The 576,716-nt window shown below is 41.6% G+C and overlaps 1 protein-coding gene across 1 annotated transcript; it reads left to right on the forward strand.

Annotated features, from left to right (window-relative positions):
* Positions 1–78,919: 78,919 nt before the first annotated feature.
* LOC119183486 (uncharacterized) lies at positions 78,920–81,631 on the forward strand. Its single transcript, XM_075883476.1, has one exon. The coding sequence runs from the start codon at positions 78,920–78,922 to the stop codon at positions 81,629–81,631; it is 2,712 nt and encodes a 903-aa protein (XP_075739591.1).
* The last annotated feature ends 495,085 nt before the right edge of the window (positions 81,632–576,716 follow it).

A 576,716-nucleotide genomic window follows, 5' to 3' on the forward strand; every position in this document is an offset into this window, starting at 1 on the left:
CTAGACACTCCGCAACTAGGAATTCTACAACTTCAAAATCCACAACTAGAAACTCCACAACTTGAAACTCCACAACTAGATACTCCACAACTACAAACTCCACAACTACAAACTCCACAACTTGAAACTCCGCAACTAGAAACTCCATAACTAGAAACTCCACTACCAGAAAACTCCGCAACTAGAAACTCTGCAACTAGAAACTCCGCAACTAAAAACTCCACAGCTAGAAACTTCACTACTTGAAACACCACAACTAGAAACTCTGCAAGTAGAAACTGCGCAACTAGAAACTCCACAGCTAGAAACTTCACTACTTGAAACTCCACAACTTGAAACACCACAACTAGATTCTCTAGAAACTCCACAACTAGAAACTCCACAACTTGAAACTCCGCAACTACAAATTGCACAACTAGAAACTCCACAACTTAAAACCCAACAAATAGATACTCCACAACTACGGACTCCACAACTAGAAACTCCAACACTAGAAACTCCACAACCAGAAACTCCGCAACTAAAAACTCCGCAAATAGAAACTCCACAGCTAAAAAATCCACAGCTAGAAATTCCACAACTAGCTACTCCACAACTAAAGACTCCGGAACTAGAAATTTCCGCAACTAGAAACTCCCAACTAGACTTTCCGCAACAAGAAACTCCGCAACTAGAAACTCCACAACTTGAGACTTCAAAACTACAAACTCCACAACTAGAAACTCCACAACTAGAAACTCCACAACTACAAACTCCACAACTAGAAACTCCACCACTAGAAACTCCGCAACTAGAAACTCCACAGCTAGAAAGCCCAAAACTAGAAACTCTGCAACTAGAAACTCCGCAACTAGAAACTCCAGAGCTAGAAACTCCACAACTACAAACTCCACAACTAGAGACTCCACAACTAGAAACTCAACAACTTTAGACTTCGCAACTAGAAACTCCAACACTAGAGACTCCACAGCTACGAACTCCGCAACTAGAAACTCCACAGCTAGAAACTCCATAACTACGAGTCCCACAACTACGAACCCCACAACTACAAACTCAACAACTGGAAATTCTACAACTAGGAACTCCACAACTAGAGACTCCACAACCAGAAACTCCACAGCTAGAAATTCCACAGCTTGAGACTTCATATGTAGAGACTCGGCAACTAGAAACACCACAACTAGAAACTCCACAACGAGAAACTCCACAACTAGAAACTTCACTCTTTGAAACACCACAACTAGATACTCCACAACTACGAATTCCACAACTAGAAACTCCACAGCTAGGAAGTCCGCAACTTGAAACTCTGCAACTAGAAACTCCACAACTAGAAACTGCACAGCTAGAAAATCCACCACTAAAAACTCCACAACTAGCTACTCCACAACTAAAGACTCCGGAACTAGAAAACTCCGCCACTAGAAACTCCACAACTTGAGACTTCGAAACTACAAACTCCACAACTAGAAACTCCACAACTAGAAACTGCACAACTAGAAACTCCACCACTAGAAACTCCGCAACAAGAAACTCCACAGCTAGAAAGTCCGCAACTAGAAACTCTGCAACTAGAAACTCCGCAACTAGAAACTCCACAGCTAGAAACTCCACAGCTAGAAAATCCACCACTAGAAACTCCACAACTAGCAACTCCCAACTAGACACTCCGCAACTAGGAATTCTACAACTTCAAAATCCACAACTAGAAACTCCACAACTTGAAACTCCACAACTAGATACTCCACAACTACAAACTCCACAACTACAAACTCCACAACTTGAAACTCCGCAACTAGAAACTCCATAACTAGAAACTCCACTACTAGAAAACTCCGCAACTAGAAACTCTGCAACTAGAAACTCCGCAACTAAAAACTCCACAGCTAGAAACTTCACTACTTGAAACACCACAACTAGAAACTCTGCAAGTAGAAACTGCGCAACTAGAAACTCCACAGCTAGAAACTTCACTACTTGAAACTCCACAACTTGAAACACCACAACTAGATTCTCTAGAAACTCCACAACTAGAAACTCCACAACTTGAAACTCCGCAACTACAAATTCCACAACTAGAAACTCCACAACTTAAAACCCAACAAATAGATACTCCACAACTACGGACTCCACAACTAGAAACTCCAACACTAGAAACTCCACAACCAGAAACTCCGCAACTAAAAACTCCGCAAATAGAAACTCCACAGCTAAAAAATCCACAGCTAGAAATTCCACAACTAGCTACTCCACAACTAAAGACTCCGGAACTAGAAATTTCCGCAACTAGAAACTCCCAACTAGACTTTCCGCAACAAGAAACTCCGCAACTAGAAACTCCACAACTTGAGACTTCAAAACTACAAACTCCACAACTAGAAACTCCACAACTAGAAACTCCACAACTACAAACTCCACAACTAGAAACTCCACCACTAGAAACTCCGCAACTAGAAACTCCACAGCTAGAAAGCCCACAACTAGAAACTCTGCAACTAGAAACTCCGCAACTAGAAACTCCAGAGCTAGAAACTCCACAACTACAAACTCCACAACTAGAGACTCCACAACTAGAAACTCAACAACTTTAGACTTCGCAACTAGAAACTCCACAACTAGAGACTCCACAGCTACGAACTCCGCAACTAGAAACTCCACAGCTAGAAACTCCACAGCTAGAAACTCCCCAACTACAAACTCCACAACTAGAGACTCCACAACTAGAAAGTCCGCAACTAGAAGCTCTGCAACTAGAAATTCCGCAACTAGAAACTCCACAGCTAGAAAATCCACCACTAGAAACTCCACAACTGGCAACTCCACAACTACAGACTCCGCATTAAGAAAACTCCGCAACTAGAAACTCCCAACTTGACACTCCGCAACTAGGAACTATACAACTTCAAAACCCACAACTAGAAACTCCACAACTTGAAACTCCACAACAAGATTCTCCACAACTACAAACTCCAAAACTACAAACTCCAAAACTTGAAACTCCGCAACTAGAAACTCCACAACTAGAAACTCCAAAACTAGAAACTCCACAACTAGAAACTCCACAGCTAGAAACTCCACATTTTGAAACACCACAACTAGATACTCCACAACTACAAATTCCATAAATAGAAACTCCACAACTTGAAACTCCACAAATAGATACTCCACAACTATGGACTCCACAACTAGAAACTCTAACACTAGAAACTCCACAACCAGAAACTCCGCAACTAAAAACTCCACAACTAGAAACTCCACAGCTAGAAAATCCACAGCTAGAAATTCCACAACTTGAAACTCCACAACTACAGACTCCGCAACTATAAACTCCACAACTAGACAATCCGCAACTAGGAACCCTACAACTTCAAAATCCACAACTAAAAACTTCACAACTTGAAACGCCACAACTAGATACTCCACAATTACAAACTCCACAACTAGAAACTCCACAACCTCAAACTCCGCAACTAGAAACTCCGCCACTACAATCTCCACAACTGGAAAACTCCGCAACTAGAAACTCCGCAACTAGAAACTCCAGAGCTAGAAACTCCACAACTACACACTCCACAACTAGAGACTCCACAACTAGTAACTCCACAACTACGAGTCCCACAACTACGAACCCCACAACTACAAACTCAACAACTGGAAATTTACAACTAGAAACTCAACAACTTTAGACTTCGCAACTAGAAACTCCACAACTAGAGACTCCACAACTAGGAACTCCACAACTAGAGACTCCACAACCAGAAACTCCACAGCTAGAAATTCCACAACTACAAACTCCACAACTAGAGACTCCACAACTAGAAAGTCCGCAACTAGAAACTCTGCAACTAGAACTTCCGCAACTAGAAACTCCACAGCTAGAAAATCCACCACTAGAAACTCCACAACTGGCAACTCCACAACTACAGACTCCGCATTAAGAAAACTCCGCAACTAGAAACTCCCAACTTGACACTCCGCAACTAGGAACTCTACAACTTCAAAACCCACAACTAGAAACTCCACAACTTGAAACTCCACAACAAGATACTCCACAACTACAAACTCCAAAACTACAAACTCCACAACTTGAAACTCCGCAACTAGAAACTCCACAACTAGAAACTCCAAAACTAGAAACTCCACAACTAGAAACTCCGCAACAAAAACTCCACAGCTAGAAAGTCCGCAACTAGAAACTCAGCAACTAGAAACTCTGCAACTAGAAACTCCACAGCTAAGAATCCACCACTAGAAACTCTACAACTAGCAACTCCACAACTAGAAGCTTCACAACTAGAAACTCCACAACTTGAAACTCCGCAACTACAAATTCCACAACTAGAAACTCCACAACTTGAAACCCAACAAATAGATACTCCACAACTACGGACTCCACAACTAGAAACTCCAACACTAGAAACTCCACAACCAGAAACTCCGCAACTAAAAACTCCGCAAATAGAAACTCCACAGCTAAAAATCCACAGCTAGAAATTCCACAACTAGAAACTCCACAACTACAGACTCCGCAACTAGAAAACTCCGCAACTCTAAACTCCACAACTAGACAATCCGCAACTACAATCTCCACAACTGGAAAACTCCGCAACTAGAAACTCTGCAACTAGAAACTCCGCAACTAGAAACTCCAGAGCTAGAAGCTCCGCAACTACCAACTCCACAACTCGAGACTCCATAACTAGAAACTCCACAACTACGAGTACCACAACTACGAACCCCACAACTACAAACTCAACAACTAGAAATTCCACAACTAGAAACTCAACAACTTTAGACTTCGCAACTAGAAACTCCACAACTAGAGACTCCACAACTACGAACTCCGCAACTAGAAACTCCACAGCTAGAAACTCCACAACTACAAACTCCACAACTAGAGACTTTACAACTAGAAAGTCCGCAACTAGAAACTCCGCCACTAGAAACTCCACAGCTAGAAAATCCACCACTAGAAACTCCACAACTAGCAACTCCACAACTATTAAACTCCGCCACTAGAAAATCTGCAACTAGAAACTCCGCAACTAGAAACTCCACAGCTAGAAAATCCACCACACGAATGTCCACAACTAGCAACTCCCAACTAGGCACTCCGAACTAGGAACTCTACAACTTCAAAATCCACAACTAGAAACTCCCCAACTTGAAACTCCACAACTAGATACTCCACAACTACAAACTCCACAACTACAAACTCCACAACTTGAAACTCCGCAACTAGAAACTCCATAACTAGAAACTCCACTACTAGAAAACTCCGCATTAAGAAACTCTGCAACTAGAAACTCCGCAACTAGAAACTCCACAGCTAGAAACTTCACTACTTGAAACACTACAACTAGATACTCCAAAACTACGAATTCGCAACAATAAACTCCAAAACTAGAAACTCCGCAACTAGAAACTCTACAACCAGAAACTCCGCAACTAGAAACTCCGCTACTAGAAATCCCACAACTAGAGACTCCACAACTAGAGACTTCACAACTAGAAACTCCGCAACTAGAAAATCCACAACTAGAAACTCAACAGCTAAAAACTCCACATTTTGAAACACCACAACTAGATACTCCACAACTACAAATTCCATAAATAGAAACTCCACAACTTGAAACTCCACAAATAGATACTCCACAACTATGGACTCCACAACTAGAAACTCTAACACTAGAAACTCAACAACCAGAAACTCCGCAACTAAAAACTCCACAACTAGAAACTCCACAGCTAGAAAATCCACAGCTAGAAATTCCACAACTAGAAACTCCACAACTACAGACTCCGCAACTTTAAACTCCGCAACTAGACAATCCGCAACTAGGAACTCAACAACTTTAGACTTCGCAACTTGAAACTCCACAACTAGAGACTCCACAACTACGAACTCCGCAACTAGAAACTCCACAGCTAGAAACTCCACAGCTAGAAACTCCACAACTACAAACTCCACAACTAGAGACTTTACAACTAGAAAGTCCGCAACTAGAAACTCCGCAACTAGAAACTCCACAGCTAGAAAATCCACCACTAGAAACTCCACAACTAGCAACTCCACAACTATTAAACTCCGCAACTAGAAAATCTGCAACTAGAAACTCCGCAACTAGAAACTCCACAGCTAGAAAATCCACCACACGAATGTCCACAACTAGCAACTCCCAACTAGGCACTCCGAACTAGGAACTCTACAACTTCAAAATCCACAACTAAAAACTTCGCAACTTGAAACTCCACAACTAGAAACTCCACAACCTCAAACTCCGCAACTAGAAACTCCGCCACTACAATCTCCACAACTGGAAAACTCCGCAACTAGAAATTCCAGAGCTAGAAACTCCACAACTACAAACTCCACAACTAGAGACTCCACAACTAGTAACTCCACAACTACGAGTCCCACAACTACGAACCCCACAACTACAAACTCAACAACTGGAAATTCTACAACTAGAAACTCGACAACTTTAGACTTCGCAACTAGAAACTCCACAACTAGAGACTCCACAACTAGGAACTCCACAACTAGAGACTCCACAACCAGAAACTCCACAGCTAGAAATTCCACAGCTTGAGACTTCGTATGTAGAGACTCGGCAACTAAAAACACAACAACTAGAAACTCCACAACGAGAAACTTCACAACTAGAAACTCCACAGCTAGAAACTCCACATTTTGAAACACCACAACTAGATACTCCACAACTACAAATTCCATAAATAGAAACTCCACAACTTGAAACTCCACAAATAGATACTCCACAACTATGGACTCCACAACTAGAAACTCTAACACTAGAAACTCCACAACCAGAAACTCCGCAACTAAAAACTCCACAACTAGAAACTCCACAGCTAGAAAATCCACAGCTAGAAATTCCACAACTTGAAACTCCACAACTACAGACTCCGCAACTATAAACTCCACAACTAGACAATCCGCAACTAGGAACCCTACAACTTCAAAATCCACAACTAAAAACTTCACAACTTGAAACGCCACAACTAGATACTCCACAATTACAAACTCCACAACTAGAAACTCCACAACCTCAAACTCCGCAACTAGAAACTCCGCCACTACAATCTCCACAACTGGAAAACTCCGCAACTAGAAACTCCGCAACTAGAAACTCCAGAGCTAGAAACTCCACAACTACACACTCCACAACTAGAGACTCCACAACTAGTAACTCCACAACTACGAGTCCCACAACTACGAACCCCACAACTACAAACTCAACAACTCGAAATTTACAACTAGAAACTCATCAACTTTAGACTTCGCAACTAGAAACTCCACAACTAGAGACTCCACAACTAGGAACTCCACAACTAGAGACTCCACAACCAGAAACTCCACAGCTAGAAATTCCACAACTACAAACTCCACAACTAGAGACTCCACAACTAGAAAGTCCGCAACTAGAAACTCTGCAACTAGAACTTCCGCAACTAGAAACTCCACAGCTAGAAAATCCACCACTAGAAACTCCACAACTGGCAACTCCACAACTACAGACTCCGCATTAAGAAAACTCCGCAACTAGAAACTCCCAACTTGACACTCCGCAACTAGGAACTCTACAACTTCAAAACCCACAACTAGAAACTCCACAACTTGAAATTCCACAACAAGATACTCCACAACTACAAACTCCAAAACTACAAACTCCACAACTTGAAACTCCGCAACAAGAAACTCCACAACTAGAAACTCCAAAACTAGAAACTCCACAACTAGAAACTCCGCAACAAAAACTCCACAGCTAGAAAGTCCGCAACTAGAAACTCAGCAACTAGAAACTCTGCAACTAGAAACTCCACAGCTAAGAATCCACCACTAGAAACTCTACAACTAGCAACTCCACAACTAGAAGCTTCACAACTAGAAACTCCACAACTTGAAACTCCGCAACTACAAATTCCACAACTAGAAACTCCACAACTTGAAACCCAACAAATAGATACTCCACAACTACGGACTCCACAACTAGAAACTCCAACACTAGAAACTCCACAACCAGAAACTCCGCAACTAAAAACTCCGCAAATAGAAACTCCACAGCTAAAAATCCACAGCTAGAAATTCCACAACTAGAAACTCCACAACTACAGACTCCGCAACTAGAAAACTCCGCAACTCTAAACTCCACAACTAGACAATCCGCAACTACAATCTCCACAACTGGAAAACTCCGCAACTAGAAACTCTGCAACTAGAAACTCCGCAACTAGAAACTCCAGAGCTAGAAGCTCCGCAACTACCAACTCCACAACTCGAGACTCCATAACTAGAAACTCCACAACTACGAGTACCACAACTACGAACTCCACAACTACAAACTCAACAACTAGAAATTCCACAACTAGAAACTCAACAACTTTAGACTTCGCAACTAGAAACTCCACAACTAGAGACTCCACAACTACGAACTCCGCAACTAGAAACTCCACAGCTAGAAACTCCACAACTACAAACTCCACAACTAGAGACTTTACAACTAGAAAGTCCGCAACTAGAAACTCCGCCACTAGAAACTCCACAGCTAGAAAATCCACCACTAGAAACTCCACAACTAGCAACTCCACAACTATTAAACTCCGCAACTAGAAAATCTGCAACTAGAAACTCCGCAACTAGAAACTCCACAGCTAGAAAATCCACCACACGAATGTCCACAACTAGCAACTCCCAACTAGGCACTCCGAACTAGGAACTCTACAACTTCAAAATCCACAACTAGAAACTCCCCAACTTGAAACTCCACAACTAGATACTCCACAACTACAAACTCCACAACTACAAACTCCACAACTTGAAACTCCGCAACTAGAAACTCCATAACTAGAAACTCCACTACTAGAAAACTCCGCATTAAGAAACTCTGCAACTAGAAACTCCGCAACTAGAAACTCCACAGCTAGAAACTTCACTACTTGAAACACTACAACTAGATACTCCAAAACTACGAATTCGCAACAATAAACTCCAAAACTAGAAACTCCGCAACTAGAAACTCTACAACCAGAAACTCCGCAACTAGAAACTCCGCTACTAGAAATCCCACAACTAGAGACTCCACAACTAGAGACTTCACAACTAGAAACTCCGCAACTAGAAAATCCACAACTAGAAACTCAACAGCTAAAAACTCCACATTTTGAAACACCACAACTAGATACTCCACAACTACAAATTCCATAAATAGAAACTCCACAACTTGAAACTCCACAAATAGATACTCCACAACTATGGACTCCACAACTAGAAACTCTAACACTAGAAACTCAACAACCAGAAACTCCGCAACTAAAAACTCCACAACTAGAAACTCCACAGCTAGAAAATCCACAGCTAGAAATTCCACAACTAGAAACTCCACAACTACAGACTCCGCAACTTTAAACTCCGCAACTAGACAATCCGCAACTAGGAACTCAACAACTTTAGACTTCGCAACTTGAAACTCCACAACTAGAGACTCCACAACTACGAACTCCGCAACTAGAAACTCCACAGCTAGAAACTCCACAGCTAGAAACTCCACAACTACAAACTCCACAACTAGAGACTTTACAACTAGAAAGTCCGCAACTAGAAACTCCGCAACTAGAAACTCCACAGCTAGAAAATCCACCACTAGAAACTCCACAACTAGCAACTCCACAACTATTAAACTCCGCAACTAGAAAATCTGCAACTAGAAACTCCGCAACTAGAAACTCCACAGCTAGAAAATCCACCACACGAATGTCCACAACTAGCAACTCCCAACTAGGCACTCCGAACTAGGAACTCTACAACTTCAAAATCCACAACTAAAAACTTCGCAACTTGAAACTCCACAACTAGAAACTCCACAACCTCAAACTCCGCAACTAGAAACTCCGCCACTACAATCTCCACAACTGGAAAACTCCGCAACTAGAAATTCCAGAGCTAGAAACTCCACAACTACAAACTCCACAACTAGAGACTCCACAACTAGTAACTCCACAACTACGAGTCCCACAACTACGAACCCCACAACTACAAACTCAACAACTGGAAATTCTACAACTAGAAACTCAACAACTTTAGACTTCGCAACTAGAAACTCCACAACTAGAGACTCCACAACTAGGAACTCCACAACTAGAGACTCCACAACCAGAAACTCCACAGCTAGAAATTCCACAGCTTGAGACTTCGTATGTAGAGACTCGGCAACTAAAAACACAACAACTAGAAACTCCACAACGAGAAACTTCACAACTAGAAACTCCACAGCTAGAAACTCCACATTTTGAAACACCACAACTAGATACTCCACAACTACAAATTCCATAAATAGAAACTCCACAACTTGAAACTCCACAAATAGATACTCCACAACTATGGACTCCACAACTAGAAACTCTAACACTAGAAACTCCACAACCAGAAACTCCGCAACTAAAAACTCCACAACTAGAAACTCCACAGCTAGAAAATCCACAGCTAGAAATTCCACAACTTGAAACTCCACAACTACAGACTCCGCAACTGTAAACTCCACAACTAGACAATCCGCAACTAGGAACCCTACAACTTCAAAATCCACAACTAAAAACTTCACAACTTGAAACGCCACAACTAGATACTCCACAATTACAAACTCCACAACTAGAAACTCCACAACCTCAAACTCCGCAACTAGAAACTCCGCCACTACAATCTCCACAACTGGAAAACTCCGCAACTAGAAACTCCGCAACTAGAAACTCCAGAGCTAGAAACTCCACAACTACACACTCCACAACTAGAGACTCCACAACTAGTAACTCCACAACTACGAGTCCCACAACTACGAACCCCACAACTACAAACTCAACAACTGGAAATTTACAACTAGAAACTCATCAACTTTAGACTTCGCAACTAGAAACTCCACAACTAGAGACTCCACAACTAGGAACTCCACAACTAGAGACTCCACAACCAGAAACTCCACAGCTAGAAATTCCACAACTACAAACTCCACAACTAGAGACTCCACAACTAGAAAGTCCGCAACTAGAAACTCTGCAACTAGAACTTCCGCAACTAGAAACTCCACAGCTAGAAAATCCACCACTAGAAACTCCACAACTGGCAACTCCACAACTACAGACTCCGCATTAAGAAAACTCCGCAACTTGAAACTCCCAACTTGACACTCCGCAACTAGGAACTCTACAACTTCAAAACCCACAACTAGAAACTCCACAACTTGAAACTCCACAACAAGATACTCCACAACCTACAAACTCCAAAACTACAAACTCCACAACTTGAAACTCCGCAACTAGAAACTCCACAACTAGAAACTCCAAAACTAGAAACTCCACAACTAGAAACTCCGCAACAAAAACTCCACAGCTAGAAAGTCCGCAACTAGAAACTCAGCAACTAGAAACTCTGCAACTAGAAACTCCACAGCTAAGAATCCACCACTAGAAACTCTACAACTAGCAACTCCACAACTAGAAGCTTCAACACTAGAAACTCCACAACTTGAAACTCCGCAACTACAAATTCCACAACTAGAAACTCCACAACTTGAAACCCAACAAATAGATACTCCACAACTACGGACTCCACAACTAGAAACTCCAACACTAGAAACTCCACAACCAGAAACTCCGCAACTAAAAACTCCGCAAATAGAAACTCCACAGCTAAAAATCCACAGCTAGAAATTCCACAACTAGAAACTCCACAACTACAGACTCCGCAACTAGAAAACTCCGCAACTCTAAACTCCACAACTAGACAATCCGCAACTACAATCTCCACAACTGGAAAACTCCGCAACTAGAAACTCTGCAACTAGAAACTCCGCAACTAGAAACTCCAGAGCTAGAAGCTCCGCAACTACCAACTCCACAACTTGAGACTCCATAACTAGAAACTCCACAACTACGAGTACCACAACTACGAACCCCACAACTACAAACTCAACAACTAGAAATTCCACAACTAGAAACTCAACAACTTTAGACTTCGCAACTAGAAACTCCACAACTAGAGACTCCACAACTACGAACTCCGCAACTAGAAACTCCACAGCTAGAAACTCCACAACTACAAACTCCACAACTAGAGACTTTACAACTAGAAAGTCCGCAACTAGAAACTCCGCAACTAGAAACTCCACAGCTAGAAAATCCACCACTAGAAACTCCACAACTAGCAACTCCACAACTATTAAACTCCGCAACTAGAAAATCTGCAACTAGAAACTCCGCAACTAGAAACTCCACAGCTAGAAAATCCACCACACGAATGTCCACAACTAGCAACTCCCAACAAGGCACTCCGAACTAGGAACTCTACAACTTCAAAATCCACAACTAGAAACTCCCCAACTTGAAACTCCACAACTAGATACTCCACAACTACAAACTCCACAACTACAAACTCCACAACTTGAAACTCCGCAACTAGAAACTCCATAACTAGAAACTCCACTACTAGAAAACTCCGCATTAAGAAACTCTGCAACTAGAAACTCCGCAACTAGAAACTCCACAGCTAGAAACTTCACTACTTGAAACACTACAACTAGTTACTCCAAAACTACGAATTCGCAACAATAAACTCCAAAACTAGAAACTCCGCAACTAGAAACTCTACAACCAGAAACTCCGCAACTAGAAACTCCGCTACTAGAAATCCCACAACTAGAGACTCCACAACTAGAGACTTCACAACTAGAAACTCCGCAACTAGAAAATCCACAACTAGAAACTCAACAGCTAAAAACTCCACATTTTGAAACACCACAACTAGATACTCCACAACTACAAATTCCATAAATAGAAACTCCACAACTTGAAACTCCACAAATAGATACTCCACAACTATGGACTCCACAACTAGAAACTCTAACACTAGAAACTCAACAACCAGAAACTCCGCAACTAAAAACTCCACAACTAGAAACTCCACAGCTAGAAAATCCACAGCTAGAAATTCCACAACTAGAAACTCCACAACTACAGACTCCGCAACTTTAAACTCCGCAACTAGACAATCCGCAACTAGGAACTCAACAACTTTAGACTTCGCAACTTGAAACTCCACAACTAGAGACTCCACAACTACGAACTCCGCAACTAGAAACTCCACAGCTAGAAACTCCACAGCTAGAAACTCCACAACTACAAACTCCACAACTAGAGACTTTACAACTAGAAAGTCCGCAACTAGAAACTCCGCAACTAGAAACTCCACAGCTAGAAAATCCACCACTAGAAACTCCACAACTAGCAACTCCACAACTATTAAACTCCGCAACTAGAAAATCTGCAACTAGAAACTCCGCAACTAGAAACTCCACAGCTAGAAAATCCACCACACGAATGTCCACAACTAGCAACTCCCAACTAGGCACTCCGAACTAGGAACTCTACAACTTCAAAATCCACAACTAAAAACTTCGCAACTTGAAACTCCACAACTAGATACTCCACAATTATAAACTCCACAACTAGAAACTCCACAACCTCAAACTCCGCAACTAGAAACTCCGCCACTACAATCTCCACAACTGGAAAACTCCGCAACTAGAAATTCCAGAGCTAGAAACTCCACAACTACAAACTCCACAACTAGAGACTCCACAACTAGTAACTCCACAACTACGAGTCCCACAACTACGAACCCCACAACTACAATCTCAACAACTGGAAATTCTACAACTAGAAACTCAACAACTTTAGACTTCGCAACTAGAAACTCCACAACTAGAGACTCCACAACTAGGAACTCCACAACTAGAGACTCCACAACCAGAAACTCCACAGCTAGAAATTCCACAGCTTGAGACTTCGTATGTAGAGACTCGGCAACTAAAAACACAACAACTAGAAACTCCACAACGAGAAACTTCACAACTAGAAACTCCACAGCTAGAAACTGCACATTTTGAAACACCACAACTAGATACTCCACAACTACAAATTCCATAAATAGAAACTCCACAACTTGAAACTCCACAAATAGATACTCCACAACTATGGACTCCACAACTAGAAACTCTAACACTAGAAACTCCACAACCAGAAACTCCGCAACTAAAAACTCCACAACTAGAAACTCCACAGCTAGAAAATCCACAGCTAGAAATTCCACAACTTGAAACTCCACAACTACAGACTCCGCAACTATAAACTCCACAACTAGACAATCCGCAACTAGGAACCCTACAACTTCAAAATCCACAACTAAAAACTTCACAACTTGAAACGCCACAACTAGATACTCCACAATTACAAACTCCACAACTAGAAACTCCACAACCTCAAACTCCGCAACTAGAAACTCCGCCACTACAATCTCCACAACTGGAAAACTCCGCAACTAGAAACTCCGCAACTAGAAACTCCAGAGCTAGAAACTCCACAACTACACACTCCACAACTAGAGACTCCACAACTAGTAACTCCACAACTACGAGTCCCACAACTACGAACCCCACAACTACAAACTCAACAACTCGAAATTTACAACTAGAAACTCATCAACTTTAGACTTCGCAACTAGAAACTCCACAACTAGAGACTCCACAACTAGGAACTCCACAACTAGAGACTCCACAACCAGAAACTCCACAGCTAGAAATTCCACAACTACAAACTCCACAACTAGAGACTCCACAACTAGAAAGTCCGCAACTAGAAACTCTGCAACTAGAACTTCCGCAACTAGAAACTCCACAGCTAGAAAATCCACCACTAGAAACTCCACAACTGGCAACTCCACAACTACAGACTCCGCATTAAGAAAACTCCGCAACTAGAAACTCCCAACTTGACACTCCGCAACTAGGAACTCTACAACTTCAAAACCCACAACTAGAAACTCCACAACTTGAAATTCCACAACAAGATACTCCACAACTACAAACTCCAAAACTACAAACTCCACAACTTGAAACTCCGCAACAAGAAACTCCACAACTAGAAACTCCAAAACTAGAAACTCCACAACTAGAAACTCCGCAACAAAAACTCCACAGCTAGAAAGTCCGCAACTAGAAACTCAGCAACTAGAAACTCTGCAACTAGAAACTCCACAGCTAAGAATCCACCACTAGAAACTCTACAACTAGCAACTCCACAACTAGAAGCTTCACAACTAGAAACTCCACAACTTGAAACTCCGCAACTACCAATTCCACAACTAGAAACTCCACAACTTGAAACCCAACAAATAGATACTCCACAACTACGGACTCCACAACTAGAAACTCCAACACTAGAAACTCCACAACCAGAAACTCCGCAACTAAAAACTCCGCAAATAGAAACTCCACAGCTAAAAATCCACAGCTAGAAATTCCACAACTAGAAACTCCACAACTACAGACTCCGCAACTAGAAAACTCCGCAACTCTAAACTCCACAACTAGACAATCCGCAACTACAATCTCCACAACTGGAAAACTCCGCAACTAGAAACTCTGCAACTAGAAACTCCGCAACTAGAAACTCCAGAGCTAGAAGCTCCGCAACTACCAACTCCACAACTCGAGACTCCATAACTAGAAACTCCACAACTACGAGTACCACAACTACGAACTCCACAACTACAAACTCAACAACTAGAAATTCCACAACTAGAAACTCAACAACTTTAGACTTCGCAACTAGAAACTCCACAACTAGAGACTCCACAACTACGAACTCCGCAACTAGAAACTCCACAGCTAGAAACACCACAACTACAAACTCCACAACTAGAGACTTTACAACTAGAAAGTCCGCAACTAGAAACTCCGCCACTAGAAACTCCACAGCTAGAAAATCCACCACTAGAAACTCCACAACTAGCAACTCCACAACTATTAAACTCCGCAACTAGAAAATCTGCAACTAGAAACTCCGCAACTAGAAACTCCACAGCTAGAAAATCCACCACACGAATGTCCACAACTAGCAACTCCCAACTAGGCACTCCGAACTAGGAACTCTACAACTTCAAAATCCACAACTAGAAACTCCCCAACTTGAAACTCCACAACTAGATACTCCACAACTACAAACTCCACAACTACAAACTCCACAACTTGAAACTCCGCAACTAGAAACTCCATAACTAGAAACTCCACTACTAGAAAACTCCGCATTAAGAAACTCTGCAACTAGAAACTCCGCAACTAGAAACTCCACAGCTAGAAACTTCACTACTTGAAACACTACAACTAGATACTCCAAAACTACGAATTCGCAACAATAAACTCCAAAACTAGAAACTCCGCAACTAGAAACTCTACAACCAGAAACTCCGCAACTAGAAACTCCGCTACTAGAAATCCCACAACTAGAGACTCCACAACTAGAGACTTCACAACTAGAAACTCCGCAACTAGAAAATCCACAACTAGAAACTCAACAGCTAAAAACTCCACATTTTGAAACACCACAACTAGATACTCCACAACTACAAATTCCATAAATAGAAACTCCACAACTTGAAACTCCACAAATAGATACTCCACAACTATGGACTCCACAACTAGAAACTCTAACACTAGAAACTCAACAACCAGAAACTCCGCAACTAAAAACTCCACAACTAGAAACTCCACAGCTAGAAAATCCACAGCTAGAAATTCCACAACTAGAAACTCCACAACTACAGACTCCGCAACTTTAAACTCCGCAACTAGACAATCCGCAACTAGGAACTCAACAACTTTAGACTTCGCAACTTGAAACTCCACAACTAGAGACTCCACAACTACGAACTCCGCAACTAGAAACTCCACAGCTAGAAACTCCACAGCTAGAAACTCCACAACTACAAACTCCACAACTAGAGACTTTACAACTAGAAAGTCCGCAACTAGAAACTCCGCAACTAGAAACTCCACAGCTAGAAAATCCACCACTAGAAACTCCACAACTAGCAACTCCACAACTATTAAACTCCGCAACTAGAAAATCTGCAACTAGAAACTCCGCAACTAGAAACTCCACAGCTAGAAAATCCACCACACGAATGTCCACAACTAGCAACTCCCAACTAGGCACTCCGAACTAGGAACTCTACAACTTCAAAATCCACAACTAAAAACTTCGCAACTTGAAACTCCACAACTAGAAACTCCACAACCTCAAACTCCGCAACTAGAAACTCCGCCACTACAATCTCCACAACTGGAAAACTCCGCAACTAGAAATTCCAGAGCTAGAAACTCCACAACTACAAACTCCACAACTAGAGACTCCACAACTAGTAACTCCACAACTACGAGTCCCACAACTACGAACCCCACAACTACAAACTCAACAACTGGAAATTCTACAACTAGAAACTCAACAACTTTAGACTTCGCAACTAGAAACTCCACAACTAGAGACTCCACAACTAGGAACTCCACAACTAGAGACTCCACAACCAGAAACTCCACAGCTAGAAATTCCACAGCTTGAGACTTCGTATGTAGAGACTCGGCAACTAAAAACACAACAACTAGAAACTCCACAACGAGAAACTTCACAACTAGAAACTCCACAGCTAGAAACTCCACATTTTGAAACACCACAACTAGATACTCCACAACTACAAATTCCATAAATAGAAACTCCACAACTTGAAACTCCACAAATAGATACTCCACAACTATGGACTCCACAACTAGAAACTCTAACACTAGAAACTCCACAACCAGAAACTCCGCAACTAAAAACTCCACAACTAGAAACTCCACAGCTAGAAAATCCACAGCTAGAAATTCCACAACTTGAAACTCCACAACTACAGACTCCGCAACTGTAAACTCCACAACTAGACAATCCGCAACTAGGAACCCTACAACTTCAAAATCCACAACTAAAAACTTCACAACTTGAAACGCCACAACTAGATACTCCACAATTACAAACTCCACAACTAGAAACTCCACAACCTCAAACTCCGCAACTAGAAACTCCGCCACTACAATCTCCACAACTGGAAAACTCCGCAACTAGAAACTCCGCAACTAGAAACTCCAGAGCTAGAAACTCCACAACTACACACTCCACAACTAGAGACTCCACAACTAGTAACTCCACAACTACGAGTCCCACAACTACGAACCCCACAACTACAAACTCAACAACTCGAAATTTACAACTAGAAACTCATCAACTTTAGACTTCGCAACTAGAAACTCCACAACTAGAGACTCCACAACTAGGAACTCCACAACTAGAGACTCCACAACCAGAAACTCCACAGCTAGAAATTCCACAACTACAAACTCCACAACTAGAGACTCCACAACTAGAAAGTCCGCAACTAGAAACTCTGCAACTAGAACTTCCGCAACTAGAAACTCCACAGCTAGAAAATCCACCACTAGAAACTCCACAACTGGCAACTCCACAACTACAGACTCCGCATTAAGAAAACTCCGCAACTTGAAACTCCCAACTTGACACTCCGCAACTAGGAACTCTACAACTTCAAAACCCACAACTAGAAACTCCACAACTTGAAACTCCACAACAAGATACTCCACAACTACAAACTCCAAAACTACAAACTCCACAACTTGAAACTCCGCAACTAGAAACTCCACAACTAGAAACTCCAAAACTAGAAACTCCACAACTAGAAACTCCGCAACAAAAACTCCACAGCTAGAAAGTCCGCAACTAGAAACTCAGCAACTAGAAACTCTGCAACTAGAAACTCCACAGCTAAGAATCCACCACTAGAAACTCTACAACTAGCAACTCCACAACTAGAAGCTTCAACACTAGAAACTCCACAACTTGAAACTCCGCAACTACAAATTCCACAACTAGAAACTCCACAACTTGAAACCCAACAAATAGATACTCCACAACTACGGACTCCACAACTAGAAACTCCAACACTAGAAACTCCACAACCAGAAACTCCGCAACTAAAAACTCCGCAAATAGAAACTCCACAGCTAAAAATCCACAGCTAGAAATTCCACAACTAGAAACTCCACAACTACAGACTCCGCAACTAGAAAACTCCGCAACTCTAAACTCCACAACTAGACAATCCGCAACTACAATCTCCACAACTGGAAAACTCCGCAACTAGAAACTCTGCAACTAGAAACTCCGCAACTAGAAACTCCAGAGCTAGAAGCTCCGCAACTACCAACTCCACAACTCGAGACTCCATAACTAGAAACTCCACAACTACGAGTACCACAACTACGAACCCCACAACTACAAACTCAACAACTAGAAATTCCACAACTAGAAACTCAACAACTTTAGACTTCGCAACTAGAAACTCCACAACTAGAGACTCCACAACTACGAACTCCGCAACTAGAAACTCCACAGCTAGAAACTCCACAACTACAAACTCCACAACTAGAGACTTTACAACTAGAAAGTCCGCAACTAGAAACTCCGCAACTAGAAACTCCACAGCTAGAAAATCCACCACTAGAAACTCCACAACTAGCAACTCCACAACTATTAAACTCCGCAACTAGAAAATCTGCAACTAGAAACTCCGCAACTAGAAACTCCACAGCTAGAAAATCCACCACACGAATGTCCACAACTAGCAACTCCCAACAAGGCACTCCGAACTAGGAACTCTACAACTTCAAAATCCACAACTAGAAACTCCCCAACTTGAAACTCCACAACTAGATACTCCACAACTACAAACTCCACAACTACAAACTCCACAACTTGAAACTCCGCAACTAGAAACTCCATAACTAGAAACTCCACTACTAGAAAACTCCGCATTAAGAAACTCTGCAACTAGAAACTCCGCAACTAGAAACTCCACAGCTAGAAACTTCACTACTTGAAACACTACAACTAGTTACTCCAAAACTACGAATTCGCAACAATAAACTCCAAAACTAGAAACTCCGCAACTAGAAACTCTACAACCAGAAACTCCGCAACTAGAAACTCCGCTACTAGAAATCCCACAACTAGAGACTCCACAACTAGAGACTTCACAACTAGAAACTCCGCAACTAGAAAATCCACAACTAGAAACTCAACAGCTAAAAACTCCACATTTTGAAACACCACAACTAGATACTCCACAACTACAAATTCCATAAATAGAAACTCCACAACTTGAAACTCCACAAATAGATACTCCACAACTATGGACTCCACAACTAGAAACTCTAACACTAGAAACTCAACAACCAGAAACTCCGCAACTAAAAACTCCACAACTAGAAACTCCACAGCTAGAAAATCCACAGCTAGAAATTCCACAACTAGAAACTCCACAACTACAGACTCCGCAACTTTAAACTCCGCAACTAGACAATCCGCAACTAGGAACTCAACAACTTTAGACTTCGCAACTTGAAACTCCACAACTAGAGACTCCACAACTACGAACTCCGCAACTAGAAACTCCACAGCTAGAAACTCCACAGCTAGAAACTCCACAACTACAAACTCCACAACTAGAGACTTTACAACTAGAAAGTCCGCAACTAGAAACTCCGCAACTAGAAACTCCACAGCTAGAAAATCCACCACTAGAAACTCCACAACTAGCAACTCCACAACTATTAAACTCCGCAACTAGAAAATCTGCAACTAGAAACTCCGCAACTAGAAACTCCACAGCTAGAAAATCCACCACACGAATGTCCACAACTAGCAACTCCCAACTAGGCACTCCGAACTAGGAACTCTACAACTTCAAAATCCACAACTAAAAACTTCGCAACTTGAAACTCCCCAACTAGATACTCCACAATTATAAACTCCACAACTAGAAACTCCACAACCTCAAACTCCGCAACTAGAAACTCCGCCACTACAATCTCCACAACTGGAAAACTCCGCAACTAGAAATTCCAGAGCTAGAAACTCCACAACTACAAACTCCACAACTAGAGACTCCACAACTAGTAACTCCACAACTACGAGTCCCACAACTACGAACCCCACAACTACAATCTCAACAACTGGAAATTCTACAACTAGAAACTCAACAACTTTAGACTTCGCAACTAGAAACTCCACAACTAGAGACTCCACAACTAGGAACTCCACAACTAGAGACTCCACAACCAGAAACTCCACAGCTAGAAATTCCACAGCTTGAGACTTCGTATGTAGAGACTCGGCAACTAAAAACACAACAACTAGAAACTCCACAACGAGAAACTTCACAACTAGAAACTCCACAGCTAGAAACTCCACATTTTGAAACACCACAACTAGATACTCCACAACTACAAATTCCATAAATAGAAACTCCACAACTTGAAACTCCACAAATAGATACTCCACAACTATGGACTCCACAACTAGAAACTCTAACACTAGAAACTCCACAACCAGAAACTCCGCAACTAAAAACTCCACAACTAGAAACTCCACAGCTAGAAAATCCACAGCTAGAAATTCCACAACTTGAAACTCCACAACTACAGACTCCGCAACTATAAACTCCACAACTAGACAATCCGCAACTAGGAACCCTACAACTTCAAAATCCACAACTAAAAACTTCACAACTTGAAACGCCACAACTAGATACTCCACAATTACAAACTCCACAACTAGAAACTCCACAACCTCAAACTCCGCAACTAGAAACTCCGCCACTACAATCTCCACAACTGGAAAACTCCGCAACTAGAAACTCCGCAACTAGAAACTCCAGAGCTAGAAACTCCACAACTACACACTCCACAACTAGAGACTCCACAACTAGTAACTCCACAACTACGAGTCCCACAACTACGAACCCCACAACTACAAACTCAACAACTCGAAATTTACAACTAGAAACTCATCAACTTTAGACTTCGCAACTAGAAACTCCACAACTAGAGACTCCACAACTAGGAACTCCACAACTAGAGACTCCACAACCAGAAACTCCACAGCTAGAAATTCCACAACTACAAACTCCACAACTAGAGACTCCACAACTAGAAAGTCCGCAACTAGAAACTCTGCAACTAGAACTTCCGCAACTAGAAACTCCACAGCTAGAAAATCCACCACTAGAAACTCCACAACTGGCAACTCCACAACTACAGACTCCGCATTAAGAAAACTCCGCAACTAGAAACTCCCAACTTGACACTCCGCAACTAGGAACTCTACAACTTCAAAACCCACAACTAGAAACTCCACAACTTGAAATTCCACAACAAGATACTCCACAACTACAAACTCCAAAACTACAAACTCCACAACTTGAAACTCCGCAACTAGAAACTCCACAACTAGAAACTCCAAAACTAGAAACTCCACAACTAGAAACTCCGCAACAAAAACTCCACAGCTAGAAAGTCCGCAACTAGAAACTCAGCAACTAGAAACTCTGCAACTAGAAACTCCACAGCTAAGAATCCACCACTAGAAACTCTACAACTAGCAACTCCACAACTAGAAGCTTCACAACTAGAAACTCCACAACTTGAAACTCCGCAACTACAAATTCCACAACTAGAAACTCCACAACTTGAAACCCAACAAATAGATACTCCACAACTACGGACTCCACAACTAGAAACTCCAACACTAGAAACTCCACAACCAGAAACTCCGCAACTAAAAACTCCGCAAATAGAAACTCCACAGCTAAAAATCCACAGCTAGAAATTCCACAACTAGAAACTCCACAACTACAGACTCCGCAACTAGAAAACTCCGCAACTCTAAACTCCACAACTAGACAATCCGCAACTACAATCTCCACAACTGGAAAACTCCGCAACTAGAAACTCCAGAGCTAGAAGCTCCGCAACTACCAACTCCACAACTCGAGACTCCATAACTAGAAACTCCACAACTACGAGTACCACAACTACGAACCCCACAACTACAAACTCAACAAATAGAAATTCCACAACTAGAAACTCAACAACTTTAGACTTCGCAACTAGAAACTCCACAACTAGAGACTCCACAACTACGAACTCCGCAACTAGAAACTCCACAGCTAGAAACTCCACAACTACAAACTCCACAACTAGAGACTTTACAACTAGAAAGTCCGCAACTAGAAACTCCGCCACTAGAAACTCCACAGCTAGAAAATCCACCACTAGAAACTCCACAACTAGCAACTCCACAACTATTAAACTCCGCAACTAGAAAATCTGCAACTAGAAACTCCGCAACTAGAAACTCCACAGCTAGAAAATCCACCACACGAATGTCCACAACTAGCAACTCCCAACTAGGCACTCCGAACTAGGAACTCTACAACTTCAAAATCCACAACTAGAAACTCCCCAACTTGAAACTCCACAACTAGATACTCCACAACTACAAACTCCACAACTACAAACTCCACAACTTGAAACTCCGCAACTAGAAACTCCATAACTAGAAACTCCACTACTAGAAAACTCCGCATTAAGAAACTCTGCAACTAGAAACTCCGCAACTAGAAACTCCACAGCTAGAAACTTCACTACTTGAAACACTACAACTAGATACTCCAAAACTACGAATTCGCAACAATAAACTCCAAAACTAGAAACTCCGCAACTAGAAACTCTACAACCAGAAACTCCGCAACTAGAAACTCCGCTACTAGAAATCCCACAACTAGAGACTCCACAACTAGAGACTTCACAACTAGAAACTCCGCAACTAGAAAATCCACAACTAGAAACTCAACAGCTAAAAACTCCACATTTTGAAACACCACAACTAGATACTCCACAACTACAAATTCCATAAATAGAAACTCCACAACTTGAAACTCCACAAATAGATACTCCACAACTATGGACTCCACAACTAGAAACTCTAACACTAGAAACTCAACAACCAGAAACTCCGCAACTAAAAACTCCACAACTAGAAACTCCACAGCTAGAAAATCCACAGCTAGAAATTCCACAACTAGAAACTCCACAACTACAGACTCCGCAACTTTAAACTCCGCAACTAGACAATCCGCAACTAGGAACTCAACAACTTTAGACTTCGCAACTTGAAACTCCACAACTAGAGACTCCACAACTACGAACTCCGCAACTAGAAACTCCACAGCTAGAAACTCCACAGCTAGAAACTCCACAACTACAAACTCCACAACTAGAGACTTTACAACTAGAAAGTCCGCAACTAGAAACTCCGCAACTAGAAACTCCACAGCTAGAAAATCCACCACTAGAAACTCCACAACTAGCAACTCCACAACTATTAAACTCCGCAACTAGAAAATCTGCAACTAGAAACTCCGCAACTAGAAACTCCACAGCTAGAAAATCCACCACACGAATGTCCACAACTAGCAACTCCCAACTAGGCACTCCGAACTAGGAACTCTACAACTTCAAAATCCACAACTAAAAACTTCGCAACTTGAAACTCCACAACTAGAAACTCCACAACCTCAAACTCCGCAACTAGAAACTCCGCCACTACAATCTCCACAACTGGAAAACTCCGCAACTAGAAATTCCAGAGCTAGAAACTCCACAACTACAAACTCCACAACTAGAGACTCCACAACTAGTAACTCCACAACTACGAGTCCCACAACTACGAACCCCACAACTACAAACTCAACAACTGGAAATTCTACAACTAGAAACTCAACAACTTTAGACTTCGCAACTAGAAACTCCACAACTAGAGACTCCACAACTAGGAACTCCACAACTAGAGACTCCACAACCAGAAACTCCACAGCTAGAAATTCCACAGCTTGAGACTTCGTATGTAGAGACTCGGCAACTAAAAACACAACAACTAGAAACTCCACAACGAGAAACTTCACAACTAGAAACTCCACAGCTAGAAACTCCACATTTTGAAACACCACAACTAGATACTCCACAACTACAAATTCCATAAATAGAAACTCCACAACTTGAAACTCCACAAATAGATACTCCACAACTATGGACTCCACAACTAGAAACTCTAACACTAGAAACTCCACAACCAGAAACTCCGCAACTAAAAACTCCACAACTAGAAACTCCACAGCTAGAAAATCCACAGCTAGAAATTCCACAACTTGAAACTCCACAACTACAGACTCCGCAACTGTAAACTCCACAACTAGACAATCCGCAACTAGGAACCCTACAACTTCAAAATCCACAACTAAAAACTTCACAACTTGAAACGCCACAACTAGATACTCCACAATTACAAACTCCACAACTAGAAACTCCACAACCTCAAACTCCGCAACTAGAAACTCCGCCACTACAATCTCCACAACTGGAAAACTCCGCAACTAGAAACTCCGCAACTAGAAACTCCAGAGCTAGAAACTCCACAACTACACACTCCACAACTAGAGACTCCACAACTAGTAACTCCACAACTACGAGTCCCACAACTACGAACCCCACAACTACAAACTCAACAACTCGAAATTTACAACTAGAAACTCATCAACTTTAGACTTCGCAACTAGAAACTCCACAACTAGAGACTCCACAACTAGGAACTCCACAACTAGAGACTCCACAACCAGAAACTCCACAGCTAGAAATTCCACAACTACAAACTCCACAACTAGAGACTCCACAACTAGAAAGTCCGCAACTAGAAACTCTGCAACTAGAACTTCCGCAACTAGAAACTCCACAGCTAGAAAATCCACCACTAGAAACTCCACAACTGGCAACTCCACAACTACAGACTCCGCATTAAGAAAACTCCGCAACTTGAAACTCCCAACTTGACACTCCGCAACTAGGAACTCTACAACTTCAAAACCCACAACTAGAAACTCCACAACTTGAAACTCCACAACAAGATACTCCACAACTACAAACTCCAAAACTACAAACTCCACAACTTGAAACTCCGCAACTAGAAACTCCACAACTAGAAACTCCAAAACTAGAAACTCCACAACTAGAAACTCCGCAACAAAAACTCCACAGCTAGAAAGTCCGCAACTAGAAACTCAGCAACTAGAAACTCTGCAACTAGAAACTCCACAGCTAAGAATCCACCACTAGAAACTCTACAACTAGCAACTCCACAACTAGAAGCTTCAACACTAGAAACTCCACAACTTGAAACTCCGCAACTACAAATTCCACAACTAGAAACTCCACAACTTGAAACCCAACAAATAGATACTCCACAACTACGGACTCCACAACTAGAAACTCCAACACTAGAAACTCCACAACCAGAAACTCCGCAACTAAAAACTCCGCAAATAGAAACTCCACAGCTAAAAATCCACAGCTAGAAATTCCACAACTAGAAACTCCACAACTACAGACTCCGCAACTAGAAAACTCCGCAACTCTAAACTCCACAACTAGACAATCCGCAACTACAATCTCCACAACTGGAAAACTCCGCAACTAGAAACTCTGCAACTAGAAACTCCGCAACTAGAAACTCCAGAGCTAGAAGCTCCGCAACTACCAACTCCACAACTCGAGACTCCATAACTAGAAACTCCACAACTACGAGTACCACAACTACGAACCCCACAACTACAAACTCAACAACTAGAAATTCCACAACTAGAAACTCAACAACTTTAGACTTCGCAACTAGAAACTCCACAACTAGAGACTCCACAACTACGAACTCCGCAACTAGAAACTCCACAGCTAGAAACTCCACAACTACAAACTCCACAACTAGAGACTTTACAACTAGAAAGTCCGCAACTAGAAACTCCGCAACTAGAAACTCCACAGCTAGAAAATCCACCACTAGAAACTCCACAACTAGCAACTCCACAACTATTAAACTCCGCAACTAGAAAATCTGCAACTAGAAACTCCGCAACTAGAAACTCCACAGCTAGAAAATCCACCACACGAATGTCCACAACTAGCAACTCCCAACTAGGCACTCCGAACTAGGAACTCTACAACTTCAAAATCCACAACTAGAAACTCCCCAACTTGAAACTCCACAACTAGATACTCCACAACTACAAACTCCACAACTACAAACTCCACAACTTGAAACTCCGCAACTAGAAACTCCATAACTAGAAACTCCACTACTAGAAAACTCCGCATTAAGAAACTCTGCAACTAGAAACTCCGCAACTAGAAACTCCACAGCTAGAAACTTCACTACTTGAAACACTACAACTAGATACTCCAAAACTACGAATTCGCAACAATAAACTCCAAAACTAGAAACTCCGCAACTAGAAACTCTACAACCAGAAACTCCGCAACTAGAAACTCCGCTACTAGAAATCCCACAACTAGAGACTCCACAACTAGAGACTTCACAACTAGAAACTCCGCAACTAGAAAATCCACAACTAGAAACTCAACAGCTAAAAACTCCACATTTTGAAACACCACAACTAGATACTCCACAACTACAAATTCCATAAATAGAAACTCCACAACTTGAAACTCCACAAATAGATACTCCACAACTATGGACTCCACAACTAGAAACTCTAACACTAGAAACTCAACAACCAGAAACTCCGCAACTAAAAACTCCACAACTAGAAACTCCACAGCTAGAAAATCCACAGCTAGAAATTCCACAACTAGAAACTCCACAACTACAGACTCCGCAACTTTAAACTCCGCAACTAGACAATCCGCAACTAGGAACTCAACAACTTTAGACTTCGCAACTTGAAACTCCACAACTAGAGACTCCACAACTACGAACTCCGCAACTAGAAACTCCACAGCTAGAAACTCCACAGCTAGAAACTCCACAACTACAAACTCCACAACTAGAGACTTTACAACTAAAAAGTCCGCAACTAGAAACTCCGCAACTAGAAACTCCACAGCTAGAAAATCCACCACTAGAAACTCCACAACTAGCAACTCCACAACTATTAAACTCCGCAACTAGAAAATCTGCAACTAGAAACTCCGCAACTAGAAACTCCACAGCTAGAAAATCCACCACACGAATGTCCACAACTAGCAACTCCCAACTAGGCACTCCGAACTAGGAACTCTACAACTTCAAAATCCACAACTAAAAACTTCGCAACTTGAAACTCCACAACTAGATACTCCACAATTATAAACTCCACAACTAGAAACTCCACAACCTCAAACTCCGCAACTAGAAACTCCGCCACTACAATCTCCACAACTGGAAAACTCCGCAACTAGAAACTCCGCAACTAGAAACTCCAGAGCTAGAAACTCCACAACTACACACTCCACAACTAGAGACTCCACAACTAGTAACTCCACAACTACGAGTCCCACAACTACGAACCCCACAACTACAAACTCAACAACTCGAAATTTACAACTAGAAACTCATCAACTTTAGACTTCGCAACTAGAAACTCCACAACTAGAGACTCCACAACTAGGAACTCCACAACTAGAGACTCCACAACCAGAAACTCCACAGCTAGAAATTCCACAACTACAAACTCCACAACTAGAGACTCCACAACTAGAAAGTCCGCAACTAGAAACTCTGCAACTAGAACTTCCGCAACTAGAAACTCCACAGCTAGAAAATCCACCACTAGAAACTCCACAACTGGCAACTCCACAACTACAGACTCCGCATTAAGAAAACTCCGCAACTAGAAACTCCCAACTTGACACTCCGCAACTAGGAACTCTACAACTTCAAAACCCACAACTAGAAACTCCACAACTTGAAATTCCACAACAAGATACTCCACAACTACAAACTCCAAAACTACAAACTCCACAACTTGAAACTCCGCAACTAGAAACTCCACAACTAGAAACTCCAAAACTAGAAACTCCACAACTAGAAACTCCGCAACAAAAACTCCACAGCTAGAAAGTCCGCAACTAGAAACTCAGCAACTAGAAACTCTGCAACTAGAAACTCCACAGCTAAGAATCCACCACTAGAAACTCTACAACTAGCAACTCCACAACTAGAAGCTTCACAACTAGAAACTCCACAACTTGAAACTCCGCAACTACAAATTCCACAACTAGAAACTCCACAACTTGAAACCCAACAAATAGATACTCCACAACTACGGACTCCACAACTAGAAACTCCAACACTAGAAACTCCACAACCAGAAACTCCGCAACTAAAAACTCCGCAAATAGAAACTCCACAGCTAAAAATCCACAGCTAGAAATTCCACAACTAGAAACTCCACAACTACAGACTCCGCAACTAGAAAACTCCGCAACTCTAAACTCCACAACTAGACAATCCGCAACTACAATCTCCACAACTGGAAAACTCCGCAACTAGAAACTCTGCAACTAGAAACTCCGCAACTAGAAACTCCAGAGCTAGAAGCTCCGCAACTACCAACTCCACAACTCGAGACTCCATAACTAGAAACTCCACAACTACGAGTACCACAACTACGAACCCCACAACTACAAACTCAACAACTAGAAATTCCACAACTAGAAACTCAACAACTTTAGACTTCGCAACTAGAAACTCCACAACTAGAGACTCCACAACTACGAACTCCGCAACTAGAAACTCCACAGCTAGAAACTCCACAACTACAAACTCCACAACTAGAGACTTTACAACTAGAAAGTCCGCAACTAGAAACTCCGCCACTAGAAACTCCACAGCTAGAAAATCCACCACTAGAAACTCCACAACTAGCAACTCCACAACTATTAAACTCCGCAACTAGAAAATCTGCAACTAGAAACTCCGCAACTAGAAACTCCACAGCTAGAAAATCCACCACACGAATGTCCACAACTAGCAACTCCCAACTAGGCACTCCGAACTAGGAACTCTACAACTTCAAAATCCACAACTAGAAACTCCCCAACTTGAAACTCCACAACTAGATACTCCACAACTACAAACTCCACAACTACAAACTCCACAACTTGAAACTCCGCAACTAGAAACTCCATAACTAGAAACTCCACTACTAGAAAACTCCGCATTAAGAAACTCTGCAACTAGAAACTCCGCAACTAGAAACTCCACAGCTAGAAACTTCACTACTTGAAACACTACAACTAGATACTCCAAAACTACGAATTCGCAACAATAAACTCCAAAACTAGAAACTCCGCAACTAGAAACTCTACAACCAGAAACTCCGCAACTAGAAACTCCGCTACTAGAAATCCCACAACTAGAGACTCCACAACTAGAGACTTCAAAACTAGAAACTCCGCAACTAGAAAATCCACAACTAGAAACTCAACAGCTAAAAACTCCACATTTTGAAACACCACAACTAGATACTCCACAACTACAAATTCCATAAATAGAAACTCCACAACTTGAAACTCCACAAATAGATACTCCACAACTATGGACTCCACAACTAGAAACTCTAACACTAGAAACTCAACAACCAGAAACTCCGCAACTAAAAACTCCACAACTAGAAACTCCACAGCTAGAAAATCCACAGCTAGAAATTCCACAACTAGAAACTCCACAACTACAGACTCCGCAACTTTAAACTCCGCAACTAGACAATCCGCAACTAGGAACTCAACAACTTTAGACTTCGCAACTTGAAACTCCACAACTAGAGACTCCACAACTACGAACTCCGCAACTAGAAACTCCACAGCTAGAAACTCCACAGCTAGAAACTCCACAACTACAAACTCCACAACTAGAGACTTTACAACTAGAAAGTCCGCAACTAGAAACTCCGCAACTAGAAACTCCACAGCTAGAAAATCCACCACTAGAAACTCCACAACTAGCAACTCCACAACTATTAAACTCCGCAACTAGAAAATCTGCAACTAGAAACTCCGCAACTAGAAACTCCACAGCTAGAAAATCCACCACACGAATGTCCACAACTAGCAACTCCCAACTAGGCACTCCGAACTAGGAACTCTACAACTTCAAAATCCACAACTAAAAACTTCGCAACTTGAAACTCCACAACTAGAAACTCCACAACCTCAAACTCCGCAACTAGAAACTCCGCCACTACAATCTCCACAACTGGAAAACTCCGCAACTAGAAATTCCAGAGCTAGAAACTCCACAACTACAAACTCCACAACTAGAGACTCCACAACTAGTAACTCCACAACTACGAGTCCCACAACTACGAACCCCACAACTACAAACTCAACAACTGGAAATTCTACAACTAGAAACTCAACAACTTTAGACTTCGCAACTAGAAACTCCACAACTAGAGACTCCACAACTAGGAACTCCACAACTAGAGACTCCACAACCAGAAACTCCACAGCTAGAAATTCCACAGCTTGAGACTTCGTATGTAGAGACTCGGCAACTAAAAACACAACAACTAGAAACTCCACAACGAGAAACTTCACAACTAGAAACTCCACAGCTAGAAACTCCACATTTTGAAACACCACAACTAGATACTCCACAACTACAAATTCCATAAATAGAAACTCCACAACTTGAAACTCCACAAATAGATACTCCACAACTATGGACTCCACAACTAGAAACTCTAACACTAGAAACTCCACAACCAGAAACTCCGCAACTAAAAACTCCACAACTAGAAACTCCACAGCTAGAAAATCCACAGCTAGAAATTCCACAACTTGAAACTCCACAACTACAGACTCCGCAACTGTAAACTCCACAACTAGACAATCCGCAACTAGGAACCCTACAACTTCAAAATCCACAACTAAAAACTTCACAACTTGAAACGCCACAACTAGATACTCCACAATTACAAACTCCACAACTAGAAACTCCACAACCTCAAACTCCGCAACTAGAAACTCCGCCACTACAATCTCCACAACTGGAAAACTCCGCAACTAGAAACTCCGCAACTAGAAACTCCAGAGCTAGAAACTCCACAACTACACACTCCACAACTAGAGACTCCACAACTAGTAACTCCACAACTACGAGTCCCACAACTACGAACCCCACAACTACAAACTCAACAACTCGAAATTTACAACTAGAAACTCATCAACTTTAGACTTCGCAACTAGAAACTCCACAACTAGAGACTCCACAACTAGGAACTCCACAACTAGAGACTCCACAACCAGAAACTCCACAGCTAGAAATTCCACAACTACAAACTCCACAACTAGAGACTCCACAACTAGAAAGTCCGCAACTAGAAACTCTGCAACTAGAACTTCCGCAACTAGAAACTCCACAGCTAGAAAATCCACCACTAGAAACTCCACAACTGGCAACTCCACAACTACAGACTCCGCATTAAGAAAACTCCGCAACTTGAAACTCCCAACTTGACACTCCGCAACTAGGAACTCTACAACTTCAAAACCCACAACTAGAAACTCCACAACTTGAAACTCCACAACAAGATACTCCACAACTACAAACTCCAAAACTACAAACTCCACAACTTGAAACTCCGCAACTAGAAACTCCACAACTAGAAACTCCAAAACTAGAAACTCCACAACTAGAAACTCCGCAACAAAAACTCCACAGCTAGAAAGTCCGCAACTAGAAACTCAGCAACTAGAAACTCTGCAACTAGAAACTCCACAGCTAAGAATCCACCACTAGAAACTCTACAACTAGCAACTCCACAACTAGAAGCTTCAACACTAGAAACTCCACAACTTGAAACTCCGCAACTACAAATTCCACAACTAGAAACTCCACAACTTGAAACCCAACAAATAGATACTCCACAACTACGGACTCCACAACTAGAAACTCCAACACTAGAAACTCCACAACCAGAAACTCCGCAACTAAAAACTCCGCAAATAGAAACTCCACAGCTAAAAATCCACAGCTAGAAATTCCACAACTAGAAACTCCACAACTACAGACTCCGCAACTAGAAAACTCCGCAACTCTAAACTCCACAACTAGACAATCCGCAACTACAATCTCCACAACTGGAAAACTCCGCAACTAGAAACTCTGCAACTAGAAACTCCGCAACTAGAAACTCCAGAGCTAGAAGCTCCGCAACTACCAACTCCACAACTCGAGACTCCATAACTAGAAACTCCACAACTACGAGTACCACAACTACGAACCCCACAACTACAAACTCAACAACTAGAAATTCCACAACTAGAAACTCAACAACTTTAGACTTCGCAACTAGAAACTCCACAACTAGAGACTCCACAACTACGAACTCCGCAACTAGAAACTCAACAGCTAGAAACTCCACAACTACAAACTCCACAACTAGAGACTTTACAACTAGAAAGTCCGCAACTAGAAACTCCGCAACTAGAAACTCCACAGCTAGAAAATCCACCACTAGAAACTCCACAACTAGCAACTCCACAACTATTAAACTCCGCAACTAGAAAATCTGCAACTAGAAACTCCGCAACTAGAAACTCCACAGCTAGAAAATCCACCACACGAATGTCCACAACTAGCAACTCCCAACTAGGCACTCCGAACTAGGAACTCTACAACTTCAACATCCACAACTAGAAACTCCCCAACTTGAAACTCCACAACTAGATACTCCACAACTACAAACTCCACAACTACAAACTCCACAACTTGAAACTCCGCAACTAGAAACTCCATAACTAGAAACTCCACTACTAGAAAACTCCGCATTAAGAAACTCTGCAACTAGAAACTCCGCAACTAGAAACTCCACAGCTAGAAACTTCACTACTTGAAACACTACAACTAGATACTCCAAAACTACGAATTCGCAACAATAAACTCCAAAACTAGAAACTCCGCAACTAGAAACTCTACAACCAGAAACTCCGCAACTAGAAACTCCGCTACTAGAAATCCCACAACTAGAGACTCCACAACTAGAGACTTCACAACTAGAAACTCCGCAACTAGAAAATCCACAACTAGAAACTCAACAGCTAAAAACTCCACATTTTGAAACACCACAACTAGATACTCCACAACTACAAATTCCATAAATAGAAACTCCACAACTTGAAACTCCACAAATAGATACTCCACAACTATGGACTCCACAACTAGAAACTCTAACACTAGAAACTCAACAACCAGAAACTCCGCAACTAAAAACTCCACAACTAGAAACTCCACAGCTAGAAAATCCACAGCTAGAAATTCCACAACTAGAAACTCCACAACTACAGACTCCGCAACTTTAAACTCCGCAACTAGACAATCCGCAACTAGGAACTCAACAACTTTAGACTTCGCAACTTGAAACTCCACAACTAGAGACTCCACAACTACGAACTCCGCAACTAGAAACTCCACAGCTAGAAACTCCACAGCTAGAAACTCCACAACTACAAACTCCACAACTAGAGACTTTACAACTAAAAAGTCCGCAACTAGAAACTCCGCAACTAGAAACTCCACAGCTAGAAAATCCACCACTAGAAACTCCACAACTAGCAACTCCACAACTATTAAACTCCGCAACTAGAAAATCTGCAACTAGAAACTCCGCAACTAGAAACTCCACAGCTAGAAAATCCACCACACGAATGTCCACAACTAGCAACTCCCAACTAGGCACTCCGAACTAGGAACTCTACAACTTCAAAATCCACAACTAAAAACTTCGCAACTTGAAACTCCACAACTAGATACTCCACAATTATAAACTCCACAACTAGAAACTCCACAACCTCAAACTCCGCAACTAGACACTCCGCCACTACAATCTCCACAACTGGAAAACTCCGCAACTAGAAATTCCAGAGCTAGAAACTCCACAACTACAAACTCCACAACTAGAGACTCCACAACTAGTAACTCCACAACTACGAGTCCCACAACTACGAACCCCACAACTACAAACTCAACAACTGGAAATTCTACAACTAGAAACTCAACAACTTTAGACTTCGCAACTAGAAACTCCACAACTAGAGACTCCACAACTAGGAACTCCACAACTAGAGACTCCACAACCAGAAACTCCACAGCTAGAAATTCCACAGCTTGAGACTTCGTATGTAGAGACTCGGCAACTAAAAACACAACAACTAGAAACTCCACAACGAGAAACTTCACAACTAGAAACTCCACAACTTGAAACACCACAACTAGATACTCCACAAAAACAAATTTCATAACTAGAAACTCCACAGCTAGAAAGTCCGCAACTAGGAACTCTGCAACTAGAAACTCCGCAACTAGAAACTCCACAGCTAGAAAATCCACCACTAGAAACTCCACAACTAGCAACTCCACAACTACAGATTCCGCAACTAGAAAACTCCGCAACTAGAAACTCCCAACCAGACACTCCGCAACTAGGAACTCTACAACTTCAAAATCCACAACTAGAAACTCCACAACTTGAAACTCCACAACTAATAAACTCCGCAACTAGAAAATCTGCAACTAGAAACTCCACAGTTAGATACTTCACTACTTGAAACACCACAACTAGATACTCCACAACTACAAATTCCGCAACTAGAAACTCCACAACTAGCCAAAACTAGAACCTCCACAACTAAAAACTCCGCAACTAGAAACTCCGCAACTAGAAACACCACAGCTAGAAAGTCCCCAACTAGAAATCCCACAACTAGAGACTCCACAACTAGAGACTTCACAACTAGAAACTCCGCAACTAGAAACTCCACAACTAGAAACTCCACAGCTAGAAACTCCACATTTTGAAACACCACAACTAGATACTCCACAACTACAAATTCCATAACTAGAAACTCCACAACTTGAAACTCCACAAATAGATACTCCACAACTATGGACTCCACAACTAGAAACTCTAACACTAGAAACTCCACAACCAGAAACTCCGCAACTAAAAACTCCGCAACTAGAAACTCCAGAGCTAGAAAATCCACAGCTAGAAATTCCACAACTAGAAACTCCACAACTACAGACTCCGCAACTATAAACTCCACAACTAGACAATCCGCAACTAGGAACTCTACAACTTCAAAATCCACAACTAAAAACTTCGCAACTTGAAACTCCACAACTAGATACTCCACAACTACAAACTCCACAACTAGAAACTCCAGAACTTGAAACTCCGCAACTAGAAACTCCGCCGCTACAATCTCCACAACTGGAAAAGTCCGCAACTAGAAACTCTGCAACTAGAAACTCCGCAACTAGAAACTCCAGAGCTAGAAACCACACAACTACAAACTCCACAACTAGAGACTCCTCAACTAGTAACTCCACAACTACGAGTCCCACAACTACGAACCCCACAACTACAAACTCAACAACTGGAAATTCTACAACTAGGAACTCCACAACTAGAGACTCCACAACCAGAAACTCCACAGCTAGAAATTCCACAGCTTGAGACTTCATATGTAGAGACTCGGCAGCTAGAAACACCACAACTAGAAACTCCACAACGAGAAACTCCACAACTAGAAACTTCACTCTTTGAAACACCACAACTATATACTCCACAACTACGAATTCCACAACTAGAAACTCCACAGCTAGGAAGTCCGCAACTTGAAACTCTGCAACTAGAAACTCCACAACTAGAAACTGCACAGCTAGAAAATCCACCACTAAAAACTCCACAACTAGCTACTCCACAACTAAAGACTCCGGAACTAGAAAACTCCGCAACTAGAAACTCCACAACTTGAGACTTCGAAACTACAAACTCCACAACTAGAAACTCCACAACTAGAAACTGCACAACTAGAAACTTCACCACTAGAAACTCCGCAACTAGAAACTCCACAGCTAGAAAGTCCGCAACTAGAAACTCTGCAACTAGAAACTCCGCAACTAGAAACTCCACAGCTAGAAAATCCACCACTAGAAACTCCACAACTTGCAACTCCCAACTAGACACTCCGCAACTAGGAACTCTACAACTTCAAAATCCACAACTAGAAACTCCACAACTTGAAACTCCACAACTAGATACTCCACAACTACAAACTCCACAACTACAAACTCCACAACTTGAAACTCCGCAACTAGAAACTCCATAACTAGAAACTCCACTACTAGAAAACTCCGCAACTAGAAACTCTGCAACTAGAAACTCCGCAACTAAAAACTCCACAACTTGAAACACCACAACTAGATTCTCTAGACACTCCACAACTAGAAACTCCACAACTTGAAACTCCGCAACTAGAAACTCTGCAACTAGAAACTCCGCAACTAGAAACTCCAGAGCTAGAAGCTCCGCAACTACCAACTCCACAACTCGAGACTCCATAACTAGAAACTCCACAACTACGAGTACCACAACTACGAACCCCACAACTACAAACTCAACAACTAGAAATTCCACAACTAGAAACTCAACAACTTTACACTTCGCAACTAGAAACTCCACAACTAGAGACTCCACAACTACGAACTCCGCAACTAGAAACTCCACAGCTAGAAACTCCACAACTACAAACTCCACAACTAGAGACTTTACAACTAGAAAGTCCGCAACTAGAAACTCCGCAACTAGAAACTCCACAGCTTGAAAATCTACCACTAGAAACTCCACAACTAGCAACTCCACAACTATTAAACTCCGCAACTAGAAAATCTGCAACTAGAAACTCCGCAACTAGAAACTCCACAGCTAGAAAATCCACCACACGAATGTCCACAACTAGCAACTCCCAACTAGGCACTCCGAACTAGGAACTCTACAACTTCAAAATCCACAACTAGAAACTCCCCAACTTGAAACTCCACAACTAGATACTCCACAACTACAAACTCCACAACTACAAACTCCACAACTTGAAACTCCGCAACTAGAAACTCCATAACTAGAAACTCCACTACTAGAAAACTCCGCATTAAGAAACTCTGCAACTAGAAACTCCGCAACTAGAAACTCCACAGCTAGAAACTTCACTACTTGAAACACTACAACTAGATACTCCAAAACTACGAATTCGCAACAATAAACTCCAAAACTAGAAACTCCGCAACTAGAAACTCTACAACCAGAAACTCCGCAACTAGAAACTCCGCTACTAGAAATCCCACAACTAGAGACTCCACAACTAGAGACTTCACAAATAGAAACTCCGCAACTAGAAAATCCACAACTAGAAACTCAACAGCTAAAAACTTCACATTTTGAAACACCACAACTAGATACTCCACAACTACAAATTCCATAAATAGAAACTCCACAACTTGAAACTCCACAAATATACTCCACAACTATGGACTCCACAACTAGAAACTCTAACACTAGAAACTCCACAACCAGAAACTCCGCAACTAAAAACTCCACAACTAGAAACTCCACAGCTAGAAAATCCACAGCTAGAAATTCCACAACTAGAAACTCCACAACTACAGACTCCGCAACTTTAAACTCCGCAACTAGACAATCCGCAACTAGGAACTCAACAACTTTAGACTTCGCAACTTGAAACTCCACAACTAGAGACTCCACAACTACGAACTCCGCAACTAGAAACTCCACAGCTAGAAACTCCACAGCTAGAAACTCCACAACTACAAACTCCACAACTAGAGACTTTACAACTAGAAAGTCCGCAACTAGAAACTCCGCAACTAGAAACTCCACAGCTAGAAAATCCACCACTAGAAACTCCACAACTAGCAACTCCACAACTATTAAACTCCGCAACTAGAAAATCTGCAACTAGAAACTCCGCAACTAGAAACTCCACAGCTAGAAAATCCACCACACGAATGTCCACAACTAGCAACTCCCAACTAGGCACTCCGAACTAGGAACTCTACAACTTCAAAATCCACAACTAAAAACTTCGCAACTTGAAACTCCACAACTAGATACTCCACAATTATAAACTCCACAACTAGAAACTCCACAACCTCAAACTCCGCAACTAGAAACTCCGCCACTACAATCTCCACAACTGGAAAACTCCGCAACTAGAAACTCTGCAACTAGAAACTCCGCAACTAGAAATTCCAGAGCTAGAAACTCCACAACTACAAACTCCACAACTAGAGACTCCACAACTAGTAACTCCACAACTACGAGTCCCACAACTACGAACCCCACAACTACAAACTCAACAACTGGAAATTCTACAACTAGAAACTCAACAACTTTAGACTTCGCAACTAGAAACTCCACAACTAGAGACTCCACAACTAGGAACTCCACAACTAGAGACTCCACAACCAGAAACTCCACAGCTAGAAATTCCACAGCTTGAGACTTCGTATGTAGAGACTCGGCAACTAAAAACACCACAACTAGAAACTCCACAACGAGAAACTTCACAACTAGAAACTCCACAACTTGAAACACCACAACTAGATACTCCACAAAAACAAATTTCATAACTAGAAACTCCACAGCTAGAAAGTCCGCAACTAGGAACTCTGCAACTAGAAACTCCGCAACTAGAAACTCCACAGCTAGAAAATCCACCACTAGAAACTCCACAACTAGCAACTCCACAACTACAGATTCCGCAACTAGAAAACTCCGCAACTAGAAACTCCCAACCAGACACTCCGCAACTAGGAACTCTACAACTTCAAAATCCACAACTAGAAACTCCACAACTTGAAACTCCACAACTAATAAACTCCGCAACTAGAAAATCTGTAACTAGAAACTCCACAGTTAGATACTTCACTACTTGAAACACCACAACTAGATACTCCACAACTACAAATTCCGCAACTAGAAACTCCACAGCTAGCCAAAACTAAAACCTCCACAACTAAAAACTCCGCAACTAGAAACTCCGCAAGTAGAAACACCACAGCTAGAAAGTCCCCAACTAGAAATCCCACAACTAGAGACTCCACAACTAGAGACTTCACAACTAGAAACTCCGCAACTAGAAACTCCACAACTAGAAACTCCACAGCTAGAAACTCCACATTTTGAAACACCACAACTAGATACTCCACAACTACAAATTCCATAACTAGAAACTCCACAACTTGAAACTCCACAAATAGATACTCCACAACTATGGACTCCACAGCTAGAAACTCTAACACTAGAAACTCCACAACCAGAAACTCCGCAACTAAAAACTCCGCAACTAGAAACTCCAGAGCTAGAAAATCCACAGCTAGAAATTCCACAACTAGAAACTCCACAACTACAGACTCCGCAACTATAAACTCCACAACTAGACAATCCGCAACTAGGAACTCTACAACTTCAAAATCCACAACTAAAAACTTCGCAACTTGAAACTCCACAACTAGATACTCCACAACTACAAACTCCACAACTAGAAACTCCACAACTTGAAACTCCGCAACTAGAAACTCCGCCGCTACAATCTCCACAACTGGAAAAGTCCGCAACTAGAAACTCTGCAACCAAAAACTCCGCAACTAGAAACTCCAGAGCTAGAAACCACACAACTACAAACTCCACAACTAGAGACTCCACAACTAGTAACTCCACAACTACGAGTCCCACAACTACGAACCCCACAACTACAAACTCAACAACTGGAAATTCTACAACTAGGAACTCCACAACTAGAGACTCCACAACCAGAAACTCCACAGCTAGAAATTCCACAGCTTGAGACTTCATATGTAGAGACTCGGCAGCTAGAAACACCACAACTAGAAACTTCACTCTTTGAAACACCACAACTATATACTCCACAACTACGAATTCCACAACTAGAAACTCCACAGCTAGGAAGTCCGCAACTTGAAACTCTGCAACTAGAAACTCCACAACTAGAAACTGCACAGCTAGAAAATCCACCACTAAAAACTCCACAACTAGCTACTCCACAACTAAAGACTCCGGAACTAGAAAACTCCGCAACTAGAAACTCCACAACTTGAGACTTCGAAACTACAAACTCCACAACTAGAAACTCCACAACTAGAAACTGCACAACTAGAAACTCCACCACTAGAAACTCCGCAACTAGAAACTCCACAGCTAGAAAGTCCGCAACTAGAAACTCTGCAACTAGAAACTCCGCAACTAGAAACTCCACAGCTAGAAAATCCACCACTAGAAACTCCACAACTTGCAACTCCCAACTAGACACTCCGCAACTAGGAACTCTACAACTTCAAAATCCACAACTAGAAACTCCACAACTTGAAACTCCACAACCAGATACTCCACAACTACAAACTCCACAACTACAAACTCCACAACTTGAAACTCCGCAACTAGAAACTCCATAACTAGAAACTCCACTACTAGAAAACTCCGCAACTAGAAACTCTGCAACTAGAAACTCCGCAACTAAAAACTCCACAGCTAGAAACTCCACAACTTGAAACACCACAACTAGATTCTCTAGACACTCCACAACTAGAAACTCCACAACTTGAAACTCCGCAACTACAAATTCCACAACTAGAAACTCCACAACTTAAAACCCAACAAATAGATACTCCACAACTACGGACTCTACAACTAGAAACTCCAACACTAGAAACTCCACAACCAGAAACTCCGCAACTAAAAACTCCGCAAATAGAAACTCCACAGCTAAAAAATCCACAGCTAGAAATTCCACAACTAGCTACTCCACAACTAAAGACTCCGGAACTAGAAATTTCCGCAACTAGAAACTCCCAACTAGACTTTCCGCAACAAGAAACTCCGCAACTAGAAACTCCACAACTTGAGACTTCAAAACTACAAACTCCACAACTAGAAACTCCACAACTACAAACTCCACAACTACAAACTCCACAACTAGAAACTCCACCACTAGAAACTCCGCAACTAGAAACTCCACAGCTAGAAAGCCCACAACTAGAAACTCTGCAACTAGAAACTCCGCAACTAGAAACTCCAGAGCTAGAAACTCCACAACTACAAACTCCACAACTAGAGACTCCACAACTAGAAACTCAACAACTTTAGACTTCGCAACTAGAAACTCCACAACTAGAGACTCCACAACTACGAACTTCGCAACTAGAAACTCCACAGCTAGAAACTGCACAGCTAGAAACTCCCCAACTACAAACTCCACAACTAGAGACTCCACAACTAGAAAGTCCGCAACTAGAAACTCCACAACTAGAAGCTTCTCTACTAGAAACTCCACAACTTGAAACACCACAACTAGATTCTCTAGAAACTCCACAACTAGAAACTCCACAACTTGAAACTCCGCAACTACAAATTCCACAACTAGAAACTCCACAACTTGAAACCCAACAAATAGATACTCCACAACTACGGACTCCACAACTAGAAACTCCAACACTAGAAACTCCACAACCAGAAACTCCGCAACTAAAAACTCCGCAAATAGAAACTCTACAGCTAAAAAATCCACAGCTAGAAATTCCACAACTATAAACTCCACAACTACAGACTCCGCAACTAGAAAACTCCGCAACTCTAAACTCCACAACTAGACAATCCGCAACTACAATCTCCACAACTGGAAAACTCCGCAACTAGAAACTCTGCAACTAGAAACTCCGCAACTAGAAACTCCAGAGCTAGAAGCTCCACAACTAGCAACTCCACAACTAAAGACTCCGCAATAAGAAAACTCCACAACTAGAAACTCCCAACTTGACACTCCGCAACTAGGAACTCTACAGCTTCAAAATCTACAACTAGAAACTCCACAACTAGATACTCCACAACTACAAACTCAACAACTACAAACTCCACAACTTGAAACTCCGCAACTAGAAACTCCATAACCAGAAACTCCACTACTAGAAAACACCGCAACTAGAAACTCTGCAACTAGAAACTCCGCAACTAGAAACTTCACAGCTAGAAACTTCACTACTTGAAACACCACAACTAGATACTTCAAAACTACGAATTCCACAACTAGAAACTCCGCAACTAGAAACTCCACAGCTAGAAACTCCACAGCTAGAAACTCCACAGCTAGAAACTCCACAACTAGAGACTCCACAACTAGAAACTCCACAACTACGAACTCCACAACTACGAACTCCACAACTACGAACCCCGTCTCTACAAACTCAACAACTAGAAACTTCACAACTAGAAACTCCACAGCTTTAGAATTCGCAACTAGAAACTCCACAACTAGAGACTCCACAACTAGGAACTCCACAACTAGAAACTCCGCAACTAGAAACTCCACAGCTAGAAAGTCCGCAACTAGAAACTCTGCAACTAGAAACTCCGCAACTAGAAACTCCACAGCTAGAAAATCCACCACTAGAAACTGCACAACTAGCAACTCCCAACTAGACACTCCGCAACTAGGAACTCTACAACTTCAAAATCCACAACTAGAAACTCCACAACTTGAAACTCCACAACTAGATACTCCACAGCTACAAACACCACAACTAGAAACTCCACTACTAGAAAACTCCACAACTAGAAACTCTGCAACTAGAAACTCCGCAACTAGAAACTCCACAGCTAGAAACTTCCCTACTTGAAACACTACAACTAGATACTCCAAAACTACGAATTCCACAACAATAAACTCCAACACTAGAAACTCCGCAACTAGAAACTCCACAACTAGAAGCTTCTCAACTAGAAACTCCACAACTTGAAACACCACAACTAGATTCTCTAGAAACTGCACAACTAGAAACTCCACAACTTGAAACTCCGCAACTACAAATTCCACAACTAGAAACTCCACAACTTGAAACCCAACCAATAGATACTCCACAACTACGGACTCCACAACTAGAAACTCCAACACTAGAAACTCCACAACCAGAAACTCCGCAACTAAAAACTCCGCAAATAGAAACTCCACAGCTAAAAAACCCACAGCTAGAAATTCCACAACTAGAAACTCCACAACTACAGACTCCGCAACTAGAAAACTCCGCAACTATAAACTCCACAACTAGACAATCCGCAACTACAACCTCCACAACTGGAAAACTCCGCAACTAGAAACTCTGCAACTAGAAACTCCGCAACTAGAAAATCCAGAGCTAGAAGCTCCACAACTACCAACTCCACAACTAGAGACTCCACAACTAGAAACTCCACAACTACGAGTACCACAACTACGAACCCCACAACTACAAACTCAACAACTAGAAATTCCACAACTAGAAACTCAACAACTTTAGACTTCGCAACTAGAAACTCCACAACTAGAGACTTCACAACTACGAACTCCGCAACTAGAAACTCTACAACTTCAAAATCCACAACTAGAAACTCCACAACTTGAAACTCCACAACTAGATACTCCACAACTACAAACTCAACAACTACAAACTCCACAACTTGAAACTCCGAAACTAGAAACTCCATAACCAGGAACTCCACTACTAGAAAACTCTGCAACTAGAAACTCTGCAACTAGAAACTCCGCAACTAGAAACTCCACAGCTAGAAACTTCACTACTTGAAACACCACAACTAGATACTTCAAAACTAGAAACTCCACAACTACGAACTCCACAACTACGAACCCCATCACTACAAACTCCAAACTAGAAACTTCACAACTAGAAACTCCACAACTTTAGACTTCGCAACTAGAAACTCCACAACTAGAGACTCCACAACTAGGAACTCCACAACTAGAGACTCCACAACTACAAACTCCACAACTACAAACTCCACAACTTGAAACTCCGCAACTAGAAACTCCATAACTAGAAACTCCACTACTAGAAAACCCTGCAACTAGAAACTCTGCAACTAGAAACTCCGCAACTAAAAACTCCACAGCTAGAAACTTCACTACTTGAAACACCACAACTAGAAACTCTGCAAGTAGAAACTGCGCAACTAGAAACTCCACGGCTAGAAACTTCACTACTTGAAACTCCACAACTTGAAACACCACAACTAGATTCTCTAGAAACTCCACAACTAGAAACTCCACAACTTGAAACTCCGCAACTACAAATTCCACAACTAGAAACTCCACAACTTAAAACCCAACAAATAGATACTCCACAACTACGGACTCCACAACTAGAAACTCCAACACTAGAAACTCCACAACCAGAAACTCCACAACTAAAAACTCCGCAAATAGAAACTCCACAGCTAAAAATTCCACAGCTAGAAATTCCACAACTAGCTACTCCACAACTAAAGGCTCCGGAACTAGAAAACTCCGCAACTAGAAACTCCCAACTAGACTTTCCGCAACAAGAAACTCCGCAACTAGAAACTCCACAACTTGAGACTTCAAAACTACAAACTCCACAACTAGAAACTCGACAACTAGGTACTCCACAACTAGAAACTCCACCACTAGAAACTCCGCAACTAGAAACTCCACAGCTAGAAAGTCCGCAACTAGAAACTCTGCAACTAGAAACTCCGCAACTAGAAACTCCAGAGCTAGAAACTCCACAACTACAAACTCCACAACTAGAGACTCCACAACTAGAAACCCCACAACTACGAGTACCACAACTACGAACCCCGCAACTACAAACTCAGCAACTAGAAATTCCACAACTAGAAACTCAACAACTTTAGACTTCGCAACTAGAAACTCCACAACTAGAGACTCCAAAACTACGAACTCCGCAACTAGAAACTCCACAGCTAGAAACTCCACAACTACAAACTCCACAACTGGAGACTCCACAACTAGAAAGTCCGCAACTAGAAACTCTGCAACTAGAAACTCGGCAACTAGAAACTCCACAGCTAGAAAATCCACCACTAGAAACTCCACAACTGGCAACTCCACAACTACAGACTCCGCATTAAGAAAACTCCGCAACGAGAAACTCCCAACTTGACACTCCGAAACTAGGAACTCTACAACTTCAAAATCCACAACTAGAAACTCCACTTGAAACTCCACAACTAGATACTCCACAACTACAAACTCCAAAACTACAAACTCCACAACTTGAAACTCCGCAACTAGAAACTCCACAACTAGAAACTCCAAAACTAGAAACTCCACAACTAGAAACTCCGCAACAAAAACTCCACAGCTAGAAAGTCCTCAACTAGAAACTCAGCAACTAGAAACTCTGCAACTAGAAACTCCACAGCTAGAAAATCCACCACTAGGAACTTTACAACTAGCAACTCCACAACTACAGACTCCGCAACTAGAAACCTCTGCAACTAGAAACTCCCGACTAGACGCTCTGCCACTAGAAACTCTACAACTTCAAAATCCACAACTAGAAACTCCACAACTTGAAACTCCACAAATAGATACTCCACAACTAGAAACTCCACAACTAAAAACTTCACAACTAGAAACTCCACAACTTGAAACTCCGCAACTAGAAACTCCATAACTAGACACTCCACTACTATAAAACTCCCAACTAGAAACTCCGCAACTATAAACTCCACAGCTAGAAACTCCACAACTTGAGACTTTGCAACTAGAAACTCGGCAACTAGAAACCGAACAACTAGAAACTCCACAACCAGAAACTCAGCAAGAAGAAGCTCCACAACTACCAACTCCACAACTAGAGACTCCACAACTAGAAACTCCACAACTACGAGTACCACAACTACGAACCCCACAACCACAAACTCAACAACTAGAAATTCCACAACTAGAAACTCAACAACTTTAGACTTCGCAACTAGAAACTCCACAACTAGAGACTCCACAACTACGAACTCCGCAACTAGAAACTCTACAACTTCAAAATCCACAACTAGAAACTCCACAACTTGAAACTCCACAACTAGATACTCCACAACTACAAACTCAACAACTACAAACTCCACAACTTGAAACTCCGCAACTAGAAACTCCATAACCAGAAACTCCACTACTAGAAAACTCCGCAACTAGAAACTCTGCAACTAGAAACTCCGCAACTAGAAACTCCACAGCTAGAAACTTCACTACTTGAAACACCACAACTAGATACTTCAAAACCAGAAACTCCACAACTACGAACTCCACAACTACGAACCCCATCACTACAAACTCCACAACTAGAAACTTCACAACTAGAAACTCCACAACACGAGACTCCACAACTAGGAACTCCACAATTAGAGACTCCGCAACCAGAAACTCCCCAACTAGAAACTCCACAACTTGAGACTTCGAAACTTCAAAATCCACAACTAGAAACTCCACAACTTGAAACTCCACAACTAGACACTCCACAACTACAAACTCCACAACTACAAACTCCACAACTTGAAACTCCGCAACTAGAAACTCCATAACTAGAAACTCCACTACTAGAAAACTCCGCAACTAGAAACTCTGCAACTAGAAACTCCGCAACTAAAAACTCCACAGCTAGAAACTTCACTACTTGAAACACCACAACTAGAAACTCTGCAAGTAGAAACTGCGCAACTAGAAACTCCACAGCTAGAAACTTCACTACTTGAAACTCCACAACTTGAAACACCACAACTAGATTCTCTAGAAACTCCACAACTAGAAACTCCACAACTTGAAACTCCGCAACTACAAATTCCACAACTAGAAACTCCACAACTTAAAACCCAACAAATAGATACTCCACAACTACGGACTCCACAACTAGAAACTCCAACACTAGAAACTCCACAACCAGAAACTCCACAACTAAAAACTCCGCAAATAGAAACTCCACAGCTAAAAAATCCACAGCTAGAAATTCCACAACTAGCTACTCCACAACTAAAGACTCCGGAACTAGAAAACTCCGCAACTAGAAACTCCCAACTAGACTTTCCGCAACAAGAAACTCCGCAACTAGAAACTCCACAACTTGAGACTTCAAAACTACAAACTCCACAACTAGAAACTCCACAACTAGAAACTCCACAACTAGAAACTCCACCACTAGAAACTCCGCAACTAGAAACTCCACAGCTAGAAAGTCCGCAACTAGAAACTCTGCAACTAGAAACTCCGCAACTAGAAACTCCAGAGCTAGAAACTCCACAACTACAAACTCCACAACTAGAGACTCCACAACTAGAAACTCCACAACTACGAGTACCACAACTACGAACCCCGCAACTACAAACTCAACAACTAGAAATTCCACAACTAGAAACTCAACAACTTTAGACTTCGCAACTAGAAACTCCACAACTAGAGACTCCACAACTACGAACTCCGCAACTAGAAACTCCACAGCTAGAAACTCCACAACTACAAACTCCACAACTAGAGACTCCACAACTAGAAAGTCCGCAACTAGAAACTCTGCAACTAGAAACTCGGCAACTAGAAACTCCACAGCTAGAAAATCCACCACTAGAAACTCCACAACTGGCAACTCCACAACTACAGACTCCGCATTAAGAAAACTCCGCAACTAGAAACTCCCAACTTGACACTCCGAAACTAGGAACTCTACAACTTCAAAATCCACAACTAGAAACTCCACTTGAAACTCCACAACTAGATACTCCACAACTACAAACTCCAAAACTACAAACTCCACAACTTGAAACTCCACAACTAGAAACTCCACAACTAGAAACTCCAACACTAGAAACTCCACAACCAGAAACTCCGCAACTAAAAACTCCGCAAATAGAAACTCCACAGCTAAAAAATCCACAGCTAGAAATTCCACAACTAGAAACTCCACAACTACAGACTCCGCAACTAGAAAACTCCGCAACTCTAAACTCCACAACTAGACAATCCGCAACTACAATCTCCACAACTGGAAAACTCCGCAACTAGAAACTCTGCAACTAGAAACTCCGCAACTAGAAACTCCAGAGCTAGAAGCTCCACAACTACCAACTCCACAATTCGAGACTCCACAACTAGAAACTCCACAACTACGAGTACCACAACTATGAACCCCACAACTACAAACTCAACAACTAGAAATTCCACAACTAGAAACTCAACAACTTTAGACTTCGCAACTAGAAACTCCACAACTAGAGACTCCACAACTACGAACTCCGCAACTAGAAACTCCACAGCTAGAAACTCCACAGCTAAAAACTCCACAACTACAAACTCCACAACTAGAGACTTTACAACGAGAAAGTCCACCACTAGAAACTCCGCAACTAGAAACTCCGCAACTAGAAACTCCACAGCTAGAAAATCCACCACTAGAAACTCCACAACTAGCAACTCCACAACTAAAGACTCCGCAATAAGAAAACTCCACAACTAGAAACTCCCAACTTGACACTCCGCAACTAGGAACTCTACAGCTTCAAAATCCACAACTAGAAACTCCACAACTAGATACTCCACAACTACAAACTCAACAACTACAAACTCCACAACTTTAAACTCCGCAACTAGAAACTCCATAACCAGAAACTCCACTACTAGAAAACACCGCAACTAGAAACTCTGCAACTAGAAACTCCGCAACTAGAAACTTCACAGCTAGAAACTTCACTACTTGAAACACCACAACTAGATACTTCAAAACTACGAATTCCACAACTAGAAACTCCGCAACTAGAAACTCCACAGCTAGAAACTCCACAGCTAGAAACTCCACAACTACGAACCCCGTCTCTACAAACTCCACAACTAGAAACTTCACAACTATAAACTCAACAACTTTAGACTTCGCAACTAGAAACTCCACAACTAGAGACTCCACAACTAGGAACTCCACAACCAGAAACTCTGCAACTAGAAACTCCACAGCTAGAAAGTCCGCAACTAGAAACTCTGCAACTAGAAACTCCGCAACTAGAAACTCCACAGCTAGAAAATCCACCACTAGAAACTCCACAACTAGCAACTCCCAACTAGACACTCCGCCACTAGGAACTCTACAACTTCAAAATCCACAACTAGAAACTCCACAACTTGAAACTCCACAACTAGATACTCCACAACTACAAACTCCACAACTAGAAACTCCACTACTAGAAAACTCCACAACTAGAAACTCTGCAACTAGAAACTCCGCAACTAGAAACTCCACAGCTAGAAACTTCCCTACTTGAAACACTACAACTAGATACTCCAAAACTACGAATTCCACAACAATAAACTCCAACACTAGAAACTCTGCAACTAGAAACTCCACAACTAGAAGCTTCTCAACTAGAAACTCCACAACTTGAAACACCACAACTAGATTCTCTAGAAACTCCACAACTAGAAACTCCACAACTTGAAACTCCGCAACTACAAATTCCACAACTAGAAACTCCACAACTTGAAACCCAACCAATAGATACTCCACAACTACGGACTCCACAACTAGAAACTCCAACACTAGAAACTCCACAACCAGAAACTCCGCAACTAAAAACTACGCAAATAGAAACTCCACAGCTAAAAAATCCACAGCTAGAAATTCCACAACTAGAAACTCCACAACTACAGACTCCGCAACTAGAAAACTCCGCAACTATAAACTCCACAACTAGACAATCTGCAACTACAACCTCCACAACTGGAAAACTCCGCAACTAGAAACTCTGCAACTAGAAACTCCGCAACTAGAAAATCCAGAGCTAGAAGCTCCACAACTACCAACTCCACAACTAGAGACTCCACAACTAGAAACTCCACAACTACGAGTACCACAACTACGAACCCCACAACTACAAACTCAACAACTAGAAATTCCACAACTAGAAACTCAACAACTTTAGACTTCGCAACTAGAAACTCCACAACTAGAGACTCCACAACTACGAACTCCGCAACTAGAAACTCTACAACTTCAAAATCCACAACTAGAAACTCCACAACTTGAAACTCCACAACTAGATACTCCACAACTACAAACTCAACAACTACAAACTCCACAACTTGAAACTCCGCAACTAGAAACTTCATAACCAGAAACTCCACTACTAGAAAACTCCGCAACTAGAAACTCTGCAACTAGAAACTCCGCAACTAGAAACTCCACAGCTAGAAACTTCACTACTTGAAACACCACAACTAGATACTTCAAAACTAGAAACTCCACAACTACGAACTCCACAACTACGAACCCCATCACTACAAACTCCAAAGTAGAAACTTCACAACTAGAAACTCCACAACTTTAGACTTCGCAACTAGAAACTCCACAACTAGAGACTCCACAACTAGGAACTCCACAACTAGAGACTCCACAACCAGAAACTCCCCAACTAGAAACTCCACAACTTGAGACTTCGAAACTTCCAAATCCACAACTAGAAACTCGACAACTTGAAACTCCACAACTAGATACAATTACAAACTCCACAACTACAAACTCCACAACTTGAAATTCCGCAACTAGAAACTCCATAACTAGAAACTCCACTACTAGAAAACCCTGCAACTAGAAACTCTGCAACTAGAAACTCCGCAACTAAAAACTCCACAGCTAGAAACTTCACTACTTGAAACACCACAACTAGAAACTCTGCAAGTAGAAACTGCGCAACTAGAACCTCCACAGCTAGAAACTTCACTAATTGAAACTCCACAACTTGAAACACCACAACTAGATTCTCTAGAAACTCCACAACTAGAAACTCCACAACTTGAAACTCCGCAACTACAAATTCCACAACTAGAAACTCCACAACTTAAAACCCAACAAATAGATACTCCACAACTACGGACTCCACAACTAGAAACTCCAACACTAGAAACTCCACAACCAGAAACTCCACAACTAAAAACTCCGCAAATAGAAACTCCACAGCTAAAAAATCCACAGCTAGAAATTCCACAACTAGCTACTCCACAACTAAAGGCTCCGGAACTAGAAAACTCCGCAACTAGAAACTCCCAACTAGACTTTCCGCAACAAGAAACTCCGCAACTAGAAACTCCACAACTTGAGACTTCAAAACTACAAACTCCACAACTAGAAACTCGACAACTAGAAACTCCACAACTAGAAACTCCACCACTAGAAACTCCGCAACTAGAAACTCCACAGCTTGAAAGTCCGCAACTAGAAACTCTGCAACTAGAAACTCCGCAACTAGAAACTCCAGAGCTAGAAACTCCACAACTACAAACTCCACAACTAGAGACTCCACAACTAGAAACTCCACAACTACGAGTACCACAACTACGAACCCCGCAACTACAAACTCAACAACTAGAAATTCCACAACTAGAAACTCAACAACTTTAGACTTCGCAACTAGAAACTCCACAACTAGAGACTCCACAACTACGAACTCCGCAACTAGAAACTCCACAGCTAGAAACTCCACAACTACAAACTCCACAACTAGAGACTCCACAACTAGAAAGTCCGCAACTAGAAACTCTGCAACTAGAACTCGGCAACTAGAAACTCCACAGCTAGAAAATCCACCACTAGAAACTCCACAACTGGCAACTCCACAACTACAGACTCCGCAATAAGAAAACTCCGCAACTAGAAACTCCCAACTTGACACTCCGAAACTAGGAACTCTACAACTTCAAAATCCACAACTAGAAACTCCACTTGAAACTCCACAACTAGATACTCCACAACTTGAAACTCCGCAACTAGAAACTCCACAACTAGAAACTCCAAAACTAGAAACTCCACAACTAGAAACTCCGCAACAAAAACTCCACAGCTAGAAAGTCCGCAACTAGAAACTCAGCAACTAGAAACTCTGCAACTAGAAACTCCACAGCTAGAAAATCCACCACTACAAACTTTACAACTAGCAACTCCACAACTACAGACTCCGCAACTAGAAAACTCTGCAACTAGAAACTCCCGACTAGACGCTCTGCAACTAGAAACTCTACAACTTCAAAATCCACAACTAGAAACTCCACAACTTAAAACTCCACAAATAGATACTCCACAACTAGAAACTCCACAACTAAAAACTTCACAACTAGAAACTCCACAACTTGAAACTCCACAACTAGAAACTCCATAACTAGACACTCCACTACTATAAAACTCCCAACTAGAAACTCCGTAACTACAAACTCCACAGCTAGAAACTCCACAACTTGAGACTTTGCAACTAGAAACTCGGCAACTAGAAACCGAACTAGAAACTCCACAACCAGAAACTCAGCAAGAAGAAGCTCCACAACTACCAACTCCACAACTAGAGACTCCACAACTAGAAACTCCACAACTACGAGTACCACAACTACGAACCCCACAACTACAAACTCAACAACTAGAAATTCCACAACTAGAAACTCAACAACTTTAGTCTTCGCAACTAGAAACTCCACAACTAGATACTCCACAACTACAAACTCAACAACTACAAACTCCACAACTTGAAACTCCTCAACTAGAAACTCCATAACCAGAAACTCCACTACTAGAAAACTCCGCAACTAGAAACTCTGCAACTAGAAACTCCGCTACTAGAAACTCCACAGCTAGAAACTTCACTACTTGAAACACCACAACTAGATACTTCAAAACAAGAAACTCCACAACTACGAACTCCACAACTACGAACCCCATCACTACAAACTCCACAACTAGAAACTTCACAACTAGAAACTCCACAACTAGAGACTCCACAACTAGGAACTCCACAACTAGAGACTCCACAACCAGAAACTCCCCAACTAGAAACTCCACAACTTGAGACTTCGAAACTTCAAAATCCACAACTAGAAACTCCACAACTTGAAACTCCACAACTATATACTCCACAACTACAAACTCCACAACTACAAACTCCACAACTTGAAACTCCGCAACTAGAAACTCCATAACTAGAAACTCCACTACTAGAAAACTCCGCAACTAGAAACTCTGCAACTAGAAACTCCGCAACTAAAAACTCCACAGCTAGAAACTTCACTACTTGAAACACCACAACTAGAAACTATGCAAGTAGAAACTGCGCAACTAGAAACTCCACAGCTAGAAACTTCACTACTTGAAACTCCACAACTTGAAACACCACAACTAGATTCTCTAGAAACTCCACAACTAGAAACTCCACAACTTGAAACTCCGCAACTACAAATTCCACAACTAGAAACTCCACAACCTAAAACCCAACAAATAGATACTCCACAACTACGGACTCCACAACTAGAAACTCCAACACTAGAAACTCCACAACCAGAAACTCCACAACTAAAAACTCCGCAAATAGAAACTCCACAGCTAAAAAATCCACAGCTAGAAATTCCACAACTAGCTACTCCACAACTAAAGACTCCGGAACTAGAAAACTCCGCAACTAGAAACTCCCAACTAGACTTTCCGCAACAAGAAACTCCGCAACTAGAAACTCCACAACTTGAGACTTCAAAACTACAAACTCCACAACTAGAAACTCCACAACTAGAAACTCCACAACTAGAGACTCCACAACTACGAACTCCGCAACTAGAAACTCCACAGCTAGAAACTCCACAACTACAAACTCCACAACTAGAGACTCCACAACTAGAAAGTCCGCAACTAGAAACTCTGCAACTAGAAACTCGGCAACTAGAAACTCCACAGCTAGAAAATCCACCACTAGAAACTCCACAACTGGCAACTCCACAACTACAGACTCCGCATTAAGAAAACTCCGCAACTAGAAACTCCCAACTTGACACTCCGAAACTAGGAACTCTGCAACTTCAAAATCCACAACTAGAAACTCCACTTGAAACTCCACAACTAGATACTCCACAACTACAAACTCCAAAACTACAAACTCCACAACTTGAAACTCCGCAACTAGAAACTCCACAACTTGAAACTCCAAAACTAGAAACTCCACGACTAGAAACTCCGCAACAAAACCTCCACAGCTAGAAAGTCCGCAACTAGAAACTCAGCAACTAGAAACTCTGCAACTAGAAACTCCACAGCTAGAAAATCCACCACTAGAAACTCTACAACTAGCAACTCCACAACTACAGATTCCGCAACTAGAAAACTCTGCAACTAGAAACTCCCGACTAGACACTCTGCAACTAGAAACTCTACAACTTCAAAATCCACAACTAGAAACTCCACAACTTGAAACTCCACAAATAGATACTCCACAACTAGAAACTCCACAACTAAAAACTTCACAACTAGAAACTCCACAACTTGAAACTCCGCAACTAGAAACTCCATAACTAGACACTCCACTACTATAAAACTCCGCAACTAGAAACTCCGCAACTATAAACTCCACAGCTAGAAACTCCACAACTTGAGACTTTGCAACTAGAAACTCGGCAACTAGAAACCGAACAACTAGAAACTCCACAACCAGAAACTCAGCAAGAAGAAGCTCTACAACTACCAACTCCACAACTAGAGACTCCACAACTAGAAACTCCACAACTACGAGTACCACAACTACGAACCCCACAACTACAAACTCAACAACTAGAAATTCCACAACTAGAAACTCAACAACTTTAGACTTCGCAACTAGAAACTCCACAACTAGAGACTCCACAACTACGAACTCCGCAACTAGAAACTCTACAACTTCAAAATCCACAACTAGAAACTCCACAACTTGAAACTCCACAACTAGATACTCCACAACTACAAACTCAACAACTACAAACTCCACAACTTGAAACTCCGCAACTAGAAACTCCATAACCAGAAACTCCACTACTAGAAAACTCCGCAACTAGAAACTCTGCAACTAGAAACTCCGCAACTAGAAACTCCACAGCTAGAAACTTCACTACTTGAAACACCACAACTAGATACTTCAAAACTAGAAACTCCACAACTACGAACTCCACAACTACGAACTCCACAACTACGAACCCCATCACTACAAACTCCACAACTAGAAACTTCACAACTAGAAACTCCACAACTAGAGACTCCACAACTAGGAACTCCACAACTAGAGACACCACAACCAGAAACTCCCCAACTAGAAACTCCACAACTTGAGACTTCGAAACTTCAAAATCCACAACTAGAAACTCCACAACTTGAAACTCCACAACTACATACTCCACAACTACAAACTCCACAACTACAAACTCCCAACTAGACTTTCCGCAACAAGAAACTCCGCAACTAATAACTCCACAACTTGAGACTTCAAAACTACAAACTCCACAACTAGAAACTCCACAACTAGAAACTCCGCAACTAGAAACTCCACCACTAGAAACTCCGCAACTAGAAACTCCACAGCTAGAAAGTCCGCAACTAGAAACTCTGCAACTAGAAACTCCGCAACTAGAAACTCCAGAGCTAGAAACTCCACAACTACAAACTCCACAACTAGAGACTCCACAACTAGAAACTCCACAACTACGAGTACCACAACTACGAACCCCGCAACTACAAACTCAACAACTAGAAATTCCACAACTAGAAACTCAACAACTTTAGACTTCGCAACTAGAAACTCCACAACTAGAGACTCCACAACTACGAACTCCGCAACTAGAAACTCCACAGCTAGAAACTCCACAACTACAAACTCCACAACTAGAGAATCCACAACTAGAAAGTCCGCGACTAGAAACTCTGCAACTAGAAACTCCGCAACTAGAAAATCCACCACTAGAAACTCCACAACTGGCAACTCCAAAACTACAGACTCCGCATTAGGAAAACTCCGCAACTAGAAACTCCCAACTTGGCACTCCGAAACTAGGAACTCTACAACTTCAAAATCCACAACTAGAACCTCCACAACTTGAAACTCCACAACTTGAAACACAACTAATAGATACTCCACAACTACAAATTCCACAACTAGAAACTCCACAACTAGAAACTCCGCAATTAGAAACTCCGTAACTAGAAACTCCATCACTAGAAACTCCACAACCAGAAACTCAGCAAGAAGAAACTCCGCAACTAGAAACTCCACAACTTGAAACTTCGCAACTAGAAACTCCACAACTAGAGACTCCACAACTAGAAACTCCACAGCTAGAAAATCCACCACTGGAAACTCCACAACTAGCAACTCCACAACTACAGACTCCGCAACTAGAAAACTCCACAACTAGAAACTCTCAACCAGACACACTGCAACTAGGAACACTACAACTTCAAAATCCACAACTAGAACTCCACAACTTGAAACTCCACAACTAGATACTCCACAACTAGAAACTCCATCACTAGAAACTCCACAACCAGAAACTCGGCAACAAGAAACTCCGCAACTAGAAACTCTACAACTTGCGACTTTACAACTAGAAAACTCCGCAACTAGAAACTCTGCAACCAGATACTCCGCAACTAGAAACTCCGCAGCTAGAAACCTTACTACTTGAAACACCACAACTAGATACTCCAAAACTACGAATTCCACAACAAGAAACTCCACAACTAGAAACTCCGCAACTAGAAACTCCATAACTAGAAACTCCACTACTAGAAACTCTGCAACTAGAAACTCCGCAACTAGAAATTCCGCAAATAGAAACTTCACTACTTGAAACACTACAACTAGATACTCCAAAACTACGAATTCCACAACTAGAAACTCCGCAACTAGAAACTCCGCCTCTAGAAACTCCCCAACTAGAAACTCCACAGCTAGAAACTCCGCAACTAGAAACTCTGCAACTAGAAACTCCGCAACTAGAAACTCCATAACTAGAAACTCCACTACTAGAAAACTCCGCAACTAGAAACTCTGCAACTAGAAACTCCGCAACTAAAAACTCCACAGCTAGAAACTTCACTTTTTGAAACACCACAACTAGAATCTCCGCAACTAGAAACTCCACAACTAGAAACTCCTCAACTAGAAACTCCACAACTTGAAACACCACAACTAGATTCTCTAGAAACTCCACAACTAGAAACTCCACAACTTTAAATTCCGCAACTACAAATTCCACAACTAGAAACTCCACAACTTGAAACCCAACAAATAGATACTCCACAACTACGAACTCCACAACTAGAAACTCCAACACTGGAAACTCCACAACCAGAAACTCCACAACCAAAACACTCCGCAAATAGACACTCCACAGCTAAAAAATCCACAGCTAGAAATTCCACAACTAGCTACTCCACAACTAAAGACTCCGGAACTAGAAAACTCCGCAACTAGAAACTCCCAACTAGACTTTCCGCAACAAGAAACTCCGCAACTAGAAACTCCACAACTTGAGACTTCGAAACTACAAACTCCACAACTAGAAACTCCACAACTAGAAACTCCACCACTAGAAACTCCGCAACTAGAAACTCCACAGCTAGAAAGTTCGCAACTAGAAACTCTGCAACTAGAAACTCCGCAACTAGAAACTCCAGAGCTAGAAACTCCACAACTACAAACTCCACAACTAGAGACTCCACAACTAGAAACTCCACAACTACGAGTACCACAACTACGAACCCCGCAACTACAAACTCAACAACTAGAAATTCCAAAACTAGAAACTCAACAACTTTAGACTTCGCAACTAGAAACTCCACAACTAGAGACTCCACAACTACGAACTCCGCAACTAGAAACTCCACAGCTAGAAACTCCACAGCTAGAAACTCCACAACTACAAACTCCACAACTAGAGACTCCACAACTAGAAAGTCCGCAACTAGAAACTCTGCAACTAGAAACTCCGCAACTAGAAACTCCACAGCTAGAAACTCCACCACTAGAAACTCCACAACTGGCAACTCCACAACTACAGACTCCGCAATAAGAAAACTCCGCAAGTAGAAACTCCCAACTTGACACTCCGCAACTAGGAACTCTACAACTTCAAAATCCACAACTAGAAACTCCACAACTTGAAACTCCACAACTAGATACTCCACAACTACAATCTCCACAACTACAAACTCCACAACTTGAAACTCCGCAACTAGAAACTCCACAACTAGAAACTCCAAAACTAGAAACTCCACAGCTAGAAAATCCACCACTAGAAACTCCACAACTAGCAACTCCACAACAACAGACTTCGCAATAAGAAAACTCCGCAACTAGAATTTCCACAACTAGACAATCCGCAACTAGGAACTCTACAACTTCAAAATCCACAACTAAAAACTTCACAACTTGAAACTCCACAACTAGATACTCCACAACTACAAACTCCACAACTAGAAACTCCACAACTTGAAACTCCGCAACTAGAAACTCCGCCACTACAATCTCCACAACTGGAAAACTCCGCAACTAGAAACTCTGCAACTAGAAACTCCGCAACTAGAAACTCCAGAGCTAGAAGCTCCACAACTACAAACTCCACAACATGAGACTCCACAACTAGAAACTCCACAACTACGAGTACCACAACTACGAACCCCACAACTACAAACTCAACAACTAGAAATTCCACAACTAGAAACTCAACAACTTTAGACTTCGCAACTAGAAACTCCACAGCAAGAGACCCCACAACTACGAACTCCGCAACTAGAAACTCCACAGCTAGATACTCCCCAGCTAGAAACTCCACAACTACAAACTCCACAACTAGAGACTCCACAACTAGAAAGTCCGCAACTAGAAACTCTGCAACTAGAAACTCCGCAACTAGAAACTCCACAGCTAGAAAATCCACCACTAGAAACTCCACTACTAGCAACTCCACAATAGACTCCGCAATAAGAAAACTCCGCAACTAGAAACTCCCAACTTGACACTCCGCAACTAGGAACTCTACAACTTCAAAATCCACAATTAGAAACTCCACAACTTGAAACTCCACAACTAGATACTCCACAACTACAAACTCAACAACTACAAACTCCACAACTTGAAACTCCGCAACTAGAAACTCCATAACCAGAAACTCCACTACTAGAAAACTCCGCAACTAGAAATCCCGCAACTATAAACTCCACAGCTAGAAACTCCACAACTTGAGACTTTGCAACTAGAAACTCGGCAACTAGAAACCGAACAACTAGATACTCCACAACTAGAAACTCCACAACTTGAAACACAACAGATAGATACTCCACAACTGCGAATTCCACAACTAGAAACTCCACTATTAGAAACTCCGCAACTAGAAACTCTGCATCTAGAAACTCTACAGCTAGAAACTCCACAACTTGAGACTTTACAACTAGAAACTCGGCAACTAGAAACCCAACAACTAGAAACTCCACAACTAGAACATCCACAACTTGAAACTCCACAACTTGAAACACAACTAATAGATACTCCACAACTACAAATTCCACAACTAGAAACTCCACAACTAGAAACTCCGCAATTAGAAACTCCGCAACTAGAAACTCCGTCACTAGAAACTCCACAACCAGAAACTCGGCAAGAAGAAACTCCGCAACTAGAAACTCCACAACTTGAAACTCCACAACTTGAAACACAACTAATAGATACTCCACAACTACAAATTCCACAACTAGAAACTCCACAACTAGAAACTCCGCAATTAGAAACTCCGCAACTAGAAACTCCGTCACTAGAAACTCCACAACCAGAAACTCGGCAAGAAGAAACTCCGCAACTAGAAACTCCACAACTTGAAACTTAGCAACTAGAAACTCCACAACTAGAAACTCCACAACTAGAGACTCCTCAACTAGAAACTCCACAGCTAGAAAATCCACCACTGGGAACTCCACAACCAGAAACTCCGCAACTGGAAACTCCGCAACTAGGAACTCCACAACTTGAGATTTTGCAACTAGAAACTCGGCAACTAGAAACTCAACCACTAGAAACTCCACAACTAGAAACTCCTCAACTAAAAACTCCACAACTTGAAACACCACAACTAGATACTCCACAACTACAAACTCCACAACTAGAAACTTCACAACTAGAAACTCCACAACTAGAAACTCCACAACTTGAAACTCCATAACTAGAAACTCCACTACTAGAAAACTCCACAACTAGAAACTCTGCAACTAGAAACTCCGCAACTAGAAACTCCACAGCTAGAAACTTCACTACTTGAAACACTACAACTAGATACTCCAAAACTACGAATTCCACAACTAGAAACTCCGCAACTAAAAACTCCGCAACTAGAAACTCCACAGCTAGAAATTCCACAACTTGAGATTTTGCTACTAGAAACTCGGCAACTAGAAACTCAACCACTAGAAACTCCACAACTAGAAACTTCTCAACTAAAAACTCCACAACTTGAAACACCACAACTAGATACTCCACAACTACAAACTCCACAACTAGAAACTCCACAACTAGAAACTCCAAAACTTGAAACTCCACTACTAGAAAACTCCACAACTAGAAACTCTGCAACTAGAAACTCCGCAACTAGAAACTCCACAGCTAGAAACTTCACTACTTGAAACACTACAACTAGATACTCCAAAACTACGAATTCCACAACAATTAACTCCAACACTAGAAACTCCGCAACTAGAAACTCCACAACTAGAAACTCCTCAACTAGAAACTCCTCATCTAGAAACTCCACAACTTGAAACCCTACAACTAGATTCTCTAGAAACTCTACAACTAGAAACTCCACAACTTGAAACTCCGCAACTACAAATTCCACAACTAGAAACTCCACAGCTAGAAAGTTCGCAACTAGAAACTCTGCAACTAGAAACTCCGCAACTAGAAACTCCAGAGCTAGAAACTCCACAACTACAAACTCCACAACTAGAGACTCCACAACTAGAAACTCCACAACTACGAGTACCACAACTACGAACCCCGCAACTTCAAACTCAACAACTAGAAATTCCACAACTAGAAACTCAACAACTTTAGACTTCGCAACTAGAAACTCCACAACTAGAGACTCCACAACTACGAACTCCGCAACTAGAAACTCCTCAGCTAGAAACTCGACAGCTAGAAACTCCACAACTACAAACTCCACAACTAGAGACTCCACAACTAGAAAGTCCGCAACTAGAAACTCTGCAACTAGAAACTCCGCAACTAGAAACTCCACAGCTAGAAACTCCACCACTAGAAACTCCACAACTGGCAACTCCACAACTACAGACTCCGCAATAAGAAAACTCCACAACTAGAAACTCCCAACTTGACACTCCGCAACTAGGAACTCTAAACTTCAAAATCCACAACTGGAAACTCCACAACTTGAAGCTCCACAACTAGATACTCCACAACTACAAACTCCACAACTAAAAACTTCACAACTAGAAACTCCACAACTTGAAACTCCGCAACTAGAAACTCCGCAACTATAAACTCCACAGCTAGAAACTCCACAACTTGAGACTTTGCAACTAGAAACTCGGCAACTAGAAACCGAACAACTAGATACTCCACAACTAGAAACTCCACAACTTGAAACACAACAGATAGATACTCCACAACTGCGAATTCCACAACTAGAAACTCCACTATTAGAAACTCCGCAACTAGAAACTCTGCATCTAGAAACTCTACAGCTAGAAACTCCACAACTTGAGACTTTACAACTAGAAACTCGGCAACTAGAAACCCAACAACTAGAAACTCCACAACTAGAACATCCACAACTTGAAACTCCACAACTTGAAACACAACTAATAGATACTCCACAACTACAAATTCCACAACTAGAAACTCCACAACTAGAAACTCCGCAATTAGAAACTCCGCAACTAGAAACTCCGTCACTAGAAACTCCACAACCAGAAACTCGGCAAGAAGAAACTCCGCAACTAGAAACTCCACAACTTGAAACTCCACAACTTGAAACACAACTAATAGATACTCCACAACTACAAATTCCACAACTAGAAACTCCACAACTAGAAACTCCGCAATTAGAAACTCCGCAACTAGAAACTCCGTCACTAGAAACTCCACAACCAGAAACTCGGCAAGAAGAAACTCCGCAACTAGAAACTCCACAACTTGAAACTTAGCAACTAGAAACTCCACAACTAGAAACTCCACAACTAGAGACTCCTCAACTAGAAACTCCACAGCTAGAAAATCCACCACTGGGAACTCCACAACCAGAAACTCCGCAACTGGAAACTCCGCAACTAGGAACTCCACAACTTGAGATTTTGCAACTAGAAACTCGGCAACTAGAAACTCAACCACTAGAAACTCCACAACTAGAAACTCCTCAACTAAAAACTCCACAACTTGAAACACCACAACTAGATACTCCACAACTACAAACTCCACAACTAGAAACTTCACAACTAGAAACTCCACAACTAGAAACTCCACAACTTGAAACTCCATAACTAGAAACTCCACTACTAGAAAACTCCACAACTAGAAACTCTGCAACTAGAAACTCCGCAACTAGAAACTCCACAGCTAGAAACTTCACTACTTGAAACACTACAACTAGATACTCCAAAACTACGAATTCCACAACTAGAAACTCCGCAACTAAAAACTCCGCAACTAGAAACTCCACAGCTAGAAATTCCACAACTTGAGATTTTGCTACTAGAAACTCGGCAACTAGAAACTCAACCACTAGAAACTCCACAACTAGAAACTTCTCAACTAAAAACTCCACAACTTGAAACACCACAACTAGATACTCCACAACTACAAACTCCACAACTAGAAACTCCACAACTAGAAACTCCAAAACTTGAAACTCCACTACTAGAAAACTCCACAACTAGAAACTCTGCAACTAGAAACTCCGCAACTAGAAACTCCACAGCTAGAAACTTCACTACTTGAAACACTACAACTAGATACTCCAAAACTACGAATTCCACAACAATTAACTCCAACACTAGAAACTCCGCAACTAGAAACTCCACAACTAGAAACTCCTCAACTAGAAACTCCTCATCTAGAAACTCCACAACTTGAAACCCTACAACTAGATTCTCTAGAAACTCTACAACTAGAAACTCCACAACTTGAAACTCCGCAACTACAAATTCCACAACTAGAAACTCCACAGCTAGAAAGTTCGCAACTAGAAACTCTGCAACTAGAAACTCCGCAACTAGAAACTCCAGAGCTAGAAACTCCACAACTACAAACTCCACAACTAGAGACTCCACAACTAGAAACTCCACAACTACGAGTACCACAACTACGAACCCCGCAACTTCAAACTCAACAACTAGAAATTCCACAACTAGAAACTCAACAACTTTAGACTTCGCAACTAGAAACTCCACAACTAGAGACTCCACAACTACGAACTCCGCAACTAGAAACTCCTCAGCTAGAAACTCGACAGCTAGAAACTCCACAACTACAAACTCCACAACTAGAGACTCCACAACTAGAAAGTCCGCAACTAGAAACTCTGCAACTAGAAACTCCGCAACTAGAAACTCCACAGCTAGAAACTCCACCACTAGAAACTCCACAACTGGCAACTCCACAACTACAGACTCCGCAATAAGAAAACTCCACAACTAGAAACTCCCAACTTGACACTCCGCAACTAGGAACTCTAAACTTCAAAATCCACAACTGGAAACTCCACAACTTGAAGCTCCACAACTAGATACTCCACAACTACAAACTCCACAACTAAAAACTTCACAACTAGAAACTCCACAACTTGAAACTCCGCAACTAGAAACTCCGCAACTATAAACTCCACAGCTAGAAACTCCACAACTTGAGACTTTGCAACTAGAAACTCGGCAACTAGAAACCGAACAACTAGAAACTCCACAACTAGAAACTCCACAACTTGAAACACAACAAATAGATACTCCACAACTACGAATTCCACAACTAAAAACTCCACAATTAGAAACTCCGCAACTAGAAACTCTGCACCTAGAAACTCTACAGCTAGAAGCTCCACAACTTGAGACTTTACAACTAGAAACTCGGCAACTAGAAACCCAACAACTAGAAACTCCACAACTAGAACCTCCACAACTTGAAACTCCACAACTTGAAACACAACTAATAGATACTCCACAACTACAAATTCCACAACTAGAAACTCCACAACTAGAAACTCCGCAATTAGATACTCCGCAACTAGAAACTCCATCACTAGAAACTCCACAACCAGAAACTCGGCAAGAAGAAACTCCGCAACTAGAAACTCCACAACTTGAAACTTCGCCACTAGAAACTCCACAACTAGAAACTCCACAACTAGAGACTCCACAACTAGAAACTCCACAGCTAGAAAATCCACCACTGGAAACTCCACAACTAGTAACTCCGCAACTACAAACTCCGCAACTAGAAAACTCCACAACTAGAAACTCTCAACCAGACACACTGCAACTAGGAACTCTACAACTTCAAAATCCACAACTAGAACTCCACAACTTGAAACTCCACAACCAGATACTCCAAAACTAGAAACTCCATCACTAGAAACTCCACAACCAGAAACTCGGCAACAAAAAACTCCTCAACTAGAAACTCTACAACTTGCGACTTTACAACTAGAAAACTCCGCAACTAGAAACTCTGCAACCAGAAACTCCGCAACTAGAAACTCCGCAGCTAGAAACCTTACTACTTGAAACACCACAACTAGATACTCCAAAACTACGAATTCCACAACGAGAAACTCCACAACTAGAAACTCCGCAAATAGAAACTCCGCAACTAAAAACTCCACAACTTGAAACACCACAACTAGATACTCTACAACTACAAACTCCACAACTAGAAACTTCACAACTAGAAACTCCACAACTAGAAACTCCACAACTTGAAACTCTACAGCTAGAAACTTCACTACATGAAACACTACAACTAGATACTCCAAAACTACGAATTCCACAGCTAGAAACTCCGCAACTAGAAACTCCGCCACTAGAAACTCCGCAACTAGAAACTCCACAGCTAGAAACTCCACAACTTGAGATTTTGCTACTAGAAACTCGGCAACTAGAAACTCAACCACTAGAAACTCCACAACTAGAAACTTCTCAACTAAAAACTCCACAACTTGAAACACCACAACTAGATACTCCACAACTACAAACTCCACAACTAGAAACTCCACAACTTGAAGCTCCACAACTTGAAACTCTATAACTAGAAACTCCACTACTAGAAAACTCCACAACTAGAAACTCTGCAACTAGAAACTCCACAACTAGAAGTTCCACAGCTAGAAACTTCACTACTTGAAACACTACAACTAGATACTCCAAAACTACGAATTCCACAACAATAAACTCCAACACTAGAAACTCCGCAACTAGAAACTTCACAACTAGAAGCTTCTCAACTAGAAACTCCACAACTTGAAACACCACAACTAGATTCTCTAGAAACTCCACAACTAGAAACTCCACAACTTGAAACTCCGCAACTGCAAATTCCACAACTAGAAACTCCACAACTTGAAACCCAACAAATAGATACTCCACAACTACGGACTCCACAACTAGAAACTCCAACACTAGAAACTCCACAACCAGAAACTCCGCAACTAAAAACTCCGCAAATAGAAACTCCACAGCTAAAAAATCCACAGCTAGAAATTCCACAACTAGAAACTCCACAACTACAGACTCCGCAACTAGAAAACTCCGCAACTTTAAACTCCACAACTAGACAATCCGCAACTACAATCTCCACAACTGGAAAACTCCGCAACTAGAAACTCTGCAACTAGAAACTCCGCAACTAGAAACTCCAGAGCTAGAAGCTCCACAACTACCAACTCCACAACTAGAGACTCAACAACTAGAAACTTCACAACTACGAGTACCACAACTACGAACCCCACAACTACAAACTCAACAACTAGAAATTCCACAACTAGAAACTCAACAACTTTAGACTTCGCAACTAGAAACTCCACAACTAGAGACTCCACAACTACGAACTCCACCACTAGAAACTCCACAGCTAGAAACTCCACAGCTAGAAACTCCACAACTACAAACTCCACAACTAGAGACTCCACAACTAGAAAGTCCGCAACTAGAAATTCTGCAACTAGAAACTCTGCAACTAGAAACTCCACAGCTAGAAAATCCACCACTAGAAACTCCACAACTGGCAACTCCGCAACTACAGACTCCGCAATAAGAAAACTCCGCAACTAGAAACTCCCAACTTGACACTACGCAACTAGGAACTCTAAACTTCAAAATCCACAACTAAAACTCCACAACTTGAAACTCCACAACCAGATACTCCACAACTAAAAACTCCATCACTAGAAACTCCAAAACCAGAAACGCGGCAACAAGAAACTCCTCAACTAGAAACTCTACAACTTGCGACTTTACAACTAGAAAACTCCGCAACTAGAAACTCTGCAACCAGAAATTCCGCAACTAGAAACTCCGCAGCTAGAAATCTTACTACTTGAAACACCACAACTAGATACTCCAAAACTACGAATTCCACAACAAGAAACTCCACAACAAGAAACTTCGCAACTAGAAACTCCGCAACTAGAAACTCCGCAACTAGGAACTCCACAACTTGAGATTTTGCAACTAGAAACTCGGCAACTAGAAACTCAACCACTAGAAACTTCACAATTAGAAACTCCACAACTAGAAACTCCACAACTTGAAACTCCACAGCTAGAAACTTCACTACTTGAAACACTACAACTAGATACTCCAAAACTACGAATTCCACAGCTAGAAACTCCGCAACTAGAAACTCCGCCACTAGAAACTCCGCAACTAGAAACTCCACAGCTAGAAACTCCACAACTTGAGATTTTGCTACTAGAAACTCGGCAACTAGAAACTCAACCACTAGAAACTCCACAACTAGAAACTTCTCTACTAAAAACTCCACAACTTGAAACACCGCAACTAGATACTCCACAACTACAAACTCCACAACTAGAAACTCCACAACTAGAAACTCCACAACTTGAAACTCCATAACTAGAAACTCCACTACTAGAAAACTCCACAACTAGAAACTCTGCAACTAGAAACTCCGCAACTAGAAACTCCACAGCTTGAAACTTCACTACTTGAAACACTACAACTAGATACTCCAAAACTACGAATTCCACAACAATAAACTCCAACACTAGAAACTCAGCAACTAGAAACTCCACAACTAGAAGCTTCTCAACTAGAAACTCCACAACTTGAAACACCACAACTAGATTCTCTAGAAACTCCACAACTAGAAACTCCACAACTTGAAACTCCGCAACTACAAATTCCACAACTAGAAACTCCAACCCTTGAAACCCAACAAATAGATACTCCACAACTACGGACTCCACAACTAGAAACTCCAACACTAGAAACTCCACAACCAGAAACTCCGCAACTAAAAACTCTTCAAATAGAAACTCCACAGCTAAAAAATCCACAGCTAGAAATTCCACAACTAGAAACTCCACAACTACAGACTCCGCAACTAGAAAACTCCGCAACTTTAAACTCCACAACTAGACAATCCGCAACTACAATCTCCACAACTGGAAAACTCCGCAACTAGAAACTCTGCAACTAGAAACTCCGCAACTAGAAACTCCAGAGCTAGAAGCTCCACAACTACCAACTCCACAACTAGAGACTCAACAACTAGAAACTTCACAACTAGAGACTCCACAACTAGGAACTCCACAACTAGAGACTCCACAACCAGAAACTCCGCAACTAGAAACTCCACAACTTGAGACTTCGAAACTACAAACTCCACAACTAGAAACTCCACAACTAGAAACTCCACAACTAGAAACTCCACCTCTAGAAACTCCGCAACTAGAAACTCCACAGCTAGAAAGTCCGCAACTAGAAACTCTGCAACTAGAAACTCCGCAACTACAAACTCCACAGCTAGAAAACCCACAACTAGAAACTCCACAACTAGCAACTCCCAACTAGGCACTCCGCAACTAGGAACTCTACAACTTCAGAATCCACAACTAGAAACTCCACAACTTGAAACTCCACAACTAGATACTCCACAACTACAAACTCCACAACTACAAACTCCACAACTTGAAACTCCGCAACTAGAAACTCCATAACTAGAAACTCCACTACTAGAAAACTCCGCAACTAGAAACTCTGCAACTAGAAACTCCGCAACTGAAAACTCCAAAGCTAGAAACTTTACTACTTGAAACACCACAACTAGAAACTCTGCAAGTAGAAACTGTGCAACTAGAATTTCCAGAGCTAGAAACTTCACTACTTGAAACACTACAACTAGATACTCCAAAACTACGAATTCCACAACAAACTCCAACATTAGAATCTCCGCAACTAGAAACTCCACATCTTGAAACACCACAACTAGATTCTCTAGAAACTCCACAACTTGAAACTCCGCAACTACAAATTCCACAACTAGAAACTCCACAACTTGCAACCCAACAAATAGATTCTCCACAACTACGGACTCCAAAACTAGAAACTCCAACACTAGAAACTCCACAACCAGAAACTCCGCAACTAAAAACTCCGCAAATAGAAACTCCACAGCTAAAAAATCCACAGCTAGAAATTCCACAACTAGCTACTCCACAACTAAAGACTCCAGAACTAGAAAACTCCGCTACTAGAAACTCCCAACTAGACTTTCCGCAACAAGAAACTCCGCAACTAGAAACTCCACAACTTGAGACTTCGAAACTACAAACTCCACAACTAGAAACTCCACAACTAGAAACTCCACCACTAGAAACTCCGCAACTAGAAACTCCATAGCTAGAAAGTTCGCAACTATAAACTCTGCAACTAGAAACTCCGCAACTAGAAACTCCAGAGCTAGAAACTCCACAACTACAAACTCCACAACTAGAAACTCCACAACTACGAGAACCACAACTACGAACCCCACAACTACAAACTCAACAACTAGAAATTCCATAACTAGAAACTCAACAACTTTAGATTTCGCAACTAGAAACTCCACAACTAGAGACTCCACAACTACGAACTCCGCAACTAGAAACTCCACAGCTAGAAACTCCACAGCTAGAAACTCCACAACTACAAAGTCCACAACTAGAGACTCCACAACTAGAAAGTCCGCAACTAGAAACTCTGCAACTAGAAACTCCGCAACTAGAAACTCCACAGCTAGAAACTCCACCACTAGAAACTCCACAACTGGCAACTCCACAACTACAGACTCCGCAATAAGAAAACTCCGCAACTAGAAACTCCCAACTTGACACTCCGCAACTAGCAACTCTACAACTTCAAGATCCACAACTAGAAACTCCACAACTTGAAACTCCACAACTAGATACTCCACAACTACAAACTCCACAACTACAAACTCCACAACTTGAAACTCCACAGCTAGAAACTCCACAGCTAGAAACTCCACAACTACAAACTTCACAACTAGAGACTCCACAACTAGAAAGTCCGCAACTAGAAACTCTGCAACTAGAAACTCCGCAACTAGAAACTCCACAGCTAGAAACTCCACCACTAGAAACTCCACAACTGGCAACTCCACAACTACAGACTCCGCAATAAGAAAACTCCACAACTAGAAACTCCCAACTTGACACTCCGCAACTAGGAACTCTAAACTTCAAAATCCACAACTAGAAACTCCACAACTTGAAGCTCCACAACTAGATCCTCCACAACTACAAACTCCACAACTAAAAACTTCACAACTAGAAACTCCACAACTTGAAACTCCACAACTTGAAACTCCGCAACTATAAACTCCACAGCTAGAAACTCCACAACTTGAGACTTTGCAACTAGAAACTCGGCAACTAGAAACCGAACAACTAGAAACTCCACAACTTGAAACACAACAAATGGATACTCCACAACAACGAATTCCACAACTAAAAACTCCACAATTAGAAACTCCGCAACTAGAAACTCTGCACCTAGAAACTCTACAGCTAGAAGCTCCACAACTTGAGACTTTACAACTAGAAACTCGGCAACTAGAAACCCAACAACTAGAAACTCCACAACTAGAACCTCCACAACTTGAAACTCCACAACTTGAAACACAACTAATAGAAACTCCACAACTACAAATTCCACAACTAGAAACTCCACAACTAGAAACTCTGCAATTGGATACTCCGCAACTAGAAACTCCATCACTAGAAACTCCACAACCAGAAACTCGGCAAGAAGAAACTCCGCAACTAGGAACTCCACAACTTGAAACTTCGCCACTAGAAACTCCACAACTAGAAACTCCACAACTAGAGACTCCACAACTAGAAACTCCACAGCTAGAAAATCCACCACTGGAAACTCCACAACTAGTAACTCCACAACTACAAACTCCGCAACTAGAAAACTCCACAACTAGAAACTCTCAACCAGACACACTGCAACTAGGAACTCTACAACTTCAAAATCCACAACTAGAACTCCACAACTTGAAACTCCACAACCAGATACTCCAAAACTAGAAACTCCATCACTAGAAACTCCACAACCAGAAACTCGGCAACAAAAAACTCCTCAACTAAAAACTCCACAACTTGAAACACCACAACTAGATACTCCACAACTACAAACTCCACAACTAGAAACTTCACAACTAGAAACTCCACAACTAGAAACTCCACAACTTGAAACTCCATAACTAGAAACTCCACTACTAGAAAACTCCACAACTAGAAACTCTGCAACTAGAAACTCCGCAACTAAAAACTCCACAGCTAGAAATTCCACAACTTGAGATTTTGCTACTAGAAACTCGGCAACTAGAAACTCAACCACTAGAAACTCCACAACTAGAAACTTCTCAACTAAAAACTCCACAACTTGAAACACCACAACTAGATACTCCACAACTACAAACTCCACAACTAGAAACTCCACAACTAGAAACTCCATAACTTGAAACTCCACTACTAGAAAACTCCACAACTAGAAACTCTGCAACTAGAAACTCCGCAACTAGAAACTCCACAGCTAGAAACTTCACTACTTGAAACACTACAACTAGATACTCCAAAACTACGAATTCCACAACAATTAACTCCAACACTAGAAACTCCGCAACTAGAAACTCCACAACTAGAAACTCCTCAACTAGAAACTCCACAACTTGAAACACTACAACTAGATTCTCTAGAAACTCTACAACTAGAAACTCCACAACTTGAAACTCCGCAACTAAAAATTCCACAACTAGAAACTCCACAACTTGAAACCCAACAAGTAGATACTCCACAACTACGGACTCCGCAACTAGAAACTCCAACACTAGAAACTCCACAACCAGAAACTCCGCAACTAAAAACTCCGCAAATAGATTCTCCACAGCTAAAAAATCCACAGCTAGAAATTCCACAACTAGAAACTCCACAACTACAGACTCCGCAACTTGAAAACTCCGCAACTATAAACTCCACAACTAGACAATCCGCAACTACAATCTCCACAACTGGAAAACTCCGCAACTAGAAACTCTGCAACTAGAAACTCCGCAAATAGAAACTCCAGAGCTAGAAGCTCCACAACTACCAACTCCACAACTAGAGACTCCACAACTAGAAACTCCACAACTACGAGTACCACAACTACGAACCCCACAACTACAAACTCAACAACTGGAAATTCCACAACTAGAAACTCAACAACTTTAGACTTCGCAACTAGAAACTCCATAACTAGAGACTCCACAACTACGAACTCCGCAACTAGAAACTCCACAGCTAGAAACTCCACAGCTAGAAACTCCACAACTACAAACTCCACAACTAGAGACTTTACAACTAGAAAGTCCGCAACTAGAAACTCCGCAACTAGAAACTCCGCAACTAGAAACTTTACAGCTAGAAAATCCACTACTAGAAACTCCACAACTAGCAATTCCACAACTACAGACTCCGCAATAAGAAAACTCCGCAACTACAATTTCCCAACTTGACACTTTGCAACTAGGAACTCCACAACTTGAAACTCCGCAACTAGAAACTCCATAACTAGAAACTCCACTACTAGAAAACTCCGCAACTAGAAACTCTGCAACTACAAACTCCGCAACTAGAAACTCCACAGCTAGAAACTTCACTACTTGAAACACCACAACTAGATACTTCAAAACTACGAATTCCACAACTAGAAGCTCCGCAACTAGAAACTCCACAGCTAGAAACTCCACAGCTAGAAACTCCACAGCTAGAAACTCCACAACTAGAGACTCCACAACTAGAAACTCCACAACTACGAACTCCACAACTACGAACTCCACAACTACGAACCCCATCACTACAAACTCCACAACTAGAAACTTCACAACTAGAAACTCCACAACTTTAGACTTCGCAACTACAAACTCCACAACTAGAGACTCCACAACTAGGAACTCCACAACTAGAGACTCCACAACCAGAAACTCCCCAACTAGAAACTCCACAACTTGAGACTTCGAAACTACAAACTCCACAACAAGAAACTCCACAACTAGAAACTCCACAACTAGAAACTCCACCACTAGAAACTCCGCAACTAGAAACTCCACAGCTAGAAAGTCCGCAACTAGAAACTCTGCAACTAGAAACTCCGCAACTAGAAACTCCACAGCTAGAAAATCCACCACTAGAAACTCCACAACTAGCAACTCCCAACTAGACACTCCGCAACTAGGAACTCTACAACTTCAAAATCCACAACTAGAAACTCCACAACTTGAAACTCCACAACTAGATACTCCACAACTACAAACTCCACAACTACAAACTCCACAACTTGAAACTCCGCAACTAGAAACTCCATAACTAGAAACTCCACTACTAGAAAACTCCGCAACTAGAAACTCTGCAACTAGAAACTCCGCAACTAAAAACTCCACAGCTAGAAACTTCACTACTTGAAACACCACAACTAGAAACTCTGCAAGTAGAAACTGCGCAACTAGAAACTCCACAGCTAGAAACTTCACTACTTGAACCACTACAACTAGATACTCCAAAACTACGAATTCCACAACAAACTCCAACACTAGAATCTCCGCAACTAGAAACTCCACAACTAGAAACTCCTCAACTAGAAACTCCACAACTTGAAACACCACAACTAGATTCTCTAGAAACTCCACAACTAGAAACTCCACAACTTGAAACTCCGCAACTACAAATTCCACAACTAGAAACTCCACAACTTGAAACCCAACAAACAGATACTCCACAACTACGGACTCCACAACTAGAAACTCCAACATTAGAAACTCCACAACCAGAAACTCCGCAACTAAAAACTTCGCAAATAGACACTCCACAGCTAAAAAATCCACAGCTAGAAATTCCACAACTAGCTACTCCACAACTAAAGACTCCGGAACTAGAAAACTCCGCAACTAGAAACTCCCAACTAGACTTTCCGCAACAAGAAACTCCGCAAATAGAAACTCCACAACTTGAGACTTCGAAACTCTAAACTCCAAAACTAGAAACTCCATAACTAGAAACTCCACAACTAGAAACTCCACCACTAGAAACTCCGCAACTAGAAACTCCACAGCTAGAAAGTTCGCAACTAGAAACTCTGCAACTAGAAACTCCGCAACTAGAAACTCCAGAGCTAGAAACTCCACAACTACAAACTCCACAACTAGAGACTCCACAACTAGAAACTCCACAACTACGAGTACCACAACTACGAACCCCGCAACTTCAAACTCAACAACTAGAAATTCCACAACTAGAAACTCAACAACTTTAGACTTCGCAACTAGAAACTCCACAACTAGAGACTCCACAACTACGAACTCCGCAACTAGAAACTCCTCAGCTAGAAACTCGACAGCTAGAAACTCCACAACTACAAACTCCACAACTAGAGACTCCACAACTAGAAAGTCCGCAACTAGAAACTCTGCAACTAGAAACTCCGCAACTAGAAACTCCACAGCTAGAAACTCCACCACTAGAAACTCCACAACTGGCAACTCCACAACTACAGACTCCGCAATAAGAAAACTCCACAACTAGAAACTCCCAACTTGACACTCCGCAACTAGGAACTCTAAACTTCAAAATCCACAACTAGAAACTCCACAACTTGAAGCTCCACAACTAGATACTCCACAACTACAAACTCCACAACTAAAAACTTCACAACTAGAAACTCCACAACTTGAAACTCCGCAACTAGAAACTCCGCAACTATAAACTCCACAGCTAGAAACTCCACAACTTGAGACTTTGCAACTAGAAACTCGGCAACTAGAAACCGAACAACTAGAAACTCCACAACTAGAAACTCCACAACTTGAAACACAACAAATAGATACTCCACAACTACGAATTCCACAACTAAAAACTCCACAATTAGAAACTCCGCAACTAGAAACTCTGCACCTAGAAACTCTACTGCTAGAAGCTCCACAACTTGAGACTTTACAACTAGAAACTCGGCAACTAGAAACCCAACAACTAGAAACTCCACAACTAGAACCTCCACAACTTGAAATTCCACAACTTGAAACACAACTAATAGATACTCCACAACTACAAATTCCACAACTAGAAACTCCACAACTAGAAACTCCGCAATTAGATACTCCGCAACTAGAAACTCCATCACTAGAAACTCCACAACCAGAAACTCGGCAAGAAGAAACTCCGCAACTAGAAACTCCACAACTTGAAACTTCGCCACTAGAAACTCCACAACTAGAAACTCCACAACTAGAGACTCCACAACTAGAAACTCCACAGCTAGAAAATCCACCACTGGAAACTCCACAACTAGTAACTCCGCAACTACAAACTCCGCAACTAGAAAACTCCACAACTAGAAACTCTCAACCAGACACACTGCAACTAGGAACTCTACAACTTCAAAATCCACAACTAGAACTCCACAACTTGAAACTCCACAACCAGATACTCCAAAACTAGAAACTCCATCACTAGAAACTCCACAACCAGAAACTCGGCAACAAAAAACTCCTCAACTAGAAACTCTACAACTTGCGACTTTACAACTAGAAAACTCCGCAACTAGAAACTCTGCAACCAGAAACTCCGCAACTAGAAACTCCGCAGCTAGAAACCTTACTACTTGAAACACCACAACTAGATACTCCAAAACTACGAATTCCACAACGAGAAACTCCACAACTAGAAACTCCGCAAATAGAAACTCCGCAACTAAAAACTCCACAACTTGAAACACCACAACTAGATACTCTACAACTACAAACTCCACAACTAGAAACTTCACAACTAGAAACTCCACAACTAGAAACTCCACAACTTGAAACTCTACAGCTAGAAACTTCACTACATGAAACACTACAACTAGATACTCCAAAACTACGAATTCCACAGCTAGAAACTCCGCAACTAGAAACTCCGCCACTAGAAACTCCGCAACTAGAAACTCCACAGCTAGAAACTCCACAACTTGAGATTTTGCTACTAGAAACTCGGCAACTAGAAACTCAACCACTAGAAACTCCACAACTAGAAACTTCTCAACTAAAAACTCCACAACTTGAAACACCACAACTAGATACTCCACAACTACAAACTCCACAACTAGAAACTCCACAACTTGAAGCTCCACAACTTGAAACTCTATAACTAGAAGCTCCACTACTAGAAAACTCCACAACTAGAAACTCTGCAACTAGAAACTCCGCAACTAGAAGTTCCACAGCTAGAAACTTCACTACTTGAAACACTACAACTAGATACTCCAAAACTACGAATTCCACAACAATAAACTCCAACACTAGAAACTCCGCAACTAGAAACTTCACAACTAGAAGCTTCTCAACTAGAAACTCCACAACTTGAAACACCACAACTAGATTCTCTAGAAACTCCACAACTAGAAACTCCACAACTTGAAACTCCGCAACTGCAAATTCCACAACTAGAAACTCCACAACTTGAAACCCAACAAATAGATAATCCACAACTACGGACTCCACAACTAGAAACTCCAACACTAGAAACTCCACAACCAGAAACTCCGCAACTAAAAACTCCGCAAATAGAAACTCCACAGCTAAAAAATCCACAGCTAGAAATTCCACAACTAGAAACTCCACAACTACAGACTCCGCAACTAGAAAACTCTGCAACTTTAAACTCCACAACTAGACAATCCGCAACTACAATCTCCACAACTGGAAAACTCCGCAACTAGAAACTCTGCAACTAGAAACTCCGCAACTAGAAACTCCAGAGCTAGAAGCTCCACAACTACCAACTCCACAACTAGAGACTCAACAACTAGAAACTTCACAACTACGAGTACCACAACTACGAACCCCACAACTACAAACTCAAATACTAGAAATTCCACAACTAGAAACTCAACAACTTTAGACTTCGCAACTAGAAACTCCACAACTAGAGACTCCACAACTACGAACTCCACCACTAGAAACTCCACAGCTAGAAACTCCACAGCTAGAAACTCCACAACTACAAACTCCACAACTAGAGACTCCACAACTAGAAAGTCCGCAACTAGAAATTCTGCAACTAGAAACTCCGCAACTAGAAACTCCACAGCTAGAAAATCCACCACTAGAAACTCCACAACTGGCAACTCCGCAACTACAGACTCCGCAATAAGAAAACTCCGCAACTAGAAACTCCCAACTTGACACTACGCAACTAGGAACTCTAAACTTCAAAATCCACAACTAAAACTCCACAACTTGAAACTCCACAACCAGATACTCCACAACTAAAAACTCCATCACTAGAAACTCCAAAACCAGAAACGCGGCAACAAGAAACTCCTCAACTAGAAACTCTACAACTTGCGAATTTACAACTAGAAAACTCCGCAACTAGAAACTCTGCAACCAGAAATTCTGCAACTAGAAACTCCGCAGCTAGAAATCTTACTACTTGAAACACCACAACTAGATACTCCAAAACTACGAATTCCACAACAAGAAACTCCACAACAAGAAACTTCGCAACTAGAAACTCCGCAACTAGAAACTCCGCAACTAGGAACTCCACAACTTGAGATTTTGCAACTAGAAACTCGGCAACTAGAAACTCAACCACTAGAAACTTCACAATTAGAAACTCCACAACTAGAAACTCCACAACTTGAAACTCCACAGCTAGAAACTTCACTACTTGAAACACTACAACTAGATACTCCAAAACTACGAATTCCACAGCTAGAAACTCCGCAACTAGAAACTCCGCCACTAGAAACTCCGCAACTAGAAACTCCACAGCTAGAAACTCCACAACTTGAGATTTTGCTACTAGAAACTCGGCAACTAGAAACTCAACCACTAGAAACTCCACAACTAGAAACTTCTCTACTAAAAACTCCACAACTTGAAACACCGCAACTAGATACTCCACAACTACAAACTCCACAACTAGAAACTCCACAACTAGAAACTCCACAACTTGAAACTCCATAACTAGAAACTCCACTACTAGAAAACTCCACAACTAGAAACTCTGCAACTAGAAACTCCGCAACTAGAAACTCCACAGCTTGAAACTTCACTACTTGAAACACTACAACTAGATACTCCAAAACTACGAATTCCACAACAATAAACTCCAACACTAGAAACTCAGCAACTAGAAACTCCACAACTAGAAGCTTCTCAACTAGAAACTCCACAACTTGAAACACCACAACTAGATTCTCTAGAAACTCCACAACTAGAAACTCCACAACTTGAAACTCCGCAACTACAAATTCCACAACTAGAAACTCCAACCCTTGAAACCCAACAAATAGATACTCCACAACTACGGACTCCACAACTAGAAACTCCAACACTAGAAACTCCACAACCAGAAACTCCGCAACTAAAAACTCCGCAAATAGAAACTCCACAGCTAAAAAATCCACAGCTAGAAATTCCACAACTAGAAACTCCACAACTACAGACTCCGCAACTAGAAAACTCCGCAACTTTAAACTCCACAACTAGACAATCCGCAACTACAATCTCCACAACTGGAAAACTCCGCAACTAGAAACTCTGCAACTAGAAACTCCGCAACTAGAAACTCCAGAGCTAGAAGCTCCACAACTACCAACTCCACAACTAGAGACTCAACAACTAGAAACTCCACAACTATATACTCCACAACTACAAACTCCACAACTACAAACTCCACAACTTGAAACTCCGCAACTAGAAACTCCATAACTAGAAACTCCACTACTAGAAAACTCCGCAACTAGAAACTCTGCAACTAGAAACTCCGCAACTAAAAACTCCACAGTGTAACGTTTGCAGTGCTCGCCCTCTTTCTACGTCGGGGCTTTCTGATAACATTGCCCGATTGCTGTTATCTTGCTGTTTTCTTTTCTTTCGTGCCAACCTGCGATTGGCTGCGTAGCGCTTAAAAACGCGCCGCAAGGTGAATAAACTGGGATTGTCTTCCTGGCACTGCTTGAGTCGTCTCTTTCCTGGGCCGGCTGTCGTCCAGCCGCCGAATACGTAACAGCTGGTGGCAGCGGTGGCGGCGGTATGGAGCGCACGTCGAAGGCGGCCTTGGCGTCCGGTTTGGTGAGAGCACGGCTTGCTTGACTTCATTGGGAGCATTAGCAGCATTTACTTGGTAGTCGAGGTTCTTTTGTATTTGTTGTTGACTTTGCTAAATAGTAGTACATATCAGGGTAGCACTTGTTAACTGCAGTCATGATCCTCACGTCGTTAACGAAACCCAACCTAGTGCTGCTAGCTGAAGAGCTCGGTATCCCTGTACAGAAGTCTATGCGGAAGCCTGCAATTATCGAAGCGATATCCAAATGCGGAGCAAACGACGACGAAGTCGAGGAGTGTTGGAGGGCAGTCTCGGAAAAGCTCAAAGAACGAGAAGTAGAACTGAAGTTAAAAGAGATGCAACTGCATAACCTTGAACGCAATGACAGTTTCGATATGCGAGGATACATGCAACCTTTCAAGGCTGGCAGTGACATCACTTTGTATCTCGTCAACTTTGAGAGGACGTGTACAAGAGCTGCACTTGCAAAAGAGACTTGGTCGCAACGCCTGTTGACATTACTTCCAAATGAGGCAGCCGATGTAATCGCGAGAATGCCAGATGAAGATGCTCATGATTACGAAAAAGTGAAACTTCATTTGAGGCGAAGGTACAGCTTGTCAACAGAAGCCTTGAGGATGAAGTTCCGTAACACGAGGCGTGGCCAAGGGGAGTCATTTTCAGAATTCGCCTACAAATCCATGAGCTTGTTAGAGGAATGGCTTAAGAGTGCCAACGCATACGAGGACAAGCAACGTCTGATTGAACTGTTTGCGCTCGAGCAGTTTTATGCGTCCATTCCGGACCAAATGCGGCTGTGGATTCAGGACAAGCCAAACGTAGAGACTTTGCAAACGGCAGCCAGCTTGGCGGACGAGTACCGTTCCCGTAGAATGGAAAGTTCGGAAGAACAAAGAAAGAAGCCGTCAGGAGCGTTCAAGAAATTTCAGAAAGGAACGAAAGAAACTAACCAAGGGAAACCAGGCGACAGTGTTCCAGCCCAAGGGCATGCAGCCAACGCGAGTGAACCGAAAAGTTCCAAGTTCGAAGAAAAACAACCGCTGGTCTGCTATAAATGCCAACAACCGGGTCACATCGCAGTCGGTTGCCGACAGCCAGCAGTTTCCGTCAATTTGCTAACCGAAGAGAGCGATTTACTCTTGCCCTACACATATGACATGAAGGTGAACGGCATCAGTTGCAACGTTCTGCGCGACACAGGAGCAACATTTGATATCGTCCACCCGTCATTTGTTAAGCCCGAGAACTTAACAGGTTCATGTGTATGGGTACGCCAGGCACTAGAGCCAGACATGAAGTGTTTGCCGGTAGCCAGAGTCGAAATGAAGGGCGCCTTCGGCACATTCGAAACTGATGCTGCGGTTTCCGATAAACTTCCTCAGAAAATTCCCTACATTTTTTCTAACCGATCAATGAGGGACTTCCAAAATGCAGGACTGGAACTTAATGCTAACCCTGTAATGGTCGTCACGAGGTCCCAAACAAGAGCTCAAGCTACCAGCGCTACCCGTAACACGGAAATTACAGACCAGAGTGAACCGACACAAGCTACTGCACCAAGCGAAACTGTTCCTGTCGACGCCAATTGTGTCGCGCCAGCCTTTGATAGCAGCACTCCCGTCGGTAATGCGCTCCCAGGTGAAGCGATAAACCCAGTCAGTGAAAATTTTCAGCTTCTAGCAAAGTTAGACAAAAGCGCTCTCAAAATGGAGCAGGCAAACGACGAGTCGCTGAAGACGTGCTGGGAAAAATCAAAACGGAAACAAAAAGGAGCCGTGTCGCTCATAGTCAAAGAAGGCATTTTGTACAGAATATTCAAAAACAAGAAAGGCAGAACCTTTGAACAGCTTATCGTTCCCAAAAAGTATCGAGTCGCACTTTTGGGTTTGGTTCACAGCGATAGCTGGGCTGGCCATTTAGGTATCAACAAGACCAAGAGCAGGTTATTGAACGACTACTACTGGCCGATGTGCTTCAAAGAATCGGAGAACTGGGTACGTTCCTGCAACGTTTGCCAAAGGACGGGGCGGCCAAACGAAAAACTCAAAGCACCTTTGGTCCAAGTGCCTTTGATTGGCGAACCCTTTCGCAGATTAGTTGTCGACATTGTAGGTCCATTACCAGTAACAGCGGCGGGCAACAAATACTTGCTAACACTCATTTGCCCTGCTACGAAGTTCCCGGAAGCAGTGGTATTACCCGAATTAAGCTCCACTGCAGTTGTAAACGCGCTACTCGGCGTCTTTGCAAGAATTGGATTTCCTAGTGAAATCCAATGCGACCAAGGTTCTGTGTTCACAAGCGCGCTCACCACGACGTTCTTGAAGAAATGCGGCATATCCGTTCACCACAGCTCAGTCTACCATCCGCAAAGTAATTCAGTCGAGAAACTTCACTCTGTAATGAAGCGCATTCTGCGTGCACTCTGTTTCGAGAAAGGCGCCGACTGGGACGAAGCTGTTCCCGCGATGCTCTTTGCTCTGCGCTCCGTCACTCACGAAGCGACTGGGTTCACGCCGGCGGAACTTGTTTACGGTCGAGCGCTTCGCTCCCCGCTAACGTTGTTGAAAGAAAAGTGGGAAGACAAGTTCGTAGACAAATCAGTTGTCGAGTACGTGCTGACCTTGTTGAAGCGCCTACGTGAATCGCAAGAACTGGCGCAGATAAACATGGCAGAAGCGCAGCAACGCTCAAAGGTGTACTACGACAGATCCGCACGCACACGAACCTTCAAGGAAGGCGATAAAGTGCTGATTCTGCGGTCGTCAAAGGCAAATAAACTGGAAGTAGCATGGGATGGGCCGGTCACGATTAAACAAAAGCTCTCCGACACCAATAGAAACTAGAAACTTCACTACTTGAAACACCACAACTAGAAACTCTGCAAGTAGAAACTGCGCAACTAGAAACTCCACAGCTAGAAACTTCACTACTTGAAACTCCACAACTTGACACACCACAACTAGATTCTCTAGAAACTCCACAACTAGAAACTCCACAACTTGAAACTCCGCAACTACAAATTCCACAACTAGAAACTCCACAACCTAAAACACAACAAATAGATACTCCACAACTAGAAACTGTGCAACTAGAAACTCCGCAACTAGAAACTCCACAGCTAGAAACTCCACAACTAGAGACTCCACAACTAGGAACTCCACAACTAGAGACACCACAACCAGAAACTCCCCAACTAGAAACTCCACAACTTGAGACTTCGAAACTTCAAAATCCACAACTAGAAACTCCACAACTTGAAACTCCACAACTACATACTCCACAACTACAAACTCCACAACTACAAACTCCCAACTAGACTTTCCGCAACAAGAAACTCCGCAACTAATAACTCCACAACTAAAAACTCCGCAAATAGAAACTCCACAGCTAAAAAATCCACAGCTAGAAATTCCACAACTAGCTACTCCACAACTAAAGACTCCGGAACTAGAAAACTCCGCAACTAGAAACTCCCAACTAGACTTTCCGCAACAAGAAACTCCGCAACTAGAAACTCCACAACTTGAGACTTCAAAACTACAAACTCCACAACTAGAAACTCCACAACTAGAAACTCCACAACTAGAGACTCCACAACTACGAACTCCGCAACTAGAAACTCCACAGCTAGAAACTCCACAACTACAAACTCCACAACTAGAGACTCCACAACTAGAAAGTCCGCAACTAGAAACTCTGCAACTAGAAACTCGGCAACTAGAAACTCCACAGCTAGAAAATCCACCACTAGAAACTCCACAACTGGCAACTCCACAACTACAGACTCCGCATTAAGAAAACTCCGCAACTAGAAACTCCCAACTTGACACTCCGAAGCTAGGAACTCTGCAACTTCAAAATCCACAACTAGAAACTCCACTTGAAACTCCACAACTAGATACTCCACAACTACAAACTCCAAAACTACAAACTCCACAACTTGAAACTCCGCAACTAGAAACTCCACAACTTGAAACTCCAAAACTAGAAACTCCACGACTAGAAACTCCGCAACAAAACCTCCACAGCTAGAAACTCCGCAACTAGAAACTCAGCAACTAGAAACTCTGCAACTAGAAACTCCACAGCTAGAAAATCCACCACTAGAAACTCTACAACTAGCAACTCCACAACTACAGATTCCGCAACTAGAAAACTCTGCAACTAGAAACTCCCGACTAGACACTCTGCAACTAGAAACTCTACAACTTCAAAATCCACAACTAGAAACTCCACAACTTGAAACTCCACAAATACATACTCCACAACTAGAAACTCCACAACTAAAAACTTCACAACTAGAAACTCCACAACTTGAAACTCCGCAACTAGAAACTCCATAACTAGACACTCCACTACTATAAAACTCCGCAACTAGAAACTCCGCAACTATAAACTCCACAGCTAGAAACTCCACAACTTGAGACTTTGCAACTAGAAACTCGGCAACTAGAAACCGAACAACTAGAAACTCCACAACCAGAAACTCAGCAAGAAGAAGCTCTACAACTACCAACTCCACAACTAGAGACTCCACAACTAGAAACTCCACAACTACGAGTACCACAACTACGAACCCCACAACTACAAACTCAACAACTAGAAATTCCACAACTAGAAACTCAACAACTTTAGACTTCGCAACTAGAAACTCCACAACTAGAGACTCCACAACTACGAACTCCGCAACTAGAAACTCTACAACTTCAAAATCCACAACTAGAAACTCCACAACTTGAAACTCCACAACTAGATACTCCACAACTACAAACTCAACAACTACAAACTCCACAACTTGAAACTCCGCAACTAGAAACTCCATAACCAGAAACTCCACTACTAGAAAACTCCGCAACTAGAAACTCTGCAACTAGAAACTCCGCAACTAGAAACTCCACAGCTAGAAACTTCACTACTTGAAACACCACAACTAGATACTTCAAAACTAGAAACTCCACAACTACGAACTCCACAACTACGAACTCCACAACTACGAACCCCATCACTACAAACTCCACAACTAGAAACTTCACAACTAGAAACTCCACAACTAGAGACTCCACAACTAGGAACTCCACAACTAGAGACACCACAACCAGAAACTCCCCAACTAGAAACTCCACAACTTGAGACTTCGAAACTTCAAAATCCACAACTAGAAACTCCACAACTTGAAACTCCACAACTACATACTCCACAACTACAAACTCCACAACTACAAACTCCCAACTAGACTTTCCGCAACAAGAAACTCCGCAACTAATAACTCCACAACTTGAGACTTAAAAACTACAAACTCCACAACTAGAAACTCCACAACTAGAAACTCCGCAACTAGAAACTCCACCACTAGAAACTCCGCAACTAGAAACTCCACAGCTAGAAAGTCCGCAACTAGAAACTCTGCAACTAGAAACTCCGCAACTAGAAACTCCAGAGCTAGAAACTCCACAACTACAAACTCCACAACTAGAGACTCCACAACTAGAAACTCCACAACTACGAGTACCACAACTACGAACCCCGCAACTACAAACTCAACAACTAGAAATTCCACAACTAGAAACTCAACAACTTTAGACTTCGCAACTAGAAACTCCACAACTAGAGACTCCACAACTACGAACTCCGCAACTAGAAACTCCACAGCTAGAAACTCCACAACTACAAACTCCACAACTAGAGAATCCACAACTAGAAAGTCCGCGACTAGAAACTCTGCAACTAGAAACTCCGCAACTAGAAAATCCACCACTAGAAACTCCACAACTGGCAACTCCAAAACTACAGACTCCGCATTAAGAAAACTCCGCAACTAGAAACTCCCAACTTGGCACTCCGAAACTAGGAACTCTACAACTTCAAAATCCACAACTAGAACCTCCACAACTTGAAACTCCACAACTTGAAACACAACTAATAGATACTCCACAACTACAAATTCCACAACTAGAAACTCCACAACTAGAAACTCCGCAATTAGAAACTCCGTAACTAGAAACTCCATCACTAGAAACTCCACAACCAGAAACTCAGCAAGAAGAAACTCCGCAACTAGAAACTCCACAACTTGAAACTTCGCAACTAGAAACTCCACAACTAGAGACTCCACAACTAGAAACTCCACAGCTAGAAAATCCACCACTGGAAACTCCACAACTAGCAACTCCACAACTACAGACTCCGCAACTAGAAAACTCCACAACTAGAAACTCTCAACCAGACACACTGCAACTAGGAACACTACAACTTCAAAATCCACAACTAGAACTCCACAACTTGAAACTCCACAACTAGATACTCCACAACTAGAAACTCCATCACTAGAAACTCCACAACCAGAAACTCGGCAACAAGAAACTCCGCAACTAGAAACTCTACAACTTGCGACTTTACAACTAGAAAACTCCGCAACTAGAAACTCTGCAACCAGATACTCCGCAACTAGAAACTCCGCAGCTAGAAACCTTACTACTTGAAACACCACAACTAGATACTCCAAAACTACGAATTCCACAACAAGAAACTCCACAACTAGAAACTCCGCAACTAGAAACTCCATAACTAGAAACTCCACTACTAGAAACTCTGCAACTAGAAACTCCGCAACTAGAAATTCCGCAAATAGAAACTTCACTACTTGAAACACTACAACTAGATACTCCAAAACTACGAATTCCACAACTAGAAACTCCGCAACTAGAAACTCCGCCTCTAGAAACTCCCCAACTAGAAACTCCACAGCTAGAAACTCCGCAACTAGAAACTCTGCAACTAGAAACTCCGCAACTAGAAACTCCATAACTAGAAACTCCACTACTAGAAAACTCCGCAACTAGAAACTCTGCAACTAGAAACTCCGCAACTAAAAACTCCACAGCTAGAAACTTCACTTTTTGAAACACCACAACTAGAATCTCCGCAACTAGAAACTCCACAACTAGAAACTCCTCAACTAGAAACTCCACAACTTGAAACACCACAACTAGATTCTCTAGAAACTCCACAACTAGAAACTCCACAACTTTAAATTCCGCAACTACAAATTCCACAACTAGAAACTCCACAACTTGAAACCCAACAAATAGATACTCCACAACTACGAACTCCACAACTAGAAACTCCAACACTGGAAACTCCACAACCAGAAACTCCACAACCAAAACACTCCGCAAATAGACACTCCACAGCTAAAAAATCCACAGCTAGAAATTCCACAACTAGCTACTCCACAACTAAAGACTCCGGAACTAGAAAACTCCGCAACTAGAAACTCCCAACTAGACTTTCCGCAACAAGAAACTCCGCAACTAGAAACTCCACAACTTGAGACTTCGAAACTACAAACTCCACAACTAGAAACTCCACAACTAGAAACTCCACCACTAGAAACTCCGCAACTAGAAACTCCACAGCTAGAAAGTTCGCAACTAGAAACTCTGCAACTAGAAACTCCGCAACTAGAAACTCCAGAGCTAGAAACTCCACAACTACAAACTCCACAACTAGAGACTCCACAACTAGAAACTCCACAACTACGAGTACCACAACTACGAACCCCGCAACTACAAACTCAACAACTAGAAATTCCAAAACTAGAAACTCAACAACTTTAGACTTCGCAACTAGAAACTCCACAACTAGAGACTCCACAACTACGAACTCCGCAACTAGAAACTCCACAGCTAGAAACTCCACAGCTAGAAACTCCACAACTACAAACTCCACAACTAGAGACTCCACAACTAGAAAGTCCGCAACTAGAAACTCTGCAACTAGAAACTCCGCAACTAGAAACTCCACAGCTAGAAACTCCACCACTAGAAACTCCACAACTGGCAACTCCACAACTACAGACTCCGCAATAAGAAAACTCCGCAAGTAGAAACTCCCAACTTGACACTCCGCAACTAGGAACTCTACAACTTCAAAATCCACAACTAGAAACTCCACAACTTGAAACTCCACAACTAGATACTCCACAACTACAATCTCCACAACTACAAACTCCACAACTTGAAACTCCGCAACTAGAAACTCCACAACTAGAAACTCCAAAACTAGAAACTCCACAGCTAGAAAATCCACCACTAGAAACTCCACAACTAGCAACTCCACAACAACAGACTTCGCAATAAGAAAACTCCGCAACTAGAATTTCCACAACTAGACAATCCGCAACTAGGAACTCTACAACTTCAAAATCCACAACTAAAAACTTCACAACTTGAAACTCCACAACTAGATACTCCACAACTACAAACTCCACAACTAGAAACTCCACAACTTGAAACTCCGCAACTAGAAACTCCGCCACTACAATCTCCACAACTGGAAAACTCCGCAACTAGAAACTCTGCAACTAGAAACTCCGCAACTAGAAACTCCAGAGCTAGAAGCTCCACAACTACAAACTCCACAACATGAGACTCCACAACTAGAAACTCCACAACTACGAGTACCACAACTACGAACCCCACAACTACAAACTCAACAACTAGAAATTCCACAACTAGAAACTCAACAACTTTAGACTTCGCAACTAGAAACTCCACAGCAAGAGACTCCACAACTACGAACTCCGCAACTAGAAACTCCACAGCTAGATACTCCCCAGCTAGAAACTCCACAACTACAAACTCCACAACTAGAGACTCCACAACTAGAAAGTCCGCAACTAGAAACTCTGCAACTAGAAACTCCGCAACTAGAAACTCCACAGCTAGAAAATCCACCACTAGAAACTCCACTACTAGCAACTCCACAATAGACTCCGCAATAAGAAAACTCCGCAACTAAAAACTCCCAACTTGACACTCCGCAACTAGGAACTCTACAACTTCAAAATCCACAATTAGAAACTCCACAACTTGAAACTCCACAACTAGATACTCCACAACTACAAACTCAACAACTACAAACTCCACAACTTGAAACTCCGCAACTAGAAACTCCATAACCAGAAACTCCACTACAAGAAAACTCCGCAACTAGAAACTCCGCAACTATAAACTCCACAGCTAGAAACTCCACAACTTGAGACTTTGCAACTAGAAACTCGGCAACTAGAAACCGAACAACAAGATACTCCACAACTAGAAACTCCACAACTTGAAACACAACAGATAGATACTCCACAACTGCGAATTCCACAACTAGAAACTCCACTATTAGAAACTCCGCAACTAGAAACTCTGCACCTAGAAACTCTACAGCTAGAAACTCCACAACTTGAGACTTTACAACTAGAAACTCGGCAACTAGAAACCCAACAACTAGAAACTCCACAACTAGAACATCCACAACTTGAAACTCCACAACTTGAAACACAACTAATAGATACTCCACAACTACAAATTCCACAACTAGAAACTCCACAACTAGAAACTCCGCAATTAGAAACTCCGCAACTAGAAACTCCGTCACTAGAAACTCCACAACCAGAAACTCGGCAAGAAGAAACTCCGCAACTAGAAACTCCACAACTTGAAACTTAGCAACTAGAAACTCCACAACTAGAAACTCCACAACTAGAGACTCCTCAACTAGAAACTCCACAGCTAGAAAATCCACCACTGGGAACTCCACAACTAGCCACTCCACAACCACAGACGCTGCAACTAGAAAACTCCACAACTAGAAAACTCCACAACTAAAAACTCTCAACCAGACACACTGCAACTAGGAACTCTAAACTTCAAAATCCACAACTAAAACTCCACAACTTGAAACTCCACAACTAGATACTCCACAACTAGAAACTCCATCACTAGAAACTCCACAACCAGAAACTCCGCAACTGGAAACTCCGCAACTAGGAACTCCACAACTTGAGATTTTGCAACTAGAAACTCGGCAACTAGAAACTCAACCAATAGAAACTCCACAACTAGAAACTCCTCAACTAAAAACTCCACAACTTGAAACACCACAACTAGATACTCCACAACTACAAACTCCACAACTAGAAACTTCACAACTAGAAACTCCACAACTAGAAACTCCACAACTTGAAACTCCATAACTAGAAACTCCACTACTAGAAAACTCCACAACTAGAAACTCTGCAACTAGAAACTCCGCAACTAGAAACTCCACAGCTAGAAACTTCACTACTTGAAACACTACAACTAGATACTCCAAAACTACGAATTCCACAACTAGAAACTCCGCAACTAAAAACTCCGCAACTAGAAACTCCACAGCTAGAAATTCCACAACTTGAGATTTTGCTACTAGAAACTCGGCAACTAGAAACTCAACCACTAGAAACTCCACAACTAGAAACTTCTCAACTAAAAACTCCACAACTTGAAACACCACAACTAGATACTCCACAACTACAAACTCCACAACTAGAAACTCCACAACTAGAAACTCCAAAACTTGAAACTCCACTACTAGAAAACTCCACAACTAGAAACTCTGCAACTAGAAACTCCGCAACTAGAAACTCCACAGCTAGAAACTTCACTACTTGAAACACTACCACTAGATACTCCAAAACTACGAATTCCACAACAATTACCTCCAACACTAGAAACTCCGCAACTAGAAACTCCACAACTAGAAACTCCTCAACTAGAAACTCCTCATCTAGAAACTCCACAACTTGAAACACTACAACTAGATTCTCTAGAAACTCTACAACTAGAAACTCCACAACTTGAAACTCCGCAACTACAAATTCCACAACTAGAAACTCCACAGCTAGAAAGTTCGCAACTAGAAACTCTGCAACTAGAAACTCCGCAACTAGAAACTCCAGAGCTAGAAACTCCACAACTACAAACTCCACAACTAGAGACTCCACAACTAGAAACTCCACAACTACGAGTACCACAACTACGAACCCCGCAACTTCAAACTCAACAACTAGAAATTCCACAACTAGAAACTCAACAACTTTAGACTTCGCAACTAGAAACTCCACAACTAGAGACTCCACAACTACGAACTCCGCAACTAGAAACTCCTCAGCTAGAAACTCGACAGCTAGAAACTCCACAACTACAAACTCCACAACTAGAGACTCCACAACTAGAAAGTCCGCAACTAGAAACTCTGCAACTAGAAACTCCGCAACTAGAAACTCCACAGCTAGAAACTCCACCACTAGAAACTCCACAACTGGCAACTCCACAACTACAGACTCCGCAATAAGAAAACTCCACAACTAGAAACTCCCAACTTGACACTCCGCAACTAGGAACTCTAAACTTCAAAATCCACAACTGGAAACTCCACAACTTGAAGCTCCACAACTAGATACTCCACAACTACAAACTCCACAACTAAAAACTTCACAACTAGAAACTCCACAACTTGAAACTCCGCAACTAGAAACTCCGCAACTATAAACTCCACAGCTAGAAACTCCACAACTTGAGACTTTGCAACTAGAAACTCGGCAACTAGAAACCGAACAACTAGAAACTCCACAACTAGAAACTCCACAACTTGAAACACAACAAATAGATACTCCACAACTACGAATTCCACAACTAAAAACTCCACAATTAGAAACTCCGCAACTAGAAACTCTGCACCTAGAAACTCTACAGCTAGAAGCTCCACAACTTGAGACTTTACAACTAGAAACTCGGCAACTAGAAACCCAACAACTAGAAACTCCACAACTAGAACCTCCACAACTTGAAACTCCACAACTTGAAACACAACTAATAGATACTCCACAACTACAAATTCCACAACTAGAAACTCCACAACTAGAAACTCCGCAATTAGATACTCCGCAACTAGAAACTCCATCACTAGAAACTCCACAACCAGAAACTCGGCAAGAAGAAACTCCGCAACTAGAAACTCCACAACTTGAAACTTCGCCACTAGAAACTCCACAACTAGAAACTCCACAACTAGAGACTCCACAACTAGAAACTCCACAGCTAGAAAATCCACCACTGGAAACTCCACAACTAGTAACTCCGCAACTACAAACTCCGCAACTAGAAAACTCCACAACTAGAAACTCTCAACCAGACACACTGCAACTAGGAACTCTACAACTTCAAAATCCACAACTAGAACTCCACAACTTGAAACTCCACAACCAGATACTCCAAAACTAGAAACTCCATCACTAGAAACTCCACAACCAGAAACTCGGCAACAAAAAACTCCTCAACTAGAAACTCTACAACTTGCGACTTTACAACTAGAAAACTCCGCAACTAGAAACTCTGCAACCAGAAACTCCGAAACTAGAAACTCCGCAGCTAGAAACCTTACTACTTGAAACACCACAACTAGATACTCCAAAACTACGAATTCCACAACGAGAAACTCCACAACTAGAAACTCCGCAAATAGAAACTCCGCAACTAAAAACTCCACAACTTGAAACACCACAACTAGATACTCTACAACTACAAACTCCACAACTAGAAACTTCACAACTAGAAACTCCACAACTAGAAACTCCACAACTTGAAACTCCACAGCTAGAAACTTCACTACTTGAAACACTACAACTAGATACTCCAAAACTACGAATTCCACAGCTAGAAACTCCGCAACTAGAAACTCCGCCACTAGAAACTCCGCAACTAGAAACTCCACAGCTAGAAACTCCACAACTTGAGATTTTGCTACTAGAAACTCGGCAACTAGAAACTCAACCACTAGAAATTCCACAACTAGAAACTTCTCTACTAAAAACTCCACAACTTGAAACACCGCAACTAGATACTCCACAACTACAAACTCCACAACTAGAAACTCCACAACTAGAAACTCCACAACTTGAAACTCCATAACTAGAAACTCCACTACTAGAAAACTCCACAACTAGAAACTCTGCAACTAGAAACTCCGCAACTAGAAACTCCACAGCTTGAAACTTCACTACTTGAAACACTACAACTAGATACTCCAAAACTACGAATTCCACAACAATAAACTCCAACACTAGAAACTCAGCAACTAGAAACTCCACAACTAGAAGCTTCTCAACCAGAAACTCCACAACTTGAAACACCACAACTAGATTCTCTAGAAACTCCACAACTAGAAACTCCACAACTTGAAACTCCGCAACTACAAATTCCACAACTAGAAACTCCAACCCTTGAAACCCAACAAATAGATATTCCACAACTACGGACTCCACAACTAGAAACTCCAACACTAGAAACTCCACAACCAGAAACTCCGCAACTAAAAACTCCGCAAATAGAAACTCCACAGCTAAAAAATCCACAGCTAGAAATTCCACAACTAGAAACTCCACAACTACAGACTCCGCAACTAGAAAACTCCGCAACTTTAAACTCCACAACTAGACAATCCGCAACTACAATCTCCACAACTGGAAAACTCCGCAACTAGAAACTCTGCAACTAGAAACTCCGCAACTAGAAACTCCAGAGCTAGAAGCTCCACAACTACCAACTCCACAACTAGAGACTCAACAACTAGAAACTTCACAACTAGAGACTCCACAACTAGGAACTCCACAACTAGAGACTCCACAACTAGAAACTCCGCAACTAGAAACTCCACAACTTGAGACTTCGAAACTACAAACTCCACAACTAGAAACTCCACAACTAGAAAATCCACAACTAGAAACTCCACCACTAGAAACTCCGCAACTAGAAACTCCACAGCTAGAAAGTCCGCAACTAGAAACTCTGCAACTAGAAACTCCGCAACTAGAAACTCCACAGCTAGAAAACCCACAACTAGAAACTCCACAACTAGCAACTCCCAACTAGGCACTCCGCAACTAGGAACTCTACAACTTCAGAATCCACAACTAGAAACTCCACAACTTGAAACTCCACAACTAGATACTCCACAACTACAAACTCCACAACTACAAACTCCACAACTTGAAACTCCGCAACTAGAAACTCCATAACTAGAAACTCCACTACTAGAAAACTCCGCAACTAGAAACTCTGCAACTAGAAACTCCGCAACTGAAAACTCCAAAGCTAGAAACTTTACTACTTGAAACACCACAACTAGAAACTCTGCAAGTAGAAACTGTGCAACTAGAATTTCCAGAGCTAGAAACTTCACTACTTGAAACACTACAACTAGATACTCCAAAACTACGAATTCCACAACAAACTCCAACACTAGAATCTCCGCAACTAGAAACTCCACATCTTGAAACACCACAACTAGATTCTCTAGAAACTCCACAACTTGAAACTCCGCAACTACAAATTCCACAACTAGAAACTCCACAACTTGCAACCCAACAAATAGATTCTCCACAACTACGGACTCCAAAACTAGAAACTCCAACACTAGAAACTCCACAACCAGAAACTCCGCAACTAAAAACTCCGCAAATAGAAACTCCACAGCTAAAAAATCCACAGCTAGAAATTCCACAACTAGCTACTCCACAACTAAAGACTCCAGAACTAGAAAACTCCGCTACTAGAAACTCCCAACTAGACTTTCCGCAACAAGAAACTCCGCAACTAGAAACTCCACAACTTGAGACTTCGAAACTACAAACTCCACAACTAGAAACTCCACAACTAGAAACTCCACAACTAGAAACTCCACCACTAGAAACTCCGCAACTAGAAACTCCACAGCTAGAAAGTTCGCAACTATAAACTCTGCAACTAGAAACTCCGCAACTAGAAACTCCAGAGCTAGAAACTCCACAACTACAAACTCCACAACTAGAAACTCCACAACTACGAGAACCACAACTACGAACCCCACAACTACAAACTCAACAACTAGAAATTCCACAACTAGAAACTCAACAACTTTAGATTTCGCAACTAGAAACTCCACAACTAGAGACTCCACAACTACGAACTCCGCAACTAGAAACTCCACAGCTAGAAACTCCACAGCTAGAAACTCCACAACTACAAAGTCCACAACTAGAGACTCCACAACTAGAAAGTCCGCAACTAGAAACTCTGCAACTAGAAACTCCGCAACTAGAAACTCCACAGCTAGAAACTCCACCACTAGAAACTCCACAACTGGCAACTCCACAACTACAGACTCCGCAATAAGAAAACTCCGCAACTAGAAACTCCCAACTTGACACTCCGCAACTAGCAACTCTACAACTTCAAGATCCACAACTAGAAACTCCACAACTTGAAACTCCACAACTAGATACTCCACAACTACAAACTCCACAACTACAAACTCCACAACTTGAAACTCCACAGCTAGAAACTCCACAGCTAGAAACTCCACAACTACAAACTTCACAACTAGAGACTCCACAACTAGAAAGTCCGCAACTAGAAACTCTGCAACTAGAAACTCCGCAACTAGAAACTCCACAGCTAGAAACTCCACCACTAGAAACTCCACAACTGGCAACTCCACAACTACAGACTCCGCAATAAGAAAACTCCACAACTAGAAACTCCCAACTTGACACTCCGCAACTAGGAACTCTAAACTTCAAAATCCACAACTAGAAACTCCACAACTTGAAGCTCCACAACTAGATCCTCCACAACTACAAACTCCACAACTAAAAACTTCACAACTAGAAACTCCACAACTTGAAACTCCGCAACTAGAAACTCCGCAACTATAAACTCCACAGCTAGAAACTCCACAACTTGAGACTTTGCAACTAGAAACTCGGCAACTAGAAACCGAACAACTAGAAACTCCACAACTTGAAACACAACAAATGGATACTCCACAACAACGAATTCCACAACTAAAAACTCCACAATTAGAAACTCCGCAACTAGAAACTCTGCACCTAGAAACTCTACAGCTAGAAGCTCCACAACTTGAGACTTTACAACTAGAAACTCGGCAACTAGAAACCCAACAACTAGAAACTCCACAACTAGAACCTCCACAACTTGAAACTCCACAACCCCAAACACAACTAATAGAAACTCCACAACTACAAATTCCACAACTAGAAACTCCACAACTAGAAACTCTGCAATTGGATACTCCGCAACTAGAAACTCCATCACTAGAAACTCCACAACCAGAAACTCGGCAAGAAGAAACTCCGCAACTAGAAACTCCACAACTTGAAACTTCGCCACTAGAAACTCCACAATTAGAAACTCCACAACTAGAGACTCCACAACTAGAAACTCCACAGCTAGAAAATCCACCACTGGAAACTCCACAACTAGTAACTCCACAACTACAAACTCCGCAACTAGAAAACTCTACAACTAGAAACTCTCAACCAGACACACTGCAACTAGGAACTCTACAACTTCAAAATCCACAACTAGAACTCCACAACTTGAAACTCCACAACCAGATACTCCAAAACTAGAAACTCCATCACTAGAAACTCCACAACCAGAAACTCGGCAACAAAAAACTCCTCAACTAAAAACTCCACAACTTGAAACACCACAACTAGATACTCCACAACTACAAACTCCACAACTAGAAACTTCACAACTAGAAACTCCACAACTAGAAACTCCACAACTTGAAACTCCATAACTAGAAACTCCACTACTAGAAAACTCCACAACTAGAAACTCTGCAACTAGAAACTCCGCAACTAAAAACTCCACAGCTAGAAATTCCACAACTTGAGATTTTGCTACTAGAAACTCGGCAACTAGAAACTCAACCACTAGAAACTCCACAACTAGAAACTTCTCAACTAAAAACTCCACAACTTGAAACACCACAACTAGATACTCCACAACTACAAACTCCACAACTAGAAACTCCACAACTAGAAACTCCATAACTTGAAACTCCACTACTAGAAAACTCCACAACTAGAAACTCTGCAACTAGAAACTCCGCAACTAGAAACTCCACAGCTAGAAACTTCACTACTTGAAATACTACAACTAGATACTCCAAAACTACGAATTCCACAACAATTAACTCCAACACTAGAAACTCCGCAACTAGAAACTCCACAACTAGAAACTCCTCAACTAGAAACTCCACAACTTGAAACACTACAACTAGATTCTCTAGAAACTCTACAACTAGAAACTCCACAACTTGAAACTCCGCAACTAAAAATTCCACAACTAGAAACTCCACAACTTGAAACCCAACAAGTAGATACTCCACAACTACGGACTCCGCAACTAGAAACTCCAACACTAGAAACTCCACAACCAGAAACTCCGCAACTAAAAACTCCGCAAATAGAATCTCCACAGCTAAAAAATCCACAGCTAGAAATTCCACAACTAGAAACTCCAGAACTACAGACTCCGCAACTTGAAAACTCCGCAACTATAAACTCCACAACTAGACAATCCGCAACTACAATCTCCACAACTGGAAAACTCCGCAACTAGAAACTCTGCAACTAGAAACTCCGCAAATAGAAACTCCAGAGCTAGAAGCTCCACAACTACCAACTCCACAACTAGAGACTCCACAACTAGAAACTCCACAACTACGAGTACCACAACTACGAACCCCACAACTACAAACTCAACAACTGGAAATTCCACAACTAGAAACTCAACAACTTTAGACTTCGCAACTAGAAACTCCACAACTAGAGACTCCACAACTACGAACTCCGCAACTAGAAACTCCACAGCTAGAAACTCCACAGCTAGAAACTCCACAACTACAAACTCCACAACTAGAGACTTTACAACTAGAAAGTCCGCAACTAGAAACTCCGCAACTACAAACTCCGCAACTAGAAACTCCACAGCTAGAAACTTCACTACTTGAAACACCACAACTAGATACTTCAAAACTACGAATTCCACAACTAGAAGCTCCGCAACTAGAAACTCCACAGCTAGAAACTCCACAGCTAGAAACTCCACAGCTAGAAACTCCACAACTAGAGACTCCACAACTAGAAACTCCACAACTACGAACTCCACAACTACGAACTCCACAACTACGAACCCCATCACTACAAACTCCACAACTAGAAACTTCACAACTAGAAACTCCACAACTTTAGACTTCGCAACTACAAACTCCACAACTAGAGACTCCACAACTAGGAACTCCACAACTAGAGACTCCACAACCAGAAACTCCCCAACTAGAAACTCCACAACTTGAGACTTCGAAACTACAAACTCCACAACTAGAAACTCCACAACTAGAAACTCCACAACTAGAAACTCCACCACTAGAAACTCCGCAACTAGAAACTCCACAGCTAGAAAGTCCGCAACTAGAAACTCTGCAACTAGAAACTCCGCAACTAGAAACTCCACAGCTAGAAAATCCACCACTAGAAACTCCACAACTAGCAACTCCCAACTAGACACTCCGCAACTAGGAACTCTACAACTTCAAAATCCACAACTAGAAACTCCACAACTTGAAACTCCACAACTAGATACTCCACAACTACAAACTCCACAACTACAAACTCCACAACTTGAAACTCCGCAACTAGAAACTCCATAACTAGAAACTCCACTACTAGAAAACTCCGCAACTAGAAACTCTGCAACTAGAAACTCCGCAACTAAAAACTCCACAGCTAGAAACTTCACTACTTGAAACACCACAACTAGAAACTCTGCAAGTAGAAACTGCGCAACTAGAAACTCCACAGCTAGAAACTTCACTACTTGAACCACTACAACTAGATACTCCAAAACTACGTATTCCACAACAAACTCCAACACTAGAATCTCCACAACTAGAAACTCCACAACTAGAAACTCCTCAACTAGAAACTCCACAACTTGAAACACCACAACTAGATTCTCTAGAAACTCCACAACTAGAAACTCCACAACTTGAAACTCCGCAACTACAAATTCCACAACTAGAAACTCCACAACTTGAAACCCAACAAACAGATACTCCACAACTACGGACTCCACAACTAGAAACTCCAACATTAGAAACTCCACAACCAGAAACTCCGCAACTAAAAACTTCGCAAATAGACACTCCACAGCTAAAAAATCCACAGCTAGAAATTCCACAACTAGCTACTCCACAACTAAAGAGTCCGGAACTAGAAAACTCCGCAACTAGAAACTCCCAACTAGACTTTCCGCAACAAGAAACTCCGCAAATAGAAACTCCACAACTTGAGACTTCGAAACTCTAAACTCCAAAACTAGAAACTCCATAACTAGAAACTCCACAACTAGAAACTCCACCACTAGAAACTCCGCAACTAGAAACTCCACAGCTAGAAAGTTCGCAACTAGAAACTCTGCAACTAGAAACTCCGCAACTAGAAACTCCAGAGCTAGAAACTCCACAACTACAAACTCCACAACTAGAGACTCCACAACTAGAAACTCCACAACTACGAGTACCACAACTACGAACCCCGCAACTTCAAACTCAACAACTAGAAATTCCACAACTAGAAACTCAACAACTTTAGACTTCGCAACTAGAAACTCCACAACTAGAGACTCCACAACTAAGAACTCCGCAACTAGAAACTCCTCAGCTAGAAACTCGACAGCTAGAAACTCCACAACTACAAACTCCACAACTAGAGACTCCACAACTAGAAAGTCCGCAACTAGAAACTCTGCAACTAGAAACTCCGCAACTAGAAACTCCACAGCTAGAAACTCCACCACTAGAAACTCCACAACTGGCAACTCCACAACTACAGACTCCGCAATAAGAAAACTCCACAACTAGAAACTCCCAACTTGACACTCCGCAACTAGGAACTCTAAACTTCAAAATCCACAACTAGAAACTCCACAACTTGAAGCTCCACAACTAGATACTCCACAACTACAAACTCCACAACTAAAAACTTCACAACTAGAAACTCCACAACTTGAAACTCCGCAACTAGAAACTCCGCAACTATAAACTCCACAGCTAGAAACTCCACAACTTGAGACTTTGCAACTAGAAACTCGGCAACTAGAAACCGAACAACTAGAAACTCCACAACTAGAAACTCCACAACTTGAAACACAACAAATAGATACTCCACAACTACGAATTCCACAACTAAAAACTCCACAATTAGAAACTCCGCAACTAGAAACTCTGCACCTAGAAACTCTACAGCTAGAAGCTCCACAACTTGAGACTTTACAACTAGAAACTCGGCAACTAGAAACCCAACAACTAGAAACTCCACAACTAGAACCTCCACAACTTGAAACTCCACAACTTGAAACACAACTAATAGATACTCCACAACTACAAATTCCACAACTAGAAACTCCACAACTAGAAACTCCGCAATTAGATACTCCGCAACTAGAAACTCCATCACTAGAAACTCCACAACCAGAAACTCGGCAAGAAGAAACTCCGCAACTAGAAACTCCACAACTTGAAACTTCGCCACTAGAAACTCCACAACTAGAAACTCCACAACTAGAGACCCCACAACTAGAAACTCCACAGCTAGAAAATCCACCACTGGAAACTCCACAACTAGTAACTCCGCAACTACAAACTCCGCAACTAGAAAACTCCACAACTAGAAACTCTCAACCAGACACACTGCAACTAGGAACTCTACAACTTCAAAATCCACAACTAGAACTCCACAACTTGAAACTCCACAACCAGATACTCCAAAACTAGAAACTCCATCACTAGAAACTCCACAACCAGAAACTCGGCAACAAAAAACTCCTCAACTAGAAACTCTACAACTTGTGACTTTACAACTAGAAAACTCCGCAACTAGAAACTCTGCAACCAGAAACTCCGCAACTAGAAACTCCGCAGCTAGAAACCTTACTACTTGAAACACCACAACTAGATACTCCAAAACTACGAATTCCACAACGAGAAACTCCACAACTAGAAACTCCGCAAATAGAAACTCCGCAACTAAAAACTCCACAACTTGAAACACCACAACTAGATACTCTACAACTACAAACTCCACAACTAGAAACTTCACAACTAGAAACTCCACAACTAGAAACTCCACAACTTGAAACTCTACAGCTAGAAACTTCACTACATGAAACACTACAACTAGATACTCCAAAACTACGAATTCCACAGCTAGAAACTCCGCAACTAGAAACTCCGCCACTAGAAACTCCGCAACTAGAAACTCCACAGCTAGAAACTCCACAACTTGAGATTTTGCTACTAGAAACTCGGCAACTAGAAACTCAACCACTAGAAACTCCACAACTAGAAACTTCTCAACTAAAAACTCCACAACTTGAAACACCACAACTAGATACTCCACAACTACAAACTCCACAACTAGAAACTCCACAACTTGAAGCTCCACAACTTGAAACTCTATAACTAGAAACTCCACTACTAGAAAACTCCACAACTAGAAACTCTGCAACTAGAAACTCCGCAACTAGAAGTTCCACAGCTAGAAACTTCACTACTTGAAACACTACAACTAGATACTCCAAAACTACGAATTCCACAACAATAAACTCCAACACTAGAAACTCCGCAACTAGAAACTTCACAACTAGAAGCTTCTCAACTAGAAACTCCACAACTTGAAACACCACAACTAGATTCTCTAGAAACTCCACAACTAGAAACTCCACAACTTGAAACTCCGCAACTGCAAATTCCACAACTAGAAACTCCACAACTTGAAACCCAACAAATAGATACTCCACAACTACGGACTCCACAACTAGAAACTCCAACACTAGAAACTCCACAACCAGAAACTCCGCAACTAAAAACTCCGCAAATAGAAACTCCACAGCTAAAAAATCCACAGCTAGAAATTCCACAACTAGCTACTCCACAACTAAAGACTCCAGAACTAGAAAACTCCGCTACTAGAAACTCCCAACTAGACTTTCCGCAACAAGAAACTCCGCAACTAGAAACTCCACAACTTGAGACTTCGAAACTACAAACTCCACAACTAGAAACTCCACAACTAGAAACTCCACAACTAGAAACTCCACCACTAGAAACTCCGCAACTAGAAACTCCACAGCTAGAAAGTTCGCAACTATAAACTCTGCAACTAGAAACTCCGCAACTAGAAACTCCAGAGCTAGAAACTCCACAACTACAAACTCCACAACTAGAAACTCCACAACTACGAGAACCACAACTACGAACCCCACAACTACAAACTCAACAACTAGAAATTCCACAACTAGAAACTCAACAACTTTAGATTTCACAACTAGAAACTCCACAACTAGAGACTCCACAACTACGAACTCCGCAACTAGAAACTCCACAGCTAGAAACTCCACAGCTAGAAACTCCACAACTACAAAGTCCACAACTAGAGACTCCACAACTAGAAAGTCCGCAACTAGAAACTCTGCAACTAGAAACTCCGCAACTAGAAACTCCACAGCTAGAAACTCCACCACTAGAAACTCCACGACTGGCAACTCCACAACTACAGACTCCGCAATAAGAAAACTCCGCAACTAGAAACTCCCAACTTGACACTCCGCAACTAGCAACTCTACAACTTCAAAATCCACAACTAGAAACTCCACAACTTGAAACTCCACAACTAGATACTCCACAACTACAAACTCCACAACTACAAACTCCACAACTTGAAACTCCACAGCTAGAAACTCCACAGCTAGAAACTCCACAACTACAAACTTCACAACTAGAGACTCCACAACTAGAAAGTCCGCAACTAGAAACTCTGCAACTAGAAACTCCGCAACTAGAAACTCCACAGCTAGAAACTCCACCACTAGAAACTCCACAACTGGCAACTCCACAACTACAGACTCCGCAATAAGAAAACTCCACAACTAGAAACTCCCAACTTGACACTCCGCAACTAGGAACTCTAAACTTCAAAATCCACAACTAGAAACTCCACAACTTGAAGCTCCACAACTAGATACTCCACAACTACAAACTCCACAACTAAAAACTTCACAACTAGAAACTCCACAACTTGAAACTCCGCAACTAGAAACTCCGCAACTATAAACTCCACAGCTAGAAACTCCACAACTTGAGACTTTGCAACTAGAAACTCGGCAACTAGAAACCGAACAACTAGAAACTCCACAACTAGAAACTCCACAACTTGAAACACAACAAATGGATACTCCACAACTACGAATTCCACAACTAAAAACTCCACAATTAGAAACTCCGCAACTAGAAACTCTGCACCTAGAAACTCTACAGCTAGAAGCTCCACAACTTGAGACTTTACAACTAGAAACTCGGCAACTAGAAACCCAACAACTAGAAACTCCACAACTAGAACCTCCACAACTTGAAACTCCACAACTTGAAACACAACTAATAGAAACTCCACAACTACAAATTCCACAACTAGAAACTCCACAACTAGAAACTCTGCAATTAGATACTCCGCAACTAGAAACTCCATCACTAGAAACTCCACAACCAGAAACTCGGCAAGAAGAAACTCCGCAACTAGAAACTCCACAACTTGAAACTTCGCCACTAGAAACTCCACAACTAGAAACTCCACAACTAGAGACTCCACAACTAGAAACTCCACAGCTAGAAAATCCACCACTGGAAACTCCACAACTAGTAACTGCACAACTACAAACTCCGCAACTAGAAAACTCCACAACTAGAAACTCCCAACTTGACACTACGCAACTAGGAACTCTAAACTTCAAAATCCACAACTAAAACTCCACAACTTGAAACTCCACAACCAGATACTCCACAACTAAAAACTCCATCACTAGAAACTCCACAACCAGAAACGCGGCAACAAGAAACTCCTCAACTAGAAACTCTACAACTTGCGACTTTACAACTAGAAAACTCCGCAACTAGAAACTCTGCAACCAGAAATTCCGCAACTAGAAACTCCGCAGCTAGAACCTCCACAACTTGAAACTCCACAACTTGAAACACAACTAATAGAAACTCCACAACTACAAATTCCACAACTAGAAACTCCACAACTAGAAACTCTGCAATTAGATACTCCGCAACTAGAAACTCCATCACTAGAAACTCCACAACCAGAAACTCGGCAAGAAGAAACTCCGCAACTAGAAACTCCACAACTTGAAACTTCGCCACTAGAAAGTCCGCAACTAGAAATTCTGCAACTAGAAACTCCGCAACTAGAAACTCCACAGCTAGAAAATCCACCACTAGAAACTCCACAACTGGCAACTCCGCAACTACAGACTCCGCAATAAGAAAACACCGCAACTAGAAACTCCCAACTTGACACTACGCAACTAGGAACTCTAAACTTCAAAATCCACAACTAAAACTCCACAACCAGATACTCCACAACTAAAAACTCCATCACTAGAAACTCCACAACCAGAAACGCGGCAACAAGAAACTCCTCAACTAGAAACTCTACAACTTGCGACTTTACAACTAGAAAACTCCGCAACTAGAAACTCTGCAACCAGAAATTCCGCAACTAGAAACTCCGCAGCTAGAAATCTTACTACTTGAAACACCACAACTAGATACTCCAAAACTACGAATTCCACAACAAGAAACTCCACAACAAGAAACTTCGCAACTAGAAACTCCGCAACTAGAAACTCCGCAACTAGGAACTCCACAACTTGAGATTTTGCAACTAGAAACTCGGCAACTAGAAACTCAACCACTAGAAACTTCACAATTAGAAACTCCACAACTAGAAACTCCACAACTTGAAACTCCACAGCTAGAAACTTCACTACTTGAAACACTACAACTAGATACTCCAAAACTACGAATTCCACAGCTAGAAACTCCGCAACTAGAAACTCCGCCACTAGAAACTCCGCAACTAGAAACTCCACAGCTAGAAACTCCACAACTTGAGATTTTGCTACTAGAAACTCGGCAACTAGAAACTCAACCACTAGAAACTCCACAACTAGAAACTTCTCTACTAAAAACTCCACAACTTGAAACACCGCAACTAGATACTCCACAACTACAAACTCCACAACTAGAAACTCCACAACTAGAAACTCCACAACTTGAAACTCCATAACTAGAAACTCCACTACTAGAAAACTCCACAACTAGAAACTCTGCAACTAGAAACTCCGCAACTAGAAACTCCACAGCTTGAAACTTCACTACTTGAAACACTACAACTAGATACTCCAAAACTACGAATTCCACAACAATAAACTCCAACACTAGAAACTCAGCAACTAGAAACTCCACAACTAGAAGCTTCTCAACTAGAAACTCCACAACTTGAAACACCACAACTAGATTCTCTAGAAACTCCACAACTAGAAACTCCACAACTTGAAACTCCGCAACTACAAATTCCACAACTAGAAACTCCAACCCTTGAAACCCAACAAATAGATACTCCACAACTACGGACTCCACAACTAGAAACTCCAACACTAGAAACTCCACAACCAGAAACTCCGCAACTAAAAACTCCGCAAATAGAAACTCCACAGCTAAAAAATCCACAGCTAGAAATTGCACAACTACAAACTCCACAACTACAGACTCCGCAACTAGAAAACTCCGCAACTTTAAACTCCACAACTAGACAATCCGCAACTACAATCTCCACAACTGGAAAACTCCGCAACTAGAAACTCTGCAACTAGAAACTCCGCAACTAGAAACTCCAGAGCTAGAAGCTCCACAACTACCAACTCCACAACTAGAGACTCAACAACTAGAAACTTCACAACTAGAGACTCAACAACTAGGAACTCCGCAACTAGAGACTCCACAACCAGAAACTCCGCAACTAGAAACTCCACAACTTGAGACTTCGAAACTACAAACTCCACAACTAGAAACTCCACAACTAGAAACTCCACAACTAGAAACTCCACCACTAGAAACTCCGCAACTAGAAACTCCACAGCTAGAAAGTCCGCAACTAGAAACTCTGCAACTAGAAACTCCGCAACTAGAAACTCCACAGCTAGAAAACCCACAACTAGAAACTCCACAACTAGCAACTCCCAACTAGACACTCCGCAACTAGGAACTCTACAACTTCAGAATCCACAACTAGAAACTCCACAACTTGAAACTCCACAACTAGATACTCCACAACTACAAACTCCACAACTACAAACTCCACAACTTGAAACTCCGCAACTAGAAACTCCATAACTAGAAACTCCACTACTAGAAAACTCCGCAACTAGAAACTCTGCAACTAGAAACTCCGCAACTGAAAACTCCAAAGCTAGAAACTTTACTACTTGAAACACCACAACTAGAAACTCTGCAAGTAGAAACTGTGCAACTAGAATTTCCAGAGCTAGAAACTTCACTACTTGAAACACTACAACTAGATACTCCAAAACTACGAATTCCACAACAAACTCCAACACTAGAATCTCCGCAACTAGATACTCCACATCTTGAAACACCACAACTAGATTCTCTAGAAACTCCACAACTTGAAACTCCGCAACTACAAATTCCACAACTAGAAACTCCACAACTTGCAACCCAACAAATAGATTCTCCACAACTACGGACTCCAAAACTAGAAACTCCAACACTAGAAACTCCACAACCAGAAACTCCGCAACTAAAAACTCCGCAAATAGAAACTCCACAGCTAAAAAATCCACAGCTAGAAATTCCACAACTAGCTACTCCACAACTAAAGACTCCAGAACTAGAAAACTCCGCTACTAGAAACTCCCAACTAGACTTTCCGCAACAAGAAACTCCGCAACTAGAAACTCCACAACTTGAGACTTCGAAACTACAAACTCCACAACTAGAAACTCCACAACTAGAAACTCCACAACTAGAAACTCCACCACTAGAAACTCCGCAACTAGAAACTCCACAGCTAGAAAGTTCGCAACTATAAACTCTGCAACTAGAAACTCCGCAACTAGAAACTCCAGAGCTAGAAACTCCACAACTACAAACTCCACAACTAGAAACTCCACAACTACGAGAACCACAACTACGAACCCCACAACTACAAACTCAACAACTAGAAATTCCACAACTAGAAACTCAACAACTTTAGATTTCGCAACTAGAAACTCCACAACTAGAGACTCCACAACTACGAACTCCGCAACTAGAAACTCCACAGCTAGAAACTCCACAGCTAGAAACTCCACAACTACAAAGTCCACAACTAGAGACTCCACAACTAGAAAGTCCGCAACTAGAAACTCTGCAACTAGAAACTCCGCAACTAGAAACTCCACCACTAGAAACTCCACAACTGGCAACTCCACAACTACAGACTCCGCAATAAGAAAACTCCGCAACTAGAAACTCCCAACTTGACACTCCGCAACTACCAACTCTATAACTTCAAGATCCACAACTAGAAACTCCACAACTTGAAACTCCACAACTAGATACTCCACAACTACAAACTCCACAACTACAAACTCCACAACTTGAAACTCCACAGCTAGAAACTCCACAGCTAGAAACTCCACAACTACAAACTTCACAACTAGAGACTCCACAACTAGAAAGTCCGCAACTAGAAACTCTGCAACTAGAAACTCCGCAACTAGAAACTCCACAGCTAGAAACTCCACCACTAGAAACTCCACAACTGGCAACTCCACAACTACAGACTCCGCAATAAGAAAACTCCACAACTAGAAACTCCCAACTTGACACTCCGCAACTAGGAACTCTAAACTTCAAAATCCACAACTAGAAACTCCACAACTTGAAGCTCCACAACTAGATCCTCCACAACTACAAACTCCACAACTATAAACTCCACAGCTAGAAACTCCACAACTTGAGACTTTGCAACTAGAAACTCGGCAACTAGAAACCGAACAACTAGAAACTCCACAACTTGAAACACAACAAATGGATACTCCACAACAACGAATTCCACAACTAAAAACTCCACAATTAGAAACTCCGCAACTAGAAACTCTGCACCTAGAAACTCTACAGCTAGAAGCTCCACAACTTGAGACTTTACAACTAGAAACTCGGCAACTAGAAACCCAACAACTAGAAACTCCACAACTAGAACCTCCACAACTTGAAACTCCACAACTTGAAACACAACTAATAGAAACTCCACAACTACAAATTCCACAACTAGAAAATCCACAACTAAAACTCCACAACCAGATACTCCACAACTAAAAACTCCATCACTAGAAACTCCACAACCAGAAACGCGGCAACAAGAAACTCCTCAACTAGAAACTCTACAACTTGCGACTTTACAACTAGAAAACTCCGCAACTAGAAACTCTGCAACCAGAAATTCCGCAACTAGAAACTCCGCAGCTAGAAATCTTACTACTTGAAACACCACAACTAGATACTCCAAAACTACGAATTCCACAACAAGAAACTCCACAACAAGAAACTTCGCAACTAGAAACTCCGCAACTAGAAACTCCGCAACTAGGAACTCCACAACTTGAGATTTTGCAACTAGAAACTCGGCAACTAGAAACTCAACCACTAGAAACTTCACAATTAGAAACTCCACAACTAGAAACTCCACAACTTGAAACTCCACAGCTAGAAACTTCACTACTTGAAACACTACAACTAGATACTCCAAAACTACGAATTCCACAGCTAGAAACTCCGCAACTAGAAACTCCGCCACTAGAAACTCCGCAACTAGAAACTCCACAGCTAGAAACTCCACAACTTGAGATTTTGCTACTAGAAACTCGGCAACTAGAAACTCAACCACTAGAAACTCCACAACTAGAAACTTCTCTACTAAAAACTCCACAACTTGAAACACCGCAACTAGATACTCCACAACTACAAACTCCACAACTAGAAACTCCACAACTAGAAACTCCACAACTTGAAACTCCATAACTAGAAACTCCACTACTAGAAAACTCCACAACTAGAAACTCTGCAACTAGAAACTCCGCAACTAGAAACTCCACAGCTTGAAACTTCACTACTTGAAACACTACAACTAGATACTCCAAAACTACGAATTCCACAACAATAAACTCCAACACTAGAAACTCAGCAACTAGAAACTCCACAACTAGAAGCTTCTCAACTAGAAACTCCACAACTTGAAACACCACAACTAGATTCTCTAAAAACTCCACAACTAGAAACTCCACAACTTGAAACTCCGCAACTACAAATTCCACAACTAGAAACTCCAACCCTTGAAACCCAACAAATAGATACTCCACAACTACGGACTCCACAACTAGAAACTCCAACACTAGAAACTCCACAACCAGAAACTCCGCAACTAAAAACTCCGCAAATAGAAACTCCACAGCTAAAAAATCCACAGCTAGAAATTGCACAACTAGAAACTCCACAACTACAGACTCCGCAACTAGAAAACTCCGCAACTTTAAACTCCACAACTAGACAATCCGCAACTACAATCTCCACAACTGGAAAACTCCGCAACTAGAAACTCTGCAACTAGAAACTCCGCAACTAGAAACTCCAGAGCTAGAAGCTCCACAACTACCAACTCCACAACTAGAGACTCAACAACTAGAAACTTCACAACTAGAGACTCAACAACTAGGAACTCCGCAACTAGAGACTCCACAACCAGAAACTCCGCAACTAGAAACTCCACAACTTGAGACTTCGAAACTACAAACTCCACAACTAGAAACTCCACAACTAGAAACTCCACAACTAGAAACTCCACCACTAGAAACTCCGCAACTAGAAACTCCACAGCTAGAAAGTCCGCAACTAGAAACTCTGCAACTAGAAACTCCGCAACTAGAAACTCCACAGCTAGAAAACCCACAACTAGAAACTCCACAACTAGCAACTCCCAACTAGACACTCCGCAACTAGGAACTCTACAACTTCAGAATCCACAACTAGAAACTCCACAACTTGAAACTCCACAACTAGATACTCCACAACTACAAACTCCACAACTACAAACTCCACAACTTGAAACTCCGCAACTAGAAACTCCATAACTAGAAACTCCACTACTAGAAAACTCCGCAACTAGAAACTCTGCAACTAGAAACTCCGCAACTGAAAACTCCAAAGCTAGAAACTTTACTACTTGAAACACCACAACTAGAAACTCTGCAAGTAGAAACTGTGCAACTAGAATTTCCAGAGCTAGAAACTTCACTACTTGAAACACTACAACTAGATACTCCAAAACTACGAATTCCACAACAAACTCCAACACTAGAATCTCCGCAACTAGAAACTCCACATCTTGAAACACCACAACTAGATTCTCTAGAAACTCCACAACTTGAAACTCCGCAACTACAAATTCCACAACTAGAAACTCCACAACTTGCAACCCAACAAATAGATTCTCCACAACTACGGACTCCAAAACTAGAAACTCCAACACTAGAAACTCTACAACCAGAAACTCCGCAACTAAAAACTCCGCAAATAGAAACTCCACAGCTAAAAAATCCACAGCTAGAAATTCCACAACTAGCTACTCCACAACTAAAGACTCCAGAACTAGAAAACTCCGCTACTAGAAACTCCCAACTAGACTTTCCGCAACAAGAAACTCCGCAACTAGAAACTCCACAACTTGAGACTTCGAAACTACAAACTCCACAACTAGAAACTCCACAACTAGAAACTCCACAACTAGAAACTCCACCACTAGAAACTCCGCAACTAGAAACTCCACAGCTAGAAAGTTCGCAACTATAAACTCTGCAACTAGAAACTCCGCAACTAGAAACTCCAGAGCTAGAAACTCCACAACTACAAACTCCACAACTAGAAACTCCACAACTACGAGAACCACAACTACGAACCCCACAACTACAAACTCAACAACTAGAAATTTCACAACTAGAAACTCAACAACTTTAGATTTCGCAACTAGAAACTCCACAACTAGAGACTCCACAACTACGAACTCCGCAACTAGAAACTCCACAGCTAGAAACTCCACAGCTAGAAACTCCACAACTACAAAGTCCACAACTAGAGACTCCACAACTAGAAAGTCCGCAACTAGAAACTCTGCAACTAGAAACTCCGCAACTAGAAACTCCACAGCTAGAAACTCCACCACTAGAAACTCCACAACTGGCAACTCCACAACTACAGACTCCGCAATAAGAAAACTCCGCAACTAGAAACTCCCAACTTGACACTCCGCAACTACCAACTCTACAACTTCAAGATCCACAACTAGAAACTCCACAACTTGAAACTCCACAACTAGATACTCCACAACTACAAACTCCACAACTACAAACTCCACAACTTGAAACTCCACAGCTAAAAACTCCACAGCTAGAAACTCCACAACTACAAACTTCACAACTAGAGACTCCACAACTAGAAAGTCCGCAACTAGAAACTCTGCAACTAGAAACTCCGCAACTAGAAACTCCACAGCTAGAAACTCCACCACTAGAAACTCCACAACTGGCAACTCCACAACTACAGACTCCGCAATAAGAAAACTCCACAACTAGAAACTCCCAACTTGACACTCCGCAACTAGGAACTCTAAACTTCAAAATCCACAACTAGAAACTCCACAACTTGAAGCTCCACAACTAGATCCTCCACAACTACAAACTCCACAACTATAAACTCCACAGCTAGAAACTCCACAACTTGAGACTTTGCAACTAGAAACTCGGCAACTAGAAACCGAACAACTAGAAACTCCACAACTTGAAACACAACAAATGGATACTCCACAACAACGAATTCCACAACTAAAAACTCCACAATTAGAAACTCCGCAACTAGAAACTCTGCACCTAGAAACTCTACAGCTAGAAGCTCCACAACTTGAGACTTTACAACTAGAAACTCGGCAACTAGAAACCCAACAACTAGAAACTCCACAACTAGAACCTCCACAACTTGAAACTCCACAACTTGAAACACAACTAATAGAAACTCCACAACTACAAATTCCACAACTAGAAACTCCACAACTAGAAACTCTGCAATTGGATACTCCGCAACTAGAAACTCCATCACTAGAAACTCCACAACCAGAAACTCGGCAAGAAGAAACTCCGCAACTAGAAACTCCACAACTTGAAACTTCGCCACTAGAAACTCCACAACTAGAAACTCCACAACTAGAGACTCCACAACTAGAAACTCCACAGCTAGAAAATCCACCACTGGAAACTCCACAACTAGTAACTCCACAACTACAAACTCCGCAACTAGAAAACTCCACAACTAGAAACTCTCAACCAGACACACTGCAACTAGGAACTCTACAACTTCAAAATCCACAACTAGAACTCCACAACTTGAAACTCCACAACCAGATACTCCAAAACTAGAAACTCCATCACTAGAAACTCCACAACCAGAAACTCGGCAACAAAAAACTCCTCAACTAAAAACTCCACAACTTGAAACACCACAACTAGATACTCCACAACTACAAACTCCACAACTAGAAACTTCACAACTAGAAACTCCACAACTAGAAACTCCACAACTTGAAACTCCATAACTAGAAACTCCACTACTAGAAAACTCCACAACTAGAAACTCTGCAACTAGAAACTCCGCAACTAAAAACTCCACAGCTAGAAATTCCACAACTTGAGATTTTGCTACTAGAAACTCGGCAACTAGAAACTCAACCACTAGAAACTCCACAACTAGAAACTTCTCAACTAAAAACTCCACAACTTGAAACACCACAACTAGATACTCCACAACTACAAACTCCACAACTAGAAACTCCACAACTAGAAACTCCATAACTTGAAACTCCACTACTAGAAAACTCCACAACTAGAAACTCTGCAACTAGAAACTCCGCAACTAGAAACTCCACAGCTAGAAACTTCACTACTTGAAACACTACAACTAGATACTCCAAAACTACGAATTCCACAACAATTAACTCCAACACTAGAAACTCCGCAACTAGAAACTCCACAACTAGAAACTCCTCAACTAGAAACTCCACAACTTGAAACACTACAACTAGATTCTCTAGAAACTCTACAACTAGAAACTCCACAACTTGAAACTCCGCAACTAAAAATTCCACAACTAGAAACTCCACAACTTGAAACCCAACAAATAGATACTCCACAACTACGGACTCCGCAACTAGAAACTCCAACACTAGAAACTCCACAACCAGAAACTCCGCAACTAAAAACTCCGCAAATAGAATCTCCACAGCTAAAAAATCCACAGCTAGAAATTCCACAACTAGAAACTCCACAACTACAGACTCCGCAACTTGAAAACTCCGCAACTATAAACTCCACAACTAGACAATCCGCAACTACAATCTCCACAACTGGAAAACTCCGCAACTAGAAACTCTGCAACTAGAAACTCCGCAAATAGAAACTCCAGAGCTAGAAGCTCCACAACTACCAACTCCACAACTAGAGACTCCACAACTAGAAACTCCACAACTACGAGTACCACAACTACGAACCCCACAACTACAAACTCAACAACTGGAAATTCCACAACTAGAAACTCAACAACTTTAGACTTCGCAACTAGAAACTCCACAACTAGAGACTCCACAACTACGAACTCCGCAACTAGAAACTCCACAGCTAGAAACTCCACAGCTAGAAACTCCACAACTACAAACTCCACAACTAGAGACTTTACAACTAGAAAGTCCGCAACTAGAAACTCCGCAACTAGAAACTCCGCAACTAGAAACTTTACAGCTAGAAAATCCACCACTAGAAACTCCACAACTAGCAATTCCACAACTACAGACTCCGCAATAAGAAAACTCCGCAACTACAATTTCCCAACTTGACACTTTGCAACTAGGAACTCCACAACTTGAAACTCCGCAACTAGAAACTCCATAACTAGAAACTCCACTACTAGAAAACTCCGCAACTAGAAACTCTGCAACTACAAACTCCGCAACTAGAAACTCCACAGCTAGAAACTTCACTACTTGAAACACCACAACTAGATACTTCAAAACTACGAATTCCACAACTAGAAGCTCCGCAACTAGAAACTCCACAGCTAGAAACTCCACAGCTAGAAACTCCACAGCTAGAAACTCCACAACTAGAGACTCCACAACTAGAAACTCCACAACTACGAACTCCACAACTACGAACTCCACAACTACGAACCCCATCACTACAAACTCCACAACTAGAAACTTCACAACTAGAAACTCCACAACTTTAGACTTCGCAACTACAAACTCCACAACTAGAGACTCCACAACTAGGAACTCCACAACTAGAGACTCCACAACCAGAAACTCCCCAACTAGAAACTCCACAACTTGAGACTTCGAAACTACAAACTCCACAACTAGAAACTCCACAACTAGAAACTCCACAACTAGAAACTCCACCACTAGAAACTCCGCAACTAGAAACTCCACAGCTAGAAAGTCCGCAACTAGAAACTCTGCAACTAGAAACTCCGCAACTAGAAACTCCACAGCTAGAAAATCCACCACTAGAAACTCCACAACTAGCAACTCCCAACTAGACACTCCGCAACTAGGAACTCTACAACTTCAAAATCCACAACTAGAAACTCCACAACTTGAAACTCCACAACTATATACTCCACAACTACAAACTCCACAACTACAAACTCCACAACTTGAAACTCCGCAACTAGAAACTCCATAACTAGAAACTCCACTACTAGAAAACTCCGCAACTAGAAACTCTGCAACTAGAAACTCCGCAACTAAAAACTCCACAGCTAGAAACTTCACTACTTGAAACACCACAACTAGAAACTCTGCAAGTAGAAACTGCGCAACTAGAAACTCCACAGCTAGAAACTTCACTACTTGAACCACTACAACTAGATACTCCAAAACTACGAATTCCACAACAAACTCCAACACTAGAATCTCCGCAACTAGAAACTCCACAACTAGAAACTCCTCAACTAGAAACTCCACAACTTGAAACACCACAACTAGATTCTCTAGAAACTCCACAACTAGAAACTCCACAACTTGAAACTCCGCAACTACAAATTCCACAACTAGAAACTCCACAACTTGAAACCCAACAAACAGATACTCCACAACTACGGACTCCACAACTAGAAACTCCAACATTAGAAACTCCACAACCAGAAACTCCGCAACTAAAAACTTCGCAAATAGACACTCCACAGCTAAAAAATCCACAGCTAGAAATTCCACAACTAGCTACTCCACAACTAAAGACTCCGGAACTAGAAAACTCCGCAACTAGAAACTCCCAACTAGACTTTCCGCAACAAGAAACTCCGCAAATAGAAACTCCACAACTTGAGACTTCGAAACTCTAAACTCCAAAACTAGAAACTCCATAACTAGAAACTCCACAACTAGAAACTCCACCACTAGAAACTCCGCAACTAGAAACTCCACAGCTAGAAAGTTCGCAACTAGAAACTCTGCAACTAGAAACTCCGCAACTAGAAACTCCAGAGCTAGAAACTCCAAAACTACAAACTCCACAACTAGAGACTCCACAACTAGAAACTCCACAACTACGAGTACCACAACTATGAACCCCGCAACTTCAAACTCAACAACTAGAAATTCCACAACTAGAAACTCAACAACTTTAGACTTCGCAACTAGAAACTCCACAACTAGAGACTCCACAACTACGAACTCCGCAACTAGAAACTCCACAGCTAGAAACTCCACAGCTAGAAACTCCACAACTACAAACTCCACAACTAGAGACTCCACAACTAGAAAGTCCGCAACTAGAATCTCTGCAACTAGAAACTCCGCAACTAGAAACTCCACAGCTAGAAACTCCACCACTAGAAACTCCACAACTGGCAACTCCACAACTACAGACTCCGCAATAAGAAAACTCCACAACTAGAAACTCCCAACTTGACACTCCGCAACTAGGAACTCTAAACTTCAAAATCCACAACTAGAAACTCCACAAATTGAAGCTCCAAAACTAGATACTCCACAACTACAAACTCCACAACTAAAAACTTCACAACTAGAAACTCCACAACTTGAAACTCCGCAACTAGAAACTCCGCAACTATAAACTCCACAGCTAGAAACTCTACAACTTGAGACTTTGCAACTAGAAACTCGGCAACTAGAAACCGAACAACTAGAAACTCCACAACTAGAAACTCCACAACTTGAAACACAACAAATAGATACTCCACAACTACGAATTCCACAACTAAAAACTCCACAATTAGAAACTCCGCAACTAGAAACTCTGCACCTAGAAACTCTACAGCTAGAAGCTCCACAACTTGAGACTTTACAACTAGAAACTCGGCAACTAGAAACCCAACAACTAGAAACTCCACAACTAGAACCTCCACAACTTGAAACTCCACAACTTGAAACACAACTAATAGATACTCCGCAACTAGAAACTCCATCACTAGAAACTCCACAACCAGAAACTCGGCAAGAAGAAACTCCGCAACTAGAAACTCCACAACTTGAAACTTCGCCACTAGAAACTCCACAACTAGAAACTCCACAACTAGAGACTCCACAACTAGAAACTCCACAGCTAGAAAATCCCCCACTGGAAACTCCACTACTAGTAACTCCACAACTACAAACTCCGCAACTAGAAAACTCCACAACTAGAAACTCTCAACCAGACACACTGCAACTAGGAACTCTACAACTTCAAAATCCACAACTAGAACTCCACAACTTGAAACTCCACAACCAGATACTCCAAAACTAGAAACTCCATCACTAGAAACTCCACAACCAGAAACTCGGCAACAAAAAACTCCTCAACTAGAAACTCTACAACTTGCGACTTTACAACTAGAAAACTCCGCAACTAGAAACTCTGCAACCAGAAACTCCGCAACTAAAAACTCCGCAGCTAGAAACCTTACTACTTGAAACACCACAACTAGATACTCCAAAACTACGAATTCCATAACGAGAAACTCCACAACTAGAAACTCCGCAACTAGAAACTCCGCAACTAAAAACTCCACAACTTGAAACACCACAACTAGATACTCTACAACTACAAACTCCACAACTAGAAACTTCACAACTAGAAACTCCACAACTAGAAACTCCACAACTTGAAACTCTACAGCTAGAAACTTCACTACATGAAACACTACAACTAGATACTCCAAAACTATGAATTCCACAGCTAGAAACTCCGCAACTAGAAACTCCGCTACTAGAAACTCCGCAACTAGAAACTCCACAGCTAGAAACTCCACAACTTGAGATTTCGCTACTAGAAACTCGGCAACTAGAAACTCAACCACTAGAAACTCCACAACTAGAAACTTCTCAACTAAAAACTCCACAACTTGAAACACCACAACTAGATACTCCACAACTACAAACTCCACAACTAGAAACTCCACAACTTGAAGCTCCACAACTTGAAACTCTATAACTAGAAACTCCACTACTAGAAAACTCCACAACTAGAAACTCTGCAACTAGAAACTTCGCAACTAGAAGTTCCACAGCTAGAAACTTCACTACTTGAAACACTACAACTAGATACTCCAAAACTGCGAATTCCACAACAATAAACTCCAACACTAGAAACTCCGCAACTAGAAACTTCACAACTAGAAGCTTCTCAACTAGAAACTCCACAACTTGAAACACCACAACTAGATTCTCTAGAAACTCCACAACTAGAAACTCCACAACTTGAATCTCCGCAACTACAAATTCCACAACTAGAAACTCCACTACTTGAAACCCAACAAATAGATACTCCACAACTACGGACTCCACAACTAGAAACTCCAACACTAGAAACTCCACAACCAGAAACTCCGCAACTAAAAACTCCGCAAATAGAAACTCCACAGCTAAAAAATCCACAGCTAGAAATTCCACAACTAGAAACTCCACAACTACAGACTCCGCAACTAGAAAACTCCGCAACTTTAAACTCCACAACTAGACAATCCGCAACTACAATCTCCACAACTGGAAAACTCCGCAACTAGAAACTCTGCAACTAGAAACTCCGCAACTAGAAACTCCAGAGCTAGAAGCTCCACAACTACCAACTCCACAACTAGAGACTCAACAACTAGAAACTTCACAACTACGAGTACCACAACTACGAACCCCACAACTACAAACTCAACAACTAGAAATTCCACAACTAGAAACTCAACAACTTTAGACTTCGCAACTAGAAACTCCACAACTAGAGACTCCACAACTACGAACTCCACCACTAGAAACTCCACAGCTAGAAACTCCACAGCTAGAAACTCCACAACTACAAACTCCACAACTAGAGACTCCACAACTAGAAAGTCCGCAACTAGAAATTCTGCAACTAGAAACTCCGCAACGAGAAACTCCACAGCTAGAAAATCCACCACTAGAAACTCCACAACTGGCAACTCCGCAACTACAGACTCCGCAATAAGAAAACTCCGCAACTAGAAACTCCCAACTTGACACTACGCAACTAGGAACTCTAAACTTCAAAATCCACAACTAAAACTCCACAACTTGAAACTCCACAACCAGATACTCCACAACTAGAAACTCCATCACTAGAAACTCCACAACCAGAAACGCGTCAACAAGAAACTCCTCAACTAGAAACTCTACAACTTGCGACTTTACAACTAGAAAACTCCGCAACTAGAAACTCTGCAACCAGAAATTCCGCAACTAGAAACTCAGCAGCTAGAAATCTTACTACTTTAAACACCACAACTAGATACTCCAAAACTACGAATTCCACAACAAGAAACTCCACAGCTAGAAACTCCACCACTAGAAACTCCACAACTGGCAACTCCACAACTACAGACTCCGCAATAAGAAAACTCCACAACTAGAAACTCCCAACTTGACACTCCGCAACTAGGAACTCTAAACTTCAAAATCCACAACTAGAAACTCCACAACTTGAAGCTCCAAAACTAGATACTCCACAACTACAAACTCCACAACTAAAAACTTCACAACTAGAAACTCCACAACTTGAAACTCCGCAACTAGAAACTCCGCAACTATAAACTCCACAGCTAGAAACTCTACAACTTGAGACTTTGCAACTAGAAACTCCGCAACTAGAAACCGAACAACTAGAAACTCCACAACTAGAAACTCCACAACTTGAAACACAACAAATAGATACTCCACAACTACGAATTCCACAACTAAAAACTCCACAATTAGAAACTCCGCAACTAGAAACTCTGCACCTAGAAACTCTACAGCTAGAAGCTCCACAACTTGAGACTTTACAACTAGAAACTCGGCAACTAGAAACCCAACAACTAGAAACTCCACAACTAGAACCTCCACAACTTGAAACTCCACAACTTGAAACACAACTAATAGATACTCCGCAACTAGAAACTCCATCACTAGAAACTCCACAACCAGAAACTCGGCAAGAAGAAACTCCGCAACTAGAAACTCCACAACTTGAAACTTCGCCACTAGAAACTCCACAACTAGAAACTCCACAACTAGAGACTCCACAACTAGAAACTCCACAGCTAGAAAATCCACCACTGGAAACTCCACTACTAGTAACTCCACAACTACAAACTCCGCAACTAGAAAACTCCACAACTAGAAACTCTCAACCAGACACACTGCAACTAGGAACTCTACAACTTCAAAATCCACAACTAGAACTCCACAACTTGAAACTCCACAACCAGATACTCCAAAACTAGAAACTCCATCACTAGAAACTCCACAACCAGAAACTCGGCAACAAAAAACTCCTCAACTAGAAACTCTACAACTTGCGACTTTACAACTAGAAAACTCCGCAACTAGAAACTCTGCAACCAGAAACTCCGCAACTAGAAACTCCGCAGCTAGAAACCTTACTACTTGAAACACCACAACTAGATACTCCAAAACTACGAATTCCATAACGAGAAACTCCACAACTAGAAACTCCGCAACTAGAAACTCCGCAACTAAAAACTCCACAACTTGAAACACCACAACTAGATACTCTACAACTACAAACTCCACAACTAGAAACTTCACAACTAGAAACTCCACAACTAGAAACTCCACAACTTGAAACTCTACAGCTAGAAACTTCACTACATGAAACACTACAACTAGATACTCCAAAACTATGAATTCCACAGCTAGAAACTCCGCAACTAGAAACTCCGCTACTAGAAACTCCGCAACTAGAAACTCCACAGCTAGAAACTCCACAACTTGAGATTTCGCTACTAGAAACTCGGCAACTAGAAACTCAACCACTAGAAACTCCACAACTAGAAACTTCTCAACTAAAACTCCACAACTTGAAACACCACAACTAGATACTCCACAACTACAAACTCCACAACTAGAAACTCCACAACTTGAAGCTCCACAACTTGAAACTCTATAACTACAAACTCCACTACTAGAAAACTCCACAACTAGAAACTCTGCAACTAGAAACTTCGCAACTAGAAGTTCCACAGCTAGAAACTTCACTACTTGAAACACTACAACTAGATACTCCAAAACTGCGAATTCCACAACAATAAACTCCAACACTAGAAACTCCGCAACTAGAAACTTCACAACTAGAAGCTTCTCAACTAGAAACTCCACAACTTGAAACACCACAACTAGATTCTCTAGAAACTCCACAACTAGAAACTCCACAACTTGAATCTCCGCAACTACAAATTCCACAACTAGAAACTCCACTACTTGAAACCCAACAAATAGATACTCCACAACTACGGACTCCACAACTAGAAACTCCAACACTAGAAACTCCACAACCAGAAACTCCGCAACTAAAAACTCCGCAAATAGAAACTCCACAGCTAAAAAATCCACAGCTAGAAATTCCACAACTAGAAACTCCACAACTACAGACTCCGCAACTAGAAAACTCCGCAACTTTAAACTCCACAACTAGACAATCCGCAACTACAATCTCCACAACTGGAAAACTCCGCAACTAGAAACTCTGCAACTAGAAACTCCGCAACTAGAAACTCCAGAGCTAGAAGCTCCACAACTACCAACTCCACAACTAGAGACTCAACAACTAGAAACTTCACAACTACGAGTACCACAACTACGAACCCCACAACTACAAACTCAACAACTAGAAATTCCACAACTAGAAACTCAACAACTTTAGACTTCGCAACTAGAAACTCCACAACTAGAGACTCCACAACTACGAACTCCACCACTAGAAACTCCACAGCTAGAAACTCCACAGCTAGAAACTCCACAACTACAAACTCCACAACTAGAGACTCCACAACTAGAAAGTCCGCAACTAGAAATTCTGCAACTAGAAACTCCGCAACGAGAAACTCCACAGCTAGAAAATCCACCACTAGAAACTCCACAACTGGCAACTCCGCAACTACAGACTCCGCAATAAGAAAAATCCGCAACTAGAAACTCCCAACTTGACACTACGCAACTAGGAACTCTAAACTTCAAAATCCACAACTAAAACTCCACAACTTGAAACTCCACAACCAGATACTCCACAACTAGAAACTCCATCACTAGAAACTCCACAACCAGAAACGCGTCAACAAGAAACTCCTCAACTAGAAACTCTACAACTTGCGACTTTACAACTAGAAAACTCCGCAACTAGAAACTCTGCAACCAGAAATTCCGCAACTAGAAACTCAGCAGCTAGAAATCTTACTACTTTAAACACCACAACTAGATACTCCAAAACTACGAATTCCACAACAAGAAACTCCACAACTAGAAACTTCGCAACTAGAAACTCCGCAACTAGAAACTCCGCAACTAGGAACTCCACAACTTGAGATTTTGCAACTAGAAACTCGGCAACTAGAAACTCAACCACTAGAAACTTCACAATTAGAAACTCCACAACTTGAAACTCCACAGCTAGAAACTTCACTACTTGAAACACTACAACTAGATACTCCAAAACTACGAATTCCACAGCTAGAAACTCCGCAACTAGAAACTCCGCCACTAGAAACTCCGCAACTAGAAACTCCACAGCTAGAAACTCCACAACTTGAGATTTTGCTACTAGAAACTCGGCAACTAGAAACTCAACCACTAGAAACTCCACAACTAGAAACTTCTCTACTAAAAACTCCACAACTTGAAACACCGCAACTAGATACTCCACAACTACAAACTCCACAACTAGAAACTCCACAACTAGAAACTCCACAACTTGAAACTCCATAACTAGAAACTCCACTACTAGAAAACTCCACAACTAGAAACTCTGCAACTAGAAACTCCGCAACTAGAAACTCCACAGCTTGAAACTTCACTACTTGAAACACTACAACTAGATACTCCAAAACTACGAATTCCACAACAATAAACTCCAACACTAGAAACTCAGCAACTAGAAACTCCACAACTAGATTCTCTAGAAACTCCACAACTAGAAACTCCACAACTTGAATCTCCGCAACTACAAATTCCACAACTAGAAACTCCACTACTTGAAACCCAACAAATAGATACTCCACAACTACGGACTCCACAACTAGAAACTCCAACACTAGAAACTCCACAACCAGAAACTCCGCAACTAAAAACTCCGCAAATAGAAACTCCACAGCTAAAAAATCCACAGCTAGAAATTCCACAACTAGAAACTCCACAACTACAGACTCCGCAACTAGAAAACTCCGCAACTTTAAACTCCACAACTAGACAATCCGCAACTACAATCTCCACAACTGGAAAACTCCGCAACTAGAAACTCTGCAACTAGAAACTCCGCAACTAGAAACTCCAGAGCTAGAAGCTCCACAACTACCAACTCCACAACTAGAGACTCAACAACTAGAAACTTCACAACTACGAGTACCACAACTACGAACCCCACAACTACAAACTCAACAACTAGAAATTCCACAACTAGAAACTCAACAACTTTAGACTTCGCAACTAGAAACTCCACAACTAGAGACTCCACAACTACGAACTCCGCAACTAGAAACTCCACAGCTAGAAACTCCACAGCTAGAAACTCCACAACTACAAACTCCACAACTAGAGACTCCACAACTAGAAAGTCCGCAACTAGAAACTCTGCAACTAGAAACTCCGCAACTAGAAACTCCACAGCTAGAAACTCCACCACTAGAAACTCCACAACTGGCAACTCCACAACTACAGACTCCGCAATAAGAAAACTCCACAACTAGAAACTCCCAACTTGACACTCCGCAACTAGGAACTCTAAACTTCAAAATCCACAACTAGAAACTCCACAACTTGAAGCTCCACAACTAGAGACTCCACAACTACAAACTCCACAACTAAAAACTTCACAACTAGAAACTCCACAACTTGAAACTCCGCAACTAGAAACTCCGCAACTATAAACTCCACAGCTAGAAACTCCACAACTTGAGACTTTGCAACTAGAAACTCGGCAACTAGAAACCGAACAACTAGAAACTCCACAACTAGAAACTCCACAACTTGAAACACAACAAATAGATACTCCACAACTACGAATTCCACAACTAAAAACTCCACAATTAGAAACTCCACAACTAGAAACTCTGCACCTAGAAACTCTACAGCTAGAAGCTCCACAACTTGAGACTTTACAACTAGAAACTCGGCAACTAGAAACCCAACAACTAGAAACTCCACAACTAGAACCTCCACAACTTGAAACTCCACAACTTGAAACACAACTAATAGATACTCCGCAACTAGAAACTCCATCACTAGAAACTCCACAACCAGAAACTCGGCAAGAAGAAACTCCGCAACTAGAAACTCCACAACTTGAAACTTCGCCACTAGAAACTCCACAACTAGAAACTCCACAACTAGAGACTCCACAACTAGAAACTCCACAGCTAGAAAATCCACCACTGGAAACTCCACTACTAGTAACTCCACAACTACAAACTCCGCAACTAGAAAACTCCACAACTAGAAACTCTCAACCAGACACACTGCAACTAGGAACTCTACAACTTCAAAATCCACAACTAGAACTCCACAACTTGAAACTCCACAACCAGATACTCCAAAACTAGAAACTCCATCACTAGAAACTCCACAACCAGAAACTCGGCAACAAAAAACTCCTCAACTAGAAACTCTACAACTTGCGACTTTACAACTAGAAAACTCCGCAACTAGAAACTCTGCAACCAGAAACTCCGCAACTAGAAACTCCGCAGCTAGAAACCTTACTACTTGAAACACCACAACTAGATACTCCAAAACTACGAATTCCATAACGAGAAACTCCACAACTAGAAACTCCGCAACTAGAAACTCCGCAACTAAAAACTCCACAACTTGAAACACCACAACTAGATACTCTACAACTACAAACTCCACAACTAGAAACTTCACAACTAGAAACTCCACAACTAGAAACTCCACAACTTGAAACTCTACAGCTAGAAACTTCACTACATGAAACACTACAACTAGATACTCCAAAACTATGAATTCCACAGCTAGAAACTCCGCAACTAGAAACTCCGCTACTAGAAACTCCGCAACTAGAAACTCCACAGCTAGAAACTCCACAACTTGAGATTTCGCTACTAGAAACTCGGCAACTAGAAACTCAACCACTAGAAACTCCACAACTAGAAACTTCTCAACTAAAAACTCCACAACTTGAAACACCACAACTAGATACTCCACAACTACAAACTCCACAACTAGAAACTCCACAACTTGAAGCTCCACAACTTGAAACTCTATAACTAGAAACTCCACTACTAGAAAACTCCACAACTAGAAACTCTGCAACTAGAAACTTCGCAACTAGAAGTTCCACAGCTAGAAACTTCACTACTTGAAACACTACAACTAGATACTCCAAAACTGCGAATTCCACAACAATAAACTCCAACACTAGAAACTCCGCAACTAGAAACTTCACAACTAGAAGCTTCTCAACTAGAAACTCCACAACTTGAAACACCACAACTAGATTCTCTAGAAACTCCACAACTAGAAACTCCACAACTTGAATCTCCGCAACTACAAATTCCACAACTAGAAACTCCACTACTTGAAACCCAACAAATAGATACTCCACAACTACGGACTCCACAACTAGAAACTCCAACACTAGAAACTCCACAACCAGAAACTCCGCAACTAAAAACTCCGCAAATAGAAACTCCACAGCTAAAAAATCCACAGCTAGAAATTCCACAACTAGAAACTCCACAACTACAGACTCCGCAACTAGAAAACTCCGCAACTTTAAACTCCACAACTAGACAATCCGCAACTACAATCTCCACAACTGGAAAACTCCGCAACTAGAAACTCTGCAACTAGAAACTCCGCAACTAGAAACTCCAGAGCTAGAAGCTCCACAACTACCAACTCCACAACTAGAGACTCAACAACTAGAAACTTCACAACTACGAGTACCACAACTACGAACCCCACAACTACAAACTCAACAACTAGAAATTCCACAACTAGAAACTCAACAACTTTAGACTTCGCAACTAGAAACTCCACAACTAGAGACTCCACAACTACGAACTCCACCACTAGAAACTCCACAGCTAGAAACTCCACAGCTAGAAACTCCACAACTACAAACTCCACAACTAGAGACTCCACAACTAGAAAGTCCGCAACTAGAAATTCTGCAACTAGAAACTCCGCAACGAGAAACTCCACAGCTAGAAAATCCACCACTAGAAACTCCACAACTGGCAACTCCGCAACTACAGACTCCGCAATAAGAAAACTCCGCAACTAGAAACTCCCAACTTGACACTACGCAACTAGGAACTCTAAACTTCAAAATCCACAACTAAAACTCCACAACTTGAAACTCCACAACCAGATACTCCACAACTAGAAACTCCATCACTAGAAACTCCACAACCAGAAACGCGTCAACAAGAAACTCCTCAACTAGAAACTCTACAACTTGCGACTTTACAACTAGAAAACTCCGCAACTAGAAACTCTGCAACCAGAAATTCCGCAACTAGAAACTCAGCAGCTAGAAATCTTACTACTTTAAACACCACAACTAGATACTCCAAAACTACGAATTCCACAACAAGAAACTCCACAGCTAGAAACTCCACCACTAGAAACTCCACAACTGGCAACTCCACAACTACAGACTCCGCAATAAGAAAACTCCACAACTAGAAACTCCCAACTTGACACTCCGCAACTAGGAACTCTAAACTTCAAAATCCACAACTAGAAACTCCACAACTTGAAGCTCCAAAACTAGATACTCCACAACTACAAACTCCACAACTAAAAACTTCACAACTAGAAACTCCACAACTTGAAACTCCGCAACTAGAAACTCCGCAACTATAAACTCCACAGCTAGAAACTCTACAACTTGAGACTTTGCAACTAGAAACTCGGCAACTAGAAACCGAACAACTAGAAACTCCACAACTAGAAACTCCACAACTTGAAACACAACAAATAGATACTCCACAACTACGAATTCCACAACTAAAAACTCCACAATTAGAAACTCCGCAACTAGAAACTCTGCACCTAGAAACTCTACAGCTAGAAGCTCCACAACTTGAGACTTTACAACTAGAAACTCGGCAACTAGAAACCCAACAACTAGAAACTCCACAACTAGAACCTCCACAACTTGAAACTCCACAACTTGAAACACAACTAATAGATACTCCGCAACTAGAAACTCCATCACTAGAAACTCCACAACCAGAAACTCGGCAAGAAGAAACTCCGCAACTAGAAACTCCACAACTTGAAACTTCGCCACTAGAAACTCCACAACTAGAAACTCCACAACTAGAGACTCCACAACTAGAAACTCCACAGCTAGAAAATCCACCACTGGAAACTCCACTACTAGTAACTCCACAACTACAAACTCCGCAACTAGAAAACTCCACAACTAGAAACTCTCAACCAGACACACTGCAACTAGGAACTCTACAACTTCAAAATCCACAACTAGAACTCCACAACTTGAAACTCCACAACCAGATACTCCAAAACAAGAAACTCCATCACTAGAAACTCCACAACCAGAAACTCGGCAACAAAAAACTCCTCAACTAGAAACTCTACAACTTGCGACTTTACAACTAGAAAACTCCGCAACTAGAAACTCTGCAACCAGAAACTCCGCAACTAGAAACTCCGCAGCTAGAAACCTTACTACTTGAAACACCACAACTAGATACTCCAAAACTACGAATTCCATAACGAGAAACTCCACAACTAGAAACTCCGCAACTAGAAACTCCGCAACTAAAAACTCCACAACTTGAAACACCACAACTAGATACTCTACAACTACAAACTTTACAACTAGAAACTTCACAACTAGAAACTCCACAACTAGAAACTCCACAACTTGAAACTCTACAGCTAGAAACTTCACTACATGAAACACTACAACTAGATACTCCAAAACTATGAATTCCACAGCTAGAAACTCCGCAACTAGAAACTCCGCCACTAGAAACTCCGCAACTAGAAACTCCACAGCTAGAAACTCCACAACTTGAGATTTTGCTACTAGAAACTCGGCAACTAGAAACTCAACCACTAGAAACTCCACAACTAGAAACTTCTCTACTAAAAACTCCACAACTTGAAACACCGCAACTAGATACTCCACAACTACAAACTCCACAACTAGAAACTCCACAACTAGAAACTCCACAACTTGAAACTCCATAACTAGAAACTCCACTACTAGAAAACTCCACAACTAGAAACTCTGCAACTAGAAACTCCGCAACTAGAAACTCCACAGCTTGAAACTTCACTACTTGAAACACTACAACTAGATACTCCAAAACTACGAATTCCACAACAATAAACTCCAACACTAGAAACTCAGCAACTAGAAACTCCACAACTAGAAGCTTCTCAACTAGAAACTCCACAACTTGAAACACCACAACTAGATTCTCTAGAAACTCCACAACTAGAAACTCCACAACTTGAAACTCCGCAACTACAAATTCCACAACTAGAAACTCCAACCCTTGAAACCCAACAAATAGATACTCCACAACTACGGACTCCACAACTAGAAACTCCAACACTAGAAACTCCACAACCAGAAACTCCGCAACTAAAAACTCCGCCAATAGAAACTCCACAGCTAAAAAATCCACAGCTAGAAATTCCACAACTAGAAACTCCACAACTACAGACTCCGCAACTAGAAAACTCCGCAACTTTAAACTCCACAACTAGACAATCCGCAACTACAATCTCCACAACTGGAAAACTCCGCAACTAGAAACTCTGCAACTAGAAACTCCGCAACTAGAAACTCCAGAGCTAGAAGCTCCACAACTACCAACTCCACAACTAGAGACTCAACAACTAGAAACTTCACAACTAGAGACTCCACAACTAGGAACTCCACAACTAGAGACTCCACAACCAGAAACTCCGCAACTAGAAACTCCACCACTAGAAACTCCGCAACTAGAAACTCCACAGCTAGAAAGTCCGCAACTAGAAACTCTGCAACTAGAAACTCCGCAACTAGAAACTCCACAGCTAGAAAACCCACAACTAGAAACTCCACAACTAGCAACTCCCAACTAGACACTCCGCAACTAGGAACTCTACAACTTCAGAATCCACAACTAGAAACTCCACAACTTGAAACTCCACAACTAGATACTCCACAACTACAAACTCCACAACTACAAACTCCACAACTTGAAACTCCGCAACTAGAAACTCCATAACTAGAAACTCCACTACTAGAAAACTCCGCAACTAGAAACTCTGCAACTAGAAACTCCGCAACTGAAAACTCCAAAGCTAGAAACTTTACTACTTGAAACACCACAACTAGAAACTCTGCAAGTAGAAACTGTGCAACTAGAATTTCCAGAGCTAGAAACTTCACTACTTGAAACACTACAACTAGATACTCCAAAACTACGAATTCCACAACAAACTCCAACACTAGAATCTCCGCAACTAGAAACTCCACAACTTGAAACACCACAACTAGATTCTCTAGAAACTCCACAACTTGAAACTCCACAACTTGAAACTCCGCAACTACAAATTCCACAACTAGAAACTCCACAACTTGCAACCCAACAAATAGATTCTCCACAACTACGGACTCCAAAACTAGAAACTCCAACACTAGAAACTCCACAACCAGAAACTCCGCTACTAAAAACTCCGCAAATAGAAACTCCACAGCTAAAAAATCCACAGCTAGAAATTCCACAACTAGCTACTCCACAACTAAAGACTCCAGAACTAGAAAACTCCGCTACTAGAAACTCCCAACTAGACTTTCCGCAACAAGAAACTCCGCAACTAGAAACTCCACAACTTGCGACTTCGAAACTACAAACTCCACAACTAGAAACTCCACAACTAGAAACTCCACAACTAGAAACTCCACCACTAGAAACTCCGCAACTAGAAACTCCACAGCTAGAAAGTTCGCAACTATAAACTCTGCAACTAGAAACTCCGCAACTAGAAACTCCAGAGCTAGAAACTCCACAACTACAAACTCCACAACTAGAAACTCCACAACTACGAGTACCACAACTACGAACCCCACAACTACAAACTCAACAACTAGAAATTCCACAACTAGAAACTCAACAACTTTAGATTTCGCAACTAGAAACTCCACAACTAGAGACTCCACAACTACGAACTCCGCAACTAGAAACTCCACAGCTAGAAACTCCACAGCTAGAAACTCCACAACTACAAACTCCACAACTAGAGACTCCACAACTAGAAAGTCCGCAACTAGAAACTCTGCAACTAGAAACTCCGCAACTAGAAACTCCACAGCTAGAAACTCCACCACTAGAAACTCCACAACTGGCAACTCCACAACTACAGACTCCGCAATAAGAAAACTCCGCAACTAGAAACTCCAAACTTGACACTCCGCAACTAGCAACTCTACAACTTCAAAATCCACAACTAGAAACTCCACAACTTGAAACTCCACAACTAGATACTCCACAACTACAAACTCCACAACTACAAACTCCACAACTTGAAACTCCGCTACTAGAAACTCCACAACACGAAACTCCAAAACTAGAAACTCCACAGCTAGAAAATCCACCACTAGAAACTCCACAACTAGCAACTCCACAACAACAGACTCCGCAATAAGAAAACTCCGCAACTAGAAACTCCACAACTAAATAATCCGCAACTAGGAACTCTACAACTTCAAAATCCACAACTAAAAACTTCACAACTTGATACTCCACATCTAGATACTCCACAACTACAAACTCCAAACTAGAAACTCCCCAACTTGAAACTCCGCAACTAGAAACTCCGCCACTAGAATCTCCACAACTGGAAAACTCCGCAACTAGAAACTCTGCAACTAGAAACTTCGCAACTAGAAACTCCAGAGCTAGAAGCTCCACAACTACAAACTCCACAACTAGAGACTCCACAACTAGAAACTCCACAACTACGAGTACCACAACTACGAACCCCACAACTACAAACTCAACAACTAGAAATTCCACAACTAGAAACTCAACAACTTTAGACTTCGCAACTAGAAACTCCACAGCTAGAGACTCCACAACTACGAACTCAGCAACTAGAAACTCCACAGCTAGAAACTCCACAGCTAGAAACTCCACAACTACAAACTCCACAACTAGAAAGTCCGCAACTAGAAACTCTGCAACTAGAATCTCCGCAACTAGAAACTCCACAGCTAGAAAATCCACCACTAGAAACTCCACAACTAGCAACTCCACAACAACAGACTCCGCAATAAGAAAGCTCCGCAACTAGAAACTCCCAACTTGACACTCCGCAACTAGGAACTCTACAACTTCAAAATCCACAACTAGAAACTCCACAACTTGAAACTCCACAACTAGATACTCCACAACTACAAACTCAACAACTACAAACTCCACAACTTGAAACTCCGCAACTAGAAACTCCATAACCAGAAACTCCACTACTAGAAAACTCCGCAACTAGAAACTCCGCAACTATAAACTCCACAGCTAGAAACTCCACAACTTGAGACTTTGCAACTAGAAACTCGGCAACTAGAAACCGAACAACTAGAAACTCCACAACTAGAAACTCCACAACTTGAAACACAACAGATAGATACTCCACAACTACGAATTCCACAACTAGAAACTCCACAATTAGAAACTCCGCAACTAGAAACTCTGCACCTAGAAACTCTACAGCAAGAAACTCCACAACTTGAGACTTTACAACTAGAAACTCGGCAACTAGAAACCCAACAACTAGAAACTCCACAACTAGAACCTCCGCAACTTGAAACTCCACAACTTGAAACACAACTAATAGATACTCCACAACTACAAATTCCACAACTAGAAACTCCACAACTAGAAACTCCGCAATTAGAAACTCCGCAACTAGAAACTCCATCACTAGAAACTCCACAACCAGAAACTTGGCAAGAAGAAACTCCGCAACTAGAAACTCCACAACTTGAAACTTCGCAACTAGAAACTCCACAACTAGAAACTCCACAACTAGAGACTCCACAACTAGAAACTCCACAGCTAAAAATTCCACCACTGGGAACTCCACAACTAGCAACTCCACAACCACAGACTCCGCAACTAGAAAACTCCACAACTAGAAAACTCCACAACTAGAAACTCTCAACCAGACACACTGCAACTAGGAACTCTACAACTTCAAAATCCACAACTAGAACTCCACAACTTGAAACTCCACAACTAGATACTCCACAACTAGAAACTCCATCACTAGAAACTCCACAACCAGAAACTCGGCAACAAGAAACTGCGCAACTAGAAACTCCACAACTTGCGCCTTTACAACTAGAAAACTCCGCAACCAGAAACTCCGCAACTAGAAACTCCGCAGCTAGAAACCTTACTACTTGAAACACCACAACTAGATACTCGAAAACTACGAATTCCACAACAGGAAACTCCACAACTAGAAACCCCGCAACTAGAAACTCCGCAACTAGGAACTCCACAACTTGAGATTTTGCAACTAGAAACTCGGCAACTAGAAACTCAACCACTAAAAACTCCACAACTTGAAACACCACAACTAGATACTCCACAACTACAAATTCCACAACTAGAAACTTCACAAATAGAAACTCCACAACTAGACACTCCACAACTTGAAACTCCATAACTAGAAACTCAACTACTAGAAAACTCCGCAACTAGAAACTTCACTACTTGAAACACCACAACTAGAAACTCTGCAAGTAGAAACTGCGCAACTAGAAACTCCACAGCTAGAAACTTCACTACTTGAAACAATACAACTAGATACTCCAAAACTACGAATTCCACAACAAACTCCAACACTAGAATCTCCGCAACTAAAAACTCCACAACTAGAAACTCCTCAACTAGAAACTCCACAACTTGAAACACCACAACTAGATTCTCTAGAAACTCCACAACTAGAAACTCCACAAGTTGAAACTCCGCAACTACAAATTCCACAACTAGAAACTCCACAACTTGAAACCCAACAAATAGATACTCCACAACTACGGACTCCACACCTAGAAATTCCAACACTAGAAACTCCACAACCAGAAACTCCGCAACTAAAAACTCCGCAAATAGAAACTCCACAGCTAAAAAATCCACACTTAGAAATTCCACAACTAGCCTTTCCACAACTAAGGACTCCGGAACTAGAAAACTCCGCAACTAGAAACTCCCAACTAGACTTTCCGCAACAAGAAACTCCGCAACTAGAAACTCCACAACTTGAGACTTCGAAACTACAAACTCCACAACTAGAAACTCCACAACTAGAAACTCCACAACTAGAAACTCCACCACTAGAAACTCCGCAACTAGAAACTCCACAGCTAGAAAGTTCGCAACTAGAAACTCTGCAACTAGAAACTCCGCAACTAGAAACTCCAGAGCTAGAAACTCCACAACTACAAACTCCACAACTAGAGACTCCACAACTAGAAACTCCACAACTACGAGTACCACAACTACGAACCCCGCTACTACAAACTCAACAACTAGAAATTCCACAACTAGAAACTCAACAACTTTAGACTTCGCAACTAGAAACTCCACAACTAGAGACTCCACAACTACGAACTCCGCAACTAGAAACTCCACAGCTAGAAACTCCATAGCTAGAAACTCCACAACTACAAACTCCACAACTAGAGACTCCACAACTAGAAAGTCCGCAACTAGAAACTCTGCAACTAGAAACTCCGCAACTAGAAACTCCACAGCTAGAAACTCCACCACTAGAAACTCCACAACTGGCAACTCCACAACTACAGACTCCGCAATAAGAAAACTCCGCAACTAGAAACTCCCAACTTGACACTCCGCAACTAGGAACTCTACAACTTCAAAATCCACAACTAGAAACTCCACAACTTGAAACTCCACAACTAGATACTCCACAACTACAAACTCCACAACTACAAACTCCACAACTTGAAACTCCGAAACTAGAAACTCCACCACTAGAAACTCCACAACTAGCACCTCCACAACAACAGACTCCGTAATAAGAAAACTCCGCAACTAGAAACTCCACAACTAGACAATCCGCAACTAGGAACTCTACAACTTCAAAATCCACAACTAAAAACTTCACAACTTGAAACTCCACAACTAGATACTCCACAACTACAAACTCCACAACTAGAAACTCCACAACTTGAAACTCCGCAACTACGAGTACCACAACTACGAACCTCACAACTACAAACTCAACAACTAGAAATTCCACAACTAGAAACTCCACAGCTAGATACTCCACAACTACGAACTCCGCAACTAGAAACTCCACAGCTAGAAACTCCACAGCTAGAAACTCCACAACTACAAACTCCACAACTAGAGACTCCACAACTAGAAAGTCCGCAACTAGAAACTCTGCAACTAGAAACTCCGCAACTAGAAAACTCCGAAACTAGAAACTCCGCAACTATAAACTCCACAGCTAGAAACTCCACAACTTGAGACTTAGCAACTAGAAACTCGGCAACTAGAAACCGAACAACTAGAAACTCCACAACTAGAAACTCCACAACTTGAAACACAACAGAAAGATACTCCACAACTACGAATTCCACAACTAGAAACTCCACAACTTGAAACACCACAACTAGATTCTCTAGAAACTCCACAACTAGAAACTCCACAACTTGAAACTCCGCAACTACAAATTCCACAACTAGAAACTCCAACCCTTGAAACCCAACAAATAGATACTCCACAACTACGGACTCCACAACTAGAAACTCCAACACTAGAAATTCCACAACCAGAAACTCCGCAACTAAAAACTCCGCCAATAGAAACTCCACAGCTAAAAAATCCACAGCTAGAAATTCCACAATTAGAAACTCCACAACTACAGACTCCGCAACTAGAAAACTCCGCAACTTTAAACTCCACAACTAGACAATCCGCAACTACAATCTCCACAACTGGAAAACTCCGCAACTAGAAACTCTGCAACTAGAAACTCCGCAACTAGAAACTCCAGAGCTAGAAGCTCCACAACTACCAACTCCACAACTAGAGACTCAACAACTAGAAACTTCACAACTAGAGACTCCACAACTAGGAACTCCACAACTAGAGACTCCACAACCAGAAACTCCGCAACTAGAAACTCCACCACTAGAAACTCCGCAACTAGAAACTCCACAGCTAGAAAGTCCGCAACTAGAAACTCTGCAACTAGAAACTCCGCAACTAGAAACTCCACAGCTAGAAAACCCACAACTAGAAACTCCACAACTAGCAACTCCCAACTAGACACTCCGCAACTAGGAACTCTACAACTTCAGAATCCACAACTAGAAACTCCACAACTTGAAACTCCACAACTAGATACTCCACAACTACAAACTCCACAACTACAAACTCCACAACTTGAAACTCCGCAACTAGAAACTCCATAACTAGAAACTCCACTACTAGAAAACTCCGCAACTAGAAACTCTGCAACTAGAAACTTCGCAACTGAAAACTCCAAAGCTAGAAACTTTACTACTTGAAACACCACAACTAGAAACTCTGCAAGTAGAAACTGTGCAACTAGAATTTCCAGAGCTAGAAACTTCACTACTTGAAACACTACAACTAGATACTCCAAAACTACGAATTCCACAACAAACTCCAACACTAGAATCTCCGCAACTAGAAACTCCACAACTTGAAACACCACAACTAGATTCTCTAGAAACTCCACAACTTGAAACTCCACAACTTGAAACTCCGCAACTACAAATTCCACAACTAGAAACTCCACAACTTGCAACCCAACAAATAGATTCTCCACAACTACGGACTCCAAAACTAGAAACTCCAACACTAGAAACTCCACAACCAGAAACTCCGCTACTAAAAACTCCGCAAATAGAAACTCCACAGCTAAAAAATCCACAGCTAGAAATTCCACAACTAGCTACTCCACAACTAAAGACTCCAGAACTAGAAAACTCCGCTACTAGAAACTCCCAACTAGACTTTCCGCAACAAGAAACTCCGCAACTAGAAACTCCACAACTTGCGACTTCGAAACTACAAACTCCACAACTAGAAACTCCACGACTAGAAACTCCACAACTAGAAACTCCACCACTAGAAACTCCGCAACTAGAAACTCGACAGCTAGAAAGTTCGCAACTATAAACTCTGCAACTAGAAACTCCGCAACTAGAAACTCCAGAGCTAGAAACTCCACAACTACAAACTCCACAACTAGAAACTCCACAACTACGAGTACCACAACTACGAACCCCACAACTACAAACTCAACAACTAGAAATTCCACAACTAGAAACTCAACAACTTTAGATTTCGCAACTAGAAACTCCACAACTAGAGACTCCACAACTACGAACTCCGCAACTAGAAACTCCACAGCTAGAAACTCCACAGCTAGAAACTCCACAACTACAAACTCCACAACTAGAGACTCCACAACTAGAAAGTCCGCAACTAGAAACTCTGCAACTAGAAACTCCGCAACTAGAAACTCCACAGCTAGAAACTCCACCACTAGAAACTCCACAACTGGCAACTCCACAACTACAGACTCCGCAATAAGAAAACTCCGCAACTAGAAACTCCCAACTTGACACTCCGCAACTAGCAACTCTACAACTTCAAAATCCACAACTAGAAACTCCACAACTTGAAACTCCAATACTAGATACTCCACAACTACAAACTCCACAACTACAAACTCCACAACTTGAAACTCCGCTACTAGAAACTCCACAACACGAAACTCCAAAACTAGAAACTCCACAGCTAGAAAATCCACCACTAGAAACTCCACAACTAGCAACTCCACAACAACAGACTCCGCAATAAGAAAACTCCGCAACTAGGAACTCTACAACTTCAAAATCCACAACTAAAAACTTCACAACTTGATACTCCACATCTAGATACTCCACAACTACAAACTCCAAACTAGAAACTCCACAACTTGAAACTCCGCAACTAGAAACTCCGCCACTAGAATCTCCACAACTGGAAAACTCCGCAACTAGAAACTCTGCAACTAGAAACTTCGCAACTAGAAACTCCAGAGCTAGAAGCTCCACAACTACAAACTCCACAACTAGAGACTCCACAACTAGAAACTCCACAACTACGAGTACCACAACTACGAACCCCACAACTACAAACTCAACAACTAGAAATTCCACAACTAGAAACTCAACAACTTTAGACTTCGCAACTAGAAACTCCACAGCTAGAGACTCCACAACTACGAACTCAGCAACTAGAAACTCCACAGCTAGAAACTCCACAGCTAGAAACTCCACAACTACAAACTCCACAACTAGAGACTCCACAACTAGAAAGTCCGCAACTAGAAACTCTGCAACTAGAATCTCCGCAACTAGAAACTCCACAGCTAGAAAATCCACCACTAGAAACTCCACAACTAGCAACTCCACAACAACAGACTCCGCAATAAGAAAACTCCGCAACTAGAAACTCCCAACTTGACACTCCGCAACTAGGAACTCTACAACTTCAAAATCCACAACTAGAAACTCCACAACTTGAAACTCCACAACTAGATACTCCACAACTACAAACTCAACAACGACAAACTCCACAACTTGAAACTCCGCAACTAGAAACTCCATAACCAGAAACTCCACTACTAGAAAACTCCGAAACTAGAAACTCCGCAACTATAAACTCCACAGCTAGAAACTCCACAACTTGAGACTTTGCAACTAGAAACTCGGCAACTAGAAACCGAACAACTAGAAACTCCACAACTAGAAACTCCACAACTTGAAACACAACAGAAAGATACTCCACAACTACGAATTCCACAACTAGAAACTCCACAATTAGAAACTCCGCAACTAGAAACTCTGCACCTAGAAACTCTACAGCTAGAAACTCCACAACTTGAGACTTTACAACTAGAAACTCAACAACTAGAAACCCAACAACTAGAAACTTGACAACTAGAGCCTCCACAACTTGAAACTCCACAACTTGAAACACAACTAATGGATACTCCACAACTACAAGTTCCACAACCAGAAACTCCACTACTAGAAAACTCCGCAACTAGAAACTCCGCAACTATAAACTCCACAGCTAGAAACTCCACAACTTGAGACTTTGCAACTAGAAACTCGGCAACTAGAAACCGAACAACTAGAAACTCCACAACTAGAAACTCCACAACTTGAAACACAACAGATAGATACTCCACAACTACGAATTCCACAACTAGAAACTCCACAATTAGAAACTCCGCAACTAGAAACTCTGCACCTAGAAACTCTACAGCAAGAAACTCCACAACTTGAGACTTTACAACTAGAAACTCGGCAACTAGAAACCCAACAACTAGAAACTCCACAACTAGAACCTCCACAACTTGAAACTCCACAACTTGAAACACAACTAATAGATACTCCACAACTACAAATTCCACAACTAGAAACTCCACAACTAGAAACTCCGCAATTAGAAACTCCGCAACTAGAAACTCCATCACTAGAAACTCCACAACCAGAAACTTGGCAAGAAGAAACTCCGCAACTAGAAACTCCACAACTTGAAACTTCGCAACTAGAAACTCCACAACTAGAAACTCCACAACTAGAGACTCCACAACTAGAAACTCCACAGCTAGAAATTCCACCACTGGGAACTCCACAACTAGCAACTCCACAACCACAGACTCCGCAACTAGAAAACTCCACAACTAGAAAACTCCACAACTAGAAACTCTCAACCAGACACACTGCAACTAGGAACTCTACAACTTCAAAATCCACAACTAGAACTCCACAACTTGAAACTCCACAACTAGATACTCCACAACTAGAAACTCCATCACTAGAAACTCCACAACCAGAAACTCGGCAACAAGAAACTGCGCAACTAGAAACTCCACAACTTGCGCCTTTACAACTAGAAAACTCCGCAACCAGAAACTCCGCAACTAGAAACTCCGCAGCTAGAAACCTTACTACTTGAAACACCACAACTAGATACTCGAAAACTACGAATTCCACAACAGGAAACTCCACAACTAGAAACCCCGCAACTAGAAACTCCGCAACTAGGAACTCCACAACTTGAGATTTTGCAACTAGAAACTCGGCAACTAGAAACTCAACCACTAAAAACTCCACAACTTGAAACACCACAACTAGATACTCCACAACTACAAATTCCACAACTAGAAACTTCACAAATAGAAACTCCACAACTAGACACTCCACAACTTGAAACTCCATAACTAGAAACTCAACTACTAGAAAACTCCGCAACTAGAAACTTCACTACTTGAAACACCACAACTAGAAACTCTGCAAGTAGAAACTGCGCAACTAGAAACTCCACAGCTAGAAACTTCACTACTTGAAACAATACAACTAGATACTCCAAAACTACGAATTCCACAACAAACTCCAACACTAGAATCTCCGCAACTAAAAACTCCACAACTAGAAACTCCTCAACTAGAAACTCCACAACTTGAAACACCACAACTAGATTCTCTAGAAACTCCACAACTAGAAACTCCACAAGTTGAAACTCCGCAACTACAAATTCCACAACTAGAAACTCCACAACTTGAAACCCAACAAATAGATACTCCACAACTACGGACTCCACACCTAGAAATTCCAACACTAGAAACTCCACAACCAGAAACTCCGCAACTAAAAACTCCGCAAATAGAAACTCCACAGCTAAAAAATCCACACTTAGAAATTCCACAACTAGCCTTTCCACAAATAAGGACTCCGGAACTAGAAAACTCCGCAACTAGAAACTCCCAACTAGACTTTCCGCAACAAGAAACTCCGCAACTAGAAACTCCACAACTTGAGACTTCGAAACTACAAACTCCACAACTAGAAACTCCACAACTAGAAACTCCACAACTAGAAACTCCACCACTAGAAACTCCGCAACTAGAAACTCCACAGCTAGAAAGTTCGCAACTAGAAACTCTGCAACTAGAAACTCCGCAACTAGAAACTCCAGAGCTAGAAACTCCACAACTACAAACTCCACAACTAGAGACTCCACAACTAGAAACTCCACAACTACGAGTACCACAACTACGAACCCCGCTACTACAAACTCAACAACTAGAAATTCCACAACTAGAAACTCAACAACTTTAGACTTCGCAACTAGAAACTCCACAACTAGAGACTCCACAACTACGAACTCCGCAACTAGAAACTCCACAGCTAGAAACTCCATAGCTAGAAACTCCACAACTACAAACTCCACAACTAGAGACTCCACAACTAGAAAGTCCGCAACTAGAAACTCTGCAACTAGAAACTCCGCAACTAGAAACTCCACAGCTAGAAACTCCACCACTAGAAACTCCACAACTGGCAACTCCACAACTACAGACTCCGCAATAAGAAAACTCCGCAACTAGAAACTCCCAACTTGACACTCCGCAACTAGGAACTCTACAACTTCAAAATCCACAACTAGAAACTCCACAACTTGAAACTCCACAACTAGATACTCCACAACTACAAACTCCACAACTACAAACTCCACAACTTGAAACTCCGAAACTAGAAACTCCACCACTAGAAACTCCACAACTAGCACCTCCACAACAACAGACTCCGTAATAAGAAAACTCCGCAACTAGAAACTCCACAACTAGACAATCCGCAACTAGGAACTCTACAACTTCAAAATCCACAACTAAAAACTTCACAACTTGAAACTCCACAACTAGATACTCCACAACTACAAACTCCACAACTAGAAACTCCACAACTTGAAACTCCGCAACTAGAAACTCCGCCACTACAATCTCCACAACTGGAAAACTCCGCAACTAGAAACTCTGCAACTACAAACTCCGCAACTAGAAACTCCAGAGCTAGAAGCTCCACAACTACAAACTCCACAACTAGAGACTCCACAACTAGAAACTCCACAACTACGAGTACCACAACTACGAACCTCACAACTACAAACTCAACAACTAGAAATTCCACAACTAGAAACTCCACAGCTAGATACTCCACAACTACGAACTCCGCAACTAGAAACTCCACAGCTAGAAACTCCACAGCTAGAAACTCCACAACTACAAACTCCACAACTAGAGACTCCACAACTAGAAAGTCCGCAACTAGAAACTCTGCAACTAGAAACTCCGCAACTAGAAACTCCACAGCTAGAAAATCCACCACTAGAAATTCCACAACTAGCAACTCCACAACAACAGACTCCGCAATAAGAAAACTCCGCAACTAAAAACTCCCAACTTGACACTCCGCAACTAGGAACTCTACAACTTCAAAATCCACAACTAGAAACTCCACAACTTGAAACTCCACAACTAGATACTCCACAACTACAAACTCAACAACTACAAACTCCACAACTTGAAACTCCGCAACTAGAAACTCCATAACCAGAAACTCCACTACTAGAAAACTCCGAAACTAGAAACTCCGCAACTATAAACTCCACAGCTAGAAACTCCACAACTTGAGACTTTGCAACTAGAAACTCGGCAACTAGAAACCGAACAACTAGAAACTCCACAACTAGAAACTCCACAACTTGAAACACAACAGAAAGATACTCCACAACTACGAATTCCACAACTAGAAACTCCACAACTTGAAACACCACAACTAGATTCTCTAGAAACTCCACAACTAGAAACTCCACAACTTGAAACTCCGCAACTACAAATTCCACAACTAGAAACTCCAACCCTTGAAACCCAACAAATAGATACTCCACAACTACGGACTCCACAACTAGAAACTCCAACACTAGAAATTCCACAACCAGAAACTCCGCAACTAAAAACTCCGCCAATAGAAACTCCACAGCTAAAAAATCCACAGCTAGAAATTCCACAACTAGAAACTCCACAACTACAGACTCCGCAACTAGAAAACTCCGCAACTTTAAACTCCACAACTAGACAATCCGCAACTACAATCTCCACAACTGGAAAACTCCGCAACTAGAAACTCTGCAACTAGAAACTCCGCAACTAGAAACTCCAGAGCTAGAAGCTCCACAACTACCAACTCCACAACTAGAGACTCAACAACTAGAAACTTCACAACTAGAGACTCCACAACTAGGAACTCCACAACTAGAGACTCCACAACCAGAAACTCCGCAACTAGAAACTCCACCACTAGAAACTCCGCAACTAGAAACTCCACAGCTAGAAAGTCCGCAACTAGAAACTCTGCAACTAGAAACTCCGCAACTAGAAACTCCACAGCTAGAAAACCCACAACTAGAAACTCCACAACTAGCAACTCCCAACTAGACACTCCGCAACTAGGAACTCTACAACTTCAGAATCCACAACTAGAAACTCCACAACTTGAAACTCCACAACTAGATACTCCACAACTACAAACTCCACAACTACAAACTCCACAACTTGAAACTCCGCAACTAGAAACTCCATAACTAGAAACTCCACTACTAGAAAACTCCGCAACTAGAAACTCTGCAACTAGAAACTTCGCAACTGAAAACTCCAAAGCTAGAAACTTTACTACTTGAAACACCACAACTAGAAACTCTGCAAGTAGAAACTGTGCAACTAGAATTTCCAGAGCTAGAAACTTCACTACTTGAAACACTACAACTAGATACTCCAAAACTACGAATTCCACAACAAACTCCAACACTAGAATCTCCGCAACTAGAAACTCCACAACTTGAAACACCACAACTAGATTCTCTAGAAACTCCACAACTTGAAACTCCACAACTTGAAACTCCGCAACTACAAATTCCACAACTAGAAACTCCACAACTTGCAACCCAACAAATAGATTCTCCACAACTACGGACTCCAAAACTAGAAACTCCAACACTAGAAACTCCACAACCAGAAACTCCGCTACTAAAAACTCCGCAAATAGAAACTCCACAGCTAAAAAATCCACAGCTAGAAATTCCACAACTAGCTACTCCACAACTAAAGACTCCAGAACTAGAAAACTCCGCTACTAGAAACTCCCAACTAGACTTTCCGCAACAAGAAACTCCGCAACTAGAAACTCCACAACTTGCGACTTCGAAACTACAAACTCCACAACTAGAAACTCCACGACTAGAAACTCCACAACTAGAAACTCCACCACTAGAAACTCCGCAACTAGAAACTCGACAGCTAGAAAGTTCGCAACTATAAACTCTGCAACTAGAAACTCCGCAACTAGAAACTCCAGAGCTAGAAACTCCACAACTACAAACTCCACAACTAGAAACTCCACAACTACGAGTACCACAACTACGAACCCCACAACTACAAACTCAACAACTAGAAATTCCACAACTAGAAACTCAACAACTTTAGATTTCGCAACTAGAAACTCCACAACTAGAGACTCCACAACTACGAACTCCGCAACTAGAAACTCCACAGCTAGAAACTCCACAGCTAGAAACTCCACAACTACAAACTCCACAACTAGAGACTCCACAACTAGAAAGTCCGCAACTAGAAACTCTGCAACTAGAAACTCCGCAACTAGAAACTCCACAGCTAGAAACTCCACCACTAGAAACTCCACAACTGGCAACTCCACAACTACAGACTCCGCAATAAGAAAACTCCGCAACTAGAAACTCCCAACTTGACACTCCGCAACTAGCAACTCTACAACTTCAAAATCCACAACTAGAAACTCCACAACTTGAAACTCCAATACTAGATACTCCACAACTACAAACTCCACAACTACAAACTCCACAACTTGAAACTCCGCTACTAGAAACTCCACAACACGAAACTCCAAAACTAGAAACTCCACAGCTAGAAAATCCACCACTAGAAACTCCACAACTAGCAACTCCACAACAACAGACTCCGCAATAAGAAAACTCCGCAACTAGGAACTCTACAACTTCAAAATCCACAACTAAAAACTTCACAACTTGATACTCCACATCTAGATACTCCACAACTACAAACTCCAAACTAGAAACTCCACAACTTGAAACTCCGCAACTAGAAACTCCGCCACTAGAATCTCCACAACTGGAAAACTCCGCAACTAGAAACTCTGCAACTAGAAACTTCGCAACTAGAAACTCCAGAGCTAGAAGCTCCACAACTACAAACTCCACAACTAGAGACTCCACAACTAGAAACTCCACAACTACGAGTACCACAACTACGAACCCCACAACTACAAACTCAACAACTAGAAATTCCACAACTAGAAACTCAACAACTTTAGACTTCGCAACTAGAAACTCCACAGCTAGAGACTCCACAACTACGAACTCAGCAACTAGAAACTCCACAGCTAGAAACTCCACAGCTAGAAACTCCACAACTACAAACTCCACAACTAGAGACTCCACAACTAGAAAGTCCGCAACTAGAAACTCTGCAACTAGAATCTCCGCAACTAGAAACTCCACAGCTAGAAAATCCACCACTAGAAACTCCACAACTAGCAACTCCACAACAACAGACTCCGCAATAAGAAAACTCCGCAACTAGAAACTCCCAACTTGACACTCCGCAACTAGGAACTCTACAACTTCAAAATCCACAACTAGAAACTCCACAACTTGAAACTCCTCAACTAGATACTCCACAACTACAAACTCAACAACGACAAACTCCACAACTTGAAACTCCGCAACTAGAAACTCCATAACCAGAAACTCCACTACTAGAAAACTCCGAAACTAGAAACTCCGCAACTATAAACTCCACAGCTAGAAACTCCACAACTTGAGACTTTGCAACTAGAAACTCGGCAACTAGAAACCGAACAACTAGAAACTCCACAACTAGAAACTCCACAACTTGAAACACAACAGAAAGATACTCCACAACTACGAATTCCACAACTAGAAACTCCACAATTAGAAACTCCGCAACTAGAAACTCTGCACCTAGAAACTCTACAGCTAGAAACTCCACAACTTGAGACTTTACAACTAGAAACTCAACAACTAGAAACCCAACAACTAGAAACTTGACAACTAGAGCCTCCACAACTTGAAACTCCACAACTTGAAACACAACTAATGGATACTCCACAACTACAAGTTCCACAACTAGAAACTCCACAACTAGAAATTCCGCAATTAGAAACTCCGCAACTAGAAACTCCATCACTAGAAACTCCACAACCAGAAACTCGGCAAGAAGAAACTCCGCAATTAGAAACTCCGCAACTAGAAACTCCATCACTAGAAACTCCACAACCAGAAACTCGGCAAGAAGAAACTCCGCAACTAGAAACTCCACAACTTGAAACTTCGCAACTAGAAACTCCACAACTAGAAACTCCACAACTAGAGACTCCACAACTAGAAACTCCACAGCTAGAAAATCCACCACTGGGAACTCCGCAACTAGCAACTCCACAACCACAGACTCCGCAACTAGAAAACTCCAAAACTAGAAAACTCCACAACTAGAAACTTTCAACCAGACACACTGCAACTAGGAACTCTACAACTTCAAAATTCACAACTAGAACTCCACAACTTGAAACTCCACAACTAGATACTCCACAACTAGAAACTCCATCACTAGAAACTCCACAACCAGAGACTCGGCAACAAGAAACTCCGCAACTAGAAACTCCACAACTTGCGACTTTACAACTAGAAAACTCCGCAACTAGAAACTCTGCAACCAGAAACTCCGCAACTAGAACTCCGCAGCTAGAAACCTCACTACTTGAAACACCACAACTACATACTCCAAAACTACGATTTCCACAACAGGAAACTCCACAACTAGAAACTCCGCAACTAGGAACTCCACAACTTGAGATTTTGCAACTAGAAACTCGGCAACTAGAAACTCAACCACTAGAAACTCCACAACTAGAAACTAGTCATCTAGAAACTCCACAACTTGAAACACCACAACTAGATACTCCACAACTACAAACTCCACAACTAGAAACTTCACAACTAGAAACTCCACAACTAGAAACTCCACAACTTGAAACTCCATAACTAGAAACTCCACTACTAGAAAACTCCACAACTAGAAACTCTGCAACTAGAAACTCCGCAACTAGAAACTCCACAGCTAGAAACTTCACTACTTGAAACACTACAACTAGATACTCCAAAACTACGAATTCCACAACTAGAAATTCCGCAACTAGAAACTCCGCAACTAGAAACTCCGCAACTAGAAACTCCACAGCTAGAAATTCCACAACTTGAGATTTTGCTACTCGAAACTCGGCAACTAGAAACTCAACTACTAGAAACTCCACAACTAGAAACTTCTCAACTAAAAACTCCACAACTTGAAACACCACAACTAGATACTCCACAACTAGAAACTCCACAACTAGAAAACTCCACAGCTAGAAACTCTGCAACTAGAAACTCCGCAACTAGAAACTCCACAGCTAGAAACTTCACTACTTGAAACACTACAACTAGATACTCCAAAACTACGAATTCCACAACAATAAACTCCAACACTAGAAACTCCGCAACTAGAAACTCCACAACTAGAAACTCCTCAACTAGAAACTCCACAACTTGAAACACTACAACTAGATTCTCTAGAAACTCCACAACTAGAAACTCCACAACTTGAAACTCTGCAACTACAAATTCCACAACTAGAAACTCCACAACTTGATACCCAACAAATAGATACTCCACAACTACGGACTCCACAACTTGAAACTCCAACACTAAAAACTCCACAACCAGAAACTCCGCAAATAGAAACTCCACAGCTAAAAAATCCACAGCTAGAAATTCCACAACTAGAAACTCCACAACCACAGACTCTGCAACTAAAAAACTCCGCAACTAAAACTCCACAACTAGACAATCCGCAACTAGGAACTCTACAACTTCAAAATTTACAACTAAAAACTTCACAACTTTAAACTCCACAACTAGATACTCCACAACTACAAACTCCACAACTAGAAACTCCACAACTTGAAACTCCGCAACTAGAAACTCCGCCACTACAATCTCCGCAACTGGAAAACTCCGCAACTAGAAACTCTGCAACTAGAAACTCCGCAACTAGAAACTCCAGAGCTAGAAGCTCCACAACTACAAACTCCACAACTAGAGACTCCACAACTAGAAACTCCACAACTACGAGTACCACAACTACGAACCCCACAACTACAAACTCAACAACTAGAAATTCCACAACTAGAAACTCAACAACTTTAGACTTCGCAACTAGAAACTCCACAGCTAGAGACTCCACAACTACGAACTCCGCAACTAGAAACTCCACAGCTAAAAACTCCACAGCTAGAAACTCCACAACTACAAACTCCACAACTAGAGACTCCACAACTAGAAAGTCCGCAACTAGAAACTCTGCAACTAGAATCTCCGCAACTAGAAACTCCACAGCTAGAAAATCCACCACTAGAAACTCCACAATTAGCAACTCCACAACAACAGACTCCGCAATAAGAAAACTCCGCAACTAGAAATTCCCAACTTGACACTCCGCAACTAGGAACTCTACAACTTCAAAATCCACAACTAGAAACTCCACAACTTGAAACTCCACAACTAGATACTCCACAACTACAAACTCAACAACTACAAACTCCACAACTTGAAACTCCGCAACTAGAATCTCCATAACCAGAAACTCCACTACTAGAAAACTCCGCAACTAGAAACTCCGCAACTATAAACTCCACAGCTAGAAACTCCACAACTTGAGGCTTTGCAACTAGAAACTCGGCAACTAAAAACCGAACAACTAGAAACTCCACAACTAGAAACTCCACAACTTGAAACACAACAGATAGATACTCCACAACTACGAATTCCACAACTAGAAACTCCACAATTAGAAACTCCGCAACTAGAAACTCTGCACCTAGAAACTCTACAGCTAGAAACTCCACAACTTGAGACTTTACAACTAGAAACTCGGCAACTAGAAACCCAACAACTAGAATCTCCACAACTAGAAGCTCCACAACTGGAAACTCCACAACTTGAAACACAACTAATAGATACTCCACAACTACAAATTCCACAACTAGAAACTCCACAACTAGAAACTCCGCAATTAGAAACTCCGCAACTAGAAACTCCATCACTAGAAACTCCACAACCAGAAACTCGGCAAGAAGAAACTCCGCAACTAGAAACTCCACAACTTGAAACTTCGCAACTAGAAACTGCACAACTAGAAACTCCACAACTTGAGACTCCACAACTAGAAACTCCACAGCTAGAAAATCCACCACTGGGAACTCCAAAACTAGCAACTCCACAACCACAGACTCCGCAACTATAAAACTCCACAACTAGAAAACTCCACAACTAGAAACTCTCAACCAGACACACTGCAACTAGGAACTCTACAACTTCAAAATCCACAACTAGAACTCCACAACTTGAAACTGCACAACTAGATACTCCACAACTAGAAACTCCATCTCTAGAAACTCCACAAGCAGAAACTCGGCAACAAGAAACTGCGCAACTAGAAACTCCACAACTTGCGACTTTACAACTAGAAAACTCCGCAACTAGAAACTCTGCAACCAGAAACTCCGCAACTAGAAACTCCGCAGCTAGAAACCTTACTACTTGAAACACCACAACTAGATACTCCAAAACTACGAATTCCAACACAGGAAACTCCACAACTAGAAACCCCGCAACTAGAAACTCCGCAACTAGGAACTCCACAACTTGAGATATTGCAACTAGAAACTCGGCAACTAGAAACTCAACCACTAAAAACTCCACAACTTGAAACACCACAACTAGATACTCCACAACTACAAATTCCACAACTAGAAACTTCACAACTAGAAACTCCACAACTAGACACTCCACAACTTGAAACTCAATAACTAGAAACTCAACTACTAGAAAACTCCGCAACTAGAAACTCTGCAACTAGAAACTCCGCAACTAAAAACTCCACAGCTAGAAACTTCACTACTTGAAACACCACAACTAGAAACTCTGCAAGTAGAAACTGCGCAACTAGAAACTCCACAGCTAGAAACTTCACTACTTGAAACACTACAACTAGATACTCCAAAACTACGAATTCCACAACAAACTCCAACACTAGAATCTCCGCAACTAAAAACTCCACAACTAGAAACTCCTCAACTAGAAACTCCACAACTTGAAACACCACAACTAGATTCTCTAGAAACTCCACAACTAGAAACTCCGCAACTACAAATTCCACAACTAGAAACTCCACACCTTGAAACCCAACAAATAGATACTCCACAACTACGGACTCCACAACTAGAAATTCCAACACTAGAAACTCCACAACCAGAAACTCCGCAACTAAAAACTCCGCAAATAGAAACTCCACAGCTAAAAAATCCACACTTAGAAATTCCACAACTATCCTTTCCACAACTAAGGACTCCGGAACTAGAAAACTCCGCAACTAGAAACTCCCAACTAGACTTTCCGCAACAAGAAACTCCGCAACTAGAAACTCCACAACTTGAGACTTCGAAACTACAAACTCCACAACTAGAAACTCCACAACTAGAAACTCCACAACTAGAAACTCCACCACTAGAAACTCCGCAACTAGAAACTCCACAGCTAGAAAGTTCGCAACTAGAAACTCTGCAACTACAAACTCCGCACCTAGAAACTCCAGAGCTAGAAACTCCACAACTAGAAACTCCTCAACTAGAAACTCCACAACTTGAAACACTACAACTAGATTCTCTAGAAACTCCACAACTTGAAACTCCGCAAACTCCACAACTAGAGACTCCACAACTAGAAACTCCACAACTACGAGTACCACAACTACGAACCCCGCTACTACAAACTCAACAACTAGAAATTCCACAACTAGAAACTCAACAACTTTAGACTTCGCAACTAGAAACTCCACAACTAGAGACTCCACAACTACGAACTCCGCATCTAGAAACTCCACAGCTAGAAACTCCACAGCTAGAAACTCCACAACTACAGACTCCACAACTAGAGACTCCACAACTAGAAAGTCCGCAACTCGAAACTCTGCAACTAGAAACTCCGCAACTAGAAACTCCACAGCTAGAAACTCCACCACTAGAAACTCCACAACTGGCAACTCCACAACTACAGACTCCGCAATAAGAAAACTCCGCAACTAGAAACTCCCAACTTGACACTCCGCAACTAGGAACTCTACAACTTCAAAATCCACAACTAGAAACTCCACAACTTGAAACTCCACAACTAGATACTCCACAACTACAAACTCCACAACTACAAACTCCACAACTTGAAACTCCGAAACTAGAAACTCCACCACTAGAAACTCCACAACTAGCAACTGCACAACAACAGACTCCGCAATAAGAAAACTCCGCAACTAGAAACTCCACAACTAGACAATCCGCAACTAGGAACTCTACAACTTCAAAATCCACAACTAAAAACTTCACAACTTGAAACTCCACAACTAGATACTCCACAGCTACAAACTCCACATCTAGAAACTCCACAACTTGAAACTCCGCAACTAGAAACTCCGCCACTACAATCTCCACAACTGGAAAACTCCGCAACTAGAAACTCTGCAGCTAGAAACTCCACAACTTGAGACTTTACAACTAGAAACTCAACAACTAGAAACCCAACAACTAGAAACTTGACAACTAGAGCCTCCACAACTTGAAACTCCACAACTTGAAACACAACTAATGGATACTCCACAACTACAAATTCCACAACTAGAAACTCCACAACTAGAAATTCCGCAATTAGAAACTCCGCAACTAGAAACTCCATCACTAGAAACTCCACAACCAGAAACTCGGCAAGAAGAAACTCCGCAATTAGAAACTCCGCAACTAGAAACTCCATCACTACAAACTCCACAACCAGAAACTCGGCAAGAAGAAACTCCGCAACTAGAAACTCCACAACTTGAAACTTCGCAACTAGAAACTCCACAACTAGAAACTCCACAAGTATGGACTCCACAACTAGAAACTCCACAGCTAGAAAATCCACCACTGGGAACTCCGCAACTAGCAACTCCACAACAACAGACTCCGCAACTAGAAAACTCCACAACTAGAAAACTCCACAACTAGAAACTTTCAACCAGACACACTGCAACTAGGAACTCTACAACTTCAAAATTCACAACTAGAACTCCACAACTTGAAACTCCACAACTAGATACTCCACAACTAGAAACTCCATCACTAGAAACTCCACAACCAGAGACTCGGCAACAAGAAACTCGGCAACTAGAAACTCCACAACTTGCGACTTTACAACTAGAAAACTCCGCAACTAGAAACTTTGCAACCAGAAACTCCGCAACTAGAACTCCGCAGCTAGAAACCTTACTACTTGAAACACCACAACTAGATACTCCAAAACTACGATTTCCACAACTACGAACCCCGCAACTACAAACTCAACAACTAGAAATTCCACAACTAGAAACTCAACAACTTTAGACTTCGCAACTAGAAACTCCACAACTAGAGACTCCACAACTACGAACTCCGCAACTAGAAACTCCACAGCTAGAAACTCCACAACTACAAACTCCACAACTAGAGACTCCACAACTAGAAAGTCCGCAACTAGAAACTCTGCAACTAGAAACTCGGCAACTAGAAACTCCACAGCTAGAAAATCCACCACTAGAAACTCCACAACTGGCAACTCCACAACTACAGACTCCGCAATAAGAAAACTCCGCAACTAGAAACTCCCAACTTGACACTCCGCAACTAGGAACTCTACAACTTCAAAATCCACAACTAGAAACTCCACAACTTGAAACTCCACAACTAGATACTCCACAACTACAAACTCAACAACTACAAACTCCACAACTTGAAACTCCGCAACTAGAATCTCCGTAACCAGAAACTACACTACTGGAAAACTCCGCAACTAGAAACTCCGCAACTATAAACTCCACAGCTAGAAACTCCACAATTAGAAACTCCGCAACTAGAAACTCTGCACCTAGAAACTCTACAGCTAGAAACTCCACAACTTGAGACTTTACAACTAGAAACTCGGCAACTAGAAACCCAACAACTAGAAACTCCACAACTAGAACCTCCACAACTTGAAACTCCACAACTTGAAACACAACTAATAGATACTCCACAACTACAAATTCCACAACTAGAAACTCCACAACTAAAAACTCCGCAAATAGAAACTCCGCAACTAGAAACTCCATCACTAGAAACTCCACAACCAGAAACTCGGCAAGAAGAAACTCCGCAACTAGAAACTCCACAACTTGAAACTTCGCAACTAGAAACTCCACAACTAGAAACTCCACAACTAGAGACTCCACAACTAGAAACTCCACAGCTAGAAAATCCACCACTGGGAACTCCACAACTAGCAACTCCACAACCACAGAATCCGCAACTAGAAAACTCCACAACTAGAAAACTCCACAACTAGAAACTCTCAACCAGACACACTGCAACTAGGAACTCTACAACTTCAAAATCCACAACTAGAACTCCACAACTTGAAACTCCACAACTAGATACTCCACAACTAGAAACTCCATCACTAGAAACTCCACAACCAGAAACTCGGCAACAAGAAACTGCGCAACTAGAAACTCCACAACTTGCGACTTTACAACTAGAAAACTCCGCAACTAGAAACTCTGCAACCAGAAACTCCGCAACTAGAAACTCCGCAGCTAGAAACCTTACTACTTGAAACACCACAACTAGATACTCCAAAACTACGAATTCCACAACAGGAAACTCCACAACTAGAAACCCCGCAACTAGAAACTCCGCAACTAGGAACTCCACAACTTGAGATATTGCAACTAAAAACTCGGCAACTAGAAACTCAACCACTAAAAACTCCACAACTTGAAACACCACAACTAGATACTCCACAACTACAAATTCCACAACTAGAAACTTCACAACTAGAAACTCCACAACTAGACACTCCACAACTTGAAACTCAATAACTAGAAACTCAACTACTAGAAAACTCCGCAACTAGAAACTCTGCAACTAGAAACTCCGCAACTAAAAACTCCACAGCTAGAAACTTCACTACTTGAAACACCACAACTAGAAACTCTGCAAGTAGAAACTGCGCAACTAGAAACTCCACAGCTAGAAACTTCACTACTTGAAACACTACAACTAGATACTCCAAAACTACGAATTCCACAACAAACTCCAACACTAGAATCTCCGCAACTAAAAACTCCACAACTAGAAAAACTCCTCAACTAGAAACTCCACAACTTGAAACACCACAACTAGATTCTCTAGAAACTCCACAACTAGAAACTCCACAAGTTGAAACTCCGCAACTACAAATTCCACAACTAGAAACTCCACAACTTGAAACCCAACAAATAGAAACTCCACAACTACGGACTCCACAACTAGAAATTCCAACACTAGAAACTCCACAACCAGAAACTCCGCAACTAAAAACTCCGCAAATAGAAACTCCACAGCTAAAAAATCCACACTTAGAAATTCCACAACTATCCTTTCCACAACTAAGGACTCCGGAACTAGAAAACTCCGCAACTAGAAACTCCCAACTAGACTTTCCGCAACAAGAAACTCCGCAACTAGAAACTCCACAACTTGAGACTTCGAAACTACAAACTCCACCACTAGAAACTCCACAACTAGAAACTCCACAACTAGAAACTCCACCACTAGAAACTCCGCAACTAGAAACTCCACAGCTAGAAAGTTCGCAACTAGAAACTCTGCAACTAGAAACTCCGCAACTAGAAACTCCAGAGCTAGAAACTCCACGCCTACAAACTCCACAACTAGAGACTCCACAACTAGAAACTCCACAACAACGAGTACCACAACTACGAACCCCGCTACTACAAACTCAACAACTAGAAATTCCACAACTAGAAACTCAACAACTTTAGACTTCGCAACTAGAAACTCCACAACTAGAGACTCCACAACTACGAACTCCGCAACTAGAAACTCCACAGCTAGAAACTCCACAGCTAGAAACTCCACAACTACAAACTCCACAACTAGAGACTCCACAACTAGAAAGTCCGCAACTAGAAACTCTGCAACTAGAAACTCCGCAACTAGAAACTCCACAGCTAGAAACTCCACCACTAGAAACTCCACAACTGGCAACTCCACAACTACAGACTCCGCAATAAGAAAACTCCGCAACTAGAAACTCCCAACTTGACACTCCGCAACTAGGAACTCTACAACTTCAAAATCCACAACTAGAAACTCCACAACTTGAAACTCCACAACTAGATACTCCACAACTACAAACTCCACAACTACAAACTCCACAACTTGAAACTCCGAAACTAGAAACTCCACCACTAGAAACTCCACAACTAGCAACTCCACAACAACAGACTCCGCAATAAGAAAACTCCGCAACTAGAAACTCCACAACTAGACAATCCGCAACTAGGAACTCTACAACTTCAAAATTCACAAATAAAAACTTCACATTTTGAAACTCCACAACTAGATACTCCACAACTACAAACTCCACAACTAGAAACTCCACAACTTGAAACTCCGCAACTAGAAACTCCGCCACTACAATCTCCACAACTGGAAAACTCCACAACTAGAAACTCTGCAACTACAAACTCCGCAACTAGAAACTCCAGAGCTAGAAGCTCCACAACTACAAACTCCACAACTAGAGACTCCACAACTAGAAACTCCACAACTACGAGTACCACAACTACGAACCCCACAACTACAAACTCAACAACTAGAAATTCCACAATTAGACACTCCACAACTTTAGATTTCGCAACTAGAAACTCCACAAGTAGAGACTCCACAGCTACGAACTCCGCAACTAGAAACTCCACAGCTAGAAACTCCACAGCTAGAAACTCCACAACTACAAACTCCACAACTAGAGACTCCACAACTAGAAAGTCCGCAACTAGAAACTCTGCAACTAGAAACTCCGCAACTAGAAACTCCACAGCTAGAAAATCCACCACTAGAAATTCCACAACTAGCAACTCCACAACAACATACTCCGCAATAAGAAAACTCCGCAACTAGAAACTCCCAACTTGACACTCCGCAACTAGGAACTCTACAACTTCAAAATCCACAACTAGAAACTCCACAACTTGAAACTCCACAACTAGATACTCCACAACTACAAACTCAACAACTACAAACTCCACAACTTGAAACTCCGCAACTAGAAACTCCATAACCAGAAACTCCACTACTAGAAAACTCCGAAACTAGAAACTCCGCAACTATAAACTCCACAGCTAGAAACTCCACAACTTGAGACTTTGCAACTAGAAACTCGGCAACTAGAAACCGAACAACTAGAAACTCCACAACTAGAAACTCCACAACTTGAAACACAACAGATAGATACTCCACAACTACGAATTCCAAAACTAGAAACTCCACAATTAGAAACTCCGCAACTAGAAACTCTGCACCTAGAAACTCTACAGCTAGAAACTCCACAACTTGAGACTTTACAACTAGAAACTCAACAACTAGAAACCCAACAACTAGAAACTTGACAACTAGAGCCTCCACAACTTGAAACTCCACAACTTGAAACACAACTAATGGATACTCCACAACTACAAATTCCACAACTAGAAACTCCACAACTAGAAATTCCGCAATTAGAAACTCCGCAACTAGAAACTCCATCACTAGAAACTCCACAACCAGAAACTCGGCAAGAAGAAACTCCGCAATTAGAAACTCCGCAACTAGAAACTCCATCACTAGAAACTCCACAACCATAAACTCGGCAAGAAGAAACTCCGCAACTAGAAACTCCACAACTTGAAACTTCGCAACTAGAAACTCCACAACTAGAAACTCCACAACTAGAGACTCCACAACTAGAAACTCCACAGCTAGAAAATCCACCACTGGGAACTCCGCAACTAGCAACTCCATAACCACAGACTCCGCAACTAGAAAACTCCACAACTAGAAAACTCTACAACTAGAAACTTTCAATCAGACACACTGCAACTAGGAACTCTACAACTTCAAAATTCACAACTAGAACTCCACAACTTGAAACTCCACAACTAGATACTCCACAACTAGAAACTCCATCACTAGAAACTCCACAACCAGAGACTCGGCAACAAGAAACTCCGCAACTAGAAACTCCACAACTTGCGACTTTACAACTAGAAAACTCCGCAACTAGAAACTCTGCAACCAGAAACTCCGCAACTAGAACTCCGCAGCTAGAAACCTTACTACTTGAAACACCACAACTAGATACTCCAAAACTACGATTTCCACAACTACGAACCCCGCAACTATAAACTCAACAACTAGAAATTCCACAACTAGAAACTCAACAACTTTAGACTTCGCAACTAGAAACTCCACAACTAGAGACTCCACAACTACGAACTCCGCAACTAGAAACTCCACAGCTAGAAACTCCACAACTACAAACTCCACAACTAGAGACTCCACAACTAGAAAGTCCGCAACTAGAAACTCTGCAACTAGAAACTCGGCAACTAGAAACTCCACAGCTAGAAAATCCACCACTAGAAACTCCACAACTGGCAACTCCACAACTACAGACTCCGCAATAAGAAAACTCCGCAACTAGAAACTCCCAACTTGACACTCCGAAACTAGGAACTCTACAACTTCAAAATCCACAACTAGAAACTCCACTTGAAACTCCACAACTAGATACTCCACAACTACAAACTCCAAAACTACAAACTCCACAACTTGAAACTCCGCAACTAGAAACTCCACAACTAGAAACTCCAAAACTAGAAACTCCACAACTAGAAACTCCGCAACAAAAACTCCACAGCTAGAAAGTCCGCAACTAGAAACTCAGCAACTAGAAACTCTGCAACTAGAAACTCCACAGCTAGAAAATCCACCACTAGAAACTTTACAACTAGCAACTCCACAACTACAGACTCCGCAACTAGAAAACTCTGCAACTAGAAACTCCCGACTAGACGCTCTGCAACTAGAAACTCTACAACTTCAAAATCCACAACTAGAAACTCCGCAACTTGAAACTCCACAAATAGATACTCCACAACTAGAAACTCCACAACTAAAAACTTCACAACTAGAAACTCCACAACTTGAAACTCCGCAACTAGAAACTCCATAACTAGACACTCCACTACTATAAAACTCGCAACTAGAAACTCCGCAACTACAAACTCCACAGCTAGAAACTCCACAACTTGAGATTTTGCAACTAGAAACTCGGCAACTAGAAACCGAACAACTAGAAACTCCACAACCAGAAACTCAGCAAGAAGAAGCTCCACAACTACCAACTCCACAACTAGAGACTCCACAACTAGAAACTCCACAACTACGAGTACCACAACTACGAACCCCACAACTACAAACTCAACAACTAGAAATTCCACAACTAGAAACTCAACAACTTTAGACTTCGCAACTAGAAACTCCACAACTAGAGACTCCACAACTACGAACTCCGCAACTAGAAACTCTACAACTTCAAAATCCACAACTAGAAACTCCACAACTTGAAACTCCACAACTAGATACTCCACAACTACAAACTCAACAACTACAAACTCCACAACTTGAAACTCCGCAACTAGAAACTCCATAACCAGAAACTCCACTACTAGAAAACTCCGCAACTAGAAACTCTGCAACTAGAAACTCCGCAACTAGAAACTCCACAGCTAGAAACTTCACTACTTGAAACACCACAACTAGATACTTCAAAACTAGAAACTCCACAACTACGAGCTCCACAACTACGAACCCCATCACTACAAACTCCACAACTAGAAACTTCACAACTAGAAACTCCACAACTAGAGACTCCACAACTAGGAACTCCACAACTAGAGACTCCACAACCAGAAACTCCCCAACTAGAAACTCCACAACTTGAGACTTCGAAACTTCAAAATCCACAACTAGAAACTCCACAACTTGAAACTCCACAACTATATACTCCACAACTACAAACTCCACAACTACAAACTCCACAACTTGAAACTCCGCAACTAGAAACTCCATAACTAGAAACTCCACTACTAGAAAACTCCGCAACTAGAAACTCTGCAACTAGAAACTCCGCAACTAAAAACTCCACAGCTAGAAACTTCACTACTTGAAACACCACAACTAGAAACTCTGCAAGTAGAAACTGCGCAACTAGAAACTCCACAGCTAGAAACTTCACTACTTGAACCACTACAACTAGATACTCCAAAACTACGAATTCCACAACAAACTCCAACATTAGAATCTCCGCAACTAGAAACTCCATAACTAGAAACTCCTCAACTAGAAACTCCACAACTTGAAACACCACAACTAGATTCTCTAGAAACTCCACAACTAGAAACTCCACAACTTGAAATTCCGCAACTACAAATTCCACAACTAGAAACTCCACAACTTGAAACCCAACAAATAGATACTCCACAACTACGAACTCCACAACTAGAAACTCCAACACTGGAAACTCCACAACCAGAAACTCCGCAACCAAAACACTCCGCAAATAGACACTCCACAGCTAAAAAATCCACAGCTAGAAATTCCACAACTAGCTACTCCACAACTAAAGACTCCGGAACTAGAAAACTCCGCAACTAGAAACTCCCAACTAGACTTTCCGCAACAAGAAACTCCGCAACTAGAAACTCCACAACTTGAGACTTCGAAACTACAAACTCCACAACTAGAAACTCCACAACTAGAAACTCCACCACTAGAAACTCCGCAACTAGAAACTCCACAGCTAGAAAGTTCGCAACTAGAAACTCTGCAACTAGAAACTCCGCAACTAGAAACTCCAGAGCTAGAAACTCCACAACTACAAACTCCACAACTAGAGACTCCACAACTAGAAACTCCACAACTACGAGTACCACAACTACGAACCCCGCAACTACAAACTCAACAACTAGAAATTCCACAACTAGAAACTCAACAACTTTAGACTTCGCAACTAGAAACTCCACAACTAGAGACTCCACAACTACGAACTCCGCAACTAGAAACTCCACAGCTAGAAACTCCACAGCTAGAAACTCCACAACTACAAACTCCACAACTAGAGACTCCACAACTAGAAAGTCCGCAACTAGAAACTCTGCAACTAGAAACTCCGCAACTAGAAACTCCACAGCTAGAAACTCCACCACTAGAAACTCCACAACTGGCAACTCCACAACTACAGACTCCGCAATAAGAAAACTCCGCAAGTAGAAACTCCCAACTTGACACTCCGCAACTAGGAACTCTACAAATTCAAAATCCACAACTAGAAACTCCACAACTTGAAACTCCACAACTAGATACTCCACAACTACAATCTCCACAACTACAAACTCCACAACTTGAAACTCCGCAACTAGAAACTCCACAACTAGAAACTCCAAAACTAGAAACTCCACAGCTAGAAAATCCACCACTAGAAACTCCACAACTAGCAACTCCACAACAACAGACTTCGCAATAAGAAAACTCCGCAACTAGAATTTCCACAACTAGACAATCCGCAACTAGGAACTCTACAACTTCAAAATCCACAACTAAAAACTTCACAACTTGAAACTCCACAACTAGATACTCCACAACTACAAACTCCACAACTAGAAACTCCACAACTTGAAACTCCGCAACTAGAAACTCCGCCACTACAATCTCCACAACTGGAAAACTCCGCAACTAGAAACTCTGCAACTAGAAACTCCGCAACTAGAAACTCCAGAGCTAGAAGCTCCACAACTACAAACTCCACAACATGAGACTCCACAACTAGAAACTCCACAACTACGAGTACCACAACTACGAACCCCACAACTACAAACTCAACAACTAGAAATTCCACAACTAGAAACTCAACAACTTTAGACTTCGCAACTAGAAACTCCACAGCAAGAGACTCCACAACTACGAACTCCGCAACTAGAAACTCCACAGCTAGATACTCCCCAGCTAGAAACTCCACAACTACAAACTCCACAACTAGAGACTCCACAACTAGAAAGTCCGCCACTAGAAACTCTGCAACTAGAAACTCCGCAACTAGAAACTCCACAGCTAGAAAATCCACCACTAGAAACTCCACAACTAGCAACTCCACAATAGACTCCGCAATAAGAAAACTCCGCAACTAGAAACTCCCAACTTGACACTCCGCAACTAGGATATCTACAACTTCAAAATCCACAACTAGAAACTCCACAACTTGAAACTCCACAACTAGATACTCCACAACTACAAACTCAACAACTACAAACTCCACAACTAGAAACTCCGCAATTATAAACTCCACAGCTAGAAACTCCACAACTTGAGACTTTGCAACTAGAAATTCGGCAACTAGAAACCGAACAACTAGATACTCCACAACTTGAAACACAACAGATAGATACTCCACAACTGCGAATTCCACAACTAGAAACTCCACAATTAGAAACTCCGCAACTAGAAACTCTGCACCTAGAAACTCTACAGCTAGAAACTCCACAACTTGAGACTTTACAACTAGAAACTCGGCAACTAGAAACCCAACAACTAGAAACTCCACAACTAGAACATCCACAACTTGAAACTCCACAACTTGAAACACAACTAATAGATACTCCACAACTACAAATTCCACAACTAGAAACTCCACAACTAGAAACTCCGCAATTAGAAACTCCGCAACTAGAAACTCCATCACTAGAAACTCCACAACCAGAAACTCGGCAAGAAGAAACTCCGCAACTAGAAACTCCACAACTTGAAACTTAGCAACTAGAAACTCCACAACTAGAAACTCCTCAACTAGAGACTCCTCAACTAGAAACTCCACAGCTAGAAAATCCACCACTGGGAACTCCACAACTAGCCACTCCACAACCACAGACGCTGCAACTAGAAAACTCCACAACTAGAAAACTCCACAACTAGAAACTCTCAACCAGACACACTGCAACTAGGAACTCTACAACTTCAAAATCCACAACTAGAACTCCACAACTTGAAACTCCACAACTAGATACTCCACAACTAGAAACTCCATCACTAGAAACTCCACAACCAGAAACTCGGCAACAAGAAACTCCGCAACTAGAAACTCCACAACTTGCGACTTTACAACTAGAAAACTCCGCAACTAGAAACTCTGCAACCAGAAACTCCGCAACTAGAAACTCCGCAACTAGGAACTCCACAACTTGAGATTTTGCAACTAGAAACTCGGCAACTAGAAACTCAACCACTAGAAACTCCACAACTAGAAACTCCTCAACTAAAAACTCCACAACTTGAAACACCACAACTAGATACTCCACAACTACAAACTCCACAACTAGAAACTTCACAACTAGAAACTCCACAACTAGAAACTCCACAACTTGAAACTCCATAACTAGAAACTCCACTACTAGAAAACTCCACAACTAGAAACTCTGCAACTAGAAACTCCGCAACTAGAAACTCCACAGCTAGAAACTTCACTACTTGAAACACTACAACTAGATACTCCAAAACTACGAATTCCACAACTAGAAACTCCGCAACTAGAAACTCCGCAACTAGAAACTCCACAGCTAGAAATTCCACAACTTGAGATTTTGCTACTAGAAACTCGGCAACTAGAAACTCAACCACTAGAAACTCCACAACTAGAAACTTCTCAACTAAACACTCCACAACTTGAAACACCACAACTAGATACTCCACAACTACAAACTCCACAACTAGAAACTCCACAACTAGAAACTCCATAACTTTACACTCCACTACTAGAAAACTCCACAACTAGAAACTCTGCAACTAGAAACTCCGCAACTAGAAACTCCACAGCTAGAAACTTCACTACTTGAAACACTACAACTAGATACTCCAAAACTACGAATTCCACAACAATAAACTCCAACACTAGAAACTCGCAACTAGAAACTCCACAACTAGAAACTCCTCAACTAGAAACTCCACAACTTGAAACACTACAACTAGATTCTCTAGAAACTCTACAACTAGAAACTCCACAACTTGAAACTCCGCAACTACAAATTCCACAACTAGAAACTCCACAACTTGAAACCCTACAAATAGATACTCCACAACTACGGACTCCGCAACTAGAAACTCCAACACTAGAAACTCCACAACCAGAAACTCCGCAACTAAAAACTCTGCAAATAGAATCTCCACAGCTAAAAAATCCACAGCTAGAAATTCCACAACTAGAAACTCCACAACTACAGACTCCGCAACTAGAAAACTCCGCAACTATAAACTCCACAACTAGACAATCCGCAACTACAATCTCCACAACTGGAAAACTCCGCAACTAGAAACTCTGCAACTAGAAACTCCGCAACTAGAAACTCCAGAGCTAGAAGCTCCACAACTACCAACTCCACAACTAGAGACTCCACAACTAGAAACTCCACAACTACGAGTACCACAACTACGAACCCCACAACTACAAACTCAACAACTGGAAATTCCACAACTAGAAACTCAACAACTTTAGACTTCGCAACTAGAAACTCCACAACTAGAGACTCCACAACTACGAACTCCGCAACTAGAAACTCCACAGCTAGAAACTCCACAGCTAGAAACTCCACAACTACAAACTCCACAACTAGAGACTTTACAACTAGAAAGTCCGCAACTAGAAACTCCGCAACTAGAAACTCTACAGCTAGAAAATCCACCACTAGAAACTCCACAACTAGCAACTCCACAACTACAGACTCCGCAATAGGAAAACTCCGCAACTAGAATTTCCCAACTTGACACTTTGCAACTAGGAACTCCACAACTTGAAACTCCGCAACTAGAAACTCCATAGCTAGAAACTCCACTACTAGAAAACTCCGCAACTAGAAACTCTGCAACTAGAAACTCCGCAACTAGAAACTCCACAGCTAGAAACTTCACTACTTGAAACACCACAACTAGATACTTCAAAACTACGAATTCCACAACTAGAAACTCCGCAACTAGAAACTCCACAGCTAGAAACTCCACAGCTAGAAACTCCACAACTAGAGACTCCACAACTAGAAACTCCACAACTACGAACTCCACAACTACGAACTCCACAACTACGAACCCCATCACTACAAACTCCACAACTAGAAACTTCACAACTAGAAACTCCACAACTTTAGACTTCGCAACTACAAACTCCACAACTAGAGACTCCACAACTAGGAACTCCACAACTAGAGACTCCACAACCAGAAACTCCCCAACTAGAAACTCCACAACTTGAGACTTCGAAACTACAAACTCCACAACTAGAAACTCCACAACTAGAAACTCCACAACTAGAAACTCCACCACTAGAAACTCCGCAACTAGAAACTCCACAGCTAGAAAGTCCGCAACTAGAAACTCTGCAACTAGAAACTCCGCAACTAGAAACTCCACAGCTAGAAAATCCACCACTAGAAACTCCACAACTAGCAACTCCCAACTAGACACTCCGCAACTAGGAACTCTACAACTTCATAATCCACAACTAGAAACTTCACAACTTGAAACTCCACAACTAGATACTCCACAACTACAAACTCCACAACTACAAACTCCACAACTTGAAACTCCGCAACTAGAAACTCCATAACTAGAAACTCCACTACTAGAAAACTCCGCAACTAGAAACTCTGCAACTAGAAACTCCGCAACTAAAAACTCCACAGCTAGAAACTTCACTACTTGAAACACCACAACTAGAAACTCTGCAAGTAGAAACTGTGCAACTAGAAACTCCACAGCTAGAAACTTCACTACTTGAACCACTACAACTAGATACTCCAAAACTACGAATTCCACAACAAACTCCAACACTAGAATCTCCGCAACTAGAAACTCCACAACTAGAAACTCCTCAACTAGAAACTCCACAACTTGAAACACCACAACTAGATTCTCTAGAAACTCCACAACTTGAAACTCCGCAACTACAAATTCCACAACTAGAAACTCCACAACTTGAAACCCAACAAATAGATACTCCACAACTACGGACTCCACAACTAGAAACTCCAACACTAGAAACTCCACAACCAGAAACTCCGCAACTAAAAACTTCGCAAATAGACACTCCACAGCTAAAAAATCCACAGCTAGAAATTCCACAACTAGCTACTCCACAACTAAAGACTCCGGAACTAGAAAACTCCGCAACTAGAAACTCCCAACTAGACTTTCCGCAACACGAAACTCCGCAAATAGAAACTCCACAACTTGAGACTTCGAAACTACAAACTCCACAACTAGAAACTCCACAACTAGAAACTCCACAACTAGAAACTCCATCACTAGAAACTCCGCAACTAGAAACTCCACAGCTAGAAAGTTCGCAACTAGAAACACTGCAACTAGAAACTCCGCAACTAGAAACTCCAGAGCTAGAAACTCCACAACTACAAACTCCACAACTAGAGACTCCACAACTAGAAACTCCAACTACGAGTACCACAACTACGAACCCCGCAACTTCAAACTCAACAACTAGAAATTCCACAACTAGAAACTCAACAACTTTAGACTTCGCAACTAGAAACTCCACAACTAGAGACTCCACAACTACGAACTCCGCAACTAGAAACTCCACAGCTAGAAACTCCACAGCTAGAAACTCCACAACTACAAACTCCACAACTAGAGACTCCACAACTAGAAAGTCCGCAATTAGAAACTCTGCAACTAGAAACTCCGCAACTAGAAACTCCACAGCTAGAAACTCCACCACTAGAAACTCCACAACTGGCAACTCCACAACTACAGACTCCGCAATAAGAAAACTCCACAACTAGAAACTCCCAACTTGACACACCGCAACTAGGAACTCTAAACTTCAAAATCCATAACTAGAAACTCCACAACTTGAAACTCCACAACTAGATACTCCACAACTACAAACTCCACAACTTGAAACTCCGCAACTAGAAACTCCACAACTAGAATCTCCAAAACTAGAAACTCCACAACTAGAAACTCCGCAACAAAACTCCACAGCGAGAAAGTCCGCAACTAGAAACTCAGCAACTAGAAACTCCGCAACTAGAAACTCCACAGCTAGAAAATCCACCACTAGAAACTCTACAACTAGCAACTCCACAACTACAGACTCCGCAACTAGAAAACTCTGCAACTAGAAACTCCCAACTAGACACTCTGCAACTAGAAACTCTACAACTTCAAAATCCACAACTAGAAACTCCACAACTTGAAACTCCACAACTAGATACTCCACAACTAGAAACTCCACAACTAAAAACTTCACAACTAGAAACTCCACAACTTGAAACTCCGCAACTAGAAACTCCGCAACTATAAACTCCACAGCTAGAAACTCCACAACTTGAGACTTTGCAACTAGAAACTCGGCAACTAGAAACCGAACAACTAGAAACTCCACAACTAGAAACTCCACAACTTGAAACACAACAAATAGATACTCCACAACTACGAATTCCACAACTAAAAACTCCACAATTAGAAACTCCGCAACTAGAAACTCTGCACCTAGAAACTCTACAGCTAGAAGCTCCACAACTTGAGACTTTACAACTAGAAACTCGGCAACTAGAAACCCAACAACTAGAAACTCCACAACTAGAACCTCCACAACTTGAAACTCCACAACTTGAAACACAACTAATAGATACTCCATAACTACAAATTCCACAACTAGAAACTCCACAACTAGAAACTCCGCAATTAGATACCCCGCAACTAGAAACTCCATCACTAGAAACTCCACAACCAGAAACTCGGCAAGAAGAAACTCCGCAACTAGAAACTCCACAACTTGAAACTTCGCCACTAGAAACTCCACAACTAGAAACTCCACAACTAGAGACTCCACAACTAGAAACTCCACAGCTAGAAAATCCACCACTGGAAACTGCACAACTAGTAACTCCACAACTACAAACTCCGCAACTAGAAAACTCCACAACTAGAAACTCTCAACCAGACACACTGCAACTAGGAACTCTACAACTTCAAAATCCACAACTAGAACTCCACAACTTGAAACTCCACAACCAGATACCCCAAAACTAGAAACTCCATCACTAGAAACTCCACAACCAGAAACTCGGCAACAAAAAACTCCTCAACTAGAAACTCTACAACTTGCGACTTTACAACTAGAAAACTCCGCAACTAGAAACTCTGCAACCAGAAACTCCGCAACTAGAAACTCCGCAGCTAGAAACCTTACTACTTGAAACACCACAACTAGATACTCCGAAACTACGAATTCCACAACGAGAAACTCCACAACTAGAAACTCCGCAACTATAAACTCCGCAACTAAAAACTCCACAACTTGAAACACCACAACTAGATACTCTACAACTACAAACTCCACAACTAGAAACTTCACAACTAGAAACTCCACAACTAGAAACTACACAACTTGAAACTCTACAGCTAGAAACTTCACTACATGAAACACTACAACTTGATACTCCAAAACTACGAATTCCACAGCTAGAAACTCCGCAACTAGAAACTCCGCCACTAGAAACTCCGCAACTAGAAACTCCACAGCTAGAAACTCCACAACTTGAGATTTTGCTACTAGAAACTCGGCAACTAGAAACTCAACCACTAGAAACTCCACAACTAGAAACTTCTCAACTAAAAACTCCACAACTTGAAACACCACAACTAGATACTCCACAACTACAAATTTCACAACTAGAAACTGCACAACTAGAAACTCAACCACTAGAAACTCCACAACTAGAAACTCCTCAATTAAAAACTCCACAACTTGAAACACCACAACTAGATACTCCACAACTACAAACTCCACAACTAGAAACTTCACAACTAGAAACTCCACAACTAGAAACTCCACAACTTGAAACTCCATAACTAGAAACTCCACTACTAGAAAACTCCACAACTAGAAACTCTGCAACTAGAAACTCCACAACTTGAAACTCCGCAACTAGGCGATTTTAACGCAAAACATCCCGAATGGGGATACCCGAAATCCAACCCCAAGGGTCGCCGATTATGGAGCATCATACACGACCTAGGTTTCAGTATCCTCAATGATCCGGAGCAATCGACGCGAATCGGGAACAGCGTATGTCGAGATACTACCCCAGACCTCTCCCTTTGCAAAAACACGGAGGGTGCCCGTTGGCAAAACACAGGTCACACCGTAGGAAGTGACCATTTCATTCTAGCGGTAACCATTGAGTTAACCACAAGCAATGTAAAAAAACGAGCCACAGCTCGCATTACAGACTGGGATAAATTCCGCCAACTGCGCAAAGAAACGGCACCCGATTCGGTATTGGACTTGAACGAATGGATACTTTCTTTGAGTCGAGATGTGGACGCTACAACATACCAAGCAGACGTAACTCCGGAACAGCCATCAACAGATTCACGCCTTCTACATATGTGGGAGGCGCATGAAAGCCTCATGCGTAGGTGGCGGCGCCAACGTCACAACACAAGGCTCCGCCGCCGCATCTCGAGGCTCGAACGTGAATTAGAAGCCCACACCGCTGTGCTAACACGCCAACAGTGGGGCCAACTTTGCGGCAGCCTCAATGGCCAGATGGGCTGCAAGAAAACGTGGCATCTTCTGCGACACCTGCTGGACCCTGGTAGCTCCAAGTCGGCCGCACGCAAACAGCTCGCGCGAATTGTCCATCAATACCCGGGCACCAACGAAGAGCTGCTGGAGGAGCTCATCACCCGCTACATCAACACATCTCAGAAACAGAACAGCACAGAGCAGTTGCCTGAATACACTGGAACAGCCAACGAACAGTTGGACGCCGACATTTCGGAAAGTGAGGTTTGCATAGCGCTACATAAACTGCGTACAACATCGGCACCCGGTCCTGACGGGGTGACAAATAAGACGCTGCGCAACCTCGATCCAAAGTCGGTAGGGGCCATTACTGAATATATGAATGAGTGCTGGAGGTCCGGCCATTTGCCATCAGAATGGAAACACGCAAGGGTCGCGTTTATACCGAAACCGGGCAAGAAACTCGACCTGGAGAATCTTCGTCCAATCTCGTTGACCTCCTGCCTGGGCAAACTAATGGAGCATGTTGTCCTCTGTCGCTTGCAAAATTTCGCGGAAGAGCACCGCCTACTTCCCCCCACAATGCTGGGCTTCAGGGCCCATCTATCCACTCAGGATGCGCTCATCCAGTTGCATCACGATCTCCTACGACCTGAGAGTGGCACTAGTACCAAGGCTTTGCTCGGTCTGGACCTTCACAAAGCATTTGACAACGTGAAGCATAGTGCCATTTTAGGCAGTCTGTCCGAACTACGATCCGGGGAACGCATATTTAACTACGTCCGTGCTTTCTTATCTAATCGAACGGTTGAACTCTCAGTGGGTGACCTTCGTTCTAAGCTCATCACACTCGGTGATCGCGGCACCCCGCAGGGAGCTGTTTTGTCCCCTTTCCTTTTCAACCTCGCTATGAGGTCACTACCTCCCAAACTTGACACGATACCCGGCCTGCGATACACCCTCTACGCAGATGACATCACGCTCTGGACGACGGTGGGATCCGATGGTCAAATCGAGGAGACTCTTCAAAGAGCAACCGACGTAGTCGTTCAGCACGTGTCAGAAGCGGGTTTGGAGTGTTCCCAGAGCAAATCGGAGCTACTATTACTGCGACCTCCAGATCGCCGCAAAATTAAGACTCCACTTCCTAGTATTAACGTGTATGTCAATGACACGCCAATTAAGCAGGTGGCCCACATGAGAGTACTCGGACTCATTGTGCAAACAAACCACCACAACAACATTACGCTAGACCGTCTCACCGTAACCGTGAACCAGACGGCCCATCTTATATCTCGAGTGAGCGCTCGCAATCGAGGCATGAAGGAGAAGGAACTGCTACAGATAATTCAAGCCTTCGTTTTGTCGCGCTTCACGTACGCCCTCCCTTATTTGCACCTCCTTCAATCTGAGCGAGCCCAACTAAATAGGCTCTTACGCAAAGCGTATAAGGTGGCATTGGGTCTCCCCCGAAACACATCGACAGAGCACCTCCTCAGTCTTGGGCTGCATAACACCTTAGAAGAACTTCTTGAAGCGCATCTTACGGCGCAAATTCACCGATTACAGGGAAGCAGGACGGGGCGTTGGATCCTTGCTAACATTGACCATGTGGTATCTCCTACGGGTAACGATCCGGCTGTCATCCCCCCCAACATCAGAAAGAAATTCCTCATAAAACCACTGCCAAAGAACATGTTGGCCAGCCATCACGACGGTAGAAGGAAAGCGAGGGCCAAATTCTTGCAAAAAACGTACGCGTCCAACCCAACCGTTGCGTACGTTGACGCCGCCCAATACCGAGAGTTTACTAAAGCATATGCAATAAGCGTAATCACTCTCCCCGGCAACAACGCCAATTCACCTCAAATTAAAGCGGCTGCTTCTGTCCGTGTGCTTAATACGACAGAAGCTGAGGAAGCGGTGATAGCGCTAGCAGCAGCATCCGGATTCACCACTATACTCAGTGACTCAAAGGCTGCTATATCCAACTTCGCACGTGGCATTGTGGCCCCCACAACTCTGCGTTTACTATTGCCCAGTCTCCTTACAGATGCTGAGGAAGACGCACTATCCTCCATTGCGCTGGTATGGGTGCCGGCTCACGCGGGGAACCCAGGGAACGAGGCGGCCCACCTATATGCTCGAGGATTCGTCAGCCGAGCGGTGGTACCCGCCTCTGATTTGGAAAACCCTGGTGAAGCCTTGACATCCTACCATGACATCACACAATATTACCGTCTTTCGAGGCAGACAAAACCACCCCCGCACCATAAGCTAACTAAGCGCCAGGAGGTTATCTGGCGCCGCTTGCAAACACATTCATTTCCGTGCCCATACATTTATGCACGTATATACCCCGACTCGATTGATCCGCATTGCTCGCATTGTGGCTCAATAGCCACACTTAATCACATTCTCTGGGCCTGCAGGGAAGATCCCCCCTCTCTCGATCTCCTAGCCGCTCCCTCGCCAGAGGGGTGGGAGGCAGTTCTGACCTCCACCAGCCTGGCCGTTCAGCTCCAGGCCGTACAAAGGGCAGAGGAGGTGGCCATCAGGTTCAGCCTGGCGGGTCACCTACCTCCTTAAGTCTGACGACAATAAAGTTGTGTTCTCTCTCTCTCAACTAAAAACTCCACAACTTGAAACACCACAACTAGATACTCCACAACTAGAAACTCCACAATTTGAAACTCCACAACTTGAAACTCTATAACTAGAAACTCCACTACTAGAAAACTCCACAACTAGAAACTCTGCAATAGAAACTCCGCAACTAGAAGTTCCACAGCTAGAAACTTCACTACTTGAAACACTACAACTAGATACTCCAAAACTACGAATTCCACAACAATAAACTCCAACACTAGAAACTCCGCAACTAGAAACTTCACAACTAGAAGCTTCTCAACTAGAAACTCCACAACTTGAAACACCACAACTAGATTCTCTAGAAACTCCACAACTAGAAACTCCACAACTTGAAACCCAACAAATAGATACTCCACAACTACGGACTCCACAACTAGAAACTCCAACACTAGAAACTCCACAACCAGAAACTCCGCAACTAAAAACTCCGCAAATAGAAACTCCACAGCTAAAAAATCCACAGCTAGCAATTCCACAACTAGAAACTCCACAACTACAGACTCCGCAACTAGAAAACTCCGCAACTTTAAACTCCACAACTAGACAATCCGCAACTACAATCTCCACAACAGGAAAACTCCGCAACTAGAAACTCTGCAACTAGAAACTCCGCCACTAGAAACTCCAGAGCTAGAAGCTCCACAACTACCAACTCCACAACTAGAGACTCAACAACTAGAAACTTCACAACTACGAGTACCACAACTACGAACCCCACAACTACAAACTCAACAACCAGAAATTCCACAACTAGAAACTCAACAACTTTAGACTTCGCAACTAGAAACTTCACAACTAGAGACTCCACAACTACGAACTCCACCACTAGAAACTCCACAGCTAGAAACTCCACAGCTAGAAACTCCACAACTACAAACTCCACAGCTAGAGACTCCACAACTAGAAAGTCCGCAACTAGAAATTCTGCAACTAGAAACTCCGCAACTAGAAACTCCACAGCTAGAAAATCCACCACTAGAAACTCCACAACTGGCAACTCCGCAACTACAGACTCCGCAATAAGAAAACTCCGCAACTAGAAACTCCCTACTTGACACTACGCAACTAGGAACTCTAAACTTCAAAATCCACAACTAAAACTCCACAACTTGAAACTCCACAACCAGATACTCCACAACTAGAAACTCCATCACTAGAAACTCCACAACCAGAAACGCGGCAACAAGAAACTCCTCAACTAGAAACTCTACAACTTGCGACTTTACAACTAGAAAACTCCGCAACTAGAAACTCTGCAACCAGAATTTCCGCAACTAGAAACTCCGCAGCTAGAAATCTTACTACATGAAACACCACAACTAGATACTCCAAAACTACGAATTCCACAACAAGAAACTCCACAACTAGAAACTTCGCAACTAGAAACTCCGCAACTAGAAACTCCGCAACTAGGAACTCCACAACTTGAGATTTTGCAACTAGAAACTCGGCAACTAGAAACTCAACCACTAGAAACTTCACAATTAGAAACTCCACAACTAGAAACTCCACAACTTGAAACTCCACAGCTAGAAACTTCACTACTTGAAACACTACAACTAGATACTCCAAAACTACAAATTCCACAGCTAGAAACTCCGCAACTAGAAACTCCGCCACTAGAAACACCGCAACTAGAAACTCCACAGCTAGAAACTCCACAACTTGAGATTTTGCTACTAGAAACTCGGCAACTAGAAACTCAACCACTAGAAACTCCACAACTAGAAACTTCTCTAATAAAAACTCCACAACTTGAAACACCGCAACTAGATACTCCACAACTACAAACTCCACAACAAGAAACTCCACAACTAGAAACTCCACAACTTGAAACTCCATAACTAGAAACTCCACTACTAGAAAACTCCACAACTAGAAACTCTGCAACTAGAAACTCCGCAACTAGAAACTCCACAGCTTGAAACTTCACTACTTGAAACACTACAACTAGATACTCCAAAACTACGAATTCCACAACAATAAACTCCAACACTAGAAACTCAGCAACTAGAAACTCCACAACTAGAAACTCCACAACTTGAAACTCCGCAACTAGAAATTCCACAACTAGAAACTCCAACCCTTGAAACCCAACAAATAGATACTCCACAACTACGGACTCCACAACTAGAAACTCCAACACTAGAAACTCCACAACCAGAAACTCCGCAAATAAAAACTCCGCAAATAGAAACTCCACAGCTAAAAAATCCACAGCTAGAAATTCCACAACTAGAAACTCCACAACTAGAAACTCCTCAACTAAAAACTCCACAACTTGAAACACCACAACTAGATACTCCACAACTACAAACTCCACAACTAGAAACTTCACAACTAGAAACTCCACAACTAGAAACTCCACAACTTGAAACTCCATAACTAGAAACTCCACTACTAGAAAACTCCACAACTAGAAACTCTGCAACTAGAAACTCCGCAACTAGAAACTCCACAGCTAGAAACTTCACTACTTGAAACACTACAACTAGATACTCCAAAACTACGAATTCCACAACTAGAAACTCCGCAACTAGAAACTCCGCAACTAGAAACTCCACAGCTAGAAATTCCACAACTTGAGATTTTGCTACTAGAAACTCGGCAACTAGAAACTCAACCACTAGAAACTCCACAACTAGAAACTTCTCAACTAAAAACTCCACAACTTGAAACACCACAACTAGATACTCCACAACTACAAACTCCACAACTAGAAACTCCACAACTAGAAACTCCATAACTTTAAACTCCACTACTAGAAAACTCCACAACTAGAAACTCTGCAACTAGAAACTCCGCAACTAGAAACTCCACAGCTAGAAACTTCACTACTTGAAACACTACAACTAGATACTCCAAAACTACGAATTCCACAACAATAAACTCCAACACTAGAAACTCGCAACTAGAAACTCCACAACTAGAAACTCCTCAACTAGAAACTCCACAACTTGAATCACTACAACTAGATTCTCTAGAAACTCTACAACTAGAAACTCCACAACTTGAAACTCCGCAACTACAAATTCCACAACTAGAAACTCCACAACTTGAAACCCAACAAATAGATACTCCACAACTACGGACTCCGCAACTAGAAACTCCAACACTAGAAACTCCACAACCAGAAACTCCGCAACTAAAAACTCCGCAAATAGAATCTCCACAGCTAAAAAATCCACAGCTAGAAATTCCACAACTAGAAACTCCACAACTACAGACTCCGCAACTAGAAAACTCCGCAACTATAAACTCCACAACTAGACAATCCGCAACTACAATCTCCACAACTGGAAAACTCCGCAACTAGAAACTCTGCAACTAGAAACTCCGCAACTAGAAACTCCAGAGCTAGAAGCTCCACAACTACCAACTCCACAACTAGAGACTCCACAACTAGAAACTCCACAACTACGAGTACCACAACTACGAACCCCACAACTACAAACTCAACAACTGGAAATTCCACAACTAGAAACTCAACAACTTTAGACTTCGCAACTAGAAACTCCACAACTAGAGACTCCACAACTACGAACTCCGCAACTAGAAACTCCACAGCTAGAAACTCCACAGCTAGAAACTCCACAACTACAAACTCCACAACTAGAGACTTTAAGACTAGAAAGTCCGCAACTAGAAATTCTGCAACTAGAAACTCCGCAACTAGAAACTCCACAGCTAGAAAATCCACCACTAGAAACTCCACAACTAGCAACTCCACAACTACAGACTCCGCAATAAGAAAACTCCGCAACTAGAATTTCCCAACTTGACACTTTGCAACTAGGAACTCCACAACTTGAAACTCCGCAACTAGAAACTCCATAGCTAGAAACTCCACTACTAGAAAACTCCGCAACTAGAAACTCTGCAACTAGAAACTCCGCAACTAGAAACTCCACAGCTAGAAACTTCACTACTTGAAACACCACAACTAGATACTTCAAAACTACGAATTCCACAACTAGAAACTCCGCAACTAGAAACTCCACAGCTAGAAACTCCACAGCTAGAAACTCCACAACTAGAGACTCCACAACTAGAAACTCCACAACTACGAACTCCACAACTACGAACTCCACAACTACGAACCCCATCACTACAAACTCCACAACTAGAAACTTCACAACTAGAAACTCCACAACTTTAGACTTCGCAACTACAAACTCCACAACTAGAGACTCCACAACTAGGAACTCCACAACTAGAGACTCCACAACCAGAAACTCCCCAACTAGAAACTCCACAACTTGAGACTTCGAAACTACAAACTCCACAACTAGAAACTCCACAACTAGAAACTCCACAACTAGAAACTCCACCACTAGAAACTCCGCAACTAGAAACTCCACAGCTAGAAAGTCCGCAACTAGAAACTCTGCAACTAGAAACTCCGCAACTAGAAACTCCACAGCTAGAAAATCCACCACTAGAAACTCCACAACTAGCAACTCCCAACTAGACACTCCGCAACTAGGAACTCTACAACTTCATAATCCACAACTAGAAACTTCACAACTTGAAACTCCACAACTAGATACTCCACAACTACAAACTCCACAACTACAAACTCCACAACTTGAAACTCCGCAACTAGAAACTCCATAACTAGAAACTCCACTACTAGAAAACTCCGCAACTAGAAACTCTGCAACTAGAAACTCCGCAACTAAAAACTCCACAGCTAGAAACTTCACTACTTGAAACACCACAACTAGAAACTCTGCAAGTAGAAACTGTGCAACTAGAAACTCCACAGCTAGAAACTTCACTACTTGAACCACTACAACTAGATACTCCAAAACTACGAATTCCACAACAAACTCCAACACTAGAATCTCCGCAACTAGAAACTCCACAACTAGAAACTCCTCAACTAGAAACTCCACAACTTGAAACACCACAACTAGATTCTCTAGAAACTCCACAACTAGAAACTCCACAACTTGAAACTCCGCAACTACAAATTCCACAAATAGAAACTCCACAACTTGAAACCCAACAAATAGATACTCCACAACTACGGACTCCACAACTAGAAACTCCAACACTAGAAACTCCACAACCAGAAACTCCGCAACTAAAAACTTCGCAAATAGACACTCCACAGCTAAAAAATCCACAGCTAGAAATTCCACAACTAGCTACTCCACAACTAAAGACTCCGGAACTAGAAAACTCCGCAACTAGAAACTCCCAACTAGACTTTCCGCAACACGAAACTCCGCAAATAGAAACTCCACAACTTGAGACTTCGAAACTACAAACTCCACGACTAGAAACTCCACAACTAGAAACTCCATCACTAGAAACTCCGCAACTAGAAACTCCACAGCTAGAAAGTTCGCAACTAGAAACACTGCAACTAGAAACTCCGCAACTAGAAACTCCAGAGCTAGAAACTCCACAACTACAAACTCCACAACTAGAGACTCCACAACTAGAAACTCCAACTACGAGTACCACAACTACGAACCCCGCAACTTCAAACTCAACAACTAGAAATTCCACAACTAGAAACTCAACAACTTTAGACTTCGCAACTAGAAACTCCACAACTAGAGACTCCACAACTACGAACTCCGCAACTAGAAACTCCACAGCTAGAAACTCCACAGCTAGAAACTCCACAACTACAAACTCCACAACTAGAGACTCCACAACTAGAAAGTCCGCAATTAGAAACTCTGCAACTAGAAACTCCGCAACTAGAAACTCCACAGCTAGAAACTCCACCACTAGAAACTCCACAACTGGCAACTCCACAACTACAGACTCCGAAATAAGAAAACTCCACAACTAGAAACTCCCAACTTGACACACCGCAACTAGGAACTCTAAACTTCAAAATCCACAACTAGAAACTCCACAACTTGAAACTCCACAACTAGATACTCCACAACTACAAACTCCACAACTTGAAACTCCGCAACTAGAAACTCCACAACTAGAATCTCCAAAACTAGAAACTCCACAACTAGAAACTCCGCAACAAAACTCCACAGCTAGAAAGTCCGCAACTAGAAACTCAGCAACTAGAAACTCCGCAACTAGAAACTCCACAGCTAGAAAATCCACCACTAGAAACTCTACAACTAGCAACTCCACAACTACAGACTCCGCAACTAGAAAACTCTGCAACTAGAAACTCCCAACTAGACACTCTGCAACTAGAAACTCTACAACTTCAAAATCCACAACTAGAAACTCCACAACTTGAAACTCCACAACTAGATACTCCACAACTAGAAACTCCACAACTAAAAACTTCACAACTAGAAACTCCACAACTTGAAACTCCGCAACTAGAAACTCCGCAACTATAAACTCCACAGCTAGAAACTCCACAACTTGAGACTTTGCAACTAGAAACTCGGCAACTAGAAACCGAACAACTAGAAACTCCACAACTAGAAACTCCACAACTTGAAACACAACAAATAGATACTCCACAACTACGAATTCCACAACTAAAAACTCCACAATTAGAAACTCCGCAACTAGAAACTCTGCACCTAGAAACTCTACAGCTAGAAGCTCCACAACTTGAGACTTTACAACTAGAAACTCGGCAACTAGAAACCCAACAACTAGAAACTCCACAACTAGAACCTCCACAACTTGAAACTCCACAACTTGAAACACAACTAATAGATACTCCATAACTACAAATTCCACAACTAGAAACTCCACAACTAGAAACTCCGCAATTAGATACCCCGCAACTAGAAACTCCATCACTAGAAACTCCACAACCAGAAACTCGGCAAGAAGAAACTCCGCAACTAGAAACTCCACAACTTGAAACTTCGCCACTAGAAACTCCACAACTAGAAACTCCACAACTAGAGACTCCACAACTAGAAACTCCACAGCTAGAAAATCCACCACTGGAAACTGCACAACTAGTAACTCCACAACTACAAACTCCGCAACTAGAAAACTCCACAACTAGAAACTCTCAACCAGACACACTGCAACTAGGAACTCTACAACTTCAAAATCCACAACTAGAACTCCACAACTTGAAACTCCACAACCAGATACTCCAAAACTAGAAACTCCATCACTAGAAACTCCACAACCAGAAACTCGGCAACAAAAAACTCCTCAACTAGAAACTCTACAACTTGCGACTTTACAACTAGAAAACTCCGCAACTAGAAACTCTGCAACCAGAAACTCCGCAACTAGAAACTCCGCAGCTAGAAACCTTACTACTTGAAACACCACAACTAGATACTCCGAAACTACGAATTCCACAACGAGAAACTCCACAACTAGAAACTCCGCAACTAGAAACTCCGCAACTAAAAACTCCACAACTTGAAACACCACAACTAGATACTCTACAACTACAAACTCCACAACTAGAAACTTCACAACTAGAAACTCCACAACTAGAAACTACACAACTTGAAACTCTACAGCTAGAAACTTCACTACATGAAACACTACAACTAGATACTCCAAAACTACGAATTCCACAGCTAGAAACTCCGCAACTAGAAACTCCGCCACTAGAAACTCCGCAACTAGAAACTCCACAGCTAGAAACTCCACAACTTGAGATTTTGCTACTAGAAACTCGGCAACTAGAAACTCAACCACTAGAAACTCCACAACTAGAAACTTCTCAACTAAAAACTCCACAACTTGAAACACCACAACTAGATACTCCACAACTAGAAACTCCACAATTTGAAACTCCACAACTTGAAACTCTATAACTAGAAACTCCACTACTAGAAAACTCCACAACTAGAAACTCTGCAATAGAAACTCCGCAACTAGAAGTTCCACAGCTAGAAACTTCACTACTTGAAACACTACAACTAGATACTCCAAAACTACGAATTCCACAACAATAAACTCCAACACTAGAAACTCCGCAACTAGAAACTTCACAACTAGAAGCTTCTCAACTAGAAACTCCACAACTTGAAACACCACAACTAGATTCTCTAGAAACTCCACAACTAGAAACTCCACAACTTGAAACCCAACAAATAGATACTCCACAACTACGGACTCCACAACTAGAAACTCCAACACTAGAAACTCCACAACCAGAAACTCCGCAACTAAAAACTCCGCAAATAGAAACTCCACAGCTAAAAAATCCACAGCTAGAAATTCCACAACTAGAAACTCCACAACTACAGACTCCGCAACTAGAAAACTCCGCAACTTTAAACTCCACAACTAGACAATCCGCAACTACAATCTCCACAACAGGAAAACTCCGCAACTAGAAACTCTGCAACTAGAAACTCCGCCACTAGAAACTCCAGAGCTAGAAGCTCCACAACTACCAACTCCACAACTAGAGACTCAACAACTAGAAACTTCACAACTACGAGTACCACAACTACGAACCCCACAACTACAAACTCAACAACCAGAAATTCCACAACTAGAAACTCAACAACTTTAGACTTCGCAACTAGAAACTTCACAACTAGAGACTCCACAACTACGAACTCCACCACTAGAAACTCCACAGCTAGAAACTCCACAGCTAGAAACTCCACAACTACAAACTCCACAGCTAGAGACTCCACAACTAGAAAGTCCGCAACTAGAAATTCTGCAACTAGAAACTCCGCAACTAGAAACTCCACAGCTAGAAAATCCACCACTAGAAACTCCACAACTGGCAACTCCGCAACTACAGACTCCGCAATAAGAAAACTCCGCAACTAGAAACTCCCAACTTGACACTACGCAACTAGGAACTCTAAACTTCAAAATCCACAACTAAAACTCCACAACTTGAAACTCCACAACCAGATACTCCACAACTAGAAACTCCATCACTAGAAACTCCACAACCAGAAACGCGGCAACAAGAAACTCCTCAACTAGAAACTCTACAACTTGCGACTTTACAACTAGAAAACTCCGCAACTAGAAACTCTGCAACCAGAATTTCCGCAACTAGAAACTCCGCAGCTAGAAATCTTACTACATGAAACACCACAACTAGATACTCCAAAACTACGAATTCCACAACAAGAAACTCCACAACTAGAAACTTCGCAACTAGAAACTCCGCAACTAGAAACTCCGCAACTAGGAACTCCACAACTTGAGATTTTGCAACTAGAAACTCGGCAACTAGAAACTCAACCACTAGAAACTTCACAATTAGAAACTCCACAACTAGAAACTCCACAACTTGAAACTCCACAGCTAGAAACTTCACTACTTGAAACACTACAACTAGATACTACAAAACTACAAATTCCACAGCTAGAAACTCCGCAACTAGAAACTCCGCCACTAGAAACACCGCAACTAGAAACTCCACAGCTAGAAACTCCACAACTTGAGATTTTGCTACTAGAAACTCGGCAACTAGAAACTCAACCACTAGAAACTCCACAACTAGAAACTTCTCTAATAAAAACTCCACAACTTGAAACACCGCAACTAGATACTCCACAACTACAAACTCCACAACAAGAAACTCCACAACTAGAAACTCCACAACTTGAAACTCCATAACTAGAAACTCCACTACTAGAAAACTCCACAACTAGAAACTCTGCAACTAGAAACTCCGCAACTAGAAACTCCACAGCTTGAAACTTCACTACTTGAAACACTACAACTAGATACTCCAAAACTACGAATTCCACAACAATAAACTCCAACACTAGAAACTCAGCAACTAGAAACTCCACAACTAGAAACTCCACAACTTGAAACTCCGCAACTACAAATTCCACAACTAGAAACTCCAACCCTTGAAACCCAACAAATAGATACTCCACAACTACGTACTCCACAACTAGAAACTCCAACACTAGAAACTCCACAACCAGAAACTCCGCAAATAAAAACTCCGCAAATAGAAACTCCACAGCTAAAAAATCCACAGCTAGAAATTCCACAACTAGAAACTCCACAACTACAGACTCCGCAACTAGAAAACTCCGCAACTTTAAACTCCACAACTAGACAATCCGCAACTACAATCTCCACAACTGGAAAACTCCGCAACTAGAAACTCTGCAACTAGAAACTCCGCAACTAGAAACTCCAGAGCTAGAAGCTCCACAACTACCAACTCCACAACTAGAGACTCCACAACTAGGAACTCCACAACTAGAGACTCCACAACCAGAAACTCCGCAACTAGAAACTCCACAACTTGAGACTTCGAAACTACAAACTCCACAACTAGAAACTCCACAACTAGAAACTCCACAACTAGAAACTCCACCACTAGAAACTCCGCAACTAGAAACTCCACAGCTAGAAAGTCCGCAACTAGAAACTCTGCAACTAGAAACTCCGCAACTAGAAACTCCACAGCTAGAAAACCCACAACTAGAAACTCCACAACTAGCAACTCCTAACTAGACACTCCGCAACTAGGAACTCTACAACTTCAGAATCCACAACTAGAAACTCCACAACTTGAAACTCCACAACTAGATACTCCACAACTACAAACTCCACAACTACAAACTCCACAACTTGAAACTCCGCAACTAGAAACTCCATAACTAGAAACTCCACTACTAGAAAACTCCGCAACTAGAAACTCTGCAACTAGAAACTCCGCAACTGAAAACTCCACAGCTAGAAACTTTACTACTTGAAACACCACAACTAGTAACTCTGCAAGTAGAAACTGTGCAACTAGAATTTCCAGAGCTAGAAACTTCACTACTTGAAACACTACAACTAGATACTCCAAAACTACGAATTCCACAACAAACTCCAACACTAGAATCTCCGCAACTAGAAACTCCACAACTAGAAACTCCTCAACCAGAAACTCCACAACTTGAAACACCACAACTAGATTCTCTAGAAACTCCACAACTTGAAACTCCACAACTTGAAACTCCGCAACTACAAATTCCACAACTAGAAACTCCACAACTTGAAACCCAACAAATAGATACTCCACAACTACGGACTCCACAACTAGAAACTCCAACACTAGAAACTCCACAACCAGAAACTCCGCAACTAAAAACTTCGCAAATAGACACTCCACAGCTAAAAAATCCACAGCTAGAAATTCCACAACTAGCTACTCCACAACTAAAGACTCCGGAACTAGAAAACTCCGCAACTAGAAACTCCCAACTAGACTTTCCGCAACACGAAACTCCGCAAATAGAAACTCCACAACTTGAGACTTCGAAACTACAAACTCCACAACTAGAAACTCCACAACTAGAAACTCCACAACTAGAAACTCCACCACTAGAAACTCCGCAACTAGAAACTCCACAGCTAGAAACTCTGCAACTAGAAACTCCGCCACTAGAAACTCCAGAGCTAGAAGCTCCACAACTACCAACTCCACAACTAGAGACTCAACAACTAGAAACTTCACAACTACGAGTACCACAACTACGAACCCCACAACTACAAACTCAACAACCAGAAATTCCACAACTAGAAACTCAACAACTTTAGACTTCGCAACTAGAAACTTCACAACTAGAGACTCCACAACTACGAACTCCACCACTAGAAACTCCACAGCTAGAAACTCCACAGCTAGAAACTCCACAACTACAAACTCCACAGCTAGAGACTCCACAACTAGAAAGTCCGCAACTAGAAATTCTGCAACTAGAAACTCCGCAACTAGAAACTCCACAGCTAGAAAATCCACCACTAGAAACTCCACAACTGGCAACTCCGCAACTACAGACTCCGCAATAAGAAAACTCCGCAACTAGAAACTCCCAACTTGACACTACGCAACTAGGAACTCTAAACTTCAAAATCCACAACTAAAACTCCACAACTTGAAACTCCACAACCAGATACTCCACAACTAGAAACTCCATCACTAGAAACTCCACAACCAGAAACGCGGCAACAAGAAACTCCTCAACTAGAAACTCTACAACTTGCGACTTTACAACTAGAAAACTCCGCAACTAGAAACTCTGCAACCAGAATTTCCGCAACTAGAAACTCCGCAGCTAGAAATCTTACTACATGAAACACCACAACTAGATACTCCAAAACTACGAATTCCACAACAAGAAACTCCACAACTAGAAACTTCGCAACTAGAAACTCCGCAACTAGAAACTCCGCAACTAGGAACTCCACAACTTGAGATTTTGCAACTAGAAACTCGGCAACTAGAAACTCAACCACTAGAAACTTCACAATTAGAAACTCCACAACTAGAAACTCCACAACTTGAAACTCCACAGCTAGAAACTTCACTACTTGAAACACTACAACTAGATACTCCAAAACTACAAATTCCACAGCTAGAAACTCCGCAACTAGAAACTCCGCCACTAGAAACACCGCAACTAGAAACTCCACAGCTAGAAACTCCACAACTTGAGATTTTGCTACTAGAAACTCGGCAACTAGAAACTCAACCACTAGAAACTCCACAACTAGAAACTTCTCTAATAAAAACTCCACAACTTGAAACACCGCAACTAGATACTCCACAACTACAAACTCCACAACAAGAAACTCCACAACTAGAAACTCCACAACTTGAAACTCCATAACTAGAAACTCCACTACTAGAAAACTCCACAACTAGAAACTCTGCAACTAGAAACTCCGCAACTAGAAACTCCACAGCTTGAAACTTCACTACTTGAAACACTACAACTAGATACTCCAAAACTACGAATTCCACAACAATAAACTCCAACACTAGAAACTCAGCAACTAGAAACTCCACAACTAGAAACTCCACAACTTGAAACTCCGCAACTACAAATTCCACAACTAGAAACTCCAACCCTTGAAACCCAACAAATAGATACTCCAGAACTACGGACTCCACAACTAGAAACTCCAACACTAGAAACTCCACAACCAGAAACTCCGCAAATAAAAACTCCGCAAATAGAAACTCCACAGCTAAAAAATCCACAGCTAGAAATTCCACAACTAGAAAATCCACAACTACAGACTCCGCAACTAGAAAACTCCGCAACTTTAAACTCCACAACTAGACAATCCGCAACTACAATCTCCACAACTGGAAAACTCCGCAACTAGAAACTCTGCAACTAGAAACTCCGCAACTAGAAACTCCAGAGCTAGAAGCTCCACAACTACCAACTCCACAACTAGAGACTCAACAACTAGAAACTTCACAACTAGAGACTCCACAACTAGGAACTCCACAACTAGAGACTCCACAACCAGAAACTCCGCAACTAGAAACTCCACAACTTGAGACTTCGAAACTACAAACTCCACAACTAGAAACTCCACAACTAGAAACTCCACAACTAGAAACTCCACCACTAGAAACTCCGCAACTAGAAACTCCACAGCTAGAAAGTCCGCAACTAGAAACTCTGCAACTAGAAACTCCGCAACTAGAAACTCCACAGCTAGAAAACCCACAACTAGAAACTCCACAACTAGCAACTCCTAACTAGACACTCCGCAACTAGGAACTCTACAACTTCAGAATCCACAACTAGAAACTCCACAACTTGAAACTCCACAACTAGATACTCCACAACTACAAACTCCACAACTACAAACTCCACAACTTGAAACTCCGCAACTAGAAACTCCATAACTAGAAACTCCACTACTAGAAAACTCCGCAACTAGAAACTCTGCAACTAGAAACTCCGCAACTGAAAACTCCACAGCTAGAAACTTTACTACTTGAAACACCACAACTAGTAACTCTGCAAGTAGAAACTGTGCAACTAGAATTTCCAGAGCTAGAAACTTCACTACTTGAAACACTACAACTAGATACTCCAAAACTACGAATTCCACAACAAACTCCAACACTAGAATCTCCGCAACTAGAAACTCCACAACTAGAAACTCCTCAACTAGAAACTCCACAACTTGAAACACCACAACTAGATTCTCTAGAAACTCCACAACTTGAAACTCCACAACTTGAAACTCCGCAACTACAAATTCCACAACTAGAAACTCCACAACTTGAAACCCAACAAATAGATACTCCACAACTACGGACTCCACAACTAGAAACTCCAACACTAGAAACTCCACAACCAGAAACTCCGCAACTAAAAACTTCGCAAATAGACACTCCACAGCTAAAAAATCCACAGCTAGAAATTCCACAACTAGCTACTCCACAACTAAAGACTCCGGAACTAGAAAACTCCGCAACTAGAAACTCCCAACTAGACTTTCCGCAACACGAAACTCCGCAAATAGAAACTCCACAACTTGAGACTTCGAAACTACAAACTCCACAACTAGAAACTCCACAACTAGAAACTCCACAACTAGAAACTCCACCACTAGAAACTCCGCAACTAGAAACTCCACAGCTAGAAAGTTCGCAACTAGAAACACTGCAACTAGAAACTCCGCAACTAGAAACTCCAGAGCTAGAAACTCCACAACTACAAACTCCACAACTAGAAACTCCACAACTACGAGTACCACAACTACGAACCCCACAACTACAAACTCAACAACTAGAAATTCCACAACTAGAAACTCAACAACTTTAGATTTCGCAACTAGAAACTCCACAACTAGAGACTCCACAACTACGAACTCCGCAACTAGAAACTCCACAGCTAGAAACTCCACAGCTAGAAACTCCACAACTACAAACTCCACAACTAGAGACTCCACAACTAGAAAGTCCGCAACTAGAAATTCTGCAACTAGAAACTCCGCAACTAGAAACTCCAAAGCTAGAAACTCCACCACTAGGAACTCCACAACTGGCAACTCCGCAACTACAGACTCCGCAATAAGAAAACTCCGCAACTAGAAACTCCCAACTTGACACTACGCAACTAGGAACTCTAAACTTCAAAATCCACAACTAAAACTCCACAACTTGAAACTCCACAACCAGATACTCCACAACTAGAAACTCCATCACTAGAAACTCCACAACCAGAAACGCGGCAACAAGAAACTCCTCAACTAGAAACTCTACAACTTGCGACTTTACAACTAGAAAACTCCGCAACTAGAAACTCTGCAACCAGAATTTCCGCAACTAGAAACTCCGCAGCTAGAAATCTTACTACATGAAACACCACAACTAGATACTCCAAAACTACGAATTCCACAACAAGAAACTCCACAACTAGAAACTTCGCAACTAGAAACTCCGCAACTAGAAACTCCGCAACTAGGAACTCCACAACTTGAGATTTTGCAACTAGAAACTCGGCAACTAGAAACTCAACCACTAGAAACTTCACAATTAGAAACTCCACAACTAGAAACTCCACAACTTGAAACTCCACAGCTAGAAACTTCACTACTTGAAACACTACAACTAGATACTCCAAAACTACAAATTCCACAGCTAGAAACTCCGCAACTAGAAACTCCGCCACTAGAAACACCGCAACTAGAAACTCCACAGCTAGAAACTCCACAACTTGAGATTTTGCTACTAGAAACTCGGCAACTAGAAACTCAACCACTAGAAACTCCACAACTAGAAACTTCTCTAATAAAAACTCCACAACTTGAAACACCGCAACTAGATACTCCACAACTACAAACTCCACAACAAGAAACTCCACAACTAGAAACTCCACAACTTGAAACTCCATAACTAGAAACTCCACTACTAGAAAACTCCACAACTAGAAACTCTGCAACTAGAAACTCCGCAACTAGAAACTCCACAGCTTGAAACTTCACTACTTGAAACACTACAACTAGATACTCCAAAACTACGAATTCCACAACAATAAACTCCAACACTAGAAACTCAGCAACTAGAAACTCCACAACTAGAAACTCCACAACTTGAAACTCCGCAACTACAAATTCCACAACTAGAAACTCCAACCCTTGAAACCCAACAAATAGATACTCCACAACTACGGACTCCACAACTAGAAACTCCAACACTAGAAACTCCACAACCAGAAACTCCGCAAATAAAAACTCCGCAAATAGAAACTCCACAGCTAAAAAATCCACAGCTAGAAATTCCACAACTAGAAACTCCACAACTACAGACTCCGCAACTAGAAAACTCCGCAACTTTAAACTCCACAACTAGACAATCCGCAACTACAATCTCCACAACTGGAAAACTCCGCAACTAGAAACTCTGCAACTAGAAACTCCGCAACTAGAAACTCCAGAGCTAGAAGCTCCACAACTACCAACTCCACAACTAGAGACTCAACAACTAGAAACTTCACAACTAGAGACTCCACAACTAGGAACTCCACAACTAGAGACTCCACAACCAGAAACTCCGCAACTAGAAACTCCACAACTTGAGACTTCGAAACTACAAACTCCACAACTAGAAACTCCACAACTAGAAACTCCACAACTAGAAACTCCACCACTAGAAACTCCGCAACTAGAAACTCCACAGCTAGAAAGTCCGCAACTAGAAACTCTGCAACTAGAAACTCCGCAACTAGAAACTCCACAGCTAGAAAACCCACAACTAGAAACTCCACAACTAGCAACTCCTAACTAGACACTCCGCAACTAGGAACTCTACAACTTCAGAATCCACAACTAGAAACTCCACAACTTGAAACTCCACAACTAGATACTCCACAACTACAAACTCCACAACTACAAACTCCACAACTTGAAACTCCGCAACTAGAAACTCCATAACTAGAAACTCCACTACTAGAAAACTCCGCAACTAGAAACTCTGCAACTAGAAACTCCGCAACTGAAAACTCCACAGCTAGAAACTTTACTACTTGAAACACCACAACTAGTAACTCTGCAAGTAGAAACTGTGCAACTAGAATTTCCAGAGCTAGAAACTTCACTACTTGAAACACTACAACTAGATACTCCAAAACTACGAATTCCACAACAAACTCCAACACTAGAATCTCCGCAACTAGAAACTCCACAACTAGAAACTCCTCAACTAGAAACTCCACAACTTGAAACACCACAACTAGATTCTCTAGAAACTCCACAACTTGAAACTCCACAACTTGAAACTCCGCAACTACAAATTCCACAACTAGAAACTCCACAACTTGAAACCCAACAAATAGATACTCCACAACTATGGACTCCACAACTAGAAACTCCAACACTAGAAACTCCACAACCAGAAACTCCGCAACTAAAAACTTCGCAAATAGACACTCCACAGCTAAAAAATCCACAGCTAGAAATTCCACAACTAGCTACTCCACAACTAAAGACTCCGGAACTAGAAAACTCCGCAACTAGAAACTCCCAACTAGACTTTCCGCAACACGAAACTCCGCAAATAGAAACTCCACAACTTGAGACTTCGAAACTACAAACTCCACAACTAGAAACTCCACAACTAGAAACTCCACAACTAGAAACTCCACCACTAGAAACTCCGCAACTAGAAACTCCACAGCTAGAAAGTTCGCAACTAGAAACACTGCAACTAGAAACTCCGCAACTAGAAACTCCAGAGCTAGAAACTCCACAACTACAAACTCCACAACTAGAAACTCCACAACTACGAGTACCACAACTACGAACCCCACAACTACAAACTCAACAACTAGAAATTCCACAACTAGAAACTCAACAACTTTAGATTTCGCAACTAGAAACTCCACAACTAGAGACTCCACAACTACGAACTCCGCAACTAGAAACTCCACAGCTAGAAACTCCACAGCTAGAAACTCCACAACTACAAACTCCACAACTAGAGACTCCACAACTAGAAAGTCCGCAACTAGAAATTCTGCAACTAGAAACTCCGCAACTAGAAACTCCAAAGCTAGAAACTCCACCACTAGGAACTCCACAACTGGCAACTCCACAACTACAGACTCCGGAATAAGAAAACTCCGCAACTAGAAACTCCCAACTTGACACTCCGCAACTAGCAACTCTACAACTTCAAAATCCACAACTAGAAACTCCACAACTTGAAACTCCACAACTAGATACTCCACAACTACAAACTCCACAACTACAAACTCCACAACTTGAAACTCCGCAACTAGAAACTCCACAACACGAAACTCCAAAACTAGAAACTCCACAGCTAGAAAATCCACCACTAGAAACTCCACAACTAGCAACTCCACAACAACAGACTCCGCAATAAGAAAACTCCGCAACTAGAAACTCCACAACTAGATAATCCGCAACTAGGAACTCTACAACTTCAAAATCCACAACTAAAAACTTCACAACTTGATACTCCACATCTAGATACTCCACAACTACAAACTCCAAACTAGAAACTCCTCAACTTGAAACTCCGCAACTAGAAACTCCGCCACTAGAATCTCCACAACTGGAAAACTCCGCAACTAGAAACTCTGCAACTAGAAACTCCGCAACTAGAAACTCCAGAGCTAGAAGCTCCACAACTACAAACTCCACAACTAGAGACTCCACAACTAGAAACTCCACAACTACGAGTACCACAACTACGAACCCCACAACTACAAACTCAACAACTAGAAATTCCACAACTAGAAACTCAACAACTTTAGACTTCGCAACTAGAAACTCCACAGCTAGAGACTCCACAACTACGAACTCAGCAACTAGAAACTCCACAGCTAGAAACTCCACAGCTAGAAACTCCACAACTACAAACTCCACAACTAGAGACTCCACAACTAGAAAGTCCGCAACTAGAAACTCTGCAACTAGAATCTCCGCAACTAGAAACTCCACAGCTAGAAAATCCACCACTAGAAACTCCACAACTAGCAACTCCACAACAACAGACTCCGCAATAAGAAAACTCCGCAACTAGAAACTCCCAACTTGACACTCCGCAACTAGGAACTCTACAACTTCAAAATCCACAACTAGAAACTCCACAACTTGAAACTCCACAACTAGATACTCCACAACTACAAACTCAACAACTACAAACTCCACAACTTGAAACTCCGCAACTAGAAACTCCATAACCAGAAACTCCACTACTAGAAAACTCCGAAACTAGAAACTCCGCAACTATAAACTCCACAGCTAGAAACTCCACAACTTGAGACTTTGCAACTAGAAACTCGGCAACTAGAAACCGAACAACTAGAAACTCCACAACTAGAAACTCCACAACTTGAAACACAACAGATAGATACTCCACAACTACGAATTTAACAACTAGAAACTCCACAATTATAAACTCCGCAACTAGAAACTCTGCACCTAGAAACTCTACAGCTAGAAACTCCACAACTTGAGACTTTACAACTAGAAACTCGGCAACTAGAAACCCAACAACTAGAAACTCCACAACTAGAACCTCCACAACTTGAAACTCCACAACTTGAAACACAACTAATAGATACTCCACAACTACAAATTCCACAACTAGAAACTCCACAACTAGAAACTCCACAATTAGAAACTCCGCAACTAGAAACTCCATCACTAGAAACTCCACAACCAGAAACTCGGCAAGAAGAAACTCCGCAACTAGAAACTCCACAACTTGAAACTTCGCAACTAGAAACTCCACAACTAGAAACTCCACAACTAGAGACTCCACAACTAGAAACTCCACAGCTAGAAAATCCACCACTGGAAACTGCACAACTAGTAACTCCACAACTACAAACTCCGCAACTAGAAAACTCCACAACTAGAAACTCTCAACCAGACACACTGCAACTAGGAACTCTACAACTTCAAAATCCACAACTAGAACTCCACAACTTGAAACTCCACAACCAGATACTCCAAAACTAGAAACTCCATCACTAGAAACTCCACAACCAGAAACTCGGCAACAAAAAACTCCTCAACTAGAAACTCTACAACTTGCGACTTTACAACTAGAAAACTCCGCAACTAGAAACTCTGCAACCAGAAACTCCGCAACTAGAAACTCCGCAGCTAGAAACCTTATTACTTGAAACACCACAACTAGATACTCCGAAACTACGAATTCCACAACGAGAAACTCCACAACTAGAAACTCCGCAACTAGAAACTCCGCAACTAAAAACTCCACAACTTGAAACACCACAACTAGATACTCTACAACTACAAACTCCACAACTAGAAACTTCACAACTAGAAACTCCACAACTTGAAACTACACAACTTGAAACTCTACAGCTAGAAACTTCACTACATGAAACACTACAACTAGATACTCCAAAACTACGAATTCCACAGCTAGAAACTCCGCAACTAGAAACTCCGCCACTAGAAACTCCGCAACTAGAAACTCCACAGCTAGAAACTCCACAACTTGAGATTTTGCTACTAGAAACTCGGCAACTAGAAACTCAACCACTAGAAACTCCACAACTAGAAACTTCTCAACTAAAAACTCCACAACTTGAAACACCACAACTAGATACTCCACAACTAGAAACTCCACAACTTGAAACTCCACAACTTGAAACTCTATAACTAGAAACTCCACTACTAGAAAACTCCACAACTAGAAACTCTGCAATAGAAACTCCGCAACTAGAAGTTCCACAGCTAGAAACTTCACTACTTGAAACACTACAACTAGATACTCCAAAACTACGAATTCCACAACAATAAACTCCAACACTAGAAACTCCGCAACTAGAAACTTCACAACTAGAAGCTTCTCAACTAGAAACTCCACAACTTGAAACACCACAACTAGATTCTCTAGAAACTCCACAACTAGAAACTCCACAACTTGAAACTCCGCAACTACAAATTCCACAACTAGAAACTCCACAACTTGAAACCCAACAAATAGATACTCCACAACTACGGACTCCACAACTAGAAACTCCAACACTAGAAACTCCACAACCAGAAACTCCGCAACTAAAAACTCCGCAAATAGAAACTCCACAGCTAAAAAATCCACAGCTAGAAATTCCACAACTAGAAACTCCACAACTACAGACTCCGCAACTAGAAAACTCCGCAACTTTAAACTCCACAACTAGACAATCCGCAACTACAATCTCCACAACTGGAAAACTCCGCAACTAGAAACTCTGCAACTAGAATCTCCGCCACTAGAAACTCCAGAGCTAGAAGCTCCACAACTACCAACTCCACAACTAGAGACTCAACAACTAGAAACTTCACAACTACGAGTACCACAACTACGAACCCCACAACTACAAACTCAACAACCAGAAATTCCACAACTAGAAACTCAACAACTTTAGACTTCGCAACTAGAAACTTCACAACTAGAGACTCCACAACTACGAACTCCACCACTAGAAACATCACAGCTAGAAACTCCACAGCTAGAAACTCCACAACTACAAACTCCACAGCTAGAGACTCCACAACTAGAAAGTCCGCAACTAGAAATTCTGCAACTAGAAACTCCGCAACTAGAAACTCCACAGCTAGAAAATCCACCACTAGAAACTCCACAACTGGCAACTCCGCAACTACAGACTCCGCAATAAGAAAACTCCGCAACTAGAAACTCCCAACTTGACACTACGCAACTAGGAACTCTAAACTTCAAAATCCACAACTAAAACTCCACAACTTGAAACTCCACAACCAGATACTCCACAACTAGAAACTCCATCACTAGAAACTCCACAACCAGAAACGCGGCAACAAGAAACTCCTCAACTAGAAACTCTACAACTTGCGACTTTACAACTAGAAAACTCCGCAACTAGAAACTCTGCAACCAGAATTTCCGCAACTAGAAACTCCGCCGCTAGAAATCTTACTACTTGAAACACCACAACTAGATACTCCAAAACTACGAATTCCACAACAAGAAACTCCACAACTAGAAACTTCGCAACTAGAAACTCCGCAACTAGAAACTCCGCAACTAGGAACTCCACAACTTGAGATTTTGCAACTAGAAACTCGGCAACTAGAAACTCAACCACTAGAAACTTCACAATTAGAAACTCCACAACTAGAAACTCCACAACTTGAAACTCCACAGCTAGAAACTTCACTACTTGAAACACTACAACTAGATACTCCAAAACTACGAATTCCACAGCTAGAAACTCCGCAACTAGAAACTCCGCCACTAGAAACACCGCAACTAGAAACTCCACAGCTAGAAACTCCACAACTTGAGGTTTTGCTACTAGAAACTCGGCAACTAGAAACTCAACCACTAGAAACTCCACAACTAGAAACTTCTCTACTAAAAACTCCACAACTTGAAACACCGCAACTAGATACTCCACAACTACAAACTCCACAACAAGAAACTCCACAACTAGAAACTCCACAACTTGAAACTCCATAACTAGAAACTCCACTACTAGAAAACTCCACAACTAGAAACTCTTCAACTAGAAACTCAGCAACTAGAAACTCCACAGCTTGAAACTTCACTACTTGAAACACTACAACTAGATACTCCAAAACTACGAATTCCACAACAATAAACTCCAACACTAGAAACTCAGCAACTAGAAACTCCACAACTAGAAACTCCACAACTTGAAACTCCGCAACTACAAATTCCACAACTAGAAACTCCAACGCTTGAAACCCAACAAATAGATACTCCACAACTACGGACTCCACAACTAGAAACTCCAACACTAGAAACTCCACAACCAGAAACTCCGCAAATAAAAACTCCGCAAATAGAAACTCCACAGCTAAAAAATCCACAGCTAGAAATTCCACAACTAGAAACTCCACAACTACAGACTCCGCAACTAGAAAACTCCGCAACTTTAAACTCCACAACTAGACAATCCGCAACTACAATCTCCACAACTGGAAAACTCCGCAACTAGAAACTCTGCAACTAGAAACTCCGCAACTAGAAACTCCAGAGCTAGAAGCTCCACAACTACCAACTCCACAACTAGAGACTCAACAACTAGAAACTTCACAACTAGAGACTCCACAACTAGGAACTCCACAACTAGGAACTCCACAACTAGAGACTCCACAACCAGAAACTCCGCAACTAGAAACTCCACAACTTGAGACTTCGAAACTACAAACTCCACAACTAGAAACTCCACAACTAGAAACTCCACAACTAGAAACTCCACCACTAGAAACTCCGCAACTAGAAACTCCACAGCTAGAAAGTCCGCAACTAGAAACTCTGCAACTAGAAACTCCGCAACTAGAAACTCCACAGCTAGAAAACCCACAACTAGAAACTCCACAACTAGCAACTCCCAACTAGACACTCCGCAACTGGGAACTCTACAACTTCAGAATCCACAACTAGAAACTCCACAACTTGAAACTCCACAACTAGATACTCCACAACTACAAACTCCACAACTACAAACTCCACAACTTGAAACTCCGCAACTAGAAACTCCATAACTAGAAACTCCACTACTAGAAAACTCCGCAACTAGAAACTCTGCAACTAGAAACTCCGCAACTGAAAACTCCACAGCTAGAAACTTTACTACTTGAAACACCACAACTAGTAACTCTGCAAGTAGAAACTGTGCAACTAGAATTTTCAGAGCTAGAAACTTCACTACTTGAAACACTACAACTAGATACTCCAAAACTACGAATTCCACAACAAACTCCAACACTAGAATCTCCGCAACTAGAAACTCCACAACTAGAAACTCCTCAACTAGAAACTCCACAACTTGAAACACCACAACTAGATTCTCTAGAAACTCCACAACTTGAAACTCCACAACTTGAAACTCCGCAACTACAAATTCCACAACTAGAAACTCCACAACTTGAAACCCAACAAATAGATACTCCACAACTACGGACTCCACAACTAGAAACTCCAACACTAGAAACTCCACAACCAGAAACTCCGCAACTAAAAACTTCGCAAATAGACACTCCACAGCTAAAAAATCCACAGCTAGAAATTCCACAACTAGCTACTCCACAACTAAAGACTCCGGAACTAGAAAACTCCGCAACTAGAAACTCCCAACTAGACTTTCCGCAACACGAAACTCCGCAAATAGAAACTCCACAACTTGAGACTTCGAAACTACAAACTCCACAACTAGAAACTCCACAACTAGAAACTCCACCACTAGAAACTCCGCAACTAGAAACTCCACAACTAGAAAGTTCGCAACTAGAAACACTGCAACTAGAAACTCCGCAACTAGAAACTCCAGAGCTAGAAACTCCACAACTATAAACTCCACAACTAGAAACTCCACAACTACGAGTACCACAACTACGAACCCCACAACTACAAACTCAACAACCTGAAATTCCACAACTAGAAACTCAACAACTTTAGATTTCGCAACTAGAAACTCCACAACTAGAGACTCCACAACTACGAACTCCGCAACTAAAAACTCCACAGCTAGAAACTCCACAGCTAGAAACTCCACAACTACAAACTCCACAACTAGAGACTCCACAACTAGAAAGTCCGCAACTAGAAATTCTGCAACTAGAAACTCCGCAACTAGAAACTCCACAGCTAGAAACTCCACCACTAGAAACTCCACAACTGGCAACTCCACAACTACAGACTCCGCAATAAGAAAACTCCGCAACTAGAAACTCCCAACTTGACACTCCGCAACTAGCAACTCTACAACTTCAAAATCCACAACTAGAAACTCCACAACTTGAAACTCCACAACTAGATACTCCACAACTACAAACTCCACAACTACAAACTCCACAACTTGAAACTCCGCAACTAGAAACTCCACAACACGAAACTCCAAAACTAGAAACTCCACAGCTAGAAAATCCACCACTAGAAACTCCACAACTAGCAACTCCACAACAACAGACTCCGCAATAAGAAAACTCCGCAACTAGAAACTCCACTACTAGATAATCCGCAACTAGGAACTCTTCAACTTCAAAATCCACAACTAAAAACTTCACAACTTGATACTCCACATCTAGATACTCCACAACTACAAACTCCAAACTAGAAACTCCACAACTTGAAACTCCACAACTAGAAACTCCGCCACTAGAATCTCCACAACTGGAAAACTCCGCAACTAGAAACTCTGCAACTAGAAACTCCGCAACTAGAAACTCCAGAGCTAGAAGCTCCACAACTACAAAATCCACAACTAGAGACTCCACAACTAGAAACTCCACAACTACGAGTACCACAACTACGAACCCCACAACTACAAACTCAACAACTAGAAATTCCACAACTAGAAACTCAACAACTTTAGACTTCGCAACTAGAAACTCCACAGCTAGAGACTCCACAACTACGAACTCAGCAACTAGAAACTCCACAGCTAGAAACTCCACAGCTAGAAACTCCACAACTACAAACTCCACAACTAGAGACTCCACAACTAGAAAGTCCGCAACTAGAAACTCTGCAACTAGAATCTCCGCAACTAGAAACTCCACAGCTAGAAAATCCACCACTAGAAACTCCACAACTAGCAACTCCACAACAACAGACTCCGCAATAAGAAAACTCCGCAACTAGAAACTCCCAACTTGACACTCCGCAACTAGGAACTCTACAACTTCAAAATCCACAACTAGAAACTCCACAACTTGAAACTCCACAACTAGATACTCCACAACTACAAACTCAACAACTACAAACTCCACAACTTGAAACTCCGCAACTAGAAACTCCATAACCAGAAACTCCACTACTAGAAAACTCCGAAACTAGAAACTTCGCAACTATAAACTCCACAGCTAGAAACTCCACAACTTGAGACTTTGCAACTAGAAACTCGGCAACTAGAAACCGAACAACTAGAAACTCCACAACTAGAAACTCCACAACTTGAAACACAACAGATAGATACTCCACAACTACGAATTTAACAACTAGAAACTCCACAATTAGAAACTCCGCAACTAGAAACTCTGCACCTAGAAACTCTACAGCTAGAAACTCCACAACTTGAGACTTTACAACTAGAAACTCGGCAACTAGAAACCCAACAACTAGAAACTCCACAACTAGAACCTCCACAACTTGAAACTCCACAACTTGAAACACAACTAATAGATACTCCACAACTACAAATTCCACAACTAGAAACTCCACAACTAGAAACTCCGCAATTAGAAACTCCGCAACTAGAAACTCCATCACTAGAAACTCCACAACCAGAAACTCGGCAAGAAGAAACTCCGCAACTAGAAACTCCACTACTTGAAACTTCGCAACTAGAAACTCCACAACTAGAAACTCCACAACTAGAGACTCCACAACTAGAAACTCCACAGCTAGAAAATCCACCACTGGGAACTCCACAACTAGCAAGTCCACAACAACAGACTCCGCAATAAGAAAACTCCGCAACTAGAAACTCCACAACTAGACAATCCGCAACTAGGAACTCTACAACTTCAAAATCCACAACTAAAAACTTCACAACTTGAAACTCCACAACTAGATACTCCACAACTACAAACTCCACAACTAGAAACTCCACAACTTGAAACTCCGCAACTAGAAACTCCGCCACTACAATCTCCACAACTGGAAAACTCCGCAACTAGAAACTCTGCAACTACAAACTCCGCAACTAGAAACTCCAGAGCTAGAAGCTCCACAACTACAAACTCCACAACTAGAGACTCCACAACTAGAAACTCCACAACTACGAGTACCACAACTACGAACCTCACAACTACAAACTCAACAACTAGAAATTCCACAACTAGAAACTCCACAGCTAGATACTCCACAACTACGAACTCCGCAACTAGAAACTCCACAGCTAGAAACTCCACAGCTAGAAACTCCACAACTACAAACTCCACAACTAGAGACTCCACAACTAGAAAGTCCGCAACTAGAAACTCTGCAACTAGAAACTCCACAACTAGAAACTCCACAGCTAGAAAATCCACCACTAGAAATTCCACAACTAGCAACTCCACAACAACAGACTCCGCAATAAGAAAACTCCGCAACTAGAAACTCCCAACTTGACACTCCGCCACTAGGAACTCTACAACTTCAAAATCCACAACTAGAAACTCCACAACTTGAAACTCCACAACTAGATACTCCACAACTACAAACTCAACAACTACAAACTCCACAACTTGAAACTCCGCAACTAGAAACTCCATAACCAGAAACTCCACTACTAGAAAACTCCGAAACTAGAAACTCCGCAACTATCAACTCCACAGCTAGAAACTCCACAACTTGAGACTTTGCAACTAGAAACTCGGCAACTAGAAACCGAACAACTAGAAACTCCACAACTAGAAACTCCACAACTTGAAACACAACAGATAGATACTCCACAACTACGACTTCCACAACTAGAAACTCCACAATTAGAAACTCCGCAACTAGAAACTCTGCACCTAGAAACTCTACAGCTAGAAACTCCACAACTTGAGACTTACAACTAGAAACTCAACAACTAGAAACCCAACAACTAGAAACTTGACAACTAGAGCCTCCACAACTTGAAACTCCACAACTTGAAACACAACTAATAGATACTCCACAACTACAAATTCCACAACTAGAAACTCCACAACTAGAAATTCCGCAATTAGAAACTCCGCAACTAGAAACTCCATCACTAGAAACTCCACAACCAGAAACTCGGCAAGAAGAAACTCCGCAATTAGAAACTCCGCAACTAGAAACTCCATCACTAGAAACTCCACAACCAGAAACTCGGCAAGAAGCTCCGCAACTAGGAACTCTACAACTTCAAAATCCACAACTAGAAACTCCACAACTTGAAACTCCACAACTAGATACTCCACAACTAAACTCCACAACTACAAACTCCACAACTTGAAACTCCGCAACTAGAAACTCCATAACTAGAAACTCCACTACTAGAAAACTCCGCAACTAGAAAATCTGCAACTAGAAACTCCGCAACTAAAAACTCCACAGCTAGAAACTTCACTACTTGAAACACCACAACTAGAAACTCTGCAAGTTGAAACTGCGCAACTAGAAACTCCACAGCTAGAAACTTCACTACTTGAACCACTACAACTAGATACTCCAAAACTACGAATTCCACAACAAACTCCAACACTAGAATCTCCGCAACTAGAAACTCCACAACTAGAAACTCCTCAACTAGAAACTCCACAACTAGAAACTCCGCAACAAAACTCCACAGCTAGAAAGTCCGCCACTAGAAACTCAGCAACTAGAAACTCCGCAACTAGAAACTCCACAGCTAGAAAATCCACCACTAGAAACTCTACAACTAGCAACTCCACAACCACAGACTCCGCAACTAGAAAACTCTGCAACTAGAAACTCCCAACTAGACACTCTGCAACTAGAAACTCTACAACTTCAAAATCCACAACTAGAAACTCCACAACTTGAAACTCCACAACTAGATACTCCACAACTAGAAACTCCACAACTAAAAACTTCACAACTAGAAACTCCACAACTTGAAACTCCGCAACTAGAAACTCCGCAACTATAAACTCCACAGCTAGAAACTCCACAACTTGAGACTTTGCAACTAGAAACTCGGCAACTAGAAACCGAACTAGAAACTCCACAACTAGAAACTCCACAACTTGAAACACAACAAATAGATACTCCACAACTACGAATTCCACAACTAAAAACTCCACAATTAGAAACTCCGCAACTAGAAACTCTGCACCTAGAAACTCTACAGCTAGAAGCTCCACAACTTGAGACTTTACAACTAGAAACTCGGCAACTAGAAACCCAACAACTAGAAAATCCACAACTAGAACCTCCACAACTTGAAACTCCACAACTAGAAACTCCGCAATTAGATACTCCGCAACTAGAAACTCCATCACTAGAAACTCCACAACCAGAAACTCGGCAAGAAGAAACTCCGCAACTAGAAACTCCACAACTTGAAACTTCGCCAATAGAAACTCCACAACTAGAAACTCCGCAACTAGAAAACTCCACAACTTGAAACTCTCAACCAGACACACTGCAACTAGGAACTCTACAACTTCAAAATCCACAACTAAAACTCCACAACTTGAAACTCCACAACCAGATACTCCAAAACTAGAAACTCCATCACTAGAAACTCCACAACCAGAAACTCGGCAACAAAAAACTCCTCAACTAGAAACTCTACAACTTGCGACTTTACAACTAGAAAACTCCACAACTAGAAACTCTGCAACCAGAAACTCCGCAACTAGAAACTCCGCAGCTAGAAACCTTACTACTTGAAACACCACAACTAGATACTCCGAAACTACGAATTCCACAACGAGAAACTCCACAACTAGAAACTCCGCAACTAGAAACTCCGCAACTAAAAACTCCACAACTTGAAACACCACAACTAGATACTCTACAACTACAAACTCCACAACTAGAAACTTCACAACTAGAAACTCCACAACTAGAAACTCCACAACTTGAAACTCTACAGCTAGAAACTTCACTACATGAAACACTACAACTAGATACTCCAAAACTACGAATTCCACAGCTAGAAACTCCGCAACTAGAAACTCCACAGCTAGAAACTCCACAACTTGAGATTTTGCTACTAGAAACTCGGCAACTAGAAACTCAACCACTAGAAACTCCACAACTAGAAACTTCTCTACTAAAAACTCCACAACTTGAAACACCGCAACTAGATACTCCACAACTACAAACTCCACAACTAGAAACTCCACAACTAGAAACTCCACAACTTGAAACTCCATAACTAGAAACTCCACTACTAGAAAACTCCACAACTAGAAACTCTGCAACTAGAAACTCTGCAACTAGAAACTCCACAGCTTGAAACTTCACTACTTGAAACACTACAACTAGATACTCCAAAACTACGAAATCCACAACAATAAACTCCAACACTAGAAACTCAGCAAATAGAAACTCCACAACTAGAAGCTTCTCAACTAGAAACTCCACAACTTGAAACACCACAACTAGATTCTCTAGAAACTCCACAACTAGAAACTCCACAACTTGAAACTCCGCAACTACAAATTCCACAACTAGAAACTCCAACCCTTGAAACCCAACAAATAGATACTCCACAACTACGGACTCCACAACTAGAAACTCCAACACTAGAAACTCCACAACCAGAAACTCCGCAACTAAAAACTCCGCAAATAGAAACTCCACAGCTAAAAAATCCACAGCTAGAAATTCCACAACTAGAAACTCCACAACTACAGACTCCGCAACTAGAAAACTCCGCAACTTTAAACTCTACAACTAGACAATCCGCAACTACAATCTCCACAACTGGAAAACTCCGCAACTAGAAACTCTGCAACTAGAAACTCCGCAACTAGAAACTCCAGAGCTAGAAGCTCCACAACTACCAACTCCACAACTAGAGACTCAACAACTAGAAACTTCACAACTAGAGACTCCACAACTAGGAACTCCACAACTAGAGACTCCACAACCAGAAACTCCGCAACTAGAAACTCCACAACTTGAGACTTCGAAACTACAAACTCCACAACTAGAAACTCCACAACTAGAAACTCCACAACTAGAAACTCCACCACTAGAAACTCCGCAACTAGAAACTCCACAGCTAGAAAGTCCGCAACTAGAAACTCTGCAACTAGAAACTCCGCAACTAGAAACTCCACAGCTAGAAAACCCACAACTAGAAACTCCACAACTAGCAACTCCCAACTAGACACTCCGCAACTAGGAACTCTACAACTTCAGAATCCACAACTAGAAACTCCACAACTTGAAACTCCACAACTACATACTCCACAACTACAAACTCCACAACTACAAACTCCACAACTTGAAACTCCGCAACTAGAAACTCCATAACTAGAAACTCCACTACTAGAAAACTCCGCAACTAGAAACTCTGCAACTAGAAACTCCGCAACTGAAAACTCCACAGCTAGAAACTTTACTACTTGAAACACCACAACTAGAAACTCTGCAAGTAGAAACTGTGCAACTAGAATTTCCAGAGCTAGAAACTTCACTACTTGAAACACTACAACTAGATACTCGAAAACTACGAATTCCACAACAAACTCCAACACTAGAATCTCCGAAACTAAAAACTCCACAACTAGAAACACCTCAACTAGAAACTCCACAACTTGAAACACCACAACTAGATTCTCTAGAAACTCCACAACTAGAAACTCCACAAGTTGAAACTCCGCAACTACAAATTCCACAACTAGAAACTCCACAACTTGAAACCCAACAAATAGATACTCCACAACTACGGACTCCACAACTAGAAATTCCAACACTAGAAACTCCACAACCAGAAACTCCGCAACTAAAAACTCCGCAAATAGAAACTCCACAGCTAAAAAATCCACACTTAGAAATTCCACAACTACCCTTTCCACAACTAAGGACTCCGGAACTAGAAAACTCCGCAACTAGAAACTCCCAACTAGACTTTCCGCAACAAGAAACTCCGCAACTAGAAACTCCACAACTTGAGACTTCGAAACTACAAACTCCACAACTAGAAACTCCACAACTAGAAACTCCACAACTAGAAACTCCACCACTAGAAACTCCGCAACTAGAAACTCCACAGCTAGAAAGTTCGCAACTAGAAACTCTGCAACTAGAAACTCCGCAACTAGAAACTCCAGAGCTCGAAACTCCACAACTACAAACTCCACAACTAGAGACTCCACAACTAGAAACTCCACAACTACGAGTACCACAACTACGAACCCCGCTACTACAAACTCAACAACTAGAAATTCCACAACTAGAAACTAAACAACTTTAGACTTCGCAACTAGAAACTCCACAACTAGAGACTCCACAACTACGAACTCCGCAACTAGAAACTCCACAGCTAGAAACTCCACAGCTAGAAACTCCACAACTACAAACTCCACATCTAGAGACTCCACAACTAGAAAATCCGCAACTAGAAACTCTGCAACTAGAAACTCCGCAACTAGAAACTCCACAGCTAGAAACTCCACCACTAGAAACTCAACAACTAGCAACTTCACAACTACAGACTCCGCAATAAGAAAACTCCGCAACTAGAAACTCCCAACTTGACACTCCGCAACTAGGAACTCTACAACTTCAAAATCCACAACTAGAAACTCCACAACTTGAAACTCCACAACTAGATACTCCACAACTACAAACTCCACAACTACAAACTCCACAACTTGAAACTCCGAAACTAGAAACTCCACCACTAGAAACTCCACAACTAGCAACTCCACAACAACAGACTCCGCAATAAGAAAACTCCGCAACTAGAAACTCCACAACTAGACAATCCGCAACTAGGAACTCTACAACTTCAAAATCCACAACTAAAAACTTCACAACTTGAAACTCCACAACTAGATACTCCACAACTACAAACTCCACAACTAGAAACTCCACAACTTGAAACTCCGCAACTAGAAACTCCGCCACTACAATCTCCACAACTGGAAAACTCCGCAACTAGAAACTCTGCAACTACAAACTCCGCAACTAGAAACTCCAGAGCTAGAAGCTCCACAACTACAAACTCCACAACTAGAGACTCCACAACTAAAACTCCACAACTACGAGTACCACAACTACGAACCTCACAACTACAAACTCAACAACTAGAAATTCCACAACTAGAAACTCCACAGCTAGATACTCCACAACTACGAACTCCGCAACTAGAAACTCCACAGCTAGAAACTCCACAGCTAGAAACTCCACAACTACAAACTCCACAACTAGAGACTCAACAACTAGAAAGTCCGCAACTAGAAACTCTGCAACTAGAAACTCCGCAACTAGAAACTCCAAAGCTAGAAAATCCACCACTAGAAATTCCACATCTAGCAACTCCACAACAACAGACTCCGCAATAAGAAAACTCCGCAACTAGAAACTCCCAACTTCACACTCCGCAACTAGGAACTCTACAACTTCAAAATCCACAACTAGAAACTCCACAACTTGAAACTCCACAACTAGATACTCCACAACTACAAACTCAACAACTACAAACTCCACAACTTGAAACTCCGCAACTAGAAACTCCATAACCAGAAACTCCACTACTAGAAAACTCCGAAACTAGAAACTCCGCAACTATAAACTCCACAGCTAGAAACTCCACAACTTGAGACTTTGCAACTAGAAACTCGGCAACTAGAAACCGAACAACTAGAAACTCCACAACTAGAAACTCCACAACTTGAAACACAACAGATAGATACTCCACAACTACGAATTCCACAACTAGAAACTCCACAATTAGAAACTCCGCAACAAGAAACTCTGCACCTAGAAACTCTACAGCTAGAAACTCCACAACTTGAGACTTACAACTAGAAACTCAACAACTAGAAAACCAACAACTAGAAACTTGACAACTAGAGCCTCCACAACTTGAAACTCCACAACTTGAAACACAACTAATAGATACTCCACAACTACGAACTCCGCAACTAGAAACTCCACAGCTAGAAACTCCACAGCTAGAAACTCCACAACTACAAACTCCACAACTAGAGACTCAACAACTAGAAAGTCCGCAACTAGAAACTCTGCAACTAGAAACTCCGCAACTAGAAACTCCAAAGCTAGAAAATCCACCACTAGAAATTCCACATCTAGCAACTCCACAACAACAGACTCCGCAATAAGAAAACTCCGCAACTAGAAACTCCCAACTTGACACTCCGCAACTAGGAACTCTACAACTTCAAAATCCACAACTAGAAACTCCACAACTTGAAACTCCACAACTAGATACTCCACAACTACAAACTCAACAACTACAAACTCCTCAACTTGAAACTCCGCAACTAGAAACTCCATAACCAGAAACTCCACTACTAGAAAACTCCGAAACTAGAAACTCCGCAACTATAAACTCCACAGCTAGAAACTCCACAACTTGAGACTTTGCAACTAGAAACTCGGCAACTAGAAACCGAACAACTAGAAACTCCACAACTAGAAACTCCACAACTTGAAACACAACAGATAGATACTCCAAAACTACGAATTCCACAACTAGAAACTCCACAATTAGAAACTCCGCAACTAGAAACTCTGCACCTAGAAACTCTACAGCTAGAAACTCCACAACCTGAGACTTACAACTAGAAACTCAACAACTAGAAAACCAACAACTAGAAACTTGACAACTAGAGCCTCCACAACTTGAAACTCCACAACTTGAAACACAACTAATAGATACTCCACAACTACAAATTCCACAACTAGAAACTCCACAACTAGAAATTCCGCAATTAGAAACTCCGCAACTAGAAACTCCATCACTAGAAACTCCACAACCAGAAACTCGGCAAGAAGAAACTCCGCAACTAGAAACTCGACAACCACAGACTCCACAGCTAGAAAATCCACCACTAGAAACTCCACAACTAGCAACTCCCAACTAGACACTCCGCAACTAGGAACTCTACAACTTCAAAATCCACAACTAGAAACTCCACAACTTGAAACTCCACAACTAGATACTCCACAACTACAAACTCCACAACTACAAACTCCACAACTTGAAACTCCGCAACTAGAAACTCCATAACTAGAAACTCCACTACTAGAAAACTCCGCAACTAGAAACTCTGCAACTAAAAACTCCGCAACTAAAAACTCCACAGCTAGAAACTTCACTACTTGAAACACCACAACTAGAAACTCTGCAAGTAGAAACTGCGCAACTAGAAACTCCACAGCTAGAAACTTCACTACTTGAACCACTACAACTAGATACTCCAAAACTACGAATTCCACAACAAACTCCAACACTAGAATCTCCGCAACTAGAAACTCCACAACTAGAAACTCCTCAACTAGAAACTCCACAGCTTGAAACACCACAACTAGATTCTCTAGAAACTCCACAACTAGAAACTCCACAACTTGAAACTCCGCAACTACAAATTCCACAACTAGAAACTCCACAACTTGAAACCCAACAAATAGATACTCCACAACTACGGACTCCACAACTAGAAACTCCAACACTAGAAACTCCACAACCAGAAACTCCGCAACTAAAAACTTCGCAAATAGACACTCCACAGCTAAAAAATCCACAGCTAGAAATTCCACAACTAGCTACTCCACAACTAAAGACTCCGGAACTAGAAAACTCCGCAACTAGAAACTCCCAACTAGACTTTCCGCAACAAGAAACTCCGCAAATAGAAACTCCACAACTTGAGACTTCGAAACTACAAACTCCACAACTAGAAACTCCACAACTAGAAACTCCACAACTAGAAACTCCACCACTAGAAACTCCGCAACTATAAACTCCACAGCTAGAAAGTTCGCAACTAGAAACTCTGCAACTAGAAACTCCGCAACTAGAAACTCCAGAGCTAGAAACTCCACAACTACAAACTCCACAACTAGAGACTCCACAATTAGAAACTCCACAACTACGAGTACCACAACTACGAACCCCGCAACTTCAAACTCAACAACTAGAAATTCCACAACTAGAAACTCAACAACTTTAGACTTCGCAACTAGAAACTCCACAACTAGAGACTCCACAACTACGAACTCCGCAACTAGAAACTCCACAGCTAGAAACTCCACAGCTAGAAACTCCACAACTACAAACTCCACAACTAGAGACTCCACAACTAGAAAGTCCGCAACTAGAAACTCTGCAACTAGAAACTCCGCAACTAGAAACTCCACAGCTAGAAACTCCACCACTAGAAACTCCACAACTGGCAACTCCACAACTACAGACTCCGCAATAAGAAAACTCCACAACTAGAAACTCCCAACTTGACACTCCGCAACTAGGAACTCTAAACTTCAAAATCCACAACTAGAAACTCCACAACATGAAACTCCACTACTAGATACTCCACAACTACAAACTCCAAAACTACAAACTCCACAACTTGAAACTCCGCAACTAGAAACTCCACAACTAGAATCTCCAAAACTAGAAACTCCACAACTAGAAACTCCGCAACAAAACTCCACAGCTAGAAAGTCCGCAACTAGAAACTCAGCAACTAGAAACTCCGCAACTAGAAACTCCACAGCTAGAAAATCCACCACTAGAAACTCTACAACTAGCAACTCCACAACTACAGACTCCGCAACTAGAAAACTCTGCAACTAGAAACTCCCAACTAGACACTCTGCAACTAGAAACTCTACAACTTCAAAATCCACAACTAGAAACTCCACAACTTGAAACTCCACAACTAGATACTCCACAACTAGAAACTCCACAACTAAAAACTTCACAACTAGAAACTCCACAACTTGAAACTCCGCAACTAGAAACTCCGCAACAATAAACTCCACAGCTAGAAACTCCACAACTTGAGACTTTGCAACTAGAAACTCGGCAACTAGAAACCGAACAACTAGAAACTCCACAACTAGAAACTCCACAACTTGAAACACAACAAATAGATACTCCACAACTACGAATTCCACAACTAAAAACTCCACAATTAGAAACTCCGCAACTAGAAACTCTGCACCTAGAAACTCTACAGCTAGAAGCTCCACAACTTGAGACTTTACAACTAGAAACTCGGCAACTAGAAACCCAACAACTAGAAACTCCACAACTAGAACCTCCACAACTTGAAACTCCACAACTTGAAACACAACTAATAGATACTCCACAACTACAAATTCCACAACTAGAAACTCCACAACTAGAAACTCCGCAATTAGATACTCCGCAACTAGAAACTCCATCACTAGAAACTCCAGAACCAGAAACTCGGCAAGAAGAAACTCCGCAACTAGAAACTCCACAACTTGAAACTTCGCCACTAGAAACTCCACAACTAGAAACTCCACAACTAGAGACTCCACAACTAGAAACTCCACAGCTAGAAAATCCACCACTGGAAACTCCACAACTAGTAACTCCACAACTACAAACTCCGCAACTAGAAAACTCCACAACTAGAAACTCTCAACCAGACACACTGCAACTAGGAACTCTACAACTTCAAAATCAACAACTAGAACTCCACAACTTGAAACTCCACAACCAGATACTCCAAAACTAGAAACTCCATCACTAGAAACTCCACAACCAGAAACTCGGCAACAAAAAACTCCTCAACTAGAAACTCTACAACTTGCGACTTTACAACTAGAAAACTCCGCAACTAGAAACTCTGCAACCAGAAACTCCGCAACTAGAAACTCCGCAGCTAGAAACCTTACTACTTGAAACACCACAACTAGATACTCCGAAACTACGAATTCCACAACGAGAAACTCCACAACTAGAAACTCCGCAACTAGAAACTCCGCAACTAAAAACTCCACAACTTGAAACACCACAACTAGATACTCTACAACTACAAACTCCACAACTAGAAACTTCACAACTAGAAACTCCACAACTAGAAACTCCACAACTTGAAACTCTACAGCTAGAAACTTCACTACATGAAACACTACAACTAGATACTCCAAAACTACGAATTCCACAGCTAGAAACTCCGCAACTAGAAACTCCGCCACTAGAAACTCCGCAACTAGAAACTCCACAGCTAGAAACTCCACAACTTGAGATTTTGCTACTAGAAACTCGGCAACTAGAAACTCAACCACTAGAAACTCCACAACTAGAAACTTCTCTACTAAAAACTCCACAACTTGAAACACCGCAACTAGATACTCCACAACTACAAACTCCACAACTAGAAACTCCACAACTAGAAACTCCACAACTTGAAACTCCATAACTAGAAACTCCACTACTAGAAAACTCCACAACTAGAAACTCTGCAACTAGAAACTACGCAACTAGAAACTCCACAGCTTGAAACTTCACTACTTCAAACACTACAACTAGATACTCCAAAACTACGAAATCCACAACAAGAAACTCCACAACTAGAAACTTCGCAACTAGAAACTCCGCAACTAGAAACTCCGCAACTAGGAACTCCACAACTTGAGATTTTGCAACTAGAAACTCGGCAACTAGAAACTCAACCACTAGAAACTTCACAATTAGAAACTCCACAACTAGAAACTCCACAACTTGAAACTCCACAGCTAGAAACTTCATTACTTGAAACACTACAACTAGATACTCCAAAACTATGAATTCCACAGCTAGAAACTCCGCAACTAGAAACTCCGCCGCTAGAAACTCCACAGCTAGAAACTCCACAACTTGAGATTTTGCTACTATAAACTCGGCAACTAGAAACTCAACCACTAGAAACTCCACAACTAGAAACTTCTCTACTAAAAACTCCACAACTTGAAACACCGCAACTAGATACTCCACAACTACAAACTCCACAACTAGAAACTCCACAACTAGAAACTCCACAACTTGAAACTCCATAACTAGAAACTCCATTACTAGAAAACTCCACAACTAGAAACTCTGCAACTAGAAACTCCGCAACTAGAAACTCCACAGCTTGAAACTTCACTACTTGAAACACTACAACTAGATACTCCGAAACTACGAATTCCACAACAATAAACTCCAACACTAGAAACTCAGCAACTAGAAACTCCACAACTAGAAACTCCACAACTTGAAACTCCGCAACTACAAATTCCACAACTAGAAACTCCAACCCTTGAAACCCAACAAATAGATACTCCACAACTACGGACTCCACAACTAGAAATTCCAACACTAGAAACTCCACAACCAGAAACTCCGCAACTAAAAACTCCGCAAATAGAAACTCCACAGCTAAAAAATCCACAGCTAGAAATTCCACAACTAGAAACTCCACAACTACAGACTCCGCAACTAGAAAACTCCGCAACTTTAAACTCTACAACTAGACAATCCGCAACTACAATCTCCACAACTGGAAAACTCCGCAACTAGAAACTCTGCAACTAGAAACTCCGCAACTAGAAACTCCAGAGCTAGAAGCTCCACAACTACCAACTCCACAACTAGAGACTCAACAACTAGAAACTTCACAACTAGAGACTCCACAACTAGGAACTCCACAACTAGAGACTCCACAACCAGAAACTCCGCAACTAGAAACTCCACAACTTGAGACTTCGAAACTACAAACTCCACAACTAGAAACTCCACAACTAGAAACTCCACAACTAGAAACTCCACCACTAGAAACTCCGCAACTAGAAACTCCACAGCTAGAAAGTCCGCAACTAGAAACTCTGCAACTAGAAACTCCGCAACTAGAAACTCCACAGCTAGAAAACCCACAACTAGAAACTCCACAACTAGCAACTCCCAACTAGACACTCCGCAACTAGGAACTCTACAACTTCAGAATCCACAACTAGAAACTCCACAACTTGAAACTCCACAACTACATACTCCACAACTACAAACTCCACAACTACAAACTCCACAACTTGAAACTCCGCAACTAGAAACTCCATAACTAGAAACTCCACTACTAGAAAACTCCGCAACTAGAAACTCTGCAACTAGAAACTCCGCAACTGAAAACTCCACAGCTAGAAACTTTACTACTTGAAACACCACAACTAGAAACTCTGCAAGTAGAAACTGTGCAACTAGAATTTCCAGAGCTAGAAACTTCACTACTTGAAACACTACAACTAGATACTCCAAAACTACGAATTCCACAACAAACTCCAACACTAGAATCTCCGCAACTAAAAACTCCACAACTAGAAACTCCTCAACTAGAAACTCCACAACTTGAAACACCACAACTACATTCTCTAGAAACTCCACAACTTGAAACTCCACAACTTGAAACTCCGCAACTACAAATTCCACAACTAGAAACTCCACAACTTGAAACCCAACAAATAGATACTCCACAACTACGGGCTCCACAACTAGAAACTCCAACACAAGAAACTCCACAACCAGAAACTCCGCAACTAAAAACTTCGCAAATAGACACTCCACAGCTAAAAAATCCACAGCTAGAAATTCCACAACTAGCTACTCCACAACTAAAGACTCCGGAACTAGAAAACTCCGCAACTAGAAACTCCCAACTAGACTTTCCGCAACACGAAACTCCGCAAATAGAAACTCCACAACTTGAGACTTCGAAACTACAAACTCCACATCTAGAAACTCCACAACTAGAAACTCCACAACTAGAAACTCCACCACTAGAAACTCCGCAACTAGAAACTCCACAGCTAGAAAGTTCGCAACTAGAAACACTGCAACTAGAAACTCCGCAACTAGAAACTCCAGAGCTAGAAACTCCACAACTACAAACTCCACAACTAGAAACTCCACAACTACGAGTACCACAACTACGAACCCCACAACTACAAACTCAACAACTAGAAATTCCACAACTAGAAACTCAACAACTTTAGGTTTCGCAACTAGAAACTCCACAACTAGAGACTCCACAACTACGAACTCCGCAACTAGAAACTCCACAGCTAGAAACTCCACAGCTAGAAACTCCACAACTACAAACTCCACAACTAGAGACTCCACAACTAGAAAGTCCGCAACTAGAAACTCTGCAACTAGAAACTCCGCAACTAGAAACTCCACAGCTAGAAACTCCACCACTAGAAACTCCACAACTGGCAACTCCACAACTACAGACTCCGCAATAAGAAAACTCCGAGCTAGAAACTCCCAACTTGACACTCCGCAACTAGCAACTCTACAACTTCAAAATCCACAACTAGAAACTCCACAACTTGAAACTCCACAACTAGATACTCCACAACTACAAACTCCACAACTACAAACTCCACAACTTGAAACTCCGCAACTAGAAACTCCACAACACGAAACTCCAAAACTAGAAACTCCACAGCTAGAAAATCCACCACTAGAAACTCCACAACTAGCAACTCCACAACAACAGACTCCGCAATAAGAAAACTCCGCAACTAGAAACTCCACAACTAGATAATCCGCAACTAGGAACTCTACAACTTCAAAATCCACAACTAAAAACTTCACAACTTGATACTCCACATCTAGATACTCCACAACTACAAACTCCAAACTAGAAACTCCACAACTTGAAACTCCGCAACTAGAAACTCCGCCACTAGAATCTCCACAACTGGAAAACTCCACAACTAGAAACTCTGCTACTAGAAACTCCGCAACTAGAAACTCCAGAGCTAGAAGCTCCACAACTACAAACTCCACAACTAGAGACTCCACAACTAGAAACTCCACAACTACGAGTACCACAACTACGAACCCCACAACTACAAACTCAACAACTAGAAATTCCACAACTAGAAACTCAACAACTTTAGACTTCGCAACTAGAAACTCCACAGCTAGAGACTCAACAACTACGAACTCAGCAACTAGAAACTCCACAGCTAGAAACTCCACAGCTAGAAACTCCACAACTACAAACTCCACAACTAGAGACTCCACAACTAGAAAGTCCGCAACTAGAAACTCTGCAACTAGAATCTCCGCAACTAGAAACTCCACAGCTAGAAAATCCACCACTAGAAACTCCACAACTAGCAACTCCACAACAACAGACTCCGCAATAAGAAAACTCCGCAACTAGAAACTCCCAACTTGACACTCCGCAACTAGGAACTCTACAACTTCAAAATCCACAACTAGAAACTCCACAACTTGAAACTCCACAACTAGATACTCCACAACTACAAACTCAACAACTACAAACTCAAAGACTACAAACTCCACAACTTGAAACTCCGCAACTAGAAACTCCATAACCAGAAACTCCACTACTAGAAAACTCCGCAACTAGAAACTCCGCAACTATAAACTCCACAGCTAGAAACTCCACAACTTGAGACTTTGCAACTAGAAACTCGGCAACTAGAAACCGAACAACTAGAAACTCCACAACTAGAAACTCCACAACTTGAAACACAACAGATAGATACTCCACAACTACGAATTTAACAACTAGAAACTCCACAATTTGAAACTCCACAACTAGAAACTCTGCACCTAGAAACTCGACAGCTAGAAACTCCACAACTTGAGACTTTACAACTAGAAACTCGGCAACTAGAAACCCAACAACTAGAAACTCCACAACTAGAACCTCCACAACTTGAAACTCCACAACTTGAAACACAACTAATAGATACTCCACAACTACAAATTCCACAACTAGAAACTCCACAACTAGAAGCTCCGCAATTAGAAACTCCGCAACTAGAAACTCCATCACTAGAAACTCCACAACCAGAAACTCGGCAAGAAGAAACTCCGCAACTAGAAACTCCACAACTTGAAACTTCGCAACTAGAAACTCCACAACTAGAAACTCCACAACTAGAGACTCCACAACTAGAAACTCCACAGCTAGAAAATCCACCACTGGGAACTCCACAACTAGCAACTCCACAACCACAGACTCCGCAACTAGAAAACTCCACAACTAGAAACTCTCAACCAGACACACTGCAACTAGGAACTCTACAACTTCAAAATCCACAACTAGAACTCCACAACTTGAAACTCCACAACTAGATACTCCACAACTAGAAACTCCATCACTAGAAACTCCACAACCAGAAACTCGGCAACAAGCAACTGCGCAACTAGAAACTCCACAACTTGCGACTTTACAACTAGAAAACTCCGCAACTAGAAACTCTGCAACCAGAAACTCCGCAACTAGAAACTCCGCAACTAGGAACTCCACAACTTGAGATTTTGCAACTAGAAACTCGGCAACTAGAAACTCAACCACTAAAAACTCCACAACTTGAAACACCACAACTAGATACTCCACAACTACAAATTCCACAACTAGAAACTTCACAACTAGAAACTCCACAACTAGACACTCCACAACTTGAAACTCCATAACTAGAAACTCAACTACTAGAAAACTCCGCAACTAGAAACTCTGCAACTAGAAACTCCGCAACTAAAAACTACACAGCTAGAAACTTCACTACTTGAAACACCACAACTAGAAACTCTGCAAGTAGAAACTGCGCAACTAGAAACTCCACAGCTAGAAACTTCACTACTTGAAACACTACAACTAGATACTCGAAAACTACGAATTCCACAACAAACTCCAACACTAGAATCTCCGAAACTAAAAACTCCACAACTAGAAACACCTCAACTAGAAACTCCACAACTTGAAACACCACAACTAGATTCTCTAGAAACTCCACAACTAGAAACTCCACAAGTTGAAACTCCGCAACTAAAAATTCCACAACTAGAAACTCCACAACTTGAAACCCAACAAATAGATACTCCACATCTACGGACTCCACAACTAGAAATTCCAACACTAGAAACTCCACAATCAGAAACTCCGCAACTAAAAACTCCGCAAATAGAAACTCCACAGCTAAAAAATCCACACTTAGAAATTCCACAACTACCCTTTCCACAACTAAGGACTCCGGAACTAGAAAACTCCGCAACTAGAAACTCCCAACTAGACTTTCCGCAACAAGAAACTCCGCAACTAGAAACTCCACAACTTGAGACTTCGAAACTACAAACTCCACAACTAGAAACTCCACAACTAGAAACTCCACAACTAGAAACTCCACCACTAGAAACTCCGCAACTAGAAACTCCACAGCTAGAAAGTTCGCAACTAGAAACTCTGCAACTAGAAACTCCGCAACTAGAAACTCCAGAGCTAGAAACTCCACAACTACAAACTCCACAACTAGAGACTCCACAACTAGAAACTCCACAACTACGAGTACCACAACTACGAACCCCGCTACTACAAACTCAACAACTAGAAATTCCACAACTAGAAACTAAACAACTTTAGACTTCGCAACTAGAAACTCCACAACTAGAGACTCCACAACTACAAACTCCGCAACTAGAAACTCCACAGCTAGAAACTCCACAGCTAGAAACTCCACAACTACAAACTCCACATCTAGAGACTCCACAACTAGAAAATCCGCAACTAGAAACTCTGCAACTAGAAACTCCGCAACTAGAAACTCCACAGCTAGAAACTCCACCACTAGAAACTCAACAACTAGCAACTTCACAACTACAGACTCCGCAATAAGAAAACTCCGCAACTAGAAACTCCCAACTTGACACTCCGCAACTAGGAACTCTACAACTTCAAAATCCACAACTAGAAACTCCACAACTTGAAACTCCACAACTAGATACTCCACAACTACAAACTCCACAACTACAAACTCCACAACTTGAAACTCCGAAACTAGAAACTCCACCACTAGAAACTCCACAACTAGCAACTCCACAACAACAGACTCCGCAATAAGAAAACTCCGCAACTAGAAAACTCCGAAACTAGAAACTCCGCAACTATAAACTCCACAGCTAGAAACTCCACAACTTGAGACTTTGCAACTAGAAACTCGGCAACTAGAAACCGAACAACTAGAAACTCCACAACTAGAAACTCCACAACTTGAAACACAACAGATAGATACTCCACAACTACGAATTCCACAACTAGAAACTCCACAATTAGAAACTCCGCAACAAGAAACTCTGCACCTAGAAACTCTACAGCTAGAAACTCCACAACTTGAGACTTACAACTAGAAACTCAACAACTAGAAAACCAACAACTAGAAACTTGACAACTAGAGCCTCCACAACTTGAAACTCCACAACTTGAAACACAACTAATAGATACTCCACAACTACGAACTCCGCAACTAGAAACTCCACAGCTAGAAACTCCACAGCTAGAAACTCCACAACTACAAACTCCACAACTAGAGACTCAACAACTAGAAAGTCCGCAACTAGAAACTCTGCAACTAGAAACTCCGCAACTAGAAACTCCAAAGCTAGAAAATCCACCACTAGAAATTCCACATCTAGCAACTCCACAACAACAGACTCCGCAATAAGAAAACTCCGCAACTAGAAACTCCCAACTTGACACTCCGCAACTAGGAACTCTACAACTTCAAAATCCACAACTAGAAACTCCACAACTTGAAACTCCACAACTAGATACTCCACAACTACAAACTCAACAACTACAAACTCCTCAACTTGAAACTCCGCAACTAGAAACTCCATAACCAGAAACTCCACTACTAGAAAACTCCGAAACTAGAAACTCCGCAACTATAAACTCCACAGCTAGAAACTCCACAACTTGAGACTTTGCAACTAGAAACTCGGCAACTAGAAACCGAACAACTAGAAACTCCACAACTAGAATCTCCACAACTTGAAATACAACAGATAGATACTCCAAAACTACGAATTCCACAACTAGAAACTCCACAATTAGAAACTCCGCAACTAGAAACTCTGCACCTAGAAACTCTACAGCTAGAAACTCCACAACTTGAGACTTACAACTAGAAACTCAACAACTAGAAAACCAACAACTAGAAACTTGACAACTAGAGCCTCCACAACTTGAAACTCCACAACTTGAAACACAACTAATAGATACTCCACAACTACAAATTCCACAACTAGAAACTCCACAACTAGAAATTCCGCAATTAGAAACTCCGCAACTAGAAACTCCATCACTAGAAACTCCACAACCAGAAACTCGGCAAGAAGAAACTCCGCAATTAGAAACTCCGCAACTAGAAACTCCATCACTAGAAACTCCACAACCAGAAACTCGGCAAGAAGAAACTCCGCAACTAGAAACTCCACAACCACAGACTCCACAGCTAGAAAATCCACCACTAGAAACTCCACAACTAGCAACTCCCAACTAGACACTCCGCAACTAGGAACTCTACAACTTCAAAATCCACAACTAGAAACTCCACAACTTGAAACTCCACAACTAGATACTCCACAACTACAAACTCCACAACTACAAACTCCACAACTTGAAACTCCGCAACTAGAAACTCCATAACTAGAAACTCCACTACTAGAAAACTCCGCAACTAGAAACTCTGCAACTAGAAACTCCGCAACTAAAAACTCCACAGCTAGAAACTTCACTACTTGAAACACCACAACTAGAAACTCTGCAAGTAGAAACTGCGCAACTAGAAACTCCACAGCTAGAAACTTCACTACTTGAACCACTACAACTAGATACTCCAAAACTACGAATTCCACAACAAACTCCAACACTAGAATCTCCGCAACTAGAAACTCCACAACTAGAAACTCCTCAACTAGAAACTCCACAACTTGAAACACCACAACTACATTCTCTAGAAACTCCACAACTAGAAACTCCACAACTTGAAACTCCGCAACTACAAATTCCACAACTAGAAACTCCACAACTTGAAACCCAACAAATAGATACTCCACAACTACGGGCTCCACAACTAGAAACTCCAACACAAGAAACTCCACAACCAGAAACTCCGCAACTAAAAACTTCGCAAATAGACACTCCACAGCTAAAAAATCCACAGCTAGAAATTCCACAACTAGCTACTCCACAACTAAAGACTCCGGAACTAGAAAACTCCGCAACTAGAAACTCCCAACTAGACTTTCCGCAACACGAAACTCCGCAAATAGAAACTCCACAACTTGAGACTTCGAAACTACAAACTCCACATCTAGAAACTCCACAACTAGAAACTCCACAACTAGAAACTCCACCACTAGAAACTCCGCAACTAGAAACTCCACAGCTAGAAAGTTCGCAACTAGAAACACTGCAACTAGAAACTCCGCAACTAGAAACTCCAGAGCTAGAAACTCCACAACTACAAACTCCACAACTAGAAACTCCACAACTACGAGTACCACAACTACGAACCCCACAACTACAAACTCAACAACTAGAAATTCCACAACTAGAAACTCAACAACTTTAGGTTTCGCAACTAGAAACTCCACAACTAGAGACTCCACAACTACGAACTCCGCAACTAGAAACTCCACAGCTAGAAACTCCACAGCTAGAAACTCCACAACTACAAACTCCACAACTAGAGACTCCACAACTAGAAAGTCCGCAACTAGAAACTCTGCAACTAGAAACTCCGCAACTAGAAACTCCACAGCTAGAAACTCCACCACTAGAAACTCCACAACTGGCAACTCCACAACTACAGACTCCGCAATAAGAAAACTCCGAGCTAGAAACTCCCAACTTGACACTCCGCAACTAGCAACTCTACAACTTCAAAATCCACAACTAGAAACTCCACAACTTGAAACTCCACAACTAGATACTCCACAACTACAAACTCCACAACTACAAACTCCACAACTTGAAACTCCGCAACTAGAAACTCCACAACACGAAACTCCAAAACTAGAAACTCCACAGCTAGAAAATCCACCACTAGAAACTCCACAACTAGCAACTCCACAACAACAGACTCCGCAATAAGAAAACTCCGCAACTAGAAACTCCACAACTAGATAATCCGCAACTAGGAACTCTACAACTTCAAAATCCACAACTAAAAACTTCACAACTTGATACTCCACATCTAGATACTCCACAACTACAAACTCCAAACTAGAAACTCCACAACTTGAAACTCCGCAACTAGAAACTCCGCCACTAGAATCTCCACAACTGGAAAACTCCACAACTAGAAACTCTGCTACTAGAAACTCCGCAACTAGAAACTCCAGAGCTAGAAGCTCCACAACTACAAACTCCACAACTAGAGACTCCACAACTAGAAACTCCACAACTACGAGTACCACAACTACGAACCCCACAACTACAAACTCAACAACTAGAAATTCCACAACTAGAAACTCAACAACTTTAGACTTCGCAACTAGAAACTCCACAGCTAGAGACTCAACAACTACGAACTCAGCAACTAGAAACTCCACAGCTAGAAACTCCACAGCTAGAAACTCCACAACTACAAACTCCACAACTAGAGACTCCACAACTAGAAAGTCCGCAACTAGAAACTCTGCAACTAGAATCTCCGCAACTAGAAACTCCACAGCTAGAAAATCCACCACTAGAAACTCCACAACTAGCAACTCCACAACAACAGACTCCGCAATAAGAAAACTCCGCAACTAGAAACTCCCAACTTGACACTCCGCAACTAGGAACTCTACAACTTCAAAATCCACAACTAGAAACTCCACAACTTGAAACTCCACAACTAGATACTCCACAACTACAAACTCAACAACTACAAACTCAAAGACTACAAACTCCACAACTTGAAACTCCGCAACTAGAAACTCCATAACCAGAAACTCCACTACTAGAAAACTCCGCAACTAGAAACTCCGCAACTATAAACTCCACAGCTAGAAACTCCACAACTTGAGACTTTGCAACTAGAAACTCGGCAACTAGAAACCGAACAACTAGAAACTCCACAACTAGAAACTCCACAACTTGAAACACAACAGATAGATACTCCACAACTACGAATTTAACAACTAGAAACTCCACAATTTGAAACTCCACAACTAGAAACTCTGCACCTAGAAACTCGACAGCTAGAAACTCCACAACTTGAGACTTTACAACTAGAAACTCGGCAACTAGAAACCCAACAACTAGAAACTCCACAACTAGAACCTCCACAACTTGAAACTCCACAACTTGAAACACAACTAATAGATACTCCACAACTACAAATTCCACAACTAGAAACTCCACAACTAGAAGCTCCGCAATTAGAAACTCCGCAACTAGAAACTCCATCACTAGAAACTCCACAACCAGAAACTCGGCAAGAAGAAACTCCGCAACTAGAAACTCCACAACTTGAAACTTCGCAACTAGAAACTCCACAACTAGAAACTCCACAACTAGAGACTCCACAACTAGAAACTCCACAGCTAGAAAATCCACCACTGGGAACTCCACAACTAGCAACTCCACAACCACAGACTCCGCAACTAGAAAACTCCACAACTAGAAACTCTCAACCAGACACACTGCAACTAGGAACTCTACAACTTCAAAATCCACAACTAGAACTCCACAACTTGAAACTCCACAACTAGATACTCCACAACTAGAAACTCCATCACTAGAAACTCCACAACCAGAAACTCGGCAACAAGCAACTGCGCAACTAGAAACTCCACAACTTGCGACTTTACAACTAGAAAACTCCGCAACTAGAAACTCTGCAACCAGAAACTCCGCAACTAGAAACTCCGCAACTAGGAACTCCACAACTTGAGATTTTGCAACTAGAAACTCGGCAACTAGAAACTCAACCACTAAAAACTCCACAACTTGAAACACCACAACTAGATACTCCACAACTACAAATTCCACAACTAGAAACTTCACAACTAGAAACTCCACAACTAGACACTCCACAACTTGAAACTCCATAACTAGAAACTCAACTACTAGAAAACTCCGCAACTAGAAACTCTGCAACTAGAAACTCCGCAACTAAAAACTACACAGCTAGAAACTTCACTACTTGAAACACCACAACTAGAAACTCTGCAAGTAGAAACTGCGCAACTAGAAACTCCACAGCTAGAAACTTCACTACTTGAAACACTACAACTAGATACTCGAAAACTACGAATTCCACAACAAACTCCAACACTAGAATCTCCGAAACTAAAAACTCCACAACTAGAAACACCTCAACTAGAAACTCCACAACTTGAAACACCACAACTAGATTCTCTAGAAACTCCACAACTAGAAACTCCACAAGTTGAAACTCCGCAACTAAAAATTCCACAACTAGAAACTCCACAACTTGAAACCCAACAAATAGATACTCCACATCTACGGACTCCACAACTAGAAATTCCAACACTAGAAACTCCACAATCAGAAACTCCGCAACTAAAAACTCCGCAAATAGAAACTCCACAGCTAAAAAATCCACACTTAGAAATTCCACAACTACCCTTTCCACAACTAAGGACTCCGGAACTAGAAAACTCCGCAACTAGAAACTCCCAACTAGACTTTCCGCAACAAGAAACTCCGCAACTAGAAACTCCACAACTTGAGACTTCGAAACTACAAACTCCACAACTAGAAACTCCACAACTAGAAACTCCACAACTAGAAACTCCACCACTAGAAACTCCGCAACTAGAAACTCCACAGCTAGAAAGTTCGCAACTAGAAACTCTGCAACTAGAAACTCCGCAACTAGAAACTCCAGAGCTAGAAACTCCACAACTACAAACTCCACAACTAGAGACTCCACAACTAGAAACTCCACAACTACGAGTACCACAACTACGAACCCCGCTACTACAAACTCAACAACTAGAAATTCCACAACTAGAAACTAAACAACTTTAGACTTCGCAACTAGAAACTCCACAACTAGAGACTCCACAACTACAAACTCCGCAACTAGAAACTCCACAGCTAGAAACTCCACAGCTAGAAACTCCACAACTACAAACTCCACATCTAGAGACTCCACAACTAGAAAATCCGCAACTAGAAACTCTGCAACTAGAAACTCCGCAACTAGAAACTCCACAGCTAGAAACTCCACCACTAGAAACTCAACAACTAGCAACTTCACAACTACAGACTCCGCAATAAGAAAACTCCGCAACTAGAAACTCCCAACTTGACACTCCGCAACTAGGAACTCTACAACTTCAAAATCCACAACTAGAAACTCCACAACTTGAAACTCCACAACTAGATACTCCACAACTACAAACTCCACAACTACAAACTCCACAACTTGAAACTCCGAAACTAGAAACTCCACCACTAGAAACTCCACAACTAGCAACTCCACAACAACAGACTCCGCAATAAGAAAACTCCGCAACTAGAAAACTCCGAAACTAGAAACTCCGCAACTATAAACTCCACAGCTAGAAACTCCACAACTTGAGACTTTGCAACTAGAAACTCGGCAACTAGAAACCGAACAACTAGAAACTCCACAACTAGAAACTCCACAACTTGAAACACAACAGATAGATACTCCACAACTACGAATTCCACAACTAGAAACTCCACAATTAGAAACTCCGCAACAAGAAACTCTGCACCTAGAAACTCTACAGCTAGAAACTCCACAACTTGAGACTTACAACTAGAAACTCAACAACTAGAAAACCAACAACTAGAAACTTGACAACTAGAGCCTCCACAACTTGAAACTCCACAACTTGAAACACAACTAATAGATACTCCACAACTACGAACTCCGCAACTAGAAACTCCACAGCTAGAAACTCCACAGCTAGAAACTCCACAACTACAAACTCCACAACTAGAGACTCCACAACTAGAAAGTCCGCAACTAGAAACTCTGCAACTAGAATCTCCGCAACTAGAAACTCCACAGCTAGAAAATCCACCACTAGAAACTCCACAACTAGCAACTCCACAACAACAGACTCCGCAATAAGAAAACTCCGCAACTAGAAACTCCCAACTTGACACTCCGCAACTAGGAACTCTACAACTTCAAAATCCACAACTAGAAACTCCACAACTTGAAACTCCACAACTAGATACTCCACAACTACAAACTCAACAACTACAAACTCAAAGACTACAAACTCCACAACTTGAAACTCCGCAACTAGAAACTCCATAACCAGAAACTCCACTACTAGAAAACTCCGCAACTAGAAACTCCGCAACTATAAACTCCACAGCTAGAAACTCCACAACTTGAGACTTTGCAACTAGAAACTCGGCAACTAGAAACCGAACAACTAGAAACTCCACAACTAGAAACTCCACAACTTGAAACACAACAGATAGATACTCCACAACTACGAATTTAACAACTAGAAACTCCACAATTTGAAACTCCACAACTAGAAACTCTGCACCTAGAAACTCGACAGCTAGAAACTCCACAACTTGAGACTTTACAACTAGAAACTCGGCAACTAGAAACCCAACAACTAGAAACTCCACAACTAGAACCTCCACAACTTGAAACTCCACAACTTGAAACACAACTAATAGATACTCCACAACTACAAATTCCACAACTAGAAACTCCACAACTAGAAGCTCCGCAATTAGAAACTCCGCAACTAGAAACTCCATCACTAGAAACTCCACAACCAGAAACTCGGCAAGAAGAAACTCCGCAACTAGAAACTCCACAACTTGAAACTTCGCAACTAGAAACTCCACAACTAGAAACTCCACAACTAGAGACTCCACAACTAGAAACTCCACAGCTAGAAAATCCACCACTGGGAACTCCACAACTAGCAACTCCACAACCACAGACTCCGCAACTAGAAAACTCCACAACTAGAAACTCTCAACCAGACACACTGCAACTAGGAACTCTACAACTTCAAAATCCACAACTAGAACTCCACAACTTGAAACTCCACAACTAGATACTCCACAACTAGAAACTCCATCACTAGAAACTCCACAACCAGAAACTCGGCAACAAGCAACTGCGCAACTAGAAACTCCACAACTTGCGACTTTACAACTAGAAAACTCCGCAACTAGAAACTCTGCAACCAGAAACTCCGCAACTAGAAACTCCGCAACTAGGAACTCCACAACTTGAGATTTTGCAACTAGAAACTCGGCAACTAGAAACTCAACCACTAAAAACTCCACAACTTGAAACACCACAACTAGATACTCCACAACTACAAATTCCACAACTAGAAACTTCACAACTAGAAACTCCACAACTAGACACTCCACAACTTGAAACTCCATAACTAGAAACTCAACTACTAGAAAACTCCGCAACTAGAAACTCTGCAACTAGAAACTCCGCAACTAAAAACTACACAGCTAGAAACTTCACTACTTGAAACACCACAACTAGAAACTCTGCAAGTAGAAACTGCGCAACTAGAAACTCCACAGCTAGAAACTTCACTACTTGAAACACTACAACTAGATACTCGAAAACTACGAATTCCACAACAAACTCCAACACTAGAATCTCCGAAACTAAAAACTCCACAACTAGAAACACCTCAACTAGAAACTCCACAACTTGAAACACCACAACTAGATTCTCTAGAAACTCCACAACTAGAAACTCCACAAGTTGAAACTCCGCAACTAAAAATTCCACAACTAGAAACTCCACAACTTGAAACCCAACAAATAGATACTCCACATCTACGGACTCCACAACTAGAAATTCCAACACTAGAAACTCCACAATCAGAAACTCCGCAACTAAAAACTCCGCAAATAGAAACTCCACAGCTAAAAAATCCACACTTAGAAATTCCACAACTACCCTTTCCACAACTAAGGACTCCGGAACTAGAAAACTCCGCAACTAGAAACTCCCAACTAGACTTTCCGCAACAAGAAACTCCGCAACTAGAAACTCCACAACTTGAGACTTCGAAACTACAAACTCCACAACTAGAAACTCCACAACTAGAAACTCCACAACTAGAAACTCCACCACTAGAAACTCCGCAACTAGAAACTCCACAGCTAGAAAGTTCGCAACTAGAAACTCTGCAACTAGAAACTCCGCAACTAGAAACTCCAGAGCTAGAAACTCCACAACTACAAACTCCACAACTAGAGACTCCACAACTAGAAACTCCACAACTACGAGTACCACAACTACGAACCCCGCTACTACAAACTCAACAACTAGAAATTCCACAACTAGAAACTAAACAACTTTAGACTTCGCAACTAGAAACTCCACAACTAGAGACTCCACAACTACAAACTCCGCAACTAGAAACTCCACAGCTAGAAACTCCACAGCTAGAAACTCCACAACTACAAACTCCACATCTAGAGACTCCACAACTAGAAAATCCGCAACTAGAAACTCTGCAACTAGAAACTCCGCAACTAGAAACTCCACAGCTAGAAACTCCACCACTAGAAACTCAACAACTAGCAACTTCACAACTACAGACTCCGCAATAAGAAAACTCCGCAACTAGAAACTCCCAACTTGACACTCCGCAACTAGGAACTCTACAACTTCAAAATCCACAACTAGAAACTCCACAACTTGAAACTCCACAACTAGATACTCCACAACTACAAACTCCACAACTACAAACTCCACAACTTGAAACTCCGAAACTAGAAACTCCACCACTAGAAACTCCACAACTAGCAACTCCACAACAACAGACTCCGCAATAAGAAAACTCCGCAACTAGAAAACTCCGAAACTAGAAACTCCGCAACTATAAACTCCACAGCTAGAAACTCCACAACTTGAGACTTTGCAACTAGAAACTCGGCAACTAGAAACCGAACAACTAGAAACTCCACAACTAGAAACTCCACAACTTGAAACACAACAGATAGATACTCCACAACTACGAATTCCACAACTAGAAACTCCACAATTAGAAACTCCGCAACAAGAAACTCTGCACCTAGAAACTCTACAGCTAGAAACTCCACAACTTGAGACTTACAACTAGAAACTCAACAACTAGAAAACCAACAACTAGAAACTTGACAACTAGAGCCTCCACAACTTGAAACTCCACAACTTGAAACACAACTAATAGATACTCCACAACTACGAACTCCGCAACTAGAAACTCCACAGCTAGAAACTCCACAGCTAGAAACTCCACAACTACAAACTCCACAACTAGAGACTCAACAACTAGAAAGTCCGCAACTAGAAACTCTGCAACTAGAAACTCCGCAACTAGAAACTCCAAAGCTAGAAAATCCACCACTAGAAATTCCACATCTAGCAACTCCACAACAACAGACTCCGCAATAAGAAAACTCCGCAACTAGAAACTCCCAACTTGACACTCCGCAACTAGGAACTCTACAACTTCAAAATCCACAACTAGAAACTCCACAACTTGAAACTCCACAACTAGATACTCCACAACTACAAACTCAACAACTACAAACTCCTCAACTTGAAACTCCGCAACTAGAAACTCCATAACCAGAAACTCCACTACTAGAAAACTCCGAAACTAGAAACTCCGCAACTATAAACTCCACAGCTAGAAACTCCACAACTTGAGACTTTGCAACTAGAAACTCGGCAACTAGAAACCGAACAACTAGAAACTCCACAACTAGAATCTCCACAACTTGAAATACAACAGATAGATACTCCAAAACTACGAATTCCACAACTAGAAACTCCACAATTAGAAACTCCGCAACTAGAAACTCTGCACCTAGAAACTCTACAGCTAGAAACTCCACAACTTGAGACTTACAACTAGAAACTCAACAACTAGAAAACCAACAACTAGAAACTTGACAACTAGAGCCTCCACAACTTGAAACTCCACAACTTGAAACACAACTAATAGATACTCCACAACTACAAATTCCACAACTAGAAACTCCACAACTAGAAATTCCGCAATTAGAAACTCCGCAACTAGAAACTCCATCACTAGAAACTCCACAACCAGAAACTCGGCAAGAAGAAACTCCGCAATTAGAAACTCCGCAACTAGAAACTCCATCACTAGAAACTCCACAACCAGAAACTCGGCAAGAAGAAACTCCGCAACTAGAAACTCCACAACCACAGACTCCACAGCTAGAAAATCCACCACTAGAAACTCCACAACTAGCAACTCCCAACTAGACACTCCGCAACTAGGAACTCTACAACTTCAAAATCCACAACTAGAAACTCCACAACTTGAAACTCCACAACTAGATACTCCACAACTACAAACTCCACAACTACAAACTCCACAACTTGAAACTCCGCAACTAGAAACTCCATAACTAGAAACTCCACTACTAGAAAACTCCGCAACTAGAAACTCTGCAACTAGAAACTCCGCAACTAAAAACTCCACAGCTAGAAACTTCACTACTTGAAACACCACAACTAGAAACTCTGCAAGTAGAAACTGCGCAACTAGAAACTCCACAGCTAGAAACTTCACTACTTGAACCACTACAACTAGATACTCCAAAACTACGAATTCCACAACAAACTCCAACACTAGAATCTCCGCAACTAGAAACTCCACAACTAGAAACTCCTCAACTAGAAACTCCACAGCTTGAAACACCACAACTAGATTCTCTAGAAACTCCACAACTAGAAACTCCACAACTTGAAACTCCGCAACTACAAATTCCACAACTAGAAACTCCACAACTTGAAACCCAACAAATAGATACTCCACAACTACGGACTCCACAACTAGAAACTCCAACACTAGAAACTCCACAACCAGAAACTCCGCAACTAAAAACTTCGCAAATAGACACTCCACAGCTAAAAAATCCACAGCTAGAAATTCCACAACTAGCTACTCCACAACTAAAGACTCCGGAACTAGAAAACTCCGCAACTAGAAACTCCCAACTAGACTTTCCGCAACAAGAAACTCCGCAAATAGAAACTCCACAACTTGAGACTTCGAAACTACAAACTCCACAACTAGAAACTCCACAACTAGAAACTCCACAACTAGAAACTCCACCACTAGAAACTCCGCAACTATAAACTCCACAGCTAGAAAGTTCGCAACTAGAAACTCTGCAACTAGAAACTCCGCAACTAGAAACTCCAGAGCTAGAAACTCCACAACTACAAACTCCACAACTAGAGACTCCACAACTAGAAACTCCACAACTACGAGTACCACAACTACGAACCCCGCAACTTCAAACTCAACAACTAGAAATTCCACAACTAGAAACTCAACAACTTTAGACTTCGCAACTAGAAACTCCACAACTAGAGACTCCACAACTACGAACTCCGCAACTAGAAACTCCACAGCTAGAAACTCCACAGCTAGAAACTCCACAACTACAAACTCCACAACTAGAGACTCCACAACTAGAAAGTCCGCAACTAGAAACTCTGCAACTAGAAACTCCGCAACTAGAAACTCCACAGCTAGAAACTCCACCACTAGAAACTCCACAACTGGCAACTCCACAACTACAGACTCCGCAATAAGAAAACTCCACAACTAGAAACTCCCAACTTGACACTCCGCAACTAGGAACTCTAAACTTCAAAATCCACAACTAGAAACTCCACAACATGAAACTCCACTACTAGATACTCCACAACTACAAACTCCAAAACTACAAACTCCACAACTTGAAACTCCGCAACTAGAAACTCCACAACTAGAATCTCCAAAACTAGAAACTCCACAACTAGAAACTCCGCAACAAAACTCCACAGCTAGAAAGTCCGCAACTAGAAACTCAGCAACTAGAAACTCCGCAACTAGAAACTCCACAGCTAGAAAATCCACCACTAGAAACTCTACAACTAGCAACTCCACAACTACAGACTCCGCAACTCGAAAACTCTGCAACTAGAAACTCCCAACTAGACACTCTGCAACTAGAAACTCTACAACTTCAAAATCCACAACTAGAAACTCCACAACTTGAAACTCCACAACTAGATACTCCACAACTAGAAACTCCACAACTAAAAACTTCACAACTAGAAACTCCACAACTTGAAACTCCGCAACTAGAAACTCCGCAACTATAAACTCCACAGCTAGAAACTCCACAACTTGAGACTTTGCAACTAGAAACTCGGCAACTAGAAACCGAACAACTAGAAACTCCACAACTAGAAACTCCACAACTTGAAACACAACAAATAGATACTCCACAACTACGAATTCCACAACTAAAAACTCCACAATTAGAAACTCCGCAACTAGAAACTCTGCACCTAGAAACTCTACAGCTAGAAGCTCCACAACTTGAGACTTTACAACTAGAAACTCGGCAACTAGAAACCCAACAACTAGAAACTCCACAACTAGAACCTCCACAACTTGAAACTCCACAACTTGAAACACAACTAATAGATACTCCACAACTACAAATTCCACAACTAGAAACTCCACAACTAGAAACTCCGCAATTAGATACTCCGCAACTAGAAACTCCATCACTAGAAACTCCAGAACCAGAAACTCGGCAAGAAGAAACTCCGCAACTAGAAACTCCACAACTTGAAACTTCGCCACTAGAAACTCCACAACTAGAAACTCCACAACTAGAGACTCCACAACTAGAAACTCCACAGCTAGAAAATCCACCACTGGAAACTCCACAACTAGTAACTCCACAACTACAAACTCCGCAACTAGAAAACTCCACAACTAGAAACTCTCAACCAGACACACTGCAACTAGGAACTCTACAACTTCAAAATCCACAACTAGAACTCCACAACTTGAAACTCCACAACCAGATACTCCAAAACTAGAAACTCCATCACTAGAAACTCCACAACCAGAAACTCGGCAACAAAAAACTCCTCAACTAGAAACTCTACAACTTGCGACTTTACAACTAGAAAACTCCGCAACTAGAAACTCTGCAACCAGAAACTCCGCAACTGGAAACTCCGCAGCTAGAAACCTTACTACTTGAAACACCACAACTAGATACTCCGAAACTACGAATTCCACAACGAGAAACTCCACAACTAGAAACTCCGCAACTAGAAACTCCGCAACTAAAAACTCCACAACTTGAAACACCACAACTAGATACTCTACAACTACAAACTCCACAACTAGAAACTTCACAACTAGAAACTCCACAACTAGAAACTCCACAACTTGAAACTCTACAGCTAGAAACTTCACTACATGAAACACTACAACTAGATACTCCAAAACTACGAATTCCACAGCTAGAAACTCCGCAACTAGAAACTCCGCCACTAGAAACTCCGCAACTAGAAACTCCACAACTAGAAACTCCACAACTTGAAACTCCGCAACTACAAATTCCACAACTAGAAACTCCAGCCCTTGAAACCCAACAAATAGATACTCCACAACTACGGACTCCACAACTAGAAATTCCAACACTAGAAACTCCACAACCAGAAACTCCGCAACTAAAAACTCCGCAAATAGAAACTCCACAGCTAAAAAATCCACAGCTAGAAATTCCACAACTAGAAACTCCACAACTACAGACTCCGCAACTAGAAAACTCCGCAACTTTAAACTCCACAACTAGACAATCCGCAACTACAATCTCCACAACTGGAAAACTCCGCAACTAGAAACTCTGCAACTAGAAACTCCGCAACTAGAAACTCCAGAGCTAGAAGCTCCACAACTACCAACTCCACAACTAGAGACTCAACAACTAGAAACTTCACAACTAGAGACTCCACAACTAGGAACTCCACAACTAGAGACTCCACAACCAGAAACTCCGCAACTAGAAACTCCACAACTTGAGACTTCGAAACTACAAACTCCACAACTAGAAATTCCACAACTAGAAACTCCACAACTAGAAACTCCACCACTAGAAACTCCGCAACTAGAAACTCCACAGCTAGAAAGTCCGCAACTAGAAACTCTGCAACTAGAAACTCCGCAACTAGAAACTCCACAGCTAGAAAACCCACAACTAGAAACTCCACAACTAGCAACTCCCAACTAGACACTCCGCAACTAGGAACTCTACAACTTCAGAATCCACAACTAGAAACTCCACAACTTGAAACTCCACAACTAGATACTCCACAACTACAAACTCCACAACTAGAAACTTCACAACTAGAAACTCCACAACTAGAAACTCCACAACTTGAAACTCTACAGCTAGAAACTTCACTACATGAAACACTACAACTAGATACTCCAAAACTACGAATTCCACAGCTAGAAACTCCGCAACTAGAAACTCCGCCACTAGAAACTCCGCAACTAGAAACTCCACAGCTAGAAACTCCACAACTTGAGATTTTGCTACTAGAAACTCGGCAACTAGAAACTCAACCACTAGAAACTCCACAACTAGAAACTTCTCTACTAAAAACTCCACAACTTGAAACACCGCAACTAGATACTCCACAAGTACAAACTCCACAACTAGAAACTCCACAACTAGAAACTCCACAACTTGAAACTCCATAACTAGAAACTCCACTACTAGAAAACTCCACAACTAGAAACTCTGCAACTAGAAACTACGCAACTAGAAACTCCACAGCTTGAAACTTCACTACTTCAAACACTACAACTAGATACTCCAAAACTACGAAATCCACAACAAGAAACTCCACAACTAGAAATTTCGCAACTAGAAACTCCGCAACTAGAAACTCCGCAACTAGGAACTCCACAACTTGAGATTTTGCAACTAGAAACTCGGCAACTAGAAACTCAACCACTAGAAACTTCACAATTAGAAACTGCACAACTAGAAACTCCACAACTTGAAACTCCACAGCTAGAAACTTCATTACTTGAAACACTACAACTAGATACTCCAAAACTATGAATTCCACAGCTAGAAACTCCGCAACTAGAAACTCCGCCGCTAGAAACTCCACAGCTTGAAACTCCACAACTTGAGATTTTGCTACTATAAACTCGGCAACTAGAAACTCAACCACTAGAAACTCCACAACTAGAAACTTCTCTACTAAAAACTCCACAACTTGAAACACCGCAACTAGATACTCCACAACTACAAACTCCACAACTAGAAACTCCACAACTAGAAACTCCACAACTTGAAACTCCATAACTAGAAACTCCACTACTAGAAAACTCCACAACTAGAAACTCTGCAACTAGAAACTCCGCAACTAGAAACTCCACAGCTTGAAACTTCACTACTTGAAACACTACAACTAGATACTCCGAAACTACGAATTCCACAACAATAAACTCCAACACTAGAAACTCAGCAACTAGAAACTCCACAACTAGAAACTCCACAACTTGAAACTCCGCAACTACAAATTCCACAACTAGAAACTCCAACCCTTGAAACCCAACAAATAGATACTCCACAACTACGGACTCCACAACTAGAAATTCCAACACTAGAAACTCCACAACCAGAAACTCCGCAACTAAAAACTCCGCAAATAGAAACTCCACAGCTAAAAAATCCACAGCTAGAAATTCCACAACTAGCAACTCCCAACTAGACACTCCGCAACTAGGAACTCTACAACTTCAGAATCCACAACTAGAAACTCCACAACTTGAAACTCCACAACTAGATACTCCACAACTACAAACTCCACAACTAGAAACTTCACAACTAGAAACTCCACAACTAGAAACTCCACAACTTGAAACTCTACAGCTAGAAACTTCACTACATGAAACACTACAACTAGATACTCCAAAACTACGAATTCCACAGCTAGAAACTCCGCAACTAGAAACTCCGCCACTAGAAACTCCGCAACTAGAAACTCCACAGCTAGAAACTCCACAACTTGAGATTTTGCTACTAGAAACTCGGCAACTAGAAACTCAACCACTAGAAACTCCACAACTAGAAACTTCTCTACTAAAAACTCCACAACTTGAAACACCGCAACTAGATACTCCACAACTACAAACTCCACAACTAGAAACTCCACAACTAGAAACTCCACAACTTGAAACTCCATAACTAGAAACTCCACTACTAGAAAACTCCACAACTAGAAACTCTGCAACTAGAAACTACGCAACTAGAAACTCCACAGCTTGAAACTTCACTACTTCAAACACTACAACTAGATACTCCAAAACTACGAAATCCACAACAAGAAACTCCATAACTAGAAACTTCGCAACTAGAAAGTCCGCAACTAGAAACTCTGCAACTAGAAACTCCGCAACTAGAAACTCCAAAGCTAGAAAATCCACCACTAGAAATTCCACATCTAGCAACTCCACAACAACAGACTCCGCAATAAGAAAACTCCGCAACTAAAAACTCCCAACTTGACACTCCGCAACTAGGAACTCTACAACTTCAAAATCCACAACTAGAAACTCCACAACTTGAAACTCCACAACTAGATACTCCACAACTACAAACTCAACAACTACAAACTCCACAACTTGAAACTCCGCAACTAGAAACTCCATAACCAGAAACTCCACTACTAGAAAACTCCGAAACTAGAAACTCCGCAACTATAAACTCCACAGCTAGAAACTCCACAACTTGAGACTTTGCAACTAGAAACTCGGCAACTAGAAACCGAACAACTAGAAACTCCACAACTAGAAACTCCACAACTTGAAACACAACAGATAGATACTCCACAACTACGAATTCCACAACTAGAAACTCCACAATTAGAAACTCCGCAACAAGAAACTCTGCACCTAGAAACTCTACAGCTAGAAACTCCACAACTTGAGACTTACAACTAGAAACTCAACAACTAGAAAACCAACAACTAGAAACTTGACAACTAGAGCCTCCACAACTTGAAACTCCACAACTTGAAACACAACTAATAGATACTCCACAACTACGAACTCCGCAACTAGAAACTCCACAGCTAGAAACTCCACAGCTAGAAACTCCACAACTACAAACTCCACAACTAGAGACTCAACAACTAGAAAGTCCGCAACTAGAAACTCTGCAACTAGAAACTCCGCAACTAGAAACTCCAAAGCTAGAAAATCCACCACTAGAAATTCCACATCTAGCAACTCCACAACAACAGACTCCGCAATAAGAAAACTCCGCAACTAGAAACTCCCAACTTGACACTCCGCAACTAGGAACTCTACAACTTCAAAATCCACAACTAGAAACTCCACAACTTGAAACTCCACAACTAGATACTCCACAACTACAAACTCAACAACTACAAACTCCTCAACTTGAAACTCCGCAACTAGAAACTCCATAACCAGAAACTCCACTACTAGAAAACTCCGAAACTAGAAACTCCGCAACTATAAACTCCACAGCTAGAAACTCCACAACTTGAGACTTTGCAACTAGAAACTCGGCAACTAGAAACCGAACAACTAGAAACTCCACAACTAGAAACTCCACAACTTGAAATACAACAGATAGATACTCCAAAACTACGAATTCCACAACTAGAAACTCCACAATTAGAAACTCCGCAACTAGAAACTCTGCACCTAGAAACTCTACAGCTAGAAACTCCACAACTTGAGACTTACAACTAGAAACTCAACAACTAGAAAACCAACAACTAGAAACTTGACAACTAGAGCCTCCACAACTTGAAACTCCACAACTTGAAACACAACTAATAGATACTCCACAACTACAAATTCCACAACTAGAAACTCCACAACTAGAAATTCCGCAATTAGAAACTCCGCAACTAGAAACTCCATCACTAGAAACTCCACAACCAGAAACTCGGCAAGAAGAAACTCCGCAATTAGAAACTCCGCAACTAGAAACTCCATCACTAGAAACTCCACAACCAGAAACTCGGCAAGAAGAAACTCCGCAACTAGAAACTCCACAACCACAGACTCCACAGCTAGAAAATCCACCACTAGAAACTCCACAACTAGCAACTCCCAACTAGACACTCCGCAACTAGGAACTCTACAACTTCAAAATCCACAACTAGAAACTCCACAACTTGAAACTCCACAACTAGATACTCCACAACTACAAACTCCACAACTACAAACTCCACAACTTGAAACTCCGCAACTAGAAACTCCATAACTAGAAACTCCACTACTAGAAAACTCCGCAACTAGAAACTCTGCAACTAGAAACTCCGCAACTAAAAACTCCACAGCTAGAAACTTCACTACTTGAAACACCACAACTAGAAACTCTGCAAGTAGAAACTGCGCAACTAGAAACTCCACAGCTAGAAACTTCACTACTTGAACCACTACAACTAGATACTCCAAAACTACGAATTCCACAACAAACTCCAACACTAGAATCTCCGCAACTAGAAACTCCACAACTAGAAACTCCTCAACTAGAAACTCCACAGCTTGAAACACCACAACTAGATTCTCTAGAAACTCCACAACTAGAAACTCCACAACTTGAAACTCCGCAACTACAAATTCCACAACTAGAAACTCCACAACTTGAAACCCAACAAATAGATACTCCACAACTACGGACTCCACAACTAGAAACTCCAACACTAGAAACTCCACAACCAGAAACTCCGCAACTAAAAACTTCGCAAATAGACACTCCACAGCTAAAAAATCCACAGCTAGAAATTCCACAACTAGCTACTCCACAACTAAAGACTCCGGAACTAGAAAACTCCGCAACTAGAAACTCCCAACTAGACTTTCCGCAACAAGAAACTCCGCAAATAGAAACTCCACAACTTGAGACTTCGAAACTACAAACTCCACAACTAGAAACTCCACAACTAGAAACTCCACAACTAGAAACTCCACCACTAGAAACTCCGCAACTATAAACTCCACAGCTAGAAAGTTCGCAACTAGAAACTCTGCAACTAGAAACTCCGCAACTAGAAACTCCAGAGCTAGAAACTCCACAACTACAAACTCCACAACTAGAGACTCCACAACTAGAAACTCCACAACTACGAGTACCACAACTACGAACCCCGCAACTTCAAACTCAACAACTAGAAATTCCACAACTAGAAACTCAACAACTTTAGACTTCGCAACTAGAAACTCCACAACTAGAGACTCCACAACTACGAACTCCGCAACTAGAAACTCCACAGCTAGAAACTCCACAGCTAGAAACTCCACAACTACAAACTCCACAACTAGAGACTCCACAACTAGAAAGTCCGCAACTAGAAACTCTGCAACTAGAAACTCCGCAACTAGAAACTCCACAGCTAGAAACTCCACCACTAGAAACTCCACAACTGGCAACTCCACAACTACAGACTCCGCAATAAGAAAACTCCACAACTAGAAACTCCCAACTTGACACTCCGCAACTAGGAACTCTAAACTTCAAAATCCACAACTAGAAACTCCACAACATGAAACTCCACTACTAGATACTCCACAACTACAAACTCCAAAACTACAAACTCCACAACTTGAAACTCCGCAACTAGAAACTCCACAACTAGAATCTCCAAAACTAGAAACTCCACAACTAGAAACTCCGCAACAAAACTCCACAGCTAGAAAGTCCGCAACTAGAAACTCAGCAACTAGAAACTCCGCAACTAGAAACTCCACAGCTAGAAAATCCACCACTAGAAACTCTACAACTAGCAACTCCACAACTACAGACTCCGCAACTCGAAAACTCTGCAACTAGAAACTCCCAACTAGACACTCTGCAACTAGAAACTCTACAACTTCAAAATCCACAACTAGAAACTCCACAACTTGAAACTCCACAACTAGATACTCCACAACTAGAAACTCCACAACTAAAAACTTCACAACTAGAAACTCCACAACTTGAAACTCCGCAACTAGAAACTCCGCAACTATAAACTCCACAGCTAGAAACTCCACAACTTGAGACTTTGCAACTAGAAACTCGGCAACTAGAAACCGAACAACTAGAAACTCCACAACTAGAAACTCCACAACTTGAAACACAACAAATAGATACTCCACAACTACGAATTCCACAACTAAAAACTCCACAATTAGAAACTCCGCAACTAGAAACTCTGCACCTAGAAACTCTACAGCTAGAAGCTCCACAACTTGAGACTTTACAACTAGAAACTCGGCAACTAGAAACCCAACAACTAGAAACTCCACAACTAGAACCTCCACAACTTGAAACTCCACAACTTGAAACACAACTAATAGATACTCCACAACTACAAATTCCACAACTAGAAACTCCACAACTAGAAACTCCGCAATTAGATACTCCGCAACTAGAAACTCCATCACTAGAAACTCCAGAACCAGAAACTCGGCAAGAAGAAACTCCGCAACTAGAAACTCCACAACTTGAAACTTCGCCACTAGAAACTCCACAACTAGAAACTCCACAACTAGAGACTCCACAACTAGAAACTCCACAGCTAGAAAATCCACCACTGGAAACTCCACAACTAGTAACTCCACAACTACAAACTCCGCAACTAGAAAACTCCACAACTAGAAACTCTCAACCAGACACACTGCAACTAGGAACTCTACAACTTCAAAATCCACAACTAGAACTCCACAACTTGAAACTCCACAACCAGATACTCCAAAACTAGAAACTCCATCACTAGAAACTCCACAACCAGAAACTCGGCAACAAAAAACTCCTCAACTAGAAACTCTACAACTTGCGACTTTACAACTAGAAAACTCCGCAACTAGAAACTCTGCAACCAGAAACTCCGCAACTGGAAACTCCGCAGCTAGAAACCTTACTACTTGAAACACCACAACTAGATACTCCGAAACTACGAATTCCACAACGAGAAACTCCACAACTAGAAACTCCGCAACTAGAAACTCCGCAACTAAAAACTCCACAACTTGAAACACCACAACTAGATACTCTACAACTACAAACTCCACAACTAGAAACTTCACAACTAGAAACTCCACAACTAGAAACTCCACAACTTGAAACTCTACAGCTAGAAACTTCACTACATGAAACACTACAACTAGATACTCCAAAACTACGAATTCCACAGCTAGAAACTCCGCAACTAGAAACTCCGCCACTAGAAACTCCGCAACTAGAAACTCCACAACTAGAAACTCCACAACTTGAAACTCCGCAACTACAAATTCCACAACTAGAAACTCCAGCCCTTGAAACCCAACAAATAGATACTCCACAACTACGGACTCCACAACTAGAAATTCCAACACTAGAAACTCCACAACCAGAAACTCCGCAACTAAAAACTCCGCAAATAGAAACTCCACAGCTGAAAAATCCACAGCTAGAAATTCCACAACTAGAAACTCCACAACTACAGACTCCGCAACTAGAAAACTCCGCAACTTTAAACTCCACAACTAGACAATCCGCAACTACAATCTCCACAACTGGAAAACTCCGCAACTAGAAACTCTGCAACTAGAAACTCCGCAACTAGAAACTCCAGAGCTAGAAGCTCCACAACTACCAACTCCACAACTAGAGACTCAACAACTAGAAACTTCACAACTAGAGACTCCACAACTAGGAACTCCACAACTAGAGACTCCACAACCAGAAACTCCGCAACTAGAAACTCCACAACTTGAGACTTCGAAACTACAAACTCCACAACTAGAAATTCCACAACTAGAAACTCCACAACTAGAAACTCCACCACTAGAAACTCCGCAACTAGAAACTCCACAGCTAGAAAGTCCGCAACTAGAAACTCTGCAACTAGAAACTCCGCAACTAGAAACTCCACAGCTAGAAAACCCACAACTAGAAACTCCACAACTAGCAACTCCCAACTAGACACTCCGCAACTAGGAACTCTACAACTTCAGAATCCACAACTAGAAACTCCACAACTTGAAACTCCACAACTAGATACTCCACAACTACAAACTCCACAACTAGAAACTTCACAACTAGAAACTCCACAACTAGAAACTCCACAACTTGAAACTCTACAGCTAGAAACTTCACTACATGAAACACTACAACTAGATACTCCAAAACTACGAATTCCACAGCTAGAAACTCCGCAACTAGAAACTCCGCCACTAGAAACTCCGCAACTAGAAACTCCACAGCTAGAAACTCCACAACTTGAGATTTTGCTACTAGAAACTCGGCAACTAGAAACTCAACCACTAGAAACTCCACAACTAGAAACTTCTCTACTAAAAACTCCACAACTTGAAACACCGCAACTAGATACTCCACAAGTACAAACTCCACAACTAGAAACTCCACAACTAGAAACTCCACAACTTGAAACTCCATAACTAGAAACTCCACTACTAGAAAACTCCACAACTAGAAACTCTGCAACTAGAAACTACGCAACTAGAAACTCCACAGCTTGAAACTTCACTACTTCAAACACTACAACTAGATACTCCAAAACTACGAAATCCACAACAAGAAACTCCACAACTAGAAATTTCGCAACTAGAAACTCCGCAACTAGAAACTCCGCAACTAGGAACTCCACAACTTGAGATTTTGCAACTAGAAACTCGGCAACTAGAAACTCAACCACTAGAAACTTCACAATTAGAAACTCCACAACTAGAAACTCCACAACTTGAAACTCCACAGCTAGAAACTTCATTACTTGAAACACTACAACTAGATACTCCAAAACTATGAATTCCACAGCTAGAAACTCCGCAACTAGAAACTCCGCCGCTAGAAACTCCACAGCTTGAAACTCCACAACTTGAGATTTTGCTACTATAAACTCGGCAACTAGAAACTCAACCACTAGAAACTCCACAACTAGAAACTTCTCTACTAAAAACTCCACAACTTGAAACACCGCAACTAGATACTCCACAACTACAAACTCCACAACTAGAAACTCCACAACTAGAAACTCCACAACTTGAAACTCCATAACTAGAAACTCCACTACTAGAAAACTCCACAACTAGAAACTCTGCAACTAGAAACTCCGCAACTAGAAACTCCACAGCTTGAAACTTCACTACTTGAAACACTACAACTAGATACTCCGAAACTACGAATTCCACAACAATAAACTCCAACACTAGAAACTCAGCAACTAGAAACTCCACAACTAGAAACTCCACAACTTGAAACTCCGCAACTACAAATTCCACAACTAGAAACTCCAACCCTTGAAACCCAACAAATAGATACTCCACAACTACGGACTCCACAACTAGAAATTCCAACACTAGAAACTCCACAACCAGAAACTCCGCAACTAAAAACTCCGCAAATAGAAACTCCACAGCTAAAAAATCCACAGCTAGAAATTCCACAACCAGCAACTCCCAACTAGACACTCCGCAACTAGGAACTCTACAACTTCAGAATCCACAACTAGAAACTCCACAACTTGAAACTCCACAACTAGATACTCCACAACTACAAACTCCACAACTAGAAACTTCACAACTAGAAACTCCACAACTAGAAACTCCACAACTTGAAACTCTACAGCTAGAAACTTCACTACATGAAACACTACAACTAGATACTCCAAAACTACGAATTCCACAGCTAGAAACTCCGCAACTAGAAACTCCGCCACTAGAAACTCCGCAACTAGAAACTCCACAGCTAGAAACTCCACAACTTGAGATTTTGCTACTAGAAACTCGGCAACTAGAAACTCAACCACTAGAAACTCCACAACTAGAAACTTCTCTACTAAAAACTCCACAACTTGAAACACCGCAACTAGATACTCCACAACTACAAACTCCACAACTAGAAACTCCACAACTAGAAACTCCACAACTTGAAACTCCATAACTAGAAACTCCACTACTAGAAAACTCCACAACTAGAAACTCTGCAACTAGAAACTACGCAACTAGAAACTCCACAGCTTGAAACTTCACTACTTCAAACACTACAACTAGATACTCCAAAACTACGAAATCCACAACAAGAAACTCCATAACTAGAAACTTCGCAACTAGAAACTCCGCAACTAGAAACTCCGCAACTAGGAACTCCACAACTTGAGATTTTGCAACTAGAAACTCGGCAACTAGAAACTCAACCACTAGAAACTTCACAATTAGAAACTCCACAACTAGAAACTCCACAACTTGAAACTCCACAGCTAGAAACTTCATTACTTGAAACACTACAACTAGATACTCCAAAACTATGAATTCCACAGCTAGAAACTCCGCAACTAGAAACTCCGCCGCTAGAAACTCCACAGCTAGAAACTCCACAACTTGAGATTTTGCTACTATAAACTCGGCAACTAGAAACTCAACCACTAGAAACTCCACAACTAGAAACTTCTCTACTAAAAACTCCACAACTTGAAACACCGCAACTAGATACTCCACAACTACAAACTCCACAACTAGAAACTCCACAACTAGAAACTCCACAACTTGAAACTCCATAACTAGAAACTCCACTACTAGAAAACTCCACAACTAGAAACTCTGCAACTAGAAACTCCGCAACTAGAAACTCCACAGCTTGAAACTTCACTACTTGAAACACTACAACTAGATACTCCGAAACTACGAATTCCACAACAATAAACTCCAACACTAGAAACTCAGCAACTAGAAACTCCACAACTAGAAACTCCACAACTTGAAACTCCGCAACTACAAATTCCACAACTAGAAACTCCAACCCTTGAAACCCAACAAATAGATACTCCACAACTACGGACTCCACAACTACAAATTCCAACACTAGAAACTCCACAACCAGAAACTCCGCAACTAAAAACTCCGCAAATAGAAACTCCACAGCTAAAAAATCCACAGCTAGAAATTCCACAACTAGAAACTCCACAACTACAGACTCCGCAACTAGAAAACTCCGCAACTTTAAACTCCACAACTAGACAATCCGCAACTACAATCTCCACAACTGGAAAACTCCGCAACTAGAAACTCTGCAACTAGAAACTCCGCAACTAGAAACTCCAGAGCTAGAAGCTCCACAACTACCAACTCCACAACTAGAGACTCAACAACTAGAAACTTCACAACTAGAGACTCCACAACTAGGAACTCCACAACTAGAGACTCCACAACCAGAAACTCCGCAACTAGAAACTCCACAACTTGAGACTTCGAAACTACAAACTCCACAACTAGAAACTCCACAACTAGAAACTCCACAACTAGAAACTCCACCACTAGAAACTCCGCAACTAGAAACTCCACAGCTAGAAAGTCCGCAACTAGAAACTCTGCAACTAGAAACTCCGCAACTAGAAACTCCACAGCTAGAAAACCCACAACTAGAAACTCCACAACTAGCAACTCCCAACTAGACACTCCGCAACTAGGAACTCTACAACTTCAGAATCCACAACTAGAAACTCCACAACTTGAAACTCCACAACTAGATACTCCACAACTACAAACTCCACAACTACAAACTCCACAACTTGAAACTCCGCAACTAGAAACTCCATAACTAGAAACTCCACTACTAGAAAACTCCGCAACTAGAAACTCTGCAACTAGAAACTCCGCAACTGAAAACTCCACAGCTAGAAACTTTACTACTTGAAACACCACAACTAGAAACTCTGCAAGTAGAAACTGTGCAACTAGAATTTCCAGAGCTAGAAACTTCACTACTTGAAACACTACAACTAGATACTCCAAAACTACGATTTCGACAACAAACTCCAACACTAGAATCTCCGCAACTAAAAACTCCACAACTAGAAACTCCTCAACTAGAAACTCCACAACTTGAAACACCACAACTAGATTCTCTAGAAACTCCACAACTGGAAACTCCACAACTTGAAACTCCGCAACTACAAATTCCACAACTAGAAACTCCACAACTTGAAACCCAACAAATAGATACTCCACAGCTACGGACTCCACAACTAGAAACTCCAACACTAGAAACTCCACAACCAGAAACTCCGCAACTAAAAACTTCGCAAATAGACACTCCACAGCTAAAAAATCCACAGCTAGAAATTCCACAACTAGCTACTCCACAACTAAAGACTCCGGAACTAGAAAACTCCGCAACTAGAAACTCCCAACTAGACTTTCCGCAACACGAAACTCCGCAAATAGAAACTCCACAACTTGAGACTTCGAAACTACAAACTCCACAACTAGAAACTCCACAACTAGAAACTCCACAACTAGAAACTCCACCACTAGAAACTCCGCAACTAGAAACTCCACAGCTAGAAAGTTCGCAACTAGAAACACTGCAACTAGAAACTCCGCAACTAGAAACTCCAGAGCTAGAAACTCCACAACTACAAACTCCACAACTAGAAACTCCACAACTACGAGTACCACAACTACGAACCCCACAACTACAAACTCAACAACTAGAAATTCCACAACTAGAAACTAACAACTTTAGATTTCGCAACTAGAAACTCAACAAATAGAGACTCCACAACTACGAACTCCGCAACTAGAAACTCCACAGCTAGAAACTCCACAGCTAGAAACTCCACAACTACAAACTCCACAACTAGAGACTCCACAACTAGAAAGTCCGCAACTAGAAACTCTGCAACTAGAAACTCCGCAACTAGAAACTCCACAGCTAGAAACTCCACCACTAGAAACTCCACAACTGGCAACTCCACAACTACAGACTCCGCAATAAGAAAACTCCGCAACTAGAAACTCCCAACTTGACACTCCGCAACTAGCAACTCTACAACTTCAAAATCCACAACTAGAAACTCCACAACTTGAAACTCCACAACTAGATACTCCACAACTACAAACTCCACAACTACAAACTCCACAACTTGAAACTCCGCAACTAGAAACTCCACAACACGAAACTCCAAAACTAGAAACTCCACAGCTAGAAAATCCACCACTAGAAACTCCACAACTAGCAACTCCACAACAACAGACTCCGCAATAAGAAAACTCCGCAACTAGAAACTCCACAACTAGATAATCCGCAACTAGGAACTCTACAACTTCAAAATCCACAACTAAAAACTTCACAACTTGATACTCCACATCTAGATACTCCACAACTACAAACTCCAAACTAGAAACTCCACAACTTGAAACTCCGCAACTAGAAACTCCGCAACTAAAAACTCCACAACTTGAAACACCACAACTAGATACTCTACAACTACAAACTCCACAACTAGAAACTTCACAACTAGAAACTCCACAACTAGAAACTCCACAACTTGAAACTCTACAGCTAGAAACTTCACTACATAAAACACTACAACTAGATACTCCAAAACTACGAATTCCACAGCTAGAAACTCCGCACCTAGAAACTCCGCCACTAGAAACTCCGCAACTAGAAACTCCACAGCTAGAAACTCCACAACTTGAGATTTTGCTACTAGAAACTCGGCAACTAGAAACTCAACCACTAGAAACTCCACAACTACAAACTTCTCTACTAAAAACTCCACAACTTGAAACACCGCAACTAGATACTCCACAACTACAAACTCCACAACTAGAAACTCCACAACTAGAAACTCCACAACTTGAAACTCCATAACTAGAAACTCCTCTACTAGAAAACTCCACAACTAGAAACTCTGCAACTAGAAACTACGCAACTAGAAACTCCACAGCTTGAAACTTCACTACTTCAAACACTACAACTAGATACTCCAAAACTACGAAATCCACAACAAGAAACTCCACAACTAGAAACTTCGCAACTAGAAACTCCGCAACTAGAAACTCCGCAACTAGGAACTCCACAACTTGAGATTTTGCAACTAGAAACTCGGCAACTAGAAACTCAACCACTAGAAACTTCACAATTAGAAACTCCACAACTAGAAACTCCACAACTTGAAACTCCACAGCTAGAAACTTCATTACTTGAAACACTACAACTAGATACTCCAAAACTATGAACTCCACAGCTAGAAACTCCGCAACTAGAAACTCCGCCACTAGAAACTCCACAGCTAGAAACTCCACAACTTGAGATTTTGCTACTATAAACTCGGCAACTAGAAACTCAACCACTAGAAACTCCACAACTAGAAACTTCTCTACTAAAAACTCCACAACTTGAAACACCGCAACTAGATACTCCACAACTACAAACTCCACAACTAGAAACTCCACAACTAGAAACTCCACAACTTGAAACTCCATAACTAGAAACTCCACTACTAGAAAACTCCACAACTAGAAACTCTGCAACTAGAAACTCCGCAACTAGAAACTCCACAGCTTGAAACTTCACTACTTGAAACACTACAACTAGATACTCCGAAACTACGAATTCCACAACAATAAACTCCAACACTAGAAACTCAGCAACTAGAAACTCCACAACTAGAAACTCCACAACTTGAAACTCCGCAACTACAAATTCCACAACTAGAAACTCCAACCCTTGAAACCCAACAAATAGATACTCCACAACTACGGACTCCACAACTAGAAACTCCAACACTAGAAACTCCACAACCAGAAACTCCGCAACTAAAAACTCCGCAAATAGAAACTCCACAGCTAAAAAATCCACATCTAGAAATTCCACAACTAGAAACTCCACAACTACAGACTCCGCAACTAGAAAACTCCGCAACTTTAAACTCCACAACTAGACAATCCGCAACTACAATCTCCACAACTGGAAAACTCCGCAACTAGAAACTCTGCAACTAGAAACTCCGCAACTAGAAACTCCAGAGCTAGAAGCTCCACAACTACCAACTCCACAACTAGAGACTCAACAACTAGAAACTTCACAACTAGAGACTCCACAACTAGGAACTCCACAACTAGAGACTCCACAACCAGAAACTCCGCAACTAGAAACTCCACAACTTGAGACTTCGAAACTACAAACTCCACAACTAGAAACTCCACAACTAGAAACTCCACAACTAGAAACTCCACAGCTAGAAAGTCCGCAACTAGAAACTCTGCAACTAGAAACTCCGCAACTAGAAACTCCACAGCTAGAAAACCCACAACTAGAAACTCCACAACTAGCAACTCCCAACTAGACACTCCGCAACTAGGAACTCTACAACTTCAGAATCCACAACTAGAAACTCCACAACTTGAAACTCCACAACTAGATACTCCACAACTACAAACTCCACAACTACAAACTCCACAACTTGAAACTCCGCAACTAGAAACTCCATAACTAGAAACTCCACTACTAGAAAACTCCGCAACTAGAAACTCTGCAACTAGAAACTCCGCAACTGAAAACTCCACAGCTAGAAACTTTACTACTTGAAACACCACAACTAGAAACTCTGCAAGTAGAAACTGTGCAACTAGAATTTCCAGAGCTAGAAACTTCACTACTTGAAACACTACAACTAGATACTCCAAAACTACGAATTCCACAACAAACTCCAACACTAGAATCTCCGCAACTAAAAACTCCACAACTAGAAACTCCTCAACTAGAAACTCCACAACTTGAAACACCACAACTAGATTCTCTAGAAACTCCACAACTTGAAACTCCACAACTTGAAACTCCGCAACTACAAATTCCACAACTAGAAACTCCACAACTTGAAACCCAACAAATAGATACTCCACAACTACGGACTCCACAACTAGAAACTCCAACACTAGAAACTCCACAACCAGAAACTCCGCAACTAAAAACTTCGCAAATAGACACTCCACAGCTAAAAAATCCACAGCTAGAAATTCCACAACTAGCTACTCCACAACTAAAGACTCCGGAACTAGAAAACTCCGCAACTAGAAACTCCCAACTAGACTTTCCGCAACACGAAACTCCGCAAATAGAAACTCCACAACTTGAGACTTCGAAACTACAAACTCCACAACTAGAAACTCCACAACTAGAAACTCCACAACTAGAAACTCCACCACTAGAAACTCCGCAACTAGAAACTCCACAGCTAGAAAGTTCGCAACTAGAAACACTGCAACTAGAAACTCCGCAACTAGAAACTCCAGAGCTAGAAACTCCACAACTACAAACTCCACAACTCGAAACTCCACAACTACGAGTACCACAACTACGAACCCCACAACTACAAACTCAACAACTAGAAATTCCACAACTAGAAACTCAACAACTTTAGATTTCGCAACTAGAAACTCCACAAATAGAGACTCCACAACTACGAACTCCGCAACTAGAAACTCCACAGCTAGAAACTCCACAGCTAGAAACTGCACAACTACAAACTCCACAACTAGAGACTCCACAACTAGAAAGTCCGCCACTAGAAACTCTGCAACTAGAAACTCCGCAACTAGAAACTCCACAGCTAGAAACTCCACCACTAGAAACTCCACAACTGGCAACTCCACAACTACAGACTCCGCAATAAGAAAACTCCGCAACTAGAAACTCCCAACTTGACACTCCGCAACTAGCAACTCTACAACTTCAAAATCCACAACTAGAACTTCCACAACTTGAAACTCCACAACTAGATACTCCACAACTACAAACTCCACAACTACAAACTCCACAACTTGAAACTCCGCAACTAGAAACTCCACAACATGAAACTCCAAAACTAGAAACTCCACAGCTAGAAAATCCACCACTAGAAACTCCACAACTAGCAACTCCACAACAACAGACTCCGCAATAAGAAAACTCCGCAACTAGAAACTCCACAACTAGATAATCCGCAACTAGGAACTCTACAACTTCAAAATCCACAACTAAAAACTTCACAACTTGATACTCCACATCTAGATACTCCACAACTCCAAACTCCAAACTAGAAACTCCACAACTTGAAACTCCGCAACTAGAAACTCCGCCACTAAAATCTCCACAACTGGAAAACTCCGCTACTAGAAACTCTGCAACTAGAAACTCCGCAACGAGAAACTCCAGAGCTAGAAGCTCCACAACTACAAACTCCACAACTAGAGACTCCACAACTAGAAACTCCACAACTACGAGTACCACAACTACGAACCCCACAACTACAAACTCAACAACTAGAAATTCCACAACTAGAAACTCAACAACTTTAGACTTCGCAACTAGAAACTCCACAGCTAGAGACTCCACAACTACGAACTCAGCAACTAGAAACTCCACAGCTAGAAACTCCACAGCTAGAAACTCCACAACTACAAACTCCACAACTAGAGACTCCACAACTAGAAAGTCCGCAACTAGAAACTCTGCAACTAGAATCTCCGCAACTAGAAACTCCACAGCTAGAAAATCCACCACTAGAAACTCCACAACTAGCAACTCTACAACAACAGACTCCGCAATAAGAAAACTCCGCAACTAGAAACTCCGCAACTATAAACTCCACAGCTAGAAACTCCACAACTTGAGACTTTGCAACTAGAAACTCGGCAACTAGAAACCGAACAACTAGAAACTCCACAACTAGAAACTCCACAACTTGAAACACAACAGATAGATACTCCACAACTACGAAGTTAACAACTAGAAACTCCACAATTAGAAACTCCGCAACTAGAAACTCTGCACCTAGAAACTCTACAGCTAGAAACTCCACAACTTGAGACTTTACAACTAGAAACTCGGCAACTAGAAACCCAACAACTAGAAACTCCACAACTAGAACCTCCACAACTTGAAACTCCACAACTTGAAACACAACTAATAGATACTCCACAACTACAAATTCCACAACTAGAAACTCCACAACTAGAAACTCCGCAATTAGAAACTCCGCAACTAGAAACTCCATCACTAGAAACTCCACAACCAGAAACTCGGCAAGAAGAAACTCCACAACTAGAAACTCCACAACTTGAAACTTCGCAACTAGAAACTCCACAACTAGAAACTCCACAACTAGAGACTCCACAACTAGAAACTCCACAGCTAGAAAATCCACCACTGGGAACTCCACAACTAGCAACTCCACAACCACAGACTCCGCAACTAGAAAACTCCACAACTAGAAACTCTCAACCAGACAAACTGCAACTAGGAACTCTACAACTTCAAAATTCACAACTAGAACTCCACAACTTGAAACTCCACAACTAGATACTCCACAACTAGAAACTCCATCACTAGAAACTCCACAACCAGAAACTCGGCAACAAGAAACTGCGCAACTAGAAACTCCACAACTTGCGACTTTACAACTAGAAAACTCCACAACTAGAAACTCTGCAACCAGAAACTCCGCAACTAGAAACTCCGCAACTAGGAACTCCACAACTTGAGATTTTGCAACTAGAAACTCGGCAACTAGAAACTCAACCACTAAAAACTCCACAACTTGAAACACCACAACTAGATACTCCACAACTACAAATTCCACAACTAGAAACTTCACAACTAGAAACTCCACAACTAGACACTCCACAACTTGAAACTCCATAACTAGAAACTCAACTACTAGAAAACTCCGCAACTAGAAACTCTGCAACTAGAAACTCCGCAACTAAAAACTCCACAGCTAGAAACTTCACTACTTCAAACACCACAACTAGAAACTCTGCAAGTAGAAACTGCGCAACTAGAAACTCCACAGCTAGAAACTTCACTACTTGAAACACTACAACTAGATACTCGAAAACTACGAATTCCACAACAAACTCCAACACTAGAATCTCCGAAACTAAAAACTCCACAACTAGAAACTCCTCAACTAGAAACTCCACAACTTGAAACACCACAACTAGATTCTCTAGAAACTCCACAACTAGAAACTCCACAAGTTGAAACTCCGCAACTATAAATTCCACAACTAGAAACTCCACAACTTGAAACCCAACAAATAGATACTCCACAACTACGGACTCCACAACTAGAAATTCCAACACTAGAAACTCCACAACCAGAAACTCCGCAACTAAAAACTCCGCAAATAGAAACTCCACAGCTAAAAAATCCACACTTAGAAATTCCACAACTAGCCTTTCCACAACTAAGGACTCCGGAACTAGAAAACTCCGCAACTAGAAACTCCCAACTAGACTTTCCGCAACAAGAAACTCCGCAACTAGAAACTCCACAACTTGAGACTTCGAAACTACAAACTCCACAACTAGAAACTCCACAACTAGAAACTCCACAACTAGAAACTCCACCACTAGAAACTCCGCAACTAGAAACTCCACAGCTAGAAAGTTCGCAACTAGAAACTCTGCAACTAGAAACTCCGCAACTAGAAACTCCAGAGCTAGAAACTCCACAACTACAAACTCCACAACTAGAGACTCCACAACTATAAACTCCACAACAACGAGTACCACAACTACGAACCCCGCTACTACAAACTCAACAACTAGAAATTCCACAACTAGAAACTCAACAACTTTAGACTTCGCAACTAGAAACTCCACAACTAGAGACTCCACAACTACGAACTCCGAAACTAGAAACTCCACAGCTAGAAACTCCACAGCTAGAAACTCCACAACTACAAACTCCACATCTAGAGACTCCACAACTAGAAAGTCCGCAACTAGAAACTCTGCAACTAGAAACTCCGCAACTAGAAACTCCACAGCTAGAAACTCCACCACTAGAAACTCCACAACTAGCAACTTCACAACTACAGACTCCGCAATAAGAAAACTCCGCAACTAGAAACTCCCAACTTGACACTCCGCAACTAGGAACTCTACAACTTCAAAATCCACAACTAGAAACTCCACAACTTGAAACTCCACAACTAGATACTCCACAACTACAAACTCCACAACTACAAACTCCACAACTTGAAACTCCGAAACTAGAAACTCCACCACTAGAAACTCCACAGCTAGCAACTCCACAACAACAGACTCCGCAATAAGAAAACTCCGCAACTAGAAACTCCACAACTAGACAATCCGCAACTAGGAACTCTGCAACTTCAAAATCCACAACTAAAAACTTCACAACTTGAAACTCCACAACTAGATACTCCACAACTACAAACTCCACAACTAGAAACTCCACAACTTGAAACTCCGCAACTAGAAACTCCGCCACTACAATCTCCACAACTGGAAAACTCCGCAACTAGAAACTCTGCAACTACAAACTCCGCAACTAGAAACTCCAGAGCTAGAAGCTCCACAACTACAAACTCCACAACTAGAGACTCCACAACTAGAAACTCCACAACTACGAGTACCACAACTACGAACCTCACAACTACAAACTCAACAACTAGAAACTCCACAACTACAAACTCCACAACTATAGACTCAACAACTAGAAAGTCCGCAACTAGAAACTCTGCAACTAGAAACTCCGCAACTAGAAACTCCACAGCTAGAAAATCCACCACTAGAAATTCCACATCTAGCAACTCCACAACAACAGACTCCGCAATAAGAAAACTCCGCAACTAGAAACTCCCAACTTGACACTCCGCAACTAGGAACTCTACAACTTCAAAATCCACAACTAGAAACTCCACAACTTGAAACTCCACAACTAGATACTCCACAACTACAAACTCAACAACTACAAACTCCACAACTTGAAACTCCGCAACTAGAAACTTCATAACCAGAAACTCCACTACTAGAAAACTCCGAAACTAGAAACTCCGCAACTATAAACTCCACAGCTAGAAACTCCACAACTTGAGAATTTGCAACTAGAAACTCGGCAACTAGAAACCGAACAACTAGAAACTCCACAACTAGAAACTCCACAACTTGAAACACAACAGATAGATACTCCACAACTACGAATTCCACAACTAGAAACTCCACAATTAGAAACTCCGCAACTAGAAACTCTGCACCTAGAAACTCTACAGCTAGAAACTCCACAACTTGAGACTTACAACTAGAAACTCAACAACTAGAAACCCAACAACTAGAAACTTGACAACTAGAGCCTCCACAACTTGAAACTCCACAACTTGAAACACAACTAATAGATACTCCACAACTACAAATTCCACAACTAGAAATTCCGCAATTAGAAACTCCGCAACTAGAAACTCCATCACTAGAAACTCCACAACCAGAAACTCGGCAAGAAGAAACTCCGCAATTAGAAACTCCGCAACTAGAAACTCCATCACAAGAAACTCCACAACCAGAAACTCGGCAAGAAGAAACTCCGCAACTAGAAACTCCACAACCACAGACTCCACAGCTAGAAAATCCACCACTAGAAACTCCACAACTAGCAACTCCCAACTAGACACTCCGCAACTAGGAACTCTACAACTTCAAAATCCACAACTAGAAACTCCACAACTTGAAACTCCACAACTAGATACTCCACAACTACAAACTCCACAACTACAAACTCCACAACTTGAAACTCCGCAACTAGAAACTCCATAACTTGAAACTCCACTACTAGAAAACTCCGCAACTAGAAACTCTGCAACTAGAAACTCCGCAACTAAAAACTCCACAGCTAGAAACTTCACTACTTGAAACACCACAACTAGAAACTCTGCAAGTAGAAACTGCGCAACTAGAAACTCCACAGCTAGAAACTTCACTACTTGAACCACTACAACTAGATACTCCAAAACTACGAATTCCACAACAAACTCCAACACTAGAATCTCCGCAACTAGAAACTCCACAACTAGAAACTCCTCAACTAGAAACTCCACAACTTGAAACACCACAACTAGATTCTCTAGAAACTCCACAACTAGAAACTCCACAACTTGAAACTCCGCAACTACAAATTCCACAACTAGAAACTCCACAACTTGAAACCCAACAAATAGATACTCCACAACTACGGACTCCACAACTAGAAACTCCAACACTAGAAACTCCACAACCAGAAACTCCGCAACTAAAACTTCGCAAATAGACACTCCACAGCTAAAAAATCCACAGCTAGAAATTCCACAACTAGCTACTCCACAACTAAAGACTCCGGAACTAGAAAACTCCGCAACTAGAAACTCCCAACTAGACTTTCCGCAACAAGAAACTCCGCAAATAGAAACTCCACAACTTGAGACTTCGAAACTACAAACTCCACAACTAGAAACTCCACAACTAGAAACTCCACAACTAGAAACTCCACCACTAGAAACTCCGCAACTAGAAACTCCACCGCTAGAAAGTTCGCAACTAGAAACTCTGCAACTAGAAACTCCGCAACTAGAAATTCCAGAGCTAGAAACTCCACAACTACAAACTCCACAACTAGAGACTCCACAACTAGAAACTCCACAACTACGAGTACCACAACTACGAACCCCGCAACTTCAAACTCAACAACTAGAAATTCCACAACTAGAAACTCAACAACTTTAGACTTCGCAACTAGAAACTCCACAACTAGAGACTCCACAACTACGAACTCCGCAACTAGAAACTCCACAGCTAGAAACTCCACAGCTAGAAACTCCACAACTACAAACTCCACAACTAGAGACTCCACAACTAGAAAGTCCGCAACTAGAAACTCTGCAACTAGAAACTCTGCAATTAGAAACTCCGCAACTAGAAACTCCACAGCTAGAAACTCCACCACTAGAAACTCCACAACTGGCAACTCCGCAACTAGAAACTCCACAGCTAGAAAATCCACCACTAGAAACTTTACAACTAGCAACTCCACAACTACAGACTCCGCAACTAGAAAACTCTGCAACTAGAAACTCCCAACTAGACACTCTGCAACTAGAAACTCTACAACTTCAAAATCCACAACTAGAAACTCCACAACTTGAAACTCCACAACTAGATACTGCACAACTAGAAACTCCACAACTAAAAACTTCACAACTAGAAACTCCACAACTTGAAACTCCGCAACTAGAAACTCCGCAACTATAAACTCCACAGCTAGAAACTCCACAACTTGAGACTTTGCAACTAGAAACTCGGCAACTAGAAACCGAACAACTAGAAACTCCACAACTAGAAACTCCACAACTTGAAACACAACTAATAGATACTCCACAACTACAAATTCCACAACTAGAAACTCCACAACTAGAAACTCCGCAATTAGATACTCCGCAACTAGAAACTCCATCACTAGAAACTCCAAAACCAGAAACCCGGCAAGAAGAAACTCCGCAACTAGAAACTCCACAACTTGAAACTTCGCCACTAGAAACTCCACAACTAGAAACTCCACAACTAGAGATTCCACAACTAGAAACTCCACAGCTAGAAAATCCACCACTGGAAACTCCACAACTAGTAACTCCACAACTACAAACTCCGCAACTAGAAAACTCCACAACTAGAAACTCTCAACCAGACACACTGCAACTAGGAACTCTACAACTTCAAAATCCACAACTAGAACTCCACAACTTGAAACTCCACAACCAGATACTCCAAAACTAGAAACTCCATCACTAGAAACTCCACAACCAGAAACTCGGCAACAAAAAACTCCTCAACTAGAAACTCTACAACTTGCGACTTTACAACTAGAAAACTCCGCAACTAGAAACTCTGCAACCAGAAACTCCGCAACTAGAAACTCCGCAGCTAGAAACCTTACTACTTGAAACACCACAACTAGATACTCCGAAACTACGAATTCCACAACGAGAAACTCCACAACTAGAAACTCCGCAACTAGAAACTCCGCAACTAAAAACTCCACAACTTGAAACACCACAACTAGATACTCTACAACTACAAACTCCACAACTAGAAACTTCACAACTAGAAACTCCACAACTAGAAACTCCACAACTTGAAACTCTACAGCTAGAAACTTCACTACATGAAACACTACAACTAGATACTCCAAAACTACGAATTCCACAGCTAGAAACTCCGCAACTAGAAACTCCGCCATTAGAAACTCCGCAACTAGAAACTCCACAGCTAGAAACTCCACAACTTGAGATTTTGCTACTAGAAACTCGGCAACTAGAAACTCAACCACTAGAAACTCCACAACTAGAAACTTCTCTACTAAAAACTCCACAACTTGAAACACCGCAACTAGATACTCCACAACTACAAACTCCACAACTAGAAACTCCACAACTAGAAACTCCACAACTTGAAACTCCATAACTAGAAACTCCACTACTAGAAAACTCCACAACTAGAAACTCTGCAACTAGAAACTACGCAACTAGAAACTCCACAGCTTGAAACTTCACTACTTCAAACACTACAACTAGATACTCCAAAACTACGAAATCCACAAGAATAAACTCCAACACTAGAAACTCAGCAACTAGAAACTCCACAACTAGAAGCTTCTCAACTAGAAACTCCACAACTTGAAACACCACAACTAGATTCTCTAGAAACTCCACAACTTGAAACTCCACAACTTGAAACTCCGCAACTACAAATTCCACAACTAGAAACTCCACAACTTGTAACCCAACAAATAGATTCTCCACAACTACGGACTCCACAACTAGAATCTCCAACACTAGAAACTCCACAACCAGAAACTCCGCAACTAAAAACTCCGCAAATAGAAACTCCACAGCTAAAAAATCCACAGCTAGAAATTCCACAACTAGCTACTCCACAACTAAAGACTCCAGAACTAGAAAACTCCGCTACTAGAAACTCCCAACTAGACTTTCCGCAACAAGAAACTCCGCAACTAGAAACTCCACAACTTGAGACTTCGAAACTACAAACTCCACAACTAGAAACTCCACAACTAGAAACTCCACAACTAGAAACTCCACCACTAGAAACTCCGCAACTAGAAACTCCACAGCTAGAAAGTTCGCAACTATAAACTCTGCAACTAGAAACTCCGCAACTAGAAACTCCAGAGCTAGAAACTCCACAACTACAAACTCCACAACTAGAAACTCCACAACTACGAGTACCACAACTACGAACCCCACAACTACAAACTCAACAACTAGAAATTCCACAACTAGAAACTCAACAACTTTAGATTTCGCAACTAGAAACTCCACAACTAGAGACTCCACAACTACGAACTCCGCAACTAGAAACTCCACAGCTAGAAACTCCACAGCTAGAAACTCCACAACTACAAACTCCACAACTAGAGACTCCACAACTAGAAAGTCCGCAACTAGAAACTCTGCAACTAGAAACTCCGCAACTAGAAACTCCACAGCTAGAAACTCCACCACTAGAAACTCCACAACTGGCAACTCCACAACTACAGACTCCGCAATAAGAAAACTCCGCCACTAGAAACTCCCAACTTGACACTCCGCAACTAGCAACTCTACAACTTCAAAATCCACAACTAGAAACTCCACAACTTGAAACTCCACAACTAGATACTCCACAACTACAAACTCCACAACTACAAACTCCACAACTTGAAACTCCGCAACTAGAAACTCCACAACACGAAACTCCAAAACTAGAAACTCCACAGCTAGAAAATCCACCACTAGAAACTCCACAACTAGCAACTCCACAACAACAGACTCCGCAATAAGAAAACTCCGCAACTAGAAACTCCACAACTAGATAATCCGCAACTAGGAACTCTACAACTTCAAAATCCACAACTAGAAACTCCACAACTTGAAACTCCACAACTAGATACTCCATAACCAGAAACTCCACTACTAGAAAACTCCGAAACTAGAAACTCCGCAACTATAAACTCCACAGCTAGAAACTCCACAACTTGAGACTTTCCAACTAGAAACTCGGCAACTAGAAACCGAACAACTAGAAACTCCACAACTAGAAACTCCACAACTTGAAACACAACAGATAGATACTCCACAACTACGAATTCCACAACTACAAACTCCACAATTTGAAACTCCGCAACTAGAAACTCTGCACCTAGAAACTCTACAGCTAGAAACTCCACAACTTGAGACTTTACAACTAGAAACTCAACAACTAGAAACCCAACAACTAGAAACTTGACAACTAGAGCCTCCACAACTTGAAACTCCACAACTTGAAACACAACTAATGGATACTCCACAATTACAAATTCCACAACTAGAAACTCCACAACTAGAAATTCCGCAATTAGAAACTCCGCAACTAGAAACTCCATCACTAGAAACTCCACAACCAGAAACTCGGCAAGAAGAAACTCCGCAATTAAAAACTCCGCAACTAGAAACTCCATCACTAGAAACTCCACAACCAGAAACTCGGCAAGAAGAAACTCCGCAACTAGAAACTCCACAACTTGAAACTTCGCAACTAGAGACTCCACAACTAGAAACTCCACAGCTAGAAAATCCACCACTGGGAACTCCGCAACTAGCAACTCCACAACCACAGACTCCGCAACTAGAAAACTCCACAACTAGAAAACTCCACAACTAGAAACTCTCAACCAGACACACTGCAACTAGGAACTCTACAACTTCAAAATCCACAACTAGAACTCCACAACTTGAAACTCCACAACTAGATACTCCACAACTAGAAACTCCATCACTAGAAACTCCACAACCAGAAACTCGGCAACAAGAAACTGCGCAACTAGAAACTCCACAACTTGCGACTTTACAACTAGAAAACTCCGCAACTAGAAACTCTGCAACCAGAAACTCCGCAACTAGAAACTCCGCAGCTAGAAACCTTACTACTTGAAACACCACAACTAGATACTCCAAAACTACGAATTCCACAACAGGAAACTCCACAACTAGAAACCCCGCAACTAGAAACTCCGCAACTAGGAACTCCAGAACTTGAGATATTGCAACTAGAAACTCGGCAACTAGAAACTCAACCACTAAAAACTCCACAACTTGAAACACCACAACTAGATACTCCACAACTACAAATTCCACAACTAGAAACTTCACAACTAGAAACTCCACAACTAGACACTCCACAACTTGAAACTCCACAACTAGAAACTCCACAACTCGAAACTCCATAACTGGAAACTCAACTACTAGAAAACTCCGCAACTAGAAACTCCGCAACTAAAAACTCCACAGCTAGAAATTTCACTACTTGAAACACCACAACTAGAAACTCTGCAAGTAGAAACTGCGCAACTAGAAACTCCACAGCTAGAAACTTCACTACTTGAAACACTACAACTAGATTCTCTAGAAACTCCACAACTAGAAACTCCACAACTAGAAACTCCACAACTTGAAACTCCGCAACTACAAATTCCACAACTAGAAACTCCACAACTTGAAACCCAACAAATAGATACTCCACAACTACGGACTCCACAACTAGAAACTCCAACACTAGAAACTCCACAACCAGAAACTCCACAACTAAAAACTCTGCAAATAGAAACTCCACAGCTAAAAAATCCACAGCTTGAAATTCCACAACTAGCCTTTCCACAACTAAAGACTCCGGAACTAGAAAACTCCGCAACTAGAAACTCCCAACTAGACTTTCCGCAACAAGAAACACCGCAACTAGAAACTCCACAACTAGAAACTCCACCACTAGAAACTTCGCAACTAGAAACTCCACAGCTAGAAAGTTTGCAACTAGAAACTCTGCAACTAGAAACTCCGCAACTAGAAACTCCAGAGCTAGAAACTCCACAACTACAAACTCCACAACTAGAGACTCCACAACTAGAAACTCCACAACTACGAGTACCACAACTACGAACCCCGCAACTACAAACTCAACAACTAGAAATTCCACAACTAGAAACTCAACAACTTTAGACTTCGCAACTAGAAACTCCACAACTAGAAACTCCACAACTACGAACTCCGCAACTAGAAACTCCACAGCTAGAAACTCCACAGCTAGAAACTCCACAACTACAAACTCCACAACTAGAGACTCCACAACTAGAAAGTCCGCAACTAGAATCTCTGCAACTGGAAACTCCGCAACTAGAAAATCCACAGCTAGAAACTCCACCACTAGAAACTCCAATACTGGCAACTCCACAATTACAGACTCCGCAATAAGAAAACTCCGCAACTAGAAACTCCCAACTTGACACTCCGCAACTAGGAACTCTACAACTTCAAAATCCACAACTAGAAACTCCACAACTTGAAACTCCACAACTAGATACTCCACAACTACAAACTCCACAACTACAAACTCCACAACTTGAAACTCCGAAACTAGAAACTCCACAACTAGAAACTCCAAAACTAGAAACTCCACAGCTAGAAAATCCACCACTAGAAACTCCACAACTAGCAACTCCACAACAACAGACTCCGCAATAAGAAAACTCCGCAACTAGAAACTCCACAACTAGACAATCCGCAACTAGGAACTCTACAACTTCAAAATCCACAACTAAAAACTTCACAACTTGAAACCCCACAACTAGATACTCCACAACTACAAACTCCACAACTAGAAACTCCACAACTTGAAACTCCGCAACTAGAAACTCCGCCACTACAATCTCCACAACTGGAAAACTCCGCAACTAGAAACTCTGCAACTAGAAACTCCGCAACTAGAAACTCCAGAGCTAGAAGCTCCACAACTACAAACTCCACAACTAGAGACTCCACAACTAGAAACTCCACCACTACGAGTACCACAACTACGAACCCCACAACTACAAACTCAACAACTAGAAATTCCACAAGTATAACTCCACAGCTAGAGACTCCACAACTACGAACTCCGCAACTAGAAACTCTCAACCAGACACACTGCAACTAGGAACTCTACAACTTCAAAATCCACAACTAGAACTCCACAACTTGAAACTCCACAACCTGATACTCCAAAACTAGAAACTCCATCACTAGAAACTCCACAACCAGAAACTCGGCAACAAAAAACTCCTCAACTAGAAACTCTACAACTTGCGACTTTACAACTAGAAAACTCCGCAACTAGAAACTCTGCAACCAGAAACTCTGCAACCAGAAACTCCGCAACTAGAAACTCCGCAGCTAGAAACCTTACTACTTGAAACACCACAACTAGATACTCCGAAACTACGAATTCCACAACGAGAAACTCCACAACTAGAAACTCCGCAACTAGAAACTCCGCAACTAAAAACTCCACAACTTGAAACACCACAACTAGATACTCTACAACTACAAACTCCACAACTAGAAACTTCACAACTAGAAACTCCACAACTAGAAACTCCACAACTTGAAACTCTACAGCTAGAAACTTCACTACATGAAACACTACAACTAGATACTCCAAAACTACGAATTCCACAGCTAGAAACTCCGCAACTAGAAACTCCGCCACTAGAAACTCCGCAACTAGAAACTCCACAGCTAGAAACTCCACAACTTGAGATTTTGCTACTAGAAACTCGGCAACTAGAAACTCAACCACTAGAAACTCCACAACTCGAAACTTCTCTACTAAAAACTCCACAACTTGAAACACCGCAACTAGATACTCCACAACTACAAACTCCACAACTAGAAACTCCACAACTAGAAACTCCACAACTTGAAACTCCATAACTAGAAACTCCACTACTAGAAAACTCCACAACTAGAAACTCTGCAACTAGAAACTACGCAACTAGAAACTCCACAGCTTGAAACTTCACTACTTCAAACACTACAACTAGATACTCCAAAACTACGAAATCCACAAGAATAAACTCCAACACTAGAAACTCAGCAACTAGAAACTCCACAACTAGAAGCTTCTCAACTAGAAACTCCACAACTTGAAACACCACAACTAGATTCTCTAGAAACTCCACAACTAGAAACTCCACAACTTGAAACTCCGCAACTACAAATTCCACAACTAGAAACTCCAACCCTTGAAACCCAACAAATAGATACTCCACAACTACGGACTCCACAACTAGAAACTCCAACACTAGAAACTCCACAACCAGAAACTCCGCAACTAAAAACTCCGCAAATAAAAACTCCACAGCTAAAAAATCCACAGCTAGAAATTCCACAACTGGAAACTCCACAACTACAGACTCCGCAACTAGAAAACTCCGCAACTTTAAACTCCACAACTAGACAATCCGCAACTACAATCTCCACAACTGGAAAACTCCGCAACTAGAAACTCTGCAACTAGAAACTCCGCAACTAGAAACTCCAGAGCTAGAAGCTCCACAACTACCAACTCCACAACTAGAGACTCAACAACTAGAAACTTCACAGCTAGAGACTCCACAACTAGGAACTCCACAACTAGAGACTCCACAACCAGAATCTCCGCAACTAGAAACTCCACAACTTGAGACTTCGAAACTACAAACTCCACAACTAGAAACTCCACAACTAGAAACTCCACAACTAGAAACTCCACCACTAGAAACTCCGCAACTAGAAACTCCACAGCTAGAAAGTCCGCAACTAGAAACTCTGCAACTAGAAACTCCGCAACTAGAAACTCCACAGCTAGAAAACCCACAACTGGAAACTCCACAACTAGCAACTCCCAACTAGACACTCCGCAACTAGGAACTCTACAACTTCAGAATCCACAACTAGAAACTCCACAACTTGAAACTCCACAACTAGATACTCCACAACTACAAACTCCACAACTACAAACTCCACAACTTGAAACTCCGCAACTAGAAACTCCATAACTAGAAACTCCACTACTAGAAAACTCCGCAACTAGAAACTCTGCAACTAGAAACTCCGCAACTGAAAACTCCACAGCTAGAAACTTTACTACTTGAAACACCACAACTAGAAACTCTGCAAGTAGAAACTGTGCAACTAGAATTTTCAGAGCTAGAAACTTCACTACTTGAAACACTACAACTAGATACTCCAAAACTACGAATTCCACAACAAACTCCAACACTAGAATCTCCGCAACTAGAAATTCCACAACTAGAAACTCCTCAACTAGAAACTCCACAACTTGAAACACCACAACTAGATTCTCTAGAAACTCCACAACTTGAAACTCCACAACTTGAAACTCCGCAACTACAAATTCCACAACTAGAAACTCCACAACTTGTAACCCAACAAATCGATTCTCCACAACTACGGACTCCACAACTAGAATCTCCAACACTAGAAACTCCACAACCAGAAACTCCGCAACTAAAAACTCCGCAAATAGAAACTCCACAGCTAAAAAATCCACAGCTAGAAATTCCACAACTAGCTACTCCACAACTAAAGACTCCAGAACTAGAAAACTCCGCTACTAGAAACTCCCAACTAGACTTTCCGCAACAAGAAACTCCGCAACTAGAAACTCCACAACTTGAGACTTCGAAACTACAAACTCCACAACTAGAAACTCCACAACTAGAAACTCCACAACTAGAAACTCCACCACTAGAAACTCCGCAACTAGAAACTCCACAGCTAGAAAGTTCGCAACTATAAACTCTGCAACTAGAAACTCCGCAACTAGAAACTCCAGAGCTAGAAACTCCACAACTACAAACTCCACAAGTAGAAACTCCACAACTACGAGTACAACTACGAACCCCACAACTACAAACTCAACAACTAGAAATTCCACAACTAGAAACTCAACAACTTTAGATTTCGCAACTAGAAACTCCACAACTAGAGACTCCACAACTACGAACTCCGCAACTAGAAACTCCACAGCTAGAAACTCCACAGCTAGAAACTCCACAACTACAAACTCCACAACTAGAGACTCCACAACTAGAAAGTCCGCAACTAGAAACTCTGCAACTAGAAACTCCGCAACTAGAAACTCCACAGCTAGAAACTCCACCACTAGAAACTCCACAACTGGCAACTCCACAACTACAGACTCCGCAATAAGAAAACTCCGCAACTAGAAACTCCCAACTTGACACTCCGCAACTAGCAACTCTACAACTTCAAAATCCACAACTAGAAACTCCACAACTTGAAACTCCACAACTAGATACTCCACAACTAAAAACTCCACAACTACAAACTCCACAACTTGAAACTCCGCAACTTGAAACTCCACAACACGAAACTCCAAAACTAGAAACTCCACAGCTAGAAAATCTACCACTAGAAACTCCACAACTAGCAACTCCACAACAACAGACTCCGCAATAAGAAAACTCCGCAACTAGAAACTCCACAACTAGATAATCCGCAACTAGGAACTCTACAACTTCAAAATCCACAACTAGAAACTCCACAACTTGAAACTCCACAACTAGATACTCCACAACTACAAACTCAACAACTACAAACTCCACAACTTGAAACTCCGCAACTAGAAACTCCATAACCAGAAACTCCACTACTAGAAAACTCCGAAACTAGAAACTCCGCAACTATAAACTCCACAGCTAGAAACTCCACAACTTGAGACTTTGCAACTAGAAACTCGGCAACTAGAAACCGAACAACTAGAAACTCCACAACTAGAAACTCCACAACTTGAAACACAACAGATAGATACTCCACAACTACGAATTCCACAACTAGAAACTCCACAATTAGAAACTCCGCAACTAGAAACTCTGCACCTAGAAACTCTACAGCTAGAAACTCCACAACTTGAGACTTTACAACTAGAAACTCAACAACTAGAAACCCAACTACTAGAAACTTGACAACTAGAGCCTCCACAACTTGAAACTCCACAACTTGAAACACAACTAATGGATACTCCACAACTACAAATTCCACAACTAGAAACTCCACAACTAGAAATTCCGCAATTAGAAACTCCGCAACTAGAAACTCCATCACTAGAAACTCCACAACCAGAAACTCGGCAAGAAGAAACTCCGCAATTAAAAACTCCGCAACTAGAAACTCCATCACTAGAAACTCCACAACCAGAAACTCGGCAAGAAGAAACTCCGCAACTAGAAACTCCACAACTTGAAACTTCGCAACTAGAGACTCCACAACTAGAAACTCCACAGCTTGAAAATCTACCACTGGGAACTCCGCAACTAGCAACTCCACAACCACAGACTCCGCAACTAGAAAACTCCACAACTAGAAAACTCCACAACTAGAAACTCTCAACCAGACACACTGCAACTAGGAACTCTACAACTTCAAAATCCACAACTAGAACTCCACAACTTGAAACTCCACAACTAGATACTCCACAACTAGAAACTCCATCACTAGAAACTCCACAACCAGAAACTCGGCAACAAGAAACTGCGCAACTAGAAACTCCACAACTTGCGACTTTACAACTAGAAAACTCCGCAACTAGAAACTCTGCAACCAGAAACTCCGCAACTAGAAACTCCGCAGCTAGAAACCTTACTACTTGAAACACCACAACTAGATACTCCAAAACTACGAATTCCACAACAGGAAACTCCACAACTAGAAACCCCGCAACTAGAAACTCCGCAACTAGGAACTCCAGAACTTGAGATATTGCAACTAGAAACTCGGCAACTAGAAACTCAACCACTAAAAACTCCACAACTTGAAACACCACAACTAGATACTCCACAACTACAAATTCCACAACTAGAAACTTCACAACTAGAAACTCCACAACTAGACACTCCACAACTTGAAACTCCACAACTAGAAACTCCACAACTCGAAACTCCATAACTGGAAACTCAACTACTAGAAAACTCCGCAACTAGAAACTCTGCAACTAGAAACTCTGCAACTAGAAACTCCGCAACTAAAAACTCCACAGCTAGAAATTTCACTACTTGAAACACCACAACTAGAAACTCTGCAAGTAGAAACTGCGCAACTAGAAACTCCACAGCTAGAAACTTCACTACTTGAAACACTACAACTAGATTCTCTAGAAACTCCACAACTAGAAACTCCACAACTTGAAACTCCGCAACTACAAATTCCACAACTAGAAACTCCACAACTTGAAACCCAACAAATAGATACTCCACAACTACGGACTCCACAACTAGAAACTCCAACACTAGAAACTCCACAACCAGAAACTCCGCAACTAAAAACTCTGCAAATAGAAACTCCACAGCTAAAAAATCCAAAGCTTGAAATTCCACAACTAGCCTTTCCACAACTAAAGACTCCGGAACTAGAAAACTCCGCAACTAGAAACTCCCAACTAGACTTTCCGCAACAAGAAACACCGCAACTAGAAACTCCACAACTTGAGACTTCGAAACTACAAACTCCACAACTAGAAACTCCACAACTAGAAACTCCACAACTAGAAACTCCACCACTAGAAACTTCGCAACTAGAAACTCCACAGCTAGAAAGTTTGCAACTAGAAACTCTGCAACTAGAAACTCCGCAACTAGAAACTCCAGAGCTAGAAACTCCACAACTACAAACTCCACAACTAGAGACTCCACAACTAGAAACTCCACAACTACGAGTACCACAACTACGAACCCCGCAACTACAAACTCAACAACTAGAAATTCCACAACTAGAAACTCAACAACTTTAGACTTCGCAACTAGAAACTCCACAACTAGAAACTCCACAACTACGAACTCCGCAACTAGAAACTCCACAGCTAGAAACTCCACAGCTAGAAACTCCACAACTACAAACTCCACAACTAGAGACTCCACAACTAGAAAGTCCACAACTAGAATCTCTGCAACTAGAAACTCCGCAACTAGAAAATCCACAGCTAGAAACTCCACCACTAGAAACTCCACAACTGGCAACTCCACAACTACAGACTCCGCAATAAGAAAACTCCGCAACTAGAAACTTCCAACTTGACACTCCGCAACTAGGAACTCTACAACTTCAAAATCCACAACTAGAAACTCCACAACTTGAAACTCCACAACTAGATACTCCACAACTACAAACTCCACAATAACAAACTCCACAACTTGAAACTCCGAAACTAGAAACTCCACAACTAGAAACTCCAAAACTAGAAACTCCACAGCTAGAAAATCCACCACTAGAAACTCCACAACTAGCAACTCCACAACAACAGACTCCGCAATAAGAAAACTCCGCAACTAGAAACTCCACAACTAGACAATCCGCAACTAGGAACTCTACAACTTCAAAATCCACAACTAAAAACTTCACAACTTGAAACTCCACAACTAGATACTCCACAACTACAAACTCCACAACTAGAAACTCCACAACTTGAAACTCCGCAACTAAAAACTCCGCCACTACAATCTCCACAACTGGAAAACTCCGCAACTAGAAACTCTGCAACTAGAAACTCCGCAACTAGAAACTCCAGAGCTAAAAGCTCCACAACTACAAACTCCACAACTAGAGACTCCACAACTAGAAACTCCACCACTACGAGTACCACAACTACGAACCCCACAACTACAAACTCAACAACTAGAAATTCCACAAGTATAACTCCACAGCTAGAGACTCCACAACTACGAACTCCGCAACTAGAAACTCCACAACTAGAAAGTCCGCAACTAGAAACTCTGCAACTAGAAACTCCGCAACTAGAAACTCCACAGCTAGAAAATCCACCACTAGAAAATCCACAACTAGCAACTCCACAACAACAGACTCCGCAATAAGAAAACTCCGCAACTAGAAACTCCCAACTTGACACTCCGGAACTAGAAACTATACAACTTCAAAATCCACAACTAGAAACTCCACAACTTGAAACTCCACAACTAGATACTCCACAACTACAAACTCAACAACTACAAACTCCACAACTTGAAACTCCGCAACAATAAAACTCCATAACCAGAAACTCCACTACTAGAAAACTCCGCAACTAGAAACTCCGCAACTAGAAACTCCACAGCTAGAAACTCCACAACTTGAGACTTTGCAACTAGAAACTCGGCAACTAGAAACCGAACAACTAGAAACTCCAGAACCAGAAACTCCACAACTTGAAACACAACAGATAGATACTCCACAACTATGAATTCCACAACTAGAAACTCCACAATTAGAAACTCCGCAACTAGAAACTCTGCACCTAGAAACTCTACAGCTAGAAACTCCACAACTTGAGACTTTACAACTAGAAACTCGACAACTAGAAACCCAACAACTAGAAACTCCACAACTTGAAACACAACTAATGGATACTCCACAACGACAAATTCCACAAGTAGAAACTCCACAACTAGAAACTCCGCAATCAGAAACTCCGCAACTAGAAACTCCATCACTAGAAACTCCACAACCAGAAACTCGGCAAGAAGAAACTCCGCAACTAGAAACTCCACAGCTAGAAACTTCACTACTTGAAACTCTACAACTAGTTACTCCAAAACTACGAATTCCACAACAATAAACTCCAACACTTGAAACTCCGCAACTACAAACTCCACAACTAGAAACTGCTCAACTAGAAACTCCACAACTTGAAACACTACAACTAGATTCTCTAGAAACTCCACAACTAGAAACTCCACAACTTGAAACTCCGCAACTACAAATTCCACAACTAGAAACTCCACAACTAGAAACTCCAACACTAGAAACTCCACAACCAGAAACTCCGCAACTAAAAACTCCGCAAATAGAAACTCCACAGCTAAAAAATCCACAGCTAGAAATTCCACAACTAGAAACTCCACAACTACAGACTCCGCAACTACAAAACTCCGCAACTAAAAACTCCACAACTAGACAATCCGCAACTAGGAACTCTACAACTTCAAAATCTACAACTAAAAACTTCACAACTTGAAACTCCACAACTAGATACTCCACAACTACAAACTCCACAACTAGAAAGTCCACAACTTGAAACTCCGCAACTAGAAACTCCGCCACTACAATCTCCACTACTGGAAAACTCCGCAACTAGAAACTCTGCAACTAGAAACTCCGCGACTAGAAACTCGAGAGCTAGAAGCTCCACAACTACGAGTACCTCAACTACGAACCCCACAACTACAAACTCAACAACTAGAAATTTCACAACTAGAAACTCAACAACTTTAGACTTCGCAACTAGAAACTCCACAGCTAGAGAGTCCACAACTACGAACTCCGCAACTAGAAACTCCACAGCTAGAAACTCCGCAGCTAGAAACTCCACAACTACAAACTCCACAACTAGAGACTCCACAACTAGAAAGTCCGCAACTAGAAACTCTGCAACTAGAAACTCCGCAACTAGAAACTCCAAAGCTAGAAAATCCACCACTAGAAACTCCACAACTAGCAACTCCACAACAACAGACTCCGCAATAAGAAAACTGCGCAACTAGAAACTCCCAACTTGACACTTCGCAACTAGGAATTCTACGACTTCAAAATCCACAACTAGAAACTCCACAACTTGAAACTCCACAACTATGTACTCCACAACTACAAACTCAACAACTACAAACTCCACAACTTGAAACTCCGCAACTAGAAACTCCATAACCAGAAACTCCACTACTAGAAAACTCTGCAACTAGAAACTCTGCAACTAGAAACTCCGCAACTAGAAACTCCACAGCTAGAAACTTCACTACTTGAAACACCACAACTAGATACTTCAAAACTACGAATTCCACAACTAGAAACTCCGCAACTAGGAAGTCCACAGTTAGAAACTCCACAGCTAGAAACTCCACAGCTAGAAACTCCACAACTAAAGACTCCACAACTAGAAACTCCACAACTACAAACTCCACAACTAGAAACTTCACAACTAGAAACTCCACAACTTTAGACTTCGCAACTAGAAACTCCACAACTAGAGACTGCACAACAGGAACTCCACAACTAGAGACTCCACAACCAGAAACTCCACAGCTAGAAACTCCACAACTTGAGACTTCGCATTTACAGACTCGGCAACTAGAAACTCCACAACTAGAAACTCCACAACTAGAAACTCCACAACTAGAAACTCCACAACTTGAAACACCACAACTAGATACTCCATAACTACAAATTTCACTACTAGAAACTCCACAACTAAAACTCCGCAACTAGAAACTCCGCAACTAGAAACTCCACAGCTAGAAAGTCCGCAACTAGATACACTGCAACTAGAAACTCCGCAACTAGACACCCAGCAGCTAGGAACTCTACAGCTTCAAAATCCACTACTAGAAACTCCCCAACTTGAAACTTCACAACAAGATACTCCACAACTACAAACTCCGCAACTAGAAACTCCGCAACTAGAAACTCCACAACTTGAAACTCCACAACTAATAAACTCCACAGCTAGAAAGTCCACAACTAGAAACTCTGCAACTAGAAACTCCACAACTAGAGACTGCACAACTAGGAACTCCACAACTAGAGACTCCACATCCAGAAACTCCACAGCTAGAAACTCCACAACTTGAGACTTCGCATTTAGAGACTCGGCAACTAGAAACTCTGCAACCAGAAACTCCGCAACTAGAAACTCCGCAGCAGAAACCTCACTACTTGAAACACCACAACTAGATACTCCAAAACTACGAATTCCACAACAGGAAACTCCACAACTAGAAACTCCGCAACTAGAAACTCCGCAACTAGGAACTCCACAACTTGAGATTTTGCAACTAGAAACTCGGCAACTAGAAACTCAACCACTAGAAACTCCACAACTAGAAACTCCTCAACTAAAAACTCCACAACTTGAAACACCACAACTAGATACTCCACAACTACAAACTCCACAACTAGAAACTTCACAACTAGAAACTCCACAACTAGAAACTCCACAACTTGAAACTCCATAACTAGAAACTCCACTACTAGAAAACTCCACAACTGGAAACTCTGCAACTAGAAACTCCGCAACTAGAAACTCCACAGCTAGAAACTTCACTACTTGAAACACTACAACTAGATACTCCAAAACTACGAATTCCACAACTAGAAACTCCGCAACTAGAAACTCCGCAACTAGAAACTCCACAGCTAGAAATTCCACAACTTGATATTTTGCTACTAGAAACTCGGCAACTAGAAACTCAACTACTAGAAACTCCACAACTAGAAACTTCTCAACTAAAAACTCCACAACTTGAAACACCACAACTAGATACTCCACAACTAGAAACTCCACAACTAGAAACTCCACAACTTGAAACTCCATAACTAGAAACTCCACTACTAGAAAACTCCACAACTAAAAACTCTGCAACTAGAAACTCCGCAACTAGAAACTCCACAGTTAGAAACTTCACTACTTGAAACACTACAACTAGATACTCCAAAACTACGAATTCCACAACAATAAACTCCAACACTAGAAACTCCGCAAATAGAAACTCCACAACTAGAAACTCCTCAACTAGAAACTCCACAACTTGAAACACTACAACTAGATTCTCTAGAAACTCCACAACTTGAAACTCCGCAACTACAAATTCCACAACTAGAAACTCCACAACTTGAAACCCAACAAATAGATACTCCACAACTACGGACTCCACAACTAGAAACTCCAACACTAGAAACTCCACAACCAGAAACTCCGCAACTAAAAACTCCGCAAATAGAAACTCCACAGCTAAAAAATCCACAGCTAGAAATTCCACACCTAGAAACTCCACAACTACAGACTCCGCAACTAAAAACTCCACAACTAGACAATCCGCAACTAGGAACTCTACAACTTCAAAATCCACAACTAAAAACTTCACAACTTGAAACTCCACAACTAGATACTCCACAACTACAAACTCCACAACTAGAAACTCCACAAATTGAAACTCCGCAACTAGAAACTCCGCCACTACAATCTCCACAACTGGAAAACTCCGCAACTAGAAACTCTGCAACTAGAAACTCCGCGACTAGAAACTCCAGAGCCAGAAGCTCCACAACTACAAACTCCACAACTAGAGACTCCACAACTAGAAACTCCACAACTACGAGTACCACAACTACGAACCCCACAACTACAAACTCAACAACTAGAAATTCCACAACTAGAAACTCAACAACTTTAGACTTCGCAACTAGAAACTCCACAGCTAGAGACTCCACAACTACGAACTCCTCAACTAGAAACTCCACAGCTAGAAACTCCACAGCTAGAAACTCCACAACTACAAACTCCACAACTAGAGACTCCACAACTAGAAAGTCCGCAACTAGAAACTCTGCAACTAAAAACTCCACAACTTGAAACACCACAACTAGATACTCCACAACTACAAACTCCACAACTAGAAACTTCACAACTAGAAACTCCACAACTAGAAACTCCACAACTTGAAACTCCATAACTAGAAACTCCACTACTAGAAAACTCCACAACTGGAAACTCTGCAACTAGAAACTCCGCAACTAGAAACTCCACAGCTAGAAACTTCACTACTTGAAACACTACAACTAGATACTCCAAAACTACGAATTCCACAACTAGAAACTCCGCAACTAGAAACTCCGCAACTAGAAACTCCACAGCTAGAAATTCCACAACTTGATATTTTGCTACTAGAAACTCGGCAACTAGAAACTCAACTACTAGAAACTCCACAACTAGAAACTTCTCAACTAAAAACTCCACAACTTGAAACACCACAACTAGATACTCCACAACTAGAAACTCCACTACTAGAAAACTCCACAACTAAAAACTCTGCAACTAGAAACTCCGCAACTAGAAACTCCACAGTTAGAAACTTCACTACTTGAAACACTACAACTAGATACTCCAAAACTACGAATTCCACAACAATAAACTCCAACACTAGAAACTCCGCAAATAGAAACTCCACAACTAGAAACTCCTCAACTAGAAACTCCACAACTTGAAACACTACAACTAGATTCTCTAGAAACTCCACAACTTGAAACTCCGCAACTACAAATTCCACAACTAGAAACTCCACAACTTGAAACCCAACAAATAGATACTCCACAACTACGGACTCCACAACTAGAAACTCCAACACTAGAAACTCCACAACCAGAAACTCCGCAACTAAAAACTCCGCAAATAGAAACTCCACAGCTAAAAAATCCACAGCTAGAAATTCCACACCTAGAAACTCCACAACTACAGACTCCGCAACTAAAAACTCCACAACTAGACAATCCGCAACTAGGAACTCTACAACTTCAAAATCCACAACTAAAAACTTCACAACTTGAAACTCCACAACTAGATACTCCACAACTACAAACTCCACAACTAGAAACTCCACAAATTGAAACTCCGCAACTAGAAACTCCGCCACTACAATCTCCACAACTGGAAAACTCCGCAACTAGAAACTCTGCAACTAGAAACTCCGCGACTAGAAACTCCAGAGCCAGAAGCTCAACAACTACAAACTCCACAACTAGAGACTCCACAACTAGAAACTCCACAACTACGAGTACCACAACTACGAACCCCACAACTACAAACTCAACAACTAGAAATTCCACAACTAGAAACTCAACAACTTTAGACTTCGCAACTAGAAACTCCACAGCTAGAGACTCCACAACTACGAACTCCTCAACTAGAAACTCCACAGCTAGAAACTCCACAGCTAGAAACTCCACAACTACAAACTCCACAACTAGAGACTCCACAACTAGAAAGTCCGCAACTAGAAACTCTGCAACTAAAAACTCCACAACTTGAAACACCACAACTAGATACTCCACAACTACAAACTCCACAACTAGAAACTTCACAACTAGAAACTCCACAACTAGAAACTCCACAACTTGAAACTCCATAACTAGAAACTCCACTACTAGAAAACTCCACAACTGGAAACTCTGCAACTAGAAACTCCGCAACTAGAAACTCCACAGCTAGAAACTTCACTACTTGAAACACTACAACTAGATACTCCAAAACTACGAATTCCACAACTAGAAACTCCGCAACTAGAAACTCCGCAACTAGAAACTCCACAGCTAGAAATTCCACAACTTGATATTTTGCTACTAGAAACTCGGCAACTAGAAACTCAACTACTAGAAACTCCACAACTAGAAACTTCTCAACTAAAAACTCCACAACTTGAAACACCACAACTAGATACTCCACAACTAGAAACTCCACAACTAGAAACTCCACAACTTGAAACTCCATAACTAGAAACTCCACTACTAGAAAACTCCACAACTAAAAACTCTGCAACTAGAAACTCCGCAACTAGAAACTCCACAGTTAGAAACTTCACTACTTGAAACACTACAACTAGATACTTCAAAACTACGAATTCCACAACAATAAACTCCAACACTAGAAACTCCGCAAATAGAAACTCCACAACTAGAAACTCCTCAACTAGAAACTCCACAACTTGAAACACTACAACTAGATTCTCTAGAAACTCCACAACTTGAAACTCCGCAACTACAAATTCCACAACTAGAAACTCCACAACTTGAAACCCAACAAATAGATACTCCACAACTACGGACTCCACAACTAGAAACTCCAACACTAGAAACTCCACAACCAGAAACTCCGCAACTAAAAACTCCGCAAATAGAAACTCCACAGCTAAAAAATCCACAGCTAGAAATTCCACACCTAGAAACTCCACAACTACAGACTCCGCAACTAAAAACTCCACAACTAGACAATCCGCAACTAGGAACTCTACAACTTCAAAATCCACAACTAAAAACTTCACAACTTGAAACTCCACAACTAGATACTCCACAACTACAAACTCCACAACTAGAAACTCCACAAATTGAAACTCCGCAACTAGAAACTCCGCCACTACAATCTCCACAACTGGAAAACTCCGCAACTAGAAACTCTGCAACTAGAAACTCCGCGACTAGAAACTCCAGAGCCAGAAGCTCCACAACTACAAACTCCACAACTAGAGACTCCACAACTAGAAACTCCACAACTACGAGTACCACAACTACGAACCCCACAACTACAAACTCAACAACTAGAAATTCCACAACTAGAAACTCAACAACTTTAGACTTCGCAACTAGAAACTCCACAGCTAGAGACTCCACAACTACGAACTCCTCAACTAGAAACTCCACAGCTAGAAACTCCACAGCTAGAAACTCCACAACTACAAACTCCACAACTAGAGACTCCACAACTAGAAAGTCCGCAACTAGAAACTCTGCAACTAGAAACTCCGCAACTAGAAACTCCAAAGCTAGGAAATCCACCACTAGAAACTCCACAACTAGCAACTCCACAACAACAGACTCCGCAATAAGAAAACTCCGCAACTAGAAACTCCCAACTTGACACTCCGCAACTGGGAACTCTACGACTTCAAAATCCACAACTAGAAGCTCCACAACTTGAAACTCCACAACTATATACTCCACAACTACAAACTCAACAACTACAAACTCCACAACTTGAAACTCCGCAACAAGAAACTTTATAACCAGAAACTCCACTACTAGAAAACTCTGCAACTAGAAACTCTGCAACTAGAAACTCCGCAACTAGAAACTCCACAGCTAGAAACTTCACTACTTGAAACACCACAACTAGAGACTCTACAACTAGAAACTCCACAACTACGAACTCCACAACTACGAACCCCACAACTACAAACTCCACAACTAGAAACTTCACAACTAGAAACTCCACAACTTTAGACTTCGCAACTAGAAACTCCACAACTAGAGACTGCACAACTAGGAACTCCACAACTAGAGACTCCACAACCAGAAACTCCACAGCTAGAAACTCCACAACTTGAGACTTCGCATTTAGAGACTCGGCAACTAGAAACTCAACAACTAGAAACTCCACAACTAGAAACTCCACAACTAGAAACTCCACAACTAGAAACTCCACAACTTGAAACACCACAACTAGATACTCCACAACTACAAATTTCACTACTAGAAACTCCACAACTAAAACTCCGCAACTTTAAACTCCGCAACTAGAAACTCCACAGCTAGAAAGTCCGCAACTAGATACACTGCAACTAGAAACTCCACAACTAGACACCCAGCAGCTAGGAACTCTACAGCTTCAAAATCCACTACTAGAAACTCCCCAACTTGAAACTTCACAACAAGATACTCCACAACTACAAACTCCGCAACTAGAAACTCCGCAACTAGAAACTCCACAACTTGAAACTCCACAACTAATAAACTCCACAGCTAGAAAGTCCACAACTAGAAACTCTGCAACTAGAAGAAACTCCACAACTAGAAACTGCACAGATAGAAAATCCACCACTAGAAACTCCACAACTAGCAACTCCACAACTACAGACTCCGCAACTAGAAAACTGCGCAACTAGAAACTCCTACTTAGACTTTCCGCAACAAGAAACTACGCAACTAGAAACTCCACAACTTGAGACTTCGCAACTAGAAACTCCACAACTAGAAACTCCGCAACAAAAACTCCACAGCTAGAAAGTACGCAACTAGAAACTGAGCAACTAGAAACTCCGCAAATAGAAACTCCACAGCTAGAAAATCCACCACTAGAAACTCTACAACTAGCAACTCCCCAACTACAGACTCCGCAACTAGAAAACTCTGCAACTAGAAACTCCCAACTAGACACTCTGCAACTAGAAACTCTACAACTTCAAAATCCACAACTAGAAACTCCAGAACTTGAAACTCCACAACTAGTTACTCCACAACTAGAAACTCCACAACTAAAAACTCCACAACTAGAAACTCCACAACTTGAAAGTCCGCAACTAGAAACTCCATAACTAGACACTCCACTACTATAAAACTCCGCAGCTAGACACTCCGCAACTAGAAACTCCGCAACTATAAACTCCACAGCTAGAAACTCCACAACTTGAGACTTTGCAACTAGAAACTCGGCAACTAGAAACCGAACAACTAGAAACTCCACAACTTGAAACACAACAAATAGATACTCCACAACTACGAATTCCACAACTAGAAACTCCACAATTAGAAACTCCGCAACTAGAAACTCCGCACCTAGAAACTCTACAGCTAGAAACTCCACAACTTGAGACTTTACAACTAGAAACTCGGCAACTAGAAACCCAACAACTAGAAACTCCACAACTAGCACCTCCACAACTTGAAACTCCACAACTTGAAACACAACTAATAGATACTCCACAACTACAAATTCCACAACTAGAAACTCCGCAATAACAAACTCCACAACTAGAAACTCCATCACTAGAAACTCCACAACCAGAAACTTGGCAAGAAGAAACTCCACAACTAGAAACTCCACAACTTGAAGCTTCGCAACTAGAAACTCCACAACTAGAAACTCCACAACTAGAGACTCCACAACTAGAAACTCCACAGCTAGAAAATCCACCACTGGAAACTCCACAACTAGCAACTCCACAACTACAGACTCCGCCACTAGAAAACTCCACAACTAGAAACACTTAACCAGACACACTGCAACTAGAAACTCTACAACTTCAAAATCCACAATAGAACTCCACAACTTGAAACTCCACAACCAGATACTCCACAACTAGAAACTCCATCACTAGAAACTCCACAACCAGAAACTCGGCAACAAGAAACTCCACAACTAGAAACTCCACAACTTGAGACTTTGCAACTAGAAAACTCCGCAACTAGAACTTCTGCAACCGAAAACTCCGCAACTAGAAACTCCACAGCTAGAAACCTTACTACTTTAAACACCACAACTAGATACTCCAAAATTACGAATTCCACAACAAGAAACTCCACAACTAGAAACTCCGCAACTAGAAACTCCGCAACTTGAGATTTTGCAACTAGAAACTCGGCAACTAGAAACTCAACCACTAGAAACTCCACAACTAGAAACTCCTCAACTAAAACTCCACAACTTGAAACACCACAACTAGATACTCCACAACTACAAACTCCACAACTAGAAACTTCACAACTAGAAAACTCCACAACTAGAAACTCTGCAACTAGAAACTCCGCGACTAGAAACTCCACAGCTAGAAACTTCACTACTTGAAACACTACAACTAGATACTCCAAAACTACGAATTCCACAATAATAAACTCCAACACTAAAAACTCCGCAACTAGAAACTCCACAAATTGAAACACCACAACTAGATTCTCTAGAAACTCCACAACTAGAAACTCCACAGCTAGAAAGTCCGCAACTAGATACACTGCAACTAGAAAATCCGCAACTAGACACTCAGCAAATGAAAACTCTACAACTTCAAAATCCACTACTAGAAACTCCCCAACTTGAAACTCCACAACTAGATACTCCACAACTACAAACACTGCAACTAGAAACTCCGCAACTAGAAACTCCACAACTAGAAACTCCACAACTTGAAACACCACAACTAGATACTCCACAACTACAAATTTCACTACTACAAACTCCACAACTAAAACTCCGCAACTATAAACTTCGCAACTAGAAACTCCACAGCTAGAGACTCCACAACTACGAACTCCGCAACTAGAAACTCCACAGCTAGAAACTCCACAACTACAAACTCCACAACTAGAGACTCCACAACTAGAAAGTCCGCAACTAGAAACTCTGCAACTAGAAACTCCGCAACTAGAAACTCCAAAGCTAGAAAATCCACCACTAGAAACTCCACAACTAGCAACTCCACAACAACAGACTCCGCAATAAGAAAACTCCGCAACTAGAAACTCCCAACTTGACACTCCGCAACTAGGAACTCTACGACTTCAAAATCCACAACTAGAAGCTCCACAACTTGAAACTCCACAACTATATACTCCACAACTACAAACTCAACAACTACAAACTCCACAACTTGAAACTCCGCAACTAGAAACTTTATAACCAGAAACTCCACTACTAGAAAACTCTGCAACTAGAAACTCTGCAACTAGAAACTCCGCAACTAGAAACTCCACAGCTAGAAACTTCACTACTTGAAACACCACAACTAGAGACTCCACAACTAGAAACTCCACAACTACGAACTCCACAACTACGAACTCCACAACTACGAACCCCACAACTACAAACTCCACAACTAGAAACTTCACAACTAGAAACTCCACAACTTTAGACTTCGCAACTAGAAACTCCACAACTAGAGACTGCACATCTAGGAACTCCACAACTAGAGACTCCACAACCAGAAACTCCACAGCTAGAAACTCCACAACTTGAGACTTCGCATTTAGAGACTCGGCAACTAGAAACTCAACAACTAGAAACTCCACAACTAGAAACTCCACAACTAGAAACTCCACAACTAGAAACTCCACAACTTGAAACACCACAACTAGATACTCCACAACTACAAATTTCACTACTAGAAACTCCACAACTAAAACTCCGCAACTTTAAACTCCGCAACTAGAAACTCCACAGCTAGAAAGTCCGCAACTAGATACACTGCAACTAGAAACTCCGCAACTAGACACCCAGCAGCTAGGAACTCTACAGCTTCAAAATCCACTACTAGAAACTCCCCAACTTGAAACTTCACAACAAGATACCCCACAACTACAAACTCCGCAACTAGAAACTCCGCAACTAGAAACTCCACAACTTGAAACTCCACAACTAATAAACTCCACAGCTAGAAAGTCCACAACTAGAAACTCTGCAACTAGAAGAAACTCCACAACTAGAAACTGCACAGATAGAAAATCCACCACTAGAAACTCCACAACTAGCAACTCCACAACTACAGACTCCGCAACTAGAAAACTGCGCAACTAGAAACTCCTACTTAGACTTTCCGCAACAAGAAACTACGCAACTAGAAATTCCACAACTTGAGACTTCGCAACTAGAAACTCCACAACTAGAAACTCCACAACTAGAAACTCCGCAACAAAAACTCCACAGCTAGAAAGTCCGCAACTAGAAACTGAGCAACTAGAAACTCCGCAAATAGAAACTCCACAGCTAGAAAATCCACCACTAGAAACTCTACAACTAGCAACTCCCCAACTACAGACTCCGCAACTAGAAAACTCTGCAACTAGAAACTCCCAACTAGACACTCTGCAACTAGAAACTCTACAACTTCAAAATCCACAACTAGAAACTCCAGAACTTGAAACTCCACAACTAGTTACTCCACAACTAGAAACTCCACAACTAAAAACTCCACAACTAGAAACTCCACAACTTGAAAGTCCGCAACTAGAAACTCCATAACTAGACACTCCACTACTATAAAACTCCACAACTAGAGACTCCACAACCAGAAACTCCACAGCTAGAAACTCCACAACTTGAGACTTCGCATTTAGAGACTCGGCAACTAGAAACTCAACAACTAGAAACTCCACAACTAGAAACTCCACAACTAGAAACTCCACAACTAGAAACTCCACAACTTGAAACACCACAACTAGATACTCCACAACTACAAATTTCACTACTAGAAACTCCACAACTAAAACTCCGCAACTTTAAACTCCACAACTAGAAACTCCACAGCTAGAAAGTCCGCAACTAGATACACTGCAACTAGAAACTCCACAACTAGACACCCAGCAGCTAGGAACTCTACAGCTTCAAAATTCACTACTAGAAACTCCCCAACTTGAAACTTCACAACAAGATACTCCACAACTACAAACTCCGCAACTAGAAACTCCGCAACTAGAAACTCCACAACTTGAAACTCCACAACTAATAAACTCCACAGCTAGAAAGTCCACAACTAGAAACTCTGCAACTAGAAAAAACTCCACAACTAGAAACTGCACAGATAGAAAATCCACCACTAGAAACTCCACAACTAGCAACTCCACAACTACAGACTCCGCAACTAGAAAACTGCGCAACTAGAAACTCCTACTTAGACTTTCCGCAACAAGAAACTACGCAACTAGAAACTCCACAACTTGAGACTTCGCAACTAGAAACTCCACAACTAGAAACTCCACAACTAGAAACTCCAAAACTAGAAACTCCACAACTAGAAACTCCGCAACAAAAACTCCACAGCTAGAAAGTCCGCAACTAGAAACTGAGCAACTAGAAACTCCGCAAATAGAAACTCCACAGCTAGAAAATCCACCACTAGAAACTCTACAACTAGCAACTCCCCAACTACAGACTCCGCAACTAGAAAACTCTGCAACTAGAAACTCCCAACTAGACACTCTGCAACTAGAAACTCTACAACTTCAAAATCCACAACTAGAAACTCCAGAACTTGAAACTCCACAACTAGTTACTCCACAACTAGAAACTCCACAACTAAAAACTCCACAACTAGAAACTCCACAACTTGAAAGTCCGCAACTAGAAACTCCATAACTAGACACTCCACTACTATAAAACTCCGCAACTAGACACTCCGCAACTAGAAACTCCGCAACTATAAACTCCACAGCTAGAAACTCCACAACTTGAGACTTTGCAACTAGAAACTCGGCAACTAGAAACCGAACAACTAGAAACTCCACAACTTGAAACACAACAAATAGATACTCCACAACTACGAATTCCACAACTAGAAACTCCACAATTAGAAACTCCGCAACTAGAAACTCCGCACCTAGAAACTCTACAGCTAGAAACTCCACAACTTGAGACTTTACAACTAAAAACTCGGCAGCTAGAAACCCAACAACTAGAAACTCCACAACTAGCACCTCCACAACTTGAAACTCCACAACTTGAAACACAACTAATAGATACTCCACAACTACAAATTCCACAACTAGAAACTCCGCAATAACAAACTCCACAACTAGAAACTCCATCACTAGAAACTCCACAACCAGAAACTTGGCAAGAAGAAACTCCACAACTAGAAACTCCACAACTTGAAACTTCGCAACTAGAAACTCCACAACTAGAAACTCCACAACTAGAGACTCCACAACTAGAAACTCCACAGCTAGAAAATCCAACACTGGAAACTCCACAACTAGCAACTCCACAACTACAGACTCCGCCACTAGAAAACTCCACAACTAGAAACACTTAACCAGACACACTGCAACTAGGAACTCTACAACTTCAAAATCCACAATAGAACTCCACAACTTGAAACTCCACAACCAGATACTCCACAACTAGAAACTCCATCACTAGAAACTCCACAACCAGAAACTCGGCAACAAGAAACTCCACAACTAGAAACTCCACAACTTGAGACTTTGCAACTAGAAAACTCCGCAACTAGAACTTCTGCAACCAGAAACTCCGCAACTAGAAACTCCACAGCTAGAAACCTTACTACTTGAAACACCACAACTAGATACTCCAAAATTACGAATTCCACAACAAGAAACTCCACAACTAGAAACTCCGCAACTAGAAACTCCGCAACTTGAGATTTTGCAACTAGAAACTCGGCAACTAGAAACTCAACCACTAGAAACTCCACAACTAGAAACTCCTCAACTAAAACTCCACAACTTGAAACACCACAACTAGATACTCCACAACTACAAACTCCACAACTAGAAACTTCACAACTACAAAACTCCACAACTAGAAACTCTGCAACTAGAAACTCCGCGACTAGAAACTCCACAGCTAGAAACTTCACTACTTGAAACACTACAACTAGATACTCCAAAACTACGAATTCCACAACAATAAACTCCAACACTAGAAACTCCGCAACTAGAAACTCCACAAATTGAAACACCACAACTAGATTCTCTAGAAACTCCACAACTAGAAACTCCACAGCTAGAAAGTCCGCAACTAGATACACTGCAACTAGAAACTCCGCAACTAGACACTCAGCAACTGAAAACTCTACAACTTCAAAATCCACTACTAGAAACTCCCCAACTTGAAACTCCACAACTAGATACTCCACAACTACAAACACTGCAACTAGAAACTCCGCAACTAGAAACTCCACAACTAGAAACTCCACAACATGAAACACCACAACTAGATACTCCACAACTACAAATTTCACTACTAGAAACTCCACAACTAAAACTCCGCAACTATAAACTCCGCAACTAGAAACTCCACAGCTAGAAAGTCCGCGACTAGATACACTGCAACTAGAAACTCCGCAACTAGACACCCAGCAGCTAGGAGCTCTACAGCTTCAAAATCCACTACTAGAAACTCCCCAAGTTGAAACTTCACAACAAGATACTCCACAACTACAAACTTCGCAACTAGAAACTCCGCAACTAGAAACTCCACAACTTGAAACTCCACAACTAATAAACTCCGCAACTAGAAAATCTGCAACTATAAACTCCGCAACTAGAAACTCCACAGCTAGAAACTTCACTACTTGAAACACCACAACTAGATACTCCACAACTACGAATTCCACAACTAGAAACTCCACAGCTAGAAAGTCCACAACTAGAAACTCTGCAACTAGAAACTCCACAACTAGAAACTGCACAGATAGAAAATCCACCACTAGAAACTCCACAACTAGCAACTCCACAACTACAGACTCCGGAACTAGAAAACTGCGCAACTAGAAACTCCTACTTAGACTTTCCGCAACAAGAAACTACGCAACTAGAAACTCCACAACTTGAGACTTCGCAACTAGAAACTCCACAACTAGAAACTCCACCACTAGAAACTCCACAACTAGAAACTCCGCAACAAAAACTCCACAGCTAGAAAGTCCGCAACTGGAAACTCAGCAACTAGAAACTCCGCAACTAGAAACTCCACAGCTAGAAACCTTGCTACTTGAAACACCACAACTAGATACTCCAAAACTACGAATTCCACAACAAGAAACTCCACAACTAGAAACTCCGCAACTAGAAACTCCGCAACTAGAAACTCTGCAACTAGGAACTCCACAACTTGAGATTTTGCAACTAGAAACTCGGCAACTAGAAACTCCACCACTAGAAACTCCACAACTAGAAACTCCGCAACAAAAACTCCACAGCTAGAAAGTCCGCAACTAGAAACTCAGCAACTAGAAACTCCGCAACTAGAAACTCCACAGCTAGAAACCTTACTACTCAAAACACCACAACTAGATACTCCACAACTACAAACTCCACAACTAGAAACCTAACAACTAGAAACTTCACAACTAGAAACTCCACAACTAGAAACTCCACAACTTAAAACTCCATAACTAGAAACTCCACTACTAGAAAACTCCACAACTAGAAACTCTGCAACTAGAAACTCCGCAACTAGAAACTCCACAGCTAGAAACTTCACTACTTGAAACACTACAACTAGATACTCCAAAACTACGAATTCCACAACTAGAAACTCCGCAACTAGAAACTCCGCAACTAGAAACTCCACAGCTAGAAATTCCACAACTTGATATTTTGCTACTAGAAACTCAAAACTAGAAACTCAACTACTAGAAACTCCACAACTAGAAACTTCTCAACTAAAAACTCCACAACTTGAAACACCACAACTAGATACTCCACAACTAGAAACTCCACAACTAGAAACTCCACAACTTGAAGCTCCATAACTAGAAACTCCACTACTAGAAAACTCCACAACTAAAAACTCTGCAACTAGAAACTCCGCAACTAGAAACTCCACAGTTAGAAACTTCACTACTTGAAACACTACAACTAGATACTCCAAAACTACGAATTCCACAACAATAAACTCCAACACTAGAAACTCCGCAACTAGAAACTCCACAACTAGAAACTCCTCAACTAGAAACTCCACAACTTGAAACACTACAACTAGATTCTCTAGAAACTCCACAACTTGAAACTCCGCAACTACAAATTCCACAACTAGAAACTCCACAACTTGAAACCCAACAAATAGATACTCCACAACTACGGACTCCACAACTAGAAACTCCAACACTAGAAACTCCACAACCAGAAACTCCGCAACTAAAAACTCCGCAAATAGAAACTCCACAGCTAAAAAATCCACAGCTAGAAATTCCACAACTAGAAACTCCACAACTACAGACTCCGCAACTAAAAACTCCACAACTAGACAATCCGCAACTAGGAACTCTACAACTTCAAAATCCACAACTACAAACTTCACAACTTGAAACTCCACAACTAGATACTCCACAACTACAAACTCCACAACTAGAAACTCCACAACTTGAAACTCCGCAACTAGAAACTCCGCCACTACAATCTCCACAACTGGAAAACTCCGCAACTAGAAACTCTGCAACTAGAAACTCCGCGACAAAAACTCCAGAGCCAGAAGCTCCACAACTACAAACTCCACAACTAGAGACTCCACAACTAGAAACTCCACAACTACGAGTACCACAACTACGAACACCACAACTACAAACTCAACAACTAGAAATTCCACAACTAGAAACTCAACAACTTTAGACTTCGCAACTAGAAACTCCACAGCTAGAGACTCCACAACTACGAACTCCGCAACTAGAAACTCCACAGCTAGAAACTCCACAGCTAGAAACTCCACAACTACAAACTCCACAACTAGAGACTCCACAACTAGAAAGTCCGCAACTAGAAACTCTGCAACTAGAAACTCCGCAACTAGAAACTCCAAAGCTAGAAAATCCACCACTAGAAACTCCACAACTAGCAACTCCACAACAACAGACTCCGCAATAAGAAAATTCCGCAACTAGAAACTCCCAACTTGACACTCCGCAACTAGGAACTCTACGACTTCAAAATCCACAACTAGAAGCTCCACAACTTGAAACTCCACAACTATATACTCCACAACTACAAACTCAACAACTACAAACTCCACAACTTGAAACTCCGCAACTAGAAACTTTATAACCAGAAACTCCACTACTAGAAAACTCTGCAACTAGAAACTCTGCAACTAGAAACTCCGCAACTAGAAACTCCACAGCTAGAAACTTCACTACTTGAAACACCACAATTAGAGACTCCACAACTAGAAACTCCACAACTACGAACTCCACAACTACGAACCCCACAACTACAAACTCCACAACTAGAAACTTCACGACTAGAAACTCCACAACTTTAGACTTCGCAACTAGAAACTCCACAACTAGAGACTGCACAACTAGGAACTCCACAACTAGAGACTCCACAACCAGAAACTCCACAGCTAGAAACTCCACAACTTGAGACTTCGCATTTAGAGACTCGGCAACTAGAAACTCAACAACTAGAAACTCCACAACTAGAAACTCCACAACTAGAAACTCCACAACTAGAAACTCCACAACTTGAAACACCACAACTAGATACTCCACAACTACAAATTTCACTACTAGAAACTCAACAACTAAAACTCCGCAACTTTAAACTCCGCAACTAGAAACTCCACAGCTAGAAAGTCCGCAACTAGATACACTGCAACTAGAAACTCCGCAACTAGACACCCAGCAGCTAGGAACTCTACAGCTTCAAAATCCACTACTAGAAACTCCCCAACTTGAAACTTCACAACAAGATACTCCACAACTACAAACTCCGCAACTAGAAACTCCACAACTTGAAACTCCACAACTAATGAACTCCACAGCTAGAAAGTCCACAACTAGAAACTCTGCAACTAGAAGAAACTCCACAACTAGAAACTGCACAGATAGAAAATCCACCACTAGAAACTCCACAACTAGCAACTCCACAACTACAGACTCCGCAACTAGAAAACTGCGCAACTAGAAACTCCTACTTAGACTTTCCGCAACAAGAAACTACGCAACTAGAAATTCCACAACTTGAGACTTCGCAACTAGAAACTCCACAACTAGAAACTCCACAACTAGAAACTCCAAAACTAGAAACTCCACAACTAGAAACTCCGCAACAAAAACTCCACGGCTAGAAAGTCCGCAACTAGAAACTGAGCAACTAGAAACTCCGCAAATAGAAACTCCACAGCTAGAAAATCCACCACTAGAAACTCTACAACTAGCAACTCCCCAACTACAGACTCCGCAACTAGAAAACTCTGCAACTAGAAACTCCCAACTAGACACTCTGCAACTAGAAACTCTACAACTTCAAAATCCACAACTAGAAACTCCAGAACTTGAAACTCCACAACTAGTTACTCCACAACTAGAAACTCCACAACTAAAAACTCCACAACTAGAAACTCCACAACTTGAAAGTCCGCAACTAGAAACTCCATAACTAGACACTCCACTACTCTAAAACTCTGCAACTAGACACTCCGCAACTAGAAACTCCGCAACTATAAACCCCACAGCTAGAAACTCCACAACTTGAGACTTTGCAACTAGAAACTCGGCAACTAGAAACCGAACAACTAGAAACTCCACAACTTGAAACACAACAAATAGGTACTCCACAACTACGAATTCCACAACTAGAAACTCCACAATTAGAAACTCCGCAACTAGAAACTCCGCACCTAGAAACTCTACAGCTAGAAACTCCACAACTTGAGACTTTACAACTAGAAACTCGGCAACTAGAAACCCAACAACTAGAAACTCCACAACTAGCACCTCCACAACTTGAAACTCCACAACTTGAAACACAACTAATAGATACTCCACAACTACAAATTCCACAACTAGAAACTCCGCAATAACAAACTCCACAACTAGAAACTCCATCACTAGAAACTCCACAACCAGAAACTTGGCAAGAAGAAACTCCACAACTAGAAACTCCACAACTTGAAACTTCGCAACTAGAAACTCCACAACTAGAAACTCCACAACTAGAGACTCCACAACTAGAAACTCCACAGCTAGAAAATCCACCACTGGAAACTCCACAACTAGCAACTCCACAACTACAGACTCCGCCACTAGAAAACTCCACAACAAGAAACACTTAACCAGACACACTGCAACTAGGAACTCTACAACTTCAAAATCCACAATAGAACTCCACAACTTGAAACTCTACAACGAGATACTCCACAACTAGAAACTCCATCACTAGAAACTCCACAACCAGAAACTCGGCAACAAGAAACTCCACAACTAGAAACTCCACAACTTGAGACTTTGCAACTAGAAAACTCCGCAACTAGAACTTCTGCAACCAGAAACTCCGCAACTAGAAACTCCACAGCTAGAAACCTTACTACTTGAAACACCACAACTAGATACTCCAAAATTACGAATTCCACAACAAGAAACTCCACAACTAGAAACTCCGCAACTAGAAACTCCGCAACTTGAGATTTTGCAACTAGAAACTCGGCAACTAGAAACTCAACCACTAGAAACTCCACAACTAGAAACTCCTCAACTAAAACTCCACAACTTGAAACACCACAACTAGATACTCCACAACTACAAACTCCACAACTAGAAACTTCACAACTAGAAAACTCCACAACTAGAAACTCTGCAACTAGAAACTCCGCGACTAGAAACTCCACAGCTAGAAACTTCACTACTTGAAACACTACAACTAGATACTCCAAAACTACGAATTCCACAACAATAAACTCCAACACTAGAAACTCCGCAACTAGAAACTCCACAAATTGAAACACCACAACTAGATTCTCTAGAAACTCCACAACTAGAAACTCCACAGCTAGAAAGTCCGCAACTAGATACACTGCAACTAGAAACTCCGCAACTAGACACTCAGCAACTGAAAACTCTACAACTTCAAAATTCACTACTAGAAACTCCCCAACTTGAAACTCCACAACTAGATACTCCACAACTACAAACACTGCAACTAGAAACTCCGCAACTAGAAACTCCACAACTAGAAACTCCACAACTTGAAACACCACAACTAGATACTCCACAACTACAAATTTCACTACTAGAAACTCCACAACTAAAACTCCGCAACTAAAAACTCCGCAACTAGAAACTCCACAGCTAGAAAGTCCGCGACTAGATACACTGCAACTAGAAACTCCGCAACTAGACACCCAGCAGCTAGGAACTCTACAGCTTCAAAATCCACTACTAGAAACTCCCCAAGTTGAAACTTCACAACAAGATACTCCACAACTACAAACTCCGCAACTAGAAACTCCGCAACTAGAAACTCCACAACTTGAAACTCCACAACTAATAAACTCCGCAACTAGAAAATCTGCAACTAGAAACTCCGCAACTAGAAACTCCACAGCTAGAAACTTCACTACTTGAAACACCACAACTAGATACTCCACAACTACGAATTCCACAACTAGAAACTCCACAGCTAGAAAGTCCACAACTAGAAACTCTGCAACTAGAAACTCCACAACTAGAAACTGCACAGATAGAAAATCCACCACTAGAAACTCCACAACTAGCAACTCCACAACTACAGACTCCGGAACTAGAAAACTGCGCAACTAGAAACTCCTACTTAGACTTTCCGCAACAAGAAACTACGCAACTAGAAACTCCACAACTTGAGACTTCGCAACTAGAAACTCCACAACTAGAAACTCCACAACTAGAAACTCCACCACTAGAAACTCCACAACTAGAAACTCCGCAACAAAAACTCCACAGCTAGAAAGTCCGCAACTAGAAACTCAGCAACTAGAAACTCCGCAACTAGAAACTCCACAGCTAGAAACCTTACTACTTGAAACACCACAACTAGATACTCCAAAACTACGAATTCCACAACAAGAAACTCCACAACTAGAAACTCCGCAACTAGAAACTCCGCAACTAGAAACTCTGCAACTAGGAACTCCACAACTTGAGATTTTGCAACTAGAAACTCGGCAACTAGAAACTCAACCACTAGAAACTCCACAACTAGAAACTCCTCAACTAAAACTCCACAACTTGAAACACTACAACTAGATACTCCACAACTACAAACTCCACAACTAGAAACTCCACAACTAGAAAACTCCACAACTAGAAACTGTGCAACTAGAAACTCCGCGACTAGAAACTCCACAGCTAGAAACTTCGCTACTTGAAACACTACAACTAGATACTCCAAAACTACGAATTCCACAACAATAAACTCCAACACTAGAAACTCCGCAACTAGAAACTCCACAACTTGAAACACCACAACTAGAAACTCCACAGCTAAAAAATCCACAGCTAGAAATTCCACAACTAGAAACTCCACAACTAAAGACTCCGCAACTAGAAAACTCCGCAACTATAAACTCCGCAACTAGACAATCCGCAACTAGGAACTCTACAACTACAAAATCCACAACTAAAAACTTCACAACTTTAAACTCCACAACTAGATACTCCACAACTACAAACTCCACAACTAGAAACTCCACAACTTGAAAACTGTGCAACTAGAAACTCTGCAACTAGAAACTCCGCAACAAGAAACTCCACAACAAGAAACTTCCCAACTAGAAAATCCACAACTAGAGACTCCACAACTAGGAACTCCACAACTAGAGACTCCACAACCAGAAACTCCACAGCTAGAAACTCCACAACTACAAACTCCACAACTAGAAACTCCACAACTAGAAACTCCACAACTTGAAACTCCATAACTAAAAACTCCACTACTAGAAAACTCCACAACTAGAAACTCTGCAACTAGAAACTCCGCAACTAGAAACTCCACAGCTAGAAACTTCACTACTTGAAACACTACAACTAGATACTCCACCACTACGGACTCCACAACTAGAAACTCCAACACTAGAAACTCCACAATCAGAAACTCCGCAACTAAAAACTCCGCAAATAGAATCTCCACAGCTAAAAAATCCACAGCTAGAAATTCCACAACTACAAACTCCACAACTTGAAACTCCGCAACTAGAAACTCCACAACTAGAAACTCCAAAACTAGAAACTCCACAGCTAGAAAATCCACCACTAGAAACTCCACAACTAGCAACTCCACAACAACAGACTTCGCAATAAGAAAACTCCGCAACTAGAAACTCCACAACTAGACAATCCGCAACTAGGAACTCTACAACTTCAAAATCCACAACTAAAAACTTCACAACTTGAAACTCCACAACTAGATTATCCACAACTACAAACTCCACAACTAGAAACTCAACAACTTGAAACTCCGCAACTAGAAACTCCGCCACTACAATCTTCACAACTGGAAAACTCCGCAACTAGAAACTCTGCAACTAGAAACTCCGCAACTAGAAACTCCAGAGCTAGAAGCTCCACAACTACAAACTCCACAACTAGAGACTCCACAACTAGAAACTCCACAACTACGAGTACCACAACTACGAACCCACAACTACAAACTCAACAACTAGAAATTCCACAACTAGAAACTCAACAACTTTAGACTTCGCAACTAGAAACTCCACAGCTAGAGACTCCACAACTACGAACTCCGCAACTAGAAACTCCACAGCTAGAAACTCCACAGCTAGAAACTCCACAACTACAAACTCTACAACTAGAGACTCCACAACTAGAAAGTCCGCAACTAGAAACTCTGCAACTAGAAAATCCGCAACTAGAAACTCCACAGCTAGAAAATCCACCACTAGAAACTCCACAACTAGCAACTCCACAACAGACTCCGCAATAAGAAAACTCCGCAACTAGAAACTCCCAACTTGACACTCCGCAACTAGGAACTCTACAACTTCAAAATCCACAACTAGAAACTCCACAACTTGAAACTCCACAACTAGATACTCCACAACTACAAACTCAACAACTACAAACTCCACAACTTGAAACTCCGCAACTAGAAACTCCATAACCAGAAACTCCACTACTAGAAAACTCCGCAACTAGAAACTCCGCAACTATACACTCCACAGCTAGAAACTCCACAACTTGAGACTTTGCAACTAGAAACTCGGCAACTAGAAACCGAACAACTAGATACTCCACAACTAGAAACTCCACAACTTGAAACACAACAGATAGATACTCCACAACTACAAATTCCACAACTAGAAACTCCACAATTAGAAACTCCGCAACTAGAAACTCTGCACCTAGAAACTCTACAGCTAGAAACTCCACAACTTGAGACTTTACAACTAGAAACTCGGCAACTAGAAACCCAACAACTAGAAACTCCACAACTAGAACCTCCACAACTTGAAACTCCACAACTTGAAACACAACTAATAGATACTCCACAACTACAAATTCCACAACTAGAAACTCCACAACTAGAAACTCCGCAATTAGAAACTCCGCAACTAGAAACTCCATCACTAGAAACTCCACAACCAGAAACTCGGCAAGAAGAAACTCCGCAACTAGAAACTCCACAACTTGAAACTTCGCAACTAGAAACTCCACAACTAAAAACTCCACAACTAGAGACTCCACAACTAGAAACTCCACAGCTAGAAAATCCACCACTGGGAACTCCACAACTAGCAACTCCACAACCACAGACTCCGCAACTAGAAAACTCCACAACTAGAAAACTCCACAACTAGAAACTCTCAACCAGACACACTGCAACTAGGAACTCTACAACTTCAAAATCCACAACTAGAACTCCACAACTTGAAACTCCACAACTAGATACTCCACAACTAGAAACTCCATCACTAGAAACTCCACAACCAGAAACTCGGCAAGAAGAAACTCCGCAACTAGAAACTCCACAACTTGAAACTTCGCAACTAGAAACTCCACAACTAGAAACTCCACAACTAGAGACTCCACAACTAGAAACTCCACAGCTAGAAAATCCACCACTGGGAACTCCACAACTAGCAACTCCACAACCACAGACTCCGCAACTAGAAAACTCCACAACTAGAAAACTCCACAACTAGAAACTCTCAACCAGACACACTGCAACTAGGAACTCTACAACTTCAAAATCCACAACTAGAACTCCACAACTTGAAACTCCACAACTAGATACTCCACAACTAGAAACTCCATCACTAGAAACTCCACAACCAGAAACTCTGCAACCAGAAACTCCGCAACTAGAAACTCCGCAGCTAGAAACCTTACTACTTGAAACACCACAACTAGATACTCCAAAACTACGAATTCCACAACAGGAAACTCCACAACTAGAAACTCCGCAACTAGAAACTCCGCAACTAGGAACTTCACAACTTGAGATTTTGCAACTAGAAACTCGGCAACTAGAAACTCAACCACTAGAAACTCCACAACTAGAAACTCCTCAATTAAAAACTCCACAACTTGAAACACCACAACTAGATACTCCACAACTACAAACTCCACAACTAGAAACTTCACAACTAGAAACTCCACAACTAGAAACTCCACACCTTGAAACTCCATATCTAGAAACTCCACTACTAGAAAACTCCACAACTAGAAACTCTGCAACTAGAAACTCCGCAACTAGAAACTCCACAGCTAGAAACTTCACTACTTGAAACACTACAACTAGATACTCCAAAACTACGAATTCCACAACTAGAAACTCCGCAACTAGAAACTCCGCAACTAGAAACTCCACAGCTAGAAATTCCACAACTTGAGATTTTGCTACTAGAAACTCGGCAACTAGAAACTCAACCACTAGAAACTCCACAACTAGAAACTTCTCAACTAAAAACTCCACAACTTGAAACACCACAACTAGATACTCCACAACTACAAACTCCACAACTAGAAACTCCACAACTAGAAACTCCACAACTTGAAACTCCATAACTAGAAACTTCACTACTAGAAAACTCCACAACTAGAAACTCTGCAACTAGAAACTCCGCAACTAGAAACTCCACAGCTAGAAACTTCACTACTTGAAACACTACAACTAGATACTCCAAAACTACGAATTCCACAACAATAAACTCCAACACTAGAAACACCGCAACTAGAAACTCCACAACTAGAAACTCCTCAACTAGAAACTCCACAACTTGAAACACTACAACTAGATTCTCTAGAAACTCCACAACTAGAAACTCCACAACTTGAAACTCCGCAACTACAAATTCCACAACTAGAAACTCCACAACTTGAAACCCAACAAATAGATACTCCACAACTACGGACTCCAAAACTAGAAACTCCAACACTAGAAACTCCACAACCAGAAACTCCGCAGCTAAAAACTCCGCAAATAGAAACTCCACAGCTAAAAAATCCACAGCTAGAAATTCCACAACTAGAAACTCCACAACTACAGACTCCGCAACTAAAAACTCCACAACTAGACAACCCGCAACTAGGAACTCTACAACTTCAAAATCCACAACTACAAACTTCACAACTTGAAACTCCACAACTAGATACTCCACAACTACAAACTCCACAACTAGAAACTCCACAACTTGAAACTCCGCAACTAGAAACTCCGCCACTACAATCTCCACAACTGGAAAACTCCGCAACTAGAAACTCTGCAACTAGAAACTCCGCGACTAGAAACTCCAGAGCCAGAAGCTCCACAACTACAAACTCCACAACTAGAGACTCCACAACTAGAAACTCCACAACTACGAGTACCACAACTACGAACCCCACAACTACAAACTCAACAACTAGAAATTCCACAACTAGAAACTCAACAACTTTAGACTTCGCAACTAGAAACTCCACAGCTAGAGACTCCACAACTACGAACTCCGCAGCTAGAAACTCCACAGCTAGAAACTCCACAGCTAGAAACTCCACAACTACAAACTCCACAACTAGAGACTCCACAACTAGAAAGTCCGCAACTAGAAACTCTGCAACTAGAAACTCCGCAACTAGAAACTCCAAAGCTAGAAAATCCACCACTAGAAACTCCACAACTAGCAACTCCACAACAACAGACTCCGCAATAAGAAAATTCCGCAACTAGAAACTCCCAACTTGACACTCCGCAACTAGGAACTCTACGACTTCAAAATCCACAACTAGAAGCTCCACAACTTGAAACTCCACAACTATATACTCCACAACTACAAACTCAACAACTACAAACTCCACAACTTGAAACTCCGCAACTAGAAACTTTATAACCAGAAACTCCACTACTAGAAAACTCTGCAACTAGAAACTCTGCAACTAGAAACTCCGCAACTAGAAACTCCACAGCTAGAAACTTCACTACTTGAAACACCACAATTAGAGACTCCACAACTAGAAACTCCACAACTACGAACTCCACAACTACGAACCCCACAACTACAAACTCCACAACTAGAAACTTCACGGCTAGAAACTCCACAACTTTAGACTTCGCAACTAGAAACTCCACAACTAGAGACTGCACAACTAGGAACTCCACAACTAGAGACTCCACAACCAAAAACTCCACAGCTAGAAACTCCACAACTTGAGACTTCGCATTTAGAGACTCGGCAACTAGAAACTCAACAACTAGAAACTCCACAACTAGAAACTCCACAACTAGAAACTCCACAACTAGAAACTCCACAACTTGAAACACCACAACTAGATACTCCACAACTACAAATTTCACTACTAGAAACTCCACAACTAAAACTCCGCAACTTTAAACTCCGCAACTAGAAACTCCACAGCTAGAAAGTCCGCAACTAGATACACTGCAACTAGAAACTCCGCAACTAGACACCCAGCAGCTAGGAACTCTACAGCTTCAAAATCCACTACTAGAAACTCCCCAACTTGAAACTTCACAACAAGATAGTCCACAACTACAAACTCCGCAACTAGAAACTCCACAACTTGAAACTCCACAACTAATGAACTCCACAGCTAGAAAGTCCACAACTAGAAACTCTGCAACTAGAAGAAACTCCACAACTAGAAACTGCACAGATAGAAAATCCACCACTAGAAACTCCACAACTAGCAACTCCACAACTACAGACTCCGCAACTAGAAAACTGCGCAACTAGAAACTCCTACTTAGACTTTCCGCAACAAGAAACTACGCAACTAGAAATTCCACAACTTGAGACTTCGCAACTAGAAACTCCACAACTAGAAACTTCACAACTAGAAACTCCAAAACTAGAAACTCCACAACTAGAAACTCCGCAACAAAAACTCCACAGCTAGAAAGTCCGCAACTAGAAACTGAGCAACTAGAAACTCCGCAAATAGAAACTCCACAGCTAGAAAATCCACCACTAGAAACTCTACAACTAGCAACTCCCCAACTACAGACTCCGCAACTAGAAAACTCTGCAACTAGAAACTCCCAACTAGACACTCTGCAACTAGAAACTCTACAACTTCAAAATCCACAACTAGAAACTCCAGAACTTGAAACTCCACAACTAGTTACTCCACAACTAGAAACTCCACAACTAAAAACTCCACAACTAGAAACTCCACAACTTGAAAGTCCGCAACTAGAAACTCCATAACTAGACACTCCACTACTATAAAACTCTGCAACTAGACACTCCGCAACTAGAAACTCCGCAACTATAAACTCCACAGCTAGAAACTCCACAACTTGAGACTTTGCAACTAGAAACTCGGCAACTAGAAACCGAACAACTAGAAACTCCACAACTTGAAACACAACAAATAGGTACTCCACAACTACGAATTCCACAACTAGAAACTCCACAATTAGAAACTCCGCAACTAGAAACTCCGCACCTAGAAACTCTACAGCTAGAAACTCCACAACTTGAGACTTTACAACTAGAAACTCGGCAACTAGAAACCCAACAACTAGAAACTCCACAACTAGCACCTCCACAACTTGAAACTCCACAACTTGAAACACAACTAATAGATACTCCACAACTACAAATTCCACAACTAGAAACTCCGCAATAACAAACTCCACAACTAGAAACTCCATCACTAGAAACTCCACAACCAGAAACTTGGCAAGAAGAAACTCCACAACTAGAAACTCCACAACTTGAAACTTCGCAACTAGAAACTCCACAACTAGAAACTCCACAACTAGAGACTCCACAACTAGAAACTCCACAGCTAGAAAATCCACCACTGGAAACTCCACAACTAGCAACTCCACAACTACAGACTCCGCCACTAGAAAACTCCACAACAAGAAACACTTAACCAGACACACTGCAACTAGGAACTCTACAACTTCAAAATCCACAATAGAACTCCACAACTTGAAACTCTACAACGAGATACTCCACAACTAGAAACTCCATCACTAGAAACTCCACAACCAGAAACTCGGCAACAAGAAACTCCACAACTAGAAACTCCACAACTTGAGACTTTGCAACTAGAAAACTCCGCAACTAGAACTTCTGCAACCAGAAACTCCGCAACTAGAAACTCCACAGCTAGAAACCTTACTACTTGAAACACCACAACTAGATACTCCAAAATTACGAATTCCACAACAAGAAACTCCACAACTAGAAACTCCGCAACTAGAAACTCCGCAACTTGAGATTTTGCAACTAGAAACTCGGCAACTAGAAACTCAACCACTAGAAACTCCACAACTAGAAACTCCTCAACTAAAACTCCACAACTTGAAACACCACAACTAGATACTCCACAACTACAAACTCCACAACTAGAAACTTCCCAACTAGAAAACTCCACAACTAGAAACTCTGCAACTAGAAACTCCGCGACTAGAAACTCCACAGCTAGAAACTTCACTACTTGAAACACTACAACTAGATACTCCAAAACTACGAATTCCACAACAATAAACTCCAACACTAGAAACTCCGCAACTAGAAACTCCACAAATTGAAACACCACAACTAGATTCTCTAGAAACTCCACAACTAGAAACTCCACAGCTAGAAAGTCCGCAACTAGATACACTGCAACTAGAAACTCCGCAACTAGACACTCAGCAACTGAAAACTCTACAACTTCAAAATTCACTACTAGAAACTCCCCAAATTGAAACTCCACAACTAGATACTCCACAACTACAAACACTGCAACTAGAAACTCCGCAACTAGAAACTCCACAACTAGAAACTCCACAACTTGAAACACCACAACTAGATACTCCACAACTACAAATTTCACTACTAGAAACTCCACAACTAAAACTCCACAACTAGAAACTCCGCAACTAGAAACTCCACAGCTAGAAAGTCCGCGACTAGATACACTGCAACTAGAAACTCCGCAACTAGACACCCAGCAGCTAGGAACTCTACAGCTTCAAAATCCACTACTAGAAACTCCCCAAGTTGAAACTTCACAACAAGATACTCCACAACTACAAACTCCGCAACTAGAAACTCCGCAACTAGAAACTCCACAACTAGAAACTCCACAACTTGAAACTCCACAACTAATAAACTCCGCAACTAGAAAATCTGCAACTAGAAACTCCGCAACTAGAAACTCCACAGCTAGAAACTTCACTACTTGAAACACCACAACTAGATACTCCACAACTACGAATTCCACAACTAGAAACTCCACAGCTAGAAAGTCCACAACTAGAAACTCTGCAACTAGAAACTCCACAACTAGAAACTGCACAGATAGAAAATCCACCACTAGAAACTCCACAACTAGCAACTCCACAACTACAGACTCCGGAACTAGAAAACTGCGCAACTAGAAACTCCTACTTAGACTTTCCGCAACAAGAAACTACGCAACTAGAAACTCCACAACTTGAGACTTCGCAACTAGAAACTCCACAACTAGAAACTCCACAACTAGAAACTCCACCACTAGAAACTCCACAACTAGAAACTCCTCAACTAAAACTCCACAACTTGAAACACCACAACTAGATACTCCACAACTACAAACTCCACAACTAGAAACTTCACAACTAGAAAACTCCACAACTAGAAACTCTGCAACTAGAAACTCCGCGACTAGAAACTCCACAGCTAGAAACTTCACTACTTGAAACACTACAACTAGATACTCCAAAACTACGAATTCCACAACAATAAACTCCAACACTAGAAACTCCGCAACTAGAAACTCCACAAATTGAAACACCACAACTAGATTCTCTAGAAACTCCACAACTAGAAACTCCACAGCTAGAAAGTCCGCAACTAGATACACTGCAACTAGAAACTCCGCAACTAGACACTCAGCAACTGAAAACTCTACAACTTCAAAATTCACTACTAGAAACTCCCCAACTTAAAACTCCACAACTAGATACTCCACAACTACAAACACTGCAACTAGAAACTCCGCAACTAGAAACTCCACAACTAGAAACTCCACAACTTGAAACACCACAACTAGATACTCCACAACTACAAATTTCACTACTAGAAACTCCACAACTAAAACTCCGCAACTAGAAACTCCGCAACTAGAAACTCCACAGCTAGAAAGTCCGCGACTAGATACACTGCAACTAGAAACTCCGCAACTAGACACCCAGCAGCTAGGAACTCTACAGCTTCAAAATCCACTACTAGAAACTCCCCAAGTTGAAACTTCACAACAAGATACTCCACAACTACAAACTCCGCAACTAGAAACTCCGCAACTAGAAACTCCACAACTTGAAACTCCACAACTAATAAACTCCGCAACTAGAAAATCTGCAACTAGAAACTCCGCAACTAGAAACTCCACAGCTAGAAACTTCACTACTTGAAACACCACAACTAGATACTCCACAACTACGAATTCCACAACTAGAAACTCCACAGCTAGAAAGTCCACAACTAGAAACTCTGCAACTAGAAACTCCACAACTAGAAACTGCACAGATAGAAAATCCACCACTAGAAACTCCACAACTAGCAACTCCACAACTACAGACTCCGGAACTAGAAAACTGCGCAACTAGAAACTCCTACTTAGACTTTCCGCAACAAGAAACTACGCAACTAGAAACTCCACAACTTGAGACTTCGCAACTAGAAACTCCACAACTAGAAACTCCACAACTAGAAACTCCACCACTAGAAACTCCACAACTAGAAACTCCGCAACAAAAACTCCACAGCTAGAAAGTCCGCAACTAGAAACTCAGCAACTAGAAACTCCGCAACTAGAAACTCCACAGCTAGAAACCTTACTACTTGAAACACCACAACTAGATACTCCAAAACTACGAATTCCACAACAAGAAACTCCACAACTAGAAACTCCGCAACTAGAAACTCCGCAACTAGAAACTCTGCAACTAGGAACTCCACAACTTGAGATTTTGCAACTAGAAACTCGGCAACTAGAAACTCAACCACTAGAAACTCCACAACTAGAAACTCCTCAACTAAAACTCCACAACTTGAAACACTACAACTAGATACTCCACAACTACAAACTCCACAACTAGAAACTCCACAACTAGAAAACTCCACAACTAGAAACTGTGCAACTAGAAACTCCGCGACTAGAAACTCCACAGCTAGAAACTTCACTACTTGAAACACTACAACTAGATACTCCAAAACTACGAATTCCACAACAATAAACTCCAACACTAGAAACTCCGCAACTAGAAACTCCACAACTTGAAACACCACAACTAGAAACTCCACAGCTAAAAAATCCACAGCTAGAAATTCCACAACATGAAACTCCACAACTAAAGACTCCGCAACTAGAAAACTCCGCAACTATAAACTCCGCAACTAGACAATCCGCAACTAGGAACTCTACAACTACAAAATCCACAACTAAAAACTTCACAACTTTAAACTCCACAACTAGATACTCCACAACTACAAACTCCACAACTAGAAACTCCACAACTTGAAAACTCTGCAACTAGAAACTCTGCAACTAGAAACTCCGCAACAAGAAACTCCACAACAAGAAACTTCCCAACTAGAAAATCCACAACTAGAGACTCCACAACTAGGAACTCCACAACTAGAGACTCCACAACCAGAAACTCCACAGCTAGAAACTCCACAACTACAAACTCCACAACTAGAAACTCCACAACTAGAAACTCCACAACTTGAAACTCCATAACTAGAAACTCCACTACTAGAAAACTCCACAACTAGAAACTCTGCAACTAGAAACTCCGCAACTAGAAACTCCACAGCTAGAAACTTCACTACTTGAAACACTACAACTAGATACTCCACCACTACGGACTCCACAACTAGAAACTCCAACACTAGAAACTCCACAATCAGAAACTCCGCAACTAAAAACTCCGCAAATAGAATCTCCACAGCTAAAAAATCCACAGCTAGAAATTCCACAACTACAAACTCCACAACTTGAAACTCCGCAACTAGAAACTCTGCAACTAGAAAATCCGCAACTAGAAACTCCACAGCTAGAAAATCCACCACTAGAAACTCCACAACAACAGACTCCGCAATAAGAAAACTCCGCAACTAGAAACTCCCAACTTGACACTCCGCAACTAGGAACTCTACAACTTCAAAATCCACAACTAGAAACTCCACAACTTGAAACTCCACAACTAGATACTCCACAACTACAAACTCAACAACTACAAACTCCACAACTTGAAACTCCGCAACTAGAAACTCCATAACCAGAAACTCCACTACTAGAAAACTCCGCAACTAGAAACTCCGCAACTATACACTCCACAGCTAGAAACTCCACAACTTGAGACTTTGCAACTAGAAACTCGGCAACTAGAAACCGAACAACTAGATACTCCACAACTAGAAACTCCACAACTTGAAACACAACAGATAGATACTCCACAACTACAAATTCCACAACTAGAAACTCCACAATTAGAAACTCCGCAACTAGAAACTCTGCACCTAGAAACTCTACAGCTAGAAACTCCACAACTTGAGACTTTACAACTAGAAACTCGGCAACTAGAAACCCAACAACTAGAAACTCCACAACTAGAACCTCCACAACTTGAAACTCCACAACTTGAAACACAACTAATAGATACTCCACAACTACAAATTCCACAACTAGAAACTCCACAACTAGAAACTCCGCAATTAGAAACTCCGCAACTAGAAACTCCATCACTAGAAACTCCACAACCAGAAACTCGGCAAGAAGAAACTCCGCAACTAGAAACTCCACAACTTGAAACTTCGCAACTAGAAACTCCACAACTAAAAACTCCACAACTAGAGACTCCACAACTAGAAACTCCACAGCTAGAAAATCCACCACTGGGAACTCCACAACTAGCAACTCCACAACCACAGACTCCGCAACTAGAAAACTCCACAACTAGAAAACTCCACAACTAGAAACTCTCACCCAGACACACTGCAACTAGGAACTCTACAACTTCAAAATCCACAACTAGAACTCCACAACTTGAAACTCCACAACTAGATACTCCACAACTAGAAACTCCATCACTAGAAACTCCACAACCAGAAACTCGGCAAGAAGAAACTCCGCAACTAGAAACTCCACAACTTGAAACTTCGCAACTAGAAACTCCACAACTAGAAACTCCACAACTAGAGACTCCACAACTAGAAACTCCACAGCTAGAAAATCCACCACTGGGAACTCCACAACTAGCAACTCCACAACCGCAGACTCCGCAACTAGAAAACTCCACAACTAGAAAACTCCACAACTAGAAACTCTCAACCAGACACACTGCAACTAGGAACTCTACAACTTCAAAATCCACAACAAGAACTCCACAACTTGAAACTCCACAACTAGATACTCCACAACTAGAAACTCCATCACTAGAAACTCCACAACCAGAAACTCTGCAACCAGAAACTCCGCAACTAGAAACTCCGCAGCTAGAAACCTTACTACTTGAAACACCACAACTAGATACTCCAAAACTACGAATTCCACAACAGGAAACTCCACAACTAGAAACTCCGCAACTAGAAACTCCGCAACTAGGAACTTCACAACTTGAGATTTTGCAACTAGAAACTCGGCAACTAGAAACTCAACCACTAGAAACTCCACAACTAGAAACTCCTCAATTAAAAACTCCACAACTTGAAACACCACAACTAGATACTCCACAACTACAAACTCCACAACTAGAAACTTCACAACTAGAAACTCCACAACTAGAAACTCCACAACTTGAAACTCCATAACTAGAAACTCCACTACTAGAAAACTCCACAACTAGAAACTCTGCAACTAGAAACTCCGCAACTAGAAACTCCACAGCTAGAAACTTCACTACTTGAAACACTACAACTAGATACTCCAAAACTACGAATTCCACAACTAGAAACTCCGCAACTAGAAACTCCGCAACTAGAAACTCCACAGCTAGAAATTCCACAACTTGAGATTTTGCTACTAGAAACTCGGCAACTAGAAACTCAACCACTAGAAACTCCACAACTAGAAACTTCTCAACTAAAAACTCCACAACTTGAAACACCACAACTAGATACTCCACAACTACAAACTCCACAACTAGAAACTCCACAACTAGAAACTCCACAACTTGAAACTCCATAACTAGAAACTCCACTACTAGAAAACTCCACAACTAGAAACTCTGCAACTAGAAACTCCGCAACTAGAAACTCCACAGCTAGAAACTTCACTACTTGAAACACTACAACTAGATACTCCAAAACTACGAATTCCACAACAATAAACTCCAACACTAGAAACACCGCAACTAGAAACTCCACAACTAGAAACTCCTCAACTAGAAACTCCACAACTTGAAACACTACAACTAGATTCTCTAGAAACTCCACAACTAGAAACTCCACAACTTGAAACTCCGCAACTACAAATTCCACAACTAGAAACTCCACAACTTGAAACCCAACAAATAGATACTCCACAACTACGGACTCCACAACTAGAAACTCCAACACTAGAAACTCCACAACCAGAAACTCCGCAACTAAAAACTCCGCAAATAGAATCTCCACAGCTAAAAAATCCACAGCTAGAAATTCCACAACTAGAAACTCCACAACTACAGACTCCGCAACTAGAAAACTCCGCAACATAAAACTCCACAACTAGACAATCCGCAACTAGGAACTCTACAACTTCAAAATCCACAACTAAAAACTTCACAACTTGAAACTCCACAACTAGATACTCCACAACTACAAACTTCACTACTAGAAACTCCACAACTTGAAACTCCGCAACTAGAAACTCCGCCACTACAATCTCCACAACTGGAAAACTCCGCAACTAGAAACTCTGCAACTAGAAACTCCACAACTAGAAACTCCAGAGCTAGAAGCTCCACAACTACAAACTCCACAACTAGAGACTCCACAACTAGAATCTCCACAACTACGAGTACCACAACTACGAACCCCACAACTACAAACTCAACAACTAGAAATTCCACAACTAGAAACTCAACAACTTTAGACTTCGCAACTAGAAACTCCACAGCTAGAGACTCCACAACTACGAACTCCGCAACTGGAAACTCCACAGCTAGAAACTCCACAGCTAGAAACTCCACAACTACAAACTCCACAACTAGAGACTCCACAACTAGAAAGTCCGCAACTAGAAACTCTGCAACTAGAAACTCCGCAACTAGAAACTCCACAGCTAGAAAATCCACCACATGAACTCCACAACTAGCAACTCCACAACAACAGACTCCGCAATAAGAAAACTCCGCAACTAGAAACTCCCAACTTGACACTCCGCAACTAGGAACTCTACAACTTCAAAATCCACAACTAGAAACTCCACAACTTGAAACTCCACAACTAGATACTCCACAACTACAAACTCAACAACTACAAACTCCACAACTTGAAACTCCGCAACTAGAAACTCCATAACCAGAAACTCCACTACTAGAAAACTCCGCAACTAGAAACTCTGCAACTAGAAACTCCGCAACTAGAAACTCCACAGCTAGAAACTTCACTACTTGAAACACCACAACTACAAACTCCACAACTAGAAACTTCACAACTAGAAACTCCACAACTTTAGACTTCGCATTTAGAGACTCGGCAACTAGAAACTCAACAACTAGAAACTCCACAACTAGAAACTCCACAACTAGAAACTCCACAACTAGAAACTTCACTACTTGAAACACCACAACTAGATACTCCACAACTACGAATTCCACAACTAGAAACTCCACAGGTAGGAAGTCCGCAACTAGAAACTCTGCAACTAGATACTCCACAACTAGAAACTGCACAGCTAGAAAATCCACCACTAAAAACTCCACAACTAGCTACTCCACAACTAAAGACTCCGGAACTAGAAAACTCCGCAACTAGAAACTCCCAACTAGACTTTCAGCAACAAGAAACTCCGCAACTAGAAACTCCACAACTTGAGACTTCGAAACCACAAACTCCACAACTAGAAACTCCACAACTAGAAACTGCACAACTAGAAACTCCACCACTAGAAACTCCGCAACTAGAAACTCCACAGCTAGAAAGTTCGACACTAGAAACTCTGCAACTAGAAACTCCGCAACTAGAAACTCCACAGCTAGAAAACTCCACAACTAGAAAACTCCACAACTAGAAACTCTCAACCAGACACACTGCAACTAGGAACTCTACAACTTCAAAATCCACAACTAGAACTCCACAACTTGAAACTCCACAACTAGATACTCCACAACTAGAAACTCCATCACTAGAAACTCCACAACCAGAAACTCTGCAACCAGAAACTCCGCAACTAGAAACTCCGCAGCTAGAAACCTTACTACTTGAAACACCACAACTAGATACTCCAAAACTACGAATTCCACAACAGGAAACTCCACAACTAGAAACTCCGCAACTAGAAACTCCGCAACTAGGAACTTCACAACTTGAGATTTTGCAACTAGAAACTCGGCAACTAGAAACTCAACCACTAGAAACTCCACAACTAGAAACTCCTCAATTAAAAACTCCACAACTTGAAACACCACAACTAGATACTCCACAACTACAAACTCCACAACTAGAAACTTCACAACTAGAAACTCCACAACTAGAAACTCCACAACTTGAAACTCCATAACTAGAAACTCCACTACTAGAAAACTCCACAACTAGAAACTCTGCAACTAGAAACTCCGCAACTAGAAACTCCACAGCTAGAAACTTCACTACTTGAAACACTACAACTAGATACTCCAAAACTACGAATTCCACAACTAGAAACTCCGCAACTAGAAACTCCGCAACTAGAAACTCCACAGCTAGAAATTCCACAACTTGAGATTTTGCTACTAGAAACTCGGCAACTAGAAACTCAACCACTAGAAACTCCACAACTAGAAACTTCTCAACTAAAAACTCCACAACTTGAAACACCACAACTAGATACTCCACAACTACAAACTCCACAACTAGAAACTCCACAACTAGAAACTCCACAACTTGAAACTCCATAACTAGAAACTCCACTACTAGAAAACTCCACAACTAGAAACTCTGCAACTAGAAACTCCGCAACTAGAAACTCCACAGCTAGAAACTTCACTACTTGAAACACTACAACTAGATACTCCAAAACTACGAATTCCACAACAATAAACTCCAACACTAGAAACACCGCAACTAGAAACTCCACAACTAGAAACTCCTCAACTAGAAACTCCACAACTTGAAACACTACAACTAGATTCTCTAGAAACTCCACAACTAGAAACTCCACAACTTGAAACTCCGCAACTACAAATTCCACAACTAGAAACTCCACAACTTGAAACCCAACAAATAGATACTCCACAACTACGGACTCCACAACTAGAAACTCCGACACTAGAAACTCCACAACCAGAAACTCCGCAACTAAAAACTCCGCAAATAGAATCTCCACAGCTAAAAAATCCACAGCTAGAAATTCCACAACTAGAAACTCCACAACTACAGACTCCGCAACTAGAAAACTCCGCAACTAAAAACTCCACAACTAGACAATCCGCAACTAGGAACTCTACAACTTCAAAATCCACAACTAAAAACTTCACAACTTGAAACTCCACAACTAGATACTCCACAACTACAAACTTCACTACTAGAAACTCCACAACTTGAAACTCCGCAACTAGAAACTCCGCCACTACAATCTCCACAACTGGAAAACTCCGCAACTAGAAACTCTGCAACTAGAAACTCCACAACTAGAAACTCCAGAGCTAGAAGCTCCACAACTACAAACTCCACAACTAGAGACTCCACAACTAGAAACTCCACAACTACGAGTACCACAACTACGAACCCCACAACTACAAACTCAACAACTAGAAATTCCACAACTAGAAACTCAACAACTTAAGACTTCGCAACTAAAAACTCCACAGCTAGAGACTCCACAACTACGAACTCCGCAACTAGAAACTCCACAGCTAGAAACTCCACAGCTAGAAACTCCACAACTACAAACTCCACAACTAGAGACTCCACAACTAGAAAGTCCGCAACTAGAAACTCTGCAACTAGAAACTCCGCAACTAGAAACTCCACAGCTAGAAAATCCACCACATGAACTCCACAACTAGCAACTCCACAACAACAGACTCCGCAATAAGAAAACTCCGCAACTAGAAACTCCCAACTTGACACTCCGCAACTAGGAACTCTACAACTTCAAAATCCACAACTAGAAACTCCACAACTTGAAACTCCACAACTAGATACTCCACAACTACAAACTCAACAACTACAAACTCCACAACTTGAAACTCCGCAACTAGAAACTCCATAACCAGAAACTCCACTACTAGAAAACTCCGCAACTAGAAACTCTGCAACTAGAAACTCCGCAACTAGAAACTCCACAGCTAGAAACTTCACTACTTGAAACACACAACTACAAACTCCACAACTAGAAACTTCACAACTAGAAACTCCACAACTTTAGACTTCGCATTTAGAGACTCGGCAACTAGAAACTCAACAACTAGAAACTCCACAACTAGAAACTCCACAACTAGAAACTTCACTACTTGAAACACCACAACTAGATACTCCACAACTACGAATTCCACAACTAGAAACTCCACAGGTAGGAAGTCCGCAACTAGAAACTCTGCAACTAGATACTCCACAACTAGAAACTGCACAGCTAGAAAATCCACCACTAAAAACTCCACAACTAGCTACTCCACAACTAAAGACTCCGGAACTAGAAAACTCCGCAACTAGAAACTCCACAACTTGAGACTTCGAAACCACAAACTCCACAACTAGCAACTCCACAACTAGAAACTGCACAACTAGAAACTCCACACCTAGAAACTCCGCAACTAGAAACTCCACAGCTAGAAAGTCCGACACTAGAAACTCTGCAACTAGAAACTCCGCAACTAGAAACTCACAGCTAGAAAACTCCACAACTAGAAAACTCCACAACTAGAAACTCTCAACCAGACACACTGCAACTAGGAACTCTACAACTTCAAAATCTACAACTAGAACTCCACAACTTGAAACTCCACAACTAGATACTCCACAACTAGAAACTCCATCACTAGAAACTCCACAACCAGAAACTCTGCAACCAGAAACTCCGCAACTAGAAACTCCGCAGCTAGAAACCTTACTACTTGAAACACCACAACTAGATACTCCAAAACTACGAATTCCACAACAGGAAACTCCACAACTAGAAACTCCGCAACTAGAAACTCCGCAACTAGGAACTTCACAACTTGAGATTTTGCAACTAGAAACTCGGCAACTAGAAACTCAACCACTAGAAACTCCACAACTAGAAACTCCTCAATTAAAAACTCCACAACTTGAAACACCACAACTAGATACTCCACAACTACAAACTCCACAACTAGAAACTTCACAACTAGAAACTCCACAACTAGAAACTCCACAACTTGAAACTCCATAACTAGAAACTCCACTACTAGAAAACTCCACAACTAGAAACTCTGCAACTAGAAACTCCGCAACTAGAAACTCCACAGCTAGAAACTTCACTACTTGAAACACTACAACTAGATACTCCAAAACTACGAATTCCACAACTAGAAACTCCGCAACTAGAAACTCCGCAACTAGAAACTCCACAGCTAGAAATTCCACAACTTGAGATTTTGCTACTAGAAACTCGGCAACCAGAAACTCAACCACTAGAAACTCCACAACTAGAAACTTCTCAACTAAAAACTCCACAACTTGAAACACCACAACTAGATACTCCACAACTACAAACTCCACAACTAGAAACTCCACAACTAGAAACTCCACAACTTGAAACTCCATAACTAGAAACTCCACTACTAGAAAACTCCACAACTAGAAACTCTGCAACTAGAAACTCCGCAACTAGAAACTCCACAGCTAGAAACTTCACTACTTGAAACACTACAACTAGATACTCCAAAACTACGAATTCCACAACAATAAACTCCAACACTAGAAACACCGCAACTAGAAACTCCACAACTAGAAACTCCTCAACTAGAAACTCCACAACTTGAAACACTACAACTAGATTCTCTAGAAACTCCACAACTAGAAACTCCACAACTTGAAACTCCGCAACTACAAATTCCACAACTAGAAACTCCACAACTTGAAACCCAACAAATAGATACTCCACAACTACGGACTCCACAACTAGAAACTCCAACACTAGAAACTCTACAACCAGAAACTCCGCAACTAAAAACTCCGCAAATAGAATCTCCACAGCTAAAAAATCCACAACTAGACAATCCGCAACTAGGAACTCTACAACTTCAAAATCCACAACTAAAAACTTCACAACTTGAAACTCCACAACTAGATACTCCACAACTACAAACTTCAATACTAGAAACTCCACAACTTGAAACTCCGCAACTAGAAACTCCGCCACTACAATCTCCACAACTGGAAAACTCCGCAACTAGAAACTCTGCAACTAGAAACTCCACAACTAGAAACTCCAGAGCTAGAAGCTCCACAACTACAAACTCCACAACTAGAGACTCCACAACTAGAAACTCCACAACTACGAGTACCACAACTACGAACCCCACAACTACAAACTCAACAACTAGAAATACCACAACTAGAAACTCAACAACTTTAGACTTCGCAACTAGAAACTCCACAGCTAGAGACTCCACAACTACGAACTCCGCAACTAGAAACTCCACAGCTAGAAACTCCACAGCTAGAAACTCCACAACTACAAACTCCACAACTAGAGACTCCACCACTAGAAAGTCCGCAACTAGAAACTCTGCAACTAGAAACTCCGCAACTAGAAACTCCACAGCTAGAAAATCCACCACATGAACTCCACAACTAGCAACTCCACAACAACAGACTCCGCAATAAGAAAACTCCGCAACTAGAAACTCCCAACTTGACACTCCGCAACTAGGAACTCTACAACTTCAAAATCCACAACTAGAAACTCCACAACTTGAAACTCCACAACTAGATACTCCACAACTACAAACTCAACAACTACAAACTCCACAACTTGAAACTCCGCAACTAGAAACTCCATAACCAGAAACTCCACTACTAGAAAACTCCGCAACTAGAAACTCTGCAACTAGAAACTCCGCAACTAGAAACTCCACAGCTAGAAACTTCACTACTTGAAACACCACAACTACAAACTCCACAACTAGAAACTTCACAACTAGAAACTCCACAACTTTAGACTTCGCATTTAGAGACTCGGCAACTAGAAACTCAACAACTAGAAACTCCACAACTAGAAACTCCACAACTAGAAACTCCACAACTAGAAACTTCACTACTTGAAACACCACAACTAGATACTCCACAACTACGAATTCCACAACTAGAAACTCCACAGGTAGGAAGTCCGCAACTAGAAACTCTGCAACTAGATACTCCACAACTAGAAACTGCCCAGCTAGAAAATCCACCACTAAAAACTCCACAACTACCTACTCCACAACTAAAGACTCCGGAACTAGAAAACTCCGCAACTAGAAACTCCCAACTAGACTTTCAGCAACAAGAAACTCCGCAACTAGAAACTCCACAACTTGAGACTTCGAAACCACAAACTCCACAACTAGAAACTCCACAACTAGAAACTGCACAACTAGAAACTCCACCACTAGAAACTCCGCAACTAGAAACTCCACAGCTAGAAAGTCCGACACTAGAAACTCTGCAACTAGAAACTCCGCAACTAGAAACTCCACAGCTAGAAAACTCCACAACTAGAAAACTCCACAACTAGAAACTCTCAACCAGACACACTGCAACTAGGAACTCTACAACTTCAAAATCCACAACTAGAACTCCACAACTTGAAACTCCACAACTAGATACTCCACAACTAGAAACTCCATCACTAGAAACTCCACAACCAGAAACTCTGCAACCAGAAACTCCGCAACTAGACACTCCGCAGCTAGAAACCTTACTACTTGAAACACCACAACTAGATACTCCAAAACTACGAATTCCACAACACGAAACTCCACAACTAGAAACTCCGCAACTAGAAACTCCGCAACTAGGAACTTCACAACTTGAGATTTTGCAACTAGAAACTCGGCAACTAGAAACTCAACCACTAGAAACTCCACAACTAGAAACTCCTCAATTAAAAACTCCACAACTTGAAACACCACAACTAGATACTCCACAACTACAAACTCCACAACTAGAAACTTCACAACTAGAAACTCCACAACTAGAAACTCCACAACTTGAAACTCCATAACTAGAAACTCCACTACTAGAAAACTCCACAACTAGAAACTCTGCAACTAGAAACTCCGCAACTAGAAACTCCACAGCTAGAAACTTCACTACTTGAAACACTACAACTAGATACTCCAAAACTACGAATTCCACAACTAGAAACTCCGCAACTAGAAACTCCGCAACTAGAAACTCCACAGCTAGAAATTCCACAACTTGAGATTTTGCTACTAGAAACTCGGCAACTAGAAACTCAACCACTAGAAACTCCACAACTAGAAACTTCTCAACTAAAAACTCCACAACTTGAAACACCACAACTAGATACTCCACAACTACAAACTCCACAACTAGAAACTCCACAACTAGAAACTCCACAACTTGAAACTCCATAACTAGAAACTCCACTACTAGAAAACTCCACAACTAGAAACTCTGCAACTAGAAACTCCGCAACTAGAAACTCCACAGCTAGAAACTTCACTACTTGAAACACTACAACTAGATACTCCAAAACTACGAATTCCACAACAATAAACTCCAACACTAGAAACACCGAAACTAGAAACTCCACAACTAGAAACTCCTCAACTAGAAACTCCACAACTTTAAACACTACAACTAGATTCTCTAGAAACTTCACAACTAGAAACTCCACAACTTGAAACTCCGCAACTACAAATTCCACAACTAGAAACTCCACAACTTGAAACCCAACAAATAGATACTCCACAACTACGGACTCCACAACTAGAAACTCCAACACTAGAAACTCCACAACCAGAAACTCCGCAACTAAAAACTCCGCAAATAGAATCTCCACAGCTAAAAAATCCACAGCTAGAAATTCCACAACTAGAAACTCCACAACTACAGACTCCGCAACTAGAAAACTCCGCAACTAAAAACTCCACAACTAGACAATCCGCAACTAGGAACTCTACAACTTCAAAATCCACAACTAAAAACTTCACAACTTGAAACTCCACAACTAGATACTCCACAACTACAAACTTCACTACTAGAAACTCCACAACTTGAAACTCCGCAACTAGAAACTCCGCCACTACAATCTCCACAACTGGAAAACTCCGCAACTAGAAACTCTGCAACTAGAAACTCCACAATTAGAAACTCCAGAGCTAGAAGCTCCACAACTACAAACTCCACAACTAGAGACTCCACAACTAGAAACTCCACAACTACGAGTACCACAACTACGAACCCCACAACTACAAACTCAACAACTAGAAATTCCACAACTAGAAACTCAACAACTTTAGACTTCGCAACTAGAAACTCCACAGCTAGAGACTCCACAACTACGAACTCCGCAACTAGAAACTCCACAGCTAGAAACTCCACAGCTAGAAACTCCACAACTACAAACTCCACAACTAGAGACTCCACAACTAGAAAGTCCGCAACTAGAAACTCTGCAACTAGAAACTCCGCAACTAGAAACTCCACAGCTAGAAAATCCACCACATGAACTCCACAACTAGCAACTCCACAACAACAGACTCCGCAATAAGAAAACTCCGCAACTAGAAACTCCCAACTTGACACTCCGCAACTAGGAACTCTACAACTTCAAAATCCACAACTAGAAACTCCACAACTTGAAACTCCACAACTAGATACTCCACAACTACAAACTCAACAACTACAAACTCCACAACTTGAAACTCCGCAACTAGAAACTCCATAACCAGAAACTCCACTACTAGAAAACTCCGCAACTAGAAACTCTGCAACTAGAAACTCCGCAACTAGAAACTCCACAGCTAAAAACTTCACTACTTGAAACACCACAACTACAAACTCCACAACTAGAAACTTCACAACTAGAAACTCCACAACTTTAGACTTCGCATTTAGAGACTCGGCAACTAGAAACTCAACAACTAGAAACTCCACAACTAGAAACTCCACAACTAGAAACTCCACAACTAGAAACTTCACTACTTGAAACACCACAACTAGATACTCCACAACTACGAATTCCACAACTAGAAACTCCACAGGTAGGAAGTCCGCAACTAGAAACTCTGCAACTAGATACTCCACAACTAGAAACTGCACAGCTAGAAAATCCACCACAAAAAACTCCACAACTAGCTACTCCACAACTAAAGACTCCGGAACTAGAAAACTCCGCAACTAGAAACTCCCAACTAGACTTTCAGCAACAAGAAACTCCGCAACTAGAAACTCCACAACTTGAGACTTCGAAACCACAAACTCCACAACTAGAAACTCCACAACTAGAAACTGCACAACTAGGAACTCCACCACTAGAAACTCCGCAACTAGAAACTCCACAGCTAGAAAGTTCGACACTAGAAACTCTGCAACTAGAAACTCCGCAACTAGAAACTCCACAGCTAGAAAACTCCACAACTAGAAAACTCCACAACTAGAAACTCTCAACCAGACACACTGCAACTAGGAACTCTACAACTTCAAAATCCACAACTAGAACTCCACAACTTGAAACTCCACAACTAGATACTCCACAACTAGAAACTCCATCACTAGAAACTCCACAACCAGAAACTCTGCAACCAGAAACTCCGCAACTAGAAACTCCGCAGCTAGAAACCTTACTACTTGAAACACCACAACTAGATACTCCAAAACTACGAATTCCACAACAGGAAACTCCACAACTAGAAACTCCGCAACTAGAAACTCCGCAACTAGGAACTTCACAACTTGAGATTTTGCAACTAGAAACTCGGCAACTAGAAACTCAACCACTAGAAACTCCACAACTAGAAACTCCTCAATTAAAAACTCCACAACTTGAAACACCACAACTAGATACTCCACAACTACAAACTCCACAACTAGAAACTTCACAACTAGAAACTCCACAACTAGAAACTCCACAACTTGAAACTCCATAACTAGAAACTCCACTACTAGAAAACTCCACAACTAGAAACTCTGCAACTAGAAACTCCGCAACTAGAAACTCCACAGCTAGAAACTTCACTACTTGAAACACTACAACTAGATACTCCAAAACTACGAATTCCACAACTAGAAACTCCGCAACTAGAAACTCCGCAACTAGAAACTCCACAGCTAGAAATTCCACAACTTGAGATTTTGCTACTAGAAACTCGGCAACTAGAAACTCAACCACTAGAAACTCCACAACTAGAAACTTCTCAACTAAAAACTCCACAACTTGAAACACCACAACTAGATACTCCACAACTACAAACTCCACAACTAGAAACTCCACAACTAGAAACTCCACAACTTGAAACTCCATAACTAGAAACTCCACTACTAGAAAACTCCAGAACTAGAAACTCTGCAACTAGAAACTCCACAGCTAGAAACTTCACTACTTGAAACACTACAACTAGATACTCCAAAACTACGAATTCCACAACAATAAACTCCAACACTAGAAACACCGCAACTAGAAACTCCACAACTAGAAACTCCTCAACTAGAAACTCCACAACTTGAAACACTACAACTAGATTCTCTAGAAACTCCACAACTAGAAACTCCACAACTTGAAACTCCGCAACTACAAATTCCACAACTAGAAACTCCACAACTTGAAACCCAACAAATAGATACTCCACAACTACGGACTCCACAACTAGAAACTCCAACACTAGAAACTCCACAACCAGAAACTCCGCAACTAAAAACTCCGCAAAGAGAATCTCCACAGCTAAAAAATCCACAGCTAGAAATTCCACAACTAGAAACTCCACAACTACAGACTCCGCAACTAGAAAACTCCGCAACTAAAAACTCCACAACTAGACAATCCGCAACTAGGAACTCTACAACTTCAAAATCCACAACTAAAAACTTCACAACTTGAAACTCCACAACTAGATACTCCACAACTACAAACTTCACTACTAGAAACTCCACAACTTGAAACTCCGCAACTAGAAACTCCGCCACTACAATCTCCACAACTGGAAAACTCCGCAACTAGAAACTCTGCAACTAGAAACTCCACAACTAGAAACTCCAGAGCTAGAAGCTCCACAACTACAAACTCCACAACTAGAGACTCCACAACTAGAAACTCCACAACTACGAGTACCACAACTACGAACCCCACAACTACAAACTCAACAACTAGAAATTCCACAACTAGAAACTCAACAACTTTAGACTTCGCAACTAAAAACTCCACAGCTAGAGACTCCACAACTACGAACTCCGCAACTAGAAACTCCACAGCTAGAAACTCCACAGCTAGAAACTCCACAACTACAAACTCCACAACTAGAGACTCCACAACTAGAAAGTCCGCAACTAGAAACTCTGCAACTAGAAACTCCGCAACTAGAAACTCCACAGCTAGAAAATCCACCACATGAACTCCACAACTAGCAACTCCACAACAACAGACTCCGCAATAAGAAAACTCCGCAACTAGAAACTCCCAACTTGACACTCCGCAACTAGGAACTCTACAACTTCAAAATCCACAACTAGAAACTCCACAACTTGAAACTCCACAACTAGATACTCCACAACTACAAACTCAACAACTACAAACTCCACAACTTGAAACTCCGCAACTAGAAACTCCAAAACCAGAAACTCCACTACTAGAAAACTCCGAAACTAGAAACTCTGCAACTAGAAACTCCGCAACTAGAAACTCCACAGCTAGAAACTTCACTACTTGAAACACACAACTACAAACTCCACAACTAGAAACTTCACAACTAGAAACTCCACAACTTTAGACTTCGCATTTAGAGACTCGGCAACTAGAAACTCAACAACTAGAAACTCCACAACTAGAAACTCCACAACTAGAAACTCCACAACTAGAAACTTCACTACTTGAAACACCACAACTAGATACTCCACAACTACGAATTCCACAACTAGAAACTCCACAGGTAGGAAGTTCGCAATTAGAAACTCTGCAACTAGATACTCCACAACTAGAAACTGCACAGCTAGAAAATCCACCACTAAAAACTCCACAACTAGCTACTCCACAACTAAAGACTCCGGAACTAGAAAACTCCGCAACTAGAAATTCCACAACTTGAGACTTCGAAACCACAAACTCCACAACTAGAAACTCCACAACTAGAAACTGCACAACTAGAAACTCCACCACTAGAAACTCCGCAACTAGAAACTCCACAGCTAGAAAGTCCGACACTAGAAACTCTGCAACTAGAAACTCCGCAACTAGAAACTCCACAGCTAGAAAACTCCACAACTAGAAAACTCCACAACTAGAAACTCTCAACCAGACACACTGCAACTAGGAACTCTACAACTTCAAAATCCACAACTAGAACTCCACAACTTGAAACTCCACAACTAGATACTCCACAACTAGAAACTCCATCACTAGAAACTCCACAACCAGAAACTCTGCAACCAGAAACTCCGCAACTAGAAACTCCGCAGCTAGAAACCTTACTACTTGAAACACCACAACTAGATACTCCAAAACTACGAATTCCACAACAGGAAACTCCACAACTAGAAACTCCGCAACTAGAAACTCCGCAACTAGGAACTTCACAACTTGAGATTTTGCAACTAGAAACTCGGCAACTAGAAACTCAACCACTAGAAACTCCACAACTAGAAACTCCTCAATTAAAAACTCCACAACTTGAAACACCACAACTAGATACTCCACAACTACAAACTCCACAACTAGAAACTTCACAACTAGAAACTCCACAACTAGAAACTCCACAACTTGAAACTCCATAACTAGAAACTCCACTACTAGAAAACTCCACAACTAGAAACTCTGCAACTAGAAACTCCGCAACTAGAAACTCCACAGCTAGAAACTTCACTACTTGAAACACTACAACTAGATACTCCAAAACTACGAATTCCACAACTAGAAACTCCGCAACTAGAAACTCCGCAACTAGAAACTCCACAGCTAGAAATTCCACAACTTGAGATTTTGCTACTAGAAACTCGGCAACCAGAAACTCAACCACTAGAAACTCCACAACTAGAAACTTCTCAACTAAAAACTCCACAACTTGAAACACCACAACTAGATACTCCACAACTACAAACTCCACAACTACAAACTCCACAACTAGAAACTCCACAACTTGAAACTCCATAACTAGAAACTCCACTACTAGAAAACTCCACAACTAGAAACTCTGCAACTAGAAACTCCGCAACTAGAAACTCCACAGCTAGAAACTTCACTACTTGAAACACTACAACTAGATACTCCAAAACTACGAATTCCACAACAATAAACTCCAACACTAGAAACACCGCAACTAGAAACTCCACAACTAGAAACTCCTCAACTAGAAACTCCACAACTTGAAACACTACAACTAGATTCTCTAGAAACTCCACAACTAGAAACTCCACAACTTGAAACTCCGCAACTACAAATTCCACAACTAGAAACTCCACAACTTGAAACCCAACAAATAGATACTCCACAACTACGGACTCCACAACTAGAAACTCCAACACTAGAAACTCCACAACCAGAAACTCCGCAACTAAAAACTCCGCAAATAGAATCTCCACAGCTAAAAAATCCACAACTAGACAATCCGCAACTAGAAACTCTACAACTTCTAAATCCACAACTAAAAACTTCACAACTTGAAACTCCACAACTAGATACTCCACAACTACAAACTTCAATACTAGAAACTCCACAACTTGAAACTCCGCAACTAGAAACTCCGCCACTACAATCTCCACAACTGGAAAACTCCGCAACTAGAAACTCTGCAACTAGAAACTCCACAACTAGAAACTCTAGAGCTAGAAGCTCCACAACTACAAACTCCACAACTAGAGACTCCACAACTAGAAACTCCACAACTACGAGTACCACAACTACGAACCCCACAACTACAAACTCAACAACTAGAAATTCCACAACTAGAAACTCAACAACTTTAGACTTCGCAACTAGAAACTCCACAGCTAGAGACTCCACAACTACGAAATCCGCAACTAGAAACTCCACAGCTAGAAACTCCACAGCTAGAAACTCCACAACTACAAACTCCACAACTAGAGACTCCACAACTAGAAAGTCCGCAACTAGAAACTCTGCAACTAGAAACTCCGCAACTAGAAACTCCACAGCTAGAAAATCCACCACATGAACTCCACAACTAGCAACTCCACAACAACAGACTCCGCAATAAGAAAACTCCGCAACTAGAAACTCCCAACTTGACACTCCGCAACTAGGAACTCTACAACTTCAAAATCCACAACTAGAAACTCCACAACTTGAAACTCCACAACTAGATACTCCACAACTACAAACTCAACAACTACAAACTCCACAACTTGAAACTCCGCAACTAGAAACTCCATAACCAGAAACTCCACTACTAGAAAACTCCGCAACTAGAAACTCTGCAACTAGAAACTCCGCAACTAGAAACTCCACAGCTAGAAACTTCACTACTTGAAACACACAACTACAAACTCCACAACTAGAAACTTCACAACTAGAAACTCCACAACTTTAGACTTCGCATTTAGAGACTCGGCAACTAGAAACTCAACAACTAGAAACTCCACAACTAGAAACTCCACAACTAGAAACTTCACTACTTGAAACACCACAACTAGATACTCCACAACTACGAATTCCACAACTAGAAACTCCACAGGTAGGAAGTCCGCAACTAGAAACTCTGCAACTAGATACTCCACAACTAGAAACTGCACAGCTAGAAAATCCACCACTAAAAACTCCACAACTAGCTACTCCACAACTAAAGACTCCGGAACTAGAAAACTCCGCAACTAGAAACTCCACAACTTGAGACTTCGAAACCACAAACTCCACAACTAGCAACTCCACAACTAGAAACTGCACAACTAGAAACTCCACACCTAGAAACTCCGCAACTAGAAACTCCACAGCTAGAAAGTCCGACACTAGAAACTCTGCAACTAGAAACTCCGCAACTAGAAACTCACAGCTAGAAAACTCCACAACTAGAAAACTCCACAACTAGAAACTCTCAACCAGACACACTGCAACTAGGAACTCTACAACTTCAAAATCTACAACTAGAACTCCACAACTTGAAACTCCACAACTAGATACTCCACAACTAGAAACTCCATCACTAGAAACTCCACAACCAGAAACTCTGCAACCAGAAACTCCGCAACTAGAAACTCCGCAGCTAGAAACCTTACTACTTGAAACACCACAACTAGATACTCCAAAACTACGAATTCCACAACAGGAAACTCCACAACTAGAAACTCCGCAACTAGAAACTCCGCAACTAGGAACTTCACAACTTGAGATTTTGCAACTAGAAACTCGGCAACTAGAAACTCAACCACTAGAAACTCCACAACTAGAAACTCCTCAATTAAAAACTCCACAACTTGAAACACCACAACTAGATACTCCACAACTACAAACTCCACAACTAGAAACTTCACAACTAGAAACTCCACAACTAGAAACTCCACAACTTGAAACTCCATAACTAGAAACTCCACTACTAGAAAACTCCACAACTAGAAACTCTGCAACTAGAAACTCCGCAACTAGAAACTCCACAGCTAGAAACTTCACTACTTGAAACACTACAACTAGATACTCCAAAACTACGAATTCCACAACTAGAAACTCCGCAACTAGAAACTCCGCAACTAGAAACTCCACAGCTAGAAATTCCACAACTTGAGATTTTGCTACTAGAAACTCGGCAACCAGAAACTCAACCACTAGAAACTCCACAACTAGAAACTTCTCAACTAAAAACTCCACAACTTGAAACACCACAACTAGATACTCCACAACTACAAACTCCACAACTAGAAACTCCACAACTAGAAACTCCACAACTTGAAACTCCATAACTAGAAACTCCACTACTAGAAAACTCCACAACTAGAAACTCTGCAACTAGAAACTCCGCAACTAGAAACTCCACAGCTAGAAACTTCACTACTTGAAACACTACAACTAGATACTCCAAAACTACGAATTCCACAACAATAAACTCCAACACTAGAAACACCGCAACTAGAAACTCCACAACTAGAAACTCCTCAACTAGAAACTCCACAACTTGAAACACTACAACTAGATTCTCTAGAAACTCCACAACTAGAAACTCCACAACTTGAAACTCCGCAACTACAAATTCCACAACTAGAAACTCCACAACTTGAAACCCAACAAATAGATACTCCACAACTACGGACTCCACAACTAGAAACTCCAACACTAGAAACTCTACAACCAGAAACTCCGCAACTAAAAACTCCGCAAATAGAATCTCCACAGCTAAAAAATCCACAACTAGACAATCCGCAACTAGGAACTCTACAACTTCAAAATCCACAACTAAAAACTTCACAACTTGAAACTCCACAACTAGATACTCCACAACTACAAACTTCAATACTAGAAACTCCACAACTTGAAACTCCGCAACTAGAAACTCCGCCACTACAATCTCCACAACTGGAAAACTCCGCAACTAGAAACTCTGCAACTAGAAACTCCACAACTAGAAACTCCAGAGCTAGAAGCTCCACAACTACAAACTCCACAACTAGAGACTCCACAACTAGAAACTCCACAACTACGAGTACCACAACTACGAACCCCACAACTACAAACTCAACAACTAGAAATACCACAACTAGAAACTCAACAACTTTAGACTTCGCAACTAGAAACTCCACAGCTAGAGACTCCACAACTACGAACTCCGCAACTAGAAACTCCACAGCTAGAAACTCCACAGCTAGAAACTCCACAACTACAAACTCCACAACTAGAGACTCCACCACTAGAAAGTCCGCAACTAGAAACTCTGCAACTAGAAACTCCGCAACTAGAAACTCCACAGCTAGAAAATCCACCACATGAACTCCACAACTAGCAACTCCACAACAACAGACTCCGCAATAAGAAAACTCCGCAACTAGAAACTCCCAACTTGACACTCCGCAACTAGGAACTCTACAACTTCAAAATCCACAACTAGAAACTCCACAACTTGAAACTCCACAACTAGATACTCCACAACTACAAACTCAACAACTACAAACTCCACAACTTGAAACTCCGCAACTAGAAACTCCATAACCAGAAACTCCACTACTAGAAAACTCCGCAACTAGAAACTCTGCAACTAGAAACTCCGCAACTAGAAACTCCACAGCTAGAAACTTCACTACTTGAAACACCACAACTACAAACTCCACAACTAGAAACTTCACAACTAGAAACTCCACAACTTTAGACTTCGCATTTAGAGACTCGGCAACTAGAAACTCAACAACTAGAAACTCCACAACTAGAAACTCCACAACTAGAAACTCCACAACTAGAAACTTCACTACTTGAAACACCACAACTAGATACTCCACAACTACGAATTCCACAACTAGAAACTCCACAGGTAGGAAGTCCGCAACTAGAAACTCTGCAACTAGATACTCCACAACTAGAAACTGCCCAGCTAGAAAATCCACCACTAAAAACTCCACAACTAGCTACTCCACAACTAAAGACTCCGGAACTAGAAAACTCCGCAACTAGAAACTCCCAACTAGACTTTCAGCAACAAGAAACTCCGCAACTAGAAACTCCACAACTTGAGACTTCGAAACCACAAACTCCACAACTAGAAACTCCACAACTAGAAACTGCACAACTAGAAACTCCACCACTAGAAACTCCGCAACTAGAAACTCCACAGCTAGAAAGTCCGACACTAGAAACTCTGCAACTAGAAACTCCGCAACTAGAAACTCCACAGCTAGAAAACTCCACAACTAGAAAACTCCACAACTAGAAACTCTCAACCAGACACACTGCAACTAGGAACTCTACAACTTCAAAATCCACAACTAGAACTCCACAACTTGAAACTCCACAACTAGATACTCCACAACTAGAAACTCCATCACTAGAAACTCCACAACCAGAAACTCTGCAACCAGAAACTCCGCAACTAGACACTCCGCAGCTAGAAACCTTACTACTTGAAACACCACAACTAGATACTCCAAAACTACGAATTCCACAACACGAAACTCCACAACTAGAAACTCCGCAACTAGAAACTCCGCAACTAGGAACTTCACAACTTGAGATTTTGCAACTAGAAACTCGGCAACTAGAAACTCAACCACTAGAAACTCCACAACTAGAAACTCCTCAATTAAAAACTCCACAACTTGAAACACCACAACTAGGTACTCCACAACTACAAACTCCACAACTAGAAACTTCACAACTAGAAACTCCACAACTAGAAACTCCACAACTTGAAACTCCATAACTAGAAACTCCACTACTAGAAAACTCCACAACTAGAAACTCTGCAACTAGAAACTCCGCAACTAGAAACTCCACAGCTAGAAACTTCACTACTTGAAACACTACAACTAGATACTCCAAAACTACGAATTCCACAACTAGAAACTCCGCAACTAGAAACTCCGCAACTAGAAACTCCACAGCTAGAAATTCCACAACTTGAGATTTTGCTACTAGAAACTCGGCAACTAGAAACTCAACCACTAGAAACTCCACAACTAGAAACTTCTCAACTAAAAACTCCACAACTTGAAACACCACAACTAGATACTCCACAACTACAAACTCCACAACTAGAAACTCCACAACTAGAAACTCCACAACTTGAAACTCCATAACTAGAAACTCCACTACTAGAAAACTCCACAACTAGAAACTCTGCAACTAGAAACTCCGCAACTAGAAACTCCACAGCTAGAAACTTCACTACTTGAAACACTACAACTAGATACTCCAAAACTACGAATTCCACAACAATAAACTCCAACACTAGAAACACCGAAACTAGAAACTCCACAACTAGAAACTCCTCAACTAGAAACTCCACAACTTTAAACACTACAACTAGATTCTCTAGAAACTTCACAACTAGAAACTCCACAACTTGAAACTCCGCAACTACAAATTCCACAACTAGAAACTCCACAACTTGAAACCCAACAAATAGATACTCCACAACTACGGACTCCACAACTAGAAACTCCAACACTAGAAACTCCACAACCAGAAACTCCGCAACTAAAAACTCCGCAAATAGAATCTCCACAGCTAAAAAATCCACAGCTAGAAATTCCACAACTAGAAACTCCACAACTACAGACTCCGCAACTAGAAAACTCCGCAACTAAAAACTCCACAACTAGACAATCCGCAACTAGGAACTCTACAACTTCAAAATCCACAACTAAAAACTTCACAACTTGAAACTCCACAACTAGATACTCCACAACTACAAACTTCACTACTAGAAACTCCACAACTTGAAACTCCGCAACTAGAAACTCCGCCACTACAATCTCCACAACTGGAAAACTCCGCAACTAGAAACTCTGCAACTAGAAACTCCACAATTAGAAACTCCAGAGCTAGAAGCTCCACAACTACAAACTCCACAACTAGAGACTCCACAACTAGAAACTCCACAACTACGAGTACCACAACTACGAACCCCACAACTACAAACTCAACAACTAGAAATTCCACAACTAGAAACTCAACAACTTTAGACTTCGCAACTAGAAACTCCACAGCTAGAGACTCCACAACTACGAACTCCGCAACTAGAAACTCCACAGCTAGAAACTCCACAGCTAGAAACTCCACAACTACAAACTCCACAACTAGAGACTCCACAACTAGAAAGTCCGCAACTAGAAACTCTGCAACTAGAAACTCCGCAACTAGAAACTCCACAGCTAGAAAATCCACCACATGAACTCCACAACTAGCAACTCCACAACAACAGACTCCGCAATAAGAAAACTCCGCAACTAGAAACTCCCAACTTGACACTCCGCAACTAGGAACTCTACAACTTCAAAATCCACAACTAGAAACTCCACAACTTGAAACTCCACAACTAGATACTCCACAACTACAAACTCAACAACTACAAACTCCACAACTTGAAACTCCGCAACTAGAAACTCCATAACCAGAAACTCCACTACTAGAAAACTCCGCAACTAGAAACTCTGCAACTAGAAACTCCGCAACTAGAAACTCCACAGCTAAAAACTTCACTACTTGAAACACCACAACTACAAACTCCACAACTAGAAACTTCACAACTAGAAACTCCACAACTTTAGACTTCGCATTTAGAGACTCGGCAACTAGAAACTCAACAACTAGAAACTCCACAACTAGAAACTCCACAACTAGAAACTCCACAACTAGAAACTTCACTACTTGAAACACCACAACTAGATACTCCACAACTACGAATTCCACAACTAGAAACTCCACAGGTAGGAAGTCCGCAACTAGAAACTCTGCAACTAGATACTCCACAACTAGAAACTGCACAGCTAGAAAATCCACCACAAAAAACTCCACAACTAGCTACTCCACAACTAAATACTCCGGAACTAGAAAACTCCGCAACTAGAAACTCCCAACTAGACTTTCAGCAACAAGAAACTCCGCAACTAGAAACTCCACAACTTGAGACTTCGAAACCACAAACTCCACAACTAGAAACTCCACAACTAGAAACTGCACAACTAGGAACTCCACCACTAGAAACTCCGCAACTAGAAACTCCACAGCTAGAAAGTTCGACACTAGAAACTCTGCAACTAGAAACTCCGCAACTAGAAACTCCACAGCTAGAAAACTCCACAACTAGAAAACTCCACAACTAGAAACTCTCAACCAGACACACTGCAACTAGGAACTCTACAACTTCAAAATCCACAACTAGAACTCCACAACTTGAAACTCCACAACTAGATACTCCACAACTAGAAACTCCATCACTAGAAACTCCACAACCAGAAACTCTGCAACCAGAAACTCCGCAACTAGAAACTCCGCAGCTAGAAACCTTACTACTTGAAACACCACAACTAGATACTCCAAAACTACGAATTCCACAACAGGAAACTCCACAACTAGAAACTCCGCAACTAGAAACTCCGCAACTAGGAACTTCACAACTTGAGATTTTGCAACTAGAAACTCGGCAACTAGAAACTCAACCACTAGAAACTCCACAACTAGAAACTCCTCAATTAAAAACTCCACAACTTGAAACACCACAACTAGATACTCCACAACTACAAACTCCACAACTAGAAACTTCACAACTAGAAACTCCACAACTAGAAACTCCACAACTTGAAACTCCATAACTAGAAACTCCACTACTAGAAAACTCCACAACTAGAAACTCTGCAACTAGAAACTCCGCAACTAGAAACTCCACAGCTAGAAACTTCACTACTTGAAACACTACAACTAGATACTCCAAAACTACGAATTCCACAACTAGAAACTCCGCAACTAGAAACTCCGCAACTAGAAACTCCACAGCTAGAAATTCCACAACTTGAGATTTTGCTACTAGAAACTCGGCAACTAGAAACTCAACCACTAGAAACTCCACAACTAGAAACTTCTCAACTAAAAACTCCACAACTTGAAACACCACAACTAGATACTCCACAACTACAAACTCCACAACTAGAAACTCCACAACTAGAAACTCCACAACTTGAAACTCCATAACTAGAAACTCCACTACTAGAAAACTCCAGAACTAGAAACTCTGCAACTAGAAACTCCACAGCTAGAAACTTCACTACTTGAAACACTACAACTAGATACTCCAAAACTACGAATTCCACAACAATAAACTCCAACACTAGAAACACCGCAACTAGAAACTCCACAACTAGAAACTCCTCAACTAGAAACTCCACAACTTGAAACACTACAACTAGATTCTCTAGAAACTCCACAACTAGAAACTCCACAACTTGAAACTCCGCAACTACAAATTCCACAACTAGAAACTCCACAACTTGAAACCCAACAAATAGATACTCCACAACTACGGACTCCACAACTAGAAACTCCAACACTAGAAACTCCACAACCAGAAACTCCGCAACTAAAAACTCCGCAAATAGAATCTCCACAGCTAAAAAATCCACAGCTAGAAATTCCACAACTAGAAACTCCACAACTACAGACTCCGCAACTAGAAAACTCCGCAACTAAAAACTCCACAACTAGACAATCCGCAACTAGGAACTCTACAACTTCAAAATCCACAACTAAAAACTTCACAACTTGAAACTCCACAACTAGATACTCCACAACTACAAACTTCACTACTAGAAACTCCACAACTTGAAACTCCGCAACTAGAAACTCCGCCACTACAATCTCCACAACTGGAAAACTCCGCAACTAGAAACTCTGCAACTAGAAACTCCACAACTAGAAACTCCAGAGCTAGAAGCTCCACAACTACAAACTCCACAACTAGAGACTCCACAACTAGAAACTCCACAACTACGAGTACCACAACTACGAACCCCACAACTACAAACTCAACAACTAGAAATTCCACAACTAGAAACTCAACAACTTTAGACTTCGCAACTAAAAACTCCACAGCTAGAGACTCCACAACTACGAACTCCGCAACTAGAAACTCCACAGCTAGAAACTCCACAGCTAGAAACTCCACAACTACAAACTCCACAACTAGAGACTCCACAACTAGAAAGTCCGCAACTAGAAACTCTGCAACTAGAAACTCCGCAACTAGAAACTCCACAGCTAGAAAATCCACCACATGAACTCCACAACTAGCAACTCCACAACAACAGACTCCGCAATAAGAAAACTCCGCAACTAGAAACTCCCAACTTGACACTCCGCAACTAGGAACTCTACAACTTCAAAATCCACAACTAGAAACTCCACAACTTGAAACTCCACAACTAGATACTCCACAACTACAAACTCAACAACTACAAACTCCACAACTTGAAACTCCGCAACTAGAAACTCCAAAACCAGAAACTCCACTACTAGAAAACTCCGAAACTAGAAACTCTGCAACTAGAAACTCCGCAACTAGAAACTCCACAGCTAGAAACTTCACTACTTGAAACACACAACTACAAACTCCACAACTAGAAACTTCACAACTAGAAACTCCACAACTTTAGACTTCGCATTTAGAGACTCGGCAACTAGAAACTCAACAACTAGAAACTCCACAACTAGAAACTCCACAACTAGAAACTCCACAACTAGAAACTTCACTACTTGAAACACCACAACTAGATACTCCACAACTACGAATTCCACAACTAGAAACTCCACAGGTAGGAAGTCCGCAATTAGAAACTCTGCAACTAGATACTCCACAACTAGAAACTGCACAGCTAGAAAATCCACCACTAAAAACTCCACAACTAGCTACTCCACAACTAAAGACTCCGGAACTAGAAAACTCCGCAACTAGAAACTCCACAACTTGAGACTTCGAAACCACAAACTCCACAACTAGAAACTCCACAACTAGAAACTGCACAACTAGAAACTCCACCACTAGAAACTCCGCAACTAGAAACTCCACAGCTAGAAAGTCCGACACTAGAAACTCTGCAACTAGAAACTCCGCAACTAGAAACTCCACAGCTAGAAAACTCCACAACTAGAAAACTCCACAACTAGAAACTCTCAACCAGACACACTGCAACTAGGAACTCTACAACTTCAAAATCCACAACTAGAACTCCACAACTTGAAACTCCACAACTAGATACTCCACAACTAGAAACTCCATCACTAGAAACTCCACAACCAGAAACTCTGCAACCAGAAACTCCGCAACTAGAAACTCCGCAGCTAGAAACCTTACTACTTGAAACACCACAACTAGATACTCCAAAACTACGAATTCCACAACAGGAAACTCCACAACTAGAAACTCCGCAACTAGAAACTCCGCAACTAGGAACTTCACAACTTGAGATTTTGCAACTAGAAACTCGGCAACTAGAAACTCAACCACTAGAAACTCCACAACTAGAAACTCCTCAATTAAAAACTCCACAACTTGAAACACCACAACTAGATACTCCACAACTACAAACTCCACAACTAGAAACTTCACAACTAGAAACTCCACAACTAGAAACTCCACAACTTGAAACTCCATAACTAGAAACTCCACTACTAGAAAACTCCACAACTAGAAACTCTGCAACTAGAAACTCCGCAACTAGAAACTCCACAGCTAGAAACTTCACTACTTGAAACACTACAACTAGATACTCCAAAACTACGAATTCCACAACTAGAAACTCCGCAACTAGAAACTCCGCAACTAGAAACTCCACAGCTAGAAATTCCACAACTTGAGATTTTGCTACTAGAAACTCGGCAACCAGAAACTCAACCACTAGAAACTCCACAACTAGAAACTTCTCAACTAAAAACTCCACAACTTGAAACACCACAACTAGATACTCCACAACTACAAACTCCACAACTACAAACTCCACAACTAGAAACTCCACAACTTGAAACTCCATAACTAGAAACTCCACTACTAGAAAACTCCACAACTAGAAACTCTGCAACTAGAAACTCCGCAACTAGAAACTCCACAGCTAGAAACTTCACTACTTGAAACACTACAACTAGATACTCCAAAACTACGAATTCCACAACAATAAACTCCAACACTAGAAACACCGCAACTAGAAACTCCACAACTAGAAACTCCTCAACTAGAAACTCCACAACTTGAAACACTACAACTAGATTCTCTAGAAACTCCACAACTAGAAACTCCACAACTTGAAACTCCGCAACTACAAATTCCACAACTAGAAACTCCACAACTTGAAACCCAACAAATAGATACTCCACAACTACGGACTCCACAACTAGAAACTCCAACACTAGAAACTCCACAACCAGAAACTCCGCAACTAAAAACTCCGCAAATAGAATCTCCACAGCTAAAAAATCCACAACTAGACAATCCGCAACTAGAAACTCTACAACTTCTAAATCCACAACTAAAAACTTCACAACTTGAAACTCCACAACTAGATACTCCACAACTACAAACTTCAATACTAGAAACTCCACAACTTGAAACTCCGCAACTAGAAACTCCGCCACTACAATCTCCACAACTGGAAAACTCCGCAACTAGAAACTCTGCAACTAGAAACTCCACAACTAGAAACTCTAGAGCTAGAAGCTCCACAACTACAAACTCCACAACTAGAGACTCCACAACTAGAAACTCCACAACTACGAGTACCACAACTACGAACCCCACAACTACAAACTCAACAACTAGAAATTCCACAACTAGAAACTCAACAACTTTAGACTTCGCAACTAGAAACTCCACAGCTAGAGACTCCACAACTACGAAATCCGCAACTAGAAACTCCACAGCTAGAAACTCCACAGCTAGAAACTCCACAACTACAAACTCCACAACTAGAGACTCCACAACTAGAAAGTCCGCAACTAGAAACTCTGCAACTAGAAACTCCGCAACTAGAAACTCCACAGCTAGAAAATCCACCACATGAACTCCACAACTAGCAACTCCACAACAACAGACTCCGCAATAAGAAAACTCCGCAACTAGAAACTCCCAACTTGACACTCCGCAACTAGGAACTCTACAACTTCAAAATCCACAACTAGAAACTCCACAACTTGAAACTCCACAACTAGATACTCCACAACTACAAACTCAACAACTACAAACTCCACAACTTGAAACTCCGCAACTAGAAACTCCATAACCAGAAACTCCACTACTAGAAAACTCCGCAACTAGAAACTCTGCAACTAGAAACTCCGCAACTAGAAACTCCACAGCTAGAAACTTCACTACTTGAAACACCACAACTACAAACTCCACAACTAGAAACTTCACAACTAGAAACTCCACAACTTTAGACTTCGCATTTAGAGACTCGGCAACTAGAAACTCAACAACTAGAAACTCCACAACTAGAAACTCCACAACTAGAAACTCCACAACTAGAAACTTCACTACTTGAAACACCACAACTAGATACTCCACAACTACGAATTCCACAACTAGAAACTCCACAGGTAGGAAGTCCGCAACTAGAAACTCTGCAACTAGATACTCCACAACTAGAAACTGCACAGCTAGAAAATCCACCACTAAAAACTCCACAACTAGCTACTCCACAACTAAAGACTCCGGAACTAGAAAACTCCGCAACTAGAAACTCCCAACTAGACTTTCAGCAACAAGAAACTCCGCAACTAGAAACTCCACAACTTGAGACTTCGAAACCAAAAACTCCACAACTAGAAACTCCACAACTAGAAACTGCACAACTAGAAACTCCACCACTAGAAACTCCGCAACTAGAAACTCCACAGCTAGAAAGTCCGACACTAGAAACTCTGCAACTAGAAACTCCGCAACTAGAAACTCCACAGCTAGAAAACTCCACAACTAGAAAACTCCACAACTAGAAACTCTCAACCAGACACACTGCAACTAGGAACTCTACAACTTCAAAATCCACAACTAGAACTCCACAACTTGAAACTCCACAACTAGATACTCCACAACTAGAAACTCCATCACTAGAAACTCCACAACCAGAAACTCTGCAACCAGAAACTCCGCAACTAGAAACTCCGCAGCTAGAAACCTTACTACTTGAAACACCACAACTAGATACTCCAAAACTACGAATTCCACAACAGGAAACTCCACAACTAGAAACTCCGCAACTAGAAACTCCGCAACTAGGAACTTCACAACTTGAGATTTTGCAACTAGAAACTCGGCAACTAGAAACTCAACCACTAGAAACTCCACAACTAGAAACTCCTCAATTAAAAACTCCACAACTTGAAACACCACAACTAGATACTCCACAACTACAAACTCCACAACTAGAAACTTCACAACTAGAAACTCCACAACTAGAAACTCCACAACTTGAAACTCCATAACTAGAAACTCCACTACTAGAAAACTCCACAACTAGAAACTCTGCAACTAGAAACTCCGCAACTAGAAACTCCACAGCTAGAAACTTCACTACTTGAAACACTACAACTAGATACTCCAAAACTACGAATTCCACAACTAGAAACTCCGCAACTAGAAACTCCGCAACTATAAACTCCACAGCTAGAAATTCCACAACTTGAGATTTTGCTACTAGAAACTCGGCAACTAGAAACTCAACCACTAGAAACTCCACAACTAGAAACTTCTCAACTAAAAACTCCACAACTTGAAACACCACAACTAGATACTCCACAACTACAAACTCCACAACTAGAAACTCCACAACTAGAAACTCCACAACTTGAAACTCCATAACTAGAAACTCCACTACTAGAAAACTCCACAACTAGAAACTCTGCAACTAGAAACTCCGCAACTAGAAACTCCACAGCTAGAAACTTCACTACTTAAAACACTACAACTAGATACTCCAAAACTACGAATTCCACAACAATAAACTCCAACACTAGAAACACCGCAACTAGAAACTCCACAACTAGAAACTCCTCAACTAGAAACTCCACAACTTTAAACACTACAACTAGATTTTCTAGAAACTCCACAACTTGAAACTCCGCAACTACAAATTCCACAACTAGAAACTCCACAACTTGAAACCCAACAAATAGATACTCCACAACTACGGACTCCACAACTAGAAACTCCAACACTAGAAACTCCACAACCAGAAACTCCGCAACTAAAAACTCCGCAAATAGAATCTCCACAGCTAAAAAATCCACAGCTAGAAATTCCACAACTAGAAACTCCACAACTACAGACTCCGCAACTAGAAAACTCCGCAACTAAAAACTCCACAACTAGACAATCCGCAACTAGGAACTCTACAACTTCAAAATCCACAACTAAAAACTTCACAACTTGAAACTCCACAACTAGATACTCCACAACTACAAACTTCACTACTAGAAACTCCACAACTTGAAACTCCGCAACTAGAAACTCCGCCACTACAATCTCCACAACTGGAAAACTCCGCAACTAGAAACTCTGCAACTAGAAACTCCACAACTAGAAACTCCAGAGCTAGAAGCTCCACAACTACAAACTCCACAACTAGAGACTCCACAACTAGAAACTCCACAACTACGAGTACCACAACTACGAACCCCACAACTACAAACTCAACAACTAAAAATTCCACAACTAGAAACTCAACAACTTTAGACTTCGCAACTAGAAACTCCACAGCTAGAGACTCCACAACTACGAACTCCTCAACTAGAAACTCCACAGCTAGAAACTCCACAGCTAGAAACTCCACAACTACAAACTCCACAACTAGAGACTCCACAACTAGAAAGTCCGCAACTAGAAACTCTGCAACTAGAAACTCCGCAACTAGAAACTCCACAGCTAGAAAATCCACCACATGAACTCCACAACTAGCAACTCCACAACAACAGACTCCGCAATAAGAAAACTCCGCAACTAGAAACTCCCAACTTGACACTCCGCAACTAGGAACTCTACAACTTCAAAATCCACAACTAGAAACTCCACAACTTGAAACTCCACAACTAGATACTCCACAACTACAAACTCAACAACTACAAACTCCACAACTTGAAACTCCGCAACTAGAAACTCCATAACCAGAAACTCCACTACTAGAAAACTCCGCAACTAGAAACTCTGCAACTAGAAACTCCGCAACTAGAAACTCCACAGCTAGAAACTTCACTACTTGAAACACCACAACTACAAACTCCACAACTAGAAACTTCACAACTAGAAACTCCACAACTTTAGACTTCGCATTTAGAGACTCGGCAACTAGAAACTCAACAACTAGAAACTCCACAACTAGAAACTCCACAACTAGAAACTCCACAACTAGAAACTTCACTACTTGAAACACCACAACTAGATACTCCACAACTACGAATTCCACAACTAGAAACTCCACAGGTAGGAAGTCCGCAACTAGAAACTCTGCAACTAGATACTCCACAACTAGAAACTGCACAGCTAGAAAATCCACCACTAAAAACTCCACAACTAGCTACTCCACAACTAAAGACTCCGGAACTAGAAAACTCCGCAACTAGAAACTCCACAACTTGAGACTTCGAAACCACAAACTCCACAACTAGAAACTCCACAACTAGAAACTGCACAACTAGAAACTCCACCACTAGAAACTCCGCAACTAGAAACTCCACAGCTAGAAAGTCCGACACTAGAAACTCTGCAACTAGAAACTCCGCAACTAGAAACTCCACAGCTAGAAAACTCCACAACTAGAAAACTCCACAACTAGAAACTCTCAACCAGACACACTGCAACTAGGAACTCTACAACTTCAAAATCCACAACTAGAACTCTACAACTTGAAACTCCACAACTAGATACTCCACAACTAGAAACTCCATCACTAGAAACTCCACAACCAGAAACTCTGCAACCAGAAACTCCGCAACTAGAAACTCCGCAGCTAGAAACCTTACTACTTGAAACACCACAACTAGATACTCCAAAACTACGAATTTCACAACAGGAAACTCCACAACTAGAAACTCCGCAACTAGAAACTCCGCAACTAGGAACTTCACAACTTGAGATTTTGCAACTAGAAACTCGGCAACTAGAAACTCAACCACTAGAAACTCCACAACTAGAAACTCCTCAATTAAAAACTCCACAACTTGAAACACCACAACTAGATACTCCACAACTACAAACTCCACAACTAGAAACTTCACAACTAGAAACTCCACAACTAGAAACTTCACAACTTGAAACTCCATAACTAGAAACTCCACTACTAGAAAACTCCACAACTAGAAACTCTGGAACTAGAAACTCCGCAACTAGAAACTCCACAGCTAGAAACTTCACTACTTGAAACACTACAACTAGATACTCCAAAACTACGAATTCCACAACTAGAAACTCCGCAACTAGAAACTCCACAACTAGAAACTCCACAGCTAGAAATTCCACAACTTGAGATTTTGCTACTAGAAACTCGGCAACTAGAAACTCAACCACTAGAAACTCCACAACTAGAAACTTCTCAACTAAAAACTCCACAACTTGAAACACCACAACTAGATACTCCACAACTACAAACTCCACAACTAGAAACTCCACAACTAGAAACTCCACAACTTGAAACTCCATAACTAGAAACTCCACTACTAGAAAACTCCACAACTAGAAACTCTGCAACTAGAAACTCCGCAACTAGAAACTCCACAGCTAGAAACTTCACTACTTGAAACACTACAACTAGATACTCCAAAACTACGAATTCCACAACAATAAACTCCAACACTAGAAACACCGCAACTAGAAACTCCACAACTAGAAACTCCTCAACTAGAAACTCCACAACTTTAAACACTACAACTAGATTCTCTAGAAACTCCACAACTAGAAACTCCACAACTTGAAACTCCGCAACTACAAATTCCACAACTAGAAACTCCACAACTTGAAACCCAACAAATAGATACTCCACAAGTACGGACTCCACAACTAGAAACTCCAACACTAGAAACTCCACAACCAGAAACTCCGCAACTAAAAACTCCGCAAATAGAATCTCCACAGCTAAAAAATCCACAGCTAGAAATTCCACAACTAGAAACTCCACAACTACAGACTCCGCAACTAGAAAACTCCGCAACTAAAAACTCCACAACTAGACAATCCGCAACTAGGAACTCTGCAACTTCAAAATCCACAACTAAAAACTTCACAACTTGAAACTCCACAACTAGATACTCCACAACTACAAACTTCACTACTAGAAACTCCACAACTTGAAACTCCGCCACTACAATCTCCACAACTGGAAAACTCCGCAACTAGAAACTCTGCAACTAGAAACTCCACAACTAGAAACTCCAGAGCTAGAAGCTCCACAACTACAAACTCCACAACTAGAGACTCCACAACTAGAAACTCCACAACTACGAGTACCACAACTACGAACCCCACAACTACAAACTCAACAACTAGAAATTCCACAACTAGAAACTCAACAACTTTAGACTTCGCAACTAGAAACTCCACAGCTAGAGACTCCACAACTACGAACTCCGCAACTAGAAACTCCACAGCTAGAAACTCCACAGCTAGAAACTCCACAACTACAAACTCCACAACTAGAGACTCCACAACTAGAAAGTCCGCAACTAGAAACTCTGGAACTAGAAACTCCGCAACTAGAAACTCCACAGCTAGAAAATGCACCACATGAACTCCACAACTAGCAACTCCACAACAACAGACTCCGCAATAAGAAAACTCCGCAACTAGAAACTCCCAACTTGACACTCCGCAACTAGGAACTCTACAACTTCAAAATCCACAACTAGAAACTCCACAACTTGAAACTCCACAACTAGATACTCCACAACTACAAACTCAACAACTACAAACTCCACAACTTGAAACTCCGCAACTAGAAACTCCATAACCAGAAACTCCACTACTAGAAAACTCCGCAACTAGAAACTCTGCAACTAGAAACTCCGCAACTAGAAACTCCACAGCTAGAAACTTCACAACTTTAGACTTCGCATTTAGAGACTCGGCAACTAGAAACTCAACAACTAGAAACTCCACAACTAGAAACTCCACAACTAGAAACTTCACTACTTGAAACACCACAACTAGATACTCCACAACTACGAATTCCACAACTAGAAACTCCACAGGTAGGAAGTCCACAACTAGAAACTCTGCAACTAGATACTCCACAACTAGAAACTGCACAGCTAGAAAATCCACCACTAAAAACTCCACAACTAGCTACTCCACAACTAAAGACTCCGGAACTAGAAAACTCCGCAACTAGAAACTCCCAACTAGACTTTCAGCAACAAGAAACTCCGCAACTAGAAACTCCACAACTTGAGACTTCGAAACCACAAACTCCACAACTAGAAACTCCACAACTAGAAACTGCACAACTAGAAACTCCACCACTAGAAACTCCGCAACTAGAAACTCCACAGCTAGAAAGTCCGACACTAGAAACTCTGCAACTTGAAACTCCGCAACTAGAAACTCCACAGCTAGAAAATCCACCACTAGAAACTCCACAACTAGCAACTCCCAACTAGACACTCCGCAACTAGGAACTCTACAACTTCAAAATCCACAACTAGAAACTCCACAACTTGAAACTCCACAACTAGATACTCCACAACTACAAACTCCACAACTACAAACTCCACAACTTGAAACTCCGCAACTAGAAACTCCGCAACTAGAAACTCCACAACTAGAAACTTCACTACTTGAAACACTACAACTAGATACTCCAAAACTACGAATTCCACAACAATAAACTCCAACACTAGAAACTCCGCAACTAGAAACTCCACAACTAGAAACTCCTCAACTAGAAACTCCAGAACTTGAAACACTACAACTAGATTCTCTAGAAACTCCACAACTAGAAACTCCACAACTTGAAACTCCGCAACTACAAATTCCACAACTAGAAACTCCACAACTTGAAACCCAACAAATTGATACTCCACAACTACGGACTCCACAACTAGAAACTCCAACACTAGAAACTCCACAACCAGAAACTCCACAACTAAAAACTCCGCAAATAGAAACTCCACAGCTAAAAAATCCACAGCTAGAAATTCCACTACTAGAAACTCCACAACTACAGACTCCGCAACTAGAAAACTCCGCAACTAAAAACTCCACAACTAGACAATCCGCAACTAGGAACTCTACAACTTCAAAAACCACAACTAAAAACTTCATAACTTGAAACTCCACAACTAGATACTCCACAACTACAAACTCCACAACTAGAAACTCCACAACTTGAAACTCCGCAACTAGAAACTCCGCCACTACAATCTCCACAACTGGGAAACTCCGCAACTAGAAACTCTGCATCTAGAAACTCCGCAACTAGAAACTCCAGAGCGAGAAGCTCCACAACTACAAACTCCACAACTAGAGACTCCACAACTAGAAACTCCACAACTACGAGTACCACAACTACGAACCCCACAACTACAAACTAAACAACTAGAAATTCCCCAAATAGAAACTCAACAACTTTAGACTTCGCAACTAGAAACTCAACAACTAGCAACTCCACAACTACAGACTCCGCAACTACAAAACTCTGCAACTAGAAACTCCCAACTAGACACTCTGCAACTAGAAACTCTACAACTTCAAAATCCACAACTAGAAACTCCACAACTTGAAACTCCACAACTAGATACTCCACAACTAGAAACTCCACAACTAAAAACTTCACAACTAGAAACTCCACAACTAGAAACTCGGCAACTAGAAACCGAACAACTAGAAACTCCACAACTAGAAACTCCACAACTTGAAACACAACAAATAGATACTCCACAACTAGGAATTCCACAACTAAAAACTCCATCATTAGAAACTCCGCAACTAGAAACTCTGCACCTAGAAACTCTACAGCTAGAAGCTCCACAACTTGAGACTTTACAACTAGAAACTCGGCAACTAGAAACCCAACAACTAGAAACTCCACAACTAGAACCTCCACAACTTGAAACTCCACAACTTGAAACACAACTAATAGATACTCCACAACTACAAATTCCACAACTAGAAACTCCACAACTAGAAACTCCACAATTAGAAACTCCGCAACTAGAAACTCCATCACTAGAAACTCGACAACCAGAAACTCGGCAAGAAGAAACTCCGCAACTAGAAACTCCACAACTAGAGACTCCACAACTAGAAACTCCACAGCTAGAAAATCCACCACTGGAAACTCCACAACTAGCAACTCCATAACTACAGACTCCGCAACTAGAAAACTCCACAACTAGAAACTCTCAACCAGACACACTGCAACTAGGAACTCTACAACTTCAAAATCCTCAACTAGAACTCCACAACTTGAAACTCCACAACCAGATACTCCACAACTAGAAACTCCATCACTAGAAACTCCACAACCAGAAACTCGGCAACAAGAAACTCCTCAACTAGAAACTCTACAACTTGCGACTTTACAACTAGAAAACTCCGCAACTAGAAACTCTGCAACCAGAAACTCCGCAACTAGAAACTCCGCCGCTAGAAACCTTACTACTTGAAACACCACAACTAGATACTCCAAAACTACGAATTCCACAACAAGAAACTCCACAACTAGAAACTCCGCAACTAGAAACTCCGCAACTAGAAACTCCGCAACTAGGAACTCCACAACTTGAGATTTTGCAACTAGAAACTCGGCAACTAGAAACTCAACCACTAGAAACTCCACAACTAGAAACTCCTCAAATAAAAACTCCACAACTTGAAACACCACAACTAGATACTCCACAACTACAAACTCTACAACTAGAAACTTCACAATTAGAAACTCCACAACTAGAAACTCTACAACTTGAAACTCCACAGCTAGAAACTTCACTACTTGAAACACTACAACTAGATACTCCAATACTACGAATTCCACAGCTAGAAACTCCGCAACTAGAAACTCCGCCACTAGAAACTCCGCAACTAGAAACTCCACAGCTAGAAACTCCACAACTTGAGATTTTGCTACTATAAACTCGGCAACTAGAAACTCAACCACTAGAAACTCCACAACTAGAAACTTCTCAACTAAAAACTCCTCAACTTGAAACACCACAACTAGATACTCCACAACTACAAACTCCACAACTAGAAACTCCACAACTAGAAACTCCACAACTTGAACCTCCATAACTAGAAACTCCACTACTAGAAAACTCCACAACTAGAAACTCTGCAACTAGAAACTCCGCAACTAGAAACTCCACAGCTAGAAACTTCACTACTTGAAACACTACAACTAGATACTCCAAAACTACGAATTCCACAACAAAGACTCCAACACTAGAAACTCCGCAACTAGAAACTCCACAACTAGAAGCTTCTCAACTAGAAACTCCACAACTTGAAACACCACAACTAGATTCTCTAGAAACTCCACAACTTGAAACTCCACAACTTGAAACTCCGCAACTACAAATTCCACAACTAGAAACTCCACAACTTGAAACCCAACAAATAGATACTCCACAACTACGGACTCCACAACTAGAAACTCCAACACTAGAAACTCCACAACCAGAAACTCCGCAACTAAAAACTCCGCAAATACAAACTCCAAGGCTAAAAAATCCACAGCTAGAAATTCCACAATTAGAAACTCCACAACTACAAACTCCGCAACTAGAAAACTCCGCAACTTTAAACTCCACAACTAGACAATCCGCAACTACAATCTCCACAACTGGAAAACTCCGCAACTAGAAACTCTGCAACTAGAAACTCCGAAACTAGAAACTCCAGAGCTAGAAGCTCCACAACTACCAACTCCACAACTAGAGACTCAACAACTAGAAACTTCACAACTACGAGTACCACAACTACGAACCCCACAACTAAAAACTCAAAAACTAGAAATTCCACAACTAGAAACTCAACAACTTTAGACTTCGCAACTAGAAACTCCACAACTAGAGACTGCACAACTACGAACTCCGCAACTAGAAACTCCACAGCTAGAAACTCCACAGCTAGAAACTCCACAACTACAAACTCCACAACTAGAGACTTTACAACTAGAAAGTCGGCAACTAGAAACTCCGCAACTAGAAACTCCACAGCTAGAAAATCTACCACTAGAAACTCCACAACTAGCAACTCCACAACTACAGACTCCGCAATAAGAAAACTCCGAAACTAGAAACTCCCAACTTGACACTCCGCAACTAGGAACTCTACAACTTCAAAATCCACAACTAGAAACTCCACAACTTGAAACTCCACAACTAGATACTCCACAACTACAAACTCAACAACTACAAACTCCACAACTTGAAACTCCGCAACTAGAAACTCCATAACCAGAAACTCCACTACTAGAAAACTTCGCAACTAGAAACTCTGCAACTAGAAACTCCGCAACAAGAAACTCCACAGCTAGAAACTTCACTACTTGAAACACCACAACTAGATACTTCAAAACTACGAATTCCACAACTAGAAACTCCGCAACTAGAAACTCCACGGCTAGAAACTCCACAGCTAGAAACTCCACAGCTAGAAACTCCACAACTAGAGACTCCACAACTAGAAACTCCACAACTACGAACTCCACAACTACGAACCCCATCACTACAAACTCCACAACTAGAAACTTCACAACTAGAAACTCCACAACTTTAGACTCCGCAACTAGAAACTCCACAACTAGAGACTCCACAACTAGGAACTCCACAACTAGAGACTCCACAACCAGAAACTCCACAACTAGAAACTCCACAACTTGAGACTTCGAAACTTCAAACTCCACAATGAGAAACTCCACAAATAGAAACTCCGCAACTAGAAACTCCAAAGCTAGAAAGTCCGCAACTAGAAACTCTGCAACTAGAAACTCCGCAACTAGAAACTCCACAGCTAGAAAATCCACCACTAGAAACTCCACAACTAGCAACTCCCAACTAGAAACTCCGCAACTAGGAACTCTACAACTTCAGAATCCACAACTAGAAACTCCACAACTTGAAACTCCACAACTAGATACTCCACAACTACAAACTCCACAACTTGAAACTCCGCCACTAGAAACTCCATAACTAGAAACTCCACTACTAGAAAACTCCGCAACTAGAAACTCTGCAACTAAAAACTCCGCAACTGAAAACTCCACAGCTAGAAACTTCACTACTTGAAACACCACAACTAGAAACTCTGCATGTAGAAACTGTGCAACTAGAAACTCCACAGCTAGAAACTTCACTACTTGAAACACTACAACTAGATACTCCAAAACTACGAATTCCACAACAAACTCCAACACTAGAATCTCCGCAACTAGAAACTCCTCAACTAGAAACTCCACAACTTGAAACACCACAACTAGATTCTCTAGAAACTCCAAAACCTAAACTCCACAACTTGAAACTCCGCAACTACAAATTCCACAACTAGAAACTCCACAACTTGAAACCCAACAAATAGATACTCCACAACTACGGACTCCACAACTAGAAACTCCAACACTAGAAACTCCACAACCAGAAACTCCGCAACTAAAAACTCCGCAAATAGAAACTCCACAGCTAAAAAATCCACAGCTAGAAATTCCACAACTAGCTACTCCACAACTAAAGACTCCGGAACTAGAAAACTCCGCAACTAGAAACTCCCAACTAGACTTTCCGCAACAAGAAACTCCGCAACTAGAAACTCCACAACTTGAGACTTCGAAACTACAAACTCCACAACTAGAAACTCCACAACTAGAAACTCCACCACTAGAAACTCCGCAGCTAGAAACTCCACAGCTAGAAAGTTCGCAACTAGAAACTCTGCAACTAGAAACTCCGCAACTAGAAACTCCAGAGCTAGAAACTCCACAACTACAAACTCCACAACTAGAGACTCCACAACTAGAAACTCCACAACTACGAGTACCACAACTACGAACCCCGCAACTACAAACTCAACAACTAGAAATTCCACAACTAGAAACTCAACAACTTTAGACTTCGCAACTAGAAACTCCACAACTAGAGGCTCCACAACTACGAACTCCGCAACTAGAAACTCCACAGCTAGAAACTCCACAGCTAGAAACTCCACAACTACAAACTCCACAACTAGAGACTCCACAACTAGAAAGTCCGCAACTAGAAACTCTGCAACTAGAAACTCCGCAACTAGAAACTCCACAGCTAGAAACTCCACCACTAGAAACTCCACAACTGGCAACTCCACAACTACAGACTCCGCAATAAGAAAACTCCGCAACTAGAAACTCCCAACTTGACACTCCGCAACTAGGAACTCTACAACTTCAAAATCCACAACTAGAAACTCCACAACTTGAAACTCCACAACTAGATACTCCACAACTACAAACTCCACAACTGCAAACTCCACAACTTGAAACTCCGCAACTAGAAACTCCACAACTAGAAACTCCAAAACTAGAAACTCCACAGCTAGAAAATCCACCACTAGAAACTCCACAACTAGCAACTCCACAACAACAGACTCCGCAATAAGTAAACTCCGCAACTAGAAACTCCACAACTAGATAATCCGCAACTAGGAACTCTACAACTTCAAAATCCTCAACTAAAAACTTCACAACTTGAAACTCCACAACTAGATACTCCACAACTACAAACTCCACAACTAGAAACTCCACAACTTGAAACTCCGCAACTAGAAACTCCGCCACTACAATCTCCACAACTGGAAAACTCCGCAACTAGAAACTCTGCAACTAGAAACTCCGCAACAAGAAACTCCAGAGCTAGAAGCTCCACAACTACAAACTCCACAACTAGAGACTCCACTACTAGAAACTCCACAACTACGAGTACCACAACTACGAACCCAACAACTACAAACTCAACAACTAGAAATTCCACAACTAGAAACTCCACAGCTAGAGACTCCACAACTACGAACTCCGCAACTAGAAACTCCACAGCTAGAAACTCCACAGCTAGAAACTCCACAACTACAAACACCACAACTAGATACTCCAAAACTACGAATTCCACAACAGGAAACTCCACAACTAGAAACACCGCAACTAGGAACTCCGCAACTAGGAACTCCACAACTTGAGATATTTCAACTAGAAACTCGGCAACTAGAAACTCAACCACTAGAAACTCCACAACTAGAAACTCCTCAACTAAAACTCCACAACTTCAAACACCACAACTAGATACTCCACAACTACAAACTCCACAACTAGAAACTTCACAACTAGAAACTCCACAACTAGAAACTCCACAACTTGAAACTCCATAACTAGAAACTCCACTACTAGAAAACTCCACAACTAGAAACTCTGCAACTAGAAACTCCGCAACTAGAAACTCCGCAGCTAGAAACTTCACTACTTGAAACACTACAACTAGATACTCCAAAACTACGAATTCCACAAGTAGAAATTCCGCAACTAGAAACTCCGCAACTAGAAACTCCGCAACTAGAAACTCCACAGCTAGAAATTCCACAACTTGAGATTTTGCTACTAGAAACTCGGCAACTAGAAACTCAACTAATAGAAACTCCACAACTAGAAACTTCTCAACTAAAAACTCCACAACTTGAAACACCACAACTAGATACTCCACAACTAGAAACTCCACAACTAGAAACTCCACAACTTGAAACTCTATAACTAGAAACTCCACTACTAGAAAACTCCGCAACTAGAAGCTCTGCAACTAGAAACTCCGCAACTAGAAACTCCACAGCTAGAAACTTCACTACTTGAAACACTACAACTAGATACTCCAAAACTACGAATTCCACAACAATAAACTCCAACACTAGAAACTCCGCAACTAGAAACTCCACAACTAGAAACTCCTCAACTAGAAACTCCACAACTTGAAACACTACAACTAGATTCTCTAGAAACTCCACAACTAGAAACTCCACAACTTGAAACTCCGCAACTACAAATTCCACAACTAGAAACTCCACAACTTGAAACCCAACAAATAGATACTCCACAACTACGGACTCCACAACTAGAAACTCCAACACTAGAAACTCCACAACCAGAAACTCCGCAACTAAAAACTCCGCAAATACAAACTCCAAGGCTAAAAAATCCACAGCTAGAAATTCCACAATTAGAAACTCCACAACTACAAACTCCGCAACTAGAAAACTCCGCAACTTTAAACTCCACAACTAGACAATCCGCAACTACAATCTCCACAACTGGAAAACTCCGCAACTAGAAACTCTGCAACTAGAAACTCCGAAACTAGAAACTCCAGAGCTAGAAGCTCCACAACTACCAACTCCACAACTAGAGACTCAACAACTAGAAACTTCACAACTACGAGTACCACAACTACGAACCCCACAACTAAAAACTCAAAAACTAGAAATTCCACAACTAGAAACTCAACAACTTTAGACTTCGCAACTAGAAACTCCACAACTAGAGACTGCACAACTACGAACTCCGCAACTAGAAACTCCACAGCTAGAAACTCCACAGCTAGAAACTCCACAACTACAAACTCCACAACTAGAGACTTTACAACTAGAAAGTCGGCAACTAGAAACTCCGCAACTAGAAACTCCACAGCTAGAAAATCTACCACTAGAAACTCCACAACTAGCAACTCCACAACTACAGACTCCGCAATAAGAAAACTCCGAAACTAGAAACTCCCAACTTGACACTCCGCAACTAGGAACTCTACAACTTCAAAATCCACAACTAGAAACTCCACAACTTGAAACTCCACCACTAGATACTCCACAACTACAAACTCAACAACTACAAACTCCACAACTTGAAACTCCGCAACTAGAAACTCCATAACCAGAAACTCCACTACTAGAAAACTTCGCAACTAGAAACTCTGCAACTAGAAACTCCGCAACAAGAAACTCCACAGCTAGAAACTTCACTACTTGAAACACCACAACTAGATACTTCAAAACTACGAATTCCACAACTAGAAACTCCGCAACTAGAAACTCCACGGCTAGAAACTCCACAGCTAGAAACTCCACAGCTAGAAACTCCACAACTAGAGACTCCACAACTAGAAACTCCACAACTACGAACTCCACAACTACGAACCCCATCACTACAAACTCCACAACTAGAAACTTCACAACTAGAAACTCCACAACTTTAGACTCCGCAACTAGAAACTCCACAACTAGAGACTCCACAACTAGGAACTCCACAACTAGAGACTCCACAACCAGAAACTCCACAACTAGAAACTCCACAACTTGAGACTTCGAAACTTCAAACTCCACAATGAGAAACTCCACAAATAGAAACTCCGCAACTAGAAACTCCAAAGCTAGAAAGTCCGCAACTAGAAACTCTGCAACTAGAAACTCCGCAACTAGAAACTCCACAGCTAGAAAATCCACCACTAGAAACTCCACAACTAGCAACTCCCAACTAGAAACTCCGCAACTAGGAACTCTACAACTTCAGAATCCACAACTAGAAACTCCACAACTTGAAACTCCACAACTAGATACTCCACAACTACAAACTCCACAACTTGAAACTCCGCCACTAGAAACTCCATAACTAGAAACTCCACTACTAGAAAACTCCGCAACTAGAAACTCTGCAACTAGAAACTCCGCAACTGAAAACTCCACAGCTAGAAACTTCACTACTTGAAACACCACAACTAGAAACTCTGCATGTAGAAACTGTGCAACTAGAAACTCCACAGCTAGAAACTTCACTACTTGAAACACTACAACTAGATACTCCAAAACTACGAATTCCACAACAAACTCCAACACTAGAATCTCCGCAACTAGAAACTCCTCAACTAGAAACTCCACAACTTGAAACACCACAACTAGATTCTCTAGAAACTCCAAAACCTAAACTCCACAACTTGAAACTCCGCAACTACAAATTCCACAACTAGAAACTCCACAACTTGAAACCCAACAAATAGATACTCCACAACTACGGACTCCACAACTAGAAACTCCAACACTAGAAACTCCACAACCAGAAACTCCGCAACTAAAAACTCCGCAAATAGAAACTCCACAGCTAAAAAATCCACAGCTAGAAATTCCACAACTAGCTACTCCACAACTAAAGACTCCGGAACTAGAAAACTCCGCAACTAGAAACTCCCAACTAGACTTTCCGCAACAAGAAACTCCGCAACTAGAAACTCCACAACTTGAGACTTCGAAACTAAAAACTCCACAACTAGAAACTCCACAACTAGAAACTCCACCACTAGAAACTCCGCAGCTAGAAACTCCACAGCTAGAAAGTTCGCAACTAGAAACTCTGCAACTAGAAACTCCGCAACTAGAAACTCCAGAGCTAGAAACTCCACAACTACAAACTCCACAACTAGAGACTCCACAACTAGAAACTCCACAACTACGAGTACCACAACTACGAACCCCGCAACTACAAACTCAACAACTAGAAATTCCACAACTAGAAACTCAACAACTTTAGACTTCGCAACTAGAAACTCCACAACTAGAGGCTCCACAACTACGAACTCCGCAACTAGAAACTCCACAGCTAGAAACTCCACAGCTAGAAACTCCACAACTACAAACTCCACAACTAGAGACTCCACAACTAGAAAGTCCGCAACTAGAAACTCTGCAACTAGAAACTCCGCAACTAGAAACTCCACAGCTAGAAACTCCACCACTAGAAACTCCACAACTGGCAACTCCACAACTACAGACTCCGCAATAAGAAAACTCCGCAACTAGAAACTCCCAACTTGACACTCCGCAACTAGGAACTCTACAACTTCAAAATCCACAACTAGAAACTCCACAACTTGAAACTCCACAACTAGATACTCCACAACTACAAACTCCACAACTGCAAACTCCACAACTTGAAACTCCGCAACTAGAAACTCCACAACTAGAAACTCCAAAACTAGAAACTCCACAGCTAGAAAATCCACCACTAGAAACTCCACAACTAGCAACTCCACAACAACAGACTCCGCAATAAGTAAACTCCGCAACTAGAAACTCCACAACTAGATAATCCGCAACTAGGAACTCTACAACTTCAAAATCCTCAACTAAAAACTTCACAACTTGAAACTCCACAACTAGATACTCCACAACTACAAACTCCACAACTAGAAACTCCACAACTTGAAACTCCGCAACTAGAAACTCCGCCACTACAATCTCCACAACTGGAAAACTCCGCAACTAGAAACTCTGCAACTAGAAACTCCGCAACAAGAAACTCCAGAGCTAGAAGCTCCACAACTACAAACTCCACAACTAGAGACTCCACTACTAGAAACTCCACAACTACGAGTATCACAACTACGAACCCAACAACTACAAACTCAACAACTAGAAATTCCACAACTAGAAACTCCACAGCTAGAGACTCCACAACTACGAACTCCGCAACTAGAAACTCCACAGCTAGAAACTCCACAGCTAGAAACTCCACAACTACAAACACCACAACTAGATACTCCAAAACTACGAATTCCACAACAGGAAACTCCACAACTAGAAACACCGCAACTAGGAACTCCGCAACTAGGAACTCCACAACTTGAGATATTTCAACTAGAAACTCGGCAACTAGAAACTCAACCACTAGAAACTCCACAACTAGAAACTCCTCAACTAAAACTCCACAACTTCAAACACCACAACTAGATACTCCACAACTACAAACTCCACAACTAGAAACTTCACAACTAGAAACTCCACAACTAGAAACTCCACAACTTGAAACTCCATAACTAGAAACTCCACTACTAGAAAACTCCACAACTAGAAACTCTGCAACTAGAAACTCCGCAACTAGAAACTCCGCAGCTAGAAACTTCACTACTTGAAACACTACAACTAGATACTCCAAAACTACGAATTCCACAAGTAGAAATTCCGCAACTAGAAACTCCGCAACTAGAAACTCCGCAACTAGAAACTCCACAGCTAGAAATTCCACAACTTGAGATTTTGCTACTAGAAACTCGGCAACTAGAAACTCAACTAATACAAAACTCCACAACTAGAAACTTCTCAACTAAAAACTCCACAACTTGAAACACCACAACTAGATACTCCACAACTAGAAACTCCACAACTAGAAACTCCACAACTTGAAACTCTATAACTAGAAACTCCACTACTAGAAAACTCCGCAACTAGAAGCTCTGCAACTAGAAACTCCGCAACTAGAAACTCCACAGCTAGAAACTTCACTACTTGAAACACTACAACTAGATACTCCAAAACTACGAATTCCACAACAATAAACTCCAACACTAGAAACTCCGCAACTAGAAACTCCACAACTAGAAACTCCTCAACTAGAAACTCCACAACTTGAAACACTACAACTAGATTCTCTAGAAACTCCACAACTAGAAACTCCACAACTTGAAACTCCGCAACTACAAATTCCACAACTAGAAACTCCACAACTTGAAACCCAACAAATAGATACTCCACAACTACGGACTCCACAACTAGAAACTCCAACACTAGAAACTCCACAACCAGAAACTCCGCAACTAAAAACTCCGCAAATAGAAACTCCACAGCTAAAAAATCCACAGCTAGAAATTCCACAACTAGAAACTCCACAACTACAGACTCCGCAACTAGAAAACTCCGCAACTAAAAACTCCACAACTAGACAATCCACAACTAGGAACTCTACAACTTCAAAATCCACAACTAAAAACTTCACAACTTGAAACTCCACAACTAGATACTCCGCCACTACAATCTCCACAACTGGAAAACTCCGCAACTAGAAACTCTGCAACTAGAAACTCCGCGACTAGAAACTCCAGAGCTAGAAGCTCCACAACTACAAACTCCACAACTAGAGACTCCACAACTAGAAACTCCACAACTACGAGTACCACAACTACGAACCCCACAACTACAAACTCAACAACTAGAGACTCCACAACTAGAAAGTCCGCAACTAGAAACTCTGCAACTAGAAACTCCGCAACTAGAAACTCCAAAGCTAGAAAATCCACCACTAGAAACTCCACAACTAGCAACTCCACAACAACAAACTCCGCAATAAGAAAACTCCGCAACTAGGAACTCTACGACTTCAAAATCCACAACTAGAAACTCCACAACTTGAAACTCCTCAACTAGAAACTCCACAACTTGAAACACTACAACTAGATTCTCTAGAAACTCCACAACTAGAAACTCCACAACTTGAAACTCCGCAACTACAAATTCCACAACTAGAAACTCTACAACTTGAAACCCAACAAATTCATACTCCACAACTACGGACTCCACAACTAGAAACTCCAACACTAGAAACTCCACAACCAGAAACTCCGCAACTAAAAACTCCGCAAATAGAAACTCCACAGCTAAAAAATCCACAGCTAGAAATTCCACAACTAGAAACTCCACAACTACAGACTCCGCAACTAGAAAACTCCGCAACTAAAAACTCCACAACTAGACAATCCGCAACTAGGAACTCTACAACTTCAAAATCCACAACTAAAAACTTCATAACTTGAAACTCCACAACTAGATACTTCACAACTACAAACTCCACAACTAGAAACTCCACAACTTGAAACTCCGCAACTAGAAACTCCGCCACTACAATCTCCACAACTGGAAAACTCCGCAACTAGAAACTCTGCAACTAGAAACTCCGCAACTAGAAACTCCAGAGCTAGAAGCTCCACAACTACAAACTCCACAACTAGAGACTCCACAACTAGAAACTCCACAACTACGAGTACCACAACTACGAACCCCACAACTACAAACTCAACAACTAGAAATTCCCCAAATAGAAACTCAACAACTTTAGACTTCGCAACTAGAAACTCTACAACTAGCAACTCCACAACTACAGACTCCGCAACTAGAAAACTCTGCAACTAGAAACTCCCAACTAGACACTCTGCAACTAGAAACTCTACAACTTCAAAATCCACAACTAGAAACTCCACAACTTGAAACTCCACAACTAGATACTCCACAACTAGAAACTCCACAACTAAAAACTTCACAACTAGAAACTCCACAACTTGAAACTCCGCAACTAGAAACTCCGCAACTATATACTCCACAGCTAGAAACTCCACAACTTGAGACTTTGCAACTAGAAACTCGGCAACTAGAAACCGAACAACTAGAAACTCCACAACTAGAAACTCCACAACTTGAAACACAGCAAATAGATACTCCACAACTACGAATTCCACAACTAAAAACTCCACCATTAGAAACTCCGCAACTAGAAACTCTGCACCTAGAAACTCTACAGCTAGAAGCTCCACAACTTGAGACTTTACAACTAGAAACTCGGCAACTAGAAACCCAACAACTAGAAACTCCACAACTAGAACCTCCACAACTTGAAACTCCACAACTTGAAACACAACTAATAGATACTCCACAACTACAAATTCCACAACTAGAAACTCCACAACTAGAAACTCCACAATTAGAAACTCCGCAACTAGAAACTCCATCACTAGAAACTCGACAACCAGAAACTCGGCAAGAAGAAACTCCGCAACTAGAAACTCCACAACTAGAGACTCCACAACTAGAAACTCCACAGCTAGAAAATCCACCACTGGAAACTCCACAACTAGCAACTCCATAACTACAGACTCCGCAACTAGAAAACTCCACAACTAGAAACTCTCAACCAGACACACTGCAACTAGAAACTCTACAACTTCAAAATCCTCAACTAGAACTCCACAACTTGAAACTCCACAACCAGGTACTCCACAACTAGAAACTCCATCACTAGAAACTCCACAACCAGAAACTCGGCAACAAGAAACTCCTCAACTAGAAACTCTACAACTTGCGACTTTACAACTAGAAAACTCCGCAACTAGAAACTCTGCAACCAGAAACTCCGCAACTAGAAACTCCGCCGCTAGAAACCTTACTACTTGAAACACCACAACTAGATACTCCAAAACTACGAATTCCACAACAAGAAACTCCACAACTAGAAACTCCGCAACTAGAAACTCCGCAACTAGAAACTCCGCAACTAGGAACTCCACAACTTGAGATTTTGCAACTAGAAACTCGGCAACTAGAAACTCAACCACTAGAAACTCCACAACTAGAAACTCCTCAAATAAAAACTCCACAACTTGAAACACCACAACTAGATACTCCACAACTACAAACTCCACAACTAGAAACTTCACAATTAGAAACTCCACAACTAGAAACTCTACAACTTGAAGCTCCACAGCTAGAAACTTCACTACTTGAAATACTACAACTAGATACTCCAAAACTACGAATTCCACAGCTAGAAACTCCGCAACTAGAAACTCCGCCACTAGAAACTCCGCAACTAGAAACTCCACAGCTAGAAACTCCACAACTTGAGATTTTGCTACTAGAAACTCGGCAACTAGAAACTCAACCACTAGAAACTCCACAACTAGAAACTTCTCAACTAAAAACTCCACAACTTGAAACACCACAACTAGATACTCCACAACTACAAACTCCACAACTAGAAACTCCACAACTAGAAACTCCACAACTTGAAACTTCATAACTAGAAACTCCACTACTAGAAAACTCCACAACTAAAAACTCTGCAACTAGAAACTCCGCAACTAGAAACTCCACAGCTAGAAACTTCACTACTTGAAACACTACAACTAGATACTCCAAAACTACGAATTCCACAACAAAGACTGCAACACTAGAAACTCCGCAACTAGAAACTCCACAACTAGAAGCTTCTCAACTAGAAACTCCACAACTTGAAACACCACAACTAGATTCTCTAGAAACTCCACAACTTGAAACTCCACAACTTGAAACTCCGCAACTACAAATTCCACAACTAGAAACTCCACAACTTGAAACCCAACAAATAGATACTCCACAACTACGGACTCCACAACTAGAAACTCCAACACTAGAAACTCCACAACCAGAAACTCCGCAACTAAAAACTCCGCAAATACAAATTCCAAGGCTAAAAAATCCACAGCTAGAAATTCCACAATTAGAAACTCCACAACTACAGACTCCGCAACTAGAAAACTCCGCAACTTTAAACTCCACAACTAGACAATCCGCAACTACAATCTCCACAACTGGAAAACTCCGCAACTAGAAACTCTGCAACTAGAAACTCCGCAACTAGAAACTCCAGAGCTAGAAGCTCCACAACTACCAACTCCACAACTAGAGACTCAACAACTAGAAACTTCACAACTACGAGTACCACAACTACGAACCCCACAACTAAAAACTCAACAACTAGAAATTCCACAACTAGAAACTCAACAACTTTAGACTTCGCAACTAGAAACTCCACAACTAGAGACTCCACAACTACGAACTCCGCAACTAGAAACTCCACAGCTAGAAACTCCAGAGCTAGAAGCTCCACAACTACAAACTCCACAACTAGAGACTCCACAACTAGAAACTCCACAACTACGAGTACCACAACTACGAACCCCACAACTATAAACTCAACAACTAGAGACTCCACAACTAGAAAGTCCGCAACTAGAAACTCTGCAACTAGAAACTCCGCAACTAGAAACTCCAAAGCTAAAAAATCCACCACTAGAAACTCCACAACTAGCAACTCCACAACAACAAACTCCGCAATAAGAAAACTCCGCAACTAGAAACTCCCAACTTGACACTCCGCAACTAGGAACTCTACGACTTCAAAATCCACAACTAGAAACTCCACAACTTGAAACTCCACAACTAGATACTCCACAACTACAAACTCAACAACTACAAACTCCACAACTTGAAACTCCGCAACTAGAAACTCCATAACCAGAAACTCCACTACTAGAAAACTCTGCAACTAGAAACTCTGCAACTAGAAACTCCGCAACTAGAAACTCCACAGCTAGAAACTTCACTACTTGAAACACCACAACTAGATACTTCAAAACTATGAATTCCACAACTACGAACCCCACAACTACAAACTCCACAACTAGAAACTTCACAACTAGAAATTCCACAACTAGAAACTCCACAACTTGAAACTCCATAACTAGAGACTCAACTACTAGAAAACTCCGCAACTAGAAACTCTGCAACTAGAAACTCCGCAACTAAAAACTCCACAGCTAGAAACTTCACTACTTGAAACACCACAACTAGAAACTCTGCAAGTAGAAACTGCGCAACTAGAAACTCCACAGCTAGAAACTTCACTACTTGAAACACTACAACTAGATACTCCAAAACTACGAATTCCACAACAAACTCCAACACTAGAATCTCCGCAACTTGAAACTCCGCAACTACAAATTCCACAACTAGAAACTCCACAACTTGAAACCCAACAAATAGATACTCCACAACTACGGACTCCACAACTAGAAACTCCAACACTAGAAACTCCACAACCAGAAACTCCGCAACTAAAACCTCCGCAAATAGAAACTCCACAGCTAAAAAATCCACAGCTAGAAATTCCACAACTAGCCTTTCCACAACTAAAGACTCCGGAACTAGAAAACTCCGCAACTAGAAACTCCCAACTAGACTTTCCGCTACAAGAAACTCCGCAACTAGAAACTCCACAACTTGAGACTTCGAAACTACATACTCCACAACTAGAAACTCCACAACTATAAACTCCACAACTAGAAACTCCACCACTAGAAACTCCGCAACTAGAAACTCCACAGCTAGAAAGTTCACAACTAGAAACTCTGCAACTAGAAACTCCAGAGCTAGAAACTCCACAACTACAAACTCCACAACTAGAGACTCCACAACTAGAAACTCCACAACTACGAGTACCACAACTACGAACCACGCAACTACAAACTCAACAACTAGAAATTCCACAACTAGAAACTCAACAACTTTAGACTTGCCAACTAAAAATTCCACAACTAGAGACTCCACAACTACGAACTCCGCAACTAGAAACTCCACAGCTAGAAACTCCACAGCTAGAAACTCCACAACTACAAACTCCACAACTAGAGACTCCACAACTAGAAAGTCCGCAACTAGAAACTCTGCAACTAGAAACTCCGCAACTAGAAACTCCACAGCTAGAAACTCCACCAATAGAAACTCCACAACTGGCAACTCCACAACTACAGACTCCGCAATAAGAAAACTCCGCAACTAGAAACTCCCAACTTGACACTCCGCAACTAGGAACTCTACAACTTCAAAATCCACAACTAGAAACTCCACAACTTGAAACTCCACAACTAGATACTCCACAACTACAAACTCCGCAACTACAAACTCCACAACTTCAAACTCCGCAACTAGAAACTCCACAACTAGAAACTCCTAAACTAGAAACTCCAAAGCTAGAAAATCCACCACTAGAAACTCCACAACTAGCAACTCCACAACAACAGACTCCGCAATAAGAAAACTCCACAAATAGAAACTCCACAACTAGACAATCCGCAACTAGGAACTCTACAACTTCAAAATCCACAACTAAAAACTTCACAACTTGAAACTCCACAACTAGATACTCCACAACTACAAACTCCACAACTAGAAACTCCACTACTTGAAACTCCGCAACTAGAAACTCCGCCACTACAATCTCCACAACTGGAAAACTCCGCAACTAGAAACTCTGCAACTGGAAACTCCGCAACTAGAAACTCCAGAGCTAGAAGCTCCACAACTACAAACTCCACAACTAGAGACTCCACAACTAGAAACTCCACAACTACGAGTACCACAACTACGAACCCCACAACTACAAACTCAACAACTAGAAATTCCACAACTAGAAACTCCACAGCTAGAGACTCCACAACTACGAACTCCGCAACTAGAAACTCCACAGCTAGAAACTCCCCAGCTAGAAACTCCACAACTACAAACTCCACAACTAGAGACTCCACAACTAGAAAGTCCGCAACTAGAAACTCTGCAACTAGAAACTCCACAAGTAGAAACTCCACAGCTAGAAAATCCACCACTAGAAACTCCACAACTAGCAACTCCACAACAACAGACTCCGCAATAAGAAAACTCCGCAACTAGAAACTCCAAACTTGACACTCCGCAACTAGGAACTCTACAACTTCAAAATCCACAACTAGAAACTCCACAACTTGAAACTCCACAACTAGATACTCCACAACTACAAACTCAACAACTACAAACTCCGTAACTTGAAACTCCGCAACTAGAAACTCCATAACCAGAAACTCCACTACTAGAAAACTCCCCAACTAGAAACTCCGCAACTATAAACTCCACAGCTAGAAACTCAACAACTTCAGACTTTGCAACTAGAAACTCGGCAACTAGAAACCGAACAACTAGAAACTCCACAACTAGAAAGTCCACAACTTGAAACAAAACAGATAGATACTCCACAACTACGAATTCCACAACTAGAAACTCCACAATTAGAAACTCCGCAACTAGAAACTCTGCACCTAGAAACTCTACAGCTAGAAACTCCACAACTTGAGACTTTACAACTAGAAACTCGATAACTAGAAACCCAACAACTAGAAACTCGACAACTAGAACCTCCACAACTTGAAACTCCACAACTTGAAACACAACTAATAGATACTCCACAACTACAAATTCCACAACTAGAAACTCCACAACTAGAAACTCCGCAATTAGAAACTCCGCAACTAGAAAATCCATCACTAGAAACTCCACAACCAGAAACTCGGCAAGAAGAAACTCCGCAACTAGAAACTCGACAACTTGAAACTTCGCAACTAGAAACTCCACAACTAGAAACTCCACAACTAGAGACTCCACAACTAGAAACTCCACAGCTAGAAAATCCACCTCTGGGAACTCCGCAACTAGCAACTCCACAACCACAGACTCCGCAACTAGAAAACTCCACAACTAGAAAACTCCACAACTAGAAACTCTCAACCAGACACACTGCAACTAGGAACTCTACAACTTCAAAATCCACAACTAGAACTCCACAACTTGAAACTCCACAACTAGATACTCCACAACTAGAAACTCCATCACTAGAAACTCCACAACCAGAAACTCGGCAACAAGAAACTCCGCAACTAGAAACTCCACAACTTGCGACTTTACAACTAGAAAACTCCGCAACTAGAAACTCTGCAACCAGAAACTCCGCAACTAGAAACTCCGCAGCTAGAAACCTTACTACTTGAAACACCAAAACTAGATACTCCAAAACTACGAATTCCACAACAGGAAACTCCACAACTAGAAACTCCGCAACTAGAAACTCCACAACTACAAACTCAACAACTACAAACTCCACAACTTGAAACTCCGCAACTAGAAACTCCATAACCAGAAACTCCACTACTAGAAAACTCCGCAACTAGAAACTCTGCAACTAGAAACTCCGCAACTAGAAACTCCACAGCTAGAAACTTCACTACTTGAAACACCACAACTACAAACTCCACAACTAGAAACTTCACAACTAGAAACTCCACAACTTTAGACTTCGCATTTAGAGACTCGGCAACTAGAAACTCAACAACTAGAAACTCCACAACTAGAAACTCCACAACTAGAAACTCCACAACTAGAAACTTCACTACTTGAAACACCACAACTAGATACTCCACAACTACGAATTCCACAACTAGAAACTCCACAGGTAGGAAGTCCGCAACTAGAAACTCTGCAACTAGATACTCCACAACTAGAAACTGCACAGCTAGAAAATCCACCACTAAAAACTCCACAACTAGCTACTCCACAACTAAAGACTCCGGAACTAGAAAACTCCGCAACTAGAAACTCCCAACTAGACTTTCAGCAACAAGAAACTCCGCAACTAGAAACTCCACAACTTGAGACTTCGAAACCACAAACTCCACAACTAGAAACTCCACAACTAGAAACTGCACAACTAGAAACTCCACCACTAGAAACTCCGCAACTAAAAACTCCACAACTAGACAATCCGCAACTAGGAACTCTACAACTTCAAAATCCACAACTAAAAACTTCATAACTTGAAACTCCACAACTAGATACTTCACAACTACAAACTCCACAACTAGAAACTCCACAACTTGAAACTCCGCAACTAGAAACTCCGCCACTACAATCTCCACAACTGGAAAACTCCGCAACTAGAAACTCTGCAACTAGAAACTCCGCAACTAGAAACTCCAGAGCTAGAAGCTCCACAACTACAAACTCCACAACTAGAGACTCCACAACTAGAAACTCCACAACTACGAGTACCACAACTACGAACCCCACAACTACAAACTCAACAACTAGAAATTCCCCAAATAGAAACTCAACAACTTTAGACTTCGCAACTAGAAACTCTACAACTAGCAACTCCACAACTACAGACTCCGCAACTAGAAAACTCTGCAACTAGAAACTCCCAACTAGACACTCTGCAACTAGAAACTCTACAACTTCAAAATCCACAACTAGAAACTCCACAACTTGAAACTCCACAACTAGATACTCCACAACTAGAAACTCCACAACTAAAAACTTCACAACTAGAAACTCCACAACTTGAAACTCCGCAACTAGAAACTCCGCAACTATATACTCCACAGCTAGAAACTCCACAACTTGAGACTTTTCAACTAGAAACTCGGCAACTAGAAACCGAACAACTAGAAACTCCACAACTAGAAACTCCACAACTTGAAACACAGCAAATAGATACTCCACAACTACGAATTCCACAACTAAAAACTCCACCATTAGAAACTCCGCAACTAGAAACTCTGCACCTAGAAACTCTACAGCTAGAAGCTCCACAACTTGAGACTTTACAACTAGAAACTCGGCAACTAGAAACCCAACAACTAGAAACTCCACAACTAGAACCTCCACAACTTGAAACTCCACAACTTGAAACACAACTAATAGATACTCCACAACTACAAATTCCACAACTAGAAACTCCACAACTAGAAACTCCACAATTAGAAACTCCGCAACTAGAAACTCCATCACTAGAAACTCGACAACCAGAAACTCGGCAAGAAGAAACTCCGCAACTAGAAACTCCACAACTAGAGACTCCACAACTAGAAACTCCACAGCTAGAAAATCCACCACTGGAAACTCCACAACTAGCAACTCCATAACTACAGACTCCGCAACTAGAAAACTCCACAACTAGAAACTCTCAACCAGACACACTGCAACTAGAAACTCTACAACTTCAAAATCCTCAACTAGAACTCCACAACTTGAAACTCCACAACCAGGTACTCCACAACTAGAAACTCCATCACTAGAAACTCCACAACCAGAAACTCGGCAACAAGAAACTCCTCAACTAGAAACTCTACAACTTGCGACTTTACAACTAGAAAACTCCGCAACTAGAAACTCTGCAACCAGAAACTCCGCAACTAGAAACTCCGCCGCTAGAAACCTTACTACTTGAAACACCACAACTAGATACTCCAAAACTACGAATTCCACAACAAGAAACTCCACAACTAGAAACTCCGCAACTAGAAACTCCGCAACTAGAAACTCCGCAACTAGGAACTCCACAACTTGAGATTTTGCAACTAGAAACTCGGCAACTAGAAACTCAACCACTAGAAACTCCACAACTAGAAACTCCTCAAATAAAAACTCCACAACTTGAAACACCACAACTAGATACTCCACAACTACAAACTCCACAACTAGAAACTTCACAATTAGAAACTCCACAACTAGAAACTCTACAACTTGAAGCTCCACAGCTAGAAACTTCACTACTTGAAATACTACAACTAGATACTCCAAAACTACGAATTCCACAGCTAGAAACTCCGCAACTAGAAACTCCGCCACTAGAAACTCCGCAACTAGAAACTCCACAGCTAGAAACTCCACAACTTGAGATTTTGCTACTAGAAACTCGGCAACTAGAAACTCAACCACTAGAAACTCCACAACTAGAAACTTCTCAACTAAAAACTCCACAACTTGAAACACCACAACTAGATACTCCACAACTACAAACTCCACAACTAGAAACTCCACAACTAGAAACTCCACAACTTGAAACTTCATAACTAGAAACTCCACTACTAGAAAACTCCACAACTAGAAACTCTGCAACTAGAAACTCCGCAACTAGAAACTCCACAGCTAGAAACTTCACTACTTGAAACACTACAACTAGATACTCCAAAACTACGAATTCCACAACAAAGACTGCAACACTAGAAACTCCGCAACTAGAAACTCCACAACTAGAAGCTTCTCAACTAGAAACTCCACAACTTGAAACACCACAACTAGATTCTCTAGAAACTCCACAACTTGAAACTCCACAACTTGAAACTCCGCAACTACAAATTCCACAACTAGAAACTCCACAACTTGAAACCCAACAAATAGATACTCCACAACTACGGACTCCACAACTAGAAACTCCAACACTAGAAACTCCACAACCAGAAACTCCGCAACTAAAAACTCCGCAAATACAAATTCCAAGGCTAAAAAATCCACAGCTAGAAATTCCACAATTAGAAACTCCACAACTACAGACTCCGCAACTAGAAAACTCCGCAACTTTAAACTCCACAACTAGACAATCCGCAACTACAATCTCCACAACTGGAAAACTCCGCAACTAGAAACTCTGCAACTAGAAACTCCGCAACTAGAAACTCCAGAGCTAGAAGCTCCACAACTACCAACTCCACAACTAGAGACTCAACAACTAGAAACTTCACAACTACGAGTACCACAACTACGAACCCCACAACTAAAAACTCAACAACTAGAAATTCCACAACTAGAAACTCAACAACTTTAGACTTCGCAACTAGAAACTCCACAACTAGAGACTCCACAACTACGAACTCCGCAACTAGAAACTCCACAGCTAGAAACTCCAGAGCTAGAAGCTCCACAACTACAAACTCCACAACTAGAGACTCCACAACTAGAAACTCCACAACTACGAGTACCACAACTACGAACCCCACAACTATAAACTCAACAACTAGAGACTCCACAACTAGAAAGTCCGCAACTAGAAACTCTGCAACTAGAAACTCCGCAACTAGAAACTCCAAAGCTAAAAAATCCACCACTAGAAACTCCACAACTAGCAACTCCACAACAACAAACTCCGCAATAAGAAAACTCCGCAACTAGAAACTCCCAACTTGACACTCCGCAACTAGGAACTCTACGACTTCAAAATCCACAACTAGAAACTCCACAACTTGAAACTCCACAACTAGATACTCCACAACTACAAACTCAACAACTACAAACTCCACAACTTGAAACTCCGCAACTAGAAACTCCATAACCAGAAACTCCACTACTAGAAAACTCTGCAACTAGAAACTCTGCAACTAGAAACTCCGCAACTAGAAACTCCACAGCTAGAAACTTCACTACTTGAAACACCACAACTAGATACTTCAAAACTATGAATTCCACAACTACGAACCCCACAACTACAAACTCCACAACTAGAAACTTCACAACTAGAAATTCCACAACTAGAAACTCCACAACTTGAAACTCCATAACTAGAGACTCAACTACTAGAAAACTCCGCAACTAGAAACTCTGCAACTAGAAACTCCGCAACTAAAAACTCCACAGCTAGAAACTTCACTACTTGAAACACCACAACTAGAAACTCTGCAAGTAGAAACTGCGCAACTAGAAACTCCACAGCTAGAAACTTCACTACTTGAAACACTACAACTAGATACTCCAAAACTACGAATTCCACAACAAACTCCAACACTAGAATCTCCGCAACTTGAAACTCCGCAACTACAAATTCCACAACTAGAAACTCCACAACTTGAAACCCAACAAATAGATACTCCACAACTACGGACTCCACAACTAGAAACTCCAACACTAGAAACTCCACAACCAGAAACTCCGCAACTAAAACCTCCGCAAATAGAAACTCCACAGCTAAAAAATCCACAGCTAGAAATTCCACAACTAGCCTTTCCACAACTAAAGACTCCGGAACTAGAAAACTCCGCAACTAGAAACTCCCAACTAGACTTTCCGCTACAAGAAACTCCGCAACTAGAAACTCCACAACTTGAGACTTCGAAACTACATACTCCACAACTAGAAACTCCACAACTATAAACTCCACAACTAGAAACTCCACCACTAGAAACTCCGCAACTAGAAACTCCACAGCTAGAAAGTTCACAACTAGAAACTCTGCAACTAGAAACTCCAGAGCTAGAAACTCCACAACTACAAACTCCACAACTAGAGACTCCACAACTAGAAACTCCACAACTACGAGTACCACAACTACGAACCACGCAACTACAAACTCAACAACTAGAAATTCCACAACTAGAAACTCAACAACTTTAGACTTGCCAACTAAAAATTCCACAACTAGAGACTCCACAACTACGAACTCCGCAACTAGAAACTCCACAGCTAGAAACTCCACAGCTAGAAACTCCACAACTACAAACTCCACAACTAGAGACTCCACAACTAGAAAGTCCGCAACTAGAAACTCTGCAACTAGAAACTCCGCAACTAGAAACTCCACAGCTAGAAACTCCACCAATAGAAACTCCACAACTGGCAACTCCACAACTACAGACTCCGCAATAAGAAAACTCCGCAACTAGAAACTCCCAACTTGACACTCCGCAACTAGGAACTCTACAACTTCAAAATCCACAACTAGAAACTCCACAACTTGAAACTCCACAACTAGATACTCCACAACTACAAACTCCGCAACTACAAACTCCACAACTTCAAACTCCGCAACTAGAAACTCCACAACTAGAAACTCCTAAACTAGAAACTCCAAAGCTAGAAAATCCACCACTAGAAACTCCACAACTAGCAACTCCACAACAACAGACTCCGCAATAAGAAAACTCCACAACTAGAAACTCCACAACTAGACAATCCGCAACTAGGAACTCTACAACTTCAAAATCCACAACTAAAAACTTCACAACTTGAAACTCCACAACTAGATACTCCACAACTACAAACTCCACAACTAGAAACTCCACTACTTGAAACTCCGCAACTAGAAACTCCGCCACTACAATCTCCACAACTGGAAAACTCCGCAACTAGAAACTCTGCAACTGGAAACTCCGCAACTAGAAACTCCAGAGCTAGAAGCTCCACAACTACAAACTCCACAACTAGAGACTCCACAACTAGAAACTCCACAACTACGAGTACCACAACTACGAACCCCACAACTACAAACTCAACAACTAGAAATTCCACAACTAGAAACTCCACAGCTAGAGACTCCACAACTACGAACTCCGCAACTAGAAACTCCACAGCTAGAAACTCCCCAGCTAGAAACTCCACAACTACAAACTCCACAACTAGAGACTCCACAACTAGAAAGTCCGCAACTAGAAACTCTGCAACTAGAAACTCCACAACTAGAAACTCCACAGCTAGAAAATCCACCACTAGAAACTCCACAACTAGCAACTCCACAACAACAGACTCCGCAATAAGAAAACTCCGCAACTAGAAACTCCAAACTTGACACTCCGCAACTAGGAACTCTACAACTTCAAAATCCACAACTAGAAACTCCACAACTTGAAACTCCACAACTAGATACTCCACAACTACAAACTCAACAACTACAAACTCCGTAACTTGAAACTCCGCAACTAGAAACTCCATAACCAGAAACTCCACTACTAGAAAACTCCCCAACTAGAAACTCCGCAACTATAAACTCCACAGCTAGAAACTCAACAACTTCAGACTTTGCAACTAGAAACTCGGCAACTAGAAACCGAACAACTAGAAACTCCACAACTAGAAAGTCCACAACTTGAAACAAAACAGATAGATACTCCACAACTACGAATTCCACAACTAGAAACTCCACAATTAGAAACTCCGCAACTAGAAACTCTGCACCTAGAAACTCTACAGCTAGAAACTCCACAACTTGAGACTTTACAACTAGAAACTCGATAACTAGAAACCCAACAACTAGAAACTCGACAACTAGAACCTCCACAACTTGAAACTCCACAACTTGAAACACAACTAATAGATACTCCACAACTACAAATTCCACAACTAGAAACTCCACAACTAGAAACTCCGCAATTAGAAACTCCGCAACTAGAAAATCCATCACTAGAAACTCCACAACCAGAAACTCGGCAAGAAGAAACTCCGCAACTAGAAACTCGACAACTTGAAACTTCGCAACTAGAAACTCCACAACTAGAAACTCCACAACTAGAGACTCCACAACTAGAAACTCCACAGCTAGAAAATCCACCTCTGGGAACTCCGCAACTAGCAACTCCACAACCACAGACTCCGCAACTAGAAAACTCCACAACTAGAAAACTCCACAACTAGAAACTCTCAACCAGACACACTGCAACTAGGAACTCTACAACTTCAAAATCCACAACTAGAACTCCACAACTTGAAACTCCACAACTAGATACTCCACAACTAGAAACTCCATCACTAGAAACTCCACAACCAGAAACTCGGCAACAAGAAACTCCGCAACTAGAAACTCCACAACTTGCGACTTTACAACTAGAAAACTCCGCAACTAGAAACTCTGCAACCAGAAACTCCGCAACTAGAAACTCCGCAGCTAGAAACCTTACTACTTGAAACACCAAAACTAGATACTCCAAAACTACGAATTCCACAACAGGAAACTCCACAACTAGAAACTCCGCAACTAGAAACTCCACAACTACAAACTCAACAACTACAAACTCCACAACTTGAAACTCCGCAACTAGAAACTCCATAACCAGAAACTCCACTACTAGAAAACTCCGCAACTAGAAACTCTGCAACTAGAAACTCCGCAACTAGAAACTCCACAGCTAGAAACTTCACTACTTGAAACACCACAACTACAAACTCCACAACTAGAAACTTCACAACTAGAAACTCCACAACTTTAGACTTCGCATTTAGAGACTCGGCAACTAGAAACTCAACAACTAGAAACTCCACAACTAGAAACTCCACAACTAGAAACTCCACAACTAGAAACTTCACTACTTGAAACACCACAACTAGATACTCCACAACTACGAATTCCACAACTAGAAACTCCACAGGTAGGAAGTCCGCAACTAGAAACTCTGCAACTAGATACTCCACAACTAGAAACTGCACAGCTAGAAAATCCACCACTAAAAACTCCACAACTAGCTACTCCACAACTAAAGACTCCGGAACTAGAAAACTCCGCAACTAGAAACTCCCAACTAGACTTTCAGCAACAAGAAACTCCGCAACTAGAAACTCCACAACTTGAGACTTCGAAACCACAAACTCCACAACTAGAAACTCCACAACTAGAAACTGCACAACTAGAAACTCCACCACTAGAAACTCCGCAACTAGAAACTCCACAGCTAGAAAGTCCGACACTAGAAACTCTGCAACTAGAAACTCCGCAACTAGAAACTCCACAGCTAGAAAATCCACCACTAGAAACTCCACAACTAGCAACTCCCAACTAGACACTCCGCAACTAGGAACTCTACAACTTCAAAATCCACAACTAGAAACTCCACAACTTGAAACTCCACAACTAGATACTCCACAACTACAAACTCCACAACTACAAACTCCACAACTTGAAACTCCGCAACTAGAAACTCCGCAACTAGAAACTCCACAACTAGAAACTTCACTACTTGAAACACTACAACTAGATACTCCAAAACTACGAATTCCACAACAATAAACTCCAACACTAGAAACTCCGCAACTAGAAACTCCACAACTAGAAACTCCTCAACTAGAAACTCCACAACTTGAAACACTACAACTAGATTCTCTAGAAACTCCACAACTAGAAACTCCACAACTTGAAACTCCGCAACTACAAATTCCACAACTAGAAACTCCACAACTTGAAACCCAACAAATTGATACTCCACAACTACGGACTCCACAACTAGAAACTCCAACACTAGAAACTCCACAACCAGAAACTCCACAACTAAAAACTCCGCAAATAGAAACTCCACAGCTAAAAAATCCACAGCTAGAAATTCCACAACTAGAAACTCCACAACTACAGACTCCGCAACTAGAAAACTCCGCAACTAAAAACTCCACAACTAGACAATCCGCAACTAGGAACTCTACAACTTCAAAATCCACAACTAAAAACTTCATAACTTGAAACTCCACAACTAGATACTCCACAACTACAAACTCCACAACTAGAAACTCCACAACTTGAAACTCCGCAACTAGAAACTCCGCCACTACAATCTCCACAACTGGAAAACTCCGCAACTAGAAACTCTGCATCTAGAAACTCCGCAACTAGAAACTCCAGAGCGAGAAGCTCCACAACTACAAACTCCACAACTAGAGACTCCACAACTAGAAACTCCACAACTACGAGTACCACAACTACGAACCCCACAACTACAAACTAAACAACTAGAAATTCCCCAAATAGAAACTCAACAACTTTAGACTTCGCAACTAGAAACTCTACAACTAGCAACTCCACAACTACAGACTCCGCAACTAGAAAACTCTGCAACTAGAAACTCCCAACTAGACACTCTGCAACTAGAAACTCTACAACTTCAAAATCCACAACTAGAAACTCCACAACTTGAAACTCCACAACTAGATACTCCACAACTAGAAACTCCACAACTAAAAACTTCACAACTAGAAACTCCACAACTTGAAACTCCGCAACTAGAAACTCCGCAACTATATACTCCACAGCTAGAAACTCCACAACTTGAGACTTTGCAACTAGAAACTCGGCAACTAGAAACCGAACAACTAGAAACTCCACAACTAGAAACTCCACAACTTGAAACACAACAAATAGATACTCCACAACTACGAATTCCACAACTAAAAACTCCACCATTAGAAACTCCGCAACTAGAAACTCTGCACCTAGAAACTCTACAGCTAGAAGCTCCACAACTTGAGACTTTACAACTAGAAACTCGGCAACTAGAAACCCAACAACTAGAAACTCCACAACTAGAACCTCCACAACTTGAAACTCCACAACTTGAAACACAACTAATAGATACTCCACAACTACAAATTCCACAACTAGAAACTCCACAACTAGAAACTCCACAATTAGAAACTCCGCAACTAGAAACTCCATCACTAGAAACTCGACAACCAGAAACTCGGCAAGAAGAAACTCCGCAACTAGAAACTCCACAACTAGAGACTCCACAACTAGAAACTCCACAGCTAGAAAATCCACCACTGGAAACTCCACAACTAGCAACTCCATAACTACAGACTCCGCAACTAGAAAACTCCACAACTAGAAACTCTCAACCAGACACACTGCAACTAGGAACTCTACAACTTCAAAATCCTCAACTAGAACTCCACAACTTGAAACTCCACAACCAGATACTCCACAACTAGAAACTCCATCACTAGAAACTCCACAACCAGAAACTCGGCAACAAGAAACTCCTCAACTAGAAACTCTACAACTTGCGACTTTACAACTAGAAAACTCCGCAACTAGAAACTCTGCAACCAGAAACTCCGCAACTAAAAACTCCGCCGCTAGAAACCTTACTACTTGAAACACCACAACTAGATACTCCAAAACTACGAATTCCACAACAAGAAACTCCACAACTAGAAACTCCGCAACTAGAAACTCCGCAACTAGGAACTCCACAACTTGAGATTTTGCAACTAGAAACTCGGCAACTAGAAACTCAACCACTAGAAACTCCACAACTAGAAACTCCTCAAATAAAAACTCCACAACTTGAAACACCACAACTAGATACTCCACAACTACAAACTCAACAACTAGAAACTTCACAATTAGAAACTCCACAACTAGAAACTCTACAACTTAAAACTCCACAGCTAGAAACTTCACTACTTGAAACACTACAACTAGATACTCCAAAACTACGAATTCCACAGCTAGAAACTCCGCAACTAGAAACTCCGCCACTAGAAACTCCGCAACTAGAAACTCCACAGCTAGAAACTCCACAACTTGAGATTTTGCTACTAGAAACTCGGCAACTAGAAACTCAACCACTAGAAACTCCACAACTAGAAACTTCTCAACTAAAAACTCCACAACTTGAAACACCACAACTAGATACTCCACAACTACAAACTCCACAACTAGAAACTCCACAACTAGAAACTCCACAACTTGAACCTCCATAACTAGAAACTCCACTACTAGAAAACTCCACAACTAGAAACTCTGCAACTAGAAACTCCGCAACTAGAAACTCCACAGCTAGAAACTTCACTACTTGAAACACTACAACTAGATACTCCAAAACTACGAATTCCACAACAAAGACTCCAACACTAGAAACTCCGCAACTAGAAACTCCACAACTAGAAGCTTCTCAACTAGAAACTCCACAACTTGAAACACCACAACTAGATTCTCTAGAAACTCCACAACTTGAAACTCCACAACTTGAAACTCCGCAACTACAAATTCCACAACTAGAAACTCCACAACTTGAAACCCAACAAATAGATACTCCACAACTACGGACTCCACAACTAGAAACTCCAACACTAGAAACTCCACAACCAGAAACTCCGCAACTAAAAACTCCGCAAATACAAACTCCAAGGCTAAAAAATCCACAGCTAGAAATTCCACAATTAGAAACTCCACAACTACAAACTCCGCAACTAGAAAACTCCGCAACTTTAAACTCCACAACTAGACAATCCGCAACTACAATCTCCACAACTGGAAAACTCCGCAACTAGAAACTCTGCAACTAGAAACTCCGAAACTAGAAACTCCAGAGCTAGAAGCTCCACAACTACCAACTCCACAACTAGAGACTCAACAACTAGAAACTTCACAACTACGAGTACCACAACTACGAACCCCACAACTAAAAACTCAACAACTAGAAATTCCACAACTAGAAACTCAACAACTTTAGACTTCGCAACTAGAAACTCCACAACTAGAGACTCCACAACTACGAACTCCGCAACTAGAAACTCCCCAGCTAGAAACTCCACAGCTAGAAACTCCACAACTACAAACTCCACAACTAGAGACTTTACAACTAGAAAGTCGGCAACTAGAAACTCCGCAACTAGAAACTCCACAGCTAGAAAATCTACCACTAGAAACTCCACAACTAGCAACTCCACAACTACAGACTCCGCAATAAGAAAACTCCGAAACTAGAAACTCCCAACTTGACACTCCGCAACTAGGAACTCTACAACTTCAAAATCCACAACTAGAAACTCCACAACTTGAAACTCCACAACTAGATACTCCACAACTACAAACTCAACAACTACAAACTCCACAACTTGAAACTCCGCAACTAGAAACTCCATAACCAGAAACTCCACTACTAGAAAACTTCGCAACTAGAAACTCTGCAACTAGAAACTCCGCAACAAGAAACTCCACAGCTAGAAACTTCACTACTTGAAACACCACAACTAGATACTTCAAAACTACGAATTCCACAACTAGAAACTCCGCAACTAGAAACTCCACAGCTAGAAACTCCACAGCTAGAAACTCCACAACTAGAGACTCCACAACTAGAAACTCCACAACTACGAACTCCACAACTACGAACCCCATCACTACAAACTCCACAACTAGAAACTTCACAACTAGAAACTCCACAACTTTAGACTCCGCAACTAGAAACTCCACAACTAGAGACTCCACAACTAGGAACTCCACAACTAGAGACTCCACAACCAGAAACTCCACAACTAGAAACTCCACAACTTGAGACTTCGAAACTTCAAACTCCATAATGAGAAACTCCACAAATAGAAACTCCGCAACTAGAAACTCCAAAGCTAGAAAGTCCGCAACTAGAAACTCTGCAACTAGAAACTCCGCAACTAGAAACTCCACAGCTAGAAAATCCACCACTAGAAACTCCACAACTAGCAACTCCCAACTAGAAACTCTGCGACTAGGAACTCTACAACTTCAGAATCCACAACTAGAAACTCCACAACTTGAAACTCCACAACTAGATACTCCACAACTACAAACTCCACAACTTGAAACTCCGCCACTAGAAACTCCATAACTAGAAACTCCACTACTAGAAAACTCCGCAACTAGAAACTCTGCAACTAGAAACTCCGCAACTGAAAACTCCACAGCTAGAAACTTCACTACTTGAAACACCACAACTAGAAACTCTGCATGTAGAAACTGTGCAACTAGAAACTCCACAGCTAGAAACTTCACTACTTGAAACACTACAACTAGATACTCCAAAACTACGAATTCCACAACAAACTCCAACACTAGAATCTCCGCAACTAGAAACTCCACAACTAGAAACTCCTCAACTAGAAACTCCACAACTTGAAACACCACAACTAGATTCTCTAGAAACTCCAAAACCTAAACTCCACAACTTGAAACTCCGCAACTACAAATTCCACAACTAGAAACTCCACAACTTGAAACCCAACAAATAGATACTCCACAACTACGGACTCCACAACTAGAAACTCCAACACTAGAAACTCCACAACCAGAAACTCCGCAACTAAAAACTCCGCAAATAGAAACTCCACAGCTAAAAAATCCACAGCTAGAAATTCCACAACTAGCTACTCCACAACTAAAGACTCCGGAACTAGAAAACTCCGCAACTAGAAACTCCCAACTAGACTTTCCGCAACAAGAAACTCCGCAACTAGAAACTCCACAACTTGAGACTTCGAAACTACAAACTCCACAACTAGAAACTCCACAACTAGAAACTCCACCACTAGAAACTCCGCAGCTAGAAACTCCACAGCTAGAAAGTTCGCAACTAGAAACTCTGCAACTAGAAACTCCGCAACTAGAAACTCCAGAGCTAGAAACTCCACAACTACAAACTCCACAACTAGAGACTCCACAACTAGAAACTCCACAACTACGAGTACCACAACTACGAACCCCGCAACTACAAACTCAACAACTAGAAATTCCACAACTAGAAACTCAACAACTTTAGACTTCGCAACTAGAAACTCCACAACTAGAGGCTCCACAACTACGAACTCCGCAACTAGAGACTCCACAACTAGAAAGTCCGCAACTAGAAACTCTGCAACTAGAAACTCCGCAACTAGAAACTCCACAGCTAGAAACTCCACCACTAGAAACTCCACAACTGGCAACTCCACAACTACAGACTCCGCAATAAGAAAACTCCGCAACTAGAAACTCCCAACTTGACACTCCGCAACTAGGAACTCTACAACTTCAAAATCCACAACTAGAAACTCCACAACTTGAAACTCCACAACTAGATACTCCACAACTACAAACTCCACAACTGCAAACTCCACAACTTGAAACTCCGCAACTAGAAACTCCACAACTAGAAACTCCAAAACTAGAAACTCCACAGCTAGAAAATCCACCACTAGAAACTCCACAACTAGCAACTCCACAACAACAGACTCCGCAATAAGTAAACTCCGCAAATAGAAACTCCACAACTAGATAATCCGCAACTAGGAACTCTACAACTTCAAAATCCTCAACTAAAAACTTCACAACTTGAAACTCCACAACTAGATACTCCACAACTACAAACTCCACAACTAGAAACTCCACAACTTGAAACTCCGCAACTAGAAACTCCGCCACTACAATCTCCACAACTGGAAAACTCCGCAACTAGAAACTCTGCAACTAGAAACTCCGCAACAAGAAACTCCAGAGCTAGAAGCTCCACAACTACAAACTCCACAACTAGAGACTCCACAACTAGAAACTCCACAACTACGAGTACCACAACTACGAACCCAACAACTACAAACTCAACAACTAGAAATTCCACAACTAGAAACTCCACAGCTAGAGACTCCACAACTACGAACTCCGCAACTAGAAACTCCACAGCTAGAAACTCCACAGCTAGAAACTCCACAACTACAAACACCACAACTAGATACTCCAAAACTACGAATTCCACAACAGGAAACTTCACAACTAGAAACTCCACAACTAGAAACTCCACAACTTGAAACTCCATAACTAGAAACTCCACTACTAGAAAACTCCACAACTAGAAACTCTGCAACTAGAAACTCCGCAACTAGAAACTCCGCAGCTAGAAACTTCACTACTTAAAACACTACAACTAGATACTCCAAAACTACGAATTCCACAAGTAGAAATTCCGCAACTAGAAACTCCGCAACTAGAAACTCCGCAACTAGAAACTCCACAGCTAGAAATTCCACAACTTGAGATTTTGCTACTAGAAACTCGGCAACTAGAAACTCAACTAATAGAAACTCCACAACTAGAAACTTCTCAACTAAAAACTCCACAACTTGAAACACCACAACTAGATACTCCACAACTAGAAACTCCACAACTAAAAACTCCACAACTTGAAACTCTATAACTAGAAACTCCACTACTAGAAAACTCCGCAACTAGAAGCTCTGCAACTAGAAACTCCGCAACTAGAAACTCCACAGCTAGAAACTTCACTACTTGAAACACTACAACTAGATACTCCAAAACTACAAATTCCACAACAATAAACTCCAACACTAGAAACTCCGCAACTAGAAACTCCACAACTAGAAACTCCTCAACTAGAAACTCCACAACTTGAAACACTACAACTAGATTCTCTAGAAACTCCACAACTAGAAACTCCACAACTTGAAACTCCGCAACTACAAATTCCACAACTAGAAACTCCACAACTTGAAACCCAACAAATAGATACTCCACAACTACGGACTCCACAACTAGAAACTCCAACACTAGAAACTCCACAACCAGAAACTCCGCAACTAAAAACTCCGCAAATAGAAACTCCACAGCTAAAAAATCCACAGCTAGAAATTCCACAACTAGAAACTCCACAACTACAGACTCCGCAACTAGAAAACTCCGCAACTAAAAACTCCACAACTAGACAATCCGCAACTAGGAACTCTACAACTTCAAAATCCACAACTAAAAACTTCACAACTTGAAACTCCACAACTAGATACTGCGCCACTACAATCTCCACAACTGGAAAACTCCGCAACTAGAAACTCTGCAACTAGAAACTCCGCGACTAGAAACTCCAGAGCTAGAAGCTCCACAACTACAAACTCCACAACTAGAGACTCCACAACTAGAAACTCCACAACTACGAGTACCACAACTACGAACCCCACAACTACAAACTCAACAACTAGAGACTCCACAACTAGAAAGTCCGCAACTAGAAACTCTGCAACTAGAAACTCCGCAACTAGAAACTCCAAAGCTAGAAAATCCACCACTAGAAACTCCACAACTAGCAACTCCACAACAACAAACTCCGCAATAAGAAAACTCCGCAACTAGGAACTCTACGACTTCAAAATCCACAACTTGAAACTCCTCAACTAGAAACTCCACAACTTGAAACACTACAACTAGATTCTCTAGAAACTCCACAACTAGAAACTCCACAACTTGAAACTCCGCAACTACAAATTCCACAACTAGAAACTCTACAACTTGAAACCCAACAAATTCATACTCCACAACTACGGACTCCACAACTAGAAACTCCAACACTAGAAACTCCACAACCAGAAACTCCGCAACTAAAAACTCCGCAAATAGAAACTCCACAGCTAAAAAATCCACAGCTAGAAATTCCACAACTAGAAACTCCACAACTACAGACTCCGCAACTAGAAAACTCCGCAACTAAAAACTCCACAACTAGACAATCCGCAACTAGGAACTCTACAACTTCAAAATCCACAACTAAAAACTTCATAACTTGAAACTCCACAACTAGATACTTCACAACTACAAACTCCACAACTAGAAACTCCACAACTTGAAACTCCGCAACTAGAAACTCCGCCACTACAATCTCCACAACTGGAAAACTCCGCAACTAGAAACTCTGCAACTAGAAACTCCGCAACTAGAAACTCCAGAGCTAGAAGCTCCACAACTACAAACTCCACAACTAGAGACTCCACAACTAGAAACTCCACAACTACGAGTACCACAACTACGAACCCCACAACTACAAACTCAACAACTAGAAATTCCCCAAATAGAAACTCAACAACTTTAGACTTCGCAACTAGAAACTCTACAACTAGCAACTCCACAACTACAGACTCCGCAACTAGAAAACTCTGCAACTAGAAACTCCCAACTAGACACTCTGCAACTAGAAACTCTACAACTTCAAAATCCACAACTAGAAACTCCACAACTTGAAACTCCACAACTAGATACTCCACAACTAGAAACTCCACAACTAAAAACTTCACAACTAGAAACTCCACAACTTGAAACTCCGCAACTAGAAACTCCGCAACTATATACTCCACAGCTAGAAACTCCACAACTTGAGACTTTGCAACTAGAAACTCGGCAACTAGAAACCGAACAACTAGAAACTCCACAACTAGAAACTCCACAACTTGAAACACAACAAATAGATACTCCACAACTACGAATTCCACAACTAAAAACTCCACCATTAGAAACTCCGCAACTAGAAACTCTGCACCTAGAAACTCTACAGCTAGAAGCTCCACAACTTGAGACTTTACAACTAGAAACTCGGCAACTAGAAACCCAACAACTAGAAACTCCACAACTAGAACCTCCACAACTTGAAACTCCACAACTTGAAACACAACTAATAGATACTCCACAACTACAAATTCCACAACTAAAAACTCCACAACTAGAAACTCCACAATTAGAAACTCCGCAACTAGAAACTCCATCACTAGAAACTCGACAACCAGAAACTCGGCAAGAAGAAACTCCGCAACTAGAAACTCCACAACTAGAGACTCCACAACTAGAAACTCCACAGCTAGAAAATCCACCACTGGAAACTCCACAACTAGCAACTCCATAACTACAGACTCCGCAACTAGAAAACTCCACAACTAGAAACTCTCAACCAGACACACTGCAACTAGGAACTCTACAACTTCAAAATCCTCAACTAGAACTCCACAACTTGAAACTCCACAACCAGGTACTCCACAACTAGAAACTCCATCACTAGAAACTCCACAACCAGAAACTCGGCAACAAGAAACTCCTCAACTAGAAACTCTACAACTTGCGACTTTACAACTAGAAAACTCCGCAACTAGAAACTCTGCAACCAGAAACTCCGCAACTAGAAACTCCGCCGCTAGAAACCTTACTACTTGAAACACCACAACTAGATACTCCAAAACTACGAATTCCACAACAAGAAACTCCACAACTAGAAACTCCGCAACTAGAAACTCCGCAACTAGAAACTCCGCAACTAGGAACTCCACAACTTGAGATTTTGCAACTAGAAACTCGGCAACTAGAAACTCAACCACTAGAAACTCCACAACTAGAAACTCCTCAAATAAAAACTCCACAACTTGAAACACCACAACTAGATACTCCACAACTACAAACTCCACAACTAGAAACTTCACAATTAGAAACTCCACAACTAGAAACTCTACAACTTGAAGCTCCACAGCTAGAAACTTCACTACTTGAAATACTACAACTAGATACTCCAAAACTACGAATTCCACAGCTAGAAACTCCGCAAATAGAAACTCCGCCACTAGAAACTCCGCAACTAGAAACTCCACAGCTAGAAACTCCACAACTTGAGATTTTGCTACTAGAAACTCGGCAACTAGAAACTCAACCACTAGAAACTCCACAACTAGAAACTTCTCAACTAAAAACTCCACAACTTGAAACACCACAACTAGATACTCCACAACTACAAACTCCACAACTAGAAACTCCACAACTAGAAACTCCACAACTTGAAACTTCATAACTAGAAACTCCACTACTAGAAAACTCCACAACTAGAAACTCTGCAACTAGAAACTCCGCAACTAGAAACTCCACAGCTAGAAACTTCACTACTTGAAACACTACAACTAGATACTCCAAAACTACGAATTCCACAACAAAGACTCCAACACTAGAAACTCCGCAACTAGAAACTCCACAACTAGAAGCTTCTCAACTAGAAACTCCACAACTTGAAACACCACAACTAGATTCTCTAGAAACTCCACAACTTGAAACTCCACAACTTGAAACTCCGCAACTACAAATTCCACAACTAGAAACTCCACAACTTGAAACCCAACAAATAGATACTCCACAACTACGGACTCCACAACTAGAAACTCCAACACTAGAAACTCCACAACCAGAAACTCCGCAACTAAAAACTCCGCAAATACAAATTCCAAGGCTAAAAAATCCACAGCTAGAAATTCCACAATTAGAAACTCCACAACTACAGACTCCGCAACTAGAAAACTCCGCAACTTTAAACTCCACAACTAGACAATCCGCAACTACAATCTCCACAACTGGAAAACTCCGCAACTAGAAACTCTGAAACTAGAAACTCCGCAACTAGAAACTCCAGAGCTAGAAGCTCCACAACTACCAACTCCACAACTAGAGACTCAACAACTAGAAACTTCACAACTACGAGTACCACAACTACGAACCCCACAACTACAAACTCAACAACTAGAAATTCCACAACTAGAAACTCAACAACTTTAGACTTCGCAACTAGAAACTCCACAACTAGAGACTCCACAACTACGAACTCCGCAACTAGAAACTCCACAGCTAGAAACTCCACAGCTAGAAACTCCACAACTACAAACTCCACAACTAGAGACTTTACAACTAGAAAGTCGGCAACTAGAAACTCCGCAACTAGAAACTCCACAGCTAGAAAATCTACCACTAGAAACTCCACAACTAGCAACTCCACAACTACAGACTCCGCAATAAGAAAACTCCGAAACTAGAAACTCCCAACTTGACACTCCACAACTAGGAACTCTACAACTTCAAAATCCACAACAAGAAACTCCACAACTTGAAACTCCACAACTAGATACTCCACAACTACAAACTCAACAACCACAAACTCCACAACTTGAAACTCCGCAACTAGAAACTCCATAACCAGAAACTCCACTACTAGAAAACTTCGCAACTAGAAACTCTGCAACTAGAAACTCCGCAACAAGAAACTCCACAGCTAGAAACTTCACTGCTTGAACCACCACAACTAGATACTTCAAAACTACGAATTCCACAACTAGAAACTCCGCAACTAGAAACTCCACAGCTAGAAACTCCACAGCTAGAAACTCCACAGCTAGAAACTCCACAACTAGAGACTCCACAACTAGAAACTCCACAACTACGAACTCCACTACTACGAACCCCATCACTACAAACTCCACAACTAGAAACTTCACAACTAGAAACTCCACAACTAGAGACTCCACAACTAGGAACTCCACAACTAGAGACTCCACAACCAGAAACTCCGCAACTAGAAACTCCACAACTTGAGACTTCGAAACTACAAACTCCACAATTAGAAACTCCACAAATAGAAACTCCGCAACTAGAAACTCCAAAGCTAGAAAGTCCGCAACTAGAAACTCTGCAACTAGAAACTCCGCAACTAGAAACTCCACAGCTAGAAAATCCACCACTAGAAACTCCACAACTAGCAACTCCCAACTAGAAACTCCGCAACTAGGAACTCTACAACTTCAGAATCCACAACTAGAAACTCCACAACTTGAAACTCCACAACTAGATACTCCACAACTACAAACTCCACAACTACAAACTCCACAACTTGAAACTCCGCCACTAGAAACTCCATAACTAGAAACTCCACTACTAGAAAACTCCGCAACTAGAAACTCTGCAACTAGAAACTCCGCAACTGAAAACTCCACAGCTAGAAACTTCACTACTTGAAACACCACAACTAGAAACTCTGCAAGTAGAAACTGTGCAACTAGAAACTCCACAGCTAGAAATTTCACTACTTGAAACACTACAACTAGATACTCCAAAACTACGAATTCCACAACAAACTCCAACACTAGAATCTCCGCAACTAGAAACTCCACAACTAGAAACTCCTCAACTAGAAACTCCACAACTTGAAACACCACAACTAGATTCTCTAGAAACTCCAAAACCTAAACTCCACAACTTGAAACTCCGCAACTACAAATTCCACAACTACAAACTCCACAACTTGAAACCTAACAAATAGATACTCCACAACTACGGACTCCACAACTAGAAACTCCAACACTAGAAACTCCACAACCAGAAACTCCGCAACTAAAAACTCCGCAAATAGAAACTCCACAGCTAAAAAATCCACAGCTAGAAATTCCACAACTAGCTACTCCACAACTACAGACTCCGCAATAAGAAAACTCCGAAACTAGAAACTCCCAACTTGACACTCCGCAACTAGGAACTCTACAACTTCAAAATCCACAACTAGAAACTCCACAACTTGAAACTCCACAACTAGATACTCCACAACTACAAACTCAACAACTACAAACTCCACAACTTGAAACTCCGCAACTAGAAACTCCATAACCAGAAACTCCACTACTAGAAAACTTCGCAACTAGAAACTCTGCAACTAGAAACTCCGCAACAAGAAACTCCACAGCTAGAAACTTCACTACTTGAAACACCACAACTAGATACTTCAAAACTACGAATTCCACAACTAGAAACTCCGCAACTAGAAACTCCCAACTAGACTTTCCGCAACAAGAAACTCCGCAACTAGAAACTCCACAACTTGAGACTTCGAAACTACAAACTCCACAACTAGAAACTCCGCAACTAGAAACTCTACAACTAGAAACTCCACCACTAGAAACTCCGCAGCTAGAAACTCCACAGCTAGAAAGTTCGCAACTAGAAACTCTGCAACTAGAAACTCCGCAACTAGAAACTCCAGAGCTAGAAACTCCACAACTACAAACTCCACAACTAGAGACTCCACAACTAGAAACTCCACAACTACGAGTACCACAACTACGAACCCCGCAACTACAAACTCAACAACTAGAAATTCCACAACTAGAAACTCAACAACTTTAGACTTCGCAACTAGAAACTCCACAACTAGAGGCTCCACAACTACGAACTCCGCAACTAGAAACTCCACAGCTAGAAACTCCACAACTACAAACTCCACAACTAGAGACTCCACAACTAGAAAGTCCGCAACTAGAAACTCTGCAACTAGAAACTCCGCAACTAGAAACTCCACAGCTAGAAACTCCACCACTAGAAACTCCACAACTGGCAACTCCACAACTACAGACTCCGCAATAAGAAAACTCCGCAACTAGAAACTCCCAACTTGACACTCCGCAACTAGGAACTCTACAACTTCAAAATCCACAACTAGAAACTCCACAACTTGAAACTCCACAACTAGATACTCCACAACTACAAACTCCACAACTGCAAACTCCACAACTTGAAACTCCGCAACTAGAAACTCCACAACTAGAAACTCCAAAACTAGAAACTCCACAGCTAGAAAATCCACCACTAGAAACTCCACAACTAGCAACTCCACAACAACAGACTCCGCAATAAGAAAACTCCGCAACTAGAAACTCCACAACTAGATAATCCGCAACTAGGAACTCTACAACTTCAAAATCCTCAACTAAAAACTTCACAACTTGAAACTTCACAACTAGATACTCCACAACTTGAAACTCCGCAACTAAAAACTCCGCCACTACAATCTCCACAACTGGAAAACTCCGCAACTAGAAACTCTGCAACTAGAAACTCTGCAACAAGAAACTCCAGAGCTAGAAGCTCCACAACTACAAACTCCACAACTAGAGACTCCACAACTAGAAACTCCACAACTACGAGTACCACAACTACGAACCCCACAACTACAAACTCAACAACTAGAAATTCCACAACTAGAAACTCCACAGCTAGAGACTCCACAACTACGAACTCCGCAACTAGAAACTCCACAGCTAGAAACTCCACAGCTAGAAACTCCACAACTACAAACACCACAACTAGATACTCCAAAACTACGAATTCTACAACAGGAAACTCCACAACTAGAAACACCGCAACTAGGAACTCCGCAACTAGGAACTCCACAACTTGAGATTTTGCAACTAGAAACTCGGCAACTAGAAACTCAACCACTAGAAACTCCACAACTAGAAACTCCTCAACTAAAACTCCACAACTTCAAACACCACAACTAGATACTCCACAACTACAAACTCCAAAACTAGAAACTTCACAACTAGAAACTCCACAACTAGAAACTCCACAACTTGAAACTCCATAACTAGAAACTCCACTACTAGAAAACTCCACAACTAGAAACTCTGCAACTAGAAACTCCGCAACTAGAAACTCCGCAGCTAGAAACTTCACTACTTGAAACACTACAACTAGATACTCCAAAACTACGAATTCCACAAGTAGAAATTCCGCAACTAGAAACTCCGCAACTAGAAACTCCGCCACTAGAAACTCCACAGCTAGAAATTCCACAACTTGAGATTTTGCTACTAGAAACTCGGCAACTAGAAACTCAACTAATAGAAACTCCACAACTAGAAACTTCTCAACTAAAAACTCCACAACTTGAAACACCACAACTAGATACTCCACAACTAGAAACTCCACAACTAGAAACTCCACAACTTGAAACTCTATAACTAGAAACTCCACTACTAGAAAACTCCGCAACTAGAAGCTCTGCAACTAGAAACTCCGCAACTAGAAACTCCACAGCTAGAAACTTCACTACTTGAAACACTACAACTAGATACTCCAAAACTACGAATTCCACAACAATAAACTCCAACACTAGAAACTCCGCAACTAGAAACTCCACAACTAGAAACTCCTCAACTAGAAACTCCACAACTTGAAACACTACAACTAGATTCTCTAGAAACTCCACAACTAGAAACTCCACAACTTGAAACTCCGCAACTACAAATTCCACAACTAGAAACTCCACAACTTGAAACCCAACAAATAGATACTCCACAACTACGGACTCCACAACTAGAAACTCCAACACTAGAAACTCCACAACCAGAAACTCCGCAACTAAAAACTCCGCAAGTAGAAACTCCACAGCTAAAAAATCCACAGCTAGAAATTCCACAACAAGAAACTCCACAACTACAGACTCCGCAACTAGAAAACTCCGCAACTAAAAATACCCCACAACTAGACAATCCGCAACTAGGAACTCTACAACTTCAAAATCCACAACTAAAAACTTCACAACTTGAAACTCCACAACTAGATACTCCGCCACTACAATCTCCACAACTGGAAAACTCCGCAACTAGAAACTCTGCAACTAGAAACTCCGCGACTAGAAACTCCAGAGCTAGAAGCTCCACAACTACAAACTCCACAACTAGAGACTCCACAACTAGAAACTCCACAACTACGAGTACCACAACTACGAACCCCACAACTACAAACTCAACAACTAGAGACTCCAAACTAGAAAGTCCGCAACTAGAAACTCTGCAACTAGAAACTCCGCAACTAGAAACTCCAAAGCTAAAAAATCCACCACTAGAAACTCCACAACTAGCAACTCCACAACAACAAACTCCGCAATAAGAAAACTCCGCAACTAGAAACTCCCAACTTGACACTCCGCAACTAGGAACTCTACGACTTCAAAATCCACAACTAGAAAGTCCACAACTTGAAACTCCACAACTAGATACTCCACAACTACAAACTCAACAACTACAAACTCCACAACTTGAAACTCCGCAACTAGAAACTCCATAACCAGAAACTCCACTACTAGAAAACTCTGCAACTAGAAACTCTGCAACTAGAAACTCCGCAACTAGAAACTCCACAGCTAGAAACTTCACTACTTGAAACACCACAACTAGATACTTCAAAACTATGAATTCCACAACTACGAACCCCACAACTACAAACTCCACAACTAGAAACTTCACAACTAGAAACTCCACAACTAGAAACTCCACAACTTGAAACTCCATAACTAGAGACTCAACTACTAGAAAACTCCGCAACTAGAAACTCTGCAACTAGAAACTCCGCAACTAAAAACTCCACAGCTAGAAACTTCACTACTTGAAACACCACAACTAGAAACTCTGCAAGTAGAAACTGCGCAACTAGAAACTCCACAGCTAGAAACTTCACTACTTGAAACACTACAACTAGATACTCCAAAACTACGAATTCCACAACAAACTCCAACACTAGAATCTCCGCAACTAGAAACTCCACAACTAGAAACTCCTCAACTAGAAACTCCACAACTTGAAACACCACAACTAGATTCTCTAGAAACTCCACAACTAGAAACTCCACAACTTGAAACTCCGCAACTACAAATTCCACAACTAGAAACTCCACAACTTGAAACCCAACAAATAGATACTCCACAACTACGGACTCCACAACTAGAAACTCCAACACTAGAAACTCCACAACCAGAAACTCCGCAACTAAAACCTCCGCAAATAGAAACTCCACAGCTAAAAAATCCACAGCTAGAAATTCCACAACTAGCCTTTCCACAACTAAAGACTCCGGAACTAGAAAACTCCGCAACTAGAAACTCCCAACTAGACTTTCCGCAACAAGAAACTCCGCAACTAGAAACTCCACAACTTGAGACTTCGAAACTACAAACTCCACAACTAGAAACTCCACAACTATAAACTCCACAACTAGAAACTCCACCACTAGAAACTCCGCAACTAGAAACTCCACAGCTAGAAAGTTCACAACTAGAAACTCTGCAACTAGAAACTCCGCAACTAGAAACTCCAGAGCTAGAAACTCCACAACTACAAACTCCACAACTAGAGACTCCACAACTAAAAACTCCACAACTACGAGTACCACAACTACGAACCCCGCAACTACAAACTCAACAACTAGAAATTCCACAACTAGAAACTCAACAACTTTAGACTTGCCAACTAAAAATTCCACAACTAGAGACTCCACAACTACGAACTCCGCAACTAGAAACTCCACAGCTAGAAACTCCACAGCTAGAAACTCCACAACTACAAACTCCACAACTAGAGACTCCACAACTAGAAAGTCCGCAACTAGAAACTCTGCAACTAGAAACTCCGCAACTAGAAACTCCACAGCTAGAAACTCCACCAATAGAAACTCCACAACTGGCAACTCCACAACTACAGACTCCGCAATAAGAAAACTCCGCAACTAAAAACTCCCAACTTGACACTCCGCAACTAGGAACTCTACAACTTCAAAATCCAAAACTAGAAACTCCACAACTTGAAACTCCACAACTAGATACTCCACAACTACAAACTCCGCAACTACAAACTCCACAACTTCAAACTCCGCAACTAGAAACTCCACAACTAGAAACTCCTAAACTAGAAACTCCAAAGCTAGAAAATCCACCACTAGAAACTCCACAACTAGCAACTCCACAACAACAGACTCCGCAATAAGAAAACTCCACAACTAGAAACTCCACAACTAGACAATCCGCAACTAGGAACTCTACAACTTCAAAATCCACAACTAAAAACTTCACAACTTGAAACTCCACAACTAGATACTCCACAACTACAAACTCCACAACTAGAAACTCCACTACTTGAAACTCCGCAACTAGAAACTCCGCCACTACAATCTCCACAACTGGAAAACTCCGCAACTAGAAACTCTGCAACTGGAAAATCCGCAACTAGAAACTCCAGAGCTAGAAGCTCCACAACTACAAACTCCACAACTAGAGACTCCACAACTAGAAACTCCACAACTACGAGTACCACAACTACGAACCCCACAACTACAAACTCAACAACTAGAAATTCCACAACTAGAAACTCCACAGCTAGAGACTCCACAACTACGAACTCCGCAACTAGAAACTCCACAGCTAGAAACTCCCCAGCTAGAAACTCCACAACTACAAACTCCACAACTAGAGACTCCACAACTAGAAAGTCCGCAACTAGAAACTCTGCAACTAGAAACTCCACAACTAGAAACTCCACAGCTAGAAAATCCACCACTAGAAACTCCACAACAAGCAACTCCACAACAACAGACTCCGCAATAAGAAAACTCCGCAACTAGAAACTCCCAACTTGACACTCCGCAACTAGGAACTCTACAACTTCAAAATCCACAACTAGAAACTCCACAACTTGAAACTCCACAACTAGATACTCCACAACTACAAACTCAACAACTACAAACTCCGTAACTTGAAACTCCGCAACTAGAAACTCCATAACCAGAAACTCCACTACTAGAAAACTCCCCAACTAGAAACTCCGCAACTATAAACTCCACAGCTAGAAACTCAACAACTTCAGACTTTGCAACTAGAAACTCGGCAACTAGAAACCGAACAACTAGAAACTCCACAACTAGAAAGTCCACAACTTGAAACAAAACAGATAGATACTCCACAACTACGAATTCCACAACTAGAAACTCCACAATTAGAAACTCCGCAACTAGAAACTCTGCACCTAGAAACTCTACAGCTAGAAACTCCACAACTTGAGACTTTACAACTAGAAACTCGATAACTAGAAACCCAACAACTAGAAACTCGACAACTAGAACCTCCACAACTTGAAACTCCACAACTTGAAACACAACTAATAGATACTCCACAACTACAAATTCCACAACTAGAAACTCCACAACTAGAAACTCCGCAATTAGAAACTCCGCAACTAGAAAATCCATCACTAGAAACTCCACAACCAGAAACTCGGCAAGAAGAAACTCCGCAACTAGAAACTCGACAACTTGAAACTTCGCAACTAGAAACTCCACAACTAGAAACTCCACAACTAGAGACTCCACAACTAGAAACTCCACAGCTAGAAAATCCACCTCTGGGAACTCCGCAACTAGCAACTCCACAACCACAGACTCCGCAACTAGAAAACTCCACAACTAGAAAACTCCACAACTAGAAACTCTCAACCAGACACACTGCAACTAGGAACTCTACAACTTCAAAATCCACAACTAGAACTCCACAACTTGAAACTCCACAACTAGATACTCCACAACTAGAAACTCCATCACTAGAAACTCCACAACCAGAAACTCGGCAACAAGAAACTCCGCAACTAGAAACTCCACAACTTGCGACTTTACAACTAGAAAACTCCGCAACTAGAAACTCTGCAACCAGAAACTCCACAACTAGAAACTCCGCAACTAGAAACTCCGCAACTAGGAACTCCACAACTTGATATTTTGCAACTAGAAACTCGGCAACTAGAAACTCAACCACTAGAAACTCCTCAACTAAAAACTCCACAACTTGAAACACCACAACTAGATACTCAACAACTACAAACTCCACAACTAGAAACTTCACAACTAGAAACTCCACAACTAGAAACTCCACAACTTGAAACTCCATAACTAGAAACTCCACTACTAGAAAACTCCACAACTAGAAACTGTGCAACTAGAAACTCCGCAACTAGAAACTCCACAGCTAGAAACTTCACTACTTGAAACAATGCAACTAGATACTCCAAAACTACGAATTCCACAACTAGAAATTCCGCAACTAGAAACTCCGCAACTAGAAACTCCGCAACTAGAAACTCCACAGCTAGAAATTCCACAACTTGAGATTTTGCTACTAGAAACTCGGCAACTAGAAACTCAACTACTAGAAACTCCACAACTAGAAACTTCTCAACTAAAAACTCCACAACTTGAAACACCACATACTAGATACTCCACAACTAGAAACTCCACAACTAGAAACTCCACAACTTGAAACTCCATAACTAGGAACTCCACTACTAGAAAACTCCACAACTAGAAACTCTGCAACTAGAAACTCCGCAACTAGAAACTCCACAGCTAGAAACTTCACTACTTGAAACACTACAACTAGATCCTCCAAAACTACGAATTCCCCAACAATAAACTCCAACACTAGAAACTCCGCAACTAGAAACTCCACAACTAGAAACTCCTCAACTATAAACTCCACAACTTGAAACACTACAACTAGATTCTCTAGAAACTCCACACCTAGAAACTCCACAACTTGAAACTCCGCAACTACAAATTCCACAACTAGAAACTCCACAACTTGAAACCCAACAAATAGATACTCCACAACTACGGACTCCACAACTAGAAACTCCAACACTAGAAACTCCACAACCAGAAACTCCGCAACTAAAAACTCCGCAAATAGAAACTCCACAGCTAAAAAATCCACAGCTAGAAATTCCACAACTAGAAACTCAACAACTACAGACTCCGCAACTAGAAAACTCCGCAACTAAAAACTCCACAACTAGACAGTCCGCAACTAGGAACTCTACAGCTTCAAAATCCACAACTAAAAACTTCACAACTTGAAACTCCACAACTAGATACTCCACAACTACAAACTCCACAAATAGAAACTCCACAACTTGAAACTCCGCAACTAGAAACTCCGCCACTACAATCTCCACAACTGGAAAACTCCGCAACTAGAAACACTGTAACTAGAAACTCTGCGACTAGAAACTCCAGAGCTAGAAGCTCCACAAGTACAAACTCCACAACTAGAAACTCCACAGATAGAAACTTCACTACTTGAAACACCACAACTAGATACTTCAAAACTACGAATTCCACAACTAGAAACTCCTCAACTAGAAAGTCCACAGCTAGAAACTCCACAGCTAGAAACTCCACAACTAGAGACTCCACAACTATAAACTCCACAACTACGAACTCCACAACTACGAACCCCACAACTACAAACTCCACAACTAGAAACTTCACAACTAGAAACTCCACAACTTTAGACTTCGCAACTAGAAACTCCACAACTAGAGACTGCACAACTAGGAACTCCACAACTAGAGACTCCACAACCAGAAACTCCACAGCTAGAAACTCCACAACTTGAGACTTCGCATTTAGAGACTCGGCAACTAGAAACTCAACAACTAGAAACTCCACAACTAGAAACTCCACAACTAGAAACTCCACAACTTGAAACACCACAACTAGATACTCCACAACTACAAATTTCACTACTAGAAACTCCACAACTAAAACTCCGCAACTATAAACTCCGCAACTAGAAACTCCACAGCAAGAAAGTCCGCAACTAGATACACTGCAACTAGAAACTCCGCAACTACACACCCAGCAGCAAGGAACTCTACAGCTTCAAAATCCACTACTAGAAACTCCCCAACTTGAAACTTCACAACAACATACTCCACAGCTAGAAAGTCCACAACTATAAACTCTGCAACTAGAAACTCCACAACTAGAAACTGCACAGATAGAAAATCCACCACTAGAAACTCCACAACTAGCAACTCCACAACTACAGACTCCGCAACTAGAAAACTGCGCAACTAGAAACTCCTACTTAGACTTTCCGCAACAAGAAACTACGCAACTAGAAACTCCAGAACTTGAGACTTCGCAACTAGAAACTCCACAACTAGAAACTCCACAACTAGAAACTCCAAAACTAGAAACTCCACAACTAGAAACTCCGCAACAAAAACTCCACAGCTAGAAAGTCCGCAACTAGAAACTCAGCTACTAGAAACTCCCCAACTACAGACTCCGCAACTAGAAAACTCTGCAACTATAAACTCCACAGCTAGAAACTCCACAACTTGAGACTTTGCAACTAGAAACTCGGCAACTAGAAACCGAACAACTAGAAACTCCACAACTAGAAACACAACAAATAGATACTCCACAACTACGAATTCCACAACTAGAAACTCCACAATTAGAAACTCCGCAACTAGAAACTCCGCACCTAGAAACTCTACAGCTAGAAACTCCACAACTTGAGACTTTACAACTAGAAACTCGGCAACTAGAAACCCAACAACTAGAAACTCCACAACTAGCACCTCCACAACTTGAAACTCCACAACTTGAAACACAACTAATACATACTCCACAACTACAAATTCCACAACTAGAAACTCCACAACTAGAAACTCCGCAATAACAAACTCCGCAACTAGAAACTCCATCACTAGAAACTCCACAACCCAAAACTCGGCAAGAAGAAACTCCACAACTAGAAACTCCACAACTTGAAACTTCGCAACTAGAAACTCCACAACTAGAAACTCCACAACTAGAGACTCCACAACTAGAAACTCCACAGCTAGAAAATCCACCACTGGAAACTCCACAACTAGCAACTCCACAACTACAGACTCCGCCACTAGAAAACTCCACAACTAGAAACACTTAACCAGACACACTGCAACTAGGAACTCTACAACTTCAAAATCCACAATAGAACTCCACAGCTTGAAACTCCACAACTAGATACTCCACAACTAGAAACTCCATTACTAGAAACTCCGCAACTAGAAACTCCGCAACTAGGAACTCCACAACTTGAGATTTTGCAACTAGAAACTCGGCAACTAGAAACTCAACCACTAGAAACTCCACAAAGGGGAAACTCCTCAACTAAAACTCCACAACTTGAAACACCACAACTAGATACTCCACAACTACAAACTCCACAACTAGAAACTCCACAACTAGAGAACTCCACAACTAGAAACTCTGCAACTAGAAACTCCGCGACTAGAAACTCCACAGCTAAAAACTTCACTACTTGAAACACTACAACTAGATACTCCAAAACTACGAATTCCACAACAATAAACTCCAAGACTAGAAACTCCGCAACTAGAAACTCCACAACTAGATTCTCTAGAAACTCCACAACTAGAAACTCCACAACTTGAAAATCTGCAACTACAAACTCCGCCACTACAATCTCCACAACTGGAAAACTCTGCAACTAGAAACTCCACAACTTGAGACTTCGCAACTAGAAACTCCACAACTAGAAACTCCACAACTAGAAACTCCACAACTAGAAACTCCACAACTAGAAACTCCGCAACAAAAACTCCACAGCTAGAAAGTCCGCAACTAGAAACTCAGCAACTAGAAGCTCCGCAACTAGAAACTCCACAGCTAGAAACCTTACTACTTGAAACACCACCACTAGATACTCCAAAACTACGAATTCCACAACAAGAAACTCCACAACTAGAAACTCCGCAACTAGAAACTCCACAACTACGAGTACCACAACTACGAACTCCACAACTACAAACTCAACAACTAGAAATTCCACAACTTTAGACTTCGCAACCAGAAACTCCACAGCTAGAGACTCCACAACTACGAACTCCGCAACTAGAAGCTCCACAGCTAGAAACTCCACAGCTAGAAACTCCACTACTACAAACTCCACAACTAGAGACTCCACAACTAGAAATTCCGCAACTAGAAACTCTGCAACTAGAAACTCCGCAACTAGAAACTCCAAAGCTAGAAAATCCACCACTAGAAACTCCACAACTAGCAACTCCACAACAACAGACTCCGCAGTAAGAAAACTCCGCAACTAGAAACTCCCAACTTGACACTCCGCAACTAGGAACTCTACGACTTCAAAATCCACAACTAGAAACTCCACAACTTGAAACTCCACAACTAGATACTCCACAACTACAAACTCAACAACTACAAACTCCACAACTTGAAACTCCACAACTAGAAACTCCATAACCAGAAACTCCACTACTAGAAAACTCTGCAACTAGAAACTCTGCAACTATAAAATCCGCAACTAGAAACTCCACTGATAGAAACTTCACTACTTGAAACACCACAACTAGATACTTCAAAACTACGAATTCCACAACTAGAAACTCCGCAACTAGAAAGTCCACAGCTAGAAACTCCACAACTTGAAACACCACAACTAGATACTCCACAACTACAAATTTCACTACTAGAAACTCCACAACTAAAACACCGCAACTATAAACTCCGCAACTAGAAACTCCACAGCTAGAAAGTCCGCAACTAGATACACTGCAACTAGAAACTCCGCAACTAGACACCCAGCAGCAAGGAACTCTACAGCTTCAAAATCCACTACTAGAAACTCCCCAACTTGAAACTTCACAACAAGATACTCCACAGCTAGAAAGTCCACAACTAGAAACTCTGCAACTAGAAACTCCACAACTAGCAACTCCACAACTACAGACTCCGCAACTAGAAAACTGCGCAACTAGAAACTCCTACTTAGACTTTCCGCAACAAGAAACTACGCAACTAGAAACTCCACAACTTGAGACTTCGCAACTAGAAACTCCACAACTAGAAACTCCACAACTAGAAACTCCAGAACTAGAAACTCCACAACTAGAAACTCCGCAACAAAAACTCCACAGCTAGATAGTCCGCAACTAGAAACCGAACAACTAGAAACTCCACAACTAGAAACACAACAAATAGATACTCCACAACTACGAATTCCACAACTAGAAACTCCACAATTAGAAACTCCGCAACTAGAAACTCCGCACCTAGAAACTCTACAGCTAGAAACTCCACAACTTGAGACTTTACAACTAGAAACTCGGCAACTAGAAACCCAACAACTAGAAACTCCACAACTAGCACCTCCACAACTTGAAACTCCACAACTTGAAACACAACTAATACATACTCCACAACTACAAATTTCACAACTAGAAACTCCACAACTAGAAACTCCGCAATAACAAACTCCGCAACTAGAAACTCCATCACTAGAAACTCCACAACCCGAAACTCGGCAAGAAGAAACTTCACAACTAGAAACTCCACAACTTGAAACTTCGCAACTAGAAACTCCACAACTAGAAACTCCACAACTAGAGACTCCACAACTAGAAACTCCACAGCTAGAAAATCCACCACTGGAAACTCCACAACTAGCAACTCCACAACTACAGACTCCGCCACTAGAAAACTCCACAACTAGAAACACTTAACCAGACACACTGCAACTAGGAACTCTACAACTTCAAAATCCACAATAGAACTCCACAGCTTGAAACTCCACAACTAGATACTCCACAACTAGAAACTCCATTACTAGAAACTCCACAACCAGAAACTCGGCAACAAGAAACTCCGCAACTAGAAACTCCACAACTTGAGACTTTGCAACTAGAAAACTCCGCAAGTAGAACTTCTGAAACCAGAACCTCCGCAACTAGAAACTCCACAGCTAGAAACCTTACTACTTGAAACACCACAACTAGATACTCCAAAACTACGAATTCCACAACAAGAAACTCCACAACTACAAACTCCGCAACTAGAAACTCCGCAACTAGAAACTCCGCAACTAGGAACTCCACAACTTGAGATTTTGCAACTAGAAACTCGGCAACTAGAAACTCAACCACTAGAAACTCCACAACTAGAAACTCCACAACTTGAAACACCACAACTAGATACTCCACAACTACAAATTTCACTACTAGAAGCTCCACAACTAAAACTCCGCAACTATAAACTCCGCAACTAGAATCTCCACAGCTAGAAAGTCCGCAACTAGATACACTGCAACTATAAACTCCGCGACTAGACACTCAGCAACTAAAACTCTACAACTTCAAAATCCACTACTAGAAACTCCCCAACTTGAAACTCCACAACTACAAACTCTGCAACTAGAAACTCCGCAACTAGAAACTCCACAACTAGAAACTCCACAACTTGAAACACCACTACTAGATACTCCACAACTACAAATTTCACTACTAGAAACTCTACAACTAAAACTCCGCAACTATAAACTCCGCAACTAGACACTCCACAGCTAGAAAGTCCGCAACAAGATACACTGCAACTAGAAACTCCGCAACTAGACACCCAGCAGCTAGGAACTCTACAGCTTCAAAATCCACTACTAGAAACTCCCCAACTTGAAACTTCACAACAAGATACTCCACAACTACAAATTCCGCAACTAGAAACTCCGCAACTAGAAACTCCACAACTTGAAACTCCACAACTAATAAACTCCGCAACTAGAAAATCTGCAACTAGAAACTCCGCCACTAGAAACTCCACAGCTAGAAACTTCACTACTTGAAACACCACGACTAGATACTCCACAACTACGAATTCCACAACTAGAAACTCCACAGCTAGAAAGTCCACAACTAGAAACTCTGCAACTAGAAACTCCACAACTAGAAACTGCACAGATAGAAAATCCACCACTAGAAACTCCACAACTAGCAACTCCACAACTACAGACTCCGCAACTAGAAAACTGCGCAGATAGAAACTCCTACTTAGACTTTCCGCAACAAGAAACTACGCAACAAGAAACTCCACAACTTCAGACTTCGCAACTAGAAACTCCACAACTAGAAACTCCCCAACTAGAAACTCCACAACTAGAAACTCCACAACAAGAAACTCCGCAACAAAAACTCCACAGCTAGAAAGTCCGCAACTAGAAACTCAGCAACTAGAAGCTCCGCAACTAGAAACTCCACAGCTAGAAACCTTACTACTTGAAACACCACCACTAGATACTCCAAAACTACGAATTCCACAACAAGAAACTCCACAACTAGAAACTCCGCAACTAGAAACTCCGCAACTAGGAACTCCACAACTTGAGATTTTGCAACTAGAAACTCAACCACTAGAAACTCCACAACTAGAAACTCCTCAACTAAAACTCCACACCTTGAAACACCACAACTAGATACTCCACAACTACAAACTCCAGAACTAGAAACTCCACAACTAGAAAACTCCACAACTAGAAACTCTGCAACTAGAAACTACGCGACTAGAAACTCCAGAGCTAGAAACTTCACTACTTGAAACACTACAACTAGATACTCCAAAACTACGAATTCCACAACAATAAACTCCAACACTAGAAACTCCGCAACTAGAAACTCAACAACTTGAAACACCACAACTAGATTGTCTAGAAACTCCACAACTTGAGACTTTGCAACTAGAAAACTCCGCAACTAGAACTTCTGCAACCAGAATCTCCGCAGCTAGAAACTCCACAGCTAGAAACCTTACTACTTGAAACACCACAACTAGATACTGCAAAACTACGAATTCCACAACAAGAAACTCCACAACTACAAACTCCGCAACTAGAAACTCCGCAACTAGAAACTCCGCAACTAGGAACTCCACAACTTGAGATTTTGCAACTAGAAACTCGGCAACTAGAAACTCAACCACTAGAAACTCCACAACTAGAAACTCCTCAACTAAAACTCCACAACTTGAAACACCACAACTAGATACTCCACAACTACAAACTCCACAACTAGAAACTCCACAACTAGAAAACTCCACAACTAGAAACTCTGCAACTAGAAACTCCGCGACTAGAAACTCCACAGCTAAAAACTTCACTACTTGAAACACTACAACTAGATACTCCAAAACTACGAATTCCACAACATTAAACTCCAACACTAGAAACTCCGCAACTAGAAACTCCACAACTAGATTCTCTAGAAACTCCACAACTAGAAACTCCACAACTTGAAACTCCGTGACTACAAATTCCACAACTAGAAACTCCACAACTTGAAACCCAACAAATAGATACTCCACAACTACGGACTTCACAACTAGAAACTCCAACACTGGAAACTCCACAACCAGAAACTCCGCTACTAAAAACTCCGCAACTAGAAACTCCACAGCTAAAAAATCCACAGCTAGAAATTCCACAACTAAAGACTCCGCAACTAGAAAACTCCGCAACTATAAACTCCGCAACTAGACAATCCGCAACTAGGAACTCTACAACTACAAAATCCACAACTAATAACTTCCCAACTTTAAACTCCACAACTATATACTCCACAACTACAAACTCCACAACTACAAACTCCACAACTTGAAAATCTGCAACTACAAACTCCGCCACTACAATCTCCACAACTGGAAAACTCTGCAACTAGAAACTCCACAACTTGAGACTTCGCAACTAGAAACTCCACAACTAGAAACTCCACAACTAGAAACTCCACAACTAGAAACTCCACAACTAGAAACTCCGCAACAAAAACTCCACAGCTAGAAAGTCCGCAACTAGAAACTCAGCAACTAGAAGCTCCGCAACTAGAAACTCCACAGCTAGAAACCTTACTACTTGAAACACCACCACTAGATACTCCAAAACTACGAATTCCACAACAAGAAACTCCACAACTAGAAACTCCGCAACTAGAAACTCCACAACTACGAGTACCACAACTACGAACTCCACAACTACAAACTCAACAACTAGAAATTCCACAACTTTAGACTTCGCAACCAGAAACTCCACAGCTAGAGACTCCACAACTACGAACTCCGCAACTAGAAGCTCCACAGCTAGAAACTCCACAGCTAGAAACTCCACTACTACAAACTCCACAACTAGAGACTCCACAACTAGAAATTCCGCAACTAGAAACTCTGCAACTAGAAACTCCGCAACTAGAAACTCCAAAGCTAGAAAATCCACCACTAGAAACTCCACAACTAGCAACTCCACAACAACAGACTCCGCAGTAAGAAAACTCCGCAACTAGAAACTCCCAACTTGACACTCCGCAACTAGGAACTCTACGACTTCAAAATCCACAACTAGAAACTCCACAACTTGAAACTCCACAACTAGATACTCCACAACTACAAACTCAACAACTACAAACTCCACAACTTGAAACTCCACAACTAGAAACTCCATAACCAGAAACTCCACTACTAGAAAACTCTGCAACTAGAAACTCTGCAACTATAAAATCCGCAACTAGAAACTCCACTGATAGAAACTTCACTACTTGAAACACCACAACTAGATACTTCAAAACTACGAATTCCACAACTAGAAACTCCGCAACTAGAAAGTCCACAGCTAGAAACTCCACAACTTGAAACACCACAACTAGATACTCCACAACTACAAATTTCACTACTAGAAACTCCACAACTAAAACACCGCAACTATAAACTCCGCAACTAGAAACTCCACAGCTAGAAAGTCCGCAACTAGATACACTGCAACTAGAAACTCCGCAACTAGACACCCAGCAGCAAGGAACTCTACAGCTTCAAAATCCACTACTAGAAACTCCCCAACTTGAAACTTCACAACAAGATACTCCACAGCTAGAAAGTCCACAACTAGAAACTCTGCAACTAGAAACTCCACAACTAGCAACTCCACAACTACAGACTCCGCAACTAGAAAACTGCGCAACTAGAAACTCCTACTTAGACTTTCCGCAACAAGAAACTACGCAACTAGAAACTCCACAACTTGAGACTTCGCAACTAGAAACTCCACAACTAGAAACTCCACAACTAGAAACTCCAGAACTAGAAACTCCACAACTAGAAACTCCGCAACAAAAACTCCACAGCTAGAAAGTCCGCAACTAGAAACTCAGCAACTAGAAACTCCCCAACTACAGACTCCGCAACTAGAAAACTCTGCAACTATAAACTCCACAGCTAGAAACTCCACAACTTGAGACTTTGCAACTAGAAACTCGGCAACTAGAAACCGAACAACTAGAAACTCCACAACTAGAAACACAACAAATAGATACTCCACAACTACGAATTCCACAACTAGAAACTCCACAATTAGAAACTCCGCAACTAGAAACTCCGCACCTAGAAACTCTACAGCTAGAAACTCCACAACTTGAGACTTTACAACTAGAAACTCGGCAACTAGAAACCCAACAACTAGAAACTCCACAACTAGCACCTCCACAACTTGAAACTCCACAACTTGAAACACAACTAATACATACTCCACAACTACAAATTTCACAACTAGAAACTCCACAACTAGAAACTCCGCAATAACAAACTCCGCAACTAGAAACTCCATCACTAGAAACTCCACAACCCGAAACTCGGCAAGAAGAAACTTCACAACTAGAAACTCCACAACTTGAAACTTCGCAACTAGAAACTCCACAACTAGAAACTCCACAACTAGAGACTCCACAACTAGAAACTCCACAGCTAGAAAATCCACCACTGGAAACTCCACAACTAGCAACTCCACAACTACAGACTCCGCCACTAGAAAACTCCACAACTAGAAACACTTAACCAGACACACTGCAACTAGGAACTCTACAACTTCAAAATCCACAATAGAACTCCACAGCTTGAAACTCCACAACTAGATACTCCACAACTAGAAACTCCATTACTAGAAACTCCACAACCAGAAACTCGGCAACAAGAAACTCCGCAACTAGAAACTCCACAACTTGAGACTTTGCAACTAGAAAACTCCGCAAGTAGAACTTCTGAAACCAGAACCTCCGCAACTAGAAACTCCACAGCTAGAAACCTTACTACTTGAAACACCACAACTAGATACTCCAAAACTACGAATTCCACAACAAGAAACTCCACAACTACAAACTCCGCAACTAGAAACTCCGCAACTAGAAACTCCGCAACTAGGAACTCCACAACTTGAGATTTTGCAACTAGAAACTCGGCAACTAGAAACTCAACCACTAGAAACTCCACAACTAGAAACTCCTCAACTAAAACTCCACAACTTGAAACACCACAACTAGATACTCCACAACTACAAACTCCACAACTAGAAACTCCACAACTAGAAAACTCCACAACTAGAAACTCTGCAACTAGAAACTCCGCGACTAGAAACTCCACAGCTAAAAACTTCACTACTTGAAACACTACAACTAGATACTCCAAAACTACGAATTCCACAACAATAAACTCCAACACTAGAAACTCCGCAACTAGAAACTCCACAACTTGAAACACCACAACTAGATTCTCTAGAAACTCCACAACTAGAAACTCCACAACTTGAAACTCCGTGACTACAAATTCCACAACTAGAAACTCCACAACTTGAAACCCAACAAATAGATACTCCACAACTACGGACTTCACAACTAGAAACTCCAACACTGGAAACTCCACAACCAGAAACACCGCAACTAAAAACTCCGCAACTAGAAACTCCACAGCTAAAAAATCCACAGCTAGAAATTCCACAACTAAAGACTCCGCAAATAGAAAACTCCGCAACTATAAACTCCGCAACTAGACAATCCGCAACTAGGAACTCTACAACTACAAAATCCACAACTAAAAACTTCCCAACTTTAAACTCCACAACTATATACTCCACAACTACAAACTCCGCAACTACAAACTCCACAACTAGATACTCCACAACTACAAACTCAACAACTACAAACTCCACAACTTGAAACTCCGCAACTAGAAACTCCATAACCAGAAACTCCACTACTAGAAAACTCTGCAACTAGAAACTCTGCAACTAGAAACTCCGCAACTAGAAACTCCACAGCTAGAAACTTCACTACTTGAAACACCACGACTAGATACTTCAAAACTACGAATTCCACAACTACGAACCCCACAACTACAAACTCCACAACTAGAAACTTCACAACTAGAAACTCGACAACTAGAAACTCCACAACTTGAAACCCCATAACTAGAAACTCAACTACTAGAAAACTCCGCAACTAGAAACTCTGCAACTAGAAACTCCGCAACAAGAAACTCCACAGCTAGAAACTCCACAACTACGAACTTCACAAATACGAACCCCACAACTACAAACTCCACAACTAGAAACTTCACAACTAGAAACTCCACAACATTAGACTTCGCAACTAGAAAATCCACAACTATAGACTCCACAACTAGGAACTCCACAACTAGAGACTCCACAACCAGAAACTCCACAGCTAGAAACTCCACAACTTGAGACTTCGCATTTAGAGACTCGGCAACTAGAAACTCAAAAACTAGAAACTCCACAACTAGAAACTCCACAACTTGAAACACGACAACTAGATACTCCACAACTACAAATTTCACTACTAGAAGCTCCACAACTAAAACTCCGCAACTATAAACTCCGCAACTAGAATCTCCACAGCTAGAAAGTCCGCAAGTAGATACACTGCAACTATAAACTCCGCAACTAGACACTCAGCAACTAAAAACTCTACAACTTCAAAATCCACTACTAGAAACTCCCCAACTTGAAACTCCACAACTACAAACACTGCAACTAGAAACTCCGCTACTAGAAACTCCACAACTAGAAACTCCACAACTTGAAACACCACGACTAGATACTCCACAACTACAAATTTCACTACTAGAAACTCCACAACTAAAACTCCGCAACTATAAACTCCGCAACTAGAAACTCCACAACTAGAAAGTCCGCAACAAGATACACTGCAACTAGAAACTCCGCAACTAGACACCCAGCAGCTAGGAACTCTACAGCTTCAAAATCCACTACTAGAAACTCCCCAACTTGAAACTTCACAACAAGATACTCCACAACTACAAATTCCGCAACTAGAAACTCCGCAACTAGAAACTCCACAACTTGAAACTCCACAACTAATAAACTCCGCAACTAGAAAATCTGCAACTAGAAACTCCGCCACTAGAAACTCCACAGCTAGAAACTTCCCTACTTGAAACACCACGACTAGATACTCCACAACTACGAATTCCACAACTAGAAACTCCACAGCTAGAAAGTCCACAACTAGAAACTCTGCAACTAGAAACTCCACAACTAGAAACTGCACAGATAGAAAATCCACCACTAGAAACTCCACAACTAGCAACTCCACAACTACAGACTCCGCAACTAGAAAACTGCGCAGATAGAAACTCCTACTTAGACTTTCCGCAACAAGAAACTACGCAACAAGAAACTCCACAACTTCAGACTTCGCAACTAGAAACTCCACAACTAGAAACTCCCCAACTACAAACTCCGCAACTAGAAACTCCACAACTAGAAACTCCGCAACAAAAACTCCACAGCTAGAAAGTCCGCAACTAGAAACTCAGCAACTAGAAGCTCCGCAACTAGAAACTCCACAGCTAGAAACCTTACTACTTGAAACACCACCACTAGATACTCCAAAACTACGAATTCCACAACAAGAAACTCCACAACTAGAAACTCCGCAACTAGAAACTCCGCAACTAGGAACTCCACAACTTGAGATTTTGCAACTAGAAACTCAACCACTAGAAACTCCACAACTAGAAACTCCTCAACTAAAACTCCACACCTTGAAACACCACAACTAGATACTCCACAACTACAAACTCCACAACTAGAAACTCCACAACTAGAAAACTCCACAACTAGAAACTCTGCAACTAGAAACTACGCGACTAGAAACTCCAGAGCTAGAAACTTCACTACTTGAAACACTACAACTAGATACTCCAAAACTACGAATTCCACAACAATAAACTCCAACACTAGAAACTCCGCAACTAGAAACTCCACAACTTGAAACACCACAACTAGATTGTCTAGAAACTCCACAACTTGAGACTTTGCAACTAGAAAACTCCGCAACTAGAACTTCTGCAACCAGAACCTCCGCAACTAGAAACTCCACAGCTAGAAACCTTACTACTTGAAACACCACAACTAGATACTCCAAAACTACGAATTCCACAACAAGAAACTCCACAACTACAAACTCCGCAACTAGAAACTCCGCAACTAGAAACTCCGCAACTAGGAACTCCACAACTTGAGATTTTGCAACTAGAAACTCGGCAACTAGAAACTCAATCACTAGAAACTCCACAACTAGAAACTCCTCAACTAAAACTCCACAACTTGAAACACCACAACTAGATACTCCACAACTACAAACTCCACAACTAGAAACTCCACAACTAGAAAACTCCACAACTAGAAACTCTGCAACTAGAAACTCCGCGACTAGAAACTCCACAGCTAAAAACTTCACTACTTGAAACACTACAACTAGATACTCCAAAACTACGAATTCCACAACAATAAACTCCAACACTAGAAACTCCGCAACTAGAAACTCCACAACTTGAAACACCACAACTAGATTCTCTAGTGTGATGGTTAACGGACGTTCGTCACTATGTTTGTTGATAGCGGACGAGAAAGCATTAACATGAACTTTTTATTTCATGGCATGGGTGGAATGGCTGACGACGCACGGATACGCTAGCGTGTGCAGCGCCGTTGAGTCGGACGTCGCGGCCAACCCAGCAGTCAGGGTCGCAACTCCGGAGGTCCCGGATCAGGCCACGGCTCACGAGGACCACACCCGGTAGGCCTCGTCCACGAACCTGCTCCCGGCCACTGCACCCAGGCAGGAGCCGTTCAGTAGGCCCCATCCTTGCACCTTGTACCGGCCGGCGGACTCGACCCCGAGCGAACACGCCGGAGCTCGACCTGGCCGACACGTACGGGTCCCACGTCCGGCTCAGGAACGCTCCCAGGAACTCGTCCTCTCGAGCGGCGCACTGCTTCGTCTGCCTTCGTGGCCTCCACCCTCGAGCTCTTTTTTCTGCACGTTCCTTCTTGGCCAGGGCACCGCCAGGTACCCTCGGGTGCGCACCTCGTGAGCTCGCGGCCCACTTCCGAGGCTGGTGCGTCGCTCGGTACGGCTCGGCACCACTCGGCGATCCTTTGATTCAGCCAGCAACTCCCCTGGCATCTGAATCCTCGACCACCCTGAACCTCGCCCGGCTCCATGGTCCTCCGTACACACGCCCGCGTCTCGCCCGGCAGAACATCTCGCTCGTCCCTTGCCGAAGTGCGACGCTCTGGTGACACTGGCGCTTGATGGCATGGGTGCGGCCACGGAGCAGTCAACCCGCATCGGAGACGCGATGCTCCATGCGGGGCAGGGCCAGCCCGTCCAGCGAAGAGCGTGCGCCGAGACGCGATGCTCGACGCAACCGTGACCATTAGCCAGGCCACGTTCATCGCTGTGTCGAACGGCTGACCGTGGAGACGCCTCGCCGAGATCCGCGATGCCCTCGGCAAGGAAGAGAACAGCAGGCCAGGCCGCGCCCCGAGATGCAGTACTCGTGCCGGCAATGCCGCCCCAGCTGGTGGTTGGACGGCAGCAGCGTGGACGGCCGCGTTCCCTGGCCGGAACCTGGATCACCTGCGTCCGACGCTTCGGCCCGCTGTCTCCCGTCTGCCGCTGCTTCGGCTCGTCCCCAGCCACAAAGCCCACTGCCACGTAATGGTCGCACGTGGCCCAATCGTGGCACGCCACCTCTACGGGCCATCACTGGTCATCAGCTGATTGGCGCACAGTTGCCTCGTAATCGCACGTGCCTTCTTCTCTTCTTCATTTCTTGTTGGCGCCTTCGTGCCACCTGCTCTCCGCTCGTCTTCAGTTCTGGTTTGATGCTCCTCGGCGTCTTTAAGTCCTTTCCTTACATCTAGAAACTCCACAACTAGAAACTCCACAACTTGAAACTCCGTGACTACAAATTCCACAACTAGAAACTCCACAACTTGAAACCCAACAAATAGATACTCCACAACTACGGACTTCACAACTAGAAACTCCAACACTGGAAACTCCACAACCAGAAACTCCGCAACTAAAAACTCCGCAACTAGAAACTCCACAGCTAAAAAATCCACAGCTAGAAATTCCACAACTAAAGACTCCGCAACTAGAAAACTCCGCAACTATAAACTCCGCAACTAGACAATCCGCAACTAGGAACTCTACAACTACAAAATCCACAACTAAAAACTTCCCAACTTTAAACTCCACAACTATATACTCCACAACTACAAACTCCACAACTACAAACTCCACAACTTGAAAATCTGCAACTACAAACTCCGCCCCTACAATCTCCACAACTGGAAAACTCTGCAACTAGAAACTCCACAACTTGAGACTTCGCAACTAGAAACTCCACAACTAGAAACTCCACAACTAGAAACTCCACAACTAGAAACTCCGCAACAAAAACTCCACAGCTAGAAAGTCCGCAACTAGAAACTCAGCAACTAGAAGCTCCGCAACTAGAAACTCCACAGCTAGAAACCTTACTACTTGAAACACCACCACTAGATACTCCAAAACTACGAATTCCACAACAAGGAACTCCACAACTAGAAACTCCGCAACTAGAAACTCCGCAACTAGGAACTCCACAACTTGAGATTTTGCAACTAGAAACTCAACCACTAGAAACTCCACAACTAGAAACTCCTCAACTAAAACTCCACACCTTGAAACACCACAACTAGATACTCCACAACTACAAACTCCACAACTAGAAACTCCACAACTAGAAAACTCCACAACTAGAAACTCTGCAACTAGAAACTCCGCGACTAGAAACTCCACAGCTAGAAACTTCACTACTTGAAACACTACAACTAGATACTCCAAAACTACGAATTCCACAACAATAAACTCCAACACTAGAAACTCCGCAACTAGAAACTCCACAACTTGAAACACCACAACTAGATTGTCTAGAAACTCCACAACTGGAAACTCCACAACTTGAAACCCAACAAATAGATACTCCACAACTACGGACTCCACAACTAGAAACTCCAACACTGGAAACTCCACAACCAGAAACTCCGCCACTAAAAACTCCGCAACTAGAAACTCCACAGCTAAAAAGTCCAAAGCTAGAAATTCCACAATTAGAAACTCCACAACTAAAGACTCCGCAACTAGAAAACTCCGCAACTATAAACTCCGCAACTAGACAATCCGCAACTAGGAACTCTACAACTACAAAATCCACAACTAAAAACTTCACAACTTTAAACTCCACAACTAGATACTCCACAACTACAAACTCCACAACTTGAAACTCCACAACTAGATACTCCACAACTACAAACTCAACAACCACAAACTCCACAACTTGAAACTCCGCAACTAGAAACTCCATAACCAGAAACTCCACTACTAGAAAACTCTGCAACTAGAAACTCTGCAACTAGAAACTCCGCAACTAGAAACTCCAAAGCTAGAAACTTCACTACTTGAAACACCACGACTATATACTTCAAAACTACGAATTCCACAACTACGAACCCCACAACTACAAACTCCACAACTAGAAACTTCACAACTAGAAACTCCACAACTAGAAACTCCACAACTTGAAACTCCATAACTAGAAACTCAACTACTACGAACTTCACAAATACGAACCCCACAACTACAAACTCCACAACTAGAAACTTCACAACTAGAAACTCCACAACATTAGACTTCGCAACTAGAAAATCCACAACTAGAGACTCCACAACTAGGAACTCCACAACTAGAGACTCCACAACCAGAAACTCCACAGCTAGAAACTCCACAACTTGAGACTTCGCATTTAGAGACTCGGCAACTAGAAACTCAAAAACTAGAAACTCCACAACTATAAACTCCACAACTTGAAACACCACAACTAGATACTCCACAACTACAAATTTCACTACTAGAAGCTCCACAACTAAAACTCCGCAACTTTAAACTCCGCAACTAGAATCTCCACAGCTAGAAAGTCCGCAACTAGATACACTGCAACTAGAAACTCCGCAACTAGACACTCAGCAACTAAAAACTCTACAACTTCAAAATCCACAACTAGAAACTCCCCAACTTGAGACTCCACAACTACAAACACTGCAACTAGAAACTCCGCAACTAGAAACTCCACAACTAGAAACTCCACAACTTGAAACACCACAACTAGATACTCCACAACTACAAACTCCACAACTAGAAACTCCACAACTTGAAACTCCGCAACTAGAAACTCCGCCACTACAATCTCCACAACTGGAAAACTCCGCAACTAGAAACTCTGTAACTAGAAACTCTGCGACTAGAAACTCCAGAGCTAGAAGCTCCACAACTACAAACTCCACAACTAGAAACTCCACAACTACGAGTACCACAACTACGAACTCCACAACTACAAACTCAACAACTAGAAATTCCACAACTTTAGACTTCGCAATTAGAAACTCCACAGCTAGAGACTCCACAACTACGAACTCCGCAACTAGAAGCTCCACAGCTAGAAACTCCACAGCTAGAAACTCCACTACTACAAACTCCACAACTAGAGACTCCACAACTAGAAAGTCCGCAACTAGAAACTCTGCAACTAGAAACTCCGCAACTAGAAACTCCAAAGCTAGAAAATCCACCACTAGAAACTCCACAACTAGCAACTCCACAACAACAGACTCCGCAGTAAGAAAACTCCGCAACTAGAAACTCCCAACTTGACACTCCGCAACTAGGAACTCTACGACTTCAAAATCCACAACTAGAAACTCCATAACTTGAAACTCCACAACTAGATACTCCACAACTACAAACTCAACAACTACAAACTCCACAACTTGAAACTCCACAACTAGAAACTCCATAACCAGAAACTCCACTACTAGAAAACTCTGCAACTAGAAACTCTGCAACTATAAAATCCGCAACTAGAAACTCCACAGATAGAAACTTCACTACTTGAAACACCACAACTAGATACTTCAAAACTACGAATTCCACAACTAGAAACTCCTCAACTAGAAAGTCCACAGCTAGAAACTCCACAGCTAGAAACTCCACAACTAGAGACTCCACAACTATAAACTCCACAACTACGAACTCCACAACTACGAACCCCACAACTACAAACTCCACAACTAGAAACTTCACAACTAGAAACTCCACAACTTTAGACTTCGCAACTAGAAACTCCACAACTAGAGACTGCACAACTAGGAACTCCACAACTAGAGACTCCACAACCAGAAACTCCACAGCTAGAAACTCCACAACTTGAGACTTCGCATTTAGAGACTCGGCAACTAGAAACTCAACAACTAGAAACTCCACAACTAGAAACTCCACAACTAGAAACTCCACAACTTGAAACACCACAACTAGATACTCCACAACTACAAATTTCACTACTAGAAACTCCACAACTAAAACTCCGCAACTATAAACTCCGCAACTAGAAACTCCACAGCTAGAAAGTCCGCAACTAGATACACTGCAACTAGAAACTCCGCAACTACACACCCAGCAGCAAGGAACTCTACAGCTTCACAATCCACTACTAGAAACTCCCCAACTTGAAACTTCACAACAAGATACTCCACAGCTAGAAAGTCCACAACTATAAACTCTGCAACTAGAAACTCCACAACTAGAAACTGCACAGATAGAAAATCCACCACTAGAAACTCCACAACTAGCAACTCCACAACTACAGACTCCGCAACTAGAAAACTGCGCAACTAGAAACTCCTACTTAGACTTTCCGCAACAAGAAACTACGCAACTAGAAACTCCAGAACTTGAGACTTCGCAACTAGAAACTCCACAACTAGAAACTCCACAACTAGAAACTCCAAAACTAGAAACTCCACAACTAGAAACTCCGCAACAAAAACTCCACAGCTAGAAAGTCCGCAACTAGAAACTCAGCTACTAGAAACTCCCCAACTACAGACTCCGCAACTAGAAAACTCTGCAACTATAAACTCCACAGCTAGAAACTCCACAACTTGAGACTTTGCAACTAGAAACTCGGCAACTAGAAACCGAACAACTAGAAACTCCACAACTAGAAACACAACAAATAGATACTCCACAACTACGAATTCCACAACTAGAAACTCCACAATTAGAAACTCCGCAACTAGAAACTCCGCACCTAGAAACTCTACAGCTAGAAACTCCACAACTTGAGACTTTACAACTAGAAACTCGGCAACTAGAAACCCAACAACTAGAAACTCCACAACTAGCACCTCCACAACTTGAAACTCCACAACTTGAAACACAACTAATACATACTCCACAACTACAAATTCCACAACTAGAAACTCCACAACTAGAAACTCCGCAATAACAAACTCCGCAACTAGAAACTCCATCACTAGAAACTCCACAACCCAAAACTCGGCAAGAAGAAACTCCACAACTAGAAACTCCACAACTTGAAACTTCGCAACTAGAAACTCCACAACTAGAAACTCCACAACTAGAGACTCCACAACTAGAAACTCCACAGCTAGAAAATCCACCACTGGAAACTCCACAACTAGCAACTCCACAACTACAGACTCCGCCACTAGAAAACTCCACAACTAGAAACACTTAACCAGACACACTGCAACTAGGAACTCTACAACTTCAAAATCCACAATAGAACTCCACAGCTTGAAACTCCACAACTAGATACTCCACAACTAGAAACTCCATTACTAGAAACTCCGCAACTAGAAACTCCGCAACTAGGAACTCCACAACTTGAAATTTTGCAACTAGAAACTCGGCAACTAGAAACTCAACCACTAGAAACTCCACAAAGGGGAAACTCCTCAAATAAAACTCCACAACTTGAAACACCACAACTAGATACTCCACAACTACAAACTCCACAACTAGAAACTCCACAACTAGAGAACTCCACAACTAGAAACTCTGCAACTAGAAACTCCGCGACTAGAAACTCCACAGCTAAAAACTTCACTACTTGAAACACTACAACTAGATACTCCAAAACTACGAATTCCACAACAATAAACTCCAACACTAGAAACTCCGCAACTAGAAACTCCACAACTTGAAACACCACAACTAGATTCTCTAGAAACTCCACAACTTGAAACCCAACAAATAGATACTCCACAACTACGGACTTCACAACTAGAAACTCCAACACTGGAAACTCCACAACCAGAAACTCCGAAACTAGAAACTCCACAGCTAAAAAATCCACAGCTAGAAATTCCACAACTAAAGACTCCGCAACTAGAAAACTCCGCAACTATAAACTCCGCAACTACAAACTCAACAACTACAAACTCCACAACTTGAAACTCCGCAACTAGAAACTCCATAACCAGAAACTCCACTACTACAAAACTCTGCAACTAGAAACTCTGCAACTAGAAACTCCGCTACTAGAAACTCCACAGCTAGAAACTTCACTACTTGAAACACCACGACTAGATACTTCAAAACTACGAATTCCACAACTACGAACCCCACAACTACAAACTCCACAACTAGAAACTTCACAACTAGAAACTCCACAACTGGAAACTCCACAACTTGAAACCCCATAACTAGAAACTCAACTACTAGAAAACTCCGCAACTAGAAACTCTGCAACTAGAAACTCCGCAACAAGAAGCTCCACAGCTAGAAACTCCACAACTACGAACTTCACAAATACGAACCCCACAACTACAATCTCCACAACTAGAAACTTCACAACTAGAAACTCCACAACATTAGACTTCGCAACTAGAAAATCCACAACTAGAGACTCCACAACTAGGAACTCCACAACTAGAGCCTCCACAACCAGAAACTCCACAGCTAGAAACTCCACAACTTGAGACTTCGCATTTAGAGACTCGGCAACTAGAAACTCAAAAACTAGAAACTCCACAACTAGAAACTCCACAACTTGAAACACCACAACTAGATACTCCACAACTACAAATTTCACTACTAGAAGCTCCACAACTAAAACTCCGCAACTCTAAACTCCGCAACTAGAATCTCCACAGCTAGAAAGTCCGCAACTAGATACACTGCAACTATAAACTCCGCAACTAGACACTCAGCAACTAAAACTCTACAACTTCAAAATCCACTACTAGAAACTCCCCAACTTGAAACTCCACAACTACAAACTCTGCAACTAGAAACTCCGCAACTAGAAACTCCACAACTAGAAACTCCACAACTTGAAACACCACTACTAGATACTCCACAACTACAAATTTCACTACTAGAAACTCCACAACTAAAACTCCGCAACTATAAACTCCGCAACTAGACACTCCACAGCTAGAAAGTCCGCAACAAGATACACTGCAACTAGAAACTCCGCAACTAGACACCCAGCAGCTAGGAATTCTACAGCTTCAAAATCCACTACTAGAAACTCCCCAACTTGAAACTTCACAACAAGATACTCCACAACTACAAATTCCGCAACTAGAAACTCCGCAACTAGAAACTCCACAACTTGAAACTCCACAACTAATAAACTCCGCAACTAGAAAATCTGCAACTAGAAACTCCGCCACTAGAAACTCCACAGCTAGAAACTTCACTACTTGAAACACCACGACTAGATACTCCACAACTACGAATTCCACAACTAGAAACTCCACAGCTAGAAAGTCCACAACTAGAAACTCTGCAACTAGAAACTCCACAACTAGAAACTGCACAGATAGAAAATCCACCACTAGAAACTCCACAACTAGCAACTCCACAACTACAGACTCCGCAACTAGAAAACTGCGCAGATAGAAACTCCTACTTAGACTTTCCGCAACAAGAAACTACGCAACAAGAAACTCCACAACTTCAGACTTCGCAACTAGAAACTCCACAACTAGAAACTCCCCAACTAGAAACTCCACAACTAGAAACTCCACAACTAGAAACTCCGCAACAAAAACTCCACAGCTAGAAAGTCCGCAACTAGAAACTCAGCAACTAGAAGCTCCGCAACTAGAAACTCCACAGCTAGAAACCTTACTACTTGAAACACCACCACTAGATACTCCAAAACTACGAATTCCACAACAAGAAACTCCACAACTAGAAACTCCGCAACTAGAAACTCCGCAACTAGGAACTCCACAACTTGAGATTTTGCAACTAGAAACTCAACCACTAGAAACTCCACAACTAGAAACTCCTCAACTAAAACTCCACACCTTGAAACACCACAACTAGATACTCCACAACTACAAACTCCACAACTAGAAACTCCACAACTAGAAAACTCCACAACTAGAAACTCTGCAACTAGAAACTACGCGACTAGAGACTCCAGAGCTAGAAACTTCACTACTTGAAACATTACAACTAGATACTCCAAAACTACGAATTCCACAACAATAAACTCCAACACTAGAAACTCCGCAACTAGAAACTCCACAACTTGAAACACCACAACTAGATTGTCTAGAAACTCCACAACTTGAGACTTTGCAACTAGAAAACTCCGCAACTAGAACTTCTGCAACCAGAATCTCCGCAACTAGAAACTCCACAGCTAGAAACCTTACTACTTGAAACACCACAACTAGATACTCCAAAACTACGAATTCCACAACAAGAAACTCCACAACTACAAACTCCGCAACTAGAAACTCCGCAACTAGAAACTCCGCAACTAGGAACTCCACAACTTGAGATTTTGCAACTAGAAACTCGGCAACTAGAAACTCAACCACTAGAAACTCCACAACTAGAAACTCCTCAACTAAAACTCCACAACTTGAAACACCACAACTAGATACTCCACAACTACAAACTCCACAACTAGAAACTCCACAACTAGAAAACTCCACAACTAGAAACTCTGCAACTAGAAACTCCGCGACTAGAAACTCCACAACTAAAAACTTCACTACTTGAAACACTACAACTAGATACTCCAAAACTACGAATTCCACAACATTAAACTCCAACACGAGAAACTCCGCAACTAGAAACTCCACAACTAGATTCTCTAGAAACTCCACAACTAGAAACTCCACAACTTGAAACTCCGTGACTACAAATTCCACAACTAGAAACTCCACAACTTGAAACCCAACAAATAGATACTCCACAACTACGGACTTCACAACTAGAAACTCCAACACTGGAAACTCCACAACCAGAAACTCCGCTACTAAAAACTCCGCAACTAGAAACTCCACAGCTAAAAAATCCACAGCTAGAAATTCCACAACTAAAGACTCCGCAACTAGAAAACTCCGCAACTATAAACTCCGCAACTAGACAATCCGCAACTAGGAACTCTACAACTACAAAATCCACAACTAATAACTTCCCAACTTTAAACTCCACAACTATATACTCCACAACTACAAACTCCACAACTACAAACTCCACAACTTGAAAATCTGCAACTACAAACTCCGCCACTACAATCTCCACAACTGGAAAACTCTGCAACTAGAAACTCCACAACTTGAGACTTCGCAACTAGAAACTCCACAACTAGAAACTCCACAACTAGAAACTCCACAACTAGAAACTCCGCAACAAAAACTCCACAGCTAGAAAGTCCCCAACTAGAAACTCAGCAACTAGAAGCTCCGCAACTAGAAACTCCACAGCTAGAAACCTTACTACTTGAAACACCACCACTAGATACTCCAAAAAAACGAATTCCACAACAAGAAACTCCACAACTAGAAACTCCGCAACTAGAAACTCCACAACTACGAGTACCACAACTACGAACTCCACAACTACAAACTCAACAACTAGAAATTCCACAACTTTAGACTTCGCAACTAGAAACTCCACAGCTAGAGACTCCACAACTACGAACTCCGCAACTAGAAGCTCCACAGCTAGAAACTCCACAGCTAGAAACTCCACTACTACAAACTCCACAACTAGAGACTCCACAACTAGAAATTCCGCAACTAGAAACTCTGCAACTAGAAACTCTGCAACTAGAAACTCCAAAGCTAGAAAATCCACCACTAGAAACTCCACAACTAGCAACTCCACAACAACAGACTCCGCAGTAAGAAAACTCCGCAACTAGAAACTCCCAACTTGACACTCCGCAACTAGGAACTCTACGACTTCAAAATCCACAACTAGAAACTCCACAACTTGAAACTCCACAACTAGATACTCCACAACTACAAACTCAACAACTACAAACTCCACAACTTGAAACTCCACAACTAGAAACTCCATAACCAGAAACTCCACTACTAGAAAACTCTGCAACTAGAAACTCTGCAACTATAAAATCCGCAACTAGAAACTCCACTGATAGAAACTTCACTACTTGAAACACCACAACTAGATACTTCAAAACTACGAATTCCACAACTAGAAACTCCGCAACTAGAAAGTCCACAGCTAGAAACTCCACAACTTGAAACACCACAACTAGATACTCCACAACTACAAATTTCACTACTAGAAACTCCACAACTAAAACACCGCAACTATAAACTCCGCAACTAGAAACTCCACAGCTAGAAAGTCCGCAACTAGATACACTGCAACTAGAAACTCCGCAACTAGACACCCAGCAGCAAGGAACTCTACAGCTTCAAAATCCACTACTAGAAACTCCCCAACTTGAAACTTCACAACAAGATACTCCACAGCTAGAAAGTCCACAACTAGAAACTCTGCAACTAGAAACTCCACAACTAGAAACTGCACAGATAGAAAATCCACCACTAGAAACTCCACAACTAGCAACTCCACAACTACAGACTCCGCAACTAGAAAACTGCGCAACTAGAAACTCCTACTTAGACTTTCCGCAACAAGAAACTACGCAACTAGAAACTCCACAACTTGAGACTTCGCAACTAGAAACTCCACAACTAGAAACTCCACAACTAGAAACTCCAAAACTAGAAACTCCACAACTAGAAACTCCGCAACAAAAACTCCACAGCTAGAAAGTCCGCAACTAGAAACTCAGCAACTAGAAACTCCCCAACTACATACTCCGCAACTAGAAAACTCTGCAACTATAAACTCCACAGCTAGAAACTCCACAACTTGAGACTTTGCAACTAGAAACTCGGCAACTAGAAACCGAACAACTAGAAACTCCACAACTAGAAACACAACAAATAGATACTCCACAACTACGAATTCCACAACTAGAAACTCCACGATTAGAAACTCCGCAACTAGAAACTCCGCACCTAGAAACTCTACAGCTAGAAACTCCACAACTTGAGACTTTACAACTAGAAACTCGGCAACTAGAAACCCAACAACTAGAAACTCCACAACTAGCACCTCCACAACTTGAAACTCCACAACTTGAAACACAACTAATACATACTCCACAACTACAAATTTCACAACTAGAAACTCCACAACTAGAAACTCCGCAATAACAAACTCCGCAACTAGAAACTCCATCACTAGAAACTCCACAACCCGAAACTCGGCAAGAAGAAACTTCACAACTAGAAACTCCACAACTTGAAACTTCGCAACTAGAAACTCCACAACTAGAAACTCCACAACTAGAGACTCCACAACTAGAAACTCCACAGCTAGAAAATCCACCACTGGAAACTCCACAACTAGCAACTCCACAACTACAGACTCCGCCACTAGAAAACTCCACAACTAGAAACACTTAACCAGACACACTGCAACTAGGAACTCTACAACTTCAAAATCCACAATAGAACTCCACAGCTTGAAACTCCACAACTAGATACTCCACAACTAGAAACTCCATTACTAGAAACTCCACAACCAGAAACTCGGCAACAAGAAACTCCGCAACTAGAAACTCCACAACTTGAGACTTTGCAACTAGAAAACTCCGCAAGTAGAACTTCTGAAACCAGAACCTCCGCAACTAGAAACTCCACAGCTAGAAACCTTACTACTTGAAACACCACAACTAGATACTCCAAAACTACGAATTCCACAACAAGAAACTCCACAACTACAAACTCCGCAACTAGAAACTCCGCAACTAGAAACTCCGCAACTAGGAACTCCACAACTTGAGATTTTGCAACTAGAAACTCGGCAACTAGAAACTCAACCACTAGAAACTCCACAACTAGAAACTCCTCAACTAAAACTCCACAACTTGAAACACCACAACTAGATACTCCACAACTACAAACTCCACAACTAGAAACTCCACAACTAGAAAACTCCACAACTAGAAACTCTGCAACTAGAAACTCCGCGACTAGAAACTCCACAGCTAAAAACTTCACTACTTGAAACACTACAACTAGATACTCCAAAACAACGAATTCCACAACAATAAACTCCAACACTAGAAACTCCGCAACTAGAAACTCCACAACTTGAAACACCACAACTAGATTCTCTAGAAACTCCACAACTAGAAACTCCACAACTTGAAACTCCGTGACTACAAATTCCACAACTAGAAACTCCACAACTTGAAACCCAACAAATAGATACTCCACAACTACGGACTTCACAACTAGAAACTCCAACACTGGAAACTCCACAACCAGAAACTCCGCAACTAAAAACTCCGCAACTAGAAACTCCACAGCTAAAAAATCCACAGCTAGAAATTCCACAACTAAAGACTCCGCAAATAGAAAACTCCGCAACTATAAACTCCGCAACTAGACAATCCGCAACTAGGAACTCTACAACTACAAAATCCACAACTAAAAACTTCCCAACTTTAAACTCCACAACTATATACTCCACAACTACAAACTCCGCAACTACAAACTCCACAACTAGATACTCCACAACTACAAACTCAACAACTACAAACTCCACAACTTGAAACTCCGCAACTAGAAACTCCATAACCAGAAACTCCACTACTAGAAAACTCTGCAACTAGAAACTCTGCAACTAGAAACTCCGCAACTAGAAACTCCACAGCTAGAAACTTCACTACTTGAAACACCACGACTAGATACTTCAAAACTACGAATTCCACAACTACGAACCCCACAACTACAAACTCCACAACTAGAAACTTCACAACTAGAAACTCGACAACTAGAAACTCCACAACTTGAAACCCCATAACTAGAAACTCAACTACTAGAAAACTCCGCAACTAGAAACTCTGCAACTAGAAACTCCGCAACAAGAAACTCCACAGCTAGAAACTCCACAACTACGAACTTCACAAATACGAACCCCACAACTACAAACTCCACAACTAGAAACTTCACAACTAGAAACTCCACAACATTAGACTTCGCAACTAGAAAATCCACAACTAGAGACTCCACAACTAGGAACTCCACAACTAGAGACTCCACAACCAGAAACTCCACAGCTAGAAAGTCCACAACTTGAGACTTCGCATTTAGAGACTCGGCAACTAGAAACTCAAAAACTAGAAACTCCACAACTAGAAACTCCACAACTTGAAACACGACAACTAGATACTCCACAACTACAAATTTCACTACTAGAAGCTCCACAACTAAAACTCCGCAACTATAAACTCCGCAACTAGAATCTCCACAGCTAGAAAGTCCGCAACTAGATACACTGCAACTATAAACTCCGCAACTAGACACTCAGCAACTAAAAACTCTACAACTTCAAAATCCACTACTAGAAACTCCCCAACTTGAAACTCCACAACTACAAACACTGCAACTAGAAACTCCGCTACTAGAAACTCCACAACTAGAAACTCCACAACTTGAAACACCACGACTAGATACTCCACAACTACAAATTTCACTACTAGAAACTCCACAACTAAAACTCCGCAACTATAAACTCCGCAACTAGAAACTCCACAACTAGAAAGTCCGCAACAAGATACACTGCAACTAGAAACTCCGCAACTAGACACCCAGCAGCTAGGAACTCTACAGCTTCAAAATCCACTACTAGAAACTCCCCAACTTGAAACTTCACAACAAGATACTCCACAACTACAAATTCCGCAACTAGAAACTCCGCAACTAGAAACTCCTCAACTTGAAACTCCACAACTAATAAACTCCGCAACTAGAAAATCTGCAACTAGAAACTCCGCCACTAGAAACTCCACAGCTAGAAACTTCCCTACTTGAAACACCACGACTAGATACTCCACAACTACGAATTCCACAACTAGAAACTCCACAGCTAGAAAGTCCACAACTAGAAACTCTGCAACTAGAAACTCCACAACTAGAAACTGCACAGATAGAAAATCCACCACTAGAAACTCCACAACTAGCAACTCCACAACTACAGACTCCGCAACTAGAAAACTGCGCAGATAGAAACTCCTACTTAGACTTTCCGCAACAAGAAACTACGCAACAAGAAACTCCACAACTTCAGACTTCGCAACTAGAAACTCCACAACTAGAAACTCCCCAACTAGAAACTCCGCAACTAGAAACTCCACAACTAGAAACTCCGCAACAAAAACTCCACAGCTAGAAAGTCCGCAACTAGAAACTCAGCAACTAGAAGCTCCGCAACTAGAAACTCCACAGCTAGAAACCTTACTACTTGAAACACCACCACTAGATACTCCAAAACTACGAATTCCACAACAAGAAACTCCACAACTAGAAACTCCGCAACTAGAAACTCCGCAACTAGGAACTCCACAACTTGAGATTTTGCAACTAGAAACTCAACCACTAGAAACTCCACAACTAGAAACTCCTCAACTAAAACTCCACACCTTGAAACACCAAAACTAGATACTCCACAACTACAAACTCTACAACTAGAAACTCCACAACTAGAAAACTCCACAACTAGAAACTCTGCAACTAGAAACTACGCAACTAGAAACTCCAGAGCTAGAAACTTCACTACTTGAAACACTACAACTACATACTCCAAAACTACGAATTCCACAACAATAAACTCCAACACTAGAAACTCCGCAACTAGAAACTCCACAACTTGAAACACCACAACTAGATTGTCTAGAAACTCCACAACTTGAGACTTTGCAACTAGAAAACTCCGCAACTAGAACTTCTGCAACCAGAACCTCCGCAACTAGAAACTCCACAGCTAGAAACCTTACTACTTGAAACACCACAACTAGATACTCCAAAACTACGAATTCCACAACAAGAAACTCCACAACTACAAACTCCGCAACTAGAAACTCCGCAACTAGAAACTCCGCAACTAGGAACTCCACAACTTGAGATTTTGCAACTAGAAACTCGGCAACTAGAAACTCAATCACTAGAAACTCCACAACTAGAAACTCCTCAACTAAAACTCCACAACTTGAAACACCACAACTAGATACTCCACAACTACAAACTCCACAACTAGAAACTCCACAACTAGAAAACTCCACAACTAGAAACTCTGCAACTAGAAACTCCGCGACTAGAAACTCCACAGCTAAAAACTTCACTACTTGAAACACTACAACTAGATACTCCAAAACTACGAATTCCACAACAATAAACTCCAACACTAGAAACTCCGCAACTAGAAACTCCACAACTTGAAACACCACAACTAGATTCTCTAGTGTGATGGTTAACGGACGTTCGTCACTATGTTTGTTGATAGCGGACGAGAAAGCATTAACATGAACTTTTTATTTCATGGCATGGGTGGAATGGCTGACGACGCACGGATACGCTACCGTGTGCAGCGCCGTTGAGTCGGACGTCGCGGCCAACCCAGCAGTCAGGGTCGCAACTCCGGAGGTCCCGGATCAGGCCACGGCTCACGAGGACCACACCCGGTAGGCCTCGTCCACGAACCTGCTCCCGGCCACTGCACCCAGGCAGGAGCCGTTCAGTAGGCCCCATCCTTGCACCTTGTACCGGCCGGCGGACTCGACCCCGAGCGAACACGCCGGAGCTCGACCTGGCCGACACGTACGGGTCCCACGTCCGGCTCAGGAACGCTCCCAGGAACTCGTCCTCTCGAGCGGCGCACTGCTTCGTCTGCCTTCGTGGCCTCCACCCTCGAGCTCTTTTTTCCGCACGTTCCTTCTTGGCCAGGGCACCGCCAGGTACCCTCGGGTGCGCACCTCGTGAGCTCGCGGCCCACTTCCGAGGCTGGTGCGTCGCTCGGTACGGCTCGGCACCACTCGGCGATCCTTTGATTCAGCCAGCAACTCCCCTGGCATCTGAATCCTCGACCACCCTGAACCTCGCCCGGCTCCATGGTCCTCCGTACACACGCCCGCGTCTCGCCCGGCAGAACATCTCGCTCGTCCCTTGCCGAAGTGCGACGCTCTGGTGACACTGGCGCTTGATGGCATGGGTGCGGCCACGGAGCAGTCAACCCGCATCGGAGACGCGATGCTCCATGCGGGGCAGGGCCAGCCCGTCCAGCGAAGAGCGTGCGCCGAGACGCGATGCTCGACGCAACCGTGACCATTAGCCAGGCCACGTTCATCGCTGTGTCGAACGGCTGACCGTGGAGACGCCTCGCCGAGATCCGCGATGCCCTCGGCAAGGAAGAGAACAGCAGGCCAGGCCGCGCCCCGAGATGCAGTACTCGTGCCGGCAATGCCGCCCCAGCTGGTGGTTGGACGGCAGCAGCGTGGACGGCCGCGTTCCCTGGCCGGAACCTGGATCACCTGCGTCCGACGCTTCGGCCCGCTGTCTCCCGTCTGCCGCTGCTTCGGCTCGTCCCCAGCCACAAAGCCCACTGCCACGTAATGGTCGCACGTGGCCCAATCGTGGCACGCCACCTCTACGGGCCATCACTGGTCATCAGCTGATTGGCGCACAGTTGCCTCGTAATCGCACGTGCCTTCTTCTCTTCTTCATTTCTTGTTGGCGCCTTCGTGCCACCTGCTCTCCGCTCGTCTTCAGTTCTGGTTTGATGCTCCTCGGCGTCTTTAAGTCCTTTCCTTACAATATCCCCCTGCTCAAGAAAGTTGTTTAGGGGGAAAACAACTTTTCTCACACAACAATGAACAGACGCCGCTCTTCGAGGAGGAGCCTTTCAGCCTCCATGCGAGCTATTTCACGCTCATGCTCTGCCTGTGCTGCTAGACGTGCCTCCTCTCGATCTTTCGCTATCTGGTTCCTCATTTCTTTTTTTCTCAGTGCTCACCCATGCCAGCAAAGCCTCTCCACTCAGCCCCATCTCCTTCCCTAGCTCAACTAGCTTTCTCTTGTCGTCCATTCTCGTCCGCCACACACAAACAACGTGAGGCTCTCAGAGGTAACGCGAGAGCTTAATCCTGGCAGGCTCGCCATTTATTGTAGTGGTTAAACGGACGTTCGTCACTATGTTTGTTGATAGCGGACGAGAAAGCATTAACATGAACTTTTTATTTCATGGCATGGGTGGAATGGCTGACGACGCACGGATACGCTACCGTGTGCAGCGCCGTTGAGTCGGACGTCGCGGCCAACCCAGCAGTCAGGGTCGCAACTCCGGAGGTCCCGGATCAGGCCACGGCTCACGAGGACCACACCCGGTAGGCCTCGTCCACGAACCTGCTCCCGGCCACTGCACCCAGGCAGGAGCCGTTCAGTAGGCCCCATCCTTGCACCTTGTACCGGCCGGCGGACTCGACCCCGAGCGAACACGCCGGAGCTCGACCTGGCCGACACGTACGGGTCCCACGTCCGGCTCAGGAACGCTCCCAGGAACTCGTCCTCTCGAGCGGCGCACTGCTTCGTCTGCCTTCGTGGCCTCCACCCTCGAGCTCTTTTTTCCGCACGTTCCTTCTTGGCCAGGGCACCGCCAGGTACCCTCGGGTGCGCACCTCGTGAGCTCGCGGCCCACTTCCGAGGCTGGTGCGTCGCTCGGTACGGCTCGGCACCACTCGGCGATCCTTTGATTCAGCCAGCAACTCCCCTGGCATCTGAATCCTCGACCACCCTGAACCTCGCCCGGCTCCATGGTCCTCCGTACACACGCCCGCGTCTCGCCCGGCAGAACATCTCGCTCGTCCCTTGCCGAAGTGCGACGCTCTGGTGACACTGGCGCTTGATGGCATGGGTGCGGCCACGGAGCAGTCAACCCGCATCGGAGACGCGATGCTCCATGCGGGGCAGGGCCAGCCCGTCCAGCGAAGAGCGTGCGCCGAGACGCGATGCTCGACGCAACCGTGACCATTAGCCAGGCCACGTTCATCGCTGTGTCGAACGGCTGACCGTGGAGACGCCTCGCCGAGATCCGCGATGCCCTCGGCAAGGAAGAGAACAGCAGGCCAGGCCGCGCCCCGAGATGCAGTACTCGTGCCGGCAATGCCGCCCCAGCTGGTGGTTGGACGGCAGCAGCGTGGACGGCCGCGTTCCCTGGCCGGAACCTGGATCACCTGCGTCCGACGCTTCGGCCCGCTGTCTCCCGTCTGCCGCTGCTTCGGCTCGTCCCCAGCCACAAAGCCCACTGCCACGTAATGGTCGCACGTGGCCCAATCGTGGCACGCCACCTCTACGGGCCATCACTGGTCATCAGCTGATTGGCGCACAGTTGCCTCGTAATCGCACGTGCCTTCTTCTCTTCTTCATTTCTTGTTGGCGCCTTCGTGCCACCTGCTCTCCGCTCGTCTTCAGTTCTGGTTTGATGCTCCTCGGCGTCTTTAAGTCCTTTCCTTACATCTAGAAACTCCACAACTAGAAACTCCACAACTTGAAACTCCGTGACTAAATATTCCACAACTAGAAACTCCACAACTTGAAACCCAACAAATAGATACTCCACAACTACGGACTTCACAACTAGAAACTCCAACACTGGAAACTCCACAACCAGAAACTCCGCAACTAAAAACTCCGCAACTAGAAACTCCACAGCTAAAAAATCCACAGCTAGAAATTCCACAACTAAAGACTCCGCAACTAGAAAACTCCGCAACTATAAACTCCGCAACTAGACAATCCGCAACCAGGAACTCTACAACTACAAAATCCACAACTAAAAACTTCCCAACTTTAAACTCCACAACTATATACTCCACAACTACAAACTCCACAACTACAAACTCCACAACTTGAAAATCTGCAACTACAAACTCCGCCACTACAATCTCCACAACTGGAAAACTCTGCAACTAGAAACTCCACAACTTGAGACTTCGCAACTAGAAACTCCACAACTAGAAACTCCACAACTAGAAACTCCACAACTAGAAACTCCACAACTAGAAACTCCGCAACAAAAACTCCACAGCTAGAAAATCCGCAACTACAAACTCAGCAACTAGAAGCTCCGCAACTAGAAACTCCACAGCTAGAAACCTTACTACTTGAAACACCACCACTAGATACTCCAAAACTACGAATTCCACAACAAGAAACTCCACAACTAGAAACTCCGCAACTAGAAACTCCACAACTACGAGTACCACAACTACGAACTCCACAACTACAAACTCAACAACTAGAAATTCCACAACTTTAGACTTCGATACTAGAAACTCCACAGCTAGAGACTCCACAACTACGAACTCCGCAACTAGAAGCTCCACAGCTAGAAACTCCACAGCTAGAAACTCCACTACTACAAACTCCACAACTAGAGACTCCACAACTAGAAAGTCCGCAACTAGAAACTCTGCAACTAGAAACTCCGCAACTAGAAACTCCAAAGCTAGAAAATCCACCACTAGAAACTCCACAACTAGCAACTCCACAACAACAGACTCCGCAGTAAGAAAACTCCGCAACTAGAAACTCCCAACTTGACAATCCGCAACTAGGAACTCTACGACTTCAAAATCCACAACTAGAAACTCCACAACTTGAAACTCCACAACTAGATACTCCACAACTACAAACTCAACAACTACAAACTCCACAACTTGAAACTCCACAACTAGAAACTCCATAACCAGAAACTCCACTACTAGAAAACTCTGCAACTAGAAACTCTGCAACTATAAAATCCGCAACTAGAAACTCCACAGATAGAAACTTCACTACTTGAAACACCACAACTAGATACTTCAAAACTACGAATTCCACAACTAGAAACTCCGCAACTAGAAAGTCCACAGCTAGAAACTCCACAGCTAGAAACTCCACAGCTAGAAACTCCACAACTAGAGACTCCACAACTATAAACTCCACAACTACGAACTCCACAACTACGAACCCCACAACTACAAACTCCACAACTAGAAACTTCACAACTAGAAACTCCACAACTTTAGACTTCGCAACTAGAAACTCCACAACTAGAGACTGCACAACTAGGAACTCCACAACTAGAGACTCCACAACCAGAAACTCCACAGCTAGAAACTCCACAACTTGAGACTTCGCATTTAAAGACTCGGCAACTAGAAACTCAACAACTAGAAACTCCACAACTAGAAACTCCACAACTAGAAACTCCACAACTAGAAACTCCACAACTTGAAACACCACAACTAGATACTCCACAACTACAAATTTCACTACTAGAAACTCCACAACTAAAACTCCGCAACTAGAAACTCCGCAACTAGAAACTCCACAGCTAGAAAGTCCGCAACTAGATACACTGCAACTAGAAACTCCGCAACTAGACACCCAGCAGCAAGGAACTCTACAGCTTCAAAATCCACTACTAGAAACTCCCCAACTTGAAACTTCACAACAAGATACTCCACAGCTAGAAAGTCCACAACTAGAAACTCTGCAACTAGAAACTCCACAACTAGAAACTGCACAGATAGAAAATCCACCACTAGAAACTCCACAACTAGCAACTCCACAACTACAGACTCCGCAACTAGAAAACTGCGCAACTAGAAACTCCTACTTAGACTTTCCGCAACAAGAAACTACGCAACTAGAAACTCCACAACTTGAGACTTCGCAACTAGAAACTCCACAACTAGAAACTCCACAACTAGAAACTCCAAAACTAGAAACTCCACAACTAGAAACTCCGCAACAAAAACTCCACAGCTAGAGACTCCACAACTAGAAACTCCACAGCTAGAAAATCCACCACTGGAAACTCCACAACTAGCAACTCCACAACTACAGACTCCGCCACTAGAAAACTCCACAACTAGAAACACTTAACCAGACACACTGCAACTAGGAACTCTACAACTTCAAAATCCACAATAGAACTCCACAGCTTGAAACTCCACAACTAGATACTCCACAACTAGAAACTCCATTACTAGAAACTCCACAACCAGAAACTCGGCAACAAGAAACTCCGCAACTACAAACTCCACAACTAGAAACTCCACAACTAGAAAACTCCACAACTAGAAACTCTGCAACTAGAAACTCCGCGACTAGAAACTCCACAGCTAAAAACTTCACTACTTGAAACACTACAACTAGATACTCCAAAACTACGAATTCCACAACAATAAACTCCAACGCTAGAAACTCCGCAACTAGAAACTCCACAACTTGAAACACCACAACTAGATTCTCTAGAAACTCCACAACTAGAAACTCCACAACTTGAAACTCCGTTACTACAAATTACACAACTAGAAACTCCACAACTTGAAACCCAACAAATAGATACTCCACAACTACGGACTTCACAACTAGAAACTCCAACACTGGAAACTCCACAACCAGAAACTCCGCAACTAAAAACTCCGCAACTAGAAACTCCACAGCTAAAAAATCCACAGCTAGAAATTCCACAACTAAAGACTCCGAAACTAGAAAACTCCGCAACTATAAACTCCGCAACTAGACAATCCGCAACTAGGAACTCTACAACTACAAAATCCACAACTAAAAACTTCCCAACTTTAAACTCCACAACTATATACTCCACAACTACAAACTCCACAACTACAAACTCCACAACTAGATACTCCACAACTACAAACACAACAACTACAAACTCCACAACTTGAAACTCCGCAACTAGAAACTCCATAACCAGAAACTCCACTACTAGAAAACTCTGCAACTAGAAACTCTGCAACTAGAAACTCCGCAACTAGAAACTCCACAGCTAGAAACTTCACTACTTGAAACACCACGACTAGATACTTCAAAACTACGAATTCCACAACTACGAACCCCACAACTACAAACTGCACAACTAGAAACTTCACAACTAGAAACTCCACAACTAGAAACTCCACAACTTGAAACTCCATAACTAGAAACTCAACTACTAGAAAACTCCGCAACTAGAAACTCTGCAACTAGAAACTCCGCAACAAGAAACTCCACAGCTAGAAACTCCACAACTACGAACTTCACAAATACGAACCCCACAACTACAAACTCCACAACTAGAAACTTCACAACTAGAAACTCCACAACATTAGACTTCGCAACTAGAAAATCCACAACTAGAGACTCCACAACTAGGAACTCCACAACTAGAGACTCCACAACCAGAAACTCCACAGCTAGAAACTCCACAACTTGAGACTTCGCATTTAGAGACTCGGCAACTAGAAACTCAAAAACTAGAAACTCCACAACTAGAAACTCCACAACTTGAAACACCACAACTAGATACTCCACAACTACAAATTTCACTACTAGAAGCTCCACAACTAAAACTCCGCAACTATAAACTCCGCAACTAGAATCTCCACAGCTAGAAAGTCCGCAACTAGATACACTGCAAATAGAAACTCCGCAACTAGACACTCAGCAACTAAAAACTCTACAACTTCAAAATCCACTACTAGAAACTCCCCAACTTGAAACTCCACAACTACAAACACTGCAACTAGAAACTCCGCAACTAGAAACTCCACAACTAGAAACTCCACAACTTGAAACACCGCAACTAGATACTCCACAACTACAAATTTCACTACTAGAAACTCCACAACTAAAACTCCGCAACTATAAACTGCGCAACTAGAAACTCCACAGCTAGAAAGTCCGCAACAAGATACACTGCAACTAGAAACTCCGCAACTAGACACCCAGCAGCTAGGAACTCTACAGCTTCAAAATCCACTACTAGAAACTCCCCAACTTGAAACTTCACAACAAGATACTCCACAGCTAGAAAGTCCACAACTAGAAACTCTGCAACTAGAAACTCCACAACTAGAAACTGCACAGATAGAAAATCCACCACTAGAAACTCCACAACTAGCAACTCCACAACTACAGACTCCGCAACTAGAAAACTGCGCAACTAGAAACTCCTACTTAGACTTTCCGCAACAAGAAACTACGCAACTAGAAACTCCACAACTTGAGACTTCGCAACTAGAAACTCCACAACTAGAAACTCCACAACTAGAAACTCCAAAACTAAAAACTCCACAACTAGAAACTCCGCAACAAAAACTCCACAGCTAGACAGTCCGCAACTAGAAACTCAGCAACTAGAAACTCCCCAACTACAGACTCCGCAACTAGAAAACTCTGCAACTATAAACTCCACAGCTAGAAACTCCACAACTTGAGACTTTGCAACTAGAAACTCGGCAACTAGAAACCGAACAACTAGAAACTCCACAACTAGAAACACAACAAATAGATACTCCACAACTACGAATTCCACAACTAGAAACTCCACAATTAGAAACTCCGCAACTAGAAACTCCGCACCTAGAAACTCTACAGCTAGAAACTCCACAACTTGAGACTTTACAACTAGAAACTCGGCAACTAGAAACCCAACAACTAGAAACTCCACAACTAGCACCTCCACAACTTGAAACTCCACAACTTGAAACACAACTAATACATACTCCACAACTACAAATTCCACAACTAGAAACTCCACAACTAGAAACTCCGCAACTAGAAACTCCCCAACTTGAAACTTCGCAACTAGAAACTCCACAACTAGAAACTCCAGAACTAGAGACTCCACAACTAGAAACTCCACAGCTAGAAAATCCACCACTGGAAACTCTACAACTAGCAACTCCACAACTACAGACTCCGCCACTAGAAAACTCCACAACTAGAAACACTTAACCAGACACACTGCAACTAGGAACTCTACAACTTCAAAATCCACAATAGAACTCCACAGCTTGAAACTCCACAACTAGATACTCCACAACTAGAAACTCCATTACTAGAAACTCCACAACCAGAAACTCGGCAACAAGAAACTCCGCAACTAGAAACTCCACAACTTGAGACTTTGCAACTAGAAAACTCCGCAACTAGAACTTCTGCAACCAGAACCTCCGCAACTAGAAACTCCACAGCTAGAAACCTTACTACTTGAAACACCACAACTAGATACTCCAAAACTACGAATTCCACAACAAGAAACTCCACAACTACAAACTCCGCAACTAGAAACTCCGCAACTAGAAACTCCGCAACTAGGAACTCCACAACTTGAGATTTTGCAACTAGAAACTCAGCAACTAGAAACTCAACCACTAGAAACTCCACAACTAGAAACTCCTCAACTAAAACTCCACAACTTGAAACACCACAACTAGATACTCCACAACTACAAACTCCACAACTAGAAACTCCACAACTAGAAAACTCCACAACTAGAAACTCTGCAACTAGAAACTCCGCGACTAGAAACTCCACAGCTAAAAACTTCACTACTTGAAACACTACAACTAGATACTCCAAAACTACGAATTCCACAACAATAAACTCCAACACTAGAAACTCCGCAACTATAAACTCCACAACTTGAAACACCACAACTAGATTCTCTAGAAACTCCACAACTAGAAACTCCACAACTTGAAACTCCGTGACTACAAATTCCACAACTAGGAACTCCACAACTTGAAACCCAACAAATAGATACTCCACAACTACGGACTTCACAACTAGAAACTCCAACACTGGAAACTCCACAACCAGAAACTCCGCAACTAAAATATCCGCAACTAGAAACTCCACAGCTAAAAAATCCACAGCTAGAAATTCCACAACTAAAGACTCCGCAACTAGAAAACTCCGCAACTATAAACTCCGCAACTAGACAATCCGCAACTAGGAACTCTACAACTACAAAATCCACAACTAAAAACTTCCCAACTTTAAACTCCACAACTATATACTCCACAACTACAAACTCCACAACTACAAACTCCACAACTAGATACTCCACAACTACAAACTCAACAACTACAAACTCCACAACTTGAAACTCCGCAACTAGAAACTCCATAACCAGAAACTCCACTACTAGAAAACTCTGCAACTAGAAACTCTGCAACTAGAAACTCCGCAACTAGAAACTCCACAGCTAGAAACTTCACTACTTGAAACACCACGACTAGATACTTCAAAACTACGAATTCCACAACTACGAACCCCACAACTACAAACTCCACAACTAGAAACTTCACAACTAGAAACTCCACAACTAGAAACTCCACAACTTGAAACTCCATAACTAGAAACTCAACTACTAGAAAACTCCGCAACTAGAAACTCTGCAACTAGAAACTCCGCAACAAGAAACTCCACAGCTAGAAACTCCACAACTACGAACTTCACAAATACGAACCCCACAACTACAAACTCCACAACTTGAAACTTCACAACTAGAAACTCCACAACATTAGACTTCGCAACTAGAAAATCCACAACTAGAGACTCCACAACTAGGAACTCCACAACTAGAGACTCCACAACCAGAAACTCCACAGCTAGAAACTCCACAACTTGAGACTTCGCATTTAGAGACTCGGCAACTAGAAACTCAAAAACTAGAAACTCCACAACTAGAAACTCCACAACTTGAAACACCACAACTAGATACTCCACAACTACAAATTTCACTACTAGAAACTCCACAACTAAAACTCCGCAACTATAAACTCCGCAACTAGAAACTCCACAGCTAGAAAGTCCGCAACAAGATACACTGCAACTAGAAACTCCGCAACTAGACACCCAGCAGCTAGGAACTCTACAGCTTCAAAATCCACTACTAGAAACTCCCCAACTTGAAACTTCACAACAAGATACTCCACAACTACAAATTCCGCAACTAGAAACTCCGCAACTAGAAACTCCACAACTTGAAACACCACAACTAGATACTCCACAACTACAAATTTCACTACTAGAAACTCCACAACTAAAACTCCGCAACTATAAACTGCGCAACTAGAAACTCCACAGCTAGAAAGTCCGCAACAAGATACACTGCAACTAGAAACTCCGCAACTAGACACCCAGTAGCTAGGAACTCTACAGCTTCAAAATCCACTACTAGAAACTCCCCAACTTGAAACTTCACAACAAGATACTCCACAGCTAGAAAGTCCACAACTAGAAACTCTGCAACTAGAAACTCCACAACTAGAAACTGCACAGATAGAAAATCCACCACTAGAAACTCCACAACTAGCAACTCCACAACTACAGACTCCGCAACTAGAAAACTGCGCAACTAGAAACTCCTACTTAGACTTTCCGCAACAAGAAACTACGCAACTAGAAACTCCACAACTTGAGACTTCGCAACTAGAAACTCCACAACTAGAAACTCCACAACTAGAAACTCCAAAACTAAAAACTCCACAACTAGAAACTCCGCAACAAAAACTCCACAGCTAGACAGTCCGCAACTAGAAACTCAGCAACTAGAAACTCCCCAACTACAGACTCCGCAACTAGAAAACTCTGCAACTATAAACTCCACAGCTAGAAACTCCACAACTTGAGACTTTGCAACTAGAAACTCGGCAACTAGAAACCGAACAACTAGAAACTCCACAACTAGAAACACAACAAATAGATACTCCACAACTACGAATTCCACAACTAGAAACTCCACAATTAGAAACTCCGCAACTAGAAACTCCGCACCTAGAAACTCTACAGCTAGAAACTCCACAACTTGAGACTTTACAACTAGAAACTCGGCAACTAGAAACCCAACAACTAGAAACTCCACAACTAGCACCTCCACAACTTGAAACTCCACAACTTGAAACACAACTAATACATACTCCACAACTACAAATTCCACAACTAGAAACTCCACAACTAGAAACTCCGCAACTAGAAACTCCCCAACTTGAAACTTCGCAACTAGAAACTCCACAACTAGAAACTCCAGAACTAGAGACTCCACAACTAGAAACTCCACAGCTAGAAAATCCACCACTGGAAACTCCACAACTAGCAACTCCACAACTACAGACTCCGCCACTAGAAAACTCCACAACTAGAAACACTTAACCAGACACACTGCAACTAGGAACTCTACAACTTCAAAATCCACAATAGAACTCCACAGCTTGAAACTCCACAACTAGATACTCCACAACTAGAAACTCCATTACTAGAAACTCCACAACCAGAAACTCGGCAACAAGAAACTCCGCAACTAGAAACTCCACAACTTGAGACTTTGCAACTAGAAAACTCCGCAACTAGAACTTCTGCAACCAGAACCTCCGCAACTAGAAACTCCACAGCTAGAAACCTTACTACTTGAAACACCACAACTAGATACTCCAAAACTACGAATTCCACAACAAGAAACTCCACAACTACAAACTCCGCAACTAGAAACTCCGCAACTAGAAACTCCGCAACTAGGAACTCCACAACTTGAGATTTTGCAACTAGAAACTCAGCAACTAGAAACTCAACCACTAGAAACTCCACAACTAGAAACTCCTCAACTAAAACTCCACAACTTGAAACACCACAACTAGATACTCCACAACTACAAACTCCACAACTAGAAACTCCACAACTAGAAAACTCCACAACTAGAAACTCTGCAACTAGAAACTCCGCGACTAGAAACTCCACAGCTAAAAACTTCACTACTTGAAACACTACAACTAGATACTCCAAAACTACGAATTCCACAACAATAAACTCCAACACTAGAAACTCCGCAACTATAAACTCCACAACTTGAAACACCACAACTAGATTCTCTAGAAACTCCACAACTAGAAACTCCACAACTTGAAACTCCGTGACTACAAATTCCACAACTAGGAACTCCACAACTTGAAACCCAACAAATAGATACTCCACAACTACGGACTTCACAACTAGAAACTCCAACACTGGAAACTCCACAACCAGAAACTCCGCAACTAAAATATCCGCAACTAGAAACTCCACAGCTAAAAAATCCACAGCTAGAAATTCCACAACTAAAGACTCCGCAACTAGAAAACTCCGCAACTATAAACTCCGCAACTAGACAATCCGCAACTAGGAACTCTACAACTACAAAATCCACAACTAAAAACTTCCCAACTTTAAACTCCACAACTATATACTCCACAACTACAAACTCCACAACTACAAACTCCACAACTTGAAAATCTGCAACTACAAACTCCGCCCCTACAATCTCCACAACTGGAAAACTCTGCAACTAGAAACTCCACAACTTGAGACTTCGCAACTAGAAACTCCACAACTAGAAACTCCACAACTAGAAACTCCACAACTAGAAACTCCACAACTAGAAACTCCGCAACAAAAACTCCACAGCTAGAAAGTCCGCAACTAGAAACTCAGCAACTAGAAGCTCCGCAACTAGAAACTCCACAGCTAGAAACCTTACTACTTGAAACACCACCACTAGACACTCCAAAACTACGAATTCCACAACAAGAAACTCCACAACTAGAAACTCCGCAACTAGAAACTCCGCAACTAGGAACTCCACAACTTGAGATTTTGCAACTAGAAACTCAACCACTAGAAACTCCACAACTAGAAACTCCTCAACTAAAACTCCACACCTTGAAACACCACAACTAGATACTCCACAACTACAAACTCCACAACTAGAAACTCCACAACTAGAAAACTCCACAACTAGAAACTCTGCAACTAGAAACTCCGCGACTAGAAACTCCACAGCTAGAAACTTCACTACTTGAAACACTACAACTAGATACTCCAAAACTACGAATTCCACAACAATAAACTCGAACACTAGAAACTCCGCAACTAGAAACTCCACAACTTGAAACACCACAACTAGATTGTCTAGAAACTCCACAACTGGAAACTCCACAACTTGAAACCCAACAAATAGATACTCCACAACTACGGACTCCACAACTAGAAACTCCAACACTGGAAACTCCACAACCAGAAACTCCGCCACTAAAAACTCCGCAACTAGAAACTCCACAGCTAAAAAGTCCAAAGCTAGAAATTCCACAATTAGAAACTCCACAACTAAAGACTCCGCAACTAGAAAACTCCGCAACTATAAACTCCGCAACTAGACAATCCGCAACTAGGAACTCTACAACTACAAAATCCACAACTAAAAACTTCACAACTTTAAACTCCACAACTAGATACTCCACAACTACAAACTCCACAACTTGAAACTCCACAACTAGATACTCCACAACTACAAACTCAACAACTACAAACTCCACAACTTGAAACTCCGCAACTAGAAACTCCATAACCAGAAACTCCACAACTACAGACTCCGCAACTAGAAAACTGCGCAGATAGAAACTCCTACTTAGACTTTCCGCAACAAGAAACTACGCAACAAGAAACTCCACAACTTGAGACTTCGCAACTAGAAACTCCACAACTAGAAACTCCCCAACTAGAAACTCCACAACTAGAAACTCCACAACTAGAAACTCCGCAACAAAAACTCCACAGCTAGAAAGTCCGCAACTAGAAACTCAGCAACTAGAAGCTCCGCAACTAGAAACTCCACAGCTAGAAACCTTACTACTTGAAACACCACCACTAGATACTCCAAAACTACGAATTCCACAACAAGAAACTCCACAATTAGAAACTCCGCAACTAGAAACTCCGCAACTAGGAACTCCACAACTTGAGATTTTGCAACTAGAAACTCAACCACTAAAAACTCCACAACTAGAAACTCCTCAACTAAAACTCCACACCTTGAAACACCACAACTAGATACTCCACAACTACAAACTCCACAACTAGAAACTCCACAACTAGAAAACTCCACAACTAGATACTCTGCAACTAGAAACTACGCGACTAGAAACTCCAGAGCTAGAAACTTCACTACTTGAAACACTACAACTAGATACTCCAAAACTACGAATTCCACAACAATAAACTCCAACACTAGAAACTCCGCAACTAGAAACTCCACAACTTGAAACACCACAACTAGATTGTCTAGAAACTCCACAACTTGAGACTTTGCAACTAGAAAACTCCGCAACTAGAACTTCTGCAACCAGAACCTCCGCAACTAGAAACTCCACAGCTAGAAACCTTACTACTTGAAACACCACAACTAGATACTCCAAAACTACGAATTCCACAACAAGAAACTCCACAACTACAAACTCCGCAACTAGAAACTCCGCAACTAGAAACTCCGCAACTAGGAACTCCACAACTTGAGATTTTGCAACTAGAAACTCGGCAACTAGAAACTCAACCACTAGAAACTCCACAACTAGAAACTCCTCAACTAAAACTCCACAACTTGAAACACCACAACTAGATACTCCACAACTAGAAACTCCACAACTAGAAAACTCCACAACTAGAAACTCTGCAACTAGAAACTCCGCGACTAGAAACTCCACAGCTAAAAACTTCACTACTTGAAACACTACAACTAGATACTCCAAAACTACGAATTCCACAACAATAAACTCCAACACTAGAAACTCCGCAACTAGAAACTCCACAACTTGAAACACCACAACTAGATTCTCTAGAAACTCCACAACTAGAAACTCCACAACTTGAAACTCTGTGACTACAAATTCCACAACTAGAAACTCCACAACTTGAAACCCAACAAATAGATACTCCAACACTACGGACTTCACAACTAGAAACTCCAACACTGGAAACTCCACAACCAGAAACTCCGCAACTAAAAACTCCGCAACTAGAAACTCCACAGCTAAAAAATCCACAACTTGAAACTCCACAACTAATAAACTCCGGAACTAGAAAATCTGCAACTAGAAACTCCGCAACTAGAAACTCCACAGTTAGAAACTTCACTACTTGAAACACCACAACTAGATACTCCACAACTACGAATTCCACAACTAGAAACTTCACAGCTAGAAAGTCCACAACTAGAAACTCTGCAACTAGAAACTCCACAACTAGAAACTGCACAGATAGAAAATCCACCACTAGAAACTCCACAACTAGCAACTCCACAGCTAGAAACTCCCCAGCTAGAAACTCCACAACTACAAACTCCACAACTAGAGACTCCACAACTAGAAACTCCACAACTACGAACTTCACAACTACGAACCCCACAACTACAAACTCCACAACTAGAAACTTCAAAACTAGAAACTCCACAACATTAGACTTCGCAACTAGAAAATCCACAACTAGAGACTCCACAACTAGGAACTCCACAACTAGAGACTCCACAACCAGAAACTCCACAGCTAGAAACTCCACAACTTGAGACTTCGCATTTAGAGACTCGGCAACTAGAAACTCAACAACTAGAAACTCCACAACTAGAAACTCCACAACTAAAAACTCCACAATTAGAAACTCCACAACTTGAAACACCACAACTAGATACTCCACAACTACAAATTTCACTACTAGAAGCTCCACAACTGAAACTCAGCAACTATAAACTCCGCAACTAGAAACTCCACAGCTAGAAAGTCCGCAACTAGATACACTGCAACTAGAAACTCCGCAACTAGACACTCAGCAACTGAAAACTCTACAACTTCAAAATCCACTACTAGAAACTCCCCAACTTGAAACTCCACAACTAGATACTCCACAACTACAAACACTGCAACTAGAAACTCCGCAACTAGAAACTCCACAACTAGAACCTCCACAACTTGAAACACCACAACTAGATACTCCACAACTACAAATTTCACTACTAGAAACTCCACAACTAAAACTCCGCTACTATAGACTCCGCAACTAGAAACTCCACAGCTAGAAAGTCCGCAACTAGATACACTGCAACTAGAAACTCCGCAACTAGACACCCAGCAGCTAGGAACTCTACAGCTTCAAAATCCACTACTAGAAACTCCCCAACTTGAAACTTCACAACAAGATACTCCACAACTACAAAATCCGCAACTAGAAACTCCGCAACTAGAAACCCCACAACTTGAAACTCCACAACTAATAAACTCCGCAACTAGAAAATCTGCAACTAGAAACTCCGCAACTAGAAACTCCACAGCTAGAAACTTCACTACTTGAAACACCACAACTAGATACTCCACAACTACGAATTTCACAACTAGAAACTCTACAGCTAGAAAGTCCACAACTAGAAACTCTGCAACTAGAAACTCCACAACTAGAAACTGCACAGATAGAAAATCCACCACTAGAAACTCCACAACTAGCAACTCCACAACTACAGACTCCGCAACTAGAAAACTGCGCAACTAGAAACTCCTACTTAGACTTTCCGCAACAAGAAACTACGCAACTAGAAACTCCACAACTTGAGACTTCGGAACTAGAAACTCCACAACTAGAAACTCCACAACTAGAAACTCCACAACTAGAAACTCCGCAACAAAAACTCCACAGCTAGAAAGTCCGCAACTAGAAACTCAGCAACTAGAAACTCTGCAACTAGAAACTCCACAGCTAGAAACCTTACTACTTGAAACACCACAACTAGATACTCCAAAACTACAAATTCCACAACAAGAAACTCCACAACTAGACACTCCGCAACTAGAAACTCCGCAACTAGGAACTCCACAACTTGAAATTTTGCAACTACAAACTCGGCAACTAGAAACTCAACCACTAGAAACTCCACAACTAGAAACTCCTCAACTGAAACTCCACAACTTGAAACTCCACAACTAGATACTCCACAACTACAAACTCCACAACTAGAAACTCCACAACTAGAAAACTCCACAACTAGAAACTCTGCAACTAGAAACTCCGCGACTAGAAACTCCACAGCTAGAAACTTCACTACTTGAAACACTACAACTAGATACTCCAAAACTACGAATTCCACAACAATAAACTCCAACACTAGAAACTCCGCAACTAGAAACTCCACAACCTGAAACACCACAACTGAATTGTCTAGAAACTCCACAACTTGAAACTCCGTGACTACAAATTCCACAACTGGAAACTCCACAACTTGAAACCCAACAAATAGATACTCCACAACTACGGACTCCACAACTAGAAACTCCAACACTGGAAACTCCACAACCAGAAACTCTGCCACTAAAAACTCCGCAACTAGAAACTCCACAGCTAAAAAATCCACAGCTAGAAATTCCACAACTAGAAACTCCACAACTAAAGACTCCGCAACTAAAAAACTCCGCAACTATAAACTCTGCAACTAGACAATCCGCAACTAGGAACTCTACAACTACAAAATCCACAACTAAAAACTTCACAACTTTAAACTCCACAACTAGATACTCCACAACTACAAACTCCGCAACTAGAAACTCCACAACTTGAAAATCCGCAAATACAATCTCCGCCACTAAATCTCCAAAACTGGAAAACTCTGCAACTAGAAACTCTGCAACTAGAAACTCCGCAGCAAGAAACTCCACAGCTAGAAACTCCACAGCTAGAAACTCCACAACTACAAACTCCACAACTAGAGACTCCACAACTAGAAACTCCACAACTACGAACTTCACAACTACGAACCCCACATCTACAAACTCCACAACTAGAAACTTCACAACTAGAAACTCCACAACATTAGACTTCGAAACAAGAAAATCCACAACTAGAGACTCCACAACTAGGAACTCCACAACTAGAGACTCCACAACCAGAAACTCCACAGCTAGAAACTCCACAACTTGAGACTTCGCATTTAGAGACTCGGCAACTAGAAACTCAACAACTAGAAACTCCACAACTAGAAACTCCACAACTAGAAACTCCACAACTAGAAACTCCACAACTTGAAACACCACAACTAGATACTCCACAACTACAAATTTCACTACTAGAAGCTCCACAACTGAAACTCCGCAACTATAAACTCCGCAACTAGAAACTTCACAGCTAGAAAGCCCGCAACTAGATACACTGCAACTAGATACTCCGCAACTAGACACTCAGCAACTGAAAACTCTACAACTTCAAAATCCACAACTAGAAACTCCCCAACTTGAAACACCACAACTAGATACTCCACAACTACAAACTCCGCAACTAGAAACTCCGCAACTAGAAACTCCACAACTTGAAACTCCACAACTAATAAACTCCGCAACTAGAAAATCTGCAACTAGAAACTCCGCAACTAGAAACTCCACAGCTAGAAACTTCACTACTTGAAACACCACAACTAGATACTCCACAACTACGAATTCCACAACTATAAACTCCACAGCTAGAAAGTCCACAACTAGAAACTCTGCAACTAGAAACTCCACAACTAGAAACTGCACAGATAGAAAATCCACCACTAGAAACTCCACAACTAGCAACTCCACAGCTAGAAACTCCCCAGCTAGAAACTCCACAACTACAAACTCCACAACTAGAGACTACACAACTAGAAACTCCACAACTACGAACTTCACAACTACGAACCCCACAACTACAAACTCCACAACTAGAAACTTCAAAACTAGAAACTCCACAACATTAGACTTCGCAACTAGAAAATCCACAACTAGAGACTCCACAACTAGGAACTCCACAACTAGAGACTCCACAACCAGAAACTCCACAGCTAGAAACTCCACAACTTGAGACTTCGCATTTAGAGACTCGGCAACTAGAAACTCAACAACTAGAAACTCCACAACTAGAAACTCCACAACTAGAAACTCCCCAATTAGAAACTCCACAACTTGAAACACCACAACTAGATACTCCACAACTACAAATTTCACTACTAGAAGCTCCACAACTGAAACTCAGCAACTATAAACTCCGCAACTAGAAACTCCACAGCTAGAAAGTCCGCAACTAGATACACTGCAACTAGAAACTCCGCAACTAGACACTCAGCAACTGAAAACTCTACAACTTCAAAATCCACTACTAGAAACTCCCCAACTTGAAACTCCACAACTAGATACTCCACAACTACAAATACTGCAACTAGAAACTCCGCAACTAGAAACTCCACAACTAGAAACTCCACAACTTGAAACACCACAACTAGATACTCCACAACTACAAATTTCACTACTAGAAACTCCACAACTAAAACACCGCTACTATAGACTCCGCAACTAGAAACTCCACAGCTAGAAAGTCCGCAACTAGATACACTGCAACTAGAAACTCCGCAACTAGACACCCAGCAGCTAGGAACTCTACAGCTTCAAAATCCACTACTAGAATTTCCCCAACTTGAAACTTCACAACAAGATACTCCACAACTACAAACTCCGCAACTAGAAACTCCGCAACTAGAAACTCCACAACTTGAAACTCCACAACTAATAAACTCCGCAAATAGAAAATCTGCAACTAGAAACTCCGCAACTAGAAACTCCACAGCTAGAAACTTCACTACTTGAAACACCACAACTAGATACTCCACAACTACGAATTCCACAACTAGAAACTCCACAGCTAGAAAGTCCACAACTAGAAACTCTGCAACTAGAAACTCCACAACTAGAAACTGCACAGATAGAAAATCCACAACTAGAAACTCCACAACTAGCAACTCCACAACTACAGACTCCGCAACTAGAAAACTGCGCAACTAGAAACTCCTACTTAGACTTTCCGCAACAAGAAACTACGCAACTAGAAACTCCACAACTTGAGACTTCGCAACTAGAAACTCCACAACTAGAAACTCCACAACTAGAAACTCCACAACTAGAAACTCCGCAACAAAAACTCCACAACTAGAAAGTCCGCAACTAGAAACTCAGCAACTAGAAACTCTGCAACTAGAAACTCCACAGCTAGAAACCTTACTACTTGAAACACCACAACTAGATACTCCAAAACTACGAATTCCACAACAAGAAACTCCACAACTAGACACTCCGCAACTAGAAACTCCGCAACTAGAAACTACACAACTAGGAACTCCACAACTTGAAATTTTGCAACTACAAACTCGGCAACTAGAAACTCAACCACTAGAAACTCCACAACTAGAAACTCCTCAACTGAAACTCCACAACTTGAAACTCCACAACTAGATACTCCACAACTACAAACTCCACAACTAGAAACTCCACAACTAGAAAACTCCACAACTAGAAACTCTGCAACTAGAAACTCCGCGACTAGAAACTCCACAGCTAGAAACTTCACTACTTGAAACACTACAACTAGATACTCCAAAACTACGAATTCCACAACAATAAACTCCAACACTAGAAACTCCGCAACTAGAAACTCCACAACTTGAAACACCACAACTAAATTGTCTAGAAACTCCACAACTAGAAACTCCACAACTTGAAACTCCGTGACTACAAATTCCACAACTGGAAACTCCACAACTTGAAACCCAACAAATAGATACTCCACAACTACGGACTCCACAACTAGAAACTCCAACACTGGAAACTCCACAACCAGAAACTCCGCCACTAAAAACTCCGCAACTAGAAACTCCACAGCTAAAAAATCCACAGCTAGAAATTCCACAACTAGAAACTCCACAACTAAAGACTCCGCAACTAGAAAACTCCGCAACTATAAACTCCGCAACTAGACAATCCGCAACTAGGAACTCTACAACTACAAAATCCACAACTAAAAACTTCACAACTTTAAACTCCACAACTAGATACTCCACAACTACAAACTCCGCAACTAGAAACCCCACAACTTGAAAATCCGCAACTACAAACTCCGCCACTAAAATCTCCACAACTGGAAAACTCTGCAACTAGAAACTCTGCATCTAGAAACTCCACAGCTAGAAACTCCACAGCTAGAAACTCCACAACTACAAACTCCACAACTAGAGACTCCACAACTAGAAACTCCACAACTACGAACTTCACAACTACGAACCCCACATCTACAAACTCCACAACTAGAAACTTCACAACTAGAAACTCCACAACATTAGACTTCGAAACAAGAAAATCCACAACTAGAGACTCCACAACTAGGAACTCCACAACTAGAGACTCCACAACCAGAAACTCCACAGCTAGAAACTCCACAACTTGAGACTTCGCATTTAGAGACTCGGCAACTAGAAACTCAACAACTAGAAACTCCACAACTAGAAACTCCACAACTAGAAACTCCACAACTAGAAACTCCGCAACTTGAAACACCACAACTAGATACTCCACAACTACAAATTTCACTACTAGAAGCTCCACAACTGAATCTCCGCAACTATAAACTCCGCAACTAGAAACTTCACAGCTAGAAAGTCCGCAACTAGATACACTGCAACTAGAAACTCCGCAACTAGACACTCAGCAACTGAAAACTCTACAACTTCAAAATCCACTACTAGAAACTCCCCAACTTGAAACTCCACAACTAGATACTCCACAACTACAAACACTGCAACTAGAAACTCCGCAACTAGAAACTCGACAACTAGAAACTCCCCAACTTGAAACACCACAACTAGATACTCCACAACTACAAACTCCGCAACTAGAAACTCCGCAACTAGAAACTCCACAACTTGAAACTCCACAACTAATAAACTCCGCAACTAGAAAATCTGCAACTAGAAACTCCGCAACTAGAAACTCCACAGCTAGAAACTTCACTACTTGAAACACCACAACTAGATACTCCACAACTACGAATTCCACAACTAGAAACTCCACAGCTAGAAAGTCCACAACTAGAAACTCTGCAACTAGAAACTCCACAACTAGAAACTGCACAGATAGAAAATCCACCACTAGAAACTCCACAACTAGCAACTCCACAGCTAGAAACTCCCCAGCTAGAAACTCCACAACTACAAACTCCACAACTAGAGACTCCACAACTAGAAACTCCACAACTACGAACTTCACAACTACGAGCCCCACAACTACACACTCCACAACTAGAAACTTCAAAACTAGAAACTCCACAACATTAGACTTCGCAACTAGAAAATCCACAACTAGAGACTCCACAACTACGAACTCCACAACTAGAGACTCCACAACCAGAAACTCCACAGCTAGAAACTCCACAACTTGAGACTTCGCGTTTAGAGACTCGGCAACTACAAACTCAACAACTAGAAACTCCACAACTAGAAACTCCACAACTAGAAACTCCACAATTAGAAACTCCACAACTTGAAACACCACAACTAGATACTCCACAACTACAAATTTCACTACTAGAAGCTCCACAACTGAAACTCAGCAACTATAAACTCCTCAACTAGAAACTCCACAGCTAGAAAGTCCGCAACTAGATACACTGCAACTAGAAACTCCGCAACTAGACACTCAGCAACTGAAAACTCTACAACTTCAAAATCCACTACTAGAAACTCCCCAACTTGAAACTCCACAACTAGATACTCCCCAACTACAAACACTGCAACTAGAAACTCCGCAACTAGAAACTCCACAACTAGAAACTCCACAACTTGAAACACCACAACTAGATACTCCACAACTACAAATTTCACTACTAGAAACTCCACAACTAAAACTCCGCTACTATAGACTCCGCAACTACAAACTCCACAGCTAGAAAGTCCGCAACTAGATACACTGCAACTAGAAACTCCGCAACTAGACACCCAGCAGCTAGGAACTCTACAGCTTAAAAATCCACTACTAGAAACTCCCCAACTTGAAACTTCACAACAAGATACTCCACAACTACAAACTCCGCAACTAGAAACTCCGCAACTAGAAACTCCACAACTTGAAACTCCACAACTAATAAACTCCGCAACTAGAAAATCTGCAACTAGAAACTCCACAACTAGAAACTCCACAGCTAGAAACTTCACTACTTGAAACACCACAACTAGATACTCCACAACTACGAATTCCAAAACTAGAAACTCCACAGCTAGAAAGTCCACAACTAGAAACTCTGCAACTAGAAACTCCACAACTAGAAACTGCACAGATAGAAAATCCACCATTAGAAACTTCACAACTAGCAACTCCACAACTACAGACTCCGCAACTAGAAAACTGCGCAACTAGAAACTCCTACTTAGACTTTCCACAACAAGAAACTACGCAGCTAGAAACTCCACAACTTGAGACTTCGCAACTAGAAACTCCACAACCAGAAACTCCACAACTAGAAACTCCACAACTAGAAACTCCACAACTAGAAACTCCGCAACAAAAACTCCACAGCTAGAAAGTCCGCAACTAGAAACTCAGCAACTAGAAACTCCGCAACTAGAAACTCCACAGCTAGAAAATCCACCACTAGAAACTCTACAACAAGCAACTCCCCAACTACAGACTCCGCAACTAGAAAACTCTGCAACTAGAAACTCCCAAGTAGACACTCTGCAACTAGGAACTCTACAACTTCAAAATCCACAATAGAACTCCACAACTTGAAACTCCACAACTAGATACTCCACAACTAGAAACTCCATCACTAGAAACTCCACAACCAGAAACTCGGCAACAAGAAACTCCGCAACTAGAAACTCCACAACTATAGACTTTGCAACTAGAAAACTCCGCAACTAGAAACTCTGCAACCAGAAACTCCGCAACTGGAAACTCCACAGTTAGAAACCTTACTACTTGAAACACCACAACTAGATACTCCAAAACTTCGAATTCCACAACAAGAAACTCCACAACTAGAAACTCCGCAACTAGAAACTCTGCAACTAGAAACTCCGCAACTAGGAACTCCACAACTTGAGATTTTGCAACTAGAAACTCGGCAACTAGAAACTCAACCACTAGAAACTCCACAACTAGAAACTCCTCAACTAAAACTCCACAACTTGAAACACCACAACTAGATACTCCACAACTAGAAACTCCACAACTAGAAACTCCACAGCTAGACACTCAGCAACTAAAAACTCTACAACTTCAAAATCCACTACTAGAAACTCCCCAACTTGAAACTCCACAACTAGATACTCCACAACTACAAACACTGCAACTAGAAACTCCGCAACAAGAAACTCCACAACTAGAAACTCCACAACTTGAAACTCAATAACTAGAAACTCCACTACTAGAAAACTCCACAACTAGAAACTTTGCAACTAGAAACTCCGCAACTAGAAACTCCGCAGCTAGAAACCTTACTACTTGAAACACCACAACTAGATACTCCAAAACTACGAATTCCACAACAAGAAACTCCACAACTAGAAACTCCGCAACTAGAAACTCCGCAACTAGGAACTCCGCAACTTGAGATTTTGCAACTAGAAACTCGGCAACTAGAAACTCAACCACTAGAAACTCCACAACTAGAAACTCCTCAACTAAAAACTCCACAACTTGAAACACCACAACTAGATACTCCACAACTACAAACTCCACAACTAGAAATTCCACAACTAGAAACTCCACAACTTGAAACCTCATAACTAGAAACTTCACTACTAGAAAACTCTACAACTAGAAACTCTGCAACTAGAAACTCCGCAACTAGAAACTCACACAGCTAGAAACTTCACTACTTGAAACACTACAACTAGATACTCCAAAACTACGAATTCCTCAACAATAAACTCCAACACTTGAAACTCCGCAACTAGAAACTCCGCAACTAGAAACTCCACAGCTAGAAACTCCACAACTTGAAACACCACAACTAGATTCTCTAGAAACTCCACAACTAGAAACTCCACAACTTGAAACTCCGCAACTACAAATTCCACAACTAGAAACTCCACAACTTGAAACCCAACAAATAGATACTCCACAACTACAGACTCCACAACTAGAAAGTCCAACACGAGAAACTCCACAACCAGAAACTCCGCAACTAAAAACTCCGCAAATAGAAACTCCACAGCTAAAAAATCCACAGCTAGAAATTCCACAACTAGAAACTCCACAACTACAGACTCCACAACTAGAAAACTCCACAACTAGAAACTCCACAACTTGAAACTCCGCAACTAGAAACTCCGCCACTACAATCTCCACAACTGGAAAACTCCGCAACTAGAAACTCTGCAACTAGAAACTCCGCAACTGGAAACTCCACAACTTGAAACTCCACAACTAGATACTCCACAACTACAAAATGAACAACTACATACTCCACAACTTGAAACTCCGCAACTAGAAACTCCATAACCAGAAACTCCACTACTAGAAAACTCCGCAACTAGAAACTCTGCAACTAGAAACTCCGCAACTAGAAACTCCACAGCTAGAAACTTCACTACTTGAAACACCACAACTAGATACTTCAAAACTACGAATTCCACAACTAGAAACTCCGCAACTAGAAACTCCACAGCTAGAAACTCCACAGCTAAAAACTCCACAGCTAAAAACTCCACAACCAGAGACTCTACAACTAGAAACTCCACAACTACGAACTCCACAACTACGAACCCCACAACTACAAACTCCACAACTAGAAACTTGACAACTAGAAACTCCACAACTTTAGACTTCGCAACTAGAAACTCCACAACTAAAGACTCCACAACTAGGAACTCCACAACTAGAGACTCCACAACCAGAAACTCCACAGCTAGAAACTCCACAACTTGAGACTTCGCATTTAGAGACTCGGCAACTAGAAACTCAACAACTAGAAACTCCACAACTAGAAACTCTACAACTAGAAACTCCACAACTAGAAACTCCACAACTTGAAACACCACAACTAGATACTCCACAACTACAAATTTTAATACTAGAAACTCCACAACTAAAACTCCGCAACAATAAACTCCGCAACTAGAATCTCCACAGCTAGAAAGTCCGCAACTAGATACACCGCAACTAGAAACTCCGCCACTAGACACCCATCAACTAGGAACTCTACAACTTCAAAATCCACTACTAGAAACTCCCCAACTTGAAACTTCACAACAAGATACTCCACAACTACAAACTCCGCAACTAGAAACTCCACAACTTGAAACTCCACAACTAATAAACTCCGCAACTAGAAAATCTGCAACTAGAAACTCCGCAACTAGAAACTCCACAGCTAGAAACTTCACTACTTGAAACACCACAACTAGATACTCCACAACTACGAATTCCACAACTAGAAACTCCACAGCTAGAAAGTCCACAACTAGAAACTCTGCAACTAGAAACTCCACAACTAGAAACTGCACAGATAGAAATTCCACCACTAGAAACTCCACAACAAAAACTCCACAGCTAGAAAGTCCGCAACTAGAAACTCAGCAACTAGAAACTCCGCAACTAGAAACTCCACAGCTATGAAATCCACCACTAGAAACTCTACAACAAGCAACTCCCCAACTACAGACTCCGCAACTAGAAAACTCTGCAACTAGAAACTCCCAAGTAGACACTCTGCAACTAGAAACTCTACAACTTCAAAATCCACAACTAGAAACTCCAGAACTTGAAACTCCACAACTAGATACTCCACAACTAGAAAGTCCACAACTAAAAACTCCACAACTAGAAACTCCACAACTTGAAAGTCCGCAACTAGAAACTCCATAACTAGACACTCCACTACTATAAAACTCCGCAACTAGACACTCCGCAACTAGAAACTCCGCAACTATGAACTCCAAAGCTAGAAACTCCACAACTTGAGACTTCGCAACTAGAAACTCGGCAACTAGAAACCGAACAACTAGAAACTCCACAACTAGAAACTCCAAAACTCGAAACACAACAAATAGATACTCCACAACTACGAATTCCACAACTAGAAACTCCACAATTAGAAACTCCGCAACTAGAAACTCTGCACCTAGAAACTCTACAGCTAGAAACTCCACAACTTGAGACTTTACAACTAGAAACTCGGCAACTAGAAACCCAACAACTAGAAACTCCACAACTTGAAACACAACTAATAGATACTCCACAACTACAAATTCCACAACTAGAAACTCCACAACTAGAAACTCCGCAATTACAAACTCCGCAACTAGAAACTCCATCACTAGAAACTCCACAACCAGAAACTCGGCAAGAAGAAACTCCACAACTAGAAACTCCACAACTCTAAACTTCGCAACTAGAAACTCCACAACTATAAACTCCACAACTAGAGACTCCACAACTAGAAACTCCACAGCTAGAAAATCCACCACTGGAAACTCCACAACTAGCAACTCCACAACTACAGACTCCGCCACTAGAAAACTCCGCAACTAGAAACTCTGCAACTAGAAACTCCGCAACTAGGAAATCCACAACTTGAGATTTTGCAACTAGAAACTCGGCAACTAGAAACTCAACCACTAGAAACTCCACAACTAGACACTCCGCAACTAGAAACTCCGCAACTAGAAACTACGCAACTAGGAACTCCACAACTTGAAATTTTGCAACTACAAACTCGGCAACTAGAAACTCAACCACTAGAAACTCCACAACTAGAAACTCCTCAACTGAAACTCCACAACTTGAAACTCCACAACTAGATACTCCACAACTACAAACTCCACAACTAGAAACTCCACAACTAGAAAACTCCACAACTAGAAACTCTGCAACTAGAAACTCCGCGACTAGAAACTCCACAGCTAGAAACTTCACTACTTGAAACACTACAACTAGATACTCCAAAACTACGAATTCCACAACAATAAACTCCAACACTAGAAACTCCGCAACTAGAAACTCCACAACTTGAAACACCACAACTAAATTGTCTAGAAACTCCACAACTAGAAACTCCACAACTTGAAACTCCGTGACTACAAATTCCACAACTGGAAACTCCACAACTTGAAACCCAACAAATAGATACTCCACAACTACGGACTCCACAACTAGAAACTCCGCCACTAAAAACTCCGCAACTAGAAACTCCACAGCTAAAAAATCCACAGCTAGAAATTCCACAACTAGAAACTCCACAACTAAAGACTCCGCAACTAGAAAACTCCGCAACTATAAACTCCGCAACTAGACAATCCGCAACTAGGAACTCTACAACTACAAAATCCACAACTAAAAACTTCACAACTTTAAACTCCACAACTAGATACTCCACAACTACAAACTCCGCAACTAGAAACTCCACAACTTGAAAATCCGCAACTACAAACTCCGCCACTAAAATCTCCACAACTGGAAAACTCTGCAACTAGAAACTCTGCAACTAGAAACTCCGCAACAAGAAACTCCACAGCTAGAAACTCCACAGCTAGAAACTCCACAACTACAAACTCCACAACTAGAGACTCCACAACTAGAAACTCCACAACTACGAACTTCACAACTACGAACCCCACATCTACAAACTCCACAACTAGAAACTTCACAACTAGAAACTCCACAACATTAGACTTCGAAACAAGAAAATCCACAACTAGAGACTCCACAACTAGGAACTCCACAACTAGAGACTCCACAACCAGAAACTCCACAGCTAGAAACTCCACAACTTGAGACTTCGCATTTAGAGACTCGGCAACTAGAAACTCAACAACTAGAAACTCCACAACTAGAAACTCCACAACTAGAAACTCCACAACTAGAAACTCCACAACTTGAAACACCACAACTAGATACTCCACAACTACAAATTTCACTACTAGAAGCTCCACAACTGAAACTCCGCAACTATAAACTCCGCAACTAGAAACTTCACAGCTAGAAAGTCCGCAACTAGATACACTGCAACTAGAAACTCCGCAACTAGACACTCAGCAACTGAAAACTCTACAACTTCAAAATCCACTACTAGAAACTCCCCAACTTGAAACTCCACAACTAGATACTCCACAACTACAAACACTGCAACTAGAAACTCCGCAACTAGAAACTCCACAACTAGAAACTCCCCAACTTGAAACACCACAACTAGATACTCCACAACTACAAACTACGCAACTAGAAACTCCGCAACTAGAAACTCCACAACTTGAAACTCCACAACTAATAAACTCCGCAACTAGAAAATCTGCAACTAGAAACTCCGCAACTAGAAACTCCACAGATAGAAACTTCACTACTTGAAACACCACAACTAGATACTCCACAACTACGAATTCCACAACTAGAAACTCCACAGCTAGAAAGTCCACAACTAGAAACTCTGCAACTAGAAACTCCACAACTAGAAACTGCACAGATAGAAAATCCACCACTAGAAACTCCACAACTAGCAACTCCACAGCTAGAAACTCCCCAGCTAGAAACTCCACAACTACAAACTCCACAACTAGAGACTCCACAACTAGAAACTCCACAACTACGAACTTCACAACTACGAACCCCACAACTACACACTCCACAACTAGAAACTTCAAAACTAGAAACTCCACAACATTAGACTTCGCAACTAGAAAATCCACAACTAGAGACTCCACAACTAGGAACTCCACAACTAGAGACTCCACAACCAGAAACTCCACAGCTAGAAACTCCACAACTTGAGACTTCGCATTTAGAGACTCGGCAACTAGAAACTCAACAACTAGAAACTCCACAACTAGAAACTCCACAACTAGAAACTCCACAATTAGAAACTCCACAACTTGAAACACCACAACTAGATACTCCACAACTACAAATTTCACTACTAGAAGCTCCACAACTGAAACTCAGCAACTATAAACTCCGCAACTAGAAACTCCACAGCTAGAAAGTCCGCAACTAGATACACTGCAACTAGAAACTCCGCAACTAGACACTCAGCAACTGAAAACTCTACAACTTCAAAATCCACTACTAGAAACTCCCCAACTTGAAACTCCACAACTAGATACTCCCCAACTACAAACACTGCAACTAGAAACTCCGCAACTAGAAACTCCACAACTAGAAACTCCACAACTTGAAACACCACAACTAGATACTCCACAACTACAAATTTCACTACTAGAAACTCCACAACTAAAACTCCGCTACTATAGACTCCGCAACTACAAACTCCACAGCTAGAAAGTCCGCAACTAGATACACTGCAACTAGAAACTCCGCAACTAGACACCCAGCAGCTAGGAACTCTACAGCTTCAAAATCCACTACTAGAAACTCCCCAACTTGAAACTTCACAACAAGATACTCCACAACTACAAACTCCGCAACTAGAAACTCCGCAACTAGAAACTCCACAACTTGAAACTCCACAACTAATAAACTCCGCAACTAGAAAATCTGCAACTAGAAACTCCGCAACTAGAAACTCCACAGCTAGAAACTTCACTACTTGAAACACCACAACTAGATACTCCACAACTACGAATTCCACAACTAGAAACTCCACAGCTAGAAAGTCCACAACTAGAAACTCTGCAACTAGAAACTCCACAACTAGAAACTGCACAGATAGAAAATCCACCACTAGAAACTCCACAACTAGCAACTCCACAACTACAGACTCCGCAACTAGAAAACTGCGCAACTAGAAACTCCTACTTAGACTTCCCGCAACAAGAAACTACGCAACTAGAAACTCCACAACTTGACACTTCGCAACTAGAAACTCCACAACTAGAAACTCCACAACTAGAAACTCCGCAACAAAAACTCCACAGCTAGAAAGTCCGCAACTAGAAACTCAGCAACTAGAAACTCCGCAACTAGAAACTCCACAGCTAGAAACCTTACTACTTGAAACACCAACACTAGATACTCCAAAACTACGAATTCCACAACAAGAAACTCCACAACTAGAAACTCCGCAACTAGAAACTCCGCAACTAGAAACTCCGCAACTAGGAACTCCACAACTTGAGATTTTGCAACTAGAAACTCGGCAACTAGAAACTGAAACACTAGAAACTCCACAACTAGAAACTCCTCAACTGAAACTCCACAACTTGAAACACCACAACTAGATACTCCACAACTACAAACTCCACAACTAGAAACTCCACAACTAGAAAACTCCACAACTAGAAACTCTGCAACTAGAAACTCCGCGACTAGAAACTTCACTACTTGAAACACTACAACTAGATACTCCAAAACTACGAATTCCACAACAATAAACTCCAGCACTAGAAACTCCGCAACTAGAAACTCCACAACTTGAAACACCACAACTAGATTGTCTAGAAACTCCACAACTAGAAACTCCACAACTTGAAACTCCGTGACTACAAATTCCACAACTGGAAACTCCACAACTTGAAACCCAACAAATAGATACTCCACAACTACGGACTCCACAACTAGAAACTCCAACACTGGAAACTCCACAACCAGAAACTCCGCCACTAAAAACTCCGCAACTAGAAACTCCACAGCTAAAAAATCCACAGCTAGAAATTCCACAACTAGAAACTCCACAACTAAAGACTCCGCAACTAGAAAACTCCGCAACTATAAACTCCGCAACTAGACAATCCGCAACTAGGAACTCTACAACTACAAAATCCACAACTAAAAACTTCACAACTTTAAACTCCACAACTAGATACTCCACAACTACAAACTCCGCAACTAGAAACTCCACAACTTGAAAATCCGCAACTACAAACTCCGCCACTAAAATCTCCACAACTGGAAAACTCTGCAACTAGAAACTCTGCAACTAGAAACTCCGCAACAACAAACTCCACAGCTAGAAACTCCACAGCTAGAAACTCCACAACTACAAACTCCACAACTAGAGACTCCACAACTAGAAACTCCACAACTACGAACTTCACAACTACGAACCCCACATCTACAAACTCCACAACTAGAAACTTCACAACTAGAAACTCCACAACATTATACTTCGAAACAAGAAAATCCACAACTAGAGACTCCACAACTAGGAACTCCACAACTAGAGACTCCACAACCAGAAACTCCACAGCTAGAAACTCCACAACTTGAGACTTCGCATTTAGAGACTCGGCAACTAGAAACTCAACAACTAGAAACTCCACAACTAGAAACTCCACAACTAGAAACTCCACAACTTGAAACACCACAACTAGATACTCCACAACTACAAATTTCACTACTAGAAGCTCCACAACTGAAACTCCGCAACTATAAACTCTGCAACTAGAAACTTCACAGCTAGAAAGTCCGCAACTAGATACACTGCAACTAGAAACTCCGCAACTAGACACTCAGCAACTGAAAACTCTACAACTTCAAAATCCACTACTAGAAACTCCCCAGCTTGAAACTCCACAACTAGATACTCCACAACTACAAACACTGCAACTAGAAACTCCGCAACTAGAAACTCCACAACTAGAAACTCCACAACTTGAAACACCACAACTAGATACTCCACAACTACAAATTTCACTACTAGAAACTCCACAACTAAAACTCCGCAACTATGAACTCCGCAACTAGAAACTCCACAGCTAGAAAGTCCGCAACTAGATACACTGCAACTAGAAACTCCGCAACTAGACACCCAGCAGCTAGGAACTCTACAGCTTAAAAATCCACTACTAGAAACTCCCCAACTTGAAGCTTCACAACAAGATACTCCACAACTACAAACTCCGCAACTAGAAACTCCGCAACTAGAAACTCCACAACTTGAAACTCCACAACTAATAAACTCCGCAACTAGAAAATCTGCAACTAGAAACTGCACAACTAGAAACTCCACAGCTAGAAACTTCACTACTTGAAACACCACAACTAGATACTCCACAACTACGAATTCCAAAACTAGAAACTCCACAGTTAGAAAGTCCACAACTAGAAACTCTGCAACTAGAAACTCCACAACTAGAAACTGCACAGATAGAAAATCCACCATTAGAAACTTCACAACTGGCAACTCCACAACTACAGACTCCGCAACTAGAAAACTGCGCAACTAGAAACTCCTACTTAGACTTTCCACAACAAGAAACTACGCAGCTAGAAACTCCACAACTTGAGACTTCGCAACTAGAAACTCCACAACCAGAAACTCCACAACTAGAAACTCCACAACTAGAAACTCCACAACTAGAAACTCCGCAACGAAAACTCCACAGCTAGAAAGTCCGCAACTAGAAACTCAGCAACTAGAAACTCCGCAACTAGAAACTCCACAGCTAGAAAATCCACCACTAGAAACTCTACAACAAGCAACTCCCCAACTACAGACTCCGCAACTAGAAAACTCTGCAACTAGAAACTCCCAAGTAGACACTCTGCAACTAGGAACTCTACAACTTCAAAATCCACAATAGAACTCCACAACTTGAAACTCCACAACTAGATACTCCACAACTAGAAACTCCATCACTAGAAACTCCACAACCAGAAACTCGGCAACAAGAAACTCCGCAACTAGAAACTCCACAACTATAGACTTTGCAACTAGAAAACTCCGCAACTAGAAACTCTGCAACCAGAAACTCCGCAACTGGAAACTCCACAGATAGAAACCTTACTACTTGAAACACCACAACTAGATACTCCAAAACTACGAATTCCACAACAAGAAACTCCACAACTAGAAACTCCGCAACTAGAAACTCTGCAACTAGAAACTCCGCAACTAGGAACTCCACAACTTGAGATTTTGCAACTAGAAACTCGGCAACTAGAAACTCAACCACTAGAAACTCCACAACTAGAAACTCCTCAACTAAAACTCCACAACTTGAAACACCACAACTAGATACTCCACAACTAGAAACTCCACAACTAGAAACTCCACAGCTAGAAAGTCCGCAACTAGATACACTGCAACTAGAAACTCCGCAACTAGACACTCAGCAACTAAAAACTCTACAACTTCAAAATCCACTACTAGAAACTCCCCAACTTGAAACTCCACAACTAGATACTCCACAACTACAAACACTGCAACTAGAAACTCCGCAACTAGAAACTCCACAACTAGAAACTCCACAACTTGAAACTCAATAACTAGAAACTCCACTACTAGAAAACTCTACAACTAGAAACTTTGCAACTAGAAACTCCGCAACTAGAAACTCCGCAGCTAGAAACCTTACTACTTGAAACACCACAACTAGATACTCCAAAACTACGAATTCCACAACAAGAAACTCCACAACTAGAAACTCCGCAACTAGAAACTCCGCAACTAGGAACTCCGCAACTTGAGATTTTGCAACTAGAAACTCGGCAACTAGAAACTCAACCACTAGAAACTCCACAACTAGAAACTCCTCAACTAAAAACTCCACAACTTGAAACACCACAACTAGATACTCCACAACTACAAACTCCACAACTAGAAATTCCACAACTAGAAACTCCACAACTTGAAACCTCATAACTAGAAACTTCACTACTAGAAAACTCTACAACTAGAAACTCTGCAACTAGAAACTCCGCAACTAAAAACTCACACAGCTAGAAACTTCACTACTTGAAACACTACAACTAGATACTCCAAAACTACGAATTCCACAACAATAAACTCCAACACTTGAAACTCCGCAACTAGAAACTCCGCAACTAGAAACTCCACAGCTAGAAACTCCACAACTTGAAACACCACAACTAGATTCTCTAGAAACTCCACAACTAGAAACTCCACAGCTTGAAACTCCGCAACTACAAATTCCACAACTAGAAACTCCACAACTTGAAACCCAACAAATAGATACTCCACAACTACAGACTCCACAACTAGAAAGTCCAACACGAGAAACTCCACAACCAGAAACTCCGCAACTAAAAACTCCGCAAATAGAAACTCCACAGCTAAAAAATCCACAGCTAGAAATTCCACAACTAGAAACTCCACAACTACAGACTCCACAACTAGAAAACTCCACAACTAGAAACTCCACAACTTGAAACTCCGCAACTAGAAACTCCGCCACTACAATCTCCACAACTGGAAAACTCCGCAACTAGAAACTCTGCAACTAGAAACTCCGCAACTGGAAACTCCACAACTTGAAACTCCACAACTAGATACTCCACAACTACAAACTGGACAACTACATACTCCACAACTTGAAACTCCGCAACTAGAAACTCCATAACCAGAAACTCCACTACTAGAAAACTCCGCAACTAGAAACTCTGCAACTAGAAACTCCGCAACTAGGAACTCCACAGCTAGAAACTTCACTACTTGAAACACCACAACTAGATACTTCAAAACTACGAATTCCACAACTAGAAACTCCGCAACTAGAAACTCCACAGCTAGAAACTCCACAGCTAAAAACTCCACAGCTAAAAACTCCACAACCAGAGACTCTACAACTAGAAACTCCACAACTACGAACTCCACAACTACGAACCCCACAACTACAAACTCCACAACTAGAAACTTGACAACTAGAAACTCCACAACTTTAGACTTCGCAACTAGAAACTCCACAACTAAAGACTCCACAACTAGGAACTCCACAACTAGAGACTCCACAACCAGAAACTCCACAGCTAGAAACTCCACAACTTGAGACTTCGCATTTAGAGACTCGGCAACTAGAAACTCAACAACTAGAAAATCCACAACTAGAAACTCCACAACTTGAAACTCCACAACTAGATACTCCACAACTACAAACTGAACAACTACATACTCCACAACTTGAAACTCCGCAACTAGAAACTCCATAACCAGAAACTCAGCTACTAGAAAACTCCGCAACTAGAAACTCTGCAACTAGAAACTCCGCAACTAGAAACTCCACAGCTAGAAACTTCACTACTTGAAACACCACAACTAGATACTTCAAAACTACGAATTCCACAACTAGAAACTCCGCAACTAGAAACTCCACAGCTAGAAACTCCACAGCTAAAAACTCCACAGCTAAAAACTCCACAACCAGAGACTCTACAACTAGAAACTCCACAACTACGAACTCCACAACTACGAACCCCACAACTACAAACTCCACAACTAGAAACTTGACAACTAGAAACTCCACAACTTTAGACTTCGCAACTAGAAACTCCACAACTAAAGACTCCACAACTAGAGACTTCACAACCAGAAACTCCACAGCTAGAAACTCCACAACTTGAGACTTCGCATTTAGAGACTCGGCAACTAGAAACTCAACAAATAGAAACTCCACAACTAGAAACTCTACAACTAGAAACTCCACAACTAGCAACTCCACAACTTGAAACACCACAACTAGATACTCCACAACTACAAATTTCAATACTAGAAACTCCACAACTAAAACTCCGCAACTATAAACTCCGCCACTAGAATCTCCACAGCTAGAAAGTCCGCAACTAGATACACCGCAACTAGAAACTCCGCCACTAGACACCCATCAACTAGGAACTCTACAACTTCAAAATCCACTACTAGAAACTCCCCAACTTGAAACTTCACAACAAGATACTCCACAACTACAAACTCCGCAACTAGAAACTCCGCAACTAGAAACTCCACAAATTGAAACTCCACAACTAATAAACTCCGCCACTAGAAAATCTGCAACTAGAAACTCCGCAACTAGAAACTCCACAGCTAGAAACTTCACTACTTGAAACACCACAACTAGATACTCCACAACTACGAATTCCACAACTAGAAACTCCACAGCTAGAAAGTCCACAACTAGAAACTCTGCAACTAGAAACTCCACAACTAGAAACTGCACAGATAGAAATTCCACCACTAGAAACTCCACAACTAGCAACTCCACAACTACAGACTCCGCAACTAGAAAACTGCGCAACTAGAAACTCCTACTTAGACTTTCCGCAACAAGAAACTACGCAACTTGAGACTTCGCAACTAGAAACTCCACAACCAGAAACTCCACAACTAGAAACTCCACAACTAGAAACTCCACAACTAGAAACTCCGCAACAAAAACTCCACAGCTAGAAAGTCCGCAACTAGAAACTCAGCAACTAGAAACTTCGCAACTAGAAACTCCACAGCTATAAAATCCACCACTAGAAACTCTACAACAAGCAACTCCCCAACTACAGACTCCGCAACTAGAAAACTCTGACTAGAAACTCCCAAGTAGACACTCTGCAACTAGAAACTCTACAACTTCAAAATCCACAACTAGAAACTCCAGAACTTGAAACTCCACAACTAGATACTCCACAACTAGAAAGTTCGCAACTAAAAACTCCACAACTAGAAACTCCACAACTTGAAAGTCCGCAACTAGAAACTCCATAACTAGACACTCCACTACTATAAAACTCCGCAACTAGACACTCCGCAACTAGAAACTCCGCAACTATGAACTCCACAGCTAGAAACTCCACAACTTGAGACTTCGCAACTAGAAACTCGGCAACTAGAAACCGAACAACTAGAAACTCCACAACTAGAAACTCCACAACTCGAAACACAACAAATAGATACTCCACAACTACGAATTCCACAACTAGAAACTCCACAATTAGAAACTCCGCAACTAGAAACTCTGCACCTAGAAACTCTACAGCTAGAAACTCCACAACTTGAGACTTTACAACTAGAAACTCGGAAACTAGAAACCCAACAACTAGAAACTCCACAACTTGAAACACAACTAATAGATACTCCACAACTACAAATTCCACAACTAGAAACTCCACAACTAGAAACTCCGCAATTACAAACTCCGCAACAAGAAACTCCATCACTAGAAACTCCACAACCAGAAACTCGGCAAGAAGAAACTCCACAACTAGAAACTCCACAGCTCTAAACTTCGCAACTAGAAACTCCACAACTATAAACTCCACAACTAGAGACTCCACAACTAGAAACTCCACAGCTAGAAAATCCACCACTGGAAACTCCACAACTAGCAACTCCACAACTACAGACTCCGCTACTAGAAAACTCCACAACTAGAAACACTTAACCAGACACACTGCAACTAGGAACTCTACAACTTCAAAATCCACAATAGAACTCCACAACTTGAAACTCCACAACTAGATACTCCACAACTAGAAACTCCATCACTAGAAACTCCACAACCAGAAACTCGGCAACAAGAAACTCCGCAACTAGAAACTCCACAACTTGAGACTTTGCAACTAGAAAACTCCGCAATTAGAAACTCTGCAACCAGAAACTCCGCAACTGGAAACTCCACAGCTAGAAACCTTACTACTTGAAACACCACAACTAGATACTCCAAAACTACGAATTCCACAACAAGAAACTCCACAACTAGAAACTCCGCAACTAGAAACTCTGCAACTTGAAACTCCGCAACTAGGAAATCCACAACTTGAGATTTTGCAACTAGAAACTCGGCAACTAGAAACTCAACCACTAGAAACTCCACAACTAGAAACTCCTCAACTAAAACTCCACAACTTGAAACACCACAACTAGATACTCCACAACTAGAAACTCCACAACTAGAAACTCCACAACCAGAAAACTCCACAACTAGAAACTCTGCAACTAGAAACTCCGCGACTAGAAACTCCACAGCTAGAAACTTCACTACTTGAAACACTACAACTAGATACTCCAAAACTACGACGTCCACAACAATAAAGTCCAACACTAGAAACTCCGCAACTAGAAACTCCACAACTTAAAACACCACAACTAGATTCTCTAGAAACTCCACAACTTGAAACTCCGTGACTACAAATTCCACAACTAGAAACTCCACAACTTGAAACCCAACAAATAGATACTCCACAACTACGGACTCCACAACTAGAAACTCCAACACTGGAAACTCCACAACCAGAAACTCCGCAACTAAAAACTCTGCAACTATAAACTTCACAGCTAAAAAATCCACAGCTAGAAATTCCACAACTAGAAACTCCACAACTAAAGACTCCGCAACTAGAAAACTCCGCAACTATAAACTCCGCAACTAGACAATCCGCAACTAGGAACTCTACAACTACAAAATCCACAACTAAAAACTTCACAACTTTAAACTCCACAACTAGATACTCCACAACTACAAACTCCACAACTAGAAACTCCACAACTTGAAAATCCGCAACTACAATCTCCGCCACTACAATCTCCACAACTGGAAAACTCTGCAACTAGAAACTCTGCAACTAGAAACTCCGCAACAAGAACATCCACAGATAAAAACTCCACAGCTAGAAACTCCACAACTACAAGCTCCACAACTAGAGAATCCACAAATAGAAACTCCACAACTACGAACTTCACAACTACGAACCCCACAACTACAAACTCCACAACTAGAAACTTCACAACTAGAAACTTCACAACATTAGACTTCGCAACTAGAAAATCCACAACTAGAGACTCCACAACTAGGAACTCCACAACTAGAGACTCCACAACCAGAAACTCCACAGCTAGAAACTCCACAACTTGAGACTTCGCATTTAGAGACTCGGCAACTAGAAACTCAACAACTAGAAACTCCACAACTAGAAACTCCACAACTAGAAACTCCGCAACTAGAAACTCCACAGCTAGAAACTTCACTACTTGAAACACCACAACTAGATACTTCAAAACTACGAATTCCACAACTAGAAACTCCGCAACTAGAAACTCCGCAACTAGAAACTCCACAGCTAGAAACTCCACAGCTTGAAACACCACAACTAGATTCTCCAGAAACTCCACAACTAGAAACTCCACAACTTGAAACTCCGCAACTACAAATTCCACAACTAGAAACTCCACAACTTGAAACCCAACAAATAGATACTCCACAACTACGGACTCCACAACTAGAAACTCCAACACTAGAAACTCCACAACCAGAAACTCCGCAACTAAAAACTCCGCAAATAGAAACTGCACAGCTATAAAATCCACAGCTAGAAATTCCACAACTAGAAACTCCACAACTACAGACTCCACAACTAGAAAACTCCACAACTAGAAACTCCACAACTTGAAACTCCGCAACTAGAAACTCCGCCACTACAATCTCCACAACTGGAAAACTCCGCAACTAGAAACTCTGCAACTAGAAACGCAGCAACTAGAAACTCCAGAGCTAGAAGCTCCACAACTACAAACTCCACAACTAGAGACTCCACAACTAGAAACTCCACAACTACGAGTACCACAACTACGAACCCCACAACTACAAACTCAACAACTAGAAATTCCACAACTAGAAACTCAACAACTTTAGACTTCGCAACTAGAAACTCCTCAACTAGAGACTCCACAACTACGAACTCCGCAACTAGAAACTCCACAGCTAGAAACTCCACAGCTAGAAACTCCACAACTACAAACTCCACAACTAGAGACTCCACAACTAGAAAGTCCGCAACTAGAAACTGTGCAACTAGAAACTCCGCAACTAGAAACTCCGCAACTAGAAAATCCACCACTAGAAACTTCACAACTAGCAACTCCACAACTACAGACTCCGCAATAAGAAAACTCCGCAGCTAGAAACTCCCAACTTGACACTCCGCAACTAGGAACTCTACAACTTCAAAATCCACAACTAGAAACTCCACAACTTGAAACTCCACAACTAGATACTCCACAACTACAAACTGAACAACTACATACTCCACAACTTGAAACTCCGCAACTAGAAACTCCATAACCAGAAACTCCACTACTAGAAAACTCCGCAACTAGAAACTCTGCAACTAGAAACTCCGCAACTAGAAACTCCACAGCTAGAAACTTCACTGCTTGAAACACCACAACTAGATACTTCAAAACTACGAATTCCACAACTAGAAACTCCGCAACTAGAAACTCCACAGCTAGAAACTCCACAGCTAGAAACTCCACAGCTAAAAACTCCACAACTAGAGACTCTACAACTAGAAACTCCACAACTACGAACTCCACAACTACGAACCCCACAACTACAAACTCCACAACTAGAAACTTGACAACTAGAAACTCCACAACTTTAGACTTCGCAACTAGAAACTCCACAACTAAAGACTCCAACTAGGAACTCCACAACTAGAGACTCCACAACCAGAAACTCCACAGCTAGAAACTCCACAACTTGAGACTTCGCATTTAGAGACTCGGCAACTAGAAACTCAACAACTAGAAACTCCACAACTAGAAACTCTACAACTAGAAACTCCACAACTAGAAACTCCACAACTTGAAACACCACAACTAGATACTCCACAACTACAAATTTCAATACTAGAAACTCCACAACTAAAACTCCGCAACTATAAACTCCGCAACTAGAATCTCCACAGCTAGAAAGTCCGCAACTAGATACACTGCCACTAGAAACTCCGCCACTAGACACCCATCAACTAGGAACTCTACAACTTCAAAATCCACTACTAGAAACTCCCCAACTTGAAACTCCACAACAAGATACTCCACAACTACAAACTCCGCAACTAGAAACTCCGCAACTAGAAACTCCACAACTTGAAACTCCACAACTAATAAACTCCGCAACTAGAAAATCTGCAACTAGAAACTCCGCAACTAGAAACTCCACAGCTAGAAACTTCACTACTTGAAACACCACAACTAGATACTCCAAAACTACGAATTCCACAACTAGAAACTCCACAACTAGAAACTCCGCAACTAAAAACTCCGCAACTAGAAACTCCACAACTAGAGACTCCATAACTCTAAACTTCACAACTAGAAACTCCACAGCTAGAAAGTCAACAACTAGAAACTCTGCAACTAGAAACTCCACAACTAGAAACTGCACAGATAGAAAATCCACCACTAGAAACTCCACAACTAGCAACTCCACAACTACAGACTCCGCAACTAGAAACTCCTACTTAGACTTTCCGCAAAAAAGAAACTACGCAACTAGAAATTCCACAACTTGAGACTTCGCAACTAGAAAGTCCACATTTAGAAACTCCACAACTAGAAACTCAGCAACTAGAAACTCCGACACTAGAAACTCCACAGCTAGAAAATCCACCACTAGAAACTCTACAACTAGCAACTGCCCAACTACAGACTCCGCAACTAGAAAACTCTGCAACTAGAAACTCCCAAGTAGATACTCTGCAACTAGAAACTCTACAACTTCAAAATCCACAACTAGAAACTCCAGAACTTGAAACTCCACAACTAGATACTCCACAACTAGAAACTCCACAACTATAAACTCCACAGCTAGAAACTCCACAACTTGAGACTTTGCAACTAGAAACTCGGCAACTAGAAACCGAACAACTAGAAACTCCACAACTAGAAACTCCACAACTTGAAACACAACAAATAGATACTCCACAACTACGAATTCCACAACTAGAAACTCCACAATTAGAAACTCCGCACCTAGAAACTCTACAGCTAGAAACTCCACAACTTGAGACTTTGCAACTAGAAACTCGGCAACTAGAAACCGAACAACTAGAAACTCCACAACTAGAAACTCCACAACTTGAGACACAACAAATAGATACTCCACAACTACGAATTCCACAACTAGAAACTCCACAATTAGAAACTCCGCACCTAGAAACTCTACAGCTAGAAACTCCACAACTTGAGACTTTACAACTAAAAGCTCGGCAACTAGAAACCAAACAACTAGAAACTCCACAACTAGAACCTCCACAACTTGAAACTCCACAACTTGAAACACAACTAATAGATACTCCACAACGACAAATTCCACAACTAGAAACTCCACAACTAGAAACTCCGCAATTACAAACTCCGCAACTAGAAACTCCATCACTAGAAACTCCACAACCAGAAACTCGGCAAGAAGAAACTCCACAACTAGAAACTCCACAACTTGAAACTTCGCAACTAAAAACTCCACAACTAGAAACTCCACAACTAGAGACTCCACAACTGGAAACTCCACAGCTAGAAAATCCACCACTGGAAACTCCACAACTAGCAACTCCACAACTACAGACTCCGCCACTAGAAAACACCGCAACTAGAAACACTTAACCAGACACTCTGCAACTAGGAACTCTACAACTTCAAAATCCACAATAGAACTCCACAACTTGAAACTCCACAACTAGATACTCCACAACTAGAAACTCCATAACTAGAAACTCCACAACTAGAAACTCCTCAACTAAAACTCCACAACTTGAAACACCACAACTAGATACTCCACAACTAGAAACTCCACAACTAGAAACTCCACAACTAGAAAACTCCACAACTAGAAACTCTGCAACTAGAAACTCCGCGACTAGAAACTCCACAGCTAGAAACTTCACTACTTGAAACACCACAACTAGATACTCCAAAACTACGAATTCCACAACTAGAAACTCCACAACTAGAAACTCCGCAACTAAAAACTCCGCAACTAGAAACTCCACAACTAGAGACTCCATAACTCTAAACTTCACAACTAGAAACTCCACAGCTAGAAAGTCAACAACTAGAAACTCTGCAACTAGAAACTCCACAACTAGAAACTGCACAGATAGAAAATCCACCACTAGAAACTCCACAACTAGCAACTCCACAACTACAGACTCCGCAACTAGAAAACTACGCAACTAGAAACTCCTACTTAGACTTTCCGCAAAAAAGAAACTACGCAACTAGAAATTCCACAACTTGAGACTTCGCAACTAGAAAGTCCACATTTAGAAACTCCACAACTAGAAACTCAGCAACTAGAAACTCCGACACTAGAAACTCCACAGCTAGAAAATCCACCACTAGAAACTCTACAACTAGCAACTGCCCAACTACAGACTCCGCAACTAGAAAACTCTGCAACTAGAAACTCCCAAGTAGATACTCTGCAACTAGAAACTCTACAACTTCAAAATCCACAACTAGAAACTCCAGAACTTGAAACTTCACAACTAGATACTCCACAACTAGAAACTCCACAACTATAAACTCCACAGCTAGAAACTCCACAACTTGAGACTTTGCAACTAGAAACTCGGCAACTAGAAACCGAACAACTAGAAACTCCACAACTAGAAACTCCACAACTTGAAACACAACAAATAGATACTCCACAACTACGAATTCCACAACTAGAAACTCCACAATTAGAAACTCCGCACCTAGAAACTCTACAGCTAGAAACTCCACAACTTGAGACTTTGCAACTAGAAACTCGGCAACTAGAAACCGAACAACTAGAAACTCCACAACTAGAAACTCCACAACTTGAGACACAACAAATAGATACTCCACAACTACGAATTCCACAACTAGAAACTCCACAATTAGAAACTCCGCACCTAGAAACTCTACAGCTAGAAACTCCACAACTTGAGACTTTACAACTAAAAGCTCGGCAACTAGAAACCAAACAACTAGAAACTCCACAACTAGAACCTCCACAACTTGAAACTCCACAACTTGAAACACAACTAATAGATACTCCACAACGACAAATTCCACAACTAGAAACTCCACAACTAGAAACTCCGCAATTACAAACTCCGCAACTAGAAACTCCATCACTAGAAACTCCACAACCAGAAACTCGGCAAGAAGAAACTCCACAACTAGAAACTCCACAACTTGAAACTTCGCAACTAAAAACTCCACAACTAGAAACTCCACAACTAGAGACTCCACAACTGGAAACTCCACAGCTAGAAAATCCACCACTGGAAACTCCACAACTAGCAACTCCACAACTACAGACTCCGCCACTAGAAAACACCGCAACTAGAAACACTTAACCAGACACTCTGCAACTAGGAACTCTACAACTTCAAAATCCACAATAGAACTCCACAACTTGAAACTCCACAACTAGATACTCCACAACTAGAAACTCCATAACTAGAAACTCCACAACTAGAAACTCCTCAACTAAAACTCCACAACTTGAAACACCACAACTAGATACTCCACAACTAGAAACTCCACAACTAGAAACTCCACAACTAGAAAACTCCACAACTAGAAACTCTGCAACTAGAAACTCCGCGACTAGAAACTCCACAGCTAGAAACTTCACTACTTGAAACACTACAACTAGATACTCCAAAACTACGACGTCCACAACAATAAAGTCCAACACTAGAAACTCCGCAACTAGAAACTCCACAACTTAAAACACCACAACTAGATTCTCTAGAAACTCCACAACTTGAAACTCCGTGACTACAAATTCCACAACTAGAAACTCCACAACTTGAAACCCAACAAATAGATACTCCACAACTACGGACTCCACAACTAGAAACTCCAACACTGGAAACTCCACAACCAGAAACTCCGCAACTAAAAACTCTGCAACTAGAAACTTCACAGCTAAAAATCCACAGCTAGAAATTCCACAACTAGAAACTCCACAACTAAAGACTCCGCAACTAGAAAACTCCGCAACTATAAACTCCGCAACTAGACAATCCGCAACTAGGAACTCTACAACTACAAAATCCACAACTAAAAACTTCACAACTTTAAACTCCACAACTAGATACTCCACAACTACAAACTCCACAACTAGAAACTCCACAACTTGAAAATCCGCAACTACAAACTCCGCCACTACAATCTCCACAACTGGAAAACTCTGCAACTAGAAACTCTGCAACTAGAAACTCCGCAACAAGAACATCCACAGATAAAAACTCCACAGCTAGAAACTCCACAACTACAAGCTCCACAACTAGAGAATCCACAAATAGAAACTCCACAACTACGAACTTCACAACTACGAACCCCACAACTACAAACTCCACAACTAGAAACTTCACAACTAGAAACTTCACAACATTAGACTTCGCAACTAGAAAATCCACAACTAGAGACTCCACAACTAGGAACTCCACAACTAGAGACTCCACAACCAGAAACTCCACAGCTAGAAACTCCACAACTTGAGACTTCGCATTTAGAGACTCGGCAACTAGAAACTCAACAACTAGAAACTCCACAACTAGAAACTCCACAACTAGAAACTCCACAACTAGAAACTCCACAACTTGAAACACCACAACTAGATACTCCACAACTACAAATTTCACTACTAGAAGCTCCACAACTAAAACTCCGCAACTATAAAATCCGCAACTAGAAACTCCACAACTAGAAACTCTGCAACTAGAAACTCCGCAACTAGAAACTCCACAGCTAGAAACTTCACTACTTGAAACACTACAACTAGATACTCCAAAACTACGAATTCCACAACAATAAACTCCAACACTAGAAACTCCGCAACTAGAAACTCCGCAACTAGAAACTCCACAGCTAGAAACTCCACAGCTTGAAACACCACAACTAGATTCTCTAGAAACTCCACAACTAGAAACTCCACAACTTGAAACTCCGCAACTACAAATTCCACAACTAGAGACTCCACAACTTGAAACCCAACAAATAGATACTCCACAACTACGGACTCCACAACTAGAAACTCCAACACTAGAAACTCCACAACCAGAAACTCCGCAACTAAAAACTCCGCAAATAGAAACTGCACAGCTATAAAATCCACAGCTAGAAATTCCACAACTAGAAACTCCACAACTACAGACTCCACAACTAGAAAACTCCACAACTAGAAACTCCACAACTTGAAACTCCGCAACTAGAAACTCCGCCACTACAATCTCCACAACTGGAAAACTCCGCAACTAGAAACTCTGCAACTAGAAACACAGCAACTAGAAACTCCAGAGCTAGAAGCTCCACAACTACAAACTCCACAACTAGAGACTCCACAACTAGAAACTCCACAACTACGAGTACCACAACTACGAACCCCACAACTACAAACTCAACAACTAGAAATTCCACAACTAGAAACTCAACAACTTTAGACTTCGCAACTAGAAACTCCTCAACTAGAGACTCCACAACTACGAACTCCGCAACTAGAAACTCCACAGCTAGAAACTCCACAGCTAGAAACTCCACAACTACAAACTCCACAACTAGAGACTCCACAACTAGAAAGTCCGCAACTAGAAACTGTGCAACTAGAAACTCCGCAACTAGAAACTCCGCAACTAGAAAATCCACCACTAGAAACTTCACAACTAGCAACTCCACAACTACAGACTCCGCAATAAGAAAACTCCGCAGCTAGAAACTCCCAACTTGACACTCCGCAACTAGGAACTCTACAACTTCAAAATCCACAACTAGAAACTCCACAACTTGAAACTCCACAACTAGATACTCCACAACTACAAACTGAACAACTACATACTCCACAACTTGAAACTCCGCAACTAGAAACTCCATAACCAGAAACTCCACTACTAGAAAACTCCGCAACTTGAAACTCTGCAACTAGAAACTCCGCAACTAGAAACTCCACAGCTAGAAACTTCACTGCTTGAAACACCACAACTAGATACTTCAAAACTACGAATTCCATAACTAGAAACTCCGCAACTAGAAACTCCACAGCTAGAAACTCCACAGCTAGAAACTCCACAGCTAAAAACTCCACAACTAGAGACTCTACAACTAGAAACTCCACAACTACGAACTCCACAACTACGAACCCCACAACTACAAACTCCACAACTAGAAACTTGACAACTAGAAACTCCACAACTTTAGACTTCGCAACTAGAAACTCCACAACTAAAGACTCCAACTAGGAACTCCACAACTAGAGACTCCACAACCAGAAACTCCACAGCTAGAAACTCCACAACTTGAGACTTCGCATTTAGAGACTCGGCAACTAGAAACTCAACAACTAGAAACTCCACAACTAGAAACTCTACAACTAGAAACTCCACAACTAGAAACTCCACAACTTGAAACACCACAACTAGATACTCCACAACTACAAATTTCAATACTAGAAACTCCACAACTAAAACTCCGCAACTATAAACTCCGCAACTAGAATCTCCACAGCTAGAAAGTCCGCAACTAGATACACTGCCACTAGAAACTCCGCCACTAGACACCCATCAACTAGGAACTCTACAACTTCAAAATCCACTACTAGAAACTCCCCAACTTGAAACTCCACAACAAGATACTCCACAACTACAAACTCCGCAACTAGAAACTCCGCAACTAGAAACTCCACAACTTGAAACTCCACAACTAATAAACTCCGCAACTAGAAAATCTGCAACTAGAAACTCCGCAACTAGAAACTCCACAGCTAGAAACTTCACTACTTGAAACACCACAACTAGATACTCCAAAACTACGAATTTCACAACTAGAAACTCCACAACTAGAAACTCCGCAACTAAAAACTCCGCAACTAGAAACTCCACAACTAGAGACTCCATAACTCTAAACTTCACAACTAGAAACTCCACATTTAGAAACTCCACAACTAGAAACTCAGCAACTAGAAACTCCGACACTAGAAACACCACAGCTAGAAAATCCACCACTAGAAACTCTACAACTAGCAACTGCCCAACTACAGACTCCGCAACTAGAAAACTCTGCAACTAGAAACTCCCAAGTAGACACTCTGCAACTAGAAACTCTACAACTTCAAAATCCACAACTAGAAACTCCAGAACTTGAAACTCCACAACTAGATACTCCACAACTAGAAACTCCACAACTATAAACTCCACAGCTAGAAACTCCACAACTTGAGACTTTGCAACTAGAAACTCGGCAACTAGAAACCGAACAACTAGAAACTCCACAACTTGAAACTCCACAACTTGAAACACAACAAATAGATACTCCACAACTACGAATTCCACAACTAGAAACTCCACAATTAGAAACTCCGCACCTAGAAACTCTACAGCTAGAAACTCCACAACTTGAGACTTTGCAACTAGAAACTCGGCAACTAGAAACCGAACAACTAGAAACTCCACAACTAGAAACTCCACAACTTGAGACACAACAAATAGATACTCCACAACTACGAATTCCACAACTAGAAACTCCACAATTAGAAACTCCGCACCTAGAAACTCTACAGCTAGAAACTCCACAACTTGAGACTTTACAACTAGAAGCTCGGCAACTAGAAACCAAACAACTAGAAACTCCACAACTAGAACCTCCACAACTTGAAACTCCACAACTTGAAACACAACTAATAGATACTCCACAACGACAAATTCCAGAACTAGAAACTCCACAACTAGAAACTCCGCAATTACAAACTCCGCAACTAGAAACTCCATCACTAGAAACTCCACAACCAGAAACTCGGCAAGAAGAAACTCCACAACTAGAAACTCCACAACTTGAAACTTCGCAACTAAAAACTCCACAACTAGAAACTCCACAACAGGAGACTCCACAACTAGAAACTCCACAGCTAGAAAATCCACCACTGGAAACTCCACAACTAGCAACTCCACAACTACAGACTCCGCCACTAGAAAACACCGCAACTAGAAACACTTAACCAGACACTCTGCAACTAGGAACTCTACAACTTCAAAATCCACAACAGAACTCCACAACTTGAAACTCCACAACTAGATACTCCACAACTAGAAACTCCATAACTAGAAACTCCACAACCAGAAACTCTGCAACTAGAAACTCTGCAACCAGAAACTCTGCAACTGGAAACTCCACAGCTAGAAACCTTACTACTTGAAACACCACAGCTAGATACTCCAAAACTACAAATTCCACAACAAGAAACTCCACAACTAGAAACTCCGCAACTAGAAACTCCGCAACTAGAAACTCCGCAACTAGGAACTCCACAACTTGAGATTTTGCAACTAGAAACTCGGCAACTAGAAACTCAACCACTAGAAACTCCACAACTAGAAACTCCTCAACTAAAACTCCACAACTTGAAACACCACAACTAGATACTCCACAACTACAAACTCCACAACTAGAAACTCCACAACTAAAAAACTCCACAACTAGAAACTCTGCAACTAGAAACTCCGCGACTAGAAACTCCACAGCTAGAAACTTCACTACTTGAAACACTACAACTAGATACTCCAAAACTACGAATTCCACAACAATATACTCCAACACTAGAAACTCCGCAACTAGAAACTCCACAACACAAAACACCACAACTAGATTCTCTAGAAACTCCACAACTAGAAACTCCACAACTTGAAACTCCATGACTACAAATTCCACAACTAGAAACTCCACAACTTGAAACCCAACAAATAGATACTCCACAACTACGGACTCCACAACTAGAAACTCCAACACTGGAAACTCCACAACCAGAAACTCCGCAACTAAAAACTCCGCAACTAGAAACTCCACAGCTAAAAAATCCACAGCTAGAAATTCCACAACTAGAAACTCCACAACTAAAGACTCCGCAACTAGAAAACTCCGCAACTATAAACTCCGCAACTAGACAATCCGCAACTAGGAACTCTACAACTACAAAATCCACAACTAAAAACTTCACAACTTTAAACTCCACAACTAGATACTCCACAACTACAAACTCCACAACTAGAAACTCCACAACTTGAAAATCCGCAACTACAAACTCCGCCACTACAATCTCCACAACTGGAAAACTCTGCAACTAGAAACTCTGCAACTAGAAACTCCGCAACAAGAAACTTCACAGCTAGAAACTCCATATCTAGAAACTCCACAACTACTCCACAACTAGAGACTCCACAACTAGAAACTCCACAACTACGAACTTCACAACTACGAACCCCACAACTACAAACTCCACAACTAGAAACTTCACAACTAGAAACTCCACAACATCAGACTTCGCAACTAGAAAATCCACAACTAGAGACTCCACAACTAGGAACTCTACAACTAGACTCCACAACCAGAAACTCCACAGCTAGAAACTCCACAACTTGAGACTTCGCATTTAGAGACTCGGCAACTAGAAACTCAACAACTAGAAACTCCACAACTAGAAACTCCACAACTAGAAACTCCACAACTAGAAACTCCACAACTTGAAACACCACAACTAGATACTCCACAACTACAAATTTCACTACTAGAAGCTCCACAACTAAAACTCCGCAACTATAAACTCCGCAACTAGAAACTCCACAGCTAGAAAGTCCGCAACTAGATACACTGCAACTAGAAACTCCGCAACTAGACACTCAGCAACTAAAAACTCTACAACTTCAAAATCCACTACTAGAAACTCCCCAACTTGGAACTCCACAACTAGATACTCCACAACTACAAACTCCGCAACTAGAAACTCCACAACTTGAAACTCCACAACTAATAAACTCCGCAACTAGAAAATCTGCAACTAGAAACTCCGCAACTAGAAACTCCACAGCTAGAAACTTCACTACTTGAAACACCACAACTAGATACTCCACAACTACGAATTCCACAACTAGAAACTCCACAGATAGAAAGTCCACAACTAGAAACTCTGCAACTAGAAACTCCACAACTAGAAACTGCACAGATAGAAAATCCACCACTAGAAACTCCACAACTAGCAACTCCACAACTACAGACTCCGCAACTAGAAAACTGCGCAACTAGAAACTCCTACTTAGACTTTCCGCAACAAGAAACTACGCAACTAGAAACTCCACAACTTGAGACTTCGCAACTAGAAACTCCACAACTAGAAACTCCACAACTAGAAACTCCACAACTAGAAACTGCAAAACTAGAAACTCTACAACTAGAAACTCCGCAACAAAAACTCCACAGCTAGAAAGTCCGCAACTAGAAACTCAGAAACAAGAAACTCCGCAACTAGAAACTCCACAGCTAGAAAATCCACCACTAGAAACTCTACAACTAGCAACTCCACAACTACAGACTCCGCAACTAGAAAACTCTGCAACTAGAAACTCCCAACTAGACACTCTGCAACTAGAAACTCTACAACTCCAAAATCCACAACTAGAAACTCCACAGCTTGAAACTCCACAACTAGATACTCCACAACTAGAAACTCCACAACTAAAAACTCCATCACTAGAAACTCCACAACCAGAAACTCGGCAAGAAGAAACTCCGCAACTAGAAACTCCACAACTTGAAACTTCGCAACTAGAAACTCCACAACTAAAAACTCCACAACTTGAGACTTTGCAACTAAAAACTCAGCAACTAGAAACTGAACAACTAGAAACTCCACAACTAGAAACTCCACAACTTGAAACACAACAAATAGATACTCCACAACTACGAATTCCACAACTAGAAACTCCACAATTAGAAACTCCGCAACTAGAAACTCCGCACCTAGAAACTCTACAGCTAGAAACCCCACAACTTGAGACTTTACAACTAGAAACTCGGCAACTAGAAACCCAACAACTAGAAACTCCACAACTAGAACCTCCACAACTTGAAATTCCACAACTAGAAACTCCATCACTAGAAACTCCACAACCAGAAACTCGGCAAGAAGAAACTCCGCAACTAGAAACTCCACAACTTGAAACTTCGCAACTAGAAACTCCACAACTAGAAACTCCACAACTAGAGACTCCACAACTAGAAACTCCACAGCTAGAAAATCCGCCACTGGAAACTCCACAACTAGCAACTCCACAACTACAGACTCCGCCACTAAAAAACTCCACAACTAGAAACACTTAACCAGACACACTGCAACTAGGAACTCTACAACTTCAAAATCCACAATAGAACTCCACAACTTGAAACTCCACAACTAGATACTCCACAACTAGAAACTCCATCACTAGAAACACCACAACCAGAAACTCGGCAACAAGAAACTCCGCAACTAGAAACTCCACAACTTGAGACTTTGCAACTAGAAAACTCCGCAACTAGAAACTCTGCAACCAGAAACTCCGCAACTACAAACTCCACAGCTAGAAACCTTACTACTTGAAACACCACAACTAGATACTCCAAAACTACGAATTCCACAACTTCGAAATCCACTACTAGAAACTCCCCAACTTGAAACTCCACAACTAGATACTCCACAACTACAAACACCGCTACTAGAAACTCCGCAACTAGAAACTCCACAACTTGAAACTCCACAACTAATAAACTCCCCAACTAGAAAATCTGCAACTAGAAACTCCGCAACTAGAAAATCCACAGCTAGAAACTTCGCTACTTGAAAAACCACAACTAGACACTCCAAATCTACGAATTCCACAACTAGAAACTCCATAGCTAGAGAATTCACATCTAGAAACTCTGCAACTAGAACCTCCACAACTAGAAACTGCACAGATAGAAAATCCACCACTAGAAACTCCACAACTAGCAACTCCACAACTACAGACTCTGCAACTAGAAAACTGCGCAACTAGAAACTCCCGACTAGACACTCCGCAACTAGAAACTCTACAACTTCAAAATCCACAACTAGAAACTCCACAACTTGAAACTCCAAAACTAGATACTGCACAACTAGAAACTCCACAACTAAAAACTCCACAACTAGAAACTCCACAACTTGAAACTCCGCAACTAGAAATTCCATAACTAGAAACTCCACTACTATAAAACTCCGCAACTAGAAACTCCGCAACTAGAAACTCCGCAACTATAAACTCCACAGCAAGAAACTCCACAACTTGAGACTTTGCAACTAGAAACTCGGCAACTAGAAACCGAACAACTAGAAACTCCACAACTTGAAACACAACAAATAGATACTCCACAACTACGAATTCCACAACTAGAAACTCCACAATTAGAAACTCCGCAACTAGAAACTCCGCAACTAGAAACTCTACAGCTAAAAACTCCACAACTTGAGACTTTGCAACTAGAAACTCGGCAACTAGAAACCCAACAACTAGAAACTTCACAACTAGAACCTCCACAACTTGAAACTCCACAACTCGAAACACAACTAATAGATACTCCACAACTACAAATTCCACAACTAGAAGCTCCACAACTAGAAACTCCGCAATTAGATACTCCGCAACTAGAAACTCCACAACCAGAAACTCGGCAAGAAGAAACTCCGCAACTAGAAACTCCACAACTTGAAACTTCGCAACTGGAAACTCCACAACTAGAAACTCCACAACTAGAGACTCCCGAACTTGAAACTCCACAACTAGATACTCCACAACTACAAACACTGCAGCTAGAAACTCCGCAACTAGAAACTCCACAACTAGAAACTTCACAACTTGAAACACCACAACTAGATACTCCACAACTACAAATTTCACTACTAGAAACTCCACAACTAAAACTCCGCAACTATAAACTCCGCAACTAGAAACTCCACAGCTAGAAAGTCCGCAACTAGCTACACTGCAACTAGAAACTCCGCAACTAGACACCCAGCAGCTAGGAACTCTACAGCTTCAAAATCCACTACTAGAAACTCCCCAACTTGAAACTTCACAACAAGATACTCCACAACTACAAACTCTGCAACTAGAAACTCCGCAACTAGAAACTCCACAACTTGAAACTCCACAACTAATAAACTCCGCAACTAGAAAATCTGCAACTAGAAACTCCGCCACTAGAAACTCCACAGCTAGAAACTTCACTACTTGAAACACCACAACCAGATACTCCACAACTACGAATTCCACAACTAGAAACTCCACAGCTAGGAAGTCCACAACTAGAAACTCTGCAACTAGAAACTCCACAACTAGAAACTGCACAGATAGAAAATCCACCACTAGAAACTCCACAACTAGCAACTCCACAACTACAGACTCCGCAACTAGAAAACTGTGCAACTAGAAACTCCTACTTAGACTTTCCGCAACAAGAAACTACGCAACTAGAAACTCCACAACTTGAGACTTCGCAACTAGAAACTCCACAGCTAGAAACTCCACAACTAGAAACTCCACAACTAGAAACTCCACAACTAGAAACTCCGCAACAAAAACTTCACAGCTAGAAAGTCCGCAACTAGAAACTCAGCAACTAGAAACTCCGCAACTAGAAACTCCACAGCTAGAAACCTTACTACTTGAAACACCACAACTAGATACTCCAAAACTACGAATTCCACAACAAGAAACTCCACAACTAGAAACTCCGCAACTAGAAATTCCGCAACTAGAAACTCCGCAACTAGGAACTCCACAACTTGAGATTTTGCAACTAGAAACTCGGCAACTAGAAACTCAACCACTAGAAACTCCACAACTAGTAACTCCTCAACTAAAAATCCACAACTTGAAACACCACAACTAGATACTCCACAACTACAAACTCCACAACTAGAAACTCCACAACTAGAAAACTCCACAACTAGAAACTCTGCAACTAGAAACTCCACAGCTAGAAACTTCACTACTTGAAACACTACAACTAGATACTCCAAAACTACGAATTCCACAACAATAAACTCCAACACTAGAAACTTCGCAACTAGAAACTCCACAACTTAAAACACCACAACTAGATTCTCTAGAAACTCCACAACTAGAAACTCCACAACTTGAAACTCCGTGACTACAAATTCCACAACTAGAAACTCCACAACTTGAAACCCAACAAATAGATACTCCACAACTACGGACTCCACAACTAGAAACTCCAACACTGGAAACTCCACAACCAGAAACTCCGCAACTAAAAACTCCGCAACTTGAAACTCCACAGCTAAAAAATCCACAGCTAGAAATTCCACAACTAGAAACTCCACAACTAAAGACTCCGCAACTAGAAAACTCCGCAACTATAAACTCCGCAACTAGACAATCCGCAACTAGGAACTCTACAACTACAAAATCCACAACTAAAAACTTCACAACTTTAAACTCCACAACTAGATACTCCACAACCATAAACTCCACAACTTGAAAATCCGCAACTACAAACTCCGCCACTACAATCTCCACAACTGGAAAACTCTGCAACTAGAAACTCTGCAACTAGAAACTCCGCAACAAGAAACTTCACAGCTAGAAACTCCACAGCTAGAAACTCCACAACTACTCCACAACTAGAGACTCCACAACTAGAAACTCCACAACTACGAACTTCACAACTACGAACCCCACAACTACAAACTCCACAACTAGAAACTTCACAACTAGAAACTCCACAACATTAGACTTCGCAACTAGAAAATCCACAACTAGAGACTCCACAACTAGGAACTCTACAACTAGACTCCACAACCAGAAACTCCACAGCTAGAAACTCCACAACTTAAGACTTCGCATTTAGAGACTCGGCAACTAGAAACTCAACAACTAGAAACTCCACAACTAGAAACTCCACAACTAGAAACTCCACAACTAGAAACTCCACAACTTGAAACACCACAACTAGATACTCCACAACTACAAATTTCACTACTAGAAGCTCCACAACTAAAACTCCGCAACTATAAACTCCGCAACTAGAAACTCCACAGCTAGAAAGTCCGCAACTAGATACACTGCAACTAGAAACTCCGCAACTAGACACTCAGCAACTAATAACTCTACAACTTCAAAATCCACTACTAGAAACTCCCCAACTTGGAACTCCACAACTAGATACTCCACAACTACAAACTCCGCAACTAGAAACTCCACAACTTGAAACTCCACAACTAATAAACTCCGCAACTAGAAAATCTGCAACTAGAAACTCCGCAACTAGAAACTCCACAGCTAGAAACTTCACTACTTGAAACACCACAACTAGATACTCCACAACTACGAATTCCACAACTAGAAACTCCACAGATAGAAAGTCCACAACTAGAAACTCTGCAACTAGAAACTCCACAACTAGAAACTGCACAGATAGAAAATCCACCACTAGAAACTCCACAACTAGCAACTCCACAACTACAGACTCCGCAACTAGAAAACTGCGCAACTAGAAACTCCTACTTAGACTTTCCGCAACAAGAAACTACGCAACTAGAAACTCCACAACTTGAGACTTCGCAACTAGAAACTCCACAACTAGAAACTCCACAACTAGAAACTCCACAACTAGAAACTGCAAAACTAGAAACTCCACAACTAGAAACTCCGCAACTAGAAACTCAGAAACAAGAAACTCCGCAACTAGAAACTCCACAGCTAGAAAATCCACCACTAGAAACTCTACAACTAGCAACTCCACAACTACAGACTCCGCAACTAGAAAACTCTGCAACTAGAAACTCCCAACTAGACACTCTGCAACTAGAAACTCTACAACTCCAAAATCCACAACTAGAAACTCCACAGCTTGAAACTCCACAACTAGATACTCCACAACTAGAAACTCCACAACTAAAAACTCCATCACTAGAAACTCCACAACCGGAAACTCGGCAAGAAGAAACTCCGCAACTAGAAACTCCACAACTTGAAACTTCGCAACTAGAAACTCCACAACTAAAAACTCCACAACTTGAGACTTTGCAACTAGAAACTCAGCAACTAGAAACTGAACAACTAGAAACTCCACAACTAGAAACTCCACAACTTGAAACACAACAAATAGATACTCCACAACTACGAATTCCACAACTAGAAACTCCACAATTAGAAACTCCGCAACTAGAAACTCCACAACTACAAACTCCACAACTAGAAACTCCACAACTTGAAAATCCGCAACTACAAACTCCGCCACTACAATATCCACAACTGGAAAACTCTGCAACTAGAAACTCTGCAACTAGAAACTCCGCAACAAGAAACTTGACAGCTAGAAACTCCACAGCTAGAAACTCCACAACTACTCCACAACTAGAGACTCCACAACTAGAAACTCCACAACTACGAACTTCACAACTACGAACCCCACAACTACAAACTCCACAACTAGAAACTTCACAACTAGAAACTCCACAACATTAGACTTCGCAACTAGAAAATCCACAACTAGAGACTCCACAACTAGGAACTCTACAACTAGACTCCACAACCAGAAACTCCACAGCTAGAAACTCCACAACTTGAGACTTCGCATTTAGAGACTCGGCAACTAGAAACTCAACAACTAGAAACTCCACAACTAGAAATTCCACAACTAGAAACTCCACAACTAGGAACTCCACAACTTGAAACACCACAACTAGATACTCCACAACTACAAATTTCACTACTAGAAGCTCCACAACTAAAACTCCGCAACTATAAACTCCGCAACTAGAAACTCCACAGCTAGAAAGTCCGCAACTAGATACACTGCAACTAGAAACTCCGCAACTAGACACTCAGCAACTAATAACTCTACAACTTCAAAATCCACTACTAGAAACTCCCCAACTTGGAACTCCACAACTAGATACTCCACAACTACAAACTCCGCAACTAGAAACTCCACAACTTGAAACTCCACAACTAATAAACTCCGCAACTAGAAAATCTGCAACTAGAAACTCCGCAACTAGAAACTCCACAGCTAGAAACTTCACTACTTGAAACACCACAACTAGATACTCCACAACTACGAATTCCACAACTAGAAACTCCACAGATAGAAAGTCCACAACTAGAAACTCTGCAACTAGAAACTCCACAACTAGAAACTGCACAGATAGAAAATCCACCACTAGAAACTCCACAACTAGCAACTCCACAACTACAGACTCCGCAACTAGAAAACTGCGCAACTAGAAACTCCTACTTAGACTTTCCGCAACAAGAAACTACGCAACTAGAAACTCCACAACTTGAGACTTCGCAACTAGAAACTCCACAACTAGAAACTCCACAACTAGAAACTCCACAACTAGAAACTGCAAAACTAGAAACTCCACAACTAGAAACTCCGCAACTAGAAACTCAGAAACAAGAAACTCCGCAACTAGAAACTCCACAGCTAGAAAATCCACCACTAGAAACTCTACAACTAGCAACTCCACAACTACAGACTCCGCAACTAGAAAACTCTGCAACTAGAAACTCCCAACTAGACACTCTGCAACTAGAAACTCTGCAACTCCAAAATCCACAACTAGAAACTCCACAGCTTGAAACTCCACAACTAGATACTCCACAACTAGAAACTCCACAACTAAAAACTCCATCACTAGAAACTCCACAACCGGAAACTCGGCAAGAAGAAACTCCGCAACTAGAAACTCCACAACTTGAAACTTCGCAACTAGAAACTCCACAACTAAAAACTCCACAACTTGAGACTTTGCAACTAGAAACTCAGCAACTAGAAACTGAACAACTAGAAACTCCACAACTAGAAACTCCACAACTTGAAACACAACAAATAGATACTCCACAACTACGAATTCCACAACTAGAAACTCCACAATTAGAAACTCCGCAACTAGAAACTCCACAACTACAAACTCCACAACTAGAAACTCCACAACTTGAAAATCCGCAACTACAAACTCCGCCACTACAATCTCCACAACTGGAAAACTCTGCAACTAGAAACTCTGCAACTAGAAACTCCGCAACAAGAAACTTGACAGCTAGAAACTCCACAGCTAGAAACTCCACAACTACTCCACAACTAGAGACTCCACAACTAGAAACTCCACAACTACGAACTTCACAACTACGAACCCCACAACTACAAACTCCACAACTAGAAACTTCACAACTAGAAACTCCACAACATTAGACTTCGCAACTAGAAAATCCACAACTAGAGAATCCACAACTAGGAACTCTACAACTAGACTCCACAACCAGAAACTCCACAGCTAGAAACTCCACAACTTGAGACTTCGCATTTAGAGACTCGGCAACTAGAAACTCAACAACTAGAAACTCCACAACTAGAAATTCCACAACTAGAAACTCCACAACTAGGAACTCCACAACTTGAAACACCACAACTAGATACTCCACAACTACAAATTTCACTACTAGAAGCTCCACAACTAAAACTCCGCAACTATAAACTCCGCAACTAGAAACTCCACAGCTAGAAAGTCCGCAACTAGATACACTGCAACTAGAAACTCCGCAACTAGACACTCAGCAACTAAAAACTCTACAACTTCAAAATCCACTACTAGAAACTCCCCAACTTGGAACTCCACAACTAGATACTCCACAACTACAAACTCCGCAACTAGAAACTCCACAACTTGAAACTCCACAACTAATAAACTCCGCAACTAGAAAATCTGCAACAAGAAACTCCGCAACTAGAAACTCCACAGCTAGAAACTTCACTACTTGAAACACCACAACTAGATACTCCACAGATAGAAAGTCCGCAACAAGAAACTCAGAAACAAGAAACTCCGCAACTAGAAACTCCACAGCTAGAAAATCCACCACTAGAAACTCTACAACTAGCAACTCCACAACTACAGACTCCGCAACTAGAAAACTCTGCAACTAGAAACTCCCAACTAGACACTCTGCAACTAGAAACTCTACAACTCCAAAATCCACAACTAGAAACTCCACAGCTTGAAACTCCACAACTAGATACTCCACAACTAGAAACTCCACAACTAAAAACTCCATCACTAGAAACTCCACAACCAGAAACTCGGCAAGAAGAAACTCCGCAACTAGAAACTCCACAACTTGAAACTTCGCAACTAGAAACTCCACAACTAAAAACTCCACAACTTGAGACTTTGCAACTAGAAACTCAGCAACTAGAAACTGAACAACTAGAAACTCCACAACTAGAAACTCCATAACTTGAAACACAACAAATAGATACTCCACAACTACGAATTCCACAACTAGAAACTCCACAATTAGAAACTCCGCAACTAGAAACTCCGCACCTAGAAACTCTACAGCTAGAAACCCCACAACTTGAGACTTTACAACTAGAAACTCGGCAACTAGAAACCCAACAACTAGAAACTCCACAACTAGAACCTCCACAACTTGAAATTCCACAACTAGAAACTCCATCACTAGAAACTCCACAACCAGAAACTCGGCAAGAAGAAACTCCGCAACTAGAAACTCCACAACTTGAAACTTCGCAACTAGAAACTCCACAACTAGAAACTCCACAACTAGAGACTCCACAACTAGAAACTCCACAGCTAGAAAATCCGCCACTGGAAACTCCACAACTAGCAACTCCACAACTACAGACTCCGCCACTAGAAAACTCCACAACTAGAAACACTTAACCAGACACACTGCAACTAGGAACTCTACAACTTCAAAATCCACAATAGAACTCCACAACTTGAAACTCCACAACTAGATACTCCACAACTAGAAACTCCATCACTAGAAACTCCACAACCAGAAACTCGGCAACAAGAAACTCCGCAACTTGAAACTCCACAACTTGAGACTTTGCAACTAGAAAACTCCGCAACTAGAAACTCTGCAACCAGAAACTCCGCAACTACAAACTCCACAGCTAGAAACCTTACTACTTGAAACACCACAACTAGATACTCCAAAACTACGAATTCCACAACTTCGAAATCCACTACTAGAAACTCCCCAACTTGAAACTCCACAACTAGATACTCCACAACTACAAACACCGCTACTAGAAACTCCGCAACTAGAAACTCCACAACTTGAAACTCCACAACTAATAAACTCCCCAACTAGAAAATCTGCAACTAGAAACTCCGCAATTAGAAAATCCACAGCTAGAAACTTCGCTACTTGAAAAACCACAACTAGACACTCCAAATCTACGAATTCCACAACTAGAAACTCCATAGCTAGAGAATTCACATCTAGAAACTCTGCAACTAGAACCTCCACAACTAGAAACTGCACAGATAGAAAATCCACCACTAGAAACTCCACAACTAGCAACTCCACAACTACAGACTCTGCAACTAGAAAACTGCGCAACTAGAAACTCCCGACTAGACACTCCGCAACTAGAAACTCTACAACTTCAAAATCCACAACTAGAAACTCCACAACTTGAAACTCCAAAACTAGATACTGCACAACTAGAAACTCCACAACTAAAAACTCCACAACTAGAAACTCCACAACTTGAAACTCCGCAACTAGAAATTCCATAACTAGAAACTCCACTACTATAAAACTCCGCAACTAGAAACTGCGCAACTAGAAACTCCGCAACTATAAACTCCACAGCAAGAAACTCCACAACTTGAGACTTTGCAACTAGAAACTCGGCAACTAGAAACCGAACAACTAGAAACTCCACAACTTGAAACACAACAAATAGATACTCCACAACTACGAATTCCACAACTAGAAACTCCACAATTAGAAACTCCGCAACTAGAAACTCCGCAACTAGAAACTCTACAGCTAAAAACTCCACAACTTGAGACTTTGCAACTAGAAACTCGGCAACTAGAAACCCAACAACTAGAAACTTCACAACTAGAACCTCCACAACTTGAAACTCCACAACTCGAAACACAACTAATAGATACTCCACAACTACAAATTCCACAACTAGAAACTCCACAACTAGAAACTCCGCAATTAGAAACTCCGCAACTAGAAACTCCACAACCAGAAACTCGGCAAGAAGAAACTCCGCAACTAGAAACTCCGCAACTGGAAACTCCACAACTAGAAACTCGGCAAGAAGAAACTCCGCAACTAGAGACTCCCCAACTTGAAACTCCACAACTAGATACTCCACAACTACAAACACTGCAACTAGAAACTCCGCAACTAGAAACTCCACAACTAGAAACTTCACAACTTGAAACACCACAACTAGATACTCCACAACTACAAATTTCACTACTAGAAACTCCACAACTAAAACTCCGCAACTAGAAACTCCGCAACTAGAAACTCCACAGCTAGAAAGTCCGCAACTAGCTACACTGCAACTAGAAACTCCGCAACTAGACACCCAGCAGCTAGGAACTCTACAGCTTCAAAATCCACTACTAGAAACTCCCCAACTTGAAACTTCACAACAAGATACTCTACAACTACAAACTCTGCAACTAGAAACTCCGCCACTAGAAACTCCACAACTTGAAACTCCACAACTAATAAACTCCGCAACTAGAAAATCTGCAACTAGAAACTCCGCCACTAGAAACTCCACAGCTAGAAACTTCACTACTTGAAACACAACAACCAGATACTCCACAACTACGAATTCCACAACTAGAAACTCCACAGCTAGGAAGTCCACAACTAGAAACTCTGCAACTAGAAACTCCACAACTAGAAACTGCACAGATAGAAAATCCACCACTAGAAACTCCACAACTAGCAACTCCACAACTACAGACTCCGCAACTAGAAAACTGCGCAACTAGAAACTCCTACTTAGACTTTCCGCAACAAGAAACTACGCAACTAGAAACTCCACAACTTGAGACTTCGCAACTAGAAACTCCACAACTAGAAACTCCACAACTAGAAACTCCACAACTAGAAACTCCGCAACAAAAACTCCACAGCTAGAAAGTCCGCAACTAGAAACTCAGCAACTAGAAACTCCGCAACTAGAAACTCCACAGCTAGAAACCTTACTACTTGAAACACCACAACTAGATACTCCAAAACTACGAATTCCACAACAAGAAACTCCACAACTAGAAACTCCGCAACTAGAAATTCCGCAACTAGAAACTCCGCAACTAGGAACTCCACAACTTGAGATTTTGCAACTAGAAACTCGGCAACTAGAAACTCAACCACTAGAAACTCCACAACTAGAAACTCCTCAACTAAAACTCCACAACTTGAAACACCACAACTAGATACTCCACAACTACAAACTCCACAACTAGAAACTCCACAACTAGAAAACTCCACAACTAGAAACTCTGCAACTAGAAACTCCGCGACTAGAAACTCCACAGCTAGAAACTTCACTACTTGAAACACTACAACTAGATACTCCAAAACTACGAATTCCACAACAATAAACTCCAACACTAGAAACTTCGCAACTAGAAACTCCACAACTTAAAACACCACAACTAGATTCTCTAGAAACTCCACAACTAGAAACTCCACAACTTGAAACCCAACAAATAGATACTCCACAACTACGGACTCCACAACTAGAAACTCCAACACTGGAAACTCCACAACCAGAAACTCCGCAACTAAAAACTCCGCAACTTGAAACTCCACAGCTAAAAAATCCACAGCTAGAAATTCCACAACTAGAAACTCCACAACTAAAGACTCCGCAACTAGAAAACTCCGCAACTATAAACTCCGCAACTAGACAATCCGCAACTAGGAACTCTACAACTACAAAATCCACAACTAAAAACTTCACAACTTTAAACTCCACAACTAGATACTCCGCAACTACAAACTCCGCCACTACAATCTCCACAACTGGAAAACTCTGCAACTAGAAACTCTGCAACTAGAAACTCCGCAACAAGAAACTTCACAGCTAGAAACTCCACAGCTAGAAACTCCACAACTACTCCACAACTAGAGACTCCACAACTAGAAACTCCACAACTACGAACTTCACAACTACGAACCCCACAACTACAAACTCCACAACTAGAAAGTTCACAACTAGAAACTCCACAACATTAGACTTCGCAACTAGAAAATCCACAACTAGAGACTCCACAACTAGGAACTCCACAACTAGACTCCACAACCAGAAACTCCACAGCTAGAAACTCCACAACTTGAGACTTCGCATTTAGAGACTCGGCAACTAGAAACTCAACAACTACAAACTCCACAACTAGAAACTCCACAACTAGAAACTCCACAGCTTGAAACACCACAACTAGATACTCCACAACTACAAATTTCACTACTAGAAGCTCCACAACTAAAACTCCGCAACTATAAACTCCGCAACTAGAAACTCCACAGCTAGAAAGTCCGCAACTAGATACACTGCAACTAGAAACTCCGCAACTAGACACTCAGCAACTAAAAACTCTACAACTTCAAAATCCACTACTAGAAACTCCCCAACTTGGAACTCCACAACTAGATACTCCACAACTACAAACTCCGCAACTAGAAACTCCACAACTTGAAACTCCACAACTAATAAACTCCGCAACTAGAAAATCTGCAACTAGAAACTCCGCAACTAGAAACTCCACAGCTAGAAACTTCACTACTTGAAACACCACAACTAGATACTCCACAACTACGAATTCCACAACTAGAAACTCCACAGATAGAAAGTCCGCAACTAGAAACTCAGAAACAAGAAACTCCGCAACTAGAAACTCCACAGCTAGAAAATCCACCACTAGAAACTCTACAACTAGCAACTCCACAACTACAGACTCCGCAACTAGAAAACTCTGCAACTAGAAACTCCCAACTAGACACTCTGCAACTAGAAACTCTACAACTCCAAAATCCACAACTAGAAACTCCACAGCTTGAAACTCCACAACTAGATACTCCACAACTAGAAACTCCACAACTAAAAACTCCATCACTAGAAACTCCACAACCAGAAACTCGGCAAGAAGAAACTCCGCAACTAGAAACTCCACAACTTGAAACTTCGCAACTAGAAACTCCACAACTAAAAACTCCACAACTTGAGACTTTGCAACTAGAAACTCAGCAACTAGAAACTGAACAACTAGAAACTCCACAACTAGAAACTCCACAACTTGAAACACAACAAATAGATACTCCACAACTACGAATTCCACAACTAGAAACTCCACAATTAGAAACTCCGCAACTAGAAACTCCGCACCTAGAAACTCTACAGCTAGAAACCCCACAACTTGAGACTTTACAACTAGAAACTCGGCAACTAGAAACCCAACAACTAGAAACTCCACAACTAGAACCTCCACAACTTGAAATTCCACAACTAGAAACTCCATCACTAGAAACTCCACAACCAGAAACTCGGCAAGAAGAAACTCCGCAACTAGAAACTCCACGACTTGAAACTTCGCAACTAGAAACTCCACAACTAGAAACTCCACAACTAGAGACTCCACAACTAGAAACTCCACAGCTAGAAAATCCGCCACTGGAAACTCCACAACTAGCAACTCCACAACTACAGACTCCGCCACTAGAAAACTCCACAACTAGAAACACTTAACCAGACACACTGCAACTAGGAACTCTACAACTTCAAAATCCACAATAGAACTCCACAACTTGAAACTCCACAACTAGATACTCCACAACTAGAAACTCCATCACTAGAAACTCCACAACCAGAAACTCGGCAACAAGAAACTCCGCAACTAGAAACTCTGACACCAGAAACTCCGCAACTACAAACTCCACAGCTAGAAACCTTACTACTTGAAACACCACAACTAGATACTCCAAAACTACGAATTCCACAACTTCGAAATCCACTACTAGAAACTCCCCAACTTGAAACTCCACAACTAGATACTCCGCAACTACAAACACCGCTACTAGAAACTCCGCAACTAGAAACTCCTCAACTTGAAACTCCACAACTAATAAACTCCCCAACTAGAAAATCTGCAACTAGAAACTCCGCAACTAGAAAATCCACAGCTAGAAACTTCGCTACTTGAAAAACCACAACTAGACACTCCAAATCTACGAATTCCACAACTAGAAACTCCATAGCTAGAGAATTCACATCTAGAAACTCTGCAACTAGAACCTCCACAACTAGAAACTGCACAGATAGAAAATCCACCACTAGAAACTCCACAACTAGCAACTCCACAACTACAGACTCTGCAACTAGAAAACTGCGCAACTAGAAACTCCCGACTAGACACTCCGCAACTAGAAACTCTACAACTTCAAAATCCACAACTAGAAACTCCACAACTTGAAACTCCAAAACTAGATACTGCACAACTAGAAACTCCACAACTAAAAACTCCACAACTAGAAACTCCACAACTTGAAACTCCGCAACTAGAAATTCCATAACTAGAAACTCCACTACTATAAAACTCCGCAACTAGAAACTCCGCAACTAGAAACTCCGCAACTATAAACTCCACAGCAAGAAACTCCACAACTTGAGACTTTGCAACTAGAAACTCGGCAACTAGAAACCGAACAACTAGAAACTCCACAACTTGAAACACAACAAATAGATACTCCACAACTACGAATTCCACAACTAGAAACTCCACAATTAGAAACTCCGCAACTAGAAACTCCGCAACTAGAAACTCTACAGCTAAAAACTCCACAACTTGAGACTTTGCAACTAGAAACTCGGCAACTAGAAACCCAACAACTAGAAACTTCACAACTAGAACCTCCACAACTTGAAACTCCACAACTCGAAACACAACTAATAGATACTCCACAACTACAAATTCCACAACTAGAAACTCCACAACTAGAAACTCCGCAATTAGAAACTCCGCAACTAGAAACTCCACAACCAGAAACTCGGCAAGAAGAAACTCCGCAACTAGAAACTCCACAACTTGAAACTTCGCAACTGGAAACTCCACAACTAGAAACTCCACAACTAGAGACTCCCCAACTTGAAACTCCACAACTAGACACTCCACAACTACAAACACTGCAACTAGAAACTCCGCAACTAGAAACTCCACAACTAGAAACTTCACAACTTGAAACACCACAACTAGATACTCCACAACTACAAATTTCACTACTAGAAACTCCACAACTAAAACTCCGCAACTATAAACTCCGCAACTAGAAACTCCACAGCTAGAAAGTCCGCAACTAGCTACACTGCAACTAGAAACTCCGCAACTAGACACCCAGCAGCTAGGAACTCTACAGCTTCAAAATCCACTACTAGAAACTCCCCAACTTGAAACTTCACAACAAGATACTCCACAACTACAAACTCTGCAACTAGAAACTCCGCAACTAGAAACTCCACAACTTGAAACTCCACAACTAATAAACTCCGCAACTAGAAAATCTGCAACTAGAAACTCCGCCACTAGAAACTCCACAGCTAGAAACTTCACTACTTGAAACACAACAACCAGATACTCCACAACTACGAATTCCACAACTAGAAACTCCACAGCTAGGAAGTCCACAACTAGAAACTCTGCAACTAGAAACTCCACAACTAGAAACTGCACAGATAGAAAATCCACCACTAGAAACTCCACAACTAGCAACTCCACAACTACAGACTCCGCAACTAGAAAACTGCGCAACTAGAAACTCCTACTTAGACTTTCCGCAACAAGAAACTACGCAACTAGAAACTCCACAACTTGAGACTTCGCAACTAGAACATTCACAACTAGAAACTCCACAACTAGAAACTCCACAACTAGAAACTCCACAACTAGAAACTCCGCAACCAAAACTCCACAGCTAGAAAGTCCGCAACTAGAAACTCAGCAACTAGAAACTCCGCAACTAGAAACTCCACAGCTAGAAACCTTACTACTTGAAACACCACAACCAGATACTCCAAAACTACGAATTCCACAACAAGAAACTCCACAACTAGAAACTCCGCAACTAGAAATTCCGCAACTAGAAACTCCGCAACTAGGAACTCCACAACTAGGAACTCCACAACTTGAGATTTTGCAACTAGAAACTCGGCAACTAGAAACTCAACCACTAGAAACTCCACAACTAGAAACTCCTCAACTAAAACTCCACAACTTGAAACACCACAACTAGATACTCCACAACTACAAACTCCACAACTAGAAACTCCACAACTAGAAAACTCCACAGCTAGAAACTTCACTACTTGAAACACTACAACTAGATACTCCAAAACTACGAATTCCACAACAATAAACTCCAACACTAGAAACTTCGCAACTAGAAACTCCACAACTTAAAACACCACAACTAGATTCTCTAGAAACTCCACAACTAGAAACTCCACAACTTGAAACTCCGTGACTACAAATTCTACAACTAGAAACTCCACAACTTGAAACCCAACAAATAGATACTCCACAACTACGGACTCCACAACTAGAAACTCCAACACTGGAAACTCCACAACCAGAAACTCCGCAACTAAAAACTCCGCAACTTGAAACTCCACAGCTAAAAAATCCACAGCTAGAAATTCCACAACTAGAAACTCCACAACTAAAGACTCCGCAACTAGAAAACTCCGCAACTATAAACTCCGCAACTAGACAATCCGCAACTAGGAACTCTACAAATACAAAATCCACAACTAAAAACTTCACAACTTTAAACTCCACAACTAGATACTCCACAACTACAAACTCCACAACTAGAAACTCCACAACTTGAAAATCCGCAACTACAAACTCCGCCACTACAATCTCCACAACTGGAAAACTCTGCAACTAGAAACTCTGCAACTAGAAACTCCGCAACAAGAAACTTCACAGCTAGAAACTCCACAGCTAGAAACTCCACAACTAGACTCCACAACCAGAAACTCCACAGCTAGAAACTCCACAACTTGAGACTTCGCATTTAGAGACTCGGCAACTAGAAACTCAACAACTACAAACTCCACAACTAGAAACTCCACAACTAGAAACTCCACAGCTTGAAACACCACAACTAGATACTCCACAACTACAAATTTCACTACTAGAAGCTCCACAACTAAAACTCCGCAACTATAAACTCCGCAACTAGAAACTCCACAGCTAGAAAGTCCGCAACTAGATACACTGCAACTAGAAACTCCGCAACTAGACACTCAGCAACTAAAAACTCTACAACTTCAAAATCCACTACTAGAAACTTCCAACTTGGAACTCCACAACTAGATACTCCACAACTACAAACACTGCAACTAGAAACTCCGCAACTAGAAACTCCACAACTAGAAACTCCACAACTTGAAACTCAATAACTAGAAACTCCACTACTAGAAAACTCCACAACTAGAAACTCCGCAACTAGAAACTCCGCAGCTAGAAACCTTACTACTTGAAACACCACAACTAGATACTCCAAAACTACGGATTCCACAACAAGAAACTCCACAACTAGAAACTCCGCAACTAGAAACTCCGCAATTAGAAACTCCGCAACTAGAAATTCCGCAACTAGGAACTCCACAACTTGAGATTTTGCAACTAGAAACTCGGCAACTAGAAACTCAACCACTAGAAACTCCACAACTACAAACTCCTCAACTAAAAACTCCACAACTTGAAACACCACAACTAGATACTCCACAACTACAAACTCCACAACTAGAAACTCCACAACTAGAAACTCCACAACTTGAAACTCCATAACTAGAAACTCCACTACTAGAAAACTCCACAACTAGAAACTCTGCAACTAGAAACTCTGCAACTAGAAACTCCACAGCTAGAAACTTCACTACTTGAAACACTACAACTAGATACTCCAAAACTACGAATTCCACAACAATAAACTCCAACACTCAAAACTCCGCAACTAGAAAATCCGCAACTAGAAACTCCACAGCTAGAAAATCCACAACTTGAAACACCACAGCTAGATTCTCTAGAAACTCCACAACTAGAAACTCCACAACTTGAAACTCTGCAACTACAAATTCCACAACTAGAAACTCCACAACTTGAAACCCAACAAATAGATACTCCACAACTAGAAACTCCAACACTAGAAACTCCACAACCAGAAACTCCGCAACTAAAAACTCCGCAATTAGAAACTCCACAGCTAAAAAATCCACAGCTAGAAATTCCACAACTAGAAACTCCACAACTACAGACTCCAGAACTAGAAAACTCCACAACTAGAAACTCCACAACTTGAAACTCCGCAACTAGAAACTACGCCACTACAATCTCCACAACTGGAAAACTCCGCAACTAGAAACTCTGCAACTAGAAACTCCGCAACTAGAAACTCCAGAGCTAGAAGCTCCACAACTACAAACTCCACAACTAGAAACTCAACAACTACGAGTACCACAACTACGAACCCCACAACTACAAACTCAACAACTAGAAATTCCACAACTAGAAACTCAACAACTTTAGACTTCGCAACTAGAAACTCCTCAACTAGAGACTCCACAACTACGAACTCCGCAACTAGAAACTCCACAGCTAGAAACTCCACAGCTAGAAACTCCACAACTACAAACTCCACAACTAGAGACTCCACAACTAGAAAGTCCGCAACTAGAAACTGTGCAAATAGAAACTCCGCAACTAGAAACTCCACAGCTAGAAAATCCACAACTAGAAACTCCACAACTAGCAACTCCACAACTACAGACTCCGCAACTAGAAAACTGCGCAACTAGAAACTCCTACTTAGACTTTCCGCAACAAGAAACTACGCAACTAGAAACTCCACAACTAGAAACTCCACAACTAGAAACTCCAAAACTAGAAACTCCACAACTAGAAACTCCGCAACAAAAACTCCACAGCTAGAAAGTCCGCAACTAGAAACTCAGAAACTAGAAACTCCGCAACTAGAAACTCCACAGCTAGAAAATCCACCACTAGAAACTCTACAACTAGCAACTCCCAACTAGAAACTCCGCAACTAGGAACTCTACAACTTCAGAATCCACAACTAGAAACTCCACAACTTGAAACTCCACAACTAAAAACTCCATCACTAGAAACTCCACAGCCAGAAACTCGGCAAGAAGAAACTCCGCAACTAGAAACTTCACAACTTGAAACTCCACAACTTGAGACTTTGCAACTAGAAACTCCACAACTTGAGACTTTGCAACTAGAAACTCGGCAACTAGAAACTGAACAACTAGAAACTCCACAACTAGAAACTCCACAACTTGAAACACAACAAATAGATACTCCACAACTACGAATTCCACAACTAGAAACTCCACAATTAGAAACTCCGCAACTAGAAACTCCGCACCTAGAAACTCTACAGCTAGAAACCCCACAACTTGAGACTTTACAACTAGACACTCGGCAACTAGAAACCCAACAACTAGAAACTCCACAACTAGAACCTCCACAACTTGAAATTCCACAACTAGAAACTCCATCACTAGAAACTCCACAACCAGAAACTCGGCAAGAAACTCCGCAACTAGAAACTCCACAACTTGAAACTTCGCAACTAGAAACTCCACAGCTAGAAAATCCGCCACTGGAAACTCCACAACTAGCAACTCCACAACTACAGACTCCGCCACTAGAAAACTCCACAACTAGAAACACTTAACCAGACACACTGCAACTAGGAACTCTACAACTTCAAAATCCACAATAGAACTCCACAACTTGAAACTCCACAACTAGATACTCCACAACTAGAAACTCCATCACTAGAAACTCCACAACCAGAAACTCGGCAAGAAACTCCGCAACTAGAAACTCCACAACTTGAGACTTTGCAACTAGAAAACTCCGCAACTAGAAACTCTGCAACCAGAAACTCCGCAACTACAAACTCCACAGCTAGAAACCTTACTACTTGAAACACCACAACTAGATACTCCAAAACTACGAATTCCACAACTTCGAAATCCACTACTAGAAACTCCCCAACTTGAAACTCCACAACTAGATACTCCACAACTACAAACACCGCTACTAGAAACTCCGCAACTAGAAACTGCACAACTTGAAACTCCACAACTAATAAACTCCCCAACTAGAAAATCTGCAACTAGAAACTCCGCAACTAGAAAATCCACAGCTAGAAACTTCGCTACTTGAAAAACCACAACTAGACACTCCAAATCTACGAATTCCACAACTAGAAACTCCATAGCTAGAGAATTCACATCTAGAAACTCTGCAACTAGAACCTCAACTAGAAACTGCACAGATAGAAAATCCACCACTAGAAACTCCACAACTAGCAACTCCACAACTACAGACTCTGCAACTAGAAAACTGCGCAACTAGAAACTCCCGACTAGACACTCCGCAACTAGAAACTCTACAACTTCAAAATCCACAACTAGAAACTCCACAACTTGAAACTCCAAAACTAGATACTGCACAACTAGAAACTCCACAACTAAAAACTCCACAACTAGAAACTCCACAACTTGAAACTCCGCAACTAGAAATTCCATAACTAGAAACTCCACTACTATAAAACTCCGCAACTAGAAACTCCGCAACTAGAAATTCCGCAACTATAAACTCCACAGCAAGAAACTCCACAACTTGAGACTTTGCAACTAGAAACTCGGCAACTAGAAACCGAACAACTAGAAACTCCACAACTTGAAACACAACAAATAGATACTCCACAACTACGAATTCCACAACTAGAAACTCCACAATTAGAAACTCCGCAACTAGAAACTCCGCAACTAGAAACTCTACAGCTAAAAACTCCACAACTTGAGACTTTGCAACTAGAAACTCGGCAACTAGAAACCCAACAACTAGAAACTTCACAACTAGAACCTCCACAACTTGAAACTCCACAACTCGAAACACAACTAATAGATACTCCACAACTACAAATTCCACAACTAGAAACTCCACAACTAGAAACTCCGCAATTAGAAACTCCGCAACTAGAAACTCCACAACCAGAAACTCGGCAAGAAGAAACTCCGCAACTAGAAACTCCACAACTTGAAACTTCGCAACTGGAAACTCCACAACTAGAAACTCCACAACTAGAGACTCCCCAACTTGAAACTCCACAACTAGATACTCCACAACTACAAACACTGCAACTAGAAACTCCGCAACTAGAAACTCCACAACTAGAAACTTCACAACTTGAAACACCACAACTAGATACTCCACAACTACAAATTTCACTACTAGAAACTCCACAACTAAAACTCCGCAACTATAAACTCCGCAACTAGAAACTCCACAGCTAGAAAGTCCGCAACTAGCTACACTGCAACTAGAAACTCCGCAACTAGACACCCAGCAGCTAGGAACTCTACAGCTTCAAAATCCACTACTAGAAACTCCCCAACTTGAAACTTCACAACAAGATACTCCACAACTACAAACTCTGCAACTAGAAACTCCGCAACTAGAAACTCCACAACTTGAAACTCCACAACTAATAAACTCCGCAACTAGAAAATCTGCAACTAGAAACTCCGCCACTAGAAACTCCACAGCTAGAAACTTCACTACTTGAAACACCACAACCAGATACTCCACAACTACGAATTCCACAACTAGAAACTCCACAGCTAGGAAGTCCACAACTAGAAACTCTGCAACTAGAAACTCCACAACTAGAAACTGCACAGATAGAAAATCCACCACTAGAAACTCCACAACTAGCAACTCCACAACTACAGACTCCGCAACTAGAAAACTGCGCAACTAGAAACTCCTACTTAGACTTTCCGCAACAAGAAACTACGCAACTAGAAACTCCACAACTTGAGACTTCGCAACTAGAAACTCCACAACTAGAAACTCCACAACTAGAAACTCCACAACTAGAAACTCCACAACTAGAAACTCCGCAACAAAAACTCCACAGCTAGAAAGTCCGCAACTAGAAACTCAGCAACTAGAAACTCCGCAACTTGAAACTCCACAGCTAGAAACCTTACTACTTGAAACACCACAACTAGATACTCCAAAACTACGAATTCCACAACAAGAAACTCCACAACTAGAAACTCCGCAACTAGAAATTCCGCAACTAGAAACTCCGCAACTAGGAACTCCACAACTTGAGATTTTGCAACTAGAAACTCGGCAACTAGAAACTCAACCACTAGAAACTCCACAACTAGAAACTCCTCAACTAAAACTCCACAACTTGAAACACCACAACTAGATACTCCACAACTACAAACTCCACAACTAGAAACTCCAAAACTAGAAACTCCACAACTAGAAACTCCGCAACAAAAACTCCACAGCTAGAAAGTCCGCAACTAGAAACTCAGAAACTAGAAACTCCGCAACTAGAAACTCCACAGCTAGAAAATCCACCACTAGAAACTCTACAACTAGCAACTCCCAACTAGAAACTCCGCAACTAGGAACTCTACAACTTCAGAATCCACAACTAGAAACTCCACAACTTGAAACTCCACAACTAAAAACTCCATCACTAGAAACTCCACAGCCAGAAACTCGGCAAGAAGAAACTCCGCAACTAGAAACTTCACAACTTGAAACTCCACAACTTGAGACTTTGCAACTAGAAACTCCACAACTTGAGACTTTGCAACTAGAAACTCGGCAACTAGAAACTGAACAACTAGAAACTCCACAACTAGAAACTCCACAACTTGAAACACAACAAATAGATACTCCACAACTACGAATTCCACAACTAGAAACTCCACAATTAGAAACTCCGCAACTAGAAACTCCGCACCTAGAAACTCTACAGCTAGAAACCCCACAACTTGAGACTTTACAACTAGACACTCGGCAACTAGAAACCCAACAACTAGAAACTCCACAACTAGAACCTCCACAACTTGAAATTCCACAACTAGAAACTCCATCACTAGAAACTCCACAACCAGAAACTCGGCAAGAAGAAACTCCGCAACTAGAAACTCCACAACTTGAAACTTCGCAACTAGAAACTCCACAACTAGAAACTCCACAACTAGAGACTCCACAACTAGAAACTCCAAAGCTAGAAAATCCGCCACTGGAAACTCCACAACTAGCAACTCCACAACTACAGACTCCGCCACTAGAAAACTCCACAACTAGAAACACTTAACCAGACACACTGCAACTAGGAACTCTACAACTTCAAAATCCACAATAGAACTCCACAACTTGAAACTCCACAACTAGATACTCCACAACTAGAAACTCCATCACTAGAAACTCCACAACCAGAAACTCGGCAAGAAACTCCGCAACTAGAAACTCCACAACTTGAGACTTTGCAACTAGAAAACTCCGCAACTAGAAACTCTGCAACCAGAAACTCCGCAACTACAAACTCCACAGCTAGAAACCTTACTACTTGAAACACCACAACTAGATACTCCAAAACTACGAATTCCACAACTTCGAAATCCACTACTAGAAACTCCCCAACTTGAAACTCCACAACTAGATACTCCACAACTACAAACACCGCTACTAGAAACTCCGCAACTAGAAACTCCACAACTTGAAACTCCACAACTAATAAACTCCCCAACTAGAAAATCTGCAACTAGAAACTCCGCAACTAGAAAATCCACAGCTAGAAACTTCGCTACTTGAAAAACCACAACTAGACACTCCAAATCTACGAATTCCACAACTAGAAACTCCATAGCTAGAAAATTCACATCTAGAAACTCTGCAACTAGAACCTCCACAACTAGAAACTGCACAGATAGAAAATCCACCACTAGAAACTCCACAACTAGCAACTCCACAACTACAGACTCTGCAACTAGAAAACTGCGCAACTAGAAACTCCCGACTAGACACTCCGCAACTAGAAACTCTACAACTTCAAAATCCACAACTAGAAACTCCACAACTTGAAACTCCAAAACTAGATACTGCACAACTAGAAACTCCACAACTAAAAACTCCACAACTAGAAACTCCACAACTTGAAACTCCGCAACTAGAAATTCCATAACTAGAAACTCCACTACTATAAAACTCCGCAACTAGAAACTCCGCCACTAGAAACTCCGCAACTATAAACTCCACAGCAAGAAACTCCACAACTTGAGACTTTGCAACTAGAAACTCGGCAACTAGAAACCGAACAACTAGAAACTCCACAACTTGAAACACAACAAATAGATACTCCACAACTACGAATTCCACAACTAGAAACTCCACAATTAGAAACTCCGCAACTAGAAACTCCGCAACTAGAAACTCTACAGCTAAAAACTCCACAACTTGAGACTTTGCAACTAGAAACTCGGCAACTAGAAACCCAACAACTAGAAACTTCACAACTAGAACCTCCACAACTTGAAACTCCACAACTCGAAACACAACTAATAGATACTCCACAACTACAAATTCCACAACTAGAAACTCCACAACTAGAAACTCCGCAATTAGAAACTCCGCAACTAGAAACTCCACAACCAGAAACTCGGCAAGAAGAAACTCCGCAACTAGAAACTCCACAACTTGAAACTTCGCAACTGGAAACTCCACAACTAGAAACTCCACAACTAGAGACTCCCCAACTTGAAACTCCACAACTAGATACTCCACAACTACAAACACTGCAACTAGAAACTCCGCAACTAGAAACTCCACAACTAGAAACTTCACAACTTGAAACACCACAACTAGATACTCCACAACTACAAATTTCACTACTAGAAACTCCACAACTAAAACTCCGCAACTATAAACTCCGCAACTAGAAACTCCACAGCTAGAAAGTCCGCAACTAGCTACACTGCAACTAGAAACTCCGCAACTAGACACCCAGCAGCTAGGAACTCTACAGCTTCAAAATCCACTACTAGAAACTCCCCAACTTGAAACTTCACAACAAGATACTCCACAACTACAAACTCTGCAACTAGAAACTCCGCAACTAGAAACTCCACAACTTGAAAACTCCACAACTAATAAACTCCGCAACTAGAAAATCTGCAACTAGAAACTCCGCCACTAGAAACTCCACAGCTAGAAACTTCACTACTTGAAACACCACAACCAGATACTCCACAACTACGAATTCCACAATTAGAAACTCCACAGCTAGGAAGTCCACAACTAGAAACTCTGCAACTAGAAACTCCACAACTAGAAACTGCACAGATAGAAAATGCACCACTAGAAACTCCACAACTAGCAACTCCACAACTACAGACTCCGCAACTAGAAAACTGCGCAACTAGAAACTCCTACTTAGACTTTCCGCAACAAGAAACTACGCAACTAGAAACTCCACAACTTGAGACTTCGCAACTAGAAACTCCACAACTAGAAACTCCACAACTAGAAACTCCACAACTAGAAACTCCACAACTAGAAACTCCGCAACAAAAACTCCACAGCTAGAAAGTCCGCAACTAGAAACTCAGCAACTAGAAACTCCGCAACTAGAAACTCCACAGCTAGAAACCTTACTACTTGAAACACCACAACTAGATACTCCAAAACTACGAATTCCACAACAAGAAACTCCACAACTAGAAAACTCCACAACTAGAAACTCTGCAACTAGAAACTCCGTGACTAGAAACTCCACAGCTAGAAACTTCACTACTTGAAACACTACAACTAGATACTCCAAAACTACGAATTCCACAACAATAAACTCCAACACTAGAAACTTCGCAACTAGAAACTCCACAACTTAAAACACCACAACTAGATTCTCTAGAAACTCCACAACTAGAAACTCCACAACTTGAAACTCCGTGACTACAAATTCCACAACTAGAAACTCCACAACTTGAAACCCAACAAATAGATACTCCACAACTACGGACTCCACAACTAGAAACTCCAACACTGGAAACTCCACAACCAGAAACTCCGCAACTAAAAACTCCGCAACTTGAAACTCCACAGCTAAAAAATCCACAGCTAGAAATTTCACAACTAGAAACTCCACAACTAAAGACTCCGCAACTAGAAAACTCCGCAACTATAAACTCCGCAACTAGACAATCCGCAACTAGGAACTCTACAACTACAAAATCCACAACTAAAAACTTCACAACTTTAAACTCCACAACTAGATACTCCACAACTACAAACTCCACAACTAGAAACTCCACAACTTGAAAATCCGCAACTACAAACTCCGCCACTACAATCTCCACAACTGGAAAACTCTGCAACTAGAAACTCTGCAACTAGAAACTCCGCAACAAGAAACTTCACAGCTAGAAACTCCACAGCTAGAAACTCCACAACTACTCCACAACTAGAGACTCCACAACTAGAAACTCCACAACTACGAACTTCACAACTACGAACCCCACAACTACAAACTCCACAACTAGAAAGTTCACAACTAGAAACTCCACAACATTAGACTTCGCAACTAGAAAATCCACAACTAGAGACTCCACAACTAGGAACTCCACAACTAGACTCCACAACCAGAAACTCCACAGCTAGAAACTCCACAACTTGAGACTTCGCATTTAGAGACTCGGCAACTAGAAACTCACCAACTACAAACTCCACAACTAGAAACTCCACAACTAGAAACTCCACAGCTTGAAACACCACAACTAGATACTCCACAACTACAAATTTCACTACTAGAAGCTCCACAACTAAAACTCCGCAACTAGAAACTCCGCAACTAGAAACTCCACAGCTAGAAAGTCCGCAACTAGATACACTGCAACTAGAAACTCCGCAACTAGACACTCAGCAACTAAAAACTCTACAACTTCAAAATCCACTACTAGAAACTTCCAACTTGGAACTCCACAACTAGATACTCCACAACTACAAACACTGCAACTAGAAACTCCGCAACTAGAAACTCCACAACTAGAAACTCCACAACTTGAAACTCAATAACTAGAAACTCCACTACTAGAAAACTCCACAACTAGAAACTCCGCAACTAGAAACTCCGCAGCTAGAAACCTTACTACTTGAAACACCACAACTAGATACTCCAAAACTACGAATTCCACAACAAGAAACTCCACAACTAGAAACTCCGCAACTAGAAACTCCGCAATTAGAAACTCCGCAACTAGAAATTCCGCAACTAGGAACTCCACAACTTGAGATTTTGCAACTAGAAACTCGGCAACTAGAAACTCAACCACTAGAAACTCCACAACTACAAACTCCTCAACTAAAAACTCCACAACTTGAAACACCACAACTAGATACTCCACAACTACAAACTCCACAACTAGAAACTCCACAACTAGAAACTCCACAACTTGAAACTCCATAACTAGAAACTCCACTACTAGAAAACTCCACAACTAGAAACTCTGCAACTAGAAACTCTGCAACTAGAAACTCCACAGCTAGAAACTTCACTACTTGAAACACCACAACTAGATACTTCAAAACTACGAATTCCACAACTAGAAACTCCGCAACTAGAAACTCCACAGCTAGAAACTCCACAGCTAGAAACTCCACAACTAGAGACTCTACAACTAGAAACTCCACAACTACGAACTCCACAACTGCGAACCTCACAACTTCAAATTCCACAACTAGAAACTTGACAACTAGAAACTCCACAACTTTAGACCTCGCAACTAGAAACTCCACAACTAAAGACTCCACAACTAGGAACTCCACAACTATAGACTCCACAACCAGTAACTCCACAGCTAGAAACTCCACAACTTGAGACTTCGCATTTAGAGACTCGGAAACTAGATACTCAACAACTAGAAACTCCACAACTAGAAACTCTACAACTAGAAACTCCACAACTAGAAACTCCACAACTTGAAACACCACAACTAGATACTCCACAACTACAAATTTCACTACTAGAAACTCCACAACTAAAACTCCGCAACTATAAACTCCGCAACTAGAATCTCCACAGCTAGAAAGTCCTCAACTAAATACACTGCAACTAGAAACTCCGCAACTAGACACCCATCAACTAGGAACTCTAAAAGTTCAAAATCCACTACTAGAAACTCCCCAACTTGAAACTCCACAACAAGATACTCCACAACTACAAACTCCGCAACTAGAAACTCCACAACTTGAAACTCCACAACTAATAAACTCCGCAACTAGAAAATCTGCAACTAGAAACTGCGCAACTAGAAACTCCACAGCTAGAAACTTCACTACTTGAAACACCACAACTAGATACTCCACAACTACGAATTCCACAACTAGAAACTCCACAGCTAGAAAGTCCACAACTAGAAACTCTGCAACTAGAAACTCCACAACTAGAAACTGCACAGATAGAAAATCCACCACTAGAAACTCCACAACTAGCAACTCCACAACTACAGACTCCGCAACTAGAAAACTGCGCAACTAGAAACTCCTACTTAGACTTTCCGCAACAAGAAACTACGCAACTAGAAACTCCACAACTAGAAACTCCACAACTAGGAACTCCAAAACTAGAAACTCCACAACTAGAAACTCCGCAACAAAAACTCCACAGCTAGAAAGTCCGCAACTAGAAACTCAGAAACTAGAAACTCCGCAACTAGAAACTCCACAGCTAGAAAATCCACCACTAGAAACTCTACAACTAGCAACTCCACAACTACAGACTCCGCAACTAGAAAACTCTGCAACTAGAAACTCCCAACTAGACACTCCACAACTAGAAACTCCACAACTAAAAACTCCATCACTAGAAACTCCACAGCCAGAAACTCGGCAAGAAGAAACTCCGCAACTAGAAACTTCACAACTTGAAACTCCACAACTTGAGACTTTGCAACTAGAAACTGAACAACTAGAAACTCCACAACTAGAAACTCCACAACTTGAAACACAACAAATAGATACTCCACAACTACGAATTCCACAACTAGAAACTCCACAATTAGAAACTCCGCAACTAGAAACTCCGCACCTAGAAACTCTACAGCTAGAAACTCCACAACTTGAGACTTTACAACTAGAAACTCGGCAACTAGAAACCCAACAACTAGAAACTCCACAACTAGAACCTCCACAACTTGAAATTCCACAACTAGAAACTCCATCACTAGAAACTCCACAAGCAGAAACTCGGCAAGAAGAAACTCCGCAACTAGAAACTCCACAACTTGAAACTTCGCAACTAGAAACTCCACAACTAGAAACTCCACAACTAGAGACTCCACAACTAGAAACTCCACAGCTAGAAAATCCGCCACTGGAAACTCCACAACTAGCAACTCCACAACTACAGACTCCGCCACTAGAAAACTCCACAACTAGAAACACTTAACCAGACACACTGCAACTAGGAACTCTACAACTTCAAAATCCACAATAGAACTCCACAACTTGAAACTCCACAACTAGATACTCCACAACTAGAAACTCCATCACTAGAAACTCCACAACCAGAAACTCGGCAACAAGAAACTCCGCAACTAGAAACTCCACAACTTGAGACTTTGCAACTAGAAAACTCCGCAACTAGAAACTCTGCAACCAGAAACTCCGCCACTACAAACTCCACAGCTAGAAACCTTACTACTTGAAACACCACAACTAGATACTCCAAAACTACGAATTCCACAACTTCGAAATCCACTACTAGAAACTCCCCAACTTGAAACTCTACAACTAGATACTCCACAACTACAAACACCGCTACTAGAAACTCCGCAACTAGAAACTCCACAACTTGAAACTCCACAACTAAAAAACTCCACATCTAGAAACTCTGCAACTAGAAACTCCACAACTAGAAACTGCACAGATAGAAAATCCACCACTAGAAACTCCACAACTAGCAACTCCACAACTACAGACTCTGCAACTAGAAAACTGCGCAACTAGAAACTCCCGACTAGACACTCCGCAACTAGAAACTCTACAACTTCAAAATCCACAACTAGAAACTCCACAACTTGAAACTCCAAAACTAGATACTCCACAACTAGAAACTCCACAACTAAAAACTCCACAACTAGAAACTCCACAACTTGAAACTCCGCAACTAGAAATTCCATAACTAGAAACTCCACTAGTATAAAACTCCGCAACTAGAAACTCCGCAACTAGAAACTCCGCAACTAGAAACTCCACAGCAAGAAACTCCACAACTTGAGACTTTGCAACTAGAAACTCGGCAACTAGAAACCAAACAACTAGAAACTCCACAACTTGAAACACAACAAATAGATACTCCACAACTACGAATTCCACGACTAGAAACTCCACAATTAGAAACTCCGCAACTAGAAACTCCGCAACTAGAAACTCTACAGCTAAAAACTCCACAACTTGAGACTTTGCAACTAGAAACTCGGCAACTAGAAACCCAACAACTAGAAACTTCACAACTAGAACCTCCACAACTTGAAACTCCACAACTCGAAACACAACTAATAGATACTCCACAACTACAAATTCCACAACTAGAAACTCCACAACTGGAAACTCCGCAATTAGAAACTCCGCAACTAGAAACTCCACAACCAGAAACTCGGCAAGAAGAAACTCCGCAACTAGAAACTCCACAACTTGAAACACCACAACTAGATACTCCACAACTACAAATTTCACTACTAGAAACTCCACAACTAAAACTCCGCAACTATAAACTCCGCAACTAGAAACTCCACAGCTAGAAAGTCCGCAACTAGATACACTGCAACTAGAAACTCTGCAACTAGACACTCAGCAGCTAGGAACTCTACAGCTTCAAAATCCACTACTAGAAACTCCCCAACTTGAAACTTCACAACAAGATACTCCACAACTACAAACTCTGCAACTAGAAACTCCGCAACTAGAAACTCTACAACTTGAAACTCCACAACTAGTAAACTCCGCAACTAGAAAATCTGCAACTAGAAACTCCGCAACTAGAAACTCCACAGCTAGAAACTTCACTACTTGAAACACCACAACTAGATACTCCACAACTACGAATTCCACAACTAGAAACTCCACAGCTAGAAAGTCCACAACTAGAAACTCTGCAACTAGAAACTCCACAACTAGAGACTCCACAACTACGAACTCCGCAACTAGAAACTTCACAGCTAGAAACTCCACAGCTAGAAACTCCACAACTACAAACTCCACAACTACAGACTCCACAACTAGAAAGTCCGCAACTAGAAACTGTGCAACTAGAAACTCCGCAACTAGAAACTCCACAGCTAGAAAATCCACAACTAGAAACTCCACAACTAGCAACTCCACAACTACAGACTCCGCATTAAGAAAACTCCGCAACTAGAAACTCCCAACTTGACACTCCGCAACTAGGAACTCTACAACTTCAAAATCCACAACTAGAAACTCCACAACTTGAAACTCCACAACTAGATACTCCACAACTACAAACTCAACAACTACATACTCCACAACTTGAAACTCCGCAACTAGAAACTCCATAACCAGAAACTCCACTACTAGAAAACTCCGCAACTAGAAACTCTCCAACAAGAAACTCCGCAACTAGAAACTCCACAGCTAGAAACTTCACTACTTGAAACACCACAACTAGATACTTCAAAACTACGAATTCCACAACTAGAAACTCCGCAACTAGAAACTCCACAGCTAGAAACTCCACAGCTAGAAACTCCACAACTAGAGACTCTACAACTAGAAACTCCACAACTACGAACTCCACAACTGCGAACCTCACAACTTCAAACTCCACAACTAGAAACTTGACAACTAGAAACTCCACAACTTTAGACTTCGCAACTAGAAACTCCACAACTAAAGACTCCACAACTAAGAACTCCACAACTATAGACTCCACAACCAGTAACTCCACAGCTAGAAACTCCACAACTTGAGACTTCGCATTTAGAGACTCGGCAACTAGATACTCAACAACTAGAAACTCCACAACTAGAAACTCTACAACTAGAAACTCCACAACTAGAAACTCCACAACTTGAAACACCACAACTAGATACTCCACAACTACAAATTTCACTACTAGAAACTCCACAACTAAAACTCCGCAACTATAAACTCCGCAACTAGAATCTCCACAGCTAGAAAGTCCTCAACTAAATACACTGCAACTAGAAACTCCGCAACTAGACACCCATCAACTAGGAACTCTAAAACTTCAAAATCCACTACTAGAAACTCCCCAACTTGAAACTCCACAACAAGATACTCCACAACTATAAACTCCGCAACTAGAAACTCCACAACTTGAAACTCCACAACTAATAAACTCCGCAACTAGAAAATCTGCAACTAGAAACTGCGCAACTAGAAACTCCACAGCTAGAAACTTCACTACTTGAAACACCACAACTAGATACTCCACAACTACGAATTCCACAACTAGAAACTCCACAGCTAGAAAGTCCACAACTAGAAACTCTGCAACTAGAAACTCCACAACTAGAAACTGCACAGATAGAAAATCCACCACTAGAAACTTCACAACTAGCAACTCCACAACTACAGACTCCGCAACTAGAAAACTGCGCAACTAGAAACTCCTACTTAGACTTTCCGCAACAAGAAACTACGCAACTAGAAACTCCACAACTAGAAACTCCACAACTAGAAACTCCAAAACTAGAAACTCCACAACTAGAAACTCCGCAACAAAAACTCCGCAACTAGAAAACTCTGCAACTAGAAACTCCCAACTAGACACTCCACAACTAGAAACTCCACAACTAAAAACTCCATCACTAGAAACTCTACAGCCAGAAACTCGGCAAGAAGAAACTCCGCAACTAGAAACTTCACAACTTGAAACTCCACAACTTGAGACTTTGCAACTAGAAACTCGGCAACTAGAAACTGAACAACTAGAAACTCCACAACTAGAAACTCCACAACTTGAAACACAACAAATAGATACTCCACAACTACGAATTCCACAACTAGAAACTCCACAATTAGAAACTCCGCAACTAGAAACTCCGCACCTAGAAACTCTACAGCTAGAAACTCCACAACTTGAGACTTTACAACCAGAAACTCGGCAACTAGAAACCCAACAACTAGAAACTCCACAACTAGAACCTCCACAACTTGAAATTCCACAACTAGAAACTCCATCACTAGAAACTCCACAAGCAGAAACTCGGCAAGAAGAAACTCCGCAACTAGAAACTCCACAACTTGAAACTTCGCAACTATAAACTCCACAGCAAGAAACTCCACAACTTGAGACTTTGCAACTAGAAACTCGGCAACTAGAAACCAAACAACTAGAAACTCCACAACTTGAAACACAACAAATAGATACTCCACAACTACGAATTCCACAACTAGAAACTCCACAATTAGAAACTCCGCAACTAGAAACTCCGCAACTAGAAACTCTACAGCTAAAAACTCCACAACTTGAGACTTTGCAACTAGAAACTCGGCAACTAGAAACCAAACAACTAGAAACTCCACAACTTGAAACACAACAAATAGATACTCCACAACTACGAATTCCACAACTAGAAACTCCACAATTAGAAACTCCGCAACTAGAAACTCCGCAACTAGAAACTCTACAGCTAAAAACTCCACAACTTGAGACTTTGCAACTAGAAACTCGGCAACTAGAAACCCAACAACTAGAAACTTCACAACTAGAACCTCCACAACTTGAAACTCCACAACTCGAAACACAACTAATAGATACTCCACAACTACAAATTCCACAACTAGAAACTCCACAACTAGAAACTCCGCAATTAGAAACTCCGCAACTAGAAACTCCACAACCAGAAACTCGGCAAGAAGAAACTCCGCAACTAGAAACTCCACAACTTGAAACACCACAACTAGATACTCCACAACTACAAATTTCACTACTAGAAACTCCACAACTAAAACTCCGCAACTATAAACTCCGCAACTAGAAACTCCACAGCTAGAAAGTCCGCAACTAGATACACTGCAACTAGAAACTCTGCAACTAGACACTCAGCAGCTAGGAACTCTACAGCTTCAAAATCCACTACTAGAAACTCCCCAACTTGAAACTTCACAACAAGATACTCCACAACTACAAACTCTGCAACTAGAAACTCCGCAACTAGAAACTCTACAACTTGAAACTCCACAACTAGTAAACTCCGCAACTAGAAAATCTGCAACTAGAAACTCCGCAACTAGAAACTCCACAGCTAGAAACTTCACTACTTGAAACACCACAACTAGATACTCCACAACTACGAATTCCACAACTAGAAACTCCACAGCTAGAAAGTCCACAACTAGAAACTCTGCAACTAGAAACTCCACAACTAGAGACTCCACAACTACGAACTCCGCAACTAGAAACTCCACAGCTAGAAACTCCACAGTTAGAAACTCCACAACTACAAACTCCACAACTACAGACTCCACAACTAGAAAGTCCGCAACTAGAAACTGTGCAACTAGAAACTCCGCAACTAGAAACTCCACAGCTAGAAAATCCACAACTAGAAACTCCACAACTAGCAACTCCACAACTACAGACTCCGCAATAAGAAAACTCCGCAACTAGAAACTCCCAACTTGACACTCCGCAACTAGGAACTCTACAACTTCAAAATCCACAACTAGAAACTCCACAACTTGAAACTCCACAACTAGATACTCCACAACTACAAACTCAACAACTACATACTCCACAACTTGAAACTCCGCAACTAGAAACTCCATAACCAGAAACTCCACTACTAGAAAACTCCGCAACTAGAAACTCTCCAACAAGAAACTCCGCAACTAGAAACTCCACAGCTAGAAACTTCACTACTTGAAACACCACAACTAGATACTTCAAAACTACGAATTCCACAACTAGAAACTCCGCAACTAGAAACTCCACAGCTAGAAACTCCACAGCTAGAAACTCCACAACTAGAGACTCTACAACTAGAAACTCCACAACTACGAACTCCACAACTGCGAACCTCACAACTTCAAACTCCACAACTAGAAACTTGACAACTAGAAACTCCACAACTTTAGACTTCGCAACTAGAAACTCCACAACTAAAGACTCCACAACTAGGAACTCCACAACTATAGACTCCACAACCAGTAACTCCACAGCTAGAAACTCCACAACTTAAGACTTCGCATTTAGAGACTCGGCAACTAGATACTCAACAACTAGAAACTCCACAACTAGAAACTCTACAACTAGAAACTCCACAACTAGAAACTCCACAACTTGAAACACCACAACTAGATACTCCACAACTACAAATTTCACTACTAGAAACTCCACAACTAAAACTCCGCAACTATAAACTCCGCAACTAGAATCTCCACAGCTAGAAAGTCCTCAACTAAATACACTGCAACTAGAAACTCCGCAACTAGACACCCATCAACTAGGAACTCTAAAAGTTCAAAATCCACTACTAGAAACTCCCCAACTTGAAACTCCACAACAAGATACTCCACAACTACAAACTCCGCAACTAGAAACTCCACAACTTGAAACTCCACAACTAATAAACTCCGCAACTAGAAAATCTGCAACTAGAAACTGCGCAACTAGAAACTCCACAGCTAGAAACTTCACTACTTGAAACACCACAACTAGATACTCCACAACTACGAATTCCACAACTAGAAACTCCACAGCTAGAAAGTCCACAACTAGAAACTCTGCAACTAGAAACTCCACAACTAGAAACTGCACAGATAGAAAATCCACCACTAGAAACTCCACAACTAGCAACTCCACAACTACAGACTCCGCAACTAGAAAACTGCGCAACTAGAAACTCCTACTTAGACTTTCCGCAACAAGAAACTACGCAACTAGAAACTCCACAACTAGAAACTCCACAACTAGAAACTCCAAAACTAGAAACTCCACAACTAGAAACTCCGCAACAAAAACTCCACAGCTAGAAAGTCCGCAACTAGAAACTCAGAAACTAGAAACTCCGCAACTAGAAACTCCACAGCTAGAAAATCCACCACTAGAAACTCTACAACTAGCAACTCCACAACTACAGACTCCGCAACTAGAAAACTTTGCAACTAGAAACTCCCAACTAGACACTCCACAACTAGAAACTCCACAACTAAAAACTCCATCACTAGAAACTCCACAGCCAGAAACTCGGCAAGAAGAAACTCCGCAACTAGAAACTTCACAACTTGAAACTCCACAACTTGAGACTTTGCAACTAGAAACTCGGCAACTAGAAACTGAACAACTAGAAACTCCACAACTAGAAACTCCACAACTTGAAACACAACAAATAGATACTCCACAACTACGAATTCCACAACTAGAAACTCCACAATTAGAAACTCCGCAACTAGAAACTCCGCACCTAGAAACTCTACAGCTAGAAACTCCACAACTTGAGACTTTACAACTAGAAACTCGGCAACTAGAAACCCAACAACTAGAAACTCCACAACTAGAAACTCCATCACTAGAAACTCCACAAGCAGAAACTCGGCAAGAAGAAACTCCGCAACTAGAAACTCCACAACTTGAAACTTCGCAACTAGAAACTCCACAACTAGAAACTCCACAACTAGAGACTCCACAACTAGAAACTCCACAGCTAGAAAATCCGCCACTGGAAACTCCACAACTAGCAACTCCACAACTACAGACTCCGCCACTAGAAAACTCCACAACTAGAAACACTTAACCAGACACACTGCAACTAGGAACTCTACAACTTCAAAATCCACAATAGAACTCCACAACTTGAAACTCCACAACTAGATACTCCACAACTAGAAACTCCATCACTAGAAACTCCACAACCAGAAACTCGGCAACAAGAAACTCCGCAACTAGAAACTCCACAACTTGAGACTTTGCAACTAGAAAACTCCGCAACTAGAAACTCTGCAACCAGAAACTCCGCCACTACAAACTCCACAACTAGAAACCTTACTACTTGAAACACCACAACTAGATACTCCAAAACTACGAATTCCACAACTTCCAAATCCACTACTAGAAACTCCCCAACTTGAAACTCTACAACCAGATACTCCACAACTACAAACACCGCTACTAGAAACTCCGCAACTAGAAACTCCACAACTTGAAACTCCACAACTAAAAAACTCCACATCTAGAAACTCTGCAACTAGAAACTCCACAACTAGAAACTGCACAGATAGAAAATCCACCACTAGAAACTCCACAACTAGCAACTCCACAACTACAGACTCTGCAACTAGAAAACTGCGCAACTAGAAACTACCGACTAGACACTCCGCAACTAGAAACTCTACAACTTCAAAATCCACAACTAGAAACTCCACAACTTGAAACTCCAAAACTAGATACTCCACAACTAGAAACTCCACAACTAAAAACTCCACAACTAGAAACTCCACAACTTGAAACTCCGCAACTAGAAATTCCATAACTAGAAACTCCACTAGTATAAAACTCCGCAACTAGAAACTCCGCAACTAGAAACTCCGCAACTATAAACTCCACAGCAAGAAACTCCACAACTTGAGACTTTGCAACTAGAAACTCGGCAACTAGAAACCAAACAACTAGAAACTCCACAACTTGAAACACAACAAATAGATACTCCACAACTACGAATTCCACAACTAGAAACTCCACAATTAGAAACTCCGCAACTAGAAACTCCGCAACTAGAAACTCTACAGCTAAAAACTCCACAACTTGAGACTTTGCAACTAGAAACTCGGCAACTAGAAACCAAACAACTAGAAACTCCACAACTTGAAACACAACAAATAGATACTCCACAACTACGAATTCCACAACTAGAAACTCCACAATTAGAAACTCCGCAACTAGAAACTCCGCAACTAGAAACTCTACAGCTAAAAACTCCACAACTTGAGACTTTGCAACTAGAAACTCGGCAACTAGAAACCCAACAACTAGAAACTTCACAACTAGAACCTCCACAACTTGAAACTCCACAACTCGAAACACAACTAATAGATACTCCACAACTACAAATTCCACAACTAGAAACTCCACAACTAGAAACTCCGCAATTAGAAACTCCGCAACTAGAAACTCCACAACCAGAAACTCGGCAAGAAGAAACTCCGCAACTAGAAACTCCACAACTTGAAACACCACAACTAGATACTCCACAACTACAAATTTCACTACTAGAAACTCCACAACTAAAACTCCGCAACTATAAACTCCGCAACTAGAAACTCCACAGCTAGAAAGTCCGCAACTAGATACACTGCAACTAGAAACTCTGCAACTAGACACTCAGCAGCTAGGAACTCTACAGCTTCAAAATCCACTACTAGAAACTCCCCAACTTGAAACTTCACAACAAGATACTCCACAACTACAAACTCTGCAACTAGAAACTCCGCAACTAGAAACTCTACAACTTGAAACTCCACAACTAGTAAACTCCGCAACTAGAAAATCTGCAACTAGAAACTCCGCAACTAGAAACTCCACAGCTAGAAACTTCACTACTTGAAACACCACAACTAGATACTCCACAACTACGAATTCCACAACTAGAAACTCCACAGCTAGAAAGTCCACAACTAGAAACTCTGCAACTAGAAACTCCACAACTAGAGACTCCACAACTACGAACTCCGCAACTAGAAACTCCACAGCTAGAAACTCCACAGCTAGAAACTCCACAACTACAAACTCCACAACTACAGACTCCACAACTAGAAAGTCCGCAACTAGAAACTGTGCAACTAGAAACTCCGCAACTAGAAACTCCACAGCTAGAAAATCCACAACTAGAAACTCCACAACTAGCAACTCCACAACTACAGACTCCGCAATAAGAAAACTCCGAGACTAGAAACTCCCAACTTGACACTCCGCAACTAGGAACTCTACAACTTCAAAATCCACAACTAGAAACTCCACAACTTGAAACTCCACAACTAGATACTCCACAACTACAAACTCAACAACTACATACTCCACAACTTGAAACTCCGCAACTAGAAACTCCATAACCAGAAACTCCACTACTAGAAAACTCCGCAACTAGAAACTCTCCAACAAGAAACTCCGCAACTAGAAACTCCACAGCTAGAAACTTCACTACTTGAAACACCAGAACTAGATACTTCAAAACTACGAATTCCACAACTAGAAACTCCGCAACTAGAAACTCCACAACTAGAAACTCCACAGCTAGAAACTCCACAACTAGAGACTCTACAACTAGAAACTCCACAACTACGAACTCCACAACTGCGAACCTCACAACTTCAAACTCCACAACTAGAAACTTGACAACTAGAAACTCCACAACTTTAGACTTCGCAACTAGAAACTCCACAACTAAAGACTCCACAACTAGGAACTCCACAACTATAGACTCCACAACCAGTAACTCCACAGCTAGAAACTCCACAACTTAAGACTTCGCATTTAGAGACTCGGCAACTAGATACTCAACAACTAGAAACTCCACAACTAGAAACTCTACAACTAGAAACTCCACAACTAGAAACTCCACAACTTGAAACACCACAACTAGATACTCCACAACTACAAATTTCACTACTAGAAACTCCACAACTAAAACTCCGCAACTATAAACTCTGCAACTAGAATCTCCACAGCTAGAAAGTCCTCAACTAAATACACTGCAACTAGAAACTCCGCAACTAGACACCCATCAACTAGGAACTCTAAAAGTTCAAAATCCACTACTAGAATCTCCCCAACTTGAAACTCCACAACAAGATACTCCACAACTACAAACTCCGCAACTAGAAACTCCACAACTTGAAACTCCACAACTAATAAACTCCGCAACTAGAAAATCTGCAACTAGAAACTGCGCAACTAGAAACTCCACAGCTAGAAACTTCACTACTTGAAACACCACAACTAGATACTCCACAACTACGAATTCCACAACTAGAAACTCCACAGCTAGAAAGTCCACAACTAGAAACTCTGCAACTAGAAACTCCACAACTAGAAACTGCACAGATAGAAAATCCACCACTAGAAACTCCACAACTAGCAACTCCACAACTACAGACTCCGCAACTAGAAAACTGCGCAACTAGAAACTCCTACTTAGACTTTCCGCAACAAGAAACTACGCAACTAGAAACTCCACAACTAGAAACTCCACAACTAGAAACTCCAAAACTAGAAACTCCACAACTAGAAACTCCGCAACAAAAACTCCACAGCTAGAAAGTCCGCAACTAGAAACTCAGAAACTAGAAACTCCGCAACTAGAAACTCCACAGCTAGAAAATCCACCACTAGAAACTCTACAACTAGCAACTCCACAACTACAGACTCCGCAACTAGAAAACTCTGCAACTAGAAACTCCCAACTAGACACTCCACAACTAGAAACTCCACAACTAAAAACTCCATCACTAGAAACTCCACAGCCAGAAACTCGGCAAGAAGAAACTCCGCAACTAGAAACTTCACAACTTGAAACTCCACAACTTGAGACTTTGCAACTAGAAACTCGGCAACTAGAAACTGAACAACTAGAAACTCCACAACTAGAAACTCCACAACTTGAAACACAACAAATAGATACTCCACAACTACGAATTCCACAACTAGAAACTCCACAATTAGAAACTCCGCAACTAGAAACTCCGCACCTAGAAACTCTACAGCTAGAAACTCCACAACTTGAGACTTTACAACTAGAAACTCGGCAACTAGAAACCCAACAACTAGAAACTCCACAACTAGAAACTCCATCACTAGAAACTCCACAAGCAGAAACTCGGCAAGAAGAAACTCCGCAACTAGAAACTCCACAACTTGAAACTTCGCAACTAGAAACTCCACAACTAGAAACTCCACAACTAGAGACTCCACAACTAGAAACTCCACAGCTAGAAAATCCGCCACTGGAAACTCCACAACTAGCAACTCCACAACTACAGACTCCGCCACTAGAAAACTCCACAACTAGAAACACTTAACCAGACACACTGCAACTAGGAACTCTACAACTTCAAAATCCACAATAGAACTCCACAACTTGAAACTCCACAACTAGATACTCCACAACTAGAAACTCCATCACTAGAAACTCCACAACCAGAAACTCGGCAACAAGAAACTCCGCAACTAGAAACTCCACAACTTGAGACTTTGCAACTAGAAAACTCCGCAACTAGAAACTCTGCAACCAGAAACTCCGCCACTACAAACTCCACAGCTAGAAACCTTACTACTTGAAACACCACAACTAGATACTCCAAAACTACGAATTCCACAACTTCGAAATCCACTACTAGAAACTCCCCAACTTGAAACTCTACAACTAGACACTCCACAACTACAAACACCGCTACTAGAAACTCCGCAACTAGAAACTCCACAACTTGAAACTCCACAACTAAAAAACTCCATATCTAGAAACTCTGCAACTAGAAACTCCACAAATAGAAACTGCACAGATAGAAAATCCACCACTAGAAACTCCACAACTAGCAACTCCACAACTACAGACTCTGCAACTAGAAAACTGCGCAACTAGAAACTCCCGACTAGACACTCCGCAACTAGAAACTCTACAACTTCAAAATCCACAACTAGAAACTCCACAACTTGAAACTCCAAAACTAGATACTCCACAACTAGAAACTCCACAACTAAAAACTCCACAACTAGAAACTCCACAACTTGAAACTCCGCAACTAGAAATTCCATAACTAGAAACTCCACTAGTATAAAACTCCGCAACTAGAAACTCCGCAACTAGAAACTCCGCAACTATAAACTCCACAGCAAGAAACTCCACAACTTGAGACTTTGCAACTAGAAACTCGGCAACTAGAAACCAAACAACTAGAAACTCCACAACTTGAAACACAACAAATAGATACTCCACAACTACGAATTCCACAACTAGAAACTCCACAATTAGAAACTCCGCAACTAGAAACTCCGCAACTAGAAACTCTACAGCTAAAAACTCCACAACTTGAGACTTTGCAACTAGAAACTCGGCAACTAGAAACCCAACAACTAGAAACTTCACAACTAGAACCTCCACAACTTGAAACTCCACAACTCGAAACACAACTAATAGATACTCCACAACTACAAATTCCACAACTAGAAACTCCACAACTAGAAACTCCGCAATTAGAAACTCCGCAACTAGAAACTCCACAACCAGAAACTCGGCAAGAAGAAACTCCGCAACTAGAAACTCCACAACTTGAAACACCACAACTAGATACTCCACAACTACAAATTTCACTACTAGAAACTCCACAACTAAAACTCCGCAACTATAAACTCCGCAACTAGAAACTCCACAGCTAGAAAGTCCGCAACTAGATACACTGCAACTAGAAACTCTGCAACTAGACACCCAGCAGCTAGGAACTCTACAGCTTCAAAATCCACTACTAGAAACTCCCCAACTTGAAACTTCACAACAAGATACTCCACAACTACAAACTCTGCAACTAGAAACTCCGCAACTAGAAACTCTACAACTTGAAACTCCACAACTAGTAAACTCCGCAACTAGAAAATCTGCAACTAGAAACTCCGCAACTAGAAACTCCACAGCTAGAAACTTCACTACTTGAAACACCACAACTAGATACTCCACAACTACGAATTCCACAACTAGAAACTCCACAGCTAGAAAGTCCACAACTAGAAACTCTGCAACTAGAAACTCCACAACTAGAAACTGCACAGATAGAAAATCCACCACTAGAAACTCCACAACTAGCAACTCCACAAATACAGACTCCGCAACTAGAAAACTGCGCAACTAGAAACTCCTACTTAGACTTTCCGCAACAAGAAACTACGCAACTAGAAACTCCACAACTAGAAACTCCACAACTTGAAACTCAATAACTAGAAACTCCACTACTAGAAAACTCCACAACTAGAAACTCCGCAACTAGAAACTCCGCAGCTAGAAACCTTACTACTTGAAACACCACAACTAGATACCCCAAAACTACGAATTCCACAACAAGAAACTCCACAACTAGAAACTCCGCAACTAGAAACTCCGCAATTAGAAACTCTGCAACTAGAAATTCCGCAACTAGGAACTCCACAACTTGAGATTTTGCAACTAGAAACTCGGCAACTTGAAACTCAACCACTAGAAACTCCACAACTACAAACTCCTCAACTAAAAACTCCACAACTTGAAACACCACAACTAGATACTCCACAACTACAAACTCCACAACTATGAGTACCACAACTACGAACCCCACAACTACAAACTCAACAACTAGAAATTCCACAACTAGAAACTCAACAACTTTAGACTTCGCAACTAGAAACTCCTCAACTAGAGACTCCACAACTACGAACTCCGCAACTAGAAACTCCACAGCTAGAAACTCCACAGCTAGAAACTCCACAACTACAAACTCCACAACTAGAGACTCCACAACTAGAAAGTCCGCAACTAGAAACTGTGCAACTAGAAACTCCGCAACTAGAAACTCCACAGCTAGAAAATCCACAACTAGAAACTCCACAACTAGCAACTCCACAACTACAGACTCCGCAATAAGAAAACTCCGCAACTAGAAACTCCCAACTTGACACTCCGCAACTAGGAACTCTACAACTTCAAAATCCACAACTAGAAACTCCACAACTTGAAACTCCACAACTAGATACTCCACAACTACAAACTCAACAACTACATACTCCACAACTTGAAACTCCGCAACTAGAAACTCCATAACCAGAAACTCCACTACTAGAAAACTCCGCAACTAGAAACTCTCCAACAAGAAACTCCGCAACTAGAAACTCCACAGCTAGAAACTCCACTACTTGAAACACCACAACTAGATACTTCAAAACTACGAATTCCACAACTAGAAACTCCGCAACTAGAAACTCCACAGCTAGAAACTCCACAGCTAGAAACTCCACAACTAGAGACTCTACAACTAGAAACTCCACAACTACGAACTCCACAACTGCGAACCTCACAACTTCAAACTCCACAACTAGAAACTTGACAACTAGAAACTCCACAACTTTAGACTTCGCAACTAGAAACTCCACAACTAAAGACTCCACAACTAGGAACTCCACAACTATAGACTCCACAACCAGTAACTCCACAGCTAGAAACTCCAAAACTTGAGACTTCGCATTTAGAGACTCGGCAACTAGATACTCAACAACTAGAAACTCCACAACTGGAAACTCTACAACTAGAAACTCCACAACTAGAAACTCCACAACTTGAAACACCACAACTAGATACTCCACAACTACAAATTTCACTACTAGAAACTCCACAACTAAAACTCCGCAACTATAAACTCCACAACTAGAATCTCCACAGCTAGAAAGTCCTCAACTAAATACACTGCAACTAGAAACTCCGCAACTAGACACCCATCAACTAGGAACTCTAAAACTTCAAAATCCACTACTAGAAACTCCCCAACTTGAAACTCCACAACAAGATACTCCACAACTACAAACTCCGCAACTAGAAACTCCACAACTTGAAACTCCACAACTAATAAACTCCGCAACTAGAAAATCTGCAACTAGAAACTGCGCAACTAGAAACTCCACAGCTAGAAACTTCACTACTTGAAACACCACAACTAGATACTGCACAACTACGAATTCCACAACTAGAAACTCCACAGCTAGAAAGTCCACAACTAGAAACTCTGCAACTAGAAACTCCACAACTAGAAACTGCACAGATAGAAAATCCACCACTAGAAACTTCACAACTAGCAACTCCACAACTACAGACTCCGCAACTAGAAAACTGCGCAACTAGAAACTCCTACTTAGACTTTCCGCAACAAGAAACTACGCAACTAGAAACTCCACAACTAGAAACTCCACAACTAGAAACTCCAAAACTAGAAACTCCACAACTAGAAACTCCGCAACAAAAACTCCACAGCTAGAAAGTCCGCAACTAGAAACTCAGAAACTAGAAACTCCGCAACTAGAAACTCCACAGCTAGAAAATCCACCACTAGAAACTCTACAACTATCAACTCCACAACTACAGACTCCGCAACTAGAAAACTCTGCAACTAGAAACTCCCAACTAGACACTCCACAACTAGAAACTCCACAACTAAAAACTCCATCACTAGAAACTCCACAGCCAGAAACTCGGCAAGAAGAAACTCCGCAACTAGAAACTTCACAACTTGAAACTCCACAACTTGAGACTTTGCAACTAGAAACTCGGCAACTAGAAACTGAACAACTAGAAACTCCACAACTAGAAACTCCACAACTTGAAACACAACAAATAGATACTCCACAACTACGAATTCCACAACTAGAAACTCCACAATTAGAAACTCCGCAACTAGAAACTCCGCACCTAGAAACTCTACAGCTAGAAACTCCACAACTTGAGACTTTACAACCAGAAACTCGGCAACTAGAAACCCAACAACTAGAAACTCCACAACTAGAACCTCCACAACTTGAAATTCCACAACTAGAAACTCCATCACTAGAAACTCCACAAGCAGAAACTCGGCAAGAAGAAACTCCGCAACTAGAAACTCCACAGCTTGAAACTTCGCAACTAGAAACTCCACAACTAGAAACTCCACAACTAGAGACTCCACGACTAGAAACTCCACAGCTAGAAAATCCGCCACTGGAAACTCCACAACTAGCAACTCCACAACTACAGACTCCGCCACTAGAAAACTCCACAACTAGAAACACTTAACCAGACACACTGCAACTAGGAACTCTACAACTTCAAAATCCACAATAGAACTCCACAACTTGAAACTCCACAACTAGATACTCCACAACTAGAAACTCCATCACTAGAAACTCCACAACCTAAAACTCGGCAACAAGAAACTCCGCAACTAGAAACTCCACAACTTGAGACTTTGCAACTAGAAAACTCCGCAACTAGAAACTCTGCAACCAGAAACTCCGCCACTACAAACTCCACAGCTAGAAACCTTACTACTTGAAACACCACAACTAGATACTCCAAAACTACGAATTCCACAACTTCGAAATCCACTACTAGAAACTCCCCAACTTGAAACTCCACAACTAGATACTCCACAACTACAAACACCGCTACTAGAAACTCCGCAACTAGAAACTCCACAACTTGAAACTCCACAACTAAAAAACTCCACATCTAGAAACTCTGCAACTAGAAACTCCACAACTAGAAACTGCACAGATAGAAAATCCACCACTAGAAACTCCACAACTAGCAACTCCACAACTACAGACTCTGCAACTAGAAAACTGCGCAACTAGAAACTCCCGACTAGACACTCCGCAACTAGAAACTCTACAACTTCAAAATCCACAACTAGAAACTCCACAACTTGAAACTCCAAAACTAGATACTCCACAACTAGAAACTCCACAACTAAAAACTCCACAACTAGAAACTCCACAACTTGAAACTCCGCAACTAGAAATTCCATAACTAGAAACTCCACTAGTATAAAACTCCGCAACTTGAAACTCCGCAACTAGAAACTCCGCAACTATAAACTCCACAGCAAGAAACTCCACAACTTGAGACTTTGCAACTAGAAACTCGGCAACTAGAAACCAAACAACTAGAAACTCCACAACTTGAAACACAACAAATAGATACTCCACAACTACGAATTCCACAACTAGAAACTCCACAATTAGAAACTCCGCAACTAGAAACTCCGCAACTAGAAACTCTACAGCTAAAAACTCCACAACTTGAGACTTTGCAACTAGAAACTCGGCAACTAGAAACCCAACAACTAGAAACTTCACAACTAGAACCTTCACAACTTGAAACTCCACAACTCGAAACACAACTAATAGATACTCCACAACTACAAATTCCACAACTAGAAACTCCACAACTAGAAACTCCGCAATTAGAAACTCCGCAACTAGAAACTCCACAACCAGAAACTCGGCAAGAAGAAACTCCGCAACTAGAAACTCCACAACTTGAAACTTCGCAACTGGAAACTCCACAACTAGAAACTCCACAACTAGAGACTCCCCAACTTGAAACTCCACAACTAGATACTCCACAACTACAAACACTGCAACTAGAAACTCCACAACTAGAAACTCCACAACTTGAAACACTTCAACTAGATACTCCACAACTACAAATTTCACTACTAGAAACTCCACAACTAAAACTCCGAAACTATAAACTCCGCAACTAGAAACTCCACAGCTAGAAAGTCCGCAACTAGATACACTGCAACTAGAAACTCTGCAACTAGACACCCAGCAGCTAGGAACTCTACAGCTTCAAAATCCACTACTAGAAACTCCCCAACTTGAAACTTCACAACAAGATACTCCACAACTACAAACTCTGCAACTAGAAACTCCGCAACTAGAAACTCCACAACTTGAAACTCCACAACTAGTAAACTCCGCAACTAGAAAATCTGCAACTAGAAACTCCGCAACTAGAAACTCCACAGCTAGAAACTTCACTACTTGAAACACCACAACTAGATACTCCACAACTACGAATTCCACTACTAGAAACTCCACAGCTAGAAAGTCCACAACTAGAAACTCTGCAACTAGAAACTCCACAACTAGAAACTGCACAGATAGAAAATCCACCAGTAGAAACTCCACAACTAGCAACTCCACAAATACAGACTCCGCAACTAGAAAACTGCGCAACTAGAAACTCCTACTTAGACTTTCCGCAACAAGAAACTACGCAACTAGAAACTCCACAACTTGAGACTTCGCAACTAGAAACTCCACAACTAGAAACTCCACAACTAGAAACTCCACAACTAGAAACTCCGCAACAAAAACTCCACAGCTAGAAACCTTACTACTTGAAACACCACAACTAGATACTCCAAAACTACGAATTCCACAAGAAACTCCACAACTAGAAACTCCGCAACTAGAAATTCCGCAACTAGAAACTCCGCAACTAGGAACTCCACAACTTGAGATTTTGCAACTAGAAACTCCACAACTAGAAACTTCACAACTAGAAACTCCACAACTAGAAACTCCGCAACAAAAACTCCACAGCTAGAAACCTTACTACTTGAAACACCACAACTAGATACTCCAAAACTACGAATTCCACAAGAAACTCCACAACTAGAAACTCCGCAACTAGAAATTCCGCAACTAGAAACTCCGCAACTAGGAACTCCACAACTTGAGATTTTGCAACTAGAAACTCGGCAACTAGAAACTCAACCAAAGAAACTCCACAACTAGAAACTCCTAACTAAAACTCCACAACTTGAAACACCACAACTAGATACTCCACAACTACAAACTCCACAACTAGAAACTCCACAACTAGAAAACTCCACAACTAGAAACTCTGCAACTAGAAACTCCGCGACTAGAAACTCCACAGCTAGAAACTTCACTACTTGAAACACTACAACTAGATACTCCAAAACTACGAATTCCACAACAATAAACTCCAGCACTAGAAACTCCGCAACTAGAAACTCCACAACTTGAAACACCGCAACTAGATTGTCTAGAAACTCCACAACTAGAAACTCCACAACTTGAAACTCCGTGACTACAAATTCCACAACTGGAAACTCCACAACTTGAAACCCAACAAATACATACTCCACAACTACGGACTCCACAACTAGAAACTCCAACACTGGAAACTCCACAACCAGAAACTCCGCAACTAAAAACTCCGCAACTAGAAACTCCACAGCTAAAAAATCCACAGCTAGAAATTCCACAACTAGAAACTCCACAACTAAAGACTCCGCAACTAGAAAACTCCGCAACTATAAACTCCGCAACTAGAAACTCCGCAACAAGAAACTCCACAGCTAGAAACTCCACAGCTAGAAACTCCACAACTTTAAACTCCACAACTAGATACTCCACAACTACAAACTCCACAACTAGAAACTCCACAACTTGAAAATCCGCAACTACAAACTCCGCCACTACAATCTCCACAACTGGAAAACTCTGCAACTAGAAACTCTGCAACTAGAAACTCCGCAACAAGAAACTCCACAGCTAGAAACTCCACAGCTAGAAACTCCACAACTCAAACTCCACAACTAGAGACTCCACAACTAGAAACTTCACAACTACGAACTTCACAACTACGAACCCCACAACTACAAACTCCACAACTAGAAACTTCACAACTAGAAACTCCACAACATTAGACTTCACAACTAGAAAATCCACAACTAGAGACTCCACAACTAGGAACTCCACAACTAGAGACTCCACAACCAGAAACTCCACAGCTAGAAACTCCACAACTTGAGACTTCGCATTTAGAGACTCGGCAACTAGAAACTCAACAACTAGAAACTCCACAACTAGAAACTCCACAACTAGAAACTCCACAGCTAGAAATTTCACAACTTGAGATTTTGCTACTAGAAACTCGGCAACTAGAAACTCAACCACTAGAAACTCCACAACTAGAAACTTCTCAACTAAAAACTCCACAACTTGAAACACCAAAACTAGACACTCCATCTACTACAAACTCCACAACTAGAAACTCCACAACTAGAAACTCCACAACTTGAAACTCCATAACTAGAAACTCCACTACTAGAAAACTCCACAACTAGAAACTCTGCTACTAGAAACTCCGCAACTAGAAACTCCACAGCTAGAAAATTCACTACTTGAAACACTACAACTAGATACTCCAAAACTACGAATTCCACAACAATAAACTCCAACACTAGAAACTCCGCAACTAGAAACTCCACAACTAGAAACTCCTCAACTAGAAACTCCACAACTTGAAACACTACAACTAGATTCTCTAGAAACTCCACAACTAGAAACTCCACAACTTGAAACTCCGCAACTACGAATTCCACAACTAGAAACTCCACAACTTGAAACCCAACAAATAGATACTCCACAACTACGGACTCCACAACTAGAAACTCCAACACTAGAAACTCCACAACCAGAAACTCCGCAACTAAAAACTCCGCAAATAGAATCTCCACAGCTAAAAAATCCACAGCTAGAAACTCCACAACTACAAACTCCACAACTTGAAACTCCGCAACTAGAAACTCCACAACTTGCGACTTTACAACTAAAAAACTCCGCAACTAGAAACTCTGCAACCAGAAACTCCGCAACTAGAAACTCCGCAGCTGGAAACCTTACTACTTGAAACACCACAACTAGATACTCCAAAACTACGAATTCCACAACAGGAAACTCCACAACTAGAAACTCTGCAACTAGAAACTCCGCAACTAGGAAGTCCACAACTTGAGATTTTGCAACTAGAAACTCAACCACTAGAAACTCCAGAACTAGAAACTTGTCAACTAAAAACTCCACAACTTGAAACACCACAACTAGATACTCCACAACTACAAACTCCACAACTAGAAACTTCACAACTAGAAACTCCACAACTAGAAACTCCACAACTTGAAACTCCATAACTAGAAACTCCACTACTAGAAAACTCTACAACTAGAAACTCTGCAACTAGAAACTCCGCAACTAGAAACTCCACAGCTAGAAACTTCACTACTTGAAACACTACAACTAGATACTCCAAAACTACGAATTCCACAACTAGAAACTCCGCAACTAGAAACTCCGCAACTAGAAACTCCACAGCTAGAAATTCCACAACTTGAGATTTTGCTACTAGGAACTCCACAACTAGATACTTCTCAAGTAAAAACACAACAACTAGATACTCCACAACTACAAACTCCACAACTACAAACTCCACAACTAGAAACTCCACAACTAGAAACTCCACAACTTGAAACTCCATAACTAGAAACTCCACTACTAGAAAACTCCACAACTAGAAACTCCACAACTTGAAACACTACTACTAGATTCTCTAGAAACTCCACAACTAAAAACTCCACAACTTGAAACTCCGCAACTACAAATTCCACAACTAGAAACTCCACAACTTGAAACCCAACAAATAGATACTCCACAACTACGGACTCCACAACTAGAAACTCCAACACTAGAAACTCCACAACCAGAAACTCCGCAACTAAAAACTCCGCAAATAGAATCTCCACACCTAAAAAATCCACAGCTAGAAATTCCACAACTAGAAACTCCACAACTACAGACTCCGCAACTAGAAAACTCCGCAACTAAAAACTCCACAACTAGACAATCCGCTACTAGGAACTCTACAACTTCAAAATCCACAACTAAAAACTTCACAACTTGAAACTCCACAACTAGATACTCCACAACTACAAACTCCACTACTAGAAACTCCAAAACTTGAAACTCCGCAACTAGAAACTCCGCCACTACAATCTCCACAACTGGAAAACTCCGCAACTAGAAATTCTGCAACTAGAAACTCCGCAACTAGAAACTCCAGAGCTAGAAGCTCCACAACTACAAACTCCACAACTAGAGACTCCACAACTAGAAACTCCACAACTACGAGTACCACAACTACGAACCCCACAACTACAAACTCAACAACTAGAAATTCCACAACTAGAAACTCAACAACTTTAGACTTCGCAACTAGAAACTCCACATCTAGAGACTCCACAACTACGAACTCCGCAACTAGAAACTCCACAGCTAGAAACTCCACAGCTAGAAACTCCACAACTACAAATTCCACAACTAGAGACTCCACAACTAGAAAGTCCGCAACTAGAAACTCTGCAACTAGAAACTCCGCCACTAGAAACTCCACAGCTAGAAAATCCACCACATGAACTCCACAACTAGCAACTCCACAACAACAGACTCCGCAATAAGAAAACTCCGCAACTAGAAACTCCCAACTTGACACTCCGCCACTAGGAACTCTACAACTTCAAAATCCACAACTAGAAACTCCACAACTTGAAACTCCACAACTAGATACTCCACAACTACAAACTCAACAACTACAAACTCCACAACTTGAAACTCCGCAACTAGAAACTCCATAACCAGAAACTCCACTACTAGAAAACTCCGCAACTAGAAACTCTGCAACTAGAAACTCCGCAACTAGAAACTCCACAGCTAGAAACTTCACTACTTGAAACACCACGACTAGATACTCCACAACTACGAATTCCACAACTAGAAACTCCACAGGTAGGAAGTCCGCAACTAGAAACTCTGCAACTAGAAACTCCACAACTAGAAACTGCACAGCTAGAAAATCCACCACTAAAAACTCCACAACTAGCTACTCCACAACTAAAGACTCCGGAACTAGAAAACTCCGCAACTAGAAACTCCAAACTAGACTTTCCGCAACAAGAAACTCCGCAACTAGAAACTCCACAACTTGAGACTTCGAAACTACAAACTCCACAACTAGAAACTCCACAACTAGAAACTGCACCACTAGAAACTCCCCCACTAGAAACTCCGCAACTAGAAACTCCACAGCTAGAAAGTCCGCAACTAGAAACTCTGCAACTAGAAACTCCGCAACTAGAAACTCCACAGCTAGAAAATCCACCACTAGACAATCCGCCACTAGGAACTCTACAACTTCAAAATCCACAACTAGAAACTCCACAACTTGAAACTCCACAACTAGATACTCCACAACTACAAACTCCACAACTACAAACTCCACAACTTGAAACTCCACAACTAGAAACTCCATAACTAGAAACTCCACTACTAGAAAACTCCGCAACTAGAAACTCTGCAACTAGAAACTCTGCAACTAAAAACTCCACAGCTAGAAACTTCACTACTTGAAACACCACAACTAGAAACTCTGCAAGTAGAAACTGCGCAACTAGAAACTCCACAGCTAGAAACTTCACTACTTGAAACTCCACAACTTGAAACACCACCACTAGATTCTCTAGAAACTCCACAACTTGAAACTCCGCAACTACAAATTCCACAACTAGAAACTCCACAACTTAAAACCCAACAAATAGATACTCCACAACTACGGACTCCACAACTAGAAACTCCAACACTAGAAACTCCACAACCAGAAACTCCGCAACTAAAAACTCCGCAAATAGAAACTCCACAGCTAAAAAATCCACAGCTAGAAACTCCAAAACTAGAAACTCCAACCCTAGAAACTCCGCAACAAAAACTCCACAGCTAGAAAGTCCGCAACTAGAAACTCAGCAACTAGAAACTCCGCAACTAGAAACTCCACAGCTAGAAAATCCACCACTAGAAACTCTACAACTATCAACTCCACAACTACAGACCCCGCAACTAGAAAACTCTGCAACTAGAAACTCCCAACTAGACACTCTGCAAATAGAAACTCTACAACTTCAAAATCCACAACTAGAAACTTCACAACTTGAAACTCCACAACTAGATACTCCACAACTAGAAACTCCACAACTAAAAACTTCACAACTAGAAACTCCACAACTTGAAACTCCGCAACTAGAAACTCCATAACTAGACACTCCACTACTATAAAACTCCGCAACTAGAAACTCCGCAACTATAAACTCCACAGCTTGAAACTCCACAACTTGAGACTTTGCAACTAGAAACTCGGCAACTAGAAACCGAACAACTAGGAACTCCACAACTTGAAACACAACAAATAGATACTCCACAACTACAAATTCCACAACTGAAAACTCCACAACAGGAAACTCCACAACTAGAAACTCTGCAACTAGAAACTCAACCACTAGAAACTCCACAACTAGAAACTCGTCAACTAAAAACTCCACAACTTGAAACACCACAACTAGATACTCCACAACTACAAACTCCACAACTAGAAACTTCACAACTAGAAACTCCACAACTTGAAACTCCATAACTAGAAACTCCACTACTAGAAAACTCTACAACTAGAAACTCTGCAACTAGAAACTCCGCAACTAGAAACTCCACAGCTAGAAACTTCACTACTTGAAACACTACAACTAGATACTCCAAAACTACGAATTCCACAACTAGAAACTCCGCAACTAAAACTCCGCAACTAGAAACTCCACAGCTAGAAATTCCACAACTTGAGATTTTGCTACTAGAAACTCCACAACTAGATACTTCTCAACTAAAAACACCACAACTAGATACTCCACAACTACAAACTCCACAACTACAAACTCCACAACTAGAAACTCCACAACTAGAAACTCCACAACTTGAAACTCCATAACTAGAAACTCCAATACTAGAAAACTCCACAACTAGAAACTCCACAACTTGAAACACTACAACTAGATTCTCTAGAAACTCCACAACTAGAAACTCCACAACTTGAAACTCCGCAACTACAAATTCCACAACTAGAAACTCCACAACTTGAAACCCAACAAATAGATACTCCACAACTACGGACTCCACAACTAGAAACTCCAACACTAGAAACTCCACAACCAGAAACTCCGCAACTAAAAACTCCGCAAATAGAATCTCCACACCTAAAAAATCCACAGCTAGAAATTCCACAACTAGAAACTCCACAATTACAGACTCCGCAACTAGAAAACTCCGCAACTAAAAACTCCACAACTAGAATTTCCGCAACTAGGAACTCTACAACTTCAAAATCCACAACTAAAAACTTCACAACTTGAAACTCCACAACTAGATACTCCACAACTACAAACTCCACTACTAGAAACTCCAAAACTTGAAACTCCGCAACTAGAAACTCCGCCACTACAATCTCCACAACTGGAAAACTCCGCAACTAGAAATTCTGCAACTAGAAACTCCGAAACTAGAAACTCCAGAGCTAGAAGCTCCACAACTACAAACTCCACAACTAGAGACTCCACAACTAGAAACTCCACAACTACGAGTACCACAACTACGAACCCCACAACTACAAACTCAACAACTAGAAATTCCACAACTAGAAACTCAACAACTTTAGACTTCGCAACTAGAAACTCCACATCTAGAGACTCCACAACTACGAACTCCGCAACTAGAAACTCCACAGCTAGAAACTCCACAGCTAGAAACTCCACAACTACAAATTCCACAACTAGAGACTCCACAACTAGAAAGTCGGCAACTAGAAACTCTGCAACTAGAAACTCCGCCACTAGAAACTCCACAGCTAGAAAATCCACCACATGAACTCCACAACTAGCAACTCCACAACAACAGACTCCGCAATAAGAAAACTCCGCAACTAGAAACTCCCAACTTGACACTCCGCCACTAGGAACTCTACAACTTCAAAATCCACAACTAGAAACTCCACAACTTGAAACTCCACAACTAGATACTCCACAACTACAAACTCAACAACTACAAACTCCACAACTTGAAACTCCGCAACTAGAAACTCCATAACCAGAAACTCCACTACTAGAAAACTCCGCAACTAGAAACTCTGCAACTAGAAACTCCGCAACTAGAAACTCCACAGCTAGAAACTTCACTACTTGAAACACCACAACTAGATACTCCACAACTACGAATTCCACAACTAGAAACTCCACAGGTAGGAAGTCCGCAACTAGAAACTCTGCAACTAGAAACTCCACAACTAGAAACTGCACAGCTAAAAAATCCACCACTAAGAACTCCACAACTAGCTACTCCACAACTAAAGACTCCGGAACTAGAAAACTCCGCTACTAGAAACTCCCAACTAGACTTTCCGCAACAAGAAACTCCGCAACTAGAAACTCCACAACTTGAGACTTCGAAACTACAAACTCCACAACTAGAAACTCCACAACTAGAAACTGCACAACTAGAAACTCCCCCACTAGAAACTCCGCAACTAGAAACTCCACAGCTAAAAAGTCCGCAACTAGAAACTCTGCAACTAGAAACTCCGCAACTAGAAACTCCACAGCTAGAAAATCCACCACTAGAAACTCCACAACTAGCAACTCCCAACTAGACAATCCGCCACTAGGAACTCTACAACTTCAAAATCCACAACTAGAAACTCCACAACTTGAAACTCCACAACTAGATACTCCACAACTACAAACTCCACAACTACAAACTCCACAACTTGAAACTCCACAACTAGAAACTCCATAACTAGAAACTCCACTACTAGAAAACTCCGCAACTAGAAACTCTGCAACTAGAAACTCTGCAACTAAAAACTCCACAGCTAGAAACTTCACTACTTGAAACACCACAACTAGAAACTCTGCAAGTAGAAACTGCGCAACTAGAAACTCCACAGCTAGAAACTTCACTACTTGAAACTCCACAACTTGAAACACCGCCACTAGATTCTCTAGAAACTCCACAACTTGAAACTCCGCAACTACAAATTCCACAACTAGAAACTCAAACACTAGAAACTCCACAACCAGAAATTCCGCAACAAAAAACTCCGCAAATAGAAACTCCACAGCTAAAAAATCCACAGCTAGAAACTCCAAAACTAGAAACTCAACAACTAGAAACTCCGCAACAAAAACTCCACAGCTAGAAAGTCCGCAACTAGAAACTCAGCAACTAGAAACTCCGCAACTAGAAACTCCACAGCTAGAAAATCCACCACTAGAAACTCTACAACTAGCAACTCCACAACTACAGACTCCGCAACTAGAAAACTCTGCAACTAGAAACTCCCAACTAGACACTCTGCAACTAGAAACTCTACAACTTCAAAATCCACAACTTGAAACTCCACAACTTGAAACTCCACAACTAGATACTCCACAACTAGAAACTCCACAACTAAAAACTTCACAACTAGAAACTCCACAACTTGAAACTCCGCAACTAGAAACTCCATAACTAGACACTCCACTACTATAAAACTCCGCAACTAGAAACTCCGCAACTATAAACTCCACAGCTAGAAACTCCACAACTTGAGACTTTGCAACTAGAAACTCGGCAACTAGAAACCGAACAACTAGAAACTCCACAACTTGAAACACAACAAATAGATACTCCACAACTACGAATTCCACAACTAAAAACTCCACAATTAGAAACTTCGCAACTAGAAACTCTGCACCTAGAAACTCTACAGCTAGAAACTCCACAACTTGAGACTTTACAACTAGAAACTCGGCAACTAGAAACCCAACAACTAGAAACTCCACAACTAGAACCTCCACAACTTGAAACTCCACAACTTGAAACACAACTAATAGATACTCCACAACTACAAATTCCACAACTAGAAACTCCACAACTAGAAACTCCGCAATTAGAAACTCCGCAACTAGAAACTCCATCACTAGAAACTCCACAACCAGAAACTCGGCAAGAAGAAACTCCGCAACTAGAAACTCCACAACTTCAAACTTCGCAACTAGAAACTCCACAACTAGAAACTCCACAACTAGAGACTCCACAACTAGAAACTCCACAGCTAGAAAATCCACCACTGGAAACTCCACAACTAGCAACTCCACAACTACAGACTCCGCAACTAGAAAACTCCACAACTAGAAACTCTCAACCAGACACACTGCAACAAGAAACACCGCAACTAGAAACTCCACAACTTGAGACTTCGAAACTACAAACTCCACAACTAGAAACTCCACAACTAGAAACTGCACAACTAGAAACTCCCCCACTAGAAACTCCGCAACTAGAAACTCCACAGCTAGAAAGTCCGCAACTAGAAACTCTGCAACTAGAAACTCCGCAACTAGAAACTCCACAGCTAGAAAATCCACCACTAGAAACTCCACAACTAGCAACTCCCAACTAGACACTCCGCCACTAGGAACTCTACAACTTCAAAATCTACAACTAGAAACTCCACAACTTGAAACTCCACAACTAGATACTCCACAACTACAAACTCCACAACTACAAACTCCACAACTTGAAACTCCACAACTAGAAACTCCATAACTAGAAACTCCACTACTAGAAAACTCCGCAACTAGAAACTCTGCAACTAGAAACTCTGCAACTAAAAACTCCACAGCTAGAAACTTCACTACTTGAAACACCACAACTAGAAACTCTGCAAGTAGAAACTGCGCAACTAGAAACTCCACAGCTAGAAACTTCACTACTTGAAACTCCACAACTTGAAACACCACCACTAGATTCTCTAGAAACTCCACAACTTGAAACTCCGCAACTACAAATTCCACAACTAGAAACTCCACAACTTAAAACCCAACAAATAGATACTCCACAACTACGGACTCCACAACTAGAAACTCCAACACTAGAAACTCCACAACCAGAAACTCCGCAACTAAAAACTCCGCAAATAGAAACTCCACAGCTAAAAAATCCACAGCTAGAAATTCCACAACTAGCTACTCCACTACTAAAGACTCCGGAACTATAAAACTCCGCAACTAGAAACTCCCAACTAGACTTTCCGCAACAAGAAACTCCGCAACTAGAAACTCCACAACTTGAGACTTCAAAACTGCAAACTCCACAACTAGAAACTCCACAACTACAAACTCAACAACTAGAAATTCCACAACTAGAAACTCAACAACTTTAGACTTCGCAACTAGAAACTCCACAACTAGAGACTCCACAACTACGAACTCCGCAACTAGAAACTCCACAGCTAGAAACTCCACAGCTAGAAACTCCACAACTACAAACTCCACAACTAGGGACTCCACAACAAGAAAGTCCGCAACTAGAAACTGTGCAACTAGAAACTCCGCAACTAGAAACTCCACAGCTAGAAAATCCACCACTAGAAACTCCACAACTGGCAACTCCACAACTACAGACTCCGCAATAAGAAAACTCCGCAACTAGAAACTCCCAACTTGACACTCCGAAACTAGGAACTCTACAACTTCAAAATCCACAACTAGAAACTCCACAACTTGAAACTCCACAACTAGATACTCCACAACTACAAACTCCAAAACTACAAACTCCACAACTTGAAACTCCGCAACTAGAAACTCCACAACTAGAAACTCCAAAACTAGAAACTCCACAACTAGAAACTCCGCAACAAAAACTCCACAGCTAGAAAGTCCGCAACTAGAAACTCAGCAACTAGAAACTCCGCAACTAGAAACTCCACAGCTAGAAAATCCACCACTAGAAACTCTACAACTAGCAACTCCACAACTACAGACTCCGCAACTAGAAAACTCTGCAACTAGAAACTCCCAACTAGACACTCTGCAACTAGAAACTCTACAACTTCAAAATCCACAACTAGAAACTCCACAACTTGAATCTCCACAACTAGATACTCCACAACTAGAAACTCCACAACTAAAAACTTCACAACTAGAAACTCCACAACTTGAAACTCCGCAACTAGAAACTCCATAACTAGACACTCCACTACTATAAAACTCCGCAACTAGAAACTCCGCAACTATAAACTCCACAGCTAGAAACTCCACAACTTGAGACTTTGCAACTAGAAACTCGGCAACTAGAAACCAAACAACTAGAAACTCCACAACTAGAAACTCCACAACTTGAAACACAACAGATAGATACTCCACAACTACGAATTCCACAACTAGAAACTCCACATTAGAAACTCCGCAACTAGAAACTGTGCACCTAGAAACTCTACAGCTAGAAACTCAACACCTTGAGACTTTACAACTAGAAACTCGGCACCTAGAAACCCAACAACTAGAAACTCCACAACTTGAACCTCCACAACTTGAAACTCCACAACTTGAAACACAACTAATAGATACTCTACAACTACAAATTCCACAACTAGAAACTCCACAACTAGAAACTCCGCAATTAGAAACTCCGCAACTAGAAACTCCATCACTAGAAACTCCACAACCAGAATCTCGGCAAGAAGAAACTCCGCAACTAGAAACTCCACAACTTGAAACTTCGCAACTAGAAACTCCACAACTAGAAACTCCACAACTAGAGACTCCACAACTAGAAACTCCACAGCTAGAAAATCCACCACTGGAAACTCCACAACTAGCAACTCCACAACTACAGACTCCGCAACTAGAAAACTCCACAACTAGAAACTCTCAACCAGACACACTGCAACAAGAAACACCGCAACTAGAAACTCCACAACTTGAGACTTCGAAACTACAAACTCCACAACTAGAAACTCCACAACTAGAAACTGCACAACTAGAAACTCCCCCACTAGAAACTCCGCAACTAGAAACTCCACAGCTAGAAAGTCCGCAACTAGAAACTCTGCAACTAGAAACTCCGCAACTAGAAACTCCACAGCTAGAAAATCCACCACTAGAAACTCCACAACTAGCAACTCCCAACTAGACACTCCGCCACTAGGAACTCTACAACTTCAAAATCTACAACTAGAAACTCCACAACTTGAAACTCCACAACTAGATACTCCACAACTACAAACTCCACAACTACAAACTCCACAACTTGAAACTCCACAACTAGAAACTCCATAACTAGAAACTCCACTACTAGAAAACTCCGCAACTAGAAACTCCACAACTAGAAACTCCACAACTAGAGACTCCACAACTAGAAACTCCACAGCTAGAAAATCCACCACTGGGAACTCCACAACTAGCAACTCCGCAACCACAGACTCCGCAACTAGAAAACTCCACAACTAAAAACTCCACAACTGGAAACTCTCAACCAAACACACTGCAACTAGGAACTCTACAACTTCAAAATCCACAACTAGAACTCCACTACTTGAAACTCCACAACTAGATACTCCACAACTAGAAACTCCATCACTAGAAACTCCACAACCAGAAACTCGGCAACAAGAAACTCCGCAACTAGAAACTCCACAACTTGCGACTTTACAACTAGAAAATTCCGCAACTAAAAACTCTGCAACCAGAAACTCCGCAACTAGAAACTCCGCAGCTAGAAACCTTACTACTTGAAACACCACAACTAGATACTCCAAAACTACGAATTCCACAACAGGAAACTCCACAACTAGAAACTCCGCAACTAGAAACTCCGCAACTAGGAACTCCACAACTTGAGATTTTGCAACTAGAAACTCGGCAACTAGAAACTCAACCACTAGAAACTCCACAACTAGAAACTCCTCAACTAAAAACTCCACAATTTGAAACACCACAACTAGATACTCCACAACTACAAACTCCACAACTAGAAACTTCACAACTAGAAACTCCACAACTAGAAACTCCACAACTTGAAACTCCATAACTAGAAACTCCACTACTAGAAAACTCCACAACTAGAAACTCTGCAACTAGAAACTCCGCAACTAGAAACTCCACAGCTAGAAACTTCACTACTTGAAACACTACAACTAGATACTCCAAAACTACGAATTCCACAACTAGAAACTCCGCAACTAAAAACTCCGCAACTAGAAACTCCGCAACTCGAAACTCCGCAACTAGAAACTCCACAGCTAGAAATTCCACAACTTGAGATTTTGCTACTAGAAACTCGGCAACTAGAAACTCAACCACCTAGAAACTCCACAACTAGAAACTTCTCAACTAAAAACTCCACAACTTGAAACACCGCAACTAGATACTCCACAACTACAAACTCCACAACTAGAAACTCCACAACTAGAAACTCCACAACTTGAAACTCCATAACTAGAAACTCCACTACTAGAAAACTCCTCAACTAGAAACTCTGCAACTAGAAACTCCGCAACTAGAAACTCAACAGCTAGAAATTTCACTACTTGAAACACTACAACTAGATACTCCAAAACTACGAATTCCACAACAATAAACTCCAACACTAGAAACTCCGTAACTAGAAACTCCACAACTAGAAACTTCTCAACTAGAAACTCCACAACTTGAAACACTACAACTAGATTCTCTAGAAACTCCACAACTAGAAACTCCACAACTTGAAACTCCGCAACTACAAATTCCCCAACTAGAAACTCCACATTTTGAAACCCAACAAATTGATACTCCACAACTACGGACTCCACAACTAGAAACTCCAACACTAGAAACTCCACAACCAGAAACTCCGCAACTAAAAACTCCGCAAATAGAAACTCCACAGCTAAAAATCCACAGCTTTAAATTCCACAACTAGAAACTCCCCAACTACAGACTCCGCAACTAGAAAACTCCGCAACTAAAAACTCCACAACTAGACAATCCGCAACTAGGAACTCTACAACTTCAAAATCCACAACTAAAAACTTCACAACTTGAAACTCCACAACTAGATACTCCACAACTACAAACTCCACAACTAGAAACTCCACAACTTGAAACTCCGCAACTAGAAACTCCACAACTTTAGACTTCGCAACTAGAAACTCCACAACTAGAAACTTCACTACTTGAAACTCCACAACTTGAAACACCACCACTAGATTCTCTAGAAACTCCACAACTTGAAACTCCGCAACTACAAATTCCACAACTAGAAACTCCAACACTAGAAACTCCACAACCAGAAACTCCGCAACTAAAAACTCCGCAAATAGAAACTCCACAGCTAAAAAATCCACAGCTAGAAATTCCACAACTAGCTACTCCACTACTAAAGACTGCGGAACTATAAAACTCCGCAACTAGAAACTCCCAACTAGACTTTCCGCAACAAGAAACTCCGCAACTAGAAACTCCACAACTTGAGACTTCAAAACTACAAACTCCACAACTAGAAACTCCACAACTAAAAACTCCACAACTAGAAACTCCACCACTAGAAACTCCGCAACTAGAAACTCCACAACTAGAAAGTCCGCAACTAGAAACTCTGCAACTAGAAACTCCGCAACTAGAAACTCCACAGCTAGAAAATCCACCACTAGAAACTCCACAACTAGCAACTCCACAACAACCGACTCCGCAATAAGAAAACTCCACAACTAGAAACTCCCAACTTAACACTCCGCAACTAGGAACTCTACAACTTCAAAATCCACAACTAGAAACTCCACAACTTGAAACTCCACAACTAGATACTCCACAACTACAAACTCAACAACTACAAAGTCCGCAACTTGAAACTCCGCAACTAGAAACTCCATAACCAGAAACTCCACTACTAGAAAACTCCGCAACTAGAAACTCTGCAACTAGAAACTCCGCAACTAGAAATTCCACAGCTAGAAACTTCACTACTTGAAACACCACAACTAGATACTTCAAAACTACGAATTCCAAAACTAGGAACTCCGCAACTAGAAACTCCACAGCTGGAAACTCCACAGCTAGAAACTCCACAACTAGAGACTCCACAACTAGAAACTCCACAACTACGAACTCCACAACTACGAACCCCACAACTACAAACTCCACAACTAGAAACTTCACAACTAGAAACTCCACAACTTTAGACTTCGCAACTAGAAACTCCACAACTAGAAACTTCACTACTTGAAACTCCACAACTTGAAACACCACCACTAGATTCTCTAGAAACTCCACAACTTGAAACTCCGCAACTACAAAGTCCACAACTAGAAACTCCACAACTAAAAACTCCGCAAATAGAAACTCCACAGCTAAAAAATCCACAGCTAGAAATTCCACAACTAGCTACTCCACTACTAAAGACTCCGGAACTATAAAACTCCGCAACTAGAAACTCCCAACTAGACTTTCCGCAACAAGAAACTCCGCAACTAGAAACTCCACAACTTGAGACTTCAAAACTACAAACTCCACAACTAGAAACTCCACAACTAGAAACTCCACAACTAGAAACTCCACCACTAGAAACTCCGCAACTAGAAACTCCACAGCTAGAAAGTCCGCAACTAGAAACTCTGCAACTAGAAACTCCGCAACTAGAAACTCCAGAGCTAGAAACTCCACAACTAGAGACTCCACAACTAGAAACTCCACAACTACGAGTACCACAACTACGGACCCCGCAACTACAAACTCAACAACTAGAAATTCCACAACTAGAAACTCAACAACTTTAGACTTCGCAACTAGAAACTCCACAACTAGAGACTCCACAACTACGAACTCCGCAACTAGAAACTCCACAGCTAGAAACTCCACAGCTTGAAACTCCACAACTACAAACTCCACAACTAGAGACTCCACAACAAGAAAGTCCGCAACTAGAAACTGTGCAACTAGAAACTCCGCAACTAGAAACTTCACAGCTAGAAAATCCACCACTAGAAACTCCACAACTGGCAACTCCACAACTACAGACTCCGCAATAAGAAAACTCCGCAACTAGAAACTCCCAACTTGACACTCCGAAACTAGGAACTCTACAACTTCAAAATCCACAACTGGAAACTCCACAACTTGAAAGTCCACAACTAGATACTCCACAACTACAAACTCCAAAACTACAAACTCCACAACTTGAAACTCCGCAACTAGAAACTCCACAACTAGAAACTCCAAAACTAGAAACTCCACAACTAGAAACTCCGCAACAAAAACTCCACAGCTAAAAAGTCCGCAACTAGAAACTCAGCAACTAGAAACTCCGCAACTAGAAACTCCACAGCTAGAAAATCCACCACTAGAAACTCTACAACTAGCAACTCCACAACTACAGACTCCGCAACTAGAAAACTCTGCAACTAGAAACTCCCAACTAGACACTCTGCAACTAGAAACTCTACCAATTCAAAATCCACAACTAGAAACTCCACAACTTGAAACTCCACAACTAGATACTCCACAACTAGAAACTCCACAACTAAAAACTTCACAACTGGAAACTCCACAACTTGAAACTCCGCAACTAGAAACTCCATAACTAGCCACTCCACTACTATAAAACTCCGCAACTAGAAACTCCGCAACTATAAACTCCACAGCTAGAAACTCCACAACTTCAGACTTTGCAACTAGAAACTCGGCAACTAGAAACCGAACAACTAGAAACTCCACAACTTGAAACACAACAAATAGATACTCCACAACTACGAATTCCACAACTAAAAACTCCACAATTAGAAACTCCGCAACTAGAAACTCTGCACCTAGAAACTCTACAGCTAGAAACTCCACAACTTGAGACTTTACAACTAGAAACTCGGCAACTAGAAACCCAACAACTAGAAACTCCACAACTAGAACCTCCACAACTTGAAACTCCACAACTTGAAACACAACTAATAGATACTCCACAACTACAAATTCCACAACTAGAAACTCCACAACTAGAAACTCCGCAATTAGAAACTCCGCAACTAGAAACTCCATCACTAGAAACTCCACAACCAGAAACTCGGCAAGAAGAAACTCCGCAACTAGAAACTCCACAACTTGAAACTTCGCAACTAGAAACTCCACAACTAGAAACTCCACAACTAGACACTCCACAACTAGAAACTCCACAGCTAGAAAATCCACCACTGGAAACTCCACAACTAGCAACTCCACAACTACAGACTCCGCAACTAGAAAACTCCACAACTAGAAACTCTCAACCAGACACACTGCAACTAGGAACTATACAACTTCAAAATCCACAACTAGAACTCCACAACTTGAAACTCCACAACTAGATACTCCACAACTAGAAACTCCATCACTAGAAACTCCACAACCAGAAACTCGGCAACAAGAAACTCCGCAACTAGAAACTCTACAACTTGCGACTTTACAACTAGAAAACTCCGCAACTAGAAACTCTGCAACCAGAAACTCCGCAACTAGAAACTCCGCAGCTAGAAACCTTACTACTTGAAACACCACAACTAGATACTCCAAAACTACGAATTCCACAACAAGAAACTCCACAACTAGAAACTCCGCCACTAGAAACTCCGCAACTAGAAACTCCGAAACTAGGAACTCCACAACTTGAGATTTTGCAACTGGAAACTCGGCAGCTAGAAACTCAACCACTAGAAACTCCACAACTAGAAACTCCTCAACTAAAAGCTCCACAACTTGAAACACCACAACTAGATACTCCACAACTACAAACTCCACAACTAGAAACTTCACAACTAGAAACTCCACAACTAGAAACTCCACAACTTGAAACTCCATAACTAGAAACTCCACTACTAGAAAACTCCACAACTAGAAACTCTGCAACTAGAAACTCCACAACTAGAAACTCCGCAGCTAGAAACTTCACTACTTGAAACACTACAACTAGATACTCCAAAACTACGAATTCCACAACTAGAAACTCCGCAACTAGAAACTCCGCCACTAGAAACTCCGCAACTAGAAACTCCACAGCTAGAAACTCCACAACTTGAGATTTTGCTACTAGAAACTCGGCAACTAGAAACTCAACCACTAGAAACTCCACAACTAGAAACTTCTCAACTAAAAACTCCACAACTTGAAACACCACAACTAGATACTCCACAACTACAAACTCCACAACTAGAAACTCCACAACTAGAAACTCCACAACTTGAAACTCCACAACTACAAACTCCACAACTAGAGACTCCACAACTAGAAAGTCTGCAACTAGAAACTCTGCAACTAGAAACTCCGCAACTAGAAACTCCACAGCTAGAAAATCCACCACTAGAAACTCCACAACTAGCAACTCCACAACAACAGACTCCGCAATAAGAAAACTCCGCAACTAGAAACTCCCAACTTGACACTCCACAACTAGAAACTCTGCAACTAGAAACTCCGCAACTAGAAATTCCACAGCTGGAAACTTCACTACTTGAAACACCACAACTAGATACTTCAAAACTACGAATTCCAAAACTAGGAACTCCGCAACTAGAAACTCCACAGCTGGAAACTCCACAGCTAGAAACTCCACAACTAGAGACTCCACAACTAGAAACTCCACAACTACGAACTCCACAACTACGAACCCCACAACTACAAACTCCACAACTAGAAACTTCACAACTAGAAACTCCACAACTTTAGACTTCGCAACTAGAAACTCCACAACTAGAAACTTCACTACTTGAAACTCCACAACTTGAAACACCACCACTAGATTCTCTAGAAACTCCACAACTTGAAACTCCGCAACTACAAATTCCACAACTAGAAACTCCACAACCTAAAACCCAACAAATAGATACTCCACAACTACGGACTCCACAACTAGAAACTCCAACACTAGAAACTCCACAACCAGAAACTCCGCAACTAAAAACTCCGCAAATAGAAACTCCACAGCTAAAAAATCCACAGCTAGAAATTCCACAACTAGCTACTCCACTACTAAAGACTCCGGAACTATAAAACTCCGCAACTAGAAACTCCCAACTAGACTTTCCGCAACAAGAAACTCCGCAACTAGAAACTCCACAACTTGAGACTTCAAAACTACAAACTCCACAACTAGAAACTCCACAACTAGAAACTCCACAACTAGAAACTCCACCACTAGAAACTGCGCAACTAGAAACTCCACAGCTAGAAAGTCCGCAACTAGAAACTCTGCAACTAGAAACTCCGCAACTAGAAACTCCAGAGCTAGAAACTCCACAACTAGAGACTCCACAACTAGAAACTCCACAACTACGAGTACCACAACTACGAACCCCGCAACTACAAACTCAACAACTAGAAATTCCACAACTAGAAACTCAACAACTTTAGACTTCGCAACTAGAAACTCCACAACTAGAGACTCCACAACTACGAACTCCGCAACTAGAAACTCCACAGCTAGAAACTCCACAGCTTGAAACTCCACAACTACAAACTCCACAACTAGAGACTCCACAACAAGAAAGTCCGCAACTAGAAACTGTGCAACTAGAAACTCCGCAACTAGAAACTCCACAGCTAGAAAATCCACCACTAGAAACTCCACAACTGGCAACTCCACAACTACAGACTCCGCAATAAGAAAACTCCGCAACTAGAAACTCCCAACTTGACACTCCGAAACTAGGAACTCTACAACTTCAAAATCCACAACTGGAAACTCCACAACTTGAAACTCCACAACTAGATACTCCACAACTACAAACTCCAAAACTACAAACTCCACAACTTGAAACTCCGCAACTAGAAACTCCACAACTAGAAACTCCAAAACTAGAAACTCCACAACTAGAAACTCCGCAACAAAAACTCCACAGCTAAAAAGTCCGCAACTAGAAACTCAGCAACTAGAAACTCCGCAACTAGAAACTCCACAGCTAGAAAATCCACCACTAGAAACTCTACAACTAGCAACTCCACAACTACAGACTCCGCAACTAGAAAACTCTGCAACTAGAAACTCCCAACTAGACACTCTGCAACTAGAAACTCTACAACTTCAAAATCCACAACTAGAAACTCCACAACTTGAAACTCCACAACTAGATACTCCACAACTAGAAACTCCACAACTAAAAACTTCACAACTGGAAACTCCACAACTTGAAACTCCGCAACTAGAAACTCCATAACTAGCCACTCCACTACTATAAAACTCCGCAACTAGAAACTCCGCAACTATAAACTCCACAGCTAGAAACTCCACAACTTCAGACTTTGCAACTAGAAACTCGGCAACTAGAAACCGAACAACTAGAAACTCCACAACTTGAAACACAACAAATAGATACTCCACAACTACGAATTCCACAACTAAAAACTCCACAATTAGAAACTCCGCAACTAGAAACTCTGCACCTAGAAACTCTACAGCTAGAAACTCCACAACTTGAGACTTTACAACTAGAAACTCGGCAACTAGAAACCCAACAACTAGAAACTCCACAACTAGAACCTCCACAACTTGAAACTCCACAACTTGAAACACAACTAATAGATACTCCACAACTACAAATTCCACAACTAGAAACTCCACAACTAGAAACTCCGCAATTAGAAACTCCGCAACTAGAAACTCCATCACTAGAAACTCCACAACTAGCAACTCCACAACTACAGACTCCGCAACTAGACAACTCCACAACTAGAAACTCTCAACCAGACACACTGCAACTAGGAACTATACAACTTCAAAATCCACAACTAGAACTCCACAACTTGAAACTCCACAACTAGATACTCCACAACTAGAAACTCCATCACTAGAAACTCCACAACCAGAAACTCGGCAACAAGAAACTCCGCAACTAGAAACTCTACAACTTGCGACTTTACAACTAGAAAACTCCGCAACTAGAAACTCTGCAACCAGAAACTCCGCAACTAGAAACTCCGCAGCTAGAAACCTTACTACTTGAAACACCACAACTAGATACTCCAAAACTACGAATTCCACAACAAGAAACTCCACAACTAGAAACTACGCCACTAGAAACTCCGCAACTAGAAACTCCGAAACTAGGAACTCCACAACTTGAGATTTTGCAACTGGAAACTCGGCAGCTAGAAACTCAACCACTAGAAACTCCACAACTAGAAACTCCTCAACTAAAAGCTCCACAACTTGAAACACCACAACTAGATACTCCACAACTACAAACTCCACAACTAGAAACTTCACAACTAGAAACTCCACAACTAGAAACTCCACAACTTGAAACTCCATAACTAGAGACTCCACAACTAGAAAGTCCGCAACTAGAAACTCTGCAACTAGAAACTCCGCAACTAGAAACTCCACAGCTAGAAAATCCACCACTAGAAACTCCACAATTAGCAACTCCACAACAACAGACTCCGCAATAAGAAAACTCCGCAACTAGAAACTCCCAACTTGACGCTCCGCAACTAAAAACTCTACAACTTCAAAATCCACAACTAGAAACTCCACAACTTGAAACTCCACAACTAGATACTCCACAACTACAAACTCAACAACTACAAACTCCACAACTTGAAAGTCCGCAACTAGAAACTCCGCAACTAGAAACTCCATAACTAGACACTCCACTACTATAAAACTCCGCAACCAGAAACTCCGCAACTATAAACTCCACAGCTAGAAACTCCACAACTTGAGACTTTGCAACTAGAAACTCGGAAACTAGAAACCGAACAACTAGAAACTCCACAACTTGAAACACAACAAATAGATACTCCACAACTACGAATTCCACAACTAAAAACTCCACAATTAGAAACTCCGCAACTAGAAACTCTGCACCTAGAAACTCTACAGCTAGAAACTCCACAACTTGAGACTTTACAACTAGAAACTCAGCAACTAGAAACCCGACAACTAGAAACTCCACAACTAGAACCTCCACAACTTGAAACTCCACAACTTGAAACACAACTAATAGATACTCCACAACTACAAATTCCACAACTAGAAACTCCACAACTAGAAACTCCGCAATTAGAAACTCCGCAACTAGAAACTCCATCACTAGAAACTCCACAACCAGAAACTCGGCAAGAAGAAACTCCGCAACTAGAAACTCCACAACTTGAAACTTCGCAACTAGAAACTCAACAACTAGAAACTCCACAACTAGAGACTCCACAACTAGAAACTCCACAGCTAGAAAACTCCAACTCTAGAAACTCTGCAACTAGAAACTCCGCAACTAGAAACTCCACAGCTAGAAACTTCACTACTTGAAACACTACAACTAGATACTCCAAAACTACGAATTCCACAACTAGAAACTCCGCAACTAGAAACTCCGCCACTAGAAACTCCGCAACTAGAAACTCCACAGCTAGAAACTCCACAACTTGAGATTTTGCTACTAGAAACTCGGCAACTAGAAACTCAACCACTAGAAACTCCACAACTAGAAACTTCTCAACTAAAAACTCCACAACTTGAAACACCACAACTAGATACTCCACAACTACAAACTCCACAACTAGAAACTCCACAACTAGAAACTCCACAACTTGAAACTCCACAACTACAAACTCCACAACTAGAGACTCCACAACTAGAAAGTCCGCAACTAGAAACTCTGCAACTAGAAACTCCGCAACTAGAAACTCCACAGCTAGAAAATCCACCACTAGAAACTCCACAACTAGCAACTCCACAACAACAGACTCCGCAATAAGAAAACTCCGCAACTAGAAACTCCCAACTTGACACTCTGCAACTAGAAACTCTACAACTTCAAAATCCACAACTAGAAACTCCACAACTTGAAACTCCACAACTAGATACTTCACAACTAGAAACTCCACAACTACAAACTCCACAACTTGAAAGTCCGCAACTAGAAACTCCGCAACTAGAAACTCCATAACTAGACACTCCACTACTATAAAACTCCGCAACTAGAAACTCCGCAACTATAAACTCCACAGCTAGAAACTCCACAACTTGAGACTTTGCAACTAGAAACTCGACAACTAGAAACCGAACAACTAGAAACTCCACAACTTGAAACACAACAAATAGATACTCCACAACTACGAATTCCACAACTAAAAACTCCACAATTAGAAACTCCGCAACTAGAAACTCTGCACCTAGAAACTCTACAGCTAGAAACTCCACAACTTGAGACTTTACAACTAGAAACTCGGCAACTAGAAACCCAACAACTAGAAACTCCACAACTAGAACCTCCACAACTTGAAACTCCACAACTTGAAACACAACTAATAGATACTCCACAACTACAAATTCCACAACTAGAAACTCCACAACTAGAAACTCCGCAATTAGAAACTCCGCAACTAGAAACTCCATCACTAGAAACTCCACAACCAGAAACTCGGCAAGAAGAAACTCCGCAACTAGAAACTCCACAACTTGAAACTTCGCAACTAGAAACTCAACAACTAGAAACTCCACAACTAGAGACTCCACAACTAGAAACTCCACAGCTAGAAAATCCACCACTGGAAACTCCACAACTAGCAACTCCACAACTACAGACTCCGCAACTAGAAAACTCCACAACTAGAAACTCTCAACCAGACACACTGCAACTAGGAACTATACAACTTCAAAATCCACAACTAGAACTCCACAACTTGAAACTCCACAACTAGATACTCCACAACTAGAAACTCCATCACTAGATACTCCACAACCAGGAACTCGGCAACAAGAAACTCCGCAACTGGAAACTCTACAACTTGCGACTTTACAACTAGAAAACTCCGCAACTAGAAACTCTGCAACCAGAAACTCCGCAACTAGAAACTCCGCAGCTAGAAACCTTACTACTTGAAACACCACAACTAGATACTCCAAAACTACGAATTCCACAACAAGAAACTCCACAACTAGAAACTCCGCCACTAGAAACTCCGCAACTAGAAACTCCGAAACTAGGAACTCCACAACTTGAGATTTTGCAACTAGAAACTCGGCAGCTAGAAACTCAACCACTAGAAACTCCACAACTGGAAACTCCTCAACTAAAAGCTCCACAACTTGAAACACCACAACTAGATACTCCACAACTACAAACTCCACAACTAGAAACTTCACAACTAGAAACTCCACAACTAGAAACTCCACAACTTGAAACTCCACAACTAGAAACTCCACTACTAGAAAACTCCACAACTAGAAACTCTGCAACTAGAAACTCCGCAACTAGAAACTCCACAGCTAGAAACTTCACTACTTGAAACACTGCAACTAGATACTCCAAAACTACGAATTCCACAACTAGAAACTCCGCAACTAGAAACTCCGCCACTAGAAACTCCGCAACTAGAAACTCCACAGCTAGAAACTCCACAACTTGAGATTTTGCTACTAGAAACTCGGCAACTAGAAACTCAACCACTAGAAACTCCACAACTAGAAACTTCTCAACTAAAAACTCCACAACTTGAAACACCACAACTAGATACTCCACAACTACAAACTCCACAACTAGAAACTCCACAACTAGAAACTCCACAACTTGAAACTCCACAACTACAAACTCCACAACTAGAGACTCCACAACTAGAAAGTCCGCAACTAGAAACTCTGCAACTAGAAACTCCGCAACTAGAAACTCCACAGCTAGAAAATCCACCACTAGAAACTCCACAACTAGCAACTCCACAACAACAGACTCCGCAATAAGAAAACTCCGCAACTAGAAACTCCCAACTTGACACTCCGCAACTAGAAACTCTGCAACTAGAAACTCCGCAACTAGAAATTCCACAGCTAGAAACTTCACTACTTGAAACACCACAACTAGATACTTCAAAACTACGAATTCCAAAACTAGGAACTCCGCAACTAGAAACTCCACAGCTGGAAACTCCACAGCTAGAAACTCCACAACTAGAGACTCCACAACTAGAAACTCCACAACTACGAACTCCACAACTACGAACCCCACAACTACAAACTCCACAACTAGAAACTTCACAACTAGAAACTCCACAACTTTAGACTTCGCAACTAGAAACTCCACAACTAGAAACTTCACTACTTGAAACTCCACAACTTGAAACACCACCACTAGATTCTCTAGAAACTCCACAACTTGAAACTCCGCAACTACAAATTCCACAACTAGAAACTCCACAACTTAAAACCCAACAAATAGATACTCCACAACTACGGACTCCACAACTAGAAACTCCAACACTAGAAACTCCACAACCAGAAACTCCGCAACTAAAAACTCCGCAAATAGAAACTCCACAGCTAAAAAATCCACAGCTAGAAATTCCACAACTAGCTACTCCACTACTAAAGACTCCGGAACTATAAAACTCCGCAACTAGAAACTCCCAACTAGACTTTCCGCAACAAGAAACTCCGCAACTAGAAACTCCACAACTTGAGACTTCAAAACTACAAACTCCACAACTAGAAACTCCACAACTAGAAACTCCACAACTAGAAACTCCACCACTAGAAACTCCGCAACTAGAAACTCCACAGCTAGAAAGTCCGCAACTAGAAACTCTGCAACTAGAAACTCCGCAACTAGAAACTCCAGAGCTAGAAACTCCACAACTAGAGACTCCACAACTAGAAACTCCACAACTACGAGTACCACAACTACGAACCCCGCAACTACAAACTCAACAACTAGAAATTCCACAACTAGAAACTCAACAACTTTAGACTTCGCAACTAGAAACTCCACAACTAGAGACTCCACAACTACGAACTCCGCAACTAGAAACTCCACAGCTAGAAACTCCACAGCTTGAAACTCCACAACTACAAACTCCACAACTAGAGACTCCACAACAAGAAAGTCCGCAACTAGAAACTGTGCAACTAGAAACTCCGCATCTAGAAACTCCACAGCTAGAAAATCCACCACTAGAAACTCCACAACTGGCAACTCCACAACTACAGACTCCGCAATAAGAAAACTCCGCAACTAGAAACTCCCAACTTGACACTCCGAAACTAGGAACTCTACAACTTCAAAATCCACAATTGGAAACTCCACAACTTGAAACTCCACAACTAGATACTCCACAACTACAAACTCCAAAACTACAAACTCTACAACTTGAAACTCCGCAACTAGAAACTCCACAACTAGAAACTCCAAAACTAGAAACTCCACAACTAGAAACTCCGCAACAAAAACTCCACAGCTAAAAAGTCCGCAACTAGAAACTCAGCAACTAGAAACTCCGCAACTAGAAACTCCACAGCTAGAAAATCCACCACTAGAAACTTTACAACTAGCAACTCCACAACCACAGACTCCGCAACTAGAAAACTCTGCAACTAGAAACTCCCAACTAGACACTCTGCAACTAGAAACTCTACAACTTCAAAATCCACAACTAGAAACTCCACAACTTGAAACTCCACAACTAGATACTCCACAACTAGAAACTCCACAACTAAAAACTTCACAACTGGAAACTCCACAACTTGAAACTCCGCAACTAGAAACTCCATAACTAGCCACTCCACTACTATAAAACTCCGCAACTAGAAACTCCGCAACTATAAACTCCACAGCTAGAAACTCCACAACTTCAGACTTTGCAACTAGAAACTCGGCAACTAGAAACCGAACAACTAGAAACTCCACAACTTGAAACACAACAAATAGATACTCCACAACTACGAATTCCACAACTAAAAACTCCACAATTAGAAACTCCGCAACTAGAAACTCTGCACCTAGAAACTCTACAGCTAGAAACTCCACAACTTGAGACTTTACAACTAGAAACTCGGCAACTAGAAACCCAACAACTAGTAACTCCACAACTAGAACCTCCACAACTTGAAACTCCACAACTTGAAACACAACTAATAGATACTCCACAACTACAAATTCCACAACTAGAAACTCCACAACTAGAAACTCCGCAATTAGAAACTCCGCAACTAGAAACTCCATCACTAGAAACTCCACAACTAGCAACTCCACAACTACAGACTCCGCAACTAGAAAACTCCAGAACTAGAAACTCTCAACCAGACACACTGCAACTAGGAACTATACAACTTCAAAATCCACAACTAGAACTCCACAACTTGAAACTCCACAACTAGATACTCCACAACTAGAAACTCCATCACTAGAAACTCCACAACCAGAAACTCGGCAACAAGAAACTCCGCAACTAGAAACTCTACAACTTGCGACTTTACAACTACAAAACTCCGCAACTAGAAACTCTGCAACCAGAAACTCCGCAACTAGAAACTCCGCAGCTAGAAACCTTACTACTTGAAACACCACAACTAGATACTCCAAAACTACGAATTCCACAACAAGAAACTCCACAACTAGAAACTACGCCACTAGAAACTCCGCAACTAGAAACTCCGAAACTAGGAACTCCACAACTTGAGATTTTGCAACTGGAAACTCGGCAGCTAGAAACTCAACCACTAGAAACTCCACAACTAGAAACTCCTCAACTAAAAGCTCCACAACTTGAAACACCACAACTAGATACTCCACAACTACAAACTCCACAACTAGAAACTTCACAACTAGAAACTCCACAACTAGAAACTCCACAACTTGAAACTCCATAACTAGAGACTCCACAACTAGAAAGTCCGCAACTAGAAACTCTGCAACTAGAAACTCCGCAACTAAAAACTCCACAGCAAGAAAATCCACCACTAGAAACTCCACAATTAGCAACTCCACAACAACAGACTCCGCAATAAGAAAACTCCGCAACTAGAAACTCCCAACTTGACACTCCGCAACTAAGAACTCTACAACTTCAAAATCCACAACTAGAAACTCCACAACTTGAAACTCCACAACTAGATACTCCACAACTACAAACTCAACAACTACAAACTCCACAACTTGAAAGTCCGCAACTAGAAACTCCGCAACTAGAAACTCCATAACTAGACACTCCACTACTATAAAACTCCGCAACCAGAAACTCCGCAACTATAAACTCCACAGCTAGAAACTCCACAACTTGAGACTTTGCAACTAGAAACTCGGAAACTAGAAACCGAACAACTAGAAACTCCACAACTTGAAACACAACAAATAGATACTCCACAACTACGAATTCCACAACTAAAAACTCCACAATTAGAAACTCCGCAACTAGAAACTCTGCACCTAGAAACTCTACAGCTAGAAACTCCACAACTTGAGACTTTACAACTAGAAACTCAGCAACTAGAAACCCAACAACTAGAAACTCCACAACTAGAACCTCCACAACTTGAAACTCCACAACTTGAAACACAACTAATAGATACTCCACAACTACAAATTCCACAACTAGAAACTCCACAACTAGAAACTCCGCAATTAGAAACTCCGCAACTAGAAACTCCATCACTAGAAACTCCACAACCAGAAACTCGGCAAGAAGAAACTCCGCAACTAGAAACTCCACAACTTGAAACTTCGCAACTAGAAACTCAACAACTAGAAACTCCACAACTAGAGACTCCACAACTAGAAACTCCACAGCTAGAAAACTCCAACTCTAGAAACTCTGCAACTAGAAACTCCGCAACTAGAAACTCCACAGCTAGAAACTTCACTACTTGAAACACTACAACTAGATACTCCAAAACTACGAATTCCACAACTAGAAACTCCGCAACTAGAAACTCCGCCACTAGAAACTCCGCAACTAGAAACTCCACAGCTAGAAACTCCACAACTTGAGATTTTGCTACTAGAAACTCGGCAACTAGAAACTCAACCACTAGAAACTCCACAACTAGAAACTTCTCAACTAAAAACTCCACAACTTGAAACACCACAACTAGATACTCCACAACTACAAACTCCACAACTAGAAACTCCACAACTAGAAACTCCACAACTTGAAACTCCACAACTACAAACTCCACAACTAGAGACTCCACAACTAGAAAGTCCGCAACTAGAAACTCTGCAACTAGAAACTCCGCAACTAGAAACTCCACAGCTAGAAAATCCACCACTAGAAACTCCACAACTAGCAACTCCACAACAACAGACTCCGCAATAAGAAAACTCCGCAACTAGAATCTCCCAACTTGACACTCTGCAACTAGAAACTCTACAACTTCAAAATCCACAACTAGAAACTCCACAACTTGAAACTCCACAACTAGATACTTCACAACTAGAAACTCCACAACTACAAACTCCACAACTTGAAAGTCCGCAACTAGAAACTCCGCAACTAGAAACTCCATAACTAGACACTCCACTACTATAAAACTCCGCAACTAGAAACTCCGCAACTATAAACTCCACAGCTAGAAACTCCACAACTTGAGACTTTGCAACTAGAATCTCGGCAACTAGAAACCGAACAACTAGAAACTCCACAACTTGAAACACAACAAATAGATACTCCACAACTACGAATTCCACAACTAAAAACTCCACAATTAGAAACTCCGCAACTAGAAACTCTGCACCTAGAAACTCTACAGCTAGAAACTCCACAACTTGAGACTTTACAACTAGAAACTCGGCAACTAGAAACCCAACAACTAGAAACTCCACAACTAGAACCTCCACAACTTGAAACTCCACAACTTGAAACACAACTAATAGATACTCCACAACTACAAATTCCACAACTAGAAACTCCACAACTAGAAACTCCGCAATTAGAAACTCCGCAACTAGAAACTCCATCACTAGAAACTCCACAACCAGAAACTCGGCAAGAAGAAATTCCACAACTAGAAACTCCACAACTTAAAACCCAACAAATAGATACTCCACAACTACGGACTCCACAACTAGAAACTCCAACACTAGAAACTCCACAACCAGAAACTCCGCAACTAAAAACTCCGCAAATAGAAACTCCACAGCTAAAAAATCCACAGCTAGAAATTCCACAACTAGCTACTCCACTACTAAAGACTCCGGAACTATAAAACTCCGCAACTAGAAACTCCCAACTAGACTTTCCGCAACAAGAAACTCCGCAACTAGAAACTCCACAACTTGAGACTTCAAAACTACAAACTCCACAGCTAGAAACTCCACAACTAGAAACTCCACAACTAGAAACTCCACCACTAGAAACTCCGCAACTAGAAACTCCACAGCTAGAAAGTCCGCAACTAGAAACTCTGCAACTAGAAACTCCGCAACTAGAAACTCCAGAGCTAGAAACTCCACAACTAGAGACTCCACAACTAGAAACTCCACAACTACGAGTACCACAACTACGAACCCCGCAACTACAAACTCAACAACTAGAAATTCCACAACTAGAAACTCAACAACTTTAGACTTCGCAACTAGAAACTCCACAACTAGAGACTCCACAACTACGAACTCCGCAACTAGAAACTCCACAGCTAGAAACTCCACAGCTTGAAACTCCACAACTACAAACTCCACAACTAGAGACTCCACAACAAGAAAGTCCGCAACTAGAAACTCCCAACTTGACACTCCGAAACTAGGAACTCTACAACTTCAAAATCCACAACTGGAAACTCCACAACTTGAAACTCCACAACTAGATACTCCACAACTACAAACTCCAAAACTACAAACTCTACAACTTGAAACTCCGCAACTAGAAAGTCCACAACTAGAAACTCCAAAACTAGAAACTCCACAACTAGAAACTCCGCAACAAAAACTCCACAGCTAAAAAGTCCGCAACTAGAAACTCAGCAACTAGAAACTCCGCAACTAGAAACTCCACAGCTAGAAAATCCACCACTAGAAACTTTACAACTAGCAACTCCACAACTACAGACTCCGCAACTAGAAAACTCTGCAACTAGAAACTCCCAACTAGACACTCTGCAACTAGAAACTCTACAACTTCAAAATCCACAACTAGAAACTCCACAACTTGAAACTCCACAACTAGATACTCCACAACTAGAAACTCCACAACTAAAAACTTCACAACTGGAAACTCCACAACTTGAAACTCCGCAACTAGAAACTCCATAACTAGCCACTCCACTACTATAAAACTCCGCAACTAGAAACTCCACAACTATAAACTCCACAGCTAGAAACTCCACAACTTCAGACTTTGCAACTAGAAACTCGGCAACTAGAAACCGAACAACTAGAAACTCCACAACTTGAAACACAACAAATAGATACTCCACAACTACGAATTCCACAACTAAAAACTCCACAATTAGAAACTCCGCAACTAGAAACTCTGCACCTAGAAACTCTACAGCTAGAAACTCCACAACTTGAGACTTTACAACTAGAAACTCGGCAACTAGAAACCCAACAACTAGTAACTCCACAACTAGAACCTCAACAACTTGAAACTCCACAACTTGAAACACAACTAATAGATACTCCACAACTACAAATTCCACAACTAGAAACTCCACAACTAGAAACTCCGCAATTAGAAACTCCGCAACTAGAAACTCCACAACTTGAAACTCCACAACTAGATACTCCACAACTAGAAACTCCATCACTAGAAACTCCACAACCAGAAACTCGGCAACAAGAAACTCCGCAACTAGAAACTCTACAACTTGCGACTTTACAACTAGAAAACTCCGCAACTAGAAACTCTGCAACCAGAAACTCCGCAACTAGAAACTCCGCAGCTAGAAACCTTACTACTTGAAACACCACAACTAGATACTCCAAAACTACGAATTCCACAACAAGAAACTCCACAACTAGAAACTACGCCACTAGAAACTCCGCAACTAGAAACTCCGAAACTAGGAACTCCACAACTTGAGATTTTGCAACTGGAAACTCGGCAGCTAGAAACTCAACCACTAGAAACTCCACAACTAGAAACTCCTCAACTAAAAGCTCCACAACTTGAAACACCACAACTAGATACTCCACAACTACAAACTCCACAACTAGAAACTTCACAACTAGAAACTCCACAACTAGAAACTCCACAACTTGAAACTCCATAACTAGAGACTCCACAACTAGAAAGTCCGCAACTAGAAACTCTGCAACTAGAAACTCCGCAACTAGAAACTCCACAGCTAGAAAATCCACCACTAGAAACTCCACAATTAGCAACTCCACAACAACAGACTCCGCAATAAGAAAACTCCGCAACTAGAAACTCCCAACTTGACACTCCGCAACTAAGAACTCTACAACTTCAAAATCCACAACTAGAAACTCCACAACTTGAAACTCCACAACTAGATACTCCACAACTACAAACTCAACAACTACAAACTCCACAACTTGAAAGTCCGCAACTAGAAACTCCGCAACTAGAAACTCCATAACTAGACACTCCACTACTATAAAACTCCGCAACCAGAAACTCCGCAACTATAAACTCCACAGCTAGAAACTCCACAACTTGAGACTTTGCAACTAGAAACTCGGAAACTAGAAACCGAACAACTAGAAACTCCACAACTTGAAACACAACAAATAGATACTCCACAACTACGAATTCCACAACTAAAAACTCCACAATTAGAAACTCCGCAACTAGAAACTCTGCACCTAGAAACTCTACAGCTAGAAACTCCACAACTTGAGACTTTACAACTAGAAACTCAGCAACTAGAAACCCAACAACTAGAAACTCCACAACTAGAACCTCCACAACTTGAAACTCCACAACTTGAAACACAACTAATAGATACTCCACAACTACAAATTCCACAACTAGAAACTCCACAACTAGAAACTCCGCAATTAGAAACTCCGCAACTAGAAACTCCATCACTAGAAACTCCACAACCAGAAACTCGGCAAGAAGAAACTCCGCAACTAGAAACTCCACAACTTGAAACTTCGCAACTAGAAACTCAACAACTAGAAACTCCACAACTAGAGACTCCACAACTAGAAACTCCACAGCTAGAAAACTCCAACTCTAGAAACTCTGCAACTAGAAACTCCACAACTAGAAACTCCACAGCTAGAAACTTCACTACTTGAAACACTACAACTAGATACTCCAAAACTACGAATTCCACAACTAGAAACTCCGCAACTAGAAACTCCGCCACTAGAAACTCCGCAACTAGAAACTCCACAGCTAGAAACTCCACAACTTGAGATTTTGCTACTAGAAACTCGGCAACTAGAAACTCAACCACTAGAAACTCCACAACTAGAAACTTCTCAACTAAAAACTCCACAACTTGAAACACCACAACTAGATACTCCACAACTACAAACTCCACAACTAGAAACTCCACAACTAGAAACTCCACAACTTGAAACTCCACAACTACAAACTCCACAACTAGAGACTCCACAACTAGAAAGTCCGCAACTAGAAACTCTGCAACTAGAAACTCCGCAACTAGAAACTCCACAGCTAGAAAATCCACCACTAGAAACTCCACAACTAGCAACTCCACAACAACAGACTCCGCAATAAGAAAACTCCGCAACTAGAAACTCCCAACTTGACACTCTGCAACTAGAAACTCTACAACTTCAAAATCCACAACTAGAAACTCCACAACTTGAAACTCCACAACTAGATACTTCACAACTAGAAACTCCACAACTACAAACTCCACAACTTGAAAGTCCGCAACTAGAAACTCCGCAACTAGAAACTCCATAACTAGACACTCCACTACTATAAAACTCCGCAACTAGAAACTCCGCAACTATAAACTCCACAGCTAGAAACTCCACAACTTGAGACTTTGCAACTAGAAACTCGGCAACTAGAAACCGAACAACTAGAAACTCCACAACTTGAAACACAACAAATAGATACTCCACAACTACGAATTCCACAACTAAAAACTCCACAATTAGAAACTCCGCAACTAGAAACTCTGCACCTAGAAACTCTACAGCTAGAAACTCCACAACTTGAGACTTTACAACTAGAAACTCGGCAACTAGAAACCCAACAACTAGAAACTCCACAACTAGAACCTCCACAACTTGAAACTCCACAACTTGAAACACAACTAATAGATACTCCACAACTACAAATTCCACAACTAGAAACTCCACAACTAGAAACTCCGCAATTAGAAACTCCGCAACTAGAAACTCCATCACTAGAAACTCCACAACCAGAAACTCGGCAAGAAGAAACTCCGCAACTAGAAACTCCACAACTTGAAACTTCGCAACTAGAAACTCAACAACTAGAAACTCCACAACTAGAGACTCCACAACTAGAAACTCCACAGCTAGAAAATCCACCACTGGAAACTCCACAACTAGCAACTCCACAACTACAGACTCCGCAACTAGAAAACTCCACAACTAGAAACTCTCAACCAGACACACTGCAACTAGGAACTATACAACTTCAAAATCCACAACTAGAACTCCACAACTTGAAACTCCACAACTAGATACTCCACAACTAGAAACTCCATCACTAGAAACTCCACAACCAGGAACTCGGCAACAAGAAACTCCGCAACTAGAAACTCTACAACTTGCGACTTTACAACTAGAAAACTCCGCAACTAGAAACTCTGCAACCAGAAACTCCGCAACTAGAAACTCCGCAGCTAGAAACCTTACTACTTGAAACACCACAACTAGATACTCCAAAACTACGAATTCCACAACAAGAAACTCCACAACTAGAAACTCCGCCACTAGAAACTCCGCAACTAGAAACTCCGAAACTAGGAACTCCACAACTTGAGATTTTGCAACTAGAAACTCGGCAGCTAGAAACTCAACCACTAGAAACTCCACAACTAGAAACTCCTCAACTAAAAGCTCCACAACTTGAAACACCACAACTAGATACTCCACAACTACAAACTCCACAACTAGAAACTTCACAACTAGAAACTCCACAACTAGAAACTCCACAACTTGAAACTCCATAACTAGAAACTCCACTACTAGAAAACTCCACAACTAGAAACTCTGCAACTAGAAACTCCGCAACTAGAAACTCCACAGCTAGAAACTTCACTACTTGAAACACTGCAACTAGATACTCCAAAACTACGAATTCTACAACTAGAAACTCCGCAACTAGAAACTCCGCCACTAGAAACTCCGCAACTAGAAACTCCACAGCTAGAAACTCCACAACTTGAGATTTTGCTACTAGAAACTCGGCAACTAGAAACTCAACCACTAGAAACTCCACAACTAGAAACTTCTCAACTAAAAACTCCACAACTTGAAACACCACAACTAGATACTCCACAACTACAAACTCCACAACTAGAAACTCCACAACTAGATACTCCACAACTACAAACTCCACAACTAGAAACTCCACAACTAGAAACTCCACAACTTGAAACTCCACAACTAGAAACTCTGCAACTAGAAACTCCGCAACTAGAAACTCCACAGCTAGAAACTCCACCACTAGAAACTCCACAACTAGCAACTCCACAACAACAGACTCCGCAATAAGAAAACTCCGCAACTAGAAACTCCCAACTTGACACTCCGCAACTAGGAACTCTACAACTTCAAAATCCACAACTAGAAACTCCACAACTTGAAACTCCACAACTAGATACTCCACAACTACAAACTCAACAACTACAAACTCCACAACTTGAAAGTCCGCAACTAGAAACTCCATAACCAGAAACTCCGCAACTAGAAAACTCCGCAACTAGAAATTCCGCAACTATAAACTCCACAGCTAGAAACTCCACAACTTCAGACTTTGCAACTAGAAACTCGGCAACTAGAAACCGAACAACTAGAAACTCCACAACTAGAAACTCCACAACTTGAAACACAACAGATAGATACTCCACAACTACGAATTCCACAACTAGAAACTCCACATTAGAAACTCCGCAACTAGAAACTGTGCACCTAGAAACTCTACAGCTAGAAACTCAACACCTTGAGACTTTACAACTAGAAACTCGGCAACTAGAAACCCAACAACTAGAAACTCCACAACTTGAACCTCCACAACTTGAAACTCCACAACTTGAAACACAACTAATAGATACTCTACAACTACAAATTCTACAACTAGAAACTCCACAACTAGAAACTCCGCAATTAGAAACTCCCCAACTAGAAACTCCATCACTAGAAACTCCACAACCAGAAACTCGGCAAGAAGAAACTCCGCAACTAGAAACTCCACAACTTGAAACTTCGCAACTAGAAACTCCACAACTAGAAACTCCACAACTAGAGACTCCACAACTAGAAACTCCACAGCTAGAAAATCCACCACTGGGAACTCCACAACTAGCAACTCCACAACCACAGACTCCGCAACTAGAAAACTCCACAACTAAAAACTCCACAACTAGAAACTCTCAACCAAACACACTGCAACTAGGAACTCTACAACTTCAAAATCCACAACTAGAACTCCACTACTTGAAACTCCATAACTAGATACTCCACAACTAGAAACTCCATCACTAGAAACTCCACAACCAGAAACTCGGCAACAAGAAACTCCGCAACTAGAAACTCCACAACTTGCGACTTTACAACCAGAAAACTCCGCAACTAGAAACTCTGCAACCAGAAACTCCGCAACTAGAAACTCCGCAGCTAGAAACCTTACTACTTGAAACACCACAACTAGATACTCCAAAACTACGAATTCCACAACAGGAAACTCCACAACTAGAAACTCCGCCACTAGGAACTCCACAACTTGAGATTTTGCAACTAGAAACTCGGCAACTAGAAACTCAACCACTAGAAACTCCACAACTAGAAACTCCTCAACTAAAAACTCCACAATTTGAAACACCACAACTAGATACTCCACAACTACAAACTCCACAACTAGAAACTTCACAACTAGAAACTCCACAACTAGAAACTCCACAACTTGAAACTCCATAACTAGAAACTCCACTACTAGAAAACTCCACAACTAGAAACTCTGCAACTAGAAACTCCGCAACTAGAAACTCCACAGCTAGAAACTTCACTACTTGAAACACTACAACTAGATACTCCAAAACTACGAATTCCACAACTAGAAACTCCGCAACTAGAAACTCCGCAACTAGAAACTCCGCAACTAGAAACTCCACAGCTAGAAATTCCACAACTTGAGATTTTGCTACTAGAAACTCGGCAACTAGAAACTCAACCACTAGAAACTCCACAACTAGAAACTTCTCAACTAAAAACTCCACAACTTGAAACACCGCAACTAGATACTCCACAACTACAAACTCCACAACTAGAAACTCCACAACTAGAAACTCCACAACTTGAAACTCCATAACTAGAAACTCCACTACTAGAAAACTCCTCAACTAGAAACTCTGCAACTAGAAACTCCGCAACTAGAAACTCAACAGCTAGAAACTTCACTACTTGAAACACTACAACTAGATACTCCAAAACTACGAATTCCACAACAATAAACTCCAACACTAGAAACTCCGTAACTAGAAACTCCACAACTAGAAACTTCTTAACTAGAAACTCCACAACTTGAAACACTACAACTAGATTCTCTAGAAACTCCACAACTAGAAACTCCACAACTTGAAACTCCGCAACTACAAATTCCCCAACTAGAAACTCCACAACTTGAAACCCAACAAATTGATACTCCACAACTACGGACTCCACAACTAGAAACTCCAACACTAGAAACTCCACAACCAGAAACTCCGCAACTAAAAACTCCGCAAATAGAAACTCCACAGCTAAAAATCCACAGCTTTAAATTCCACAACTAGAAACTCCCCAACTACAGACTCCGCAACTAGAAAACTCCGCAACTAAAAACTCCACAACTAGACAATCCGCAACTAGGAACTCTACAACTTCAAAATCCACAACTAAAAACTTCACAACTTGAAACTCCACAACTAGATACTCCACAACTACAAACTCCACAACTAGAAACTCCACAACTTGAAACTCCGCAACTAGAAACTCCACAACTTTAGACTTCGCAACTAGAAACTCCACAACTAGAAACCTCACTACTTGAAACTCCACAACTTGAAACACCACCACTAGATTCTCTAGAAACTCCACAACTTGAAGCTCCGCAACTACAAATTCCACAACTAGAAACTCCACAACTTAAAACCCAACAAATAGATACTCCACAACTACGGACTCCACAACTAGAAACTCCAACACTAGAAACTCCACAACCAGAAACTCCGCAACTAAAAACTCCGCAAATAGAAACTCCACAGCTAAAAAATCCACAGCTAGAAATTCCACAACTAGCTACTCCACTACTAAAGACTCCGGAACTATAAAACTCCGCAACTAGAAACTCCCAACTAGACTTTCCGCAACAAGAAACTCCGCAACTAGAAACTCCACAACTTGAGACTTCAAAACTACAAACTCCACAACTAGAAACTCCACCACTAGAAACTCCGCAACTAGAAACTCCGCAACTAGAAACTCCATAACTAGACACTCCACTACTATAAAACTCCGCAACTAGAAACTCCGCAACTATAAACTCCACAGCTAGAAACTCCACAACTTGAGACTTTGCAACTAGAAACTCGGCAACTAGAAACCGAACAACTAGAAACTCCACAACTTGAAACACAACAAATAGATACTCCACAACTACGAATTCCACAACTAAAAACTCCACAATTAGAAACTCCGCAACTAGAAACTCTGCACCTAGAAACTCTACAGCTAGAAACTCCACAACTTGAGACTTTACAACTAGAAACTCGGCAACTAGAAACCCAACAACTAGAAACTCCACAACTAGAACCTCCACAACTTGAAACTCCACAACTTGAAACACAACTAATAGATACTCCACAACTACAAATTCCACAACTAGAAACTCCACAACTAGAAACTCCGCAATTAGAAACTCCGAACTAGAAACTCCATCACTAGAAACTCCACAACCAGAAACTCGGCAAGAAGAAACTCCGCAACTAGAAACTCCACAACTTGAAACTTCGCAACTAGAAACTCAACAACTAGAAACTCCACAACTAGAGACTCCACAACTAGAAACTCCACAGCTAGAAAATCCACCACTGGAAACTCCACAACTAGCAACTCCACAACTACAGACTCCGCAACTAGAAAACTCCACAACTAGAAACTCTCAACCAGACACACTGCAACTAGGAACTATACAACTTCAAAATCCACAACTAGAACTCCACAACTTGAAACTCCACAACTAGATACTCCACAACTAGAAACTCCATCACTAGAAACTCCACAACCAGGAACTCGGCAACAAGAAACTCCGCAACTAGAAACTCTACAACTTGCGACTTTACAACTAGAAAACTCCGCAACTAGAAACTCTGCAACCAGAAACTCCGCAACTAGAAACTCCGCAGCTAGAAACCTTACTACTTGAAACACCACAACTAGATACTCCAAAACTACGAATTCCACAACAAGAAACTCCACAACTAGAAACTCCGCCACTAGAAACTCCGCAACTAGAAACTCCGAAACTAGGAACTCCACAACTTGAGATTTTGCAACTAGAAACTCGGCAGCTAGAAACTCAACCACTAGAAACTCCACAACTAGAAACTCCTCAACTAAAAGCTCCACAACTTGAAACACCACAACTAGATACTCCACAACTACAAACTCCACAACTAGAAACTTCACAACTAGAAACTCCACAACTAGAAACTCCACAACTTGAAACTCCATAACTAGAAACTCCACTACTAGAAAACTCCACAACTAGAAACTCTGCAACTAGAAACTCCGCAACTAGAAACTCCACAGCTAGAAACTTCACTACTTGAAACACTACAACTAGATACTCCAAAACTACGAATTCCACAACTAGAAACTCCGCAACTAGAAACTCCGCCACTAGAAACTCCGCAACTAGAAACTCCACAGCTAGAAACTCCACTACTAGAAAACTCCACAACTAGAAACTCTGCAACTAGAAACTCCGCAACTAGAAACTCCGCAGCTAGAAACCTTACTACTTGAAACACCACAACTAGATACTCCAAAACTACGAATTCCACAACAAGAAACTCCACAACTAGAAACTCCGCCACTAGAAACTCCGCAACTAGAAACTCCGAAACTAGGAACTCCACAACTTGAGATTTTGCAACTAGAAACTCGGCAACTAGAAACTCAACCACTAGAAACTCCACAACTAGAAACTTCTCAACTAAAAACTCCACAACTTGAAACACCACAACTAGATACTCCACAACTACAAACTCCACAACTAAAAACTCCACAACTAGATACTCCACAACTACAAACTCCACAACTAGAAACTCCACAACTAGAAACTCCACAACTTGAAACTCCACAACTAGAAACTCTGCAACTAGAAACTCCGCAACTAGAAACTCCACAGCTAGAAAATCCACCACTAGAAACTCCACAACTAGCAACTCCACAACAACAGACTCCGCAATAAGAAAACTCCGCAACTAGAAACTCCCAACTTGACACTCCGCAACTAGGAACTCTACAACTTCAAAATCCACAACTAGAAACTCCACAACTTGAAACTCCACAACTAGATACTCCACAACTACAAACTCAACAACTACAAACTCCACAACTTGAAAGTCCGCAACTAGAAACTCCATAACCAGAAACTCCGCAACTAGAAAACTCCGCAACTAGAAATTCCGCAACTATAAACTCCACAGCTAGAAACTCCACAACTTCAGACTTTGCAACTAGAAACTCGGCAACTAGAAACCGAACAACTAGAAACTCCACAACTAGAAACTCCACAACTTGAAACACAACAGATAGATACTCCACAACTACGAATTCCAACCCTAGAAACTCCACATTAGAAACTCCGCAACTAGAAACTGTGCACCTAGAAACTCTACAGCTAGAAACTCAACACCTTGAGACTTTACAACTAGAAACTCGGCAACTAGAAACCCAACAACTAGAAACTCCACAACTTGAACCTCCACAACTTGAAACTCCACAACTTGAAACACAACTAATAGATACTCTACAACTACAAATTCTACAACTAGAAACTCCACAACTAGAAACTCCGCAATTAGAAACTCCGCAACTAGAAACTCCATCACTAGAAACTCCACAACCAGAAACTCGGCAAGAAGAAACTCCGCAACTAGAAACTCCACAACTTGAAACTTCGCAACTAGAAACTCCACAACTAGAAACTCCACAACTAGAGACTCCACAACTAGAAACTCCACAGCTAGAAAATCCACCACTGGGAACTCCACAACTAGCAACTCCACAACCACAGACTCCGCAACTAGAAAACTCCACAACTAAAAACTCCACAACTAGAAACTCTCAACCAAACACACTGCAACTAGGAACTCTACAACTTCAAAATCCACAACTAGAACTCCACTACTTGAAACTCCATAACTAGATACTCCACAACTAGAAACACCATCACTAGAAACTCCACAACCAGAAACTCGGCAACAAGAAACTCCGCAACTAGAAACTCCACAACTTGCGACTTTACAACTAGAAAACTCCGCAACTAGAAACTCTGCAACCAGAAACTCCGCAACTAGAAACTCCGCAGCTAGAAACCTTACTACTTGAAACACCACAACTAGATACCCCAAAACTACGAATTCCACAACAGGAAACTCCACAACTAGAAACTCCGCCACTAGGAACTCCACAACTTGAGATTTTGCAACTAGAAACTCGGCAACTAGAAACTCAACCACTAGAAACTCCACAACTAGAAACTCCTCAACTAAAAACTCCACAATTTGAAACACCACAACTAGATACTCCACAACTACAAACTCCACAACTAGAAACTTCACAACTAGAAACTCCACAACTAGAAACTCCACAACTTGAAACTCCATAACTAGAAACTCCACTACTAGAAAACTCCACAACTAGAAACTCTGCAACTAGAAACTCCGCAACTAGAAACTCCACAGCTAGAAACTTCACTACTTGAAACACTACAACTAGATACTCCAAAACTACGAATTCCACAACTAGAAACTCCGCAACTAGAAACTCCGCAACTAGAAACTCCACAGCTAGAAATTCCACAACTTGAGATTTTGCTACTAGAAACTCGGCAACTAGAAACTCAACCACTAGAAACTCCACAACTAGAAACTTCTCAACTAAAAACTCCACAACTTGAAACACCGCAACTAGATACTCCACAACTACAAACTCCACAACTAGAAACTCCACAACTAGAAACTCCACAACTTGAAACTCCATAACTAGAAACTCCACTACTAGAAAACTCCTCAACTAGAAACTCTGCAACCAGAAACTCCGCAACTAAAAACTCCGCAAATAGAAACTCCACAGCTAAAAATCCACAGCTTTAAATTCCACAACTAGAAACTCCCCAACTACAGACTCCGCAACTAGAAAACTCCGCAACTAAAAACTCCACAACTAGACAATCCGCAACTAGGAACTCTACAACTTCAAAATCCACAACTAAAAACTTCACAACTTGAAACTCCACAACTAGATACTCCACAACTACAAACTCCACAACTAGAAACTCCACAACTTGAAACTCCGCAACTAGAAACTCCACAACTTTAGACTTCGCAACTAGAAACTCCACAACTAGAAACTTCACTACTTGAAACTCCACAACTTGAAACACCACCACTAGATTCTCTAGAAACTCCACAACTTGAAGCTCCGCAACTACAAATTCCACAACTAGAAACTCCACAACTTAAAACCCAACAAATAGATACTCCACAACTACGGACTCCACAACTAGAAACTCCAACACTAGAAACTCCACAACCAGAAACTCCGCAACTAAAAACTCCGCAAATAGAAACTCCACAGCTAAAAAATCCACAGCTAGAAATTCCACAACTAGCTACTCCACTACTAAAGACTCCGGAACTATAAAACTCCGCAACTAGAAACTCCCAACTAGACTTTCCGCAACAAGAAACTCCGCAACTAGAAACTCCACAACTTGAGACTTCAAAACTACAAACTCCACAACTAGAAACTCCACCACTAGAAACTCCGCAACTAGAAACTCCGCAACTAGAAACTCCATAACTAGACACTCCACTACTATAAAACTCCGCAACTAGAAACTCCGCAACTATAAACTCCACAGCTAGAAACTCCACAACTTGAGACTTTGCAACTAGAAACTCGGCAACTAGAAACCGAACAACTAGAAACTCCACAACTTGAAACACAACAAATAGATACTCCACAACTACGAATTCCACAACTAAAAACTCCACAATTAGAAACTCCGCAACTAGAAACTCTGCACCTAGAAACTCTACAGCTAGAAACTCCACAACTTGAGACTTTACAACTAGAAACTCGGCAACTAGAAACCCAACAACTAGAAACTCCACAACTAGAACCTCCACAACTTGAAACTCCACAACTTGAAACACAACTAATAGATACTCCACAACTACAAATTCCACAACTAGAAACTCCACAACTAGAAACTCCGCAATTAGAAACTCCGCAACTAGAAACTCCATCACTAGAAACTCCACAACCAGAAACTCGGCAAGAAGAAACTCCGCAACTAGAAACTCCACAACTTGAAACTTCGCAACTAGAAACTCAACAACTAGAAACTCCACAACTAGAGACTCCACAACTAGAAACTCCACAGCTAGAAAATCCACCACTGGAAACTCCACAACCAGCAACTCCACAACTACAGACTCCGCAACTAGAAAACTCCACAACTAGAAACTCTCAACCAGACACACTGCAACTAGGAACTATACAACTTCAAAATCCACAACTAGAACTCCACAACTTGAAACTCCACAACTAGATACTCCACAACTAGAAACTCCATCACTAGAAACTCCACAACCAGGAACTCGGCAACAAGAAACTCCGCAACTAGAAACTCTACAACTTGCGACTTTACAACTAGAAAACTCCGCAACTAGAAACTCTGCAACCAGAAACTCCGCAACTAGAAACTCCGCAGCTAGAAACCTTACTACTTGAAACACCACAACTAGATACTCCAAAACTACGAATTCCACAACAAGAAACTCCACAACTAGAAACTCCGCCACTAGAAACTCCGCAACTAGAAACTCCGAAACTAGGAACTCCACAACTTGAGATTTTGCAACTAGAAACTCGGCAGCTAGAAACTCAACCACTAGAAACTCCACAACTAGAAACTCCTCAACTAAAAGCTCCACAACTTGAAACACCACAACTAGATACTCCACAACTACAAACTCCACAACTAGAAACTTCACAACTAGAAACTCCACAACTAGAAACTCCACAACTTGAAACTCCATAACTAGAAACTCCACTACTAGAAAACTCCACAACTAGAAACTCTGCAACTAGAAACTCCGCAACTAGAAACTCCACAGCTAGAAACTTCACTACTTGAAACACTACAACTAGATACTCCAAAACTACGAATTCCACAACTAGAAACTCCGCAACTAGAAACTCCGCCACTAGAAACTCCGCAACTAGAAACTCCACAGCTAGAAACTCCACAACTTGAGATTTTGCTACTAGAAACTCGGCAACTAGAAACTCAACCACTAGAAACTCCACAACTAGAAACTTCTCAACTAAAAACTCCACAACTTGAAACACCACAACTAGATACTCCACAACTACAAACTCCACAACTAGAAACTCCACAACTAGATACTCCACAACTACAAACTCCACAACTAGAAACTCCACAACTAGAAACTCCACAACTTGAAACTCCACAACTAGAAACTCTGCAACTAGAAACTCCGCAACTAGAAACTCCACAGCTAGAAAATCCACCACTAGAAACTCCACAACTAGCAACTCCACAACAACAGACTCCGCAATAAGAAAACTCCGCAACTAGAAACTCCCAACTTGACACTCCGCAACTAGGAACTCTACAACTTCAAAATCCACAACTAGAAACTCCACAACTTGAAACTCCACAACTAGATACTCCACAACTACAAACTCAACAACTACAAACTCCACAACTTGAAAGTCCGCAACTAGAAACTCCATAACCAGAAACTCCGCAACTAGAAAACTCCGCAACTAGAAATTCCGCAACTATAAACTCCACAGCTAGAAACTCCACAACTTCAGACTTTGCAACTAGAAACTCGGCAACTAGAAACCGAACAACTAGAAACTCCACAACTAGAAACTCCACAACTTGAAACACAACAGATAGATACTCCACAACTACGAATTCCACAACTAGAAACTCCACATTAGAAACTCCGCAACTAGAAACTGTGCACCTAGAAACTCTACAGCTAGAAACTCAACACCTTGAGACTTTACAACTAGAAACTCGGCAGCTAGAAACCCAACAACTAGAAACTCCACAACTTGAACCTCCACAACTTGAAACTCCACAACTTGAAACACAACTAATACATACTCTACAACTACAAATTCTACAACTAGAAACTCCACAACTAGAAACTCCGCAATTAGAAACTCCGCAACTAGAAACTCCATCACTAGAAACTCCACAACCAGAAACTCGGCAAGAAGAAACTCCGCAACTAGAAACTCCACAACTTGAAACTTCGCAACTAGAAACTCCACAACTAGAAACTCCACAACTAGAGACTCCACAACTAGAAACTCCACAGCTAGAAAATCCACCACTGGGAACTCCACAACTAGCAACTCCACAACCACAGACTCCGCAACTAGAAAACTCCACAACTAAAAACTCCACAACTAGAAACTCTCAACCAAACACACTGCAACTAGGAACTCTACAACTTCAAAATCCACAACTAGAACTCCACTACTTGAAACTCCGCAACTAGAAACTCCACAACTTGCGACTTTACAACTAGAAAACTCCGCAACTAGAAACTCTGCAACCAGAAACTCCGCAACTAGAAACTCCGCAGCTAGAAACCTTACTACTTGAAACACCACAACTAGATACTCCAAAACTACGAATTCCACAACAGGAAACTCCACAACTAGAAACTCCGCCACTAGGAACTCCACAACTTGAGATTTTGCAACTAGAAACTCGGCAACTAGAAACTCAACCACTAGAAACTCCACAACTAGAAACTCCTCAACTAAAAACTCCACAATTTGAAACACCACAACTAGATACTCCACAACTACAAACTCCACAACTAGAAACTTCACAACTAGAAACTCCACAACTAGAAACTCCACAACTTGAAACTCCATAACTAGAAACTCCACTACTAGAAAACTCCACAACTAGAAACTCTGCAACTAGAAACTCCGCAACTAGAAACTCCACAGCTAGAAACTTCACTACTTGAAACACTACAACTAGATACTCCAAAACTACGAATTCCACAACTAGAAACTCCGCAACTAGAAACTCCGCAACTAGAAACTCCGCAACTAGAAACTCCACAGCTAGAAATTCCACAACTTGAGATTTTGCTACTAGAAACTCGGCAACTAGAAACTCAACCACTAGAAACTCCACAACTAGAAACTTCTCAACTAAAAACTCCACAACTTGAAACACCGCAACTAGATACTCCACAACTACAAACTCCACAACTAGAAACTCCACAACTAGAAACTCCACAACTTGAAACTCCATAACTAGAAACTCCACTACTAGAAAACTCCTCAACTAGAAACTCTGCAACTAGAAACTCCGCAACTAGAAACTCAACAGCTAGAAACTTCACTACTTGAAACACTACAACTAGATACTCCAAAACTACGAATTCCACAACAATAAACTCCCACACTAGAAACTCCGTAACTAGAAACTCCACAACTAGAAACTTCTCAACTAAAAACTCCACAACTTGAAACACTACAACTAGATTCTCTAGAAACTCCACAACTAGAAACTCCACAACTTGAAACTCCGCAACTACAAATTCCCCAACTAGAAACTCCACAACTTGAAACCCAACAAATTGATACTCCACAACTACGGACTCCACAACTAGAAACTCCAACACTAGAAACTCCACAACCAGAAACTCCGCAACTAAAACCTCCGCAAATAGAAACTCCACAGCTAAAAATCCACAGCTTTAAATTCCACAACTAGAAACTCCCCAACTACAGACTCCGCAACTAGAAAACTCCGCAACTAAAAACTCCACAACTAGACAATCCGCAACTAGGAACTCTACAACTTCAAAATCCACAACTAAAAACTTCACAACTTGAAACTCCACAACTAGATACTCCACAACTACAAACTCCACAACTAGAAACTCCACAACTTGAAACTCCGCAACTAGAAACTCCACAACTTTAGACTTCGCAACTAGAAACTCCACAACTAGAAACTTCACTACTTGAAACTCCACAACTTGAAACAGCACCACTAGATTCTCTAGAAACTCCACAACTTGAAGCTCCGCAACTACAAATTCCACAACTAGAAACTCCACAACTTAAAACCCAACAAATAGATACTCCACAACTACGGACTCCACAACTAGAAACTCCAACACTAGAAACTCCACAACCAGAAACTCCGCAACTAAAAACTCCGCAAATAGAAACTCCACAGCTAAAAAATCCACAGCTAGAAATTCCACAACTAGCTACTCCACTACTAAAGACTCCGGAACTATAAAACTCCGCAACTAGAAACTCCCAACTAGACTTTCCGCAACAAGAAACTCCGCAACTAGAAACTCCACAACTTGAGACTTCAAAACTACAAACTCCACAACTAGAAACTCCACAACTAAAAACTCCACAACTAGAAACTCCACCACTAGAAACTCCGCAACTAGAAACTCCACAGCTAGAAAGTCCGCAACTAGAAACTCTGCAACTAGAAACTCCGCAACTAGAAACTCCACAGCTAGAAAATCCACCACTAGAAACTCCACAACTAGCAACTCCACAACAACCGACTCCGCAATAAGAAAACTCCACAACTAGAAACTCCCAACTTGACACTCCGCAACTAGGAACCCTACAACTTCAAAATCCACAACTAGAAACTCCACAACTTGATACTCCACAACTAGATACTCCACAACTACAAACTCAACAACTACAAAGTCCGCAACTTGAAACTCCGCAACTAGAAACTCCATAACCAGAAACTCCACTACTAGAAAACTCCGCAACTAGAAACTCTGCAACTAGAAACTCCGCAACTAGAAATTCCACAGCTAGAAACTTCACTACTTGAAACACCACAACTAGATACTTCAAAACTAGGAACTCCGCAACTAGAAACTCCACAGCTGGAAACTCCACAGCTAGAAACTCCACAACTAGAGACTCCACAACTAGAAACTCCACAACTACGAACTCCACAACTACGAACCCCACAACTACAAACTCCACAACTAGAAACTTCACAACTAGAAACTCCACAACTTTAGACTTCGGAACTAGAAACTCCACAACTAGAAACTTCACTACTTGAAACTCCGCAACTTGAAACACCACCACTAGATTCTCTAGAAACTCCACAACTTGAAACTCCGCAACTACAAATTCCACAACTAGAAACTCCACAACTTAAAACCCAACAAATAGATACTCCACAACTACGGACTCCACAACTAGAAACTCCAACACTAGAAACTCCACAACCAGAAACTCCGCAACTAAAAACTCCGCAAATAGAAACTCCACAGCTAAAAAATCCACAGCTAGAAATTCCACAACTAGCTACTCCACTACTAAAGACTCCGGAACTATAAAACTCCGCAACTAGAAACTCCCAACTAGACTTTCCGCAACAAGAAACTCCGCAACTAGAAACTCCACAACTTGAGACTTCAAAACTACAAACTCCACAACTAGAAACTCCACAACTAGAAACTCCACAACTAGAAACTCCACCACTAGAAACTCCGCAACTAGAAACTCCACAGCTAGAAAGTCCGCAACTAGAAACTCTGCAACTAGAAACTCCGCAACTAGAAACTCCACAGCTAGAAAATCCACCACTAGAAACTCCACAACTAGCAACTCCACAACAACCGACTCCGCAATAAGAAAACTCCACAACTAGAAACTCCCAACTTGACACTCCGAAACTAGGAACCCTACAACTTCAAAATCCACAACTAGAAACTCCACAACTTGATACTCCACAACTAGATACTCCACAACTACAAACTCAACAACTACAAAGTCCGCAACTTGAAACTCCGCAACTAGAAACTCCATAACCAGAAACTCCACTACTAGAAAACTCCGCAACTAGAAACTCTGCAACTAGAAACTCCGCAACTAGAAATTCCACAGCTAGAAACTTCACTACTTGAAACACCACAACTAGATACTTCAAAACTAGGAACTCCGCAACTAGAAACTCCACAGCTGGAAACTCCACAGCTAGAAACTCCACAACTAGAGACTCCACAACTAGAAACTCCACAACTACGAACTCCACAACTACGAACCCCACAACTACAAACTCCACAACTAGAAACTTCACAACTAGAAACTCCACAACTTTAGACTTCGGAACTAGAAACTCCACAACTAGAAACTTCACTACTTGAAACTCCGCAACTTGAAACACCACCACTAGATTCTCTAGAAACTCCACAACTTGAAACTCCGCAACTACAAATTCCACAACTAGAAACTCCACAACTTAAAACCCAACAAATAGATACTCCACAACTACGGACTCCACAACTAGAAACTCCAACACTAGAAACTCCACAACCAGAAACTCCGCAACTAAAAACTCCGCAAATAGAAACTCCACAGCTAAAAAATCCACAGCTAGAAATTCCACAACTAGCTACTCCACTACTAAAGACTCCGGAACTATAAAACTCCGCAACTAGAAACTCCCAACTAGACTTTCCGCAACAAGAAACTCCGCAACTAGAAACTCCACAACTTGAGACTTCAAAACTACAAACTCCACAACTAGAAACTCCACAACTAGAAACTCCACAACTAGAAACTCCACCACTAGAAACTCCGCAACTAGAAACTCCACAGCTAGAAAGTCCGCAACTAGAAACTCTGCAACTAGAAACTCCGCAACTAGAAACTCCAGAGCTAGAAACTCCACAACTAGAGACTCCACAACTAGAAAATCCACAACTACGAGTACCACAACTACGAACCCCGCAACTACAAACTCAACAACTAGAAATTCCACAACTAGAAACTCAACAACTTTAGACTTCGCAACTAGAAACTCCACAACTAGAGACTCCACAACTACGAACTCCGCAACTAGAAACTCCACAGCTAGAAACTCCACATCTAGAAACTCCACAACTACAAACTCCACCACTAGAGACTCCACAACAAGAAAGTCCGCAACTAGAAACTGTGCAACTAGAAACTCCGCAACTAGAAACTCCACAGCTAGAAAATCCACCACTAGAAACTCCACAACTGGCAACTCCACAACTACAGACTCCGCAATAAGAAAACTCCGCAACTAGAAACTCCCAACTTGACACTCCGAAACTAGGAACTCTACAACTTCAAAATCCACAACTAGAAACTCCACAACTTGAAACTCCACAACTAGATACTCCACAACTACAAACTCCAAAACTACAAACTCCACAACTTGAAACTCCGCAACTAGAAACTCCACAACTAGAAACTCCAAAACTAGAAACTCCACAACTAGAAACTCCGCAACAAAAACTCCACAGCTAAAAAGTCCGCAACTAGAAACTCAGCAACTAGAAACTCCGCAACTAGAAACTCCACAGCTAGAAAATCCACCACTAGAAACTCTACAACTAGCAACTCCACAACTACAGACTCCGCAACTAGAAAACTCTGCAACTAGAAACTCCCAACTAGACACTCTGCAACTAGAAACTCTACAACTTCAAAATCCACAACTAGAAACTCCACAACTTGAAACTCCACAACTAGATACTCCACAACTAGAAACTCCACAACTAAAAACTTCACAACTAGAAACTCCACAACTTGAAACTCCGCAACTAGAAACTCCATAACTAGCCACTCCACTACTATAAAACTCCGCAACTAGAAACTCCGCAACTATAAACTCCACAGCTAGAAACTCCACAACTTCAGACTTTGCAACTAGAAACTCGGCAACAAGAAACCGAACAACTAGAAACTCCACAACTTGAAACACAACAAATAGATACTCCACAACTACGAATTCCACAACTAAAAACTCCACAATTAAAAACTCCGCAACTAGAAACTCTGCACCTAGAAACTCTACAGCTAGAAACTCCACAACTTGAGACTTTACAACTAGAAACTCGGCAACTAGAAACCCAACAACTAGAAACTCCACAACTAGAACCTCCACAACTTGAAACTCCACAACTTGAAACACAACTAATAGATACTCCACAACTACAAATTCCACAACTAGAAACTCCACAACTAGAAACTCCGCAATTAGAAACTCCGCAACTAGAAACTCCATCACTAGAAACTCCACAACCAGAAACTCCGCAACTAGAAACTCCATCACTAGAAACTCCACAACCAGAAACTCGGCAAGAAGAAACTCCGCAACTAGAAACTCCACAACTCGAAACTTCGCAACTAGAAACTCCACAACTAGAAACTCCACAACTAGAGTCTCCACAACTAGAAACTCCACAGCTAGAAAATCCACCACTGGAAACTCCACAACTAGCAACTCCACAACTACAGACTCCGCAACTAGAAAACTCCACAACTAGAAACTCTCAACCAGACACACTGCAACTAGGAACTATACAACTTCAAAATCCACAACTAGAACTCCACAACTTGAAACTCCACAACTAGATACTCCACAACTAGAAACTCCATCACTAGAAACTCCACAACCAGAAACTCGGCAACAAGAAACTCCGCAACTAGAAACTCTACAACTTGCGACTTTACAACTAGAAAACTCCGCAACTAGAAACTCTGCAACCAGAAACTCCGCAACTAGAAACTCCGCAGCTAGAAACCTTACTACTTGAAACACCACAACTAGATACTCCAAAACTACGAATTTCACAACAATAAACTCCAACACTAGAAACTCCGCCACTAGAAACTCCGCAACTAGAAACTCCGAAACTAGGAACTCCACAACTTGAGATTTTGCAACTAGAAACTCGGCAGCTAGAAACTCAACCACTAGAAACTCCACAACTAGAAACTCCTCAACTAAAAGCTCCACAACTTGAAACACCACAACTAGATACTCCACAACTACAAACTCCACAACTAGAAACTTCACAACTAGAAACTCCACAACTAGAAACTCCACATCTTGAAACTCCATAACTAGAAACTCCACTACTAGAAAACTCCACAACTAGAAACTCTGCAACTAGAAACTTTGCAACTAGAAACTCCACAGCTAGAAACTTCACTACTTGAAACACTACAACTAGATACTCCAAAACTACGAATTCCACAACTAGAAACTCCGCAACTAGAAACTCCGCCACTAGAAACTCCGCAACTAGAAACTCCACAGCTAGAAACTCCACAACTTGAGATTTTGCTACTAGAAACTCGGCAACTAGAAACTCAACCACTAGAAACTCCACAACTAGAAACTTCTCAACTAAAAACTCCACAACTTGAAACACCACAACTAGATACTCCACAACTACAAACTCCACAACTTGAAACTCCACAACTAGAAGCTCCACAACTTGAAACTCCACAACTACAAACTCCACAACTAGAGACTCCACAACTAGAAAGTCCGCAACTAGAAACTCTGCAACTAGAAACTCCGCAACTAGAAACTCCACAGCTAGAAAATCCACCACTAGAAACTCCACAACTAGCAACTCCACAACAACAGACTCCGCAATAAGAAAACTCCGCAACTAGAAACTCCCAACTTGACACTCCGCAACTAAGAACTCTACAACTTCAAAATCCACAACTAGAAACTCCACAACTTGAAACTCCACAACTAGATACTCCACAACTACAAACTCAACAACTACAAACTCCACAACTTGAAAGTCCGCGACTAGAAACTCCATAACCAGAAACTCCACTACTAGAAAACTCCGCAACTAGAAACTCCGCAACTATAAACTCCACAGCTAGAAACTCCACAACTTCAGACTTTGCAACTAGAAACTCGGCAACTAGAAACCGAACAACTAGAAACTCCACAACTAGAAACTCCACAACTTGAAACACAACAGATAGATACTCCACAACTACGAATTCCACAACTAGAAACTCCACATTAGAAACTCCGCAACTAGAAACTGTGCACCTAGAAACTCTACAGCTAGAAACTCAACACCTTGAGACTTTACAACTAGAAACTCGGCAACTAGAAACCCAACAACTAGAAACTCCACAACTTGAACCTCCACAACTTGAAACTCCACAACTTGAAACACAACTAATAGATACTCTACAACTACAAATTCCACAACTAGAAACTCCACAACTAGAAACTCCACAACCAGAAACTCGGCAAGAAGAAACTCCGCAACTAGAAACTCCACAACTTGAAACTTCGCAACTAGAAACTCCACAACTAGAAACTCCACAACTAGAGACTCCACAACTAGAAACTCCACAGCTAGAAAATCCACCACTGGGAACTCCACAACTAGCAACTCCACAACCACAGACTCCGCAACTAGAAAACTCCACAACTAAAAACTCCACAACTAGAAACTCTCTACCAAACACACTGCAACTAGGAACTCTACAACTTCAAAATCCACAACTAGAACTCCACTACTTGAAACTCCACAACTAGATACTCCACAACTAGAAACTCCATCACTAGAAACTCCACAACCAGAAACTCGGCAACAAGAAACTCCGCAACTATAAACTCCACAACTTGCGACTTTACAACTAGAAAACTCCGCAACTAGAAACTCTGCAACCAGAAACTCCGCAACTAGAAACTCTGCAGCTAGAAACCTTACTACTTGAAACACCACAACTAGATACTCCAAAACTACGAATTCCACAACAGGAAACTCCACAACTAGAAACTCCGCAACTAGGAACTCCACAACTTGAGATTTTGCAACTAGAAACTCGGCAACTAGAAACTCAACCACTAGAAACTCCACAACTAGAAACTCCTCAACTAAAAACTCCACAATTTGAAACACCACAACTGGATACTCCACAACTACAAACTCCACAACTAGAAACTTCACAACTAGAAACTCCACAACTAGAAACTCCACAACTTGAAACTCCATAACTAGAAACTCCACTACTAGAAAACTCCACAACTAGAAACTCTGCAACTAGAAACTCCGCAACTAGAAACTCCACAGCTAGAAACTTCACTACTTGAAACACTACAACTAGATACTCCAAAACTACGAATTCCACAACTAGAAACTACGCAACTAGAAACTCCGCAACTAGAAACTCCGCAACTAGAAACTCCACAGCTAGAAATTCCACAACTTGAGATTTTGCTACTAGAAACTCGGCAACTAGAAACTCAACCACTAGAAACTCCACAACTAGAAACTTCTCAACTAAAAACTCCACAACTTGAAACACCGCAACTAGATACTCCACAACTACAAACTCCACAACTAGAAACTCCACAACTAGAAACTCCACAACTTGAAACTCCATAGCTAGAAACTCCACTACTAGAAAACTCCTCAACTAGAAACTCTGCAACTAGAAACTCCGCAACTAGAAACTCAACAGCTAGAAACTTCACTACTTGAAACACTTCAACTAGATACTCCAAAACTACGAATTCCACAACAATAAACTCCAACACTAGATACTCTGTAACTAGAAACTCCACAACTAGAAACTTCTCAACTAGAAACTCCACAACTTGAAACACTACAACTAGATTCTCTAGAAACTCCACAACTAGAAACTCCACAACTTGAAACTCCGCAACTACAAATTCCCCAACTAGAAACTCCACAACTTGAAACCCAACAAATTGATACTCCACAACTACGGACTCCACAACTAGAAACTCCAACACTAGAAACTCCACAACCAGAAACTCCGCAAATAAAAACTCCGCAAATAGAAACTCCACAGCTAAAAATCCACAGCTTTAAATTCCACAACTAGAAACTCCCCAACTACAGACTCCGCAACTAGAAAACTCCGCAACTAAAAACTCCACAACTAGACAATCCGCAACTAGGAACTCTACAACTTCAAAATCCACAACTAAAAACTTCACAACTTGAAACTCCACAACTAGATACTCCACAACTACAAACTCCACAACTAGAAACTCCACAACTTGAAACTCCGCAACTAGAAACTCCGCCACTACAAACTCCACAACTAGAGACTCCACAACTAGAAACTCTACAACTACGAGTACCACAACTACGAACCCCACAACTACAAACTCAACAACTAGAAATTCCACAACTAGAAACTCAACAACTTTAGACTTCGCAACTAGAAACTCCACAGCTAGAGACTCCACAACTAAGAACTCCGCAACTAGAAATTCCACAACTAGAACCTCAACAACTTTAGACTTCGCAACTAGAAACTCCACAGCTAGAGACTCCACAACTACGAACTTCGCAACTAGAAACTCCACAGCTAGAAACTCCGCAATTAGAAACTCCGCAACTAGAAACTCCATCACTAGAAACTCCACAACCAGAAACTCGGCAAGAAGAAACTCCGCAACTAGAAACTCCACAACTTGAAACTTCGCAACTAGAAACTCCACAACTAGAAACTCCACAACTAGAGACTCCACAACTAGAAACTCCACAGCTAGAAAATCCACCACTGGGAACTTCACAACTAGCAACTCCACAACCACAGACTCCGCAACTAGAAAACTCCACAACTAAAAACTCCACAACCAGAAACTCTCAACCAAACACACTGCAACTAGGAACTCTACAACTTCAAAATCCACAACTAGAACTCCACTACTTGAAACTCCACAACTAGATACTCCACAACTAGAAACTCCATCACTAGAAACTCCACAACCAGAAACTCGGCAACAAGAAACTCCGCAACTATAAACTCCACAACTTGCGACTTTACAACTAGAAAACTCCGCAACTAGAAACTCTGCAACCAGAAACTCCGCAACTAGAAACTCCGCAGCTAGAAACCTTACTACTTGAAACACCACAACTAGATACTCCAAAACTATGAATTCCACAACAGGAAACTCCACAACTAGAAACTCCGCAACTAGGAACTCCACAACTTGAGATTTTGCAACTAGAAACTCGGCAACTAGAAACTCAACCACTAGAAACTCCACAACTAGAAACTCCTCAACTAAAAACTCCACAATTTGAAACACCACAACTAGATACTCCACAACTACAAACTCCACAACTAGAAACTTCACAACTAGAAACTCCACAACTAGAAACTCCACAACTTGAAACTCCATAACTAGAAACTCCACTACTAGAAAACTCCACAACTAGAAACTCTGCAACTAGAAACTCCGCAACTAGAAACTCCACAGCTAGAAACTTCACTACTTGAAACACTACAACTAGATACTCCAAAACTACGAATTCCACAACTAGAAACTCCGCAACTAGAAACTCCGCAACTAGAAACTCCGCAACTAGAAACTCCACAGCTAGAAATTCCACAACTTGAGATTTTGCTACTAGAAACTCGGCAACTATAAACTCAACCACTAGAAACTCCACAACTAGAAACTTCTCAACTAAAAACTCCACAACTTGAAACACCGCAACTAGATACTCCACAACTACAAACTCCACAACTAGAAACTCCCCAACTAGAAACTCCACAACTTGAAACTCCATAACTAGAAACTCCACTACTAGAAAACTCCTCAACTAGAAACTCTGCAACTAGAAACTCCGCAAATAGAAACTCAACAGCTAGAAACTTCACTACTTGAAACACTACAACTAGATACTCCAAAACTACGAATTCCACAACAATAAACTCCAACACTAGAAACTCCGTAACTAGAAACTCCACAACTAGAAACTTCTCAACTAGAAACTCCACAACTTGAAACACTACAACTAGATTCTCTAGAAACTCCACAACTAGAAACTCCACAACTTGAAACTCCGCAACTACAAATTCCCCAACTAGAAACTCCACAACTTGAAACCCAACAAATTGATACTCCACAACTACGGACTCCACAACTAGAAACTCCAACACTAGAAACTCCACAAACAGAAACTCCGCAACTAAAAACTCCGCAAATAGAAACTCCACAGCTAAAAATCCACAGCTTTAAATTCCACAACTAGAAACTCCCCAACTACAGACTCCGCAACTAGAAAACTCCGCAACTAAAAACTCCACAACTAGACAATCCGCAACTAGGAACTCTACAACTTCAAAATCCACAACTAAAAACTTCACAACTTGAAACTCCACAACTAGATACTCCACAACTACAAACTCCACAACTAGAAACTCCACAACTTGAAACTCCGCAACTAGAAACTCCGCCACTACAAACTCCACAACTAGAGACTCCACAACTAGAAACTCCACAACTACGAGTACCACAACTACGAACCCCACAACTACAAACTCAACAACTAGAAATTCCACAACTAGAAACTCAACAACTTTAGACTTCGCAACTAGAAACTCCACAGCTAGAGACTCCACAACTACGAACTCCGCAACTAGAAATTCCACAACTAGAAACTCAACAACTTTAGACTTCGCAACTAGAAACTCCACAGCTAGAGACTCCACAACTACGAACTCCGCAACTAGAAACTCCACAGCTAGAAACTCCGCAATTAGAAACTCCACAACCAGAAACTCGGCAAGAAGAAACTGCGCAACTAGAAACTCCACAACTAGAAACTCCACAACTAGAGACTCCACAACTAGAAACTCCACAACTAGAGACTCCACAACTAGAAACTCCACAGCTAGAAAATCCACCACTGGGAACTCCACAACTAGCAACTCCACAACCACAGACTCCGCAACTAGAAAACTCCACAACTAAAAACTCCACAACTAGAAACTCTCAACCAAACACACTGCAACTAGGAACTCTACAACTTCAAAATCCACAACTAGAACTCCACTACTTGAAACTCCACAACTAGATACTCCACAACTAGAAACTCCATCACTAGAAACTCCACAACCAGAAACTCGGCAACAAGAAACTCCGCAACTATAAACTCCACAACTTGCGACTTTACAACTAGAAAACTCCGCAACTAGAAACTCTGCAACCAGAAACTCCGCAACTAGAAACTCCGCAGCTAGAAACCTTACTACTTGAAACACCACAACTAGATACTCCAAAACTATGAATTCCACAACAGGAAACTCCACAACTAGAAACTCCGCAACTAGGAACTCCACAACTTGAGATTTTGCAACTAGAAACTCGGCAACTAGAAACTCAACCACTAGAAACTCCACAACTAGAAACTCCTCAACTAAAAACTCCACAATTTGAAACACCACAACTAGATACTCCACAACTACAAACTCCACAACTAGAAACTTCACAACTAGAAACTCCACAACTAGAAACTCCACAACTTGAAACTCCATAACTAGAAACTCCACTACTAGAAAACTCCACAACTAAAAACTCTGCAACTAGAAACTCCGCAACTAGAAACTCCACAGCTAGAAACTTCACTACTTGAAACACTACAACTAGATACTCCAAAACTACGAATTCCACAACTAGAAACTCCGCAACTAGAAACTCCGCAACTAGAAACTCCGCAACTAGAAACTCCACAGCTAGAAATTCCACAACTTGAGATTTTGCTACTAGAAACTCGGCAACTAGAAACTCAACCACTAGAAACTCCACAACTAGAAACTTCTCAACTAAAAACTCCACAACTTGAAACACCGCAACTAGATACTCCACAACTACAAACTCCACAACTAGAAACTCCACAACTAGAAACTCCACAACTTGAAACTCCATAACTAGAAACTCCACTACTAGAAAACTCCTCAACTAGAAACTCTGCAACTAGAAACTCCGCAAATAGAAACTCAACAGCTAGAAACTTCACTACTTGAACCACTACAACTAGATACTCCAAAACTACGAATTCCACAACAATAAACTCCAACACTAGAAACTCCGTAACTAGAAACTCCACAACTAGAAACTTCTCAACTAGAAACTCCACAACCTGAAACACTACAACTAGATTCTCTAGAATCTCCACAACTAGAAACTCCACAACTTGAAACTCCGCAACTACAAATTCCCCAACTAGAAACTCCACAACTTGAAACCCAACAAATTGATACTCCACAACTACGGACTCCACAACTAGAAACTCCAACACTAGAAACTCCACAACCAGAAACTCCGCAACTAAAAACTCCGCAAATAGAAACTCCACAGCTAAAAATCCACAGCTTTAAATTCCACAACTAGAAACTCCCCAACTACAGACTCCGCAACTAGAAAACTCCGCAACTAAAAACTCCACAACTAGACAATCCGCAACTAGGAACTCTACAACTTCAAAATCCACAACTAGAAAATCCACAACTTGAAACTCCACAACTAGATACTCCACAACTACAAACTCCAAAACTACAAACTCCACAACTTGAAACTCCGCAACTAGAAACTCCACAACTAGAAACTCCAAAACTAGAAACTCCACAACTAGAAACTCCGCAACAAAAACTCCACAGCTAAAAAGTCCGCAACTAGAAACTCAGCAACTAGAAACTCCGCAACTAGAAACTCCACAGCTAGAAAATCCACCACTAGAAACTCTACAACTAGCAACTCCACAACTACAGACTCCGCAACTAGAAAACTCTGCAACTAGAAACTCCCAACTAGACACTCTGCAACTAGAAACTCTACAACTTCAAAATCCACAACTAGAAACTCCACAACTTGAAACTCCACAACTAGATACTCCACAACTAGAAACTCCACAACTAAAAACTTCACAACTAGAAACTCCACAACTTGAAACTCCGCAACTAGAAACTCCATAACTAGACACTCCACTACTATAAAACTCCGCAACTAGAAACTCCGCAACTATAAACTCCACAGCTAGAAACTCCACAACTTCAGACTTTGCAACTAGAAACTCGGCAACTAGAAACCGAACAACTAGAAACTCCACAACTTGAAACACAACAAATAGATACTCCACAACTACGAATTCCACAACTAAAAACTCCACAATTAGAAACTCCGCAACTAGAAACTCTGCACCTAGAAACTCTACAGCTAGAAACTCCACAACTTGAGACTTTACAACTAGAAACTCGGCAACTAGAAACCCAACAACTAGAAACTCCACAACTAGAACCTCCACAACTTGAAACTCCACAACTTGAAACACAACTAATAGATACTCCACAACTACAAATTCCACAACTAGAAACTCCACAACTAGAAACTCCGCAATTAGAAACTCCGCAACTAGAAACTCCATCACTAGAAACTCCACAACCAGAAACTCGGCAAGAAGAAACTCCGCAACTAGAAACTCCACAACTTGAAACTTCGCAACTAGAAACTCCACAACTAGAAACTCCACAACTAGAGACTCCACAACTAGAAACTCCACAGCTAGAAAATCCACCACTGGAAACTCCACAACAAGCAACTCCAAAACTACAGACTCCGCAACTAGAAAACTCCACAACTAGAAACTCTCAACCAGACACACTGCAACTAGGAACTATACAACTTCAAAATCCACAACTAGAACTCCACAACTTGAAACTCCACAACTAGATACTCCACAACTAGAAACTCCATCACTAGAAACTCCACAACCAGAAACTCGGCAACAAGAAACTCCGCAACTAGAAACTCCACAACTTGCGACTTTACAACTAGAAAACTCCGCAACTAGAAACTCTGCAACCAGAAACTCCGCAACTAGAAACTCCGCAGCTAGAAACCTTACTACTTGAAACACCACAACTAGATACTCCAAAACTATGAATTCCACAACAGGAAACTCCACAACTAGAAACTCCGCAACTAGGAACTCCACAACTTGAGATTTTGCAACTAGAAACTCGGCAACTAGAAACTCAACCACTAGAAACTCCACAACTAGAAACTCCTCAACTAAAAACTCCACAATTTGAAACACCACAACTAGATACTCCACAACTACAAACTCCACAACTAGAAACTTCACAACTAGAAACTCCACAACTAGAAACTCCACAACTTGAAACTCCATAACTAGAAACTCCACTACTAGAAAACTCCACAACTAAAAACTCTGCAACTAGAAACTCCGCAACTAGAAACTCCACAGCTAGAAACTTCACTACTTGAAACACTACAACTAGATACTCCAAAACTACGAATTCCACAACTAGAAACTCCGCAACTAGAAACTCCGCAACTAGAAACTCCGCAACTAGAAACTCCACAGCTAGAAATTCCACAACTTGAGATTTTGCTACTAGAAACTCGGCAACTAGAAACTCAACCACTAGAAACTCCACAACTAGAAACTTCTCAACTAAAAACTCCACAACTTGAAACACCGCAACTAGATACTCCACAACTACAAACTCCACAACTAGAAACTCCACAACTAGAAACTCCACAACTTGAAACTCCATAACTAGAAACTCCACTACTAGAAAACTCCTCAACTAGAAACTCTGCAACTAGAAACTCCGCAAATAGAAACTCAACAGCTAGAAACTTCACTACTTGAACCACTACAACTAGATACTCCAAAACTACGAATTCCACAACAATAAACTCCAACACTAGAAACTCCGTAACTAGAAACTCCACAACTAGAAACTTCTCAACTAGAAACTCCACAACCTGAAACACTACAACTAGATTCTCTAGAAACTCCACAACTAGAAACTCCACAACTTGAAACTCCGCAACTACAAATTCCCCAACTAGAAACTCCACAACTTGAAACCCAACAAATTGATACTCCACAACTACGGACTCCACAACTAGAAACTCCAACACTAGAAACTCCACAACCAGAAACTCCGCAACTAAAAACTCCGCAAATAGAAACTCCACAGCTAAAAATCCACATCTTTAAATTCCACAACTAGAAACTCCCCAACTACAGACTCCGCAACTAGAAAACTCCGCAACTAAAAACTCCACAACTAGACAATCCGCAACTAGGAACTCTACAACTTCAAAATCCACAACTAGAAAATCCACAACTTGAAACTCCACAACTAGATACTCCACAACTACAAACTCCAAAACTACAAACTCCACAACTAGAAACTCCAAAACTAGAAACTCCACAACTAGAAACTCCGCAACAAAAACTCCACAGCTAAAAAGTCCGCAACTAGAAACTCAGCAACTAGAAACTCCGCAACTAGAAACTCCACAGCTAGAAAATCCACCACTAGAAACTCTACAACTAGCAACTCCACAACTACAGACTCCGCAACTAGAAAACTCTGCAACTAGAAACTCCCAACTAGACACTCTGCAACTAGAAACTCTACAACTTCAAAATCCACAACTAGAAACTCCACAACTTGAAACTCCACAACTAGATACTCCACAACTAGAAACTCCACAACTAAAAACTTCACAACTAGAAACTCCACAACTTGAAACTCCGCAACTAGAAACTCCATAACTAGACACTCCACTACTATAAAACTCCGCAACTAGAAACTCCGCAACTATAAACTCCACAGCTAGAAACTCCACAACTTCAGACTTTGCAACTAGAAACTCGGCAACTAGAAACCGAACAACTAGAAACTCCACAACTTGAAACACAACAAATAGATACTCCACAACTACGAATTCCACAACTAAAAACTCCACAATTAGAAACTCCGCAACTAGAAACTCTGCACCTAGAAACTCTACAGCTAGAAACTCCACAACTTGAGACTTTACAACTAGAAACTCGGCAACTAGAAACCCAACAACTAGAAACTCCACAACTAGAACCTCCACAACTTGAAACTCCACAACTTGAAACACAACTAATAGATACTCCACAACTACAAATTCCACAACTAGAAACTCCACAACTAGAAACTCCGCAATTAGAAACTCCGCAACTAGAAACTCCATCACTAGAAACTCCACAACCAGAAACTCGGCAAGAAGAAACTCCGCAACTAGAAACTCCACAACTTGAAACTTCGCAACTAGAAACTCCACAACTAGAAACTCCACAACTAGAGACTCCACAACTAGAAACTCCACAGCTAGAAAATCCACCACTGGAAACTCCACAACAAGCAACTCCAAAACTACAGACTCCGCAACTAGAAAACTCCACAACTAGAAACTCTCAACCAGACACACTGCAACTAGGAACTATACAACTTCAAAATCCACAACTAGAACTCCACAACTTGAAACTCCACAACTAGATACTCCACAACTAGAAACTCCATCACTAGAAACTCCACAACCAGAAACTCGGCAACAAGAAACTCCGCAACTAGAAACTCCACAACTTGCGACTTTACAACTAGAAAACTCCGCAACTAGAAACTCTGCAACCAGAAACTCCGCAACTAGAAACTCCGCAGCTAGAAACCTTACTACTTGAAACACCACAACTAGATACTCCAAAACTATGAATTCCACAACAGGAAACTCCACAACTAGAAACTCCGCAACTAGGAACTCCACAACTTGAGATTTTGCAACTAGAAACTCGGCAACTAGAAACTCAACCACTAGAAACTCCACAACTAGAAACTCCTCAACTAAAAACTCCACAATTTGAAACACCACAACTAGATACTCCACAACTACAAACTCCACAACTAGAAACTTCACAACTAGAAACTCCACAACTAGAAACTCCACAACTTGAAACTCCATAACTAGAAACTCCACTACTAGAAAACTCCACAACTAAAAACTCTGCAACTAGAAACTCCGCAACTAGAAACTCCACAGCTAGAAACTTCACTACTTGAAACACTACAACTAGATACTCCAAAACTACGAATTCCACAACTAGAAACTCCGCAACTAGAAACTCCGCAACTAGAAACTCCGCAACTAGAAACTCCACAGCTAGAAATTCCACAACTTGAGATTTTGCTACTAGAAACTCGGCAACTAGAAACTCAACCACTAGAAATTCCACAACTAGAAACTCCCCAACTACAGACTCCGCAACTAGAAAACTCCGCAACTAAAAACTCCACAACTAGACAATCCGCAACTAGGAACTCTACAACTTCAAAATCCACAACTAAAAACTTCACAACTTGAAACTCCACAACTAGATACTCCACAACTACAAACTCCACAACTAGAAACTCCACAACTTGAAACTCCGCAACTAGAAACTCCGCCACTACAAACTCCACAACTAGAGACTCCACAACTAGAAACTCCACAACTACGAGTACCACAACTACGAACCCCACAACTACAAACTCAACAACTAGAAATTCCACAACTAGAAACTCAACAACTTTAGACTTCGCAACTAGAAACTCCACAGCTAGAGACTCCACAACTACGAACTCCGCAACTAGAAATTCCACAACTAGAAACTCAACAACTTTAGACTTCGCAACTAGAAACTCCACAGCTAGAGACTCCACAACTACGAACTCCGCAACTAGAAACTCCACAGCTAGAAACTCCGCAATGAGAAACTCCACAACCAGAAACTCGGCAAGAAGAAACTCCGCAACTAGAAACTCCACAACTTGAAACTTCGCAACTAGAAACTCCACAACTAGAAACTCCACAACTAGAGACTCCACAACTAGAAACTCCACAGCTAGAAAATCCACCACTGGGAACTCCACAACTAGCAACTCCACAACCACAGACTCCGCAACTAGAAAACTCCACAACTAAAAACTCCACAACTAGAAACTCTCAACCAAACACACTGCAACTAGGAACTCTACAACTTCAAAATCCACAACTAGAACTCCACTACTTGAAACTCCACAACTAGATACTCCACAACTAGAAACTTCATCACTAGAAACTCCACAACCAGAAACTCGGCAACAAGAAACTCCGCAACTATAAACTCCACAACTTGCGACTTTACAACTAGAAAACTCCGCAACTAGAAACTCTGCAACCAGAAACTCCGCAACTAGAAACTCCGCAGCTAGAAACCTTACTACTTGAAACACCACAACTAGATACTCCAAAACTATGAATTCCACAACAGGAAACTCCACAACTAGAAACTCCGCAACTAGGAACTCCACAACTTGAGATTTTGCAACTAGAAACTCGGCAACTAGAAACTCAACCACTAGAAACTCCACAACTAGAAACTCCTCAACTAAAAACTCCACAATTTGAAACACCACAACTAGATACTCCACAACTACAAACTCCACAACTAGAAACTTCACAACTAGAAACTCCACAACTAGAAACTCCACAACTTGAAACTCCATAACTAGAAACTCCACTACTAGAAAACTCCACAACTAAAAACTCTGCAACTAGAAACTCCGCAACTAGAAACTCCACAGCTAGAAACTTCACTACTTGAAACACTACAACTAGATACTCCAAAACTACGAATTCCACAACTAGAAACTCCGCAACTAGAAACTCCGCAACTAGAAACTCCGCAACTAGAAACTCCACAGCTAGAAATTCCACAACTTGAGATTTTGCTACTAGAAACTCGGCAACTAGAAACTCAACCACTAGAAACTCCACAACTAGAAACTTCTCAACTAAAAAGTCCACAACTTGAAACACCGCAACTAGATACTCCACAACTACAAACTCCACAACTAGAAACTCCACAACTAGAAACTCCACAACTTGAAACTCCATAACTAGAAACTCCACTACTAGAAAACTCCTCAACTAGAAACTCTGCAACTAGAAACTCCGCAAATAGAAACTCAACAGCTAGAAACTTCACTACTTGAAACACTACAACTAGATACTCCAAAACTACGAATTCCACAACAATAAACTCCAACACTAGAAACTCCGTAACTAGAAACTCCACAACTAGAAACTTCTCAACTAGAAACTCCACAACTTGAAACACTACAACTAGATTCTCTAGAAACTCCACAACTAGAAACTCCACAACTTGAAACTCCGCAACTACAAATTCCCCAACTAGAAACTCCACAACTTGAAACCCAACAAATTGATACTCCACAACTACGGACTCCACAACTAGAAACTCCAACACTAGAAACTCCAACCCCAGAAACTCCGCAACTAAAAACTCCGCAAATAGAAACTCCACAGCTAAAAATCCACAGCTTTAAATTCCACAACTAGAAACTCCCCAACTACAGACTCCGCAACTAGAAAACTCCGCAACTAAAAACTCCACAACTAGACAATCCGCAACTAGGAACTCTACAACTTCAAAATCCACAACTAGAAAATCCACAACTTGAAACTCCACAACTAGATACTCCACAACTACAAACTCCAAAACTACAAACTCCACAACTTGAAACTCCGCAACTAGAAACTCCACAACTAGAAACTCCAAAACTAGAAACTCCACAACTAGAAACTCCGCAACAAAAACTCCGCAGCTAAAAAGTCCGCAACTAGAAACTCAGCAACTAGAAACTCCGCAACTAGAAACTCCACAGCTAGAAAATCCACCACTAGAAACTCTACAACTAGCAACTCCACAACTACAGACTCCGCAACTAGAAAACTCTGCAACTAGAAACTCCCAACTAGACACTCTGCAACTAGAAACTCTACAACTTCAAAATCCACAACTAGAAACTCCACAACTTGAAACTCCACAACTAGATACTCCACAACTAGAAACTCCACAACTAAAAACTTCACAACTAGAAACTCCACAACTTGAAACTCCGCAACTAGAAACTCCATAACTAGACACTCCACTACTATAAAACTCCGCAACTAGAAACTCCGCAACTATAAACTCCACAGCTAGAAACTCCACAACTTCAGACTTTGCAACTAGAAACTCGGCAACTAGAAACCGAACAACTAGAAACTCCACAACTTGAAACACAACAAATAGATACTCCACAACTACGAATTCCACAACTAAAAACTCCACAATTAGAAACTCCGCAACTAGAAACTCTGCAACTAGAAACTCTACAGCTAGAAACTCCACAACTTGAGACTTTACAACTAGAAACTCGGCAACTAGAAACCCAACAACTAGAAACTCCACAACTAGAACCTCCACAACTTGAAACTCCACAACTTGAAACACAACTAATAGATACTCCACAACTACAAATTCCACAACTAGAAACTCCACAACTAGAAACTCCGGAATTAGAAACTCCGCAACTAGAAACTCCATCACTAGAAACTCCACAACCAGAAACTCGGCAAGAAGAAACTCCGCAACTAGAAACTCCACAACTTGAAACTTCGCAACTAGAAACTCCACAACTAGAAACTCCACAACTAGAGACTCCACAACTAGAAACTCCACAGCTAGAAAATCCACCACTGGAAACTCCACAACTAGCAACTCCACAACTACAGACTCCGCAACTAGAAAACTCCACAACTAGAAACTCTCAACCAGACACACTGCAACTAGGAACTATACAACTTCAAAATCCACAACTAGAACTCCACAACTTGAAACTCCACAACTAGATACTCCACAACTAGAAACTCCATCACTAGAAACTCCACAACCAGAAACTCGGCAACAAGAAACTCCGCAACTAGAAACTCTACAACTTGCGACTTTACAACTAGAAAACTCCGCAACTAGAAACTCTGCAACCAGAAACTCCGCAACTAGAAACTCCGCAGCTAGAAACCTTACTACTTGAAACACCACAACTAGATACTCCGAAACTACGAATTCCACAACAAGAAACTCCACAACTAGAAACTCCGCCACTAGAAACTCCGCAACTAGAAACTCCGAAACTAGGAACTCCATAACTTGAGATTTTGCAACTAGAAACTCGGCAGCTAGAAACTCAACCACTAGAAACTCCACAACTAGAAACTCCTCAACT

The sequence above is a fragment of the Rhipicephalus microplus genome, unplaced genomic scaffold (genome assembly GCF_043290135.1).
Source record: "Rhipicephalus microplus isolate Deutch F79 unplaced genomic scaffold, USDA_Rmic scaffold_17, whole genome shotgun sequence".
Lineage (NCBI taxonomy): Eukaryota > Metazoa > Arthropoda > Arachnida > Ixodida > Ixodidae > Rhipicephalus > Rhipicephalus microplus.

Bases quoted from the DNA above. Each gene is read 5' to 3' on its own strand.
- LOC119183486 (XM_075883476.1), top strand. From the start codon at position 78,920: ATGATCCTCACGTCGTTAACGAAACCCAACCTAGTGCTGCTAGCTGAA.